Here is a 537917-nt window from a genome sequence, read left to right on the forward strand (position 1 = left end):
TTCTAAAGTTTAAGCTTCTTAAATACTTCATAATTCTTATAAGTATACCTTAATTATAATCCTTAAATATATTAGCTTTAGCCTTACTCTCTAACTTAATACTTATAAGGATATTAGCACCTCTTCTATAAGTATTTATAAGAATCTAGTTAGTTCTAAAGATAAAGATAAATTATTAGAGAGTAAGAATAGCAATAATAAGAATAATATAAATATTAATCCTAATAATAATAGTACTAATAAGGATTTAAGTAACTTAGAGGATAATTCTTAGTAGTTTTTAATAGATCTTTAGTAAGTATATAATAGCTTTTCTTTAGAGTTCTAAGTTAGATACCTCTAGGTTTATATATTACTTTTAAAAAGTAGTTTTTTTTTAGAGTTTTCCTATAGTTAATTAACTTTTCCTATTTCTCTATACTACTTATTATCCTACTTATAGTATAACTTATACTATTACTTCTTAAATCCTATAAGGATTTATAAAATATTTACTAAATGCTCTTTAAGCTCCTAAGTATTATATTTTATTAGCTAGCCTTTCTACTTAACTAAATATAAGGAGCTTATTAATACTTCCCTTTATAATATAATATCTTTAACTTCCTATTCTTTAAGGTCCTCTTCTAAGTCTAAAAACTATCTTTTAGTAAGCCTTTAGCTATATTATAGCTCTAATAAAGTAACTAAAAAGACGTTATATACTTTATTATATTTTTCTAAAAGCTATACTTTATAAGTATTAAGGTTTATAACCTCTATAATTAGTATAAGAATAAATTATAAAGTAAGTTTTTACTAACCTTTTATAAAATAGAAGTTCTTTATTAAAAGCTTTATAATATCTCTAACTTTATATAATTATACCTTCCTTTTAGCGTTTATATTTTTAACTTATACTTCTATTATATATTACTAATTTTTAGCTATTCTTTAGTAAACCTCTATTAGTTTCTTAAGCTTTTTATTAACCTCTTAAGTTTTAATTTCTATACCTAATAGGTAGTAATTAATTATTTAAAAGTAGTAACCTATTAAAGCTTTAAATAGTAATATACTAATAGTAGTATATTTACTATTATTATATAAGAATTTAGCTTTAACTAGCTATATTACTTACTAGTTATATAAGCTTTCACTAAACTTTAAGAAGTATACTATTAGAGTTTAATATATTCTTTTAGTCTACTTATCTATCTATAAATACTATATAGTAGAGATATACCTTTCTATATCTTAAGCTTTAGTTTAATCTTATTAGAACTAACTAGTAATTAACTTATCTTAATTACTAATAATAGCTTTAAGTATACTATATTAGTATTTAATCTCTTAGTATAAAATCCTTACTAAGCTTATAATATCTAATTACTTAGTTATTACTAGAAACTAAGCTATTTTAGTTATTTAATATATAACTATTAGGATTATATTATATATAATCCTATTATCTTAGTAACTCTCTAATAAGCTAGTTAAAAAGTCTAAAGAAATCTATTAAAATAGGTATACTAGTAATTCTAATATTTATAGTAGTTTATATAGCTTATACTATAGTATATATACTCCCTAGTAGTATAAGTACTTAGTAATATATTACTATATATCTTTTATTAGGTATAGCTAATAAAATTTTTATAGAATTAGCTTTACTATTTTATTTACCCCTATATACCCTAATTTAGGTATATTATAGTGGTTTTTTAAGATTTTATAGTAGAAAGATCTCTCTTTTAAGATAATAAGTCTTCTTTTAAACTAAAAGATATAGTTCTTATTAAGTTAATACCTTTAATATTCTCTAGTATCTTAGTAAATTTTAAATATAAGTTCTCTATAGAAATAGTCTTTAGTTTATAGTCCTCTAATTATCTATTTAAGATTTACGCTTAGTTACAATATATATATTATTTTATCCTAAATAAGCTCCCTTATTATAATATATAAGATATACTACTTTAGTATAATAACTCTAGCTCCCCTTAAGTCCTCTAGCATATTACTATCCTCTTATAGAGTAGTTAGTATAATATCTATATATAATTTTAAGTAAGTAATAATATTAATATATATATTTTAATATAATAGATTATTAATACTTTTTATAAAGTAGTATTAACCTAAAGGTAAAGATCCCTTAACCTTAAAGCTAGCTTTCTAATAAGGTTTTTATATACTTTACTAAATAGCTTAAATATAAGTTCTTATAGTAGCTATAGTTCCTTTAAGTTTAGTAATATATTAATAAGTAGTTACTAATAGCTAGCTAATAAGTCTTAGTTTCTTCTTAAAGGTAGGGATTATATTATCTACTTTAAAGTCTTCTACTATATAGTTAGAGTATTATAATAATCTATCTACTAGATTAATAACTCCTAATTTATATTAAATTTTAAAATTAAATACTAATAAGTAGTAAACCTATTATATAAGCTTTCTATAAATATTATATATAAGTATAATAAGTACCCCCTTTAGTGCTATATAGTCTATAAATACTAAGAATTTCTTAAAGAGCTTTTAGAGGTATTATACTTAGTAATCTAAGCTTTCTATAATAATAAAAAGCTTTTATTACTTTATAGCTTAATATCTTTTTATATCTAAAAGCTTCTTTAACTAAAAGGCTATTAAATACTAAATAATACTATACTTCTATAAAAATATACTAAATACTACTTAAGTAGATATATTAGTCTTAACCTTAGTTTCTAACACTAAGTTATAATATTTTAATATTAAAGCTTTAGTAAATACTCTCTAAAGTATCTTAAATATAGTTTATATCTCCCCTATTTAGATAAAAGCTCTTAACTTTATACTATTTTAATTTCCTTTTAGTATACTATTTATAAAAGCTATAATATAGGAGTATTTAGTAATAAATTTATAGTAAAAGTTATAGAAACTAAAGAAAACTTAAATATCCCTAAAAGATTTTAATATTAGCTATTTAGTAACTACTTAGATTTTATTTAGGTTTATTTTAATACTATCTTAAGTAATATAAAATTTAAGGAAATCTATTTCTATTTAATAGAAGTTATACTTCTTTAGTTTTATAAATAGCTTAGTAGCTTTTAAGCGATATAAGATTATATAAAGATCTTTTATATATTACTCCTTAATATCTAAATAGATTAAGATATTATCTAGGTATATAATATAATAAGTATCTAGAAAGTTAATAAGTATTTAGTAAATATATACTTAGAAAGTTACTAAAGTATTAATAAGCTTAAATAATATTACTATATACTTAAAGTGCTTATATTAAATCTTAAATATAATTTTCTATCTATCTACTTTATTAATTATAATTTTATAATATATTTTATTTAAATTAATCTTAGAAATAAACTTTATACTAATAAGCTTATTTAGAAGCTTACTAATTAATAGTAGAAAGTAATAATTTTTTACTATAATTTTATTTAACCCTCTATAATCTATATATAACTATAAGCTATTATCCTTTTTAAGTATAAATAAAATTAATACCTTAATAAAGCTAATTAAGTAGTAAATATATTTAGCTACTTCTATTTCCTAAATATATTTAGTAAAGGTTTATAGCTACTCTATTAATATAAAGTATATAGGCCTATATAGAGGCTTTTTACTAAGTTTTAACTTAATATAATATATTACTCTTTTTAGTTTAGAGACCTTCTTTATGTTTTCTTTATTAAAAATATTAGTAAAAAGTTTAAGTTCTTTAAGGATCTTCTTCTTAAACTTCTTATCTAATAAGCCTTTACTTAAAATATTAATATCTTTTTTATTTAAAACTAAAGCTCCTATTAAGTATATTATATAAGCTTTTTAGCTATTTTCTATAATCTTTTATACTATTACCTCTAGCTTAATAAGTAAAATATAATTATATAACTAAATATAAGTATAAGTATTTATATAAATACCTTCTTTACTTATTAAGTTATTAGATAAAAAGATATCTCTTATTCCTTTAAGATATAAGCTAGCTATAAACGCTTAGTAAATCTTCTATAGATAGCTTTAGCTATTAATTAAGAAGAAGGTAAGCTAATAAACTTTACTAGTAGGTATTAGCTTTCTTTAAAAGTCTATTAGCTTTAAAGCTATAACGCTAATAACCTCCTTTAGTAAGAATTTCTCTATAAGGTTTTCTTATATAAAGTCTACTATAGTATAAATATTTATATTAACTAATAGTTTAACTTTATTATATATTTAAAATATAATTACTTAACTTTTAATAGTTTATTTTATAAGAATTAAAGTGATTTTTAGTATAATACCCTTTAAAGTTATTTTTATATTTATTTATTTCTTAAGTTTTTAGTATTAATTATATAAAAGATTATAATAATATTAATCTTACTCTATCTTAAGTTTAAGTTCTAATTACTACTTATAAGCTATATATATAGTTTAGTATAATTAGGGGAGATATACCTATACTTTTTATAATTATAATATTAAGTTCCCTAAAGATTAAAAGCTTTACTATTAAAATTAAGCCTTATATAGAGGTTTACTAAGTAGTTATTTTAGGATAGAGTCTCTAAATAGTGCTCTTTTAGGTCTATTAACTAAGGGGGTTATAAGCTACTCTTATAAAGGTAGTTTAGAGATCTTAAGTATAATTACTTATATAACTTAGAATAGCTAGTAGGCTTTCTTATATATCTCCTTTCTAAAATCTCTTATAATCTCTATATATATAGAGCTATAATATATATATTAATATAATTAATATCTTATTTAAAAAGTTTATCTTTTAAAGTTTTAGTAAGGTTTTAAAAAAATATATAAGCTTTTATATTACCTATATTTAGCTTATTAAAGGCTTAGTTAATAGACTTCTAATAAGCTTAATATATAATAAGTTTCTTATTATCCTTTTAGTAGTACTACTTTAAAGTATTATAGTAGTTTTATTCTTAGAGTTTAAGCGTTATATATTACTTTCTTATAAAAACTTTAAAGTCTTCCTATATAAAGTTAACTTACTTCCTTAATATATCTATAAATATTTACTAATAAGTTTACTATTCTATTTATAAGGTATATTTTATTATACTTAAAGCTTATTAGATATATTAGCTATTAGAATAGCTAAAGTAATATTTATAAGCTTCTTTTATTATAATAAGCTAATCTTCTTTTTCTATACTAATAGATTTATTAATAAAGTAAACTATATTATAGTTTAGAGGTTTCTTATAAACTTTTAATAATTATTTAGTAAATACTTAGTTATTTAATATAATAATAATTAGTTTATATTAATTAGCTATTATAGTTATAATCTACTATATTAATACTTAACTAGTAGCTTTATTTAGCCTTTTAGCTTAAGCTAGCTTATTAGTAGTAACTATAGATATTTAGCCTTATAGCTTATCTAATCTATAAAGAGGGGTTTTATATTTTTTATTCTCCTATATATACTTATTATCTATTTAATAAATATTTAGTATAAATAGCTTATCCTCTTTAAAGCCTCTAACCTCACTTAAAATATAGCTTCTTATTTCTCTTTATTAACTTATATTATCCTCTAATTATTCACTAAAGTTATCTTCCCTATATAAGCTTATATAAGCTATTTTACTTAACACTTAGTAAATATTAAGTATAAGTTCTTTAGCTTAATTAATAAGTATTACTTAAATATATAATACTATTATTATTATTAACTTTCTTAAAGTAAAATAAAAAGTAAAAGAATTATAAAAGTATTAGGAGCTATAAGTTATAATTAAGTTAAATAAATAGAAGAAGTACCCTAAAAGTAAGTATAATATTACTATATTACTTTTACTTACTTCTTCTAAGATCTTCTTTTCTAACTTTTTAGTAAGTATTTATTAAGTCTTCGCTATAGAGGGTTTTATACCCTATCTCTATAGGGTTCTCTATCCTTTCGGCTTAGTCTAGCTGAACTATCCCCAAGCCCTTCCGGTCTGGGCGGCCAGACCCTTATATGATGTTAATTGGATCAGACGCTTAGCTGACTCGGCTTGTATCAGACATCCTAATGCAGTAATCCTGCTAGAGGAAGATCTTTGGCTCTAAGACCCCCGCATTATCTCAACAACATGCGCTGGGCAAAGACGTCATTGGTGCAACGAATTTAAATTCGAGATGATGATGGTAACGCTGAGTAACAATCGTTCATGAGCCACAATTTCGGCCAAGATATAATGCTGCCGTCTGCCCGCTGACTGCAGTCGGTCTAGATAACACACGCCCTCATCTTCAAGCAGTATTCCTCATGTCAGCCTGAGACATCGTCAAATCCAACATGTCATCCAAGCTTTTGCCAGTAATCGAGAGGCTCCCCAATGTCTCGGGCACCCCGGAATTCGAGGCTGCCCGCGCGGCCATTCTAGAAGAGTTCGCTGCAAAAGTCCCTGAAAACTTGCACATCTCACCGGCCGTCATCGCCAGCCCACCGAAGAACGTCGTCGCCCTGCCCAGAGAGTGCGGCATTCTATCGTCCGCAGAGATTGACATCACCGAAAACTACGATGCCGTCGCGTTGGCCGAAGCCATCGCAGCCAAGAAGTTCACGGCCGTCGCCGTTGCCTCGGCTTACTCGAAGAGGGCAATCATCGCGCACCAGCTTACCTGCTGCTTGTCAGAATGGTTCATGGATGAGGCTCTGGAGCAGGCCAAGGCCCTCGACGATTACTTGGAGAGGACGGGCAAGACGGTTGGACCACTCCACGGTGTGCCGATTGCCGTCAAGGAGATGATCCCACTGGCAGGTCACTACACATCTCTTGGCTTCGTCGTTACGCGGCATAAGGCCGAGAAGGATTGCCAGATGATCTCCATACTGCGGAAGGCAGGAGCCGTGTTCCACTGCAAGACGCTCCAGCCCCAGGGTATCATGCATCTGGAGACTGTGTCTCCTCTCGGTCGCACTCTCAACCCACACAACATCGACCTGTCAGCTGGCGGGTCGACCGGTGGTGGAGCCGCATTGGAGGCTCTGCGAGGAAGCCCGCTGGCTATCGGTACAGACATTGGAGGCAGCATCAGAACCCCAGCCGCTTTCTGCGGTATCTACGGCTTCAAGGCTACTTCCTACTATCTCCCTATGAGGGACTTCACTGGGGACTACGGTTATGCCGGTGAACTCAACGTGCTTGGTTCGACTGGTCCCTTGGCCACATCTCTCAGAGACATGGACCTGTTCGTGTCGGTGTTGAAAGATGCCAACCCTCACTTAGAAGATCCCAGGCTGGTTCCAATTCCATGGACTGGGCTGGCAACAACACCGAAGACAGGACCCTTGAAAGTCGGTTTCATGATGAACGACGGCGTCGTGGTGCCGCAGCCTCCGGTCATCCGCGCCTTAAACTGGGCCCGCGAGCAGCTAGCCAAGTCTTCCAAGTTCGAAATCAAAGAATTCGTCCCGTTCAGAGCCGCTGATGCTATGGACAGCGTCCAGCGCATCTTCGTTCCGGATGATGGTAGAATGATCAAGGGAGCAATGGCAGCTACAGGCGAGCCACCAATGCTGCTGACCAAGGGGACCCTTGAAGCCGCAGAAGCCACGAACCAGGACCTTGATGCCGCCGGCATTCTCCAGCAACGGGTTGCTCGGGACAAGTTCAGGTGCGAGTTCGCCGAACACTGGATGGCGCAGGACATCGACATCTTGATCGGCCCGGCCTATGTGGGACCCGCATGCCCGCATGACGGCGCCTTGTTTTGGAATTATGAGTCGTTCTGGAACTATGTCGACTATCCTGGCGTTGTAGTGCCTACACCGATCAAGGCGTTGAAGAAAGGAGAGGAAAGGTATGCACCAGCTGACGCAACTCCCCTGAGTGGGGATTGTAAGCGGGCGAGACAATTTTGGGAGGAAACGGACTATGAGGGGGCCCCGATTGACATCCAAATCATTGCTCGCAAATACTGCGATAATGAGTTGTTTGCTGCTTTCAGCGTGCTTCAGGGTCCTCTCGCGATCTGAAGCTACACGTACATCAACCAACGCGATCTCGTATGAATGGACATAGAAATAGTGTCAAAGAAAACCCCAACTTTCTCCTCTCAACCTTGTGTATCAGAATCTTGCTAGGATCACTCTCATGTTAGTCGGAAAAGGTCTGAACGAAGAATCACAGGCACACGATGTGAGAGCGGATGGTCTTGAGGAGAGTTTATTATGTCAGTGGCCCAATGCTACATGGTTCATGCATGATGCCTGTCTAATTTGAGTCTAACGAGGTGGGAGAGCCGCACCGAAACCACATCATCACGCTTCTTCAACGTCTGATCAACTGTAAAAACACATAGGCCTTCGGCCTGGGTATCAAGCTTCCCTCCGCTGCTGCATTACATCCTCCGCCTTACTGCACCAAGTTTCAGAAGCCTCTCACTTCTCGTTTCTGACCTGTTCCTCATCGGATCGGAGCGTCAGCTCGGTGCTTGCTGAACGCGGAGGGATCGGAAGGTCTTGTGCCTGCTCCTGCTCCTGTGCCGGGGCCTTGACGGCGGCCGCACCGGCCATCTTGCCTGCATCTGCACAGCGCTTGCGGATAGAGAAGACGGCCAAGACGTGGCCGGCAATCCACCAGGCAAAGAGAACCGGCAGAGCAACGCGTGTCTGGTCGGCGCATCCAGACCAGGCCAAGACCATCATCGAGTAGGCCTCGTGCGCTGGCAGTGCGTAGCCGATACGGTAGAAGCCGGGCATAAGCTCGAATGGGGCGACGGTGCTTGCGATGTTGGTGATGATCCAGGTCAGGACGAAGAAAGGCATGAACTGCATGGGCACGAAGGATCCGACGAACGACTCAAGAACCTGCCACTGGACATCCATGTACAGCCAGAAGACGAGCAGGGTCTTGCCGAACTGGAAGCTGCCGACGTCCCATGACTCGCGGAAGGCCCAGAGGTAGCCGGAGACGGTGAGGGCGGTGAGGAAGCCGTAGATCTTGCCAATGCCGAAGCGCATCAGCCAGACATCGCGAACACGGGCCTTGGCCAGGATGCCAGTGCTCAGGCCGATGCCGTTCAGTGCCAGGATGTAGAAGAACTGAGCCAAGGTTGGGATGATGATGTTGACAGTGTTGAAGAAGACGCGAGGGCCCTGAGTCGTGGGCTGGATGAGGTCGGCAGTCGACTGGATAGGGTTGAGGTAGGCGGCAATGGCGGCCGGGTTGCTGGCGTTGAGAGATCGGAGAGCGGCGGTGCCATTGGGAGTCTGGTAGTAGAAGCTCCGCGCCATGCCAACCACCTTTGCGATGTTGGAGGCAATGAGCGAGTCCGCCTGTGCCGGGTACCGAGCCTGGTTGTACGTGTATGTAATCGAGTCGGCGGGGTTGTAGCTTGTGGATGTGCCGTTGATGGCGCTAGCGAGCTTCGCGGATGCGCCCGAAGAGACGTAGATCGCGCCCCAGTAGTCTCCCTTGCAGACAGCGTTCCTTACTGACGCGGGAGTCGAGTACTCGGATACGGAGCCGAACTCGATAGTGGGGAAGTTGGCGGCCTGGAGGCTTTGCGATGCCTTTGAGACGGCGGTGCCGATGGCGCCCTCATCGTAGTCGATGGCGAGAATCTTGATGGCATGTGTGCGCTTTGCTTGATCGAAGCTGGTGCCGAAGAGGTATGACATATTCGCAAGAACGAGAAGGAGGAGCATGATGGAGGACATGACCATAGGGATCATGGCCCCTTTTCGTTGCGCTGCAGGCCATTGGAAAAATGGCGTCCTCGCCGGTAACGGCTGTGTTGACATGGTGAGATGTGTTGCTGCAGTTTAGTCACGAAGCGCTCAACAGTAGGTGGTGTGATGTTGTTCCTTGATGCAGAGGCTTAATAGACTCTGTCACTTTTGGATGCGGAGTGAGTTGATGAAGTCGGTGAAGTACCAGATGACAGAGCAGATCTGATCGATGGGGTGATTCGTGCTCTTAAGAGATCTTGCGAAAATAAAGGTCCCACGTCTGTCCCCATCCCGGTGCGGTGGTCCCTAGATAAAATGTACCCAATTATTAGTTTGATAACGAAAAACGCGGAGGCCGGCCGAGCTGGCGGTCGGTCCACGGGGACGATAGCTCTTCCATCGGACACGGGAACATTTTAGGGCACATTCGTCATCAACCCGGGCTGCTGCCTGTCACCGTCCAAGGAATGTGATTGAGCATTATCGAATATTCTTCGCTGCTCGCACATCTCGGACTTTACGTCCGAGGACGTTGGCCGAAGCCCTCGTGGCCCCCTTTTGCGACCTTGGGCAAGGAAGAATCCGCAACGAGAAGTGGGCAGGTGTGGTCGAAAAGTCTTCCGATGCGTCGACGGGTCGACTAGGGGGCCCCTAGTCCTTGTTCGTTGGTGAAGGGCACGGCGCCACACGGCGGATCGGTGCTTGTGTTCGCCGATTGTCCGGACATATTTCATTAGCTACTCGCCGTGCCCCCCCGATTCTTCTCCCCTTTTCTGACTGCTCAGCTGTCCCTTTCTTAACACCGGCCTCCCTCACGAATTAATCAGCCGCTAGCATCACTGTCACAGTTGACAGTTGATTGGACCCGCAATCGCTCGGAGAGCGGATGCTTTCTCCAGATCATGAAGCTGCAAGTGTCATCTGAATTTAGATTAACCTTAAGTCCGTTGGCTTCTCCCCGTCATTATTTGCTTCATCTCGAGCCCAATGCTTGTTGCTGTTCAGGCTCTGCCGTTGGCCTTCGTGATGCTTCCTCAAACAGAGCTGGAACAGAGAGACAAATGAACCAAGACGTACTCACCCGCTCTCGACACGCATCGGAGTAGACAACATCAAATGCGCCCGAGACAGAGCCTGGATTACAAACAGACACACGGAATGCTCCCCCTTGCCTTTACTACGCCTTCCTCCTGGCCCGGATTTATTAGACTCGGTTTCGCGATGATGCCATCGTCTTCATCCAATTCGGGCGCCTGATGATAAGTCGGTCCCGAAAGATGGGTTGGCTTCAGCGGTGTGGCCCGCCGAAGAACGTTTTCGGGCCTGCAAAAAATGCCGACCGAACGCATGAACAAGGTTGAGCCACTATCCCGCCCGGCGTTAAGCACCACAGCCACCCGGCCTGAATTTCAGATCCTCCCCCGTGAAAAGACGGGACACGGCCAACGGAGCAAGAGAGAGGGTTAAAGGATTTGCTAATCCGCGACGCGAGGTTCATGGAGCTGGCGAATTTCCACTTTCCTAATCTTGGCTCATCCCATCAGCTCCTGGAGGGGGCAGCCATAGGCAAAAACCAGGATCTATGAGTCGACTTGACACATTGGTCAGGTTTGGCGATTCTCGCCGTGGAAGCTCCACGGCAACGAGGCAAACTCCGGCCGAGAAGTATGCCCGGCCAGAAGCTCAATACCGGCCACCCGTGATCGCCGCAGATCATCCGATCAGCCCTACGGAATCAAATCATTCGAAGTATGCGCTCATTCGCAGTCTTGCATAGATTCATCACTTTCGACGCCTTTCAAGAATTAACCAGTAAATCAGGTTTTCTTATTAGGTGCGCACTGAGGCTATTAGCAGCAACCTCAAAATTTTAGTTATCACAACGCTGTAAGCCTACATGGACGACAAGCACACGCGATCGACTTCCTCCCCATTGACAAGACCATGTTACACCAAGATACCTCCAAAAACGCTAATCAGTTCGCAGTCAAAGTACCTCCTAAACGACTCAAATGCACTTGCTCTACTCACTCGCCAATAAGACTCATCTAGCCAAACAGAAGTAAAACCAAAATCCATCATCGCCACGTATCCCAGCCACTTCGTGTTACCAGAAAAAACGGACAAACACCTTGCTTCGTCGCTGCTCTGACCTTTTCAGACAGGTACAGAAACATACCTAACCGTCCAAATCACTGTGGCATCAACCAGAAAAGCTCCTCGGCATCTCGAATAGCGTCGCCAACGTTATTCCCAATAGCCAAGTGTGGCTGCACGTGGGTTTGTCGAAAGTCACATTCAGAGTTGTGCCCCGACACATCGTACGTCATTCGTCCATCCACGAGTCGGCGAATCTTCTTCCAGTCAGCCAGGCAAACCCAGCAAAACTCCATTTTGCAAGATTTGCACGTCATGTGAAAGCATCCACCGTTCTTCTCCACGGGAACTTTGCAGCCCGGGCACGGTTTGGCATGTTCCAGCAGCCAGCGGTCTGTTTCTGGATCTCTTCCTCCCACAAGGTCGTGGGCTATGTCGTACTCTTCGCAGGTTTGACCGAAGTGCCAAACTCGGCCGTGAAGGAAACACATTGGTAAATGGCAGGCGTTGCATTCGATGAAGAATTTATACTCTGGTGAGCAGCCTTCAAGGTCGTTATCCTGACCGGCACTGCAGTGCTCGTTGACACACCATCGAAAGCACGGCATGGTGTCCAAGCCTTTCTGGAGCTGCATTTTATCATAACGCGCACGTGTGTCTGGCCGTGCAACTGCTTCGACTTGTGAAGGAGTCAATATGTTTTTGCAGCCCTCTTCAGGACAAGTTACCTCCTGGTTATCATCTAGTTTTGCCGCAATATTGAAGTCATGGCATCGGAAGCAGCAATTGAGTTTGTGTTGAGAGTGGCAGTCAAGAAAGACGCTGCGAGGCGGGAACCCCGACTTTCCAGTGCGCGGAGTTCGTTGGGTGTCCCCGAACATATAGAAGACGACAGTCAAGACCTCGCCGCTGGAGGTTTCCATGAATTGTCCATCGCAGACCACGCATGGCTTCCACTTTACCTTGTCTTTGAACAAACCTAGAAACACAGGTATCGGCTCCCCACCACGAAACGAAAACCGGGCTACGTGCATCATGGTGCCACGCGGCCACGTCCCATCACATGGCCACATGTGTCCTGCTAAAGCGAGTTGTTTGTGGAAGTCGTTGCCAGCTTTGCCCTGCCATTCATTCATATCGGGGATCCTGTTGTGAATAGACCGTTGAGCTTGAAATGCATAACGAAAGCGTGTAATTGAGCCGATAAGGGTTCTTTTTTTGATGTCACACCCAAGTAGGAACTCAATCAAGCTCTCGAGGTCTAGACACAGCCGCTGAGCTTCGCAAGAACGGGCCGGACAGCTAATCGGGATGCCATATCCCGACTCTTGGGGCCGCCAAATTTCATCCCACAATCCATCGCTAATGGTGGAGAGGATGCAGTCAGTGCAGAATATGTTCTGGCAGCAAGATGTTTAGAGAACAGGAACGCGCGCGGTAGTGGTACGCGATTTTGTTACTTCCTTGTCGCTCGCAAAGTAGCCCCATCTTCCGCATCTGACACAGACCTTGCGATACGAGGTGGGCTGAGAGAGACCAAAGATTCTCATGGAGTCGCTTTCGCTCTTGGGAGACGCTTGTTCTGGCGAAGACATAGTTGAATGGGCTTGTGTCTGACATGGAGGGGTGTAGAATAATGCGGTTCGTAGATGGGACTTGACCATGACGTGCGAAGAGCCGCGAGATTTATATGCGAATACATTTTGTTGGATTACGTTCTGGAATACATGCTATGATCTTAAGTTTAATCGAAAGAAAAGGTCGATTCGAGTCAATACCTAGGTCACAGCAGAGTCAACGGGCCACGGTCGCGGGTCAGTCAGAGCATCTGTGAAACTCCTCACATGTTTATCAAAGACTCCAATTATTTTTTTCATTGCAACGGGCCTTTGAGTTCTTTCGTATTCTTCAACAAGAGTCACGATGAGTCGATCTGTCTTTGTTCAAATGAAGTTTCATTTCCCATACAAACCGCTCGAGGTTCATGGATGCTGGAGACCCAAGCACAATTGACTCGAAGGGAACAAGTTACCATCTGTCAACTGCGCATCGCAAACGTGATTTGGCCAAAGACCCCAGTCAACTCCATGTTGTCGCAGATAGAACAGCATGAAGTTAAAGTCGTTGACCATGAACCCTCGAGATGACTGACCACTTTACCGAATCCTGGAAACAATAGGGCACCAGAACACTTCGCTGCATAAATTTCCTGAAGTGAAAAAGTCTTTTATTGGCTACTCACAAGAGACTCACTGTATCGCATTGCGCAGCAGAAGCACTTGATCTGAAATCGTATCCATCATGATTGCAGCAACTTAAGGGGCATGAGCGGAGTCATCCCCGGGGAACAAGTGGGTTCAATCGGCATCGACATCCGATCGACAAACGTGTGGTTCAAAAAGCTTAGCCATCACTTTTTACTCCTCACCACCCATGCTGGGCCACTACAGCAGGCTAATCCCGTTCTTGGCATCTGGGCCGCCAAGCTAACTGACAACTTGAATGCTCCGTGGCCCGGGCCTTTGGGCCAGAGAACCCGCTGAATGTACTTGAAACTAAGCCTCATTTTGTGTTGTTTCACCACGGACCTGGGCCGACAGGGGCAGCCCAAGAAGAAACGAACAATTCTAACGAGCGCCTCGCATTTTCGAGAAACAGCTGTACGCGCAAGTCACATTTGAGTTTTTGGAGGATTCGTCATGTCATGATCGCGAGATCTGAACTGCACACGCGTCCAACGTTTTCCTACTGAGTTGGGGCAATCATGGTGGCGAAGTGAATTGGACAGAATAATTGAAATCCACAAATGAGATGCAAGTTATATTCGATGGAATAATATGTACGAAGAATATTGTAAGGTGCCGGAGTATGTTCAATGGGGCTCTGCCTCTCCAAATGCCAGCCCGATAACCCAATCCTGATTGAGAGCCCTTATGGTTTTTGTTGTTTTTACATGTAAGAAGCATCGTAGTAACCAGCACTGGCGTAGCTGGAGCCGAGGATGCTGGAGATGGCGACAGCGGAGCTGAGCTTCTTGGAGAAGGTGGCGCGGGATCCCTGGGAGCCGATGCCAGTGTCGCTGTACTCGCCGAACAAGACGTTGCCAGTGCGGGCGTCGCTGGTGCTCCAGACAGACCAGCCCTTGGAGTTGATGATGCCAGTCATGGTGGTCTTCTGGTAGACGACCTGAGCGTACGCACCCCAAGGACGGCCGAGGTAGAAAGCACCATCGGGAACAGTGGCACCGGAGGCAGCGGCAACGGTGCAGCTGTTGAAGACATATTCGGACTTGGCAGAGGAGCTGGCGGCGCCGTTGGCTGCGAAATGTTAGCAAATTTTTATCAGTATCATGGGTTGGTAGCCAAGTCTTACCAGTGAAGTAGCCAAGTTTGGCAGAGACGGCACGGAGATCACACTTCTCGAACCAAGCCATGGACTTCTGGCCGAAAATGACATCAGTAGCACCCTGGATGAGGCACTTGGAGTACAGCTGGTTGCCCTGCTGGGTGAGGATAGTGTCCTGGAATCCGGTGAACTGGCATCCGTAGAAACCGCTGTCGGCGTAGGAGCTCAAGGCAATGGCCTGGCTACCCTGGCCGTAGGCGTTGACGACGTTGACGTTGTACAACTTGAAGTTCTTGGCCTTGACGCGCAGGGTGCCGGTCTCGTCATCGGTAAGGCCATCAGCCTGGCTCTTCTTGGCGGTGATGGTGACCTTGTTGCCCGAATAGCTTGACGTGTCGGCGGTGTAGCCGTAGATGGTAAGCTGAGCCGTGCGGGCAGGTACCAGGACCTGCTCGCTGTAGGTACCCTGGTCGATAAAGATGCACTGCTTGCTGGAAGAGGTCGTTGAGAGGGAGTCGACGGCCTTCTGGATGGTGCTGAACTGGCCGCTGCTGGGGGACTTCTTGACAACAACGCAGCCCGAGGGGGCGGAGGTGCGGCTGGCGGCCAGCGCCGCCGTGACGAAGGTGAGGACGGTGAAAAAGGACTTCATATTGGGCAAAAAACAAAAGAATGTAAGTGTTCGTTGGTTCGTCTCAAATCTGATCCGAACTTGGAGAATGACCTACCGGTTACATCGACAGAGGCTTGGCGTCCTTTATGTATTTCTCCTTTAAGGGTCCACAAGGCTCTTGTGTGGATGGACGCGAAAGCGGTAGCGACGGCATCGTTCCAACTTCTAGCGTTCGTCCTTCATGTTGGAATCATTGATGAGGAGGCCGCGGAACGCTTGCTGGGAGTGCCCAGGCTTCATTGGCGGGGGCGGTCGACGGCACGCACGAGACAAGCTCGTAGATTAAACCCGATAGAACAACCAATCCCGAGCTCTGGAAGTTTAACTTAGAGAGCACGCCAACTGGGGGAGACCCCGGCACGGCAACTCACGGCATCAAGGGTTCATATTTCTGCAACCGAGCCGTTCTCGAGAAGTCGATTTCTCGTTGGCGGATTAAATTGCCCATGTGGTACCATTGCGCTGGTGTCGCCCGACAATTTGTTCGAGGTGGATCGGCACGGAGATTGCGGGGTGGCTAGACTGGCAGTCGATCACAAAGACGCTTAGCTGCCACAAGGGGAATTCGGGCCTGGGCCATTCCTGGGAGAGCTCGCCTGCAAAGAACCACAATGCAGGGGTTCGGATAAGGCGGCGAGTCAGACCCAACGAGCCTCGTAGCATTCTCATATCGAGCGCAAGGAAAAGGAGTGCGGGTGGATCGTCTGATGCGCACTTCCACGAAACATCTTGCTGAGGGCAAGCTAGGGTATGCTTGACAGGTCTTCATCCGAGTTTCTCTTGCCTCGCAAGTGAGCGTTTGTTTCGTCAGCGCGATGTTGCACATTTGGGTGCGCCAGTGCCGAATTGAGGCTGTGTCGGAGGCTTCCCCCGCGTCTTGAGACTTAGATGAGGAAAACAGTAGTTGGGACGAATACCTTAATTCAATAGCGCCAAATACGATGCAACCCTTCCTGTTCTGTTCCCGTTCGAATCTATGTCCGCGATTCCACGAATCATAACAAGAGGAGCTTATACGAGAATCAGACATTGGAGTCTGGACATAATGTTGTTGCGAGGGTAAATGTTTTACATTAAGGAGCAAACGCTCATCCACTCACTCTGGACCAGAGATTGGACTTGAACTTTTGAATATTCTGATACGCTGCGAGCTGTCGACTCATACATGAGGTCTTCAAAAATAGATTGAAGAATGGCGTGAGCACAATATTTGGGCTTGTTGACTGGGTCTTCCAGACTCAAGCTCTTCATCTTCGATCAAAGCCCCTTGTCCATACGTACCCCATGAATCTTTCACTCGCAAGACCAAGCTGAGGCTTTTCAGCCCTCTCTGACCTAGGCACAAATTGCAGCGGCCTTAGACTTCAGGTCGCCTTACGAAAGAACAGGGGAGTATCGTATCAAACTCCTTTTGCGAAAAGGAGACGCCTGTTCGAGTGAAAATCTACCCAATACCAAGAAACGTTTGGAAATTTTGAAATTGCGAAACTCGACAATTCAACGAAAGTTTCGCCTTTGGTTGAAAGAACCTTCAGTGCCTTAGCTAACTCAAACAAGGGTGTTGCGGGCCGAAGGAAGTTGGCGATCTCTTGGCATCGGACTTCCCTGTTCTGCAGTTCTTGGCACTTTGTCGAGATGGACCAAGCTCGATGCCCGCACAGCGAGGCAACAATCACAGCATTAAACAACTTCTCAGCAGCACATATCCTGACTAAATTTCGTACTTCCGTAAAAGGAGCAAAATTTGTCGTGGCGAAGGGAGTAACTGATAGATGCGAAGTTACACAGGCTCAGCATGTCATTACCCAGGTAAAATGTGTTATTTGTAGTTCGATGCATGCTGACATCACTCGTGTTCTATATCTAGTCGTGATCCCCTCGTCTCCCTCATAGATGCAAAATGAACGCTCGGTATGTACCAATGTAAAATTCAGACCCGATGGTTATTGTAAGTTTCTCAAAGCCATCAAAAGATAGAAATCTCTTCCCACCCTTGTATGCTCTGTGGGCTGCTTGAAAAGGACTCATGTTGTCCTTCAAAAGGCGACAAGTCCGGAACGTATTCACACCCAAGGACCTCTTCGTGAACATATAAGGCGTCCTCGGGTGTTCTCATGAAGAATCTCACTTTGAAGTTGCCGCCCATGTCACCCCCAGTGATAGAGCTGTCCCAAAGCGTGCTCTTCTCCGGAACAAAATGTCTGATTCTCACTTCGTCGCGTGGGAGCCCAAGACACGATTCCGACCCCGTGTATTGGAGAACGCCAAATGAGTCCAGGCCCACGTTATGCTCAAGCTCAATGAGCCGTCGGGCGATACAAAATAACTCGCCCTTGTCCCACACCGCTTCTCGGGGTGATCCAAGTGTCGACAGTAGTCGAAGAGCCTCAAGGCGTACATCCAGCGCGCGGCATTTCGTTGCGATGAAGAATAATGAGGGCGTATATCCTGCTTCAAACAGAAAATGTGTCGGTTGGCAGTTGACTTGTGACTCAGCAAACTTGGTGGTTTGTTCGGTGATCTGACGGAATCGTTCCAGGTGCTGGTCAAAACCCACCTCGTTTGCTGAAAAGGCCATGTCGGTCCAGATGTGGGATAACTCGTACTTTAGCAGTGCGTGAACTCTTGGCCCGCCTCTTATTCGGGTGCTTGGGGATTTTGACCTCACGTCCAAATCCTCCCATAACCCGCGCCATTGGTTTAGTGATGATTGAAGGCCCCTTTGCCGCTCTAGTAATTCTCTCAGCGGTGTCTGATGTCGCAACGCGCCTACTCGATACTCATCTCCGAGCCGTATAAGCTGTATCGTTTGGTTATAAAGGTCGTCTATAGTGGCTTGTGCGTGCGCGAAGCTGTCGAAAGAAGCCGGTATCGGACACCCGCAAATCATTGTACCGGCATTGTTGAAATAGCTCGTTCCCGGGAAAGACGGAAGCATGTTCAGCCGTCGAAATATCGGTAGTAAGTGATCCCGTACAACCGGTTTTGAGCACGAGCTTTCCAACATCGCAAGTCCGTGATTGCAGTGTCTAACGGCAGCTTCCGTATTGGACTGTAGCAACTCGATACAGACGAAAAGTAGACAGACCACCAAGACTAGCCCGTTGTTGTCATTTTGTAGCGATTTTAGTTCGAAAATTGCGGCGTTATAGTGGCTCAGTGCCACGCCGTCTAGGTGGGTATGAGTGCCGCCATCCATGTTGCCGTATAATAAGCCGATGGCGATGACCGAGTGCTTAACAGCAGGCTCGCGGTTCACAAATTGCACGACCAAATGGGTCCAGAAATAAGGGTCTGTCGGACCGGCGATGAAGGGTGCGACATGCTCGCAGTAGTACTGTAAAGCTCTGGCTTCTTCACCGTTGGTTGACGAGTCGATCTGGAGTGTTTGAGGTCGTTGCCATCGAAGCACCGATGCCGGTTCAACCGCATATCCGTCGCACTTTCGACCTGTGCTGGTACAGCGGTTGCAGAAAGGCTTGCCCTCGTCACACTTGATCTTGCGTATCCTGCATTTTTGTAATTAGCACAGGCCACACCGGTGGTCACAGACCAGTTGCTCATCATACAACTCACTTGCAGGTCAAGCACCCAGTCCGCACCTTGCGACTTCCCTTCCTAGCCATTGGTTCAAGCCGTTTGTGGATGTGCGCTAACGATCGTTGAGTCCGAACGAGCCTTTAGGGTCTGATGTGTGAGCGATTGGTGTCCTCGCAACCTCCTTTTGCCTTTCTGGGCGCGAAGAACAAGTGGAATCTGCACGATTACGATTCTCCAAGTTCCTCGATGTCTAGATATAAAAATGACAGCCGGAGATTGCGGTATCGCCAGAACGTCTGGACCTCTCCGGAGCGGTGTCTACGCTGGTTCGCCCATCTCAACCAATCCGAATCGTAGCTCACCATTCGCCTAGGAAAACATCAGCGCAGCCCTGTCGTTCATGTGGAGGGTATTTTGCAGAACACCACCCTCCGCCCGCATAAGCCCTCCGAAGGGGCAGAGACATTCCGTAGGGGGCGGTGGGGTTGACAGGGGATATATCCGACAGAGCCAATCAGTTTTGCTTTCACTGGCGGGGCCGTCGCATTTCTGGAGGCAGGTTTCCTCGAAGTGCATACACTAGCTCGCCGCGATCAACTCTTGGGTGGTACTCGATCTTAGATACCTGACTTAGAGTTAGCGGCGCCACAGAAATGAGGGCGGTCAGTGGCTGAATAGACGATGTTTACCGTTGCACATCACGTATTGGACCGCAGACGACCAACTGGATGAAACGACCGTACGCACATGTCCGTAGGCCAAGGACTTGAGGAACCTGGCAGAAGACCGATTTCGCTTGATAACCCATAATTACATGCGTATGCTTGCCTGGCCAGGTCCACTCGGTCCATATCACCAAAGCTGTTTTTTTCACTCGTTACGACGCCAAGATTTTACGCTACTTACCTTGCAGTGAGATAACACCATCTCTGTGGTCCATCCCACCCGGCTTGCACCCTGTCGTGGGAGGAACCCATGCGCCTGCCAACGACCATAAGCCACATGGTTTGGAGAGCCCAGATGGCGCGCCCAGTGTAGCAAAAGTGCACGTAGTTTGGCGTAAAATTCCATCATCCGACATGACGGGTCCATCAACGGTGCAATCCCTACCGGGCTGGACTCGCACCTCATGCGCGTGTTCCACTGTCAGCCGTTAAACCATGCAACCTCGGCACCTCCATCGGTATCTCAGCCACTCGCATTCGACTGATCAGCCCCTTCCTTCTCGCTGATTCGTAGAAATAAACGCAGCATGCACAGCACCTCGATAAAACCGGGCTCAATGCGGACTCCGCAGGTTACGGAATGGGTTTTAGGCAGCTTCGACATGCCATGGAAGTCTGGTAGAATCCAGAATCCCATCCCGTGATTGCTAGGGCTGGCCAGTAGGGTGGCGGTTCCAGATCAGTCATACAATCTAAATAAATCTTGCATATGACTAAGGTAGTTAACCATGCTTCGCTGTTCAAAAACGCATGATGTCGTTTCGCTCTCGCTTCGCTTTTGGGAGGCGCGACCGACGAAAGGACCCGGCATCATAAGCGAGATCCTCTGGAGTTAAGTGTGCAACTGCATTTGTAGGTAGAGCATCGAAAATTGGACAGCAACTGCAAAATGGATTCCATTGAGAAAAAGTTTCGCGCATGGTCGAGACTTCTAGAATTTCTGGGGTCCATCACTGCTCAAGAAACAACTAGTAAAACCACTTCAACAGTTGTCCAATCATTTGGTGATCCGACCCTCATCGGTTCAGTTGCTCTAGAGTGTCAGGCAGTGCACACCAACTCCAGCCGCAGACCGCTTAAAGACGGGAACGCCATTGCTACATGCGTATGCCATTGATGCCGAAGCCGAAGCGGGCAGCCTTTAAGTCCCCCTAGGGCTGAAACGACTTCAGTATCCTTGGCCGGCCGTTCAGTCACAACTCGGCCGAGATGTCCACGGGCAGCCTATATGGTGTGGCTAAAAAGGCCCAGAAAACGTTTGGGGTGACTTGCAGTCTCATCCCGTTGGAGGTTCACAGGTCCGTAGGAGGAATCTGCCCTGGAGAACGCTAACCGCAGCAACCATGCGCCCCCAACTTGAAGTCAACCTTGCCGCATATAACCTTGTCTCGCTTGCGGGTTTAATGGCATTTCGTGTGGTGAGAGCTTTATTCTCCTTCCGAGAAAGAAGGCCAATGGCATTACCGACCGAGTCCTATGGGCCTGCGGCTTCCACAGCCGGAGGAATACGAGTACCGCCGAGTTCCTGTAGCGCTATGCGTAGGGCTGTCCCGCATCCTCCGCGTCCTTGACTACATGTAGGGTGCCTGCTAGGCTAAGTTAGTAAAGTATATTCAAGGGTACAAGTGATACTACTGCAGGACAGCAACTGACAAGGGATCAGCCAGGCCTGATTGGTCGTCTTTACGGATTCCGTTCCTTCGAATGTGCCCGTAGGCGCCATTGGGTGGCTTTGCGGCCCCCATCTCACACTTCGATCCTTTCTCAAGCCTAAACCGTCAAAAGGAGGAGCTGGACTCAACGGCGCCACTTTTGCTCTTGAACTATTGGTCTTTCGCTAACAAGCCATCAGCCCTATGACAGTAAACCTCCCGTGTTGGGGCTTTGTCATCTCATGTAAATTTGCGGTTACCTGTGACATTGCTGTCAAAATGCTTAACACGATTAACGTTATTTGGGTAGCGCATGATGACGAACTATGACGGCTAGTATGAGCAGACTTCCATTAGAAACCACTCTCGGGAGATGATGCTGACGTGAGGCGGAGAATCTGCTCCTGCAAGGTGGGCTGGGCATACGTCTGTCCCTGCCGCTCTTGAACACGAGACAGGTTGACAACATCCGGATATTTCCACCAAATGATTCTAACACCCTCGTGGCACTATCAAATCAACGAATTGTGGCTAATCACCAAGTAGGTATTGCCCCAAATACCGGCTGCACCGGCCTCGGCCCTTGGTCCCACTTTTCGGTCCCGGTCCGGATTCACCGGATGACTAAAGGCGCCGGTGTACAGGTGCAATGACATAAGCCCCGGCCAGTTAGAGAGCCGGATCCCCGCATCCATATTCCTTCATCCTGATCACAACCTTCTATACCAACGCACTTATCGGCCACCATTTCAGCTTCACTGCAAGCCGCCCAATGTCTCCTAGCAATCTTAGACTCGAGCCAGCAACCGTGGAAGATGTCCCGGCATTGACTGAGGTCTGGTTCGCCGCTTTCACAGACCCCGAGCTGAGACGCCTGTGGCCGGACACACCGGGAGTACGTAAGTGGTGGGACGACGCAAACCATCACGACATCCTCAACAAGCCTTTCCAGCGCTACATCAAAGTGATTGACCCAGAAAACTTGGACGCCAACGGGCGACCGCGAATAGCTGCCTACGCGAAATGGGACCTGTCAATGCCAGAGGATCGTGGTCGGCGATATCCACCCTGGGCTGACGATATGCCCAGTGAGGTCTGCGACGTTTTTTTCCAGAGAGAAGAAAATGAAAGGCGTCGTGTCATGGGAGATGAAAAACATTACTGTATGTGATCTTTGCCAGGAAAACTGTGGCGCATTCATCCATCTGATGCTTCGCCTAGATTTAGACACAGTCGCAACGCACCCGGACTACCAGAGACGTGGCTGCGGATCCATGCTGGTCCAGTGGGGCTGTAAGCTTGCCGACGAAAACAGTGTTGGGGCGTATGTGGATGCAAGTAAAGATGGCGCGCCATTGTACGAGAAATGTGGCTTTGTGGACGAGAGCGAGCCTAGCTCAGGCGACATCGCGTCCATGGCACGGCGGAAGCGTAGTGCCACCGGTGCCTAGATCCCGCATCCCTTTTCGGTCAACGGCCCCGTGCCGGTGAATGGTGAACAGGATGAAGAGTCTCGGGGACAATGTGATACAGAGATGTCTAAGTAGCTCGGTCTTTGACATGAAATTAAAAGGGATACGAAGCAATCGACTTTTAGTATTCTCCTTGGAAACGTTGGGTGGGAGAGTGATCTAATCGCCCATATCAATACGATTGGATCACAGATCTTTCAGTACGACGTGTGGGCCGGGCTGCAATAAATGTTCTACAGGTGAAGGTTTGAGATGATCAGTTGATTGCACCTGGGAACTATTGAAGGAATTCCCAAACCTCTATCAGTTACCGTCTCGCGTTTTGTTCAGCTCAGCTAGAAATGCGGCCAGTAAACCATGGGTAGCCTGGCAATCTCAAACCCCTTTCCAATTCAAGTAAAAAAACAGCATTGTTACAACACCGAAGGGGGCTGCAGCAAGTCCCCGCAGATTCGAGTTTTTCTCGAGCCTGAAGATTACAACGGCGAAACAACTCCAAGCTACAAGAGACCAGAGTAACGTGGAAAAGAGCATCAGTCGAGTCCTAGATATCCGCCTATCGTCAATGTAAAGGCCGACAAGCACTCCAACGAAACAATTAATAGGCTCAACACAAAACATGGTGAACAGAAAGCTCGACAGGACTTTCGTCGGTCGGTCAGCGTCTGGGATGATCAGATACATGAATAATACCACTGCCAATGCAAAAAACTGGAAGCAAATCTGCCACATGGCCAGCATCATCCAGCGGGACTTGGTGAAGTAGACTGCGAGAGATAGTCTTATGTCCATGTGTTCTGCTTTCAAGATGACTTCCTGGTTAATACGGTCGAAAATATCCTCTTCAGCACTGTTATGCAAGCTTAACGATTGTCGGTGAGATGGCAGGCCGTTTCGCTCGTTATTATGCAACCTGGAGGCGGAAATTGGAAGTTCATCCAAGGGAACAGCATTGAAGCTACTTCCTTGGTGCCTTTGGATCTCTGTGTATGTCTCTTGATAAGTGTCCGACTCTATCTCTCCCAGAATCGTGGCCACTCTGCTGAGCGCATCCGCTTCAGTGGGAATCATCTGTCCTCTTCCCATCACATCTTACCCGTTGTCAGCACCTTCCATGCCTGATTCAATGGAAAACGCCTCCTACCGCTGTGATAAGATGATAACATCTCAAAGACCTGCCTCACCGATTGCTTATCTTCCTCGCGTCTTCGAAACTTTGCCTGGGTCTGCGCGGTTCCCAGCAAAGAAATAACGACGGCAATGAACGGACCCAGAAGAAGAAATACTGGTAGTATCTGGCCAAAGCCCCATTCATCTTCGGAGTCATCGGCCTTGCTTGGCCTTCGAGCATCGAAAAGACGAACTGTGCCCCATATTGAAGTCATCAAAACCCAAAATAGCTACATGATTCTGTTAGTAGATGCTTGGGATGAGAACAAAAGGACAGGATTAACTTGCATCTGCTAGTTCTGAAAAGACAACCTCAAGATATAGCTTTACCGCCAAGTAAGCAGCGATCATGAGATCTAAAGGTCGGACAACAGCCAGTATCTTTTTACGTATCCGAGTAGCCCCGTACCGATGGTAAGCTCGGATGGTAGCAAGGATTCCGGAGACTGCTAGGCGGGCAGTCGTCTCACGGACGTTATCTTTGGCAATCTCAGAAACCGTACGAAACATCTTGATGAAACGGCCGATAAAACTGAAGCTTAGTAGTAGAATGGAAATTACGGATGACTCGAAGGCTTTCGTGGAGGTCATAGATATACCTGACGGGTTGCAGTAGTTGCCGTCTGTAGCCCGAAGTATCGTGGCATTCGCACAAGTGCGGTGGTTCCAAACATCTTGAGCCACACGTTGACTGAAGAAACATCGGACATTGGAAGCCGGCACGCCAGCTGTTGGCAAAGACTGGCTGTTATCCCAGTTGAAGTATCCAGTCGGCACTAGAGCCGTAATCAGGCCAACGAACAAGATGCTCATGAAGAGCATTCTGAAGTTGCGTTCGATTTGGTTCCGATAGAAGTACCCACGCAGAGCAGAAAGACAGGCCGTGTGGGTGAGGCTTGAGAACCAGGCTAGATAGGTGTTTATCTGCCAGTGATAGGATGACATATAGCATCGGAGACTCAGAAAGCTACTAAAGAGAATCCCAAGGCCAGTCAGAAGCTGTATGTCCGTCAAATTCAAGAGAATCTATAAGGGGTACTTGTAAGTTTGTGAGGTAACTTGGCGACACCAGGACCCAGACCTTGTTCATGGCTAGATCCCACCCAATGTGGTAGCCAAGTCGTCGACGGAGGCGTGAGAACATGTGAATGACTTTGACATCAACAGCATTCGGCTTCCATCTGTATGCCCGATCACGTCCCTCATCTCGTCTTGGGTTATAAAGCGAGTCTACTCTGGGGTTGAAGGCAAGAAAGTAGCGAAACGCGACCAGAATGACGACGAGCCATGCAGTACCAAGGAATGCGACGAGAACCTTATTTGAAAATAGGTTGTTAGCTACTGCAGTTCTTTGGTTTACTTCACTTACCCCAATCCCACTGATGTCGGGATTCGGCTCCAGCTCTCCCGGATCATCGAAGCAGCTTTTGAGGCAGCGTGAGGCCATTGCTCTGGTACGCAGCTCCTGGAGGGGCGGCAAAGCCAGGCAAAGCCGAAAACAGAGGAGCGAAACTGGAGTCAGATGGAACGAATATTGCTGAAGCTTATGAATAAAACCGATGAGCGACTTATCCGTGGACTTGTTGAAGCTCCGGGTTCATTGTTGGAGGAGCTAATTTTCCTCGCTATCAATTGACGACGGGATGTTCTGGTCAGGGAAGGGGGATGGCTAACTAATTACAGCGATTTAATTATTGGACCGAAGGGGACTGAAGGGTGAGCGCCGATGAGAATTTCGCCTCGAGATGTGCGGTCGCTTTATTACTAGTAATCTTTTTGGATTTCAGGGTACAGCCTCATTTGATCTGACACAGAGACAAAGACAAAACTGGGAGATTGATCAGCAGCGAGGTTGGCGTGGTGATCGCCTCTTGTGAATCAAAAATGCCCACTGCAAAGGTCTCGTCAAGCCTCATGTAGCACCAATCTCGATATAGGGAGATAAAATTTCCTTTTGATTGGTGATTCTCCGCATGCAGTACGTTCTGTGACGTCACGAGGAATACTATTGAGAGACAAACTTCTTGGCTTCGTGGGACCACTCGGCGCGTTGCCGCATTTGTATACCTTATGCGTGGTACTTGAAGCACCAACCGTTGATCGACGTCCAAAAAGCATGAGTATTCAGCGGAGTCATCAACAACCGCCGTCTAAAAGTGCTATCAGGGTTGGAATGAATACTCTTGGTTGAAGCACAGAACCTCGCTCAACCTGGGGGAGTACGAAACCAACTATCTCTTCGCCATCGGGCTTTCACTGCGACAAGCCCACAGTTGAAATGCAATATTGTAATAACCAAGGAAGAGACGTGTCATTTGGGAGGACTTCTTCCGTGAGCTTCATTTATCTTTGATAGTCTAGGTCTTAGTGTTCTATACCTACAACAAAGACGTCCGTAAAAGCTATATCTCGATGTACTTGGTCAACACGGCTTGAAACATTGAAGTCACAATTTTCGCGGTAGGCGTTTTTATGCAGCTGAGGCAGACGATAGCAAAATCTCTCTAGGCGGTACAAATGGCCGATTCGTAGCAACATAAGCGAATTTGGCCATCAAATGACGTTCCTCGTGGTCTATTTGATGGGGTACTCACTCGTGAATGATCTTTGTACATTGAGACCCATTTACTGGCTATCGGACGGCCGCGGCCAGTAAATCCCCAGCCTTCCACCGGTGCCAAGAAATTTAGGCATTATGGACCGGAGTCATGGGCGGTACTGGCCCCCATTGGTGCCCGCTATCATCCAACTGCCTATGACTGTGAGGCATAGATAGATAGACCTGAGGACCCCGCAGTCGGAGAGATCACGGCTAGAATGCTGCCATTCTTTCCAACAAACACACATAATTGCGAATGCTCAGACTTCATTAAGAGCCGATGTAATCCTCGCTGTTTCACTCATCATGGGTCTTCCTAAGCAGCTTTCGAATCCTACGGAATATACCGTAGGCATCATCACTGTGCTTGCCAACGAACTTACAGCTGTAGAGGCGATGCTCGACGAAGAACACGGGAGCCCATTGAACTTCACCCAGCATGAAAGAGACGACAACTGCTACTCGTGGGGCCGTATGGGTGCTCACAACGTTGTCATCGCCTCATTGCCCGAGGGAAGATATGGTCTCATTTCTGCAGCGACTGCATTAGACGGCTTCACCAAGATGAGATACCCGTTTGCACAGTACGCTGCAGACTATTGGATGAGACACGCTTTTCACAACAATACCTCACAAGTCGAAACCCAGGTTAAGAGGTTCATCGACTGTGAGATTTTCCATAAACTCTACGAACCTTCCGCAAAGAATTCTTCAGCGCTATGCCGCATGGCACAAGAAGGACTTACTTGGGCGATTGAGCTACTGCTGGAGAAAGATGCCACCCTCTTGAATGCCCGAGAAGATGAAAGTCTCCTTGCGGCAGCTATACAGCATCACCACGATAATACTCTCCCGTCCTCCTAGAGAGGGGTGCAAAGGTAGACAGAGCCGCCGTTGTGTGTGCATCGTCCCGAGAGGATGAAGAGCTTGTCAGACCTCTGATTGGAAAGGTCACTGCAGCCAACGCTTGTAAGTGGTGCAGCAAGGCAGCCAAGGCTGCTTGTGCAGAAGGCCATGTCAAAATCCTGCAAATGATTCTTCGTAAGTGTGGGGAGGCTAACACGTGCTGCATCGAAGGCGAATGGATATGCGACGCATTCAAAGGCGGCCATAACGCTGTAATAATGGCACTTCTTAATAGTCCCCCGCATGCAACCTTTTACGCCCAGAGTTGGAGGTCTGCATGTGAGAACGGCCTCTGTGGGTTGGTGGAGATCTTGCTTGCGAAGGATGCTGATGTCGACGCTGCACTCAGCGGCTGCAGGCCGTAGGGCGGAGGCCTTGTCTGTTGCGATTGAGAAAGGGCATACTGAAAAATTGTCAAACTACTTCTTAAAAATGGCGTCGGGATTGGAAAGCCTGTTTTTTTCGCGGCCATAGGGAACCGCGAAGAAATTCTGGAGTTACTTCTCGAAAACGGTGGAAGCCCCAGCACGACTCATAGGAGTGAGACTGCTCTTCAAGCTGCATGCCATAGAGAACATAAGAATATTGTTCAAATACTCCTTGAGTTTGGAACAATTGACAAGGAGGTTCTTTGCGGTATCATATGGCTAGCCCGGTGGTCACAATGACGAGTCTTCTTGCCGGCGGTTTCTTCCTTCGCGAGCATGCCATCATTTTCTCCGCTGCTTGAACGATGGGCAGGTTCGTGAACAGGAGGACTATCTATGCAACACCAAACGGCAACCTTTCCATAAGATGACAGTTCCTTCGTCTGAACGCGGAGTATCGTGGGGTTTAGTCTATAATATCAAAGACTAAGGAGTTTCGTGCCAATGTCTTCCTCGCGTCTCGCGTCTCGCGAGAAGTCATCGCCTTACCTGCACCGAGGTTAGCCGCCTGTCTCCACCGCAATGACCGGGGCTTCCGGGAATGCCTCGGACATTGAAGCTTTGAACACAACCAGAACTAGAGTTCTCCCGCTCAAAGTTGAGCTTCCTATCCCTTGAGACAAACTACGACTGTGTATTGTCATCTTCAATCCCCTTCCCAACTGTCGTAGACAAATTCGCAAGATGAGAATTTGTGGGCGTCACGAATACGTCATATATGGAACCCTGACCAGGTAGGTTGTCACAGAGACTATCGCGGTAGCAACACTACACACCAAAGTTCCAAGAAGAGGGGTCGCGGCGTGGACAGAAATCCACCCGCGGTGGGAATTCTGGAAATGTTAGTAATCGATGGGGTTTCCATGGGCCATACCCACTGGAAGAAACCTGTCACAAGCAGTGAGATTGAAGCCAAGGTATTGCCGTCGCCGTTTACGAGTTGCTCGAAGTAAACGCCGACACCGGTGCAAAAGTCCATATATTCTCAGCATTATCTTCAGTCCCTGTTGGAACCCCTTCCACCACTCATCGCATTTCGCAATAGCGAGCCCCACATCAGTCAATCGCCATGTCAGATCTCACAGCACTGCCCAAGGGCTCGCTCATCCTCGTCACCGGAGCGAACGGATACATCGGAGCGCATGTCATCGATAACCTCCTGAAGCTAGGCTACCATGTTCGCGGTACCGTTCGCGCCGAAAAGCCGTGGCTGAAGGAGCTGTTCGATAAGTATGGTGAGGGTGTCTTTGAACAGGTCGTCGTGCCGCATCTGGAGGATGAGGAAGCCCTCGGTCATGCCATGGCTGGCACTGCTGGTGTCGTGCTTGTGGTAAGAATTTCACCGAAAACTATGACGGATACCTTCACCTACTTACATAAAACTCAGGCTTCAGATCTTTCTTTGAGCAACGACCCTCAGAAGGTTATTCCCTTCGTTGTGAAGGCCACAGAGACTGCACTTTCAGCTGCGGCGAAGCATGATAGCATCAAGCGGGTCGTTCTCACCTCGTCTGCCTTTGCAGCCTCTACTCCCGAGGCGAATGAGACTGGTGTTGTTGTTGATGAGAATACTTACAATGAGCGTGCCATCAAGGCAGCCTGGGATCCGAACACCCCCGCCCATCGTATGCCATTCATGGTCTATGCAGCTTCCAAGGCAGAGGGTGAGAAGGCTGCTTGGAAGTGGGTTGAGGAGCACAAGCCAGGCTACGTCTTCAACACCATTCTTCCGAACTTCACCGTCAGTCCTCTACCCTATTCAAAACTCCTGGAAGGTCTGGTAGCTGACATGAATAGACCGGAGAAATCTTGCATCCCCAAATTTCTGGCTCAACCATGAAGATGGCCGCCGACGTGCTAACAGGGAACCACGCCCCCCTGAAGGCCTTCATGCCTCGTAAGTGATGGCTTGCCGTGGCGTTTCGAACCTGCACGCTGACAAACCTCAGAACCCTACGTTGACGCCGGTGATGTTGCGCGTCTTCACATCGTCGGTTTGCTCGCCGAGCCTGTCAAGTCCAAGAGGATCTTCGCCGCCGCTCGCCCGGTCAACGTGTCTGATTTCATTGATGTCCTGCGTGGGCTCAGACCAGACAACAAGCTGATTCCTGAAAAGGACGCGAACGATGGGCATGACCTGACTCAGGTGCTACCGCTGGCTGAGGCCGAGAAGCTGTTGCAGACGTACTTCGGACAGAAAGGCTGGACGTCATTGAAGGAGAGTGTCGAGGCGGGAATTCGCAATTTCTGAAGGCTTTTGAGCTATCTGTCTGCACATGATTTTGCACATGAACCAATTGACCGCAGTCCGTTGAAAGTGTATGATCTACAAGTTGAGCCTAGATAAGTTCTAGTTATTCTCTATGAACAGCCTGCGTTAGAGCTTAGCCCGCAGAGACTCCATCCAAGTGTGAGCCAAAGCTTTCTTCTCATTAACACTCAACCCGTCAATACCTCCCCCTTTTTCTCGTTCCAACTGTAGCCATTTATTGGACTCAACAGCCATCCAATTAGCCATCACTTCAGCGCAAGTCTTGGGGTCTTCCATAGCGAGGAAATGACCCAATTCAGGTAAAACCTTGACGTCAACCCGTCTCCTCTCTCCGGGCTGTTTTGCGTACTGCAGAGCGCAGGTTCGAGTCTGCCAGTAATCCCTAATATCATCATCGCTTGGAGTATCTCTGCCGCCGCAAAGAAAGAAGGTGCTGCAGGTAATGTGACCTAGCATGTGGAACATGTCAACAAGGCCGGTTTGATAGACAAGTTCTGGCTCTTTTGTGTTATCGCCATGAATGAAGGTAGGCTTGAGGTAGTTTACGAGCTCGTGGTACTGTTCCGTAACCAATGAGACTGACTGTGTACTGCTTGGTCCCTTGGACGCGGTGTTATCGTCGTTCTTGATGGCGAATTCCATGAATAGGTCGATGACTTTGGAGTCCCAGGTGCTGAACATTTTTCTGACAGACTTCTCAGCCGCCTCCCGATTCCGCCAATGGGTTCTTCGCCTAAGGGTCATATAGTCAAAGCCGAGCCCATCGAGACCCACCTCCGGTGGGCTGATCGCAGGATCCAGCAGTATCATTGACGAGAATATACGCCGGCTGATGACAGACATTGTAGCTCTGTCAACCCGTTAGCCTCCAATCAATCGTGTAGGAGTCTGCGTATCGATAACTTACATATGACAGCCTCCCATACTATGCCCTACCCCTATGATGGGCTGCTGCATCTGGTTACGGAAGTGCGCCATCAGCTGGAGTAGGTCTTCAGAATGATCTTGCCACGAGACTTGATGCAACCGTGTTAATTGATGGCGCCTTTGATGGCAACGGGGAGAAACCCACGATCCGAAAATTGCCAGGCCTCATTTAATGAGAGACTCTTGCCCTGGAAGGCGGAATCTGCCATCCAAATTGAGTGGATACCAATTCCTCGAGCGCTTAGTTGATGTTCCAGATGACACCACATGGGCTCATAGAGTTCCTGGTGCTTTTAGCATCGAGCTTCTGAGTCGAGCGGTCGTACGTATGATGTGTTCACCTTTGGAAATCCATTTGCATGTGCAGCAACAATCGTGACAGCTACCCGATGCGCTGATGAGACCGTTCGCGGCGAGTACTGCTTGACTGCTAATCGGACGAACGCAGGTCCAACCTCGTTGGCTTTTGGGAGTCTCGGGCATGAGATGGCATGCTCACGAACATGAAAAACTGGCGAGGCCATATTTAACGACCTTTTGAGGAAATCCCACTGTCGCCTGTGTCTTCCTTCAAGTTTGAGATGTTTCTTCTGGTCAGATTATGAGAGCCCAGGTATTGAAGGTCATCATGCTTTGGCCGAAACCTTGAAACGACGCGCGGGGTTGACTCGCGGGCCATTTAGGCTCGTCGGGCATTTTCTTTCCCAGAGACGCGGCAACTCAATCTATTTTGGTCATCACAATCGTTATTGTTCTCACTCAATTATCGCTGTTGATTACATTTAGTATCTATCTCTCTATATTTAATCATCTCTAAACTCCACTCTCACGTCTCCCGCACAATGTCATGGTCATACTCCGGGTTCACCCAGTCCGGCTCGCCGCATCGCTGCCTAATAGACCCGCCAAACCAGTGCAACGCCGCCAGCGCGGGGATGCAGAAGAATATCGTAATAATGCCGTGTCCCGCAAACGTCCAAGAGTATCCCACGCCGTCAACCCACGGCGCGATGAAGAAGGGGTCGACGAAGGCGCTGAAGTTCAGCAGGACGGCGTAGAAGGTGATGACCGCCATGCTCTGGAGCGGGTACGCGTCGACGACGTATGAGCAGATAGCGGTGTTGCCCATCTGGATTCCGGCGCCGACTGTGGGAACAGACAATGTTAGCAGCATGCACATGTAGCTGTTTTGGGGAGGGTGGTGTCTTACACAAGGCAAAGGCGACCTGGCCCACCATCCAGTGATACCCCTTGTCGATGCTGACGCCCCAGATGATGAGGCCTATAGCCGTGAGGAGGGCGGCGGGGTACGCGAGCCAGAGACGCATCTCGGCCGTCTTGATGCCATCATTGCGCTTGGCGAGCTTGATGACGAGCCAGTCGCTGAGCTTGCCGGAGAAGAAAATCTCGGAGATGAGGGTTCCGACAATGAGACCGATGAAAAAGAGGCTAGACGACAATGTGTTAGATATGTATAATTGAGTGACAAGGACCTGCAACAGAACATAACTTACCCCTGAGTCTGCGGAGAGTAGTCTACGTACGCCACAGGAATCATCGTGATGACGGACAACACCCACCAATACCACCCGAAGCAGTACACGCCCGTCGAGATGGGCACGACGGGGAACTTGAACAGCTTGCCAAAGCGGATGATGGAGTCCCACGGCTTGGGGTGCTTCATCGCCGGCACGGGCTTGACGTTGATGAACGCCAGCTTCTTCGTCCTCTGGATCTCGACCGCATCGGCGCCCATGGTGCCGGTCTCCAAAGCTTTCTCATCCACCAAACCCGTCGCCGGCACGAGCCCCTTTGTCTTGGAGAGCATGTAGTCGCGCGGGTAGAGCGTTTCGGGCAGGAACGCCAGCTCCGCAGCCAGGATGACGGCGAAGAAGATGGCCGTCAGCCACTGGATCCAATAGTGGTCGACAAGATCAATAAAACCGCCGATGAGCGGTCCGGCGAGTAGGCCGAGGTCAATGGCCAGCACCCACAGGCCGACCTTTTGCCCGCGCTCGTGCTCGAAGAACATGTCGTTGATGATGGCGAGGCCGACGGTCGCGGCGGGGCTGACGCCGAGGCCCTGGAAGAGGCGCGCGGCCATGTACCCGCCGTAGGTGCTGGCCTTCGCGGCGCCGATGGTGGATGCAAAGGCGACGAGGGTGCCCAGGATGAAGATGGGGCGACGGCCGATGATGTCGGCGGGCGAGGACCAGATCAGGGGCCCAATGGCGAGGCCGAGGGCGGGGATGGCGACGGTCCAGTTGACCATCTCGAGGGTGAGGGAGTATTGCTCCTGGAGCTCAGGAAAGGAGGGTACTGTTGTCGTTGTGATGTAGGTGAACATGAAGTAGCTGTAAGATTGGGGTCGGATTAGCTCTGTCGCGAATAGGCCAATGTCTCAGGCGTGAGGGACTTACAGAGCCATCACGATAGCGAGGATGCTGTTCTTCTGAAAGGCGGACCAGTTCAATGGGTCGAGAGGATCATCTTGGACGGGCTGGGGATGGACGCTGAAGCCGTCCTTTGTGATTGTGACCTCCTGCGTCGCTTTGCCGATTCCGTGCTCCCCGGATGGCGGAGGGATCGTCTTCTCCTTTTCGGTGATGGAGTCCGCCATCTCGACTCGCCTTTGCCTTGAAGATTGGATTCAAACAATACGAAGATGCGATTGAGCGACCGAAAGAAACCAAATAGCCAAGTCGCCGGAAAAGGGGGTATCTCGAAATCACACAAAGTCACCGCAAACAGCCCGCGAACCATAAAACCCAAGTAACCGGGACAGCGCCAGACATATATCAATTCACATACAACTTTCTTATCTGGATGATCCTCACTGCATGGTAAGCCAGCAAGGACAACCTCCGACACTCTCACCCCAGCTCATCCCATCCTCCCACGCGAAAGGGAGACATGCGCAAAAACAGACAAGCTTTTTCTGCATTGCGAGCCGCCCAATGACTGCCCCAGATGCCTGTTAGTAAATCCGTTTGAATAAGCCCGTCCTAACATCCCACTGGACAAAAATGGCTCTGGGTGATGGCAATTGTGCCTCTTGAGTGGCCGCAGAGCTGCCGTAGATAAGGCAACCCGGGAGGGGAAGGGATGTTGTTGTTCCCGGGGGAGACAAGGGGGGACCCGCCAAGAGATAAGGACCGTCGCATCTGCAGCACAGCAGCCCATCATAGTCTTATCTGCTGCCTTCAAACGCTGGGACTACCGTTGGAAAGAAGAGTGATGACGACCAAGACGTGCAGAGCCTGATAAGATGCCGCTGCACCCCCGGGAAGTATGTTGCAGATGCATTTGGATGCCTCGAAGCAGAAAGGCTGCTACACGTCCTGCAGATTTGCGGGGCCCGGATTGAGATTCTGGAAATGCCCTCAGCTTTTGCTTGCAGGAGGCCAACACTTAGGACTGATAGTTACAGCAAAAATAGACACAGGATGAGATGATCTAGCACATGTGTTTAATCGTCAAATTTACACATTTAGGAAGAAGGCGTTTGACGGCTTATCGTGGCGTGTTGTTTGGTGAGGGTTCAATCTCCACGCATGGCTTGGGCGAAGGTTTCGGATGGGATGATCACCCTCGTGGCACGGTCGCGCGCCGTTTGGGAGGCTTGAACAACGTCTACCACCGTTTCCCGGCTTAGATTCGAAAGAATCATGTTTCACAGACTTCATCGACGTCTACAGATTCTGCATATCCCCAGATCCACGAGAGCGGTACGGTTCGATGACGACCTCAAAGGCGGACACAGATGATCATGTCTTCTATCCAGGCACCAAATGCCGTGCCACACCTCGCTTGCATTAATCCCAGCATTCCAGAGAACTAATCCAAGATCTGCCGTACCCCCGCGATTGGTCTCCCGCGGTCGAAGACTTGATCAATACCAATGTCTAAAAGACATGCAACCTCTTTCATGCCGGGCGATAAGCGAGGATCGCGTGGGAGAGCCAATGATGAGTGCAGGAGGTTTTGGTTCAGATACCACTGAGCACCAGCCACAGAAGCATCCTATCCATGTGTGGCTTTACGGCGGGCTTGATAAGTGGCTGTGGCTGGTGAGGCTGGCAATGAACGCCATGTGTGGCTTGCGTCGGTGCGGAGAGGGTTCCCGTCAAACATCATGGTATATATCCATGCCAACTCAATTGAATAAGTCAAGCTTCCTCCTGAGCTGTGTTGAATTATATAGCGGGGGAAGCCATTAAGTGCATGGGGCAATTCATGACTCCCGGCGGTCGGCAAAGCCGGACGGAGAAACGACCCGAGTCATGGGGTTCGGACGACGGAATGCTGCCGGTGCTTGTAACGGCTTTCTTGTTTGCTACGGAATCCTTTCAATTCGTTCCCCTCGTGCACGGATCGAAACAGGATGGGAAATAAGGGCGTTACGGCTTGATTGCTGCCAAGCGAAGGATAATCCGAAGATGCTGGCGAATATTCAATCTACCCAAGTATTGTTCTCTCTCCTGTTGTTGTGTCTTACTAAGGGGAGTTTACGCTCATGTTTCGGTAGCGATGATACCAACTATTGTTGTGGAGCAACTTGAAGATTAGCAACTGCGGGATGATCACGCAAACTCTCCAAACCATGTCACATTTGCTGCATCACATCATCGCAAAGATCAGAGAAAGTTGAAGTAATGTCAGGACGACCAATCTATTCAGCCCGCCCCTTCCCATTCATCTAGATACGTCTCACCCGGCACCGCCGCAGCAAGAGAGAAGGACGGCTTGAAGCCGTGTTTTTTCCACAGTTCCACATTGTTGTCCAAAAAAGCTTCCCAACAAGTGTTGTCTATATGTACAATTGAAAAACGCCAACAAAGCAGTGTTTGTCTCATATCGTCGTGCCTAAGTCCGTCTCAAAGCAGAGAGCAGATTTAGTTGCGGACGACGTTGTGCTGGCGAGCCATGCGGCGCGCAAGGCGGCGGCGGCGCTTCTCCTCGCAAGAAGGCTTGCCGGTGGGCTGGGCAGCGGCGGCAGAGGTGGCAGCCGGGGCAGAGGAGACGGCCTCAGCGGCAGCGGAGGTGGTGGCAGCCGCGGGAGCGGAGGTAACAGCAGCCGGGGCGGAGGAAGCGGCGGCGGCAGCGGAGGTGGTGGCGGCAGGGGCAGCAGAGGAAGCAGCGCCGGTAGAGCCACCGGAGGAAGAGCCGTCGGTGCTGCCGAACTTGGAGTCGAGCTCAGGGCCGGGGATGACGTAGGACTTGAGGGAGTTGTAGATGGAGATCAGGATGCCGGCGTCGGAGGCCTTGTAGAGGGCAGTGCCGAGGGTGCCGGCGGGGGCCTCAGAGCCGGAGCCGGTGATCTCGATGTTGAAGCACTGGGGGTAGTTCTGAGCGCCGTTCTCCTGGCCGGCGGAGTGCAGGGCGATGATCTCGTGGCGCCAGACGTACTTGCCGGGCTTGACGTCCTCGGGGATCTTGACAGTCCAGGTGTTGTTGTTGGCGATGAGCTCGTCGGTGGCCCACTCGCCGTTGTTGGCGGCGGAGGGGTCCTCGAGGCCCTTCTGGGCAACCTTGAAGAACTCGAGGGTGGCCTTGTCGACGGTCGCGCAGTCGTCACCGCAGGGGGCGAGGTAGTCGATGACGGGGCCCTTGTGAGACTCGGGCCAGGTGTTCCAGAAGAACTTGACGGTGGCGCCGGCGGCGGCGGTGGCGGTCAGGGCAGCGTTCTTGGCGCCCTTGTGGCAGATGATGTCGCCGGAGGCGTAGGAGGAGGGGTCGACGAAGCCGTTGTCGGTGTTGGTCGCGGACCATCCGTAGACCTCGGGGGGGCTGGCCATGTAGGGGTAGGATGTGACGTCGTAGCCCTGGAACTCCTTACCGTCGACGGTGAAGTAGTTGACGTGGCCGTGGCCGAGAACGGAGGCGGCGCCGGCGAGGGCGGAGACAACGGCGGAGGTCTTGAAGGAAGGCATTTTGATGGTTGTGTTTGGTTGGCTGGGGTTTCCAAAAGTTGGGATGGTTGATGTGGAGTGAGTGAGTGGAAAGACTTCAAGTCGAACAATGAACTTCAGTCAATGAAGTGAGTGAATGATTTTCAAAAATGAAAGAAAGGTGCTGTAAAAGCAGGGAAAGAGTGTGGGAATGGAAAGCAGCGGATGAGCCTGATGGGTGAGGAGGAGAGAGAGAGAAATGAAGGTTGAGGGCGACGAGACGGGAGACTTATATCTCGAGATGAGGAAGAGGGAACCACAGAAACCATAATCCACCGGCGCCAATACCTAGCGTCTGCCTGCCTACCCTCCCGGTTCGTAGGTCGTCGTCGTCGTCGTCGTCCGTGGGACCGGCCGCCTGCGTAAGCGTGGCTGCAGGACAATTTCGAGCGGGACCATCAGGAGACGGCGCCATCGCTCATCCCATGTCGACATACATGCTGGCAGGGCACCACCGCGGCCCCATCTTCGTCCATCAATGATCACGGAGGTTGGCTCCCCCCCCCCCAGGGGAGTGCCATGGCTTCCAAGGAGCCCCTGCGCAAATCCAGGTGGCCCAGCGGCGCAAGGCGGTGGGCAGAATGACAGGCACAGTTTTCTTCTCTCCGCAGTGTGCAGTGAGGAGCCATGGTGGTGATGCAGTGGGTTGGTGGAAAGAATGTCTCGAAGCGGGGTTCGTCGTTGAAAGCCAGGAGACGGGAACCCCTGCATTTCCAGAACGACAAGGAGGGAGAGGTGGTGGGGTTGGGATGAATGGAGCTGGGATCTGGGATCGTAGCTGCGGCCGAGACGAGGCCATCGCGGCTGGAAAGATGCCCATAGGCCACAGGGCGGGAAAACAAGCGGGGATACTGGCCATGCTGGGCAGCTATCGCGAGATCAAGCCGTTTCAGCGTAAATGAAAGGTGGTGACGACCTGGGTAGCATCCCGACGTGCAGGGTTTAGGTCGCAGTCCAGCCCGGTAGTGTAGGCACGCCGAGGAGATACCTACATACTAGCCGGGCCCAGCTTTAAGGCGGCCCAGAATGGTGAGATGCTACGCGGCAGGCGGACTTGTCGTTCGCTTCGACGGCGCACGGCAATGGCGCGGTGGTGGCTTGGAGTTGCAGCGTAAAAGGGGGGAGGTAAGGCGGAGGGAAAATCATAGTTGCAACGGTTATGGTGATCAGGCCCTCGATAATCTAGGCGACGACGGCCGGACTCAGAGACCGATGCACGGCAGGTTGAAGCGGACTGCACACTAAGAAAGACAGAGAGAGGCGGACTCAGGGCATGGCTTCCTGGATCAACAATAACAAACAACGGCCAAGCAAGCGGATGCCACTGTGAGCAGAAGAAATGAAGTGATGTTGGCGGCAAAGGGCTGGGCTGGGATGAGGAAGATGGATGCGATCAAGGATGACTGCAGTTTGGGCGGTTCATCTCAGCGCTTCAGCGGCCTCTCAGTCCATGTTTGCTTCTGTTTGAAGCTGCTGCTGCATGTCAGCATACGCCGCACTGCCATGGAAAACTCGTACAGGGCGGTGCCCGGTTTGGCAGCGGGATGACTGAGGATGAGACAATGACAGCGCGCGCGCCTGGATGCCTGCAGAGCGCAGCCTGACTGATGGATGACTGGAGGATTCACTGAGCCCTGCCAAGTTGGCCACCCGCCTGTGTGTGTGCCTGGTCTAGATGGTTCCAGTGAAGCCGATATCCGATTTGACTGGAGAACATTTACAGGATGCTGAGCGCGACTGGGTGACGAGTCCGAAAAGGCGGGCGGGTACATTGCCAATAAAAGGAAGCAAACCAGAAGAAGCAAACGCCGGGTGGAGAGACGCCACGTCTGCGGTTCGTGAGATGAACTGAGGGGACTGCTCCTCTGTCCGGATGAGGATGTGCTGACAGTGCTTTATTTTTTCATTTCCTTAGGGCTTTTCTGGGCCTTGTTTGCCCAGGCTGGAAGGATCATGGCAGCGCTTGGCGTTCATTCAATTCCCCCAAATCCAAGAGTGTCTGTTCTCGAAGCAGCGGATCTGGCCAAGAGGCTCGATGCGGAAGCCGTTGGTGCTGTGATGGAGAGCCAGAGCCAGAGCCCTGGCTGAGCAATACCGGTTGCCGTCTTGGCCTGATGGGTTCGACCATGGTTGAGGAGATTCAATGGAGACGCTGGTCACTTAGTAGGCTTCGACGAAGATGGAGTCGAAGGGGGGCGAACTCGTGGCATCGATGCCTCACTTGCTGTGCCGCAATGAAGATGCAGGTGTCCGTAGCACCTAGTACGTACGAGCTGCCAGGTTCGGGATGCTGATGCGGACGGTGGCCTCGCGCTATTGCTTAGCCTCGGAAGGGGAGCTGTAGGTTAATCTATCCGCAACTCTGTGTGGCAGCGGTCTCGATCGTTGCTGCACGGGGTTCAAGGGTTAAGCAGAGATTTGTGCGTGATTTGTGCCGCTCTCTGCAGAGAAAGTGGTGCTGGTGACGGTTCTCCTTCATCATGTCCAAAGTGTGGTTCAGGGGTAAAGCTGACGGGACCCATCCTTGGGGGCAGAAATTTTGGGGATCGCCCAGCAGCCGCAACTCTGTGTCTGCCCGGACCAACACCTTCTTTCCGCGTTGCCCTCTGCCCTGAATTCAGCTATGGAAGATTCATCGGGGGAACATCATCCCTGAACCCATGGATAATGGCCCCTGGCCTTCCCTGATGATGCCTGCCCTGTGGCCGTTCCTTTGGGTCGTCATGTCCGCTGTGGAGAGAGGCAGGGGAAGAACTGTTCAGGGGTATCCGTAAGGAAGAGTCCAAATGCAGGGGGACACCTCACCGACATGCCCACACATTGTCTCTCTCACCCCGATTCCAATGCGCTGAATGCTCTGAGAGAGGCAGAGAGCGCAGGTAAGCAGCCCCTGACCCAGATTTTGCACGCCCTGAAACCGACTCCTCCACCCTCGGGGACCCTCAACTCATCAACTCTTGGCAGCGAACACCTCCTGGGCCAATCTATCTCGCAATCTATTCCGCCTGCACGGCATCGCCATCTTTTTCCTTGCCTCTCTCAGGACGGCAATTGAAAGGCACAGCAGGCTGATGGAGGCTGGAGCAAATTTGCAATCCCTCCAGGTATGGTGCGGGAACCAGGGCTCCCAGCCGTGACCTCCCACATTGTCCCGAATTTTTTACCCTTTTAGGCCTTTTCTGGTGTTTTCCATGAGTCCACCACAGAGAATCCTTGAGAGAAGCTTACAAGGGGCGACGAGCACACAACATGATCTGTAGAGTGCCGTGAAATATACACAGGTACAGTACTGAGTACACAGGGGGAAAGCCTTGTTTACCGATGACGTTGCGGTCAGTCGAATCGGCTCCCACGTCGGGAGCCACTTACCGCATTCGAGACCCCTCGACGCGACTGGTGCTCTGTCGCATTTTCGTACCGCTTTCCGGCCTGTTCGTAACGTGAAGATGGGGATCCCTTTCTCGTGAACACACACACACAGACATCGTTGCCTTTCCAGAACCAGCTCACCAACTCGTTGCCGTACCACCGGAGCCGAACCACCGGACTCTTCCCGTCTTACGTCCCCAATTGAACCCGTCCCATAATTAATCTCATCCGTCATGCCGCCCAAGAAAGCTGCTGCCGCAACGCCGCTGGCCGAGGCCGACGCGAATCGCGTAACGGCGCCCAACAGTGTTGCTGATGCCGCAAAGGTACGCAACCGCGAATATCTCTTTGCATCTTATCTGCATCAATCAAATCGCCATCAGATCATTGTGAAATTTGCCATGTAGCCCAGCGGTTATGCAAGTCTGCAAGCCTCAGCGGCTAAGCAAGCCGTCTTACTCTTCCACCCAAAAATAAGACGCGTCTAGAACCCGCGACGCGCCCAGTGACATCATCGCACACCACAACTAGCATCGTGAACCACTCCCACAGCCAGCTCCCAAGTCCCGCAAGCGCAAGTCCGACGCAGTCGAGGCCTCCGATGATGCGCCTGCCCCTAAGAAGGCCACCACCACCAAGAAGAAGGACGACGATCCCCTCCCCGACCTCTCCGGCATCGCCCTCCCCGGCGACGACGACATCTCCGTCCCCATCTACGACAGCTGCCAGACGGTGCGCACCAAGATCAACGCGCACCTGCGCAAGCCGGGCGTCACCAAGGCGGCTTTCCTGCGCGCCTGCGTCAAGGCCGCCTACGGCGCCGACTCGGAGCACAAGATCGCGGGCAACCTGCTGACCAACTTCCTGGCCAAGAAGGGCCCCACGGCCGGCAACACGAGCAGCGTCTTCTACGCGGCGTACGTGTTCTTCGAGAAGCTGCGCATCCGTGACGGCAAGCCGAAGAACGAGACCCGTGAGGAGATGGAGGCGCGCTGGGGCCCGGAGGGGTTTGATAGGGAGCACGATTCTAGTCGCGGGTACTTCTGCGCGGCGGGCACGGCGCCGGTGGTGGATAAGTATGGGAGGGTGAGCATTGTGCCGACTGGCGACGGGCGCGGGCGGGCGAGGGGTGGGTGAATGTGAGAGGACTTATTTGTTTGTGTATGAATATGCTTTGCCGTTCAAGCTTGCTGTTTAGCTGTGTATTTTTATCTGGTTTAGACTTTTAGGTATGTATGAAAAGGTCACTCTACAGCAGTTTACTACTACCCAGTACCTGCTTTTCAGTTGACTAGTGATAGTGAGATGCTATACATGAAGGCTCTTTCCTCTCATATTACCGCCAACTTGTTTAGAGAATTGGGCTAGTAGAACATTGCTTCACTGTGTGTGCCCGTTCATATCCAAAAGGGTTTACAAGTTCTGTTGCAACATGTTTCTACGGGTCACGGCTTAGGCGCCGCAATTCTGAATTTGGACACAATCTATCTCAGGTGCAGCCATCGACAGACCAGAATCATGCCATCATCGCGCCAATTCGCATCTACAATTCTTTTTCGAATATCAAGACCTCTCATCCGAACTGTGGACACCCATCTTCCATGGATTCCTGCACGCATGCGGCCCAGCAACCCGGCCCCACGGCCCCCCTCCCCTCCCCACCAACACGATATGACTCGATCCCGGGATCCATTGCGATCTGGTTTTTCTTTCCCGGGATGGAGGAACACTCGGCTTCTGACCGCTATATCTGTGACGGAGGCCGGGGTGGACAAGCGAGGCCTATCGGCCATCGGCACGGGTTGTTGGTGCAGTGTGGTCGGCTTCCCCCGATCACTTCTGCGGTGTTCCTGTTCCTGTTCGCGTGCATGCGCTGCCCCTTGTTTACGTCGTCTGCCCGCTACATGACACAAAAGCTTGGCCTCCGCACCTGCCCCTTGACCCCACCGCCGATTTCTTGGTGATCGCGGGTGAAAATTACTTAGGACGTGCAGCGATTGCGTGTTCGGGATAGTTTGCACGAAAACAGCTAGATGCTTCTCGAGGTGCATGTCCGCGGAGAACGGCAGCGGGAAGCCGATTATATTGATTGAGAGGCGCCTGTCGGATTCAGGTGGTTGCGGTGATGTTTCAATGTAAGTGACTGGAGGAAACGGGAAACTCTCCCGCGTCCCCTGCGGTAAGCGCCCGGTCCTGCGGCGATAGATTGATTGCCTCCGGGGTGTTCTGTCTTTCGACGAATCGAGCGGGGAAACAATGTTTTTGGTCCGGTCTCATAACCTGTTCAACATTTCGAAGGCGTTGGCGTGTTGGTGACTTCATGTCGGAATACCGAGTGTGGATAAGCGGCATGATTTGATCAGTCGTGGTGCGTGTCTTAATCAATTCACGACAACCGCCGAATGGGCCAATTGGGCTCGGAAAATGCGGTGGCAGGGCCTTTTGGTTTTCGTAGCCAGCGCCGCTGGTTCCTCAAGAACGAGCCTGCGGACGTGAAGGTTTTTGGCTGCAGCCACAATGACAGACACGAGAAGAGCACAACGGCAACACGCATTGCATACCCGATGCACTCCGGAATCGCAGACCACAACGTTGAGCTAAGCTTTGCCCACGATATGCAATAACCTTCAATAAAGTGAGAAGCTTTCAGACTACTGGTTATGCATGATCAGAACGGTCCACGAAGGTTATTTCTTGGCGGGCCTTCTGCAAGTCAATATTCCACCATACTACTGCCTTCTAGTGATTGCGCAATGTCGGTCGAATAGGGGGATTGGGGGGCAAAGAAGGCCATAAGCTTATCGCGGCCGGCAAAGTCGGCATTACGGCCTCACGGAGCACTACCTGGCGGTAATTTCGGCAGCCGGAAGCCGGCAACAACGGTCCCGCCGAGGTGGCGGTCCAGAGTGGGCTGGGAGACGTAGTAATGCGAGTGAGCGCTTTGGACAAATGACAAAGATGGTTTGTGTGAGAACTTGATTAAGAGTAAGAGTCCGAGAAGCTCGGTATATTGCGAACGTAAGGACCCAAAGCGCATCTACTGCTGCTCCGACTTCTGCAAGTTGACCAGGTTCTGCGTGGCCGTCTGTGTCTTGTGGAACCGCCACGGCTTGATTTTCCGCTCGAATAACTCGTCTAACTCAGCGGCAGAACGTCTATACACACCAGCATCAGTATGTTGATTTTGCAACTTCAGCAGTCGCTTGTAAGGTCAAACTTACCCAGCGGTGTCCGGGATGAGCAGCCACATGCCGATGGTGAAGGGCAGCCCAACCCCGGCGTAGAACCAGCCCGTCTTGTATCCCCAGTTCCACTTGTTAGCGTTGACCATGTACGGGACCAACACGTTCATCACGATGCCGATGACGCAGCTGCAGGCGGCGCCGAAGCCGGCCGTGTACGGGCGGAGTCGCTGGGACGAGATCTCGCCGATGAAGCCCCACCCGGCCGCGCCGCTGGCCGTCATGCCGATGTCTGCCGGGTGGGGTCCAGTGTTAGTATCGGAAGATCTCGCATCAGATATTAACAATGAACACGGTGATCACTTACTCCAGAAGCAAGCGAACAGCACAAAAACATACGTCGTCGCGTTAGTCTCCCTGACGACACCCATGATGCCAATGACCACGCACGACATCCAGCAAACCGTAATGCCCCCACAGCCGATCCACCGCCTCCCCAGACGATCAGCCGAGAAGATTGTGACGATAATAGTGACAATGTTGATTGACGACGTGATTGCTTTGATTAGGAATGGATCCTGTAGCCCGGCCTGCTGGAAAAAGTACGTGCCAAATGTCGCAAAGAGGGTCAGTCCGATGAACTGCTGTGACATGTTAGTCCATAACGAGACCAGCGTTCTGATGCCGTCAGTGCCCCGGAAGATCGCATGCCACTTCTCCCTCCTTTGAGCAGCCGCCACGGCGCGTTCGTGCTCGAGTGTCATGAGGAGGGCTTGATACTGCTGTTCGAGATTGAAGTTTTGAACGCCGCGGTTCAACCAGACGAGGCACTTCTTTGCGCGCTCCTCGTGGCCGCTCGTAACGCACCATGCAGGCGACTCAGGAAGAAACACGAAAATGAGCAGCATGAGCCCAATCTGCGCCCACTGCGTGTAAATCGGCTTCAGATAGTTATACGCGTCCGCCTTATTCAAACTCTGCAGCGCTACATGCGCGCAGAACGTGCCGACGGTCCACCAGAAGGAGTAACACATCAATAACCCGCCCCTAATCCGGACGGGCGCGACCTCGGCGATGTAGATGGGCAGCGTCGACTGCAGACACCCGACACCTATGCCCGCGAGCAGCTTGCCGACGAGCCAGACGGGCCAGCTGCGCGCGAGGCTCTCGGCGAGGACGCTGCTTGCGAGGACGAGCCAGAGGGTGTACATGGCGGCTTTGCGGCCGAGGCGGGAAGATACGAAGGGGATCGTGGTCATGCCGATGACCTGGCCGACGGACATGATGGAGCTCCAGCCAGAGAGGATCGGGGCGTCGAGGTAGGGTTTGCCGGTGGGGTCGGTTAGGGTGGCGAATTGGCGGACGAAGCCTTTGTTGGCGACTATGCCAGCGTTCATGCTGATTGTAGGATGGATGTCAGCGGGTTGAAGATGTTGGTGTGTGGTGGTTGGAAGGGGAGGGGACTTGCCCGATTTGATAGCCGTCCGTGGCTGCGCTGAAGGCCGCGGCGAAGCATGAGATGGTTGCGACTTTGAAGAGTTTCGCAGTCTCCCAGATGGATAGCAACTCGTAGCCGGAGACGGTTTGGCCTCGGAGGGCGGCGTCGACGGCAGCATCTCCCTTCTTGAAGCCGTTATCCGTTGGGTCTTCGATGTAGTCCACCGCATCTGTCGGTTTCTCCGTGTTCGGGTGGGAGGACGTCATGTTGAACGACAAAATTTCAAGAAGTACCTGGAGCTGCGCTATGGAATCGTCCGAATTCTGTGGTAGCTGACTTGGTGGTATTTATGTCTATCTTGTACGATGCTCGTCGGCCTGCCTTAGTGCGAAACCGCCGAAATGCGCCGAGGAGGCGTTTGTCTGGGCCACCGTAGAATTTCATTCTGATCAGCCGTTCCGGCTTGTTGGTACCAAATCGTCCGACATTTGGCTGTTTACGAGAGAGCCTCGCTGTCGGTCCCGTGGCCACTATCCCCGGATTCTTTCCAACCCCGAGGCTATATCATGGACGATCTGGGGGTGGGGACCCCGCAAGCGACCAGAGTATGGGGAACACATGGGCTGTTGGCTAGACTCTATCAAGAGGAATGTGCCAGCCAAAAGGATTTCGTTATTGCGGGGTCTGTCAACAATCATGCTCGGCTTCTACTTGTTGGCAAGGGGGCAGTCCCTACATCGGTTAACAAAGCACCACACACAGATACTCCACTTGCCGGAAGGAACGTACGCCTCTCGCGTACGCCGTATCCCGTACACAGACGCTTCTCATTGGCCCTCGGCCTCGACTCAGACCCCGAACGTTCGTGATACAACTAACAAGCTACTTATATGTGATGACGGTGGAACTTTCCTTACAGAATTAGTTTGGGAAAGTAAATGATAGCTTCTTATGGTGGGCATGGAAGTCTGGTGTGCCGGAAAGCTCCTTTCGGCAGAAATTTGACCGAAGCCTCGTAAGCGATGCGAGGAAGCGGCGAAAAGAAAAAGATAAAAACCAAAAACAATAGAGACGCTAAAGAACGACTTGTACCGTAGGTTGCCCTGGAGGCAGGCTAGGTATGGTTTGATGGTAGATCACAATACTCTCCTGTGAGACCGTTCTAAACTGTCACGCCAGAAGATGCATAGTGAGCAACACAAAGTGACGAAGGGGCAGGCCAGGAAGTGAAAAATATCAGTATCGTGATTCTGGAACAGGGTAAATCAATAGGAGAGTCACATATGACTGGTATAATGAAGTGTATTGATGAATGCGCATGTATTTACAAGATTCCACCTATGATATGAGATTGGAAGAGTCATCCCCGATCGAAGAATCGCTCAAACCGATTTCATGTTCCATTTGCAGGCTGATTGTATTCCTCACCATCAATGGTCGTAGTCAAAGTGCCGTTAGCGTTGAAGACATTGAGCTCCGCATCAATGATCAAATGAAAGCCGCCCGGCCCCGTCTTCTTGGTCGCATTCACAACACCTGTCTGGACAATATCAGATACCCAGTCCACTTGGTTAGTCCAAAAGTTCGGCAGCAAAATCTTGACCGTCACATCCTCGTGTCCGTTCAAGATGTGATCACCGTCGTCTGAGTAGTTCGTGTAGTTGACCGACACGCTGCCCAAGCCACTCACGCTATTCGCATCGGGGGTGATGCTCACATCAGCAACGCCGGAGACTTTGCCTTTGAGGGTGTAGTTGCCAGGGGGCACTGTGAACTGTGCTGGAACAGTTGAGCCTGGTGGGAAAGGGGTGGCCCAAGGAATCTCGTCGGGAACCTTGTACACCGGCGCAGGCGTGGTGGCTTCGCGACCGGTGCGGTGGGCAAGCATGATGCGGTACTCTCGTCCGCCCTGGGCAGTGGACTCGGGGCAGGGCAGGGGGTTCTCCCCGCCACATGAGGGGGAAACGACGAGGGCCTGCCAGTAGACGATCTTGGTGCCATCCAGGGAGAAAGCTGGGTCAGCTCTGCCGTTCCAGTTGGGATCGTTGATGGCGCCATTGCTGCCGTCACCTGCAGCATTGACCTGCTGACCGTAATAATCCCCGCGATCGCCGTAGCGGTCGATCAGAATGGGCTGGAAGAAGCGGCGTGGGCCGTTGTTGCGCGTGGACGATGCAACCGTCACGGCGACGAGGTCGATGAGGGGAGGAACGCCGCGCATGCCCGACATCCACATCTGGCGATCGGAGCCGCGGGTGTCCATGGCGATGAACCAGTCGTTGTCGGCTGAGAAGGCCATGGGATCGGCGTACTCGGGGTGGCTGGTCAATCTTCGGACAGCGCCCGTCTCGAGGTGCACCGCAAAAAGGTCGATGTTTGTCGACTCGCGCGGGTTAGCGATGTAAGTGATCTCCTCGCCGTTGCCGCTGAATCCACGGAGCTCGCCGACGTTGATGGAGTCATCATGGATAGTCAGCTCGGTTCCGTTTACAGTGTAAGGTTCGAAGCGAGTTGGGTCGACGAGGAGGTTCACGTCTACCAGGTCGTAGCGTGGAGCCAGAGGTTCGCCGACAGTTGGTGCGGCGTTGAATTCGAGGCGGCCAAAGTAGGCGAACTGTCCGCCGTCATTGGTGAAGGAGCTCCAGCCCATGTGGACATCGTCCGGATGCAGACGGAGTTCGCGTGGGCTCCCACCCTTGCCTGACCCATCGGCCGCGGTGTTCCAGTGAATCGGGTAAATATGGGTGTTGTTAGGGGTGCAAGTGTTGCTTTGAAGGAGCTCACCCCGGCAGTCGAGAATGTTGTGACCCCAGAGAGCCTTGGTACCGCTACGAAAGACATGAGGATAGTCTCGTTGGGCGTCCAGAGAGATGGTGTTGGCTGCAGGTACACCGCAACTGATGCACTTCCAGGGGTCGCCGTTGGTGAAATTTGTGCCGTCGGCCTTGATGAGGATGAGCTGCTCGCCGGTATAAATGCTTCCAGCTGCAGCCCCGACAAACTCCACGTTGGCGATGATATGATCGCCATCAGGAGTGAAATCGCCAGCTTGGAATTCGCCTACTGCCTTGGCAATGCAGCCGGTGCCATGAGGATTGATGTTGGTTGTGCAGGCACCTTCATCCGCGCTAGGTGCAACTGGTGGCAGAGGAAGTTCCAAGATCTGGAATGCTTCGGGTGCAGGAGGCGATGGAATGGACTGCGCACCGACAAGACAGGCGCTCAATCCCACGACCAGATGTGTCGACAACATGATGGAGTGAGATAACTGCGACCGCGAGCTTTGTGGTGGACTGGACTGAGCGTGTCGGAGCCAGATATCTAGATTCTGCCAACGAACTGTTCTCCTCATACTTATAGGAAGCTAATACTAGTCCTGTTGAAGGTTTTCCTCCATCCGTATTGAAGATCAACATCGGGCCCGTCGGAGGCCCCGTATGTGCCGAGGAAAACTGGGGTTACGGTATACGTACGATATACGGGAATACGGTAGATTGAGATCAAGATCTGGCGAAATGAAATGCGGGGAAGTGTAACCTCCTAAGAGATTGCTTTGACTTTTGGTGCTATGAATGAGGTCAAACTGAATCCGAAAGAAACAAAATGTCTCTTTTTGGCGCAAGACGAGGTATGTTGGTGTAGGAACAAACAGTGGCCTTTCTCGGCTTGGGTCGGTAGGTATGCAGCTAGCAACAACCGAGTGCAGCCTTCACGAATACCCCACCAGTAAAAGAGGATAATGACAATAATGCTGCATAGCTGGGTCCAAGGACAAGAGGGAGGACATATTGCTTAGGCAAACGTCCGGGTCTACTACCATGCTGGTGGATCGGCTGTGTCTGGGCTCCATGCCCGGACCTGAACACCAAAATGTCGGGAGTGTGGAAGGAAAGTATACAATACTTCTGGTTAAAGACGGATGAGAACATGCTGTAGAATGGTCTAAAATACATGTAGGCAAAGATAAGGAGCGGCTGTTCAAGGGTACAACTCCCCATTATCTTCAGGCATCTGATTCCTCATCGGAACTACCTTCGCCCGTGTTCTGGGCACTGCTTTCCTCCTCCCCCTCATCAGTAACAACTGCCGTAGTCTTGCTAGCTGCCTTCTCCAGTCTCATAGCGTGCACCCATTCCTCGGCGCAAGAAACAGCGACTTCCGGCTGCCTCTTGTGCTTGATCAAATACCCCTGGACCTCAGCCGGACTGAACTCGCCCGAAGGTATCTTGGCAGCAAACTGCTCTGAGAGCTCCTGAATCCTAGCCGAAGCTTCCCGAGGTTTTCGTTCGCCATGAATCAACCGTTCCTCCTTGGCTGTCTTGTCCAATGATGCGAAAACAGTTCTGAAGATTGCTGCCGTAATCTGGGTATCTGCGGAGGTGAAGTGAACAGTCATGTCTACGCGGCCGGGTCTGATAAGCGCTTTATCTAAATTCTCGACGTGATTGGTGGACATGATCAGGATACGACCTTCCTGACTGGCAACACCGTCCAGTAAGTTCAGCAGTCCGGACAAGGACAGTTTTCCTTTCCCAGAAGACTTGCGCCCGCTCTTCTCGGCAGCAGGGTCTCTAGTTGAAGTGAGACCGGCGGCGTCGATGTCCTCAAAGAGAACGATGCAGACCTGAGGGAGCTGCGTAAACAGCGACGCCAAGTTCTCTTCAGATGCGTTTGACGAGCTTAGGCTGACTGTGTATATACGCAACTTGAAATGGCCCGCAAGAGCAAATGATAATGACGACTTGCCGGTGCCTGGGGGACCAGCAAATAGGTATCCTCGCCTCCATGGGATGCCACAGTCTGTGTACCACATCCGAGTCTCGGGCGACAAATAGTCCGTGATGTCGTCGATGATGGACTCCTTTAGACCGGGTCGAGTGACAATTGTCGAAAAATGTCTTGGCTCTCTTGCCATGCATCGCTGCCACGTGGGTTCCGACCGTGGCTGCAGGTTTGCGCGGTAGATCATGGTCTTGTTATCGTCCATCCTAAGATACTCCTTGTGGGCTTCGTCAAGCAGATCTTTCAGGATGGCCGGACTGTATCCAAAACACCAGAGACTAATCTCCTCGCGTTTCATATTCGAGAGGGAATTCGGTTGCTGGTTGTCCTTGTCTCTTCTGAAGAAAATGGGCCGGCCTTTGTACCAGAACAGATGCGCGCCAAAGCTTGGCGTGTATGCCAGTGGCTTTGGCTGGAATTTGTCGTTCCGTGCCGATAAACCACTATCCTCAAGGTCGTCTCTCCACGCCCATGGAGACCATACTGTTGAGTTGAGGTCCATATTGACAATGAAATGCCTCGAGTTGGACCCGAACGGCTGGCCAGCGACCCACGACATGATGACATTCTTTCGTCATAGTCAGCGACTTGTACATTGTGAACAAAGAATGAGTAGGGATGTACTGACATAAATCTCGTCATCTGGCCGAATTTCTGCAGTAGACATGAAGCAAGTTTTCATGATACTGCGGACGTGTTCACCGACGTACGCCCAAGCAAACCCGGTCATTCCCAGAATAAGAATGAAAGGAACATACGAGGACAAGTCTAAACCCAAGTGCCGCCTGAAAAGCTTCACGGTGATGCTATAACCGGGGAAAAGGGAGTCCATGCCCGATGGTTGGCTTTCCATGTCTCTGAACGTCCTAGGATCAGGAAAGCAGCTGCCTTCCGTGTCAAAGGACCAAGGTACCTCTTCCATGATGTAGCGTTTCAGTCAGCTTGAAGTGGTTATCAGGCAGCAAAGATGCCAAAAAGCCTTGAGCTGACGGCTGTGAGAGTTTGAAGTGAGGGTTTTATCAAAGGTTTTATCAAAGCTGAAATAGACGGCTTATGAAGTGTCTTGAAGTGCGGCTGACTGCTTAGGTAACCTGGGAAATGTCCCACAATCATCATCACGCCTGGCCATTTGGACCAGTGATAGCTGCAGGCCGATGTAACTTGTCAGCGGCATTAATGCTCGGTCTCTTATTGGTGAAATGCTAGTAATTCTGGGAGGACATGAAGTTCGACGAATCAGCATGAAAAATGAAAGTACATCGAGAAATTCCGTGCGTTACAGCACGCTAATTCACCGAAATCGCCTTGGTCAGAACCAGGCAGCAGTATCCACTCGTCTCGCATTTAGAGGAGCTCACGAGGCCCAGAACTTGACTTCCAAACTCTGTAGAGGCTGAGTCCTATTCTGCCTAGTTGTTGACTCACAACATGATGATTTGCACCCTAGTGCAGCCGCACGGATACATTCGGGGTGGTGTATATGGTGCCTATCAGAATGACCCGTTTCAACGCGGGCTGGAAATAGCGGCCGCGACCCACCGTTGGGTCCGTATCCGGATCGGGACTAAGAAGCGGAGAAGCGGCGCGCTCGGACACCGATACCGCGGAGAGTCGCAATTCATTGATAGACCTTTTCGGCCATTCTGGTAGCAAGATATCTGTTGAAGTGAATGTAACTATCGAGCTAATGTAACATTCATGAATCATGAGATGTTCTCTCTGCGTCTTCGGAAAGTATCTCTCAAGTATAACGCCGACTTTTTCGGTGTTCGCTGAAGTGTGTTGAAATCCGTGTGTACGATGCCAAAGCGTGGACCGAATCCAGCAGACCATTCTGAAAGTAATATCAGCCAAAATTCACTACCCCCAAGGACTATTGGAACGTCACAAGGAGGGAAACTTACCAAAATTGTCCATCAAAGTCCACGCATAATACCCCTCCACGCGCACTCCGTCTTCGTAGATCGCGCGTGAGATGGCGTCGAGATAAAGTCCGAAATAACGTTGGCGAAAGTTATCCTCAACCGCAACAGCAACGTCATCCTCCCCCGGACAAGGGCATCCGTTCTCAGTGATAATAACAGGGAGCCGGTAACGATCCCAGACCCAGTTGAGCAGCTTACGGAAGCCTTCGGGTGCGAGACGCAACCACTGTACACCAGAAACCGGTCCTATTTCTACGCCCTGAGCATTCACTGAAGACTCTTCGATGTTTCCGGTCCAGTCATCATCGGCTGGAGGAGTGGATAGGGCGCGAGCGTACTTGGTTGAGTAGTGGTTCATGCCGTAGAACGCGTTGATAGAAGCTGTCTCCCGGAGGAGATCTTGTTCTTCGGGCGTGAATTGGGGCAGTCGATCGCCAAGATACTGCCTCATGGAGTCTGGATAATCCTGGCCGAGGAACACTGGATCTCCAAACCAGCCAATGTAGAATTCCATCCGATGTTGCGCCGCGTCTCTATGAACCTGACTCTCGGCGTCGAATGGCTCATAAAAATGCCCGTTCAGCACGATGGATATGATTCCCTTTTGGTCAGACTGGAACTCTTTGGCATAAATCTGAACGACTGAGGCATGGGATATGATAATGGTATGCCCGACTCTCCACGGCTCAGTCTTAGTATCAGCGCCAGTCGCTGCACACCGACCAGGTGCAAGAACACCGTTGTGGTGGGCGAAGATCGAGATGATGTACGGCTCGTTAAACGTAACCCATTTCTTCACCCTGTCGCCAAAGCGAGCGAAGCAGAGGCGCGCATAATTCTCAAAATCAGCCTTGAATTCGGCCGTGTCGAGGAAGCCTCCATAACAATCATAGAGCTCCTGGGGTAGATCCCAGTGATATAGAGTAACCACTGGCTCAATGTTATGGGCCAGAAGTTTGTCGATGAGGTTGTTGTAGAAAGCAATGCCCTTCTCGTTGACGGCGTCATTCCGACCTCCGGATGGTATTATGCGGGTCCAGGCCAGGGAAAAGCGGTAAACGTCCACACCAAGAGCTGCCATAAGAGCCACATCCTCATCTACACGGTTGTAATGATCGCAGGCAACGTCGGCGTTCTGGCCATTGGTTCGCGATGGCTCCAGATGAGTGTAGGTATCCCAGATGGATTTACCCTTGCCGTCCTGTTTAACAGCGCCCTCGACTTGGAAGGCTGCGGTGGCAGTCCCCCAGGTGAATTCGGCAGGCAAGCGAAGCTCTTCGACGGGCAGGTCGTGACCAGTGGTTTGACTATAGGCAACCAGATCGCCGGCCTGGAACATGGCGGCTTCGTTCGCCATCTTGGCCAATTCGATCAACCAACTTGTGAAAATAAATTACACTTTGATGTCCGCAGCGAACTGAAACTTGTCATATGAAAGATATTTTGCTACAAGCCATGCAGTGAATTTCAACCTGGATCACCAAGTGAAGCGGCGTTCAACGTCACTCGCGTCTATTCGGCCCCGACGCTGACCCGAATTATTCTAAGAAACAACCATGACCAGTTTCTTCTTTCCCTTTTACTTCCAAAACAGCATGAATCGGCGCGCGTTAGTCGTTGGGGCGACTTGGCAATTTTGATCACCCCGTTCTGTGTTCCTCAAGGAGTGGCCCCGCATCAATACGATGTACGTACGAATACGGGTGGATACACCTCCTCGGTATTAGTGTGGCCACCAACCCCTCGTTGTCACCTCTCCGTGTCGGATGGCCAGCCCTTCGTATTGACACAAGTTCCTGGACGCAGGTCGCTCCAAGCTATCCCGAAGGGCTTGAGCGGTATTGCGAAGGGGATATTCACACGGGGATCAATGGTGAGGTCAAGAAGGCGACCTTTGTTAGTAGATACCGACATTTACATACTATACTCCAAGGCATATTGTGCGCATCGGCATAATCTGAACATCCTTCAAGCATCATCGTTATATCTTATCTCGTCCTGCCTCTCATTATGGCTATGGTAACCGATGCTCAGTTTGAACACTATCACGCACCGAATAACATTGGGGTTCAAGAGACAACTCCCCGTATCTCTTGGAAGATTCAGAATGCAGCGTCTGATTTCACCCAGCGATCATACGAAGTCGAGCTGTCAGAACATGTAGCGACTATCCAGACACCTCGAGTGACGACAGTCAAAATCGTCTCGGCTCAGCGCTTCCTTGTCCCTTGGCCCTTTTCGAAGCCGTTGCAGTCTCGACAAAAGGTCTCTGTCCGCGTCAGAATCTGGGACCAGGAAGGGAATTGTACCGACTGGAGTGAAGCATGTCATCTTGAAGTTGGTCTCCTCGACCGCGCAGACTGGCACTGCGAGCGTATTGCTGCACCTTGGGGCCCTGGGACGTCCGCGCCGGATCCCGAACAACTGTTCCGCAAAGAGTTCGCTATTGAAGGGCGCGTAGCTCAAGCTCGCCTGTACATCACTGCTCAAGGAGTTTACGAAGCAGAGATCAATGGCCGGAGAGTCGGTGATTATTTCATGGCTCCTGGTTGGACCTCATACGACGGAAGACTGCAATATCAGACCTACGATGTCACTAATCTACTGAACGTCAGTAGTTCAGAAAACTGCATGGGGGTCAGAGTTGCAGAAGGGTGGTTTTCTGGCAGGATTGGCTTCGAGGGTGGGCATCGCAACATCTGGGGCCCTCATACAGCACTCGTTTCGCAGCTCGAGATCACATTTTCTGATGGTCGCGTTGAGTACATCGGCACCGATGGCTCCTGGCGTGTCACTAGGGGCCCCATTAGGCTTGCTGAGATATACGATGGGGAGAAATATGATGCGGCTTTGGAGATCGAGAAATGGTCCGACCCGATAACTACTACAGACTTCGATATGTCCCGCTGGGAGCCTGTTCTTGTGTTGCCATTCTTACCCGGGTCGACCAAATTGGTCGCTGGATTTGGCGAGCCCGTCAGAAGAGTTGAGGTTATCAAGCCTGTGGATCAAATCACCACACCTACGGGGAAAACCATTGTCGATTTTGGCCAGAATCTAGTTGGCTATCTTAAGTTGACGAACATCAGCGGCTCGCGAGGCCATATCATCAAGCTCTCGCATTCTGAAGTTCTGGAGCACGGAGAACTTGGAACTCGTCCATTGAGGATCTGCAAAGCTGTCGACGAGTATATCCTCAAGGGCAGCGCTGAGGTGGAACAGTATGAGCCGCGGTTCACCTTTCACGGTTTCAGATATGCCCAAATCGATGATTGGACCGGCGATCACGATGTCATGACCTCTGTCGAGGCAGTTGTGTGCCATACCGATATGAAATCTGTTGGGTTGTTCTCGTGTTCCGATGACATGCTCAACAAGCTATATGAGAACATTACCTGGGGCATGCGCGGAAACTTCCTTTCAGTACCAACTGATTGTCCACAGCGCGATGAGCGGCTCGGCTGGTCTGGCGATCTGGCCTTGTTTGCGCCCACTGCCTCTCTCATTTACGACTGTTTTGGCATGTTGAAGAATTGGCTCATCGACGTCGAGTATGACCAAGGTGTCCTTGGCGGTGTTCCTCCAATGGTGAGCCCTAATGCAACATTGCCGGATCCGATTTGGTGCAGGAGAGTTCCGTGTGCGATATGGCACGACGTGACTATCCTCGGTCCATGGGCACTGTACCAGGAGACTGGCGATGAGACCATCTTGGCACAGCAGTACAACAGTATGTTGACCTGGATGAGGGTGTTGCCCAGAAACAAGTCCGGAGCGACTCACCTGTGGGATACTTCCGTGTTCCAACTTGGGGTATGTTCCCTTCAACGCCAGACTTATGACAGCTTGAATCGAAGACTGACCACTTCGCTTAGGATTGGCTTGATCCAGCGGCACCTCCCGATGCACCTTGGAAATCGCCCACTGATGCCAAGATGGTTGCCAACATGTTCTTGATCCAAAGCCTGAATCTCATGGCCCGAATTTCCGCAATCTTGGGACGCAAAGACAAACAAGCCGATTTTGAGAAAGAAGCCGACGCCGCGAAGACAGAGTTCCATCTAGAGTACGTTACCCAGAATGGCCGCATCGTATCAGATACGCAAGCAGCATACGCTCTGGCAATTTGCCTTGACATTCTCAACCCCCACCAACGAACCACGGCCGGAGCGAGACTTGTTGAACTTGTAAGGAAGAACAACTTCAAGATTGCAACTGGCTTCGCGGGGACCCCATATCTCTGTGAAGCCCTATTTTCTACAGGCCATACCCAGGTCGCATACAGCATGCTGTTGGAGAAGGGATGCCCTTCTTGGCTTTATCCTATCACCATGGGTGCAACAACCGTTTGGGAGAGATGGGATTCCATGTTGCCCGACGGGAGCATTAACCCCGGCGAGATGACATCCTTCAATCACTACGCCTTTGGGGCCATCGCGAAGTTCCTCTATGAGAGGGTGGCGGGACTCCAAAGGCTTGAACCGGGCTGGACTCGCTGTCGGGTGGCGCCGGTGCTCGGGGCCGAATTCACCCATGCATCTGCTGCCCATCTAAGTCGTCACGGTACCGTTTCTTGCTCATGGCGTACTTTGAAAGGAAACGATGAGACAGAGACGCTACAGCTAGAGGTTTCAGTTCCATACGGTGTCACGGTTGAAGTGGTCCTTCCGGGAATAGAAGAGGATAAAACTGAGGTCGTCGGAGCCGGTGAGTGGAACTTTCGGGTTACGGTCAAAAGAGATTACGAATGGCCCGTTCTGCCTCTGAAGCCCAAGTCATAGCGGATATCATCGTTAAGAGAAACGCATAATACCGTAGTTGTGTCCTGGACGTTGAGATAAAGGGTAGCAGCATAATTCAGCACCAGCTCTCGGGCTATCCAAAATCTGGCCTTTCGATTAAACCATGATAGCTTCCGTTAAGGGGTATCATCTCGTCACCTGCCCGCCCCGTTTTGGAGCACCTACAGGACTCCTTCGCATGAATATTGCATTTTAACCTGCTGGAAACTGCCGAGGTCTGAAGCTTCCTTGGCGTCCAAGCAGTTTGGCGAACAGGCTTCAAGGGCATAAATGCTGAAAGTTCTGTTGGCCCCTTATAGTAGGTAACTCGTGATTTCGCCTGAGCGCATGCACGTCTCCCCAACGTCTCATTTATGCAAGCTTGATATCAGAGACCAAGTCATTGACAGAGAAGAATCTGGGAATGCTTTGGTCAACGATAGGCTCGTTTGATGTCGGAGGGAAAACCAAACGTCAGAAAACGTGGCACTTTGGACAAACGTAAGACTTTGAAAGAGCTCTTAGGTTGGCGTTTTGATGATTACGGTTCGGATTGAATTGACTTTTTCATGCGGATGCGCACCCTCACTTTGTCACTGACAGGTCTGGTGTTCACTAGGACCAAAGCCAAAACTTTCCTGAGAGATAATCCTCTGAATGATATGCGCTCTTACCAAGATAGTCTTGCCACAACCTCAGATGACATTTAGACATGATCTCTGTGGAGGAGCAAGTATGGAGCTCAAAGTCTCTGATGGCGAAGCACTCGGCATCGCTGATATTCATTTAGGGTCGCCTGATAGCATAGACGATTGTATTTGAAATGTTCGCATTGAAATGTGCTGAGAGAGCGCTGCTCTCGGGATATCAACTACAGAGTCCTCGGAAAACAAAGACAACGTAGACCATCCAAAATCTGTTGTTGCTGGTATCGTGTGTATGTGTGGAAGAGCAAGACCCCGGCTCGCTCTCGTCGCGTAAGTTTTGATACCCCTTTCCCAAAATCCCAGTAAATCATAGTGCGCCCCGTGAAAGAAAAGAAAAACATAAGAAACCGGAATCAAGAGACCTGTCCGTGCGGATCCCTTTGGTCCACTTCTTCGTCTTGATCTGGGCTTTCTGTCCTGTTTGCACCAGGTTTAACCTTTCGATATTTCCATTTGCTAATTGCCCGCCTCGGACTCATCGCCTTCTTGAACTTCGTCCAAGTTCCCTCTCGCTTCGGTCCTGGAGGTAGCTCGTACTCCCCGTCTTCAAATGGGTTCTCATCCCGGAAGGGATCTCCTTCGGGGGACTCGTTCAGTTGTCTGAAATCCTCGCTGAAGGGATTGCTGTCGGAATACGAGTAGTCGTCATCGTCAAAAGGGCTCGCCGTGCGTCGGCGGAAGGTGGGGCTGCGAAGGGACGGCGTTGCCGACCGCGGAAGCCAGGAAAACCTGCGTTGGGCATCGGGGACGGGAGGTGTGGGTTCTGGTATGATTGTCGTAGTCATCGCGGTGTTGATGGTGTGTCTCCTGGTGTTGGGCGGCTAAGACGGCGAAAGAGTCAGCCTGAGCGCGCAGGAAATGGGTCAGACATTGCTCACAGTCGCGCACATCTGTGCCTCTGAAAAGGCAGTGCTTTTCTCGTCGATATCCATGGCTGATCCCCTCGTCTTTTCGTCCGGGTCGCAGAGGTAACCGTCCAGCATTTCAGCCTTTCGCAGAGAGGGAGCTTCGTTGTTGCGCTCGGCGACGCGTCTTCACAATCAGAGTGACCGTTTCCGTTCTTTTCTCAGTGCGCCTGGCACGTTTGGATCGTTTTTTCGCCTCTTATGTCACAGTCGCTCGGCCTTGGTGGAACGAAAGCTGGGGGCGGGGGATCAGGGGCGCGAGCGGGTACGACCAGCCACATATATGTATGCCCGACAAGACGGTTGTTTCACGGATTGACGAGTCATTGATCTCATGTAGGCCTGGCTTCCTGGTTTGTGTGGCATTTTCATTCGATGTCAGGTGCTTTAAACAGCATATTTGATGGGTCTGCATCGCCTTTCTTTCCAAGGGATAGAGAGAGGGGTAAAGCCTGGCCCAACCGCTCGTTTCCCCTCACATCAGACATGAGACGCAAAAAAGGGTGGTTGATGCACATTGGAACGGGACTGGGCCTTCTCGATCGTGGACCCGTTGTCTCTCGTTCCATGCATTGCATGTGTGGTTGGTGGGAGATGGTTCTCGAAGGGTTCAACATCGTAGGAAAATCCATGTTGAAGGCGGTGTTGGCAACGGACGGTGGGCGCGGAAGAGATCCATTTCAGCCGTTGCATCCGGGATGGCCCCCATCGGGACCGGAGGCGATCAGTCAGTCCAAGCGGGGCCGCCCACCCCGACACACATGGGGAACCTGTCCAGAAAGCTTCTGGTGGCGGGCATCTGTCGATCCGTATGCGCTGGCAGATGTGGCTCCCGCGTTCGCCTACGTCTTTGCAACTGGGGGAACTGGGACCATCGTGGCATTTGATTCTGGTTCTTCCAGTCTGTCTTTCAAATCCTGTCCCAGGCCCCGTGTTCGCATGAACAACTCTAAACCGGCCCTGCATGTTATCGAAGATGCACAGCCACGTTTTGACCGAAACTCAAGCTCGGATTCCGTCCCTCCATTACGAAACTGACGTCTCTGGAGGATTCGAGTATCCAGAAGAGGAAACATGCCTCGACATAAGCATCATGCAAGGCGGGTATGTTTGCGATAAGGTCGATCGATCATGCATAGAACGGTAAAGACAGGCGTGTCCACCTGCATCTGCCCTATGACTCTAGATGGCAAATCAACTGTCGAATTATGTAGCAACCCCGGCTCTTCCGATCTTGCAGCGCTGTCTGTGCGCTGACTTATCCCACTTCAATAAGCGGTGGCGAGTGATCACGGGCCTGTTTTTGTACGTGCGGATTCACCACTCAACAACAAACTAGTGGATTTTAGCATGTCGCTTGACTGATCGCTTGCTTTTTGGCATCCATTATGCCCATCTCACAGTCCACTGACCGAGCAACAGCAGGGACATGCAAAAAATTCGACGACGCTCCCCGGTCGTTCCGGAAATTAGCGGCGATCATGGGTCAGCCTCATCCAGGACCCCTTTTTTGTTAAAAGAAAAAAGGCTGCCGAACCCTGGAACCCACCATCATCGAAGCCCTCCTTTCTGCCTTTAGTGATATTCTTCCACACCAACTATCCGATTTCAGAAAGCATGGTTTGCTGAACGACGCGTCCTGGTTCGACGATATCGCAACATCTTCTTTTTCTTGACTTTTCGAACAAGATCTGGGCCGGGACCTGAAACTTCGGACCAACAGACAACATGCGATTTTGGAAACAGACAGTGGAGGAGAGTTCGGAGCAGAAGGCATCGCAGGGGAATGCTGTCGAGGAAGGTGGAGGACGCGTGGGCGATGTCGAGACCGCCATTGAGGGTCGGCCAAACAGCCACCACGAGAAACAACCCACCCTGCGATTCACGGCTCATCAGGCGTTCTACATTTTTGGGCTTGACGGCGTCGGCGCCGCTATTCTGTCTGGAGGCATAAACTTTGGCATCGCCTATGGTGAGTTCAACTCAACACTTCCAAACCGTTGGAATTTCTATCAACGGGAGTGCAGGCACTACAGAGGAAACTTGAATAGCAAGCTAACAATGGATTTGCAGGCATGTACTCATTCCAAAACTTGGCAACACACCCTATCCGCCTGTTCCAGCTGCCCAACACCCTCGCTGGAGATGCAGTGGTCACCATCCTCATCCAAACTATGATTACGTGGTTCATTGAGCTTATTCTTGTCGAGCACGATCTGAAGAACGGGGCCATCCGTCCTATTGGCTTTTACAGAGAGCCTGTTCGTCCTCTCTGGCGATGGCTCATGCTTTTGGCTCCGATCGAAGATGGTGGGCAAGTTGTTCCGGCACGCTCCAAGAAGTGGCCCGCGTTCCTCGTCGATCAGTTCATTCGCATCGGCCTGATCTTTGTCGTGTCGTTTTTCCTACTATGGGCGCCTTCGGTTGGCATCTTGGTCGCGATTGGCAAGCGAGGAACAGGCAGTGATTGGGACTGGTATTTCCAAAAGCAATGGGCTCCGCAAATCTTCAAGGGCGTCCTCGGTGGTCTGCTCGCTCTTTTGACGACGCCCGTCATGGCGTCTTTCTGGCTGGTCAGAGAAGGATGGCGACTTAGGAGAGGAGAGCCCATTATGGAGTGATTCACAGGGTATCCTGGGCGGGCCCAACAGCAACGGGAATAGTCTTTTGGCTTCAACAGGCATGAGCTGTCACCACATCCGTACCCCGCAACACCACACCGCCGGCTCTTGATGATTTACCCGGCATGGATACCGATGAAGATATCCATACATGCCAGGGGTTGCTGTTGTCATGGGTGGAAGATGCGGGACACGATGCGTCGGGTTCGGTCTTTACACCGCAGGTGCGGCGGATGCGGGGCTCCAGAGGCCTCCTTTCTTTTGGTGGAATCTACTCAGGTTATGGGGGATTCAACGACATGGTTTCGCCGGCACGGTCCGGTCAATGAGTGGACGACACGATGGAATATGCGCAATTCGAACGGAGAACGATATACCCGCGATGCTTATACGTCATTCGGCTACATGAAAACAGACTCAAAAAGGCTGCGCTTTTGTTATTACATCTGTTGCATTATGTTAGAAAGCCGACTTTTTAATATCTAATATGATAATATTGCCATTTTTTATACTTGCAAATTGAAGCACAATTGTACAAAACACATGGAAGTATTTGAATTTGATTGTTGAGAGTCGGAAGCTTTAGTCACCATCTGTTATGGTCGGGTTTAGGGACAGCGATTATGAGACCAGCATAGGGCAGAGGATCATTTCTGTGTATTGATGTGTACTACTCTGGCTGCGAAGGAGCTTCCTTACAGCAGTTTCGTACGCGATAATTTCTGAAGTTATGAGCAGCACGTATGGATGACTCTTCAGCAATAAGTGCCTGTAGATAGCGCGATGCTTCACTGGTTCTTAGGTAACTTGAGGATCTGAATGGCTTCCCGTTCCTGAATCCATATCGACCTCTGTTACTAAAGTAATACTATTGGCACATCAAAGTGTCGCCTCGCAGCATTTGGGATGCAGCGTGAGGTGTTACATGCGCATTGAATCACACTTAGAGACTGTTCTTCCCTGCATTCGTGATCGCATGGCACATCCTCTTTCCATCTCTGGGACAAGAACTCAGCGCTTCTGCTTACAATGTCGGACCTCCACGAAGTCTCGTGCATCCTCCTCAGTCTCCCTCCAATGTCTCGACGGTGGACCGCCATCACCGAGCAAAGGCCAATGACAACCAGTGGCCAGCATAAGATGTTGTTCGCCGGAGAGTCGGATGGGAGACGGCTGAGCTCGACAACAAACCGCCTTACAAGAAGCTGAATTTCCAGAGAGCGATGGCTGAGTGTTGGCGTAAGAAGTAGCTTGATATACGCAAGACAGGCGAGCCGGTATAGCTCTGAAGTTGTGTCTTCGTGTGTTTTTGCGGCACCGAGTTCCGCGTCGGTTGATAGGCTCAGAAGTTGGCTTTCAAATTTTCGAAGCTCGATGGCAACAGGGTAAGGAACTGCCGAAACTAAGGAAGCGTCTTTGATGAGAACAGATATTTTAAGAATGGTTGAAAAGATCTCGCGGCATCGATGTACTAGCAAAGTTCCGTGAAACCCGTTGCCCCAAATAGTAGGAGAGTTGAAAATATGAGATGCCAAGTCGAGTTTAAGCTCTCGACCGTGGGAGAATGATATCAAAGCAGCAAAGTAGCAGAATATCTCAATAGTGATTGCTCGCAAAGGAGAATCTGTCCTCGCGTCTTGACAACTGCCAGAACACAGAGCTGCCACTGCATTGACATGGGGTATGAGCCTATCACTATGAGTGTAGTTGACAGCCTACGCTGGTTAGTAATTCTAGTGCGAGTTTACTATCCGCAAGCTGAGTCTCACCTCATGAACACAGAGGAGGATGATTGCAAGTACTACGTCGTCTCCCGGGGAGGCTTCATGGCCATCGCTGAGATGCGATGAACCTGCAGCATTTCCAGACCGATCATTCTGCTTATTCAGAGCTGCGTTGATTCCAGCCACGGCCTGGCCATAGAAGCCATGCGTCAGGCCGAGCAAGTTGGAGCTCGCCGGCTCATACTTGCACATGTCGCCCGCAGCCAACGCCAGGACGCAATTGAGAACGATAGGATTCCGAATTGCAACGGGGATTACGAGTCCCAAATAATCTTCGCTTCTCTCGCCGCCGCTTGCCGAAAGCCAACGGGGACTCTTTGCGCGGAAATGCGACATCAATCGGTCCTGTACAGATGCCGGTGGGAGGGCGAACACGGTGATCAGAGAGCGCATCTCTGACTGGACCGCAAAGTCTTTGTTGAATGCATGGCGGCGGCGAGCGATCTGCTGACTACAGCGTTTGGGAGGCTGCCAGTTGCAGGAGAGCCCTCGTTTGATGCATGAGGTACAGCGCGGGTGGGTTTCGTCACATTTTCTCTTGCGTTGGCGACATTGCTGGCAACCGGTCTTTGACCGTTGACTTGGCGTAGCAGGTACTTGTGACGGGCTTTCTGAACTTGGAATCGACGTCTGGTGGTTGCTCATGCTAACGAATTGGTTGGGTTGGACTTGTGACCCAGAGAAGTTGTGTCGTACTGATGAGACTGGAAACTCGGTGGACCCTCGGTGACAGCCTGTGGGAGCCGGGGTCCACAGAACGTAGGGGCTGGTCTATTGATAGACGCCAGAATAGGAAGTCAGAGATTTGGACTTGAGTGATTGATGCGGCCAGTAATTGTGGACGTAGCCGAGATCGGCTGGCTCGAAGCAGTAAGTAAGGTAGGAATACAAATTTGCGTTGTTTACGGAAAACACTCCTCACAGAGGCTTCGGATAAAGCGAAAGGAAAGTTGTCCCGTTGGCCCGGTACGTACCGGCGCATAGTTAAAGCTGAAAAGGGATTAGCTCGAGGGCCACAGTCTCTCCCCTGCTGCAGTTGTAAGTGTTCTGAGAGGTCTTCACATGAAGCTTAAGAGCTAAGTCTCTTCCCCAATCTTTTCAAATAGGTGTTCCTCTCAATTTTCAGTTTTTTGAGGCCTTCTTGCGGGTTTTCTTTTAAACGGACAATTCAATTTTGCCATGGTCCCCAACGTTGACGAGGCGGATAACCTCGCCCGCATGGAGCGGGGCGAGCTGTACTATGCATTCACCCCCAATCTTGTGGCAGCCAGACGACGCTGTGGCGAAGCAGTCGGCCGGTTCAACAGGGCAGGCGACTTGACCAGGCGAGAAATAGCACAGCATTGGAAAGAGTGAGCGGCGAGCTTCTCCTTTTTTTCTTTTACCCTTCCTTCCTTCGAGTGCCTTATTCAATAACGACTGGGTAGGATAACGAATGACGACACTCCTCTCCCTGCCCCTGGCGCCTCGACTGAGGAAGACGACCAAGTGTTGCAGAGTTATCCCTGGATTGAGAGGCCCATCAACATCGATTATGGAACAAACATAAAAGTTGGCGTGAATGTTTTCATCAACTTCAACTGCACCATAATCGATACGTGCCTTGTATCCATTGGGTCCCGAACCATGTTTGGCCCAAATGTCTCTCTCTACAGCGGGACTCACCCCCTGGACCCGGACCTGCGGGATGGCACGAATGGCCCGGAATATGGAAAGCCTGTCACGATCGGAGATGACTGCTGGCTGGCAGGAAACGTCATCATCCTTCCTGGTGTGACGATAGGCAATGGCTGCGTAGTTGGAGCAGGGAGCGTGGTGACCAAGGTAGGCTTCATGTGAAGAAGAGATTACTGATGTTGACTCGGACTGACATTATTCAGGACGTCCCACCTTACCATGTAGTTGCTGGAAATCCTGCTAGAGTTCTGAGAAAGATTGAGAGAAAGCAGAAATAAACTAGATTTGAACCGCAGTTATTTCGCTCCTAAACTTGTGCTTTCTAAAGTTTTGAATGATAGATGACCAGTAGCAAACCAGAATTTTTTTCAAATTGAGTGAATTCTTGTTTGGCTGCAGAGAAATGTGGTATATCAACCGAATTGCTGCCAAAGATGAGCGATCAACGGGATCTCCTGTAGCCAGACACGGTACCATGAAAATGACGACGATGGCTGGCTTTTGCCAAGTTGGCGGAAATGCAACTTCGGGGATAATGCCGCATGGAAGTCTGAACGAGCGGGGTACAAATTTACATAAGAAGACGGCTTGCTGTTGCTTCGATGTCGCAGTCCATCCACTCTTCTTCCTCACAACCACATACCCACATTGGCGTCCTCTGACACGATGCCTTCGGAAACACAGGGTGTTGAGCTTCAAGGCGTGGCCCAAGATCCAGCGATTACCAACGATGATACTTTCGCCCAATCCTTGCCCCCCGCAGATAAAGGCCCGCTTGCCTGGAAGTTTCTATTTGGCTCCTTCGTAGTCGAGGCTGTCTTATGGGGTATGCGGCCCTTGGTCATTAGAATGGGCCGTTTTGCTAACGCATTTGTACAGGATTCCCGCTGTCTTACGGCGTGTTCCAGGATTACTACACCAAGCACCCAAGCTTTCAGCAAGACTCCAATATCGCCGTGATCGGAACCGTAGCGACAAGTGTCTACTTCCTCGGCGGCCCGATAGCGACACCTCTGGTGGCGCGATTTCAGGCGTGGCAGCGACACATGATTGTCGTCGGCTGGCTGGGCTGCTGCGTCTCACTCGCTGTCGCATCGTTCATGTCATCAGTGCCCGGCTTGATTGCCACGCAGGGTGTCCTCTACGGCTTCGCGTTTACCCTGTTGTACTACCCCGTCCTCCGTATGCTGAATGAGTGGTTTGTCCAGCGACGCGGGTTTGCCTTCGGTATCATGTCGACTGGCGCTGGCTGCAGCGGCGTTGGTTTGCCCTTTCTTCTTGAGTGGCTGCTGGCGAAGTACGGGTACCAGACCACGCTCAGGGCAATAGCAATCGCCCAGTTCGTCACTATTTTGCCGGTGATACCGCTCCTCAAGGGGCGCTTGCCGGTTTCCAGACAAGGTACTCTTCGCAAAGACGACTTTACGTTCTTCAAGAAGCCGCTGTTTTACTGCTTCGCATTCGTGAACCTCCTCGAGGCCCTAGGGTACTACATTCCGTCACTTTACTTGCCAACGTACGCAACTTCCTTAGGCCTCTCTGGGACAACGGGCGCATTAATCCTCGCCGCGAACAATCTCGCCATGATATTCGGCCAGCTCGCCCTCGGCTACGTCTCGGACCGGGTCAAGAACGTGCTCACCCTGGTATTCGTGTCCTCCTTCTCGGCTGCCGTGGCCAGCTTCACGATCTGGGGCTATGGCTCGTCGCTGGCATCGCTTATGGTCTTTTCGATTATTTTCGGGCTGGCCACGGGTGGTTTCCCGTGCTTGTGGCAGCGGTTCGGATCCGTCTTGTCTGATGATCCCGGGCCGGTCTACGCGTTGATGGCTTTTGGGAAAGGGCTCGGGAACATCCTCATCGGTCCCATCTCTGCGGCGCTCATGGCAGGGAGGATGATGAATAAGAGCGAATATGGGCTTGGTCACTTCCAACCGTTGATCATCTTTCTTGGGTCGACGATGTTGTGTTCGTCGCTGGGAGCTTTGGTCTGGCCGCTGTGTTGCAGAGGCGATGGACGTTAGGCTTGGAGATGGCCTCACGATAGGGAGATTGGTTATAGCAAGAAAATTCCATTGTCTATCTAGCCTATTAGTAGATGTACCACTATGCAATAGACAAGCCCAACCTCATTCTGCATCCTTGTTGTTTGAAGGCTGTCGGTTGTTAGAATCCGGGTGCCCGCCCAACGCCTACTAAAACGAAAAGCGAGGAACTGCAAAAAAGACGGCAAAAGAAACGGTCCTATGAGGGAATTTAACCCTCTGAGTTGCCTCATGCCTGAATCGAACAGGCGATCTCCTCATTACTAGTGAGGCGCTATACCACTTAGCCAATGAGGCTGCTGGGGCGTTGGACGCTCGTTGTTGCAAGATGGCGCCACCAATGCCAATATGATTCCATTGGATTAGCGAAGTGCGCGAGATGAGGGCTTGCTGTCCCACTTGGTTTCGGTTCGAAGATGGGGCTAGCGTTCTGGTGTTGTGGTCGGGGACGAGTCTCAAGATGATCCACCGCCATTCCATTGCGGATATCAGCATGTCCTTTCAGAAGTGGGGGAAATCTCATAATATTAGTCACATTAGATTTGGATAGTTCTAAGAAGGTTGGGAATCAGACCTTGTGGTAGACTGTAAAGTTCCATTGGGTGCACGCATGGGCTTCTCATGCATACAACTTCAAACCAGAAACCAAGAGGTTCATTGACCGGCGCGAAAACAACTGCCGGGCCACATTGTATCGTACCAGCTATTAAGCAAAATTCACATTGTATACTTAACAACAGGAAACAGCGTTCCTCAAACCCTTTGTTTGTAAGAATCTGGCACCCCTGCATGGGAGATGAACCAACGGCACCGATTGAGTGGAAGACGCCGTGCCATTCCCGCAGATCTCCCCGCATTCTCAGCGGTCGGATTCCCGCCACTAGCGGTTTTGCTTCGACGGGACTGGCGGAAATCATCACCTGCCCGTCTCCACGCTGGCGGAAATCGGGATTGGAATCAGAGTACATAATAGCAGTGTTTTGGCCGTGGGCTGCGAATCGAGGATGATTTCCAAAGTTTTCGACATTCATAGCGAGTTTTGCGTGGGTGCATGCTTCTGAACGTTTTCATCGTGTCTTTTGAATGGACCTGTCCGATTTATGCCGATGTCTTTTGAGGAAACCCGCCTGGCAATACATCATCTCCGACGCAAGCGACCTTAAGCCGAAGGGAACCACCGAGATCTTTCCATGTCATCATATTCAATACCGCTCCATGGACTGCACCGGTTTTGATTATCCTCTCGGCTGTATTCTACGAGGACTGGGCAGATTAGGTGTTTGCCTTGACGAGGACGTGGATTTGTCTGTAACTCGGCTCTGGCCTTAGCCTTCGGCAGCAATCGGCGTCGTCAGGCGGCTGCACAGGAAGGAACTCGGCTTTTTCTGGTACCGATTTCTTCGGCAGCCTACGAAGGACTACCTCAGTATGTCAAATACAAGTTCCCGCCTGTTCAAGATGATATGCGCTGTCATGGGGGAGACCTGTCTTCTACACGTCATAAAAATCCAGTTCTTTCCAAATGTCTTTATAAGTAGCTAACTTACAGTTCACCCAGAGGCCAGGTTTTCGTCCGAGACAATTGTCATTCAACCGTTCATCACCCAGCCTCTCGACGGGCTGATGCCCTCGGCTTTCGGTCGATCCTCAAGATAGGCGTAAGCTAATGCGATGCGTTCATACTAGAGTTGCAACCTCGAGCGAGAAAGAGGGCAGCAGACTGATGTATCAAGGGCTTGGGTAGGACAACACATGATCACATGCCTCGATAACCTCTTGCTTCGGCCGAAAGTTTGCATCCAGGTTCGTCGTTTTTGGTCACAAAGGTCGCAACGAAGGCCAATTATAGAAGCCCGAAGACACCACCGTGGCCAAGAATAGCAGGCAGAACGATGGAGTGGCGTCATATCTGGAGAGAAGAAGCTGAAACTTGCAGCTGCATTGCTCTAGACATGCGGCCAGGTCGCATCGATCCGGAGCGCGACACGGGGTGGTTCACTAGTTTTCCGCGTGGCAAGACGAGAGATTGTAAGGTTGCGGGAGCACCCGTCTGGGGTCAGGAACACGGCCCTTCGGAGACGACGGAGATGATGCGAAATCAGCGGTTTGAGACATGCAGAGGCTTTCGTCAGCTGCTGCATGAGGTCAGTCGAACTTGAGCGAGTTTCCTCATCGATGCATCCTGGAGCAGGACTGGGATGACAGGAACAAGAACGATCGGCGGGCATTTCGGACGAACCAGGATAGTCTACTGGCGCGGCGCAACCCTCCACCAGCGAGAATTAGGCTTCAGGACCCCTCATTTCGACAGTCTCCTGGAGGACTCGGGGGTGGGCACAGAGCTTGATTGGGCGGAGGTGTGTCCAAGACTGGCAGAGTCGCATTTACTCATACCGAGTTTATCAAACTGAACCAACGATGGACGGGCCATGAATCCGGAGAGTTATGCGGGCGCGGTATTGCAGGTACGGGGAGCGTGACATTGAACCACTGGATGTGCAGTTCAGGATCAGGAGCTTTTGGGGAGGGGACACTCGTGGAGGGCATCGGCCAGAAGAAAGCCTTCGGCTCGTCGCTCCGCAAATCCATCGGGGATCCACTCATGAGCTAACCGGATCCGGCTAGACGGAACCTCCGTACGGCCCAGGCATGCGGAGAAGACCCACATATGAGGGGCGTCCACCGTTAGCCGAGCCACTGGGGACGCTCCAATGGGGGTTGAAAAGCGGGGGAAAGAAGCCGTACCGGGCCAGTGCCAATTTGCCCGCTGCAGGAGTGGCCTGGCCTGCACCTGCCTGGGAGGAGGAGGGAAATAGGGAAGGAAGGAGCTAGGAAACGAGCGTGTGACTTGCTGTTTTTTGATCGCCTTATTCCGAACGTCGACTCGAACGGCCGTTGCTGCTCAAAGAAAGCGAACTTCACTTCAGGCCAGAGACATATCAAGGACGTGGTGGACGCGACTCGACTGGACTATCGATTCGCCATCAGGATCTGGCTCTCTCTCTGATCACGGCTCTCCTCCGTCTATCCCTTGCGACCACAGCCCAGCCCCCGACGATGAGATACTCAACAGCGTGCTCGGCGTGTCGGTAAGTCGTCAGCCGAACCCTCCCCGGGAATCCTTTTCTCTCTCTCTTCCCCCCCATTCCCGGCCTCGTCCGGCTTTGGAGATGATCGCATCGCTCACCGACGGCATGGCAGCGCTCGACGGCGCAAATGCGAGGTGCCTATCGGCGGCGGCCAGTGCACATACTGCGCAACCCAGAACATCGCCTGTTCACGCGCCGGCTCCATCATCCAGCCCAAAGCCGTGCCCGTCAGCCCGCTGTCTATCGCGACGCCGACGACGCCCTCTGTCACCGAGATCATCGTCGCCAGCCCCCCTGGCATCACTCCGATCGCTGCTGTTTCCGACAAGGCTCTATGCTTCGAGCTGGTGGAGTTGTACTTCAAGTACATCCACGACTGTCTCCACTCCCTCTTCCACCGGCCCAGCTTCATGCTGGATCTGCATGAGGGGACTGCTCCTCTGGCGCTTGTCTATGGCATGATGGCGTTGTCAGCAAGGTATGTCATGATCGAGACCGTTTACCCCAGCGAATCCTTGCTAACTTGCCTAAGGTTCTCCTCAAATCCTATCTTCAATGGCATTGCTCCGATATCGAGGGGAGAGCTCTTTGCCAACGAGTGCAACATGCTACTCAACCTTCGAGATGTGTCTCTCACGAGCATACAGGCATGTGTCTTGCTTGGTGCCTATTCCATTGTAGAGGGAGAGGCAGGCGCGGAAAGCGTCTTCTACTCAGCTGCATGTAGGATAGCCAACTATCTCGACCTCCCAAACCTACCCACGCCGGACCCGTTACAGAGGGAGATTCATATTAGAGGTACGTACCGTAACTCATCCGTACGTTGAGGCTGTTTCGCCCGCTCACACCCGTAGTTTACTGGTCGCTCTGCATGATTGATGTCTGGTCATCAACTGGTGTCAACCTCCCGCGTCTTATGGAACGGCGAATGGACGTCCCGTTACCGATGAACGAGTCAACCTTCCTCAATATGACCCGTGCGAACAACAACCACTTTGACTTTATCCTGTCACCAAACCGGGAAGACTCGCTCATAGCCCAGATGATCAAGCTTAACAGCATCCTGCTAAAGGTCAACGACGCCATTAAGTCTCTCACATCAGACTCCACAGTAACAAACATCGACGAGACTGTCTCGACCCTCGCGCAGGAACTTGAGGCCTGGGAGCTCGAGCTTCCCCCAAGTCTCCGCGATACCCCAAGCAACCTGCATTCTTTCGCCGCCCAAGGCCTGGGCCGTATCTTCATCGCTGTGCACACGGGTCACTACCACTACAGTCAGTTGCTCTTCTATCAGTATCTAGATGAGGTCCAGCGCTTTCCCGCCTCCCCGACCGCCCAGATCTTTGCCCGGAAATGCAAAGAGAACGCCGTCTCCATGTCGCGTATCATCGACCTCGCCAACACCACGCCTGGCTGTGACGCCAAGTTCAACATGCTGGGCCACATCATCGTCATCACGTCGTCCATCTTCATCCACACGCTGCTTTTCGAGACCGACGAGGCCGAAATTGCCAACGCGCGGGCAACCCTGGAGCGCCACTTCAACACCCTCGTGGCCTTGCGGGTGTACTGGCCAGGGCTCGAGGTGTGCTTCGTCCGCCTCAAGACTTTCCACGAGCTATGTCGCAAGAGCATGAACACGAGCTACCGCATGGACCGCTGGATGCTACGGTTCCTGACCGAGTTTGCGAGGCCCATTGATGAGAAGGAGCGTGATGAGGACGGGAACATGGACTTGGACCGATGGAGTGTGGGCAACATTGGTATCAGCCCTGAGAATTGGGCATGAGCATGCAGTACGGACACGGACAAAGAATATCCGGCGCTGGTTCCGAGCCTCAGGTTAGCCCAGGACAGTGGGATCTACGTCACAATGGCGATTGCGATGGCTCTAGGACCGCCGCTGCTGGTGATTGAACCATTGAGGACATCCCGAAAGGCCATGTAGGTGACCTGTCGACAGGCCTTCAGAACACACATGTCGGAACTCGGATGCAGTCTCCTCACCGCATCGCCTACTAAGGACCGCAGAAACCGGGGCATCTTTGGGGGAAGATGGGGTCAACCACCTCGTAACCCCCGCGTATCCACTTTGGAGGCGGGGTTGTGTAACTTCCCCAGGTTCCCAGATGCGACATGAAGCGCCGCGCCCGCTCTCTCTGATGCTGCAGTCTATCGCCTATGACGAGGTGCTGAGCTGAGCATTCGTGAACCTGCGGATCCAGTCAAGTACGATGCTGGACGAAGAGGACGTGGGCAACCTTTTCAGCTGCCATTTATGAAGCCCTTTTGGGGCCTTTACATAGCGCGGGCCAAAACAAGCGAATGGTGTCGAAGCGATAAATATGTTGATACACGCATCTGGCTGCATATTTTTCTACCTTAGCAAAAGCCATGTTCAATACCACGAGCCCTCATCAGGCTGTTTCTGATGCTAGTACACTACGTCTCAAACCACCGAGCCCGACTTCGCAGTGACAGTCTGCTGCTCAACTCCATCCTCCTCCTCCACTCCCTTCGCCGCAGCCACCTCCACCTCAAACTTCGGATGCTCCGCAAACCGCCGTACGGGCACGCCCTCGTGGAACATGCGATCAATCTCCTCCAGACTGCGCCCCTTGCACTCGGGCACGCACAGAAACACAAACAGCGCGGAGCACACGGCGATGCTGCCGAAGATGAAGCCGACCTTGCTCTGCAGGCCCGCGTACGGCTTGTTGAGCAGGTACGGCAGCGTGAAGTTGACGAGGAAGTTCATGAAGATGTTGACGAGCGAGGAGGCGCGCTGGGAGCGGTCGCGCAGGCGCAGGGCGGGGATCTCGGTGACGACGACGTAGGTTAAGGGTCCCCAGCCGAGGCCGAAGCCTGAGCCGAAGAGGAGGAGCATGCCGACCATACCGGATTTGTAGGAGGTCGGGATAGGGGTGTGCACGCCCAGGCCGGCCATGGTGAAGAGCGCGGCGGCCTGGATGAAGGAGCCGAGGAGCAGGATTTTCCTATGTGAGAAAGTCAGCTATGCAGTTTTGGAGTATTCATCTGCGAAGAGCCATACCGTCGTCCGACCCGGTCCGTCAGGAACAGGCACAGGATAATCATGCCGCTCGTCAGCGCAGAAGAGCCGAGCGTGACGTCGAACGGGTTCAGCGTGCCGAGCGACTTGACCCACACCGCGCCGTACTGGCTCGCGAACGCCTGGCCGGTGGCCTGCTGGAAGAAGGACATGCCGACGGCGATGGCGGTGCGCTTGCGGTTGACGCCCTGGAAGAGCTCGCGGGTGCGGCCCTGCTCGGGCTCGTCGGCGAGGGACTGCTGGATCTTGGCGAACTCGAGGGCGATGGTGGCGTCGGGCATCGTGCCGGCGCGGAGGGCGTGATGGGCTGTTTTGGCTTCTTCGGTGCGGTCGCATAGGAGGAGCCATCGGGGAGACTGGGTAGCGTTAGTTACGTGAAGTTTATTGGTGAAAGGGAGGGAAGGGTGGCGGACCTCGGGAATGAACCAGATCAGGCAGATTACGATGGTAGGGATGACGTAGAAGAGGCCGAAGGGGATTCTGTAGGCGCGGCTGTCTTGGAATTGGGAGGTGCCGCGACAGATCGAGTTGATGACGAGACCGCCGAGCTGTGCTTGTTTGTTAGAAACATATTTAGGTCGAAGATATCTAGGGAGGCTCTGACTTACACCAATGGCTAATTGGTACGTCCCGACCACCATCCCTCGTACAGGCGCAGGCACGATCTCAGACTGGTACACCGGGACGACAGACAGTTCGAATCCAACGTAGACATCTTTCCTTTCGTTAGCTACCCATCAACTTTCTACTTGTTGTAGAAATGGCGGTACACTCACAGTTCAATATCCGCCCCACCAAAATCTGCTCCTTCCGCGTTGAAGTGACCACAACCGTTGCGCTGATGAGCGCGTAGACGCTCATCACAAACATAGTCGTGCGCCGCCCGAAGCGCGCGCTGGTCAGGCTGCCGACGACCAGCCCGATGGCGAAGCCGATGTAGTTGAGGCTGTTGAGCAGCGAGAGGAAGTACGTCGGAATCGCGTACGCCTTCGTGGCGGGGTCGTACTCGCCAAACTGCCGCTCGAAGGCGTCCATGGCCTGGGTGGAGGTGAAGGCCTGGTTGTCGAAGCCATAGTTGAACTGGGAGAGGGCGATGAGCAGCACGGAGGCGGCGAGGCGGGCGTTGAAGTGCTGTGTTATTGAGGAGAGGCCCATTGTGACGAGGTGGGAGTTGTGAATTCGGGAAGGGGTCTCAATGCCGACTTGGTAGGGAAGTGAGGGTATGGAGGTTGGGGAGGTTATATGTCGTTGACTCGGTGCGCCCTCTGAAGAGACGCCTCCGGCATGTTCATGCGGGAAACGTATCCCAGACCCCTGGGGTAGGTCGGCATGCTCATCGAAACATGTCGTGACGATGAATCCGAGGAATACAGGCCAAGGATTTGCTTGCTAATGCCTGAGCAGTTACGCGGTGGAGATGGCAACATCGCGCATCTGGGGTATAGCGTGCCGGAACTCGGCGGGTAAGGTTGAGACGATGGTTCATTGCTGCGAGCGAGATCCGGCGAGATGCGGTGGGGATCCACTTTTGGGGGGTGAACACCATCTTGGCCCCGTCTTGCGTGCTCACTTGCAGACGACTCGACTTTTTGTATCTGGATATCTCCTGACAGTGGAAGGTGGTTGCTGCTTATTTGAAAGAGTCCGTGGCGGCACCTTAAAAGAAGAGGATTGCTTGATGGGAGCTGCATCGTGGGAGTTTACCCGGCCGTCGAGACTCCTCCGTGTCCGGCCCCCGGGCTCGGATCCGGGTCGAGGTAGCTTGACAAGAACCAGCTAAGCTCGCCGCTCATGTCAAACTGCGACGGCGCAACGTAGTAATCCTGCGCCAGCTGGTTCTCCGCGAAGCCCGACCACGTCATGGGCCCGTCGAGGCTGGAGTCGATCTGACCGAGGCCTATCGGGTGCGCCGTCGAGGCCTGGTAGATGTCGCTGGGCGCGTGCATTTGATAGTGATCTCTATCCGCCATGGGCACGTCTCCGTGCAGTGACCGCGTGGAGAGTTGCGGCGAGTCAGAGTGCTGGATCGCGACCTCGTCGACCGTCTTCGCGTTGGCGTCGAAGCTCTGCGAGAGGGGGTGGTACCTGCTCAGTAGCGTGTTGCGTTGGACTTCGCTGCTGATCGGGGCTGCTTCTTCCGGGCTTTCGGGTGCGGTATGGCGGTTTGTGGTCTCGGTCTCGATCATTCTTTTGACGTCTTGCTGGAGGACGGCGATGATGGGCGCGATGTTGGACATGTCGTCGAGTAAGGCGAGGTTGCTCTTGCATAATGCCTCGACCGTCTCATCGTCCAGTGTGACTGGTGTGTCTGTCATAGGGTCCACTAGGTTATCGTATAAACTGTATCTCCTTGCCGTGAGAAGCGTCTTGGTGCATTGATGAACCATGTTGCCATACCCCAAACCAATGGGGAGACGCGTCTGCTTCGAGTGCAGCGCGCCTTTAGACCGCAACGCCTGAAGATGCTCCCACAGACGAGCCATGCGGAGGGCGTGCGAGACCGCGAGGGCGCGCCATGTAGAGACGAATTCAGGGGGCGCTTTGGATGTGAAGGCCGGCGCTGCGGACTCGCGGGCGTGACCGGGGAGACAGGTGCGGTAGAGGTCGCAGCAGGTCTGGAGGTACCACGAGTTCAGGGTGATGTAGGCGGAGAACTCGGGGGTCGTCGAGTGAGAGAACATGTTGAGCTCGCTAGGCTGGATATGCGAAGGCATGTGGGCGAGGAAGTTTGCGAGCTGGGACTGGAGGGATTTGAGGGTTGTCAGGGCCTTGGCGACTGCGGCGGGGGACGAGTCGGAGCGGCTTTCGAGGACGATTGCTTTTGTTGATCTGTGATTTGTTAAACTCTTTCAACTATGTGGGATGATGAGGGGACATGCTTGCCTCAGAACTTCGCACCGGAGACTAAACAAAATCATGACATAGGCTCTGGCTCCAGCATCATGAGCAGCCAGGGCTTCAACGCCATCACTGAGCTTGCTCGTTTGCTTCAGCAACCCGTGACGGAATGTATGTTCAGCATTCGGCAGTGGCGTCCTCATCCAGCGGTTCGGCAGACAGGTGAACTCGTCGAAACCCGCAGAGAGCCCCTTATCCATCCACCAAACGTGCCACACCAGCCTCCTCTCACACTCTCGCCGGATGACTGTCGATGTGTCGGCGTCTGGCGGCAGCGGCCTTTCGTCATTCAGCTGGAACGACACACATAACCTCGCCGCGGTGCTGATCAGTAGCCACACCTTTCCAAACTGTCTGTACGCAAAGTTCTGGAACTTTGACAGAGCCATGAGCTGGATGTTGAGAACCTTGAAAACGTTCAGGTTGGCAAAGATGTACCCGTCAACTTCCTTTGCCCATTGGATAGAGAGTACTCGCGACTCTCGGGATCGTGACACAAAGATTGCCGCCGCGGCACAGACAGAAGTACAAAGTATCGGGGGAAGCTTGCCAGCATAGAACTCTTCCATCATCGACGGCCGGTGGAAGAAGTCGTATCCTAAGGGGTAGACATGGTCGAAGAAAACTTCGAGATGTTGTCGGATGACATCTGTGCTCAACAGCGTCTGCTCAAGAGAGGTGTTGAGCGAAGGCGTCTTCATGTACTGCTGCAGCGTCGACTCAGCTTCATATGAAGCTCCCTGGCTCAGCGTGCATGTACTGGATGACTCGGGGGACGCAGACTGCTGTGGTTGACCATTCGTATGCCGACTCTTTCGTCGTGACGGCGCGGATGGGTAGACGCAGGTGAGGTTCCGCCGGTTACAGTGGAAGCACTGAGGACGGTGACCGGAGCATTTTGCCTTCTGGGCGCGACACTCGGCGCATGCGTTGGCAATGCGCCGGCGTCTGGTCCCGGCCTCGGTGAGGGTCTCCGTGGGCGCCAGTAAGTTGTGGGGATCCCCGGGCTCTGAGGAGACGGCCGACTCCGGGTAGTTGAAGGTGCAGCCGAGTCTCAGACGGCGGCAGTTTTCGCACGGCTCAGGACCGCCAGTACATTTTACCTGGTGAACGGTTCAGTTGATGTTCAAGTTGGCAAGGGATTCAATTCAAGGCTTACCTTCCGGCGTTTGCATGTAAGACAACGCGGCCTGGGCGGCCAAGTCGCATCGGCGCCCGGCTCCGGGCTCGGCATCTCGTCTCTTCTGCTCGGCGGTCCGATGATGTGGATTGAAGAAGAGTCAAACAGGCAGTTCTTCAGGCACTGAGCGGGGAGGCAGGACCGCATCTCATCACCAGTCCAGGCCGCACGGGACGCGGAGCCCGGAACAGACCGAGGGTAATATGGTCCGGCATCCCCAGTTTCTCCACCGAGAGGGAACTGACGTGCTCGGGATGCGGGGTCATTCTAAACCAGTTTGGAGCAAGGGTCACCCACAGTTCGGGCGGGTTTGGCAAATTAGAGGGCCTGAAGAGGCCTGAAATGGCAGAGCACACCATCGCAAAGAGAGATGGCGGAAGGAGAGTTTTGCGCCATTGGGTGGATTGGTGTAGGAAATCGGTGGAGGACAGTTGCGAAGGAAAAGATACATAAGACAAATGTTTGAACTGCTGCATCCCTGTCGCATTTGAGCTACTTACTTAGTCATCTTTCTGAAGGCACTACTGGATACCAATTACCTACCAGTGTTTGGACTCATGTAAATGACTTTGCAGACGTATCCTATTCAATTGTCTAACCGGACGCTGATCCAAGTAATTGCCGTTCATGCTCGCGAACGAGAAACGTCGAGAAAGATTTCAATTGGAGAAACCCGGAGAACTTTGTAGCAGCGTAGACGACGATGGCATGTCGTCTCACTGCCTTTCCATCGCGGATTGTCTATCTAGTAGGCGTGGAAGATATTCCATCTAGGTGTTGGAGGCATCTAGGTAAAAGCTGAATATATCTGTTATCGACCTCATCTAAACGCTCGCCAAATTCCGACAAGTACTTGTATGTGGGGCTATCGGGTGTTGTAGTTCAATCTACGGCATTGGTAGACTTAGCCAGAAGCCTCTGTATTCCTATTTGAGGAAATACGGCTCGATAAGTATGCGGGACATGGGAACTCGGCCGGAATAATCATGCCCGCAAGAATAAGTTTTTAGACCATCGACTTACGCATCTTACTGTAGGATGAGTTTTGGTGAGGGCAATCTGAGGTCCTCACGTAGTCTACGAGCAGGGCATAGGTACAAAGGAAAATAGGCTGTCGATTGAGCGTAGCAAAAGGATAAACCATGACAAAATTAGAGTGATCGTTCACACCATGACAGTCGCAATAGCTTCAACATTTTAAGGCCGCTCACTGCAATGCCTGATTAGGAAGGTGAATTGACGCACTGATCCTCCAGGGGACTTCAGCTGCCGACACCGCACCGGGCGGGTGCCCGATACCCGGGCTTATCGGCGGCCTATGCACGTCGATTCCCCTCACCGATCAACTCACTCTCAAACATCAACTTGACAACGCGTGACATTTAGTGTCCCTTTGACGACCGCGAATGAGGCCGAACAACCCAATTGATTCAATGACACTCCGCAAAGCCCCCATCATGATTGGGCCCGCGCCCGGCGTTTCCACCCGGCGACCGGAAGCCGAAACCGCGATTCCGGAGAAGCTTATCAAACCGTGGAAGCTTCCCCGGCAACAAACCTACCTCTTCTTAAATGCCAACGTTGTCGACACCGGGCATGGGACTATCATCGAGAATGCGACCGTCAAGATATCAGATGGACTTGTCGAGAGTGTCAGTGTTGGAGATGCGGATTACGCTAAATGGCACGGCGCTATTGTGGTCGATCTGAAGGGAAAGTATCTCTCTCCTGGGCTGATTGACTGCCATGTTCACGTCAGCTCTGTCCCTGGAGAGGCTGGTCTCAACGGGGGCTTCAACATGGATGACACGGTGTCTCATCTACGGCAATCCTTCGTCGTCGGCCGCATCCTCAGTAAGGGCTTCACAACAGTCCGTGATACAGGTGGCGCGACTCTTGCGTTGAAGGAAGCTATTCAGGACGGCGTGTTTCCCGGCCCGCGGCTCTTCATCGCAAATCAAGCTCTCTCGCAGACGGGAGGTCATGGCGATCGCCGAGGGGCCCACGATCATTCGCAGCTATGCTGCGGAAGCACCGCCGGTCTGTCTAGCGTGGTTGACGGAGTACCAGAATGCATCAGAGCGACTAGAGAGCAACTTCGGACCGGTGCAGACTTCATCAAAATCATGGTTGGTGGGGGCGTGGCATCTCCTACAGATAGGATCGAGAACACGCAATTCACTGCGGACGAGATCAAGGCTATCAGCGAAGTAGCCAGGAGCTACGGAACTTGGGTGACGGCCCATGCTTATACACCCCGTGCGATTCGCCATGCAGTTGAGAACGGCGTTACCGGTATCGAACACGGTAACTTTATCGACAAGGAGACGGCAGAGTTCATGGCCGAGAACAAGGTCTGGCTGACCCCCACCCTGGTCACATATGACGCTATGGCATCCGACAAGTATGCCGGCTTCCTACCTCCCGAGAACCAGCGCAAGAACCAGGAAGTACTCGAGAAAGGCTTGCAGTCTCTGCGCATTGCTGCCGAAGCTGGGGTCACCATCTGCCACGGATCGGATCTTCTCGGCCCCTTGCAGGCTGAGCAGAGCAGGGAGTTTGGTATTCGACAACAAGCACTTAGCGACAAGCAAGTGCTACAGTCTGCAACTGTCAATTCAGCCAGAATGCTTCGGCAGGAGAACTTCCTGGGTCAGGTCAAGGAAGGGTTTGCTGCGGACCTTCTGATCCTGAACGAGAACCCCTTAGATGATGTTTCCATTCTGGATGAGCCCGAGAAAAATGTCTTGGCTGTTATCAAAGATGGAAGAGTCTACACTAGCAGGTGGAGCAAGTTGCCGGAGGACGTCACTGAGCCAGTTGTTTTGATCGAATAGTTATCATTACATTTCATCATGTTGTTTTTATCATCAATCGTACATCAGTGGAGGCTGTGAACTCCCTGAAACTCATCTAGATCAATAACGATCTTGGATGCTGCTGCCCATGCTTGTGTGCGCCTTGCTGGGCATTGAGGGCATGGAGTCCCGTTCCCCATACTGTTGTAGTTGATATGATGAGGAGTTCTCAGCATCAGCCACGAGTGCGAAACCATCCCTGCCTGAGACACGTCTTGAAGTGCGGTCCGAACCGCCTGCCGTGGTGTAGTATTGTGCGGTCCCCTTTGGTGAATACTGCGACCGGCCGAGCAACGGCCTCAGAAACGGTATGCAAGCCAGAGTGATACCGACGCCAGGCTCAAGAGCACTGAAGATGAGTGCATTGGGAATGCCGAAAGTGACGTCGGTGTACTTTAGGTGTGCAAGGTAATACAAGCGAAGAGCTGATACAATGCACGTGCTGTGAAGGCGGGATTTGGTCAGCCCATGAGCACAAGAGGGTTCCATCAAAGACAAGACTCACAATACTCCTAGCGAGAAAGTCGCAATGAGAGCAACCTTTCGGTACGTCTCCAGTTTGAGTCGCCACAAGTAAGACACAGGCATGATCAGGACAATGATATCCGTCATCAAGTTCACTACCCCCAGTGTTCCATCTGCCGCAGGTTGGTTGCCGCAGTTTCGGTTCTTGAGGTCGAGAAGCCAATTATCGGACAGGGGTCGGCAGATGAAGAAGGCCACCAATACAGCCACGGCGGTCCAGATGACGGTGAATCCTGCCATGATCCTCGCGGCTAAGATCATGCGTCGTGTGGAGAAGAGTTTGGTGTAGAGAAGAAGGATGGCAATCTTGCACAGACTGAGGCTGACAGCCCATAGGATTTGCTGAACAACAAGGAGCTGAAGAAGAAAAGCAAAGACGTTAGTGAAGAGGTCTTTTCACTGACGCGCTCTGAGCCTGTGCGACGTACTTGGAGAAACTTGATGATGGGACCCCGTCCATATTTGGGGATGATCTCTCGGAAGAGGTACCCAACTCCGCCCTGGGTGACACTGAATATCGAGACGAGTTGCAGCGCGTGAGAGAAGACCTATCATAACAAACCCCAAGTCAGCCCCAGGAAAGCTCCATCAAGCACCCAGAAACACGTACACATGCCACGATGATGCAGTAATCGCTCGCATCCAAAGCCCTGTGTGCCATGCGCCTCGCCATCAGCCGCAAGATCAGGGCCATCGTGGGCACGATGATGAACACAATGGACACCGCGACGACACTGATCTGGCTCTGCCTCTCCAGCGGAATCGTCGCGGTCCCGTCCCCAATCGTCGCGTTGGTCGAGACCGATGCCAACGGCACCGCTGTGGTTGTTGTTGCCGCCGCCATATTGTCGAGTCCGCGGCGTCGATGGATGAGGATCACGGTTCACGACCCTGATGTGGATGTCGCGGGAGGACGGTGGAACGGCTCTTTCCAGAAGCCCATGGGAAAATCAGGCAACGCGGTTCCATTTTCAATCTCGCAGAGATGCCAACAACGCCATGGGTCGACCATGTTTGCTTATTCGCGGTTTCCCAGGGCAAATGCTCGCCTAAAGAGGTCTCTGACCGGTGCAGCTCGTGGGCACTGCGTCCTGTATGTTTGTTGCTTTTTCCATTGCGAGCTTGCACTGCTTATCGACTCAGCGTGCAGGCGACGTGCATGCTCGACAGGGGGACTGCGGACTACGCGATTGTTCCAGAAAGGGAATAGGGAAGATTGTTTGCGCCGCAGCAGCCGACCGGCGCCCAGCCTGGACTCGGAGGCTAAGGTGTGACGGCTGGACTACGTCGTGCTTTAGTCGGATGGGAAGTGTGAGCGGATGCAAGGAACGCAGTGTGATATGTCAATTAGTTAGAAATCAGATCCGCATCGTCATTTGGGGGTTGCAATGATGAAGTTCGGTTCGCGGAACTCGCATCACGATGCCATCGGGAATGTTCTGATCGGATGAACATGGGATTTGCCGCAAGGATTCCCATCTTGGCCTACCTGAGGATACTACCATGTCTCCTTCAGTTGACCCTGTCCTGTCTGTTTTCAAGGTTCCCCAGAATCAGAGGCATTCACAGCCATTGACCATGTTATCGAGAGGAGTCGACTTGCATGAGAAATGGGTCTCCGGGCAAAATGGTGGCGAAATGCCATGGGTAAGCTGCAGGGGAGCCAAACATGCACAAGGATGGCCATCAGAGGGGAAACCCTTTCTTATTCTTCCCTTACCATTCGTAAATTCCTTTTTCCACACATGTTTCCCGTTCGATGTTCGTGCCTGGTGTTCCAGACCAATCACCACAGCTGATTATCTCACCTCGCTTGCATTTAGCATGTCTAGGGCCATGTTGTCATCAACATCTGGACGACTGGCGACTTGTCTAACCCCTCACTTAGAAGCTCAGCTGGCCCCCTCCTTCGAGCCACCGGGAGCTAAAAGCCGGGATGCCCTCCCGGCTGCACAACATCACCGGTCGAGTCCTTGTTCCCGCTGGGAGTTGTGTGGTACACCATCCAAAAGAGGATCGAGGTCCGGCCGCCAGCCAACTCAATTCCGACGTCTCAGGCAGGTTGGAGGCTGAGAGGCTTAGTGTTGGAAGAGTTTTAACGCCACTGACCATCAGTCGCAATCCGAGTCGCCGGTCACCTCGCGACGACGCGATATCATGCGCGTGCATGGTGATGCCCAGATGATAAGCTGGCATTAGTTCTGCGGCGTGCCACTCCACGTCATGAACAATTCTTGGACACTCAAAGACCTCGTGGGATTGATGAGAGATTTTTCGGGCTGGGACTACTCGGATGTGAGCCTGTTTCCGCGAAGCCACCGTCGAAGTCACATCGGACGGCAGCCTGCATAGCCGCGTCGCGGCTAGGAACGCCACGAGGTGGTTGAATGCAAGACGTGTAAAATTTTCAAGACAAAAACGTCGGCGCCCGCTGCGGACAGTTGGAGAACATGTGTCAAATTCTAGCCATCTCAGACAGGACTTGTTTCCCTTGGCTCTGCCATGGCCGAAATCTACGTTGGGGATCTAGCCAGCTCTACTGCCTTCTGCGCTGCCTTGCCGAAATCTGCCTCTGTGTGCAGTCCCATTTTCGCTTCTTCCAGCTGCAGGAATTTATTAGAAACGCAGCGATCGCTTTGGAATTTCTTCTGGCTTACCATCTTCAGGCCCAGCTCTGAGTTTGTACCCTGAAGCCGCACTACCATGGGCACCTTCAATGGACCCAACTCGGTTGCGGCGCCGATGATCGACTCCGCAATCATGTCACCTCGGGTGATTCCTTGGGGAGTCTTGATTAGTCACATGAACGCTCGACGAGAATTTACTTCAGCTTACCGCCGTATATGTTGACCAGGATCGTCTTGACTCTGGTATCCCGCAGGATAATCTCAAATGCCTTCACCATCGTCTCCTTAGTTGCCTGGCCACCGGCGTCCAGAAAGTTCGCGCTGGCACCGCCATGAAGAGCGATGGCGTCATTGGTGGCCATCGCGAGCCCAGCACCGTTTACCACGTTGCCGATGTTACCGTCCATCTTGACGTACACCAAACCGTATTTCTCGGCCTCTGCCTCTTCAGCAATGTCATGCGCCCGATCTCTCAGAGCGAAGATGTCCTCCTGTCTCTTAATAGCTGCATCGTCTATGGTAATCTTCGTGTCGACACAGGTAATCGTCTCATCGATCGCGTTGATGATAGGGTAGACTTCGAGCGAAGTGACGTCTTTGCTCTTGAAAACCTGGCACAACCCCTGAAGGACGCTTCTCAGGTTCTCCTTTTCTGCGGGGCTTGCTTGGAGGACTTTGGAGACTTTGTCGACAACTTCTGAAGTGATCCCTTCAGTCAATCCGAACTTGGTTGTACGCAGTCTCTCGGGTTGTTCCTGATCTAGGGCTTCCCCGCCAGTTCGCGATGCGATGATGACTGGACAGTACCTTTCTCGGTCAAATGTGATTGTTAGGTGCCATTTACAACGGCTTTTAATCATCTCGGTGACGTAAACCTTTTCAACAAGAACACCGTCGCCCGTCTCTGTTGTCCTGAAACGGCGCCCGAGCATGCTTTTGGACATGTCCACTGCCTCCTCAGAACTCCGGGCTCTCTTGAATCTCCCTGTAAGGCCATCTTCAAACACACCCTGAGCCTGATAGCTTTGGGGGAGTTGGGCCTTGATGATGCATGGTACACCTGAAATAGTTAAGTCAGCTCAGCCACCGAAATAATGCTTGTTAATGTTACCTAGCTCCGAGTATATTGATTCCACTTCGGCTGGAGTTCTTGCTAGTCTGCCTCTTGGTACTGGTACGTTGAACTAGAATGAATGTGAGCAGTGAGCTTCAACTGGTGTGCACTTTGGTTTACCACGAACCTCCGCCAGAATGCTCCGAGCTTGGGGTTCATGCAAAGTCAGACATCTCAATTGCTGTCGTGAGAGCACCTAAGAGAAAGAAGGAACGTCAGCTTCTGGTTCTCACAGAGCCCAACAAATGGTTCATGCTTCAAAAGTACCATATACTCACCTGGACTTGGCTTCTCCAGAGCTTCGATGTCAAGCTCCGGGAAAACATGGCCACAAAAAGCGCCAATCTGTTGCGCTGTAAAACACTCAAGCACGGCTGCGATTGACAAAGTAGCCTTGGGTTGCCGATTGGGGGGTTACTGGGCGAGTGCTATTGATGACCGAAGTAGTGCAGGTAAGATAACCGACAGCAATGGAGGTGGCATGATCTCGTGCGTCATCGAGGAGGGGCCGCTAATAGGCCAGGGGGAAGATAACCGAACGGTCGCTAGGCCCGTCCGGCTCCAGCCGGGCTCGGTTAACTATGACGGCTACATGCACGCATCACGAATGAATTTCTGACCCTTTCGATTATAATTACAGACATATCGCAGCATTTATAAAAAAAGCTCAAAGACGAAATAAAACAAACATCCACCTACAACGATCTCATCTTCTCCATACATGACCAATGAGATCTTGCTGGGAGATCCAAAAGAAAAAAAAAAAAAAAAAAAAAAAAAAAAAAAAAAAAAAAAAAAGGGTGTTCGCAGGTTTGCGGTACTCCTTGGTTCAGGGTCAACCTAGTGACAACCAAGATCAATGGTTTGCAGAACAATCAAAGAAGAATAGTAGACAAGACACACCGAATAAAACAGAAGACAGGTTGCCAAAATCAGACGTTAGAAGACTATATGTTTCGTTCCAGGGAACTTTGCAGCGTCTCTTAGTGCCTTGTCCTTGGTGAATGCATAAAGGTGGGGACAAATCAAGTCGAATGCAGGACGTTTGTTGCCTTCTCATGTCTTCTACTGCGCGCTACCCTAAGCTCTTCGTATGAATGATTGACACGATATATCTAAACACCATTGCTCCTGCTTCTAAATCTACCACAAGATGGGTGAGCCCATGTCCTCATGTTCCCATCATATCCATCGCGACAGGTTCCAATTCAGTTGGTGGCACACCAACCGATACTCGATACCGTGACAAGGAAAATCTAATTTGTGGGCAAAGGCCACTCATTCGCGACTGCGGAGCCTTGTGCAGCAGGAGTGGGCGTGGCATCACCTTGGCCCGCAGGAGTTGCCTCTGCTTCCGTCCTCTGAGGCGTTGTCCTCGAAGCCAGCTCAAAATGAGCCCTCCTCAGAAGACGTTCGTACTCTTTCCAATTCTCCCATTCGTCAAATGCACCCTCATCTTCATCTTCATCCAAAGGCTCATCATCCTGCTCAAAGTCGGTCCCATTGTCTCGGCGACTCTCCTCGAACAACATCCTTCGCTTCTTGGGTTTGGGGTTTCCGGGAAGCACTCCACGGTATTCTTTCGGAATCTCGCCCTCCTTATCGCCCATCTTGATCCTTTTCTTCGTGTCCCACACGTTGAGGTCGACCTTGCTGAACGGGTGTGGGGGACTTCCACCATGTTTTGCCAAGGCATTCTTCAACACCTGAAGGTCGGGCAAACCCCTGTAACTTTTGGTGTGTTTTGCCAAGTCGGGGTGCTGACCTTGGCTGTAAAACTCATCCGCTGTGTTAAGGACCCAGCCTGGGTCATCTGGAACCAGATCCTTTGGCCAACATGGGTTCTCCTTTAAACCGTACCAGTCAGTGTCTTTTCTCAACCCATCCCAATCATCTATGGAAAAGATTGCTCTGGGAGTTTGGACCGACACAGTCGTAATGCGAGCTACCAAAAAGAATGAATTAGAGAAGCCATGAAAATAATGTTTGATAGTGGAAGAACCTACTCATCGTCTTGTCCTTTCCAGTGATAACTTGCACCTTTTCCTTCACAGTACTGATGAGGTAGTCTCTCACATAATACGTTTTCTTGCCCTTTTTGTTGCCTTTTGTAGACACCGCATCATGCTTGGGACAAAAGTTACCCCACAGATTGCCGGCTCCTCTGTTGTGTTGAAACGGGTTGAACCGAACTCTTTGCGTCATGCCTTTGGGATGGGCTACATCGTCACCGGGCCAAAAGTTGCGAGGAGGCCACTCGTCTCTGTCGCACCCATCGGCCATCTCGTGTCCATACCTGTCCAGCTTGGGTTTACCTTTGGTGTCGACTCGAAGGACCCGCAGAACCCATCCGTTTGCCCAAGGCCAAACCCAGTGTTCTTCCTTCTTCGCAAGAGTCTTGACCGCCGCCACGCCCCAAGTTTCAGTAGCTCCACCATCGAGGCCAGTGTTGGCTGTTGCTCCGCAAGTCCATTCAGTCATGGATTTGGTCGCTTTGTGGATATCCATCATTGATCTGTTGTCCAAAATCAGCTGAACTCTCTGGCAATAAGTCTCTACAACCAGGAGCCCCACGAGTAGTGATAGCACGCTTGCTCCCATTCCTTTTTGCATTTGATACCAGTTATCTTCGTTTCATAATAACCAATATCCTTCTCCGTTGTCGTTATCAAAACCTGCTTTCGCTGCCCGCAATCTTCTGTTGTCGTTCGAGGATCGCCGAGCTTACCCTCCCAGACCCCCAGATTTGTGTTCGGCTGTCTCGCCCTGAGCTGACATGCTTCGTTCAAGGTACTCGTTGGGGCGTGTGTCGTCTTTTCTGCCGGCGTAGCCGACACCTTCTCTGTGGGTTTAGCTGGTTTGGGTGGGTCTGGCTTGTGCTGCGGTTTCTTGCAATCTGCCTTCACTTTCTTGTGGCAGCCGGTGCTCGTCCCCATAGAGTCAGGCATGTTCAGTAAAGCACCGAACACATCAAAGTTCCAATCTTGCTTGCCGCAGGCAGGCCCAACCCAGTTGCCGAAGAATGAGCCTACTTCTAGCCCGTTCTCGGAGAAGGTTTTTGCGCCCTGCACGGCTGCCTTTGCTGCTTTGAGAAAATCGCCAGTCGGAGTGAAGCTGATACCGACGTCCAGAATCGATTTGAGAACCGAGAGCATGACGAGACATATGGGCTGTTCCAGCTTTGCCAGACCCTCCATTACCACTTCCAGAAGGGCTTTTGCAATTTCAAGATCACAGAAACACTTTCCCGGGGCCCAGGGGTTTCCATCGTCGTCTCGATATTGCGGCTGTATCTTGTCCGGGGCCAAGCCTTGGAAAGCGGTTCCATTACACTATAGTCTCTGTGTCAGTACCCGCCGAAAGTAGTTCATCTCTCGGAAATTCAATAATGACGATACAAAAGATTGGGAAGAAAACGCGGAGAAAGAGAGAAAATTGTTGAAGGAACTATGGTGATAAATTATGCGTCGAGAACAGGAAACTGCTTACTCCATAATTGCCCTCCGTACCTCCATGGGTTTTGCAATATACCTTACAAGGAGCTTTGGATTTATCCAGATTCTGTTTCTCAGTGAAGTAATGGAAACATTGGCCATTCGTTTCGTATGCTGCTAAATACGTTTTGTCGTTCTCGTCCCGGCGAACGGGGTCAAGTCTGGGAATCGCCCCAGTAGCAATATTGAGACAACTGACAAAAACAAACAAAACAGGGAGAAATGTCTTCATCTTCAACTAAGTGGATTTGCAAAGCTCGTTTTGACAGATTCCGACAGTAGATTTTAGAATATCGACAAGAGAGAGTAGAATGTAGAAGAGATTGTTCCTTGGATGATTCAAGAGATACCAACATCATAGCAGGGTCATCAATTGAACATTTATGTGATTGCATCCGTCCACTTCAGATATCATGTTCATGCAGTAGCAAAGTATTCAGGGTAGGGTGAAGTGCCAACAACGTTCTGAAATGAATCTTCGGGCCCCCAGAAGCCATTCCTCGTCAGCATTGGGGGCTTATCACATCAGCTTTCTTGATTGCAGTCTTGGCCTTACCCAACATCATGAAAAGTAGATGTACGTTGGCTTGACGCCGGAGTGCAAACCTTACCGGTTGGGTGATCGCGAATGGTGAGGCGGATGTTTCCAGGATTCGCTGACGCCCAAAACGACAACGGAAATCAGTCTTCCCCGAAGACAAAGCGAAACCTAGCGAGCAGGATTTAACGACGTGCGCCAATGACTGTGGTCAAGTTTCCGAGATTCAGGCTTGACATATTTTAGATAGTGCAGAGTTTATACCATACTACCTGCTCTTAATTGATCCAGGGATGGGAGAGGGATCTTTCTCAAAGCGCAAAGAGAACTGCGCAGAGGCACTTCTGTGCCATGTACCATTAGTCATTAGACGTCAACGGGTCGGAGATTCCCACCGATCGGTCGTGATCATCTTTTAGTTGGACATGCCATGTCTGCAATGGGTGAATTCATAGGCAAGTCACGGACCTCACCCAACAGGTACTTGGCAAACATTCTCCCGAATGATAAGTGATTAAAGTTGCCATGAGAATTCTGTCGCTTATTACAATTACGACTGACCTGAATAAAGATCAGTCCATCCTGCGTCTGGGCTTTCTTAAAATAGTGTTCATTTCAACACGTCGCATTTCTGGCCTTGCGATGAAAGCTGAACCGATGATGCAACTCTGTGTTGGCCAAGAGAACTTTTCGCTATTCATAGCCTAACCGCCGGCGTTTCTTTCTTTTATTGCTCAAACTGCTGCGCCGTGCAAGGATTGAAGCGCCAACGTTGGGTCAACCCGTCCCCCCACTGGGAACCACCATCTCGCTTCGGACTGTCTATTGCGTCAACTCTAACCCCCACGTCGTTGGTTGGGTGACTACAATGGAGAAAAGGGGATAGTTGGTGTGGTAATTGGGGCCGACGGATATCCATTTCACCGACATATGCAGGTCAACGACGCTCTGCCCCCTCCCTAGAGGCCCGCATCTACCCCTAGGCGCGCAGAAATCTCAGCCCGTATCCTGCTCTCCCGTGCCAACAGTGTGTCCAAAATATGAGCAAAATATTGGACTCGCGCTTAAAGCCCCAAGACGTTCAGAAGTTAACAGAGCACCTCATAGTCCCATTAGATCTGCGTTGCATGAAATTTCCTCTATCTCTCTCGATTTCATTGTAAGAAACCTCCACCAGAGCAAAGGTTTATCAATGCTTCCCCTCAGACCCGCATCCCAGGCAGAGCCTGCAGCCCCTCCGCCTCCGAGTGAGGCCTACTCTTACTCACACGACGCGGCTGTTGCTGCCATTACATCCTATTATGAATTGATCGCTAGACTACAAAGGGATGAAACACAGTTGGAGTATCCGCCGCCGGGCGGGTGGCCTCAAATTACTCGGGAATCGTTCGCTAGTCTTGGCAAAACCGATGCCGTCATCGACCTCCTGCGTCATATTCCATACTTCACCGACGACACCATTGAAATCTTGAACATCACCAATCCACGGTGCTTCATCAACTCGTTTCTGTACGAAATGATCCATGCAGACAGCGAAGAGCAGCGTCACGAGTCGCAAGATTTGAAAGAAGTCGAACAGAACAAGATCTCAAACACTGCCGTTGATGAGGACGGATTCCCTCGTGGTATGATACTCCTCGCCATAGGCGAAGAATATGGGTTCAAGGTGTATCTTGACACCACCCACGGGCTCATCATTCTGACTATGAATGGTGGAGACTTTCCACGCTGTGAGCCCGACTTTGAGGGTGATGTGTCAAATCCTTATGTCGACTGGGATGCGGAGGAGGGTCACGAACAAGGGACATTAGGAGATCATGAGAACAGTGACGACGAGGAAGAGGCAGAGGACATTTTCGGCGACAACGATTGGAGAAGTGGCGCCAAGTCTGAAGCCTTCAGAATCCAAACCTTCTTCGATCTGTGCAAAGAGCAATGGAGACGAATGAACCTGATGCCCAGGCTGGAACACCTAGGCCGGATCGATATGCTCCAGCATCCCGAGCCTTCTCCAGATCAAGCTGTGCGTCAACAAATTCTAAGAAATGCTGGATGGCCAGGCACTGGGCCGGAAGTTGGAATGGGTTGGGACAAGAAGAAGGCAAAGAAGGATATGATTGAATATTTTGGTGCCTGGGATTTCGAAGAGAGCGACTGAGATCCAACCTGGTGTTATCGTGGATGTTCGCAGATACCATCAACTAACGCCATTCCGACGCGCATCTGTGCATCGTTCATTTGCCAATAACTTGCCAATTGGTGCCAGCTGCAAAGCACGGAAGACGCGGGAGCGTGAGGGGGCTGTTTTGATCACGCGCTCTTCGATTGGACACCTTCACACGAATAGTCCCACGTCGTCGCATACCTCTTCTATCAACGTAAAGCACATGTTAAAATCAATTGGGCTTCTTGTATCTCATCTACTTTACACAGAGACATGCCGCCGGCTGCTCGCGCCACTCAAAGAGCCCCGAGGTCGTGCATAGCTTGCGCCAAACGAAAAGTCAGGTGTGATAAGAGACTTCCTTGCCAGCAATGCGTGGACAGGGGGCAAGCAGCCGATTGCAAACGCGAGATTGTTCGAGTAAAGGGTGCTTTAGTCGAGAACACAGGGTCTGACCGCCCGGGAAATCGGAGTTATGCTGACCTCCAGCGAGAGAACGCGGTGCTCCGCGCTTTACTCGGCAGCGAAGGTCCACAGACAAAAGTCAACTACTTTCAAGGCGGAAACGCCCATTCATCAATGAGATTCGAGCTGAACGGAAGAAATCGTATCGAGGAAGTAGAGCGGCGCTTGTTCGACGAGATTGGGATGTCTTCACAGCCACGAACTGTGTTCGACTTGAAAGAAATCATTCTACCTTCTGAAAGTTTCAGTCGGAGCATGGTAGAAAATGCGTTTCAGTGGACATTTTGGCTTCATTTTGCACTCTTCATCCCCAAGTTCCGGCGCGAACATGAAGAGTTTTTGGATCGGTTGCGAGCCAACCAGTCTCTTTCAGACATGGATCCTGCGTGGATGGCAATCTACTTTAGCGTCCTGGCCTCCACGCTCATGTTTACGGATGAAAACGAAACCATCAACCAGCGACCGGCTGGTGTAACTTTCACTGGCCTTCTCCGAAACTGGTATGATTCGGCGTTGCTGTTCCTCGATAGGGCCGACTACACGAAAAGACAAGACGTGCGCACTCCTCAGGCGATTGCCATTCTCCACATTGTATTCAATAACGTGGGAGACGTGCACCGTCATCAAAATATGTGGGCAGTTGCGATACGTCAAGCCCAACAGCTGGGACTGGGCTCAGACGATAGCAATCCAGACGAATCCTTTTGCGAGCAGCAGATACGGCGGAGGCTTTGGTGGACCTTGGCGATATGTGAATGGTTACCAATCCCCCATCGAGTTCCCTGTTTGCACGAGATGGACTTTACATGTAAGCTACCAGACGAGGTTGATGATGAAGAGCTTGAAACCGCATCTGGAGGGTCGAGACTTTCGAGATCCAAGCCCCGACCTGTGAGATACCATATCGCCATGGCACAAGTCTCCAAAATCTATTACCAACTTCGCTATATGCTCAGACTACGCGAGTGGGGGACAGAAGATGTGGCACGGTTCGTCTTCGATGCGGATGAGCAGCTGGCAAACCTCATCACCGACCTACCCTCCTATCTCCAATTCGATGAGAAACCGACGACTTTGACCGAAGAACGAGATCGCCAATATCCCTTCATCCCGTGGCAGAAGAAGAGCTTGGCAAAGGTTCTTCTTTACTATCGAATGGCAATCAGCAGTCAGCTTCAAGAACATTGGCTAGACGGTTCGACTGACGGGGCTCGGACGCGAGCTATCTGCATGTCCTCGGCTCGAGGGCTAATTCACTCGACACTTAGGGAGACTGTGGATGCATCTAAACTGCGACCCTGGTCAGTTTCAGGAAAGCCCAACTTCAAAAAAAGTACTGACATCTTCAAGGGCAATCACCATGAATATCTTCGCTGCATCAGCGGTCCTAGCACTCGAATCTCTGCATACGGAGGAGGACTTCTCTACTGAAATACAACAAGGTCTGGATTTCCTGGAGAGAGTCCAGGCCCAGAACCTCGTCGCCGAGAAAGCAGTAAAGTTCTTAAAAGAGATGACTTAGCATCATTAAATTATTGTTTGTTGAACTTCATGGTACTATCCTTAGTAGCCTGCAATGTTGGTCCTGTCATAACATTCACCTCAAATCCATGATTGGTGTGCCGCCCAACCTCGCTGTTATGGCCGAGTCCGGGACAAGACAACCAGTGCCATGCGCAAGCTCTTAGACACATCCTCGGGTACATGAACATGGATGCCGAAGTTTCCAGCTTTCAGAAATTCAGGCAAAGGCATCTTCTATAACAGCATCTCGACTCACGATGAAAAGCCATTAAAAGGATCAATTGATCTCCAATATCAAACCTCGCTACAACTCTATGATTTTCCATTTCATCAGGAGGCATAAGGCAGAACTCCTGCAAGCTTCAATAATTTCTCAGTTTCCACAGGCTCCTGAGAAGGTCTGTCTCTTTTGTAAGTTTCTTGCTCCCCAAGTCTGATAACCTTTCTCTCGTCCCGGAAGATGTTTGCGTGAGGCCAATGAGTCTGGAAAGACTTCTGTTAGACAAAGTTTCTCGAAATTGGGTTGCTCGACGTGACTCACGGTGCCCTTGCGATCTTTGAACAATTTCGCCTTCATCTCCAAGTCTTCGGCGCTCGCATACGAAGCGGGAGAGTAGCACATGTCTATCAGAGCAGATGTCAGTGAGTTAAATACCGAGCTGGCTAAACCTTTGGGTCTTACACAAAACAGAGCGGACCGCATCACTCTCTGGCAGGCAATTGTAGTGAATGGTTCTGGAGTCCCACAGGATCAGATCGCCGGGCTCGGCGCACACTTTGACCGCCTCGCAACCTCTCTCCTTGAACCAGTCAACCTCTTCCGGGGTAAAGCCGAACCAGTCGGCCGGGCCCCAAGTCTCTCGCTCCGTGTCGTGGGTCTTGAAGAAGGCCTCGTTGAGTGCACTGGACCCCTTCAGGACGATTAGACCTCCGTCCTTGGGACCATTCGGGGCAAGATTGAGTATCCCTTGGACGCACTGTAGTCCCTTACGGAGAGGACTTTGATCGACGTGTGGCCAAGCACCAATGGGTTCTCGATCTTTCGCAGGAAGAGTCAAGTTTGCACCGTCGAAGGAGACGAGAAGGTCTTTGGTCTGCCAGAGCTTGGCGTAGGCATCGAGAATGGTAGGCTCCCTACAGTGACGAGTCAGTCATTTGCAATTTCCCCCAGCGATGATTCACTTTAGCTTACATGCGAGCTTCCCAGAAGAACTTCTCGTGGGCCACTGAATACGCATGATACATTCCACCCCTGTATTTGAATCAGCACTAGCCTCCAGTCAATGGCTTATGTTGGGAACAAACTTGATATGTGCCGGAAGATTTTGCGGACCCCAGGTTGAGGAGTCGTCTTTCCGGAAGCCGTAAGGAAACGTTTCGAGCCAGTCGAAGAGACCATCAAGATAGTATCCTGCCCTTTCTGGTGAGATAACGCCCTTCAATACGACATAGCCGTCGTTGATCAGCTGGTCTCTCCAGTCCCCAAAATTCGGAGAGGTATCGAGTTGAGGCTCGGTTTCGTAACTGATGCTGCCCATTTTGACGATGTTAGGGTGGACCCGGAATTGGAGAGGTAGGTAAGGTAGCTGATGGTAGAAACAGACTTGCGGGGTTGGAGCAGAATGCCATTGCCGGCCGCTTTATGTATCCCCAACAGATTGAAGATACGCATCGCATCCATTCAACCAATCTTGTGTGTCATATGAAAGATCGGGTAGCATTTTCCATAGCCTGAATTGGGCATAGATTGTCTCCAGGCCGGACGACTCACGGGCGAAACCCCATGTTCTTTGGGGTTCCCTCCACACAACGTTATCGCAATGGCCGGGCGAGTCACGGGCGAGTTTTCGATAGACTGACCAATGGGAGCTCTGCAGATGATAATGCATCTCCATCAACAATTACCTGAACTTCGCAACGATCTATAAAGATGGTCCTCGTGCGGCACCTACCAACCAAATTAATGATATTGTCACGCCATCTCAAGTTTTCCCCCATTTCTTCTCCGCATTCATGGCAAACCTTCCGACGGCCACAGCCGAGCCTGGCTTGCTAGATCTCACGAACACCCACACATTGCCCTGGTGGAAGGACCAAGGCCTCAGAAAGCTCATCTTCTGGCAGACATGTATTCTAGCCGCGCAGATCACTGTCGGCTACGATGAGGTTATTGTCGGCTCTTTCCAGGCGCTGCAGCCCTGGCAAGATGGTAAGCTGCCGCTTCTCTGCCTGTCGTCTCTCCTGTTGCTAAACACACAAACACAGCCATGGGAAACCCATCTGCGGAGAATTTGGGCCTCATCACTTGCATGGTATTTATAGGCGGCTTCATCGGTGCTCTTCTTGCAGCAGCACCGGCAGATCGCTACGGGCGACGTTTTGCCCTTCAAATTGGGTCGTTCCTAGGGGTTGTCGGATCAGTCATGCAAGCTGCTTCGCCCAACCGAAATGTGTTCGTCGGGGGTCGCGCTGTGCTTGGTGTCGGTCTGTCTTTCACCACCACAGCTGGACCCAATCTGTTGACCGAGCTGGCCCACCCGCGGTTGCGCGGAAAGATGGCATCAATGGTAAGAGAATCCTGTCACACACGGCTTCTGATCGTTCTGACTAGATTAGTTCAACGTGCTTTGGTATCTGGGTTCCATCATCGCGTCGTGGTTAACATTTGGAACCGGTCATCTCTCTAGCAACTGGTCATGGCGGATCCCGTCCATTGTCCAAACCGCTTTCCCGTTTCTCCTCATGATTGCCACCATCTTCATTCCAGAGTCGCCTCGTTGGCTTTGCTCTCGAGGTCGGCAAATTGAGGCGAAGGACTTTCTGATCAAATACCATGCCAACGGCAACGAAAGCGACCCTGTGATCGATCTGGAGATGCACGAGATTGCCACAGCTCTGAACCTAGAGGAGCAGAGCAAGATGTACACCTGGTCCAACCTTCTCAAGTCCAAGGCCAACAGAAGACGCCTCGGAATCTGCCTCTCAGTGTCGGTTCTCACACTTTGGAACGGTCAAGGTGTCATTTCGTACTACTTCTCGCCCATACTGGACTCTGTCGGCATCACAAATACAACCCAGCAGACCGGCATTAACGGTGGCATGGCCATATGGAATCTTATCTGCTCTGTTACGGGAGCGTTTCTGGCGGACAAAATCGGCCGTCGGAAACTGTGGCTTATCTCATTCATTGGAATGATCTTTGCCAACGTGCCCCTGACCATTACAAGCGCCATGTATGCGAACCACGGCTCTCAGGCGGCAGCCTACGGGACGGTCGTGTTTCTCTTCTTATACAATGCCGCTTTCAACATTGCATGCAACCCGTTGCTGTACTGCTACACTCCAGAGATTCTTCCGTACAGTATCCGCAGCAAGGGCCTGGCGCTGCAAGTGCTGTCAAGCCAGGTCATGCTAACGGTCAATCAGTACGTCAACCCTATTGCGTTGGAAAGAATCGGGTACTACTACTTCATTTTCTACCTTGGCATGTTATTCCTTGGCTTGGCTCTCATTTATTTCACTTTCCCCGAGACCAAAGGATACTCTCTGGAAGAGTTAGGTATGCTCTTCGATGATGGCTTCGACGTGCGACCATCGATACTCCATGGAAAAGATGTTGAAAATAATAGCCATGTGGCCCAAGACGATGCGAGGAAAGATAATGTCAAGGTCATCGAGAGTTGACGAAGGCGTAAATTAGGATGCCATAATGTTTGTTTACTCGGAGGTATTGCAATGTCTGTCTTGTATGCACGTACGACTGCCTCCCTCTGCTCTGGTGCGTCTCAGCTCGATTCTTGCTCTCGGTTACACCTCACTGCAATTCCACTCCTCATCAACTTCGAGTCCATTGATGCCTACTGCCAAGCTTTCAAGCCGAGGTTCTACAAGCACACTGAGACATCCAAACCCCCTTTCCCGTGTTCTAGCTGCACGATGCAGCTTCCGGGACCCAACTGTGCACTAACACGTCGATCTGCAGCAAAATAGTAAGTTTTCGCAAGTCAAATCCCCAATAAAACGCCAAACTCCAAGTCGCCGAGGCGCATGTAGCCGAACTGTAACGCGGAATTCGTTGCCCGGGCTGCAAGTCCCCCGCACTCCCCCGCCTCGGTATGATGCAATGACACACAGCGTGTGGCAGTCAAAGCACTAGGCATGACCGGCAAAAGACCCTTAAATACTGATGAACAAACGCGTCGTGATGGACAAAGTGCAGGTGCTAACTTTCTTCGGATGATCAATCGATAACCCTGAATATCCAAACTTCACATCAGCTACGTGATCGGGAACATAGTGCGGCATCGACAGCATTTCATCGTCACAGACATTTGGCATAGATATCATGTCGTCTTCGCAAGGGCCAAGACTGGCTGGCAAGGTTGCGGTCATCACTGGTACGCCGTTCGCTTCGGGCTCAAGGGTTTGACTGACAACTTTCCATAGGAGGTGGGCATGGATTCGGTGAAGCAATTGCTCGCAGATTCGCATTGGAGGGCGCCAAGGTTCTCATTTCGGATATCAACGAGGCCGACGGACAGAGGGTGGCAAGCGACGCGCCTGACGCGATATCCTTCTGCAAGGCAAACGTCACGGATGCCGGGGAGTGGGAGAAGTTGTTGGACACCGCGCAGGAACGATACGGACGTATCGACATCTTGGTCAACAACGCAGGCACTACTTACAAAAACAAAGTCGGTCACCAATCCCTTTTCATTTTCCACCCTCGGAGAATGTTTGGGCAAAAGGGGATATGCTAAAGTTGTTGTGTAGCCAACGGCGGAGGTGACAGAGGCCGAGTTCGACAGGGTCTTCAACGTCAACGTCAAGGGCATCTTCCTGGGTACGAATGCGCTGATGCCCCGGCTTATCAAGCAGGGCAGTGGCGGCGTCATGCTCAACATTTCTTCAATTGGGTCGGTCAGACCTCGACCTGGATTGGTGTGGTATAATGCTTCCAAGGGCGCGGTGTCAAACGTACGTTGGTTTTGGTCTTTATTGAGATCCACAGGGGTTGCTAATTTACACGGTGCTCATCAGGCCACGAAAGGACTTGCGGCCGAGTACGGCCCTCATCAAATCCGCGTCAATTCCATTTGTCCTCTTCTGAGTGGCACTGGATTGTGAGTATTTTTTTTTCCTCTTCGGTTTTTTCTTCCCTTATTCGATTTCAATTGACGTCGTGCTGACACGAACAGGTTCGAGCACTTCGCAGGGATGCCGGATACACCGGAGAATAGGAAGAACTTTATTGGCAACGTCCCACTAGGGCGTCTATGCGAATCTGAAGACGTCGCGAACACCTGCTTATTCTTGGCTTCTGACGAAGGCAAGTTCATCACTGGCATTAACATGGAGGTTGATGGAGGCAGGGCGGTTTAATTCTATGGGCATGGATGTACTCATGAGTTCATAACAGTCGTAGCTCGTGATGTCTGTAGCAGCCCTAAGTTATCAAAGAATCATCCACAATAATGCGCCTCTGATCTTCGCACTAGCACTGATCCCTGTCTTGCACCTTGGACGGCGCATATATACTGAGAATGAATAGATCTCTGAAATTGGTTGCATTATGCTAGGCCTCCATCCGATTCCTTCGAACTCGATTTATTCCCTTTAATATGTAGGAACAGTGACTATCACCCGAGGCTCTGACACAGTTTCTTCAAGCTCTTGTCCAGGCTGACTGATATACTCTAAGAAGAGCAGCATTGCCACTAAGTAGCTATGTAAGCCGACGACGTGAACTATGGACGACACCTGTACTCACCTTCTGGTATCCTTTGCATTCGAATTGGTTATTGCCTAGCCCTGTGGCGCTCAACATCGTATTTTTCTCTACGACGAGATTCTTGAGATCGGTTCTCATATCACAAGCTATCGCAGGGCCTCCATCAATAGAGCACGTCCCGGTCATGGTAGCTGTCCAAGTGTTCTCGTTCAGCGAACATACAGTCTGCCGGGCTTCAAGTTGCTCAGTGGGCAACCCTAGGGCAGGCTGGGTCATGGCTGCTAAGGCAGCGGCTAAGCAAATAAGAGTGTGAGAAAGCATTGTGCAGGATGTCTTGTGGTCGACTGGAGGCGATATGTCAAGTGCGATGTGTGAATGAAGTTCCTCTGTAGAGATGACGAGACATACTCACTCCTTTAAATAGTCTTTGCATCTTGCGGCTGTGTGGTGTTGGCAGCAGAGCCGCCTGGATTGAATTTCTAGTTGGCGTTAACTGCGAGTCATAATAAACCTTATATAGATTCAGATTTATTAGAGGCCGAGTACGCGGTATGACTGAAGGTTTCAACCGAATTAAAGTAAAATAAGGTAGTTCTTGGAACCGGGAACATACTGACTCAGGGGTCGATCTTCCACCGAGGACTCCGGGACCACAACCACCTAAACACCGACGGATGTATTTTTCTTAATCCTTGGTGATTTCAGTGCAGCGACTCTAACTATTATCACGGCCACCATAGTTCACGAGAGCCGCAGCTTAGAATATCAATAGCAGCCCTGAATCATCAAAGAATTATCCTAAACAATGAGTATCGGATCTTCATATCGGTAGCGAGCCTCACCCTTGAAACTTGGAAAGCGCATGTCAAGATGACGCCCATAGGATGAATTCAATTGCATGTTGCTTATGGGATGTTGAGAAGTATTACGATGTTCAGTAAGAAGTGACGTTACAACGCTTTGAGCCACGGGTTTAAAAATGATTTCTTGGGCTCACAAAGGACTAACTACTAATCTTGACATACATTCTTTCTCTAACTGATTGCTAAGACCTGTGACAGCCTGAGCCTTGAAGTGCATAAGCCTACCGCAGGGGTTGACTGAAGTGGAAAATGCGTAACCTGTTGTAGGCACGGGACTCTTCAGATCGGCGAGCCAACAAAGATAACATAGAACCATATTCCTGTCGTGAGACGTTTCGTGTCGAACTGCAGTCGTTGTCGACAGAAAATGTTCACCAAAACATGATAGATTCGTAAATTGTCGGTACTCGACCTTCTGTGAAGAGTTCCTACAGAGATCGCCTTCTGCGATTTATCAACGTCATTGGTCACAAACAAACCCATAAGAGGGTAGCACAAGGGTTCGTATGTTGACCTCAGCTCAGAATCGAGAGGATGCTGTGTCCACTCCGAAGATATAAACCGCCCTCCGTAGTCATCCCGGACGGAGAAGCTCGCGCCCTTTGTTCATGTACTATTAAATGCACAAAATAAGGCACGTACAGAAATAATTGACATCGTCATTCCGCGCTTGTTAAATAGGCAACGATCTTTTTTCATGGTTCAAATCAACTATCATGATCTTCGAACTGTTCTTCGCCCTTGCCCAGATTTTGGTGCTAGCGGAGGCTTCTCGTAATACAACAGGGAGTCCCGATTTTGGTCGCTTCCAAACTTCATCGACCCTGTTTTCTCAAGCGACTTTAACAAACAGTTCCCATTTCCAGACTCCATCGAGGCTCCTCTCTCAGACGACTTGGACGAACAGTTCTCGTACGCAGCGGACATTCCCTTTGATAACAGCTCCGTCGTCGTCCATCAGTAACGTTACTACCGGCTTCCAAAGCTCATCATATCCACCAGTGTCGGTCAGTACCTCTAGCTATCTTCGGATGGTCCCATTGGCGACACCCTTGCCATCATCTACGAAGGACACTATTAGTCTTCCCCAGAATTCATCAAATCCTTCATCTCCACATACGTCAACAGATAGTTCTGAGTATATATGGACTGTACCGTGGGTCACAACTCGGCCATCTTCCACGGAGGATCCCGGGATCACAATCACGCAAACACCGACAGGTGCCTCTTTCGTGACCCTTAGCGACTTCAGTATAACCACTCCAACTATCATCACGACCACCAAAGCCGGAAGCAACGACCAAGAGATCGTGCCAGGTACGATGCTGCACCTTGATGGAAGCCTTCCTTGCTGATATGTCGCAGTCATTCTTGTGAAGCCGAAGAAGAAGAACCCCACAGACCCGGATCCAATTCCAGTGCCGGTGGTCTGCTTTGGGTGCTTTCCGGGTATCCAATTCCCACCAAAGATCAAAGTGACACTTAAGTTACCTGAGATTTGCACTCAGATTCTATGGTTCAAGATTGGAAACTGTCCCTCGGGCGAAGACAAAAAGGGCGGAGGTGGTGGTGGAGGCGACGGCAACGACGATGAGAAACCCGACGACGAACCCGACGACCCGGAGAGCACACAAAAGTCAACAGAAAAGACATCGTCAACGTCTTCGTCTTCGTCATCTTCTTCATGCACCGTTACTGCGTCTGCTACTCACCAGACGGTGTATTGTCAGCAATGTCCCTCAAATTCCCATGGATTGATCTGATTCTAATATTATTGTTACTTTCCAGGCGTCCGTGGAGACAGTACCTCCCTCCTGACGACGGCTCAAACTACATGTCTCAGCAGCACCTACACAACGATCACCGGCTGCAGCGTCACAAACACAGCGACAATAGTGACCACGACCGTTGCCAGCACTCAGATACCATTTTATCCGCCTTGTTATCGCATATTTGCGGTGGCGGTGTCTGCCAATCCACTCCAAATCGGGCGTTGTCTCGCGACAAGGAAAAGCGCGGAAACCCAGCTCAGGGCGAGTGGGTTGATCCCGATGACTATCCCAACGGATATGCCGAGTTTATGCCTGCTCAGCTCCGAGAGGCAAGAAGTCGGCCGGGAGGTGAAGGCTTCGCACCGAAGCTCCTCAAGCAAGGCCCGGGTCCTGCTCGAGGGCCCTATCCCATCTTCAACGATACCGACGAGTGAAGAAGCAGCGCGGGAGTATTATTACTCGGAGCTGCCTGTATCGACCGAATTTTTTATTTTTGAGGACGAGGTACAATCGCTGGCCATTGACCGGATGGTCGGCTGCGATGCGATCATACTGGTCTCACGCCTGGGCGCCTTCGTTTGCCATTTCTATCAAGGATCCTGGGACAGCGATAGACACATGGACGACCTTATGAGATTCTGTTACTACGGGCGCCCGGAAAACGACCCAATGCGTGAATGGGCTCAGTACGGCATTGACAATGTCAGAGACCATCCTGAGGAAGGCAAGCGAGGCATCATACTCGGGGACCAGGACTCCGACGCAGAGGAAGACGATTTCGAGGATATTGTAGCCTTCATCATAACGCCCAGAGTGCGGCCGAACATTTGGATAATCGACCGTGACGGGCCCAGAGTCATACCAGATGAAGAGATTCTGGCCCCTGACGTTATGGCAGGCCGACTTAGATATGCGCCAGACAGAGTCAACAGAGTCAAACTGATCTTGACGGGAATCTTCCGCGACATTCCTATCAAGACGATCGACTATCCTCCTGCAATGCTACCGTATGCTGAATGGAGTAGGCTCGAGGCTCTTGATGATACGTTTGCTTTTGCCGAGGGGCTTCAGGACAGCATTGTCGATACGCCCCGCGGTAAGATTCTTCTCCAATATAAGCCAGCGCCATCCTGTGATCAAGAGGCTCAGGTACGGCTGTTTGTTGATGTTCTTGGATATCAGGGGGGGAAGAAATGGCGTCCGGAGAGTGACCAGGTGTTTCAAGGCTCACCTGCCACTGGTGCCCGATTACGCAGACAAGCATGCCGTCGACCGAACCGAAATGATACAACTTCGGTCGGGGGCAGCGCATCAGCGACGTCCTATCCAGCTACATCGATGCCGCCGGCACTTCCTACCACATCTCGGAGAAATGAGTCGGTGCCGCTCTCAACGACATCATTGTCTCTGAATGTCACGACTCTGGCGCCCTTTACGGCGAATGCTACGACAGCGGCAACCAGCGAAACAACATCGATGCAGTTTCAGCCATCTTCAGCGTCTTCGAACATTTCCTCACCCTCTTCAAAATCTTTCTCGGTGATGTCGAAATCGTCCAAGACCACCTCGAAGCCAATCTCGTCGACAGGGACTCCCCGCCAGTCCGTGACATCCTCCGTTCCGCCAACATCAACGAACCCGCCAGCAACCAGCAGCGGAACCCACGACGTCTGACGGTTCAGGCATCACACCCATCACTAAACCAGGAGTCCCCGCCCCTTCCAAATTCAGAACATCACTGCACAGGACTGCGGTCACCACCGCGCGAACCCTGGACCGGTTACCAGCCACGCTGCCATTGGAGAGCGTGCAAATCTACCTCAAAGAATGGACTAGCGACGAGGGAGGAGCCCTGGGCTGGATACCCTTTTGGGAGATGTTCGCGGTGCCGATATACTCCGATTTTAACGTCTGCAAGGCGACGAAGGTGGGCGACGAGGTACAGAGCTGGTTCCGTGGATCCGAGCAGGGGGAGGACGGGCGGCCGCCCAGCTTTAAGGCCGATAAAGACATCTTTGGAAAGAAAAACTGCAAGTACAAGGACGACGGCAGCGAAGAAGTGGTGGGTTGGCTTTCGAGCGATGGGGTTCCAGAGTTCAAATGCCGCCGGAGCGACCAGCTAAAAATCGAATGCGACGATATGGACATCAAGGTTTTCAGGACCAGAGTTAAGTGTGTGTTTCCTGTGGAGTAGCACAAGCAAGTAAGCCTACCTGTTGTTTTTCTGTGGGATGCTATGTTCAAATGGTGCTGCGGGTAGATGCTATGTTCTTTTGGTGATGTCAGAAAGATCATTACTGGGCCGCCGGGATAAGTGCCTAGAGTCTCTACCAGCAATATATGTGTGTGATCCGATTCTGGGCCTCTTAGCCTTTGGACGATAAGCCTAAGGGATTTCACCTTTAACAACAAGATAGCAAAAAGATTTAGGGCCAGCTCAGGCTTACGAGAGCTCACTCAGATTCAAATCTCGAGGGATCTCGACTTACGTCAACTTTTCGGTTAAAATTTTACAGACAACTAATCCAGCAATTGGACCAAAAGGAATTAGCGATTCCAGCGTAGATAAGTGAAAAGAAACATGACACAAATGAGAACCAGAAGTACTGCAATGGGGATCAGGAGTTGGGTCTGCGGGGTAGACTTTGAAGTGCTAATGTGGGGTGGTGTTTGATTGTGTGGGGTGCGGTCTTGATGTGGGGGAAGAGGTTGGCCATCCACGAACGACAGAATGTACTGCGTAATTGGGCTCGAAACAATGTGGGAGTGCGGAACAGTAATCGGACGACATCAGTAGTAACCGATGAGCAATGGAGTACAAGCACCACCAAATTCCCTCTCTAGCTTGCCATCTCTCGCGGGTTCCTCCTTGTGGGGGCTCGTACGTGTCAGGCTGTCCCGACTCACTCAGATGCATGTTGATCGCAGCTGATTATAGACAGCATGTAGTTCGTATTGTTCCAGATTTCCTTTTGGACCTAATTCCAGACAACTTGTTACTCTTCTACACCTAGAGTCATCCTTAGGTACTTTATCCATTACAGAACGAAGCACACGAGACGATCCCGGAAATTCGCCAGCATGGCATCGAACGACCCATATGTCATCGTGGTTGGCGCAGGGCCGTCAGGTCTTCTTCTGAGCTTGCTCCTTGCTCGCAACAACGTATCGGTCACACTGGTTGAGAAGACAAAGACGCTGGACAAGCAGCCGAGAGCCACCCATTATGCCGGACCTGCGGTTGAGGTCCTGCATCGCGCAGGCGTCATGGAAGATGTGGCCCATCAAGGCTTCTACCCGAACAAACTCACGTACAGGACCTTCGGAAACAAGGTGCTCGGTGCTCTGGACCACACCGTATTGCCAGAGGATCCCAACAGACTCGTCTGCCTACCACTAGATCAGCTTGGTCGTATCTTGCTTTCGCATCTGGAGAAACAACCCAATGCTAAGATACTGTGGGACTATGAAGTTGTTGACATCCGCGACGACAATGGCCTAGGTGTCATCACCGCGAAGACTTCGAGCGGTACCAAAGACCTCCGAGCCAAATACGTGGTCGGGTGCGACGGCGCCAATAGCATAATTAGAAGGAAACTGTTCGGCGACTGGGAATTCCCGGGTAAGACTTGGGATACACAGGTTGTGGCAACAAATGTGAGTCTTTGGGGGGAGATTTCCATGTGAAGTGAAAGTGAGCTAATTATGGCTTATAAGGTGTACTACGACTTCCACAAATTTGGGTACGAAGACGCGAACTTTATCGTAGACCCAGAGCACTGGTACATGGCATCGAGAATCTCCAAGGACGGAATCTGGCGCGTTAGCTATGGTGTACCCGCTGCGCTAAGCAAAGATGAGCTGCTTGCCGCGCAAGAGGAAAAATGGAGAAAGATGCTGCCTGGCAACCCCTCCCCGCAGGATTATCGCATCGTCAATTTCAGCCCCTACAAAGTTCATCAACGTCTTGCAGAATCAATGCGAGTCGGACCTTTCGTGCTCGCTGCAGACGCTGCTCATCGTAAGTGCTTCTTGTCCAATGATACTTCGGGTCGCAATGCTAACATGTCACACAGTATGCAATCCTTTCGGCGGCCTAGGTCTTACAGGTGGCATCGTAGACGTGGGCGGCCTGGTAGACTGCTTGGTCGGCGTTCATGAGGGCAAAGCCAATGACAGCATCCTGGACATCTACTCCCAGGTTCGGCGCGAGAAGTACCTGCAGTTCATTGACCCTGTGTCGAGCTCGAACTTGGTACGCATGTACGACAGTGATCCAGCTTCGCTGGTGGGGAGGGATGAGTTTCTCAAAGCTATGAACGCGGCTGGCAACGACCCTGTCAAGATTAAGGCGCTCGTTAGTGGCATCAACACGATCACTCACGACTTTTCTAAGCATTTCAATGTCAACGGCGCGGTAGAGCCTTAGGCTGGAGCGGACCTGTATTATTCATGGTTCAATGCTATATGAAGAACCTAGCATGCAACTTTTATCATTTAAAAGAAAATATATGCCCGTCACGATGGCTTTAGGAATTCCAGTGACCATGATGCTTTTCATAGGGATATCTCACGACTGGTTGCATTTTCTTCCCCTCTAAGTTGTCATCGATGCTGTCGCACATCAGGCATTCGACCCATTGCATCGCAGTGGCCATGATGACTGAAGGTAGTGCCCATTGCCACAGCTTGAGCTCACATCACGGCGAGTACCTATCGAAAGTGAAGCGGCTCACAGATTTAGGTCAAGAGAAAGGTTTTCCAATGGCTGGGATAGAAAGAAGGATCAAGCTCATGCGTTCGTGATGGTGCTGACAACTGGGGTAATATATTTACTTCGAATCAATAGACTACACTCACCGATTCCGAGCACTCCATCCTGATGAGATCGGCGTGCGCCTGACTTCTCGCGCTGACTTTGACACTGAATGGTGCCTTGTTCTTCGTAATTTGTGGAATAGCCATGGTGTCGATACTCTGCCCTGGAATCTGCTCAAAGTCGAAGCAGTACAGCAACCGCGCGGCCGCAATCCACACGTTCATCTCGCCAACCTTCCAACCAGCACAAACTCTGCGACCTAAGTGAACGTTACTTAGCATATGCTACAGTCATTAAATAGCAGAACTTCACTAACCTGGCCCGAAGCTCCAATGTCCCTTTAGGACGTTCTCGACGTCATCGTCCAAGAATCTTTCGGGGTAAAAGCGCTCCGGGTCCTTGTATTCTTTCTCGTTCAGTGCAATCGCCCATGCATTCCACGTGAAGACTGTCCCAGCTGGGAATTTGTAGCCTTCGTATTCATCATCTCTGGTCAGCATATGAGGGGCGCCTATCTCTGCGATGTTCGGCCTCCATCGGAATCCTTCCTTGACCACGGCAGATATGTACTTTAGATCTTGCTTATCGTTCCACTCTGGAAGACGCTCTGCATTGGCCCCACAAACTTTGTCGAGGTGCTCGCGCGCTTTAACGACCCAGTCGGGATATGTGGCCGCCGCAGCTATGATTTGACCAATGCTAACACGTGTAGTGTCGCTGCCAGCTTCCATGAGGGAGCCAAAGGTGAAGAGCTGCTGTGTTTGTGACATGTTACCGTATTCCTCGCTCTTGATAAACTCGGTGGCGAAGCATTGGCGTTGCGTTCCATCTTGAAGTTTCGCTTTCGTCTTTGCAAGTTGTCTCTCATAAACCCTGGCGACACAAACTAGTCAGTTACCTGACCATAGTTATTCAACAAGCATAGAGACATACTTATACGTCTTACGAAAGATTGCATCACCACGTGGACGCCACCACTGTAGGAATTGGGGGAGCTTCTTAAAAATGGGAAAACCGTCGACGAGATTTACACCAGGCTGCTGGTTCTCCAGGAATAGCTCAATCGTCTCAAAGAGCTCTTCGACCTCGGGATCATCCAGTACAGTTCGCCGACCAAACACGACACTCATGATAACGGAGTTTGCGTATCGACCATTAGCCGACCACCACCTATCCGGTTTCTCGAGGTAGTCCCACAAGAGATGCTTCGATTCCAAGTCTTGGAAAGGCTTAAAGACGTCTTCCTGACGTGCCATCAGGACATTGTGCATGATCTTCCTGAGGGTCCGCCATTGGTCATTGTACGGCATCAGGACTATGCGGGATCCTCGAGATATAATGTCTTGGGTCATGGGAAAGTCCGGCCTAGAGCTGTAGATTGCCGCGCGGCGCTCTAGCAGATCATGAACAGTGCGTGAAGAATTCAGGAAAACCCAAGTTGAGCCTCCAAACTTGCAAGTAAACCTGTCCCGAAGTGTCAGTCATCCGTCTTGGCGCTTCCTATGAATCAACCATTTTGGAAATCACAGTAACAGACTCACATCTCGCCGTATTGCTCTGCTTTTTCCTTCGCCCATGGTCCTTGCTGTATGGCGGGGATTTGGAAAGAATTTCCAAATATAGGAATGCCAGGTATGCGGCCAGGAAACTTGTACTTTTGGTCCAACCGTATCCGCTCGTATATTTGCGTTGCTATCACAAGCGCGACCGCAGTGACAGCAACCGCCACGATTACCGTACCTGGATTGACTGACACAGACACGGAGGACATGTTGAAAATTGGTGGGTGAAAGGACTGTGCGGTCTGATCAAACGGGGAATGAACAGGTTTCGTTTCTTAAAGTGAATGCTTCTATGTTCATCTTTACCCGGAGATGCTAGCACTGGAGTTATTATTATCATCATCACTGTAGGCAAACCAATCCCGGACGACTGAAGTTCATCAAGCCGCACGTGGAGTATGTGGGGTAGACGGGGACGTAGTACTACTTCCCCAGACGATCCGCATGACGATCGATCTGACAGGTTGCCGCAATTATCCGTTAGCCCCCTCACTTAATTCTTTCGTATTCTGTACCTTACGCACAATGGCACGCCTTCAACTTCCGGAGATTTGCACTCGAGCTGTCATGTAGACGCCTTAAGCCTCGAGTCAATAGAGTCCAGAGTCTTTCTTCCAAGTAAGCACGGGCGAGACAAGCATCCGAGACAGAGCACAGAGTGTCTTGTTTGTAATGACATTTAGCCCTCAAATCAATCAATATCAACGATTTGCGACCCATTTTCGAGTTGCTGTTTTAAATGAAGTCTACGTCTTCAGGTAACCGGATTGCTTCCAAGTTTCCAACCATTTTCGAACCATGTTGGTCGTTATCCCTTTGCCTCGTGCTACCTTAGATGATTCAAACTGTATCCCTTCACCGTTTCCACCACCTTCGGCCATAGCTTGGAAGAACCCGAGGAGCTTCAACGCCGGTATATCGTGCCCATTGGAGGTTGAGGAATCGGCCACTGCTTCCAACCTGGAGACCCATTCCTTCATTTCGATTTGCTCGAGACTCCGCCCAGAAACTTCATCCAAACAGGAGAGCAACCCTTCCCAAGAGATAGTGCTCGGATTTGTCAAGTTGGTGACAATATATGATCCTTCAGCCGTCGACAAGAGAACAACTTCCTTGATAGCTTCCGCACATACATCCACCGGAAGCCAGTCCACCGTCGTCTGCAAGACCGGCATCGCTGACAGCAGATCGAGCGCAGTCATCATCATGATTGGCCACATCTCAGTATGGTTCCAGGTTCCCAGCTGGGAATGCCCGCTCAGCTGACCTACCCGAAGAATTTGAACGGGTACGTTGAATGTAGACGCATAGTTCTGGGTAATCCGCTCGATGATGAATTTGGATTGTGCGTAGCCTGTCTGGAGGGCGCTCTCGGGATCCGGCCCCAATGGTAGTTCTGGGATCACTCCAGTGGTCTTACTGCCCATGGCCGCGGCGACGCTACTCATGAATGCAAATGTTTTCTTCGGCCCTTTAAGGCAGAAAGCCATCAGATGCATGGTACCTGGTGAATTATCAGCATAATTCGCATTCCGACATAGACTGTGCCGTACCTCTTAGGCAGTCATCGTCAAATTGCTGCACCGGCTGGTTAAAGTCGAGTTTCCAGGCGTTGTGCATCACCACCGTCACCTCAGCTTCAACTTGATTGTATGTCTCTGGATCCAAACCCAGCCTTGCGTCCTTCATATCGTAGTTGACAGCGTGAATCTTTGTGCTCTCCCACACGTCTTCGGCATAACCTCTCGTTTTCAGCGACTGGACAACCTTTTCTTGTGGATCGCGACCTCGCACTGCACAGTACACCTTCTTGATGAAGGGATGTTGCACCAGTACTTCCAACAGCGCGCTACCCAAAGATCCACTAGCCCCTGTGAGGTAGATAACGTCCTGGCCCCTGGGTGCTGCTCCACGGTCTTCGGCATTTTGTATCGTCCACCCATTCATCTCCTGATTCATCCGGTTAATAGCAGATTGAATCCACTCATGACGCTGAGTCGTAACCATCGCTTTAGTGTCCAAAACGTCGCCCTTAGGACGCAGAAGAAAGCCTAAAAGGCTCTTTGCCGTCGGGTATTCGAAGATGAACATGAGTGGGAAGCTTCCGAAGGACTTGACCAGCCTAGTACGTAACGACACTGCCTGGATGGAATCGAGCCCGAGTTCGTACCAGTTCCGGTTCTCTTCGATTTCCTCCAGTGGAAGCCCAAACACCTCAGATGCTGCCTTCTGGATTGTCTCTATCGTTGGAGAACCAGCAACACCGTTGAAGTCGATTGTCGAGCCGGAGTCGTCGCTAAAGAGTTTGCTGTACAGATTTTCGACCCGATCCCCATACAAATCCCAAGCGTTTTTTCGTCGGACGTTCCCTTTTGGTGTGACCGGCAAAGTCTCTCCTTTGTCGAGAACGAGAACCAGCTCCCGAGGAATTTTGGAGAAGGCTGCGGACTTTTCGTTACACCCTGCGACCACTTTCCATACCTCGTTCTCTATGTCGACGCTAGACCCTCTGCTGTCGACAGCTTGCCAGTCTACCTCGACAACAACAGACGGGCAGGACTTTCCAGTCCCGTAAACCGCCGTCTTTGCGATGATGCTTGTCTTGTCTTCTTCTAAAGACATAGCCAGAGCAGAGGCATGAGTCTTCTCGCCGTTGGAGTGGACGAGGATATCATCTCGCCGTCCCTGGAGGACAAAGTACCCACTTGCCGGCGGATCTTCGAGGAACATGTCGCCCGTGCGGTACGGATTCGGTGCCGCATCATCTAACCAGAGCTCTGCCGCGAGCGGAAAGCCTTTGTAAACAACACACTCGAAAAGTCCGTCGCCGAGAGGTTCCATGCGCACCAGAGGAGAGCCTGGGTAGAGATTGCGGAAGCGATATACGTCTGGATTTTCTCTTGTATGCGGGATGGTGCGCATTGGTGGTCCGATTTCTGTTGTTCCGTAGGTGGTCTTCACATTGACTCCTAGCGCTTGTAATTTCGCAACCATGCTGGGCGACAGCGGAGCGCCACCCGGTTGCAAGACCTTGAGCTTTACAAGTGGTGTAAAGTCTTTGGTGGTGAGGTTGATGTACTCGTACAGATCATCGATGACCGAGGGTGCGCAATGGGTGCAGTCCACGGGATAGCCCAGGGATTCGAGAGTTCTCCACGCTGTTAGGATAGAACTTGGAGCCGGTGGCCATTTTTCAGGCGGCATGGTCGTTGGAAGTCCGTAAGGAATACCTGACAGAACGGTCGACAAACCAGCGACATGAAATCTAAGGACTGTGTTAGAAGTTCCGTGGCAAATCGGGCAAAATGAAGGACTCGCAGTGGAAAGCAGAGATACCAGTTCTCGATGAAGTATTCCGGGAGGCGGCGGTATATTCTCGCGATCTGGCATAGACTTCTGTTTGTGTGGATAATTGGCTTTGGCACGCCAGTAGAACCCGACGAATGGATGATCATCGATTGCAAGTTCCACTCGTCGCTCGTCTCAAACACCACAAAGTCTTCTGAGATCGCTCCAGCGCCTTGCTGCAACTCAGCAAGGGTGATCAATTCAACGACTGGCGTTGTGCAACTTAAGTCGCCGAAGAGCGACGCCTCATTCGCCTTGTCGGTGATGACTGCCACCGCATCGCAGACTCGCAGCAAATAGTCTCTGGTATCCGGCGCATTCTTGTTGCTGAGAAGCAAAGATCGTACGTGCAGATAATTCAATGCGATTTGTGTGATCAGATACTCAATTGAATTTCCGGTTCCTAGAAGCGCTATCGTGGGCTGCTGGTGCGTCTCGTTGGAGGCTTCCAGCTCTTTACGGAAGCGTCGTGAATAATACGCCGCTGCTTGGCGACAGAGCTGGTGGGCCTGAGACCAGTCAAGTACACTGAAAGTGTCTTTGACAGGGTAGATGAAGGCTGGCTGAGAGGGCTGGGTGGCGGCGTTGTGCTCGACCAACTTGGCGATACTCGTCAGATTTGGATTTGAGAACCTGGTCCAGTCATGTCAGCCTTCATTGCGTGAAGTCGAGATGATTCGATTGATACATACTTGGTGCTGTGCGGATCTCCATGCATGTACCAAAGTTGCCGCAGTCTCTCATCTGAATCAGGGGCGGGAAACACGGTCGGGTCAGCCAGGATCGGCATCGATGTCTTCAGGTCGGACGTTGCGATTGGCGCCATGTTGGATTGGTGTGAATTGATGCTAAACCTGTCGTCCTCACGCAGACGAGAGGAGCTTCCTTAGGAACATCGAGGTCATGATGAAGCTTCACATTTGACTTTCTGCTGAGTAAAGCACATGTTTCGTGATCCCCCGCGGAATCCCCGCATGCAGCACCACCGCGGAAACCACCAGATCGATAAGATGACGCCCGGGCTATCAACGTTTGCTGGGCTGCAGCAAGGAACACCAAGATAGGCCAATGGCTGAGGCGATAACTTTCAGGCATGCTGATAGCGCCCCGGCACTTATCACGCCTATCTCCATGTCATGGTATGACATGACCGGGGAACACGAAGCTGCCACGGGCGATAGCCGAGACCAGTTTCGATAAGCAGCTCTGTAGAAATGAACAAAGAACTCCGGAATGTAACGAGCAGAAAAAAAAAAAAGAATCGAATAACTGCCCCGAGTCTCCGCACGCTTAGACACGTCGCTTCTGCTCCTGCCCCAATTTGACTTTCTCTTAGCAATTTCAATTGAGCAGGATCAACGTCACATCATGGGGATACGGCAGCGTTTGGAGCTCCGCTCCGAGAGCGCCGAACTCGGCACGGAGGGCGGCCGGCTGTCCAACAAGGACATGGACCCGATCCCGATGGGTTCGCCGGAGCGCACTTGGGGCTGGCCTAGCTTGTTGGGTTTCTGGATTGCTGAAGCCTTCTCGATTTCCATGTACCAAGGTACGTCAAACGCCATTCTACGCCGGCTCTTCCTCTGGTCTGTCACTAACAGCGCCCGTCGGAAACAGTGTCATCGACATCGGTCACGAAGGGCCTCAACCCAGGCCTCGCTATTCTCGCGGTGTTCATCGGCCATGTCTTGGTATGCATCCCCGCCATGCTGGACGGATATGTTGGCTGTGTCTTTGGAATCAACTTCCCGGTCTTCACTCGAGCATCATTCGGTCTGCGAGGTGCGCACGCCGCTGTATTCGTCCGCGGTGTCGTCGCTTGTATCTGGTTCGGAACGCAATCTTTCCAGGGCGGTCAGTGCCTTCAAGTCATGATCGCTGCAATCTGGCCCTCCTTCAACAACTTCCCCAACCACCTGCCGGCGAGCGCCCACGTAACCAGCGCCGAGCTGTTGTGCTTCTTCCTTTTCATCATCGTCCAGCTCCCGCTGCTTTGGCTTCATGTAAGCAGCTTGAGGTACATGTTCATGGCAAAGACGATCATTATGCCGATCTTCGGATTGACCCTGTTCATTTGGGCTCTCGTTGCTGGTAAGTTCCTATGAGCCTCGCTCCTGTGTACTCCATCTTGCTAAAACACCACAGCAAAGGGCTTCGGCCCGACGTTCTCAAAGCCGACCGTGATCAAAGACGGTACGCCCGCCATCGTGGTCTTCTTCCAATGTGTCACAAGCGCGATCGGCCCCAAGGCGACCCTTGCATTGAACATGCCCGATTTTACACGATACGCCAAGGAACCCCGCCAGGTCTTCTGGACCCAGGCAGTCGGACTCATCGTGCTTGTCACCATGTGTGGTGTCTTGGGAGCTACCGTTAGCAGTGCTTCTGAAGTCATCTACGGCGAGGTCACTTGGAACCCCTTGGAGGTTGCCCGTCTCTGGAACAACCGCGCTGCGCAGTTCTTCGCAGGACTTTGCTGGGCATTTGCCGTGATCGGCACAAATATCAGCGCCAACAGTGTGTCATTCAGCAACGACTTGTCGCTTTGGTTCCCGAAATACGTGAACAACCGACGTGGAGCGTATGTATGCGCTATCCTTGGAGTGTGTGCTGTACCGTGGAATATCCAGTACAGGTAAGCAGTAACATCCCCCAGTAGCAGGACCGTTCTAACTTTGAGTTCAGCGCAAAATCTTTCTCTTCGTTCCTTGGTGGCTACTCCCTCTTCTTGGGGGCCATTGCGGGAGTTATCGTCACCGACTTCTGGATCTGCCGCGGTCGCCAGATGAGAGTCTCATCTCTGTACGATCCACGGGGAACACACTTCTTCACCTTCGGAGTTAACCCGCGTGCTATCATTGCCTTCATCTTTGCCATTGTGCCCAACATGCCAGGTCTGGCGGCTGCTTGTGGTGCCAAGGGGGTTCCGAAAGGAGCGACGTACTTGTATAGCCTGAGTTGGCTGGTGAGCACACTTATCGCTGGTTTCACGTATTGGGCGTGCTGGAAGATTCGGCCTTTCAGGGTTGATGAGATGGTGGACGAGTTATCGATCGAGGGACAGTCTCCAAAGGAGGAACCTGTGGAGCCGGGGAAGAGCATAGAAGCCAAGCAGTATAGTGTCTGAGACGGCATCATGCTGAGTTCAAGCGACAGTTTTCTAATGAATATCGGATTTACAGGCTATTTGAAGATGACATTGTATTACCAAAATTGGGCGGAGAGATGGTGTCCGCACACGCATTATCGCCTTCCTCAAAGCTTCCGGTTCAGGACTGCCTCAGCAGCCGCAGGAGTCAGTTCAATGAGCTTCCCCAGCCCTGCGACAAACGTTGCGTCTAATCGCAACAAACTCAGATTCAAAAGATCGCAGCTTCTCGATTTGATGCGCAACAAACTCCGCCATTGAGTCAAAAGCGTGAGAGCGTCCTCAGCATCTGCCAACGTCGGCGATAGGGCGAAGAGAAGAACGATGAAGTTGCTGGCAATGGCGAAGTTGACACGCGAGTCTACCCGGGTCAGTAAGAATCATTGACTGTCAACGAAGAAGTCAGCTGCTTACACGAATGCCAGAATGCTTCCAGATGATGAGGCCCCAGCTTGGCAAGGAAATCGTACATCTCCCTGGCAACGGCCATCGCTCCCGTCCGCAATGCAGCGCGGGCTTCTGCAGGGGCCTCGTTACTCTTTGGTCGCAATAATGCCTTGAAAACGGCAACCTTTGCAGTGATATATGCAAGCCGGAGACTGCCATTGCCATCGAGCCCATGATGAGGTAAAGCTGGCGAGGGCTGTTCACCTACATCAGGATGGTCCTGGGACCACTGAGCGAGCTCAATTCGCAGCGGCCTGGCAACTTCGAAACTTGCTTCCAGTGACTTCGATAAGGCCCTGGTGGCTTTGACGGAGCTTATAAAGTCAGCACTCACTATATGCGGGTTGTGGGGGATGAAACAGACGTACAACATGTTCAGCTGAATCTTTGATACAATCTCGGTCAACGACGCCAGGTGTAGAAAGTGCTTGGATATCGCAGGTTCATCTTCAATCCCCGAGAGGCTTCCAAAGTCCTCAGGCCCCAGAGAGGAAACATCCCAGTCGCAGTCTTGGATGTGTGAACTGCGACCAAAGTTCAGACTTAACCACCGGTCTTGCACGTACACCGCCCATGCCAGCCGTCGACGGAGGCGCTTCTCCCACGGCGGTATTGACCACTCACTTGGGTCCAGGTTGAGACCAAGGCATTGCGCAAGAGCTACTGTGTCAGCGAGCATAACCCATTTGAACGGCGTATCAGCCACGTGTCTGTTTGTTGGGCGTCGTTGTATAAGGAGAAGCATGGTCTGCACGGTGGCAAGCGATGGTGTGTGGAACTGAGAGAGCGCAGCCATCCATGCAAGCTTGAACAGACGGTCGGCCGAAGGGGGCGTGTATACGTCGACGCAGAGTTTGTCGTCGAAAACACAAAAGGGAAGTGCATGTCCGTAGATGGCTGCTGCCAGGGATGTAGGCAACGTTGATGGGTCCCCGTTGTTATCATGCATGATGTATTCCACCGAGAGGATGGGGAAATATGGCTGCACATAGCGCCAGAACCTGCAGTTTTTGGTTAATGAAGGAGAACAATGAAGAAAAAGTCTTCAGAGAAACTTACAAGTTTAGAAGTCTCCTACCAACGTCCTCAGAAACCATGTTGAGGACCTCATTTCTGATATCTGATTCGCTGGCTCCAAAATCTCCTGGCTGTGCTCTGCTCGCTAACGAATTATTCTGCAGCATGAACTGGACAGGGACCCCATCATCCATACCCATGTTCCGGATGCGCAATTGTTGAAATTCGCACTCATCCTTCTCGTCAAACTGATAGAGCTGAAGTAAGTACGGGTCCGATTCGCCGCTGAGGCCGATGACTTGCGCATTGTGGTTGAGTTTAGCGTCGAGCGAAGCCGGCAATGACACATCTGGACACTCCCGTTGGGACCCGGTCGGAGACACCAGACTCGCTGATTCTGCCCCGTCGGCGATGAAGTGCATCTCATTCAACGGCGAACTCATCTCCCCAGACTGAGACCTCATCTCCGTATCCGACGGGGCCCGGGTGTGGTACGTCGGACTCTCCAGGCCATCGTCGGAAGGACTGTGAATCCGCTCCGCAACGCGCCGCCTCTTGTTCGGCCCTTCGACAAACGTGCACTCTTTGCCCTGCCGCCGGCAGAGCTCGCAGGGTGGGGGACCGGGCAGCAGACAGGCCGCGCGCTTGTATCGGCAGAAGTCGCAGGGGTGGCGGTTGCGGTTACCGAACGACCTTGTACGGGTGTGAGCGGCGGTCTCCATGATGTGCTTGTTGAAGAAAGTTACGGCACGTCTAGGTGAACCGGTTCATGCGCGTAGCTATCGTGTCGCTTGAGTTCCCCGCGCGGCCGGGGAAGCTGGATCCAAGAGCTCCGTTGGCTGATAACGGGCCGTTTGCCGATTGGCCGCCGGCGAACCGACCCCCGTAGTAAGTTGAATGACTACCTGAGAAATGATCGCTTTTCGGTTGTCCAGATCTTGATTATTATTCAATTGCACTCGAAAAGAAGGGTTAGTCAAGTTATTGTGCTATTTTACGTGTGACGATTTGATCAATACATTGGATGTTTCTCGCAACCCGGCTGACTAGGCGCTCAGAGACCTCAATTGTGACGAAGAGGGCGGGATGCTGGGACTTGGCAGATGATTGCTGGGTATCCTAACCAAGCCAGGAATCTCTAATGTTGCCTCGGTACAGCTCTACACAGTCTGATGCGCTTTGTTGCGGTCTGTAGTCTGAGTGTTGCCGATGTCTTCCACCACTGGATCAGCCCCGGTTGTTTTGCTGGGTTCGCCTTGGCCGACATGCCGGTAATAGAGAGCCAGGCCTATCAGCCCAATCCAAATAGCCAACTCAGATCCATAAATAACGAGGCCATAAATTTTTAGTGTCTTCTGGAAGATCACCGACAAAAGCGACGCCACATCTCCACTCAAATCGAGAGTCGCAAACTTCAGAGACACTCCAGCGTCCGATCGAGTCCTCAACATCTGGACATAATGTCTGAGCACACCACCAGCCAACAAAATCGCTGCTACAATAGCCATGAGCATTGATGGCCAAATGTGCCCGCGCTCGCGGGCCAGGCGGAGTGCGTATACGAGTCCATACTCAGCGCCGGCCAGAGCGATGGCGAGGCCGGTGACAAATGGGACAATTTTCTTGATGCCCCAGTTGTCGCCATAGTATTTGCATTGAGACCAAGTCCAGAGACTGAGAAAGATCAAAATGTTGGGCTGTATCTGGAGGGCAATATTGAAGTCGTCGGCGATGTTGTACACGCCAAGAGGCACTCCGGCGATAGCCCATGAAAGGAAAAACGTCGACGATAAGGACTGGCTGTCGTGCCGCCTCCAGTTTTTCCAGATTTGAGGCAAGAGCTTGAATAATCGTCAGGAGAGATGTCCCCAAATGAAAAAATGAGAAGCCACGGGAAGAAAGTTGATTCTTACCTGAAGCGACCAGAGCACTGCCCCAAGAGTGCCGAACGCATTTGCAGCAGCAGGATTGTCCATGGTCTTGTCAAATGTTGACCGGTGTGGAAAAGTTGGAATAATTAGTGGATTTGGCAGATGAAAGTTTTTTTCACGATGTTTACAGCAGAGTCAAGTATGACCATCTTGAAAAGAAAGAGGCACGCATTTTGTACCTGAGGTGACTTACACCCTTCAAAAAGTGAAGGAGCTGTGATCTCAAACTGACCAATCATGTCATCCGCTCGAAAGAGTAACCTCGAACTGTCCAATCAAGTGCCCCGGTTTGAAGCCGAGACCGGATTCAGACACGTGACCCACCGAGATGCCAAACCTTCCTCACCCTTTTCCCTCGTGACTTGCAACCATCGTCATCAACCGCCCCTGTCGATGGCCTCCCAAGCCAACGAGATCAGCGACTCTGCTCGGTGGCTTCTAGTCTCTCGCCGCGACCTCTCCGCTAACTCATCCTTCTTCTACGGCGTCAAGTCGACCCAGATCTTTTGCCGGCCGACCTGCCCTGGTCGCGTCGCTCGACGGGGCAACGTCATCTTCTTCAACGACCTGCAGCATGCCTCGCAATCCGGGTACCGGCCATGCAAGCGGTGCGAGCCGTGCAATGATAGCTGGAGCAGGGACAATAGCGGCCGCAGGATTGCACACCGCGCACATGCCATGATTGTGGCCGCGGAAGCCGACAATGTCCAGTGGACCGTGGAGAGCATGGCCCGGAAACTGGGTATCACCAGCGCGCACCTTCACCGGCAGTTCAAAAAGTGTTTTCTAATGACCCCGAAGGCCTTTGCTGCATCTCTTGGCGCTCCGGAAGGAGGCTCAGCGGGGCATATGAGGCTCGATGGTGAAGCTTTGTGCTCGGACTACATGCTACCAGAGACAACTACTGATCTGGAAGACCTCTATGCTGTGGATAACTTCGCACACAACTTCACGAGTTGGTTTGCGGATGACATGGACTCGCTCACGTCCATGGATCTTGCTGCAGACCTAGGATCATGAGTACGTATAAAGTCTCAGGAATACGTACCTGGGAATCGATCATTGACGCAACCACACAGGACGAGCTGTTATATGTGTACCGAGTTTGCGGTCACATCCCGAATTTGAGAAGCGGGTTTTTGGGGCATTGGGGCATTGGTGATCACTATCCCAATGCTGTTGCCATTTGGGCATCTTTATTGTCATTTCCAACCACAGACGCTTAAATCCAATCCTGACCACGGGCTTTGCGACCCGCGGCCGAGCTCTTGTACACACCTCTCTTCGCCGTCGCGCCGCCCATTCTCACCATACCCACCAGGTGATGCACACCAGCCAACACGCCATCAACGACTTGCACTTCATCGCCAACAGCCTCCTCCACCGCGCCCTTGAGAGGCGTCATACCAGCGCACCCCAGCAACAACACGTCGGCCCCGTTCTCCTCCACCAGCCTCTTGCCGACGTTCGCCATGATGCCCATCACCTCGTCCTGGCTCTTCTCGTGCAGGTCCAGCACCCCAAGCTTGCAGGATAGGACGCCCGCGCACGAGGTTGAGAAGCCGTATTGGTGGATGCTGTCCTCGTGCAACACCTTGGACCGCTCACTCACGGCGACGAGCCCGAAGCGGCCGCCGAGCGTGCGCGCGGCGAAGAGCGACGCCTCCATGATCCCGATGACGGGCTGCCGCGGGAGCTCCTCGCGCAGCATGCGGATGAGGGCGTGGTCGGAGTAGCACGCGACCAGCACGGCGTCGTGCGTCGCTGCGAGGGGCAGCACTGCGCGGGCGGCGGCCGCGGCGGACATTACATTGTCGAACATGCCCTCGATCGCCGAGGGCGACGGCCGCGGCGCGGTGAAGCCGGTGACGGCCACGTCGGGGGGAAGCTGGCTCTCGACCATGGCGACGCAGGCGTCCGTCATCGCCCTTGTGCTGTTCGGGTTGACGAGCAGGATGCGGATCTTCTTGTCCTTGACCGTAGCCCCGTTGGTGACCCCGTTCACCGCCTGGGCACCAAGCTTCGGTGGCTCCACGACGCCAGTCTGCTCCGTGATCCGGCTGTAATGCTCCACCCGCCGGTGCCTTGCGAAATCGAACGTGCGCTCCTTGCCCGGGCGGCACTCGTCAAGGTTGATCTCCGCATACACCACCTCGTCCTCCGTCGTGGACGCCTCCGCGATGATCTCGCCCTCGGGCCCGGTGATGCAGCTGCCGCCGATGAGGTCGTACTTCCCATCATCCATGCCGCACCGCGCGGCGCTCACGCTGAAGCACGCGTTTGTGTAGCTGTGCGCCTGCATCACCAGCTTGTGGTGGAACACGGCCTTCTCGCGCGCCACCTCCGGGTCCATGTCGGCGCTCGACCCCCACAGGTGCGGCGCGAAGCCGGCCGTGTTGTACCCGCACAGCACGACCTCGACGCCCTGCAGGCCCAGCGTGCGCCAGCTCTCGGCCCAGCGCCGGTCGTTGCAGATCATCATGCCGAAGATGGGGTCCCCGCGCTCCGGCGGCGAGGCGACGAGGTCCGGGACGCGGAAGGCGTTGAAGCCCAGGTCACCCGGCTTGAAGTAGCGCTTCTCGAGCTGGTTCGTCGCCTCCGGGTCCGCAAACGGCTCGAAGTCGCCGGGGAGGTGAATCTTCCTGTACTTTGAGAGGATGGAGCCGCTCTTGGCGTGGTAGTAAATGCACGAGTTGAACGTCTGCCCGTCGTCGGCCTTCTCGGCGAAGCCGACAGAGATGTCGACGCCGAGCTGGTGCGCCTTGTTGAAGAGCGGTTTTGTCTGCGGCTGCGTTGAGACGTCGCCCTTTTCGAAGAAGGCGTCCAGCTCGACGGGGTCGTTGATGAGGTGCCGCGGGAAGAACGTAGTGAAGGCGGCTTCGGGGAATAGCACGACCTGCGCGCCCTTGGCGGCGGCGGCTTCGAGGAGCTTGATCATGCGGTCGAGCGTCTTGCTGCGCTCGTCGCCGTAGTGCGTGGCGCCCATCTGGGCTGCAGCCACGCGCAGTGTCCTTGGTGATGCCATTGCGAATGTATGTGTTGCTGTCTGTGAGTGGCTGCTGCAACTCTCGTGTAAAGGGCGCTGGTCCTGCTCAGCAAACGGCTCAATCGCCACTCTTATTATCCTGTTGAATACCACGATACAGAGGCTTGTCTTTGCAGACGGCTATTGCTAATTGCAACCACATTTACCCCTCACGTGCATTTACACGGCGATGCGTCGTCCGATTTGTCTCCGTGGAGAGCTCCCTCGCACCCCTGTCCGCCCGATAAGGTTGATAGGCCGGCCGTCCGCCAACCGCGTATCGGTCTGTCGAGCCTATCTTTATCTTAGGTTCGCCTATCGTCGCAGCGCGGCCGAGGTGCTTGTTATCTTGCTGCTCGCCGGACACCATGAATCATTGATTACTGTGAGACTTTTTGTCATTGAGAGTGAAGCCATTCCCAGTCAATTTTGACAAGCAAGGTCACATTGGTTTCTGGGCGAAGAAAGCTCGGAGTCTCACAGAATCCTCACCTCAAGACCCTTGCAGTGAGTGCCTAAGAGCCAAACATAACAACATTTTATCATGGAGGTTGATCTCATCATTGAGAATGCCACGGTTGTAAGTGTCCACATCACAATCACTCAACACCAAGACAAAGACTCACAAGACACCAGGTCACGGCTTCCGATGTACACGCCCGTCAAGACATCGTCGTCCGCGACGGCAAGATCCTCGCAGTGGGTCAGGACTTGAAGTCCATCTTCTCGGCCAAGACCACCATTGATGCCCAGCATGCGTTCGTCATGCCCGGCGGCGTGGACTCCCACGTCCATCTCGACCAGGTAAGTCTCAAAAACACCCGCAACTTTCATGCCTCTCGCTCATCATCATAAACCTAGGACAACTCACCCACAGGAGACAACTTCGAAACCGGCACACGCTCCGCCATCGCAGGCGGCACCACCACCGTCATCGCCTTCGCTACGCAGTCCCGCACCCAAGAGTCCATCCACCCCGTCGTGGAGGACTACCACGGCCGCGCCACGGGCAAGTCCTACTGCGACTACGGATTCCACCTGATCCTCACCAACCCAACCCCAACCATCCTGCGCGATGAGCTGCCCCACTACGTGCGCGAGGGCATCTCCTCCGTCAAGCTCTATATGACGTACGAGCCCCTCAAACTGCGCGACGGCGAGATCCTCGACGTGATGATGGCCACGCGCGCACTTGGCATGACGACCATGGTGCACGCCGAGAACAGCGACATGATCTCCTGGATCACGGCGCGGCTGGCTGAGCAGGCGCTCACGGCGCCGTACTACCACGCCATCAGCCGGCCCAACATCGCCGAGGACGAGGCCGTGTACCGCGTTATCTCGCTCGCGGAGCTGTCCGACGTGCCGATACTGATCGTGCACATGTCGTCCAAGACGGCGGCGGGCCACGTGCGCGCCGCGCAGACGCGGCTGCTGCCCATCCACGCGGAGACGTGCCCGCACTACCTGTACCTCACGGCGGACGCGCTGCGGCCGAACCACCCGGCGCACGACGCCTTCTCGGGGGCGAAGCACATCTGCAGCCCGCCGCTGCGCGAGGACGCGATGGACCTGGAGGCGATGTGGACGGGCATCGTCAACGGGACGTTCACGACCTTCAGCTCGGACCACGCGCCGAGCAAGTACGACCACCCGAGCGGGAAGAAGGCGGGGCTGGCGGCGGATGGGGGGATGAGGTATGATAAGGTGCCGAACGGGCTGCCGGGGCTGGAGACGCGGCTGCCGGTGCTGTTTCAGGGGGGCGTGCTGGCGGGGAGGGTGACGCCGCAGAAGTTCGTGGAGGTGACGGCGACGAACCCGGCGAAGCTTTATGGGTTGGGGGATAGGAAGGGGGCGATTGCGGCGGGGTATGATGCGGACTTTGTGATTTGGTACCCGACGGCTGAGCAGGTGGCTGCCACGGCTGGGGGAGGGGAGGTGGCGAAGATGGAGGCGTTCGACCTGGAGAACGAGATGCTGCACCACGATATTGATTACTCGCCGTTTGAGGGGATGAAGTTCGAGAACTGGCCGCGGTATACCATCTTGAGGGGCAAGGTGGTTTGGGACAGGGACAATGGGGGACTGCTGGGGAAGATGGGTGATGGAAATTTCCTGCGCCGTGGGAAGAGTACGTTGAGCAAGCCGAGGAACAAGTGGGTGAATGAGTTCCAGCCGATGCCGGAGGCGAACACGGCGACTGTGAAGTATTGATGAAGGTGTCGTGGGGTAGAGTTGAGAGCAATTCAGAGACTAATTCTCAGCCAACCATTATGAATATGACTTCCTTCGACAGACAAGTCGCTTTATTGGCTTAGAAGATGAGAACTCGGCTGTGACTGCCCTACCAAGCCACCTTCAGCCACACTTCCAACACCAACACCGGAGAGTCAGCTCAAGCCAATAGACGAACGGCGAAATGCGATAGACACGGCGCAATAGGCTGGCTGCACCTCGTGCCATGGATGCCAGCGCGCGACCAACATGACGTACGATTCCAATCCTCCCAACCGTGTCGTCGAACCAGTGGTGTGGTGTGCACCAAGCCGTTGGGTCTTGCCGGAAGCATGTAACTCCCCCCCCTCGCCTCCGCTCCCCCAACTTTTTGGATATCAATCTTCCCCATGGATCCACGGGTGGCACGATGGACGGGGGCTTGAAGAATGAAAACATCCGATGTGCAAGTGCCAGGAATCCGTCCCGAAACTCTGCTGGGTGTTCTCGAGAGTGATAATGTTGGTGATGAGTAAGCGAGACCCACGTCCTTGGGTGAGGTAACACGCGAAGACGCGAGCAGCAGCAGCAGACCGCAGCAGACAGCAGACAGCAAGCAGCCTCAAGCCGTGATCCGTTACCGACCCCCGAGCACGGAGGCAGCCCCTTCCCCACGGGCGGCGCCCAATGGCGCATCTCCAAAATATAATACCTGCACCACGCGCCGCCGCACAGGCCATCCCTTCAACAATCCAACCACTCAGCGCCGCGCATCTGCTGCTTTCCAGTGAGTTACAGTGGACCACCCTCCCCCGCATCTACACTACAAAGTACGTACCTGACGGATACCCCGCACTTGGACTGTGCCACGCTGGGAACATTACTTTTCCACGGCAGCGCACTCCGGTAATATGTTTTGCCCAAAAGTTGTCTTTCTTTCACTCACACACAGCTGCGCAAAGAAAGGCGGCGGCGGAGGCGAAAAGCCATTCCACGAGCTAAAGTTTTACCCCAGGTCCCCCAGGTCCGGTCTTGGGTACCTGCCTGCCCCTACGGATGGGTGCCCAGCCCCAAGGTCCCCTCCCCAATCGTGATTGCGCCTTTGGTCAATTTGCCGATTTCTCTTGCCGCCCATCATACGACGACTCGTGCCCTCGGGTCCTGGTCCATTCTTTCATCCCTACTGCTCCCACGTCCCTGAGATTCATACTTAACTTCAGGGTCCCCCTTTGTGACATTGTCCATCGTGCCTCTTCTCTCTTCCCTAGACATCATCATCCTCTACAACCAAAGCCCCGCGCTACCTGTCCTTCGCCCTTTACCGTAATCGCGAAGCAATCTGTAAAACTCTCATTCTTGATATCCCCCTCCTCACAACCCTCTCTCCCCCCCATCTCTCATACACACACACACACAATAACCGTCACAATGGCAACAAACGGCGTCAACGGAGCCCACACCAACGGCCACACCAACGGAGCCAACGGCACCAACGGCGTCAAGACCAGCAACCAGAACGACAACAACAGCAAGTTCGACCCCAACTTCACACAACATGTCATCGACCTCATGGCCCCCGAGACCCTGCCCCGCCACAGGGAAATCCTCACCTCCCTCATCAGGCACATGCACGACTTCTGCAGGGAGGTCGAGCTGAAGCAGGACGAGTGGGTGCTCGGCGTCAACTACATCAACTCCATCGGCCAGGCCTACAAGAAGAACCGCAACGAGGCCTGGAGAGTCATGGACATTCTGGGTATTGAGTCGTAAGTCTTTTCGTCACTCCTCCATTAATGAAAATCAAGTCTAATGACTCCTGAACAGCCTCGTCGACGAGATCAACAACCACGTCGTCACAGAGTCCGGCGCGCAGCCCACCTCCTCCACCATCCTCGGCCCCTTCTGGTCCCCCGAGACCCCCTTCCGCGACCTCGGCGCCTCCGTCGTGCAGAACATGCCCAACGACAACAAGGCCCAGCTCACAAAGTTCCACGGCCGCATCTACGACGCCGAGACGGGCAAGGGCATCCCCAACGCCGTCTTCGACATGTGGCAGGCCTCCACCAACGGCAAGTACGACGTCTTCGACCCGGAGAACCAGACCCGCCACAACCTGCGCGGCAAGTTCCGCACCGACGCCGACGGCCGCTTCTGGTTCTACTGCCTCAAGCCCACCGAGTACGCCATCGACACCACCGGCCCCTCGGCCGACCTGCTCAAGATCATGGGCCGCCACCCCTACCGCCCCGCCCACATCCACATGATGGTCACCCACGACGATTATATTGGTGTCACGGCCCAGCTGTACCCGCGCGACGACCCCTACCTCGAGACCGACACCGTCAGCGCCGTCAAGCCCGACCTGCTGCTCGACTTCGTCCCCGTCAAGGACGAGCCCAACGGTGCGGTGCTGGATGTCGAGTACGACGTCCGCCTGGTGTCCAAGAAGTACAAGCCCGACGCGACCATGTTCAAGCAGAACGCGAACCAGAACAAGTTTTAAGTAATGGACATATCCCACCAAGAAAAGGGATATGGGGCGATGCGATGCATTCATCTACGGCCGGTGCTTAGAATGATATTTTTCCACGTTTTTACTTTTTTTCTTTTTTGGCATATTTTGGGCATCTTGCTCCGAGCATCGGAGGAGGCATTGTTTGATTGAAGACACAGTTGTTGTTGTATATTCCCCCCCTCATGCGCGACGACCAAATGGCGTCGGCGCAGCCCACACAAAAATAGATCCCAAAATTCTGTTCAACGGAGCGTTTGAAAGTGTGATTGATTGCAATGTGACAGTGACACCTGTGCGTGTGCAGCTAGGCGGGATTTCCGGACTGACGACACCAACATCCTCGGCTCGCGGGCGCGGGTATTCCCTGGAGAAGGGATGGTGGGGGGGCCTTTGGATGGTGTTACCTGTGTCGCGACGGAGACTGTCGGAGAGCACCAGCCCGAATGGCGAGTCTCTACGGTGTATGCAATGATTTACGAAGACTGAGTCAAACGATGCGCAATCTTTGGGATTCCAATTGCACATTTCATCAGACGACAGAACCCAAAAAAAGCAAACGCAAAACCTACCTTGAAACCACAGGTCGGTAACTGAACTGTTGCCCCGCCGGCTTCCCTCGGAAATGTACGGGCACACCGTGCGGTCGCGAAAGAAAAGCTCCCCCTCGCATCCTTCGCCCCTCCTCCAGCGCCCCTTCCCTCCTTTTTGTTTTCCCGGGGCCAAATGCCGTGATGGCCAGCGGGGCGTGCGCTAACCGGGGGTGGGGGTGGGGGGGACGACCCAGCCGTGGGTTCCGACTCGGAGCCGTTCGAGACTTTGTGTTGCAGATTGTCGGTTGTCGAGGCCGGGAGTTTTTGGAGGTGGACGTGGCCGGGTGTTCCGACGTCCTGCCTTATTCTCGGGCGGCGATGCATTTTGGCGGACTCGCTTCTTGTTGTTTAACGCGACGGAGCGAAATGCATTTTGACCGACACGAAGATAGAGGAGGGATGACGACATTACGGTCGTTGTTGCGCTGGATCACGGCCCCCTGTAGCTGGGTCCCCACCGGACTCGTTTCGCGGCCTTCACATGTCGGTTGATGCGGACGGCAGTCTGAGAAGCTCATCGTCACCGCCATCGAGCTTCAAATACCTGCGGTTATCAAAGAGGAAAGTATAATAATCCTGGTAAGTTTTCTGCCATCTTTAATTGACTTGTGGGGAAAAACTGTTTCCTATGTGTGAAGCCCAGCCCATTCTAGCCCTTGTATGTGATTAAGAGTCAATGGGATGTGCTAGTAAAAGGAAGTCTGCCGTAGGAAACTAGCATAAAAAGCCAAGCAAAGAAGACGAAAGCTGGAAAGAGATAAGATAGTCCGCTTCCTATGCCAAGCTAATTTCTTGATTATGCTCTCTCACGACCTCCATGTATTATTCTCCTTCCATCAATCCCTCTATGTAGCATTCACCTATCAGCGCCCAAACAGGCTCGCCTTTCTCGCTTGACAAGACCCGAATTACAACTGGAACAGAGCCCCTGACCCCTATTTGTGTATTTCTCCGGTCAGGTTTTCGTGCGTGCTATGCTTCTTTGTACTTATCTGAGCTGGAATCGCTGACTACAGAGATTAAACCAACGTCGAGTTAAACATTACGCGTTGCTTGACATGAGAAATCGCTCTCACCTCATACGTGTACGTGTACTACTGTACAGGAAGTACGCATTCCACCATACCAAAGACCACTCGATATTTGTGACAGACTCTGCCACCAAAGATTCTCCTATTTCCTGTGAGAGCTCTGAACAACCTGTCTTCAAATCGGCCGTTGTCACCTAGTCTCATTTTCTTCAATCCTGGGAGCCCTCTCTTCCCAGCCTGAGAAACACAAAGTCACGTTCCAGTTGGGATGCAAGTAACAAGTAACACAACATGATATTTGACCGGAAATACATTAAAGTTCGGCATTCCAGTCCTCGTCGCCCCAACACATGGCACTACCCTTAGCCAATAGTCCGAGTCCACAATTCCTTCAGCTCTTCCAGCATCGCATCTGCTACAATGAAGTCGCGTCGAATCACTTGCAACAGGCTAATAACAGCCTCTCGCTGCTGACGCTGCTTCGCACGTGCCCCGGCAACCCTCAGCGGAAACAAGAACAGCAATGGCGACAGACTAGACCCTTTCAAAGCCTTTTTGACTGTCGCAACGATGGCGTCAAAGTGCTCTTCAATCCGACTTGCACTCAATATCGGCACCGCAACGCCCAGGTCCTGCCAGTGTGCCAGGTCATAATCGTAATTCCCTGACAGATAGATGCTGGTGGCTGAGTGATATGCGGTTGACAGCAGCCTCTCCTCTGTTGATTCCGGAAGAAACAACGTGGTAAATATCCAAGAATCAAGTGTTTCTCGCAGGCTGAAACCCTCAGTCGCCAACTCCAGGCCCTCGCTCAGATGGACGTTCAACGTTGCCTGAGCTGGGAAGGCCTTGCCTGTAAATTCGGCCGTCCTTCACATTCATGTATCAGTCTCTTACCTGTTATGCTAAAGTCTGGTGAAACTTACCGAACACGCAAATTAGAACTTAGTACTACCAACTTGAGAATCTCATCCAAATTGGTCGAGAGGCAATCTGTCAGGTCAATCCATTCCGGATCTGCTAGGAAACTGGGCTGATTGAAAATGATTGACCTGCATGCTTCGAACGTGCACGCCTGGATGAAGAACGTCCTCATCGTGCCCGACTTACATGCCGCAGGACCGCTGGCAACAAGGGCTTGTGCCGTGCCAAAGACCATGTGTTGAAGCCACTTTTGTCCCGAGGCGTCTTGCAGCAGCTATAGATACGGTCAGCACTCGGCCCGGACCAAGGTTGACAATACCCCAATCTCACTCACCTCGAATAGGCCAAGAAAGAAGGTAGACCAGGCTATGGAGTCTCTCCGCGTCGGAGAAAAGTTGGAGACGGCACTGCGCAGTTCAAAAAGAGACTGCTGATACGACCGCAAGGCGAATCCTAGGTTGTTGTTATGTGCCATAGCGCCCAGAGAGTGGGCTTGCATGGCGCCGAGAGCGAGCATGGCATCGAACAGCGAGCGACTCGCGTGTGGGACCACATCGGCAGAGGATTTTGTCAACCGTTGGATGTCAGAAATGAAAGATGGCTCTCGTCCGGTGAAACTATTTGCTCGTACAAACATGTCGAAGTAGAACAGATAACCGGCCGTGACATCGGACAAAGGCTTTTGAGGGCGCATTACTATTGGAGGTCGAAAGTCCTTAGGCGTGTGGATCTTCCCTCTCTCTAGCTTGATAACTGCACCCTTGGCTTCAGGCGGCGACGCTGGAAAAAAGCATTCCAGTCCGCGTTTCTGACATCTTGCACAAGGAATCAAGCCAGAACACTGGGGCAAGTCAGCAAATGATGAATAGCTGCGCAGGTAGCGTGTTGGCGATGCATAGGCCGCCTACCTTGGAGTGACTTGTGGCGCACGCAACGCAGCGAGACCTCCTGGTCCGCCGATCGAATGGACCTAGAGACATCAACCGCGAGACCAGCACCTTTTTAGGCAAATCTCTGTCAAGTGAAATTTTCGTATCAATGCTCTCCTGCTCTGGAGATGGCAACAAGCCGTTCGTCTGGGAAGTAAGCCACGTTGAAGAGTGCCTGGCATGAAGTAGTCATTGGGAGCGACAGAGACATGCGTCTAGAAGTGGAGGGCTGTGTCGATACACCAAGCCCAAAATGGAAGCAATCGGGCGGCGCTAACGACAAACAGGGCGGAAATGGGCATTATTCACCAATCACATAACAGAGGTACCCTCAGCTGAAATAGAGATTGAAGAGATGAACGGTGAACCGCTTGTCAGTCGCTAGCTGGGGTCTCTCAGCCCATCAAACTCCATCCCGCTTGCCCAATATGGGAAGCAATCGTGCGAAATGACAACCGTAAGGCATCGCGAGTTGGCAAGTATCGTGTATAAGATGATTCGAATTCGTGATTCAAATTCGAAAGTTCATCAACAACTCGAACTCGTCTCAAACATCGCCAAAAGCCCAGCAAAAATCATTTTTTGAATCTCAAGCTTCACAGCCATGTTCAACAATTACATCCTTTGGCTCCTGGCCTCATCTGCACAGGCCGTCCTCGTGGCGCCGCCTACCGGGCCCTATGCCGTCTCCATGTCTGTCCAGGGCCTCACCGACCACTCCCGGATGGACCCATACGCGCCCAGCAACAACTCACACGCCCGCCAAGTCATGATCTCGACCTTCCTTCCCGTCGACGAGGCCAAGACCCCGTGTTATGGCCGGGAAAGGGTGCCATACATGACGCAGCTGGTCGCCCAGGCTTACGATCAGCTTGGGACTGCTGTGGATCTTCCCAACGGCACGTTTTCCTCCTTTGAGATGGAGTTTTGCAAGACAAAGAGTCGGGCTTGTCGACGAACCCGCTCCAAGTTCCCTCTGGTGCTGTTCTCGCCTGGCTGGGGCAATCCGCGGTTGCTGTACGGCGCCATGGCACGGGAAGTTGCAAGTCGCGGCTTCGCGGTTGTTACCATCGATCATCCTTACGACCCGTCATATGTCGAGTTCCCCGACGGCACCGTCTACACGGCAGTCAACCTGGACACCGATAATACAACACAGCTGGAATTTCTCACCAAGGTAATACATCCAAAATCGCGAATTCAGTAGAATGACTACTTACAATGAAACAGGTCCGGGCTCAAGACACATCCTTCGTTCTCTCCCATCTGTCCAAGAATCACGAGGCAGGCATCGACCTCGACCGCACCATCATGTTCGGTCACTCCCTCGGCGGTGCCACCGCAGCCGCAGCGATGTTGAAGAACCCTCGCATTCTGGGAGGTGTTGACCTCGACGGCAAGTTACTGAGCCCCGCCCTCGAAGAAGGACTCGATCGGCCATTCGCGCTTGTGGGAAGACCGGGGCACGCCGCCGAAGACCCCACCTGGGACCAGTTCTACAGCGCTCTACGCGGCAAGAAGGCCGACTTGAGCGTCTCCGGGACCGTTCACGCAAGCTTCACCGACTTCCCGACTCTCATTGCTTCTCTGAACATCACTCTGCCGGAGACAGCCAAGGCGCTGTTGCAGGCCGAGTTGGGAACTTTAGAGTTTGGGAGAGCGGCGGAGGTGGTTGCTGGGATTGTTGAGGCTTTCGCCGACTTGACGTACAATAACCACACCGGGTCGATGTTCACCGAAGGCGGCGATGCGTCTTACAGGGAGGTCACTGTCTTAAGAGCTAGTATGTAACAGTTAGACTTGGTCTTGACTCTATAACAGGTAAGCCGTTTGGATTGCTTGTCACTTCGCCAACCACAACAGTATCCAGACACTTCAGATGGCGAGTTTGTTTTCTTGTGTATCAATATAGATCATCTTTATTTGTATTTGTAAGGTAAACGTACTATCTAGGTAGGTGTGCTGGCGATAAAACCCAATGCAGGAATCTCTAAACAAGTCTCGTTCGGTTGCTACCAAAAGTTCCCACCTAAAAACTGCTGACTGAAACCAAAAGACCAATGAAACAACAATAAGTAGTAAAACACGATTTTCTGCTTCGCTTCTCGAGTGACATGTGCCGTAGACTGTGGAACGTATTTTCCGCAATTAGGTCGAGGTTTGCCTGTCGCGAACCACCGGTGTCCCATCTACATGACGTTGGCAATGTTATAGTCCGTGAGCTTGCTGAAGTCGTTGAATAGCTTAGCAGCGCTGAAATCGCACGCATCCCCAGCCGCAAGGTGCTCTTTGACGTAAGCCTCCCAGTCCGACGATCCCTTTCCAGCCTTGATGAGTGCTTTCGCCACCTTGGCCAAGGTCTGCGTGCCAGTTCCAAGCGCGCCGCGGGCAACACCCGTAAGAAGATCAAAAGTCTCCGTCACTGCAATTTTGAAAACAGAGCAGGTGACCAACCCGAGGGCGGGGAGGCCTTCCACGACGATCTTTTCGGTTATCCGGTTAATGACCGGGTCATTGCATTTGCACTGTCCAAGATTGTAACGGTAGCCCTCCGGGTCAGGGAAGTCGCCCTTCGCAGGTCCGGAGCCGAAGCAAGTGACGCTGAACACCTTCTGATCCTTGGCCAGTTGCTTCGCCGGTGCACACACATCGGTACACATGTTGGCACCCCAGACCGCCTTGGCGGGTTTGTCCCTGCCGACATAGGCGCGGCAAAGGCCGCGAGACTTAAGCTGAGCTGTGTTCTGGGCGTAGACATCCCAGTTGTTTCCTGGAGCCGGGGCTGGAGCCGCACGAATGACCAGCGCAGAGACAATGGTGGGAATAATAGCGACTGCGGCGAAGAACTTCATTTTTGTGGAGGTACCGTGGGTTGCAATAGGGTTTGTGGGCTAGCGTAGAGCGACGAGATAGGTAGAGAATAAGGAAAGTATAGGAGAGAAAGCCGAGTGTATATTAAGACTGATGCCGATTCAAAAGTCTGTTCAGGTTATGCGGGTAAGTAGACGCTTTTATATAAACGCGTCGTGGTGATGTCTCGTGAAAAATAATCAGTAATGGGTTGGGTCAGGCGGATTGGTGGACTAAGTGAGGCTGTTCAAATGTCCTCAGACATCACATCAGCTTACCTGCAGGATCACACTGCCTTCTTCCCACGATCCAGACGAGTTTCATGGTCTGAACGGAGGTACGATAAAGCGGTGGCTGATAGATAGTCTCCGGTGCTAAGCGGAGACCTAGCGCACTCTGCTCGCTCCTGGCTCTCTCGGCTAGCCCGTTCAAGCCTCAGATTTTAAGGGTGTCCCATTCCAGCTTCTTCAAAAGTTGCAGCAGGCTGCCAAGATTTTTCAACTTTCCTTGAGCTTGTCAAAGTATGTCCTAAGTATTGCAGAAGCCTTGGAGGGTTGAGAAAACCATTAAAAATGGTTACATGGGATTGGCCGAAAAGACAACGAAATCTAGGGTAATCTGCGACTTGTACACCCTAGAGAAAGTGTGTTCTTCCGTTGTATTCCAAATAGACTTGGAGAATTATACTAAGACCTGCGGTGCTGAGCCAAAAGTCTGTTCGTTACCTTTCTTCGTTGTTGCAAGTCATTCTTCGTTTTCCTCGGTACTAACCCCGGACGCCGGGTCCGCTCGGCTACGGAATCCCACCCGAATCTGGGCCCGTGCCCCCGTCACTCCTCTCCGCTCCGGTGGTGGCGGGGCCATGGCACTTGTTGGAATGTTGATGCACCCGGAACACGGATTCTGTTGACTTATCGCAGTCATCCTGCCGTTCGCTGTCCTGTCTTCGTTGCGGATCAAATGAGCACATTTGAGGACGCCGAAAACGCGACTCCGAAACGACAGTCCAGCGCTTTGTCTGCGTCGCAAGCCAATCATGATGAAAAAAAAGTACGGCCAGCGCAATCCAAGCAGTAACTGCAACTACAGGCCATCATTATACAGATAAAATGCTGCACATCAGAAGCTGTGCGGCGTGTAAAGCCGTGGGAATTAACCATTGGTGTAGAATGGGTAATAAAGACGGTTACAAACAACCGTCAAAGAGGTGCTCTACTCTGAAAGACACAAAAGCAAAAGAAAATCTCCTCGACGGGGAATTGAACCCCGGTCCCCGGCGAATCGTGTTAATGACAAGCCGATATCCTCACCACTAGACTATCGAGGATAGTGGATAACTCGAATGAGTTGTGGATTGCTTGCCCAGCATGCGACTTGTACGACCCGCATCGTGGCCAACCGAGACCGAGGCCAGACACCACAAAAGACCAAGGAGGTGTGTATTGCGGCTCACTTAGCATGTGGCTTATCCACCCAGACTTCATGGGCGGGTTTGCCGGGGTACCCATTAATGTTACATGATGCAAATTTCCAGGTCCTGCATCGTCACATCACTTGTGCAGTAGCCGAGGCTTGGGACACCATGACGTGCCGTTTAACAAAAGAGGCGCAGTCACATTCTTGAAAATATCAAATTGCGACATGACATCTACCGTTGAAGAGACGAAGCCGGATCGACAGTGTGATGAATCTAGATGTAGGGTCTTCTTGGACCCTGATTTCTTCCTTTATGTTACGCTCTTGGCACACATATGAATTGACGCAATCTAGGTCTTCTTGCGGCCGGATGACGAAGCTTGGACTAGGCTGGTCTCTGGATCGACGGTGTTGAGTGCTCATCTTGTATGGCCCCCGGTGAAAGCGAAAATTTGTAGCTCGCTTGGTCGGACTGGAAATGCCGTGAGCCGCAAGCATGCTGAGCCACCCATGCCCAGTCGTCTACCCTGAAAATCACCAGCCTGGCCAAGCTCCCGGCTGCTGGATGAAAGGAGCTTTCCTGGCCGTTTGTGGTGAAAGCGTCGTTGGAATGCCGCTTTGGGGCTAAGCACACCCCGAAAACGGCCGGGCAGACAAAATCTCCGGACCTGTCTCGATTTCGTCTGGCGTATTGTGAATGTCTTAGCCGTGAAGCTATAGCCATCGGCCACTGCCGCGGGACCCTAAGAGCGTCTGGCCCGCACGGGAGCGCGCCACGCCGTGGACCAAGAAAATTGTCTAAGACGATCATCGGCCGCTTCCAAGAACATGTCCTGAGGGCGTCAAACGGTATATATGACGGGGTCGACGTTGGGTATTGATGGAAGAGGTACACTCTCCATCCACACAAGGCTCCAACCACATCATGCATCCATCATTATCGATTTTTGTCGCCTTGCTTGTCTCAGGCCTGGCCACCGCGCAACGGTCCGCGCGAGGCGTCTACACGAAAGGAATGTGGATGGTCGACGGCAAATACGGTTTCCAGAAGAACTCATACTATGATTTCAGCAAGGCCACCTCTCTTCCTGCGGGACTGAAAATGAGCAATTACCCAGTTGACACATACTTCTTTTCACCCGCGAACGTGATTGTTGGCGGGGGATACCTTCAACTTTGGGTAAAGAACAAGTCATTTCGATCGGCCGAGGTTACGACCACGTCAAAAATCAAGTACGCGTCTGTTCGGACAGTTGCTATTCTCTCTGAGCCGGCTGGAGTCTGCAACGGTAAGATTGAATCCTCCCAGTATACCAAGCCGCATGCTAATAATGGCCCAGGAATGTTCTTCTACCAGTCTGATACTCAAGAGACGGACATTGAGTTCCTATCAAATGGCCAATCGAACAGCAACACCGATGCAGCGAGAACTACCAACTCCAAATCCGGCACGCGTTATCTATGGCTTTCAAACCAAGCAGTGGATGGTAGTGGCCTGAAGACGACAAATCCTGTCGCATTGCCAGCCAATCCGACGACTACTGAGCACGAGTACCGCTTGGATTGGGTGCCTGGTAAGACCATGTTCTACATTGATGGCAAATTGGTCTGGACTTCGACGAAGAACGTTCCATCCGTGGCTGGCACTTGGGTGTTCAACAACTGGGCCGACGGCGACAAGTACTGGAGTGCGGGGCCGCCGTCCCAAGACGCGGTCTTCAGGATCAAGGAGATTGACATGTACTGGAATGCTGGCTGAGTATATGGGTTCACTCAGGATGGGTTCGGATATCTTGCTTGGGCGGGTTTAATGATTAATGAGACATGACGATAGATAAAAGCTGAGCGTCGTCAAATAATAATGCGAATAATTGTACCAAGTCCTATGAGAGATCAAGTTTACACGGAACTTAGCAATGCTGGAATCCCACCACTGATACCTGCAAATTTTCTTGGGTACAATATTCATTCATACATGAGCTCGACTGTGAGGCAAATGAGTGAGCTGTAGGAGTGCATATCCATAGACACCTCATGTCTGCATTATATGATGAAGATACTTCAATACATCATGCTTCGGGTCCCCAAGGCACAAATTGAATCTTGCAGCACAGATCTCGTGGACGAGATGTTAGGACCTGGTCATCCATCTCCATGCTTGAACGCATATCCGGGGCGGGTATGGTACGATACTTGGAATACACCGCGTTCAAGCAAGCTCTCATCTCGGCCACAGCAAGACTACAAAATGTACATCATGTTAGCAATCTGTATAATTCTCGCTCATCTTCACCTGAGACCTGAAGCATCTGAAATAGTCAAACTTACTGTCGGCCTATGCAGGTCCGTGGACCAAGCCCGAAGGCGAAGAATAGCCGTTGTCGATCAGTGTGGCTTTCGGCATCCAGCCATCTCTCGGGAATGAACTCGTTTGTGTTCGGGAATGTGCTCTCATCCAAACGGTGCATGCTGTAAGAGTTACACTCCACGATAGTATTCTTGGGGATAAAGTATCCATCCACGAAAGCGCCTTCTTTTGGCGCATAGCGTGGAAGAGGTAGCGTCCCCGGGGCGAACAGACGCAGACCTTCCTGAATGACAGCATTGAGGTATGGCAGACATTCAAGAGATCTTCCAATGCCTGTTTCAGCAAGCTCGTTATGAAGCCTTTCCACTTTAGTTTGATGTTTGGGTTGAGACAATTCCCACATGAGCCAGCACAGAGTATCGCCTGTGGTTTCGATTCCGGCGCCAATGTGGTCGAGACACTCAGCTTCAGCCAGAGGCCTGCTGATGTGGCTTGACTCTAGAAGCTTTCTTGCGACGGTGAAATCAGAATGATCCCCGGTTTCCAATGAGCTTTGCACAAATTTCCGCACCATGCTACTTCCCCGTTCCAGTTCGGGAAACTTGGGAAACAGAGCTGCCCAAAGTGCCGCTAGTAGCGGGAGGTAATGCGTTAAAAGTGTAACTACAGAAAAAGTCAGTGATTAGAACATATTGAAAATTGTGCTTTAGCTCGAATAAGCGTTCGTAAGATATACCTTCACGGGTATTGGAGTAAGAAAGCATTTGTACCATCTGCTTGTCACTAGGATCGACTAGTGAGTCTGTTCTGTGAGGATGAAACAACATCCCAGTCACACAGTCAAGAGCGTATGCATGCAAATAAAACTGCAGATAGTCAGCAGGCAGATCATGCAGACAACCTCAGGAAACCAACATAGATGTCTGCTGTATCTGATGCCGCACACACCGCCACAAAGGCTTTGGCTCGCTCATCTATCATCTCGGTAATCTGGGGCCGAAGAACCGATGAGTTTGAGTACCGATCAGCGAGATGGCGCCGTATGGTGCTGTGCTACAATCGGTCAAGTTAGCCATAGAGCGCGTCGTCTCCGGACCGAAAGTGGTCTTCATACGCTGTCATGATCAAGGGCAGTGAACAGGTTGCTTTAGAAGTCAGATTATGAATGGACAAGAGGAACCCCCGCGGCTGGCACTCACATGTGACCGTCTTGCTCGAACAGAGAGTACAACTCCGTCTTTCGGAAATCTTTATTCCCAGCGCTGTAAATTTGCTTTGCTGCCGTGTAGCTTGCGAAAGAGACTTCGTTGGATGCAATTTGAACAACGGGACCGTACCGAAGATGAAGGTTGTGAATCCACTTTCTCTTAGAACCGAATAGTTCATGATATTTGACGAATATGCCAGTCAATTTCAAGTGCCAGGGGCCTGGAATCTTACATGTCGCTTGGAGACGGGCTTTCCAAACCCATAGCACGACGACCAAAGTACATGCAATGAGCATGATCTGGTCCCGAGGGACCGGAATAAGTTGCAGGGTAATCGGTTCCTGCAGCATAGCTGAAGCGGTTTGCTGTGATGACGGAACAAATTTGATGATCGAGACCTCTGATACAGAGTAGAGGTTTGAATAGACCCAAAAAGAGGCCTTTTAGGTGATCAGAGTCGTTTTTATTGCTCTTATTAGCTGACCAAATCCCCATCGCTGTCAATGCACTGCTACTGCGTACTTGGGAGAACGTGATAGCGGACGCCGCGGGATGTAAGATGGAATCCGAGAGCGCCGACCGCCGCACCTTCAACCAGAAAGAAAACACATCCGATTTCCTTATCTTAGTTCTAAAAGAAGGTACATACATGGGAGATAAACAGAGAAATGCCGATTGATTGACCGTTAGCCATGAGTCGCAACTTAGTTCAATTTGCTGTGATGGGGGACACCGGCGGAGAAAGATGGAGCGCGACCAGTCTGTTTTGGGCAACTTTTCCGCCGCAGTATTGATGCATCCTCGTGCTGTGACCGCGTGACAGTGGCTGCGATTTGAAAAGAGGCAACTTTTCCGCAAATGAGGCGATTATGGTATTAGCTCTTTTTGAGATTCCCAGCTTGTGCCAATAAAGTCATGCGGTGTTGAGGGCAGGACTGTGATGCAGAAAACTGCTCTGAAAATACGGTGGCTGCTGTGGACTTCCGGGCGCTCGCAAGCCCCCTTTCCGAGATAACGGCATTCTCAAGGCGGCAAACGTCCGCGCTTCTCCGAAGCAATCTGCAATCGTGAATCAAGTCCATCAGACTCTTGGCCGTCGACTGAGATAATATCATGTTACACCATTTGCGTGCAATATTTCGCAGTAAGGGGCCTCTGGGCTACGGTTAACGTGATGCTGGTGGTAAACTTTCCCGATTAGGATATTGCGATGTTCGCACCTGAGGCCCTCTTGATGGAATGAGGCCAGTTTGAAAAGGGACATTATTGCGTGCAGATAACTTGAGCTCGTTTTCAACACAACATTTATCCATCACCTCAGTTTGTTTCTTTCCGGCGAATTCAGTAGATAATTAAGTGTGTCAATCATGTCGAACAGCGTGGCAACAACGAAACTCTCTCTCTCACTGCCGGCATCTGGCCGTGCACTAGACGAGGTTAACAAGCGCTACAGCGTTGGAGGGATCAACTCCTTGCCAGTGTACCTAGTCTCTGGACAAGGTTCTCGACTTCGTGTAAGATTTTCCCCAGACCCAATGGCCCTTGCCCTTGACACTGACTTCAGCTCAAGGATTCTGATGGGCGGGAGCTAATTGACTTCATCTGTGGATTTAGTGCCAGCAACCTTGGGCAATGCCACCCAAGGCTTTTGGAAGCGCAAGTAAACTCAGCTAAGAAAAGTGAACACCATACTTTAGCTACGTTTCTGATAATCTTGTGCTGACTTGCACTTAGTCACACTCGCCAACATTGCCGGCCAAGCGGAGGGATGGCCCCATCTAGCCAAACGCTTGTGTGATAAGTTTGGCTATCAAAAGGTGTTGGCCATGACATCTGGCTCCGAAGCTACAGATACCGCTTGCAAGTTGGCGCGCGGATGGGGAGTCGACATCAAGCAGATCGACCCGGAAAAGGTCCTTGTACTCGGAACTTCAGACAACTACCACGGTACACTTTCCGGTGTGTGGCCTCTCATGGAGCCGGAGGCTGGTTGGGGAGGTAGGCCATTACATCATATCAGCGCTTCACCGTATAATTATAATAATGTGCAGATCAGAATTCGCGACATTTAGCAAGAACATGACGAATATCAATCCCCAAACAGGCAAGGTTCTTCGCTACCTTCATGTTGAAGACTATGCAGAGATATTTGAGCAGATGCATGAACGCATCGCTGCAGTCATCATGGAGCCACTTCATGGACTTGCCAGGTGAGTCATCTTCCACACCTATACTTAACACACGTTCGACCAGTTTGACTCACAGTACCAAGGTCTATGGAGGAAGAGATTGAATTTTGCATTGGCGTTCGAAAGCTGTGTAAGCAGTACAACATCCTCTTCATCGCAGACGAAGTTCGTATGGGTTCCTGCAAGACCGGCAAGTTCTTAAGTTGTGACTGGATGGGACCCGAGCACAAACCGGACATGGTGACCATGGGAAAGTCCATCTCTGGAGGCGTGTGGCCAACCTCATTTGTATTCGGCCCAGATGAAGTCATGGACAAAATGAAGCCATACCAATCGGTCAGCACATTTTCAATGTCTTCAATGGCTGTAACAGCTGTGACCACCGCACTGCAGATTTACGAAGAGGAAAATCTAGAACAGCGGGCCCGAGATATTCACGCCAAATGGGTCTCGGAGACATCAACATGGAAATTCCCCTGGCTGCGGTATTGTCCGGCTTTCGGTGCCGACTTAAATATCTTACTTGACACCGAGTACGAAACTCGACCTGAGAAAATCACTCCTCGGCGGTTTTCATTGCTGTGCGCCAGCAAAGGTCTCCTCGTCTTCCCCGGTCCCAATGGTCGCATTCGTCTGGGTGTTGCTTTGACCATCCCTGACGCTGATCTCTTCCAAGGGTTCCAGGTTTTGAGAGAGGCTTTGGAGGAGTTACCGCATTATGAGTATATCGAAGGTTCCGAAGAGACTAAGGGTGCTTTTTAAATTTCGATGGGTTATTTTGAGACAGAAATTAATTATATCCTTTTATGGCTCGAATAATGTGTGGACACCAAATTCTAAATTTGGCCCCCCCGACGTCTTTTGACCATAACTTGCAAAGTTTATCAAAGTTCGACACATGTAGTACGGAATCCATCATTTGATTTCTAGAAATAGTAAAGTTGCGAGAGTCCCAGATCCTGGACCTAAGGAGATGCGGCATTCGGACCGGTGCGTGTTACCTAAGCTTATCTAGGGACCTTGGCTCCGCACGGCCTCCGTGGCCTTCCGGGCCGAGATAAACTTCTTTCTCCTGATTGTAGCCCCAACATGTGCCAACCGAGCCGCAATCTTTTCTTCAACAATCTTTCCACGGACCACGCCTGAAAGTGCAAAGATTCGTCATCAGTCACATTCTGTTTGTCAAGTATGCCTACCAGGCATAGCAAACGGACCAGAGGGGCATGTGCGGAGTGCGTTCGGAAGAAGCGAAGGGTACGTCTCTCTCGACGGAATGCTCCGTGGACCGACGGATCATTGGTTCATGACACTATCACCATGTACACCAAAACAAGGAGCTAATGTTACGGGTGTGTAGTGCGATAAAAAGCGCCCCAAATGTTCACAGTGCTTGAAATCTCACCTGGCTTGTGACCTGGAAGTCTTCAAGATATGGACCCCCGGAGAGTCCGAGGATCAAGGGCCAAGCAAACGAACACATACTGCTAGCGACAGAAGATTTGAGAGCCCAAGGCCAAATCCTGGCTCAACGGCCCGCCCTTCATCTAGGGCCCTTCCAGTGGCTGGTCACGATGAAACTTCAACTGGTGATCTAGCCAGTGATCTCTGGCCCCCCAACCCCCACACAAGCGACTTTGGGATTCTGAGACACAGTTTTCCCGCCAGTCAAGACGTCAATGCGGGCGATCCTCACTTTGAGACATTTTTCACAGGCGAGAATGCTGTTTCGAGTGCGGAATCAAATACAGAGCTGGCTTCGAACGACGCATTAGTTTCCGTCTTCGACGATATACAACTGGAGACACAGCTCTTGGACTCCCCAACCTTCGACCAAGCCCTCGACTCCATCCTAAATGATCTTGAAACAAATTCAAGCTTGGTTTCTTATAACACAATAGCTGGGAACTACCAGGAATCCTCCCAAATGTCATTATCAATGACTCACTGTCCGATGCCTTGGCCCCCGGATATGCTCTCATCGCCTGAGAGGCGTTTCCTCTGGCAGTATTTCCTGCACATCACGAAAGATGGATTTCTGTGCCTCGACGAACAAAACCTATGTAGGTTCCAAGGATCTCAAGACCCGTTCATAGCCACTATCCCACAAATGGCGATTTCGAACGAAAGTTTACGGTCCGCGATCTTCTGTTTTGCTGCGTTTCAGTACAACACCAGTAGGAGCGGCAACGAATTCCACCAACTCGTTAGGGATTGCTCAAAAAGAGCTTCTGTTGCCCTGAAATCCGAAACGCCATCACTTGGTGCACAAAGCTGGTCTCTGTTCTCAATCGTTGCATGCGGTATATTCCTACACCATTTTAGCCAGGATGACTCCGAAGAATATTTGCATTACGCAGGCACACTTGCTATCGGCTTTTCTACACGTCCACAATCCTCCTCAGACCTCCTCGCACCGTTCATCCAGCTGATACTCTCCATGTTGCGATGGAGTATTATATCCACCGTATGCTCATTTCAGAGTTCTCGAGAACCGGTGAGCGATAAGATCTACCGTGGCTTGGAGATGAGAAGAGAAGAGGTTGAGCACAACTATCTACCTTCCTTCCGCGACTGGACAAATCACCCGATCTACGCATTTTCTTCTCGTCTCGTCAACCCCCTTCTTCGCCTGGCTAGGCTTCTCGACATTCAGAAGTCTCGCTCGACCGTTAATCATTACATATCGGATGCATCAATGGGAATGGAAATGATAAAGCTAGAAGAAGAACTTCTTACCGCTAGAGAAGCTGATCTGGATCTTTCCAAAACAGGCACTACGGACCCCAAGGAACTGCGGTCTCTGAACGAGGCCATGCACGCAGCAGCATTCCTACTCTTCTATGCGCGCCTTAAGGGCATGCCATTTACAGCTCCTCTGGTACGCAAGAAGGTGCAGGTTATCGTGTCCGAAATTGGCAAGATTCCTGTCACATCTCGTGTTTCTCATGCCGTTTTGTTTCCACTTTTCATTGCTGGCTGCGAAGCAGTCGAAGGTGAAGGGAGGAGAAGAATTCTTGAACGGCTACGTACACCAAGGGGTCTTGCGTACAATCGAAAGGATGTATGCCTCTCGTTGGAGCATGTGTGGCAAGTACGAGACCTTGACCCAGGAAGCAGGTGGCCCGACTGGTTCTACAAATGTGAGTGAACCGAGCCGTGGTTGAGTCTAGATACTAACGACAATGCAACAGTGGAACCGGACTTTTGCATCGATTCCTTATTCTAGGATAAATGGACAGAGAGAGGAAGCCTATAAAATCATTATACTTTTATGTCACTTTCAAATGCTTCGCACTGGGCAATTCAACAGAAAAGGAGGTTGCTCTCCACTTCTTAAACGTGTCACTGTGGAAGTGAAGCTTATGAGGTCGTTGAACAAGCTGTCAGTAATGGTCCATTCCGACCAATTTTCACATAAATAGAGTACACCATTCACAAGTAACACGTTACATCTATCGGAACATATTGTTAATCTTACGGGCATCTGCATCTTGCTCCTGGTTCGAACACTCTTATTCTAGCGTTGCACAGTCCAGACAGAATGACAATAGTGTAATCAAACAGCAAGAGTTGATCTCCGAATAGCTTTTGAAGAGATCTTTACTCATCAGCCATTGTCATCGGACCTTTCCTCACAAAGATGCTCATGATCTCATAGACCAAATCTGCGGCCGCAAGCGATGTGACCTCAGCATTTGTGTCATACACTGGAGACACTTCAACGACATCCGCACCAATGATGTTGATGTCAGAGAGCCCTCGAATGATTGCGCGAAGCTCCCGAGTCGACCAACCTCCAGTCTCGGGAGTGCCCGTCGCTGGAGCAAAGGCAGGGTCGAGTGTGTCAATATCAATGGACAAATAAACCGGCCTGTTCGTACCGACACGCTCGGTGATCTTCTTGATGATACCGCGTGTGCCGATATCGTCAATCTCGCGAGCCTCAATACGCGCAAAACCACACAGCTCGTCCTCATCATAGTCTCCAAGTCCTGACAGAGTCGTACGAAGGCCAGCATGCATATTGCTCGAATTGGAAATCAGCCCCTCCTGGTTTGCCCAGTAGAAAAAACTGCCATGTGTGATCTGTGCAGCATCTGAAGGCGCCCCTGCCGTTGGGTTCCACGAGTCCAGATGGGAATCGAAGTGAATGACGCTGACGGGTCCGTAAACTTTGTGAATGCTTCGCAGAATAGGCAGAAGAATTGTATGATCACCGCCCAGTGTAAGAAGTCGAGGGATCGTTTTAAGAGGTTTCGGTCCAGCAGCTGTCGATCTCGTGTAGGCCGGGCGTTGGAGGAGGCTCGTGTACCCCTTTTCAATATCTTCCATTGCAATTTCTTTGTCATGGCTGGTTTGATGTCAGACTCAATACAAAAATCATTTTGGTGTGTTATTACTCCTTACGGTGAAGCTTGAATATCGCCGCAATCGAGGGCCCGTCCCCAGAATTTGAGAGGATTCACGCGCTGAGCTCTGTTTACGGAGTCAGGGAGATGAATAGGCAGATATTGGCGGAACCTACACATTGTAGCCTCCTCTAGTGACCTGTTAGCTCGATCAATTGACTATCTCTAGGAACGCGAGTTACTAACGCCAAAGTCAGGTGCCGAGAGGCTTGTCTAATTGCCGAAGGGCCAAATCGAGCTCCTGGTCGATAGGTAACACCGCTATCGAAAGGGATTCCTAACACGGAAGTCAACCATACATCCAATTATAAAATGGAAGGGGTCATTTATTGAAATACGTACCGACAGTGGCAATGTCGAAAGCAACAGACTCATCCTTAAGGCAAGGGAAGTGAGGCAACAGCCCATAGGTTGTGATACCCGCAAAGGCAGAGTTGTCCTTCAGTAAGTCAGCAATGTTACTGAGTTCCGCTCTTGTTAGAAAACCGTACGTATTCGTAGTTTTGGGGTATCACGGCGTCGTCATTGCCCTGTAGCGGTCTTTGCACCGCATGGACGAGTGATGCAGCCACCAAGGAGCAATAGTAAAACGTTCTAAACATTGCTTTTCTGAGTAGATGAAAATACCTTGAAGAGGATGGAAATTTCTTTCGCTGGCTTCGAAATTCATGGAAGTTGTGTCTTATGGCTGATGTTTTCATCGTAGGAATAGGTGGGAACTAACCACGACAGGAAAGTTATCCGCAAGCCCCACCAGAAGAACCCGGGTATCGGAGAGCTACCGACCATGATTTCGACTGGGTAATGCATGTGCCCAAATAACATGAGAAGCCGAGGGTGCTGTAGCCTGTCACAAACGCCTGTGGGCTCGTGGTCTGGTGTTCATCATTTCGAGGGCACACCAGGGCAATCAACACAATGAGTGTCATAGGACAGAGGCCCATATCTGCCGAAAGCTGCAGAACAGAGTTGTCTCTAGCGTCTCAAAGACCATACATAACGCCGTCATATAGCAAAAGAGGTAATTCGACCCAAACAGGATCTTAGTTACATACATTCAGTCAGTATTCAACCCGAGCAATAGTTCCTGACAAAGTTACGTGCAATTTTCGTGATGGAATATGACTAACTAGGCACCTATCCTCTGGAATGCTTTCTTGATCTCATCATCCCAGTTGCTAGAATGAATCGCAGCAAGCTCCAAGCCTGCGACTAGAATCATGCCTATAGTCTGTCCTATCCAGAGTCCCGAAAGTTCCCATCCTGAAAAGGCCATCCAAGTACCAAGCGGCAGCGCGACAACGTAGTATGCGAGAGCGTTGATACTGGCGCCAACGTTCTGTTTTCCCATCCCACGAAGTGACCCTCCACAGCTCCCGTTGAGCCCATCGAATATTTGAAACAAAGCCACCCATGGCAGTACCCTTGCTGTGTATGATATCACTGTCTCATCAGGTGTGAAGATAGCAGCAAATCGAGATCTGCTGACAATCAACAAAATCATGACGGAAGTAGCCACCGATAGAGTCAAGAATATCGCGACTTTGACGGATCTGATGGCAGCGGTTTTGTCTCTGAGGCCAAGCAGCCCACCAACTCTCATACTTGTCGCCACGCCAATGCCAAACGGTATGGTAACGAGTACTTGATCTGCGGTCATGAGAACGCTTTGGGAAGCCAGCGGCAGCGGGCCAAGGCGCCCGGCAACGAGAGCAACAATCTCGAATGCCCAGAACTCCGTGCCCAAATGGACAAATCCGAGGAAAGCAAGGAGGGCAAAGGCTGGCAGATTCTCAAGACAACGCCTATCCCAACCGTTCCAGCACTCGAATCCCTCGACGAAGCATGCGTAAGCGAGAAGGCCAAAGAAAGACAGCCAATACCCAACGCCAGTTGCCAAAGGAGCTCCCATCACACCAAAGCCTGAAAACTTGATAAACCAGTAGTTCAGACCAGCGCTAATGGGAGCGGTAACCAGGAGGACGTAGGTTGTTGGCTGCACGATTCCTTGGGCTTGCAAGTACTTCTTGAGTATTTCGAAGTAGATGTATCCAAGACCACCAGGAATCAGATGCGTCAGGAACCTAGCCGAATCTTGCGAAAGTGATTTATCTTGACCAAGAGCGACAAATAGAGGCTCGACATACACCCAGATAAGTGCTACCGGAATGAAGAACAATGTGAGAACAATCGTGGCTCTTTGTAAGAGGATGCCTGTATAGTGCTTGTCGCGGCCAGTGAAAGCGGTCGAAGCAAGGGTATCGAGAGCAGTCGAACCACCCATTCCGACGAGCCATCCAGTGCATGTACTGAACATGTATGAGAAGGCGGCGACTGATAGACTCTCGGGATAGAGTCGCCCAACGAGCATCATTGAAACGGTTTGGAACGAGTTTTGCAAGAGGTATGCTGCAATTACCGGTAACGACAACTTAAGCAAAAGAACGGCCTCTTTGAACCCAATCTTGCTTTCTTGTAGTAGGCCATGTTCACACCTGCCGGTTGGGTTCGACGAAGATGTTGATGATCTTGGTCGTAGGAGTGTTGTTCGCTCAGTAGGGTCGTTTGCGTGTTGATCTGGGGGCATCGCTCCTGGCTCTGTAAAACCCATATGTCAAGTCAGCAGGAGTTTCATGGATTCTGAAAACACGCTGACCTTGGTATTGTTTGTTCCTCATAGTTGAACGTTTATTGTAAAATATTTTCGTTGCACTGTCTTGATCTGAACTGGGAGCTTGAACTACTCAAATTTGAATCAGCTGCTGGCACACGAAAGACACTAGGCTCAAAGACTCGAAAATCATCCGCCGCTGCTTGTTCGAATAGTTCTCTGAGCACATGGCGCTGTGTTCATCTCGCCCCTTGTCATGGACCGGGGAGGGGCGGAAAACTTGCCTATTTAGGAAGAATCCAATTCAGTCGTGATGCACCAGCCCGTCGTCTATCCGGTCATGTACGCATCCATTAACATGGGATGCGCATGCTGCTTTCCACTAATGTTGTGCACCTAGTCCATGGATAAAATCCTCAAAAAAGCCAATTTTCCGCTCATGCGGATCAGCATAAGCCGCTGGCCACCGGCCACAACTTGTTGTCACAAACGTCCGACATCAAGCGTGTGGGACGAAACAGGCGAACCATTTGCGAGCGTCCTTCAGAGATAGCATATCTCTTTATCGCGAGGAGAGATATGCGGATGTCATTTGCCGGCACTGTTTACGTAGAATGTTGACAGCTTATCGAGGGCATGCATCATTTATGATGGCAACATACGCGGGATGGCTAGAGACTAGAGGGTGGGAGAAGGTCAGGATGGCTTTCGCAAGTCTCCTGACATGATTCAAATATCACCCATGAATTCTTTCTCAATGACATCGGTCTCCATACTATCTGAGCATACTCTACGATGTCGAAACTTCAAGACCCCAAGACAACACGCGACGGCCCCAGCAAGGCTATGAAGGACGATAGTCAGGTGAGTGAAGCCCTTCAGAGGGAGAGTGTGGATGGTCATGTTCCCACGCCGGCCGTCCCGGCATCTGGACGAGCAGTCTTGCTTGACCCACGCGGCCTACCTCCGGTCCCGCAACCGAATTCGGACCCGTTAGATCCCCTGAACTGGTCAAAATCCGAAAAGGCACTTATCTTATTCATTGTTTGTTACGCCGGCTTCTTGTCCATTTACCTGACAACCGCACCGGTGGCATCACTTCCACTGCTCCAAGAGCATTTCAACATCAGTTATACCAAGGTTAATTGGTCCTTAGGCGTCCCTGCTCTGGGTCTTGCCATCGGGATCTTGCTCTTTGCAGGGTTATCGGATATCTGGGGTCGTCGCACTGCTCTGCTGGGCACTACTCTAATCGCTCTGGTAGCCACCGGCTGCACAACGACTGCCAATTTGCCCTATGGGGCATATCTGGTGCTCCGCCTTCTTCAAGGAATTGGCGCTGGACCAGCGCTTAACGTAGGATTTGCTATTGTTCAAGACATCACGTACGAACACGAGAGAGGGTTTAAGACTGGTCTTTGGATCTTGTCGATCGATATAGGAGGGATGATTGGTGCCTTTCGTGAGTTTTGAATGGAGTCTGACGGAAGAGTAGATCTGACCCTGGAAATAGTGGGAGGGTTTGTTGCTGGTGCTGGGATTTTGTGGGTGCAGTACCACGTCGCAATTGCATACGGCGTTCTCCTACTGCTGGAGGCTTTCCTCTTGCCAGAAACATTCTATCCACGGGACTTGATATCTGCTGGTGTCACACCGGACAGAGAATTGGAAGGTAGCAAAAGAACAAAAAGTTTGAGATTCTGGGTAAGCTTATTCGCAACTCGGCCTCTTGATTATACTTATGATTTTGCAGAAAGTACAGCAGCCTCAAGTCGGATCTAAGAGGCGGGCTTGCATGACAGCCATTCGATTCATGAACCTTTTGACACAACCTCGACTCATGTGTGCCATCATCCCCTACATATTCTTCCAGTATTGGTGGTAAGTAATACTGCAACACACGGACTTCTACAGAGTTTGTCCCCATCTTGGTGACCTTCTACTGACAGAGCTCTTTCAGGGTCGTGTCTATTCTCACAATGGGGCCCGTGGCATATGCGCAATACAGCACTCAAACTCAAGGCCTGCTTTGGCTTGGCCTCATCTCTGGCACTATCACCATAGAAATCGTATGCTCTGGTCGAATGCTCGACAATCTCGCTTCACGGCTTTCAAAAAGCAACAACGACATCATAACACCTGCTATGTACCTATGGCTTGCTTACCCTGCAGCTCTACTCGGCACGGGAGGATGTATCTTCTGGGGACTATCAATTGATCGTCATTGGCATTTTATGGTGGGCGAGCTCGCCTTATTTATCTGTAAGAATGGCAATGCCCATCTTCCCGCTGTGGAAATCCCCACTGACTTACTGCGCAGTTGCTGCAGGATTGCAGATGGGAAACGTAACAGTGGTTACGTACGCAATCACGGCGTATCCAGACCGTGTTCTGGAAGTAATATCCTTGTACGGAGTTCTCTATAATGTAAGCACGCTACATTCTTTGACATGCATCTGGGAGGTTGCTGTTGTGATGGCAGTAGTATTGTTTCATCGCCGGCACGTCCTTGGATTAAACAGATATGTACCTTACACGTCTTGCAGGTTTCGGCATTCCTCGTCCCTTGGTTCATCAATGATTGGGTAGAAGCTCTAGGTAAGGTAACCCATGGGCTCCTTGGTTCATCGTTTACAGGTACTGATGGATGTTTCAGGCTTTACATGGAGTTTTGCGACACAAGGTCTTATTACTCTTTTGATAATTCCGAGCGTCATGATACTTCAGATGCGATGACAAATACCGGGCTACGACGATGCAGTGCAGGATTGCAGGTTTGCGTCATACAGAATTCTGAAGGACTCCAACTCACTTTACTACCCGAACGGCACCTCGGTCCGTTGTTCGTGCTATTATTCTCCTCATTTGCTTGTAACAATCATATTAAGTTAGTCTATTAGCTCGGGTCCATAAGTACAGCTGATCCGCCTGACATGACTGTAAATCTCCACCGAGGTAGTGAGGCTTACCTACGATGGCTGAGGACCAATAGTCCTGCTGATGATAACGATTCGTTACATCGTCCGCGGTATGTGCATTGGCCAAGTCCTCCTAGCTATCCGGTAGACCCGGACCCCAGTCTCGGCAGTACGGGTGGAAGATGCGGCTATGCGGTCACCTGCAGGACATTCGCTCTCGCTAGTTCTTTATGACAATAGTCAAAGAGATAGAAGACGGTTTGATTTGGTCAGATATACAGTGTTTTAAAAGTTTCCGCCCCATTTCCGACCTCTGCGGCGCTGCATTCCGATTCCAAACTTCCGAGCCCCTGTTCCGTCGAGTTGTCCCCCTTCGCAACAACCTGAAAGTCGTCCCAACCCACATAAAGACCGGACGGTTAATGCTTTCCCACAGTCGGTGGCACGGATCTCGTCCAATTGTTTTCTTCTGCACCTTATGCTTCCAAACTCTCATGCCGTGATCTTAGCCGTTGACTATCCTTCCCCGCATCCCCCGCAAAACCGGAAACTCTCGTGCTGGGTCTACCCGGCCTCTCGAGCTGCAAACCGGGACCCCAGGTATCCACTGGCATGGGGTTGCCGAGACCGAAAACCGCGTCAGAGGGGTTGGAGAGAGTTCCGACGTTTGGACCAGTATCAGGTCTATGGGCCAAGACAGACGTGGCGATAAGGCGGCCGCCTGACGGTCGGCGTTACTATTCCGCTGCTGCAGTTTTGTTCCGTACTTCATATCGTTTAAATAGGACCAAATATCAACATCTGCTTCGTCGGCTCATCTGAACCATCCTACCTCACTTCTCAGTACCTGACTTGACAAAATGGCAACCATTCCCGCGACGCAAGTTGGAGTACCACGTGGTGGCTTGAAGGCCGACGCCAACTCCGAGCATGTCGAGCATGTTGAACATATCGAGCGTGCTGCCGGGCAGACGGCCAACAATGCTTCCAACGGTAGCGACCAAAAGAACATTGAGACAGTCGGGTATGTCGTGGAGGAGGTCAACGCAGACTTCAAGCTGGTTCCAGTCATACTCGACGAGATCCGACCCAACGAGGTTTTGGTAGAGATGAAGTACAGTGGCGTCTGTAAGTTTAGATTCTCTCTCATATCGCAAGGTAGCAGTCAGTGGTCTCATAGTCTATGCTCTAGGCCACACAGACGTCGTGACCCAGAAGGGAGGCTTGCCCATGATTGAGTTCCCAGCCATCTTCGGTCACGAGGGCGCTGGTATCGTTCGCGGAATCGGCCAAGACGTCAAAATCAAGAATCTGGCTTTGGGCGATAATGTCCTCCTGTCCTTCACAAGCTGCAACGCATGTGACACCTGCGCGAGTGGCCACACGGCTCTTTGCCCAGAATCTTCGAAACTCAACATTGGATCCGTCCGTAGCGATAAGAGTACCCCCGGAAGGCTCGCCGACGGTCGTTCAGTGAGAAGTCAGTTCTTCGGGCACTCGTCTTTCTGCAAAATGTCTGTCGTCAACGGCCAATCAGTCGTCCGCTGCCCGGAATCGGCAGCGGCAAGCATGGAGGTTTACGCCCCGCTCGGATGCGGGCTCCAGACCGGCGCCGGAACTGTCTTGAATATGATCAAGCCAAAGAAGACGGACTCCATTGTCGTCTTCGGCCTGGGAAGCGTCGGTCTCGCTGCTCTGATGGCGGCGAAGTACTTGGAGGTGGGCCAGATCATTGCCATCGACATCGTACCCGGCCGTCTCGAGCTAGCCAAGGAGCTTGGAGCTACTCACACCTTCAATTCGAAAGAGAGCTCAGATATCGTTCGTGACATCCAGAAGGCTACCGACGGAGGTCCCATGTATGCGATCGACTGCACCGGCGTTCTGAAGGTCATTGAGGACATGATTGCATGCGTCAGGCCTCTTGGTACTGCAGTACTGGTCGGCGTGCCACCGCCAGCAGCTGACATCAAGATTGACGCACAGGCGTTCTTGTTGGCAAACAAGCGACTCATTGGTGTCATTGAAGGCGACTCATACCCCCCAGACTTCATTCCAAAGTTGATTTCAATGCACCAAGAGGGGAAGTTCCCCATTGACAGGTTATGCAAGACGTACCCGGCCTCTGAGCTCAACCAAGCAATTCATGATATGCACACCGGCCAAGTAAGTACAATCAGATTCCATACATGATTCAGCCAGCTGATCACTTTGAAGGTTATCAAGCCCGTCATTCATTGGACGTGAGAGTTTTCGGGGGCGGGACGGATGGTGGCGTTCTGTTTGCGGATTACAGTGGCAAGCGGGAGGGAAACCTGTGGCTTCGAGCCAAACTATTTACCGCAATTCCTGCGGCCAGAAAAGACATTTTGCTGCATCCTTCAATCGGAAATGCCAAGAACATCATGATGCTTCCCATGTAGCCACAATGCGCCTCGCGTGTTGTTGTTTCAGCAAGCCGTGTCTTATGTCGGCAGCGTGGGAAGCTAATTCCGCACACGAAGTTGATCTCGTGCTATGTCTCACTCATAAACTCAAGAGCCGAGACAGGCGGGCGGGAAGAAATGAATGAATACCCCAGGCCCTTTCCCTTTTCGGATGTGACTTGATGATGGTTTCACGAAGGGGTCGCCTGGATTGGCAGCCTGTACCACAGATTTCCCACTTTCATTCATGCTCAGGATCCCCAAGTGTGACTACGAATATCATGAGACCGAGGTTGGTGTCCGCGCAGCTCCCGGTATAGCGTGCGAAAGTTCCCCATCAAGTTTACTTGTAAAGTTGTGATTCAAATTTCGAGCCGTAGCTATGTAGTCTTGTGCTAGAGTCCTTGGATGATTTGCCATCGTACCTAGATCGCCTTCCGAAGCGCCTGCTGGGCCTGAGAAGGAGATATGCCCAACTGGAATCGCCGCTCATTCTTCTTGAAGCCTGCCCAGTTGAGTTTTGCTATCGCCATAATCGTATCCTTCTCCATGAAGTCGCCATGAACCCAAAGTCCGCATATCTTTTTTCTCTGTTCTTCGATGTGCTGCCTCAACCTTGCTTGGAGACCAGCGGCTGTCTTGCGTGGCTCAATCCATCCGGTCTCCGTATTTGGATCATGCTGAAGTGAGGCTGCAAGAACGACGGCCTGTTGCTTACCCGGGGATGTGTGAAGCTCGTTTTGTATTTTCTCCCACCTCTCGCCAATGAGTTCTTCCAGTCCGTATGGCGTAGGGAATCGAGCCAACTGCCATTTCGGTGGCTGATAATGCACTCCCCAGTGGTCCCCATGGTCGTGGTCACCGGTCTTCCATCCACAGGCAATCACCACCTTGCCACGAGCGGTGCTAAGCTTCGGCCAGGTGTTTCCAGTGTAGTAAACTTCGTCTTTGGTGATTGCCTTAATGTACTCGCGGAAGCCGGGTGGGATTGTATCGTCATGAGTCGAGGACCCCCCTCCCCGCCAAGGTTTGGCAGAGTCCAGAACTTTGACGCAGGAGGATGACCAATTGAGCGATACGACGACTGTCTCCGTATAGTTCTTCTTTACAAATCTTTTGACAGCATCCAAGGCATCCTCCACGTACGTATTTGCGATGGTCAAAGGCCCGTGTGAAACGAAATTGTCAACTCCGCAGCAGATATCAAGTAGTCGTATCCCCTTGTTTAGCTGCTGGGAAATCGAATCGTCGTGGTGTTTATGCATCTCTTTGATTTTCCCAATGAGTTTGTCGTCTTCGGGTTCGAGATGCACATCTGCATCTTCGATATTTGAGGCAGAAGCACAGCTGTAGCGAGTTCCTGGGAGTGTCACCTTGTCGAGTGGTAACTCATCGCTAAGATACTTCATCCACGAAGTTGAATTCAGTTGAGGCCTATTGCGATAGGATGGTCAACAAGTTACAAGGAGTTGCAGAAACAAGAAATGGTGGCTCTTACTGTGCTGCGAAGTAGACACCCTTCTCTTCATTAAACTTGCACGCATCTGGTTGTGTTGAATTTGATAAAACCCAAAGGTTGTGACTGTGGGCAAATTGTTACCAAACTGTCGAAGTTCTCAAGACTCTCCTGAATAACTTACTTGTCTTTGTTAACCGAGGAGTTGATGTAACGGAAAGTACCATGTAGGATGACACACAGTCCATAGTTGTGACTGCCCTTACCCCACATGTTATGGGGCTTCATTCCTCCCTGGTCGAAGTGAGCGTGTAGAGTGTCGCAGGAGAATTCGATTTCTCCCTTGTCACATTTCCACACGACCACTTGGTGGCCCCGCCATTTCTCTGCCTCTCTTTGGAGAAAGGATGCTAGGGGTGACTTGGAACCAACAGCCATGATCGAAGCAAATTCGTTGCGAAATTTGTGGTCGGATTGTCTGCATGCGCGTAGTGAAACGAGTTCGGCATTCCACTTTTCCATGTCACATTATATATTTTATTGCAAACTCTAGATTTGGCGATGTTTCAAGCCACGTGGAACATGGTGTCTTTCTAAGACAGAAGAGTCCTGCATCCGTGAGACTAACTGCTCCTGTGGCGTGCTGTCGAAGCCTAGGCCCAACACCCACGCAACGGCGGAAGATACAAAAGCGGATGAGACCATGTGTCTCATTCCGAAAGCGCTCTTCAGCTCAGCCATCCCACCACCACGTAAACGAAAACATTGACAGTGTCTTCTCGTAGGCTGGGTTTTCCTTGGTTATGCTTATTTACTACATCAACTGTAAGAGTTATCGTATGCCCCCTCGAAGAACATCGAGTCTGCCTTTTTCACTAACTCGCCCCAGCCTGTTGCTAATGGGCATTTTGCAGAGTTGCCAATTGGTTCAAAATGCAAAAGAACGATGTAGGTGAATATCGATCCTCAACTTTGCGGGCATGATGTTGACTTCATCCTAGAATCCCGGGGCCATGTTTGGTTCACCCTCTAGCTCGTATCTTGACTTAAAATCCAGGCCAAGCTCCATTACTCAAGATATGCTCAAGATGGAAATGACAGAGAAGATCATGTAAGGTTTCTTCGTCCTCATTTTGCGCTCGAAAATGAATGTCGGTCAAGATTAGTCTGAACTGAATCTAAGTCAACACTAGTTCCCCATCGACTCTCGAAGTAAAGGATTGGAACATAATAATGAAGAATTGCAACGTCATGCATGGCTGGTACACCGATCCTCAGACTCATCAGATCAAGATGGCCCCAAAACCGGCTTTTATCTTGAGGAAGGGACTCAACAATTCCCAGGTATGTTTCCATCCATCATATTTAGCTTGTTCATGCAATATGCATCGATATTTATAGAGTTCGTCTTTTTTTCTTGCAATGATGCCAATCTCTACTCGTTATTATGGTGGCTCTCGAGATGCTGATGCCAAATAGACACCTGACGGCGGTGCCATCCCAAATTATTGCGTCAACGACGGTAGCAAAATCGATGTTATCGACGTTGAAGAGGGTGTAAGAGAGTCCATGGTGCAAAATAGCTTCGCCAAATCGTCAGTTGATGCGAAATTGAACGGCGGCTATTCCAAAGTGAGCATTGGCATGAGTGCAAACACTCTCCTGCAGATGCAGAAAGGACAAGAGAAGGGGAAGACGAAGTCAAACAAGACTTTAGTTGGACAGTACAAGGTACGTGACTCTGCGCTTTTGCCGAAAGCGTGGATGCAGTGACAGCCAACATACTGATTTATCGATATAGCTTCCCCGAGCCACACTATTTCTGACCCCTGACGACCTTGAGCCGACTCCTCAACTGATGAAGGAGCTCAAAAAGGTCGAGAAAGACAACACTCTCGTGAACATCCGTAAATTCCAGATGACATTTGGTTTGTGCCCTGAGTCCTTCGCTTACGACCTGTTTCTGAGACCACGGCTGACTCAATGTGCAGGTGAATTCTTCGCACATGAGGTAACCATCGGCGGAATGTTGACTTCAACACAAACTCGAGAAGCGAACGAGCAGACCTTGCAAGAAAAGTCTAAGCAGGATTTCAAGCGAACTATTGGCCTCGCAATTTCCTCGGCAAGTTAACCTCTTTGCAACGACACTCATTGCCGAATCTAACATCCTTTTAATTGTAGCCCATAGATGCTGGGGGCGGCTACACTCGTCAGGAATCACAGGATACAGATCAAAGCAACAGCTATGGTAGCAGGAACGATAGTGAGCAGGTGGTGTTCGAAGCCATTGGCGGCAACACCATTCTAGCATCCAGGTGCATCAATCTGGACATCCCGCTATTCTGTAACGTTGCTAATGCACGCACAGCCCTCAGCGCTGGTGTCAATCGGTGACTAACCACGAGAATTGGAGGGTTATCGAAGTGTGTCACCCCTTACCGCGGAAATAACTGCTGGTTCCTGGAGGTCAGTCGGCTAATTCTTTGCAGCGAGCCGACTTGAAAAGCATCGTGGAGTCCATGGCCGGATGTGAAGTGTCAGAGCTGGGAGATGTCGTTAAGCTCTTCTCCAGCGCCAAATCGGTAGAGCATATGTCTGATCACATTGACGTCACCTCGAGTGGTGAACTATTTGCTCAACTTCGATTGAGAACCAAAGCAGATGACCAAGATCAGTACCTCGTTCACGATGATTCGGTAGCAGTCCAACTTGACAGTGTTGGTGAACAGGCCATTGTGCCCAACAGGTAAGTGAAAATCTTCAGCATAGTATGTAAAATCTTACCGGATTACTGAGATCTCCAAACAGATTCTCGGGGCCTCAGGTGATGTCTTACGATCATGCCCGTTGGGGAAAGAATCCCGACTTTGGAATCTGGACTATCAAGAATCGTGACGCGGGTCATGTGAGTACATCCTCTGTGAACGCCCTGCGATATTGCGCCGAATTCTGACACTTTTGTTTCCCCGTCACAGCTGCGTGATGGGTCTGCTGTCACCATCCGTACTAGAAGAAACCGATACCAACCTCATTTTCAACCTCATTTCCTCTCCGTTCTTCGCACTTCGGCTGGCTTCTTTACGCCGTGCATATCAACCTCAGGGCACGAGCCAGTCTGGAGAATTCGAATTGCGCCGGGGACCAAGAAAACCCTACCCCCCCTACTTCCTGACACTAAAGGCGATTTGCTTAAGGACGGCAAATTGTTTTGCTTGACCTTCGAATTCAAGGACAATCCGCACGGCTATCGCGACTTTGTGCGCGATGCTCGTGGCTTCAGGAACCGTACGTTTCCAACAGTGCCCCACAAACGCCTGGTACTCGTCCAACCAGCGGGTACTTCTGAAGCGTGGAAGAAGCGATCATGCTTGCTTCTGGATGACGAGGTGTTGTCTGAAGGGAAGATTTCCCGCTCTTTGAAAGTGAACGGGTGTGAATTCGGTGTAAGCATTGCATCGTTTTGGATTGACCAGCTTGGTAAGTCACACCTGGTAAAATCGTTCTCTCTCAAATCTGCTGACAGACACTTCCAGCATCGGATGGTACCGATGAGGATGATGACCGTTTGTTGGAACCATTTCCCAAGGTGGAAGAGCCTTAAGGAAACGAAGAAAATGCCGTCTGGTGCTTCTGGGGGAAATCATTCTCGCCACTCGTTTATTTGCTAAGCTTTGATTTGGTAGTTAAACTTCAAAACTTGATCAAAATCGGTTCTGCACACTTGAGGGATTCAATAGACCAATGAAGGCAAACCAGTGTCATGTGACAGTCGTCCAATTCCTCCAGAGCGGGCCAATCTTGGGCCGCAAGATGTTGGGCGAGCGGATGGACGCCACATCTCCAGTCACTCCGCCTAGTTAGCAGGCAGCAGCAGGCAGCAAAGGCACCCAACCCCGCCTTTGTGTCACAACGTCAGACTATTTCAGTCCGCATCGAAACTTCGCTCTTTATGTCTTTAACGCGAATGCGCATCTATTTGCAACTGCGTCATCGTTCGAATCATGGACAGCGCAGCAACGACCGACGTACAAGCGACAGCATGCAATCCCCAGCTGCAGTGCCCACTCTTCAGCACTCTGCCGGGTGAGATTCGCAATGAGATCTTCGCGCTCGCGCTCGTTCAATACGAAGACAGTGAGAACGCCTATCCAGAAGACTCTTACTGGTATCGTCCGGGATTTTCGGGTCCGCGAAAGAGCAGTAGCGCCCTCCTGCAAACATGCAAAGCCGCCTACTTTGAAGGTCAAAAGGCCTTCTTGAGAGAGCTTGAATGGGCCTTCTGGTTTGGTAAGTCTCGATAGATCGGTCTCATTTCATGTACGTTTCCATGCCACTAACAAGATATCTACGTCTAGACCGCGGTCCAGAGGGCCGGACAGGCATGAATTCATGCCTATCCTTCTTCCGCAAGCTCACGCCACAACAATCTCAGGACCTAAAGAAAGTCCGCTTCTTCATGCAAATGTTCAGATTTGAAAATGGGACTGAGCTGCATCGCCTCTTCCACCAGCCAAACTTTAACCCAGAGAAGCTCACAATCACAATTCGCTACTCGGACTGGTGGTACTGGGAGAGCGATACTCCTCTGCGGATGAAGGAAGATTGGCTGCGGCGGTTCAGCGGGCCTCCTGGGCTTAGAGAGCTCAAGGTGGAGTACGAGACCATCACTCGGAAAAGGGATGCGATGATGAAGATCGTGGAGAGGAACAAGAAGTGGAAGCTGAGTGTTGGGGACTCGGAGGAGGGCGGCCATTTGAGCGCTGAGGGTACGAAGCTGGATGAGTGGAGATGGCATGGAAAGAGTGCTCTTGGAGGTACGAAGTGGTATCATCACGGAGATGGGGATACGATGGAATATGTTGTCGTGACAGACACCTGGCTATATGTTCCGGGCCCGATGAGTGAGGAGGATCTCAAAAGGCGAGAGATTTTGCCCCCTGAACATTACCCTGCTCAGGACTCTGGTGACTCTGATGGGTCTGATGAAGAGGAGGAAGATGACGATGCTGATTACTCGGAGTACGAGATCGAGGATGAGGACCTTTGACATCGGTGTTCAAGACAGCCTGCCCAGGTGGCGTACAGATTGCATACTATATTTCTTTTACAGTTTGATGTACACATCACTAACAATGAATCATGCACACAAGCCCGTCATGTCCTTGAGTAACTTGCTATAATGTTCTTCTCTTATGTCACCTTCCAATTACTAATTTGATTTATGTCACCTTCGCATAATTCTCACTCATGTTATTGAGAACTACTCACATTACGCTCCCTCAGAGTTGATTCGACAGTCTCATACAGACTTACGATTATGGCATCATTTTTACTCCAAAGGATTTCAGAACCCGCATTATGTTGTGAACACAATCATACGAGCGATCATTGAGTGCTCATGGGCCAACTAGTCGGGCGAATTGAGGAACTTTGTTGCAAATCCTTCGCCTAACACTACAGCATGCCGAGAAATAATACGAAGCAACTCGCATGTATTGATCTTACTCGCATAGTCTTCACTGGCTAACCGACCACGCTACTGCACGCATCTCCGCCACCATGGCCTGCGATTTACAAATGCAGGAAAGACAGTTCCAGCTGAACAATTCCTTTAATGACCAGATCAAGTATTTAAGTGACTACACTCAAACTCCTCACTTCGTTTCTTAGTTGCTGAGTACGCAGTACACAATCAATGTCTAAAATGGTCGCAATGAATCGCATCGCCCTAATGACCAGCCTGGCTCTAGCCAGTGCCAACGCCTCCACCACCGCACCCCCAGCCACGACGTCTCCCCCGTGCCTCTCCCCTGGCGCAATGTGCGGCGTCCAAGTCCAATGGAGCGGCGGCGCCTTCGGCAACAAATACGGCCTCGCAAGCCCGGAACAGTGCCTCGAGTTCTGCAACGCGAAGCGCACCTGGGGCGAGTGCAAAGCCTTCTCCTTCTTCGCCAACGGCAGGTGCTTGATCCACAACGAGCCCGCCTCCCAGGTCGCCCGGCCCAAGGCAGACAGCGGCTACTGGATCTGGGACAAGGAGTGCTGGGAGTGCGGCGAGCTCGGCCCCATCGACGAGGTCCCCACGCGGACGACGTCCGCGACGACAGCCGTTGAGACCTGTCTGTCGCCCACCGCCAAGTGCGAGGTTGAGGCCAAGTTCACGGGCGAGGGAGATTTCAAGAGCTGGGGGAGGTTCGAGAGCGGAGATGGACCCGAGGACGGCCCGGCTGGGTGTCATGAGCTATGCACCGATGCGCGCAAACCGCCGCGGTGCCGGTCGTTCTCGTGGGATCCTAGCACGGGGACTTGTTTGTTTTACAACTTTACTTTTGACCAAGCTTTTACTTCAGCACCTGGAAGTGGCCTTTGGGCTTGGGATATTGATTGTTGGACGTGTGGTGTTAGTGGGTATTCGTGAGGTGCTGGTTTACCTATTACATCTGTTTGGAAGGCACCATGTGGATGATGGACATCGAGCAACAGTATTGTCTTACCAACCTAAAGTGATGAAACATCCTTTTACTCCTGAAAAATGAGATCGTGATAGTCCATTGAGCTGATGAAATATGCCTTTTTGTCTGGTGATGATGGCGAGATCATCAAGTTGCGTTTGACTACGTTGGCTGGGATTAATACCAAGCCTAGGATATATGCTTGCGAAACAAGCGAACCATTACGCTACGTCAAGAGCATATTTCCTCACCTAACACTATATCTATGCCAGACCGGGCAGTCGAAGAAACGTAATGATGCTGCTAGGTTTACAGTTATAAATTGCAGCTTAGTTATAACTACATGTACTCATTATACATCGTCTCACATAGACACATAGCAGAACGAATTACTAAGGTCAATGAATGAACACGGCGCATGCGTAACCAGCAATACGTATAGACTCAAATCTAGAGGATGTGAACGCTGTTAAATAATCCCTCTTGTCTTTTGAGCATTGCAGCGCCTCAAACTTGATTGATTGCCTTAGGGTGTGCGCTGGAGCATTGGCATAGTAGGGCGATTTCATGTGTGGCCGGCCACCTAGACAAGTGCTACTAGATAACTAAGTCAGTTTATCATGATACGTATTCTGATTCCCACGATCGCATTCATACGTGACTTGAATGAGACGGCAATAGCCAACATGTGATATTAGGTCGGATCCACGAAGGTAATAGTCATACCAGATCTGACAGGCAACTCCCGAGGCGGACCATGGCTCCAGGCAGCCACCGCCTGGCCGCAGCAAAAGCTTAGCGGAACCTTTAGCGTCTTCGGAGCCTGAGAGCCTGTCGGAACACGGGAAACTCCCTTCGGCACCGTTCTCACCCGCAACTACCTTAGGCTGCAATTATTCTTCTTCATCTCATCAAGGTTGTTGAATCTTCCCGTCATTTGACCCGTTGCAAAATCAAAGACTTAACCTACAGAAATTCCAACATGACGCTCAAATACAAGGCTCAAGATTCCTCTCTAGCTCGGCGACATTTCCACACAAGGACAACCTAGCATGCCGTTCAACCCGCTCCGGCTGAGGCCAATCCGACACCGCCACGGCCAGGCTCCCGCTACGCCCAGACACCAACTCCAGGCAGTGAGATTCCTCACCGCGTGTAAATACCCACCGCCGCGGCGCCCAGATTGCCGCTCTTTCAACCCAACACCGATCTCAATACTACCTACATTGACACCTATCTCATTCCCCAGACACAAAAACACCCCAAAGCAAACCGTGTGCCCTCTGAGCACACAACCCGCCACCATGTCTCTCAGCTCCCTCCTCCCAGGCAGCCGCAAAAAGCGGTCCCCGCCCCCGAAACGCGGCCCCCAGCCCGTCCGGACCTTCTACACCTCCAACCCCGTGCCGGTCCCCGCAGACTTCCTCGCCGCCCCGCCGCCGGACGCCCCGCCCGTGACGCTCACCCGCATCGACTGGTCCAAGACGCCGCTCCCCGAGAACGAGGGCCGCTACGCCGTCGTGCTCGACAACGTGCTGACGCGCGCCGAGTGCGCGCAGCTGCTCGCGCTCGCCGAGGCCAGCGCCGTCACGGCGGACAAGCCGTGGCAGCCCGCGCTGGTCAGCATGGCGCAGGGCTGGGAGATCCTGGAGCCCGAGTACCGCAACAGCGACCGCATCATCTGGGACGAGCAGGAGGTCGTCGACCGGCTGTGGGCGCGGTGCGCGCTGGCGGAGGGGCTCAGGGAGGAGCTGGCGGCGTTTGAGGGGGTTGCGCGGCCGGATAGGGGGTTCGAGACGGATTGGGTGTTTGACCGGTTCAATAAGCGGATGAGGTTTTTGAAGTATGGCAAGGGCCAGTTTTTCAGACGTAAGTTTTGATTGCTCTTCCACGATGACGGGTCTGATTGTGACTAACACGGAGCCAGCTCACTGCGACGGTCCTTACAGCGAGGAGATGGAAGACGGGACGGTGTATAGGACACATTACACCGTCCATTTGTATCTCAACGACTCTGTCGCCGAGGTGGGAAAGGAGAAGGCGGACCTAGTGGGCGGCGCCACGTCGTTTCTGTCAAATGATGAGAGGAGAAAGGTGGACGTAGACCCCAAGGCGGGGAGAGTTCTTATTTTCCAGCACAACCGGCTGTATCACTCTGGCGACGACGTTATTCAAGGGACGAAGTACACCTTGAGGACCGACATCTTGTATAAGCTCGTGAAGACGGAGATAAAGAGGGAACATGAGGCTGCTTGAGGTGTGGGTGTGGGCACTTAAGACACATAGGCGTTAGGGAAGGAGTTCCATCGGGAGACATATCTACTTTGAGGTAGTTTAATACGTGGAAAAGACACCACTCAGTCATACCGAATTGATGAGACTAGACTTATCGTGGCGTAGGTAGTCTGCTCTTGCCTCTACTTTTTGACTGCCTGGTGGTCTTCAACATAGTACCGCAGCACTTATAAGCGCAGAGATGACTTGCATGCAATGCAGGAAACGTCACCGTATCAATGCACCAGAACGCAGAGAATCTCATAGCCAGCGATCACTTGAAACGAATTAGCCACGTCTATTGATGAAGCTAGAGATCTACAACCTCGCCCGCGTTGCCGCGTCCCCCGCAATCTTCTTGACAAAACCAATGACCCGGCTGTAATACTCCGCCGTCGACTGATGCCCCTCAAACATGTAGAAACAATGCGGCATGCCCTGGTACGTGTGCAGCTCCGTCGGTATCCCCTCCTCCTGCAGGCGCTCCGCAAACGCGATGGCCTCGTCGCGCAGCGGATCAGCTCCCGCGACCTGCATCACTGGCGGTGTCACATCAGCGTCAGCCCCCATTTCCAGCGTACCTCAACCTTCACACGGCAAGAAAGGAAACTTACAAACAGGAGGAAGCCCCTTCAACCCGCCCTCATCCGCCAGCAACGGCGAGTGCCACGCCCGCGGCTCAACATCTCCCGGCGGGCCGGGCAGGTACGCGTCCCAGAAGAATTCCATCTTGCGCGCGTCGACGATGGCCGCGTCGTGGCACTGCGCGTAGCTCGCGAGCTCGTACTTGTCGCTGGGCATGAGCGCCGGGTGGCAGGTCACGGGGAAGGCGAGGACCTGGCCGAGCAGCCCCGAGACGCCCTCTGCGCGCATGCGCAGGGCCGTGACGATGGCGATGTTGGCGCCGCCGCTGGAGCCGAGGAGGAGGATCTTTTCGGGGTCGATGCCGAGAGTTGAGGCGTTTGATTTGCACTGGGGAGGGTTAGCTTGCTGGCTTGGTGAGTGGGATGGAGGACTGGAGGGGTTTACCCATTTCGTGACGTCGAGGCAGTCGTTAAGGGGGATGGGGAATTTGTGCTCGGGAGCTCTGCGAACTTGTTAGTAAGTGGCCGATCCTGACGGTTTGGAGAGGGTTTCAATCAAAAGCTCACGTCCGATAGTCCACGCTCACGACAACGACATTCCCCAACCCCGCCAACATCAGATTCTCAGGCTCCTCCGTCATGTGGCCCCCGACAACCCAACCACCGCCGTGAAATCTCATCCCAAGCACCGCCTTCCCAACAGCGTTCTTGCTCCTCCAGATTTTGATTTCGATCTCGGCGCCACCGCGCACGGGAATCTTCCGCGTCTCCGCCAGCACGTCGACGCCCTCTTGCGGAGTCCCCTTGGGCGCGGGAGGCGGGCTGAGCCAGGCCTGCCGGAACTCGTGGAGCGAGAGCTCGGGCTGCCAGAAGGGCGCCACGGCGGCGTCTGCGGCTTTGAGGACGTGGGCGAACTCGGGCTCGAGGGTGGCGAGGTGGCCGTTCTTCGGGAGGGGCCGGAAGGATGGGGTGAGGGGGGTGTAGTCTGGTTTGGATTTGAGATGGACCATTTTGAGAAGATGGGAGATATTGTAAGGGGATGAGTGAGTGAGATGTGAGTTTTGGTATGAGTTGGAGGCAATTGAGTGAGCGATCCTAAGGGCCGACTGAGGGCAGCTCTCTGATTGCCACAATATACGCAGGATGCTATGATTCAAGATGCAAGATATGATAGCTTCACACAGCAACAGTCTTGGAGCATTACCAACACAGCTACTACCGGCTCTTCCAGTGCTTGTATTAAGTTCACATGGGCCAGAAAGCTTTATCAATGGGACCGGACATGGCCAACCGGAAAACACTTACCACGATGGCATACCCCTGGTCTTTACACAGAGACTCGGGATGCATACTGCTGCTGCCAAGTACAGAGCAACAACATGTAGCCTATCGGGTGTGTAGGAAAATCGGTTCGCTTTTGTGCTGTGCGACCAGGTGGAAAAATACGGCGCTTCGGTGAAGGCGCGTTCGCATCCGGCTATCATTCTCCGGACCGTCCGCTCGGCGTGCGGGGAACGGATGCCGGCGGCCGTCTGAGAGGGACGCGGTGTGTTGCGGTTGACACGAGAGCGTCTGGAGGGCATCAAGAAGGATCTGATAGGTATCAAAAGTATCAAAAGGAAACTAATGAATGGCGAGGAAAAAACCAAAAAGATGATCCGATGAGGGAATTTAACCCTCTTGAGTTGCCTCATGCCTGAATCGAACAGGCGATCTCCTCATTACTAGTGAGGCGCTATACCACTTAGCCAATGAGGCTATTTGGTTGATTGGATGATGGGGAGGCTCGCTTGGCTACCCAAGTAGCAAGAGTGGAGCGCACAATCTTCCGCTTCGCTTGGAGTCAGTCCCGCCAGAGCCAGGACCACCCGCGAGGAAACTCCACGGTGCTGTTTCTTAAATTTTGTTTGCCTCGTTTTCTTTGCTGAGTAGTCACCATTTTCCGGCAGCTACCCGGGGTTGACTGCGTACGCTGCCCTGACCTTTCACTGCAAAACTTGTGATGAACGTGGACGAGAACCAGCAGAAAGGCCGCTCCGTCCCCGTGCGGAGCTCTTTCAGGGGGTGCTTCTCCGGGGGATTGGATGGTGGAGATCAGGACCTCGGGGGCAGTGCAGAGAACCGAGAACCACTCGTCTACGGAAGCCGGAGAGAGAGGGAGCTGTTATTGCCAAGGGGCACCGTGCTGATCCAGGGCGAATACAAGCATCTCGAGTGCGACAGCGACGACGGGAGCGCACGCATGGCGAACTCTTGGCTGCTTGGCAGTGTCATTTGACATTGAGATTCGAGAAGAACTTGTCGCCATGTTCAGCCTTACCGGGAGGCCGCGTACGCACAAGTCCCCTTTTGCCAAGATGCAGTGGATGAAGCCCGCAAAACAAACTTAAGGTGTTCCCCCTTTTTTTTTTGTGTATCCGTACCAAGATCAGAACTTGTTGCTTGGTTCAGGAACGAGCCGAAGGAGGACCCCTTTTTTTGCTCCTTTGGGCGGTTGGCTGCTTTGGAGGGGGGCTTAGACGCGTGGATGCAAACGTTTAAAATTTGGGGGAGAGGAGGCATTCGGACGCTGGGACAAATGACGATCTGGTGTGCCTGGCTGCTGACGATATTACTCCGTCATCCCGTCTGAGGGCATGCGGACAGAAATGCGATGAAGACTCGCATGCGCGGACGGTTTCTAGAAGGCGGCTGAGGGGGGAGCGTGCGAAGTGAGGCGATATGATGGCCCGCTCAGCTGAGGCCGCGCTGGGTGCAGTCAAAATCGGAGATGGGGTCGGTGTCTTGAGTTCCTAGGTGGACGGTGATGGTCCCGGCGGCTGCGGACAGCGAGAGCGCCAAGGGAATGCCCAGGCGCGTAGATCGCGGGAGGGAAGCACACAAGCAGTGGGCGCGACATGGGCAGCACGAGGGACGGGGCAAGGGAGCTAGCAGAGCCAGGCAAAACCAAGGACCCAAGGATGAGCACAGAAAAGCTTGACTTATTTTTTTTCTTCGGGGCTCTTCTGTCTTGTGTTTCGTGCAGAATGGTGTAACCGCCACTGGTTGGATGACGAAGCACGAAGCTTGGTTTACGGGCTTGGTGAGCGCAAAACTGTCGATCGCAGGGCGCTGAAGAGTTGGACCGTGATGTGACGGCGGTAACACGGCCTGGCAGCGCGACGAATGCGAGTGCATAAACGGAGGGCCAGTCACTTTATTTCCAGCAGACACCATCTGACCCACATTTAATCAGAAAAGGAGGGGCGACTGGGTGATGTCGAGGTATCTGATTGGTCTGAGGAGCTACACGTGATAAGACCCGTGACTTTCGTCAGGGGTTGTCCTGCCACGGATGGGAGGCCGTTGGTGGCACGCCGTCGCTCCCTCGCCCGGCCATCGGCTTCTCCTTTGCCAGGCGTTCGCTCCGTCTCACGCTCAGGGGGCACAGCACCTGTGAGGTATTACGCGCAGTCTGCTCGGCTGGAATACGAGACAGGATGGATTGGGTGCTCGCTCTGGTCCCTCCATTTCTAATTGAGTTTGCGTCCCAGCCTGCAGAAACAATGAAAGACTGAAGGATATTCGCAGAACACTCCCGCAGAAGATCAGCCAAGACAAAATTGTTCGGCATGCACAAGCCGTGCACCGCCCATCTCCTCAGCACCACCCACCCACTCACCCCTTGTTGCTGACCCTGTCCTTGGATCGCCAAGACCGCGGGACAAGAACGCTGGAAAACTTGGAATTTGCTTGTTTTCCTCGCTGGCGACTTGGCGCGTCTGGGCACTGCGTGGCATGTACAGTAGTGTGGAAAGATGGCTGGGCTGTTGGCTGCGCGAGGTGAGCACAGGCACATCCAGCACAGGGAGACGTTGATCTGACTGGAGCTCGAGTTTTTCGCATACTCAAATACATACTGCGGACAGAGAAATTAGCAGGCAAAAGTCTCGGGTTAGGTATTGTTTTGCGCCCACTTGAGTCCGTTGACCCGTCGGCAGAGGACGCTATCGAGGACACCGTCGCAAGCCACTGCGCCCATTGTTCATCGCTGAGACGGACCACACGCATTCCTGCTGCCGTGCCTGCTCTCTGCTCTCTGCTGCTGCTGCTGCTGCTGCTGGCCTGACATTGCGTGTATGTTGGGTACGAACAGAAAAGTCTCCCTCTGCTGTGCCCCCTCCCCTCTGCCCCCGTGGTGTGGTAATTGAAGTAAGTGCCCCGGTGGTGACATGACAGGACCACCTTGCTCATTATCCATTCGTAAAAGAGACTTCCAGACCCCGGCCTTACCACCCATCTGCCAGTCATTGCCCCCGTACCGGTACCTTCCCTGCAGCTTGCACTTGCCCGATCTCCAAGTCCCGTCTCTACCTTTACACTAAGGTGCCTTGCACTAGCACCACCCCTTCGCTGTCACTCTGCCATTCATTCATTCTCTTTCCCTTCCAACCTTCTGTTCCCGACCCTCTCTTCGCCTTCCTTTCCCTTCAACTTCCCGGTTCATCTCCTGCTATTCCCCAACCTGACCCTCGTTTTGCGTCTTCTCAACTCCACCTCCACATTCGCCGTCCATACTCGACGTCGAAACGAACGCTTCCTCAAGTGCCTCAACCCGCCCTCGACCGAATCGTTCCATTTATTCGCATGATACGAATCTAGTACCGACCGCGCCGAACTCCTAGGGAAACCGAACCTCCCAACCCGGCATCTTTCCTTTCCCTTTCTCCCAGTCGCTCGCTTCAACCACACACGTCATTCGACGAACATCCTCGCCATGAAGCCTTCCAGCTCCTTCATCGCCAGCGCGGCCGGCGCCCTTTTCCTCTCCACCGGCATTGGTATCGCCAACGCCGCCTACTCCATCGCTTCCAACGGTACGCACTCCCTGCCGTCCCCACGACCGACCCAGCCACGACGATCTTCCCCACGGCCTTACTAACACTGTATGCAGACGACATCAAGAACACGGCCAGAGACATCGCCTACGACTTGATGAAATTTTACGACGGAAACGAGACCGGCCACACGCCCGGTATCTTGCCAGGTCCGCCGCCCGCGGGTGATTACTACTGGTGGGAGGGTGGTGCGCTTTGGGGAACCATGATTGACTACTGGCATCTGACGGGCGATTCCTCCTACAACGACGTCGTCATGCAGGCCATGCTGCACCAGGTCGGGCCCAACCGCGACTACATGCCTCCCAACTACACGGCATCTCTGGGTAACGACGATCAAGGGTTCTGGGGCATGTCCGCCATGACCGCCGCCGAGAATAACTTTCCCAACCCGCCGACCGACCAGCCCCAGTGGCTCGCCCTCGCCCAAGCCGTCTTTAACACTATGGCCAGCCCTGACAGACACGACAACACGTGCGGCGGTGGTTTGCGCTGGCAGATTCCCCTCTCTAACAACGGATATAACTACAAGAACAGTGAGACGACCCTGCTGCTCTTGAGTAAGCACGAAACTGACCCAATCTAGGCATTGCAAACGGCTGCTTCTTCAACATCGGTGCCAGATTGGCCCGCTACACCAAAAATACGACTTACTCGGACTGGGCCGAGAAGACCTGGGACTGGGTAGAATCTGTCGGATTCATCGACGCTGACTACAACATTTACGACGGTGGCCACGTCGAGCACAATTGCACGGATATCAACAAGGCCCAGTTCTCCTACAACAACGGCGTTTACATGCTCGGAGCCGCCCACATGTACAACTTTGTAAGTATCGACTGCGCCCTAAAACTCCGAATGCATATACTTACAGACTCAGACGGATGGAGACGCCAAGTGGAAGACCCGCCTCGACGGTCTCATCCAGGGTACCATGAATGTGTTTTTCCCCAACAACATCGCTTTCGAGATTGCCTGCGAGGAGCACAACACCTGCACCACCGACATGTTGAGTTTCAAGGGCTATGTCGCCCGCTGGATGGCCATCGTTACCCAGATTGCACCCTACACCGCCGACAAAATCCTCCCTGTCCTCCAAACTTCAGCAGATGCTGCAGTGAAGCAGTGCACGGGACAAGCCAACCAGCGCACTTGTGGCTTCAAATGGAGCACGGGTACTTACGATGGCACGATCGGTGCCGGTCAGCAGATGAACGTCCTGGGCGCTGTGTCATCGCTTCTCATTGGACAGGCCAAGCCGCCCGTATCGAACAGCACTGGAGGTACTTCCCAAGGTGACCCGAATGCTGGCAGCAACTCGAACAACGATCTGGGCGTCCACAACACCCCCATCACGACGGCAGATAAGGCCGGCGCCGGCATCCTGACCTTTTTGGTCCTGGCGTCTGCCGCGGGTACATTCGGATGGATGAGCTTTGGGGCATAATGGATTTGCAGCATATAACGACTTGATATTTGTTATTTCGCATGCAGCATTGCCACGGCTCTGCTGGCGGGTCGCCGGGATCAATTCGGCGCCTGTTCTCTAGGGATGTACCGGCGCAGGCCAGGGAAGGCCAGGGTTGTTGATTGGATATTTGGCGTTGCTCCTTTTTTGTATATGCGCTGTGGATGGACACGGGCGCAACCGTCGTCAAGTCACCCAGCGCTTCCCGACGATGGGCATTGGGTAGCCCGTGATCGCGGAAGTCCTAGTAGTCTATAATGTAGCTATGCTACACAACACATAGTTTCCTAGAATAGACACATCGTCACTGAGACGATTGTTAACAGCACACAAACGTTCAGTGGTCTAGTCGGAGACAGCCTTCAAGCATGCCTTTTCCAAATTTTCTTGAAACCGAGTGCATTGAATTGTTGCCAGCGCCATGACGCCATCTTCATCCGATGTCCGACAGGCGGAAGGCCCAGACGCTGAGCCTGACATCTGCACACGCGAACCCTCTGCCGTCGAACAATCCCGGGGCCCTTCTAGGCCATGTTTCCCCGGGGTTACAGCGTACGTCATCTCGTCATCTGTCGTCTTATCCTGTGGCGGCAGCCGTTTCAGTGAGGCTCTTGAAGCCGCCAAGCGCGTTCTTACGAGAGCATTTCTCTCTTCCAGCCGAGCTTTTGCCGGCGTGTTTCTTGGCCTCAATTCCCCTCTCCTAAATGTGGTGGGTGTCCTTCTCTAAACATCCCACACTCCACTCTACTGGACGTGCGGCCAACCACATTCAGCGAGTCTCATCGAGGATGGCCCCGTCTGTTTCATCAATCTCTCACTCTCACTCTCACTCACACCATTCAGATATTGCATCTTTCTCAGCTAGACTGACGCCTGGAAAGCTTGTCTAATTTTATGAGCAGTTGCATCTGAGCGACGGTTAAACAATTGTTTCAATAGCTCTGCAGGCTTTATCATCTATTGCGGTCCTTCCGTCGGCCGGTTCATTCCAAAACCCCCCAAATCCTAGCCAGCCGACCTCCACCTCCATCCCGGGCAGGAAACACCGCCCACAATGCCGATCCCGGACCTGACAAACACGACGACCTTCCCGGCCTTCGACGGCCTCCCGATCGAGGAAGACGGCGCCGCGCCCGGCATGGACGCGCGCGAGGAGTGGTTCCTCGTCGCGCAGGTGAAGCAGAACATGACCATCACGAAGCCGACGGTGGTGGTCGCGGACCGCGCGGGGGACGAGTTCGCCATCACGTTCGAGGACCGCGGGATCGACCTGCGGCCGGTGAAGACGGGCTGGACGATCGTCGTGCCGCGCGCGTGCCGGACGGCGCCGAAGGAGGGGAAGAAGGGGTTCGTGAGGGTCGCAGAGGGGAGGGGCACCGGGGTGAAGTATGTGCCGGCGGCGCTGGAGAGGGTTTTTGAGCTGGGGAGGGCGGTGAGGGAGGGCGGCGAGGGGGAGGAAGGCGGGAGGGGGGCGGCGGCGGGGGAGATGTGTGCTGGGTGTGGGAAGGCGGGCGGGGAGGTGAAGAGTTGTACGGGGTGCGGTGTTGTACGGTACTGTGGGAAGGTGAGTTTGATGATGGCGAGGGGAGTGGGGGGAGAAGGGATGGTTTTGCTAACGTTATGGGTGTAGGAGTGCCAAACGAAGGATTGGAAGACGCATAAGCTTGATTGCAAGGCTTTGAAGGGCATGGTCAACGCGTGGGGGGTATGAACGGGGCTACTTCGATCAAGCATGCGGGAAGTATGGAGATCTCGAGGGACCAGGCTCCTGCTGGATGCTTCTCATAAAAACCGTAAGTGTATGTTCTGGCACGAATCATCAAACACAGATTCTAACAGCAACTAGATGTCGAGGGGCTCGAGGTTAATGGGAATACCCAATTATTTCGTATTGAGTCCTCTGAAGAACTTGGAAGGAATGAAAGCTTTCTAAGGATGCATGGTTCTCCCTCCCTGCTGATGCTTAAGGACCGTGATTCAACTCGCATCGCTCAACCCAAAAACGCCTGGCCCGCCCCTACCCAAAACCTATATATCAGAAACTACCATGAATGAGTGATGAAGAATCGAACAGACTTCCATAAACACCGGCCCCCTTCAACGCTCTTCTCCCCCACCACGCTCTCACACATCCAACTAGTTGTACAGAATCCGGGCAGCGGTAGGCGGGAACGACACATAATCGTTATCATTCACCCCAACCAGCTCCAGCCCCTCCACCGTGCCCGCCGGCTTGCAGTCCGACGGCGTCGACAGATACGCCCCATACGTCGCGTCCCAGGTCGCATACCCGCCGTCCACAATCGACACCCGCCCGATGTTGGCGTTGCGCTGGTTGCCCGGCCCGCCCGCGCCCCAACCTCCCGCGCCGCCTGCTGGGGCGGGCTGCAGCGAGGTGAAGACATCGAGCTGGCGGCTGCCGCCGGCGTAGGTGTTGCTGTCGGCGAAGAAGGCGAACTGGCACTTCTTGCCGGCGGCCGCGGCCGGGTAGGTAAAGGTCAGCAGGGTGGTGAAGTCGTTGCCGGCGTTCTGGGGGTATTTGGAGACGTAGCCCCAGGAGGCCGGGTAGATTGCGCCGTCGCGGACGTTGTATTGGAAGGCGGCGGAGGGGGTGAAGTAGGAGCTGCCGGTTTGGCGCTCCGAGAGGGGAGCCGGGGCCGCGAGGGCGGAGGTGGCGGCGAGGAGGGTGACGAGGAGCTTGGAGAACATTGTGGGCTGTTTTGGGGGGTTGAGAAGTGTGTGTGGAGGATATGAGATTGGAGCTTTCGAGGGTGAAGGGCTTGGGAGTTGGTGATGGGACTGGTGATGAGATGGGTGGAGGTGAGGAGGTGTCGTGCGGTACCTTTATATCAACTTCCCAACACCGCCATGGTCCTCGTCGTCAAGTCAAGGATCGTGATCACGCCTTCACCGAAGAAAGGACGTCAAGTCTCCGGGCATACGCATCGTGGCTTTCCCAGCTGGGGCATATTCTAGAGGCAAAGTCATCACGCGGGAACCAAAACGACACCCCGCAAAGACGACCTTCTCAAAATAGCATCATGGAAGCACATTGCACCGCTCTCACCGACATGAACCCGCCAAAACTGAACACACGAACACACACACACACACTCATCTTAGCTCAAGGAGGTTTTTTCGCCCATACGAGCCTCGGCCCTATCCCACGCCGCCGGGTATCTTTCCGGATCAGCCCTGCAGCCCCTCCTCCCCTCTTCCCCGCGCAAACTCGAGCCTAGCCTAGCTCCAAGTGCCGTGCCGCGCGGTGTGATGGGGGCCGGAGACTTGTCTGGTATATTTGGTCCGGTGTAACCACGACGCCCGGGAGCTGGGCAGGATAGGATGTCAGCCCTACGACCGACAAATGAGGGGGAGCAAGCTTAAGCGGGAAAAGCCTACGTGCAGATGACGGGCTCATGTGGAGGAGGCTCAGCTCTGGAGCTGAAAGTGAGCTTTGTGGCCAATGGGAGGGGGGCGGTGAGAGGGAGCTTATGCGGCCTGTCGGGGGGCTGCCGCTTGCCTGCGTCGCTTGATGGGGTTTGGGGAAATGGATTATTCTGGCGGTGGCTGCGTGGACTTTTGAGGCCTTGCGTTGACACGAACGAATGAGTTCCGTGAGATGCACGCCGCCAGCAAGTCGTTGAGGACATTTGTGCCCGTGGATCGAGTAGTGAGGGTGAGACAGCAAACGCGGGAGGTTGATGGAGGCCTGGAAGTTGGAGCTTCCGGTGAGCAGGAGGGGTAGGTCTCGGTTAGGGGGCTATTTGGAGGGGTAAGATTCGGGGTGATTCTTTTGCGGTCGGGACAGAAAGATGAGGTTGCTTCTGGCGGCGGGGAGATGTGGTGGTGTGGTGTTTGTGGGGAGGGCTGTGTAAGCCGAGCTGAAATGTCGGGAAGGATTTCTGGCATCGTGATCGGGGCGCCTGAGACACGGGCCAGGTTGACGGTTGACATTTCCTTGAGCTGTTCGCTTCGAACATGACCGGGCCGACTCTTACTGGCTGGGGAAACCGATGGCGAGGTTCATCGAGTTCTTTCCGCACCACCTTTTTGAGGTGATCTCCTCTTGCCATGCCGGTGGTCTGAGACATACGAGATCTTGGGGAGAGGAGGGGTTTGGAGAGCTTACCTTCGATAGAAGACTCAAGTTGCGGTACGTCTCAAATGCTGGGAACAGTTTGACAGGTTATGGAAACAGGAAATTTTCAAATGGTCTAGTCATTTCAGTGACGATATTGCCCTCATGAGGACATCTAAAAGAAACGCTGACGCCTTTGGTGAAGCGGTCAATGACCCAGCCGCGAGCAATGCTTAAGCATTACCTGTGGAACTGCAGTAATAGCACGCCGCAGTTGAAATGTCTCATGAGACATCCATCCATATGCGCGTGCAAGTGTGTAGGGTAGATTGAAGTAACGTTGACTCCGGCAGGATTCAATCAGGCAGACTTGACACTTGTGTGTAACCTCTTTTTTGAGACACATGCACGTCTATCAAGCCACCAAACTTCATGGAAGCCGTTCTTCCATCTCAGTGGCAGTTATTGTGCCACCTGCGGTTGATTATTTGGAAGCCACCTGCGTCCTCTGTGGTGGTGCGCAAAAGTTTGTTGAGGTCCCATCCGCTCAAGCTGGATTCAAGCTGACGATGCCATGAGGAATATTTATTGATCTCAACTCCGGTGTCAGGATGAAGCGCTTGTCCCGTATGCCTCGACAGACCTATATCCACGTCTCATCAAAGACGGACGCAATCTTTGCACCATAATTATCGGTTGTCCGGTATTTCTGAATCGGGGTTAAATGTCTTGAAAGCGCCTGTTTCTGCGTCTTCAAAGAGGAACTGGATGGGTAGCGCCATGGGAAGTGAAAGCGTGCGGTTTCGAAATGTCCTTATGTTGGTCTTTAGGCCGATACTGCAGGTGGAATTCAGGTTAGAAGTCGACTGGAAAGGTTGAACAGAAGGGAAAGAAGTTCTGATCTAGGCCAGCAATGTATTGATTTGAGTCGAACGCAACAGAGAGATTTCTTTCTACATGTCATTTCAGAATCTTTTATTTTTCTTTTTGCGTTTTGCTTTCAAGCAATGGCAGGGGATCCGTGATGGAGTCAGGCCCGATTGTACAAGTAGATAATGCTGTAATCAGTTCGGATGGGATACTGAGCTCTTAAGTTGGTGATAGAGCCCTTCACTAATCCATATACAAGCTACATTTATCATCATTCAAGAGGTTGAACCCACTGCGAGATGTTAACTAACTCAGATATATCGATGTAATTTCATCATAAAAGCACGCAATAAACATACACCTAGTTGCTTAAGAATGTGCGAGTATATCTAAAAAAAGCATGCAAAATTGCTGAAGAAAACATGTTGCATTTTCCGTGCTTATTTCCACAGATCAGGCAACTCTTCCGCTCGACCCTTGTAGCCTCCAGGCAACGATGCCCGGGGAGGGGTTCTTGTGTGGAGTGCTTCTGCATGTTGGAGCAGGCCTCCAACAACGACTCCTACACAGCCACAGCCCAGTGGTTCGATCAGTCTGCAGCTTATCTACAGAAATCAATCAGGCACCCAATAGAGACTATGGGTGTCTTACTACCCACTGTCAGCACTCAATTGGATTACAGGCTCCAAGAAGCGTTCACTGGGAGCATGTTTTGTTCCATGTCTAGCAAAGCCTCACGAGGGCCCACTGCCAAGGTCCAAACCCAGAGCCTTGTCGGCGATGTCGGCCAAAGAGGAAAATGTTCAGAACCTGTACGCTGCTGGTGTGTCCAGATCACCGAACGCTCACGGCATACATATCACACACAAGGAGACTATTCGTGACAAGAGGGTACACCCTGTCATTAAACAGGTCGAGAAAGACTATCCCTCCATGGGGCTAGTCCTGCTGGACATATTCTATCCAGGCTCGTTGCGGGTCAGTACTGACGAAGACAAGGACTTCTGGAGAGAAGCAATTGAGAAGAGGATGAAACCTAACAAATTCGGGGTTCGAGTGGACACTCTTGGCGCAAAGGCATAACCATAATAAACGCAGATCTTGTGCGAGAGTTATCATCCCAATTGTTGTCAAAACCGTCTGTAATTTAGGCACAACTTGCAACTATGATATGAGCTCCATCCATCTAGTCAGCCTCTTGCAACTTATGTGGCCTCAGAGGGCGTTTTTGTCTACAATGAAGCCAGCTACATCCCGACCGCTGCAAAACCTCGCCTTAGTCGCATCAGCTATTGCCTCGAGCTCAGCCAGTTGCATAAGAGGCAAGGACTGTCTCCCATCGGAGCCATCTTGCTGCTTATCCAGGTAGGTTTGCTGCGTATCTGGCCCATAAAACAGCAAAGGCAGTATCGATGATTTCCAAATCGGATGTCTTCCCCTGTCCCGACAGCTCTGTGCGTATGTCGTCGCAAGGAGAACCGATGTCAGAACTAGCAGGACACCCGGATACACCAGCCATGGCCAGTCAACGCGCATGCAGATGGACATTTCTACAGCAGTCCCATTCGTGAAGCTCCGCGCTTCTGTGAGGAACTCACGCCCTTTCGCGCGCATGCGGTTCGTCAGCGCCGTCGCCATATTGTCGAAGGCGGTGGAGATATCGTCGAATGTGGCGTTCCCGCTGTTGAAGAATGCGTCGACCCAGAAGCCCCCTTCACAATTGATCCTGCCGTTTTCAAGGCTCGAAGTCGGTCTGTTGGAACCGGAAGTTGTCTTGGCGCATGATCCTTTGAGCGTCTGCAGAAAGAATCGCCTGATACCAAGGAACTCGGTGGGATCCATGAGTACCAGACACTCGGATGGCGCTTCATGGAGAGTATCTCCTGTGCCCCATGACGTCCAGTCCACGCCGTCTCGCGGTGCTTGGCTGATGTTGGACGAGTCGTACCATGCGTCTTTGATAATGCAAGGCTCGCTCAAAGCGACGTAGGAGAAGTTACGAAATACATAGGTATTTCTGACATCGTCCGCTATGTTTGCTTGGACGTATGAGATATTGGCTGCACCGACCGGCGCGGTAGAGACAAGCTTCTCGTCCAGTACACCATTCACCACGTTGGCATTGTAGCGGCGAAGGCAGGGGTGTAAGCTGCAGTTCGCTGCCACGATGTCGAACTCTGGAAAAAGACCCGGCATGTTGTCGTAGCTGTGTTTGCATTCCCTCGTCAGGGATCCGTCCTCTGGATCCTTTGTACGGGCACAGCCTTTTGCAGTAAACGACAGGATAGACGTCTCGGTATTTTCGTAGTCTTCCGTGGTGCTGTAAGGGCTCGTCCGTTCAGTCGTCATGTTGAAAATACCAGACTTGAAAAAGGTGCTGATCCCAAATTCGGAGCGGTTGTCGAATCGGTAATCGCGGTCTGTCTCAAACACGTGGGAGAAGTTCGAGATGTGTCGAGATTCCAGCAATTTGGATCTCACATCGGTGCAAGTGCTACAAAGACCGAGTGAAGTATGAGTAGCTCCTTGCCCTCTGAGAGGAAACGTACAGTTCCCAGAGTCGCATTGAAAGAGGTTCACGGAGCCAGTCGGAGTGTCGGCCAGCAGACCATTCAGGGCAGTCATCTGCAGTTCCGGAGCGACCCTGAGGTTTTTGATGACGGCACGATCTCCAGCGCCGCCTACTTGGGCCCCGACATAGGCGTCTGATCGTATGACGCGTTCGGCAATTGATATCTTCGCAATTCCCTTCCCGTTTATAGGACAAGGATACGTCTTAACTGCTTGCTGGACGAACGGGCCGACAGCATATGAAGTGATCACAATGAGCGAGGCCAAGACAGTAAGCTTCCTTCAACCCTCCAGTGTCAGTTACAAAACTTTGTAGTTGATAGGAGGTGTCATAACTTACGGCTTGAGCGTCAGAAACAGAAGTCTTATTGATCCCCAGATACCTCTTCCAGCATTGTCAAAATGCTCGATGTGTCGCAAAGGGCGTGGCTGATCCATCCAAAGCCACTTGCGTTGTCCGATAACTATCATCTATTAGTGAACGTCACGGGAGGTTCGAACATTTGGATTCACCTTCAGCAACAACGAAAACCATCGCAGCTCTCAAGAGAGTAGTAAAAATAGCGATAGTCGTGGTGAGGTTGATGGAATACGCAAATTTTGGCTGCGGTTTTCCGTCGGACACTTTCAAAAGGATTATCATGGCGATGAAGGCCAGAACTGATACAATTATGGCCAAGAACTCGTACTTCCACAGACTGAGGACGTTGAAATTACCCAATGGTCGGTTTGAGAGTTCGACCTTTTTTGGCTCCCTGCCATATTCTCCCGCTGCGTCATCACGGATGTTTGAAGAATGTCCTTGTGGTTCCTCAGTTGGAACGCTTATGTAAGTTCTTGCTGACGGGAAGGTTTTCGGCTGGCGATGGCCAATGTCTTCCATTTCCGGTACATCACGGCCAGATTCTGCATCGTTGAGGGTGACCCCAGACGTTTCAGAGTGTACAGAGCTTCTTGAGGTTGCAGTCGGTCGTCTGCCATCGTCAACAGACAAATGGCCCCCACTGGTTGCCATTTTCTATTAGTCCACCGACAGGACTTCGATAAATAACAAGCGTAATTGTGTGACAAGGCGGAAAGGCGAGCCTGCTGAGTTTACATACTTTACGCAGGACACTAGTAGAATCAGAATACGCCTAGCGAATGCAGCCCGGGGTCAGCTTTGGAGCTAAGCGTGTGGGCTAGGGATCTTATTTTGCTGCCTGCAGTTAAGTAGGCTCCTCGTTGGTCAGTGGATACAGGGATTGAAGTATGGTCGCAGATCGGTTACTCGAGGTGGGACTGAGTCTTGGAAACAGAAGGGGAATAGCATCTGATGATTGGCGTACGGTTTTCGTGGGCCGCCGAATCCTGAATCCCTTGATCATCCCAGAGTGCATGAACAGAACATACCCATGCTGGCCTCTCTTAGCACCAATGGAATTTGAACTTACTTGAACATAAATATGGCACTCACATTAACACTCCTGTCGAGATGCCTTACTTCCCCTGCACTCGTTCTTCTGGATCGCGAGCGGTGGTTGATCTGGCCGAATCTGAGTGACTAGGTGGCGAACCATGATAAAATGTACATTCCATACGGAGATGATCATTCATAATTGTTTTTGCAGCCACGAACCGTTTGCAAAAATGGAGGCCTGAAATGATTGTGAATAAGTGTCATCAGTTCATACCGATCGAACGGCACATGTCCAAACGCCTAATACTAGCACAAGGATTCAGTACAGTACTTCAATAAGTCGTTCATTATCGCCTTCCATTTCTGTCTCTGCAGTATTATGCGGAGTAGTTCACCGAGGCACTGCGTCTCTTCTGAGCAGAGCTCGTCTGCGGGGATAGACATCCAACATCCAAAAGCGTTTCCGCGATGCTTAAATGCACCTTCTGACTTTTCAAATGCCTTGAGGAGACTATGATCATTGCCCCCCTAGTTATATGGCAAAAGCCTCTCTTTATACTAATATCAAGAAACGCACGCAGAAGACGCCATGGCGTCTCTCCAGCCAGGAAAGTGGTAGAGAGATGCCTACAGGGAAAGGCATTCGTGTATATTGGAGTCTCAGACAATGTCCAGCATCACTTCGTTCATGAAAATGGACCCGTTACATCTATGCTTATTCCTAGCTTAGAAGTCAAGTCTCCAATCAGCCAGAAGCCTGCTCATTAACAGCAGCCGTAAGCAACCTGAGCGTCACACCGAGGGCTTTCGGTTCTCTATACTTCTTCAAGAGTTGGAGTGTATTAGAAGTATTCGAAGACAATACCTTGCCCCGCTTTCGAGTTGATATTCATTCACATGAAGCGGGTTTTGTTACTAGACGCTGAGATGTCCAGTATGTCGACATCTCTTGAGCAAAGAATGCAGCTCAGATCTCGTACTTTCCGCATAACCAACCGAGGATACTGCCCATCAGGTGTACATCGATACTTCTACTGCCTTAAGGATTGAAAACGCCAGCCATCTCAGTCTCATCTTAGACGTAACAACGCATCATTTACTCTCGCTCGGTTCAAGTTCCCACTGAGTCGTTGAATATTGCCTCGTCGACATGGCAGTGGCTAGAGTTACAAGTAAGCCTCGCTTGGACAGAATCACGACTCCCTAGGCAATGACATCGCCAGATCGACCTGCGAACACTACAACAAACCAAGTCGATACTTCGTGCGAAGAAACATCCCCTGCCCCTTATATATGACTGTGCCTCGCACATCTCCTTAGCCTCAGTACTCACCACCATCCTCGTGGTATTCAGGCAACAATACACCGACTTTGATTGGCTCTGCAACATCCGCAGAACTTATTTCTTGATAGTGAGGACTGGGCCAGTCTCTGAAATGATGCTTATCACGGCCATAAGAACCAAGATGTTTTCGAATAGGTGCATCGAAAACTTTGAACAAGGACGTAAACAGAGTTACTTACAGCGGCACTTTGAAGATTCAAGGTCAATATGCAATTAAGACCAGATAGGAGTTGGCCAGCATCTCGCCAGACGCTTCAACACGTCAGCCACCCAAAGCTCAAGAGTCCATTGCTCATCTAGAGTCGTCCGAAATCTGGAGAAATTGCTGGGAGTAACGGGCACATCCACGGTCATGGAAAGGATATAGATAACAGTCCAGGTCCAGGCATCCAAATGTATTATTGATTTATGTCACTTCAGCCCAATCAGCTTACTTTGAATCTCTAACATTAACATCTTCATTGACACAGTGAGCAATTATCGTGATCCGTATATACATGAGAAGCAGCAACAGCATCGTCTTCGAAGAAACATGACCGTCGCCGTGATTAAAACGCTTTTATGCCGAAATGGCAGTGTGTTCCGCCGGCAGTTTTCCTGTCCTGAACGACCTGCTCCGATTACCCCATTATTAACAAAGGTAGATGCACCAGTAGGTGACGAAGCATATATATACAGAAATGGCCAAGCGGCCGAAGTCTCGATTTATCATCGTGTGAGGATGGATGGATATCTGGTAGCTTAAATGACCCACTGAGAAGAGTTAGTTATTTGCATCTGAGAGCAGGATGTAATTACTTACGGGGATGAACAGGTAAGGCACCTGGCGCTCGTACTCGGTCCAGGCATCGCCGTACTTTTGGCGGCAGCGGTGGATGTCACGGGCGGCGCGGTGGGCAATCATGCCACAAAAGAAGACCGGGTAGAACCAGGGGAAGGGGCTCCTAGAATATTGTTAGCACCGTCAAGGCGTTCTTGCATACGCTTCTGCTTACTTGAAACCGGTAATCAATCCCCAGCAGATAGCAAAGAAGGCATCACAAGTGTAGTGGATCTTGCGAGCGTATCCGTACATGCCATCAGCGAGAATGACATCGCCCTTGGCCGAGGTAATGGTCTTAGGGTTCTTGACGACCCTCCAGGGAAGCTGGGGGAAAGTCCTGCGGTTGATGAGCTGTCCACGCTCCTGCGCACGGAAGCTGTTCTTCTGGCTGTTGGTTGTGTCCCAGACCCAGTAGACGAACAGGTACGCGATGAACAGGACGGTGAGCGCAATGGGGTTCCACTTGTACTCGTCGGGGTGGTGGTTGGCGAGGAAGATGGTGCAGTGGCAGTAGGAGAGAGGGACACCGGCAAGGTTCCAGAAGATGAGCATGAAGCCCCACTTCTCGTAGTACATGTCCCTTGGATATTGTTAGACATGGTCGCGTTAGATGTATCAGAAAACTTACCAGGTGGGCACGATCAACTGCTCACCCTTGGCGCAAGCGTTGGCGTAGAGGTAGTGCGCCAAGACGAGGAAAAGAACCTCGCCAGAAATGTATCCGTATCTCTCGTACTGTCGGGCAGCAGCACCGCAGCTGAGTCCGAAGAGGATGAACCAAGGGATGCGGACCTCGAAGAACATCTTGAAGTCGAGGATGCCAAACATGCGGGGGTTCAGCTCGGCACCAAGGAAGAAGTCGTAGATGGGGTAGCCGGTCATGCGGTGCTGAGCCCCCCTCCACAGAGCAGAGAAGTAAGCGACGAAAGACACAAGGTATCCGCTCAGAATAGCCACCGTCATCAGAGGTCCAAACTCATCGATGAAGGTGTAGATGGGAAAAAGACCACTAAAGTGCAGCACTGCCATGACAGCAATAGTGAAGTACCAACTGACGTAGGCGTTGCAGAAGTACTTCAGCTGCTTGCCACCCTCGTGAGCGAGAGGCTTGCCCCAAGCCCAGACGCCGGGCAGGAGGCAGTAGCATGCGCCCTCGAAGATGAAGAAGGTCCAGTAGATGCGCCAGGCACGGAGAGAGGGGAACGCTCCAGTGTAGACGAGGTTGGCAAGATGGCGGAAGAACTCTCCCAGTGACTCTCCATCCCGAGGGCGCGGCACACCGCCATCATAGTAGGTGGCTCCGATCCACATGTACCACATCAGAAGAGGGAAACCAATCATCAGGGACAAGGTGCCGAGGCTGCCACCAAACTCGAACTCGCCCGAAGTGTCAATCTTGGGGTCGGTGCCAACCTTCCAGCCGTCAATGATCTCCCCCTCCTGGTAGACACGCTGGGCGTTCTCCTTCGTGGGAGGAGCGGCATCGCCGTTCGTGAAAAGCTCGGGCTTCTTCTCCTCGACATGCCCGTTGGTAGCGTGACCGTTGACGGACTCTTCCTTCACGTGTCCATTGGCGTGTCCGTTCGCGTGTCCGTTGGAATAACCGTTGGCCAAAGGCTCCTCTACCTCAGCCTTGCCGTTCAAGACGGACTTGTCGGTGACCATCTCGTCATCAAGCTCCTCGCGAAACTTGCCGGTAGCGCGTCGGCGGGGAGTACGGGCAGTCATCTTGGATTCGGTGGTGTCTGCCATGGGTTCGTTCTCGGGTGACTTGCGGCGGGAGGAGACACGTCGAGGAGTCTCAACCATACCCTCAAAGAGCTCCTTCTTCCTGAATAACCAGTTAGTGAACTGGAGCTTGACGGGTTCAGTGTGCAGAGTATTGACTTCGAGTGGAAGGCGGTACGCAACTGCTACTTCGGGTCGTGTGGTACAGTTGCGATGGGCCCAATTGCTTCGGCCGGCCGACAACTTCAAATGCAGAGACGAGATGGAAAGTAAATAGACTAACCTGGGAGTCTGGCGCAGGGAGTAGCGGCCCGACATGTTGAAAGCTTTCTTATATCTGTGCGGGAAAGCTGGACGTGGGGTTATGCACCTTTCGTGTAGCTGCCGTACCAGTCCGTGTGACGGTCGAGGATCTTGAAGCGTGGGCAGCCAGGGTTCGGGGATCAAATTGGTGTGTTATCGACAAATCGTCCGAGGCATTGGAAGGAAGGGAGGGAAGCGTCTGGTGGAGGCGGTCAGGATGGGAATCCGAGTACGACCGGGCGAGGATGAGCGCACGAAAAGTGTCAACGTGGCGTGGCGTGCAAGACGGGACGTCAAGCTGGAGACGGGACGGCGCAAGTGACAGGAAAAATCGCAAGCGTGTCCTCGCACTCGATTGGGCGCCGGTTGGTGCTCTCTCAAAATTTTGTTGACATTTGTGTTTGCCCCTTTCTGCCGGTAGTCAAGGGTCACGAACAAAGTTGAAATTGAGGTACCTGGCCTGTTGGTGTAGCTGTACGCAAGATGCGAAGTACCTACTCTAGCCAACCTCGGGAGGTTCCTCGGTGCAAGGGCCCGCATCTGCAGGCCTCGTCTAGGTTGCAGGCCAATGGGAAGCTTGATTTTGCTTGAATTGGGATCCTGGTTGGCGACCCCGCTGCCGGAACTGCTAGACGAAGCTTGCAGGTGCACCGTGCAGTAGCCGCCCAGCGCCATTGCAGTGTCCGAGGTTGGCCGTCGAGATTACCTCCATCATTAGCTAAGCTGTTAAATGTTCATTTCGATCAACCATGCCGGGGACGGTAATGAGATTTCCCCAGCCTTTGCTAGACGACGCCTGCATGGCATGCACCTCACGGGCCCGTGGACATGTGGGATTCTCGGACATTGAAGCTGGGGGGCGGTTTATGGGAATGTCCGCGTCTCCGTCATGTAGATGGATGGGATGCTCCTTGGAAGATCAGAAGCAGTTCCTTCTCCAGCCGGCGAAACGCAATGCTTGCCCGGAAAGGAAGAAACAAGTCTCGTCCTCGGATGGTGCCTTAGTCACCAGTACTTCCTCACTTCTTCACCGCGCCAATCAAATGGTACGGCACGGCGAGCCATGGAAGGTGCAAGTGAGATTATGATGTCCCCGTTGGACCAACATCAAGAAAAGCAAGCATGCCTGCGGGCTTGCGCATTACCTATGCAGCCATGCAAGCCGTCGAGGTCGATCACGGTATTTTCAAAAGTCGGTCTGCTGACGGATCCCAGCTTAATTTTGCCGTAAATATTGCTAGATCTGTTATATCCCATAGAGGATGTGCTCCAGAGACGCTCACACTTGGGAGGGCTTCGGCAGATCCAGGCTTCTAACAAGATACTGTAATGCTTTTGTGCTGTTCCCTTTTCTTGTTTAAACTATGGCAAGATTCCGACCGTGCGAATGGTACGAATGCACCCTTGTATCAGGAGCAACCATCCGGAGAGGTGATAAATCTACAGATGCCTTGAGGAGTGACGCCTCGTCACCACTCAAGGTCAAAGTACCTAACTGGGTAGAGCCTCACAGGTTCGACACTGCCTTCCTCTCTTGCTTTCCATCTCAGACGTGAGGCCAATCTGGAGTTCGGAAACCAGAGAAGGCAGTTGCCTAGAGCTGCACCTGGCCTGATGGCACGTGATAGAAGCTTCTGGCCGGTCGGCATACCCAGCCAGGCAAGCAAACAGAAGGAGCACCTTCTCGTTCTCAACCTCGTGATGATTTACCGTCCAATCAGCAGAAGGTGCTCGCCGGGTGGGCTACGTACCTGTACTCTCCTTCCCGCAAAAAATTGGCCTCACTCCTGCCTGGAGTACGTACCCTGGCTGATCGGGGCCCCTGCACAGGCCACCCAGAAAAGGCATAAAACACCTCCCACCGTCCGCCCATTTTCAACTTTCTCTTCTCTTCTTCTCCTTAGCTCTCTATTGCCTTTTGGCTTAGATCAAGTGTAGTATCTGTTCTTTTCAGTTTAATCTCTGAAAGACCTCCACGGAGGTCAATCGTGATTATTCTTATTTTTGATCTCTCGGGAGAGTGGCCTCTGCGGCTTGCCGTATGCCCTCATGCCCACCGTGTCCCTGGTATTTCACTGCCTCCAGGAGACGCGAACCCCTCTCGACTTTCATTGCTGTGTCTGGTTCCGCCCAGGCCTGTGAAGAAGGTTTCCTCTGCTCCCTTTCGAACTTTGGTGATTTTTACGTTGTTGAATTGCTGAGATGTTGTGTAATTTGCTGCAAATAAAATATCCCAAGAATTGAGTCGCACCCCGTCTGCTCTATGCTGATCCTTGTCCTCCCGCCGACCCTCCACTCGCCTGCAGTGACCGCCTGCCCATCCTTGCACGACGTCTGAATTGTAAGAATCTCATCCCAGGATTCGCATCACATATTTCCAGGTGACGGCCCAAGAATTGTCGATTGATTTCTGCTCTGCTGGAAAATCCGACTGGTCAAACGAAAATATTCATTATCGAGGTGAGTTGAAAACTCTGATTTTTTTTGGCCTCGTTATGGCAAGTGCAAAATCGCGGGGCAGACACAATCCACCAACGACAACAATCTCACCACCATCTCTCGTATCTACCGTCTCTCTTCGTGACGTTGCTGCCTCTCAATCTAATCCTTTCATCGTTGCTCCCAATGGTGGCTATTCTGTAGAAGCCCATCCCAGCGTACTGACACCACGCCAGCCATGGACAACGACACCAACATGGGCGAGGTCCCCGCCTCCCGTCTGCTCGACCCCCAGATCTTCGAGCACCTCAAGAATAAGATCGACGAGGACCAGCTGGTTAGGGATCAGATGAGCCAGACGGTCCAGAAGCTTGACAGGGCCATCTCCTACGTCCAGGGCCTGCTGTCCCGCGTTCACGCCACCCCGCGCGAGCAATGTGAGTCCTCAGTGCATGGCACCAACCTTTATGGCCACACAGACTGACGGACGCTCCCAGATGGTCCCTTGCTCACGGACGTCCAAACGGGCATCCAGAAAGAGGTCGAGGTCATCGGCGAGCTGCAGGAGATTGCCTCCAAGTACCCTTACTACAAGTAAGCCGCTTCCCATCCACTCCCTTGGCACGTCACTGACATTTCAACAGGTACAACCAGAAGTGGAACCGTCAAGTCCAGAACGCAATCTTCACCGTCCTCCTCTGCGGCTGGCTCGGCGGCCTCACCGCTGACGGCAAGCCCGGCCCCGTCGCCCGCCTTCTCAGCCTCGAGGAGGTCGGCGAGATCTTCAAGGGTGCGTACCAAGAACCCTCACTTCGCCTCCTACCCATCCCACATCGCCTGCGTATACCTACAAAAGCTAACCATCCCCAACAGTCCCCGTCAACCTCAAGGACCGCGACGCCTTCCACCTCACCATCGAGGAGTACCTACTCGCTCTCACCGACGTGACCCAGGAGCTCTCCCGCCTCGCCACCAACGCCGTCACCATGGGCGACTTCGCCATGCCCGTCGAGATCAGCGCCTTCGTCAAGGACCTCTTCGCCGGCTTCCAGCTCCTCAACCTCAAGAACGACATCCTGAGGAAGCGCGTCGACGCGGTCAAGTACGACGTCAAGCGTGTCGAGGACGTCGTCTACGACCTGTCCCTGCGCGGCCTGCTCCCCAAGAAGGAGGCTCCCGCTGCTGCGGCTGCGGCTGCCACGGCAGAGCCCACGACGGAGGCAAAGAACTAGCGAGGTCAGGTGTTTGGGAGGCCAGATGGACGCGACGTGTGCAGGTGGGTTCGTTCATAGCGAGCAGGTAACGAAAAATGGAGTGTTTCATCGCCGTCATCATCGTGATATCCATCGCTCTCAGTCATTTTGACCTCGAAATCCCCCCATCAAAAGAGAAGCTTGAGCACAGCGAAAATCCCACTCAAGAATCACAAGAGTCTATACAACTTTAATCAGGACTTCACTATTTTTGATTCAATCCAGCGGGAGCATACTATTATTGTAACCACCACTTGCTGCTCCCGGACTTTGCTGTTTTCTGCCTGTGACCGACAAATCTCTCAAAGCCTTCCTTCTACAAGAAGAGGAGAATATGCGGATTCAGAGAGACCTTGCCTCGTCACATGTTGCAGCAACTGCAATGCCATGGCAAAAATACTACATATGACGAACGAGGACAAACGCCAGTTTACTCAAGCCAAGGACGTTGAGAAGTTCCCTCAAGATTCTTGTGGTCCCAATTGCCAAGTCATATTGCTAGAAGGAAAACCTCAATCAGTTGACCTAGCACGATTGCTTATTGTTTTCCTCCCGACCTGGCACAACTGTTTGGTTTGGTGTGCTGCTTTCGGGGTCGAGGTTCGCCGCAATTTCCAAGACGTCATACACCCCAAATAGTCGTCTGGTTGAGCTTACGACAACATCACTGCGGGGAACACTGACACAGACATCACTAGCAGAGGACCAATAATCAGAGTAGACGCAACAAAGCATTATCGCAACCTAGACTACAATTCCATCCCCACCACCGTCTATGCTGAGCAACCGCCCCCAGAAATGGATAGCATACCTGTGATGGCACAATAGTACATATAAGTTTGACATCCGACGGGGAAAGCGTTTCCCCGACCGTCCAAACAAAACATTGGCATCTCGTGACCTTTGACCGTTTTCCACGCCTATGCCATAAAACCTGATTCGATTCGAGTATTTCGACGCGCCTGCTGATGATAATCTTGTCGTTGCCCATGATGTGGCAATTTCATGCCCGTGCTAGTTGTGGCTTAAGTACATCTTGTCAACCATTCAACCGAGCATTTTCGTCGTTGGGTTTGTCGTCGTTTAGCAGGTGACGTCCTGGCTGGCCTTGGAGTTCATGAGAAGGGCAACAATCAAGCCGTAGAGACCTGGGGCACGTTCGTTAGTAAAAAGGTTTCAGTTCAGAAAGCAAGGGGCGTCGCATACCCAAGACTTCGGCGAAAATGAGAATCAGAATCATGCCGACGAAGAGACGAGGCTGTTGAGCAGTTCCACGGACACCGGCGTCACCAACAATACCGATGGCGAAACCGGCAGCAAGACCGGCCAGACCGACAGCGAGACCAGCGCCGAACTGGATGAAACCAGTGTACAGAGACATCTCCTGTTGGAGACCATCGGAGATAAGGACGGACACGACGAGACCGTAAATGGCAATGATACCAGCCATAATGACGGGGACAATGTCTGTCGCGAAATGTCAGTAACAGTCTACATTCGTTGGGCGCGTCGCGGACGACGACTCGATGGATGCGGATTCGCGTACTCTTGACGATCAGGTCAGGGCGCAGGACACCCATAGCCGAAATACCGACACCGGACTTCGCGGTACCGTAAGAGGCACCCAGGCAGGTGAAGACGATGGCGACGGTGCAGCCCATGGCACCGAAGAAGGGCTAATGACATGTTAGCGATGATTGTCGGACGCGATGTATCGGCGATGCCCAAATGGCTCATTCGAATGGAGGCAGGGGGGAGGCGACGTCATGGATCGTTGACTCGAGTGGGCACAGGGATGACGAACCGCATAGACGGGGCTGTGACATGATCGCGTTAGCATATGAGCTTTGGACAGATATGATGAAGCTAGATGGGAAGGTTGGGGCGCGAAATGGATGGAGTTGGGAGCTCTGAGTGATGGATAGGGAGCTGTCGTCGGGACGGGGGCAACACGGGCTGTGTTGTTGACGTACCAAAGCTCGGAAGGCATCTTGGCGGTTTAATTGACGTCGAAGACGGAGTAGTCGAAAGAAAAAGTTGAAGAGAGGGTCGGGAACTGAAGGAGATGCGGCGAAGAGTGGGTTGCGGACGATTGCGGTGATGGCTGGTTGGGACGGGCGAGGTTCGACTGCTGCTTCGGCGACGGCTCGAGATGAGGTGTGCTGTGTTAAGATCTGGTTTCCAGGTTGGCCTTCTGGTTGGTTGCAAGGTTTTGCGGCGCGTTGACAGCTCCGTGCACTTACGTAAGTCAGGAGAGGCACCTGATGGAATGAGGCGGTGCACGGCAGAACCTGCGTTCCGAAGAGCTCCACTCCAGTCGCATCAAGATCCACTCTCCAACGGCAATTGCCGTTAAGCTTGGGGAAGTGGGATTTTTTTTTTCTTACGCTTTTCGGAGGAAAAAAGTTTTGGATATCTCTTCATCGCGTTCATCACGAATTTCGACCTCACGACCAGGGCGAGCCACCGCAAGGAACCCTGCACCTTATATCTTTGGTACGCAGCACTCTAATGCTCCTGCTTGGGATTGTATCAACAGACTCTGACTTTTTCTCCCAGACATCTCTCGACGCTCACCGCAACAATGTCTGAGTCCGCTGCCTGGCCCTTGGCCGACGATGCTCTCCAGCAGGAGATTCTGGACATGGTTCAGCAGTGCACCCACTACCGCCAGCTGAAGAAGGGCGGTAAGTTTTGTCCCCGAGCCGTCTCACTCCCTTGACTCCTCCTGTCTCTCTGAAGCCACCAGCTGCGTCCCTTCCTTGGCCTCCACCGAACAGCTGCTGACTTTCTTCTTACAGCCAACGAGGCCACCAAGACCCTCAACCGTGGTGTTTCCGAGCTTATCGTCCTCGCCGCGGATACCAACCCCCTCAGCATTGTTCTTCACCTGCCTCTCCTGGCTGAGGACAAGAACGTCCCCTACGTTTACGTCAAGTCCAAGACCGCCCTTGGCCGCGCCTGCGGTGTCTCCCGCGCCGTCATTGCCGCTTCCATCACCTCCAACGAGGGCAGCGAGCTTGCCGGCCCCATCCGCGCTCTGAAGGACAAGGTCGAGAGACTCGCCATCTAAGATACCCATGACAAAGAATATTGGGTGGCGTTGATGTTTGACTGGACACGCGCTGGAAACAGTTTGGATGTTAGTGGTTAAGGCGGACAGAAATCTTTGGTCCAATGTCAAGCTGCAGCAGCCTGAATACTTGAAAAATAGTCTCAATTGTTGATAGGCGTCGACTAGTTATTCTTGGGGTCTAGTGCATGGTTAGTCCATGCACAAACCGCGGACAAGCGTCAATCGAGATCGTCAAAAACTTGAAATGCAATGTGCCCTGAATATGCAGCTACAAGTGAAATGAGTCGGGATGAGCTAGTGGGAAAGCTTGAGTTGGGAGGGACGGAGGCAGCCTGCCTGCGTCCAATGCCTCAGCTGAAGAAATGGGGACATTTGGACGGAAAGCTTGAGCTCCAGTGCAGATGTGCTGAGTTGCCCACGAGCGAATGACGGCTCAGAACGCAGCAACGACCCTACCAGCACTAGCAGACGATGGTCCATTGGAAGACACAGCGCTGGACCAGATGCACCTGGCCTGACCTGACAAACCACCTCATTGAGCCACTCATCGGGCCGGTGTCTCGGGCGTGACCTGGACTCGCGCTGGGCAACTGCAGACTGACGTTACCCCGCGGCCCACCACCCATGTCATAGCTACATGTTCCATTTGGGCGACATCATCAGCAGTTCGCAGCACCCAAAACGTCTCATTCCGCCCCTGCATGCGATATGCTCGCCAATCCACCTACAGACCAACATTGTTAATGTTTGAATATCCGTCCAATCCGACAAATAATTAGCACTACTCCCCGTCCATGGCTCTTTTGCATGCAGTCTTACCGGCCTCGACTTTTCCCTAGAATAATTTCCGTCGTCTTCTGGCGCGCACACCCTGTGTGGTCCCGCATCGCACAATGCCCGGTATCGCACGCAAGATCATCATCTGCGCTGCGGTTGACGGCCTGATAATCCAGCCATTCGTGACCAAAGGACAACGCCCCGCGCAACCGGTCAGGATCAAATATGGCGACTCTGCAATAACCCCTGCAAATCGCGAGCAGATCCCCGATCTTTCTCAGCCAAACTCCTCGTTTGAGGCCTTCGGCGTTATAGGTTTGTGCCCCGAGCTCCCCAGCCACAGCTCCAGCTGCGCAAATCCGAAGCTGACCATGGCCGACGACCAGGACTGATCACGGTCTCGAGACTCAGCTACCTGATTACGATTACCCGACGACAGCAGGTTGCGCAGATTTGTGGTTGCCCGATTTACGTCGTCACCGAAGTTGCCGTCACCCCTTGCGCCTCCCAGAAGGACGCTAGCGATGCAATCGCACAGACGGCACTTCACCTCGAGGAGAGGAAGACAGATAAGGACGCCGACGATAGCGACAGCGACGACTTCGTCGAGCTCCCTGCCAGCGGTGACGAAGTCGAGGATCATGCGCCGACCAAGAATGGAGCCGACCCTGTTAAAAGCACTGTCGCAAAGGATGTAATTGGCAGAAGAGGTAGCTACGGAAGGTTCGCGCAGAGATGGTTCAGTAAGAGTGGATGGACTCAAGATCAGAAAAGGAATGCAGGATGGAGCGGCACTGCGGACCAGGTTCGTCGCTCCGTCGATCAAGCTGCCGCTGCCAATGCGGCCTCTAGTTCAGCCATAGACGACTCCGACGAACCCGTGCCGACGTCGACTTTGCTTCCAAAGCTCCTCAGAATGACCCAGATCTTCTTTGGGTCATCGCGTAGCTTCTACTTCTCGTACGATGTCGACATCACTCGGCGATGGGCAAATGACTCGAGGTTGCAGTCTGACGAAGTGCCTTTGCACACCCGCGTCGATCCCATGTTCTTTTGGAACAAGAATACTCTGAGGCCTTTCATGAAAGCCGGAGAAGAGTCACTTCTGCTACCCCTAATGCAGGGCTTCGTTGGCCAGCGGCACTTTGTAGTGGACAGCAGTCCTCCGCAGACAGACGATAGTCTTGGAGACTCTGTAGAGATGTCAACAATCCGACAGCCCAGCTCCGAACCAACTTCTCCGCCGACGGAAACCGTCCGGGACTCTATCGATCTTCGCCCTACTGAGAAGAAGTTCCTCCTGACCGTGATCTCACGCCGGTCTACGCAAAGAGCTGGTTTGCGATATCTCAGACGCGGCATCGACGAGCAGGGATATGTCGCGAACGCCGTCGAGACAGAGCAGATTCTGTCCAGCACAACCTGGGACAAGTCTTCAAAGATTTACTCGTTCCTTCAGATTCGCGGTAGTATTCCACTATTCTTCACTCAGTCGCCATATTCCCTGAAGCCTGCGCCCCTCATCCAGCACTCACCCGAAGCAAACTATGCCGCAGCCAAGAAGCATTTCGAGCGTTTGACGACGGAGTACGGCGGCCTGCAGATCGTCAACTTGGTGGAAAAGCACGGTGTGGAGTCGACGGTTGGAGGCCAGTACGAGAAGACGGTGGAAAGGCTGAACGAGGAAGTCTTCACGGGTGAGAATGCCGCGGTTCCCTTTGAATGGTTCGATTTTCATGCTGCATGCCGTGGAATGAAATTTGAGAACGTCAGTCTGCTTCTCGACGATCTCCGCGACAAGTTGGACAATTTCGGCAGCACTGTTGAAGAAGCCGGCAAGATTTCGACAAAACAGCAGGGCGTTCTTCGCACCAATTGCATGGACTGCCTGGATAGAACAAATGTCTGCCAGAGCTCGTTCGGCAAGTACATGTTGGAGAGTCAGCTCAAGGCGGAAGGATATGATCTTGCTGCCCAGGTTGACCAGCAGACCCCTTGGTTCAACACGCTGTGGGCAGACAACGGAGACGCCATTTCGAAACAGTACGCATCAACAGCCGCTATGAAGGGCGATTACACGAGGACGAAGAAGAGGAACCTCGGCGGAGCTCTGAATGATCTTGGTCTTTCAATGACACGCTTTTACAACGGGTAAGCTCTATTCGTTCTTTTATCTTTCGCTCGCTAACAAAGCCCAGCATGGTCAATGACTACTTTAGCCAAGCTGCCATCGATTTCCTGCTCGGCAACGTCAATTCCATGGTCTTCCAGGAATTCGAAGCCGAGATGATGACCAAGGACCCCGCCGTTTCCATGCTAAAGATGCGAGAACAAGCCATCGAGCTCTCCCAAAGACGTGTCATCTCAGATGAGAGCGAAGAGTTCATGGGCGGCTGGGTTCTCTTCAGCCCTCACACATCCGACAATCTGCGATCTCTTCCCTTCGAAGAGGTTGTCCTTCTCCTGACCGACGCCGCTCTGTACCTCTGCCGCTTCGATTGGAACCTCGACAAGGTCTCCTCCTTTGAGCGTATCGACCTCGCGCACGTCGTAGGCATCAAATTTGGCACGTACATCATCTCGACCGTCTCCCCGGGCCAGACGGACGAGACGAAGAACGTCGGCTTCGTGGTGTCGTACCAACCCGGCAAGAACGACGTCACCAGGACCAACACCAGAACGTTTTCCAACTTGGGCGTCAAGCGCAGCAAGACTTCGAGCACCGAGGAGCACCAGCATCCTCACGCAGCACAACCTGCACAGTCTGCCTTGAGCAGCCTCCTCGGCGGCGGTCGCCCCAAGGCCCCGCCGATCCGAAAGGTCGCCTTCAAGGCGCCGTACTCCCAGTCCTCCGCGGCAGTCACCGGGGACGGGCCGAAGATGAGCGAGATCCAGCAGGTCGTCAGCATCTGCGCCGAAGTCGAGCGCTTGGCATTCCTCAGCCAGCCGGGCAAAGAGAGGCCCGGCACCGAGAGCATCATTGAGAAGGGCGATATCATTTCCTTGGAGGAAGCGAGACAGAGCACCGGGCTTTTAGACCACCTGAGCTACTCCATCAAGAGACTTGTATGGGCATAGAAGCATTTTTTTCCTTTTCATTCATAGATATCCGACCTTTCATGTTTATCCCTTTTGTTTCGCCGGCGTTCAGGGTCTTGTGGCGCGGTAGAGGTGCATTTGATAGCGCATGTTTTCCAGAGAGATGGGGTAGCGCAGACCCTCGGCCAGCCGGAACCACACGGAGTCGTGCGACTCGACCTTCTCCCACAGACACCCCTCCACGGGCTTCTCGTCCTTGCGGAGGGTGTGGTCCAGCAGCCACTGCATGGGGTACTTCTTGGACTCCTTCCCCACGGCGGCTTCCGAGTAGCTCCCGGGGCTGTCGACGACCAGCAGCAGACTCCCCGAGGGGATCGTGGCGCTCAAGTTCAGCAGGAAGGCCGTCGTCTTGCCGATGCCCGCCGAGGTGTAGAGCTCGTTGAGGGTGAATAGTAATGTGACCAATAATACGTCGTTGCCGAGCGCGGAGCCCAGTTCGTCGCGTGACATGGACAGCACGTCGCGCTGCGTGAAGGTCGCTGTGAGGTGCGACGCGGGGAGCAGCGCTGCGTTGGAGGCTCTCGCGGCCGCGTTGGCGTACTTCGAGAGCGGCGGCGGCGTGGCGAGCGCGTCTTGGAGCTTGCTCACCACGGGGCCCCACGGGGCCGAGTCGAGGAGGTGGATGTGTCCCGCGAGAGACGGGGCGTGCGTGGAGAGGTAGGCGCCGAAGGCAGCTATCTCGGCTGCGCCGCCGCCGATGGAGAGCATCTTGATCGTCTTTTGGGCCTGGGTTTGGGTTTCCGGCTTGCCGTCGGCGGGTTCCTCCTCGGCCTCCGGCTCGGCGGCGGCCCCATCATCGGAGCCGGCGCCGTCCCGGGCGAGATGCGCTTCTTCCAAGTACTCCCCAACGGCGAGCAGCACGCCGGCGTAGCCCAGCGCGCGCGTGGGGCTCCAGCGGGCGGCGTAGGCGTCGAGGGAGTCCGGGGCGGCGTTGGCGAAGGCGGCGTCGAAGTCGCGGGCGTAGAGCGCGGCCTTGACCTCCTGGAGAAGGGCGGGGAAGGATGGGGAGGCGAGGACGGGGGAGAAGGCTGCGTTGAAGGTGTCGAGGAGGCGTTGCTGGAGAGGGACGGGCAGCGAGGGGACGGCGGCGGCGGCAGTAGAGGATGAGGATGAGGATTGTGTGGGCTGCTGTTTGGGTGGCTGCTTTGGTTTTTGCTTTTGTGGTTTGGAGGGCTTTTTGGCCTGCTTTTTGGGCATGGACATGTTGTCCCTGGACATGTTCTTTTCTCTCGGCATTTTGATATGCTTGTGATGTTGAGATTGGGAGGGGTGGAGGGGTTTGTGGCGGGGTAATGGGTGGTTGTGTTGTGAGACGAGACGAACTCGAGGCTTGAGGTTGTGAGAGGCGTAGTTCACGGGCGAGGCTGAAATAAACTCCGTGGTGCTGATATGTGAGATTGAATTCTGGCTATGGTGGAAGCTATCTTGAAGTTTGGAGGCTGATGGTGGTTGTGGTCTGGGTAAGGCGAAAACTCAATCGGGCAGGATCCACACCGCCCGCTTTCACCTGTGGTTGAGTGACAGACACTAACTAGTGTGAGGTGAGAATACACATGAGAGCTCACTCTCACCAACTGAGACCGAGTGAAGCCTCGTGATGCACCGACATACTACGAAAAATCGACAATCATGAGGCGACTTGACAAATGGACCTGGCATTAGTATCAGCGCTGATATGATTCGTGCAGAGCATGCAGTCGATCTTTGACGACGTCAACTCATGCCTCGGAATGCTTCCGTACGCAGACGCCGGCAGTTGAGGAGTAGGGCCGAATCTCGAAAAGTGAGGCCGAGTTCGATAACTAAAGGCCCCTGAGATGATGCAAACGCGGCTCTCGATATTCTATCCCGAACTGAAGAACTTTTCGCAGCTTCCTCCGCTGAATCTCAACCCGGCGACGGATACATTGTCGGCTGGAGTGGCGGATATGCGGGTGGAGAGGCTTGATGTCATCCGCAGGGAAGCGGGAGCTTGGGCCTGGGGCCGCCTTGATTTGTGCGGATAAATACGAAACTGGCTGTATCCCAGCCGGGTGGCCCGTGCTCACCGGCGCCGGAGCACAGCTGTTGAGAATTGGAGGACAGCCAGCCTTTCTCAGTCAAGAGAAAAAAAAAAGTCTTGGGGCAGGTGAGCAGCCAGGCAGAAAACGGTTGAAAATGGCCTCGTGGCATCGCGCATTTTTAACGGTCACGGCGTGCATTCTGCCGTCCCCGAGTTCCGCGTCCTGATACACGCCAGGGTTTGGATTCTTTTTTTCCCTCTCTCCTCCTATCTCTGCAGTTGATGCACCGGCGGCTGTTGCCTGCATGCACTTGTATGTTTGGCGCGGATGTCCAGCGAAGAAGAGGATTCTTCAGCATTTGGCCACCGTTTGCCATCACTCAGGAACAGAGTTTCTGTCGAGACTCGGAATCCTGTCCTCATTCTTGGCCATGCCACGGATGTCGCGCATCTTGGGACGCGAGGCGCGGCCTGTATGGAGGGGTCGTTGGAGGGGCAATCCCTCAGTAGGAAAGGCTGCGACCTCAGACGAGGGAAAAAATCAGAGGGGCCAGGACTCAACCATAGGGACACGAAGGTGTCATTATGCAGTCAGGGTCCACTAACATGACTGGATCTCAGCACGAGATTCGACCAGGGGATGCCAGGCGGGCGTGGTGATGGGGAGGGGCCAGAGCTTATCCGCGTCGCCGGCTTGAAACAGCGCGAGCGAGAGGCAGTCGCAGTAAGGGGCCCGGGAAGCGCTGGGAGGTCCTGGCAAAGGTCTCGCAGAAGGGTATTTTCGGCGCTTGGCTCTCCCTGAGCGACGGTGTACCTCAGACGAGGCTTAAAGTCCGGTGGTCTCTGGGCCTATGGCCGACGCGGCAGCATCGTGAGTGAATAAATAGACAGAGCCTACTGGCGGGAGGCGGAGGGGCATCGGCCTTGCAGACTCCAGCGTGCTTGCTCCAGCTCACTCCGGTGTGGGCCGGAGATACCCAAACAGAATTGATATCGACGATCCAGGCACGTTCGAACGTCTCCAGTGCTCCATGGATTAGTCAAGGCGAAGCCGAAGTTGCCAGAGGAGAGATACCGAAGGGGGACCCAGGCGACGCGTTGTGGGCATTATGACGACAGTTTTTCTGGATGACGATCCATCGGAGCCGTTGGTCGTTCGCACGAGTCAACAGTGGCATCGAGTGAAGCTCATCGACATGAACTGACTCTTGCGAATGTCGAAAAAGACGTCACTGTAAAAAATGTGATACGTCTAGTGGTTGCTGACTGAGAAAGATGCCCTACAACGGGCGATGGCGGTATGATTCGTCGAGGGGGATTGCCTTTCCAGGTGTCAGACCGACGTCGGTAGGGTCAGTCGGTACAAGCACCGAGAGCGCAGACGGGAGGTTGAATTTGGGCCGGGCATTTTTGCCTCGCAGGGGTTGCCGGGTGAATTGGAATTCGAAATTCGCTGTCGTCGGCGGGTGAAGTACACCACTTTTGGATGGTGACTTGGGCGAAAGCCACCAATGGCGGTGGGCTGGGCCAGCCACGGGAGACCTGGGAGAGGGGCAAGAACTGCCAGCATTTCATACAGACGCATCCAGGCAAGGTCAGTCCACAGCGTTCAAGATGGTTGAGACGAGCTGAAGCCTGCACCGCCGTCCTGCCGGCCAAGGACAAGACCGGAAAATTGGGGAACAGCGTTAAAAAAACACGACAGGCCAAGTGTACCCCCACTTCATGTGAAGATTGTATCACGATGGGGGTGCTTCTGGAAGAACGGGATATGCGTGACTTTTTCCCCCTGGTGGTGATGCCAGTTTCTGCCCTGGGAATATTGGATTGAGCCGGGAGATTGGGAGCGGAAAGAGTAAGGTGCATCAATGGACGTCGAGGGCGAGTTCCATGGGATGGGGGAAAGCGGCACCGGGGGGCGGTATGCCGCCGGGCATCCCGCCGCCGTGCAACGCACCTACCTACCTTACCTCAAGGTACCTACCTACCTACAGGCTAGGAAGCTAGCTGGTGACAGTCGACAGAGCTCGAGGTACCCCGTCGTGGTATGACGTTAGCTGTTAACGAGATGTACCTCTGGCTGCTGTCCCAGGTCTCCTTCCACTGCGAACGAAGCTCTTTCCGATGCTGTGGCTCGAGCTTACCTTTGACGATGGCTTGCCAAGTAGGGCACTTACGTGAGGTGCCTCCCGGGGAAAAGTAGGTAATGGAAGATGCTGTATGGCGCACTGCCTTGCCTGAGATGGAAGAAGTCAACACACCAAAACATGGAGAGAATGCTTCGGAACACATTCCATGGTGGCCTGCACGTCCAGCCCACGTCTGGTGTGAGGGAGGCAGCGGCAGTGGGTGGTCTGTTTCTGTCTCTGTCTCTGTCTGCCCGTCTGAGGTGTTGCCCCTCCATCCCCCTCCATCAAGCACAGGTGCAGTCAATGTACCTCACCCCTCCATGTTCCACTGTCCACTCCCACGTCAAGGTCCCCACCAGGTGCTCAATAATTGCCTTGCGGCCAAAGACTGAGGTGCATGCAGTAGACACATACCACCGCCCCTTCTCCGTCTCCTCTCTCAGACGTCCCGTTTGTATTTCTACCGCTGCCTCCCAACTTTTTTCTACCTTTTCCCATCCATCTCCTCTTCCTCCTTGACCGAGTTTCTCTCTTGGAAGAACGCAGAAATCAGACACCATGGGTTACACCGAGCAAGACTGGAAGGCGATCAACACGATCCGCCTGTTGGCCGTGAGTTTCATCCTCCCCGCCAGATTTTACCCCGCCACTGTTGTTGTTGAGATTTGTCTCTCGACCCCGCCATTGCCAGCCCATTGGCGGTGGCATGATGAGGACTGCTCGCAACCACGCAATCGCCATCGCGAGAAGCAGCTTCACCGGAGCTACGGCTGACAATGTTCACTCCAGGTCGATGCCACCTTCAACAGCAACTCCGGCCACCCCGGTGCGCCCATGTATGTACTCCCCCACGATGCGCGCTTTTGATGAGAACCCCGAACAGAAAACTGACAAGCCGTCTCCAGGGGTATGGCGCCGGTCGCCCACGTTCTGTTCAACAAGTTCATGAAGTTTAACCCCAAGAACCCCAAGTGGGCGAACCGTGATCGTTTTGTCCTCTCGTAAGTCCCTCACTCGATCTCCGAGCTCACATCTCCGCTGGACCCATGGGCTGACCAATCCCTCAGCAACGGACACGGCTGCATGCTCCAGTATGCCCTCCTCCACCTCTTCGGCTACGGCGTCTCCATCGACGACCTGAAGAAGTTCCGCGTAAGTGTCTAGTGACGTTCAATGCCCAAGCAATTGCTTACCCCTCCGAAGACGGTCGACAGCATCACCCCCGGTCACCCCGAGGCTCACGACACCCCCGGTGTTGAGGTCACCACTGGCCCTCTCGGTCAGGGTATCTGCAACGCTGTTGGTCTGGCCATCGCCCAGGCTCACACCGCCGCCGTCTACAACAAGGACAACTTCACCGTTTCCGACAACTACACATACTGCTTCCTCGGTGATGGTTGCTTGATGGAGGGTGTCTCCGGTGAGGCCTCCTCCCTGGCTGGTCACCTCCAGCTCGGCAACCTGATTGCCATCTGGGACGACAACCACATCTCCATTGACGGTGACACCAACGTCGCCTTCACTGAGGACGTTGTCAAGCGCTACGAGGCCTTCGGCTGGGAGGTCCTCACCGTCGAGGACGGCAACAGCGACCTCGACAGCATCGAGAAGGCCATTGCTCAGGCCCAGAAGTCCAAGGACAAGCCCACCCTCATCCAGCTCAAGACCATCATTGGTTTCGGCTCCCTCCAGCAGGGCACCCACGGTGTCCACGGCTCTCCCCTCAAGGCTGACGACATCAAGCAGCTCAAGGAGAAGTTCGGCTTCAACCCCGAGCAGTCTTTCGTCGTTCCCCAGGAGGTCTACGACCAGTACAACGCGCACGCCGCCGAGGGTGCCGCTGCTGAGCAGGAGTGGAACAAGCTCCTCAACTCGTACGCCGAGAAGTACCCCAACGAGGCCAAGGACCTCCACCGCCGTCTCACCGGCGAGCTCCCCGAGGGCTGGGAGAAGGCTCTGCCCGTCTACACCCCCGCCGACCCTGCCATCGCTTCCCGCAAGCTTTCCGAGACTGTCCTGGCCAAGATCGAGAGCGTCATTCCCGAGCTTGTCGGTGGTTCTGCCGACTTGACTGGCTCCAACCTGACCCGCTGGAAGGCCGCCGTCGACTTCCAGGCCCCCTCCACCGGCCTTGGTGACTACTCTGGTCGCTACATCCGCTACGGTGTCCGTGAGCACGCCATGGGTGCCATCATGAACGGTCTCGCTGCCTACGGCACCATCCTCCCCTACGGCGGTACCTTCCTCAACTTCGTCTCCTACGCCGCCGGTGCCGTCCGTCTTACCGCCCTCTCCCAGGTCCGCGCCATCTGGGTTGCCACCCACGACTCCATCGGTCTTGGTGAGGACGGCCCTACTCACCAGCCTATCGAGACCCTCGCCCACTTCCGTGCCCTCCCCAACAACATGGTCTGGCGTCCTGCCGACGGTAACGAGACCTCTGCCGCCTACTACGTTGCCCTGACCTCCAAGCACACTCCCTCCATCATCGCCCTCTCTCGCCAGAACCTGCCCCAGCTTGAGGGCTCCGTCATCGAGAAGGCCATCAAGGGTGGTTACGTCCTGCACGAGGCCGAGAACGCCGACGTCACCCTCGTCTCCACCGGTTCCGAGGTCTGCATCTGCGTTGATGCCGTTAAGTACCTTAAGGAGAAGCACAACCTCACTGCCCGTGTCGTCTCCATGCCCTGCACTGAGGTCTTCGAGGCCCAGTCCAAGGAGTACAAGCTCTCCGTCCTTCCCGACGGCCACCCCATCATGTCCGTTGAGGTCATGAGCACTCTCGGCTGGGAGCGCTTCTCCCACGAGCAGTTCGGTATCAACCGCTTCGGTGCTTCCGGACCTTACAAGGACGTCTACAAGGCAAGTTCAACTCATCATGGCCATTTCTTGCAATATTTGCTAACAATCTCTGCAGAAGTTCGAGTTCACCCCCGAGGGCATCTCCAAGCGTGCGGTTGCCACCGTCGACTTCTGGAAGAGCGTTCCCAACGTCCGCTCTCCTATCAACCGTGCTTTCCAGCAGATCATTTAAAGCGGTTATATAAATGGGTAGAAATTGGTTAATTGGCGAGATGGTTCAAATTTTTTTTTAACGCGGCGATGGACGTTACGGGTAAAATGAAGCTCGGTATATAGAGACCGTCAAAATCAAAGATTATGATTAACGCGCAAAAATGACTGCTTGCCCGTGCCCGAACGCCTATCCTGTGACCCTGATGGTTCGTTCCGTGCGGGACCCTTCATGTGACGCATGGTCTCGTTTCCCTCATATACTCGTCAAAACCAAATGCCATCCATCATCCTGCCCGCCCGGCCATCGTGCGCGCCAGATTGCGCTGTCAACTTTGGGAGCCGTTTTCTTTCGCTCCTCTCCACCACAGATTTAGAAATCTCGCAAGGCCTGCATGGGCTTTCACTGACTCTCCTCCGCAGCAGCAGTCCCTTCTTCAGCGGCCCATTCCCTCTGGAACTCACGTCCCACCCTCTCCAACCGTCCCGCGGCACGACGGGCCTCCATAGCCTCCTCGCCTGTCGCAGCAACCACGACGCCGACGAGCATCGGGGCGGCGTTCTCCGCGTCGTTCGTCTTGGTATCAGCAGCACCCTGGGCAGCGCCGCCCGGCGTCGCGGCCGTCGCGGAAGAAGGCCCCGAGGTGACGGGTCTCGACGCGGTAGGGGTGTTGTTGCTGGCCGCGGCGGCGGCGGCAGCGGCTGAGGCAGCAGCGGAGGTCTCGCCGCCGTTGGGGAGGGCGTCGGCGCCGTTGAGGAAGGAGGAGAGGACGACGGGGCTGCCGGGGCCGTGCTCGACGATGATGCGCTGGGCGGGGCCAAGGGAGAAGCGGTTCGCGGCGGCGTGCGCGGTGAGGGAGGTCGTTGTCAGCGATGTGAGGGCCTCGAGCTGGGATTGGGAGTGCGCCGAGGTGAGGATCGGGTTGAGGGCGCGGTCTGTTAGGTGTAGCGCTAGAGACGGATGTTGAGCAGGTAGAGAGGCCATTGTGTCGGTCGCTAAACGGAGGACGTGTGAAATCGAAGACCGCAGACTATCGTAGTAGTAGGTACGCGTGAGAGAATGGAACTCCAGTAGGATATCGCAGGTTAAGGCGGGAGAGATGATGGGTGAAGCTGGCGAGAATGTGCGGTTTTGCGCGGGATTGAGGATTGAGGATGGTACAGTTCGGCCGTGAGGTGGTTTGTAGCGCCCTGTTCGCGCCGTACCCCGCCATTACCCCGCCAAATGCCGTGCCCGACGCCAAAAGGTGGAACCGATTCTACCGCCCGTTGAGAGATAATTACCACTGTATCTTTGACGCGGGCATTATCTTACGTCTTTGGGCCGCAGCCCCCACTGAAGGTGCAGAAAATTGATAGGGATTCGGTCATCGTATGATAGTGAGTTTTGGTTGAGACAGCTGGGTTATGTTATGCCGTGACGCAACGGCTGGCTGGGCTGGGGGTTGTAGCTCCCTTGCGCTAATGGGGGGCCTGGGTTTCGTTTTGCTCAGCGATTGGACCTTGTTCTCGGGGATCGCTTCACGTCGGCTGTTTTGGGGGTACTGGGGTGGTAGCGCTTCTCGCGGCCATGAGACGATGCGATCACCGAGTTGCTTGAAGCCCTAGGCGGTGCGTGCCTGTTATCGACACGACGGCGGCGTCTTGAGGATCGAAGTTGAGGAGGCGACTGGTTCCTGGGCTCTGCTGCCCAGACGTCGGCGCTCACAGCTGGGCGTTTCTCAGGGGAGGAGGGCCGCGGAGGTGAGTCCGCAAAGTGGACCGTCTTTTGGCTGCGGCGAGGGGTTGCAGGCGGCGTGTCGTCCCTCTGCTCCTCTGCAGGCTTTGGGGTGGTGGCTCGTTGCGGGCCATCGCTGTCGTCACCCTCCTCTCCCACGGTCGGGAGCACTGTTGATGATCGGTGGCCAGTAGCCGGGGGGACTTCGTCGTCTGAGGATTCTTCTGAGCTGTCGGGAGTCTCTGGGATTGGGATTGGGGCAGGATCAGACTTCGATCTCTGTCGCGAGCGACGCTTGCGAGCGCGTGGTTGATGGGCGACGACCTGCGCCCCAGACGCCGGTTCGGGCAGTACGGAATCGCCGTAGAAATAAGCGCGCAGGACTTCTTCGCCTTGGTGCTCGAGACAAAAGTTATTGGTAAACCATGTATCCATCAATTTGGCCTGGTCATTTGAACACCTAGACGCACGACACGTATCTGCCTCCAGAGGTCAGCGATGTAAACCTTGAGAAGTGGGCTGGTGGGAGTGGAAACAACTCACGCAGGTGTTCTTGACAGTATGGACCCTTTCGATATCGTAGCTTCGAACATCCCTGCCTCCTGCACAGTTGGGCATGTTGTGTGCAGTATCGCGACCTCGAGGACGGATCGCAGGTCCTCAGACAGCCAGACGCCAGACAGCGGGGTTCAGGTTTGCTGGAGCTCGCAGGACTTGTGTTGTTTTTGCCATCGCCGTCGCCCCCGCCACCGGTTCTCGATACGCACTGGCCCATGACGAACTCCTGCCGTCAACGACCTGGTGTTGTGATGGACCCTCCTCCAGCGCGCGCTGGGGGGTTGAAGGAGAGTAAGATGAGCATTTGGTTTGGGTGGTATGTCAGCTTCTTAGTATACCACGGTCTCTGGACCGTCTGAGCTGCATAGAGTTCAAAAGGGTGTTGCTGCGGCAGCTCCGACGATCCTGAATGAGCTAAGTCGCCTTGTCCCGGGGTGTTCTGACTTATGACGAACGAGAGAGATCCTTGTCTGTTACTGTTGCGTTCCCTTGTTGGTAGGCTACCCAGGCACGCCAGGCAGTGAGCGCCCTTGGTTCGAGAGGCCCATTCTGCGGATGCGTCTATTCGTAGCAGTCCATATCAGGCTGCTGGCAAGTGCCAGCTGGATTCTAGTGCAGCCGAAACGACGGGGACTTTGCCAATCAAGTCGCGGCTAAAGGAGGAAATGGACCGCCTTGAGATGTGACAGGAGGATGTAAGGCGCCAATGCATTGAGGACGTCGTGGGGCGGGAACTGCGCAGCGGAGGCAGTTCGCTGCAGTACTGCGTATGCATTTGTTGCGATCCGCTTGGCCCGCTGGCACGTCTTATCTCTTGAGGTTGGCCATTGGTTCCAATATTGGAGACTCGTCAATATTTTGCATCGACTGGTGGTCAACGGTGAAGGTCGCTGGTGGCAACGAAAGCATTGCGCGTTGACATTGGTGTTTATGTGGATATCTGCAGTCTGGGCTCTCATTGCTATTCATGAGCCGTTGTGTGCCGCTATTTCGGCCCCATTGAGCGTGAAAGGGCCCAAAATGCCGGCAATTCCTTGCTTGCATCGATATTGTTGACTTCTCGGAAGCAGGGAAAGTCGACGTGTTGTTGATGTTTGCGAGTTACGGGAAGTGTTCCTCAAACACAAGAAGGTTGTCCCCTGTAACTTTAGCGTACATTCTCGACGTCTGGCAGCTGTAGCCTTTGTCCGCCTCCGTCATTGGGGAAGGCCCCTGCCGGGCACCACTGCACCACAAGCCATGGAATGTGGCTTGTTCCTGACACGAGTGGACAGCTAAGCAAGCTCCTGCAGCAGGCCAAACCGTCCAAACCGTCCAATTTGCGACCATCGCATTCCTCATCCGACATTCGACGACGTGCTTTGACAGCTCCCTCGCAGCACGAGAACCGGCAACCTTTCCTCACACACTACCGACAAGCCTTCACACTTCAAAAGTCATCATGGCCGACGACGACAAGGCGGCGAAGCTGGCCGCAGCCAAGAAGAGGGTATGCGTCGACCAACGTCCCATTGCACCCCCACCTTGCTGACCCTCTTGCAGGTAGAAGAGTTGAAGAAGAAGAAGACCAAGAAGGCCGGCACCACAAAGAAGGAGAAGGGAGAAGCGACCGCGGCAGAGCCCAGTGCTTCTAAGGCAGACGAAGCCGAAGCCGAACCCACCACGCCCGCCGAGACCGCCAACGAGGACGAGAAGGCAGAGGAAAAGGAGGCGTCTGAAGCCGTCGCCGAGCAGCCTACATCCCCAACCGCCTCCCAGCCATCACTAGCTCAACAATCGAAGCTCAGGTCAGCTTCCTTCAGACAAGGCTCTATTTCCACAGGCCCCCTTTCACCGGGAGCACAGGGCCCCGAGGGCGAAACCGCAACCGACATCTACCGGAAGCAAGTCGCTCGCATAGAGGAGCTCGAGAAGGAGAACAAGCGTCTTACAAAGGAATCAACAGACTCGGAGAAGAGATGGAAGAAGGCCGAGGAGGAGTTGGCGGACTTGCGCGAGACCGAGGGGGGGAGCAATGGGGCGGAAAGCCAGGTTGAGAAGCTGGTAAGTTGTGTTACAACCTCCCGAGATCTTTATACCAGTCGTCTGACAATCACAATAAGAAATCCGAGATCGAGGCTCTTCAACGCCAAAACTCTCAACTACAGCAACAGGCCTCCCGCTCCGGCGGCCGTCACGGCTCATCACCTTCCGTTTCCATGTCTTCGCCCCCCGCCGAACTCGAAGCCCAGCTGGCGTCCAAGACCTCGACGATCGAGTCCATGGAAATCGAGATCTCTAAGCTGCGCGCCCAAGTCGACCGCCAAGCAAGCGGTACCTCCTCCGAGCGCGAACAAATCGCCGCCCTCGAAGATAAGCTTGCCCGCTCCGAAAAGGCCGCCGCTCAAGCCCAGAACGAGCTGGCAGACCTGCGCAAGAACCTCGACCGCACCGCCGAGAAGGCTGTTCGGGAAGGCAGCGAGCGCACATCCGCCGAGACGAAACTCCGCACGCTCGAGCACGAGCTCGCTGACGCTATCGATGCGCGCCTCGAGGCCGAGAAGAAGGCGGATGGCTTCGAGAAGAAGGTGACGACTCTGACGACCCTTCACAAGGAACAGGACTCGCGTACCCAGACTCTGCGCAAGGAGAAGGAGCGCGCGGAGAAGGAAGTCAGCGAGCTCAAGGCCCGCGTCGAGAGCCTTGAGAGTGAGAACACGCGCCTGCGCAGCCGTAAGTCGACCGAGGGCGGCGGCGGTCTCGACGATGACGGCGTCGACGAGCTCGAGAACGAGGAGCGTCTGCGTCTAGAGAAGAAGGTACGGGATCTCGAGAAGGAGGTTTACGACCTTCGCCACGGACACTGGCAGGAGAAGCGCCGTGAGATGCAGCCGGGTCCTCAGAGCCCCGGGTTCGAGAACGTCAGCCTGAGCAACAGCCGTGGCACCTCGCCCTCTGCGCACCGCAAGCAGCCCACCCACGGCGGCATCGGCGACTTCTTCCAGAGTGGCATCAACGCGCTCACCGGCACTGGAGACGATGAGTTCCTCGAGGACGATGACATGGACTTTGACGAGGATGCGTTCCGCCGCGCGCAAGAGGACGATGCGAAGGCGCGACTTGAGCGCATCAAGGAGATTAAGCGCACGCTAACGAACTGGGAGGGTTGGAGGCTGGACCTCGTCGAGAACCGGCGGGGCGGCTCCGAGGGTCTCGGCGAGGTTTTTGAGGTCTAGACGTTGTCCTACAAATCGCGCTTTGTCACATCTGTAGACTTGACTAAATTCCCCCGTTTTGAGACCACCGTCATGTACAACATTCAGGCTAGACCACGATATCCAAACCAAAAAATAACGGCCCCCTGCTCTTTTTCGCTACAATCCCAGGAGAAAAGAAGGAGGGGAAAAAAGAATGTAGAGCCGCGGATGTGGCAGACTTGGCTTCTTACTCATCCCGTCCTCTCCTCCAATGACTCAGCCCGTCCTGGCGAAGATCGCTGACATCCCCCTTGCATCCCGTTCTGCAGCCCGTCCGCCCGGGGGAGAGAACAAGAAAATGTCTCTCTCTCAGGAAAAAGAGTTAAGGAGAAACAGGGCGCGAGAGCGACCCTCTTCGCATCCCCGCGCAGATCCAACCTGCGATGTTGGCCTGCTGCCTGGTGTAAAGCCCGGGGTCTTGGACTTTTCTAGAAAACAGGTGCATGTGACGACGCGTCTTTTTAGCCTCCTACCCCCCATGTTCATGGTTCACGCTCACGACGTGCGCGGCTCCGGTACGCGTAAAGCACCCTGTCCCGGGGGGGTACGTCATCTCTCCCTCTGATCTCCCTAAAAGAGAAGGTACGGATACGATATACAAATTAGAAAGACTTACGGCTTGGAAGGATTGCATATGCATGTCCAGGGCGCAATTACTAGCTTCAATATCACATTACAAATCACATTTCAGTCATCTTCAGAAGAAGGTATGTTGTACGGAGAAGAGGAGGATGTTCATGTAAATTTGTGGTTTGGGATATCATCAAGTTTTGGTTTTTCCCAGTCTAAGAGCTTTCAACTACAGCAACAGATATAAACCAATAGAATTACAAAAAAGGGGGTTGTAGGAGTGGAAGAGAAGAGAGGGGGGGAACATGAGTTTTTAAGTAATAGTGAGGGTGAGGAAGGGACCCAAAAATGTACATTCTACCATTTGCCGCCGTCATGAAAAGAGGTATTTTGTTTTTCTTCTTTTACGCTCTGCGAAGAGAAGGGTATGCGGAAGAAGAAAAGAGAGAAAGTTGGGAAGGGGGATATCTCAGAAAGCAGTAATAGTAGTAGTAGTCGTCATCGTTCTTGTGCTTCGCCACCAGAGAAAAAAAAAGACCGAGTTTCCCGTAAAACGCCTGATTTGCCTCTTTCGTCTTTGGTGAACAATTATCCCTTTCGTCGGAAGAAAAAGAAAAAGCCTGCGCGGAAGTATACACGGCGTATGACTCCGCCCTAATAGAAAAGAAGACCAGGTATGAGTGTGAATCAAAAAGGGCAACTCGACCCCTCCCAGAACGCCTCATCGATGCTTGTTTCGTCAGGTGTAGAGATGTGTGTGTGCGTGTGTGGTGCGTGATGTATGTGGTGTAACAAGGGTGACAAAAAGGTGGCAGCCTAGAAAATATCGGAGCTGCCGGGGTAAGGGGAGATTTGGTCGTAAGGCCGTGTCGGGAAGTTCGGGGAGAATTGCGAAGAAGTGGCCGCGTTTCCGGGCGCGGGCGGAGGCGTGGGTTGAGGCGAAGTCGTCGCTGCTCCCAGGGCCAGATGAGGGCCCTACAACATCGTGGCAGTGGGAGCAGTGAGCCCAGCGGCGTCGAGATTCGTGCGCAGCGCCTCTTGCAGTTCCGCAATTTGCGACATCATGGCGAAGCTGTGCTGGTTGTGTCTCTCGAGCTGCTGGCGCAGATCCTCGTTCTCCATGCGCACGCGCTTGATCTCCTCGCGCAGCTCCTCAAAGCCAGCATCCGAGCTCTTGCGCGAGCGCTTGCGCTTGTTACTGCCACCCATGTTGACGAGGCTACCCATGAGACCCTTCTCGCTGTCGCCGTCGCTGCCAGTCTGCACGTCGTCCTGAACGGTGCTGGAACCATCACTGGTATGTACCCGGCGCAAATGTTCATTCAAGTTCTCTTGTCTTGAGAAGCCTTTGCCAGTATGACGTTTGCAATTCGGGTGGGGGCAGTTGACAGTATTCTTGGGTCCGCCATGCTTGCCGTGTACTTCGCGCTCGTGACGCAGGAGGCCTCCGGAGTAAGTGAATCCAGGCAGCTTTTCGCAGCCTTCGGCGGCGCATCGGTAGGGTCGCTCGTGCTTGTCCATGTGCTTGCTGCAGTTCAAAGTATGTTAGCGGAGCTCTCAAGGTATGGGGGCCGGGGCCGATTCAGACTTACCTCCATTCGCACTTCCGGGTGAAGACCTGGGTCTCCTCCGTACATCCCGGGAACGTGCAATAGAACTTGCCATCTGCCTGCTTGGTGACCTCGCGCTCGGGCTTTGGTATGCACTTGACCCTCGATGATGGGGTTGACGCCTCGGCCTCGTCCTTGTGGGGTGTGACGACGGTGTTGTTAGAGGGCAGCGGGTCAGGCATAGCGGGAGGCAAGTTCGAAGGGAGCGAGGCGAGACTCGGCGGCGCGGAGAGATCGAGTCGCGTGGCATCTGGAACATCGATGGTAGTGTCGCCAAGGCCATCAGGCATTAGAGAGCGGTCGTCTCCCAGCATCGACGTTGTGGGGTTGTAGGAGGCAAGCTCCGGGACGTCGGACGCCTGGTACTGCGCTGTCGGGTCATTGTGGTCGTGGTCGGGGTCTCCGATGGGAGGGTATGACCCGTCGTGCATGAAGTTTCTAGGCTCGTAGACGACGGACATATTGAGCGGGAAGCGCGCTGCGATGTCCAGCTTGACTGATGTCTGGGGGTTGTTGTCTAGAAGAATGCGGTTCGATGGTCGGGGGAAAAAAGGTAGGTCGTGACCGGGGGGCGGTTTGGTGACGAAGAGAAGGTCGCGACTTCCCGGGAGTCCTCGGCAGGAAATCTGCAATAAAGACGCAAAGGGTAGAAGATGATGGAAGAAAGGAACAGGAAGGCGCGATATGGCAGCGCTCAGGATATTAGGGTCGTACTTTGCGTACTTTGCGATGACACGCGCGTCGGCTTTCGTAGCTTGGATTGATGGGTGAGAGAGAGCTCCGATGCTAAGGAAGGCAGAAAAGTTAGTTTGGCCTGAAAATTCTGGCGGCAGAGCGAAAGAGCTGACAGCTGCGGCGCGCATCAGCCACAGCCTGCCTGCATTAATAAGCCAGCAGACGCCACGTGACCCTTGTCCAAGATTGCCACCCAGCCACAGAGAGGCACGGAGAGGACGGACCACGACCCACTTTGGGCAGGATGACTCCTCCGGATTGCGGGTTGCGAGGCAGAAGCGCAGCGATGCTCCGTTGTCAAGCATGTGAGGGAACCCACTCACTTACATGGTAGTACAGGGCGCGATCGAGTGCGGATATGTATGTTGCACTGCAAATATTGCTTTGGGCTCTTAGCTCAGGATGCCATGCTGCTCGGGGTTCTTCAAACCTTTTTAGTCTTTTATGTTGTTCGACAGCAAAATCAGGCGGCAACGCAAGGTGACTCGTCCGTTCCCTCTCCGAAACCCTTACCCATCTTGGGCACGTTGGCAGACAAGAGAATGCGAGTCTGACTCACAGGGCAACGTATTGTTGGCCGTAGCCTGTAGGCCTCAAGGCTGCCAGCCAGCCTTCAGACATAATCCCTGTCTACTCCTGTTCAAAATGGAAAGTCTCGTGACTGCCTCGGGTGAGTTGCTGGTACAGTTGTGAATTCCCGACCTACTGTTGTGTCGGAATCCAGTTAGTCTTTGCCCAGAGCTGATCGAGGCCGAATCACTCACCTGGTCTGCTTACTCTGAAATCCTGTGAGATCCCATGGCCAAACGCCAAAGTTCCATTGGTAATGCTCAAGACTGAGCCGCACTAAAGCGGGACCGACACTCAAGTCTACATTCACAGCCGCGTTGAGGCCGTCGTAAGAGCCAGCTTTTGGGGGCCAACGATGTTGGCTGAGTTGCCTGGATGAGGCCTGCAAAGCGACAAGGGGCTTCTCACCGGAAACTGGGGACCGGTCGAGCTCCTCGTCAGTACCGGCCTGTGAGTGTCCATTTCGAGATCTCGTCGAACATAGGCAGCTTCGTTGTTCTTGGCAGAATGATGTGCAGAAGTGAACTCGTATCACCCTCACAGAGGACAGGTGATATGTCACAGCAGGCACGTGGGCCTTGACTGCTGTCACCAGCCTATTGGACCTGTTGTGAACCCGCTTACACGTAGGTTTGTTTACATTCTCTCTGGCGCTCCAGCTCGCACTTGCGTTATAGGCTCCTGGGCTCGACTTGAGCTCGTAGCTCGCCAAAATCAGGCATCACTGCCTTATGCCCCTCCTGGACTTCTCCATGGTGTGGACGTTGTGCGGAGACCCTTGCCGTCTAGACCGGCCGCGAACCAAAGACTTGGGCCGCCCGTATCCTACGTCCCCTATCGGTGACTGACCGAATAGGATGCCTCTTGCTTGCCTTGACCGATGACTAGGTTGAGGGATAGGGATAATGCGATGGATCAAGGAGGGTGACTACCCCGCCAAATTCCTAATCTAGTTCCAACGTGATAGGCTGTTCCTCGAGGCTTCGGTGTGGCCACCGAGTAGTTGATCCTTTTTAACGAGTATAAAGTCCTGCGGAGTAAGATAGACTGCTGACGTTGGCGGATGGCAAGACGGCTTCCAAAGCATCGCGAAGCCTGCAAGTCCTAGGATATCATCCACTTGACTCAGACTGTGAAATGGTACCGAAAATTGAGATATTTCCACGTAGGCTCGACTGCATGATGATGTTGATTGACTGGATGTGAGGAGCTGGTAGTCACCATTATCAGCCAAGGGTAAACAAGGAGAGAATGTGAGAGCGGCGGTGATATGAGACCGAAAGTGGGGTTCGGGAGTGAGGAGAAGGACAAGGAAATGACTGCTGTCTTCAGCTCCTGAGGCATACTTGTGGATGCCTTATGGTCCCCATGAACAAGCATCTAATAGTTGGTATCGGAAATCAAAAAGAAGACTCAACGACAAGAATTATAATCGGTTGAATAGCTTATCTGTGATTGAGGGGTGTTTCCTACACCGCGACTCCAGCCTGCGACGTCAGATAGGCGCAAGCCGTGCCCTATGATATTTACCCCACCAATTTACGCTCAATTGTAATTGGAGCTGATCTTCAAGACCGGTATGTCATCACTACCCGGCTGCGCTCTCTTCTGGTTACACAGGTGCAAAATCTCATCTTTGCAATTAAGACCTGCTTCCTTTCGAGATCTCTCGATTTTGTGAACTATTTCCGCAATGGGCCCTTCACTCTCGAATCCTCGTGGCCGAAGAAAGCCGAAACCAGAGCGCCCCTCCTCCTACCATCGCTAGTCACACGATGATAGTTATGGCGGCTAATGCAATTCAACTTTAGTAGGACACACTGAAGGCTCTATGAACGGGCTCTCTCAATCTTGCACCTTCTCTAGCCCGGTCGGACGGCGTCACACCTGGGCTCACCCTAGTGACCGAGTCCGGAGCTTGCTGAGGCTCGGAAATGTGGGCAGCGCCGAAGCATCCACCGACGATCCCACCGCGCAAGAAAAAAAGTCTCAGGTACATCCAATCCTACCGCAGTGGAGCGGCACATTCTGTTGGGCGAGAACGGCCGGTGTACCGACCAACGGTCCCAAACAGCCCCTCTAGCTTGAGAAATCGTTCCCTTTTTCGATCTTGCCAGTCCCAGATCTGCTAGTGCATCTCTCCCAGGGCCACCTGAAGAAAAAAGAGCTCTGGTAGCTGTCTTGGAGGTGTCCACTATCAGCGCCGGTGAGTCTCCAAGGGTCTCGGCGCAAAAAAGATCTTAAATGCCTGTGATATCCGCCCACCCAACCTCAACTCCTCCTCTACACTCCAGTCGCCGAACGTCCTGCCCCTCGTGCAACCCCTGCGTTTCCCAGAAGCACGCCTCAGAAACCGCTGCGATCGAGCTCATTGGTATCATTTCGACATCAAGCATCAAAAAAGTGGCCAGAAAAGACTCGTTGCACGCACTTCCATTGCTCCGTAGTCGAGTATGGCTCACGAGTACGATGACGAGGCGCGCGACGCCTACGACAACAAGACTCCCAATGAGTTCAGCGCTGCGGCGTCCACCACGGGACCGTTGGCCGGCCCTTCGAACCAGGAGGAGCACGAGGAGTACGACGCCGAGACGGTCGAGAAGGTCTACAGGTTGGTGTTCACCAGGTCAAGTTGCCTCGCCGTCGACAACAATGCTGACCAATGTCCAGGAAGCTTGACCTTCGCATCATCCCAGGTAAAAGTCTCTGCGCAATCTTGGCAACACACTTTCGTTAACACGCGCAGCCTTCTGGTCGCTCTACTTTCTATGCTCAGCCATCAGGTCCAATATCGGCATTGCGCAGACGATGAACTCAGCTCAAGGGCATGATTTGATGTCGGTTCTGGGACTCACCGCCAAGGATACCTCCACCGCTCTGGCTCTGTTCTACGTGGCATATGTCATCTTTGACTGCCCCTCGAACCTGGTCATGGCCAGACTGAACCCTAGAGTATGGATGGCCCGTATCGTCATCGCGACTGGCATCGTCGGAACCTGCTTCGCCGCCGTTCAGAGCGCGTGGAGTGTCAAGTATGTATTGTGATAACCCTCAAACTCCAGAGACTAACGGAATCAGGCTCCTCCGGTTCCTGCTCGGCGTCGTCATTGCTGGCATGTGGCCCGGTATGTCCTATTATCTGACCTTATTCTACCCGCCGTCTCGCACTGGCAAGAGAATCGGCATGTACTTCACCGCTGCCCAGCTTTCGGCTGCTGTGGTCGGTCTCGTTTCTGCAGGCTTTCAGCTCATGGACGGCATGGGTGGTCTCGTCGGTTTCCGCTGGATGTTCCTCATCTACGGCCTCGTTGCCATTGTTCTTGGCTTCTCCCTGCTTTGGTGGCTCCCTGACCGCCCTCTGCCTCCAGGCCAGAAGCGGGAGCGCTCAAAGTGGTTGAAGTGGATCCCACCCACGCCAGAGGCTCTGTCCGGCCACGATGCCATCGTCCACTACTCTGAGCTTCGCCGGGTGTACCACCCGAGGCCGTGGACTGTCGGAGATCTCTTCAGAGTTCTGATCGACTGGCGTCTCTGGCCGTTGACCATGATGTACTTTGGAGTCGTCGGCGTCGGTATCGGCACTCAGCTCTATGGATCCGTCATCATCCGCTCGATCGTGCCCACAGCATCCAGCATCGAAGTCAGCTTGCTCTTTGCTCCCATCTGGATCGTATGTATTACCTTTCGCAGTCCATTATACATAAGCTAACATGAAGAAGATGGACTTGATCGCGATTCTCCTCATCATGCCAATCTCCGACCGCTTCCACCGCCACAGGCCCTTCATCTTCTCAGCCGCCGTGTGCATTCAGATCGCCGGACTTCTGATGGTCACCTTCGCTCTCGACAACGGCTGGGCCCGCTACGGCGGCCTCCTGATGGTCGGCTTCGGTCTCGGCCCGACCGTCCCAAACTGCATGACCTGGACAAACGAGATCTTCCAGCGCCGCCACGGCGAAGTCGGCGTCGCCGCGGCCTCCGCCCTGGTGTCGGGCCTCGGAAACCTGGGAAGCATCGTCACGACGTACGCATTGTACACGGGCTGGCCAGAGGACGCCGCCAAGGGGCGCTACCAGTACCGCCGCAGCAACTACGCCATGATCGGCATCCTATGCGCCAGCATCGTCAGCAGCTTCGCCATGTTGGTCCTGTTGAAGATCTTTGGCAACCCGCCCGCGAACAAGATCTCTTCCGACTCCTCCAGCGAGATCCAGGACGGCGCCGCGAGACGTGAGGCTCGGGAGCGCGGTCTCGGCAAGCTCTTTGGCCAGCGTCAGGAAGCGTAGATGCTTCCAGCGGTATGCGCCAGGTTCGCATGAGGTCCGCGCTACCTGACGACCTCTAGATTCAACACACTGCCGTGAACCACACTCGACAAGCAACCAAGGCGCCCATATATTCTCGGCAGTTCAACCTTGCCCAACATACTTAATATTTCGACCCATCTTATTGCTCGTTCTGCTCAATACACTTACACTATATATCACCCATCTAATGTTTGGATCCGCTTTTCATCCGAGGATCGGGCGCGAGTTCACCCCTTCGCAACGGCGATACAAACAAAGCGACGGGAAACGAGGCTGGATTATCCTCGACGGCGACAGTGCTTCTACGCCATCGCTGGGAAATGGCGTATTGGACTGGAGACGAAGAAACTTCTTGACCGGCGACAATGCTGCTGCGCTATCGCTCTTTTCGGTCCGTCTCATGGGAAACAAAAAAAAAAGAAGGGGAGGGGAGGGGAGGAAAGCATACGAAGGGGAAGACGAGGAGATGTCCTCCATGTTTGGTTTTCTGGTTTTGGTTTTTGCATTTTCGATGATACCCCATACGTGTTTAGATACGCCGTCTTTCGAGATCTTCGCCAACTCGGCCGCGAAAGTGCCGCTGCGCCATCGCTGGGACTGCGTGTTGAACCGAGGCAAATGCTGGCGACAATGCTACTGCGCTATCGCCCAGGCTTGCCTCGTGGGCGCGCTTTGCGAATTATTTCGATTTTATTTATTACGAATATACAACGTTGTTTGTCTTATTCAGCTCATTCATGGATAGACAATGGTGAAGGAGAACCCATATGTCTTGGTATTATCCTGCCTACGTGAGGTTCAAAAACTCATGGCTACTCTTCCTACATCATGGTCAGCCTCTATTGTGCTAACGCTCAGCGCGGCACGGCGTGTGCTCAGCAGAGGAGAAACAAAGTGTGAAACGTTTTGATTCATTCCTCTTCGCCCCGTCGTTATTAAAGCCGGTAGGACAGGAACACCACGAGGACCGCACGCGCCTAGGCCCGAGGAAGAAATGTGGCGTGTAACCCAGTGCCACGAGCACCACATGGCGCACGTCAACGACTAGATCGTCGCAGCAGGCGAAACTCGAGGGCACGAATACGAGGAGGTTCCATGTAGATGAATTCATGGACGCCTTCAAGCCCCCTTCTCTCTCCCACACTCCAAGACTAAACATTCCAGAAGGACGGGGAGAAATCTGAATGCAGACATAATAGACGAAAGAGCATTGTGCGCCACAACAGCCTCTTCTTGGTGGTTCGCCCACTGCGCCGGGTAAATGCCATGTCACCACACAAACCTCGAAACGATGACGGCGTCTGTCTGCGGTCCCACGACATCGCATCGCCTCCGTTACGCATGGCGCGGCCTTTTCAGCCCTCCGTCGCGTCCTGCGGCGAAGGGAACTCGAGGCCATTCGTTACTGGACATTCATTTGAGGCCCTGAAGTCGGCAATCCGCATGATCGTGCCTATCAGAAACGCAGAGCTCAGCCTTCTCCAAAGCTGGGAATGACCACACTTAGGTTGTGCTCCGTTTCCTCTCCCACCTCGTCCATCTCATTGCTTTCTCAAGATATGACTGGCGTCTCTTCTATCGCCGTTCCTTGCAGCTTGCTTACTCACTTGCGCTGTGCTCCTGTGACGCGATCGGAGTGGGCGTCATATCACCCCCTCCTCCCCTTCCTCGTCCAACGTTGCGCCAGGGTGTGAGACCGTATGATGGAACTTTTCCAGAGAGGCGTAGCTCAGTCTTTTCTTCTCTCCCTCCCTTCCTTCCGCTTACTTAGCTGCCAAGCGATTTGCTCATGCCGTTGGCTCGGAGCTGACGTTGGATCTCTTTTTTAAACGGCGTTGGAACAGGGGTCCTATCAGCCCACGAAAACGGCGTGCGCCAATCTCGGGCCCGATTGGCAGGAACATCTTTCCAATTCTGTCTCTGGGTTCCATTCAATACGAAAGTCCCTTTGTCACTAATGAGCATTGTCCCCCATACCGGTGTGCACATTCGTCAACCTGCTTGCTTGCATCACCCACTCACTCCCTGTTGGCTGGTTTTCGGCAGCACAATCCGAATCTCTACATCCCGGTCGTCGTCGTCCACTTAGACATCCCGTCCAGGATTGGGAAACCCATGTCGTCGATAACAAGGATGGTCGACTAATTGGCCCGCCCCCAAAGCAGACGCAACGGAGAGGCGTGGGGACTGGGGGGCAGCAGGGCAGGGAAGAGAGGGCCGTCCCGGGGTCGTGTTGCGCTCGTACACCGACCAACCACAACCCCCGGATCCCGTGAGCCTCCCCTCTCCCCCCAAATCTGCGGTGCATGCGGCACAGCTCGGCCAAGAAGGGGGGCGGAAAATGTGGCTCCTCCTCCCGCATATGCGCCGTGAACCGTACACACGACACGCGGTGCAGCCACATCTGCCACATGCCAGAGGCCGAGAGAGATGACCTCCAACAACACACCCCCTGCGACTGATTACTATCACTACGAATTGGCAGCATCGTTCTGGCGGGGTCGTACCGAAGAGAGAGAAACGTCCGCGAGTCTGAGGGTGCTGGGGTTAAGATGATCTCTTCATCGGAGACGGTCCCGAGAAGAGGCGATGTCGACTTAGACGGTTGGATGTACCTTTAGGCTGTATTGTGGATTTCGAACTGTGCCTTACTTCTGCGCCGCAGCTCGTTGATACCCACCCCTTGCAAAAAACACCCATGGTTAACGGCGGCCGCTGTGTGATGTGTTGCCTTCCTATTCTTGGTAATTCTTCCAAAGGGAGGGCGGGGAGGGGAGAGGTACGGCCAAGGTAGTAAGTATATCAGTCCTGTCCCGCGTGGTTGCTCAGAGAAGGGACAGCATGCCGTGCTCCCAACTCGACAAGGTCTCTCGTTGCTCACCATGGCAGGCGAAGTCGACAACCCCCCCTCAGACGATAGACCGCTCCCTCGAAGCCGAGATGGGGGAGAGCAGGAAGGAAGTATTGGGCAGCGGAAAAGGAGGAGCAGCACCGACGACCACGGCGAAGAAGGCAGCATCACCACCGCGGACGAAGCCACCGTAACCAAGCCGGCGCCGGCGCGCAGCAAGGCCCAGACAACGATTCTCATGCTAGCGCTCTGCATGGCCGTGTTCCTCGCCGCCCTCGACGCCGTCATCATCACGACCGCCCTGCCGACGATATCCAGCGCCGTCAGCGCCTCTGACTCGGGCTTCGCGTGGATCGGCGCCGCGTACCTCCTCGCCAACGCCGCCTCCGTCCCCTTCTGGGGCAAGGTCAGCGACATCTTCGGGCGCAAGCCGATCCTCATCATCGCCAACGTCGTCTTCATGGTCGGGAGCCTGGTGGGCGCGCTCGCGGGCACGCTGACGATGCTCGTCGCCGGGCGCGCGGTGCAGGGGCTCGGCGGCGGCGGGCTGATGGCGCTGGTGAACATCACCATCGGCGACCTCTTCAGCCCGCGGGAGCGCGGGGCGTACTTCGGCATGATCGGCGCAGTGTGGGGTCTAGCGAGCGGGATTGGGCCGCTGATCGGGGGTGGGCTGACGGAGAACATCTCGTGGACGTGGTGTTTCTGGATAAACCTCCCCATCTCGGGGGTCTCGCTGCTCATCCTCGTCTTCTTCCTCAAGATCCATACGCCCAAGACGCCGCTCGTGAAGGGGCTGATGGCCATTGACTGGCTCGGGTCCATTACATTCACGGGAGCGACGTTGATGCTCCTGCTGGGGCTGCAGTTCGGCGGGCTGAGGAACCCCTGGGGCAGCCCGACGGTCATCTGCCTCATCGTCTTCGGCTGCCTTGGCTTCGGCGTCTTTGCGCTGGTGGAGAAGTTCCTGGCAAAGTACCCCCTAATGCCGCGGTCGCTCTTCAGCGAAGTCTCAGTCGTGTTCTGCTATGTCGCCTGCTTCTGCCACGGCGTCGGCTTCGCAGCGATAGCGTTCTTCCTCCCGCTATACTTCCAGACCGTCCTCGGGGCCAGCCCGATACAGTCCGGCGTATGGCTTCTCGCCACGGCACTCCCGCTCGCATTCTGCACCATCGCCGTGGGCGTCACGATCAAGAAGACGGGCCGGTACAACGAGATCATCCGCGTGGCTATGGCGCTCACGACGCTCTCCTTCGGGCTCTTCATCACCTTGCCCTCGCGGCGCGACTGGCCGAAGCTCGTGCTCTTCCAGATCGTCGCCGCGCTCGGCATCGCGCCGAACCTGCAGGCGCTGCTGATCGCCCTGCAAGCGCTCGTGCGGCAGCAGGACCTCGCCGTCGGGACCGCGACGTTCGCGTTCGTGCGGCACATCGCGCTCGGCATCGGCGTCGTCGTCGGCCAGGTCATCTTCCAGGGCGTCATGGGCCGGCACGCGGCGTCGCTCGTCGGCGCGGGCATCCCGGAGGACGTGGCGGCCAAGATCGGCAGCGGGTCGACGATTGCTGCGCACGGGTTGTTTGAGACGCTCTCGGGCGCGCAGCAGGATGTCGTGAGGACGGCCGTGACGGACAGCATCAGCAAGATGTGGATCTTCTTCTGCGTCGCGTCGGGCGTTGGCTTCATTTCGACATTTTTTATCAGGCAGATTGAGCTGCGGCAGACTCACACGGAGACCAAGACCGGGCTGGAGGTGGAGGAGGCCAAGGTCATTGAAGGTGCGCGAGAGAAGCCGAGGGATGAGGAAGAAGCTTGAACAAAAACCGGCCTTATTTTGCGACTAGACTGCGAATTGTTGATATTTCCCGAGATTGTACATGATGATGGACGAACATAGATGACCAACAAGGCGCAAACCGAAGCCCCATAATTGCGAATAGAGTGTTTGAACATCTAAAAACGCTGACTTAGAACGAATCTTCACTACTGAGGAGCAAGAAATTGATCAACCCTCCAGAATTAAATTAAATAAAGAAGAATTGCGACGGCAATTCGAGAAGACATGGCGAAGGTTGGCGGTTGTGTTTGCGCTAGGGGTCATGAGTGTGTTTTGCGCGTGGTTGGATATCAGCAAATCCTCGATAGTCTAGTGGTGAGGATATCGGCTTGTCACTTACACGATTCGCCGGGGACCGGGGTTCAATTCCCCGTCGAGGAGTTTCTTTTTGCATTTTTGCCAATCTGCCCACTAAATCTTAGTTGATTTGATTCTCTCTCTCCTGTTAGATTCTGACATTTATATCTTCTTCGCCTGTTCTATTCGCCTCGCTGTAAATCGCTGTATAGAGACGTCGGGTCCATACTTACTATTAACCCCACGTGTAAGTCGCCGCCGCTTTAGGAATACACGCTCACAACACAGACGGCTTTCTGTGCACTCTCTCGTGATCGATATTAATGGAATTGATTACTTGACACGTGCACATCCATCCATTTAGTGTTACTATGACCGAACCTCTCTTCTCTGTTGGCTGTTTCTCTAGTCCCGTGGGGATTTTGATACAAATGCAATTGTTGCATCGTTGCATCGTTGCATCATCCCACCCTCTCCTAATGCTATGGCTCAGTAAACATATCGCCAACCTCTCTCAACCCCAGAATGCTCAGAATACCCCTCGGCCTCGTCCAGCTTCTTGTTCAGCTTGATCGCGCGCCACTTTGCCAGCCCGGCCGAGGTGACGACTAAGAGACAGCCGACCAGCACTAAGCCACCCCCGAGGCGGTAAAAAGGCTCCTGCGAGCGCGGCCAAAAGTACGGGCTGAACCAGTGGCTCGTTTGGCTGATGCAGTTTGCAATGGCAATCAGCGCGGCCTTCTTGCTTCTCGGAGCGGGTACGACGGACGTCTCCCAAGAAAGTTGCAGGTTGAGACCGTTGTAGGTACCCGAGATGAGTAAGAACAGGCCAAAGTAGCGGGCGCCAATGTTCATTGTCGATATGAGGACAGAGATGCCGACAGCGCTGCCGATGATTGGCAGGACGACGTGCCAGAAAGACTCTTGGTTGCGACCCGAAGACCAGGCGCAAACGCAGGCGAATATGAAGGAGAACGCGTAGGGAGGTGCTTGGATGAGGTATGTTGTCAACTCGCCAAAGTCGAAGGTCTTTACTATCTGCGTCCTTCTAGTCAGTGTTTCTTCATCCTTAAGGTGATGATGCAAGACTTACAGATGGGAAGAAGTCCTTGAAAGACTGTGCTGTGACGAGAGCAAAGTGCATGAGGCAGAAGATCCAAGTAAACGGATCTCTGACCGCATCCTTCAGACCATCCCAGGTTCCACCTACGGTCTCTTCTTGGCCGCCGTTGGAGCACAAAATCCTATATTGTGCCATCTCTCGCTCAGCGGGCGTGAGGAAGCGGGTGGTTTGCGGCCAGTCGGGCAGAAGAAAGAAAGCTGACAAGCCTATTACAAATGTCGCAATGCCCTCAATGAGAAAGAACCATTGCCATGAATGGAGATTTCTAACTCCGTCCATTGTGGTGAGGATTCCTGCTGCGAGAAAGCCTGAGATGATGTTGGAGATGGTGTTTCCCGCATGCCAGACGGCCATGCGCATGGGGCTTTCGTGCTTGTTGTACCAAGACGACGTCACTAACACTGTTAACTTCCTTCAGATTCCTCAACCCTGAGGGGAAACACTTACGAAGTGTAATGCCCGGGAAAAACGGGGCTTCGCACAACCCTGTGAGGAAGCGAAGGGCAGCGAAACTTGCGCCGCTGTTCAGAGAGTCAGCAAATGTTCAACTGCAATGATGCTGATCTCCAGGGATTGGCTCACTTCTTCAGAGCTGGTGTGCAGATCGTTGCTGATCCCCACAAGAGCATGATTGAGGGGAGAAACCATCTGGGATTGGACTTGGCCAGCCACAAGTTGCCTGGCAATTGGCCAATGAGATAGCCGATGTAGAAGGTGGAAATCCCCAAATTCCACATGGTATCTGACATATGCAGATCTTCCTGCATTCCGGCCAATCTCGCATTAGAGACGTTGATCCTGTCGAGGTAACTAGAGTCTGTGTTAGTCGGTCTTCAAAGCACAGTTGCTCCCTCTCGAATGTCGATATCGGATCATTATACTTGCCTCATGAGAAACACTACAGAGGTTCCATTAGTAAACGGATTCAGATATGAGGCTGATCAAAACGCCTTACTCAATGTGATGGTCGGCATCATGCGCCAGTCAACTTTCTTCACCACGCTCTTGTTCAACTGCTCCATCTCGGCGTTGCTCAAGTCGCGAAGGAGGTCGAATCGACCCTGGATCTCTTCTGGAGAGAACTGCCGATTCGGCTCCGACTTGTCAGCAGACGAGCGTTCAATCTCATCACATCTGACGACATCTTTGCCGATGCCACTGTCGTTGAGCCCTCCATTGGAAGCCATGACCATGAGAAATCTGGGAGTAATGGAAAAAAGTTGTCAGTGACACTAAAGAGCTGTGTCTTCCCAACACCTCACAATTCCCCCTCCATGATAAGGGTCTCACTCTTATATCTGTGCAACTTGCGCCAGAGCAAAGCAATCTGAACTCCGCATAGCCTTGCTCGTTCAGTGTTAACCAAGATGTCCTGGATCTTGGCATCTGGGGACTCCAGACCAACCCCGCGTTTGGATTACCTAGCATTGCCAACGAAACTGGCAAACCTGGGATACTGCTGGGATGTGCTGGTGAGTGAGACGGGATCTCCACAGCGGGTTTGTTGCGTTCCCGCGGGAGGGAGATACCGGGGTTATCCGCGACCCCTCATTCCTTCGCGCTACCGGAAACGTTTAGTACGATGGTTGACAAGAGACAGACGGAGACAGTCCGTTGATCCAGGAGCGCTACTCTGACATTCAGGTGCGTCTAGGAGACCTGCCGCCCTAAGGTGGCATTAGATACGCAAGCAGAGTGAGTAAGGTGAGTTAAGGATAACTTAGTGTAATGGATAAGGACGTCCTGGTCGACGTAATTTTAAAAGGGCAAGGAAAGTACTAATTACAAAGAGCGGAGGTAAGAAAGATAGCGTGGGGAGGAAGGGCAGCGCAGGCAGTAATAAAGGACGGCAGCGGCGGCTTAGCAAGTTGTCGGTCTGGTAGTTAACAGTTTCGCTGGAGATGCTTAAGCATCCAAAGTGTCTAGTTCAGTCAGGTCTAGAAGCAACATGAAAATAACACCAGAGGATCTTCGCATAATCTTTGGTTCCTCAGATATTCGCGTCGCTTAACAAGTCAAAATTATATTTCTATTTTAGATAATTGCTATGTCTGGAAGGGATCCCTTACTTCTCGCTATAGCTCAAACCATCTTTACGTGATATAATGTTGGACAGTGGCAAATGCATCTCAGACCTACGTACGAATTATGATCCATTGATGACAAAATACAATCGTGAACCTGAACTCGGCGATTTCGTGCTTTTTACGATTGTACTGGCGGCGTTTGGCTGCAGAGACTAGGGGTAAAAGGGACATGCTCACAGGAGCGTACCACGGGTCTGTCCTCTTGTCGACGTCGGCAGTCTATTCCACAACTTGGTTTTTGGGGCAGCAATGAGGCTGGCGAATTTACTGCTGGCCACACTCAAGGAGTTGAGGTGGCGACCACGGTGACAGTGGCGACGAAGCGCATGGTGATGTGAGAAGAGTGTGGTTGGAAGAAAAGTCGCTTGCTGTGCTGTTGTCGAGACAGAATCGCACACACAAAATGCCGAGGAAATATCGACGTTTTTATGCTCATGCAACGAAGCCCTTCAGCGTGGGTCCCTCGAGCGCTTTCGAGGCCCTTTGATCGACAATGTTGACGATATTCTCGATCCTTCGCCGATATCGCTGGCATGATCAAACGCCGCAACAGCAGGAATGACGCTCCAAAGAGGCACGTATCGTTGGCATGGAAATGCAGACGGCCAAAGAGACATCGAACTTTCTACGACTTCGCCGCGCTCTTGTCATTGGCGCGGGAACAACACGAGGCCTCAACATCGGGTTTACTCGGACTTCTGGAGCTCCGAGGCAGAGAAAAGACCCAACCGGCTCGGAAAGTCGGCCCACGACAAGGTCTATTGTACTGTTCCAACACCGGCAGGTAGACCGCGTCGGCCGCCAAGGATGACTTACATGATCTTTAGTCACTAATCGGCAAGAAGGCCTTCGCCAAGCAGCCAAATCAATCTGATAAGATGGCATGGCGCAGGGTCATTGTGGAGGTATACTGAACTAACTTCCAACAACCAACACCTCTACAAAGTATTTGAGCACTTCGTCCGGCGGTCATCAGTTGTTTTAGGCCTTCCTCTTCAACATTTCCGGCTTCAATATTTACAGCAACACGAACTGTTGGTGAGTTACATACCATAACCTACGGCAACTACACCGCATTTATATTCTCTGTAGCGAGACACGCTTAGCAGCATGCATTTACATCCTTCCAAGCCCTCATCTCGGCTCTCCGCCTTGGCCGACAACATCGCCGAGACTGACACTCTTCTGGGCTCCACCGACTCGTTGGAAGCGGATGCAGACGCGGAAGGCGCCTGGGGCTTGGAACAAGCGCAGACCCGCGGGGATGACTACGACACCAAAGTCCTTGTGGCAACTTGTATCATCATCGTCGTACCGGCGCTAACGGGCGCCTTTTGGTGGTTCTTTAACTAACGGCATAACCAGGTGAGACATCTTATGCTGTTGCAATGCCACACTGTGCTGACTATCCGCAAGAGTGCGGCGTTCAATAGATACACCAGGTGAACTGCGGTTGCTGGAGGTGATCAGGACCGCATGGCGGAAGACGTTGATCGGCTCCATAAATGCCGCGTATGCCGCCTTGAAGGCTCTCTATCAGCCAGGAATTGATTAATCCCTCGGGGGTCTCTTCTGGGCGCCGTAATTGAGTGTGGTGAATACCTTTTGAGACGCTGGAGGAATGCACCATTGGTGGGCCATGAATCTTCAGCCGATTTGCACATGTCCGCCAATCCCTGGTTCAAAAGCGAAGAATCAATGTAATGTGAAACCAAGAAAAGATGAAAATTGTGAGAGAAGGGACTAGATGAAATACTAGGAATTCATCGTTTGCGGCCAAGTATGCAGCTAGCTTGGTGGATATGGCTGCAAAAGACTAGCAACCTTTTCATACACGGTGAACACGATTCCTCCACTCAAAACCAGACGTCCAAGTCTCATTGTGCTTCCGCTCCAAAATCCTCGAACACCTCTTTCCGCCAGCACCAACCTGAATGCCTCGGTTGTACTAGCCCCCTTGGCAGACTGCGACATGGTCTTGATTGTGTCAAACGGTTGGGTTGCATACACCGTGATTGTCCCTGCAATAGCGCCAGAACCGAAAGTCACCAGACTATTGTTCGGCAAATTGCTCTGTTTGGTAAACTCTCTCAAGATATTGTAAGATCCCATTCGCACTGCCGAAGTCGCTGATTGTTTCATTGTCGTTGACAACAAACCGCGGTAAACTTCACTGATGCCATGCTGGCGCAGCATAGAGAATAGAGCGTGCGTTCCGCCGGAATACTTTCTTGTGAACGATTTAGCATCGTCAATTCTTCAAAAATTTGCGGTTAGCAGTCGCGTTTCGGCATTTTCGTCATGGCGTTGAAATTCAGATATCACTCACAGCGCAGTTTTGACACGCTCTGTGGGAGTCACTGCAACGACACTTTCAACGCATCCTGCGATCATGCCAGCCAAGATGCCCCTCGCCGGCGTCAACTTTCCCTTCTCGTCCATCAACGCATTGCGGATGGAGTCAAAAGATAGGAACCGAACCCCAGCTTTGAAGGTTGTGCCCTATGAGGTGATTAGCGAAGGTGGTCGACGAAAGTCATCGAGATATTTGGAAGAGTCATTCGTACAATAATCAAGGTCGAGCATCCAGTATAGATAGCTCTCAAACCGTCTTGCTTGGCGACTTGAGTAATGACCGCGAATGGGTTTTTAGATGTTGTCGTGTAAAGTTGAGCTCTTGTTTTTGCGAACTCAAACGGATACTTCCCTTGTCATCAGAATCGTTTCCCGAGAGGCTCAGAAATGGAGCTACTCACGGTTGTGGCCGCTTCAACACCTCCAGCAATACCGCCAGAAATAAGAGAAACACCTGGTGAAATCTGGTGCTTCTTGCCAGCACTGGGAGTATTGAGGACCGGTTGCTTAACAGAAGTATTGTTCGATGTTGACATCCCCATGCCCGGCGATTGAGGCGTTGTGAGTGCCGTCATGATTGGTCATACACCTTCTGGCTTCGTATCTTGAATTTCTTAGTTGTAAGAAACGGGCAAGGTATTCTGCGTACCGCTACCGTAAAAAGATATAGGGGAATCACGCCTAGCCGACGACGATGAGTTGAAGGGGCTGGTTTGTGAACTTTGAAAGGATGACATTCCAAATGGAACCTACGATTCACATCACTCCCAATGTTTGGGAACTTGGCTTGCGGTTACCTGGGCATGCACGGTCTGTCTTCATCCTAGATTCCCGCGGTTGAACGTACAGGGTTAGGGGCTCGAGTGGGTAGTCTGACCAATCACGAACCTTGCCGCTTCCGCGGGATGGACGGGAACAACGCTCCCGTCTAGTGCTACCCGTGAGGGAGGCAATCTGCCCGTTTTCCACAATGCCGAGGTCAATTACCATCCGCCAATCTATCTTTCGCCCACGGGAGCTGTCATTTACATCCCATTCCTTCCTCCAATTTCAGTCCTTTCTTAATGGCGCCCCTCGGGGACAACATCACAGTCTCGGGCCGTCCTCGTAGGCGGGCCGTAGAGGCCTGCACATTCTGTCGACGTCGCAAGGTTCGTCATCCGCGGAGTCTCATACAGCACTTCTCCGCCATGATTGTCGTTCCCACGGCTAACATGTTCCGTTCAGATCAAGTGCAATAACGAGCAGCCTACATGCGCCAATTGTAAGACTTACGGCAAGGATTGTGTCTACGAACCCTTGTCTGCCCCTCCTAACAATCCGCCTCCTGCCTCGACTTTGGCTCGTCGTCAGACCGAGCGTCGGCGGCGGACTACACCGAGGGATTCCCGGCAATGGTCCCATCCTCCATCGGGGCCAGAACGCCAAGATGACAGCGGCGGCGAGACCCGTCAAGATACGCCATCACATGTACCTGGCAATGTGGAAGCTCCAGCAAGCCTGCCGGGTCGAGGTCAGCAAACCCAGCGGGAGGAAACACGGGTAAATCAGACTCCCTCTCATCGCGCCGGCGTGTCTCGTATTGTGGTCTCTGCGAATGGGGTATCGAGTTACCATGGCCGCACCAGTGCCCTTTTTGAGGAAAGCCTGCAGGAGAGGACGTCTGTCGCGGACTTGCGCCCGCGGATGCCGGACGAATGGATAGAGAAAGGACTAGTCGCCGAAGCAGCTAGACAACGTGGGTTGATGATACTCTTGAGGGTGATCTCTTGGTGTTGACTTGATGTTAGGTCAACTCGAGGACTTCAACTACCGCGCTGGTACGCTAGACTTTGACGGCGTAGATCCCGAACTGGGGATGCATCTGCTCTCACTGCATTGGAACCGTCAGCATCATTCGTTCCTGCTGACGTACCGTCCGGCTTTCATGAGAGACATGGCGTGTGGCGGGCCTTACTTCTCGAAGATACTGCTGAATGCCATCTACTTTGGTGCGTCTAAGTTCAGCCCTCGTAGAGAGGTCCGAAGGAACCCCAGCGATGTGCGGACGGCCGGCTGGGCATTCCGTGAGCGCGTCCGCAAATTACTCGGCGATGCGCTGGATAGCAGTGATATCACCACGATTCAGGCTCTGCTGGTGATGACGAACTCGCTGTTTGCACTCGGTGATGAGAGAAGCGCTGCTTGGTTGTACGCAGGGCTGGCGTTTCGCATGATCATCGACTTGGGTATGCATGTCGATGCGCCGGGCCTTGGTATCACACGGAAGTTCTCTGATGAGGATCTCGAAATACGGCGAAGGGTATTCTGGGGGGCATTTGGTACGACACTTTCGCTAACTGTACGCATTGTTTTGGCTATTAACTCGTTCTCCAGTTGTCGACAAGATTCAAAGCCTCTACCAGGGTCGTCCTGCTTCGTTGAAAGAGTCTGACACTTTAGTTCCCATCAAGTTTCTCGACACCTTCGAAGAGTTCGAGAATTGGGCGCCCTTCGCCTACTCAGCTCAGAACAACAGCTACCCTGGGTCGCCTGCCTACAGTGTATCAACTTTCACCCATCTGTGTAGGCTGTCAGTTGTCATGAGCGACATTCTAAGTTGCATCTATACGGAGCGAGCTTTTGACAAAAGCCCCCAAGAACTATCTACGATGCTTGAGAACCTCAGCTCAAAGCTCGCGGCGTGGAAAGACGCCTTGCCAACCCATCTAATATTCGACCCCAAGAGCAATACCAAAGTTCCTCCACCGCATGTGCTCAGCCTACAGTAAGTCGATCCTGTCCACGTACACCAAACTCAAATGAGCCACAGTCTAATGATGCGCCAGTGCAATGTACCATGTCCTCACAATCCTCTTACACCGTCCTTTTGTTGCTGACGGCCATCTCTACAATACATCTCGCTCCATGTCAATAAACTCCTTCATTACATGTGCCTCAGCAGCCGATAGCATAGTAAGCGTGCTCCGAGTGTACGACAAGGTATTTTCGGTACGGCATGCACCTTATCTGATATCGTATGCAACGTACGTGGCAGCAACCATTCATGTTCGCATTGCGGCAAAACGTAGCACTGAGTCGGGAGCTCGCGAGTGCTTGGAGACGTGCATGGCCGTCTTCAGAGAGAACCAAGAAACAAACTGGGCTGTCAGAAGGGCAAAAGCAATAGTTGAAGGTCTAATGACAAGATTGGGCGTTGGCTTTTCTCACGATAATGGCAATAGCCAAGTCTCCAATACGGCGGACACCAGCTCAGAGAGTGCGCGGAGTCGTCCTGGAAGAAGACCAACGAGCGGTCTTGGGGAACGTGGCCGCGGGGAGCAACAAAGACCACATCCACCGGTGTTGGAGGACGGATCTCCATCAATGGGCTGGTCTGACATTGATGGTATCATACAGAGCTTCGTCCGTGGACAAGATTTCACCTCAGTGCCGATGGAAACGGGACAGCCGGAGACACAACTCCAGGTAACGCCTCAGACTATGAGTAACCAGCAGCCCGGCGGCGACTTGGCAAGTGGCGTCGGCAACCAGTCATGGATTCAGGGGCTACCAGAGGCGGATGCCGGCGCTGCCTCATTCGATGACTTGCTCTTTGGATTCAATGGATCCGCTCTTGATAGCTTTTTCTGATGAATGATATGCCATATCGTCACATTAATCATTCAGCCGTGTTACTATCCGTTCCATGCGGTGTCGGGCCCCTGTCCGTGACGGGCCTGAGAGTCCGGGCGGAAGTGGCAAGATCAATCCCGCGGGTGAACATGACTCCCGCGGGTTCGACGCCCACATACACCTGGTGATATTCGCAATCTGGAATAGAATACGCATACGAATGTCGTCACGTATCATCCCGTGATGGCGATGTCATCAACCATTTATGAACTCTGTCTGTCTCGTCGAGCCCTAGAGGCCCCTAGTGCTTTCTCTCCAACGCCCTTAAGATCATCAACCTAGGTCTCAGGCCTTCGAAGATTGTTTCCAAATGCTTTCACAACCAAAAGTCTTACAAAAACATACCGCAATACAAAGATATATTCACCAGTTATCGCATCATAGTCCGACACCATTATCCATTGCAATCATGGCAGTAACGCCAGCAATGTCGAAACGCCGAGTCAGGCACTCGCTCCCGGCGGTCCTGATGCGAGCCGGGACGTCAAAGGGGCTTTTCATCCACCGCTCACATCTGCCGCCCTCATTAGATGACTGGGCCACGCCCCTGCTTGCAGCCATGGGTTCCAAGAACAACGACGCTCGCCAGATCGACGGTGTAGGCGGCGGGACCAGCGTCACCTCCAAAGTTGCAGTCGTCGCCCCATCGGACAGACCAGGCGTCGACGTCGAGTACACCTTCGTCCAAGTTGCCGTGGGCAGCGAGACTGTCGACCTCAGCGGCAATTGCGGAAACATCTGCTCCGGAGTCGGGCCGTTTGCAGTTCAAGAGAGATTGGTCGCACCGTTGCCAGGCGCTAGGTCAGTCGATGTGAGAATCTTCAACACCAACACCTCCAAGGTCATTGTGGAAACGGTCTACGTTGATGAGGACGGCAACGTAGAAGAGGATGGCGACTGTCTCATTCCGGGAGTCAAGGGTCCTGGAAGCGAGATCAAGGTTGCTTTTATCGAGCCGGTGGGAAGCATGACTGGCAAGCTCTTTCCCAGTGAACGTCGTTCTGAGAGAATCCTTGTCCAGGAGGTTCCTACACTTGGGCCGTTTGTAGTTGAAGCGACATTGATAGACTCCGCGAACCCGTTTGTGTTGGTCGACTCTCAGACTCTCCCAGCCCAACTCAACATCGAGCCGCCAGACTCACCCCTGTCTTTGGAGGCTGCGGAGGCAATCAGAAGGCAGGGTGCCGTTCTCATGGGTCTTGCTGATAATCTAGAGCGAGCCAGTCAAATCAGGGGAACGCCGAAACTCGCCTACCTCTCACCGCCGACCTCGGGCAGCTTATTCAATCAGACGGCAGATATACGAGTCCAGGCGTACAGCATGGGAAAACCACACCCGAGTCTACAGCTTACAGGAGGTGTCACTTTGGCAAGTGCCATGATTATGGAAGGAACCATTGCGCATCGCATCGCAGACCACAAGACCACGGTGATCACAGAAGGAATTCCCACGCCCAGGAGGACACCGAGTCCATCAGACATGATTGCCGGAGTCGTCACAAAGGGGCTTACGGACGACATTCTATCTCAGATTAACGGCACAGGTCGAACTTTGCGCATCGAGCACGGCAGTGGTATAATGGAGGTAGATGCTCACACACGCCAGGATGCCGAGGGCATCACTGTTGATAGATGCGTTGTGACGAGAACGGCACGGAGGCTATTTGAAGGCAACGTGCTGTATTACTCTTGATTAATTCGATATAGAACGCAACATCGGCGTTAACACGATCAGCTCAATAGAAACTCTCGCTCGGGGCAACTCTCGTCCTTGGCCTCAATCATTTCCCCATACATGATGCCGTGAACGTAGGTCTCGCCAATCAAACTGTACATCTCACCATCGCCATTTCTTCTCAGAACCAGGGGTATCAAAGACCCATAGAACACCGAAATCGTATCCCCCACCATGGTGTTGAGAGGCGCAAGACCTATGAAGCCTCGTGCTGTGATCATGAGAGACCGGTTGTAGCAGCAGATCCTCGAGCTCCTATAAAAGCAGTCCTCTCTCCCCACCATATCATTCAACCCAGTCTCGGAACATTTCCGGGCTCCAAATGATAAGCCTCTTTTGCACTTTGGCGCCTGCCAGCAGCTGACTCCCTTCAACCACAGTTGATAGTGGGCCAACCACTCCTCGTCCGTCAGCCCCTCTGTCCAGTCCCCTAATAGCGTTCTACAGAGATCCCAAGGCAAGTCATTGCCACTGCCGTATGGGTCATTCTTGAGGCCTGCCCAGCGTTTGTGCCAACACCGAATGGCAGATTGAAGGCTCTCTTCAATAGACGCCATGCTCGAGGTGTGAATGGTCTTTGCGGTGATACCGCTCGGTATCACTACAGCGACTTCGTCAAAGTAGATACCTTGAAACCCCAGGACCGAGTTATCTATGGGCCCTGCACCCTTGGACCTCTCGTTTCTTTCTCCTCTCCCAACTGCCGCAGGGTTCGCCAAAACCCGAGCAACTCGTTTCGTCCCGGCTCCGACCTTGAACGATTTCCTGCCCCGACGGGCTGCGAAATGCAATATCGAACCTACCTCCGCTTGATACCTCGGTGCCCAAATACCACACCATGAAGGAAGAGGCTTGTTAAACTCTAATGATCTAAATCGGACCGGGTTTATGCCGTAAGTCTTCGTTAGATACGCAAAAATGGACGTGAACACAGTTTCGTCTGAATGATAGTAGTCAGGCTTGACCCTCAACTGGTCTTCAGGTGATGCCAAGGACAACAGACCAAAGACCATGTCTCTGGAAAGACTCTGTTTGAAGCCCTTTGCTAGTGTCATCCATCTTGGAAGAGGAGCCCTATGGACGTCAGGGTCTGTTCGATATGATTTCCACTCCCTGAGGAGCGGATAGAAAGGGCACGAGTCGAAAAGCGTTTGAATAAACTCGGGCACGTTATGGGCTGATGAGGCAAACTTCTGGTGCCAGACGGCTATTTGCGCGATCTTGTCCAACGGTAATATGTCTGAGGCCGAACCGCAAATGAAAACCGGGTTTCTGGAGAAGAAGGCTTCTTGTATCACCCATCTTCGTCCCCACCAAGGGTGACTGAGAAGCAACTTAATAGCCCTCCAGTTTCTCGATGTTTGAGAGCTGTCGCGCCAAATAGCGACATGAATGTTGTCTTGCTTCAATTCGGGCTGAGGTCCGTCTGCATTCTTGTCGCCAGCAGTTCTCTTGAAGTGGTTCATATCTGCTCGGAACTTTCGGGCATCAAGTTGTAATGCAGCTCGGATGCCTTGAAGATTATCGTTCGTGAATATATATGTCGTGGAGGCGAGCCTGTAGATGCTGGCCATCAACAATATCTGCCAAGACTTTTCCCGGTGATCTTGCTGGTTGATGCAGACAGCATCGACCCAAATGCGTCGTGGGGGTGTCTTTGGGTAGCTTCGGATGGATCGAAGAGCTTGGAACAGTGTTTGAGTTACGTCGAGCATGTGGCCATCGAGGTAAAGCTTCCCGCGCTCTCCCCGGGGCGGTGATGAAGAACCCCAAACATAAGACAACGCATCGTATTCGGGTTGATCATCCAAGGATACGATTTCCATAGACACATGAACTGTGTTGACAGCAAAGTCCATGGAATCGACGACTAGAAGTCTAATCTCCCGCTTCTCCTGCCTTAGGGGCCAGCATCTCAGAGCGCCACGAGAGGGTCTGGCGCCCAAGGTTGGGGATGCCGAAGAGGCACCAGGTCTTCGTATTGAATTTTGTGTCTTTTCATGGTTGGAAACTTTCTGTACGTTTCCTGCATTTGCGACGTTCATAGACATGGGAAAGCCACGTAGTGTTTGCGGCGTCATGGCCGAACAGTGTATGATGTTAGAGATGATCGAATGAAGAGGTCAGGCAGGCTAAGAGTTGAACTTGCCGATGGAATTGGGACGTTTATGAGGGGAAGGGTGACTGAAATGAGGAGAGTTCCTCCAGCATGCTGACCACTCAAGAAGCTGTACTATGGTTATTATCTGCAAGCCACCCAGGCGGCGTAACGTAACCATGCAGCTAACATGCACAGCCCCCACTACGGTGAACAGCTGGTGATGTTTGCATGCCGTTTCGAAATCATCAAAATGGCAATCAGGGCAATAAATACCAGCATAATCTTCTGCCAACGGTCACCCAATTATATCGGAATAGTAATCAACTCCCTGCTTGCGTGTTTAGACTTGATTGTTAAGTCATTTCGAAGACTTTCGACATTCACAATACACATGGGTCTATCGGCGTACCCGGAGTCTTCTCTCAACGTAGACACTCGAAGGCAGCGCCGCATACCATTCACTCCATCATCACCGCCATCCAAACCAACATCCCAAACTCATCTAACCCATCACACCAGTCGGACACACGAGATGTCATCTCCCCCTCCTCCACCTCGGTTCCAGTCCCGGTTCCCGTAGTACGTCTCACCCGTCGCAGATCTTGGATACTCAAGGGCTTCTTCCGAATCTCTGCTTCCATCTTTTTGTAGCGCGCAGACCACTCGACATTTGACACAGGCTCCCACAGATACCTTCCTGTCGGAACTGCCACCTTGTCATAACCACAGGTAGCTGCTTTCCCTCCGCTGAAGTCTGTGTCGACGAGCAGCTCGAACCCAAAGTTCAGACAGACGTTTCTGTGGCAACCTACAGTTAGCAATATGCATCTACGAGGACAGATCTACGACGAACCTCCGAACACACTCTCTCAGAGCCCATTCACGCCGATCAAGGCTAGCGCCATTGATGAAGTTGGAGGTGTAATCCATCTGAAAATAAAGCTTTCTTGCCAAGAGCTGCTCTCATACATCAGCATGCATAGTTTAACTCCAGGAAACGCGGGCCTCTCACAACAGGGGTTGATATCAGGAAGTCAATATCGTTGTGTGGGATGGAATCTTGGTCCTTCACTTGCAACAGCACGTATATCGTCATAGCCTGCCCAGCTGATACGAGTTCTTCACGACTGAAGGAATCGTACTATTACCCAAAAGTTCTCAGTCAAGTGTACTTCTAAAATCATGAGCTTTGGTCTTACCTCTTCTCTAATCCTGCCAACCTCCTTGTAGATGCTCTTCCATACGAAGGCCGTGCTTCCAGGGGTCCTCGCCTCGTAGGCTTGTATCAGACTACAGCAGATGGCCAGCACTTCAGGCAAACACTGATGATACCCCTGAGCACTGCATTCAACAGGTGATACGACTCCATCAATCGCACACTGAGGGAAGATGAACGGCGGCAGGCGGCCGCCTCTAGCCATCATCGAGGGATATGAGAGAAGCTGGCCGAGAAGTACTTTTGCGGTAAAGGCTGCTGATGCAGGCTTTCTGATCCTGGGTCTAAGCGGTGCCTCGTCATAGTATCGTGGTAGAGTTGTAGGTGGCGTTTGGGTCGGGACAAGCCGTCTGCTTCTGGGCGAGGCAGGGCCTTGAATGGGGACCAGAGCCCTCTGGGGTTCCATCTCACTCAAATGCCGGTCTTCCAAGAATGAGAGCGGATTCGTGCTGTATGACATTGTCGTGTTTGGAAGAGCTGTATGGATTCTGAAAGGCATATTGGATGTACTCTCAATGGCGTGGTTCAGGAAATTGAGCTCACAGCCCAAGGATGTTGGCAAATTTGATGGTGGCTGCAAACTCCCCCAGTCCATCCAAGAGTATACACTTTGGTCAGGTCCCAGACTCTCAAGGGCCGAGGAAGCCGAGTTGACCTCGTCTATTGCTGCTCCAGTCCATGACCCGGGTGTCTCTCTACTTGGCCCACCGTCTGTTCTAGGCGCTACCGGCCGGGCAAACAAAGCTGATTGGTCCACATCTCCGGGGCCGTCACTTACAAGAGATGTCGTAGCTGGCCGTAGAGATCTAGCTGTCGTTCGTCTCGGCAGTCGGTCGTACTTGCAGGTCAACCCTCGTTCGTCACATCGTCGACAAGGTGCATCCAGCGAGCATCTCGCCTTGCTACACTCCGTTGCGTTGACAGCGTCCGCCCCCCCTTTTTGCCGAAATTACGCACGCATAATCCCTGTATATACATGAAAATTTGCCCAACGCCACGTAGATATTCGTAGTACGGCAATTGACCTATTCTGATGGCTTCAATTGATCTATTTCTATTGAATCTCATTATCTGAGGGCATCGTGATGCCTCCTAAACGCCGCCGCGCGGCTCGGCAGGCGGATGATGACCCTTCTGGGCATCGTCCGTCACCCATCGCCAACGGTACGCGGAAACAACGACGTATACAACAACTGGCACAGGACGCCGCCAGAGATCCTCCTCAACGCTCTGCCTCGCCGTCGATCAGGATCGTTACGCCCGCCGAGAGGGCTCGCCGGGCTGCCGCCGCCGAAGAGGCCGCCGAGGAGGCCGCCGAGGAGGTTATCGTCGCCGAGGCTGGACCCGAGACTAATGATTTGGTGGCGGCTGAGTCTACATCGCGAAGAAAGCGTGTACTTATAGCCCCTCCGTCATCACGAAGAGCTCCAAAAGCGTCCTCTCGCCAAAAAGCAACGACAACGCAGAGGAAGCGAAAGAAGGATCCGCCGCATACGATCCGGCTCCGAAGTACTCTGCCTTCGTCGATGCCACCGTTTCGACCAGACTCGACCCCAGTTAACCCAACCCCTCGTCAAACCACTCGATTTGCGGACGATACGCCTACGGCCCCTCGCCATAGCGCTGATGATACGTTTATGTCGTTCCACGATGTATTTGAAGAGGAGGACGATATGGGTAACGAGGAACCAACTCTGCTACAAATCCAGGTTACCCGTGGCCCAGCGCTCAAGGGTAACGGTTTACCTGTTCTCGATCTAACCATCGAGAGCATCGCGTATAACAGATTCAGTATTGCTCCTGTATTAGATGCGAATAGTAGAGACTGGGAGGCAGACAGCGGCGCCCAACTTGAGGCAGAAGTGGCTCACTCGTATATTGTGAAGAAGGCCAATATCGCTGTTGTCGTTGCTTGGAGGAAGCCCACCAACGCATCTAAACCAACACCAATCTTCACTCGGGTCTATCCGTCTACTGGAGGGGTCACTTGGCCAAGTATTCCATGGGTTGATATTGTCCCCTCTCTTGAACAAGCTGAAGAGAGGGGTGAAGTCCACCTCACCGTCAAGTGGCAATACAGCGCCGTACCAATCTCTGGTGGTATAGTGACTGGCGTACGAACGCCTCGAAAAGGTGGCCGAGCAGGCGTTTCAGCCGGCATGCAAGAGGCGATCGATCGTGAGGCTAACGATCCTGCAAACGTCGAGCGTCGGAAGGAGGGTATGCACAGACAACTTCTCCGTACGCACATCTGCCCAGAGTACCAGAGATGTAAGAATAGTTCGGGCGACGAGAAGTTCAACTGGTGCTATATACTAGGCCAGAAGCACTACAAGATCAAATCTCACCATATAGAGAAGTGGGCGAAGGCTATTATGACTGGACAGGCTGGCGTTGACAATATGGAACCACCTAAAGAACTGCTTGGTGAGATTCTTCACGACCAGTTTATAGAGGATCAGAAACGCCAGGGCAAGAGAAGTAAGAATATCGTGGAGGTTGATGATAACCAGGAGACGACAGTGATGACGGAAGAGAAGGCTGAAAATGCCGCACTTCCATCATCAGGGTCAAGATCTGGCCTAACCAACGCCAACAGCAACGCCATCGTCAATATATACGGCAACGCGGGGGCGCCAGATCGTCATCTTCAATATCCTAACCCATACGTACAGCTGCCGCCGCCGGCGCCGCCGCCGCCGGCATATTGGCCATATGCGAACATCTCACAGTATTCGTTGCCAACTCTTCCGCCATTGAACCTTCCAAGCACTCGTCAACCAAGTATCGCACTCCCGATTCGTTCGTCCTCGCCAGTGGTACCGGATTCGCCTCGAAAAGCTCTAGATCAAGTGGCCAGCTTCATCAAGTGGTTTATATCCGTCCGCGGCAAGCGATATAACGTCGACGAAGGGTTCAGAAAGAAGCTACAGAAACTGCGATCAGTAGACAGTAGCTTGCGGGCAATTCGCAAGTTACCAGATATTTGGTTTACTGAACAGGGTTTTACTCAAGATCTTACCGAAGATGTCAGGAACTCGATCAAATCCTTCATAGACAACAGCGCCTACTACGGAGGGCAGTCTGACGCCCTCTCCGACGTGGTATCTCACTCTGAACTTCATTCAAACCATCGAGAGTCAGAAGGAGATGTTTATACAAGAATATACGCTGGATTGCCAGGAGGGACGGCGGCGGCGCCAGTTGAAAACTCTGCGGCGCTAGTTTCAGGCGAGTTGGGGTCATCCCGACATATCGACGCCCTAGTGCCACGTCAATCCATCGAGCAAGAGATCCGTGGTACGCCAGTTGAAGTTGGTCGACGTGGTGAGTGTATATAGAGCTGTTTACTGTCGAATATGGCTAACTTTGTAGGCGTTTCGGAACTCTTTGGTTTCGTTTCGTCACCACTGCTGTCAGCGTCGCAGATGCTGCCCACGCAGTTACAGATCGAACAAGACGAAATCGAGCAAGGCGATGAGGACAATCAGATTGAAATCTCGAGTGATACGTCGTCAACAGAGACGTATTACTCGGAGGAGGATAACGAAGAAGAGTGATACAGCAAGAGTGGTGTGAAGTTTGACTGTATGCGCGATTTTTTTGCATGACGTGTTCAACCACGGAAAAGTCTACCCATAGCCGTAGATTCAACACTGCCGCTCTATACGTATAAAAGCAATAGAATTACTGTTATTTTGGATCTGCAAACAATACACTTCGGTCCATCCCGATACTGGTTAGGGGCAGTTGAAGTCTCTGACTATGGTTGAAGTCTCTGATCGTGATGACGTGTCATCATCACAAATCATCGTCACAAGCATCAACAACGCGTTTCAGCCGTTATACAGGCAAAATTGATATGTATACGTAGCTACCGACGAAAACAATGGACGACGGTATATTTTTTGTGTTCTGGTGCGCTTGTGGCTAACCTTTTGGCAATCTTGTTGGCTACAATCATGGATTTGATGATTGACCATCATATGACGACACGATTAAGATCTATTGCGCGCGAACGCACGATGAAAATTTGGATTGCTTGCTGATGTTCAATATTGGCAGCAAATCCTCCCTTTTATAGTTCGATATCGTCAAATATATGCTCTGTCCCATCAAAGTTGACGAACGAATGGCGGAAATGGCCCTCGATCTGGGGTAGACGATACCCAATCTCCATAGCGCAGTCACGTAGATATTCCATGAAATCCCGAGTGTCATTCTCATCGTTGTTCCACTTCGAATACGTCTTCCTGATGTATCGCTTTAGATCGCCGAAGTACTCTTCGATGGGGTTGAAGTCTGGTGAATACGGAGGCAGAAACTCGAGATGGACACCTGATACCCGGCATAAACCCTCGATTTCAGGTATACGATGGCAGGAGAGGTTATCCATAACGATGACAGAGTTTGGCTCTGGAAAACGCCCACATTTCGGGATAAGGCACTCCTGTAGCCAACGAAAGAACCCATCGCCGTCAGTCGTACCATAATACGTAGTCAAGTGTAGGATACCGCTCAACGTGAGGGCTGGCAGGATCTGTACGCGAGAGTTCTGAAACCGATCAATCTCTGCAGTTCGAAACGCAGCAAGCCCTTTCGGCGCCCATCCAGTCCTCCGTATCCCAGTATCCTTATTGACGCCGGATTCGTCGACGAATACCAGCTGGTCGGGGCGATATCGTCGTATACGGTACAAGTACTCGTATCGTAGTTCGTCACTTCGCTGAGCAGCAATAATCTTGGACTTCTTGTTCGTCCAGCCAGCTGAGTTTAACTGTCGACTGATTGCAGAACGACTGATCTGGATCTCGAAGGCTTCAAATAGGAAATCTTGCATCTCTTCAAGAGATAGATCGCTGCGGTACTGCAGTAGTTCAAGAAGCTCTGTACGATGCCATATTTCCATCTTTTGTCGACTCTGGCGGCACCTCTTATATCTCTGCACTTCGCCAGTGATATTACGTCGTGATCTATGTCGTCGAATCGTTCGTTCGGTACAGCCAACGATACTTGCCAGCTCGTGGGTCTTTTGGTCTTCGAATGGCAGTATCATCGCGATCGTCGATAGCTGTAGATTCGATATTCTGGGCGCCATTGTATCGTCGTCGTCGCCCGGCGTCTTTCTCGATGTATCTGATATAATAAACCACGGACATGTACTGACCAGCGGCAAACTGTAAGTAACAGGGCACAATCTATACAGCAGTAGACTCTTGCTCAATATCGTGAACAAGCTGAGCTATCAGGAGAGTCATTAATCCTGTTGACTGCCAAAGCATTTGCTCTGAAGAACCGTATCAAGCCCCTTGGTATGCTTATATATTACTCAGAGCCATACAAACCGTATGCTGAGTAGATATATAAAGTCATACAGCAGGTCTCTTCTTCTGTTCCTCAGCAAATGTCATCTTGATCTCTCATGACGAAAATAGACCTTTTGTTGGTCGAATGGTATGGGGATGAGGTGACTAGCTGGGTTGGCAATGCCTCGATGGGTAGATTGACTGCTACGGAAGCATGAAATACACACCTTATGTCTCTATCGTGTAGTTATACGTTTGAATACTACTGGGACTATAGTGATTGACGGCAATTGAGGTGTTGGTGATGACTTTGACGCGTTTTGCGTGCGATGCAGAGAAATGCGCGTCACAGCGTAAAATTGGCTTTTTTTCATGTTTTTGCATAAGCGGGGAAAAAAAAGGGGGGCGGACGCTGTCAACGCAACGGAGTGTAGTCCGACAAGGAACGCAGGACTTCTTGCGACTAGACATTCTTGCCGAGTTGCAGACTATCTTGGTGAGATAAATCTTGCCGAGTAATTGGCATCGCGTTTTGGCATGGACAATACTGCTGCCTAGGAGGTGCAAGTCAAAGAAAGGGGGCTAACAATGGAGCAGTGGTGTCAGCACGCCGCGGAGTTCCGACCAATCAGCGGCCACCCTTTTCACGGTGCCGGCGCCGGCAGGGGAGGACCCGCTGAACTCCGGACCCGAGGCCTGCACTTCTTCCAAACCTTGAGAGAGATGACCTGGATCTCCCGAGGTCTTTGTCAATAATTGATGAAATTGTCACATCTCATGCATTTCGGATCTGCGTTTCAAAAGGGCGCTGAGAGACAGATGTAGCTGTTAGCTGCTTTCGGCGGAGTTGCAGCCAATCAGAGGCCGTCATCTCGCCCAACTCCGGAGCTTGCAAGAGAGACGCCACAAGCGTCATGCCATGGGGGCATTGTCTTCTACAGACTGTTGACGAGTGTGCTGTAAGTAGGTATCTTGATTATCTGTTGTGCAGAAGTTCCATCGGTTTGGCTAGGATTCAGCTTTGCGGAGTTGACACGGATGTTCGGCACTTCCAGGCACTTGCACTCTTTGACTGTATCTTGACACCCTCCCGTCAAATGATATAAAACGGCCTACCAAGTCTCGCTCTCAGGTTTTCGCACAGCTTTGAGGTCATTCTTGACATTACTCAAAGGAAGTCATCACTCACATCATCAACCATGTCTCCAATCCGCGTCGGCATAATCGGCCTCTCAGCCAAAGCCCCTTCATACGCCCCCGGCACCTGGGCCTCAGCATCCTTCCTCCCTTCCATTCAGAACTCTCCCGAGTACACCATCGTGGCCCTCTGCAACACCTCAACCGAGTCCGCCCAGCGCTCCATCCAGTTCCACAATCTTCCAGAAACCACCAAAGCCTACGGTGACCCTCAGGACCTGGCCCACGATCCCGATGTCGACCTCGTCATCGTCAGCGTCGTCGTAACCCACCACCTCAAACTTGCCCTCCCCGCTTTGCAGAAGACGAAGCAGGTCTTTGTCGAGTGGCCCCTGGGCCATTCCGCTGCGGAAGCAGAGCAGATGGTAGAGCTGGCCAAGACGAATGGACTGAGAACTATTGTTGGCCTGCAGGCTCGCGCTGATCCTTCTATGATCAAGTTGAGGGAGATCATCAACAGTGGAGAGATTGGAGATGTCAAGAACACCACCGTCATCGGCACTCTTCCCGCTCTGCCTCCGCAGTTCTGGATCGAGGGGACGGAGCAGTTTCTCGACATCAAGGGCGGAGCAGGCGCTTTCCACATAGTCTTTGGACATTGTAAGTAATATCCTACCAATCTTACTTACACAGACACGGGGTTTCCTAACAGCTTTCCGTAGTCATAGACTCTTTCACCCACATCCTCGGCCCTTTCAACACCTCCAGCATCAGCTCGATCCTCAAGACAGACAACGACCACGTGCCAATCTACACCGCAGACCGAACCGCAATCGCCATCCCCTCGCACCCCAAGACCGCCCCGGACCACATCCTCGTCCAGGGCAGCCTGCAAAGCGGCGCCCTGGCCACCGTCCACTTCCGCACGACGCAGGCCTCCATCGACGACGTCGGCATCCGCTGGATCATCTCCGGCTCCAAGGGCGAGGTCGAAATCACCTCGCCCTCGAGCAGCTGGCAGGGCTATTTCCCCAACCGGAAGATCAAGGTCAAGATCTTTGGCGGGGAGACGCGAGACGTGGACCTCGCTGCGGATCTTGGGGTTGCGGCCGATGTTGGGCAGCGGGCTGTGAACACGGCTTTGGTCCTGGATGCGTTTGCCAAGGGGAAGAAGGAACTGTACGCTGACTTTGAGGCGGGGATGCGGAATCATCAGCTGCTGGATGTGATCTTGAAGAAGTCAGGCTTGGAGGTTTGAGGGAGGTATGGATCGATGATCATGGCTCTTGTCATGTCTGAATCATGCCGTTGGCAATGGATTACAAGTAGAGAGGACAGGTTCACGAAGTCGCCGTGAGCCGGACTAGAAAGAAGAAAACTAGAGGTACGACTATATACATGCGAGTACAGAATGAAGATCATACTGCATCTTGCGATCAAAGAAACCACCAAACCACGCTGAAAACATGGAATGATTGGTTAAACACAGTTCTTATGAAGAATTCTCTCTCGAATCTTAGGTGATCAAATCGCAAGCCCGCTGCTCAAGGCCCGGTCCATGCCGGTGGATCCACCCTCGGCGCCAGTGCCGATGCCGGCGTTGCATGCCGAAGCCCGGAGATCGTGACAAATTCCCTCCGAAATCTGATTCGGCACGCCACCCGAGACGGACTCCCTCCAACCGCACTCGACAAACTCTCAAATTTTGTAAGGGTGTTACACTGTCTTTCATTTTGGTTAATCCTCATTGGACGAAACAAGATCACTGAGTGAACACATCAAGCAAGCCGGCTTTCTCAAGCGCCTTTCTCCATCTCAAGGCTTTTTATTCTCGTCTCAATCAGAGGCTCTCTAAGTGAGCCGCAACTTACACCAAATCTAACGCCTCCTCATAAATCACCACCAAACAAACTCATCACGCCCTCACAATGCCCGAACCAACGCCCACACCCCCGGTAATCGCAATCCTAGACACAGACACCACAGTCCCCTCCATCCAACACTCCCACGGCAAATACTACAGCGCCGCCTACATCCACCACCTCACAGCCGCCGCGACCGCCGCCTCCCTCCCCGTCCCGACCTTCACGACCCACAACGTCCTCGAGGACGCCTACCCAGACCCGGCCGCCGTCTCCGCCATCCTCATCACCGGCTCCATCGCCGCCGCCTACGACACCCACCCCTGGGTCCTCCGCCTCGCCGCCTTCATCGCCGACGTCTACGCCAACCACCCGCGCGTCCGCATCTTTGGCACCTGCTTCGGCCACCAGCTCATCGGCCAGGTCCTCCTCGGCCCGCACGGCGCCGTCGTCGAGAAAGACCCCGCCGGCTACGAGTTCGGCGTCCAGACCATCGCCCTCCACCCGCGCCTGGTCGCCGAGTACCCCTGCCTGCGCGGCCTCGCCCAGGTCAACGACGGGCAGCAAAAGGACGTCCACGGGCTGAGGCTGCAGATGTGCCACGGCGACCACGTCGCCCTCCCCGCGACGCTGCCGGGCTCGTGGCTCAACATCGGCGGCAGCGCGCAGTGCGCCGTCCAGGGCCTGTACGAGCCCTCGCGCGTGCTCACCATCCAGCCGCACTTTGAGGGCGACCAGGTCATGATGGAGGAGACGATCAAGCACTTCTACACGCCGGAGAAGGGCTTCTCGCCAGAGTTTCTGGAGAAGGCGTTCGAGGGCACGAGGAGGCAGGACGACGCGGGCGTTGCCGCGGAGTGGGTTTTGAGGTTCTTGTTGGGCATTTCATAGATTAGACGAGATAGATTCGGTCTGGAGGTGTTGGTCACGGCACGGGTGTCGTCATATTCCGTAGCGGACGTAGAATACCCAAGTGTATCTAATGCGTTTTATACACGGGCCGGTTTATTTTCTAGATTGCAGTTGCTTCTTATCTCTCAATTTCGCAAACTTGAAGTCGAAATCGGGTGCCCCGTTGCATTTGATCAATGGTCTCGCTCAATGCCCCAGTTCTTGCTGCTTGTTGAATGGCGGCTCCTGGAAGGTAGATTGGCCGATATGCACGGGGCCGCCCTGAAGCCTGGAGGTGAAGTCTCCTTGCGTAGAGTAGGACCATGGTGGCTGCAATGCTGCCATCCCGGTTAAGGATACTTCGGCGGCGAAGGAAGCTGTGTAGTGTCAGTCTCCTGGGCCGGGTTTTGGTACCCGGCATCCTTAGAGTCCTCGGTCTCCTGAGAATCTTCTATCTGCTCAGGATCCTCAACCTCCTTAGAGTCCTCAACCTCCTTAGAGTCCTCGACGTCCTTAGAATCCTCGACGTCCTTAGAATCCTCGACGTCCTTAGAATCCTCGACGTCCTTAGGATCTTCTATCTTCTCAAGATCCTCAACCTCCTTGAGATCCTTGGCCAGCTTAGAAACCTTAATCTGTTTAGGATTCTTAACCGGCTGAGGATTCACGTTCGACTTTTGGTTCTTTTTCTCGGTGGAAACGATTTGTTCAAACCACAATTTTAGCTCTGACTCTCTCTGAATCTGCTTCTTGATATAGCCTTCGTCCACCCAATGGGGCGGTGGAGGCATCTCGCTTGTTCCCGATTTCGTCAGCCGCACCGATGCGCGTTCATACGACATAATCGCGCGAACGAGCGAGCAGGTGGCCTGGAGTGCATGCGATCCGGGCCAGCCGCTCAAAGGATCCAACTCTGCCGCCCTGATCGTCAACAGTATCCTACGAACAGCATCCTTCTTAGCATCCTTCTTTGATGGTCGCTTCGGTTCGTCTTTACTCTCGACATCGACCTCCATATCTGACGAAAGACCCTGCTTCCGTCTCTGCTCGAACCAGGCTTTCAGTTGCGGCGTTTTCCGAAGGGCTAGCTGCGTGTTGATCCCCCGCGCCATCTGCAAATTCGTGAGCTTTGAGTGCACCATCTCATGACAGGGCCTGCAGACGGGGATCGTTTCATCCTTCCTCCGCCCACGCTTGATTATTGCATTTTCCTTTTCCGATTTGGGAACGAGGTGGTGCTTGGTCATCTGATACGACTCGCGATCGCAGAGAGAGCATACTCCCGGCTCACCCCTGACTTGTTCTTCTTCATCACGTTCGTTGGCCTCACTCGCCTCGTCTCTCGTGCCCAGATTTTCCACCGGTGGTCGTACTTTTTCTTCCGACGAGACTGAAGGCGAGACAGATGCCTCCGGTGCTGATGGCGCAACAGATCCATCTTGGCTAGCCACGTGAGCATCCTCTTCATGTGAAGAGGCCCGCCATCTCGGGCGTTCAGGTCCATTTTCTGGCGGTGTGTCCGCCCTTGAAGTTGTGTATGAGTAGGGGGTCACTGTCGCATGCACAGATACACTGTGCCCCGGTTGAGCGTTGATGGTGATCACCACGGGCTGGTTTTCGTTTCGCTTCTTCCCACGACGCACTTCCTCATGACGCTCCCTTTCCACCTGCTCCTTTTCTTCTCGTGTCCTCCTGCTGCGCTCGATAAACGGCTGAACAAAATCGGGAGCTCCCCTGCTTCCCAGCCCTCTCCTCGAGTTCAGACGCCCATCCAGACGCGTCTTGTGAGCAACTCTCGAGGGACCCCTCTCCATGCGATTCAGCTCCGCGTGAACCGCTCGCACTGCCTGCGAGCGGCGGCGAAGGCTGATCTTATTCCGGCGATAGGGCTCCCAGCGGTCATCGATCTCGTTCGACGGCTGAAAGTCTTCCTCACGGGCCTCATCCCCGTCACGCTCATTCTCTGCCGCCGCGGCCTCGGAAAACTCCTCCTTGGAAGACTCAGACGTATCAACAGCGTAACAACGGTGAAAATTCGAAATGATTGCCAGTGGTCCGACACAGACGCGTTTGCTGCTCCATGGAAGCGCCCGCAGGACTCCCGTCGACGGGAACGACCGCGCATATCCCACGGTCCCAATGAGACGGGCAGCTCTGGTCGGTACTCTCATCATCGTTTTATAACGGTTGACATCTCAATATGAATTGTTGAGGATCGAGGAGGAAGAAATGAACCCAATGGTGGCGAATTGGAAGTGTGTTGATGGGAGATGAGAGAGTCGATTTTCGTTGGTTCTTGGAAAAAAAGAAAGCATGGACCCACGCGACCGTTCGCGAGCGACAGTTCTCCGTTGCTTCTTAAGATCCACGGGTTTTCAATCCAACAAGAGCCTCAGGGAGAAGGAGAAACACCAGCTGTCATTCACAAGTTCAGTATTGTACGAATGTTATCATCAGTTTGTGGTCTCATTTAACGACATAAGACAGTAAAACCAACACCGGCAAGGCCTCTCTCTGGATGAAGCCAAGGTATTATACATCTGAATTTCTTTTGTAATGCCCATGCCTACTTTAAAAACTCCGTCCCGTTCCATCTTCCTCCACCGTACTGCCGCGCTTGCGCTTGACACCCGCGACACGTCCAATGCGGTCCTAGTACAATGGCGTGTTATCAGCGTCTGCCAGCCACAACGTTGCCAGGTCTCGCGACAAGCCCAGCCTCAGGACTCGAAGCACATCCTCCGCCGATGCGTTTGCCGTCAATCCTGTTCTCCAGTCCCAGCCACGCTTGGTGTTAGCGCGTGAGAGACCGGCACTGCCGCTGATGGAGCGGTTCAGCTGGCTGGCGAGCATGGAGCTGCCGCTCAGCATGTAGCTTCCGCTGAGGGAGCCGGTGCTCTTGCGCATGAGGTCCGCTGGCGTAGAGCCCTTCAGACCTTGAGCCGAAGCTAAAACGAGCTTGAAGAACTCGTCTGCGGCATTGAATATTGTTGAATTGACCGTCTGGATGTCCTCAATCGCCTTGAGAAGGATGTCCATTTGGTCTAACGTGATGACTGCAGGGCTCTGGTTGACGAATGGAAGAGCCTCGCCGAGCAGCGCAAGAATGAAGTCCTCGCTGACAACGGCATCACGCGTCTCATCATATAGGCCGCCGCGGATGTTGTCATCGGAGCTGGCGACGACAGCAATTAGAGCGGACGCGGCCTGCTTGCGAAGAGAAGTAGATTTGTGTGCCGACATGCTTGCTAGTCCGTCGGTATCCCGGATCTCGTAGTACTTTCTAAGCGTAGCGTAACCACTGAGCATGCGGCCGAGAAGTTGTGCCGCTTCGAGGTCTTGTTTGGCATATTGCTCGAGAGTTTGCGATCGCTCGTTCAGAAGCTTGTGAAGGTGGTCGTCCAGGTCGTTCGCAGGAGGATAAACCGTAGAGTGGAGGAGAGAGTAAGACATTAGCAGGTTGAGCACTTCGCGCACCTTGCCTGGTCTGTGGGCAAGGGCGTAGTACCACAATGCCTCTCCATATCTGTGAGATTCTTCTCCCAAGATGTCTGCATACGTCTGCGATTTGTTAGCTGACTTGTCACTCTCCTCAAAGGAAGTTATCATACCTCTGCGGTCTGCTCGGCGTAGTTGATCATGCCGAGATCGTTCAAGATCCTCCAGATCTTGTCCACAGTCACGCCCGAATCACCGTCGATGGTTTGCAGAATATCACCAAGCAGCTCGCCCACCATCTCCTCAGACTTGGCGGCTGAGTCCATGCGACCCAGCACTTGGATCGCCATCTCCCAGCCACTGCGAGTCTCAGATAATTGGTCGATTCCGGCCAATTCTCGTGCGTAATGCGTGAGCGTCGTGTCCTTGATGCCCTCCACCTCATCAGCCCCCTGAGGGCTAACTCCAAGGATGTCGAGATCCTCCATGTCCAAGCTGTCCATAGTAATCAAGTTGGGCGGCTCGGGCTTGGGAAGCCACTGTCCGAGAGATGCAAGCTCCGCCACGGAAGAAGCAATGGGCAAAGACCATGCTCGCAAGATGCCAATTACCGCGGCAAAGTTCGACTCGAAAGCGGAGGCAATGGCCACCTCGACAGGGTTCATTGCGTTGATATGGAAATCCGACTCGATCGCAGTGTGGAAAGAAAGCGACAGGCGCTCGAAATAGCTCTCTGGACCAGACGAAACAGCGGGCAGACGCAGTCCCTGCGATCGAGACATGCGCAGGCTCTTCTGTTGTCCGCGTCCCTCTTCCCACCATCCGAAAAGACCAATCGTTGCCTCGCACCAATCTTGCGCCGTCTCGAGAATGGCATCAGGAGTACCCATGATGATCTGGTAAATGGTCTGGAGGTGTTCGTAGATATCCCAAGGAACCTGTCCCTCGGCTTTCCGGGCTAGGCGGGCCAGGGATGTGCGGCCAGGGCCGTATGAGCTGTCGTCGCTGTCGCCGCCATACAAACCCTTATCCTTGCCCTCTGCGAATCGCTGCAGTTTGTCCAGTGAGCCCTTAGCTTGGATGCGGTACAGCGTCCAGTCACTGCTGAAGAGGTCCCAGTTGCCCTTGTTCCCTGGGCACATGTCGAGTGCCTCGCATGTTATGCCGACAGCACGCTGCAGGTTGTCCAAGGCCTTGCCGCTGTACGCCAGTTCTGCGCGAGTTCCCTTCCTGACAGACTCCCATCCGGCATTCCTCAGCAGCTGGGAAGCAAGGTTAACGTTGCCGCGGATGAGTGCGCTTCGTAGTGTAGGCCAGAAGAGGCTGTGGCTGGCGGGGCTTGGCCTGTGACGCATCACGATGTTGAACTGATCAGGGTAGAGGTTGTGATTGTCCTCGATCCAGTTGAAGAGGACTTGGGGCAGAGGTGGCGCCTTGACCTCACCGGGGCCCTCAGCAAAGCGGGTGTGATGCATCTGGAGGACCAACCTGGCGACATAGGCGGCCTTGTGGAAGGGCTCAGCGTCAGGCCCAGGTCCAATCTCAGCGACGTGCTCTCCTTCGGGCATGGGCAGCGTCTCGGAGAAGTCGTCCCAGAGCTCAACCAAGGGGTACACAATCGTCGCCAAAGAACCATCCAGCTTGTCCGGGTCTTCTTGCGCACCAATTCCCTCGTCGTAAAGTTGGTTCACCAAGTCCTCCGTCTTCAAAACAACCTCGGGCGACTCCGTGATCACCGTCATACCCATCTGGTTGTATAGATCCTTTGCAATAGACGCGTACTTGAAGTCCTTCCGTCTGGAGGCTGAAGAGCGACGCATAGATGAGGCACGGAAGATATCTTCAGCTTCCTTGCGCATGCGCTCCGTCGCCGCTGGTGTTGCCAGAAGCAAGAGGTCCGACTCCTCCCCGTTACCGCCATCCACACCATCGTCGGAGTAGACAGGCTCGTCGTCGTGGTGCGTGCTGTGGCGCATATTCAGAAACATGTCATCGTCGTCCTCGGCATATTCTTCGTCCTCTGCTTCGCCATCAGCATCCTCCTCATCGATATCGGCTTCGAGGTATCGCTCCATCTCAGCATCGGCTTCCTCACGCTCGTCGTACTCCTCTTCATCCTCCTCTTCCTCCTCCGAGTCGTCGGGAATCATGTACCGGCCGGTGCGGTTGTCGTATGTTACGTCGCGCTCTGCGGCGCCATACTCCTTGCTCAGTCCCGAGGGCTGCCTGACGTGCTTGGAGCTCTGGTGGATTGACTGGCCCAACGGCTTCTGCGAGAAGGGGTTCTGGGACGTGGCATTGCTGAGTCCAAAGAGGTTTTTCGTAGGGCCCGAGGTGCTCGCGCCGCCAAAGTTGAACGATTTCTGATTAGTGCTAGCTCCCAACAAGGAGCTTCCGAGGTAGGATGCAGACGGTGCGCCGGCAGGTGTGAATGACGCCTGAGACGACGGCGGAGGGCCTGCGGGTGTTGTCGACGGATTATCGCCAAAGGGATAAGCCGATCCCTTGCCTGTGTTCTGGCCAGGGGTGGATGGCGGCGAGCTGCTCCAGTCGTCGTTGAAGCTGAACTTGTTGGGCATGGCGACTGAACGCGGGCGACCTCAGGTCACCCGGCTGCGTCTCGTTTCGCGGGCGGTGTACAAATGCAAGGAGATTTTCGTTCGTGTCAGCAAGCGAGGCAATTGATCGTGTCGCGTTCGTCGGGATTGACGAGCTTGTCGGGGTTGGGATGGGCGCGCGTATCGTGGTGGATGAGCAAGGCTGGGCAGCAAGCTCTGCGATGTTTGGCTGGACGCGCTTGCTGGATAAATTTTGGAGGTTCGCGATGCTCGCCTGGTCAACGCGGAGGAAGCCGCACCAGGTGCCCCACTTTGGCCGGCCGCCTGCCAGTTTTCTTGCAGGGAGCTCTCAGCTGGGGAGCTGGCCGCTAAAAGTACGTAACAGACGCTAAAAACCGAGAGCTTCCCCATCCCGCCTCACCTCACACACACGCTTCCGACTCCCGACAAGAGGTGTGGCACATTGCTGAGGCGATGCATCCAAACTCCATGCACTCCCCAATTTCAGCTTTCCACTACAGAAAGTCGGGGTCGTATTTTTGGAAGTTTCGGCACAGCAGAGTTCAGACGTTCCCTCCACACTATGAAGATATGATGACATGGTGATGGCTGCTTGGCTGCATCAACACAACACTGCGTTTGCGGGGTAATGTGGTATGATTTCTTTCTCCCGGATACTTGTGCTGTATTTGTGATGTATTCTGACTTTTGGTGTATTCTGGATTTTGATGTAGCAGGTAGTCAAAGGTTCTTTCTTATTATCTCACAGCATCAATCATCTGCAACGGAGGTCGGTATCCGGACAACGATCCCGTCTTATCGTTGCTCTGCGGGCTTCTTACCTAACGCCGGCTCCAGCATTTCACGGCCGGCTTCGGCGTCGGGTTACCGTCCGACCTTGAGATAAGATAGGATAGAGCTACCCAAGCAGGCAGGATACGGCTGGCAATTTCAGCATAGGGAAGCACAACTCCGTAGCCTGTAGGTAACAGACTCCCCTCGGCGGTCCAGGCCCGGACATATGTCGGATTGTCTTGGTCAGCGGCTGTGCTCCGTGACTCCTCCAGCTCTTACTCGACACACACTCTCCGGGCCTCGTGCTTGTCCTTTCCTCCTTGGCGAAACGGAAGGGCATCGCGAGCGGCAGCGGCTTGGCTTCTCGTAACAATCGCCGACGGACTATGCCTGAACGGGGACGCAAATGGCACCTCAAAGGCCTAACCCCGACGGCTTAAACTTTTGGCGGCCCCTCCTGCAGACAAGTATCAAATGTGCAGCAAGCCATGAACAACGAAGAGACGCCGGACGGGTGGAGGAGGGGTTGCCCGGCTGGCTGGCCGGTTGGTCTGCCGTACGCTTGCCTAGAACACAGATGACATTGAACAGCGAATAGCATTGAATTCCGGGGTTTATTCGCTTCCGCTAACTGAGGGCGAGGAAGGAAGAGCAGGAGGCCAGCCCGGCCAATGACGTACTGGTTTGGGGTAATTTCTGCACTCGCAGCGTTCCAATGACGGTACTGAGCAATGGCTGTACCGAGAGTCGCGGCTGGCATCAACTCTGTTTTACCAGCACTCGATGACGGGCTGTTTTAAGCCCCGCTTTTCAGAGTAGTCGCCATCTGAGTTGCGTATCCCCCTCCCCGAACCCCCGAGCACCCCGTCCACGGCGCGTCCAGTGCTTTCTCTTGTGAAGGAGGGGAAAAAAGCATAGAGCGGGGTGGGGTTTGGAGATCCATTCGCACGCCCAGCCAGAGCCAAGCGGCAGTTCGTCTGGGTCTTGGGTGTGCGGGTGTGTGTGTGTGGTATCTGCATCTCGAGATCCATTTCCCCCCCTCCTTCTTGAAATAAATACCTGACCCTGCCCAGTAAAGCAAGGCTTAGTGCGTGATTCCTCTTCCATCAAGGTTCTCATCGACCCTCCCTTCATCAAATAAAACACCCATCATGTCTGCCACTGCAGGAAAGGTATGTCCAATCTTTACCGTCATGTTCCCTGCCAGTCGACAGTGCTGCTGCTGCTTCACATTGCGGGGTAGCTTAGCTACGACTCGTCGTCTTTTCCCGCCAACCCGCCCGCCATTGAACGTCTCCCGAGCTCTCCGCTGACCCAATGAACTCCCAAACAGACCATCACTTGCAAGGCTGCCGTCGCCTGGGAGGCCGGTAAGCCCTTGAGCATCGAGGACATCGAAGTCGCCCCTCCCAAGGCCCACGAGGTCCGTATCGAGATCTACTACACCGGTGTCTGCCACACAGGTCAGTCAGTCCCGATATAAACCCCTCACATCGTCATGCAGAAGCTTCGGATTAGCTTCCGAGACCGCATTTCCAGCTCCCGGCATAGCTCCCGGAAACCCCCTCGATCGAACGCCACCAGCAAGACCTCAGAGACCTAACATACACACACACAGATGCCTACACCCTCTCCGGCAAGGACCCCGAGGGCGCCTTCCCCATCGTCCTCGGCCACGAGGGCGCCGGCATCGTCGAGTCCGTCGGCGAGGGCGTCACCAACGTGAAGCCCGGCGACCACGTCGTCGCCCTCTACACCCCCGAGTGCAAGGAGTGCAAGTTCTGCAAGTCCGGCAAGACCAACCTCTGCGGCAAGATCCGCGCAACCCAGGGCAAGGGCGTCATGCCCGACGGCACCTCGCGCTTCAAGTGCAAGGGCAAGGACCTCCTGCACTTCATGGGCACCTCCACCTTCTCCCAGTACACCGTCGTTGCCGACATCTCCGTTGTCGCCGTCCAGCAGGACGCCCCCATGGACCGCACCTGCCTGCTCGGCTGCGGCATCACCACCGGCTACGGCGCCGCCCGCATCACCGCCAACGTCCAGGAGGGCGACAACATCGCCGTCTTCGGCGCCGGCTGTGTCGGTCTGTCCGTCGTCCAGGGTGCCGTCGTCAACAAGGCCGCCAAGATCATCGTCGTCGACGTCAACCCCAGCAAGGAGGAGTGGTCCCGTAAGTTCGGTGCCACTGACTTCGTCAACCCCACCGAGCTGCCCAAGGGCACCTCCATCGTCGACAAGCTCGTCGAGATGACCGACGGCGGCTGCGACTACACCTTTGACTGCACTGGTAACGTCGGCGTCATGCGTGCTGCCCTCGAGGCCTGCCACAAGGGATGGGGACAGAGCATCGTCATCGGTGTTGCTGCCGCCGGCCAGGAGATCTCCACCAGACGTAAGTTTACTGCCTCTCTTCCCATCGTGGATCATGATACTAACACCCATCCACAGCATTCCAGCTCGTCACCGGCCGCGTCTGGAGGGGTTGCGCCTTCGGCGGCGTCAAGGGCCGCACCCAGCTGCCCGGCCTCGTCCAGGACTACATCAAGGGCGACCTCAAGGTCGACGAGTTCATCACCCACCGCAAGACCCTCGGCGAGATGAACGAGGCCTTCGACACGATGAAGCAGGGCGACTGCATCAGAGCCGTGGTCGACATGCGCAAGTAAGCATCCACGAACACACGGCTCTGGTTGCACGACGTTATTTTTCTCGTGTCAATTCAGTGTTCATTACAAGAAAAAAAAGTTACTGATAGTTTAATAACAAAAAAAAAGTGAAAACGATATCAAATCTTTCGTCGCGAAATCCCGGGATGCAAAATTGTGAAGCCAGGCGGATGGGCGAGATGGTGGTGGCGGTGACGGTGACGACGGTCTACGACTCGATGACGACGAAGAACGACTGCGACGAAGCCCACGACTACGACGACGACAACGACAACGAGGAGGCTCTGCCGCTCAGCCTGTCCCTACGCAATGGCGTACCACAGCAATGTTCGATAGCAATACAGCGACGTGTCGTAAGAAGAAAACAAGGGACCTGAGACAAGACGATCAGCATGCGTGCGTGAGGTGTGTATGTGTGAACCTTCACAGTCGGCTCCTCCGTCATCCACCGGAGCCGTGACGTTCCAGAACCGCCGCCGGCCGGATTCGGCAAACCCGAAGATCACTATCACTTCCGGCGCCGATACACCACGCCGCTCATCCCGGCGCCATACCCCTAAAGTCACTCACGCCCCAGCGTGTCGGGCGCGCTACCCCTTCCAGACCTCCTTCCCGTTCGGTGGTGGTGGTGTATGTTCGACACGCAGTGTGACCAACTCCTTACAGCGGAGGCGAGACGCACAGCTTTCAGCTTGCTGCAGACTCCCGCTCCGTGTCCATGGGATCGCAGACTCGGAGACAGACCAGCCGAAAAAATGCCCTGCCCTTTCCTCCCCTCCCGGTGCATGTCGTGAACGCCAGGAACTATCGAAACGTTGCTGACGCCCCGCCCCGTGACTTTTCAGCTGATGTTAGTCGAACAAACCTCCTCTTCCTCTTCCCTCCTGTTCCCAATCTCAAGCATGAACTTCTTCCCACAGGAACACGTGAGAAACACGCCCATCCGCAATTCAAGCACCACAATCCAAAGAACCCGTCTATTGAGCCTCAGATATAGACTTTGTCGCGGAGTTTTGGAAGTGGCATTGTTGATCCCAAAAAACACAGTTCAGCATGCTCGAGCGCAAATCCCCATGAACCAGCCGTCAAACATCGGATCAACCACACACTCTCACCCCTCCGGACCTAGCAAACAAGCAAGAAACTACGCCCCGGCCTCCCGGTCGTCGGCGGATACCCGAGCATCCGTCGACTACTGTGCTACTCGTAGCCCGACGGGAGAGAGAGAGAGAGGGTTGTGTCGGGATGCAAGCTGAGAATCCTCTGTTTCCCCTTTCTTTCTTGGTCATCATTGTAGCGGACGCTGGACCGCATTCTGCCAAGTGCGCCTAATCTTCCGGTTTGCTTGAATAGAATTTTGGTGGCCGCAGCCTGCCCGGGTTTCTGTGTTGCTCTCTTCTTTGTCTCCTTCCGCAGGCTGGCTGAGACATTGTTTAAGACGGGGGAAAACAAGAAGAAAAGCAAACGTCCCATGGCGCTGTTTCCCGCAGACTGCATACGGATACGTGACCGTCATCAAGAAAAAAAAAAAAAAAAAAAAAAAAAAAAAAAAAAAAAAAAAAAAAGAGGGAAACGCCGCTACCCATTGTTCATTGTTTAAAAAGTGACAGAAAGTGGTGTGCTAACATGGCAACCTACATTGTCTCGGAGAGGTCAGCGGTCTAGAGGTGTCCATTGGCATCAATCACAGTTGCAATCGCGGCTGATGTGTTCCTACCTGAAGGACGAGAGACCCCCTGTATATTGACAGCCAAAGGCGCTAATAATACTTCACATCAATGGAGGGGGTTGCAGCGTTTGCTGTGCAATCCCTTTCTTTTTGCTTCTCCGTTGGCTCGCTGGCAGGGGGCCTTGACAGGAAAAGCTGGGGGAATCGGACGATGTGGTTCAGGGGTGTTGTCGTTGTGGCTTGTTGGGGCTGGCGAAAATGGAATGAACCGTGGGGAAATAAATCACACATTCGCTTCCGCGTCTCGGCTCGGTCAACCTTCACCGTCCGACGTCCAATCGTCCGCATGGCAGCAAACGGATACGGCGCCTCGGGTTAATTTTGGGTGGGAAGAAGAGAGATAGCCGGGTTGATGTTGCGACTGGGGAGGCGGTGCGAAGGTGTAGGGATTCCCCCACCGTCGGAAATCAGGATTGAGAGACGACCACGCATTGAATAGCTAATTTTGATGGGCAATCAACGCTAGACTCGTAATCTCCAAAGCGTTGTATCGATCATTTGTTGGGGCGGAGGGGAATTGGATCAGATACATAAGCTGGTACCCCACGTTGGACATTGAACATGGCATGTGCTGTAAATAAACATGTCAACAACTCCATATTTAGAGACTGAGGATTGCTTGATTGTGTCGAGAGATGGGATATGGAGCGGAAGGATCTGTCGGGAAGAAGACTAGAATGGCCTTCGGTGTTTCAGTCGCCATTATTGAAAGGGATCCAGGAAGACAGAAAGGCCAGAAAGGTCAAGCCACATGCCAACACATGTGCCTTCTGTCGACCCCGGACATTTCTGTTCATCGGCGGTTCGAGATGCCGATCAGCGGGTAGATTAAGAAGGATTGGACGGCTTCTGCTGGGCGTATTCGAATAGGCGGAAAGGGAGAATGCAAAGCGGCCTTGGGCTTCCGACCGCCGGGCGAGTCGGCGAATATTACTCGGCGTCGCAAGCTTGCCAGTTGTTGGTCTCGTGAACGTCTTCAAAATACCCATGTACGTCTACCCCTCAAGGATGATAAGATAAGACGAGCGGGCCCTGCCACGTTCGACGACAGCACTAGTAGCGGTAGTGTCGGTAGCGATACCAGGATCGCGAGTTCGGAACAGCTATTCGTATTCAGTTGTTCATCCCGTTGCTTGCCCAGGACATACGAGATGTGGCCACAGACACCCTGTACGTGAACAAGATACGACGCTGAAGGAGTGAAAGAAGACAGACAATGCCGGGCGGCATGTTCAGTCGCAGGTCTACCACGGCCGTGTAAGTGTCCTTGACTTGCGGGCTGTATCCGCCGTATCTTGTCCGGCCGGGGATATCGTCGAGGCTCTCACAACACCCCTAGTCGACGGCCAGTGATACTGCTCCCAAGAAACTGGATGCAGTGGCTGCAGCAGGTCAGATCCAATATGGTAGGAGGTCGGGTCGCACGGCGCTAGTCTAGGCGGCACCGCTTCTCGCGAAGTTGCAGCTGGTTTGGTTTGATGCCGCACCTGCCAGTTTTCGTTTTCCCCATCTGTCAGAACTCAACTTTTAGTTTGGGAAGATCAGGCCAGTGGGTGCACCGGTTCGGTAGAAGGAGGCGCAAGTCTAGAAAGCCGTTTACCATCCGGAGCCGAGCCTGGGATTTGTGTAGGACACGACCAGCAGGCCTGAGTGGCACACTGGTCATGCCAAAGCCCTGCGGCTGCACAGCTCGGTCCAGCGGTGGCCCTCTCTCTCTCTCATCAGCGAGGCCAGCTTCTCGGTGACGGTCGTCGCAGACTCACACCGCGAGTACGGGACGGTCGTCGCGGATTGACCCAATGGGATTGTCAACGCTGGAATCTTTTTTGGATCGGGAATAAAGGTGCCCGGGTCATGGCAAATGCGGAGGCCCCGAGGGGATTTGGACTGCGCAGGAGTTGGGTGGTGAGGACGAGGTTATTCCTTGCAGACATCGCCCAAGCAATGACTTCGGGCCGGTAAGGGGTCGCAGGAGGCTTAATCCCTCCATTAAAAGCAACTTTGCCTTATGCTTGACTTGATGCTAGCCTTTGTTTGCACGTCACTGCAGCCCGTCAAGAAGTGTAAAAGAGCAGACGAGACAAGTGAGGCGTACCCGGGAAGTGGTGGCTGCTGAGGGAGGGACGGTTCATCGCAGCGTTTGGAGCGCGATGCACTCCATAGCTTGCGGAGGCTGCGATGATGGCGAATACTAGGCTGCTGGCGGACTAGCATGTGGGGGAGGACGTTGGGCGTGGATGCGCAAGATGAAAGGAGAGGGCGGTAGCGACGAGGTGCTACTGGCGACTGGCGATTCCAACGAGACCCCAAGCGCTGACACGCAAGTCAGTCGTCCATCCATCGCCAACCATTTCCGTAGCGGGTTACGAACGAAGAGCAGGTCGGGGCACGGCGGGCTGGGATGATTGCTGCAGGCCGCGGTCGTGCAGGAGCCATGATCCATGGGGCCATGCGACAGTCTTGCCAGTGCAGCGCCATGCGGTGCCTTGCCTTGTCATTGTATGTGGTCTGTAGAGGGCAGGGCGATGCGGACTCTTTAGCTGATACGGCGGAGTGGTTTGTCGATGGTGTTCATTGGTACCAGGCACCCAGGTAGACACCAAGTAAGGTATTGGTGGTGATGGTGGTAATGACGGGTAATGCGTCCTTGCCCGGCTGGTGTAAGTCTATTTTGGCTGCGCTGGGTGGCGCATGTCTTCCGCATCGTCCACAGATAGTCCAAGGCAGCTAGTCAAACGCGAGTTGGTTGGTGAATGGTGCATCGTAGAATAGCCGGCGTCCGGGAGTTGTAACGGGACGCTACGGGATGCATCTTGATGAACGAAGCCGGGCTGTCTTTTCGTCGATGCAGGCGTTGGCAATAGAGGCAAAGACGAGCAGGCAGGATAAGTACGAAGATGATCCGAGGCAAGGCAGTTACAGGTTGGATCTGTCTGGGGATCTGCCTTCCTCCTCGTTCCTTCCTTTGGAGGCAGACGTCTCCTTCCGTGTTGCCAGTCCTGCTCCTACCTTACCTTGCCTGACTGGAAGGAAGGCACTTCCACGTGTCTTGCCTCCTGCCGTCCTGTGTTCGGCAACTGCCCATCCGCATCGTGGTTCCTTCTTGCAAGCAACCAGAGTGAGCCCGCTTACACAATTGGAAGTGAAGTCGCAGTGGGCAGTCGATGATCTGCATCCAGCACTCTACGTCTGCATCATCCAACTCTCCGCCGTCACTCTCGCTGTTGCTTATTGCTTATTCCTGACTCGCACCGGGATTTCAATCCCCCAAGCACGCTGCACACGCCCCGGCCAGCAATGGAACAGTCGCTCGCTGCTGCTGAGTCTACATACGGCTACGGATACCACTGGCACTTAAAAGTCACCTCATCTCGCCAAATTCCAAACCACCGCTGACGTATCACCTCGCATGTCGGATACCTTACTTCGCCTGGCCTTGCAACTTGCCATGGATGCTTGGATGATGGACCACCATCATCGCAACCCACAAGTCAAGACCAGCTCCCTTCGGAAGGCACGGTGTGTGGATGTTCAGTCTCACCACACCCCGCCCCTTCTTTGGCTAATGTTCATCAGCATCATCAGCCAGCCAGCCAGCCAGCAGTGAGCCATTACAGCTTTGACGATTGGCCTGCCAGCGATCACACGCAAAGACACGCTGCTCTGTTGCAGATCCGGCGGCAGCGACCCATCGATCCGGGTCGGAAACAGACCAAGAAACACGGAGATAGCCCTTTGGTTCAGAACGGCACGACGGGACCCTTTGCCTTGGACGCGGTCCCTTTGACTCTGGTCTACCCGTGTGATGAAGCGGCGCAGGGCCAGTCCAGTCCAGCTCAGTCCATCCCGACGACATTTGACCGTTTTCGGAGCCTCGCAACACGGTGTCATCGGCATTGCCTAGGCGCCCATTTGGCGCAGGCACAGGCCAGCGCCCATACTTCACTTGCCAGCAGCAGTTTGTACGCAGTACAAGGTACGGAGACACTACGCAGAACCGGTGGCTTTGAACCTCGGGATTGCAGAGCGCCCAGTGTCTCGTCTCGCCCTGGACCCCGACCCCCGACGACCCCGTCCTCACACGCCGCCAGGGCTCCATCAGCGTTGCCTCGCCCCATCCGATCACCCAGTGACTTGCTTCAGCGGTACACCTCAGTCAATACGTAAGGCACCGCGGTTGGCACGGCTGACTTACGCAGTCGTGTTGCTGCCTTTTTCCCATCATGACAGGGAAACAAGCCCACTGTTCCGGCTGCACAAAGGGCCGCCTCTTCTGACACCTCACCTCATACGGGCCCTGTTTATTACCCAAAGCCTTGATTATCGTTCGCCATTTGTTGACCTCAACCAGTACATACGGTACGGTACATTGGTACCAACCTGCATGTCCGTTTCCATTCCCGTACTTGACACTGAACGAGGTCTGGCCTCTCTGTCGTCTCTGCCCAAATCTCTCCGTTGCCTCATCGCTCATTTGTTCCATGGGGTTCTGCAAGCGGCGGAAAAGGAAACGGCCTCCTTAGCACAGCGTGGCAGGTAGGAATGGATGACACTACTGCGTAGACACCGTGGACACGGCGGTCCGTAGGTAGTGTAGAGAATGGCTAATGGTCTGGCCGTGCATTGCAGATTGCAGATTGCTGCGCAGCACACGCAGTCGGGTACAGCTTGCATCGGAGCCTTCACCTTTACCGCCCTCATTGGAGAGGAGAGGCTCTTAGCAAGCACCGCACCGCACCGCACCGCACTGGGCAGGTTCACTTGAATGAAGGTGGGCTCTGTGGTCACGCCTCCCGTCCGAGTTGTGTGTTTAATCAATCCTGCATTGGCGCCGCCGATGGGCCTGAAGTGCCCTGCATGAGTGTTGGCCATACCCGTTTGAAGAGGGTCGTCGGATGCTGAGTGTACCAACTGTGTGAGAAGCTGCCAATGGATGTGGCTCCTCTGCAGTAGTAGGTAACATGGAACCCAACACACCCGCAAATCCATCATCTGGTGCATCCCGCCCACCACCACCACCACCACCACCACATCCACCGTCCGCTACAGACGGGAACCTACTAGTGCACGCAGCACACTATGTACGGATAGTGCTGTTCTGCGTAAATACTCAATGGAAGTCAGGGGCGTGCGACTTCCAAACAGAAGGCACCACACGCCCCCCTCCTTCCCTCCTACCCCCCGTCTCAAGCTCCACCAGCCACCTTGTCCCCTGCTCCACGCCGCTGTTCCTTGTCTTGTTGTCTTGTCATTGTGAGCGCTTCTCCCGCCTTCGACCTGGGCCTGGCTTGCCTGGACCTGGACCCGGCTTTGCTTATTAGATCATCACTGACCGACTGACACAATTCGCCTCCAGCCAACTTCTGCCTCTGCCTTTATTACTCACCACCATTTCCACTTCGTTCTCACTTCCTACCTTCCTCTCTCCTCACCTCACATTACATCCTTCGACACTCCCATCTGTCCCGTCTCGGAGTCCACTCGTCCTCGTCTTCCAGCGAGCTCGGCCGTCGACAACCTCAAAACAGCCTTCCCTTCGACGCACACAAGACTCTTCTTGCCTCCTCCAGACAGCGTCGCATTGCTCGTCTGACCACAGACCGCCTGACAATACAACCCACGTCACCAACACCACAACCACCCAACATGCCTCAGAAGAAGATCCGCTGCACCTTCAAGGAGTGCAAGGACGCTGCCCAGCGCATCGTCGGAGACTGCGGCTTCTGCAACGGTCACTTCTGCGGAAAGCACCGTCTCCTCGAGGACCACAAGTGCGATGGTTTGGAAGACGTAAGTTACACCTATGATCCCGAGTGTTCCTGGCTCCTCGGCCTCGGCACCGTCCTACGAGATCAAGATCTGTTGTGCTAACTTGCCTTGAAACGCAGTGCAAGAAGCAGTCTCACGAGCGCAACGCTGCACAGCTCGAGGCCGAGCGCACCCAGGTCATCCGCGGTGTATGAGGAAACTCTACCACGCCACATCCTGTCTTCCCATCTCCACGCCGAAACGGCCGTCCGCGCGACCACACATCCCGTCGAGATGCGGCTTACCGGTTCACCACCCAACCGCCGGGAACATACAGCTCGGATTCTACCGCAAGCTGAAGAGCCCGGCGTGCGAGGCGGACTACACCACCAACACCTTCCAAATGCACGTCCCCCTTCACACTTTGGGACCTCTGCGCGACATGATGGATTCTTTTTGATACAGTTCCGGCGAATCTCGATATGATGTTTGCCATCATAATGCAGAAAGCAGTAGTAGCGACGGCGGCGTTGTTTGTCGGCACTCGCGCATCTCGATCCGAGGCGTCTTTTGTTCGCCTCGACTCTTTTTTACACGACAAAGTGTACCATTATCTAGCTTAGGATAGTTCGGCTTCCACTTTTTCCCGCACGGCGTATCGGCGCATGTTCATTTTGTACGGCCGCCATGGAGAGGATTGGCCGTCAACTTTTGGATCTATTCAAATTACATTTCACTTGAAACTTCACTTGCGATTTTCCCTTTCTACGTTGATGAAATTATGATGACTCTGATTCAGTTTTGCCCAAACAGGTGCCTTGGAGGCTGCGTTAAGTTGAGGTTCCGGCAGTGGAGATGCCGTGGCTGAGCTGGGATTCATGGAGTATGGTTCAGCGTTGCGCATCGGAGAGTTACCGCCATTTCAGCCGAATGAGACACGGACGAACATTCCACGTCAAACGGACCATGCCCCTCGAAACCTTCAGCACAAGTCAGTTCGATGCTGCTGCGGCAGCAAAACGTCTTCATTTGGACTGGCTCTGTCGTCTCCTTTTTCCAACCACCAGTTTTTTTCCCCTTTGCTGTTGTCATGTCGTCTCATTGCTGGGAGGATCAGCCGTGGCACGCCATGCTTCACCTGCCCGTTTTCGTCGTCCTCTGACCATGCGAGTCAGTACCCGCCCAAACCGCCCTCGTCTTCGCCTCCGCCTCTGCCCGCCTACGCCGCGTCCACGTCACACTGTGAAGATGGCCCCCGGAAGCCTGACGATGACGGCACACTCCACGGGCGGACACGGGACACGGGGCGCTGCTGGCGGGCGAATGCCGGCGTATCTCCGATATCGTATCTGCTGCTTCGCTATTCATTTCGCCCCCTCTTCCACCGCCTTCTCCGTCCGCTGCACAGTGCACCTAGGCTACCTTTTTTCAATGACACCGCCCCCAGGCATGCATTGCACTTCCGCTACACCCTCGAAATCGGAATTCCTCCGAACTTTTCGGGCCCGCTCTCCACCGATGCCCGAAGCGAGGCAGGCAAGCCCCGGGCACCTCGGTCGGATATGACTGCCGTCGTCCCAAGAGTCATTCATTGGACCTGCTGCATCCCCTGGGCTGACGCGCGCAAGTGTAGCAAGATGATGATTACGGAAACACCGCTGAGCTCGCTGACTTGATTCACAGGCGATCCCTCGTTATCGGATCACGTTCACACGCCGTCAAACTACTTTTCCGCGCCTCCTTTTCGGCGCTCCCGCTCCGACCAGCTCAGTCGCTTCCGGCGCTACCTCCGGCACCGGCACGCCTGTCGGTTCTACGATCTCCTTCTTCACGACTTCCTCGACAATCTCCTCCGTCTTGATGACTGTATCGTCTCCGACTTCGATCTTGACCTCCCTCGCTTTGCGACCCTCGGTTACCTTCTTCCTTTCCGCCGCCTTACACAAGCCCTTCAATCCGAGCTGGCAATCTCCGCACTTTCTCCCGACAGGCAAGCAAACAGTCTGTCCGAGGCCGACAAGCAGCCAGTTGATTTCACGCCATTTGTCCTTCGGGAGCCAACTCTGTAACGCCATTCTCGTCCCTTCAGGCTGCGTTGTCTTGTGCCAGCCCCAGAGGTTGGTAATGCGGTGCACGTGGACGTCCACGCCAATACCCTCGGTCTTGTCCCATGCAGCCGAGAGACACAGATATCCCATCTTCGGACCTACGCCTGGTAGAGAGGTCAACCCTTCTATCGTGTCGGGAACGTCGCCGTCGAACTTATCGCGAAGGATCTCGGCCGCGGCTTTGATATACCTAATCCAGTTAACATTGCTTTGCGGGACATCACCCATGAAGACTGACTTGGTCTTGTTATTGTGAAAGCCAACCGCCCAGATCAGCTCGTTCAACTTATCCGGCTCCACAGCCAAGATATTCTCTAAACACAAGCCGCCCTCCGCGCCCTCTTTATGCGGAGGCAGCTCCGTCATCAACCTCTTCATCGCCACGGCATTCACCGTGTCCTTGGTCTGGCTCGAAAGCATCAGCGCAATGAGGATATGAAACCGCCTATCCCGCTCGGAAGCGTCGGGATGGAACAGTCTCTCGCAGCCCATCGTGTCCACAGCCGCGTCCTTCGCCGCGCCGTGGAGACGCATCTCCTTGACCTGGTTGTACATCTCCTCCCAGTCAGACGGGGGCTCCACGCGGATGTCCTCGCCCTTGATCACACGCGCCGGCTTCCTCTCCCTCTTGGGCTTTGTAGGTTTCGTAGATATGACCTCGGCTTCTTCAGCCTCGATCTTGACGGTGGCGCTCGGTGCGTCGTCCGCCGCCGCCACCCTCCTCCGTTTCCTGCGAGGCGGGCTCGTAACGGCATCCTCGATGTCGTTGCCGAGAACGATGTCCTGGAGCGAGGAGGTGTCAGGCGCTGCAGAGTCGGTCGTGTAGGCGAACCGGGCGAGAGAGGAGCGCGTCGTCCGGCGCGGAGGTGGTGGCGAGGTGCTGGCTTTGAAGATGGCCGAGGTCTCCTTGGAGAGGCGCGACGTCCTCATCTTTGCTGAATGTTCCCCAATCTGCTCCGCTGACTTGAAGATTCCTGTGATGTCGATTAAAGAAACGAGAAACGGTGCTGTGACACTCTATCGAGACGTCGCCACAAGGCAAACGCGGAAGACGAACTAACTACGCAATTGACTTTTTTTTTTTCTTGTCCTGCCCTCCAAAGAAGCTGAAAGCAAAGACTACCGAATTACATTACCAGCCGTGCACGCGCCCTGCCTCTTCTGCACTACGTAATCGCAAAAGGGGACTCCAGGGTTGGCTGATAAAGGTGGGGCACAGCGGCTGGGAGGACCCTTGGATGGGAACACTGATGCTCGCGGGTGGGAAGGGGGGAGCTGCGTTGGGGATAGCGCGGGCCGGGGGATTGGGTTTGGTTTTTTGGGTGGTGGTCTGTGCTTCTTGCGATGCCGGTAAGCGAGGCGGTTGATTGGGGTGGGGTGCGGTTTGCGATGGGGGCGTGGGAGGTAGGTAGGTTCCGTGGTTGAGTTCAGTGTCGAGTTGGGGCGCAGTGGGTGTGTGGTGATGGGTCTTTTGGATGATGGTTATGGTTGCTATGATGTAATTTTATCGTTGCGTCTAGAGTTCAAGACTGATAGAAGAGGTATCTATTGTAAGTTATAAGTGAAGAGGATGGGTGTAGGTTTGTCGGTGTAAGTCGTCGCCTTTAAAGAATGCACTCAACGTATATCCCACCGACATGTTACGTTTATTTCCCAGTGACCAAATCGTAAACTTGGGCCGGAGCTGAAGTATGTAATGCCGGTGTGCGGCTAAAAATCCAGTTACACTTGATGAGAGCCTCACAGTATCAAAGCTGTTCGGGCCATGGGTATTTAAACCCCGTGGATCGGATGTTTAGAAGACACAGAGCAATCACATCATTCAGCGTGGTTTTGTTTGTTGAATTTTGAGCTCAGAGAAATCGATGAGTTGCTCGTCCGAGTGGGAAGGGGAGGCGCTGTCCCCCGTTTGAGAGCTGTATATTGACCCTCCTGTGCGCAAGCTGGGCTTATACATCGTGGATACACTGGTAAGAGAGATACAGAGAAACAAGGAAGAAAGTGTCCCTACGAAAGCAGTGGTTTCATGTCATATCTTAAGTCGCTTCGTCCAGTGACCTTTAGATCTACGTCTTGCGCTCGAGAGGTAGACAGACAGTTCGGGCTCCTGGGAGCGGCATTGCACTTCAATGTCGGCAAGCTGTATAGAAGCGAGAGATTCTACCCCGTTTTTGGTTTCAGAGGGTAAGAACGTGTGGGTTGGTGTAAAATTACTTGGACAGAAGGACCTAAGCCTCCATACGTGCACCTTTTGTGCCTGACCTTGCCGGTGACAGCGAGCGATTGCCTGTCTCTCTTCCGCTAAGGTCCAAAGAGGTTGGATGAGGACGACGTGGTGGCATTTCGTAAGCATGCCTGTGAGATAAACAGGTTATCTAATGAGGGTTTGGATGGTGCGGACGGCTGGAAAACTCAGTATTATTGCCTGGCGTCCCTCTCTAGTTTCTGACTATTATAAATGAAGTAATATAGGATGAGAAAAGTAGATTGTGTGTTGCGGGAGGTTGCGAGCAGCAGAATGTTCCCAGTATGTGATAAGTCGAATAACGACTGCAATCGCGATGCCTAACCACTGCGCACCGACATAATGTTGAGTATGATTGCCGTAAGTCGTTAATAACACTAATCCCCCTGATTAAATACAATTCGAGAGCAACGTCTATCCATAGGTAGCGGTTTGATATCAGTTTTCAAGCCCGATACTGGCCAGTAACCTTGGACTGCCTGTTTTGCGGTGCAGAGCATGCACTAGACTGGCGGGCTGTTGCTGGGGATGCATAGGACTTGGATGCCAGTGCGCTGTATAAAAGCAAACAAACGCGTTTAGTTACCAAGTTAAAGGGCAAAATTGTGTCCTTGGTATCCTTCTTCAACTTCTGTGTCGGTGCGGGAATATGAACAGCAGCACGGTGAATGCGATGGCTGTCTGAAGGATGCCATGGACAGAGCAGATCGTTTAAGTAGATTTTGCAATCATCCCTGGCATCTGTCCCCAGTTTCTTACTATTCTAGATGAATCGACTCAGGACGAGAGAATGCACTGCGTCGAAATATTAGGTCGCGGGTCTTGAACTGTTTTCGGGGCTTGGCTGTAGTGAAACTCCATTGTCCCAGCGCCAAAGACGGTGGCCATTTCTACCAGTGGCTATTATTGCCCTTGCGTTGTTAAGAGAAGGAAGTCCACTTCACGCTTATATACCCTTCCTGAGCGGACAGTGTTTTCGTAAATGTAAATATATTACACGAAGTATTCTTATACAAAAAAGGTCTTCGCCTCCCTGGGGAGTAGATATGTACCATAAATCAACGCTCCCAACTCCAAGTAGAACAGAATACTACCGAACCCGTCGTCAGATCGTAAACTCCTCATTTAACCAGTGCTTCAACACCACCCGCCCCTCGTCAAACGTCTTCTTCTCCCACCTCACAATGATGGCCGCGTGACTGTGCCTGTCGTTGTGGATCCACACGGGGTACTTGTTCCAGCCGACGGCGTCCAGGTTCTGGACCATCTGGAACTGGTACGGCGCGAGCGCGAGCGTCGGCTGCGAGGGCACCGACATGCGCCTCTCGCGCGCGAGCAGCTGCGTCGTGCTGCGGTCCATCTCGCGCGCGCCCGCGTCGTCCTCGTCGTCCTCGTCCGTCTCGCTGCCGAGGTACTCCTGGTCCTGCGAGCTGTTGAGCGTCTCGTACACGTGCTCGACCTCCTCGCGGATCTCCTTCATCCACAGCGGGCCGCGGTACTCCTCGATGGCGACGCCGGCGAGCCCCTTTTCGTGCAGCTGGATGCGCTTCGAGGAGCGCACCGTCTGGATTGCCGAGTTGAAGAGGAAGGCGACGATGCCGATGGGCACGAAGACGGAGATGGCCAGCACGAAGGGGATGCGCTGGGCCCACGAGGCGACGGAGGACAGCGTCGGCCGGGAGCCGCCGGAGAGCTTGGGGCGCGGGGCGATGGGGTGCTTCGGGTCGAGGATGACGTCCTCGTAGCCCGGGACGTAGTTGACCTTGATGCCGTCGAGGTTGGTGTAGGGGTCCGTCTTGGTGATGCCGGTGGTGTAGTGGACGGCGCTCCTGTCGTTGACGATGTTGGTGTAGAGGGTGCGGCGCTTGAAGCGCTTGAGGCCGGCGAGGAAGATGGAGTCCGGGTCCGCGAGGACGGCGAGCAGGGGCCGGCCCGTGTCGCGGAAGTTGTCGATGGTGAAGAGCTGGCGGCCCGACATGGAGAGGGTGCGGGCGCCGAGGACGTTCCAGAGGTGGTTGTGCCAGCCGCGCAGGGGGGTGCGGACGCCGAGATGCGGTGTGGCGAAGGTGACGAAGTTCTGGGGCGGGAGTCAGTGATTTTGCGGTGAGAGCGTGGGTGTGGGTGAGTGGTGTTGTTGTGGGTGAGGGGGTGAGTGTGACATGAGAAACTCACCATGCACTCGACGGTGTCGAGGATGCCCTTTGAGTGAAGCAGCCCGACGGCGTAGCGCGAGACCAGGCCGCCGAGCGAGTAGCCCACGATGCTCAGCTTGGTGATCTTGCCGCCCCTTTCCTGGATGGCGCGCAGCTCCTCCTCGATCTCGGCGCAGACGCGCTCGCCGCCGCGCTCGATGCCATCGTAGGTGAAGGAGCCGCTGTTGCGCTTCGCGAGGAGCAGGTAGAGCTTGTCGGCAGAGTGTTTTGCGCGCAGGCTTTTGGCGATCTGGGCCATGTGGTTGGGGTTACCCCAAAGCTACATACAGGTCGCACGTTAGCATCAAGGTGCACTACACGCTGCAGCAGATCATGACGTCGCCACCACCAGCCAACGGGTTTGCAGGAGCCAGGAGCCAGGAGCCGCCCGGTGTCAGCACTTAAAACGCTGGGAATGATGTGCTGGCGAGAGGAAAACAGGAAAAGGATGGAGGAACGAACCCCGTGGACCAGTACGCAGAGATGATCGGCCTCCACGGTGCCGCCGGTGTAATCCATTATGTAGCTTGATGAGATCAGGGACCGGTCAATAGAGCGAAGGGAGAATGGCAACAACGCTTCTTGTAAGTGGGATGTTGGGGGTCGAAGGGACGCTCTTTTGGTGGGACGCGGGCCGAGTTAATATTCTCGGGGCGAGCCACAAAAGAGTCCCTCCAACGGAAAGTCCGCACAGTCCGACCGGGGGAGCTGAATCCCGCCGCCTCGGATGGTGGACTGTTGGACTTTTTCAGATGGTGTTTTTTTTTTCCTTGGTCCAGTGTCTGTTTCTCGCCTCACCTCGCCCTGCAGCGCAGCGACTCCCGGGGATGGGGGAGATTCGATGACACTAACACCGGGCGCTGCAGGCTGCTAACGTGCCTAGGTAGGTGGACTTAAGGGGAGATAAGGCGATGGATGGGCCGTTGGGTGGTGTGCTCCAGCGCGCTATTGGTGTGGGTGGTGCCGTGCGCCGCGTGGCTCTAGGGGTCGAAGTTGGTCCGCGTCCGCTATTTCCCGCCGGATGGTGCAATTGGGTGCACTGCTGGTGCTGGATGGTGGATGGTCGAAAGGCAATTGGAATGCGCGCACGCGACAATTGGTCGTTCGTTTGTAGGTGTCCGTACCTATGGATACCTAGGCTCCAGCGCGGGACCGCGGCTGCGGATGACTGTGGATGCTCAGCTCCGGTCTGTAAGGCAACACTGAAATGTGACGGAACGGCATGGGATCGATCTCCTTGGGTTGGGTGAATTTCTCTTTGCAGGTCGCCTGCAAGATCAGGTCGGGTTCCTGAGGCGAACCTCAGTCCAGGGAGTCGGTCTGATGGACTCGAAGAGCTGGTAATACTGAGTGGTGATGGTGTTAGTCGATAGCGCTGGAGGAGCTACAGCTGCTCGACGATGGACTCGTGCTGCTGGGATCCCCTGTGTTCAATCGCAGACAAGCAGCAGAAGGTTGATGTCTGTCTTGACGTCGGAAAAGTCAAGTTTGTGCCAAAATCACCGAAATATCGAGGTTTCTATTCCCTCCCAAATACTCTCCAATCTGTTCAATGGCGGGGTGCGAGTGCTTCATTTATAGCCCCCATTCGAGATGGAAACTCGCAGAAGCCCAGATGCCCCTCTGCGCGGACGTAGGTCCGATCTACATCGTAGATAACGATTTCTCGATAGATGATGGAAGCTGTTCGCCCCTCACTCTCAGTAAACCCCCGTTCACCGCCATGGGTTTCTACCCAACCGTTGCGCCGCGATAGGAAAGTCCATCCTCGAGACCAGGGCTGCCCAGCTTGTGCTCGACGGCTTGGTGCCACTAGCACCCGCCGGGGCTGAGATACCGGACAGCCGTTATCAACGACGAGTAGATGGATGGGCTTCGCACTTGCTTCGTTCGAATCAGTGTTGCGGCACTCAGCTCAATGAGAATATGAATGGCCCGCAAGAAGGGAGAAGAAGCAATGGAGCACAGGCCAGGGGGCTTCGGTCACATGCCAACCTGCGCGTCGCACAAGAACAAGATTGTCATTGTGCTTCCTTGGGCGCCGTCAAGATAAGAAGAGTGCGGTGGCACAGGTGTCTTGGATGTCGAGCGGCCGGAGCAGGAAGCCAAGATTGACCACGCCGGAGTCGAGAAGGGGAAGAGATTGGTAATGGCGCTAGATACGTCCGATGGCGTCCATGTCGGCCCTTATCTGCCATGTCTGTGTGCTTCCCTTCCAGACTGGACATGAGACGGTAGACGAAATAGAGTTCGCGTGCCTGGATCTCCCGCGATAAGACTTTCAAGGGGATATCGACCTACCACCCCTTGAATCACATCAATGTTGGCGAGAATGAGGGGAGACCGAAGTTCGTGTGCACCACATCGATTAGCACGCATTTGACGCGCGTTGGTTGCTCCGGGTTGCATGACGCAGCAAGAGATGATGTGGAAGTGCGAAGCTGCTCTCCATTTTTGACGATGGCCGTTGACGGAAAATGGAAGAAGCAAGAAAACAGAGAGACCAAGAGACGACCGGCAGATCATGACTCAGCCCGGCGGTCCATCTCCACGGTAATGAGCTAAAGAAGAAGTAAAATGACGAAGAAAGACGACTGGCCTCCTGACTCTGCAGTCTTTCCAAAAGAACACAATGTCTCCCCTCTCGGAAGCACGCAGTTGACGCTATTGGGACTCATTCCGCCGGACGTTGGAATGTTGGAAGCTGCACGATGCTGGCTTCTGGACCGCCGCCAGCCACATCCCTGTACGGCTCGCCCCGCTGATCAGTGGTCAGTAGTGACTTAGGTCCAAAGTTAGAGTCTTACATAAGCTTTCTGGACGCTCGGAGCCTCTCTTCATCCCAACTCCGACCGCATTTGAGACACATCAACCATCTGTGACACTGTCCCAAACCCTCCCACCTTTATGCCATGAACGTTTCCGATGTCCTGGTGTGGCCGCCCCCCTTTTGAAAAAACGCTGAACGGTTGATGGTCACCCAATCTTGCCAATCTCGCATCATTCCTGTGTCAGCCTCGCCCTGGCCATCTCTGGACACTAGCCCGTGGCTCCCCGAATTCTCCGACTGCGACGCTGCCAACTGCAGAGACAGGTCCGGCTGCGGTTTTGGCTTTGAGATCGTCGGTCCGCTCCCCCGGATCTTCGAGGCCTTAATCGGCTCACGCACATACGGATACAATCTCACTCATTTTGGCTCCATCTCCCTTACAACCGCCTCTGCATTGCATTGCTTAGGAACTTGGTACCTCTCGCCAGTCTAGGCCTAAAGCTCACGCCGTTTCCGTTCCTCTCACCGCACCACACCTCACCGCATCTCACTTGGAGCTCCTGCCTCAAGTAGATGTCGACACTAGGGAGGCAAGGTCCTTCCACACACACGAGTCCACGATACCTTCTGTTTGTGTATTCGTCGTCCTCAGCACGTCAGCTGCAACAGCAAGAGCCGCCAAGCTGCTCCTGCTCTTGACCGCCACGTCACGGTCTCTTCGCGCTAGCCTCTTGTACTTCTATTCCCGTTGAAAGATTAGATTCCTGTCACAATGTCCTTTGTCGACCTCAAACACATCCCCTGTCCCGCCGGAGACAAGTGTACTGCATTCCAGTGCCTCTTCCAGCATAAAGAAGACAGGGATAAGATGGCTGCCACATCAGCACCGGCACTCAAAAAGTCAGGAACGTCGGCCCAGACGTCGACTGATGCCTCGACGAATGCAACCCAGGATGGCCCTCGAAAACGTCCGAAAGTTGCCCAAGACGTCAGCGGCCCCGCCGTCTCTGCAAGAACTCCTACTCCTGTCAAAACCGCCTCAAAACAAGACACAACGGCACCGAGACCAGATGACACTCTGTCAGCTGTCGCTCGCCCCATCTCTCCTCCACCTTTAAATCGCCAGACCGCCTCTTCCCAAAGGCCTGTCTCGGCTGTGAAGAAGAGCACTCATCTTCACCCTGCTGTCCCTTCTCTCGCTTCAACTCCTTCGTCTCATTCCAACAACTCATTGAATCACTCAAAGTCCTCTCCTTTATCTTCGAGTAATCACCCACCTAAGCGGAAGCTTGATTCACTTACTGGCAACACCCCAACTACTACTACTGGCACGTCTGCCTCCACCCCAAAGTCAAAAGCAACTTCAGTCTCACACGACACCACTACTACTTCTACCTCACCTCACACTCCTTCAACCCCATCCAAGGAGCCGCCACCCAAGCTCAGAAAACCTGAAGCTCTCAACCCTCGCTTGCTCAAAGGCATCAAAGCTCCAGCGGAGTTCAAGACTCGCTTCAAGCTAGCGCAGTTGCTACACCAAGAGTATACTCGCCTCAACAACGAACTTAAGAAAACCGCAAAAGACGACGACGAGAAGCAGCTCGTCCTCACGGACCAAGACCTAATCTGGAGAACCCTCGACGAAGAGGAGAACACCGCCATCGAGAAGAACGCCATCTACGGCAACGTTCTCAAAAACAAAATCATGCAGTACAAGAAGATGACGCTGCTGCAGTGGAAGGAGGAGAGAGTCGTCCAGCGTCGCCAGCAAAGCCCAAAGGGCCCCCACAAGAAGCTTCTCGCCTCGCCCAAGAAGGTGGTCACGGGCCTGACGCCGGCCCAGGAAGTCCAGCTCGTCCGTCATCTCATCACCCCCATTGACGGCCTCGCCAACCACGGTTACGTCTCCTCCATCCCCAGTGAAGCCGACGTCGAGAAGGCCCGCCAGGGTCTCGAAGCCGCCAAGGGCTGGGAGAAATGCGATCGCTGTGAGAAGCGTTTCCAGATGTTCCCCGGCAGACGCGAGGAAGACGGCGCGCTCGCCTCGGGCGGCAAGTGCACCTACCACTGGGGCAAGACGTACTTCCCGGAGCGCCAACTCGGCGACAGATCCAAGACTCCGAAGCGTTACCGCTGCTGCGGCCAGGCCGTAGGAGACTCGGCCGGCTGCTACACCGTCCCTCACCACGTCTTCAAGGCCTCCGACCCCAAGCGCCTTGCCACCGTCCTCAACTTCGCCGAGACGCCCGCCAACCCCAATGTTCCCTCTGACAGAGCTGTCGCCTTCGATTGCGAGATGTGCTACACTGTCTACGGTCTGGAGCTGGTGCGTCTCACCGCCACTGCCTGGCCTACCGGTGAAGAGCTTTTGGATGTGCTCGTGCAACCTGTCGGTGAGATCCTGGATCTCAACTCGCGCTATTCCGGGGTTTGGCCTGAGGACATGGCTAATGCAGCACCCTGGTCCGCCAAGGAAGAGGACCCCACTCCCGCTCAGGCCAAGAAAATGGTCAACAACAACAACAAGAAGCCCAAGAAGACGATGAAGATTGTCTCCTCCCCCTTGGTCGCCCGCGACCTCCTCTTCTCCCTCATCAGCCCCAACACACCTCTCATTGGCCACGGCCTGGAGAACGATCTGAATGCCGTCAGAATCGTTCACCCCACTCTCATCGACACCGTCCTTCTCTTCCCCCACAAGTACGGGCTCCCCTACCGCCAGGGTCTCAAGATGCTCATGGAGAACCTCCTCAACCGCAAGATCCAAGTAGAGACAGCCGGCAAGGTCCAGGGCCACGACAGTGCGGAAGATGCCCGCGCTGCCGGCGACCTCGTCCGCCTCAAGCTGTCAGAAGAGTGGAAGAGCATGAAGATCAAGGGCTGGAAGCTCGTGAATAACGAGTTCGTCGCGCCCGGCGGAAAGGCCAGTAGGGACGACTACCGCGGCCAGCTTACGGCGGAATTCTTGGAGGCCGCTCTCTAGGAACGGGCGGGCAACCTGTATTATGACGACTAAACTGGGCTTTGGCTTTTTATTTGGAGTTTCGGAAGGGAAGGGAATCCCGTATGCATTGGGAGGGCGTGGATTTGCTTAGTGATACCTACCCGTCAAGAGGGCATTCTAATAATAATTCGCACTTTATGAGTTCAACTACTGTTCCAATAGTGATTGTCGAGTGATTGCCTCGAAATAAGACTTGCGTCGGCCCGCTTCTGGATGAATGATGGATGTCTCTCTCATCTTGCTGTAGGTATATATTCTCACTTCGCTCGGCATGGTGGAAGACTTCCTGAACAAGGACAATTTGGACCTTGCCACTGTTCATCCATTTGGTGTAAATTTCAAAGCCTCCCGCTCTCATTCGCTCATTACCCTCAAGTTCTGGAGCTGTTGTTCGGCGACGCACTACGTCTACATAGATTCTGCCCCTCATCGTTTCCGTGCAGTTATTCCAACGATACTCCAGCACCAACACAGGGCAGAACTCACGGCTTGCACTTTATTTGCATTGGTCGGCCCACCAGCTATGTCTAGCAGTGTTCTTGAAATTGCTCGGACGTGCGACCCAGCAGTGCAGAAGGCTCTTTTGCCTGAGCGTGACGGAGAACGCAAGAAAATTGCCTGGAGAAGACCTCCCCGTCTGAGAACTTTGGATTGTGTATTTATATTGCGCTTCTCATATGAGAAACGTCACTTCCGAGGCCAAGACTCATCAATACGAAGAAGCAGGAGCAGCAACCCCTCCTCCTTCCTGCCCTGGTTTGTCCCTCATGCTTGCCAAGTCTCTGCGCTTTGTTATAAATTGTGCTGTTTCTGCGCTGAAAATGGCCGGTTGCGCGCACACATTCAAGCACTAATGTCGAGACGTGCTATTGGTTCATCGCCTAGACGAGTACCATGACCCGCGGTGGTGAAGAGTCTGGGGGGGGTCATCTACCAAGTTTCTTTTGTCCCTGCCATCTCCTTCCCTCTCGTCATCGGCACTTTTCTGCTATTCTGCCTGAGTATGTAGCTAAGCCATCGAATGCAATAGAGGAGATGAGGGAAGACGCCTACGGCTTGGCGTAGACTGTCTGAAATCAGGTTTCTACAACTTCTCTCGGTTGCAATAATTCAGAGAGAAGAGATTGATTTTACTCTTGTCACAAGCCTTGAAGCAACTTTGTTGTGGCTATTTTATTGGGTGTGGGGAGGACGCAATCTCACATATCTAAGTCTGTTATATACTCACTCAACTCCTAGTAATGAAGAAACAGTCGATACCTATTCCCCTGGCATTCGTCTCCATCGATTTCATACTGAGTACGACGTAGAAACAGTTCTGAACAGTATATAAATACATCCTGGGTACAGCATGTTAAATGCTCCTCACAGAATCAGCCACGCCCACAAAGCTTGTTCTTTGGTCTGCTGGTGCTCTCTCACTTCTCAGCCACACCCCCATCTCATCAGATCTTCATCTAATAACTCCATCTCACCCAGAAAGATTCCAATTCATCGCTGTTCTCCATTCTCGTCAGAGTATTCCTGAAGACTATATACTGCGATGCATGGAAGGATGCGCGTGTTTCCTGTCCTTATCGCGCAACTCAAACAGGCCATTAAATGTTTAGATTAGATGGCCCAGGAAACGCTACAACGAAGCTGGAGTCACATTGCTCATTTCATTAGTTTCAACCGCCAAAAGACAATTTATGTCCCTCATCTACCCGGCGCCTTCGTCATGATCTTCGAACGGCTTCCACCGAAGACATGCCGTTGCAGCAGGCGGCCATGCCAATGCTTCAGTGAAGCGATGCAAGCTTCCCAACACACCCCCAGTATAAATACAGTTAATAGTCTCAGCTTCTTTGACAACAGGCAAAACACAATTTGTTCGCTCCATCTGTGCAGAGTACGCTTGCAAGCAGCCGCAAGTCGAGGTCCACCACTACTCAGCGATAATGTCTATTCTTCCATGGATCAAGTCGAGCATTCTGTAGGTCACAATAATGTCGTCCTTGACTAGGAGCATGTGATTCGCTATGGAAGAGTGGTTATTCTTATCCAGTCATCCCCAGCAAGACGGTTTTCTATTTACACTGCCGGAGGCTCAAAAGCCTTGATGGTCTTTAGGACAGAGGCTTTGCTCATGATCTCTCAAACATTCTAGGGCAGTTTTCATATTGTGGTTGTGGCAAGAGACTTTCACCGTTGAAAGTATTTTTATAGAGGATATCCTCAGACAATGCGGTCCGATCCGGTGACAAGGTCAGCGCCGTGGCTCGGTAGACACCCAATTTAGCTTTCGTAACCATCTACCCGCCTGAAAACTGTGAACAGATTTGTTTTGGGCATGAGCTTTTAATGTTCTGCTCGTTGGACGAGGGTGTGGTTGTGGATCTTGCTGGCAACGCGGTGTATATAGAGGTGGTCAAGACCAGCGAAAGGGCTTGAATTTTCAGCAGAATCGAAGCTGTCGTGAAAACGGGTTCTGGTGAGGTTGACCGACTGATACTTGAGATGTGCGGAATGGGAAATGCGATGGCTGGGTTTCTATCCAGCTGACGACGCAACGATCAGTATACTGCGCGCAGAATACACGTACACGGACGAGGTGAGACAGAGGCGGATACTGAGCGCCCGAAAGTGCGGTTGAAGCCATGTCCTCTTCGGACATGGTCCTGGATGTGAATACTCCCGCCCTATATTGAATCCTTTGGCTTTGAAGAACCAGTTCTCTTTTCCTGTCTTATTGCGTCGTTGGCTCCTCCAGCTGTATCTCTGGGGGGCAGAGAGACTCTTATATATTTTCTAGCCATACACCAAGCCACATCACTCCTGGTTCAGTTATCTTTGTGTATCTCCCCGGGAAGGTGAAGGGGACTCAGCAGGTACAGCGGGGGTTGCGTGGACTTACTCATGACGAATATCACTGTTAAGGATGAACTCGGTCACAGCACTTAAAAACTCTACCAAACGTAAATGAAGGAAGCTTTCAAGACCAATGTTCGTGGCTCCAGTCGCGTGTTGACCTACCGGGAAGTACCATGGTCGATCCGTCGATCCATCAATTCATTCTGCTCTCTTGCCAGCTGCATGGTTGAGCGATGAACAAACCACTGAATACGCAAGAGGTTATGTTGACCATCAGGAGTCAAGGACGCCAAGGAACAAAGAGATCAATGTATTGAAGGCAGCATTCGTGATTGTGGTTCTCGCCTTAGGCCAGGAAGTTATATCGAGTCTCGTGAGAGATGCATTTTTCGGAACATTTATGGCGCCAGTCCGATCTTGCTGAGATGTGAGTAGAAGGCCGATGGCAGTTCTTAAATACCAAGAGCGGCAAAAATCCCATTTGCTAGTTTCCTTATGTGTAACCGCAGGGTTTAAATAACAAACACAGAAGCACGAATGGTAAATCAAGCGAATCCACCCGGTACTTTCGCTGGTTTTTTGCGTAAGGTCAGTTAAGTCATCTGCTGGCATTAACTGGTAGCTGAGCGCCTCAATACTCTCAATGTGGTACCTGTCTGGTGTATTTACGCATCTAGAATAACAACTAGATAGAGGCGATGGGCAGATCTTTGTCATCCCAAACATGGGAAGGAATGCTACAATTGGACGACATCTTCTGCGCCCAAGGGATAAGAAACGCTGAAGCTTTCTTCGCAGCTCGCAGTGGACCTCGCACAACCGGCAATTCGAGTCTAATTGTGCTCGCCTACTCTCTGCTTAGGTTTCTGTGTGAAGCCCCAGCTATATAGGCCGACCGATTTCGTCATGCTCTCAGCTAACCCAAGGTGCCATAGCCGACGTTGGCTCACCAAAGTTGATGAACACACACGGTGCCCATTAGCCCGTGAATTTGTATATGTTGCTGAGAGTAATCAAGGCTGGATGCTAATTCAGCAAAACCTACGTTATGGCCAAATCATGGCTTCGCGCTGAAGAGAGCACATGCGATGGACCTGCAGGAGCCTGTCACCCTGTGTAGGCACGACCCGGAGCGGTTTTCGAGCTCGTCTTGTGTGGTGTCCGGCAGTTGTGGTGCTAGCCAGAGAAATAAGCCAACGTAGATAACGAGCGTAACCTTATGGCCACTTGGAAAACTCCTTTCGGCCATTGATCACTCTTGTCACATAAGGCTTCATTGCTTGTCCTCCTCACACGCAAGCTGGTATCCTTGGTTGAGTTGCATAGTTGAACAGGAGGCAAGTTTCATGCCCTATGATTACACTTATTGAAGCGGTGACTTGCCTTCAAAGTCTATAGTACAGCATCGCCATTTTCCCCTCTTCATCCTCATCTCATAACCCTTTACGGACGTCCCACGTTCAACAGCATCTGGCTACCCTTTCCGCTGCTGGGCAAGTACGCAACGTTGGGGTTACCGGACAAAGTAGAGGCAATCTCCCTGCTAGCCTCAATCTTTCTGATCTGGATGAGACCGTCGCCTGACTTGGAGATGGCCTTGGAGATGGTGTCGGCACTCTCCGCCTCACCCTCGGCGCGGATGACATTGGCCTGGCGCTCCTGCTCGGCCTTCTCGACGATGAAGCGCGCACGCTCGGCGTCCTGCTGGGCAATCTGCTTCTGCTCGACGGCCTTGGTGAACTCCTTGCCGAAGGTCATGTGGGTGATGGAGACGTCCTCGAGGGCGATATTGAACTCAGCGGCGCGCTTGGTCAGGTCGGAGCGGATGCGGTTGGAGACGGCCTCACGCTGGGTGATGAGCTCTGCGGCGTCGAACTGGGCGACGATGGACTTGAGGACTTCGTTGCCGATGGAGGGGAGAACCCTCTCGTCGTAGTCTTGGCCGAGGTTCTGCGCGAGTGGTCAGATGTTGGTTCATTCTAGACGCTGCAGAAAACAAGAACCTACCTGGTAGATCTTGGGGAGGTTCTGAACCTCAGGACGGTGCAGAACACGCAGGGTCAAGCTGACCATCTGGAGATCCTTGCTGCCCGTTGTCGTGGCGATGTTCCTGGGCTTCGTCCTCACGTCGAAGATGATGCTCCTCTGCAGCCACGGCACAAGAAAATGCGTGCCCTCGCTGATGACCCCATCCTTGACACCCGCTAATCTGTCGAATATAACGGCTCTGCTTCCACCCCTGACGTCGTAGATTGAAGATTGCAGCACAGCGACGCCGATCGCCGCGGGGACCGCCATGCGGTACGCAAAACCCAGAGCCTGAGCCATGGTGAATTTCTCTGGTGGTTCGGATGCTGGAGAGACGGGGTATCGAGGGTCGCGAGATTGCTCTTGCGAAATTCGCGGGCTATCCGGTTGGCGTTGAGGGGTGGTTGTTGATGGGCTGCGGTGCAAGAGCAGGTGGGATTGAAGCTGTCGAAAGCTCCTCAGGCCGCCGCGGTAAGGTCCGTCATTGAATTTTGGGCGGGCGGCTGTTAAAGCCGACCGGGGTCATCGGGGTGGGTAGGTGCACTGGCTCGACCAACTGGTGACGGAAAGAAAGTCGCAAAAAAGCGCTAAGCCTCTTTAGGGTGTGCGCCTCAGCGTTCGGGTTCGGCAGGAAGGGGACAAGATTTGAACCTCGTCTGATTTGACCCTGCGATTTCCAGCTTGACTGAACGACCCTCAACATCCGGTTGCACATCACCGTCCACCACAACCATCCGCCAAGATGAGACCTACCCAAGCTCTTGCCTCGGGACCTAGCATCCCCCACGGAAAGTACAGCCAGTAAGTCAACGCCCAAATTTCAAGTCAATTGAGTCGACAGCGCCTTGCGGGCTTTTCCGAGGTGGAAGCGAGATGCTTCCCTCTGTCCGCCCCGACGCGCAACGTCCTCAATTACGTTGTTGATGCAGCTCGCTAACTTAGCTCTTAGCCACCTCGGCTGGTGGGGTCACATTGGTACGTTTGTTCCCGAATTCTGCGATGGCGAAGGACGACAGCGACATGGTCGAGCGATGCACGAATGACGGGACATGGGAGTTGAAGTGGATGATGATGAAGAAGAGGAACACGACGAATGCTGCCGACCAGACGATGCGCGATGGATCAGATAATCTGGGAGGAACACAGAACTGACAATGTGCAGGTGGCGAGAAGCAGAGAGGCATCATCACCTACGGTCTTGCCCCTAACCGCCAGAACCCCTTCGCCGGTGCCGCCCACGACGCCGTCTTCAACACCTGGCGCCGCTTCAGCGCCCAGGTCCTCTACTTCCTGCCTCCCCTCGTTGCCGGCTGGTACATCATGGACTGGGCCACCCACCGGTAGGTCACCCTGCAGCCTCCCCGATGAGGGTCCGCAGATATTGAAGGAGCGGCTTCCGACTAACACTCGTCACAGCAACCACTACCTGAACTCCAAGCAGGGCCGCGCCGAGTTCGGTGACTCTGAGGAGTAAACCAGTTTACTCGATGACGGCGGACGACGAAAGCTAGAGGTGGACCAACGATTCCCTGTGTCAAACACGTGTATATCAACTACGTAGAGGGGGAGATATGGAATAGAACCCCAATTTTTGACGATTTACATTCATTTCATCTCTTGCTGACACTAACTATGGCGTTTATTGTTGGTTTGATCTTCATATGCGCATGTGGCAAGGAATGCATGTGTCAATGAATGTTTTGGACAAGGTCCGATGAGTACAATCCCCAAAGGAACACCGATGAATCTGCAAAAATCGTTGTAGCTGCGATCATTCATAACACTGAAAATTGGTATACAAATCTCCACGCGCAATCATACCCGATGATACCAAAGAAATACCTTCAACTGTTCTTCAGTCACTTTCGCGCTGACATTTGCGGAATGCACAGCCGCTGATTGGCCACTGCAGGTCACGTGCCTTGAACATTTCACCGAAGCCTGCCGTCCATGCGGTGAGACCTCGGCACGGAGCCACTATCTGCCGCCGATTCTGGGTGCCCCACTGAAAAAAAGTTCAGCAACCCATTGAGTTGCAAAGAAAAAAAAGTCGAGTCTCGTCGGTCCCAGCGAAGCTTCACCCAACACGTCGCCAACCCACAACCTCCCCCCGTCCCCTTCCAACCCTTCAATCCTCCACCACAAACCGTCATAATGGCCGCCGAGAAGCCCGAGAAGAAGGAGAAGAAGGACAAGAAGCGATCCGTGTCCGACGGAGGCGTCAAGAAGGACAAGAAGGATAAGAAGGACAAGAAGGACAAGAAGGAGAAGCTCGAGCGCGCCCTCGACGAGCACCTCCAGGCCGACGTTGCCGCCACCGCCGTCGCCTCCGGCGATGTCTCCTCCAAGACTGCCGACGGCCTTCCCGTCGTCGGCGCCCTCGTGCCCTTCGCCGTGCCATTGGCCGACGAGAAGAACATGAAGAAGGTCATGAAGTCCATCCGCAAGGGTACGTTTCCCCCCCCCCACCGCGTCGCACTTCGAGGTCGATTGGGGCCACACAAACGTTCCGGCATACTAACCATCTCCCCCTCCAGCCGCCAAGAACAACACCCTCAAGCGCGGCGTGAAGGAGGTCGTCAAGACCCTCCGCAAGTCCCCCGCCTCCGGGCCCAGCAACACCGCCTTCCCCGGCGTGGTCATCATCGCCGGCGACATCTCCCCCATGGACGTCATCTCCCACATCCCCGTGCTCTGCGAGGACCACAACGTGCCCTACATCTTCGTCACCTCGCGCGCCGAGCTCGGCGCCGCCGCCAAGACGAAGCGCCCGACCTCCGTCGTCATGGTCACCGAGAAGCGCTCCGCCGCCGACGCCAAGAAGGCCGAGAAGAAGTCCGCCGGCGACGATGCCGAGGAGGACGACGGCGAGGACTACTCCGAGGTCTACTCTGCCCTGGTCAAGCTCGTGCAGAAGGAGACGGCCAAGCAGTCTTTCTGGTCCTAAGCTACTGATACCAGGGCTTGTGGTCGGATTTTGAAGGGACATGCAGTCTGTGTGTGTTTGCGTTATGCGCATGATACCCTGCATGGGCGAGTGAGGTTGTGTTATAAAAATTAGGTACGAGAGACGTCCCTTCGAGAGTGTGTGTTCGGGGTTCACGATTGCAAAACGGCTTTATGCGGGTTGTACCACCATCACCTGAACCTTGCGGCGCGGACATATGGGAACTTGAATTTTCTCCTGGATGGCACAAAAGCAAGAAATGCTCGGCGTTCTAACGGATTATCTGCATGAGTATAGTTGAGTACTCACCAATAAACGATTTTCAAATCATCAAAGCCTTCGTTGGAACCGTCAGGGTGCGAAGGTGTGGAGGAAACCCTTGCAGTGCTTCTCAGAGTGAGAGCGCTGTTCTCCGTGATGCCGTGAAGGCGTCGTTCGTCGCGAACTGTGCTCGGCCCGAGGTGACAAATGTCCGAAGAGCAAAGCTCAAGCTCAATCTCGTCATCCGGAGAAAGTAATGTGACACGCACTGATGCTATGTATCCATCAAGGTCATCAGTGTGACTGAGAATGATGCTTCATACTCGAAGTCTCCTGTTCGGTTGTTTTGACGATACCTTTTGCACATCCACATCACTTCAATGTAGCCAACGGCAAGTGTTTTGAACCTTTTTTGAATAGGGGAATCATGGCTTGAGCAGAAAGTGTAGGTACATGGCACAATGGTTCCCAGTCGATGCTATCGACTTCTCTTCAAACGCCATGACCGCAACCCATCCGACCCAATAGGCTAATAGCACACGAGAGTCTGCTCCAGACCCTCCTTTTCATTTCATTACATTAAAAGAGACGAAACCCTTTAGTCGAAGGGGTTGGTGCGGGTTCCCCACCAAGTGAGGAAGACGGAGAGACCAACGGTCTCAATGACCTTGGCGAGAGCGCTAACACCGACGGTGTCAAGAGGGCGCTTCTCGGCGAAGACCTGGGAGATGTACTGTTCGCAAGCGTGTCAGTCATCGACACAACAAAGGCAAGATGCGAGGAAGAGGAACTTACGCCGGGAGCAGAGGTAGCGAAGAAGATGAGACTGCCGAGGTAGGCGGCGCCCTTGTAGGAGAGCGTGCCGGTAGCGTTGATGAGAGCGCCGACTCCGTAGGACTGGAGGGCGGAGCCGACGAGGGAGGTGCCCCAGGCGACGGCGGCGGAGCTGGCCTCCTTGGAGCGGAGGAACTCCTCCTTGCTGTTGGCGGCCTTGGCGCGCTGGTAGGTCTGGCCGAAGAGGGGGGTCAAGACTGTTGCGAGCGAGCTCTGGTCAGCTGATGTGATCGAATGGTGTCATTTGGAGGCCAGGGGAAAGGTATCACGTACCAGCGAGCTCAGTGGTGTGGTTGAAGATGGTGCCGAGGGCGATGGCCGAAGGCTTGACGGGGGGAAGGTCTGTTGAGCAGTCGATATTAGCAACCTGTTGAATCTATTCGTTTCTGTCATGCTGCCTTGATCCACGATGACGACATATCGGCGTGCTGTCGACATTGAGGCACAAGCTCCTTTTCTTCGAAGCCAAGGAGGCATAACTTACAGTGCAAAGACATGATGGCGGTGTTTTGGGTATCTTTTGATGAAACTGGAAAACTCAAGTTCGATTGGACTGAGGAAGTGATGTAAATAGAGACCTGTGACCAGAGAGGCGGGACAGGACTGGCTTTTATGTGTCAAAGAGGTGGTGGGTGGAAGGCAGGTGGTGCAAGGCACCGCAACGTGTGTGTGAGCTAGCTGTGACCTCAGCTCCTGCACGCAAGTGGAAAAGTACCAGAGACCTCAAAGCCAAGGCCAAGCTCAACCACAATCCTGCCCCCCCGGAGGGCGAAACAGAGCTAGCTATTGAGGTACTGGGTAACCAAGGTACAAGAACCGCCTAGGCGACGCGGGCCCCGTCGAGGAGATCGAAGTCTCGTTCCCTCATCGACGAAGTGTAAGAATACCTCAGCCAAGGGCTAACAGGAGCTATGCGCACTAAAAGCATAGCTGGGCGAAAGGTACAAGCAGGGGGGGTGGGGGGCGCTTCTCGTCCAAATGGAATAAGACGTCTCCTACCGCCTGCCTGCCTGCCTGCCTGCTTGTTTATTCGTACCCTGCCTTGCTGCTGCATGATGTGTCCCCGACTACCAGTCCAGACCAGGCCAAATCTCTTTTCCCACTCTGCCATTTCCCCCCTTCCACAGCAGCTTTCCGCCCCCAGCCAGCCGCAATTGGGAACTGTTGGCCCAGCGAAGCACCTGAGGCCGTGGTGTCGTCACCTGTGCCATGATGTCACCACCCTGGCTCCCCCGCCAAACCCACACCCGACCCACTCCGTGCTCCCTCCATTGGCCGAGACCTGCCAATGGGCCTTTCCTCCCTCCGCTGAACCCGCATACCCCCGGCTAACTACCCGCATCTAACCTCCATGTCACCTGGGAGCTTTTGTTTTGTTCCCTTTCAATGGCAATCCTCTCTTTCGGAGCTTGTCCTCCTTTGCCCTCCGCTATTTGCCTTCCCTGGCCCTGCAATTCAGCGCCTGTCAAACAGGCCACCGTCGGAGGAGACTGCGGGGAAGGTGCAGCTGGAGTACGGATATCCCGTAATCTGATCGAGATTGGGGGTTCAGTGGCTTGAAAACGCCCCTTGTCCTGAACCAAGGCGGTGCAAGTCCAAGTCGCAAATCGAGCCATGATGCTGTTTCCGATGAACGGGACCCACGAGCTTTGCGGACCCCTGCAGTGAAGCTCTAGGCTATTCTACGTAGAAAGTCCTGCGATTCCTTCCGTAAAACTACGTATCTATTGTATCATTCATACCGTTGCCTGTCTATTCAAGACCCGAGGTAACTGACGGCAGTACCCGGCCGACTCTAGGCCAGGAACGGGACAAGGAATATGCGCCCTTGAGCGCGTTGATAGCCCCTGCATCGAGAAGTTGGAATTGTCAAAAGCCACGAAAATGCCACTTTCTTCTTCTCCTCTACCGCGTTGCTTTCATCTTCGGTGAATCTTCAGTGGTCTGACATACCTGCAGCAATTCGAAAGCGTCACAGCGCATCGCCTAAACTCAAGACTCCGTCTGTTCATCGAATTTCTTTATTAAAACAGCGTTACACCGCGTAGTTGAATCCGCCGGTGGCCGCTTCGCTATTCCCATGCCTGTACACCTATAATCCTCTACAATTCCCAAACCTTACGCCATGTGCTGACCGTCTTCCCCTCCTCTTAAGGCAAGCAACGCCCGCACGTCCGACACGTACTGCAACCCTTCTAGTAGTGGCACCAGGTGGAGCAAATCGTTGTCTGTCGGATCGTTGATCCATCCTTGAATTGGGATCGCATTGTCTGTTGTACGGGTTAGATGGGATCGCGGAAGGGTCCCCGTTTTCTGGTCGCGTACCTTGATGAAACATATAACTCAACGGGCTGTTGTCCAGAATCATGACCTTGCTGAGATCAGGCTCGACTGAGCTGAGATCTTTGATAAACGCGCCCTGTCTAAAGGTGCAGTGTTGTCTGTAGTAACGCGCCGAGAAGAACTTTCGCTCTGCCTCTAACCAGTCGATAACGGGGTCTGCGTATTCTTGGACACTAGCCGTGAACACCACGAGATTGTACCATTTGCAGACCTAGACAGCTGTCAACGCTTACTTCCTGACCTCAACAGCTTCAATCGACTTACCCTTCTGAGGAAATCATCGCAGTGCGGACGCTTGTTAACCCAGTACAGGATTGGATGCTGCGGTCCAATGGACGTCTGACCTCCGGCGCCCACATACGTCTGATTGAGTCTGACCTCAACCATGTGTCCAGTACTCATGCGGCCTCCCTTAGACATGCTGTGGATCAAAGTTTCGTCGAGGTCCAAGATAAGGGTTTTTTGGTATTTGGGATCGGTCGGTTCGATGTTCAGATATGACGGCTGACGGCGGGGAATCAAGGGTCGGGGAGGAGCCGGCGTCTTGGGATATCTCGTCAGTGCGCCGGCGGGAGATGTTGGAGACTTGAGCTGGGCGGAAATGTCGGAGCCGCCGGATTCCTTAGGACGTGCGGCAGCAGACTGCGTCTTCCTATGCTTGCGCGTCGGCAGTGCATCGTCGCTGTGCAACTTAATGCGAATGGACCTTCTTGCTGGCGCGATTTCCTCTGCTGAAGACTTGGACCGAGAGTGTCGACTGGTGGATCCACGCCGTCTGCGATCTGCGTCTGACTCGGATTCTGATGATAGACCTGAAGATGATGACCCTGACGACCCGACTGGCCTGGAATACGCAACGCCTCCGTACCCGGCGCTCCCTTGCCTTCCCGATTTCTCGTTCATGGCGCTCGACTCGGTGAAATCATTCCCAAGCTTCTTGCTGCTACCGCCGAAACCGAACAGCTTCTTCAGCTGATAAAAGGGCGAGAATGCGCCCGTGTCGTCGTAGAGACAGGCGATGAGATATACTCCAGGGGCGGCAAGAGTTGACAAGACCCAGCGGATGGAATTGATGAAGCTGACAGCCATGCGCCGAGGCAAGGAGTGCCATGAAGTCGACCTTAGGCTAGAATCTTTCGATTCCCCTATTAGCGGCGTGGCTTCGCTGGCCAGATCCATGCCATGACCATCGTTGTTCTTCTCAAATGCGGTCTTCTCTAGCGGAAAGGTTTCCCCTTCGTGACTGTCACCCTGGTTCTCTGCGCTCTCGCCATCATGCTGGTTGTCGTCGGATTGAACGGTCAGACCCAGCGAACCCAGGGAGTTGGATCGCGAAGCGACCGGGCTCGGCGGCGGGGACACGCGCGAGGTGATTATGTTCAGAGAGTTCATCTTTGAGAAGATATGCAATCCATGAGGCATGGGGTCGACGGCGGGTGCGATGGGAGATCGGAAAGGGCGAGCGGGTTCGAGGATCAGGAGATAGGGGTACTGGTTGTCAGGAATGTTCCAGACGTTCCGCGCGACGGGAGATGCGATGGGCGAGCTGTCGCGTCAGACTAGGTGGCGGATTTGCAGCAGGGCGAAGTGTGCGGCGATCGAGGTAACGAGTGAACGAGTGCGTGTTTGTCTAATTATATGCGTCGAAGTGGTTTTGTTCGAAGTGATGCTGCGGGTCTCGAGGATCGAGTGTATCGTCGGTCGTGTTGAAGAGTTCCAAGCCTCGGGCTGGCCAGGTGGTGTTCCCCCCAAAATCCAAGGAGTAACAGCAAATCAGCTCGCCATGGAAAGTCGACGCGGGAGAAAAAGAAGCGCGAAAGTGGTGGCGCCGGCGAAAAAAGGTTCGTCCGTCTGGTGCTAACAAACGCTAAAGCGCGATGTGGCCGTCAGCGCAAAGCTGTCGACTTGGTTGCTGATGTGTTGTGCCGGTTGGACTTGGACTGCCTTTGGACCAAATGGCCGTAGGAGGGGGAGGATACTGGAGAAGTTGGAGAAGCAGATAGGTAGAGTAAGTGAAAAGGGAGTGTAGGTACGGTATAGAAGGTGTCGGGCTGTCGGGAGTTCGCAGAGTCCAGTCGAGACGGGCAGGGGGGTGGTTAATGGTTGAGATGGCCGGGAACTTTTTTCTGATTGGAGGCGTCAACGACAACCGATCTGTTACGACAGAGGTTCTGTGGACTGTTCACTGTGGATTGTGGACTGTGGACTGGAAGCCGCGGGAGGGAAGCGGATTCCAGGTGCAAGTGACAAGGAGTGTGAGGTGCGCGAGGGTGCGAGGGGAGTGGAGGGATGAGCGATGGAGCTGCTCTCAACAGACTGCGAGTCTGCTGGGTCGGGCTGGGCCGCCTGTGGTGGACAGTGGTACCGTCACGCAGACATTTGCTGGGACAGTACTTTGTGCTCTTTCTCTATCTCGCTCACTCTCTTGCAGGTGCAGCAGCAGCAGCAGCAGGCCAGCAGCAGCATCAGTGGGTGCTATCCGGACTGCTGGGGGTTACACTGCTTGGTTACCCTGGCTCTTTCCCTTGTGGGGGATGGAATGAAGACAGCCTACTGGATGTTCACGTGTCGATTCCAGTGTCTGCAAAGAATTCAGTGTCCTTTTTGGACCTCTGCCATTTGCTGTCCTGGTGCTTCAGTGGAACATGGCCGCAACTTTTGGGGGAGTGAGCAGCAGCAGGGGTGGCCAGCTGCCGCCAAGCGGCTACGTAATCCATGCACATAGTGTTCGTCCCCGTGGACCTCAGCCCACAATCTAAGCTGTCGTTACCCAACAGCATTGAGCATTGAGCAGCGGCGTCCGGAGCTCTGGACTTCTCCCCTTCTCCCTCGCCCTTTTTTGCGGTGCGGTCTTCGGAAAGGGATTCTACTTCCAGCTTAACCCTCGACGAACGTTCATGGGTTTTCGGCCATAACTTCTGATCTGATTGCAAGCATCCATCAGCCGATTCCCGACAAGCTCTGCCAGACATGTGCTCTTTCATGTGAAGAACTCAACTCCACTTTTGATATTGTCGTTGAGGAATCTGATTGAGCAGAGGCAGGGCATGAATCGGGAATTGAAGAATCGAGCCCATCACAAGAGCAGCGTCACAGTTCTCCGATCCACGCCTCGTATCCGTGTTCCATTGCCGTCCAACCATTCGTCGACAGCCCCAGCTACCTGTTCTCAACCCGCAACTCTTGCATTCGTTAGTGAGGCAGAAAGGCCATGCGCAGATCCTTGAATGAGCGTTTTTCTTATGCGGGTGATTGAGCATTGCCTCTCCCAATTGCTGTCGGTATCGCTTTCTGTGAGCCTTATTACTGGGGCTAGGAGGCATTAATCGTTACAACACCAACGCCGCTTGTCGCTTCAACATGGGAACTTTAAATTCCATACAGTCAACTCCGTGTTCAAGAGGCCGGGTGATATTTTGCTAGTGACAAATTCGCATCAGAACAAAAACGGTTATAAATGATGACATAGAGTTCGGATGAGCAAATACTTTGCTCCATCGCATACGACCCTCATGTAACTCCATCGGTGTCGTTTGAAATATCGGGGCAAGACATATTTCTCTCTGCCCTAGGAAACAACCTTTGGCCTTTTTCTCGTCTTGACGAATACCTATGTAAGTCAAGTGCCTCTAGAATCATGGACTAGTAGAACAGCTAGTAGCCTTAACTTGGCCCAAAGCTGTCAATGATGCCAAATAAAAGACCTGACGCCCAATCCAAGTTTGCCCACCCACTGCGGAATTTCAAGTTGCCTCCCTGTCTTGCCCTCGTGTGCACCTAGTTATGCCCCAGGGAAAGAAAAAAGCTGTCGACAAGCTCACTGGACAGCGCAACGCCCTAGCGCATCACTGGCAGAATCACCAGCAGAATGCTTCAAACCCCAACGTCATTTTGCAGTGATGGAGGGGCAATCCCTAGTGGAGCGTTTTTTTCCAGAGTGATTGGGGACCTTTTCAGGGCCCTGTACGGGTTGCTTCGGGCCGAGCTTTGCGCGACCACTCAGAGCCACCCGCTGACACTTGCCCCAGAAGCTGGAGCAGGTCACCCAATGCCCCTCGAATTTTTTGGTGTGACAGGGATGGTCTCCATTGTGCTTTCCCCGAAGCTTCAACGTTGAGTCACAGCTCTCTGCGCACAATTTCCAATTCACCACCAACGCCCAGCCAAGTCCGACAGACAACCATTGAATTGTGTATTACGCGTGCTGATAGATCTGAAGACGTTTACTGCCCTTCAGATTAACCTTCTGCCCCTTCGGCAACCCCGCGACACACCCTAGCCGTCTCGCGATAACCCCGCGACTCCTCCCGTTCTCGGCCCTTCCCACCAACGACCTGCACACTCCCAAAATGGCTACAGTGAAACCCAGCGTGGGGGACCTGGAGCGGTACCTCAAATCCCTCAAGGGAAAGCCGTTGGAAGCTTCAATTGACGGTCTTATTTCGTACGTACCTCTTCCTGTCGCGTCAAACCGTCCTGCTCTGCTAACCCTTGCGTCGCAGGCTGCTGAAGCGAAGACAGATCCAGGGCTCCGAGCTCTGCGCCGTCGCGACCGCCCACATCCTCCTCCAAGTCGTCGCCAAGTCCAAATGGTCCGACGTCGATCAACTCTTGGAAAAGATCCAACAGATCGGTCTGCGCCTCATCGCCGCCCAGCCCAAGGAGCTTGTCGTGGGCAACATTGTCAGGCGCGTGCTCAGTCTGATTCGAGACGAGGCTGCCGAGGACCGTAACGAAGATGCCAGCGAGACGGCTACAGAGGTCGGGACCACTCCTACAACAGCAGTGCCCGACCCTTCCAAGCTGGAGCACCAGTGGCCCCCTTCGACATACACCAAGCAGGATGCTGGCGCAGACTACATCTCAAGCGGCCCGAGACCGGTCCGTCCCGGCGCTCTTACCTCAACGAGCTCCTTCCACGTCTCCAAGTCACTCTTCTCTCTTCTCGAGGCCTCTCCCCCAGCAGATGTCAGCGCAATTATGGCTGGATCGCCCTTCGGCAAGGACTCGGGTGCTTCGACCCCTCTCCGCGGGCAGTCGACTAAGGTTCACGCTCTCAGGTCAGAGGTCATCGAGGGTATTGAGGAGCTCAAGGACGAGATCAGCCAAGTAGATGACCAGATTGCCGCGGCTGCTGATGTCCAGATTCACCCAGGCGACTACGTGCTCGTCCACCAGCCTTCAGCCACTGTCCAAAAGTTCATTTTGCGCGCCGCCACGCGGAGAAGATTTACCGTATTCATTGCGTCGGAGCCAGCTCGCGGATCCAACGAGGGCCCCTACGCATCATTTAGAAAGAAGCTGAGCGCTGCCGGCATTGACTCGATCAGCATCCAGAACGGCGGCATGATGGCCTACATGCCACGGATCAACAAGGTCATCCTCGGCGCGAGAGCTGTTCTGGCTAACGGAGGTATCCTCACGGACGCAGGAGCCGGCGTCATTGCCCGTGCAGCCAAGGAGCAGGGAAACCCTGTTATTATCCTCAGTGGTGTGTACAAGCTTTGCCCAGAGAGCTACTTTGACGAGGAGAGCTTGGTAGAATGGGGCAGCTCCATGAACCATGTGAGCTTCGCAGACGGGGCCATGGTCAATGGTGTCGACATTCGGAGCGCCGTCAGCGAGTTTGTGCCTCCGGAGCTGCTCGACACCTACATCACAAACCTGTAAGTGATTGCCGCGTACCACTTGATTAACCCAATAACTAACAGCGTGTACAGCGGCGCCCATTCTCGCAACCATCTGTCAACCATTATCGCCGATCATTACAAGCCAGAGGACGTGGACTTCCACCTTTGGAGCACCGAGGCTGACCGGTGATCTGGGACATGCCCAGTGTCGCAAGGAACAACTTGCATTCAACCCTGCCAGGACGCGAAAGCGGCGTCCGCGGCCCTGGCAGTGATTCGTGGCCCTGAAGACGAGACTGAAGAAAGTTCTTGGGGCCTGACCAGTCATCGGCATCATCAGGCGCGGCATGCATAGCCTGGTTCTGTACAGTACGCTAATTGTCGATTTGGTCGTATCACTATACGTATGTAGCCCTCTGGCCGTTCTAGGGCTAGGGCCGGTTGGTTCGGCAGCACGGCGTTGGAGTCGGAGGGGTTTACCGCCGACGGGTACACTTTCAAGGGTCGGCGTTCCAACGGCGTGGGAGACCCACTGGAGAATGAGGGGCTTTGGCTGGGGCTTTGGGGGCTTGGTTCGTTGTGTGAGTGTGTGTGTGTGGAAGGCAGCGATGCGCTTGGCGGTTCAGAGTCATACCTAGCTCTTGGGTGATGGGTCTCGTCATGATTGGTCTTGGAAAGATGTGCGCTGCTGCCTCTCCCGTCCGCAGGGGGGGCCGCGTCAGCAACGTGCAGCGAGGCTTCTCGAACTTGAGGCTTCTCGGAAGTAAAAGAAACACAGTTGGGCGGTGACATCTTTTCGGGCTGTTTTGCGCAACGCGTACTGGAAGTAAGGTACTGCTGCGCCTTTTCAGGGCAGGGGTCTCCCTCAAACTACCTAAGCTTGATGCTTATCTTCACATGGCGTGTGCTCGGCCGCGCCGCCTGGGCTCCCGGGAGGCGGGGTCCCCCTCTATTGAGTGACGAACTGTGGTTCGACAACTAACGCAGTCCGAGAGTACGAAGGGTCGTAACGTTCGGGTGAGCCTGGATAGGCAGCTGTTGAGGTTTAAGTTGGCCAAGGCTTAGCGGGAAGGGGCATGGGGGTCTTGAGATGGATGACATTGGAGGATTGAGTCAACGGAGTTTAGCACCTTTAGGCCCAGCCCAGCTCGTCAAAAACGCCAGATGATCCCACCGCTCGCGGTTGTGCCGGCTTGCCGATGATTTCTTGTCATTTTCTTGTCCTTGACCTCTTCCTCCTCCAATCTTTTTTCTCATTGTTAGGTGAGAATTATCTATGCACTGACAATTAACGTCGTCAACGTCGACCCAAATCTTCGTCTCATCCCACCCCTGCGAAGAAGTCATAGCTTCACCGAGCTCCATCACCGTCAATTACACCGACCAACAAAACCACCGCGAATGGCCATGCGACAGCCAGACCCCGAAATCGACGACGTCCCGCCCCCGCCGTACTCAGAGACGGACATCTACTCTACCGCCGGGCGCAGCTCAAATACCAACAACACCAACGCCTCGGCTTCACCGCGCATCCCGTCCGACGATGCCGCCTCACGCGTCTCGTCCCACGCCTCCTCCCACAGCGAAGTCATCTACACCCCGCCGCTGACCCCGCGCACAAACACCACCCAACCACACTCGCGCCACGACTCCTCCCTCTCCAGCGCCAACGCCAGCATCGCAAACCACCCCGCATCGTCAACGACGGCGTACTCGGACTTTTCGGCAGCATATTTCGACTCCCGCCCGCCGCCGCCGCCGTCCCGCTCCCCACGCGAGCAGCTCGTCCACACAATCGCCGTCACCCCCACAACGACCCCGGACGACGTCCCGTACGCGCCCACCTGGGCCGCCCGGGATGTCACGCAGCAGGACTGGGCCACGTTCATCAACGTCCTGATCCCCCACCACGCCGCCGCCCGGAATGAGGCCGTCATCAACCGCAAGCTGCAGGCTGAGGAGGAGGCCCTCGCCGCCGCAGCTGCTGCGGCAAATTCTAGTGGGGACAGTGTGAGCGGGCAAAGTACCGGCAACAACAGCAGCAACAGCAGCCACCATGCCTCCGCGCAGTTGGAGCAGATCCGCTCCGACCCGGAGACGGACCCCGGCGCCGCGGCCGTGGGGGTGGGGCTGAGGAGGGAAGACGCGGAGGGCGTTGTCGCGCAATGGAACGAGGGTTTCTTCGGTCCGAGGGGCATGCTGGTTAGATTGAGTCCGGAGGTGGAGGAGTTGCGGATGCCCGGGGCGTGGGATCAGTCTTTCGATCGCAACGTCGACAGTCCCGCGTCGGCTGGACCCGGGGGCCCCATGCCCTTCTCAGCACATGCTCACCAGGGACCGGTCCCGCAGCAGCCTGCACCATCTGGGTCCCGGAGCTGGAACTTTGCCGGTATCAGGCTGAGCGAAGACGGCATCTCCATTGGAGACAGGTTCATAGCTGATAGCAACGGCATCAGGCTGGGGAGTTTCATTGCGGATGAGAGAGGAATCAGGTTCGGGAACAACCCCAACGCCGCTACTCCCCGCGGGCAGCCATACGTCGGACAGCAATGGCATCCCGCCGCGGCACAACCACCAATCTTCCCTCCCGGCCCGTTCCCCCAAGGCCCTCACGCTCCTCCCCCAGGCCCGCCTCCCGACCACCCCCTCTTCCAAGCGCACCGAGGCGGAGCCCACACCCGCGGCCGCGGCCGTCCTCCCGGACGATACCCCGCCAACCAGCACCGCTCCCCCTCCTCCGACTCCTCGTCCTCCGCCTCGTCAACCTCCTCCTCCGACTCGGCCTCCTCCGTCGGCTCTCTGCCCGACTACGACGACCTCTACCCCGCGCAGCTGCCCATCTACAAGCAGCGCGTGGCCGACTGGCTCGCGCACCCTGATCAGCCCGTGACGCGGGCCGACGTCGCGCAGCTGCGCTCCGAGATCCGCTCCGCCAGGTCCTCAGCGCGGGAACAGGCATCGTCTGCTACAGAGACACCCGCTGTTGTCGATGAGAGGGCGCTGAAGGCGGAGATCAAGGCCCTGACGCAGGAATGGCGCAAGCTCAAGCGCCAGCAGCGCGGCGTCCGCAGGGAGAAGCGCCGTGAGCGGCGGGCGAAGAGACGGGAGGAGAAGAGGGAGCGCAGGGAGCAGAGGCGGGAGGAACGACGGAGCCGGAGGGAGGGCAGACGCAGCGGCGGTGGCGGTAGGGGACAACACCACCAACAACACCACCACCACCACGCACATCAACACCAACACCAGTCCCCGACCTGGGGCGCGCCGCCGCCGTTTCCGCCTCCGGGAGTCCATGTCCACGTGCCGCCAGTCCACGTACCGCCGCCGGTAATACACGCGCCGCCGATCCCGCCAGTGCCACCCGTGCCGCCCATCAACCCCCAACCGCCGATGACGCACACGCCGCCGGCCCCGAACATGTGGGGCGTCCCGAACGGGCCCCATCAGTACGGCGCAGGATTCCATCCCTGGGCGGGCGGCTTCGGGCGAGGGTGGGACGGCCGTGGCCGCGGACGCGGAGAGGCTTTCAACGGTGGGTTCCCTGGGGCGTGGCCCACGGCGGCAGAGCGAGGGGGCGGCGTCGAGCCGGCGTCGCCGAGCACGCCGCAGCCACCATCATCGCAGTCCCTCTTCGACGCCGTGAAGGACATGGAGAAGGACCTGGCGCAGAAGGTGGAGGAGCTGGACAAGGTCCATCTGGACCAGAGAACCGAGGAGCTGGAGAATGCTCCCCTGGGGAGGGGCAGAGGACGCTGCGGCGGGGGACGGGGCCGCGGGCATGGTCGTTGGGGACAGAGAGGAGGAAGCTCAACTGGAGAGCAGACGGCGCAGCGGTTGATTGAAGAGATTGATGAGATATCCAGGAACGTTGAGAAGCTCCGCGTCGAGGCGGATGCCGAGTATGCGCGGGAGCTAGTCGCGGAGGAGGAGAGAAAAGCCGCCGGGTGGTGAAAACGTGACACGCAAGTTGGTTGAGTATCTAATATATACACAACATATGGGAGGGAACTCTTGTTTCTTTGCTTCCATTGGTAATTTACCATGCCTCGTCTATTTTTGGGTCACCGTGCTATGATGCGCCGTATCCTGTCGTAATCGTTTTAAACTTGCATTCGTTAGAATGCTTGTCCCTGTATACACGCCTCTTTTTTTGAGCCACCTCTCTTGAATAGCTTTGGACGCCATCAGGCAAATGAACATCCCAAACTCTCCCGCGGATGGTGCCCAATACGGGGATTCACAAGTCCGCATGCAGACCGCGCCTCCCGTCCTCACGGTTCATCATTCACCAGTCAGATCGCTACTGGCTTCGACCCATTCATCAAAAACTCCTTGGAGGCCTCAATAGGGGACAGACAATAGGGGACGAACTTAGAGTCACGGCCAGACTCCTAGTTCTTGGCGGACTCGTTCTTCTCCACCAGCTCTCCGACACCGAGGCCGCGGCCGACCTTGACCTTGCGCTTCTTGTCGGCGTTGGGGTCGCGGCCGACGTCGCCAACGGCATCGCCCTCGTCAGCGGCCTCGGCGGCACCGCCTTCCTCCGCCTCGCGGTCGCGCTCGTCCTGGATCTGCTCGCGGATGTAGCCGAGGTCAAGCTTCATGCAGTAGGCGTCCTCGCCGTCGGCGTAGTACGACTTCTCCGTCTTTTCGGTCTTGAAGCCGAGGGTGTCGCGGTACAGGTGGATGGCGGCCTTGTTGGAGACACGGACGTGGAGGGAGACGTACTGGGCGCCAAAGGTCTCGACCATAGCCAGTTCTGTGGGGGCCAATGTCAGCTCAGGACGTCCATAATGGCAACGGCAGGACCTTGACGACAGGGGCACACGTACGACTTTGACGCATCAGCTTCTCAGCGATACCCAGACGGCGGTGGGTGCGCATGACGCTGAGACTGGTGATGTGGCCATGGGGCACGCCGTCGGTGGGCTCCTCCTCCATCTTGGCGAGCACGTAGCCGACGATCTTGGGGTAGTCGTAGGGTGTGCGCTTGGGGCGGGAGACGTCGACGGCGACATAGCTGAGCTGGGGCCACGAGAGGGCATGGTAGAGGTAGTACTTGAGGAAGTAGTTCTCGGGCAGGTTCTCGAGGTTGGCGTGTTGTATGAGGGGGAGGTCGGAGGACTTGAGGAGGCGGATATCCATGGTGGGCGAGTTTCTCCTTTTTCTGTCTCGGGACGGGAAGTTCGGTACAGTGACGCAGAGGGAGGACGCGAGGCTGCTGTTCGAGCTGGACTGGTCGTGGTCCGGGGTGGGAGGCAGCTGTCGCGCGAGGCTGAGGTGGGAGGGGTGCGTGGTGGTGTGGGTTGATGAATGGTGGTGAAGGAGAGACTTTTAGGTGGTGACCCATGTCGTTGGTGGTCGCTGCTGCCGACCCCACCACACTCAGCGCCGCACGAGGCTCCGAGGGTCGCTCGAAACTGCCCCGCCAATTGCGATTGGGGAGCTTACAGCTGTGCTTTTTACCGTTCCAATGCAGAGGATGAGCTTGTCCAAGCTGCACATTCAATTGACCACTAGACTCGAAGTCAGCCACCAACGGCGCTTCCGTTCGTGCTTCTATTTTTCAATGCGGCTTGTTACGTTTCCAGCTACTCAATTCCAGCATATACCGTTATCCTCCCGCATGTTATGCTCGGTGTAAACTATTCCGGAAAGTCTTAGCGCTGCTTCTCCAGCTTTAGCGGTAACACTTCCCACCGACACCGAGACATCACGACGCAAAGACGACGCAACTTGACTCGTGGATTAGCTCAATGGCCCATTTCCCAAGTTTATTCTCAAGAACGAGGTCCAAGATTAAAGTATATAGAGTCTCTGGTCTTACGGTGTCTGGAGTAACAGTATACGATGCTCTCTTAGGATATCCCCAATGTGCGGGATCTTCGTGGTCGTCTCTATTTTGCGCCCTTGTTAATTGCTCGTCATTCGTCCCCTCCAGCCATGTAATTCACCGTTGTAGCAATTCGTACCCAACAAAATGCCACAGCAATGTCTCAACTTGGGAGTCACCTGCACCAGGGCCCTTTCCGAACCCTAATGCGACCTTCACGATGGTCTAGAAAGACCCTTCCAGCGCCTCGAACCCTGGCACAGGATTGGCGCGGGAGAATGACGTGGGGGTCGCCCATCTCAGCGCCGTCCGTCCCACCACCGCGGGGCACCAGCACTTTACCCCCCGGACAGCTCTGCGACAGCGGGGTAGCTTGCATATCCCGCCGAGAGCTTCGTCTCGAGGGACACGCCGCACCAGGATCTTTCCTGCCACGAGGACGCGTTCCATTGGGTCGTTAACCCAGTCACCTCCAAGCTGCGCGCCTCTGTCCGGTCACGAGAACTGCTAGCATTGCCGATTTAGGAGATTGTACTTTTTTGCTCTACAAAGGGTCCCAGTTCTTACGTTGGGTACCCTAAGCTGCCGTGTTATAAGAGCGACCTTGTGGTCCCCGTCCTCCCCGGTCTTGCTGTAACCTGCTAATCTACCTCTCTCTATTCTCCTCTTCTCTCACTTTGCAACCATTCCGTGACCCAGTAGCCTCTGTTTCCTATTGTCACATTTCAGTATAATCCGAATACCAAAGACAGCATCAGCAATGTCTCGTTCCCTCGAAGGAAAGCTCGGAATCGTCACCGGCGGCTCTCGAGGTGCGATGCCGTCCTCTGCGTACCTTATCACTTCAGACAGCAACTAACAAAACACCAGGCATTGGCGTCGCCATCGCGGAAAACCTCGCCTCCAAAGGCTGCAACTTGATCCTAGGCTACACCTCCGCCTCCTCCAAAGCCCCCGCCGACCAGCTCGCCGCCGACCTCCAGACAAAACACAACATCACCGTCCTCCCCGTCCAGGCCGACATGGGAACCCCCACCGGCCCCCGCTCCCTCGTCGAGACGGCCAAAGCCCACTTCCTCCAAAAGAACGGCGGCAAGTTCCAGGTCGACATCCTCATCAACAACGCCGGCGTCGCCCACAACAACCTCCTCCCGGACATCACCGTCGAGCAGTTCGACCTCTCCTACCGCGTCAACGTCCTCGGGCCCCTCCTTCTCGTCCAGGCTCTACAGCCCTACCTGCCGCGCGACCGCAGCGGCCGCATCGTCAACATGTCCTCCGTCTCCTCGTCCACCGGCTTCCCCGAGCAGAGCGTCTACGGCGGCACCAAGGCCGCCCTCGAGGCCATGACCCGCACCTGGGCCCGCGAGCTCTCCGAGAACGCCACCGTCAACGCCGTCAACCCGGGCCCCGTCCTCACCGAGATGTACGCCGGCAACACCCCCGAGTTCAAGCGCTTCATCAAGGGCTTCATCGAGCACACGCCCCTCATGCGCGCACGCAAGGGCATCGACTCGGACGAGCTCGTCGCCGAGGCCGAGGAGGCCGGCGGCCGCCCCGCGTACGTGGGCGAGATTGCCGGCGTTGTTGGTATGCTTGTGTCTGCGGAGTCTGCTTGGTGTACTGGTCAGGTTGTCTGCGCCAACGGAGGCATGCTGCTTGGTATGCAGTAGAGGGTTCTTATGAGTGATGATACATGTGAATGGCGCTCCGTTTTGTTTTGTTAAATAGATTTAGAATTTTTAGAATTGATTCCCAAAGCACTTTGACCTACTGTTTTCTTCACCTCTCCAAAATGTAAATGTGAAAATTCTGTGAAATTAGCCTATTTGTTTTCATCAGTTTGAGCGTTGAATGCTTGATGTGAGAGTCGGAGACGCGGGCCAAAAAGTCGCTGAGTCAAAACTAATTTTGCCCCGCCATTAGAAATCGCCCCTCCATCAACTTCAACCTCAGTGTTTGGCCTCAACGCAACAACCGTCCAGCATAAAAATATAATATTCGCCCGTCTTGAGTCGCAAATACACTAAAAATCATTCCCCCAAGTATAAAATAACATGGACGACCCTTTTGACGACGTCCTCAACCTCGAGGAGCAGTTCTTCGCCGAGGGCTTCCGCCAGGGCACCGCGGACGGCATCCTCGCCGGCAAGATCGAGGGCCGCTCCGTTGGCCTCGCAAAGGGCTACGAGAAGTTCCTCGAGAGCGGCAGGATACACGGACGCTCCGTCGTCTGGGCCAACAGGCTGTCGCTGCCGCAAAAGACAGCTGCTGTTCCCAGAGCGTCCTCCTCGGAGCAACAGCAGAAGCAGCCCACGGAAGCAAAGACGTGCTCTCTGCCGCCGCTGGCGCCAAACGCCCGGCTCGAGAAGAACGTCACCGCGGCATTCGCTCTCGTCGAGCCCGAGACCTTGTCCAAGGAGAACAACGACGATGCCGTCAACGACTTTGACGACCGGTTCAAGCGTGCCCAGGGGAAGGTTAAGATCATTGAGCGGATGACGGGGGAGGGGGCTACGGCCAAGGAGGCTGCTGAGGCTCCCAAGGTTGCGGAGGCGAAGGAGGCTTGAGTTTCTGTATTGTCCGGTTTCATTTTGGCTTGGGCGGTTTGTCGAATTAGACAGAGCATGAGTGGCGGGAGTCGAGATACCCCAAGATGGAGGACAACGGCATTCGGGCAGGCGTGGCACAACTTTGGGACATTCTTTTAGAAAACTTGAGAAAAACGTTTAATGGAATCTAGTGTCCGTCATATTTACAGCTTTGCCACTCCCCTCATACAGAAACCCTCAAATCCACTCGCCTATGTGAACGTCCTGCAGGGGTAACTAAACAGCAACCCACGTTAGCAAACCCACGATCAGTACCAGCCAGGTCAGAAAAGGGACTCACGCTTCGCCGTAGGACTGGTCCTCGTTGACCTTGTACTTGTGCACGTCCCACTTTCCGCTCTTGAGGTCGTGGCCGCTGGGCGTGGGCGGCAGGCCGTTGGTGAAGAGCTGCTCCTTGCCCGCCTCGACGGCGGTGCCGTTCTTCTCGAGGTACGCCGCGATGCCGGTGGTCTGGGCCTCCTGCTGGGCGGCGACGAGCGCCTTCTCGCCGGCCTCGCCGATGAGCTCGACGCGCGGGTTGGCCGCGGAGCCGACCGAGAGCAGGCCGACGACGTCGGCCTGGTTGACGACGCTGAGGGCCGGGTAGTTGCGGCGGGAGTCGCGCTTCCAGTACGGGTTGTCGGCGATGTCGCCCGCGGGCACGGTGACGGGGTCGTCGTACTGGAGGGGGTCCAGGGAGCCGGGCGCCGGGTTGCGGAAGGTCGGGTTCAAGGGCACGCCGGAGGAGCGGTTCGGGTCGATGGCGAGGGAGCGGCGGATGCGTTCCCAGACGCCGGTGGACTGAAGGGTGTGTTTCTGTGGTTCGGGGGCTATGTGTTAGCTATCGGGTCGGTATCTTTGAGGCATGGGTAGTTGGGTGGTTTGTCGGGGAGGGCTTGGTGATGATGAAGGTGGTGGTGGTGGTTTCGTCGGGGAGAGGCCAATTGAGGCCGGCCGGGCGGTCGTACCTTGGAGATCTCCACAATGCCGCCAGCCGCAGCTTTCGCAACTGCCTTGGAGGCCATCTTGGCGACGTCGTGGGTTGAGCGGAGAGGGGTATTCGGTCGGTCGGTGATGGGCGAGCTTGGTTGTTGGTGGTGATCCGGCACCCGAGTCGAGAGCGTGCTCCAGTTTCTGGCGGGAGCGGGTAGCCGGGGTTTAGCCGGTCGAAGCAATAGCCGTGCTTCAATTTGCAACCCGACTTTAACAGAAAGTACCCACTTCACCTCTCTCGCGCAAATCTGCCCTGCAACGCTGGAATTTCCGGGGTTTGTTCACGGGAAATTGGCCTTTGGCGTGCATCACCATCAAGGTTTGGCGATGCTCTGCCGCCCAGGCAGAGGGGATGATGTACAATTGAAGCAAGACCAACGCCATTAAATCAATTCCCAACTACCTTGCGGATACATGAAAACCGTCCCATATCCCTCCTCAAGAGCATTTTCCTACAAGAACGCACTCTCACCACTAGATTATACTTACATCGCAGCACCATAATTACTCGTCTTTCTTCTCATCCTTCTTCTCGGCCTCGTCGGCGCCATCCTCCTTCTCGTCCTTGGCGTCACCATTGGCCGGCTCCTCCTTGGCATCGGCAGCAGTCTCGGCAGCAGGCTCGGCGTCGCCGCTCTCCTCGACGAGCGCCTTGACAACCTCGACGGTGGCAGCAGGACCGCCGGGCTCGGCGGCAAGGACCTTACCGGACTTGTCGACAACGAAAACACCACGCTGGGTGCCCTTGGGGTGCTTCTTGAACCCAATGGCACCGATAAGGGTGGCCTTGGGATCGCAGAGCAGCGGGTAAGGCAGCTTCTGCTTCGTCTTGAAGGTGGTGTTGGCCTTGGGCGAGTCCGCGGACAAGCCGTAGATGGCCAAGCCCGTCTTGGTAAGCGGCTCGTAGGAGTCTCGGAAGAGACAGACTTGCGTAGTGCCTGGGTATCAAGACGATTATCAGCACGCTGTGCATCCAGACGTGATATCGCCGAGAGGATGTCGCGGTATATTGAGGAGTACTCACAGCCAGGAGTCGAGGCCTTAGGATAGGTGAAGAGGACGACGCCGGCCTTGCTCTTGTCAACAAGCTCCTTCAGAGTGGTCTTGTCGCCGTCGTTAGTCTCGACCTCGCCGCCGAAGCCGTCGAGGTTGATGGTCTCGCCCTTGGCGGCTTTGACCTTCTTGTCGGAGCCATTGGCAGCGACGGGCTTCTCCTTCTCGACGGGCTCCTCAACGGGCTTCTCGGGAGCGGCCTTAGCCGGCTTTCCCTTGACGGCGCTCTTGACCTTCTCTGTGGCCTTTGCGACCTTGGAGGAGGCCTTCTTGGGAGCAGGAGCCGGGGCGGGCTCGGGGGCTTTGCGCTTGCGGAGCTCGACGGGCATTGCGTCTGGAGGATGGGTTGGGGGAGCTGGTGGTAGTGATTAAGATGTAGATGCCGGCGATTTTACAAAGGGGGTCGCTTATGATGTGCGACTTGGACTTGTGTGATGCGCTGTTGATGCGATCTGGATGCGATGGACAGGTCTGGAGAAATTGCAGCAAGACGGGAGGGGGTTACGGGAGTCGAGGGAAGTTGAGAGGTAAACAGGAGGTTCAAGAGGTCGGCCTCGGGAGGAGCCAATCACAGACGGCGATGGGTAGAGCTTCAGCCGGGACCAGGGGGCTGATGCGATGCAGATGCTGCGTGCTGCATTTTGCGCGCGGAGCGGAGCGGTGCGGTGCGGGCACCCAGATGCTACCTACCTGACGGTAAGGCAAGGTACGATGAAGATGTACCCTGCCTTCATTACACTACACCCATGCTCGGACTGTGGTGTCAATTATTAAGCTCGGGGCAGTCTGGAAAATACGCTGCGCGCAGCTCGGGGGAGGAGGAGAAGGAGGAGGAGGGAGGAGCTGCGGTTGCCGGAGGAGTGGTGTAGCAAGAGCACAAGAGGACTCAGGTCGGAATCTGCGTGTCTGGGTCCCCGAACCCAGGTGCCCTGCAACTGCAGCTGCGACTTCGTTGGGGCAGGAACGGCAGTGGCAGACGGGGAACACGCCTCTCTCTCCTGCTCTGAAGGAGATTTCGTGCCTTCGGCTGTTTCCCTGCCGTCCACCTCTCAACGCTCTCTGCGTTCCTGGTTCGGTGCTTCTTTCCCACCACCCCGGCCTAAGCTTTCGTCCAGTGGCCGTGCGTTCCTCGACCCCCGTCCCCGTCTTGGTCTTAGCCTCTGTGCGAACGCACGTTCTGGCGCTGCCGGGCTCGTGTGGGGGAACACCAGATGGCTGGGCCTAGGGCCACATGCGCTGCAGTTTCACCCGCGTCGTGTCCGTCATTGACAGGCGTTGGGTTGGGCCCTTTCGCCCTTTCTCGTGTCTCGACGCCCTACTTCTACTTCTGTCCCTGCCATCGAGATCCCGTCCGCGTCTGTCTCATCGCTGGAGCGATGAGAATGTGGCTTGCCAGCAGCCACGATGTCTAGGTATTGGGAAGAGGAAGCCACCTGCTTTGCGCGCATCCAATGCCACTGCAGTCCTCCAGTTCTCTACTATACTTCCAAGTAGTCGTGTTGTCTGCAGATGAGCTTCTCTCATCAACACCATTGGTCAGCCTCTGTTCCTGCGATTCTCCATCTCGTAGTCGAGAAAATGCCGTCCTCTTCTCCACACCACACCTTTCGTCGCTCGAAAGCCTGCAGCGTCATATCTGGCCCCGCAGAACATACAACGCGACGTCCTTCTTTACCCAGTTCAGCCCGCGGTTCGTTGCTTGCTTGGTAGCCTGCTTCCTGCTTAACTCCTACCATGTGGCTCATCAACGTCGACAATCTTCAATTGGAAGAGCACCTGAATCCGACCGTCCCTTACGCTATTCTCTCACACACCTGGGGCACGGAGGAAGTTTCCTTCCAGGACGTCAGGAACCTCACTGACGCCGTGAGGGGGAAAGCTGGATTTCCAAAGATTGCCGCAACATGCCGCCTCGCCAAGTCGCGAGGCCTTCCTTATGCCTGGGTTGACACTTGCTGCATCGACAAGTCGTCGAGTGCTGAACTCTCCGAGGCCATCAACTCCATGTTTCGGTGGTATCAGTCGTCAAAAGTATGCTTTGCATATCTAGCTGATGTACACGACGATGCAAACTCGAGTGCGTTTACCGAGAGCTTCGCGGCTTCCCGATGGTTCACGCGAGGATGGACTTTGCAGGAGCTAGTGGCGCCAAAGAACATCATTTTCTACAACGCCGTCTGGGAGCAACTTGGGTATAAAGAAACACTGGCTATGATGCTCACCTCTATCACGGGCATCGACAGCACTATCCTGTTCAATAAGGTGTCACCGAAGAAAATACCAGTTGCCACTCGCATGTCGTGGGCTTCTAAACGCCAAACTACTCGACTCGAGGATGCAGCATACTGCCTGCTCGGGCTGTTTGATATCAACATGCCACTGCTCTACGGGGAAGGGAAAAAGGCCTTCGCACGCCTTCAGTCGGAAATTCTGCAAGAGACGAACGACCTGTCTCTACTGGCCTGGACGTCAGAGACAACGGATCCTGGGCGGCAGCGGCCATACGATGGCGTATTCGCCGAATCCCCGGCCCAATTCGCAGCCTGCTTGGGTCGGACGATAGTGAACACGCCGTCGCTTATAGACGATGTCAACGTCGTCGTGACGAGGACCAACTTGATGATCACCACTACTCTGCACAGGCTATCCTTGGTTGAGGACGGGGCCGAAGCCCCAAACGGGAGGGAGAAGGTGTCGCTACTCCGACTTCAATGCAGCGACGTACAAGGAACACCGGCCGTTCGAAGATCAATTGGCATCTACGTATCCAAAACCCCGTCAGGATTTGTCCGCCACAAGCCCTGGATGCTCTCCAAACATCCCTTCGACGAGACCGTACTTTTGAACATCAATCCTCAACTGCTCAAATTTCTGAGATACATCAGTCCTGAGAATCACCTTGAGCGTCAAGACGAGAGGTTCCGCTCTGCTGTATTCGTTCAATTCACTCGGAACCGGGCCACAGCCAGATGGCTAAATTGGCCCGAGTTTTCCAGGGCCTCCCCAGAGGCGCTTTGGGACGGTCTTGACAGCGTATTCCTTCACCATGAGAGATTCAACCAAATTTCCCTAACCCCTCAATTGCTGGAAATCTCGTTGCGGGGGCTCACTGGGCTACTGGTCGGCAAGCTGTTTCTCGTGTCTGTCATGTCCAAACGCGTGCCCTCAGAACGGTGGGCGATCATGTTGAGCAACTATCAGGATTCCATCGGTGTTCCGTTATTGAAGAGCCTCGGCGACTGGGATATTGCCTTATTGTTGGCGGGGAGTACTGACACATTCGTTCGACCTACGATGGAGCGTCGGCAATTCTGGCCGGATCAGTACTCATCACACCCTGCCGCTCGATTGGCAATCCAGCGTGAACCGGCGGAGGGTGTCGCGTCACCGAACCGTCCAGCCTCTCGAATACTTCAGCTGTCTGAACATCTGCGCGTCCTCACAACCGTGAGCGTTGTCCCCAGCAATGCGGGAAGGGATGCCTGGACTATCCAGTTTTCTGTAGAGAATAGCGACTCGTCGTTGTATGCTGGATTTGATGTCGGATCAGCTGAGGTAAACGGTACGTCGGACGCCTCGATGGTGTTGTAACGTCTGCGTCGCCCATACCAGCTGAACCCTACATGGTATCCACTCACGACAGCGTCTTCAACAACAACATACGGCAAGATGGCCGAGCGGTCTAAGGCGCTAGCTTCAGGTGCTAGTCAAGTAATTGGCGTGGGTTCGAATCCCACTCTTGTCACAATTCTTTTGCTCTCATGAGCCTCTCACGATCTTATTTTTGGTGTTTTGGTGACTTATTTGACGTTGTGGTGTTGAGCGAGCTTTGAGTGAAGTTTTGTTGATGTACGGCCGTGTTCGGACGATTCGCGGGGCAGGCGCAACGTTCCTGCTTGGAAAGGTGGGTCCGAGCTTTGGCGCCTGCCATTTCTATGCGTCGAACGCATGAGCTTGACATGTTGCTTGACGGACATTCCAGCCTTGCAATCGGAAGAAAAGGAACGCTCTGCAATGTTTTTAATTGTGCAGTCGTACATGAGTGACGACTGAATCTCTGCAGCAATGGTGAAGGAAGTGGGTGTCGCCTTTCGATATTGGAGCCTCAACACTGAGTGACATGGCCGAAGTAACTCATGATACTTTTTGAGAGCAAAATGGTAGATTACATGATGGGGAAAATATACATCGAATTTCCTGTGGTATCTAAACAAGAAAGGGAAAAGACTCTTCACACAAGCACCTGTCGCTTCTGCAGCCATTTGCCTGTGTAAGTGCTCAACGCCAAGACGCTCAGCCGAGAGATTTACCATCACCGGCATAGCCCCCTTTTGAGAAACCCAAGATTCAGTGTCAAATACCCCAAACAGTACTCAAGAATAGCCGAAGCTCGTCTTCTCTAAATAAGGCCACTCACCTTCTCCCGTCCGTCTATCTGTATCTACCTCCATCCAGGATATGCACCTACCAAAAACCTCCCCTCCCCTCCCGCCCCACTACCCGCATAACCCCACCGCAACCACACACGTCCCAAACACCCAATCAGCTCACCACCCTCACCAAATGAGACCACATTCAAACCCTCAAAACTCACTTACACCGGTCGAAACCTCCAACAACCACTCCCAAAACACCAGTAGTGGGAGAATGAATTGAGATGCCTTCATCCAAGATGCGCAAAGGAAACCTGACGCCAAAGGTAAAGAAATCAAAACCACACCACATCACATCACACATCCCTTTCCCTCATCTCCAACTCCACTCTCCGTGAACCATCTCCATCTCCTAACGGCCTCATAAACAGACGATAACCGCCCCCTTGGCGGCCTTCACCATGGCCTGCCTCCTATTCGCGTAAGTTACACTCTCTCTCATCTCTGGCACTCCTACCTCGCCTCGCCTCGCCAAGCTGGAACCATCCTAGACCTCAGAAGGAAAAGAGTCCCCGCTGACCTAAACCAGGTACACCCGCTCCTCGATCCGCTCAGCGCGAGACCAAGCCGTTTGTCGCCCCAACATCTCTCCAATCTCATGCGATTGTTTCTTATCTGCAGCCTCACTAACACCCCCTTCCAGAGATACGGCCAAGGTCACGGCCAGAACCAGGGCCACATCGCCAGCGGCAGCAGCAGACCTGCCATGCCGTCTGAGCCCAAGTCCTGATGCGGGGACAGAGAAGCATCCATTATCGCAGACGCCTCAGTATCGCGGGTGTTTGCCTCTGTTCGTCACTACCATCCTCAGCGGCGGACGAGAGCAGGAGAACCGGGCAAGCAGAGCCGCGCTGAGATACGCCGGTTTTCTATTGTATCGCTCAACTTTCATGTACCATATACCCCCCATGCGCCATTGACATTACGTCTACAAGCGCAGCACGAGATACCAAGTGAGAAACTAAAAAAGGCTTTCGCATTATATTTGCGCTACCGGTCATTGTCCCCCGTAGATACTCCGCGCCCAAGACTCATGTTTATGCTACAAAAGATTTGTGCCGCCCCAAATAACATCCGATCCTTTTTTGTCATGCTCCATGGGTAAGCAAACGCTCTGTGGTGAGAGAACGGGTTCAGGATGCTAGAAAAAAATGAAAGGAGAGAGAGAGAGGTGGGAGGGACAGATACTGCTGCCTCTCCTGTGGAGTGTGTTTGAGGGTGCGCTATTTCGCGTGACCTGAATCGAGTTTGTCTATAACCTGACGACCAAAGTTAAGGGTATCTGGAAAAGTCCCATTCCCGTTTTCCTAATCTCAACAGCTTCTTCCCTTCTCTCCTGCATTGATGTACCGCAAATGGTTGATCTTGATACGTAGCCTCTTGCCATCCTCCTTCTTTGACTGAGCAAATTCAACGCCGCTCTCGACTGTGCGTGTGTGTGTGTGTATTTGAAAAATCGGCCGAAATGGCGGCTGAGCTCATGGTTCGAGTTCCCTTCCCTTCTTTCTCTTGCCCTCGTCCCTTGCTTGGTTCAGCTGCTTCATGACAAACTCGTACGTCAACATCGTCACCGTCGCGGCCGGCACCGCTCGCATCATGTTAGTGCCCATGCCAGCGTAAAATGCCCTCCATCCCTCCTCTTTGAGGATCGTCCGGAAGGTGCTAGCCACGCCGCGATACTTTGGTGATATCGGCTGTTGCTTCTTGGCTTCGTCGCCCAGCATCGACTCTGGCACCTTGATGCCAAGACCCAGGAGGTATTCCGCTCCGGCTACTGGCCTCCTTTGCGTCTGCAACCTCGTCCGGATGACTTCGTGCGGGTACGTCGCGCTGCTCGCCATGATCTTCGATAAGATCGAAGCACAGAGAATGCCCATCCACTGCGACTCCTGCGCATCGCCGTGCGCAGGCTCTCCCATTCCCTGACCGGTGAACTTGGTCTTCAGGTACTCGTACGCGGGGAACTGGACAGCTACGTGAGTAAGTCCCAGCAGGGCCGGCGTCAGACCGGAGTAGAAGGAGAGGATGCCTTCCGACGTGTACATCTTGCGCGCGGCGTCCACCGTCGACGAATAATGCCAGTTGCTGTGCAACGTCGGTCTCGAAGTTGGTGTATTAGACGACTTCGGAAACTGCGAGTAGTGCTTGCCAGGGTCGTGTGCGACGCTTTGCGACATCAGGCGGGTCTTGATAACCCATATCGGATTCGTAACAATGGTACTGCTGGCACCGGCTATGATGGATGACCAAAAGTTGATAAACACCGCGTTGTCTGTGGCTGTTGTCAGCGGAGCGCTCTCCTTGAAACCACCCCCACTCCCGTTTCCTTACCATGGCGCTGCTTCATCCAATCCTTGCTCTTGTTGTAGACGGTAAACCAAACAGCCCAGGTGGGCAGATAGCCCAACACTATCGGGCCGAGCCCCCTGTACATGCCGCGGATGCCCTCTTCCCTCCAAATGACGCCGGCGGTGCCAAGCAGGCCATTGTACAGCTTTGGGTGTCCGACGTGTCTGCCTTTTGCGATAGGGTTGAAGCCGCCCTGGGCCTGCAGCTTAGTCTTGATGACATCAAGCGGGCAGGTGACGACGCCCGAGGTGAAGCCTCCGACGGCGCCGGCGAGTGCGTTGAATTGAGAGTCGGAGGCGCCGGCAGCCCATCTTTCGAAGAGGGTGATGGTGGTGTCGGGCATGGCAGCGGCGGCTTGCTCCACGGTGGCTACGGCCGCGGCGCGGACCGGGGCTGGGTAGGCTCGCGAGCTGCTGTAGTTGGGATATGTCGATGTGGGATACGGCCCATATTCTTCTTCTGGCGGGTGCGGTGCGCCTCGTTGAGGATCGTGGTGTTCGTCGTGAGACATCCCCTCTCACTGTTGAGCTCGGTCGGCGGTCAGGATTGCGGGGTGTAGGCGAAGTTCTGTGCTGGGTAGAGATCAAAAGAAATCGGCGCGGTGCTCCGGGATTTGGTTCGCTCTCGAAAAAGCTGTGTACAAGGCAGATGGGATCAAATATCTGGATACCGCACAAGCAGGTGCGGGCGTTGTTGTTCAAGATGCCGCAGTAAGTCGTTCGTGATCAGTCACTCTTTCGGTGGTAATTGTGGTGTATATCGTTTGTACCTGTCGGTCAGGTATGGATCGTTGCTGGACCTTCCCAGGTGTCCCGGTATGCGGGGAACGCTCCCACGCCGCCGTGACACTGAGCGACTAGCGGTTATCGCAGCCCATTGGCCTTGCGGGGGATTCGAGACCTAGTGCGAGTAGTGGAAAACGGATCGGGTAGGGCGAGCGCTCCCATATACACGGGATTGGGAAGTGAGGGGTGAGGGCGGAGGCGCGGGGAGGAGAGAGAGGGAGACGGAGAGAGGAGTTGGTGAGAACGGTGGTGGTAGTAATGGTGGTTGCAGGAGTAGTGTAGTTTAGTCTTGGTCTGGTTGGTAAGGCAAGGTAGCGTCGGCACGGGAGGAGGAGCGCAGTCGGGGCAGTTGGAGACTGAGATATTGCGAAAAAGCGCCGAGGTGGAGCGGGACGGAGCACGAGAGCAAAATGATGCGAGCTGTCGGCTGTCTCTTTTGGCAGGAGGCGCCAGGATCGGGTTGCAGTGGTGCGGTGCAGGTGCGGTGCAGCGCATTCGCAGCAGTGAGTGAGGTGGGTGGTGGTCCGTCAGTGAGTGGCCCAGGATGTTGAGCTGCCCGCTGCTGTTCGGGTGGAGTTGGAGGGCGCAAGCCGTACCGTTTGACGCTGGAGACTGGACGACAGACGCCGATGCACTCTACAGGTTCCGGCACCTGCTGAAGGGTCCTGTGCAATGACGCTGCGGGGGTTGGTGCTTCATTCCCGACTTGTTGCTGACGGGAGGTTCTGAGACTTTGAGTCGCCGAACGGTGTGGTGCTCCTTTCCCGAGTGTTGGCTTCAGACCCGGGAGCTGCCGACAGCTTCCAGCTTGTTTGCAGCAATCTTAATGATCAACGCATATTATGACGCAGGATTACAGGGCGCAACTGTTTCGTCGCAATGAATTGTTCGCACGTGAGCCAGTTGAACATCGGCTCGGCACTATCTTGCAGATACTCGGAAATGACAGAGCTGTTCAGCGTCTGTCTGGGACCGTTGCAAGTCGGAAGCCGAACCCGAGCCCTTTCTCGACTCAGTCCCTACAAGACTCTGAATCGCAAAGTCGCGAAAGCCCAGCGAAAAAAGTTTCAAGCTTCCAGACCACAAAATGAGCTCCACCTCCGCCGGTTCTTTGCGGCTTTTGGGTGCACCACAAAAATCTCGTCCAGCAGCAGGGTCTGCGGTGCTATCACGGCCAGGGCTTCCCGTTGGTAGCGCCCATTACCTCATAGGCGCCCCAGGCCCAATCACCACCGCTGCTTTCTCTCTACCCGTTTGCTGGAATATGGTCCGTGCGGCAAGATCTCTGGGCATCTTCTCCAGCCACATCTCGCACCGCCACAGAACCTCTGGTCTGGTCAGCTGTGGCTGATGAGTCGTTGACTGGCCGGAATCTCAAGGGTGGTCACATGACCCGGCCGTCCCGAATCTTTGCGCCTCTCCGGGATGCTCCACGATTTTCCCAGTGCAGTGTGTGTACCAACCTCAGGCGATCCGCAAAACCGCTCTCCGAGGCAATTCATATCGACAACCCCCCGATCTCCTCTCCACCACCCAACCCAGCCCGCCACAATGACTTCGCTCATTTCCAAGCAGCTGGCCGAGGGCATCCTCGCCCGCCCCTTCCTCAAGTCCCTCGCCGTCCCCTTCTCCAACTGGTACGCCAACGCCGCCGGCCACCGCAAGCTCGGCTTGAGGTAAGCGCATCCAACCCCCGCGACCCAATTGCGACCCTGCGACACCGCACCCCGGACCGACGGCTGATCAGACGACTTGCAGGTTCGACGACCTCATCGAGGAGGAGACCGATATCGTCCAGAAGGCCCTCAAGCGCCTCTCCCCCAAGGAGTCCTACGACCGCGTCTTCCGTCTCCGCCGCGCCGTCCAGCTCTCCTACCAGCACAAGCTCCTGCCCAAGAACGAGTGGACCAAGCCCACCGAGGTAAACCGACGCCTAGTCGACCCGAATTGAACGATTACGGACCTTGGAAGGACTAACACATGGATCACTACAGGACGTTCCCTACCTGACCCCCCTCATCCACCAGATCCAGGCCGAGGAGGCTGAGAAGCTGGCCTTCGAGACCATGGAGGTCCAGAAGAAGCACCACTAAACCGGCTGCCGGAGAGAGGAAACGGAAATGGAGAGCGCGCACGCCTGATGTGTAGTATTAGGGAGGGAACCGCCCGGCCGGGTGCGCGATGGGCCGAAAAAAAAATATGCGGCGATTTTTAGACCCGAGGAGGATATAGAGACAGGCCGGGCGGTTCGTGTACCTTATGTATAGACCTCGGGGGTTTATTTTTCGTCTGTCAATTGGAACACCCTGCTACAGTTCAAGGTTTTGCCGCGCCCATAGTACCAATTGATGACTGCTTGGACATTGGGATATCTCAAGGACCCTCGCCCCCCGGCTCGGGCTCGCGGGCTAGCTGACAAAATGCGCACTCTGATTGGTCAGTGCTGTCCGACCCACACAACAACACCAAGACTATGGACATGAATGACAACGACCATTGCAAGTTTTCACGATACATCGATATGACGACTTCCACACACTGGGCCATGACCGTTCAACGAAGAACTCTGCAATTGTGTAAGACGCGGCGTTTGATGCCTCTTTCACGAAAGCGTAGTCATTAATCCATCATTTAAAGGGCCCCATGCTTTCAAAGTACTAAGTACCACTTATCATGAAGCAGTATGTGATGCCTGCAATGTAATCAATCGACCGTGTTTATGGCACCAGGCTTCTATTTCCATTACACACTCAGCCGTATCCTGTGAAATAAAACACGAATCTTTTTCTCCCCACTGCCTCAATCTCTTCGAGTTGCGACGAAGTCCATCCATTCGATTCTCACCACTGATACCCCTCTATGAAACTCTTCTTAGCTTGGTGTATTGCGACATTTTTAATATCGAAGAACGTCTGTTAGCAGATACCGCATATCTCTTCTAAGTTGTCACCGACTGCGTGGCTGTCGACAGACGAGCTGCCTAGAGGATATGGAAACAACGTATTATGCAGGAGTTATACTAATAACTCCGGGGACGAAGGCGACAAGGGACGAAGGCGTTGGTATCACAGCGTAAGACAGCTTTCCAGGACCGTAACAGTCGGCGTCCCGTTGCGGCTGGGATATCAATTATACACGAGACGAGTACGATTTTGGTTGGCAGCCTACCTAACCCGTGCTCCCTTCCGCTCCATTCTATGGAATCACGGAAGGCAACTTTAGGCTATACTCTTAGGTTTAAATAGGGAGTGATGACCGTCAAACACGATTTTCAGCAGCCGCGATAGGGGTAGGCTATCGTTCGTAGGTGGTTGGGCTTAATAGCAGCCGTCATTTTGAGACTCGAGCCCAGGCTGGTGCATGGGCTGGTTTAAGGGGTCATTTCGAATACCGTCGTTCATCTTCATCGTCTTCTAGGGAGCAACCGCAGAGAATAATCGACGATGGGTTTCACTTTTCTACTCACGATTCACGGTCACCTTCAGAACAGAGCAGAGGCTCAGATCTATGAAGATACTAGAAATATCCTTCGGGAAACTGGTTGAACGTTCCTCCACGCCGAGGTCATCATCTGGTTTGGCTTACAGAATCAGTGCCAGGTTCTGAGCGAGGCAATCTTTACGTAGTCTTGTCGTGGACTTGACTTTGGAGTTGTGTCAGCGCATAGAGAGATGTCCTCAAGGGGGGCGGTAAGCTCTCACACTTTGTCAAGATGTCTGTAAGCACCTCAGCTATCCATCATCGTCTTCCGCAACTACAAAAGCCGCACTTAAAGCAAAGATTCCAGCTTCAAACCCACAGATTTCGATGCGCTTGGATTTCAGGGAATAATTCGGTTCCCGGGACTAGGAAGACATATCAAATGGAGTATAAGTCCCCACAGTTCATGGCCTGCAATTAACTCGTAGAGCCGCTGTCGTCTTGTCATTCAAGCAGAATAGCTTAGAGATAAGAGGGATGATGAAATCCGTTCACGAAGCATCATTCCCTTTGGTGGTTTTCAAACAAAGAAAGAAGAGATGCTAGAGCGATGTAAGCTGCTCGCTACTAGAATAACGGACACGTTTCATAACTATTCTGCTGTGAAAAGAGCTCTGAGCCCAAAGATTTCGCTGAAGCTTTTATGTTCAGGTTGCTAAGGGATAAACCCGAATAGCCAAGCTACGATGCCCGGCACGACTCTGCGGGCTTCACTCTGCCACCACGTGGTGAGTCAACGTTCCCCATGTTGGCCCTTGACATTCTCAATGGCATCTAAAGTGATATGATGACGGCAAAAGAGCAACGATACTGAGGCTGTGTGAGAGATAGAGGACAGCTCATGGGAAGGTACAGTCCCACAAGCATTATGTCGGAGGATTGTAGTACGGACAAGAACGCGCGAATTTGGAGCTGCTCTATGCCTCGCTCAGTCCCCATCACATTTTGATGGCGTCTGTCATCTCTGTCATCTGCAGCGTATCCCGACTTATCCTGTCCATGAGGAGCAAGAATGCTGCGATGAAAGGAGGGGTGACTTATATCGTAGCATCACTAACCTCAGCTTGGGCTAACCTTGCAATGCTGCACTACTCTGAGGACAAAAAGAAGAAATTGGTGGCCAGATATTGTGGGAGTGGGATATATTTTCACCAGACCAACCCCTATTTAAACCCAATAGTACGTCCTAAAGTTCGCAGCATACCGGCCAAATAGCAGCAGCAGGAATCAGCTCGGCTGAGATCCGCATTCCCCGACAGTGTACAGCCACGGACTGACAGCAGTTTAACCTGCATGAGCGAATCGATACCCAGCCTGTGAAATTTTAAAAGGGATATAAATGTGGCGACCACCGGTCTCTAGAGAAAGGAGCAGCAACAATGATCCCTTCGTCGGTTTTCTTATTCTCATCCTCCGGGACCGAATCTGAAGCGCATATAGCAGGTGATACACACGACACCATAAATAGACGAACATGCTCCATTCACCTCCACGACATCGGCACACAAAACCCCAGTGCATTCCTTCCGAATACCTTCCCAGTTACAAACAACAACACCAGCACCAATCCAAGAAACATGTAGAGGCGCAGAACCAGAGCAACTTCGAAAAGCCGCCCAAACATGCAATTGCTTGCTATATAACTTGCGTCTACGCGCCCCTCCTGAAAAAAAAGCATGACAAGACCAGTGCTGACTGTTATTGCACCCCTCTCCCAGGCAAGCTTCTTGATATGCCCCCTGCAAGCAACTACATAATCATGGCAAACAATGGGTTCTCGTCACGTCAAAAAAAGCGTTCAACATGGAAAGACAATATTCCTGTCTTCATCCTCAGGAATTTACCCACAAGCCCGTCGTTTCGTTTGCCCAACCCCTACTTTCCTTCCCCCACCAACAAAAAATCAATGATGATATAAGAGGGGAATGAATGCTCTATGCCAATGGAGTTTTGCTCTCGAAACACTGTTTCCCAACCTTGCGAGGGGGTTACGCTTCTGGACCCTCGCAAATGCAGAACAAAAAATACAAAGAGAAAAATCGCGAGCCTAGTAGGCTTTTGTGTGTGTGTTTATGTGTACATGGGTGGTGGTGGTCTATGGCCACTTGACGTCGGAACTTGGAGCCCTACTCCGCCTCTTCCCGCTCGCGCTCGCTGATGGAGCAGGCGACGCAGCCGGCGCGGACACCGCTGACGGATTTCTACTAAAGTTCTCCTTGTTCGACATCGAGCTCTCTGACCGTATCAGCGGGGGCTGCCCCGACGAGCTTGAGCTGGTCGGCCGTGCGAATGAGTGGCGCGGTAACCTGCTCTTCCCCCCTGATGATCCGTTGGGTATGGGCATGCCCGCCGAGACATCGCCGCTGACCCGCCTAGGGATGCCCGTGATGCCGTCTCTGCTCCGCGGTCGGTAGAGAATAGCTTCCCGCTCCTGGACCGCGGTTCGTCGTGGGCTAGCGGCCACTTCAATGAAAGGTCCCCCAGAAGGCATTTGCGATAAACGCGGGTGGCGTGAGTGAGATTGTGTAGGCGTCGCGGGCATCGACATGGCTGAGTGCAGCCCGGGGGGTGTATACGAAGACTTCCTCCTGGGCCCGGACCCGGAGCGCCGAGAAGCCACAGAGCCTGATGAGCCCTTTCTTTCGGATGGCATATCGTACAGTTCGCTGTCGTTGTGCGACTTGACCAACTCTGACGCAAGGTTGCGCACCAGCACAGCAGAATCCTTCTCTGCCAGAGTCTGGATGGCATCGAACAGAGATCGTACCTGCTTGATGTTCAGAGAGCTGCTGCCGTTGCCCATGCCGAGCATTTCTGAGTCGCATGCGTCCATTACATTGCGGACGAGACGGAGCAGGTTGAGTCGGACAACCGCCTTCTTGTGCCCTAATCTCTGACCGATACCAGCAAACATTTCTGGCTTTGCGAGAGAGCCGGCAATTGACGGGCTCAACCGCAGAAGCTTCAAAAGGGGTTCCAATAGGTTGGCGTCAAACGAGTTGAGCTTATTCGTGTGGAAGCAGGCGACGATTGCGTCTGTGAACTTGCCGTCGAGAAGGTGGTTTTCAACCTTGGCAGTCTCCTCCTGGAGCCAGATGAAGATGGCGTCCAACGCTGTTACCTGCCAGTATTGGTCTGCCAAGAGAGACACGTAAAAGTCCAAGCCCTTGTTTTGCCACAAGTACCTGCGACCCTTGATTCCCGAATGAGCCATATCGCAGAGAATAGGAAGGGCAAACTCCTTTGGCGGACGGTCGGTCTGCATGATCTTCATCAGCAGGGGAATGATACCGCCAACGGCAGCATCTTCTTGCCGTTCCTTGCTAAGGCGACAAAGGTTAAAGAGAGTATTCAAGACCTGATTGCAGATCTCTCGGAAGTGGCTATGCCCCTTCTTCATGCTGTAGCTGAGAACGTCAATCAGGAAGTCGATGGCATCCGCTGTGTGTAGCGTTTCTATCGTCGTGGAAAGCATCGACAGGTTCTTGATGAACTTGAGCATCGTAATTTGGTGGTTTGGTGTCATTCGTCGCAAGTCTTTCAGTACGCTCTTCAGCACCTGGCGATCGGCTACGACCTCCTTGACGTAGTTCTCGGCCTGGGAGAAAAGGTAGAAAATATTGACGATGCGGCCCTCGATGAGTTCAGAGAGCTCATCTTCTCCCTCCTCATCGAGGACCCTGTGGAGCACCAGGGCAAGGGGATAAAGAATCTTGCTTCTGGAAAAAATTCTGCAAAAGTCGTTCTTTGGTGTTGGCCCCTGGAGCTCGAAAACGTTCCAGATACCATTGACACCGATCAGCACCAGATCCCGTGCATCATCAAAGTCTTCGTCCAGGAACTCAACGAGAACGTTGAGACCTCCAGCACTGACGAACATTTGTAGAGTAAGGGTTGATGTCTGGTACATTTGGCGAACGAACGCAGCTGCCTCCAGTCTGATCTCGTTGGAGTATTGTCTCGCCGAGAATTTGGTGATGATGGGGATGCCACCAACGAAGCATAGATTCTCCTGAATCTCAACGTCGTCCAAAATGATCTGAACTCATGTTAGAAACCTTCAGACACCACGTCTTTTCAATGCCGACTCACAGTGTTGACGACTTTCAAGAGCGCCAGAATCATCTGCTGTCTGCTCTTGACCGTGCAAGGCTCGAGAATCTCGAGGATTGGCAACAAGCCATGCGCACTAAGAATCAGGTCCTTGACGTCCCCGTTCTCCCATAATAATGCGAACTGCAGCCAGGGTTAGCCTTAGCCTCCAGTGAACGATAATGAGCCAGCCATACCAGGTCTTCAGAAAGGTCGCTCAGCCGCTCCTCGCCCTCAGACGTCTTGAGTGATCGTACAAGCTCCTCCACCTTCTCGGCAAGTCTCGCGTGCCGGTCCCTCGCAATGTTCGCTTCAAGGTCCATTTCATCCCAACCGGGGTCCATGGAGGCAAATGGGTCGTCTTCGTCTTCCTCATCTCCCAACCAGGAGTTGTTCGACAGCTTCGACAACAACATGAGGCCACCGTCTTCTGAACCTCTATCGCTTTCTTCCCGCTCGGTGACCGCATCCTCGGGACCGAAAATGTCAGAAAAGTCTTCGTCGCCCTCGTCCTCGGCGAACTTTTGAATCTCAATTGAAGAACGGGTTCTTCGCATGGGCCGATCTGGTAGCACGGACGGACGCAGCTTCTGGCCAGTTGGCCGTCTTGAGCTCCCTGGCAGTGGCGATTGTGTCGAGCGAGGCAGACTTGTGAGGTCTGACGGGTGAAACAATTGAGGCGAATCAACTTGCTGTTGCGCGTTAACTCGGCTCGTATCAACAGTTCCAAATAAAACATACCTTTTTAACAAAGGGGTTCAACTTGTTGTCGTTGAAAACCGTATCATTATCAAAGAAAAGATCAGAGTAGTCATCCACATTTTGCTCCCGATACGCCAGGTCAGGCGGCGCAGGGATCTCAAACTTGCTGGGGCCGAGCTGCTGTTTGCTGGGAGACTTGGGCCGAGATGAATTTCTTGAATGCTTCCGGGGGCTAGACTTGGGGGGAGACTGCAGCTTCATCGGGTCTGCATATTTGTCGCTCTTTTTGCGGGGCGTAGGGCGAATCGTCTGCTCCTGGTAGTCAATGTCGTTGAACCTCGGCCCCTTGATGGTTAGAAGCTCGCCCTCAAAGTCGTCATCGTAACTCTCGGAGTCGTTCCGTGGATCCGTGATGGAAGCAAACGCCTTGAGCTTATCAGCAGACAGCAGCCCGCCAAAGTTATCCTGCGGCTTCAGGTGGGGCAAGTGTAGCGCGCTCGGCGAGATGGCTGTCGCGAAGTCGTTGTCCCAGTTGTCATCGTCTAGTCGCAGGTCAACATGCTTCCCCTCATTGGCAGCCCCCAACAGCCGGTGATGCTCACCTGCAAGCTCAGGAGACCTGAATGCCTCGGGGGTTCGTCTCGGTTTCGCAAGGGCCAACGGTCCTTTGGGCTGTGTGATCAGGTTCGGCCGGAGCGGTTCGTTGGCGCTGAATCTTGACCCGGGATGTCCTTGCAGTCCGGGAACCCCGCTGTCGGAACCGGTGGAAGCCCTAAGTGAGGTCTCGGACGACTTGAGAGCCTTGTTCCACTGCTTGACTTCCTCCACGGCTTGGCTGAAATTAGCTGGCGCCTTGGAGACGGGCGCGTCGCTCCTTCGGCACCCGATGATCCATGCGTGTCGCAGAAGCTTTTTGGCCGTCACTCTGAGGTTTGGGTCTTTCTGGAAGCATTGCATCAAAAAGTCTCGTGAGGCCTGCCAAATGTCAGCTACAACGGCAAACCCTTGTGTTCGGAAAGGGGGTACCAACCGGAGAGATGCCCTCAGGTAATGGCGGGTGGTCATCGTTGACGATTGCAAAAAGTGCTGGCATGGCAGCCAGGTTGTGGTACGGTGGTCTGCCTTGCAGCAGTTCAATTACGGTGCATCCCACACTCCAGATATCAGATGCAGGACTGGCGCCAGAGAGCTGAATGATTTCAGGCGCCATCCAGTACGGCGTTCCCACGACTTGTGCCTCCTTGTCTTGCCCACCAGCAAGCGTGCTAGTCGACACTCCAAAGTCTGCAAGCTTGACCTTTCCATCCTTGGTGGTGAGAATGTTGGCGCCTTTGATATCGCGATGGATGACTCCCTGATCGTGCAGGTACTGTAGTCCTTGCAAGACTTGTGTCGTGTAGACGCCGACCAGATTCTCGGGGAACTTGCCGTAAGACTTGCAGATCGAATGGAGTGAGCCGTTTTCGCAGTACCTGCATCCTATATCAGCCATGTTCGGGGCAGGATGAGGGTCAAACTCACTCAAGGATAATGTTGAGGCAGTCCGCCGACTTGACGAAGCCGATGTACTTGACAATGTTGTCATGCTGAGTCGAAAGTCAGTCTAAACGCCCCACAGCGAAGCTGTTAGAAACACCTACGTGCAAGTTCTTCAAAAGATCGATTTCGGACTGGCAAGGTCAGTTTCCATAGTTCACTTTTAGACACAGAGTCTATGACTGTCCATACCTCAATCATGCGCAGCTCGCTCTTTGGCAGGTCAGCAAGCTTGATCTGCTTGACCGCGACGGCCTCGCCCGTCCCCCAATTGAAGGCCTTGTAGACGGACCCGAAAGCTCCCTTTCCAAGGCACTCTCCCAAACGCTGCAGTCAATTCTCGTTAGCCGCATTACCCCACGGTGTAAGCTCCTCTCCAAGCTCACTTGGAGCCTCATCAGGCTGGTGTACGCACATAGTCCTTCAATCCTGGGTCCTGCAACGCCGAGCTCTCTTTCGGTCCAGATCTTTCCTTCCGCGGGGTTCCTGGGCCCCTCTCGCGCGATGCCACCACGGCTGCCCTGCCGTTCACATGGTACTGCCGTTCAATAGAGGAGGAGCCCGACGAGGGTGGCGAAGGGTTCGGCATGGCTGACGTCGAGGCGACCTGGCCTACCAGGGCGATGTCGCGGGGTCGAGATCAAAGGCTCGGTATGATGCCCGGGGTGGGCGGAGGAAGTTCCGCGGAAAGTTGTGGGACTTTCGGCTCGAAAATCGGCGGGGGAAGGCTGTGTCGTGATCTCTCAGCTGTAGCGGTTACGGCGTGGGTGTGAGGGCGCGCGACACATTGCCCAGCAGCAGGACGGCATCCCAATCAGTGTATCCCCAAGACAATTCGGCTCCCTCTGTATTGTTTCTCGTTCGGTCGGTCTCGTCACAGCAGCTTCGTACAGTCCATGAAGGATTTCAACAGGCGTTCGGCGGGGAGGGCGAAAAAGAAGCCGGGTCGGGTCGGGTCGAATATCGAGGCGAAAGCAGTGCGCAGCAGGCGTAGAATCTCCAAATATCAACACAACAGGCGCACGCAGGCAGAAATCCCCAAGTCGTAGTTAGCCAGCCAACCTCAAGGCTTCCCTCGGTTCTGCAGGCAAGGGTGCGAGGAGAAGCTCGGCAATCTCTCTGGTCGTTTCTTCTCGTTTCACGTTGTGTGGTCGTCGACGGTCATTCGGTTCGGTGGGCGGTGCGGCGGTGGAGGGGTTCTCTCGATCGGTCAACAACACACCCCAGCGTCCAACGGTAAACGAGCGGAATGGGTGGGGGGTTGTCTGTCAGACGAAAGGGAAAAAAAAAGTTGCGATGAAGGGAAAAGGAAAATAAAATCTAGAAGACGTTCCGTGCCGGGGCCAGGACGAGAACAGAGAACAGACGAAATCTTTCCACTCGACTGACTGAGACGAGGGAAGGGGACACAAAAAAATCAAAGACACTTTGCTGGCTGAGGACGGGACGCCTGAGAGACAGAGCGAGCGAGAGAGATTTGACTGGGCTGAACCGGCATTGGGGTGCTCCAAAAAGATCAAAGGACCAAGGCCCTTCGCTGTCAGGTCGCAAGGGCAGCAGCAATGACAATGATGCGTAGGTGCCCTGCGCTGCTGAGAGGGAACCACTCTTCGCGGCGCTTGTGCCACCACTCGCACCCGCCGCCGTCGCTATCACACCCACTACCCACTGTGCCTACAGGGGCCCCCGGCCTACCAACACACCAACACGCCAAGTGGACAGCCTTGGGGCTTCCTTCTTGGGGGCCTTGGGAACGGGCTCAGCTGCCCTGCGCTGCCCGCCGTGAGGGGCGAGCGGGGTGACTTCCATTTCCATTCCATCTCTCCAAATCCTTCCAGGGCCACCCGGTCGAGAGACCAGCCCAGCACCATGTGGTGGCCAGGCATTCGAGGTGTGCCTACTTTTAGTGAACGAACGCTGGGCAGACGCGCTAAGCACCAGGGCCACCACGCGCTAGAAGCTCTAGACGCACCCGCTAGAGCCATCCGACCTGAACTGGAAACAAAAGAACAGACTCCTTCCGGTCCATCGTCACTTTTGTCATTGCGGGACTTCTCACCTCACCTTTGGCCGTGAGCACTTCGTAAAGTGAATACATCTGTCAATGTACCCTGCCTTAGATGCGCACGCATTCCAGACTGCCTGAGGCTTCCCCAGACTTTCTTCCATTCTCCAAAGAAGACCATCCCCAGCTCGGACACACCAAAAACGTCACACTCGGCCGAGCGCCCGTCCTGCACATTCCATCGACTTGCTCATCCATTGACACATGAGAAGTCTGGCTCAGAAACTCGGAGTGGGCTCATCACATCGCATCACACATCACATCAAAAAAGTCAACAGTCAACAGGGCCCTGCGCGGTTATATCGGCCGCCCGTTGCTCAGGTTGCGTGGTGACAATGTGTCTCGTCTAAAAAGGTCAACAAACCCTCCCCTGCCTGCCAACGGCCGAATACAGCGGTTGACCTACCCCTACCTCTCCTCTCAAGCTTTCCCACCCCTCCCCGAGTCCCTGTCCTCCATCCAATCCCCATGTCCAAAGCCGGGCCACCGATTGACCCTCTCATTACGTCTCTTCGGGTCGCCCTTGTGCTTCCCCAAGGTCACCGAGTGATTTGAACAAGGGGGGAGTAGACACTAGGGGCGCCGCCCAAGAGAAGTGATCAGCATCTAGCACGGCAGGAAAAAAAAAAAACACACGGAGGCTAACCCCCAGATTGTGACATGTGAGTGGCCAGCCCGGCGGCCTGCATCAGCCTAAACCAACGACGTGAACGTCTCGTGAAAGCTCAGGAACTAAGGCACTACTCGCAGTACAGGCTAAACAGCAGCCAGCACGGATTGCATATGCCTGATGTGATATTGTACCAGCTGCCTCGATCGATGGGATGGGTAGCTTATTGAAAGATACTCAGAAATGCAAAAGAAAATGGTTCAAAATACATTCCTCTGCACTGCCCTGATTAAATGGGACGTGGCCCACATCATCGTATGGATCGACCGTCAGACGAAGTATCGTTGCTGACCAGGACCTCGACAAATGTCACCGCAGACTAATTTCTGACCGTTCTCCTAAACTCAGCTAATTCGTTCGCCATTAATCAGCTTGATCTCAACATGCCTATCACGAAAATCACAACATTGAGTGGTCAATTTTGAATTAGAGAACAGCCTCCGGCTGCCTCACCACTTCATTCTCTCATCATAACCTAGGCTCTCTTGAACCCGTACGCCATCGTGAGAACTCCCACAGGACAAAGACGCCTCTTCGCGCCGAACAAATACACATAGTATACAGCCCGCCCATGCCGTTGCATCGCGCCGGGGACCCCATCATTTCCGCATTCGCGCCCATATCCCTTTAGACTCCAACCAATTCTGAAAATAAAAAAGAGCCCGTCGCAAGAGCCGCTGGACCCGCCTGTCGCTTTTGTTTTTTTGACGTGAAAACTGATTATGAAGATCAAATATAGCCCCCCTTTTCTAAGATTCTTCGGGCAAAGTCCTGCTGAGACCAGCGCCCGCCCACCACTCATCAGGAATGTCTTCCCTTCTGGCTAGGTTCCGCATGATCATTTGCATTCCATGAAGAGCGTTATCGTTCGGCGTGTGACTGTGACTCGTTGGAGCCGAATCGCCATCGGCGTCCGCGGCAGCTCCTCGAGACTCCTCGCTCGAATCCCTCGCAATGCGATCCAGAGCGCCCGTCGGTGGGGTCAGATCACGTGTCGCATTGCGATAGTGTCGAGCAAGTTCAAGGCGTCGACGATGCCGCATCTCGATTGCGTCCCGGTCAGTGAACGGCCGGTCCGCCCGAACGAATGAAATCCTGCTCGGGTCATTGGCATCCAAATCGGCCACAAACCGCCGATGCCTCGACGGGTAGTTCATCGTCCAGTGGTCAGGCCAGCCCCTTCCCATGTGAAGATCTTCCTGTCCCTCGCTATCAGAGCCGTCAACTCCGGACTCGCAGGGTTGCTCCAGAGACTCTTCGGCCATTTCAGGTCCGGTGAGAGAAGTGCGAGATGATGCGCCGGCGCTCTGTGACTGAGACGCCGATGCCGATGCCGATGCCGATGCCGAAGCAAATGACGATCCGGCACTGGGAGGCTGAGGATCTGGGGTTAAGGTGGTGAGAAGCGTGTCCCACACACCGTCTTCGTCTGGGCTGAGGCTCCTGTTTCGGTCCCCGAGACCGTCTGCGGTGGGGTTTTCGCCCAAATGACCGAAGCGACGACGGACATAGCGGAAGGGTTGCGATTCACTGCGCGACTCTTCACGCAAAGAACGGCCAGATGCTCTGGCTGAGGTTGGGTGTTCCGGACTTCTATCAAATCGAGCAGCGACAGGAGGGGCAGGCTGCAGCATGTCAGCACAACGATTCAGTCATGTGTTCGACAAGCAGACCGACCATAGACATGCGAGCGACAACCTGAGCGCGGTGTCTCCGCCTCTCGACGGGATCTGTGATGATATCCATCGATGGCCTCTCATGCTCGCCAAATGCGCTGTTATACTGGCGAGAAATCTCCTCCCATATGGAACGACCTTCTTCGGCAGAAGGAGGGCTGGGAATTCTCCGAGGCGGCTGAGGCACGTTTTCCAGAGCCCAGCGCTCGCCAAAGAGCGACATCAGCTGGGCCTCTCTGGATTCGCCGCGACTGCGCACCTCGCGCAAAGCCTCGCGTAACTCGGTACTTTCCGCGGACGGCGCCGAACGATCCGCATCGCTGGGCGGGGTGGTCCGCGGGGGTGGTGCGGCGTAGGCCTCGGGGGGAGGGGGATGACCCGACTCAATCCATGGGTACCGGTGCCGTGGAACCGGCTCGGGGCCAGGAGTGGGGAAGTTGTCGCGAAGTAAGGCGGCGCGGCGACGGAAGGGGCGAGCATCGACGTTGCGTCGGCTTCGGCGAATGACAGAGCGAGGCTGGCGCGCAGAGGCCGACTTATCACCAAGCTTGGATGGCAGGTCGGACTCGACAGGGGCAATGAAGAGTCTGCAGATGGGGAAGTTGCAAGGTTAGCGGGGGATGCGAAGGCAGAGTGGGATGAGACCCCCGGGTACAGCGATGGGAATTGCAGAGTGTCTCGGCATCGACGAAATCGAGTCGTCCATCATGCGGCCGGGAATTCGAGATCAAATAAACGCGGACGGTATTGGTGATTTGATGGACAAGAGATGAGACGGGGTTGAACGAAGGCATTGGATTGGATTGATGCGGTGGGCGCGACTGATGGGCGGGCTGAAATTGAGCCAACGTCCGACCAGGCGCGGCGGAACGGCAACGCAGCGCAACCGGGCAGCGCAGGGGTGGGAAGACTTACGGGAGTCCCATCTTGAGCAAAGGTGCGCAACAATATCAACGACCAAGGGCGGCAGAAATGGATGGTAGGTGGCGAGTCGCAGGATTGGATGGAGCGACTGTCGTCGTTGATGGAAATGGAGCCGTGGTCGCGATGGTTTCGCGATGCGCGAAGCGGTGCTAAAAGGCTTCGTTTTCGTGGGGCGGGCGGGCGGAATGGGGGATGGAGACAGGGACGGGGACGGGTTTGGGTGAGAGGACACTGGACTGGAGAGGCGAAAGGGAAGGGGAAGGGGGAAAAAAGACGAAAGGCCAGCGTCTTTGGGGAATAGCCGCTTTACTTTCTTTTCTGTGAGTGGCTGGCCACCGTTCTGCAGCAGCCCCTGTGGCGCCCACTCTTGAAAGCAGGTCATCTTTGCCCAATCACGGCCACCCCTCGGCGAATAGTGGAGAGCGGAAAGCTTGGATCAGGTGTGGCTGGGGATTTTGTCGCCCCGTTGACTGGCTACAGCTGCCGCGTGCGCCTCGCAACCGATCGCCCTTTCCGTGGCTGCTATGGCAATTTGCTGCAAGATAAGGTAAGCGGCACCAACAGACACCTGCCAGCCCGGCACCTGGCCCAGCGCTCATGCGCGTGTTGCTGCGCTGGGCTGGGCGGCCTGTTCCCGTCGTGCTTTCCACGCGTGGGCTTCCCGCACCGCATTCACGTGTAGGTTCGACCCAATGGCGGAAAGTTCGGGTCGGTCTGACTGGACGGTATCGTCCACAGCATCCATCCAGGTAAGGTACGTGGTCGCCGGATGCGACTCCAGGACCCTGAAAATCCAAGACCCGTCCATCACCAGTGAGCTCCAGTGACTCACTCCCAGGCAGAGGAGCCACTCTGAGGAATTTGGATCCGTTGCCGGGCTACTTACCGCCCCTGTCTGCTGGCTTCCGTCCGTTCGGCTCCAGAGCCGAGATACTATCGGCGATTTATTCGTACCCTCATGGCCCGCGCCTGAAGCTTCGGTTTGAAAGTACCGAAATCCCCGCCAAGCTCACCAAACCCCAGACCTGACCTAGCAGCGAACTGCAACATGGCCATGAAGGGCATCAGCCTCGGCCTCCACCGCATCTCGAGGGCTCTCGAGGGCGTACCCCAGAAGTGGGATGCCATCCACGTTGCCGGTACCAATGGAAAGGGCTCAACCTGTACCTATCTGTCGGCTCTGTGCAAATCCTTCGGTATTTCAAACGGCCTCTTTACGTCGCCCTACCTCGTTGAGCCCCGCGACGCCATCAAGATCAACGGTACGCCCGTCCAGCAGGATGTCTACAACGATGTGAGACACAAGATTCTGGACGATGAACAGACACGGCTGGCCCAGGACTCTTCGCAAGAGCAACTTTCCATTTTTGAAGTGACGACTCTCATCGCCTTTGGTGTTTTCACGCACGCCGATGTGCAAATGGGCATCGTCGAGGTCGGCCTCGGCGGACGACTCGACTCGACCAACGTCCTCAAGCGCAAAAAGGTCACCGTCATCACAAAGATCGGTCTCGATCACCAGGCCTTTCTCGGCAACACGTTGCCAGAGATCGCAAAGGAGAAAGCCGGCATCATGATGTCTGGCGTGCCCTGCGTCGTCGACGGCAGCAATCCGCCAGAAGTCCTCGAGGTCTTCCGGAAGCATGCCGAAAGCGTGTCTGCGCCGTTGCACCTCACCACAAACCAGACCGGTCTGCTGGAAACGCTCTACCGGTCCGAGCTAATGCCGCACCAAGCCCAGAACATGGCTTGCGCCATTACGGCTTTCCAGCTTGCGTACCCCGACTTGAAACTCTCGGCCGAGCAAGCCCTGCCCATCTTGAAGGACGTCAGTCATCTGGGCCGATTATCGTGGCTGGACGTGAGCAAGAAGCATCCCGCACGCAAGGACAAGCCCGTTCTTATTGATGGTGCACACAACCCGCAGTCTGCGGAAACGCTCTCCACATATGTCGAGCGGCGTCTGCGAGTTGCGGATAAGCCCGTGACCTGGATAGTGTCGGTATCTAAGCAGGACGGGAAGGACGCTGGTGGTATGCTCCGAACCCTGCTGAGGCCCGGTGACAGTGTTGCTTGTGTGCCATTTTCCCATCGGGAGACGATGCCCTGGGTTGAGTCTCTGCCTCCAGCTACCCTACGTGATATGGCATCCGAGGCTGGTGCAAAGAAGTTGTACCAGGGTGACGAGAGCCTCGACGCTGCGATGAAGTGGGCCGTCGACAATGCGGACAATGGTCCTATTGTAGTCACTGGCAGTTTGTATCTCGTTGGAGATGCGTACGGAGCTTATGATGAGATAGCTTGAGGCATCAACACAATCTAAAACAAATCTCTGAAATATCCAATTCCACTTGTATCCTGCTTTGAGATATATGAGCTGGGCGTATTTGACGAGAGCATCACCCCAGGTCTACCACGCCTCCCATGACACTGTCGGCGAAACATGCCTCTCACCGCCACACGATCACATGATCCACCAGCGCGCCCACAGTACGATCAATGCAAGCCAACTCATTCTCATCAAACAAACCCGCCTTGCTCATCCCCGAAATCAACCATGAACCCCCCAACTCATCTCATCGTCGTCTGCTGCCACGGCATCTGGACCGGCGGCCCCACCAACGGCCGAGACGAATCGGAGTGGCTCATTGCCGATTTCCAAGCCGGCGAGACGCCGACCTTCATCGAGCACATCAAGGCCGGTCTCACCGCGCTCCGGGATGACCCGGCGGCGGCGCTCATATTCTCCGGGTAAGCTACCCCGGCTCCCACTCCGTCTTGGCGAAGGAAACCGCACCAAAGTCGTTTATTTAGCAAAGCGTCTCATTGGTCTCGTGCACATTCTCTTGTCCCCGGTCGCCGCATACCACTCAAGAAATCGTTGAACATGGGAGACTAACACCCAAACCAGAGGCCCAACGCGCAAAGAGACGGCCCTCGCAGAATCCCAAAGCTACGCCAACCTCGCCTCCGCAAACGCCTACTTTGACATCTTCCCCGCAGACAACGACGACTTCACATCCCGCATCCACAACGACACCCAGGCCCTCGACTCCTACCACAACATCCTTCACTCCCTCCTCCTCTTCCATCGCACCTATCCCGCCGCCCCCTGGCCCGCGAAGCTCACCGTCGTCAGCCACGCCTTCAAGAAGCCCCGCATCGTCGACGGCCACTGCGCCGCCATCGGCTTCCCCCTCGACCGCGTGGCGTATCTGGGCATCGACCCGCCAGGCATGCAAGCCGCGCTCGCCACAGCCTCCTCCCCGGGTGACGGCGATGGTATCGAAAAGCAAGGGGCCGTCGCAGGCGTACAGCACGCCGTGGACGAGTGGACAAAGGACCCGCACGGCGTCGGGCCCAGCCTGTCGCGCAAACGCCGCGCCCGCAACCCGTGGAATCTACGTGACAGGCTCTTCGCGAGCGAGGAGGAGAGGAGCAGAAGCGGTGTCGTAACTAGGATAATAGACGACCATGAGGCCCTCACGGAGGACGCCAAGAGGCCGTGGGCATAATTACATACATACCCATTTCGAAGCCCAATTAATACCACCTTTTCAAATCTTTGACCTGCTCTCTGCTCCCTTCTCGACCGCCCCGTTGACAACATCCAGCAAAAACCGACACGAGTCCTCAATCATGCCCTCACTGAACGCGTGCCCCACGCCCTCGTACACAATATTCTCAAACACTACGCCCCCGTCCGCGTACCACGTCCTCGTCGCCTCCTGGAAGAAGTCCACAAACGGCTTCGCCTTGGAGTACGGCACCAGCTTATCGTCCCCGCCCGAGCAGACGAGGAACTTCTTCCCCCTCACACGGGCGTCCAGCAGGCCCCGCAGCCGCTGCTGCTCAGCGGCTTCAGAGACAGCGGAGGTCGGCACGGGCCCTGTCCCGAAGAGGATGCCCTTCGGGTCGTGCCGCAGACACGCCGCGACCAGGTCCGGCGGGAAGTCCTTGCTGCCCAGGAACGAAGCCCCGGCGTCCTCCGCCGAGAAGGTCGCCAGCTTGGACCTCTGCGCGCGGTCCGACATCAACGCTTTTCAAACCCACCATCGTCAGCACTCATGTACCTCAGACTAAGGAAAAGGAAGACGACTCACCCATGTAATCAGGACACCCGATAATCACAACCCCGCCCACCATCCTCTCCTCCCCAAACAGCGCCTGCCACGTGCTGTGCCCGCCCAGACTCACCCCAAGCGCGACGTGCTGGTCGACCCTCCACTCCCCGGCCCCGGCCCCGCCGCCGAGCTCGCTCTTGAGGTACCCCTCGACGACGTCCATCAGCCCGCTCGTGTCGCTGACCATGCCCGCGACCATGGCGTACATGTCGACAGCGTGCCTCTCGTTGCCGCCGCGCCAGGACTCGTTGGCCTTGTCCGAGACGAGGCGCGAGCCGTGGTTGCGCTGGTCGAACGCCACGGCGATGAGGCCGCGCTTCGTTGCCGGAGAAGAGGTGGCGGCGGCGTTGTGTTGCGAGACGATGCGCGAGGCGAAGGCGCCCATGTCCTCCTTGGCGCGGCCGCGGCCGTGGTAGAGCCAGAGGACGGAGACGGCGGTCGGGCGGAGCGGTGAGAGCTCCGCGAGGCCGTAGACGTCGACGAGAAGGCCTGACATGAGGACTGTGGATTTCGAGACCGTGGGGGACCCCGCGGTGGGTTGCATGGGGTTTTGCTCCGGCATTTTCTCTTCTGATTCTTTGTTTGAAGGGTCTTACGTTGATGTGATACTACGAATGGGGGTCATCTGTTTGTGAGGTGAAGATGCAGTGAGGAGATAATGATATGGATTTGTAATGATTGAGAGCAGGTTGAGATTGTGAGGTGTAAGTGAAGTTGTAGGTGGGGTGGACGAGCAGTTGCCGAGGTCGGGGTTGAGACGGACGGCGGAGCTGGGACCCATTATTCCCGTGCGGGCGCCGCTGCTTCCATGAACTGTCCGTCCCCATATAGGACTCCGGCAGCATCACGCTTCTGAGGATACAAACAATTCAAATCATCTTCTCTTAAATTTTGGCTTCTGTTATGTGTTCAATATTGGTTTGAACCTCCGAGATGATGTTTTGACCACCACTTGAGACCCAGTGTGACGAATTATCATTGGAATCGCCTTCGTACATTTGAGATAGCATACAAACGAAGACAACGGTGTCAAAAACGTGGGGACTTCGTTCCGGTATAGCTACGACTTATGTAACTACTTATAGGCCTGCTGTTAGGAATATATAGAACAGTCAATACTAAAATAATTGTATACTTAAACTATACTTTATATAATACGCAGGCAATATCAGAGACATTTCTTCTTCTTTTTTTTTCTAGTGAGTGTCATCCTGCGAAGGCCCTTTAAACAGAACAATAAGACATAGAAAAATAGACAGGTTAGAACAAAACAACAAAAAAAAAAACGATTCACCGTTTTAATTCGAGGCCCTCGCGTGTTTCGAACGAGCGCCCCCCTCAGACTCAGATTGCATCTCTAGAGAGGAACTTGTTAAGCTTCGCTTTTACCGACTGGGCCACTTGGGTGGTTTCCCTGTCGAACTGTTGAAAGCAGACCAGACGAAAGTTGGCCAAGTATCCTGGGCTTGGGCTTGGGCTTGGGTGCCTTGTAGGTGAGGCGAGAGCAGAGGGGGGTTCTTTGTGGTTACGAGGGAAGGTGCTGCTGGTGATGGTTGGGAAGGAGCGACCGGGTCTCTCATCAATGGGCATCTATAGCTCCAGGCGATACCATTCCCCCCTGGCACATGGTCCAGATCATTCTGCCAGAGAAAGACAGGGCGAGAAGGTGACTAGATAGATCGTCGACTATTCAGGCTGTCCCATGGCCTTGCGCTCTTCGCGACAGATTAGCCACGACCGACTATCGAAGTTGGAAATCAAATCACTGGCTTAGGCATACCCGTATTATCAACGTGAACGGATACATAACGGCAAATCAGAGTTGTGCTCTCAGCTAATGGGCTTAACGAAACCAGAACCTCTGTCATTGCATCCACACCTCAGCCCACGCCCAACGTCGCTCACGATGCCAGAACGTAACAATATTTCCAATGCGGTGAATTTAGTAAATGAGTTTCCTACTGCAAGATAGAAAAGCTCGAGGCAGTAATAGTAATATGCCCCCGGGCTGCCAAAGTCAAAAGTTCCGTCAAAGCCCTCCCCGCAGAATCCTTGGTCAACAAAAAAAAGTCGCCATTGGAGCATGCAGATTTCCTCCCGTAACGCCGTATTGTGCCTGTTCCTGTACCCTTTCCGTGCCCAAAGCCCCTGTGTCATAACGACCCTATGTACGTTGATCAATCGGTTTTTTTGGTGTCCTGCCCCCACATACTCAAGCAGGTTGCGCTCATTAGACCCCGAGAGCTCAGGGTGTTTCGCCCATGTCCCAGACGAGATTCAGAAAGACGGTAGAGCGCGTTGCGTCGCTCAGTCCAGCTTCCAGTGGTTCGTCAGACCGCCGTCGTGGTCTCCATCGCCGAGGTAAAGCTCAATGGCGTACAGACTCATGGTTGCGATCACGTTTGTCCAGCGCCACACGTTGCCGCCGGGGTCCCCGCCTCTGAGCGTCCACCCGTCTGGCCCGTCGTTGGTCGAGAAATGTTGCAGCAGCAAACTCGTGTACATGGCGATGAGGATTGACGGGGAGAAGTAAGTGATGATACCGATGAGCCAGTTGGCCGCGTCCGTATCTTCGAGAGAAGGCTCCTCCATGAGCGCCCTGGCACCGGATTCGCGGACTGCAGGGATGATGCGGGTGGCGCAGTAGAAGACGAGGAGACGGAAAGCGAGAGAGATGATAACGGAGGGGGTGATGGTTTGGAAAGCGGCATAAAGAAGACTTAGCGACGAGTGAACGGCGTGGGGAAGTGAGCCGAGCATGTGCAAGAGAGTTGAATAAGACGCCATGATGATTGGTGGGAGCGGCGGGAATTCGGGTTGCGAGGACTGGTTGTGCTCAGCCTCTGTGTTTTCTGAGGGAAGGTAGTCGGTAAAGATCTGGTAGACGCAGAGGACGACGTATGCGAAGAGGAGCGAAGACTCGATGGGGTTTCCACGCCCGCTGCCGATTCCATAGGCACACAGGAAGAAGGCCGTGGTCATGGTGACGCCGATGCTGATCGCATCAAAGTTGTCAATATAAGAGAAGTGGGCGACGCGCCACAGGAAGTAGACGGCACTGGCGAGAACACTGCCGGAGATAGCGAGCAGAATAATCTGGCATGACGTTAGCAAGCGTACAAGAGAACGGGGTTCTGAGCGTCGATATCATGTCCCCGCAGGGACAATCTAGACATCTTGACTCGACCATCGGAGCTTCCACTTACAACCCAAGTATCGCTTCTTCCTCTGTTGACCAACCACTTTGTAATTTGGCCTGCGGCCTGGATGACGAGCAAAGTGCAGAAGCCCTCCAACAGCTGGAAGACGGGGCTCGAGTATCTCAGAGTCTTATCCCAGCCGCCCAGGGTAATGGTCTCGATCACGCCGCCCTCGCCAAACACCCACTCGCCCCACGACGTTGTCTTGGAGCTCGTGATACCCTGCAGCGTCCTCTCCACCCAGTTGGTCGCACCAGCGTCTACAGCGAAGCGGCCGAGAGCCCAGATCAGGAGGCCGGGGATGACAATCCATTGCGACAAACGGAGTATGACATTGATGGCCCAGCGGACGCGCGACTCGGCGGGGGTGACGACGGCGATGGCGGAGTAGACGAAGTAGAAGCCGCATAGGGCAAGGCTGTAGGCCAAGCCGCTGTCTCTGCCTCCTACATCGAAGGCGACGGGTATTGACAGGACTATGCTTAGCAAGAAGATGGCGCTAGCGATGATGCGGAAAAACCACCACATCGGCGCGACGAGCTGGCTTGCTGGAGCCGCGCCGAGAGAGGAGGTTGTTTCTGGCGATGGCCGGCCACTTTGGCTGGCGAACCGATATGGAAGGGGGCTCGTTCGGAGGGAGAGCGAGGGAGGAAGCGTCTGGTGGTGCTTTTCGGGGTCGTTCGAGGTAATCCGGTGGTGCGGTGCAGAGACCGAGACGTTGAGAGGACCGAGGCCGAAATGGGAGTCGGAGCAGGGAAGGGGTCGTCTCTCTCTCGATTCGTCAGCCAAGGGAGCAGCGATGCAGAGTCGGAGTTGTGGTGGTTCAACAGCAACTGAAAGCTGTAGGTGAGGCCGTGATTGTGGAACGTGGGCTTTCGCGTTCGCTCGGAGGAGAAGGAGCGCAAAGGTGGGCCGCTGTCTGGAAGCCTGGGTGATTAAATTCAACCGGGACGGGAGATTTTTGGGCGAGGTGGCAGGAAGCGCAAGCGGATGCAAACCTGCCTCTGCCTGGGCTCTTGGGACCCAGAGTTTGGAGCTTGGGCTTATCGTTAAGGCTAAGGCCGGTCCTACTGGTGGTCCCGTTCGCCTAAGTAGGTACTTCTGGCACTTGTGAAGGTGAGGTAGGGACAGGGTGCGGTGCGTGCAAGCTCAGGAAGGCCTCCAGGTTAGCTTATCTTCACGTGGCGTTAATGACCAGCCTGCAGAGTGCAGACAGGCTGGTGGAAGAGACACTGGGACAGACACAGAACCACAAGAACCAGCCTCTTGTTGGCTTGGGAAGTACCTGTCGCACAACAAGACTGGTGGTTGGCTGGTGCTGGCGGTGAAGCTGCAACTTCTCAGGTGTCTTTGATTTACTGTTTCTTTCTCTGGTGTCCCACTCTCAAAGAAAAGAGGCATAATAGCAACGGTTTCATTGTCTCTTCTGCCTTGACAAACAGCAACAATCCCATTCTACGTAGGCTCAAGCCAGAGGGCGCCAAGCTGGCTTATGACAGCACAAAATACTCTGTATTGTACCTTTTGCTTGGAGAGGCGCATATTTAAGTTGGTGCGCAAAAAAGGACATCATCCAGGTCGCGTGCCCCTATCGCCCGCCCTCTGCGATTACCAGACGCAGGTCCGGTCTGGATCCTCCAAAACCCAGCCGGTCCAGAATCAATGGCCCCTTGCCCTGTTGGAAATTAGGAAGATATTGCAGCGGTTATTGCAGCGTTGCAGAGCGTCCTGCAGCTAAAGGTTCCTGGCAATGGAGAGTGCCTCCACTCTGCTTGTGCCATTCCACTCCCTTCTGATATCATCCCTGCCCTTGGCCAACGACTGTTGGCTGCTCGTCGTGAACTCTGCATGTGACAGCCAATCATAGGGCCCCTCCTTCGTCTGTCTCTTTCTCAACATCACCTAACCCTTCTTAGGCTTCGAGTCGCTGCATCCTGCAAGTCACCTGGACAGTTTGACGTCTCCATCTACCGATCAAGCTGAAGTTAGAATGAGCATTTGACGGGAATCTCGGAATCTAGAAACGCTGTCTCGCAGCCGTTCTTTGTGTCTTCGGTCTGCCTTGCAGGTTCTGCTGCCTCAAGCGCGAACCTCAATCACATTTCTACACCAACTTGTTGCTCTTAATGCTGGCACTGGACGCCGTGTTGATCACTCTAGTATATGGCCCACGTTTCGAGTTACTGTCGCTTCACGCGGATACCGCCCGTTATTATGACGGTTTGTCTTCCATGTTCTTTCGTTTCTTCTAACATTATTCCCGGCGCAGAATTTCCGCGACAGGGAAGTATCACTCCAATTGCTCAATAATCAAGGGTCTCGCGTGCCACTGCTTTTTTCCGGGACCGCAACTTGGCTCTCAACAGCACACGTGAGACTTACCTTGATGAGCGTTTTCCTATTCTCGACATAGATGCGAACAGAGCACAGCATGCGCATCATGTTGATGCACGGAAGTCGCCGCCAAGTCTCCGATATACAACCTGAGCCCACCTGTCTGCTGCCTCTGCTTCTCCTGCGCCTCCTACATCCAGTCTATTGAGTATTTGCAGTCATATGTATCTCTGAGGATGGTAACCTTGCGTTGTGCGACGAAACAGCTTCATCCTCGTCTGCTGCATCAAGCACCTACTCCAACAACAACTTACTCAGCCACCTGAACTCCCACCCATATCACCTGACAAGTAACTCAAAATTGAGTCGCACAACCTCTAAACCCAAGGCTCTCATCGGGATTTAATAAACTCGCGCCGGCCGATCGCCGAGGGCCGCCTGCTCTGACAGCCAACGGTTTCCCTGTTCATCTATGCAAAGCATCACAAAAACCATGTTTTCTTGAGTCGCACAAAGACAAGCAGGCACGCAGGCGCGCATACACACACAGAATGTTTCTTCAGCAGCCCCGGGCTGCCTCTTGACAGGGCGATCATCTGGCTGCTACCTAAATGTAACGTCCACACAGCTCATCCTCCACCTAACTAACCAACCCACCACCAGCCAACCCCAGGCCAAAGTTGCATCTGCCTAACACAAGCACGGAAGATGGATCGTCTGATAATTGCTGCAGGTCTTGCCGCTCGGCGTGTCACTCCCAGTCTGCAGGTACACCTGCCAATACCCCTGCTCAAGCTCGCAAACCAAGAAATTCAGCTCTGTTTCTCTCGCGTGGTCAGCACAATGACTTCCTGAATGATGCAGCAAACGATAACAATGGCACGGTTCACTCACGGCGGCCCCAGGTGCTCCCCTGGGTCGTAATGATGGTGTCGCCCTCGAGCCCCCACGCCGTCGTCTCCGAGGCGTTGCTAAACTTGAGGCTCTTGTACGACGTGGTATCGCTTCCGATGTTCAGGTACGAGCTCGAGTTGGCGCTCTGGATGGAGCCCGCGATATTGAAAGACTCGGCTGAGGCCTCGGGCCCCAGGACGGGCACCGTCTTGTCCTTCGGGTATGCTTGGAGGTACAAGTGGTAGACGGGGTCGCTGACGCCCCTGATCTTCTCGGGTTTTGCGACAGCCACGCCGGTGACGGACGCCAGGAGCGTCGAGAGTAGGACGAGGCGCATGGTGAAGTTTCGCGTTGTCGTGATGTGTAAACTCGAATGCCAGCGGAGGGAAGCATTCGTCGCAACGTCCTGTCAAACCTTGGCCCAACTTTATGTCTCGACTTTCTTGACCTCCTCCCCCTCTCCGCGGCCCAGCTCCCTCCGAGAGCAATCTGTGTTTAATTTCACTCTGCAAAAGCAACTCTGGATAACCATGGCGGATAAACAACGCGGCAGGGACGGCATGCTCAACAGCCCAATCACTCGCGTCAATGTAACCGCTCCGATATGACATCCCAATATGTCTCTGACCGGCCCGCGGCTCACAGTGCCGAACCTAGGACGGCGCGGGAGGAGAGCAAAAACACGGGGGATCGGCGTCCTTCCCTCCATCCACTCACGGGCTTCCCTCCCCAGGCCCGAATCTGAACACACCACGCGGTGTTGATCGTCCTTGCGTTGCCTCTCCCCGCGCACAGCACGAGCAATGCGTAACGTATCTTTGGGGGAATCACTTGATATACGACGTAATCTTCATCCGGTACCTGATCAGACAGCAGCCACAACAGGCCGCATACATGAAGCTAAAAAAGAGAAGAACGAACTCTACAGTTCTAATAGCGGCAGGGATCATCCTCCACTCAAGCTTCCAATGCAACAGGACGGCGTACAGACCCCGTCAGATGATGACCTGCACCGAAATGCCCATTGGCTCTGCACAAGCGACGAAAACAGATCCCAGCTTCGCTCGTGAGACTCTAACGAAAGCCATTGAGGGAGAGACGGAGGCGGATGAAGGTGTGGTGCTCCATCTCGCACATGCACGATAACATTGCTGCGCCTATCCTTCTCCCCCAGATGCGTTGCACAGAGACCTGCAGGGGAAGCGAGGTAACTGGAGAAGGGGTGCAGTGGGGGTTCTAGAATTTCCCCAATTCCCCTCCCTCAACCGTTTCTTTGGGGTGGGTGTGGTGGTGGTGGTGTTGGTGGTTCAGGGGAAACAACAAGGGGGGCAAGGCCAAGATCGTCCTTCTCCAGCCTTCAACAGCACCAGAAACAAAATAACGATGTCTTTTTTCTCTCTGCTACGCCACAGCATCCCCTGTCTCTCCCCCCCAAAAGAGCTCCTCACGAAAATTCGTTGGTGCGACCACCACTTCGAAGCAGAGCAGTCAGGCAAAACACATGTCCCGAACGATTGGCCACAGCGGGGCAGGGATGTCCCCTTCCCCCACTGATACCCGCTGCGCCACAGCACACTGGTCCAGAAGGCAAAGTCCCCAAGTCCCCCCCCAGCGGCGCATTGTACACCGCTCCGGATCCCCTACAGCCCGCATCAGGAGATTTGCCATTGTCGAGGCATGATTCTTCTCCCACCACCGCTCGATATTTGCGCCAGAGGGGGGACGTCAAAAATTAACTACGCGTGGTTCATCAAGGGACTCTCTCTCTTTTCGTCTTGTCTTTCTCCCGCTTGAGAAGCACTGTTCCCTTCTTTACGTATATATATCAATGACCGTCTGAGGACCACCCACCCGACCACACCACGGTGATCGGATTCTCGTTTCCCTCTTCCCACTTTCCCCCTTCGCCCCTCGTCCTCCACTTTCTCTGTCCCGTCGTCCCCTATTCCCCGGTTTAGGACAGATTTTCCACCACCAATAATTTACTGCCGTCCACCACCGACAACAACCCAGATATCGGGGGGCCAACTTTCCTGGAAAGAGACGCCTTTTTGCCTTGTCACGCCACAAGCAAAGCAAGCAAAGCAACCCTTTCCTGCAAAAGAACCACCGCAACAATGGCCTCGTCCGCCGCTGAGACAGTGACGAAGCCGTCCAAGCGCAAGACCGCTGCCGCCGCCAACGGCGCCGCGGCCGGCAAGCTCACCACCGAGGCGCAACCCGCCCCGGCCTCCAAGGAGCGCGACTTCTTCTGGACCTACACCGAGGAGCCTCACCGCACCCGCCGTCTGGCCATCATCAAGGCTCACCCAGAGGTAAGCTTTCTCCCGGGAACCCCAATGGCTCCCGTATCATTCTGCAATATGCAAGACTGACAAGTTCGGTTTTTTCTTCGATTCAGGTCACCAAGCTCTGCGGTCCCGAGCCCCTGACAAAGTATGTCGTCGCCGGCGTCGTCGCGATGCAGGTCTTCTGGGCCTGGTATCTCAGCGAGACCTCCTTCTGGTCCTGGAAGTTCTGGGCCGTAGGCTACGTCTTCGGCGCCACCGCGAACCAGAACCTCTTCCTCGCCATCCACGAAATCTCCCACAACCTCGCCTTCCGCTCCCCGCAGGCCAACCGCCTCTTCGCCATCTTCGCGAACCTGCCCATTGGCGTGCCGTATAGCGCCTCCTTCAGGGTGAGCCAGTCCTCTCTCTTCCCCCCCGGATATCGAGACATAACATACTGACATACCATCTTTACCAGCCCTACCACCTCACCCACCACAAGTCCCTCGGCGTCGACGGCCTCGACACCGACCTCCCCACCGCCCTCGAGGCCGTCTTCTTCGACTCCATCCTCGGCAAGGCCTTCTTCTGCACCTTCCAGATCTTCTTCTACGCCGTCCGCCCGACCCTCGTCTACTCCGTGCCCCTGACGCCCCTGCACTACCTCAACATCGCCGTCCAGCTCGCCTTCGACTACGCCCTCTACTCCCTCTGGGGCCCCAACGCCGTCCTCTACTTCCTCGTCTCCTCCTTCCTCGCCGGCTCCCTCCACCCCCTCGCCGGCCACTTCATCGCAGAGCACTACGTCTACGAGACCGTCTCCCCCCAGCAGAAGGACCCCGCCAACGGCGTCCCCGTCCCCGAGACCTTCTCCTACTACGGCCCCCTCAACTTCCTCACCTACAACGTCGGCCTCCACAACGAGCACCACGACTTCCCCGCCGTCCCCTGGACCAGGCTCCCCGCCCTGCGCGAGATCGCCAGCGAGTTCTACGAGGACCTGCCCTACCACCGTAGCTGGACCTACGCCATCTGGCGCTTCATCTGGGACGAGAACGTCGGCATCACCTGCCGCGTCAAGAGGAAGCAGGGCGGCCGCATGGTTGGCGGTAATGCCAAGTGGACCAAGGAGGAGATTGAGGCTTGAGAGAAAGAGAGAGCCTATGTTTGGGGGCGTTGAGAGAGTACATAGAGTAAAAAGTTGCTGCTCGAGTAGTAGTGTAATATTGGTTTTTTTTGCAGTAAATCATGGTTGAAGATATATCCCTGTCGATATGAAAAAGACATTGAAAAGGGGCTTTTTTGGTAATAATAACTGGGGACGCGAGATATAGAGAATCCTTTCCGTTCAGTCGGGAAGATCGTCATAAACCCTAGACTTCAGTCACAGCGGTGCCAGAGCTGGACCCTCTACACATATAATTGAACGTGCATCAATGGGTCCGATTGACATATGAAAAGCTTCAGAATTGAAAACTTCGCGTCCGGGACGCCGGGCCGTTACGACAAAAAGAACTGCCATATAGTTACAAGTGTGATTTGCGACTCCGTTCCGTGTCAGAGGCCATCAATGGATCCTCTTCCGTATTCACCATCGTCACCTACAGACCCTCCTCCACACGCTGTGCCGTTCTCCCATGGCTCTTGAGTATGCTGGCAACAGTCGACCGCAAGTCTCTGCCGTTTGGGGTGTGTTCGTAAATCCTCCAACAAAAATGACCGTAGAAAAAGGGGAATATCAGAAGATGCCGAAGCATTAGAAGAAGAAGTATGCGAGGAGGAAGCTGACGAGGCAGAGGATGGCGACCATCTGAACGGGGACACCCTCCGCTCCCTGCCTTACTGCTGCAGCAGCCTGTTGCGGGCTGGGCAGCTTTTCGCTCTCGGTCTTCACACGTTGGCGCAGGCCACTAGTATCTTGCAGACCGGCAATCTTCGCCTCGGCCTGCTGGAGCTTCTGCTTGAGCTCGTCATACGTGACCTGGGCAGTGCTGGCGACAACATTGCTCGCGGCGCTCACTGTCGAGACCGCCTTCTCGGAAACGGTGTCATCCTTCACATCGGGGCTCGCGGGCGCGGCGGGCTGGGGACTAGCACTATCCATCCCTTGGCTGGGAGACGAGTAGACGCGGGAGACATCGGGAGTATGGTCCTGGCATTTGTCAGCTATCGCAACCTAGAAAACGTTGGACCTAAGGGGGAACTCACGCCATTGACGACGGAGTGACGGCTGGGAGTGGAAGCGACGGCAGACGCGCTGGGTCCGTTCGATGAGTCCTCAGCGGCGAGCCAGATGACGCGAATCTTCTTCTCCTGAAGGGTAGCCTTGTCTGTCTGGTCGAGCTGGTGAACGAGAATAATTAGCATGTGCGCCGCAACTTCGGACCGGCGTTGGGGTCTGTTCTCACAATGTTGGCGATGCTAGCGAATTCCTTGTCGGCGGTAATGGGGACGGATTGGACCAAGAACTTGTCGCGGCACTTGGCATCCATGGGGGGTTCCGCCTTCATGGCCTGGAGGAGGACTGGTTCTGGTCAGTTGCATGTGACCACCTGGCAATTGTCCGGGGAAGCGTACCGGTGACCTCCACATCCTGGCCAGGCTCAATACGACCCGAGTTGGGGCGAACGCAGTACCTAAGGGGTATCGTCAGTCGGCAATCGAGGGATGCACGAGGCGCAAGGAGCCGTACTGCTTAGGAGCGGTGGTTTTGACCTGTCGGCGTGTCTTGTGAGCAATGGGGTAACGTGACGGCAGGGGAATGCACAGTGACATACCTTGAAGGCGACGGGAGACTGGTTCGGGTTCTTGATGCGCAGGATCTGAGAGACCTCAACGGTGAAGGGCCCTGGGACTTGTGAGTATAAGGCCGATCGAAGGTCGCTAAGTGGGCGTACGCTTGAAGCTCAGCTCGGTAGGCTCGATATCGACAGACATGGTGGTGGCTGTTGCGGTGGTGCAAAGTTGAAGATTAGGATCGGAAAAGGAGACGCGGTGGGTTTCGGCGCATTCAATACGGGCCTCGGCAAGAAGAGAAATTTGCGAGAGGTGAGGTACGGCGTGATGTAGGTATAGAGAGGTGAAAGAATGTTGCGCGCGGGGCGATATTAAAAAAGCGCTGGCAGTAAGTAAGGCAAGGGCAAGGTTTCTGGTGTTGAATGGCAGGAACTGGAAGGAAGGGTCAGGTAAGGTAGGCAGGTAGGCAGGCGAAGGTAAGGTATGGATACAGGTTCAGGTAAGAACGGCAAGTGCAAAAAGCAGGTGTTTCGCACTGCAGGAGCCCACGACGTAATACACACCAGCGTAACCAACAACGGGCTGGGCTGGACTCGATTGGGATTGGGACAGGTGCTGCAGTCGGTCCCGTCCTCAGTCCTCCAGGCCAGGTTTCATTAAGGTAGCCCCTAGACTGAGGTAGCGGGCGGTCAAATCGGAGTTGCTCGCTGGGGCCTCCACTGGGAGCTACGAGCTGCCCGGGCCCATCGCCAGGGGGGATAATCCGGGAGTTCGTCCACTCAAAATGAAGGGACGTGATTGCACCACTGCACCAATGTCGGTAAGGTGCAGCAGGGTACGGGTACTCCGTAGCCAGGTGCCTCAGCTTACCTAACCTCAGGCAAAGGCGAAAGTGGAAGGTGGCGCCTACCCTTGTCGAGCTGCCTCCAGCGTCTCCTCAGCCACTCTACCTACCCAAGGTGCCTTAGCCCCTCTATCCTCTATCCCCAGCTCCGAAGGCACCTGCAGATGACGTCCGTTTCGCGGAAGCAACGACTCAGGTCATATTTCTAAGGAACGCCAGTGCTTTCACATACAGCTGCATGCCATCTGTCGCGAAACCGAAACCAATTCGTTTGCAGTGCCGAATTCATTGTTTCCTTCTTCAGAATCCAGGCTGAATCACTCACTTTGCTACCTTCTGTGAATCAGTACCTTAGCTACCTAGCAAAGGTACTTTTGGATTGCAACCTGTCCAGCTACACTTAACCTCACTTTTTCAACCTCAACAACCTACCCCGCCATTCCACCACCAGCAGTCAACATGACCCAATCCGACCTCGACCAGCTGCTCGACATGGGCTTTGAGAAGGCCCGCGCTGAGCTTGCAGTGAAGAAGACTGGAAACCGTGAGCACTTCACAAAGACCTGATTTTGTTTGGATTCACGCTCATCATTTACAGTGAACGGCGCTCTTGAGTGGCTCGAGAAGAACCAGGACAAGCCCCTCGATGAGCTTACTGCTGCTGCCGACGCTGCCAAGGCCGATGAAGATGATGAGAATGAGGTTCAGGCCAACATTGAGGCCCTTGAGACTGGAGTTGCCAAGTCGCTGGTCTGCAACGAGTGTGGCAAGCGCTTCAAGTCCCAGGACACCGCCTCATACCATGCCACCAAGACGTAAGCTTCTCCTTCGGCAAGATTCTTACCCTCGCTTCACTCTTGACACACTCTCAGTGACCACACCGACTTCTCCGAGTCTACGGAGGAGATTGCACCTTTGACCGACGATCAGAAGGCTGCTAAGCTGGCGGAGCTTCGCGAGCAGCTTAAGGAGAAGAAGGCGAAGCAGGCCCTCGTGGACAAGGAGGATGCCAAGCGGAACGAGCAGATCCGTATGAAGGCGACCAAGGAGAGTCAGGAGATGAAGGAGGAGCTCCAGCGCAAGGAGCAGATCAAGGAGGCCGCGAAGAAGCGCCAGGAGAAGCTCGACGACGCTGAGGCGAAGCGTCGCATCAAGGCAAAGATCGAGGCCGACAAGGAGGAGCGTCGTCGCAAGGCGGAGGAGGCCAAGGCGGCGAGAGAGGGAAGAGCTCCCCAGCCCGGTCCTGTCGCTGCGCCCTCCGTCCCCAAGACTACCGCTAACCACAACGAAGCTCGTCTGAGACTGCAGACTTCCGGCGGCAACGTCATGAAGACTCTTCCCGCTGAAACGACCCTCTTCGAGGTTGCTCAGATGCTACAGACGGAGAACAGCCTCGAGGTCACCAGCTTCTCGACCACATTTCCCAAGAAGACATTTCAGGGCGCCACAGATTTCAGCAAGACGTTGAAGGAGGCCGGCCTGACGCCAAGCGCCGTTCTTATTGTCAAATAGATTCGGTTTCTAGACTTTCAACTCGGGGAGGGGGGTTATGCATGGACCGGCGTTGGGGAGGTAGAAAACAGAAGCAAGGTTGATGACTTTTCACAAGCGTCACACGCAATGGAACCAAGATCAGGATCATAAGCCATTCCCACTCAAGCTAAGCTGGTGTATCATGTCGGCGTCCAAGACTCCATTGAGGCACTGTGGCCGGGTGTGTTCAAAGCACGCCAAATTCCACTTTCATTTTTGTAGGATGTCCAGTGAACTCCGCGTAGAGAGCTTCACATTATTGTATGAGAGCTACTCTGTCCAGGCAGCAGGATATCGTGCCTCCACCCAATCCTTTACGATCGCGCGATTCGTAGAACCCCCGGAACCATGCATTTGAAGTACAAAAGGGAAATCGTCGTAGGAAACCGCTTAGTCGAAGAGACCGAAGCCCATGTCGTCGTCGGACTCCTCCTTCTCTGTGGCAGGCATTAGCAGATGCGACAAGTGACACGCGATCGGATGTTCGAAACGTACCCTCCTCCTTGGGGGCCTCCTCGGCGGCAGCCTCGGTGGCAGCACCGCCAGCAGCGGCGCCGGCAGCGGCAGGGGCAGCACCACCGCCAGAGCCGACGTTGGAGAGCAGGTCCTTGACGTCCTTGCCCTCAAGAGCCTGTGATCCTCAAATCAGTCTTTGCCATTCTTTCGTCGGGTCGCTTTTTTGGAGTGTCATCGGTCGGCGCGTCGTACCTTGGCGAACAGAGAGGTCCAGATGGGCTCAACCTCCTCGATCTTGGCAGCCTTGATCAGGGTCTGGAGCTTGTCGGCCTATTGAAGCAATTGTTGTTAGTTACATTTGGTTCCATCTCGAATTTTCGAATTTCGCATTTTTTTCGCGGCGGGGTTACTGGGTGGTGGGCGGCGACGCACAGTGATCTCGACACCATCATCGGCGAGGATGAGGGCCGCGTAGGAAGAAGCGAGCTCGGCGGTCGACATTGTGACTGGTTTGGGGGGTTTGCGACTGAAGGTGACTTCGCGGATGTTGATAGAAAATTTGGAGTTGGCTCGATATACGAAGTCGGGAAAAGTGAAGTGTGGGCAAGCCCTGAGGTCGCTTTGGTCAAGCCCTGCCGGTACGTACCGCCTATGCTGTTAACCAGCGCGCCGAGGCGGGCAGTACGGGCTACTGCAATATTTGATGGATCTCTCTCGCTTGGGCGAATCTGAGGTCTCGGATTGGGTGCAGCGAGCAAGACACGCTAGAGCGTTTTGGGAGTTCTTCAGTGGCTGTGATTGGCCATGGTAGCGAGCCAATGGCAGTGCCGATCGACGGCCTGGGCATGCCTGCCTCCGCTGCGTCGGTGTCACTTGGGTCTGGCCCCACCTCGGTGCCTCGATTTGACTTTCCCAGCCGTGGCCGTACCAATGCCCCCCCACCTCTATCACAAGCGTTGACGTGCTTCCATTGGATTCCGGGCCAGCTGGGTGAACCTGTGACGAGCATCATCCGCATTTACTTACATACCTCTGCGCGGATGCCACGGCAGAGCTCTTTGTCACAGATATCTTACCAATACAACTCGCGTCTTCCCCAGTTTACTGAATACTTCACGCCATCCCCATCCACAAACGATATCGGCATTCGGACTTTAGCTGCCGTCAACCTTACCTAGAGAGCCCCGCTACTGTGCTTCCTTGAATGTCTGGTCATTGGCAGACCTGCAAGGGTATCGACATCCAACGCGCGAGCTGCATGCTTTGGCCGTCCATGATCGCGAACAGCCGTCCTTCTCCCATATTTCAGATCTACAACCCTCCCAGCAACCAGCGCCCGTCGTAAACTACGTCACACGCGATGGACACCCCTACCTGCCCTCCCCCGCGGGACGCTCGCGAAAAGGAGATCCTCGAGAAGCTCGTCTCGATCCGCGACCGGCTACAGCTGCTGAAGCAAGACCGCACCAACTACATTCGCAGCCAAGATGTCATCCCGCTTTACGACGAGACTATCGAGCAGGTTCGCGAGCTCAACGAGTTCCGGTCTGCTGACCGAAGGGAGGAGAACAGAGGTAATGCGCTATCGCACCCATGTGCGGGGTCAACGGCTAACCTCGCGCTACAGTGGACAGAGTGTTGGAGAGCTGCTTCCAACTGCTGTCGCTCTTCTTCATGACCATCGGCCGAAACAACGAAGCTCCTGCCGCCTATGCCCTGACGTCTACCATCAGGAGACTCCTCGATCACCTTACCGAAGTCGACCTATTCTCGTCCAAGGACCTCGAGAGCATCTCTCACACCGTGAAGAAGCTTGCACACAATGTCAAATCCACCGAGAGCGACTACTCGCCATACCTGATTACTCTGCTGTCTAAGAGACTAGAGCTTTGCGAGAAGTCATTGGAGCATCTTCAGAAGCGACTGGACCGCCTTGAGGATCCCCTCCCCAAGACGTACGAGAAATTGATTTCGATCCTGAGATCGATGTCATTGGCGAACACTCGAACAAAGGTATGTGTGTGGCCTAGCGATAACGAACAATATTCCTGACATGCTCGTAGTTTTCCCTGTCCGAGGTCCAGAAGCTCCAAGTCCAACTGCGCGAAATCGGCGAGAAGAGAAAGGATGGCAAGTTTGTGAGCGACGACGGCAAGGTGCCAGCCGGAAGTGACGAGGTTGCCGATCTTTTGGATAAGTGCCTCAAGTGGTCGGAGATCGTCCTCGAGAGGCAAGGCGTGATACCCGAGCCGTTCAAGGCAACCTACGACGTCCTTGTGCGAATCCGAAACGAGCTGGAGAAACTTTCAATTACACAAGCATGGTCTCTTCGCGAAGCCGATTTGTTCGATTTCCAAAGACAGCTGGACAAGATTGACGAGAGTCGAGTCGACGGCAACTGGCTTGATGATCAAGGCAAGCCGGCAGAACTTTATGTTCAGCGTGTAAGTGCTTATTATAGGCTTGGCTGCATCGGAACTGACGCTCTTGGCAGACCCTTCTGTACCTGATTCGAAGAAGTTACGCATACGTCTACTCCCTGATGATCTCGTCAGAGCCCGTATCTGAGGCTCTGCTGCCCATCTACAACCAGTTGCAAACGCTCAAGAGATGTCTGATTGAGGTGAAGAACAACGGTGGCGTTCAGTCGGTCCGGGAGCTATACCCCTACAGCATGAAGGTATGTGTTTCGTCGACATAGTGAAATTCCAACTGACCAAATGCAGCTTCATTCTATCGACAACATGCGCCAAGACGGCAAGTTCATGATCAACAACGACATTCCGGAAGGCCAGGGTAGTGTCACCGAGCTTCTTGCGGAGTGCTTTGAGCTCAACTACGAGCTTAGGGTTGCGGCTGAGGAACAGGCCGAGGCCTAGAGATAAGATGTTACGTTGCGAATTTTGGCGTACGGAGAAGGATTTGAATCGTTTGGGTTGGTCCTTGTATTCATTTACTGGCCGCGTCGGACTGCCAGGAATCAGGATGACAGTCTGAGGTAATGGGAAGATAAACGGGACGAGGCAAACTCAAGTGTACTCAGTTATGAACCAATGACATGCGTTTGGGAGAGTTCGACCACGAGCGGGAGCTCGAGCTTCTGCAGAGTTCAGATGGCATCTCAGCCGCCCGTGACAGTGCGCGTCGTGATGACAGAGCCCAGCAGTGATTTATCTGTGAGGGGTTCAAACCGCCCCTGTGACATCATATTGGAGAGAGCCATCCAGGTCTTGGAGAGGTTGCGGTTCATTCATGAACGCCTCAGAGTAACTCCTAACAGTGACACATAGGGAACGTGGCAGTTAGCTCAAGACCACGACCCAACAATTCAAGGACTTCGTGCGGGACCGGGCCGATTCTGCGACCTGCGTGGATCCGGGTGAGCTTCCGCACCGTTTGGCGGCTACCATTCCGATCCAGATCTAGTCAATGCCAACATTCGGAAAAGAAACAGAAAGACAGCAGAGAAGAAGTTGGGCAAACGGGCGGGGGGCATGTCTCCCCGACAGTGATAGCAAGGAAGGTCAAAGCGAGGCCGAGGTGTGTGATGAGCAGCGAGCAAAGCTCAAGCTCAGTCCATCGTCCCGCCCTCCTCTGATGACTCTTACCTTGGCAACTGCTTCATGTGAGCAAAGTCAAGTCCCCGAATGATACCATCGGACATAGGAAACTCCCACAGAAGGCAGGACCAGAGCTCCATCGCCCATACATCCCTGCCCCCGGCACACACAGACATTCCAGCCCCAACACTGGGGAACCAGCGGGGCCCGCAGTGCAGCGAGCTGGCTACAGTCGGCTGCCGTCGCACCTCGCGCACTCGCGCTCTGGCATCTCAACCCCGAAGCTCCAATTCCAGCCGCAGTGACGCCCCCAGCAATTTTTTTTTTTTTTTTTTTTTTTTTGGTATTCCGGGGGTCCAGTCAGCACTCAATTGCAGCGCCGCAGCTCAGCGCATTGCAGCATCACTCCGCCCGCCGCCGGTCATCGGACCGCCCGAAAGCCTGCCTGTCCTTGTGACGTCCACAGACAGGTGGGAATCGATCCATGTCAGGCCAGGAAAATACCCACCGCCGCCGCCGCGCCGGGTTTCCTTAGAAGTGACCTCTCCGAGGTACTCCATCCGTCCGTGATAATCAGTCATATAATCACTCATAACCGGATTCTGGGCGGTTCTCGTATATTTGTATATAGATATAAAAGGCAGACCGAGGAAGAGAGGCTCCCTTGCATTCACCAAAACTCGCGAATTTAACAATCCAATCCATCGGTTGAGACATACACATACCTATCTCTATCTCACTTGAACCTTTTTCTACCAGATCACCTTACTCATCTTCAATCTACACCTCCATCTACATTTACATATCTCTCTTACCTATACATCTTGAATCACTCAAGTAAAGGAAACAAACAAACCACCAAACAAGAAATACCCACGCAGGGACTCAAATGACAATCAAGATGCCAGACCAAGACACAACAGCGCACAAGCGCACCGCCTCCTCAACATCCGCAATCACAGCCGGCGCCTCGCCCCCCTCAAAACGGCCCGCCGCCGCACCAGCCCCGGCGCCCCTGCGCCGCGACTTCCCCCACGCCGTCAACCTCGTCCTCTACAGAGACGGCGACGAGACGGGCTCCGCGACCACCGTCCTGGGCGTCTTCGCCGCGCTCGCCGACGCCAACGACGAGGTGCGCCGGCTCGCGGAGGAGCAGGGCGCCAAGCTCGACGAGAACGAGACCAACAGCGCGATTGCTGAGCCGGCGCGGTGGGAGGGCCCCGACGGCGCGAGCATCTGGGTCGAGGTGCACGGCGTGACGCCAAAGAAGATTGTGCCGAGGAAGGTGGAGCCCGCCGGGGAGCCGGTGAAGAAGCTCTATGATGCGGAGGAGGGCGAGGATCCTGACTTGGACGATGATGATGCTGATGAGGGGGGCCACTATGACTGAGTGCTGGGCTTTTGCTGGTGTTTTTGGGTTTTTATGGCGTCCGGGGCTCTGAATCGGGGCAGGTTAGGCAATTGGATGGCGAGAGCCCTCTTGGGACATGATGATGGTCATGAACTGGGCTCCTGGCGTGATATTGGAAGCGGCCTCTGCTTCGTGGGACAGAGAGCACACGAGGCAGCCACATTGTAATATTAATACGGATGGGCGATTATGGATGTGGAAAACCCCCATTCTATCCATCTAGGTATCTAAAATGAGAAATCTCTCTTCTAACACATCTTGCTCTAACGAATACCCCTCTCTGCTGAGTCTGTGGTCTACACCCTTTTCTTACACGGTCTTCTAGGATTCTATGATTCGAGCACAGAAAAAGCTCTTACAGTCTGCTGCGGCCAGGGTATGTCTACAACTTGGCCTTGGGCTGCTCCTGCAACAACATCTTCTCGGCAACGATGCGGCGCTGGATCTTGCCGGTGGCCGTCTTGGGCATCGTCTCGGTGAAGTAAATCTGCGGTATCTCGTTAGTCGATTGCTTATATATAAACACGCGATCGCGCCTTTCTGCTGCAGACTCACCTTCTTGGGAACCTTGAACTTGGCAAGCTTCTCCGCAACCCAGCCCCTCAGCTCGTCCTGCTTCAGCTGCTGTCCCTGCTTCAGGACGATGGCGACGCCAATGTCCTGGCCGTACATCTCGTCCGGGATCGCGAAGCTGACGGCCTCGGACACGGCCGGGTGGCGCGTGAGGACGTTGTCGAGCTCGATGGGGCTGATCTTCTCGCCGCCCTTGTTGATGAGCTCCTTGATGCGGCCGGTGATGACGACGTAGCCGTCCTCGTCCTTCTTGCCCTGGTCGCCGGTGCGGAAGAAGCCGCCCTTGGTGTAAGACGAGGCGTTGGCGGCCGGGTTGTTGAGGTACCCCTTGGTGACGTTCTCGCCGCGGATGCAGATCTCGCCCTCCTTGCCCTGCTCGAGCTCGTTGCCCTCGTCGTCGAGGATGCGCACGTCGACGCCCTGGCCGAGGCCGACGGTGCCGGGCTTGCGCTTGGCGGGCGGGAGCGGGTTCGAGGTCATCTGGTGCGCGGCCTCGGTCATGGCGTAGGCCTCGAGGACGGGGGCCTTGTACGTCTCCTCGAGCTGGGCGAAGACGGTGGGGGAGAGCGGGGAGGAGCAGGAGCGGATGAAGCGGATCTGCGGGAGCGGGTTGGGCGTCGGGTTCTTGAGGAGGATCTGGTGGATGGTGGGCACGGCGGTGTACCAGTTGGCCTTGTGGGCGATGAAGTCCTGCCAGAATTCGGTGGCGGAGAACTTGGAGGGGACGACCATGGAACCGCCGGTGGCCAGAGGGGCGAGGAGGCCGCAGAGGAGGCCGTGGACGTGGAAGAGGGGCATGACGAGCATCGTGCGGTCCGCGGAGGTGAGCTGATATGTGTTTTCGATGTTTTCTGTTGATGTTAGCGGGTGACAAGGTGAAGACGATATGAGACTGAGAACTCACTCATCGTTCTGGTCAGGTTGCGGTGGGTGAGAGGGACCTGCTCACTATCAGTATCGGACTATTCATCGAAAGCTCACAAAAACTCACAACTTTGGGACGGGAGGTGGTTCCGCTGGTGTGAAGCACCAACGCGACATCGTCTGGCTGCGCCTTCAGCACCTGCGTAGGTCCCTTGCCCTTGAGCTGTCCCAACTCCTTCACGTCAAGCGCAACTTCCTTCTTCGCCGCATCCCAGTATGTCTCTGCGACGGCGGCATTGAAATTCTGGGCAGCCTTCACGGCAGGTGCACCAGCGGCGTACGCGCCCTTGGGCACGAGGACGATGGCAGACTTGACATCCTCGATGTAGAACTCGAACTCGTCCTGCTTGTAGGCCGGGTTCAGGGGGGCGGCGATGCCGCGCTGCCATGAGGCGGCCAGGAACGAGACGATAAACTCATACGAGTTGACGGTGGCGATGGAGACGGGGGAGGCGGTGGTGATGCCGATGGCGGCGAGCTTGCCTTGAAAGTTTGCGGTCTCGCGGACAAGGTCGCCGTAGGTTGCCGTCAGGGCGGGCTTGGACGGGATGATGACGGCGGGCGAGTTGGCCGGGCCGTTGATTGCGGTTTGGAGAGTCAATGCCATGTTGAGCTAAGCCGTGCAACCTCTTTGGTCACTTGTACACAACAGTCCTGAGGTGCCTTATTGGAGGAGGATTTCAGGGTGTGATGAATATGCGATGCGATGCGCGCCGGCAGTTCGGATTGCAACCACCACCACAAGCGAATTCGGAGAAGGTTCGGGGGGCTTGACAGAGACGGGACGAACGAGGTCTGCCTTTGTAGATGCAGAGTGCGCGAATAGGAATTAGATGTAGCGACTACCAGCTGAGGGTCCAGACCGGGAAAATGAGTGCCGTTCAACGGTGAGGATGCAGATTGAGTTAAGTACAAGTCAATGTTTGAACATGTTCCGAGAAAAAAACCACCACCACGCGCAAAGAACGATAAATCCTCGTCTGATAGGGAAGAGGAAACCTGGCTAGGACGATGATGTGCTCAGGACGCCAGCCCAGCCTGGGACAAGCCGGATTGCCCCGGTCCCATTTTGCCGTGTTCCATATGGACCACCCACTGAAAGATACCCGCCTCCAGGTTTGTCCAGCAAAAGAGTGCCTTGAATGCCCCAGGGGAGACCGTGAATTGCGCGGCAAAGCTGGGCGCCGTGCCGCATCCCGCAGGGGGTGGGTTTCCAGTGGCCCAGTGGCCCCAGCGGTCCAGCGAGAGGCCTAAGGCGCTGAAACCACCCAGGCGGACGGGCCCGCAGCCATGACAGAACCTTGGAGTGCCTGCTGCACCTGCGCTCCGGGACCTTGATTCGGGTGGGTCTTTCCAGCAGCTCCCGTCAGCTTCAACTCCGCCTCGCGAACCAGGCTAAGGGCGGCTTTGCATCTTCTTTGCGACGATTGAGATAGCTACGGTTCACCAACACAAACGACGGCCGTACGCGCCACGCCACTTTCCAAGCACATACATCTAGCTCATCAAACTCTCCTACAGCTTCGGAACCTTCTAAAACGCGCTCAATGGCAGCGCCGCCTCCTCCGCCTCCTCCCGCGCGAGGCGGACTGTCCCTCTACGCAAACCTCCTCGACCCGGCCGCCGATTCCTCCTCCGCGACGATATCCAGCGCGCCAGTCCGCTACAACCAAGATGCCTCCTCAGGCGACGCCAAGGATGAAGCAGCGGCGAAGAAGCTTATAGATCCATGTAATTATCACCATCCACCATCCCCCTTCTGCCTCTCAACTAACAAACCTGCCCAGCCCTGCGCTTCCAACCCATCCGTCGCCCGCAGGTCAAATCCTCAAAGCCAGCGAAACCGACATTCCCAAAACACATTCCAGGCGCGGCACCGTCCTCAACAACAGCGCCATCAACAGCAGCAACAGCAACAGCAGCTCCCGCTCCGCCGCCGAAGACGACCCTCGCAGACTGGACCGCGACGACGGAAGACGACGACTTCCGCTACGGCGGGCCCCCGGACCGCTCCCACCAGCGCGGCGGTCGCCGCAAGAAGAAGAAGAAGAACCACGACCAGCATGTCGAGACCAATTGGGACGACATCTACGACCCCTCCAAACCCACAAACGTCGAGGAGTACCTCCGCAGCGACGAGCGCATCCGCGAGGTCCAGGAGTGGAAGCGGCTTCTGTACCGCCACCGCCGCGGGAGGAGCGTCAGCGACGACAGCGACGAGGAGGATGCCAGGCCGGCGACGAGTGAGTCCTTCACAGCTTCAAAGAGAAGCGTATGCGTGCGGAAAAGGCTAACATCTGTGAAACGTTCAAGACCAATTCGCCCCGCCCGCAGAATACTCCTTCGTCCCCCCTCCCCCAGCCTCACCACCACCACCACCAGCAGCCTCAGCAGCACCTCCGCCCCCCAACGACGCAACAGGCGACGACGCCTACGCCCGCCGCCTCGCAATGTCCTCCTCGAACCCCCCTCCGCTCCCGCCGCCGGCAGACGAAGCAACAATCTCCCGCGCACCCGTCCGCTACACCCGCCAGGAACCCTCCAGATCCGCCTCCGCCTCCCCGCCGCCGACTCTCGGCCTCGGCGCCTCCTCCACAGCAGCAGCCCCAGACGAAGACGCCGACGCCCCGCGCTCCAACCGCCCAGGCCAAGCCGGCTTCGCCCAGCGCCTCATGTCCAAGTACGGCTGGACAAAGGGCTCCGGCCTCGGCGCCGACGAGGGCGGCATCGTCAACCCGCTGCGCGTGCAGGTCGAGAAGCGCAAGAAGAAGTCCGACGCCGAGGGCGGCGGCTGGGCCGAGCCCGCCAACCGCGCCAAGATCCTCGGCGGCAAGCGCAAGGACGCAGAGGGCGAGGGCGGCGGCAAGTTCGGCGGGCCCATGAGCGAGGTCATCGTCCTCCAGCACATGCTGGACAACATGGAGGACCTGCAGGGCGAGATTGCCAACGGGCTAGGACAGGAGATTGGCGAGGAGTGCGGCGAGAAGGTGAGAGAAGAGCGAGCACCCAACCCCCCACCCTTTGCATGTTTGCTGGCAAGTTTGTGTTGACTTACTAACACCAATCTGCAGTACGGTCGTGTAGAGCGATTATACATCGATGTCGAGAACCGGCAGGTCTTCATTCGATTCACGGATCAGGTATCTGCGCTTCGTGTAAGTCAAAGGCCCTACCTGGCCTGGGCTTGTGGGAGTAGATAAGGCGCTGACACACTCACCGCAGGCTGTAAACGAACTTGACGGGCGCATTTTCAACGGCAATACCGTGATACCCAAGTTCTACGACACGGCCAAGTTTGAGCAGGGCATATATCGATAGTTTGCGATGTAGCTCTGGCCATGACACTTTACTGTATATAATTCGGCGCATGAACTATTGAAGTTAGTCAAGGGCCTCGAATAATCTCACACACGTGGTGGGCGCCACCATATGATTTTCACTCGCAGCTTACGCTTAATTCATGACGAATGTCACCGGAAAAATGTGTCACGAGAATGGAACAAGTAGACAAAGTAAAGGTATACACATCATGGATCCTCAATACACTACAACCCTCTCTATCTTCGTTGCCTAACCACCTCCGTATCGCATCAATCTCACGCCTCCGTCCACCACGAATCTTCCATTCCGCCTCCCGTATCCGGCCACTGTCATCCAAGCACTCGGCCTGCCACCCGACCAAGCCGTACTATTCCCAAGAAAGTCCGGACGGGATGATGAGCGCACCATGGTCGAGGCCGAGCGCTATGGTGGAGAGGACGTAACGGAATGCCCTGTGCTTTTGGTTCGTCACGCAAAGGGAGTGAAAAGTCGACGAGGGTATTCCGTACCCGCCGTCCGGTATTAAGTCTAGAGGTTTTCCTATACGTAGGAGGTTCCCAGTCTAGGGAATGCGTGGGGTGTCGCAAGCTGTTAAAACAGAATTGGACTTAAAGAAATTGCACAAACAGTGAAAGATGTATGGAGAACGCCACCATTATCCGAAACCTGACCCAGTGACAGTCGTTTACAACAGGAGCTGAGCCAGACCGCCAACAATGGCCAGGGAAAGGACAGCGGTGTTGACAGAGACGATGCCAGCAGCACCCTCAGAGCCACCGGACTTGGTGCCACCGGCGCTGCCGCCAGTGCCGGAGTCAGAGTTGGCGTTGGTGTTGTTGCTGTGGCAGGTGTACTCGCCCTGGATCTGCTTGCCCTCCATCTTGTTGAAGACGTCGCAAGAGGTGTCGATATCACCAGTGGACTGGAGGTCGAAAGCACCCTTGACGTCGTCGAGAGCGGGGATAGAGACCCTGACATACTGTTAGCAATGGTTTCGGTTCAACTGCATAGACAAGACTTACTCAGAGAAGTTACCGCGGAGGAGGACAGCACCACCAATCTGCTCGAGCTTGGGGAGGCCATCGATCTTCTGGAGGAGGGTGTTGTTCTGGATGGTGAGACCACCGCCGGTCTTGGTGAGGAGGGGCAGGGAAAGGTTGGCGAGCTCGACGTTGTTGATGAAGGAAACATCACCGTCGCTGCACTGGGTCAAGTTGGGGGCGATGAACTCGGTGAAGGTGTTCTTGTCGAACTTGATGGAGGAGTTGACAACCTCGAGAGAGGGCATCTCAACCTTGGCGGCATCGGCAATAATAATCTCGTTGGCCCAGATAAGGTTGGGGAGAGTAATACCCAAGTCGGCACCGTTGGAGTTGATCTCGATGGTCTTGGTGGCGTTAGCCAGCTGGTTGCTGTAGGAAACCAGGTTCTTGTTGTTGTTGATGTGGAGCTCATCGACGGAGGCAACGTTCAGGCCGTCCAGAGACTTGAGGAAGGTGTCGCTGATGACGATGTTGTTAACCTTGGTGACACCAGCGGTTCCGAAGACGAGGGAGCCGAGAGCGGGCAGGGTGATCCAGCTGATGGAGCCGACGGTAGCAAGCTGGGTGAAGCGGAGGTCGGACAGGAGGGTCAGGCCCTGCATGGTGAAGCTGCCCTCGATGGTGGCGAGCGAGGAGGAGGAAAGGCCGACAAGGTTGGTAGCGTTCGTAACGATCAGGTCGCCCTTGATGGTCTTGGGACCGTTGATATCAATGTTACCAGAGATATCCTCGGAGATCTTGACGGAGCCCTGGATCGTGGTGCAGGGGATGTTGGTGGCCATGGCAGCATCGGTGACGGTGACTGTCGCCGAGGAGCAGATGTTGCTGCTCTGGGCTGTGATCGCGGGTTAGTCCATGGTGTTCGCGGCGAAAGCGCACTTGTGATCAACTTACCGGAGGCGAGGCCAGCACCCAGGGCCGCGAGGGCGGGGATGAGCTTGGATTGCATTGTGATTGATTTCTGGTCGCTGAAGGAGTCGGGGTCAGCAGATTATTCGAGAGCAGCGGCTCGCGGTGATAGTTGAAGCGGAATGATAATGAAAGCGTTGATTTGTTTGGGGGGCGGTCGACGCGGTCTGCTCCAGGTCGATAACTCTGAAGCTGCGGTCCAAAAAGCGCGACGATTGTTGAAGAGAAATTGAGAAGGGAGGAAGAGAGTGAATCAGGCGTGCCAATCCAGGTTGGAAGTGGACTGGATGGAGCTGGGGCTTGGGGTATGTTTCTGTTGTGTTTCCGAGGGAAGAGCCACTGCCTCCTTTTTCTGCAGGCGTCGACGATGGCTTGTGTTTTGGTGGTGGCAAGTGTAGTGTGGGCTAAGGGAGAGGCGACAACAGAGCAGTGGACAGGAGAAGAGGTGATTCCCGTTGGAAGTTTTTCTGCCGAGCATTGGCAGAGAGCAGGTGCGTCCGGTCCTTCCTTCCTGCGTCTCCTTCCTTGATCGGCTTCGGGTTCCCTCTCCTCCTCCTGCTGTTTCTGCGTCGTTGCACGGAGTCACGTCGGCAGCGGTTACGTACCTTTATCCACGTGTGTGTTTGTTCTTCTTTTTCTGAGGTTAAAGAAAAGGAAGATTAGGCAGGAAACGACAGCCTTTTAGGGTAGTAAGGTGAACGAGAGACGGGAATTGAAAGGTCAAAACGAACAGAATGAAGCTGTCACGGAAAAGGGAAGAGGGAGAAAAGGTCTGGGGGAAGGAAGGGATACGAATGGTCTTTGTGTGGTGCTTTCGAAGGAGAAGAGAGAGGTCAAGGTCAGTCCAAGGTCTTAGTCTTGGTCTTGGTCTTAGGTCCTCAGGCTTGGGGGTCGGGGGAAGAAGGGAGGGCGTGGCTTGAAGGGGAAACACTGCAGGTGAAGGGGGGGACTGAAGTGTGGGCTTGCAGAGAGGGAGACAGGGGATGGCCCGAAAGGAGGGGGGTCAGGGCAATTATCACGCTGCTATTCGTGGTGCAGACTGCGGATACAAAGTAACCATGGCAGGGATTAGGCCCAGGAGACGCCGGCGTGGGTGTGTGTGGTTAAGCAAGACTCAAGACCGTCAAGTCAGGACGGCGTCGAGAAATGGGAGATGGCCAGGAGCCAAGACGGATTGGCTTGGACTGACACGACTGTCGGACTGCGAGAGGGCTGCCGTTGGGTGTTGTCTTCCATGTGCTGTGCTGTGCTGGCTGCTTGCTCATTGCTCAACCGTCAGGTAGACGATGATGGATACACACTATCAGAGACCGCGTATTCGATTAATACGTACACTTGGCACAATAGTCAGGTGTAGATTCTGTGCTTCTACCACGGACTCGCCGCCGCCAGCCATGGCAGCAGACAGAGACTGGCAGACGGTGGCAGCAAGCAAAAGTCTGTCAATCAATGACGATGACGGTCGTGACGGCCAGCAATACGAATTGGCGGCCGTCAGTGGGTTGAATTGACTTCGGTCCATCTGCATCTGATCCCCGTCTGAGAGCCTGCCTCCCTGCTCGCCTTGCTTCGCTACCCCTTTCTCGACTCCAGGCATTGTTTTTTTATCTGCCGACTCTGGACCGTTCTGTCGCTTCCTGATAGAGAAAGCAAACCCTGCGGCCAACATGATAGAAAATCTCGAGCAATGATGGAATCGCGATGGGATGGTGGATGGCAGTGGTGACGGCCGGAGAGAAACCAGGACCCATTGGGCAATGCCAATAATTGTCCTGCTTCCCACCGTTCTGGCGAGATTTGAACGTCTTGGTTTCTGGCCTAGCTCCGTCTATCGGGAGCCACTTTGGTGCATCCAGGGGCAAGGGGTTGAGATGAAGAGTGGAGGGTGGGGTGCCGCGCTAGCAGAAAAGAGGGTGTGGCTGTCGCAAAGATGAACAGGAACAGGCACAGGCACAAGCACAACAGAAGTCCAGACAGACACAAACCTGCTGAACAAAGGTCGCTGTGGTGTCAATGCTAGGCCTCAAAGTCTATGGGCAGGGCAACAGTCAGCCAAAACTCTTTTTTTTCGCTGCAGTTGACTCACTTGACAACCGTAAAGGTATCCTACATAGGACGAACTGCAGTGACGAGGTGAAAAGAGGAGTCGAGACTTTTCCATGCAGGAATTTCAACACGCGGGCCATCGTCATAAAACTACATTGCTCCTGTACGACGCAGCAACTTACGACGAAAAAGCTAGTCAATGCACAATCGACCGACGGGCCCGGAACCAAACCTTGAACTTATTGATTTCTTGTGCAGGATATTCGCCCATCTTCGACCACAACACACCGACAGCGACCAGAAAAACAAATAACAGCAATCAAGACGCTGGTCGCCTCCACCGATCGCTGTCTGTACCTTACATGAATTGCAACATCGTTCCCTGTACCAGTAGGGACCGGCATCCATATCAGAAGAATGGAGGAAAGCTAAGGACCGACGGACTCTTCGCCGCTCCAGTTATCCGCAGTTTTCTTGGACAGCGACTGGCGGCTCTCAAACACAAACCTTGCCAAGGTCAGACACGATGGACAAGCTGGACTGGCCGGGTGCCCACTGCTGGCCACTCTGAGACTCTGGCACTGCTGCCAGAGGGGGTCGGCTGCGCCTGAGGCCCCATCAGACGCACATTGCCTGCGCCGGGACTTCCTCTCCAGCTTCAAAAGTGTCACAAACAGCTTGAACCAAGGACTCCCCCAATCCACCCTTCTTCCCATTCCAGTACCAATCAAGACCGAGGCTGCCGAGCCAGGCCTCTTCTGGCAATCAATCTGCGGTTCGACCTTTCCTCCAGTCTACACCCCTGCCCGCCTACCGCCGTTCTGCGCGCCGCCGCTCCAAGGGCCAATCGACCACAACAGCAAGCAGCCCCGAAACCTGTCGCTCAAATCATCGAACAAAAGCCCAGCGAACCGTCTATCCCCATGATCCATCGTTGATCCCGTCGGCCTCCATCCTGGTAAGAGGCCGTCGAATTTCGAAAAATGGTGTCAAACCTGCACCAAGTACAGTGCAACTGCCAGCAACTACCGGCCGCCGCGGACAGGACCAGGCAAGCTGAATAAAAAACCGCCCGTTCGCTAACACAACAACCTTCAACAATTCATCCACAAAATGTTTCATCTTGTCGCCAGTCTGCCGTTTTGATTGATTAGACCATCATTTCAGGGCTGCCAGCACCACATTCACCCGCGGCACTCGATGACGCAGTTGCTCGGCCATCCGAATGGCGATGGGCAGAAGCCGTGGCCTGGAACTGCAGCTGGAAGACGAGGGTTCGCAAAGAAGCAAGTTTTGTAACGGAATTCAAATATCGGCTCAATCTACATACGGTCGGCTCCAAACCAGCACAAGCAACCGTTCGCACATTATCAAATCATGGATTGCAACCTCCCCGGCCCTGCTCATAAAACCGGCCCCCGGGACACCACCAACAACAGCAGAAAAAAAAAAAAAAAAAAAAAGTTGGTTCGAAGGCTGTGCTGATAGCGCGACGCGTCCGACAGGAACTTGGAGACCCGGAACACTTTGCGCTGCAGGTTGTCATTCGTTCAGATGCAGCGCTGCCACTGCGGGAAGTCAGTGTGGGCGGGCCGGGGTCCGTCCGCTGCAGCTGGCATTCTGCACTTGAACGCCCTCCCTGGTACCAATGCCACCATGTATCCCCATCGTCTGCGCTGCTGCAGTGTTGTCAGTCTATCCCATCTGCGGTGCAGCGACTGTGCATCGACTGTGCAGCAGTGAGGCGCTGGATGAGACGGCGTACATACCCGGCACCAACCACAGAAGCGATACGAGACCCCAAAACCACCACTGCCAGCACCACACATCGCATTTTGTCACTGATTTTTGCGTCACTAGCCACTTCAATACGCTTCTTTCGGCGACGCTAAAACTGTCCAAGAACGCGCCAGCGCGCATCTCGATTCTCAGCAGCGAGCCCGGCATATCTCTTGCGAAGAGGCGGCTGAGCGCTGACGACAATATCGCCTCCCACTTGCCCGTCCATGTCTAGCTGATGAGGGTCGGCCCACGTACCATGGAAGTTTGCCCTGACTTTTCAGCAGCTCACGACAGCGCTCCTGTCTCTGAATGGCTGGACCAACGGCTACCTCCCGGCCGTGTTCCTCCACAACGCCGTGCCGAGACCGTGGTTCAGAACTCCATTGACTCGTCCATGGCATTCTTTTCGTTCTGCTGCCATTCCGCCCCGGCGCCAAGTGCCCGCCAGTCACCCGTCTGTCTAGTATGTCTTGCTGGTCGAAATTCGCCTCTTGGCCTCTGCGCCTTTGCGAGCCAGCATCCGATATTGCCATCCGAATACAGGAGGTCGGATTGGCAGAAGCAGCAGATCCAGCGGAAAATAAACATGGACGAGATTGCGCCGCTGCAACCCATCATAATACCACATGCCAGTCTTCCTTTTCGATATCTTCTTGCCTTGGCCTCGCAGCATCTTCAAAGATTGCTGATGCCGTGGCTGTCACTAGCGCCACGCCCTCTCTTTCCCCCCCAGGCCCCGGCTTATCCGCGTTCATCCTGGCTCCCCCAATCTTGCAGGCGCTGCAGGGGTGTCTGCCACAGTTTCCAGGCTTTTTGGTGGCTCTGCCGTGGCTGCCGTTCCTGGCAACCGTCAACGGCACGAACGGCTCTGGCCAAACAGATGCCCTGGAGATTTCCGTACAACAGACCTGCACAGTTGATCTTCCTTCGCGGCTGATCTATATCGCGACTGGCTATTCCTACCGGCGAAATCTGGTACTGAGTCTCGTTCTCAGACGACGGTGCGGCAGATCGTCTCGGGGCCCTCATCTCTGTGTTCTGACAGTCATAAGTCGCTCTCTCTATTGGTAGCCTCGTCCAGGCCTGGAAACACCAAACAATGGACAGGCCTTACCCTGCGGCCTCTGACGCAATTGTCGGATATTTTGGTAGACATGTTCGAACCGCAGCAGCTATTATGCCCAAGCCAACGAACGACGAGTTCATCCTGCGACAAGACTTCAAACATAGACATCCTTGGCTGACGCTCACCGGGCTCAGCTCTCTTGTACGCAGTAAATGATGTTATTCGCGGCTAGCCAGCGTGGGGATGCACTTCTCCAATTCCTGCCACGAGCCGCCTTTTTCGTGCCTTTATCCGGGCCGCGGCAGCTATATGCCGTCGCCCTTCCGCACGTGCGATGCTATTTGTTTGCGGCGCTCGTGCAGTGCGCCGTTCAAGCCGCAACCCGCCTCGCAAACTTCACACACAACTGCGCCGATTGCAGTCTGGGGTTGAGAGGTGCGGCCTGCTGACTCGGGGAAAAAGACCCTGGGCTGCAAGGCTAATTCTGACTGTCACGCGAGGAGGCTAGGTGATGTCCAAAAGCTTGTTTACATCGGGAACCCAACTTCGCCAAAGATGAACATGGGTTGACACCTATACGAACAGAGTTGTCCGTCAGTCCGCTCACTCAATCCCAAAAGGCTAAGATGACTCGGGTCCCTCAGCCTTGGGAGATCATTCCGACGATTTCCGCCTCCCGTTTTGGGGCCTGGGACAGGAAGATCAGAGCCAGAAATTCTCGTATTAACGGGACTTCGTATTGCTGAACAACTCCACACAAGTCAAATTATGGCATCCGCAACTGGAGATGAACACAGCGAGACGACCCGAGCTTCGGGTTAATATTGATGGGGAAAGGGAAAGCTTGACGGGCAGAGCTAGCTACCTTACTCCAGCGTGCTTATATCGGTCTCCTCCACCCGCCACATGTACCACATAAAGACGCTCCGGTACGGCGCGAACGGGCTCGCCATCTCGGCCATCTCCTTCTCGCTCATGTACTTCCACTTGCCGCCCTTGGCCTTCAGCTTAGCCACGTCGCGGCCGACGAACGCCGCCATGCCCCTCTGCACGCCAAGGTCGCCGAGCGAGAAGACGTCCATCCTCTTGAGCCCGAAGCAGGCGAACATCTCGACGGACCACAGCCCCAAACCGCGAACCGCAATGAGCTTGTCCCGGACCTCCTCGTAGGGCGCTTCCGCCAGCATCGTGGCCGTCAGCTCGCCGCTCGCGAACTTCTCGGCCAGCCCCTTGACGTATTCTGCCTTGCGCTGCGACAGGCCGGCGGTGCGCAGACGCTCAATGGAGGTAGGGGCTACTTCAGAAGGCTGGGGGAACTTCTTCTTGGGCTGCTCCTCCTCCCCGTTGGCTTCGTCGGTGAAGAGGGCAACGAACTTGTTCTTGATGGATCTAGCAGCGGCGCCGGAGACTTGCTGCGAGATGATGCCGCTGCAGAGGCTTTCGAAGGGGTCAATCTTCTCAGCCAGTCCTTCCGGCGAGAAGACGCGGCAGTAGTTCTTCTCAATCAGCGGCTTCATGCGGGGATCGACCTCGATGAGATGACGGCACGCCTCCTCCAGGATGTTGGCCGTCGTCGTCCGCTTCCCAGCGGCGGGAGCGTTAGCTGCCTTGGTTGGTGACGGTGCTTCGATGGGATCAGAGGCGAGCACCCGCGAGGTCTCGGGCGAGATAACCGGCGCGTTGGTCGTCTTCGGGTCTGCCAACCTGTTGACCGCCCTCGACCTGGGCTTCGCGGTGCCGTTGATCCTCTCCGCAATGATACCCACCGCGCTCGGCGTGGGCGTCATCGGGGGCGGCAGCACGGGGGTGACCGGAGCCGCGGCGGCCTTCGAGGCCCGCTTTCGCGGAGGGGTGACCGGGTCCGAGGACGGAGCTGCTGCATCCGTAGGTGCTGCTGCGGGTGTCTTCCTCTTGCGGCTCTGATTGGGCGGGGGCTTGACTGCAGGCGGCGGGAGCTTTATATCTGGCTGAGCGCTGAGCCGCGCCGAGCGTCGAGTCGCCATGGTTCGTGATGTCTTTGACCACAAGTATAACCCAGAGTGATTTTGTAAGGAGTTGGGATTTCTCGCGGTAAGTTGTAGACGGCCAGAGGTAAGGACCGAGTTGCGAGGTGAAGATATCAAAAGACCGGTTGCCCGTGCAAGTTGGCCAGAGTTCGGTAAGCAACGGGGCAGGCACAGCTTCATTCGAGGGCCATTGGCTTCAGCTCAAGAGATTGCGAGAGCGTGAGCACAGTATTCTTTCCACACTTCAACATCAGACGGCGACGCAGAACAGGCGATGTTGCGAAAAAAAACAGTTTGGTCTGCGGTAATGTCGTTGTCATTCACAGCAATGGAGATGGCGAACAGATTCAGCCGCTACGCCCTTGCTTTGTCATCCGAGGTATTGGGGTAAGAGCCAAGTGAGGTAGGTTACCGATGACAGCACTTGCCTTTGGAAGGTAAATCTGCCTGCCTCATTCGCTGACAGGCAGACGCTTGGCTTACTTAATCCCGTCCGATGGATGTCACGCGAGAATAGGTACAGAGCAGAAGTTTGTTCACAGTCGTTTTCTCAGCACGGATCTTGACGTGCCTTTTGTTCAGAGCCTCCGATATGGGTGGTGATATGATCTGGAAACACGCATATCGGCTCGCACTTTATCCGTATCGGGCGTTCCGATTTCCATCGTCCATCTACCAAGTAGAAGAAATTGCCGTTTCCGGGGAGGAACCTACATGATGAATTTTGGTACCAATAGAGGAGACCTTTTCCACATTTTCCACCATCGCGGACCTGTCGATGTATGTGGCATGTTGCTATATTTATTAAGGACGATGGATCGACGTCAATCGGCCGCGCCGGCTGTTGGGGACTACTTGCGGGGAGCGGTATCCGTATCCGCAGCCGGGTCCGCCGCTGACTGCAGGTCCTCTGGGTGTCGATACCAAGGAATTACGAACTTGCGTGGGGGAAAGGGTAGCCACTCCGCTCGTGTTCAAGTCCTGCAATGCATTGCAATGCGACCACACTGTCTGATATGATCCGGCTGGGTGATCAAATGATATCGAGTTTTGCCTCTCGTCTGGTTTCTTTCCCCTCACGGCTGTCGTTGTAACCTGGTGTGCAGCAGCAGCATGATTGACGACGGACGGAAATGTGGGGGAGGAGGAAGCCCCCGTTCGTCGTCATGCTCTCTGATGAAGGCGGATGACGACGACTTTTTGCATTCGCTTCAGCGTACGGATATCTGCTCCATCTTTCAACGGGGGCTCTGGAGGCCCGGGAACTACTGGAGAGCGATGGAGAAGCATTGTTCCTCCCGCTGTCTGTGTCCCAGAGTCCAGCCGCTAGCAATTGTTTGGTAGAGGGGGGGAGTCGTCAGGCCACGGCAGGAGATGACAGAGGTTTCTCCAGTTTTCTTCTTTTTTGGTGGTGACGCGAGTGATATGGGTGGCATTGTGGCGATCGCGTGCGTGTCGCGCGTGGGAAAGAGTGTGGGATTGGAGATTTTAATCATGATCCTTGACTGGCTGGTCAGTGTGATCTTCCTCCCCCTCTCGCTTCGTGTGGCTTTCGACTGCTTGCTTGGCTGGCTGCGCCCATTGCCAATGTGTTCCCCTTTTTTGATCGTCATGTTTTCTCTCTCTGAGACTGCCTAGAAATGAAATCTGGGCTGCAGCTTTGAGGGGTTCTCATTAGGTCATTAGCACACGCAGAAAGAGATAAATGTCTTGACCTCCCTTTACTCGCACCTTAGGTACAGTAGTGCGGCATGCACGAAGAGCTTGAACGGTGAAATGTGCCGTGCCACAAGCGACAAGCGAGTGGCCAAGGTAATGTTAAAAAGAACAGCAAGGCCAGGCATCGGGGAAGCGCTTCCTGCGATGGTATGTGGTGCCGTGACATCGGATATTGGAAGAAGCAAGGGTGGAGCTGATGCTCTGCGCCCAGGCCCAGGTATCGAATGCCACGGCGCCATTTGGGGAAGCTATGCCAGGGAAGACGGAGGAGAATTCTGTGCCGCTGTATTTATTCTTCATGCCGATTTTTTATATTGCGTAGCAACTTGAGTTGACCTGAGTGTCCCCTTGGACCCTGAAGATGGAGGGCGGACGGGCTGGTAGATGGCATGCGCTTTTCGAGCTTCGTCCTTCTTTCGATGCTGCGACGATCCAGATCCTTTGAGCTGGTCTGACCATGATGGACGATTCCATGGGCGTCTGTGATCTGTGGTGCTGAGGGGAGGGGGCGCGGACTCCCCTCGGCCGGGCCATTCTTTCTGTCTCCTTCTCCCGCGGCCCCCCCTGGAGAACACTGGGGTAGGCCTGCAAGTCTTTATCCTCTCCCGTCAGATAACCATTCCTTGGCGGGCGCTGAGGTGTCTTCAGCTGATTCTCGACCATTCGCCATTGGCGGCGAGGACGACGACGGGATCACACAACGATCCTGACGATTCCTTCAGGCTGACTGACTGATGGAACTGCTGTCGATGTCGCTTGTGGCTTTGAGCAACGCTGAGCGCTGGGTGGTTGATGCTGGAAAAGGGGATGAGGATGGGATGGGATGAGATATGGGCATGGAGCAAGGAAGCTTGGAACGGGGGGAGATCCAACAGGCGCAGCAGGCCAGCCCCAAGTTCCGATGTCGTTGATCCTGGCTTTTCGCGCTGTTGGCAGGACGGGATCAAATATGTCCTGCAAATTATCCCCAATGGCGAGCTGCACGCCTGGAAGCAGCAGAGCACCTCCCGAGGTCCCCCTCTGTCGCTGGGCGCGCGGAAGGAGGTACCGTGAGGTTCCGGCGCAGTCTCTCCTCTCTCCTGAGTCCAGAAGCGCTTGGCAACTGAGGCAATCTCGCCAACCGCTACCTCAAGCTCTGAATCGATACTTTGCGATACTTGTCAAGCCTGAATAAACTTTTCGGAGCATCACCATTGGCTGCGTCTTCGTATTCTCCCGCTCTACGAACCGCGGGCTGCAGCTTCTGTGCATCCGTTCAGAGGTAACTGAGGTACCTACCCTGGGCTGGGCTCGCTGCCAGCTTACCTTAGCAGCTTCCTTACTAAGGCTCCCGTACTTGGCAGAAGAGGTCCTTCAGTGACGGAGGGCATCTGTCCTATGCCTGTGACACCTGTAATCTGTGCTCTGTGCCTGCCTAGCTTCTGCGCATCCGTGCTTGCATGTACCTCCTCCCCCTCTGACTGGCCTGTCTCCTGCGCTTCACCCTCACCATCCCAAGCCTGCCTCGACCTTGCCTCTCGCCTTAGCCTATCCCATCCAAGCCTGCCACACCAAGGTCTGTCCTCCCGGTCGACCCTTTTTTTTTTCGGGGGGGCTCCTTTGGCGTGGCTCCTTTCCCAATTCCCTCCCCTTCCCGCTGGGCTTACCCGAACGTCCCTCGTTCTTGTTCTCGACAAAAACTCTGGCCGAAACCATAGCGCTTCTTCAAAGAACGCAAGGCGAAGACAAGAGGATCCCCGGTTGAAAGAGCAGACTCCCCAAACTCTCTTCTCACCAACAACGCGCGACGACAACCACACGTCCAAACACCGACAAACCGCGGAATACCCATCTCTTATCAATTCCAATCGAGATTCGACTTTCGCCCAGCACCACCACCAGCCTTGGCCCACCCCCTTCTGTGAGCCTGCTGTGCTGCCACGACTGCTATCTATCGGACGACACGAAACCGCCCAATCAACCACCTCCCTTGCCCGACTCGAACTTGATCGACTCGGACCTCGTTTTTTGGGGAGGCTCGTGTCACCCTTTTGCTCCGCGCGAACCTACATCACCGTCCGCCGAAGCCGCCGCTACCATCCGCGGTATACTTCGCCAATACCAAGGCCGTCTGCGACCACAACGACGACTTCGACGACACCAGTAACTCTTCGCACCTCGTCAAACCTCGACGAAGCTGCCATTTGGGACGCCTGCCGTGCCAAACAGATACACGACCTTTTTTTCTTTGTAAACATAGGTTTTTAGGGTGGTGTCCCAGGGCCACCCCCCATTTCTATAGGAGCCATGCTTCTCCCCAAAGGCGGTATCAACTGGAAGTCAGCCCAGGCCAGACTACCTCCCACGAGAGCGATATGGGCCATCGTCACCAAGACGCGCTTCCTTCTCCTGCTCGCCCTCACGGGCATGATTCTACTACTATGGCGCGGCATTCGCACGTCAGCTTCTGAGATGCAGAGGTATGTCTTTCGCGCCTTGGCAGTAAGCGCTTCGTCGGGTTGTGCGAAAAAAAAAAAATCGCCTGCTTCCGCGATGCGCTGCGCCGGAATTGTACCAGACGAAAGCCTGCTAACATATGATGCCCGCAAATAGCTTCTACTGCTGGGGCCCCGCGAAACCCCCCATGGAGATGTCGCTCAATGAGCAAGCTTCGTGGGCTGGCCACCTCCAGACCCCCGTCATCTTCAACCACCACGAGCCCCTGGAGATCAACCACACCTCCATTCAACACGTCGACCTCAACCCCATCAAGTCTACTCGCAAGGCCGTCAACAACGAGGAGCGCGTCCTGATCCTTACCCCTCTCAAGGACGCCGCCCCTTACCTGTCCAAATACTTCGAGCTGATTGCCGAGCTTACCTACCCCCACCACCTGATCGACCTCGCTTTCCTGGTCGGCGATTCCAAGGATGATACTCTCGCAGTCCTGGCCTCTGAACTGGATCGCATCCAGCGCCGCCCTGACAAGATCCCCTTCAACAGCGCTATGGTTGTCGAGAAGGACTTCGGCTTCGAGCTTAGCCAGAGCGTCGAGGAGCGCCACTCGTTCAAGGCTCAGGGTCCCCGAAGGAAGGCCATGGGTCGCGCCCGCAACTACCTCCTGTCCGCTGCCATGAAGCCAGAGCACTCCTGGATCTACTGGCGCGACGTCGACATCGTGGACAGCCCCAAGAAGATTCTTGAGGACTTCATTGCCCACGACACCGACATCCTTGTTCCCAGTCAGTATGCCCTAATGTTGCTGAGGAATGCATGCAGCTAACTCTGCGATAGACATTTGGTTCCACCGATACCGCGATGGCCGTGACATTGAGGGGCGCTTTGACTACAACTCTTGGGTTGAGTCTGACAAGGGTCGCAGACTATCGGCTTCCCTTGACAAGGATGTCGTCCTCGCTGAGGGTAAGAATCTTGAATCTATAAAGTTAGCACCAAGCTTACAATTACATAGGTTACAAGGAGTATGATACTGGCCGCAGATATATGGCCAAGGAGGGCGACTGGCGCAACAATAAGGATGAAGAGCTTGACCTCGATGGCATTGGCGGCGTGAACATTCTCGTGAAGGGAGATGTCCACAGATCAGGTTGGTCTTTACGCGTCTTTGACAACGACATTTGCTAATCAGCCCAGGAATCAACTTCCCATGCTACGCCTTCGAGAACCAGGCCGAGACGGAAGGATTTGCCAAGATGGCCAAGCGTGCCGGTTACCGAGTTGTCGGTCTGCCGAATTATGTCGTCTGGCATATCGATACTGAGGAGAAGCCTGGAAACGCATGATTCTAGCGTGATCTGCATTTTCAACGTTCTTCTCTTCGCATGTACGACTTATTTCTCTGACTAATCCGCGGAATGCGGGTGACGGAACACGGCGCTGTATGATCACGTAACGATACACACACACACGGTACTCAGGAGCTTTCCACGGAAAGTAGCATTTTTCGACGCCAGCCCAGAAGCTTGTTCAGGCTTTGGACGGCTGGTGGGAGGCACAGGTCTTGGTCAGATGCTCTGAATCCTCACATGTTCGACTTTCCGCTGCCCATATATCCAACTACCAAAAACACCCCATTCTCTCTCTCTCTCTCTCTTTGGCTCGACATGGATTCCTTGACACGGCCAGGAAATACGAAAAGAAATTCGAAGGAATCGATGAAGCGGCTTGGTGCACTTTTGGTCGGAGAAAAACAGGCGATACATACCGCATCGAAAGGGAGGTTGTTTCGCTGTAATAATAGACTTGGTTATATCACCTGCTAGCATAGGGCAGGGAGGGGAAGATCATGGTTATGCGTTCCCATTATAGGAAGGGAAAGAGTCCATTATACGGCCTCTGAATATTGGACCCGGGTGATGAAAGTGGCGTCGCAAATGGGAGGGAGGGGGGCCCGCTTGGTGAAAGTTTTCTCTATGAATGAAGTGTGATATCTAGGGTATGAGGAAACTCGGGAGTTCAAAGAGGCGTAATTTATACATTTTGTTTTGTCTCCAACTCGTTTCTTGATCAACTTGGCGGGAAGTGGCAGTGAAGCATGCGTAGTTATCGCTTATTGACTGAGTCTCTATCTGGTTATGTCCGTCTTTGCGTGTGACCGATGGAGCGGTGAAAGCCCACTCTGAACTACACACGATCTTGCTCGTGGAGGCGTACCTAGATAACATTACGGAGAGGTTTGGTCCTCTGATCAGAGAGCCACAACTTCCCTTCTCGCAAATTTGGAAATGTGCAGGTGTGTATATATAGACGTAACATTTCGGTGTTTGATTTTCCTTCTGTCAAATCAACTCTGCCCTCTTCGATATGCGTTCAGACTTGCCATCTATTTACTGGAAGTGTTCACCTCCAGATTTCGTTGCGTTGGGCTGGCATGTGACTTTATCTCTTTTGTGACAGAAGGCTCATACGACTGCGTATTCGGGCTTCTAAACAGGTGGGTAGACATGGCGACGGAGGACGAGGGAGCCTTCGGTTTGTTTGGACTCTTGACGTAGGCACACCTCGTTTTTGGCGGATGGTATGAGGCGTAGAGGCAAACATGCTGCCCAGCAGTCGACAAATATGGTCGCGATCATATTGAAGAAAATAAAATTCGTGGTGCAGAGCCGAAGTCTTTTAACGCCGTAGAAGCTTGACTGAGGAGCATCAAACAGCAATGACAGGACAGGTTGACGAACGATCTGCAAAGGCCAGAGTCCTCCTGGCCGTTGGCCGTGAAGCTGATTGCAAGCTGCGGGTGGGTTGTCTTGATGCTCGTGGATTTGTTGTATCTGTATAAATACACCAGAGAAGCAGAGATACTGAAAAGAAAAACATACAATACCTTGCGCTTTTTACCCGTGATTGGCATCTAAGCGATGATCTCAAAGCAGTGCCGGCAGTGTTATCTGTCGAGAGCGTGAAGAGATTCCATGACGAAGACTACAAACCCTGGACATGCATCCTCTTGTATTATGGTCTATATACACATCAGAAAATGAGGAACAGGGGGGAAGGCTGGAGGTTACGTCTGTCGATTGACATGAAATTATAGAATTTGAGGAGGACCTGGCACTTCCTTGGTTGAGGCAGTCGAAGAAGCGGGAAAATAACGAAACCAGCATTGCTAGCTTCGGTTCACATGAAAACACAAGTTCTAAAAAGGTGAGTATGGCGGTGGTACGTATATGAATCCTAACTGGCACGTATAGTGCCAGGCACATCTATTCAAGAGCCTTTTCTTTTAAAAGGCACATACGGGAAGCAATGATCCGGGCTGGAGACCAACAGGGAATGACGAACCCACTCGCTATCGAGTGATCTATCTAGCGATATGTCTCCCTCTTGATGATAGGACAACACAAAGATTACTACAGAGACCTCTCGAGCCTACAGACAAGTCATTCACGATAATTAATCATCGTGGTTGAATACTTCAGGGACGAGGACCATGGGAGATGATGAGAAAGAGACGTTCTGAGTGAGATCGGGGCGAGAGAGGATGATGTGCGGAGAAGAGCGCGGCCCAAAGTTAGCTTAGTTTCTGAACCGGAGTCGCAGTCGAGTACCACCGCAGTATTTGGATCGCTACTCTTCACTTGCAACGATTGCTGATGAAGAATGTTGTATGATTTCTGCTATTTATGCGGAAAGCAGTGAGAAGGACGTTGTCCTAGCCCCCGCTAACTATAAATGACCTCGTGAAAAGGTCTCGTGGTGGGACGATGATTGTCATCGTGAATCATTTAACACGCTATATTGATCAAAATTTTCGGAATCACGAGACGTTGCCCGCCATCAGAGTGTCTGTGATGGATCACCCAGTCGACCAGTAACTATGGAAATTGAGGGAGATATTCGTCGTAGCTCCCTTCCAGAAGGTGTTCAACCTTGTCTCTTCTTGCGGAATATGCAGGAGTTGCGAGACGACGACGAAGAGTAAGTTTCAACATATGAAAGAACTTATGAGGGACTTAAGATACTACTCTCTATGCTAAGTCATAGATAAGGGTCAGTAACAATTGCTGATTTTAGAGGACAAAGTTGCCAAGAAAGACATGGTTTGACTGAAAGTAGCATCTAACGGGCTTTCCAGTATACATGAATATCTTGTAGGAGAGATGATATAAGTTCTTGAAACCTACTTTAGAGACTTAGAGGGGCGTAGATTCAGACTGTCCAGCTTGTAAAGAGGCCTGTAAAGGCGTATTCCTCAAGGATTTTACGCCTAGATGTTTGTGTTGATACTTCGTACGGCAATACGACAGGCCACCGAACTCTCAACCGGCTGAATGGCCATTTTTACTTTGGAGAGCTGTATGAATCAGGAAAAGCGATTTTATGACAACCTTTGGCCGCACACATGAAGAGGCAATACGATGTGATACGCTGATGACGATGGACGGTGATGGACGCGGACTTGAATGTGCGCTGCCCAGTAGCACAGCGGCGGTCAGGACCTATCATGATAAGATCCTCAAAGCAGGGAGTCCTTTTGAGTCACGCAATGCTACCCAAGAAGCTACCCTAAAGGATTCCGGCACATTTTAGTTTTGGAAACTTTTCATCATCTTGGAAGCTTGTCGTTATACATGTCATATATTCCATGGTATATGTAATGTGGGCGATGATGTTACCTGAAGTAAGTGTACTAGATATTGCGATACATAGAGTAACTTATTCGGGTTCATTGATGGTATGTCCAAAAAGCTCTGTTAAGGATACCCTTGTTGTGCATGGTATCCTTCAGGAGCTGAACCCGCAGCCGCCTAACTTCGTACCTGAATCTATTGACAACGAATTTTTAGCAAAGAGCCTCATTTCGTACCTTCAAACTTGGTTTCATGCTACTTTCTCTTTCGGTGTCTGGAAACCGCAAATGACCCTTCGTTCGAGCTCACTCTACTCCAGTTGATGGACCTCAGGCTCAATACATATATATATATATATATCACTCAAGGGTCTATGATATGAGACTCAAACCCACCCAAAAATGTGTGTGTGTGTGTGTGTGTGATCAAATAACACCCAGTCTTCTGCGCGGAAACGAACGTTTCGATGATTTTGTTCGCTGTCCACAGTGCATCCCGTCTGCTCGTAGGTTCAGGGTCGTGGATGGTGTTCATATACATCTCCTGCTTATCCCATCATATTCAGTGAACCGAACGACGACCGTGGACGAGAAAGACTAAACCAGATAAGAGATGTGTCAAGTGAACGCCTGCGCCGATGAGATTCTCAGTTCACGCTCGTTTGTGATGCTAACTTGCACACAACCATAAAAATAATGGATACGTATATAAGAATGGTTTCCTCACCCTACTGAGGACGTACGCCGGCGTAATGTGTTTCGTGTCGATTTCGATGGTATTCCTATAACAAACTCTGGAAATTTCGACCCGAGAATTTTAGGTATAGGGAATGATCATGAGTTGGAAACTGATTGCTAGCTGTTTCGTCCATGGACATCTTCGCCATGGGCCTTTCTTTCACTATTCTGTTGGGATAATTTGAAGACGGTGCCACATGAGCAGAGTTGACATCAGCAGAATAGACACCATCGATACTCAAGCAACAGCAATCTGCAGACAAGTCCTGCATGTTAATACTGGAAGACTTTCGTGTTCACCATGAATATTGGCACTTTCTGGATCATGAAGACCACAGACACACAGTTGGGCCTTCCCTCTATATCTCCCACAATCTCCCCCAAAAGACTCTACGCAAGCCACGCATCCCCCTTCAAAACCTCGCTCCAAACCTGCCCCTCCGCCCTCGTGAACCCCCGCGCCTCCTCCACATCCGCCGCGCCAAAGTTGCGCCCGTAAAGGTGCGGGAAGCACCCGCCGCCCGACGGCAGATCGTCCCACTGGATTCCCTTCTCCAGGGACGCGTAGGGCAGCTTTAGCAGGTAAAGCGTCGTGACCGACGAGAAGAAGCGGTCGGCTGTTCCGAGAACCTTTTTTGTGTCAGTGTTTGATTGTTTTCTTATCATCGCTCTCTTCTTCTTGTGTGTAAGATGCCAGAATGTGAGTTGAAATCAAGGGCAAGGGGGAAAGATAGTACCTGTTCGGCGGTGCTCAGATGGATGAAGCCGTCGTTGCGGTCGAGGTCGGAGAGGGGGTACTCCTCCGGGAGCGGGGACGGCGGCGCCTCGGGGACGATTTTGTAGAGGTACTTTGGAAGAGTGGACGGGGCGGGCATCTTCGCGTTGGTTTACGGTGTGCCAGAAGGGAAAAGGACAGATGTGACTTTTGAAGAGAGGAAGCGGTAGGAAATGGCGTCGAGTGGTGAATGCCGGTGGGAGTTGAGATGCGTGATTGTGAGAGGTTTGCGTGCCCGCCTCTCACCTCATCCGCAACCCCACTTTCTCAGACATGAGTTGCATATGGCGCCTTCCGTGCGAGCATCCGCAGTTGACTGGTGAGATCACACATGTCACGGTACAGGCGAGGAAGCATTTCATCAACGCTTTTTTGGATTCTTACAGGGACGTTTTTTGGTCCATGTCCTATCATTGATTCCTCCCCATCACTCCCCGTTTCAACCCCGCGCCAATGGCCACCATGAAGGCCCCTTGAGACTACTGAACCTTCCGCCATAACCGCCGATAGTTCATAAAAAACCTCCCCACAAGCAGACAGATAACTCTTCGACTTTTTTTACTTCTTCTCCTAAGTCTCCGAGGGATGGTGAGCTCTGTCAACTAGACCGCAGGATGTAGTCAAATTAGATCGAGAATATTGCGGTACCGTTGTTGAGGCGGCCTCCCCCATTATCTCTCTTTCGCTGTGTCCATAAGACTTGCAATCTCTTGCGCCTGTGTTGTCTGTTGTGTTGAAGCGCCGCCTCGTTTTTCAAACCCATCCCTAAGCGCCACCCTTCTACCTCAATGCCGTGATAGCTTCTGCTTAGATTTCAGGTCCGCGCTTTTCTGTAGCTTTTTCAAACGCGTTGGTAGAACAAGAGGTAGGCAACCTTGTTGTCCTTGATGTTGTCCTTGGCCGGCTTCCCCTTGGGCACGGTCGAGCCGTTGCCATTCGCGACAGCGCTCCACTTCTTGTCGCCCTTATCTCCGCCCTTCGCTGAGGCGGTAACCTCCTTCCAACCATCGCCCTCATCTTCGTCTGCCATGGCACCGAATCGGTTCGTGGATGCATCCCGTGAAGACGCTCCTGGACGAGAGCTATCCTTAGCCTCTTCCTCCGCACCAGCTTCAGCTACGTCTTCGCTACGGACGCGACGGATGACAGTATCGTCTAGTCGGATCCATTCATTTTCGTCTTGCCGTCTGACATCGACCGTGTAGTGACCACCGTTGGCCTGCTTGCCATGGTGGTAGACAACACCAGTAAGTCTGTACTTCGGCATGCCCGCTCCCTCGGCGACGAGCGCATTGCGGCGTCTCTTCGACAGAACTTCTGCGGGAAGCTGCAAGTCGAGCGGGTAGCCGACCTTCTTGCCGATCTTGGTGGTTCCCTCCGTGTCGAACTTGAAGCGCTTGAGGTGGAGAATGAGAATTGGTGGTAGGGTCTCGATCAAGGTTTGCTTTGTCATGGGCGCGGCGTCGCCCTGGAGCCTTTCAGGGAGTGTCAAGCCCTTGATAGCATCCACGACGTTGTTGATATACGGCGCGCCAATGTCCAGCTGCAAAGACTGGAACGGCTCCGTGGTTACCGAATCCTTGACACCAGGACGACGGAGCTCTGATCGATACTGTCCGCTGAACAGCCGAGTGATAGGTGTGGTCTGGCTGCCTCCGGAAGAGCGCGTCTCAACGGCCCGCTGTCTAGAACCGACCTCAAACCAACCGTCCACGCCATCTTGAGACTCAGCGACGCTCGCTGCTGAAGATGTAGGACGTACTTCAGGGGCACCGTTCGCTGTTCCGCTCGACATCACCTGCGCACACTCCTCGTCGATCGCGTTCAAAATCAGACCGAGGAATTCCTGGGCATCCTGCTGATGTCCTCGCTGCTCAAGAATTAGACGTGAAGATGCAACAGGCTATAGGGCGACCACATACTCTCATGCTGGCAAAGGCTGGAAGGGGCTGAATGGCCTTGTAAACGAACTCCGGAATGAACGAGTCGCCGTATTGCTCCAATTGCTCATTTTTGAGCTTCTTGCGAAGCTTTTCGACAGAATCTGTCGAATCGATGACGCGGAACTCCCTCATAAACATGATCCTGGCAGCATGTCAGCTAAGAAAGTTTGGCAAGCGATTGAGGCCAAGACTCACATGGCGTCGATTACGGGCGTGTCACTCTTGAATTTGTGAACAGCCCTTTTGCTGACTTGATCGAGGAAATCATAGAATGGTATGCAGAAAAGAAGAACTTGCAAAACCTACGACTGTCAGCAAAGAGGCCATGTCGACGGTGTCAGTACCCACTGAATTCATGTAACACATATTTCCAGTGTTAATCAGGCCTCTCGGCTCGATGAACTGGACCTTGGAAAGACTGCCCACGCGGAAGTCCTGGATAGCAGCAGCCAGCGAGTTTGCATTTCCAGCAGAAAAGGTGGACGCCGCACCGTTGACGGTTTCACCTCCGTTGGTGCTCGCTCCATTAGCCGGTGCTGAGGTGGACGGACCGTTGGCATTGGGCTGTGCTTTAGGGGCAGCTGCTGCGGCAGCAGAGAAAAGACCGCTCCAAGTCTTAGGGGCCGCCTTGGCTGGTGCCGCGGGTTGGGCTTCAGCCTTCTGCTCGGAGTCAGCGGCCGCTGCCGCTGCCGACTCCTCCGCAGGCTTCTCCTGGGCAGCAGACTTAGCCTCCTCCGGCTTGGCAGTGCTCGCGGGCTTCGCCTCCTTTGGGCTATTCTTCGGAATGACTGGCACGACAGGAACGACTGGGACAGCAGGCCGAGAAGTGTTGGAGCTGCTGGTCGTGGGCCTCGCGTTCTCCTTTGAGATGGCCTTGGGGCTGCCATCGATTAAGACTGCGGTCGTGGACCTGTCGCTCTCCTTAGGAGCTTCAGATGCCGCTGACTCTGCCCTTAGGGTAACACTTTCGGTCTCGGCGTCCGTGGAGTTATCAAGGGGCGCCTTCTTAGGTGTCGAACCCGTGACATCAACATCGGTGGCCGCGTCCGCAGCATCTTCCTTCGTAGCTTGATTCAGTTCCGCTTGATCCACGCTGCTCTGTGCCATGAGCTGAAGCGTGACGTTTTTCGCGCTTGAGCTCATCAACCTTCTTCGTCGTCTTGATTTCGGGGCTCTCTTGGGGAAGGGCCCTTGAGAGGAAGGCGTCCAGGGCAACTATGGCTCGTCAGCAAAGAAGTACAAGGCGATTGCTCCGAGAATACTTACAGGTGCACGGAAATGTTCGGCCGGTTTGGGAAGCTCCGGGCTCTGGGGGGTCTGAGGAGTCAGAGGAGTCTGGGGAGCAGGCGCCGCGGGTTGAAAGGACTCAGCCACTGGCTTGAAGGGCTCGGCCACGGGCTTGAAAGGCTCAGCAATAGGCTTGAAGGGTTCGGCCGCGGGTTGGAAAGGCTCAGCAACTGGTGTCAACACTGGAGGCTCTGGAGTCTGGTGAATAGAGTGAGGCTGAGGGGGCGGAGGCGATTGAACAGGCATGGCGGCAGAAATGGGAGGCGGCTGGTAGGGATTCGAAAGAGCAGGTGACGGCTGAGACGGTTGAGAGTACGGCTGGGGAACGCTGACGCCGGCCATGGGGACATACTGCTGCGGCATTGCCCGTGGTGACTGGACATATTGCTGCGGTTGTTGGTAATGCATGTAGCCAGACGGCATGCCGCCATTCTGGTACTGGTACGGCAGCTGGTGGTAGTATGGTGCGGCGGCGTAAGGGTTCATGTAGTTGGTATGATGCATCGGCATGTGCTGATACTGCTGGTATTGCGCATACGATGGCTGTTGTTGCATCCTCCGTCCTCTGCCCCCTCCAGGCCCGCCGCCCATGTCGATACCGCCGCCAGCTCCCGGCCCACCACCCCCCGGCATGGCTTGCCCAGCCGGCAGATGACGATTGTTCATCCTGCCGGCTTGGGAGTTGTGTGTTTGCAGTGATCGTCCACGGCTGGAACTATCACTGCCCGTTGGATCTGCGGCTTTCTTGGAAGCGGTTGTCGGCGCGGTCGCAGTGGAGGCGTCGACAGCTTCGGCGGAGTTCGACGTTCGTTGTGCTTCGATGAAAGGCGCGGTTCCTTCGCGTCGGGTGCGCGATGACAGTGGCAGAGAACCGGCAAACTCTGGAGTGTCGTGTGTCGCCTCCTCTTTTCGGTTTGACGTTCTCGAAGCCGGAAAAGTACACAGGTGCCCTGACTCAAAAGTGGATCAGGACCGAGATGTCGCTTGAGCAAGCACAATATGCGCTGCGGAGGAGGAAGCCGCGAAGGAAGGCGGTCGCAGTAAATCAGCAACGACCGGAGCAGCGCAGCTTCAATGCAGCTACGCAGTCGCTTCCAGTTTGGTGATGACAAAAAATTACGCCGCGCGCAGGAGAGGAAGGTTGACCTGGAGCTAGCGGCCTGCGGGCTCCGGGCTTTGTTGGCGCAATGCGATTATTGCCTGAGCCGAAAGCCTCGTGCACTGATCACAGAATGATCCCCGCACATTGACCTCACGCCTCATCTTCCGTAATTTGCCCGAAATCGGCCCCACTTTGGAGAGTTCAGCCGGTGAGCTGGGAGCTAGGGTAGGGTCCGGAGGGGGAGCTTAGAGACGAGCTTGGTCAAGCTAGTCTGTACCTATGTGAAGGTGGCCTGGTGACACTGCTGACTGATTTACGAGTCCTTGTTAATTCGTCTTGACGTTACTGTCTATCCTATACTTGCTGTATCGCGGGAGGTCTATCAATAATCCAAACACCGGAGGCGACAATGATAAAACAGCGCTGGGGTCTCATTCATCCCTGAAAACCCACCGTCCACCTCCTCTCATCGCTTCCCGGTATCTTTCTTGAATCATTTGCTTTTCTCGCTTTTCAAACTCTGCCTTCTCGGCCTGTACCTCCTGAGTGTTGGGAAAGTCCACGTTCCAAAATCCTTCAGGAGACGCTCGCCGAGCATACCGATGACGATGCTTGCCCAACTCATTGGCTAGCTGCCATGTCTTGGCTTCCACCCAGAGATTTTCCTTCTCCGGCTTCGACATTCCCCAGACGGTACTGATCCTGTCTCCCAGAAAGTCTTCAAACAGTTTATTGTCTGATGCTGCGGTGCGATCGGCGCTGTTCTTCTGGGCGAGAGCCATTGCCCGAAAGTGCGGCCCGCAGCAATTCATGTCGGTGCAGCCTGGCAAGCAAGACCTGTCATTGCCCCTGACCACCTCCGAGTATGCGTAATCAGCGCCGCCGTTGAATTTTGGATTGATTTTAAAGTCGCCCATGCGCAGATCGGCTACGGGTTTGGACCGAAGACCTGTCTTCGACGACGTCAGCGGAGTCTCAACTGTGGCTCGGTTCTTAGACGAACCACGCGTTGGACTTGGTTCTGCGGCGTCTTCGGTGCTCTTCCGACTGAAAGCGCTCCCTTTTGGCTTGTCTCGTCGCTCTTTGTTGAAAGGCAACTGCCTCCGGTCAGGAAAACGAAGGCCATCGTCATCCTCTGGATCATTGCCACGAAGTCGAGGCGCCGACCGCGTTATGGTTGGCGTCTCTTCTGATGGCGCTGTATTTAGGAGGGTACTCAAACGACCGGCGGGCTGTGGCGTGCGAAAATTCCCACCTGCTGGCTCTTCGCGACCAGTCTTTTTGTAAGTAAGGCCGTCCTCGGCAAGGCTTCTTAGGCCTTGAGCGAGTCCTTTCCTGGTGGGGTTCTCAACAGCCTTCTTCTCTTGCGGATGCACGGGCATCACATTAGGGTTGACTGGCGTTAAGACCGCAAAGTTCTGAAGAGGTTTTGCAGCCGGCGTGCTGATGTTATCCGGCCTGACGGTGACCGAGTTGAAGCTCTTATCTCGCTCGAGATCCGCATGTCTCTTTCTCCTCGGCGTTGTGACCCTCGGTCCAAGTTCGTCCAAATCCATACTTTCCTGGATCTGGGTGGAAGGCAAGCTGTTAGAAAGCCCGGAACTTTCGATTTTGATTCTGGTCCGTGTGGTTTGATCAGTGACCTGGTCGTCCGCACGCTTTCTCTTCCCAACTGAGCGCTCCGAGACAAAAATAGGGCCATCGGAAGAGGGCTCGGACTTGACGAAAACCTCTGTCGTGACATTGACGTTTTGCCTCAAGGGAGGAAGAGTCTGCTCATCGGCGTCTTTACCGCTCTCTGTCGTGTCTCTATCACTCGTGTGTCCTGAGGGTAGATTTCCTTCGTCTCGAGGTGGATCTGCTGGAAGATCAGGCTGTGCAGCTAGCTGAGGTTCCGCGATTCCATTTGCTTGATCAGGTTCCACACCAGGATCTGCGGTGAAGCTTGGGGTTGCAGCCGCACGAGGCCTGCTAGGCTCCGATGCGGATTCAAATGCAGGCGTAGGGTCGATTGACTGTCCATGCCTGTCCTCGATTCTTTTGATCTTCGCCTCCAAGGATGTTGAGTATTCGCCCCATTGCTTAATCAGGTCCTTCTGCTTCTGGTACTCTGCCTTCAACAGCTTGAAGTTCTTGTTTAAGGCGTTGTACCTCCTGAGGACTTTGTGGCTCTCGTGTATAACCCGCTCCACGTCATTTTCCTTATCGAATGATTCATTGGGTGGAGGATCTGTGTTTGTAGCTTTGTCCTGTACAGAAATGCTGAGGCGAGGTGTATCTCTTGGCGATTCGGTGTCGCGGTTCTGATGGTGGAATCGCAGCAATTTGTTTCTGAGCGACGAGTTTTCCTGCTCCACCCGATCGATGTATTCAGCGCGAGACCTCAAAATTTCCAGCTCTTCCCGCAACGACTCGTTCCGCTCCAAGTCTTTCTGTTTCCTCTTTTCAAGCTCTGCCGTGCGTGGTCAGCGGTCGTTGCCGGCCATTACGTCAGGGTTGTTGACATACCAGTGTCAAGCGCCTTGCCAATCGACCCGCGCAATGCATTGAATGCCTCTTGCACCGCAGCTCGACTCTCCGGTGAGAAGCTATCCATGATTTCCAGATGACCTCCGTCGTTTAAGCATACAGGATGTTATTGACGGCTGGGCGGGGGCTGATGATGCTCAACGGGGCTTCGCGTCTCGTTCACGCGATGTGCAGGGAAGGCGCGTCAAGGTGGCGCCCAGTCACGTGCTTAGTCATGATCCAGGGATGCTAGACAGGAAAGAGCACCTAGGCTTTCAGAAAACTGTAGCAGCCTCGATACCAAGTATTCTGCCACTGAGAAATATCGTCATTCTCAACAAGCCAGCTCTCGATTACAACGGTGGCTCTTCACAAGATCCGTTTCCAAGAATCTGTACACGACGTCCCCGTCGCCTCTCATATGCCTCTGACAGCATCGGAGCCACTTCCGCAGTGAGGAGAGCTGGGCGGGGCGTGTTTATTGATTGAGCAGGCCTGCGACATCAATTGGTACGGTTGGCCTTGCTCGTCACCTCCAGTGGGCCTACAGAACGCGGCCACTCCGAAAGATAACGCGAAGGTCGGCGCCAGGGCCGACATCGAGGACAAGCTCCTTGGTGGGCCAAGCCCCCCGACGGGAACACCTTTCCCCACGGGCCACGGTCTTCCGGCCCGGCAGCTGGTCAACATTGAATCCCCCCGGTGAATGATCGTCATGGTACGACATCGCTAGTAGGGCCAGGCACGCCTTACCAGTACCGCATGCTATCAAGAAAATGCGCTCTCTCGGTAGCTGGCACAGTCGGCCCCTGGCGCACCAAGAGGGACGAAACTGTGATGGCCTCGATTCTGGAACTGCTTCGTTCAGCAATCAGCTCGTTAATGACTAGATCATTGCTGCGTCAGGTGCGGCAGTTCGGACAATCAAACACGGCGACGGCCCCGAACATCCTCACGAGATGTGGACAGATCCCATTTGGGAGGAATGCCCGCCAGAGGCTAGACAAGGGTCTGTTTCTGCCTCCCGGTTCGTTTTAGCCGGGCAATTCGTGCCGCCTTCGCGGAGGACCCTCTTCGATTCCTTCCTCGAAGGATCCTACACTCAATCATCATTCGTCGCCAAGCCAAGCTTCCAGAAGAATTCTACACACGTGGCGGGCAAGTTTTCCCGACCAAGCCGATTGGCATCCAAGAGCTTCACCTCTGCGATGACATCGTTGTGGGATTTGGACTTGTTTTTCCCATCAAGACCAGATGGTCGACGCGATGCGTGTCTGCAACATGTTCGCCTGGAGGAAGTCAGGGTTGCATTCCTAGCGAACCAATACCAATGCGCGCAGTCGCTCTTACTTGTTGTTTCTTGCATTTCTCAAAAGCCCGCGGCCTGCGGCCTCTCATGCACAATGATTGCGGCGGTATGTGGTTACATGCCGTTCTAGTGCGCCTTGGGCTGCTGCACCTGCGGCCAGAAAGTGGCCACTTGCCCGGCATGTTCTCCATCCATCAGAGAATCCAGACCACACATCTTGTTCGTCTGCGAGTGCGATATCATCGGATATCTCCAGCCTCGCTCTCGCAAACCATTCAGGGCAGGTCAGCAACTTTAATTTTGTCGGGGACGACTCGTGCACGCATGAAATGAATCCACGGGAAGATTGAACAGAAGCAAATCAGTGGTTGACGATGTCTTCGCCCGTTTACTTTGCAGATATGAGGCGCAATGCACCTTGCCCCTGCATGGTCGTTGCGTAATTCCTGGCAAGCGAGACCAAGGAACATTCGATCGAAGATGGCTGTCGACCAACGGTTGCCGCAATTTACTGGCTACGAAACAATTGAAAGGAAACAGGCCAACCTCCCCTGGGCCAGGACTTGTTTCCAGATGCTTATGCATGCGCAGCGCAGCGTACATACTGTACTGTACGGAGAGATGGCCGTTTGAGGGTATGGCCGGGTTCATCCGGTGTGGTCGACTGCTAAGCTTACCACCAACCTGAAATGGAAGAGTGGCCGAGATTGAGCACGGCAGATCTGGCTGGGTCGGAAAGTGCATCTCGATGGAACGAACCAATCCTTGGGCAGGGCTCGCCTGAGGCCGTGGCTTCGCTGAGGGATGCGAAACCCAAGTTCAATGGAATGAAACTCTTGGGATTTGTGCGTTAATTCCTCCAGTGAGATATCGCAGATTGAGTTCCAGGCAGGAAGGAGGTTGAAAAATACGGAGCCGACGTCAAAAGTGTGTACATGGGGGTTGGGTTTTGGTGAGGGGAGGGTGTCGATCTGGAGGGGCCGTCCAAGCCTCGGCCCAAACCTTTATCAAGAAACGAGTCCGTGAGGTGATCCGGGGTTTGTCGCCTGCCTGCGTGCCTGCCAGCCCAGCACTTGAATAATGCAGACGCTCTGTACGAGGAATTCTGACGCGGGAAACTTTTTGCATCCCTGAGCACCCGATCATTTCGTCCTTGATCTGGCTCGGAATGCTGAGCTTCTCCAACGCTGCATCTCCCCAGTATGGTCGAGGCAGGACCACAGAGAGGCATGTGCCATCCCACCGATGCAGCAGCAGCACCACCACCAGCAACCGGACCGGGACCGCGGACAGAGGGCATACCTACAGCCGAGACCACTTCGACTTGGAATACGCGGCAAGGCGGTATATTGGATGGGAAACCTGAGGTTGTGAGTGAGACATGGAGACAGACAAACCCGACACGCACAGTGTGAGCCAAAAAAGTGATGGACAAGAAAAATGAGAATCCTGCATGATGGAGGGGCAAACCGCAGATGAGATCAGCTCTCTGTTTTGCGGCTTTTGCGGCCCTCTTTTCTTCACTTACACCAAGCGGTGTCTCATGACCCTGTTACGACATGTTGAGAGACCGCTTGTGGTGAGTGCTCCGAGAAGTGTTTTCGTTCAACACCGCTCAATCAATGCACATGGACAATATGGACAGAATCCAAGATACATATGGCCCAGCATTCTGTCAACCAGGCCACCAGCCCACCAGGGCAAGTGAGGGGCTGATGAAGGCTTGTGAGACAAGACTTATCAGAGCTTGCAGACTCTCAGCCTGTGATGAGGGGCTTTCAGACAGGGAGGGATGCAAGGGACGGGCCCCTCGCAGGCCCCTCACTGGCCCCTCGTAGGGATGGAAAAGGGTTTAGCGAGGCTGGGGCATCGCAATTCACAGTGTTTGGCCTGCCACGGAGCCACCTGCCTGCCTCTCGGCGATTTAAATTAGTATCTGGCGCAGGGGGACCCCAGCCCGTCCGACATGCTGAATCCTCTCTCCCGCCAATTTTTTTCATGGAAGAAAAAAAATTGAATAAAAATTCGGGACGGGAGGGGGGGAAAACCTGAGGGGCCACAAGAAAAAAAAAATAAAAAAAAAAAAATTGAGAGAGAGTGTGCAACCAGCGAAAAGACCGAGTACAGTGCCGCGTCATGTACTCGTTTTTCATTATCATGCTTGCCTACCCAAGCGGTACTTCAAGAGCAAGCCTGGCTGCGTAATAGCGGTAGGAGGCATATCCGTGGACCCGCGATGGAAAAGCAGAGAGCAGAGGCATCTGCACATTTTGCTTTCAAAAGTCAGCTGCCTTTGAGTTCTCGTCCCTGGAGTTTACTGCTTCCCCGTCGCACAAACCAGCTCAGCATTCATTTCCCGAGGGGTGGTCTTGTCCACGTCAAAACCGCCTTATCGGAAGGTTCGAGTCTGGGAGGTCGGGCACAAGCTTCGTCCCAGGTCATCTCAACTCTGGAGAACCTTCTTCTGACTTGGGTACCGATGCAGTCGCCAGTCAATTGCCCCCCTTCCGTCGTCTGTCTACTTTAAGGCCTAAGTTCTTATGAACGCGACCCCTAGCTAAGATCCAAGGTTGCTTCCGGCGCAGCGCAAGCTATTGGGCCGAAGCAACGAAGGCGAGGGCTGTTCTTGCCTTTTTGGTACACTTCAGTCCGTGTGAGATAGGTCTGGAGACCTGGAGCCGAACATCCCATCCATCCCCCTGAGGTGAGATGGTCGCGGCGCGTACCTACAGAGGCAAGGTAGTGTAGTCTCATCATCGGCTCCGGCTTTTGACTTGGAGGCATATCTCGGGTAACGGGGGCCGCCCTCAGCTCCAAGCCGTACATTAGTAGCAGTCACATCAGTCCAGTCCAGCCCGGCCCAGCCAACTGTGTGCAGTGAACCGGCCAACCTAGCATCGGGTCGGACCAAGCCAAGGTAGGACAAGCAAGGCAGGCCATCTCAAGCTGGGGAAGCTGGTGGTGGGCGGGAGTGTCTGATGTGATGATGGCCGGTGTCAAAAGCTGCAAGTACTTGTACCGCAAGGTAGGCACGGCAAGTCATGCTGCAGCGGATGTGAATCATGGTGACCTTCTTGCTTCTTCTGTCTTTTCCAACGCAAGCATGAGGCAAGACAAGGCAAGGAGAGGAGACGCAGGCGATATGATAATATGGCAGAGCAGAGAACGGAAAGGGCTAGACGTTCACTCGCCGCCGCCTGCCTTAGTTCTTGTAGAGTTAGGCAGTAGACAGGAAGGTACCTTGCCTTACTTGCCAGCTCCAGGTCTCGCGCTTTAATTCACCGTGACCTCTCATCTCCTAAAGGTGAGTGGTAGGAAGGTAACCACCCACGTCAAACCCTCCATCTGCCTAATAACCTACGGCAGCTACAAAGTGCCACTGCTGCTCCTGCTCCTGCTGCTACCAGGCTAAGTGAGGTCGGGTGTGTAAGGTACCTCCTCACCTTCCATACCTACCTTCCCGCGACAGGCTCTTCCTCAGAAAGCCTCTTGCCCCTTTGATTGGACGCTACGAATACAGGCCATTTTCGCACCGGCTCCACACCGCAGCAAAGCGGTGGACTTTGGAAAAAAACACTGAAAAGACCAATCCCACCACCATTTCCTCCCCCCTTCTTCCCACAACCTCCTCCATCGCAAACACAAACCTTGCAACACTTTTCCGCAACCCCTCGCTCAACAGAGATTTCCGACTCTGTTTGCTCTTCAGACGCTGTGAGTACAGTTTTCTCTCCTGTTCCTGGTCGCATTCGCGTCGTCAAAGGCCATCGCTGGCGTCACCCTGGATTCGACATCATCGCCGCTGGCCCTGCTGCCATGCCTGGGCGACAAAAGGGAAAAAAAAAAGCCGAGCCCAGAAAAAAGCAGATTTACACATATCCATCTCCAACTTTTCCCCACATCGCGCGCACACACATGCCACTTGCCACTCCCCCCCACCTCAACCACATCCCATCGCAACAAACCTTTCGCCTGCAAGATCTCAATCTCTCACCAAAGCTTGGCTCATGAATTCCTTCTACGACATCTTGCTTCGCAGTCAACGGGCAACTTGCATTCTAACGCATCGCTGCCACAGATCAATCAGTACATCTACTCGACATCTTCACCCGCCACCAAAGCCCAAAATGGACTTCCAGGGATCCGCCGCTCCTCCTGCCCGCACCTGCTTCACCTGTGAGTTACCCTGACTTCACTTTTTTCGTGGTCTCCTTTCCAGCTCTTCCCGCCAAACGCCACACGCGGCAATTTCTATTTTTTCCCGCATTTGCCTTTCTGTGCGGGTGGCTTTTTGGCAATTCGGGATCGTCTGGTATCCTGATCTCGAGGTCTCGTTGCCATTGGCTCACCGAATTCTCACCGCTTGAAACGCCTCTCTTTTCAGCCTGCTATTGGTGGCAGTCTATGCAGCTTTCCTTTGAGGCATGTATTTGCTGCGCGCGCGACTGCTTCAAAGGACTGTCTGCTTGGCTCCGTCATAGTCTCGCTTGCGGTAGTCATGCCGCAGAAGCATGGGAGTCTGGCTTGCCTCATGGCCCTGATACTGCCGTCGTGCAAAATCAGTCTGGCAGTTTGAATCGAGGATGCCTCTGGCAAAATCGCATTCCAGATATCCCAAGTCTACATGGACAGATTCGTCAAGAGGCCCGCCTGGAGACTATTGCGACGTCCTACTGACTTCGAGCTGGTGTGCCAGTGACACCTGTGCCATTCCTTACTTTACATCCCACTTGTTGAAATGAAGCGAAGAGTCTGACCAGAGATATTTAGGCGGTGCTGCCGGCCACCAGGTATGCCTCGAGAAGGGGGTGATGATATCCATCGTTCGAGCTGCTGACCAAACGTAGGCCCGCGAGTGCCCCAACCGTGGCGCCGCCAAGTGGTATGTTCTCCTGCTATGATGCTCAAAACGGTTGATACTGACTTTTTCGTGTAGCTACAACTGCGGCAGTAAGTGATTGTTTTCGCCTTATGCCTATGAGATAACTGACAATCCCTGCTCCAGACGAGGGCCACATGAGTTAGTCCAAATGCCAATCTCTTGACCCTGTGTACTGTTCGCTAACTTTTCCCCAGGCCGTGACTGCCCCGAGGGCCCCAAGGACACCAAGTCCTGCTACCGCTGCGGCCAGGCTGGCCACATCAGCCGCGACTGCCCCCAGGGAGGCAACGTCGGCGGCGGTGGTGCCTCTAGCTCCGAGTGCTACAAGGTTTGACGCCCGTCGTTCGATTTCCCATCGCAGCGGAGAAGCTAATGCGAAGCCCAGTGCGGTGAGGTCGGCCACATTGCCCGCAACTGCCCCAAGTCTGGTGGCGGCTACGGTGGCGGCTTCGGTGGCGGCTACAACTCCGGCGGCTACGGCGGTGCCAGCCAGAAGACCTGCTACTCTTGCGGTGGCTACGGCCACATGTCTCGTGAGTACTCCTCTGACCCAAAGCAACTGGACTTTGGCTGACGTTTCCAAGGCGACTGCACCAACGGCTCCAAGTGCTACAACTGCGGCGAGAACGGTCACTTCTCTCGCGACTGCCCCAAGGAGTCCTCCGGCGGCGAGAAGATCTGCTACAAGTGCCAGCAGCCTGGTCACGTTCAGTCCCAGTGCCCCAACTAAGCGCGAGCTGGCTATTGCAACGGACGATTGGTGACGACGCATTGGCTTGCCTCGCAGCCAGAACCGCGGTTTTATTACGACGATTCAGACGGCCTCGGGGCGAAATACGGCTCACTCTTACGAACCTGGCATTGCGGCTTGCTATGTACATTGGAATTGGCTCTCATTTTTTTCTCGTTTTCTCTTTTTTCTTCCTTGCTCACGGCAAACACTGGGACACTCGGCCTGCGGAAAAGTTTTACACGGAACGGCATATGAAATCACGGCTTTTTCTCTTACGCACCATGATACACCTTTTCGCATATGAACGTCGAAAGCTTCGGCATCGTGCGGGCTTGGTCACATCGGTTGGATGACGATTGCAGTCTAAAGACAAAGCTTGCCTCTCCTCTCCACGGGAATGATGATGAGGGAGGAGAGCAGAGTAGGGTGGAGACGGTTCGTGGGTGGAAAATAGTTTTCCGACCTCTTGATGATAGATTTTGTGGTCGGCTCTTGGGGTTGCTCAAAAAGCTGCGGCCCTATGGCAGCATCGGCCGTCTCAGGGCAGGAAAATGGAAATGTTACGCGTATGCTTGGTGTCGATACGTGCGTGCTGTGAATCCCTTGATGTTTAGCTTCGCGATTGTATGTTGCCGTGTTGCCGTGTAAGCACATGTCAACGGGAGCTGCCGTATCCAACAACGGAAAAGAGCTCGCTGATGCTAACAACACAACATCACGGTCCTTGCAGAAACCTAATCCTGGCTCAAAGCCCTGAAACCCGGACACATCCGCGTCATCCCAAGGCAGGACATCTCCCCGCCTGCTTTGCTGATGATGCAAACTTTTTCCTTGTATTTTTGGGTTTTCAAAAGAGCGTTGAACACGGGTTCGGCTGCCATTTCGTCACCCGAAGGAAGAACGAGACCCAGCCGCGCCCAAAAGAGGGAGCTTGAAACAAGCACGCCAAAACCTACGATGCCCCGTTTAGGTAGCGAACCCTGCCCCTGCCACTGCCCCTGCCCGCTCCCCGCTGAGCAAATGCTGTTGTAGTTGTATTCGTGCTAAAGTATGTATATCCGAACTTTGGCATACGGGGGGTCGTAGTGCGTAAGGTGTGGTCGCGCCCGGGGTTTGCTTGGCGGAGGAGGGGGGACGAACGGGGTTTACTCCGAAAAGGAAACGGCCCTGAGTCGTGGAGATATTTTCGGGATTTTTCCTGAACGGGAGGGTTGATGGTTAGAGGGTGTACACAAGGGCGATGTTCTTGTTTTCATATGTTTTTATGTGTTTGGTTCTAGCGCTCTCGTCTTTTCTAGCATAGCAGAGTTTATTACAAGCTTCTTACACACGTCCAACCTGTCTGTCTTCTTATAACCTTGACTTGGGCATGAACTTCATGGCCTGCCTGACGCCCAGGTCGCCGAGGACCTCCTCTGCGCCGCCGAGGATGGCGTCGAACTTGTAGGTGCGGTTGAACATCTCGACGACGCGGCCCATGCCGGTGCGGGTGAGGCCGCGGCCGCCCCAGATCTGGACGGACTCGTCGGCGATTTCGTGGGCGGCGCGGGTGGCGGACATCTTGAGCAGGCCGATGGGTCCGCCGAGGTGCTTGGCCTGTTCCTTGTAGGGCATGTTGCACATCTGGTAGGTGATTGTCTCGAGCCAGGACTGGTTTGCCTCGGTGAGGGCGATCATCTTTGCGAGTCTGTGTGTACCGGGTTTTGTTAGTTGTCTGAGAATTAGGAAACGTGAGGAAAGAGAGAGAGGGGGGAACGGACTTTTGGCGGATGACGGGTTGGTCGATGAGGCGCTTGCCGAAGACGAGGCGTTGGTGGGACCATTTGAGGGACTCTTCGACGACGGTTCTGCATTGGCGGATCGTGGCGCCTAGGGGATGAACGTATTAATTACAGTGTTTTGGTTTCTGTCAGGGGTAGAGACGACGCTTACAAGCCATTGTCCAGCGCTCGTGGTTGAAGTTGCTCAGGATGACGTGGATGCCCTTGTTCTCCTGGCCCAGCAGGTTCTCGACGGGCACCTTGACGTTGTCGAAGGTGATGTACGTCGTGCCGGCCGCGGGAGAGTAGGAGGTCTTGATGGGCTTGGTGTTGACGCCCTCGCCGCGCTCGATGAGGAGGACGCTGAGGCCCTTGTCGGTCTTGACGCCGGTAACGAAGTAATCGCAGAACACGCCGTTGGTGATCCACTGGGATAAGAAGGTTAGTATTCATATAGCTCCATCTGTCGTGTATCACTTGCCTTTTTGGTTCCATTGACAATCTGTTCGAAGCAGCTGTTAGTATACGCGTGCAATGACAACTAGACGCTGTGATAACGGTATGTGTACTCACGTAGTGCTTTCCGTCAGGCGTCTTCTCCGCCGTCGTCCTCAGCCCTGCGACGTCGCTGCCGGCAAAGGCCTCCGTGATGGCCAAGCAGAGCTTCTTCTTGCCGCTGAACACCTCCTCCGACACCTTCTTCTTGAGGGCCTCGGAGTTGGCAAAGTTGAGCACGACGGTCAGGCCGATGGTCATGCCGGCCATGTTGCCGTCCTGGAACCCGCGGCAGTTTGTCCGCGCGAGCTCCTGACTGACAATCATGTCGTGGAAGTAGTCAAACTCCTCGCCCTTGACGACGCCGCCGAGCAGCTCGACGCCGTGGAGGTGCTTCCCGGGGCCGAGGCGCATGTGCAGCACGCCGGCCTTGGACATGCGCTCGATGAGCTCCTGGGAGATGTAGTCGCCGCTCTCCTCGGCCTGCAGCGCCTCCGGGGTGACGTAGGTGTCGGTGAACTCGCGGATGGCGCGCTGGAGGGCGCGGTGGGAGGGGGAGAAGTAGGGGGACTTAAACTGCGGCGTGAGCCAGAGGGGCTCGCCGTAGGGGACGACGGAGAGCTCGCCGGGCTTCTGGACGACGACGGAGGGCTCCTCGCCGGCGACGGTGCCGATGACGAGGGTCTTGTCGTACTTTGTGAGGACCTCCTGGCGGTGGAGGTTGTAGAACTCGGTGGTGGCGTCGCGGCCGGCGACCTGGCGGAGGACGGACTCGCCGCCCGGGTGGGCGTCGAGGAAGTCTGTCAGGTCGTAGACCTTGGCGTCGATGATGCACCAGAGGGACTCATCGTGGTTGTTCTTTGCGACCTCGTCGCGGGAGTACGTCTTTGCGGCCATCGTGATGCGTGTGGGATTGGAGCTTTCTTTGTTCTTCGATACCACCAGGGAGTTTGGGAGATTCGACTGATGGGAGACTGAAGCTTCAATGGCTTGGGTAGGTGCCCGTCGTCGTCGTCGTCGTCGTCGTCGTCGTCGTCGTCGTCAAAGGGAGGATAGATATCGTCGGCGTGTAGGAGGGAGGCCAAGTCGTGCGTTGTATCGTTGGAGACGTAGAACAAGGTGTCAGGAGTTCCAGCGACCTGAGTCGGACCAGATGACATGTGCCTTTAGGGGGCGGTACATCGGTTGACGTCGGTCGGGAGACGGGCGGCCGCAGACAGCCATGTCTGGAAGGTTGGCCGTGAGCCTCGGCTTGTGTGGAGTGTGGAGGGCGCCTGGCGGACGGTGCTGATTTCGGGAGAGTTGTGATTGGCTCGAGGGAGGCTGGGGGAATGAGATGGCGTCCGGGGATGCGTCTGAAGACCAAGCCGGGGGGTTGCCGAAGCTTTGACGCGACTGGGGTCTTTGATGATTACTCATGCTCCGAGTATTATCTGATGAGAAATCGACTAAGATGGAGAAATGCTGGGTTGTTGACGACGAGATGTGAGCAAAGTTAAGGGCAAAGCTGAGTTCCACGGAAAGCTGATGTTTGGTACACTTTGCGATGCGCTGAGCATTAGACACAAGACGGGGCCCCCTGTTGATGCTTCCCCCACAGAGGAAGATTTACCCCGCAGAGGGGCGCATCATCCCACTATGAGCTCTACCTTATCTATTCCAAGGCTGGAGATCCTCTTTCAGTCTAGCATCTTTCCTGTCTTGGTGCAGAGCCTCTTCAATAGACGTTGAGGCCGTCAGGGATGGTGGGATATTGATCAGATGGTCTCATATCGGCCGAAGCACGACATCGGATAGTGAGTATTCATGGTTCAATTGAATTTCCCGGGCTCTGCGCAGTAAGATGGCTTCGCCTACTCCATGACCATCCAGGTTGTCAAATGCAACCCCGCCAAAGCCTGCCTCACTGCCTTCAGCCCAAGACGTCCGTCCACGATGGTTTGAAGGTAAGACTAGGATCGTGAGCCAAGCTGTACATTGCCAGCGCGGTTGCCAGGTGGGCACCTGCCCACAATGTCAAGGTGACCCTGACCGGTTTGGGTATTCCGTGGCGATCAACATTTGCGAGAAAGTGACGTGCCAATAGGCCAAGCCCGAATGTTGAGAACACGCCCGTGACTTTCCATGTCCAGTCCTTGGGGCGAGCATTCGCGTGGAAAGCGACGACCCCGTTTTCCAAAACCTCCACCATGGGTGTGCAATTCCATATGATATTGGTGAGGAAACCAGATAGCCAGACAGGCACAGCAAAACCAAGGGCACCATCCTTGAGAATTCGTAAGACTCCACTGCTCTTCCTGTAAGAAAGAACGCCGAAGGTAATAGCGGATGCTGGTCCGCCCAAGAGGACATTCACGACTTTGATCCACGCTGCCATATTGGGGTGTTTGACGCAAATTCCAGTCGCAGCAGTGCCTGCAAACCACAGTAGGAACAAGAAAGAAAGGATAATAGCCAAGCCCTGTGGCATCGTGGCTTCATTTTGCTCTTGGACGTCATCGTCAAATGTTGCGGTTTTTGGCGACGTAGGAGGCACCGCAGGGCTGAGTATCGCTTCGACGAGTCCCGTGACGCCCTCCCGGCTGGCAGTCGACCCAGTCAGCCACAAGAGACACAACATGACCTCGTCGCAAAAGAAACTTCCAAGATATATGGCCGCCAAGACTTGTGTCCAGAAGATGCCTCGGCAGGCATAGAGCTTCGTCGCTTGCAGCACAGGGCCGAGGATGAAAGCGACGACACGAATCAGCGTGTTGCGCTGTAAGTTAACCACGTCACTGTGCGCGGATTTCTCATCGACATCGTACTTGTGCGGCGAGACAACGAGGGTCCATTCGAAGGCACGGCGAACACGGATGCAGTTGAGGGCCTCGATAGCGTTGACGATGCAAAACACAGGCGAACACTTCAGCGCGGGACTCCATGACGATGGAAACCCGACGATGCGGCCCGAGGGCTGGGTTACAGTGTTCAGAGCGACAGCCACGAGGGCCCAAAAAGCGGATTGCCACGAGAGCTGGGCGTCAGACGTGTCGGCGGGTGGCGTAGGCTGGACAGCCTGACCCTGATCATCGTCATGGTCCTGTTGGGAAGTCCCGGACACGGCGAATAGCAAGAGGATGAGGGTAACAGCTAGTGGAGAAGGCGCTTTGGTGAGCATCGTGACCCCGCGGATGAGGCTCTGGTAGGTTTCTGGTGTCCGGAAATGCAAAAAGACAAGACGGCCGGGTCGGCGGGGAAGCAATATCAGAGGGTCGGACTACATGTTGGCGCAGGATGGAATCCCTGGCCAAGTCGGCAGGGTCCAATGGGGTTTATCGGGTCCATTGGTGATCGACATGGACGAGCGTCGCTCAATTGAGAATGGCTGCAGCGATTGCGGTGGGCGAGCAGACGAGGGTTGTCGCTTTTGGCGAGTGAGGTGAGAGCAAAGGGAAAGAGCGAGGTCTGAGGGTATCGTCGGCTCCTCCTCATGTGTGCATTTTGTTGTTCGTCATTGCTGGGCGGCCATCGAGTCATTGGACGTCGGTGACAGGGTGTCTGGGGCTACACATGACGGCGATGGTGTCAGGTCTTTTTCTGTTCCCGTCCGTCGAGGGGCAAGGTAGATGCTCGGCGAAACTTGACGCATCAGAGAGGAGAGAGAGGAGTAGACAGACAGAGAAAATGTGAGAGAGAGAAGGAACGGGACGGGGAGGCAAGGGAAGCAGGAAGGGAAGACCAAGCCAGGAGACTCAGGGAAAGCGCATGAAGGAGAAAGAGCGGACAGGCGGGAATGGAGATTTTAGTGGAGGGATGACGCTGCGGTGGAGCAATAGCAGTGAAGTGTCACCAGAGCCCCTCCACCGTTGCAGCGAAGCAGCGATTCGGGGACCCCTCCACCCGCTATTGCCTTCCTGAGGTGAGGTCTGTTGTAGGAGCGGGCAGGCGTTGCTTTGCTGTGTGCGTGTGCGTGTGTGGTGTCGTTGCCCTCCACTGCACCTTCCTTCATCCATTGGATTGCCCCTCCACCGTCCTGTTGGGTTTGTGGTTTCTTGTCGTCAGGTCAGGTCCACCGCACAGCACCGCACCGCACCGCAAGACCGCAGCACAACTTTCATTGCCTCCTCTGGCCGCGACGGACGGTCGTTCCTCATCTGCTGCTGCTGCTGCCGCCGCCGCCGTCACCTCACTGTTCCGTCCATCGTTTGACTCGCGGGCTCGTTTCCCGAATTCCCAGCAAACAACACACACCGGCCGTCTGCTCCTCCGTCGTCCTCGTCCTCCTTCACCCGGGCTTTTTGTCCCTCTTTCTCCCCTTTCCTGGCCATCGGCATCCTGTCCTTCGTTCGTCGAGGCCTTCCTGACGGTATCCCGGATGATATCGAGGCTTAGCGCGCTCACCAGTTCCCCCGCCCGATCGCTCCTAATAAGATAGTAAGTCCGTCTTTCTGTTTCTCCGCCCGTCGCTGCCGTTGTTTTCTCCTTGATCGCTTCCCTGGTCAAATTCCAACCCCATTCCACCAATGCTCCCTTTCCAATGCCCATCCATTACGTCCACCGGCGCCCGCAAAGCCCGAAAAAGGCGATGCCGCACTCAATGATAACTCGGCTGCCGTCTCTTGAACGAGCCAAGGGCCAGGTGTACTCGCATTTAGGAGGAGCACACTCCGTTCTCTTGCGAATCATTGGCCGGCTGGCTGGATCAACCGCCTTTATGCGACAACTCGACAGGCGGAGAGACTGAGGGAGGGGTTGGTTGGTTGGTTGGTTGGTTGTCGCTGCAGTGACAGAGTAAGAGACTCTATCACGCTACTCAGCCCGGACCGACTTCACCCCCTCTGCCTTCTACCTACTGGACAGTCCTGTTCCACTGATCTCTCCGTCTCTCGCCTCTTATCAACATTTCGGTTAGGTAAGACACTTTGAACGGCATTTCGACGGCGCATAAATGGGCTTGTCTGGATGTGCTCGCCTCTGCTCATGGTTGCCGGCATAGCTTCCATGGTTTAGGTGGCTTGTGAGCTATCATAAGCTACTACGCCTGCTTTTTACCACGGCTTCGCTTGCCGCCCTCGACCTTTACCTTATCTGGACTTCTTGCGCTTATCCCTCATGGCGGCGCATGTCCGCGACCCAAACAGCCGGGCTCATTGTACATATCAGTCAAAGACCCATGATCCCCTCTCCCCCTCTGCCAAATGCTAGCCGCTGGGAGCAAGACATTCCACCACGTTGCTCGTCATCCCCACATCCAGCCTGACCTCTCCCCAACCCCAAACTCCCCTTGCACTCATTCTCTTGTCTCATCTGTTCTTGCTTTCGCCTGGATCTAACCGATCTCTTGTGACTTTATTTGGCCCTCTCACGGACTAGTGCCCCGGTGGCAGCATCTGGCTTAGTTTGGCGTCCCTCCAACTCTCCAGATCCTCCGGACTTGCTTCATCATATACCTTCTTTACTCACCAATCGCTTCTCTCGCATCTGCAACAATGGACGCTTACTCAGTTTCGTATCACAGCCCTTCAAACCGCAGCACATCCCGCATTTACCAGGACCTTGAATCCTGTCGACTCCAAAGCCTCCTTGGAATCGGCCAAGAAAAACTTCTGCTCAGATCATTAACCATGGATTCATTTGCGCGGGTAAGTCTGCTTCTCGTCAACCACGTGCCTAACGTCGCTAGTGGGACGCTTCGGGCCGGGACCGCCCAATGTCTTCCTTGATGGGCAAAGCCGTCTTGACTTCCCTGTCCGTACCTGTCACACATCGGCTTACAATACGATGGCCGCTTGCTTGCTTGTTTCTTGCCAACGCACCCTGCTCATGCCAAATTACAGCGCAAACAATCCGAGTCAGGCCCCAGACCACACATTGCGATTGTCGGCGCCGGCCTCGCTGGTTTGCGCTGTGCCGATATTCTCATCCAATATGGCCTGCTTGTAACCATCATCGAAGGCCGGACGCGCCTCGGCGGACGCGTGGTCCAGGATAAACTTCCCAATGGATATACCGTTGACCTGGGCCCGAACTGGATACACGGCACCGACGACAACCCCATACTTGACCTGGCCAAAGAGACAGAGACCGCCGTCGGCAGCTGGGATCACCGGACTTACATGGTCGACGAGGATGGAATCTTGCTTGACCCTGCGGATAGCGAACACTACTCCAGCATCATGTGGGGCATTATCCAGGACGCTTTTCAACACTCAAACAAGAACACTGCCAGCATTCATCCCGACGAGAGCCTCTGGGACTTTTTCCAGGAAAGGCTGGCTGAGAAGATACCCGAAACGGAAGAGGACTACGCCAAGAAACGCTCCATTGTTCTTCAAGTTGCTGAATCTTGGGGCGCGTTCATTGGAACTCCGGTTCAGACCCAAAGCCTGAAGTTCTTTTGGTTGGAAGAGTGCATAGACGGCGGTAAGTGACTCTCCCTGGCAGAAGTCCCGCAAGGGTGGATAGTATCCTCAGAGCCAGGGTTGACTTTATTCGAGAAAACCTCTTTTGCGCCGGCACCTACGAGAAGATCCTCGAACGGGTCGCGGAGCCGGTAAGACATAACGCGGACATCATGTACGATGCCCGCGTCATCAAAGTAGAGCTTAAGACGCCGGACCGCCTGAAACCAAGGGTTCACACCGATACCGGCCACGTACTCGAGTTTGACGAAGTTGTCATGACTGCCCCTCTTGGGTGGCTGAAGAAGAACCTGCAGGCATTCGATCCGCCCCTACCTGAGCGGGTTGAGCGCGGTATCAAGGCCATCGGGTACGGATGTCTCGAAAAGGTTTACATTACTTTCCCCAAGGCGTTCTGGCTCGCTTCCGACGACGCCGACGGCCCAAGGGTGCAGGGCTTTTGCCAGTGGCTGGCCCCTACCTACTCTGCCAAATTGAACCCGAAGCGGTGGAACCAGGAGATTGTCGAGCTCGCGTCGCTGGGCCCGGACTCACACCCGACATTGCTATTCTACATTTTTGGAGACGAGTCCAAGTACATTACGGAGGAAGTGGCGAAGCTGAAGACGATACCCGAGAGAAACTATTTCCTTTACGATTTCTTCAGGCCGTACTACTCCCGGATGCCGGGCTACGACGAGAGGTCGCCCGACTGCAGGCCCACGGGATGCTTGGCGACGGACTGGCTGCGCGACGATCTCGCAGGCAACGGCAGCTACAGTAACTTCCAGGTGGGACTGGAGGAGGGCGATAAGGACGTCGAGGCGATGCGCGAGGGCGTGCCGGAGGGCGGGCTGTGGCTGGCCGGCGAGCACACGGCGCCGTTCGTCGCATTGGGCACGGCGACGGGTGCGTATTGGAGCGGTGAGAGTGTCGGTCGGAGGGTGGCTGAAGCCTACGGGAGGGCTAGTAGCAGCGCGGATCAAGAGTAGGAGACGCTAGAAGGACTCGGAAGAGAGAGAGAGTGAGAGACCCTTGATAGAAAGAGATGGGAGCCGTCCTCGGAGGTTGAACGTCTTCATGTGACCTTTTACTTCTACGTTCCCTTTTTACGGTTATTAGACTTGAATTTCTTCATGGGACGGTGGGTATGGACTGTTGGCCGCGTTTACTGAAAGATATACTTCATTCCGTAATGCTCTGCCATGTATGTAAGCACGGAAACTGAAACATAAAGCCCCCATTCCATGCGGCGTCAAACGGGCTTGAAGAAGTCTTGTTTTATGGTGGCTGACTGTTGGCAGAGAGGCGCAGAGGTTCATGTCAGTTGTGCGTTGGACAAAGAGGTTATCTGATCCATAGACGACGATTGGATGTCTCTGCATGCGTCATTCCGAGTACCTCATTGGCTGAGGTCGGGGAACTGACATAGTGCAACAAAGCAGTATATACTGACAAGCAGAGCAACCAACCTGGCGTGTGTCTGGTGCTTGTGAGATTGAGCCAAACATCAACAACGCATGTGTATCATGCTCAGGTTTCGTCAAATCAAAAACCCAGTCAGGGGGAGGCAGATAGATTGTTGCCAGGTTTACGGCCAGCAACAGGGCTACCTGGCATGCAATGCTTCCGACACTTTACGCCGGAATGACGACTTGAGACAGCTGGCAGCCAGAGAGGGCGAAAGACACAGCATGAGTGGATGTGTCGGAGGAGTCTGGACGGAGAGGAGGGAGGGTACGTACCGCGGAAAGGCATGGCGTGGAGTGGAGGGCTCTATCGTGCTGCATCGCTCAGGTGGAACGGGTGCACGGTGCAGTGTACCAGCCAGGATAGCGCCTGGATCGCCATTCCACAGTGACCTCTCGCCGCCCCAGGAGGTACGGTCACAAGCCTGGCTGCCTCCAAATCAAAAGCCAAGCAAATATTGCCAGCAGGTAATGAGTGCTTATCGATAAGCAACTCAAGCGGCAAGCCCCCCGGAAAGACAGGCACACCCCAGACAGAGAGTCAACTGACGAAGACCCCTGCACACCCTGTCGGTGACGTGAAGGCGGCCAGAGAGTCACGCGCTGTTAGAGCCTGAGGTGTGGGGGGAAGAGACAATCTTTAGTGCACCTGCTTGGCTTGCTCCATGCTTGTGCCTCCCATTCCGTCCATGACCGCCTTTGCCCCCCTTCCCCCAAAACCCCAAGTCCTGTAAGGCAGTCGGTCCCCATTCTGCCACCCGTCTGTCACTCATCACCAAACACTGCACATCCTACTGTCCAAGCCACTCCATCTGCCTTAGGCTGGCTTTTTTTCTGGCTTATGCCTATCGTCCCGACCTTTGCCGTGCACTTCCTGTAAGGTACCCTGTTTTGCCTTTCTTTGCCGCCGTTGCGGCCTTCCAGCTTGTTGTAGAAACTACACATCCTGAGGTGCATCATACAGTCTGACCTGTGCCTGGTTCTGTGTTACTTACCTACTATCAAGCCCATCTTATCCGGCATCGCCCTCTCTCGCCCTCTGACGACGCCCAACGATTTCTCGATACTTCTCTCTCAAGGCCCCCCGTAGCGAAACCCTATCTTTGAATGACGAACGCACCATGAACTGTGTCCCCGCCTTGGGCCGGGTGTCTTCTGATAACACGGCGACTGCAGCCTCCAGCCCCTCAACCCGGTGAACCGCCCCACGATACCCGACTGCCCTGGTTGCTGTAGCCCCCAGCTGCAGCATCGCACCTGCCTTCCGAGGCCACTCTCGCCTTTCAAACCGCCAGTAGGCTGTCTACTGTACGGCAACAGCCGCCGTACACCCCTTGAAATACTCATCGTCCTCCAAAACCTCCCCGGACTGTACGCTCATCTCGAACCCGAACCCAAATCTCCCATCGAGAGCGTCCGGCCCGCGGTCGCGGAACGACCACGACCAGCCCAACATGGCTACCATATTCCAGAGCTTCCGGAGCTCGACTCTGTCGAAGCGCTTGCTCATATACGCCCTGCGGCGTCTCGAGCTGCTCGACGAGGAGACCCTGGACATGGAAAACCTACAGTTCGCGCTGGGCAGGACAACGACAGCAGAGTTCAAAGATGTCGGAGTGCGCCTCAAGGTACGTTGATACGCCACCCGTGCGGGTTAGGAGCGATACCAGTAGGCTAACATGAAGTGCTCAACCGCCAGAAACTCGAGCACCTGTTGCAACTACCCGCCTCGTTCCAGATCCAAAAAGCAAAAGTCCTGAAGCTCAGCGTCACGATTCCGGTCGACTTTTATACGAGCCCTATCATTATCGAGATCGACGGCGTCGACGTCCGGTTGAAGGTTTCTACCAGTGGCGACGATACTAAGGCAAAGGCCGCCACGCCCTCGACCGACGACTCCAGACTGCCGAACACCGTGAACCTCGCCGAGTCCTTCCTCAACGAGGATGTGGCCCTGAAAGATGCCTCGCTGGCCGACGAGAAGCGGAGGCTAGAGGATGCCCTCGCCGCCGAGACGCAGGACCTCGGCGGCTCCATGGCCATGAGCGAAAGTTCCATGAGCGACGACGGGAGTCAGTTTGGAACGGGCCAGCCGCTGTCCTTGCCGGGCTTTCTGGCCGGCTTCCTCCAGGGAATTGTTGATCGCATCCAGGTACGTATTAGAGGCGTCACGTTTCAAATGGACGTCGAGGTCCCGATCGAGCCGAACGCGACTGCGCCGGAGCTGGTTACTTTCGAGCTGGCCCTGGACCGCATCGATGTGGAGGGTGTCACCGCCGAGACACAGAACGAGGAGGGTGCCCCGGTTATTGCGCCCAAGGAAGGAAAACGTCAAGTCGCCTTGTCTAGGGTTCGGGCGTACTTGATATCAGAAGCGAATGTCTTTTCACAATTTGCCCGCTCGCCATCGATTTCGTCGCCTGCTGTTTCTCAGTCGCCATCATTCAGCGAGCGGGGTGCCGCGTCGAGGCATAGTACCTTCCGACCCAGCATGCAAGACAGCTTTCTCTCTTCCACCTCGGACGAGCTCTCTGAGGTGGACGACGCTCTGTTGCAAGATAGCGAGGAGGCCTTTAACATCCCCTACGACTTCTCGAGTCAACCCGAAGAGCCGGCGGAGGAGGAAGAGACGAACACGCCGCGCGCGTCGATATATCAAGACTTCTCACCGCGCGGGCACGTGCCTGTTTCCCAATCTACAATCCTGGGCGATGATGATCGGGCTGCCCCGTGGGCCAGTTTCCAGCGAGAGGCGAGGTCAGAACCGTCGCAATCGACTGAGGGTATGCCTCCCATCGCGTTTGCCGAGCCAGGAAACTTGAAGTCGTCGCAGCATTCGAGCACCACCAGTCGCAGCTCTGGTCCCGCCGAGGAAGAGGATCTTGCGCAGTCGCATGTTTTCACCCACGAAGAGGCCGAAAGCATGTACATGAGCGCGTTCTCTCAGACCGAGGCCCAAAGTGCTGGGTCCCGTATGCCGGGAGGATGGGACGATCCCAGCCCTGAGACTTCCCCTGTGTTCAAGAAGGCAAGCCCAGTCTTGCGCCAGCCATCGCCGCCACCAGTCAGAGATGAAGGTGTAAAGGAGCCACCCAGCCCTGAATTCACAGACGCACCCGCACCGCCCCATCCCACGGCTTACCCCGCGGTCGGCGATGTTGAATCGGGATTCACTAGACATGAAGCCCAACGCTCATCGAGAAGGAATTCTGAGGACGAAGGTGTTGCAGACGCCCATGCCCCGGCCGATGATGTGGCAACGCCGAGAGGCCCAACGAGACTTGTGAAGGAAATCCTGTCTCTGAACACCATATCATTATACGTCCCATCGTTACACCAGCACGTGCATGTCCCTGCGGACGCACAAGCATCTGTCTTGAGCCAAGCTCCAGGATCACCAGGCTTGGCGAGATCTGTGGCACCTCAGGTTCCAGGGGCTTTTTCCGTGTACTCCACGTCGCCGGGCATGAGATCGAGTGTCGCGCCCCGGTCGCCCGGTCTAGTCTTCACGGAGCCACAAAGCGATGGCGACGTTGAGGTTCACTTGTCGCCATTGGAAGTCCGCTTTGACGCTTCTTTGGCATACTTACTCGCAGTCGTCGTTGGAAAGCTGATGGATGCCCTGAAGGGCACCACCGCTACTCCTGCCCCGAAGACAACCACTACTACGGCGAAGTCATCGCAGGAGTCATCGATGCCTGACATCAAAGTGGTGTTTGAAAAGATTTCACTGCATTTCCTCCACCAACTTGGTGGTGTTGCTGACACCGCCGAAAGAATCTTTGGCTCTGGTGGATTGCAGATGCAGCCAGAGATCCTTCTCCGTACAGAGCTTGAAAACCTCAGCCTATGTCTCAGTGCTGTCAAGAGCTCCCTCGAAACAACAATTGACCTGGAAAAGTTTCGTTTTGGCTATGCAAAGGACGACATCGTCTGCTTTGATCAAAGTTTGCAGATGCGAGCGTCTGTAATGGACAAGTTTCCCTCAGCCGGCTCCGATATATCGATGAAGGTGATTAAATCGCCCAACTCGACTCGGACGGAAATTACAACATTGCCACTCTTGGTACAGCTCGATCTGCAGAGGTTAGACGAGACGTTCAGCTGGTTTGGCGGATTGAGCAGTTTTCTTAACATGAGTTCCTCAATGACGTCGAGCGCGTCCCCCTCCGTCAAAACGCCGGTCCAACCAGCGCCTAAACCCCGTGGTGTTCGATTTGATGCTCCCATTAACCCGGACGACAAGTCGGCCGCTTCCGAGAACAAGATCGATATGAGAATCGGCGGTTTCAACCTGGAGTTGAAGGGCAAGGAGTGCAGCGTCGGCCTGGAAACAAGTGCTGTCAAGATGGTGAGTCGAGAGCTTGGTATCGGATTCGCTATCAGCAAGGTGCGCCTGGCGGGCCCGTACATCCGAAGGTCCAGAGGAGAGCCACCCATCTCGGCCGAGATCAGTGGTGTTAGGTTCGAATACCTCGCAACGCCAAAGGACAAAGACCTCGAGCGCCTTCTAGAGCTTATTATTCCTTCCAAGGTCAAGTTCGACCAGGGCGACGATGAGATTATGGTGGACACTCTTCTCAGGCAAAGGCGTAAGGGCGCTGTCCTCCGCGTGACGTTCGACCAGTTCAACGTCAGAGTCGAGCGCATGCATCAGCTCAACTGCCTCCCCGCCCTGGGTGAAGAAGTCGCGCGACTGGCGACAGTGGCAAAGTACCTCCCAGAAGACGACCGCCCTGGTGTGCTTCTCTTAGCGGAAATCAAGGAATTTGGTGCGACTGTCGACATCGGTGGCAAGATCGGCATCATTAACGCCAACCTCAAGGGATTTGAGGTCGCGCAGATTACGGTACCCTCGCTGGTGGCATTCGGCGTACACGCCATTTCCGTGAATCGCAACCATCGAGAGGACCTCGTGAGTTCATCAACAACGCTTCCTCCAGGCACACTCACTCAAGGCCCGGTTCTCATGGTTCGCATGATTGGGGACGAGATGGAGCCAGTGATCAAAATCAAGATGCGCGATGTTACAGTGGACTACCGGGTGCCAACCATCATGGATGTTCTCGGACTCGGCGAGGATGCCACTCCTCAAGATTTTGAAGCCAGCCTCGCGGCCTCAGTGGCCAACCTCGGTGAACAAGCTCATACAGCCCTGGCCGGCAAGAAGCCTCAACCTACTCGACCTGCAGACCCTGCTCGACCCAATAGTAAGCCTATGACGGTCGACTTGGTTTTCCGCGATTGTTTGATTGGTCTTAACCCCTTGGGACTCCCCTCCAAGCTCCTCATTGCGTTCACAGATGCTCGACTTCAAGTGGTTCTGCCCAAGGACGTGGATACGACGGCGACGTTGGATCTCAACAAGGCTTCAATTCTCCTCATTGACGATGTGGCTAACATAGGCGCGACCGCTTCCACTGTGAATCGTCGCCAATCGGCGGATATGTCGTCGCAACAAGTCTCGCGACTGGCTGCTCAAGGCTTTGTCAGCATTTGCTACATTTCTTCGGCAAAGGTCACTGTTAAGGTTACAGAAAGTGAGGAGGATGGTGAAAAGCATGTCGATGTCGACCTACGTGACGACCTCCTCGTTCTGGAGACGTGTGCCGATTCCACTCAGACTCTCATCACTCTTGCAAACGCACTGAAGCCACCGACGCCACCTAGCAAGGAGAACAAGTACAGGACCAAGGTCGTTCCAGTGCAGGACCTCTTGGCTTCAATATCTGCAGAGGCGTTCGGAAAAGCCGAGGGCGATTATGATTTTGACAAGGACTTTGGGCTCGCCCAGGAGCTCGGTGGCGACGAGGAATTTGACGTCGCGAGTGATGAAAGCCCATTGCATATCGATTCGCAATATTACGGGGACGCCGGTCCTTCGGATACCCTCTTTGACGCAGATGGCTCGGTCACATCAATCGGAACCACAACTCAAGATACCCACGACGGAGTGCTACTTACCAGCTTCAATGCCAGCGCATCCACGCACGTGTCAGACGACGGTAGTGATCTCGTTATCGAGGACAACTTCTTCGACAAGGGACCGGATATCGACGGTAGAGCCCAAATCTGGAACTCGTCAAAGAACACCTACGACCGAGCCCCGAAGGAATTTATCAGGAAGGCTCCTCTGCGAGTGTCGGTTCGTGATGTCCACGTTATTTGGAACCTCTTTGACGGATACGATTGGGAACGCACTCGCAGTGTTATTAGCAAGGCCGTGCAAGATGTCGAAGAGAAGGCTATTGAACGTCGCCGACGCTCGGAACGCATTGCGTTCGAGGAAGACGCGGAAGAAGACGAGACAGTAATCGGCGACTTCCTTTTCAATTCGATTTACATCGGTATCTCGACGAAGCAAGACCCCCGGGAGCTGGCGCAGATGGTCAACCAGGAGTTGAACGACAATGCGACCGAAACAGAGTCTCTTGCTACGACGGCCTTCACAACAGCAACAGGTCGGGCTGGCGGTGCACACAGACCCAAGAAGCGCTTGAGACTCAACAGGAGCAAGCACCACAAGATCACATTCGAGCTTCAGGGCGTCAACGTCGACCTGATTGCTTTCTCTCCCGATTCGGGGGAGACCCAGAGCTCCATTGATGTGCGCGTGCAAAACCTGGACGTCTTTGACCACGTCCCGACCTCGACGTGGAAGAAGTTCATGACATACGATCAGGATGCTGGCGAACGGGAGATGGGTACCAGCATGGCTCACTTGGAGCTCCTGACCGTCAAGCCCCAGCCGGATCTCGCGGCGTCTGAGATGGTATTGCGAGTGACGCTTCTGCCCCTGAGGCTTCACGTCGATCAAGACGCCCTGGACTTCATCACCAGATTCTTCGAATTCAAGGACGATAACGCTCCCGTTCACAGCTCACCCAGCGACATTCCATTCCTCCAACGTGTCGAGGTGCGCGACATTCCGGTCAAGTTAGATTTCAAGCCCAAGCGCGTCGACTACGCCGGACTCAAGTCGGGTCGAACCACCGAGTTTATGAACTTTATCATTCTGGACGAAGCTCGCTTGACTTTGCGTCACACCATCATCTACGGCGTCTCTGGTTTCGACAGGATGGGCAAGATTCTCAACGATATCTGGATGCCGGACGTCAAGGGTACTCAACTCGCTGGTGTTCTCGCTGGTCTGGCACCGGTCAGGGGCATCGTTAACATCGGCAGCGGGTTCAAGGAGCTGATTGAGGTCCCGATCAAGGAGTACAAGAAGGACGGACGCATTGTCCGTAGCATCGGCAAGGGCGCCGCGGCCTTTGCGCGCACGACGGGAACTGAAGTGATCAAGTTCGGTGCCAAGCTGGCCATCGGAACGCAGTACGCACTCCAGGGTGCCGAGGGCTTGCTCAACAAGCCGCAGACCGACAATACGTGGGAGGACGCGGATCTCGATCCAGAGGAGAAGAAGCAGATCTCCCTGTACGCAGACCAGCCTACTGGCGTGATTCAAGGTCTCCGCGGCGGATACTCGAGTCTTACGAGGGACTTGAATATGGCACGCGATGCCATCATTGCGGTGCCAGGCGAGGTTATGGACAGCTCCAGCGCGCAGGGTCTCGCAAAGGCAGTCTTGAAGCGAGCTCCAACCATTATTTTCCGGCCTGCCATTGGGGCCACGAAGGCTATTGGCCAGACTCTGATGGGCGCGACGAACAGCTTGGATCCGCAGAACAGACGGAGGGCGGAGGAGGTGAGTACTCCGGGAGCCTATCCCAAAATCATTGCTAACATTTTTCCAGAAATACAAGCGGCACTAAATTCCACAGCTTACAAGCACACGCACACGATACACCAGATACCAATGCGGTGGTTTTACTTTGTTCAAGGGGATCAGGTTTCACCCACCCAATACGACTGCATGAGACTGCATCATAGACTGGCGAAGGAGGTTTCTCGATTTATTTTCTCGACTTTTACAATGGGCTATGGATGTCACAGAATGCAACGCAACGCAGGTCACAGAAAAGAAGCGTAATCATGAGTTATACAAAACAACACTTCTCTTCGAATGGACATGTTTACAAACCGAAACGTTGGCCTCAACGGAGGTGGGGGATGGTGGACGGATGAATGGATACCAGCAGGAAAGGCACTAGTTTCCTTCTTTTCCTCTTATTTTTTCAATGTTGCTTGCAGATAGTACAAGGGCGGAGTCGTCGGACTTTGTTTGCCTCGAAAAAGGCAGTTTAGGCGTTTCAAACCACAGTTCATTTCAAACAGAGTCGATCGTAGGAAACACAATATGTGGCGTCCAGTTTACGAACAAAAACGGCTTATCAAGCAAAGGTGGTTGGTAAGGACGGAGTGATGATGCTTTGATTGGCAAAGCGGACTCGGGTGTTTCTAGGCGCCGGGATCTCGGAAACCGATGAATGGGTGCCCCACATCCACTCTTGGCCCTTCGCTGTCGCTTCTTCGCCCTGGTCTACTTGGACTGCGACCCTACCGTTGTTTCTTCCATGAAGAACTCTCGTGTCCGTTGCTGGTAAGAATAATATCGCTAACCTCTTGGTCGTTATTATATGTTGTCCGTACTTAAGTTCCCTTTCTCGGCTGTGCGTTGCTGCATGTATTTACCTCGGGGCTTCATGCTTCACACGCAACGCGCGCGCGCGATTTCCCAAGGATGCCGGGTTGTTGATCACGTCAATGACAAGCTGCACGTTGTGCAGCTCTGCTGCTGGCTGTGATTGGTTCGAGCTGCTGTGCAGTGTGCAGCCTGCAGCTGTCTTAGCTGGCAGGGCCCCCGTCGTCCGATCTAAGATGTTGCAGGGGAGCACCCCGCCGGATGATTTCGCAAAACAAAAGAGGCTTTTTTTTTTTTTTTGTGCTATCCCGTTTTTTATACCAATGACTAAGGTTCAGCGCGAAAGACGCGAGAAGGCAAGGCGAAGTGTCTAGGGCTGCAGCTGAAATGTCTGGGGTCACTGGAATAATCTTACGTGTTGCGGCTTTCCCATGACATCCGGATGGTTAGGTACTTGATGGGCGGGCGGGAAGAAGGGTTCGTTCGTTTCCTGAGTCGTGAGAGTTATCCAGGGGACCTAGAGCCGGCGACAACCGTTGCCATTCTCGGCGTATTAGAGGAACTCTGATATAGTCGTCCGCCTCGTCTCCGCCTATCACGACCGTCGCGACCGTCACGGTGTCAGCTCGGGGTTGCGTTCCTATGACTCTTTGCCCTGGTGGTGGTTCCATCTTGGTGAACGCTCTCTATGCCGTGTACAGAAGGAGGTTAACGGGGCGTAGGCGGGCGGGCTTTGACAAATGGCAACTCTGGTAATCTCTCATTCCACAAAGTGTCTTGAGTCCTTATCCGTAGAGATATCCCGTCGGCGGGGAGACAGATACACTGACTTATTTACTTGTACGGATGGACACCCAAACCCCAGCCCCCCCTACCCATCGTCCCCGTTCCTGTCCGCTGTCCCTCCCCGCCGGCCCGCTGTCGCAAATGCGCCTTTGCTGCTTTCGCATTTTCTCCATTTGCAGCGCCGCCGGCTGGCCACAGCTCCTGGTGCTCCCCTCCCAAAAAGTCCGATGTAGCAAATATGATGGCGTCATCGGCGTTCCGGCCGATCGGAATCTCTCGCTGGTTATCAGCCTTTTTTTTTGGTTTCTCTTACCTGAAGACGGGACAGCCCCAAAGCTACGCGCAACCCGCGCGGACCCTTACCTAGTAGCTGGAGGGAGCAAAAATTCCCGTAACCGTACCGCGCGCCCTTTGAGGGTCTCTTTACAGAGTGGTAGGGAGGGAGGGAGGGGAGAGGACCTAAGTTACTTTTGGGATCGGATGGGGTTTAGTTGACGCTACGACTCGTGTCGCATTTCTCATCTTTCTCGTGTGCTACTTACTGTGTAATTCCCCATTTTCGTCGAATGCTGATTTCCCCATTCCCCGGCCTTAAAGTTTTCCGGATCTGGTCGTTTCTTACCTTACCTTGCCTTACCTACCTTTCATCGTCCCTCCCCCCTTGACCTTGACTTCCTTCTTGCATCTTTACACATTCTTGTTCATCAGGCCGCATCTCGTGAGAAGGAATTTGGTCGTGTGTGTGTGTGTTACTATCTCCCGGCGTGCGCAGACGGTCCCGTTGTTATCGATCTCGTCATCACCTGCTCTTTTGGTAACCCCGCCTCCACCATCGGAACCTGCCCCGCCGTGTCGCGCGCGCATCGCAGAGTCGCAAGCTGTCGCAAACCGAGCTCTGAAGCTGAAGCTGAAGCTCCGAGGCCAAGATCGCATCTTCAAGACGTGCTCCTCCTTACCATCACCACGACCGCAAACATGTCGGACGGAAAGCGCGCCGTTGACTCGGACAAGGGTTCGTCTCTCACTCTCACTCTCATCCCTCACACAACTAAATTCATAACGAACAACCCCCAACCTCAAAAGAAGCTATCCGCAACAACACAGAGCATACTTCTCTCATCATCGATCCCCTCAAAAGCTAACAAGCATACCTAGTCTGGACGACCCTCATCACCAACCTAGACTACCTCTCCGGCCTCCTCACCCTCCACCACTCCCTCCTCAAGTCCGGCTCCGCGTACCCCCTCGTCGCGCTCTACACAGACACCTTTCCGGCCGAGGGCCTCGCCGCCCTCGAGCGCCGCGGCATCCCCGCCCAGCGCATCGAGTACCTCCTCCCGACCGCCGGGCGCGACTACTCCAACGACCCGCGCTTCTACGACTGCTGGAGCAAGCTCACCCCCTTCAGCCTCGACCAGTACGCCCGCGTCGTCCAGCTCGACAGCGACATGCTCGTGCTGCGCAACATGGACGAGCTCATGGAGCTCGAGCTCGACGACGGCGACTTTGCCGCCGAACACACCCCGGCCGAGCTCATCGGCGCCTCGAAGCGCGTCGACGCCGAGAGCGGCTACGGCTCCGGCGAGGACGGCAACGGCAGCGAGCTTGCTGCCGCCGCCGGCACCGGCAAGCGCAACCCCAGCGTGCGCGTCTTCGCCGCCGGCCACGCGTGCGTCTGCAACCCGCTCAAGAAGCCGCACTACCCCAAGGACTGGACGCCGGAGAACTGCGCCTTCACGACGCAGCACTCCTCGCCCGACGAGGCGCAGCGCGTCGGCCCGGACCCCGTGACGGCGAGCCCGCTGGGCTTCATGAACGGCGGGCTGCAGGTGGTCAACCCGTCGAAGCGGCTCTTCCGGCAGATCGTGCAGCACATGGAGCAGGGGGCGATGGACATGGACTTTGCGGACCAGAGCCTGCTGTCGGAGCTGTACCGCGGGCGGTGGGTGCCGCTGCCGTACGTGTACAACGCGCTCAAGACGCTGCGGTGGGAGGGCGTGCACGACGAGATCTGGCGGGATGCGGAGGTGAAGAATGTGCATTACATCCTGGCGCCGAAGCCGTGGGACGAGGTGGATGCGGAGGGCAACTGGACCGGGAAGGAGGAGAGTCATCGGTGGTGGGTCGATTTTAACAATGATCGCAAGGCGTCGGAGAGGGCTATTGGGGTTAATGACGGGTTTTAAGAGTTTGATATGTTTGGGTAATGATTTTGGTTGATGAGATGGAAGAGAAAGTAATGGGGAAAGGAACACATTTGGGAAGACGATTTAGACGGGATAAGGGATGCTGAGACGGTGTCCTCGTGGACTATTTGAGATAATACCCAGGTATTAATCATGCTGCAAGAAAAAAAGATGTTTTTGTGTTATTGGACTGAAAGTTGTGGTATAATTTCTCCGTATCTCCGAGAAGCAGCAATCTGATGGGCAGACGCTGGCGCATTCAGATCCATGGATGACGTATGGGAGTAGAAATACTGCCAACGTGGCGTACATGCTTCATTCTGATTTTGATTTCTGAGCTTGTTGTTTCTTTCCGCCGGTTTTATATCCTGCGTATTCAAGAATACTCATATGTTGTCTGATCACCTTCTGGTCATGGTTGTGAAGACATAGATGGGCGCATGTGCCGGTGTCGAGCAGAACCCTCTATAGTGTGGAAGAATAATCAACCACGACGTGTCCGTGACTACATTTGTTTGAAGAATGGAAACAAGGGTCCTTGCAAACATTATATACGTCGTCAAATTCTATGAGGCAGCTACAGCAATGGCAAGTACTCAAGGACTAGCTAGCTGGGATTTCCACTCTCTTCATGTCTATAAATCATGAGTCGAATAGTTGTTCTCAATGAAATAAACAATTAGTTCACAGTGCATGATTCGATTGCCAATGTAGGCGGGCCTCAGGCGTTGCGAAAGTGAGCTAATGTGTTGCGAACAACCTTTAGGCAGTTGACAGGGTACTTTGGTGAGTAGATATGAAGACTGTAACATCCAGTCGCTAACCTATCGACGTCCTTCACCTTTGGGGACCGATTATTAGAGAGTATACTTAGGGCCGCGTCAATTTGGCATGGTTTGATACGCCTGTCCACTTGTTCTTTGCGATGCTGTTAGCTTCGAGTACGGCGCATATCGTCGCCGTCGTAGAGATGACGAGGCCACAGATGCCCCCTCCCCATTTGCTGTTGGGAGAGTCCTTTGACTCGGTGGTTCAGCTATTTATGCTTCACGACTCATTTCCAACTGGACAGTCTGGAGCGATGCGTGTCAGCCCAAGTGCCAACCACCCAGAAGTTAAGCCCCTTGCCCAATGGTAAACGTTGTGCAAATTCTCTTCCAGTTAGTCTGGCCACGTTCGAACTTACGCAAAGACATAGGTGCCATTGCCAGATAACCCAAAGTACAATGGTAACATTCAAGGTAAATAAGGGTTCGGACTCTTATTTCTGCTAGGTCCACAATGAAAGGTTTTGGCATCCATTTCATGAACGAACTCTGCGTGGTTACCGGGTTTTCATTGATCATTGTCAAGCACTGAAAGCACCGTATCTCTCGATATTCGCAGTACAAGTCTCAGCATAGGGCTCGGTTGAACTCTATCTATCCGTCACTACCGGCTGGCGAGTATTCCTCGGGTTCAGGACGGCCTTGCTACAGATGAGCAACAGATTGCTAGACCTGACATCTGTTCTCAGTATCAACGGGTTGCGTTATTGCTCGTGGTCCATCTCACAATTCCCGCTTCGATCTGTGTGAGAATGGACTGAGAACTCTCGTGACGGTCTACGAGATATTCGGAGGTAAGCAACAGAGACTCAACTCTGTCGAACACTTGGACCCAGCGTTCTGACTTGCAATAGCTACTGTCTTTATGGCCGCCATAGTTGATTTGAACACACTGCCATCCTTTGCAACTCTGAGGACGAACGAGACGCGCGTCCTTTGACAAATAAGAACAATTATTCGCGGGCTCCTGCAGCTCTCAGTCGCTCCACAACCTCGATGTGACCAGACCTGGAAGCTGCTTGCAGAGCACTCTGCGCAAACATGCTGTAAGTTTTGACGCTGGCCCCCGCAGAAAGTAACCGCTCCACAATATCAATATAACCACGCCCTGAAGCTAAGTGTAAAGCAGTCTCTCCACGTTTAGAAGCGTCCGCGTTAACGTCAGCCCCCGCAGAAAGTAACCGCTCTACAACTTCGATGTGACCGCCCTCTGAAGCTGCTTGTAAAGCAGTCCGTTCACTAGAAAAATAGCGGGCGTTAACATTAGCCCCCGCAGAAAGCAATAACTCCACGACATTTGCGTGACCACCTTTTGATGCTGCTTCTAAGGGATTCAGTTCAAATATAGCAAGGTCAGCGTTGACGTTGGCTCTCGCAGCAGAAAGCCATAGCTTCACGACTTCGATGTCGCCACCACCTGAAACTGCCTGTAGATCTGACGAGGCGATCCTAACTGCATGACTACTCTCAAGTAGAGCGCTCGCCAAGTCAAAGTCAACATCACCATCAGCCACACAGCTTTTTAAGGCCCCCCGTATCTCTGAAACACCGATCTTGCCTCCAAGGTATCGGACAAGAGCAAAATGGCGGTTTGTGAGACTCCAAGGCAAGATATTGGTGTCTAAAGCTCCCGACTCATCTTGGTTCAACCAAGGTATCTTTGCCAGACCATGTTTTTGAGTGAAAATCTCTTGCCACATTTCCCATGTCGAGGACGTACGATGCCTGAATCGAGTGGTATGGGAAATCCAGTGTACTGACGCGTACTTGATAAAAGGATGATGGACTTGTAGCGTGTTTATAGCTTCTGCATCGTCCGACCTGTTGTATGTAGCCCGTATTCTAGCCGGGTCAGTCTCAGCTTGGACACCCTTGCGCATTGTAATAACGGCGCTACTGATCGACTTGGGCAGGTTCCATGAGTTCTTCAATGCTGAATGGGCCATACTAGTTGGGTCGATTTTGACTGGTTGCGACCGTCGCGTAATAGTTGTCACAAAGTCGCTAAAGCTCAGGTAGGTGACGCAGATTTCACCAGCATGATGATCCGCATCCTCCAGCTTGAAATGAAACTCTGCGTAGTCAGGTCCTGATGATCCTTCGACGATGAACTTGTGAACTGCCTTATGGGCAAACTCTGCAGTTCTCGATTCTTCGTCAACTCGGACGAGATTTTCGCACCACATAGGTAGACGGTCCATACCATTGACTAGTTGTCCGGGATTGAAGGATGGTTGGCCGACTTTTGTAGAGATGGCTTCACGGAGCTCATCTAGTGTCAAAGGGCGTTTCGCTATAGCAATCCATTGGAAGGCTTTTTTGGCGACTGCAGATTTGCCCTGCTTAATGATGCGCTGAAGGGCTCTGCTCAGCGTTTCAGTCAAGGTCTTTGGAAGACGTTCCACGGCGTCTCTTATATCGTCGTCACAGGTTTGGGCACAGATTTCATCTAATAGGAAAGTAACCCAGAGAAACCTCATCCGTCAGTAAGTAGCGTATAGTACAGTCATTATCAACTTACATTCCGTCCGCACGATTAATAAGAGCCTGCCTGATATCATCAACAATAGATTGGTCTTGAACAATAAGATCTCCGTTTTGTTGTCTTCTTTGGAGTGTCTCTTGAACAAAAGTAGCAATGTCGATCTTGGCCTCCGGAGATGCCATCAAAACTGTCTCAATGGTTGGTATCCGGTATCTAAGTTCGCCTGACAAGCTTTCACGGCTCGAAACGAAGACTCTTAGGCGCGATTCGGAGGCAACTGAGATCAGAGAGTCAAGGAGCGTTCGTCGTTCTGCCGGCTCAAACTCATCTAGTGCGTCGATAAAGATATAGAATGTATTAGACTGGTCGATTGCTTGTCGAAGAAGTGATGTTAATCCGCCCAGCTCTGAGGAGGGTTTCCGATCCAGCTCTATTAGGCGTGCTTCCCAATCGCTAGACAGTCTCACTGGGTCGAGTGACTGTCGGATAATCGACCGAAGTGTAGTCTCTGCAGATAGCGGTGTCTGATCTGCAAAATGAGGGAAGAAGAATGTGACATTTTCTCTGGCCCTACGCTCGTGCGCATAAATATGTTCGACGGCACTTGCACTTGAAGTAGAGTCAATAGCTGCCATAGTTAGAGGGCTTTCCAATTAAGAGTTTACTTACGTGAGGACTGTCTTGCCAGATCCAACTATTTTGAATTAGTACGGTTGAAGTAACTCTTCATATGACGTACTTTTGCCTGAACACCACAGCCATGGTGAAGAAAGTCCTTCCTCCCATTGAGTAAAAGAAGTTGATCGGAAAAGCCATTCTGCAGTTTTAGGGTGCCTCAGTTTGCAGGCTTTCTTGAAGTGTGAGAGGTAGTCGTAAGACGAGAGTGAGTCGAGAAGCTGACGACGGCTTTGCTCTACAAGTCTGTCAGCCTATTTTTCAGCATTATTTGCAGCTATGAAGAGCGACTTACCCGCCCGACGGATGTCTTGCTGAATCTGGTCATTCTTAATTGTGTCGAGGTCGCTTCCTACTCGCGAGAACAACTGCCTGACCTTATGCCTCTCTTTGGATGCTGCTTTCCTCTCCATTTCCTGGAGTCTTTGGTCCTGGTGGTCGGCCCTCGCTTTTGCAAGTTTGATTTCTTGCTTTGCCTCAAGACCACGCTTTCGAATCATTTCCAGGTCAGGGTTAAGCTCCTGCTGAAACGACTGCAAGAACGCGTTTCGCAGATGTGTTTGCCCTGTATCGCATGAGTGGTATTTAGTTAACGTACTAGAGACTAGGGGTTTTTACTTACAAGGTCGTTGTAACGCTTCGACCACATGCTTGCAGCAATAGATGATTGATGCGTTGAAATCGCAGACAGCCTTCTGCAACCCAGGCGAGTTCGGAAACAAGGCTTGGTACTCGGCAAATCGGGGGCAGTCTTTAGAAAATTGCATAAAGAGGTCTGAGACTCGTTCATAGTACGAAGCGAAGTTTAGCACCACCTAACCGAAGTTAAATTGTCTCTTGTATGTAGTAGTAAAGATCTTGCTGTACCTGCATCGTCAGCTTCACGCTCCCCCAGACTAGCGCAGCAATCTCCGGGTGCGAGGAGACAAAAGTGTCTATGATAACGGAAGAGTCGCGGACATATTGCAGGACTGATATAAGTCGGGTGCCCTTGCTGGGAGAGTTGCGCTGAGTGGTGGACCAGTCTAACTGGGCTGTTAAGACGAGCGCGGCGTCAGCATCAGGGATACCTTTGAGGTTGTCGAGGTCTGAACGTTGGTCATTGTTCAAGATCTTCCTGAACTCGCTGACTGCATCTTGTAGACCTTTCGTAGGTGTGACCTGCGCTGTAGTGGAAGAAGACTTTGGAGCTATTTCCATGGTAGTTGCTGGCCTTCGATATGCGCAAGTTCACGTTGGAGGTTGGAGGGTCGTGGAGGCTTACGATGCTTGTCAGAGCGGGGTAATTGGCCAGATGCATGCTCGCCTAGCCTAGACATGATAGCAAAGGGCACAGCCTGATCTCGATCACCCTGGGGTTTCTATTGGCCTTTTTTAACCAATAGTGAGTCTTGTTGCCGGCTAGATTTGGAAGATAAACCGGAGGTTTTCCCCGATCTCTTGCGCTGCAGCTCACTCACAGAGCAACGGATACGAGGACATATTTCGAATCAAATGAGAGAGTCCGAATATCGTCGAGTTTGAGAGTCACGGGAACTGAGCTTTATTGGTCTTCATGACGCCATGCCGTAAATGGATGGAATAAAGTAGAGCCCGGCCATGAGAACCAGTGCTATAATCAATACCATACGCCAGCCTAGCCTTCTCTTTTCAGGGCGTCCATCATCACCGTCATAGTCATATAATTGTTTTCGTCAACGTGTGCTCCTCCTCGCGATGATTCCAGGGGATTTCAATAGTACGGATCACTCCCTTCAAACCTGGTATTCACAACGATGAGTCTCGGATCCAACATCCTGTAATAAGTATTTGAAATGATCTTGCCTAGTTTGTATGAGTTTGGCTTACGTCTACAAATGTGACAAGTAGTCACAATAGTGTTATCCCAGAATTGAATCAGCCAGCTGGTTCCTGCCGAGCAAAAGCTCATGTCGATCTGGCGATATCGCTCGAGGCTATTTCGCATCTCCCAGAGGTACACGCCCTTACTTGGTCTGCAATCCAATGCGACAATCCCATCCGAAACGGCGCATGTGCGTTCTATCAGGCTGTTGCGACTTTGCCCTGAAGATAACAGCGGAATATGTCGCTTCCGGTCTCAACGCCGGAGACGGGAACGGTAGAACATCAACTTCGGCGCCGAAACCCGGTGAGAAGTGGATTCATCGGCCCCTACGACCCGGCGCCGAGCCCCGTCAACCTCCGTCTTCCGGAGTCCCCTAGCCCCAGATCGATCGATGACTGCCCAACAACGGCAACCGCGGCTGCCCACGGTAATTCCAAAAACCCAACATAATCTGCCCGCCTCGCCACCCCCTAACCCCCATATCAGTGCATTAACGCTGAAGGCATCGTCGACAATAGTTTCTCAGCCCGCGCGCGCAATCTCGCAAGCCAAGCCAAATCGCGACGTCTAGAGCGTTTTCCGCTTTTGCTTACCTGCAGTCCGCGAGACGGATTATCCAACACTTCAGCCTCCACTTAGACACATAAACTTCTTCCCGTCTCTGGATGGATGCAACCACGGCACACTTCCGAACCACCACCACGACGCGCACCTCACACACACACACTCTCTCTCTCTTTACAACCCCTGACGAGTAGAGCAGATCCAAAGGAGAATGACGACAGGTGCTCGGAGTCTAGAACCATATGGCAGATCTATTGCCTCACTCTCCAACACGCCCTAAACCTGTACGGTGCCTGGCGTGTCATTGCCAAGGGAAGTGGGCGTGGCGCCGTCCGAAGGAAAATGATGTTCGGCGCCGTCGACGATCATCCACCTTTGGCGTGGGAACATCGCGCGTTCAGCCTTCTCGTGCCCCCGTGATGAAGAGCTCATGCGCCCGCCCCTCGTCTGCTTTGGGCTACCCCTGCATCATCGTCCGTCGCCCGGACGAACCGGTTAGCCGCGGTTCCGTGGTGGCGCGCGAGAGGCGGCGGACGGCACGATGTTGCCACGCGTGTGGGAGGTGGGAGAGGCTTGCAGCGCAGGGCTGGCGATATTGCGGGGGCATGAGGTGTGTGTGGGCTGAAGATGTCCATCATTACTTTTAGCCCCCCCGGCATGTCTTAGGTCCGTGCCGCTGAGGAATCAGGACGGAAAACGTGTGAGTCGCATGTAAGTCCGGCCAGGAACGTCGCGGCACCAACGCTGGCGGGATGGTTTTATTCGACGAGCTCTTCGACTGCTAGTCTCACTTACATGTTCGTTGAGGACGCCGGAACGAAAACGAAGGGGGCAGACTATGTGCTAAGCTTTGCGACCGGTCGAAAAGATGGGGGAACGCGCAGCGCGCGTCAGCCCTGGTTTTCCATCCCATTTTCGACGACCGCTGTGAAGACGTCTGAGCGTTCATGGCAGGATATCCACGCTACGCTGCCGCTAATGTAGTCTCGCGGATTCAGACAGTTCGCGGTGCGAACTAGCTAGTGTCTATTGTCATCTCGACGTCGTTTGGCAATCCATTTGCCCCCCAGCCGTGCGTTGGAGAGACACCCGGGCTTCTTTCGTTGGGCGATTTCATCGGGTTTCCTCTTTTGTGACGTCTGATCTTGGTCGATGGCAACCCCGTATTTTCCAACCCCAGGTCCGATCCGAGCGAGGTGGTGTGCTCTGGATCTACCGCCGGTTCCGCGTCCGACACCCCCTGCTTTATGGCTAATTTGCCCATCTCGATGCACACAGTGGCGCGTCAGTCGATGGAAGAGGAGGGAGCGTGGTTACAGGGCTGATTTGGGGTGAGGCGTGCGTGCGTCGCACCCTCCTTCGCGAAGAGGCGCGCCTCTGTCAGTAACAAGGACCATGATGCTGGGACGGCGCGGGAGCTAATGCAGGAGGTCAGAAAAGGTCGGCGGGGAAGCGGTTCCGGTGCGCCCGGTGGGTGGGGGTGGAGGACGGCAACAGGGGCGGGGACGCGGACACAAACCCTGCCAGCCCCGGGACTTACAGCAGCCGGGCGGACGTCGAGCAGCACATTGGGCCGAGCAGAGATGGGATGCAGAGACCCCGTTCTAGCCCTGCCCTCGAGGGGATTCGGCAGAGGGCCGATGTAACGGCGCCGACATGGAGAAGCACAGGTGGGTTATCAATGTTCGATGTGCGAGTGTCTGAGCGGTGATGATCGGGGCGGGATTGATGGGTTCTTGTTGCTAATGGGGCCGACGGGCGCCGTGAGGGGTGGTATTTCTGGTGAGTTCGGCATGTTGAAGTTCGGCGATTACTGGTCTTGGGAGTGGTGTTCTTGGACGTGGCCGCGACGGGTTTTGCCTCAGGGACAGGCCCAGTGGTTTTGATATGCCAGAGCTGAGCTGCGATGCTAGATTCAGAATGCTACCTTTGGGATGTGCGCGCTATGCTTTTCCGCGGGGGATGTCTTTTGCTCGGATGTCCATGTTGGAGATCTCTGTAAGTCATGGCTTTCAATGCTACTGTGTCGATGATGCGGAGGAAATGTTGACATGCAGGGGCAAGCTTGTGAGTTTCGTGAGGCATCCGATCTTTGCAACGTTACGTAGCTGAACTTGGCATGAATGTCGAGAAGTGTAGTCACATCACAGGCACGGATTGGCACCAAGTCAATATAGCTAATTATGGATATGACACGCCAAACGCCCTGAGATATTTCCAGTATCAATGAATTCTGTATGAGATCTGGGTGGGCAAATTAACGCGTCATCTGAACGTGATTTGCTTCCCCATCAAGCTCCTAAAAGCATCGTCGAGAGCCTTTCGTTTACGGCCTTTCTCCTCTTCATCCTTGTCGATAGGATCCAAGGTATCGTCGTCTCTGTCTGGCCCTGGCAGTCGCGGCATCCATGCTCGAATCTGGCCGTCTAGGTGGGCGGTGTACACTGCACCGCATGAGCTTCCTCCGCCCATGATTGGCCCCTTTTGAAGTCTGTATCCTGCGTTTCCGCGCCATACAATATCCATGGTGCGGTTTTGGACGTTGATACCTCCAATGCCCTGAGCGCCTGCTGCTGTGGATGGCCCTGGAACGCGTAGGCGAGATACCAAAGTGCCCTCATGCAGATCCATGACCAGGATCTCGTTCTCGTTCGGCCAGAAGAGAAGATCTCGACGAATTGGTGTGAGCCTGGCCGGAGTGACAAACATGCTGACCGTCTTTGGTTGTCGATTCTGAATCATAGAGCCGAATGCCGCCAGCGTGTTCGCCCCCGTGGCAGCATCCCAGACGCGTATGCGACGGTCAAGGCCAGCAGAGATGATGTACTTGCCGTCGTCAGACCATGTAAGTGCGTTGACACCTTCGTTGTGGGCCTGGGCCGCGCTGCGAAAGTGCGGCATCTGGTTCCAATCCATGCCGCAGGCCTTGGCGTGGTTGAAACGGTGGACGACACCCAGGTGATCCTCCTGGTCGAGCTGGCCAATGAGGCCGGAAGCGCGCCTGATGTCCCACAGGCGGACCTTTCCATCGAAATGGCCGGTGGCAACGACATGTTCATGGCGAGGACTCCAGGCTACAGATAGCACAGCGCCGCCCTGGGAGACGAGGGACTGGACCGAGGACCCGGACTTGAGGTCGACAAGGCGAACGGATGAATGCTGCGTGGCACAGGCGACGAGGAGATGATCGGCAATAGGACTGGTCGCATGAGTGTAGATGTCGGCGTTCAGATCGAAGTTGGCAGAAACTACCATCCTTTCGGTAGACCATAGCTTCAGCGTGCGGTCAAAAGAGCTTGAAAGGAAGGCGTCCGAGTCGAAGGGGAAGAAGTCGAGGTGGGTAACGCCATTCTTGTGAGCAAATCCATTGTCGCCGACGGAGCGAGAAGCATTGGCAATGGGCTCAAAGGTGTAGGAAGAGTTTGGATTAGGAGCATGTTCCAGATCCCAAAGCTTCACGGAGCCATCAGCGCCTCCAGAGATCAGTCTATGGCGTGTGTTAGTGCTCGAGGACTAAGGTAAGGTGTCTTTCATGTGTCTCACAGCCGACCATCGAACTTGTCAAGGGCCAGAGCGTTGACACCTATCCGATGTGCCCACAAGGCAGATTGTCTGCCTTCGACTTCGGGCTCAGCACCTCCGCCATCGAATCGGTGTTGGGGAGCAGCTGCAAAGGTTCGGACGAGGCCTGCAGTGGTCGCCTGGGCGAAGGCCTCAGGGCTGAGCTCGCCAGTGGAGCGAGCAAACAGACGGGCCTGCATTCATCAGGGGTCAGTGAAGAGCAGGGAGATGTGGTTGAGCGGTCGGGCGAAATGGGTGTTCGACGACGGTGTTGATGAGAAGCGACGATATGCCGCCGCGTCGTCCGAGGTTAGGCGGATGCCTTGAGGTTGGAGAGCCAGGTGGGGATGATGTCAGCTGCGACTGCGCACACCTTCCACTGGTTCTCAGCGCACTAGCTCCCTGTAAAGGTGCTATCGCACAGCTTGGAGCTGCCGATAGCAGACGTGTCCGTGGATATCATTGGCTCAGACTCATATGGCCCCACCTGCCAAAGTCTTTCCAGCTGCACCGCCAGTCCGTTCTTTCCAGAGACATGGCAGGAAGGAACGGGCATCGACCGCACTTTCACCCTGGATTCTTCTTGGAGACCACCTTAGGCATATCAGACCGGGCCAGTCCAGCAACCTCGACTTCAACTCTAACAACAGCGGACGCCTTTGAGCCGACTCGCCATCTGCCAGACGCCGTCATTCGTCATAACGTGGTAGCCCAAGTATCCGGACGCCTTCAAGCTGCTGCCAAGCATCGTTGCAACCTCCACACATCCTCTTGCGACCGCCTCCGAGCGGCGTCTGATCTACCAAGACCATTCCTACCTTGCCCTGTCCCATCCCCAGAATCGAGATGGAGCGGCTCAATAACGACCATGCCATTCCGGTCAGGCACAGTTCAAGCAAACCAGAACCAACGAATCCTCAAGCAAACGAGACCAAGCGTCACGCTAACGTCTACGATGCAGTTGCAGGTGAGCATTCGGCACCGTCTTTGGCATTTCCCCCCCAAAGGGTATTAACGACTTTCCAGGAAGAATCAGCTATGAGACAAACTTGAGCTCCGCTGTCAGCATTGAGAAGACATCAACAATGGCACCCAGGCCGGCCAGGCCCAGCAGATCCAACAGACATTCCGTCCGCTCCACCACCCTAGCCCCGGAAGAGGTCCTGTTCCGCCGCAAATCTGCACCCGAGCGATTTGCTGAGTTTGACGTCTACATGGCGCATGAGAGAAATCTTCCCGATGGTGGCCGCGAGTCCTTGCCGGATAGTGATCTTGTCAAAGCCGTGCACTCCTATGCCAGCCATTTCTATTTCGACCAGAAGCGCAGCGCAGACTTCCAAGTTGGGACACGGAACATTGATGAGCGAAGCATGGATGAAACTGCCTTGCTCGCTTTTGGCATACTCCTTGAGGAGGCCGGCAGAGAGATTTTGGGAACTAAGGGAGACATGGTGTTCACTGAAGGCCTTGACATTTCCTCAGACGCCGAGCCAGCACCAGAAGCACACCCTATGGCTGTCAATGGCCTGGTTCATTCTGTGAGCGACAGTTCCGTTCGTCCACCCGTGTCAGTTGGATTCACCGACCTTGGGTCCTGGAAAAGGCCCCAGAAGAGGCGCAAAATGACCGATCTCGAAGACGCCTGAGGTTCCGCCGCATCTCGGCTTAACCGAATTGTTGGCTCCAACACATCACGCCACTCACCCATGCATTCGTTCATTATAGCAGGTCTTGAACACCTGCTAAACAAATGCCAATAACCCGGAAAAAGAATGGGCTAAGCAATGGAGGGACAAAGAGCAAGGCTCGGTTATAGATGTCCCGTCATCACGTACTCATTTGTACTGCAACACCATGCCCACAAACCAGGGTCGTGTTTGCTGTTGGCTAATGCGAAAAGCAAACAACCCATATCAGCCAATGGAGCTCGACATACAAGGTTCTCATGAATGCCTGACCAGTCTCATTCAAACACGAGCAGCAAGGCCCCTCGCTGGCGTGGGCAATGGTTTCCCGTCTGGAAATGGAAGATCGATCCTGCGTTCTTTTGTCAAACTTGTGAAGTTGCTTATCAGCACCTCACCGCCGCATTTGAGAAAGATAACGGCATGATGAACAGATGGAACCAGGCCCCCTCAGATCCCCTGCAGACCATCTTGAGGGGTTCCTGTCGCACGAATGACATGAGACTCGAGTCGGATCGGGGGTCTTGTTTGCAGCCGACTCCAACCAACAATCTCATCCCCACCTCGTCTACCTGTTAGCCAAAGAGAGATTGATCTGTCGCTAGCCGCTCCCAAATAATTCCATCCAGTCATCAGAGTAAGTAGGCGAAAAAGGACGGATAGAGACAACTCTCTTGCGTTGAACACATCACTCAGATAAAGATGACATCATGTCGTCGAAAAGTAATGTGTCGAGACAGTTGACATCGGATATACGCGCTGGCACAAAAATAAACATCAATTACACAGCCTTCCTGATCAGCTTTTTGGAGCGCTCCTTAGTGCACACTTATGAACTTCGGGAGACTTCGAGAACCTCTTCTTTCCCGAGTCCGGCAGGTTTCAATGGTGACCGACTTGCTGACATCTATATTAGGCAATCCAACCGAACCACGACGGATCAGATATTCACGACCTAGCTGTGGCACCTTGTTTCCGACGAGCAAGTTTTCAGTACCAAGACCATTGGACAGGCAAATTCGTTTGCATATCGCACGTTCGCTTCCGTTTCTGAAGATGTCATTTCGGCGACGAAGTCCGCCTCCGACATAAGCGGAGACGCTGATTTCTCGTCAATCCATTCGTGAAGCCTCTTGCCAGTACGGTCCATGGAGGCGTGACCGTCTTTGAGTCGAAAGTGGTATAGTTGGAGCCTCCATGCAAGTCACAGCCCCTCGAACCCGCTGTTTGTCGCATTCGTCGACTCCTAGCTTTGCACAGTTTCCAAAACATGGCCCGCCGATAGTCGCACCAAAGTTGACCAACTGTTGATATCCCGTGAGGGCAAACGTTAGAGACCTGGCAGTGCTATGCCTGAGCGTTTCTTTCTTCGTCCGGTAGTTGTTTGGTTACAGCTATCCGGCCCGGGAGGTGGATATAGGAGTCCGGCGGCCGTGGTGGGGGTTTCATTCGGCACACGGCCCGTTCGTTTCTATCACTGCCGGTATAACCAGCCAGTCGCCTTGTCACAGTGTTCTTTCTGAAGGACAACCTCTGATCCTGTGAGTACTTCACAATCATTCGCAGCCGGCATAAAAAAAATTCAGACGTTCTCGCCTGCAAGCGCCATTCAATGACGGATTTGACCGCGAAAATGTGTGATGATGGCAATGTTGATTCCAACTCGGATCAAAGATTCTACGGCATGCCGACCCAGCGTAGGACTCAAGATCTGGCTCTATCGGAAAAGCCCCTGGCTCAATCTTCAGAAGGGCTGGGCGATGCATCAGACCCCAAGTTCTGCGCCAGGGGGGGAGAACAAGAGCAACTCACTCTTGCAACATTTGACGCCGTGCACTACACTTCTCAACAGAGCTTGCGCCATAGTGTACGGCCAGACGGTGCAACGAAGCCCCTTTTGCTCGATACGGCGCCCGGTGGTGTGTGCCAAAAGACAAAAATTTGTGTTTGGCGGCGACACTAACAATGGCGGAGAAAATCTAGGGGTTCACTATCAGAACAAGGCATTGTGCCGTCGCCCGACACAGAAGTCGGGGACGCCGTCGTAGTTGGGCATCGAGATCAACATTCGACGACCTTGCGACGAAAGTTTGTCTAACCATGTGCAACTCGCATTGACCGCTCGACAGTCCTCGCGCACACAAAACCCCTTGGCCGTTGAGGGCATTGTCCACCCTCGTTCGCGATATGTCAGGCATCAGGCCTGCTCTCAGGTTTGATTCATCCTTGGGGGCCACGCGATTTGCATGGGCCGGTTACACAGTTTCGGTGTCGTTTTCATCACGTGACTAACAATGCAACGGTACATTCACTGTTGCCCACGATATCGGTGCCTTGCGCCTCGCGGAGTCATGGCTAGATTTGGAAGCACGGCAATTGATGAGAAAGGGGGCTTTCTTCCCTGGAGAGGGGGCCGGTAGCTTCCCAGAGTCATGGCTCGTCGGCGAACTAGCGAGCTGATTATCGGCGAGTCGCCGAATCTTCAAGGCATCTCGCGTTACGAGTCCAGCCATTTCTTCTGCTCAACGGGAAATTCTGCGATATGCCAAGACAACTCCAGGTGCCTTTCGCCTAGGGCGACGAGCGGGTTTCAGTCGCGTGCAATTACCGTCAGGAAAGCATCACGAATCGTGACAGCCAAGTGCTCTGGAATTGCATGGCTCTGGTCGCAAATATGAGCCATCACATTCATCATAACCATCAAGTACCATGAAATCGCCAGCAGAGGGATGAGATCGCGGCGCACTGTCAGTCTCGCTGCGATGCTGAGGGTGGAATGGTAGCAGCCAAACGCTTATGGATGCAGCACGACAGGCGATTCTCCAGCGCAGGAATTTATTATTATTCAGCTCCAGGTACACCGACTGGATGGTAGTTCGCCAATCCTTGTGGGCAGCCACTTCCCACCACGGAGACTAAAAGTGGCTGGCTTCTAGAAGCCATCTCATTATGACGACCGCCAGTTTCATCTTCTTACTTAGCGACGACTTGGCCCTAGTCCTCTGGGGATCGAACGGCGTTCCAACCTTCTACAGCATTCGGCGCCGAATCCGAGCATCCTTTCTCCGCGTCTACCTACTGCGTAGGCTCAACGAATCATTCCATTGGACGCTCCGATGCCCGCATGAGCGGAAGCTGAAATGTGATGGAAACATGGAATTCCTTGCGGAGGTGTCCGGATGCCGGCTTTCTAGCCTCGGAGCAAAAACTTTTCGAAGGGATGTGCAAGCTCCACGTGGCTGCGCGGCTTGGTACGGACCGTACGGTTCCTGACTGAAGGCTTTTTTTTCATTTGATTGCGGACACCGTCAAGGACCAGCCAAATATCGAGGTGCTATTCTGAGGTACGAGACGCTCCGCTCCCGCTGCGGCGGTGACCTTTCCGCGAGTGGCGGTCTCTCTCCGAGATTTAGACGCCATGCAAACCCCAAATGCACCTCGGGATGATCGACGCAAGGCCAGCTGCCAAAATACCAACGTTGCAAAGCCAGTTCCAACGACGAAGCCTCAGTACCGCACAAGTACATTGGCAATCCCGACCACATCCTGGATGCGTACGCCAGACGCTACTGACAATCTAGGAAATCATTTGCCGTCTTGACCGGTCATGACGACCTAGGTGAATCTTTAGGGCTCGGTGTGACGGTAATGGCCTGATCAAAATGCGGAGACCCAGCAGAGGAATCAAGCTTGGATGATGACCGAGCTCACACACCGCCAACCGAGCCCCCGATTCTTCCAAGGCAAGCCGGGACAGCCCTGAACATTCTTGACTGACCAGAGGATCCAGAGTTTGTGGAGTTCTTCAAAGGCCGCTGTCTCAAGGTTCCAGAACAAAACCTCTGCACTCAACTCATAGATTCTGAGAACTGACAGCGGCGTGGTATGATATGCGGGCCTGCACTTTACTCTGGACGGTCTGGCACCGTGGCATCGGAACCAGCCTTTACCTGTCATTGGACGCGACTCTGATCATCCCCAGAAGGGCCATGTAGCCTGTCAGAAACACATCTTGGGTACTCTGGTGCCGGATCTTCAAGTGATGCGCAGAACCCAGCACAAGTAACACAAGTTCTTGCGGCTCAGATTGGGCGAGAAGAAGCTTACGAGGTCCTGCGATAGACCGACGGCCATGCTGCGGGCCTCAAAATGAAGTTACAGGAACTGACGAAACTTACTGGGACTTTTATGATAGCATTGCGACTTAACGGCACTTAGCACGCCTCTGCTAGTCACTCCGGCCATTGCAACCTAAGCCGTAATCGGCACGGTTGTCAATCCATCGCCATTGTTCAGATGTCATTTCGATTTGCCAGGGCGTAACGGTCGCATCCCATGGAACAATAATCCGTCTTCTCTCACAAAACCGCGGTTGACGACAAACACCACCTAGTGATCGGCTAGGATTGGGCTTATCTGCGGCGCCAGGCCAGCGTTGAACTCTGTACTTGACAGTATCGCTGCCCAGTCCTCCCAGAGACCCCGGCGGCCCTGGTAAACCTTCGTCCCCAGTCAGTGCTGCGCCAATTTCCGGATCTCCATCTCCTCCTCGGGTTGCTTCTTCTGGAGCAAAAATGATCAATCACAAGCAGGGGAGCTGAGCCAGGCGCCCTCAGTCTTCAGAGGTCGCATCTTTGGGTCCTGATCGGAATCTTCAGCACTGTCCACCAGTGACCAAGGCCTAAGGGTAGATTTCCGGCATCTCTCACCTCACTGCAACAATCCCGCGGGCTCATTTGCCTGCGTGAGGTGGTAGAGATGGTTGCACACGAGGCAGGCTTGTTTCGGGACAACAGGCACGCCGCCAGTCACTGCGATGGACAAACTTCGGTCGTCAATGCAACTATTGAAGCCGAACCCTGTCGATCTCAGGACTAGATTTGTTCCCCGCACTCCGCGTTCGACGGAAGGCACTTAATTTCGTAGCGGATATGGACTCTAGTCCCGCCCGGAAGCTGGCGTGACACTTGGGAATGCAGTTTCCCTGCGCTCGACACGAGACGAACAAGAGGAGCGAATTCTAACCTTCCCGAGCACGCCGACGTGCTGCCCCGACAAGGGCACCGTCGCGGAAGTCTATGCCACCGTCGACGGGTGCCAGAGGTTGCACTTGTCACGGCGCTGGCCCGAGCATGCCATGTCCACTAAGGGTGGAGGGCATCGATTTTCGGTCCCGTGACGTTGCTGTCGTTGAGCGTTTGGATGCCCATGCCTTCGACCCTATGGGCCTTTGGCACAAATCTCATACCTGATCAGCGGCTTATCAAGTTGATGCTTCGCTAGGCTACACGTCGCCCTGCAGCTGAAGACACGGGCTGGGAATATTTGACGGGCTCCTGTTGCAGGGAATAGCCCAGTACATGCAGCCTTCAAGTCAAAGTCACGCCACTGCGGCACTGACAGACTTCTTCATCACTTGGGAATATCACAGCAGGGCGTTCTACAGCGCCTGCCTGGGGCGGTTAAGGCTGAAGGATACGAGGGCCATCGTGATTGAGACGGATATTCCAAAGCTGAGTTCAGGATTGCCGATAGGTCTGTTGGCCGACGGAGAGTTGGCTACGCTGCGCCCCAGAACTCTAGCCGGCGATCAACACCGGGAGGGTTTTCTCGAGGGTGAGTTCCCTCTGGTTTGTGTCACCTCGGAGGCCGCGGTTCACTTGAAAGGCGGACACGAGTCTAGTACTGTTGACAAGGCGGGGAAGCATGTCCAGCGGATGTCGTTTGACGATTAACATCAAGGTTGAGACACTGGTCGTTGAAGTCCGGCCTGCAACAGAGCAACCTCACTGATGAACCCTCTTCCCGCGGAATTCGACGAAATTGACTTCACCGTAACGAACAGCAAAAGGCGGTGACTATTGAGTCAAGGCCAATAGCAAAGCGAAGTGCGCCGACTAGCACACGTCGTGATGGACGATTGAGAGAAGCGGGGGTGGGACGCCATTCGGCCCCTCATGACGCAAAAACTTGCAAGAGTCGTGAATTCTGAAGTCGGTGTACGACTCCCGATACTGGCTCGCAAACATACACCACATAGGCCAAACCGTCCCGTTTGTGGGCGCGCGGAATGCGCACAGATGTCACGCGAAGTCCTTCCTGAGTGGAAAACTAAGGGAATTCTGGGATTCTGCCCAGTTACTGTTGCGATGCTTGGCCTGAGCCGAGTTTCGGACAGCTCCATGGACCCTCAGACATTCTGGGCCTCGCAGGCGGAACGAGCTCCGGCGTTTTACCCGCTCAACCGCGGGGTCTCTTTTCAGATGCGACGCACAACATCACTGACGAGCATTCAAATGCCGCCGCTGAACTGCACACGAAGCATCACCAGTTGATCCTGCAAGAGATTAACAAGCCTGCGGAAATCATTCCCACTGCGGACACAGGAATGACCTGAAGTCTATTTCGGGCAACAAAGTGCTATTACCGGCTACAGGGTGACCGTTGCCACGCGAAGGCCAAAAGGCCTCCAATCGCAGGCTTCCTCGCACACTTCTTCGCAGTTTACTCACCGAGTATCCAACTACCGCCCATTGTTCTTATGACCGCCAATCCCGGAAAAGAGTCGCAATTGCTTAGAAGCCGCGCTCAGACATTCACCATGATTGCTTGATTGCCACGCTTGTCTAAATGACCTCCGACATGCCCCTGGAGATGCGAATTGTTTCTTCAGGGAAGCAGCTTGTGAAGGACGTTGTGGCCCGAATCTGAGGCGTATGACTGGCATGGAAATGACGATAAATGGTGCTTTGACCAACGAAAAGGTTGACGCCGATGAACATCAAGGCGTGTCATTGTATCGCCAAAATGACGTTCAGCATGTTGTCCGAGTTTGTCGGATAGACGCTCTGCTTGCATGCCATTCCATCCCGTGATGCAATCGGTCAGCACAAACCTCAACCTACAGCCTTGTCAGCAAGCCATCACAGCTGCAGGTGCGTGCTCGGAGGCGGTATTGCGCGGTCACGTTGACCTCTGCAAACTCCAACGACTGGGCAAGAGCAAGGATCTCCGTCGGCACAACCCCTCCTAGTTGCGCTCGGGCGGACTCGGCAGCCTTTGACCCGTTTTCGTAGTTCAGGGCAGCGCCGAAGGGTTTGAGACCTTGGGTTTCTCCTCACCTCCCCTGCTCAAGTGACGAGCTTCTGACTAACAGGTGATACGTGTCGGTACATTGAGAACTGGCCGGGTTGCACACGAGCCAGCGTCAATTGGATGACCATTGCGGGCCGTCTGCCGTATCACCCATCGGCACTCGCATCTGTCGCGCACAGGTATCTCGCGTTATCCTTCTCTTGCAGAAAAGGGTCCGATGAGCTATCAATTCTCTCAACCTCTGGGCACTGGTATGATTTGCGTACAGCTGGGACGACTTGCGCTGGTAGTATGTTTGTCACGGCGGGTTTGAGCTTGGGGCAGGATATGTCGAAGTGACGCACTATTCGAGCACTGACGCGGGTTCAATTCGCTGTCGCACGCGTTACGCAGTCACCGGAGATGAGGCGTGGTACCTGAGATGGGCGACATGGCAGCACCACAACGCTCAGCCAACGTCGCCCCACGAAACCTTGTTTTCAATGACACCAAATCAGACGCGATTTTCAGAGACGAACAGACTTTCAGTAGCACGACTATTCGTTCATATGTGCAGTACAGGCGGTGCTACAGCAAGGTACTGCTGCAGCAAACGGCCGTATCAATTCCAATTCCACGTGCCGTGAGGACGCCGGCGCTCCCAACTCCGAATCGGGGACGGGTATGGCTGGCTTCTAGGTATGCAGTTGGATCTGTTATCCGGGCTGAGGGCTGAATGACGACTGCGCATTGCGGCGCACCAATTCCCTGGATCTTGCATCTTTGGGATCGACGGTGAAGGACGCGATGCCACGGGGAGCACAGCAGTGGCATGCTTTGGTCTGGGACAGTATTGACTTGCGGCCACCGCTTGAGACTCCGAGACAACCCTCCTACTTTCTGAAAGCTGATGGCGACCAATCGCAAAGGTGTGAGGAGGGTGACGGGGAAAAGAAAGGAAATTTTCAAACCGTCCTGGGCAAAATCCACTCGCGAGGGCCCACCGTGATGAAATCCTTTGCGCCGAGTGACTGACGGCGGCCATCCCAAGATTTCCTGGCCTGGGTCGGTTGGAGAGAGGCAGGAAGACGTCCGGTGCCAGACTCGAGAGAGCATGTTTTCCGGCCAGAAGAGATGTTCAGTCGGCGGTCAAGGTATCATGTACGACACAGAAGCTTGCCAAAGGCGTACGAGTCGCGCCGCGCTAACGTCTGTCGGCAAGTACTGGATACGCGGGATCAACGTCGACTATCTTTGCGCACATCAAAATGAGAGGGGCTGGCGTTGGCGGTACTCGCCGAGTACCTCGCGTATTTCTCCCGCCTCATCTGCTGCGCTGCCGCCGGCCACGCTACATTGAGTACTTCTGACGCGCACCCACACGTCCAGTCAGATTGAGGGACGGCAGCAGTCCAGGTGACTGACCGACCGACCAACAGAGGCGGTCTCTCCGCTGCGACCCGGAATGGCAGAGCTCCAAAAGCTCCCCCGCCTCACAAGTCGTTACTAGAAGAGGCTTGGAGCTGCCGACGAGACCATAACGAGCAAGACTCAGACTCAGACTCAAACAGCCGGGTCAGCAGACCAAGGGCAAACACGCCGCCCTAGAAGGAGATCACCCATGTTGGAGTGACAGAGAAGCTTGGGAAAGTAAAAGCCTCATTTTGATACACCAAAGACCAGAATACGCCGCCCGCTTGGACATTTCTACCCCAACCTTGACGTCTCTTGGGTTGGGCCAGCCTCCGTTTGGCACTCACTTCCCGTTAATAACTCGACAATTGAGACTCGAGATACGGGTGGGCACTTTGCTGTCACCACCACCTGCCTCTTGCCCCAACTTTGCTCTCTATCTTCCGTCTCGGATGCGGTGCCCCTCACCACCACTTCGGCAACTAACCACGATTAACGGACAGCAAAACCTCCTTGCTCCCTTGCTTCTTGCACGCGGCGTTAGCAGGCAGCCCTCGTTCGCTCACCTCCATCAACTTCAGCAAACCCGTGGCTACCCTCCAACACAAGCCACCACCCAGCACCATCTCTTCAAACGAGGCTGCTGTCATCTTTCTGGTCGCACGCCCCTTTTGCCCCTCGTACAGCTTGCACCCCTCCCCTACCCCTCCCATCCCATCTCATCCCACATCGCCGTCTCCCAGACCGCAGTCAATCCCTCAGACCGTCTGAGGGACCCCAGTCATTCAGCGAAGTCCTCGGAGCGCCGAGTCCTTCCAGCAATACTTCCCAGGTACCGGTCCATTGGAGCGGCGCGCATCTGCTTCCTTCAGTTTGCCCATCACCTGCTGAATCGCTGCTGCTCAAGTATGGATACGGAAGGCCAACAACAGCATTCCAGCCCTTTACCGAGTTTCCGTTTTCCATGCAGAGCTTGTCTTGGCTTTGCCTCTGCCTTGCCGAGTCGCAGACCTCCATCCGACAGCACAGTGACCGAGTCTGCGCCCGCCTGAGTCGATAGCCATAATGCACGCAACCCCAAAGAAACGGAGTACAGCTCCGGTCCATGACACTTATCCCGGCGCGTTCCGTCACGCAATCATTCCGAACGGGCCTTTTCGTCCAAGCATTCTAGGTGTTTTCCACGTTTATCAGGGCTGTCGAGCTTTAATCATCAAACTAGCTCAACCCTAGCATTTGTCACTGTGCAGTTTCCTGCTCCTCGCGCCATTGGGCTCATGAGGATGGAGTCCTCTACGCGGCGTGTATAGCCAACCACGACCGAAAGGTTGAGAAGAGATAACGCCTGGGCTTGTCTCTCGTGCCGTCCGCTCCTCACGGCGCGGTTGCAGGCCAGGCACCACCGAAGCGCCGCAACCCGTATGTTAAGTGTCCGGCGGACGGAGATTCTCTGGCCGCAGCGGCGGTCAGCCGGGCACTGAGTCGAGGACGCAAACCGTACAAGGGTGCATACTTGTTTAAGTATGCTCCGCTCGTTTGCTTTCCGCCCACTGCATCGCATCGCATCGCACCGCGCGGGTGTCCAAACGAGAGAAACCTACTTCAGACTATTTCCCAACCTAGCCGGGTCCCTACGTATCGCGGTCCTCACCGCAACGGGCAAGCAATGTTCTTTCCCACTGGGCTTGGCGGTACGAGTACCGTACAGCACTCGTGCTAAGGAAGAGCAAAGGCCACAGACACGACGTAATTACTGAAGGCAAGACAAGAGAGGGGAAAAGAGCCCCAGAAAAGCGGAACCTCGTCCATTCCTTTGCTCGGGCTTGCTTGAAAGCAAATTTCCTTCTCGAATCCCGTGACCGCCATCCCCAGTTGTCTGGCACGGAGCATGACCCAGAATCCCGCCCATCAGGTTCGCCCATCCATGGTTCTCCCCCTCTTCCGATTGCTGCTCCGGGCGGCGCGTCCCGTCCTGCTGGCAGCAGAAGCAGCAGCAGGCACTGCCTCGAGAAGCCGACGAGAGCTGGTGCTGGCACCGGCAGTGGTGGCAGAAGCGCATTAATCAGAGATCAGCCATCAGCCGCGAGAGCGGTGTTGCGAGAGGGGGGGATGCCTGAGTCGGTATGTTTGTCCGTCACCGCCCATCCTTGACTTGCGTCAATCTGTTGGATACGTCGGCGCTGCTTGGTGTTGCCTGCGGCGGTCGTGAGTTGAGTGGGCATCCGTCGCTCAACACATGGATGCTGGAGATGCTCATCTCTCATCATCTTCTATCTGGAATACGGCACTCGATATCAGAGAAGCCGAGCCGTACCGTACTGGCGGTCTCGTCCCTTGTACGTACATAGACTCTCAAGGTACCGTGCCTTGCTCTCTACATGCGCTTGTACATGGGGGGGGAGTCTCTGCTTGCCAGGCCACGGTACGGCAAGCAGACAGAGAGGCGGCGGCGGCAGCAACACACGCAAGACAAGACAGACACACGGTCCAACCTCGCAAGCCACTTCACTTGCTGCTGGTCCCTTTTGTGCGTGTCCAGCCAGGACGGCGCGTGGTGAGAGAAACGGCGAGGCGGCGCTACGTACTGCTTGTTTTAGCAACACGCCCCCCCCCTTTTTTTTCAGCGCAAAACTCGACGACCACTCCCTCCCCCCCCTCGTTCGGCCACGAAGATCCTCGTCCTAGTCACAATCCCAATTATCGCCTCTGCAATTTTTTTTTTTTTTTTTTTTTTTTTCCTTTCTTCCTCGTTTATTCCCACCACCATTACCACCACGCCGCGCCGCGCAGAGCAGAGCAGCCGTATCCTTGTCTGTTTCCATGAGACCCCTGGCCCTGCTAGCTTTCTGAGACTTTTTGACTTGGCAGGGTCGATTGGATTCCTAGGGTAGAAACACCTCTGTCTCTTCTTCCTGTCGAGTCTCTGGGGCGCGCTTCTGCTCTGTCAGTGTGTCTGCGTCTGATTCTGCGGCGCCGCCTCTCTCCCGTTCGCCTGGGTCGTCGATTCCTCAGAGTCTCCCCAGCAGCTCTGTCTCTTGAACCCGGCCATCTGCTGTCTCGCCCGTGGATAGACATACTGCGTAGGTCCCAGGTACCGTTCAGAGTACTCTACTTTGGGATCCCTGGTAGACATTCGAGGCTCCTTCGAGAGAGGTTCAAACCAAGAGTCAGACCGCCTTCAAGTGCCCGTTCTGCCACCTCCATCTGCACGTACTCTGCGGCGTACTGCGTAGTACTGTACATGCTGCGTACCATATCCATACCCTGACCACCACACCCATGCGCTTCCCACATCATACCCAGTTCTCCCAGACCTGTACCCATACCTATCCCACCTTGCCTTAGTTCTTGCCTTAGTACCTTATCCCGACACCTCCATCAGGGACGTTGTACCGCTCGCTCTTGCTCTGTGCGGCAAGGTATATGGCGACCTGGACATCACCACCCTCTGCCGCTTGGTCTTGACGTTTCTCGACCTTTTCCTCCAATTCCAAGGCCTCCCCACCTTGCTCCCACCTCACCCCCGTCACGTCAAAAAAAGTCAAGGTCAACACCAAAAGACCAAGAGAGACACCAGAGAGCAAAAGTAGGGAAGCTCCATCTCTGCCCAACGCGCTGATCCTACCCCCTTCCGCCGTGCCAAACCCTTTGGGCATCCGGGCGCATTCGCAGAGTGGAAAATCCCATCTCGCAAGTTTCAAGAACCACACAGCCGGGAACACCTCTCAAACCAGCAGCACCAGCCTCGAAAGCAAGCTCGCCCATCGCGCGCGCCGCCGTCGCCGTCTGTCGCCTCGACTCCGCCTGGCCGTTCCGTCTTCGCCTCCTTCGAGTCCAGTCCCCTCTACGCCAATATACCTACGCATAGCATACTGCGGTACGCACACGCACACGCACACGCGCACATACGCATACTTGTCTGTACGGATACCGGATACTGGATACAGACACGGATACCTCCTCTACCTCTCTACCTCTGCCCAACCCAACGACACACATCCCGACACACCGTCCTGTCCGACATTCACACCGACTTGCCCTTCTTCGACGTATCCCGTACCTACCTACAGATACATACGTTGCAGCCACGCCATAGGGACCACCGCCCCATGCTTTCATCCAAACACTGAAGGTCCAATTGCTGTTCCCAGACCTCCGCTCCCCGTTCTCCGGCTTCTCACAGGCTGCCTGCTTGATTGATTGCTTGCTTGCTTGGTCTCTCTTCGCTTGCTTGTCCCTTCACTCCTCCTCCTTCTCCTCTCCATCCCCGGCCGCTGCTCCCGTCGCGTTGCGTAGCGCCATCACCCACAACCAAGCATAGCATAGCATTCGAACTGTGGACTGTTGACTGTACGGATTCCATAGTCCTTACCAGTCGTGTCCGGCCTCGCACCTTACCCTTCGTTGCCCAAAGCTTTTCCATGGCCGCCACCTTCTCCTCCTTGGACCTGGCTTGACCCTTTTTTCGCTTCGTCTCTTGTTTTTTCATAAAGCATTGTACGTATGTACATATATATCAAGCATGGATCCGGGGCAGCCTGACAACAAGCGCCCCCGTCTCTCGACCGCCAACCACCCGTGGTCACCGACTGGCGCACCGCACAATCATCTACCTCCTCTGCATCCGCCTTCGCTACCTCCGACGCCTCACCAGGCTCACCCGCCTCATCACTCGGCGCCGCCGCCTCCTGTCCCGCCATACCATCAACAGCAGCAGCCGCCGCCATATCCTCCTCGCTCAGCCGAGCCTCATCACCCTCCTCACCCGGCCCAGCAACATCCCGACGAGCGACGACACCATGAGCAAGAGCCTCCGTACACGCCGATGCAGGAACACTATCGACACCCGGCCTCGCCCTCACCTGCGCATCCGTCCTACAACCCTTTTCCTCCGCGAGACCCAGGTAGCGTGAAGAGAGAACCCCACGACGAGAACCTCTCCCACCCTCGACGGCCACATTCGACAGGAGGCGCGCCGTCCGAAGGCCTGCCGCCGCCGGGCCCTCATCCGCCGCCTCACTCTGCCCCGCCCCCGGTTCCTCCATACAACGACGATCCACGACGACCACCGCACATGAGCTACGATAACGCGCCGCCGCAGATGCAGCCCCCCACGCCGGGGGGCTACAGGAGCAGCTACCCTCCTCCGATTCCTCCGCAGCCTCCTCAGCATTACGAGCAGCCTCAGTATCCTCCTCAACAGCCCGCTCCCGAGAGCCTCTATATTTCATCATATGCCTCCACACAGAAGCGGAAGGCCACACGCGCATCTCAGGTACGACGATGTCACAGGCCTCTTTTCTGTCAGGCCAGTTTGCGCTAACAAACAACCCAGGCTTGCGACAGCTGTAGGCAGTTGAAGGCGAAATGCGACGAAACCAAGCCCTGCAAGAGTTGCAGAGAAAAGGGAGTTGAGTGCAAATATCGTGATCCCGTGCCAAAAGCGTTAGTATCTGGTGTGCGCGTGTTACTGTTCGTTACTAATCGTCACCGCAGGATCGACAAGTCGCAGACCGACATTCTGGAGGCAATCGTAGACATGAAGGGCTCTCTCGAGAAAAAGATCGAAACGCTGTTTGATTCGTTCGAGCAAAGAATTGCACGCCTGGAACATGCGCCCCCGTACAAGCAGGTCAAGCTTGAAGCCGATGCCTCGGCGACAACACCGTCTCCCCCGAGAAAACACCTATCGCCTCGAAGCCACCAGCAATCGGGACAGGAGCTTAACCATGACGAAGCTATGCCCATGGCTGTGGGAGATACGGACATTGCGTACCACGAGCAAGAAGACCGCATGGAAGCCGACGAGCCTGAGGACGAGTTGCCTCCGGGCCCGGCTGTGGCACCTGAAGCACCGTCGATTCCCATGAACCATACCACAACGAAAGGACATTTGCTACAGTGGCCCATGATTAAGGAAATGACCCGCAAGGCTCTGAAAGAAAATGGCGTCAAGTTCATTGAGGAATATCCTTGGGTTCGGGAAGAGAAGCGCGGTTTACTCCGCCTTTTCGGGCGCGGCGAGGGCAACGGTAACATTTTTGGATCGAGCAGCGCAAACCCCAGATCCGAGCACGATGCGTACACCGACACCGCCGACGACTACTTGGGAGAAGCAGTTGCCGCACCTTCTCCGGGCGAAGCTTGGGGCCAAGTCGGCAGTCTCAGCCCGCCAAACTTGACATACACGAGCAGCACGCTCACACCAGAGGGTCACCCTGACTACACCGAGGCCAAGGTTTGGGGTTATGTAAAATCCTTTGAGGAGAAGATCCTATCCATGCACCCGGTCATCATGCCAAGCGACCTTAGGCCCATCGTCAGACGATTCTTGGAGAATGTGGCCCAGGGCGAAAAGAGAGGGAAGCCACCACACCCGGGAACCGCAAAGTTCGCGGTGACACATGAACCGACCAACAAGCGAAAACGCTCCCCCAGTGGCGAAGAGCCTGAACCAGTTCAGCAACCTCGGAAGCTGGGCAGGCCTCACAGGACTATCGACGCTGCTATGGTCTTGGTCGTCCTGGCACTCGGAAAGGTCGCTCAGTGGACTGACAAGATCCCGGATCCCATCCCAGATCCGGCTAGTAATTCACACAACTCCCCGATGAACAGGAATGGCCATCCGTCTTCCCCTGGACCTGGCGGCCATGGCTCGCCTCCGGCGCATTCTATTCACTCTCAGTCTTCAGGCTTGCCGTCGCCAAAGGAGCAAAACAACGGGCTCCCGAGCCGGCGGCCGTCCGTGCAAGGCAATGGCGCAAAGCCTATGAACCAGTCTTTCAAGCGAAACTACGATGTTATTCCGGGTCTCGAGTATTTTGCTGTTGCAAGCGATATTCTGGGTCAGCACCGCTCCGGCTACACACTGAAGCACTGCCAGACTTTCCTATTGGCTGGTCTCTACTACGGACAACTCGGAAGGACATTGGAGAGTTACCGATTCTATATTGATGCCGACGTTGCCTTGCACACGATCATGCGCCGGTAAGTAGTGGACAGACTGTAAACGAGGATTCCTCAACTAACGAATGGTTTAGTGATCAGGAGCGCTTGAGGCTGGCCGCGGAAAACCCCCTTGGACACCCGCCATTGACCAGGCGTGAAAACATGATTGTCATTAACTTTTGGACTTGTCTCCAGCTGCAAAGGTATGTCAAGAAAAGACGTCGCAGTCTTCCAGTTTGCATCTCATGGGACTGACTGTGTTTGCCAGTGATATCATTGCCGAAATGCCGGTCTACCCGTCAAATCTAACTCGCTTCGAATACGCTGTGCCCTGGCCCTTGATGCATCAGTTCAGTGACATCGAGTTCCCGGAAGCGGTTTTGTCGAACTACATGGCACAATTGTACCTACGAAAGCGACTCAACGCGCTGCACAAACTACTCTTTGAGGGAATCGACACGGCCATGGACAAGATGCACTCTGCATTGGAAATATTGAGCGAGCTGCGGGCCATGGGATGGATCCAGGAGGGCCTTAGGTTTACCGAAGACCAACCCCCGGCAGGTACACTGATGGAGGCCAGACTACACGCCAAGTACTGGGGAGCTCAGGTCGTCATCTTCCAGCCATTCATCAAGCTGGTGCTTGATCTGTCATGGAAGATGCAGCAGCGAACTGACGGAGCAACACCAAACTCTGATACTACCAGCGGCTTGGGCGTTTTCACTCAGGGCGACGCTGCTGCGTACATCGGACAAGGCGGCATCGACAACTACAAAGACGTCAATGACGATGTTATTAACTTTGCCGAGCAAGGCATCAATGCTCTCATCAAGAGTACCGAAGCTTTCCACAATGTGGATCATGACCGGCTTCACGTAACCAATATCTTTGGCACCGCCCATGCGTAAGTTAAGGTACTAGCTGCTGGTTGAACGGAACTAACCAATCCTACAGGCAATGGGGAAACCTCTTGGTCTTGGCTGCAGCCTACCGGGATCCTATCCTTGGCAAATACATCAACCGCGGGCACCTGCAAGCCTTGTTCAAGCGAACGACGAAGATGTTGGGTATGCATGCTCACGTGAACAGCACGTTGTTGACGGACAAGAATATCCTTGAGAGCATCGAGAGGGACCTCTTCCGCCACGACGTGGAGGACCCGAGAATGACCACCAGCTTCTCGAGCGCGGCGAGCATGACGGGCCCTTCCGTCCCGCCACCAACAAGTCACCCGGAGACGAACCATCAGGGCCCGATGTCCATGGCATATGCAATGGGACCCAGCCGCAGCGTGCATAACTCCCCCAACCAGGCATACCGCGTCCTGGACAGTCGCGCACCGAACCACGGCTACCAGCCACAACCGGCGCCAATGTAATCCGGTAGACACGAAGACGACATGAGCGGGGCCCATCTGGATCTCGTTCCCCAGCGCGTGGCCTTTCGAGACTGTGGAAAATCAATAGGGGACTTGGACTGGGAGGTGCCAGATAAAAACTGATGAAACGGGCTGAAGTCGCTTCCGATCAACCCACTACTTATACCCATCATCATCATCATCCATGGAACCGGCGTTTTGCGAATTCGATTCATTTCTCGTACCTACTTTACCGCCCGGGATCGTTACGAGACGACGGAGCAGAGCCCTGCTGGAGCCTCCTGCCTCGAAGGCGGCGAACTCGAGGGTCCGACCTTCGCCCGTACACGGTCATGCGAAAATCGTCGCCCAGCCCACCAAGGGATACATACAACAGTGACCACATCCCAGGACATGACACCAGTAACAAAAAAACAAGGGAGGTCAACGGACAAAGAGGGGCACTGGATAGCATTAGGATAGCATTGGGGAGGGGAACTGGGGGGTTTTGAGGGACGGCAAAAGCTCCGCATCGTCGTTACTAGACGGCACCACGCTCTTGGAGATCTGCGGGCTCCCGGTTTGGAAAAGGAAAAGGGGGACGGACGGGACCGGAGGACGAAGGATGCATAAAGACGGCTCACGAGTCGGGTTCGCGCCCCTCCTTTTTCTGTTCTGGATTTTTCTTTCATTTTCGCAAACTGTTTTGCCGTTTTTTGCCGTTCCCCCGTTTGTCGTCAAAGGCCAGCAAACCCTCGAGTCTCCTCTTTTCGACACAAGAAACAACGGGCAACCATCTGTTTCGAAAATCTTGCACTTTTTTCTGGTAACTAGCCACATCATGCACTGCATCTCGGGAGAAACTGGGCTACGCGCGTGTTTATCTGTCTTCATGTTTCTCTGTTTCTCTCGCGCTCTCTCAAATCACATATCCGATCCGCGTTGGATCGACTTTGATGACACCTGTTGCTAGGTTTATTGTTTGGCTTCATCCGGGCGGGGGAAACTCATCATCATCATATCATTTATCATCATCATACCATCAAACTCATATCTCATATTCTGGGGTGTAGCGGAGGAGATACCAATGAGGCGGCAGAGCCTCCTTTTTTCCTCTTTTATTTTCGTCATCTTTCTTTTTATTAATCGTTGCCAGTTGCTGTTTGTTGCTGTTGTTTATCTTGCAGTTGAAAGGGGCCGGTGGTGGATGTAAATGCGGCGGGGCCAAGACGAGAGTGTGTATGGGGGGCAGAGAAGGCAGAGGGAATGAGCTGTGTGTTGAGGTCTGAGACCAGACAGACGACGGCGGTTTAACGTGGGTTCGGGTGGAATATGTCGTCAGCGTTGCGCGCGGGCGGAAATAGTTGGATTTAGTTTGCGGCTCTGGGCTGCTGCCTGTTGTATGTGAGATGTTTTGAGTGCGGTATATACACATATATACACATATAAAAGAAGTTCTTTGAAAAGTCTTGTGTTGTGTAGGATGCTTTACGTCTACTGTGATTCGTTCCTTCCGTGTCTAGAATGAAGTTTGTGCCTATGCCTATGAATACACGCGATCAAGCTGATGAATAACCCCTTCCTGTCCCCCTTCCCTACGCCATGCAAACGGAAAAGTCAAAATACCTAAACGCCGGATGATGATGGAAACCCTGCTCTCTCTCTCTCTTTCCCTTTCCCTTACCACAACACGACCGTGACACAGAGCCAACCGTCCGGGTACGCCGCCTCCCTCATAAGGTCCTCGAGCGGCGCGGAGAAGGGCACGGGGCTGCCGTGCAGCACGACGTTAGCGAGCACGGGGTCGCGGCTCGAGGGGAACAGCGTCGGGAGGTGGGCGCGGAGGGCCTGGCCGAGCGTCTGGCGGGTGTTGCCCCGGACGCCGCCGGGGACGGTGGGGGAGACGAGGGTCTGGAGGACCTTGAAGACGCCTGCTGCTGCTGGTTCTGCTTGCTGCGGTGCTGGTGGTTGTGGATGAGGTGAGGCGCCGCCGGAGGAGGAGGAGGAGGAGGTTGGCCCGCCGGGCGGGGAGGAGGGGATGTAGACGCGCAGGGGGATGTGGCGGAGGGGCGTTGGGGCGTTGAGGAGGATTGCGTTGATCTTTTGGAAGGAGGCGTAGTCGTTGTCTTGGACTGCGTTCCAGAGGGTTGAGGTGTCTGCTTTTGAGAGGGACATTATGCGTTTTGCGTTGCCGTAGCGGACGAAGTCGGCCTTGGGGGGTTGTGTGTGTTAGTTGGTTGGGCCGAGGCTTGGTGGTCTGGTCTGGGCTCGGGGGCGGGCGGGGGTTGAGACACGTTGGTTTGAGACATGAGTTTCTGGATTTGGGTGCTTGGGAAGGGAGGAGAGAGAGAGACAAGAGGTGGCGAGGAGAGTAAGCGAGGTTGGGGAAGAGAGACAGACGCTGGAAGAGGTGGATGGGGCGCACGTGTGATGTGATGTGCCGGGGTGGCTAACTCACTTCTTTGACGCAGTTCAGGAAGGTGTCGCCAATGTCCCAGCTATCGCCGTCGCTGACGGTGAGGCGCCATGGGAGGGATGGCTGGTAGAGGTCGACGAGCAGGCCGAGGGGCAGGTTGCGCAGGAGGAGCTCTTCGTGGTGGAAGGCGGAGACCTGGGCGCGGAAGAAGGCGGAGCAGCGGGGGACGAGGAGGGCGAGGTAGGAGAAGCGCGGGAGGGAGGTTATTAGCGGGGTGTTTGGGTGCGAGGGGTGGGTTATGTGGAGGGGGACTTTGGCGTTCCAGAGGGTCTGGGGGATCGAGTCCATGGTGGGTTGCGTGAGGTTGATCGTTCGGATGTGTTGGTTTGATGATGTGGATGAGGTGAGGTTGAGATGAGAGATGGACTTGACGTGAGAGAGCAAGCAAGTGGTCATGAAGTCATCGTGGTCGTCGTCGAAGGTTGACGAGAGGCGAGACAGGGCTGTCGCACCGCGGACCGGTCTGGAAGTCGGCGGAGACGGCGAGCAAGACCGGAGGAGATGTGAGGCTCTACGACGTCGACGTCGGACGTGTGGTTGCGGAGTACGGTTGCGCCGGGGTAAGGCTGAGGTCTCGGTGCGGACGCGGAGGTGGGGCGGTCTCTTTTGCGGCCGAAACAAGCCCCGCCATCCGAACAGGTCACAGTGCACAGCTCACACTGCAGCGATGGCACCTAAGCAGGCTTAACTTATGTAAGCCTTAGCTGGCCGTCTTTCCTTTTACAGTTACCCGGGCTATCCCTCCCCCTTCCCTATATTGCCGCCTAAGGGGTGCGTCCAGGCAGTAGGTAGGTACCGTGGGCATGGCACACCATCTCACCCCCAAGCTTGGAGCTCCAGCTGCCTAGAGCTCCCTGGAGCTTCCATGCCGGAGCTTCAGCTTCAGCTTTCGCTTCCCGTCGGCCCTCAGCTCTCACTCCAACCCCAAGCGGCCGGCGCTCTTGTCTTTCTGGCAGCGGCTCGCACACGCTAAGAGAACCTGATAAAAGGGCCTGAGCGCTCTTTGGTGATTTGAGGAGCGGCAGGATTCCTCCATCACACTTCTGGCCTTGGAATCATATCTGATCCTTGGGTTTAGTGAACAGAGCTGAAGTCTAGCTTTGCGACGTTGGCTTTCACTTCGCCTGCTAACTGCCCTGCTTGGCTGGACTGGTCAGACACGGAATGAGACACCTTCATCCATGATTCTGTGTCTCGCCATCTCGTTACCTAGGTCGTCGGTATCTCAACTTCCACGGTCACATCTAAGCATCATCATCATCAACATAATCATCACGGCGTAATCACGGCGCCATGTTCGAGGCCACGCCCCCCGCCCCGGTCAGCTGCATCACAGACGTCTCTGCCTTGCCAGCCGCCCGAGATTTATTAGATACACTCTCCGAAACGGTATCTCCGTCCCTCTCATCGTACACACCCGCGCATTGCATCCCGCATCGCATCGAATATGGGTAAGAAAGGAAAACGAAGGTAGATAATGGTTCCATCTTCAACAATGCCGCCGGCGGCCCCTTCAACGGCCACCACCCCCTCCCCTAATCGGCGGCCCGCGGATCGGCCCCCTCTCGGGGAGAAAGGAGATCAGGCAGGATGTAGATGAGGCGGGCGAGGACCGCAAATCGCTTCTCGCGGTGTGCCATCATTTTTTCCCCCTTCCTTGTTCCCCGTATCGAGGTGTGTTGGGAAAACACGCATTTACCGCTTCCCGCATCACGCATGCCAAAGTGCGAGCGAAGATAGATGTCGTGGCCATGGAGACGCACATGACCCGGCCGATCACTTACTCCCCCCCTCGCTTCGCCTGCCAACCACCACACATAAAAAAAGACCGTTCGAATCATCCAACCAGGCTGACATGCGGCCCCCGTTCGTCGTCACGGTGGCAGAGAGACTTCTGGCACATCTTATTTGTCCGTAATCATTGCTCTGCGGGAGTGAGCACCGGTGGCCATCGTGCTTGCCCACAAATATCCCGGGCAAACATCACACACTAACACACGCTGACTTGCACACACACCACGCCGCACGCACGCACACCCGCCTCTCACGTCGCACAGCGCATACAGCACACGCACACACACTCAATAATCCCCTCTGCCGATGCAACGCGAGAGAGGAGGGCCAAGAGGGTACACCGCAGCTTTTTTGCGCGAGAGACATGGAAGCAAAAGCAGGAGGGATATGGAGAAGGAAAAAGCAAGAATACACACCGCGTGCGCACCCACGCCGTGGGCTCCTCCGAGACAGCCCTCCGTAGTTGGTTACACGAGAAACGCCAGATACACACCCTCTCCGACTCAGCCAACCAACACCTCTCAAGCACGAACAATCTCCGCCATTGCTTTGGTGAGATTGTGAGGTAGGTAGGCAGAAAAGCTCCGCTTCGTCTTCTTGTCGGAGGTTGCTGAGACACGAACAGCTGTTCTATATTTGCTTTTTCCTTTGCGCGCATGCGCTTTTTACTTGCTTTCTTTTTCCCAATTCCGCCTTTTTGCTTTCCCCAGTCTTGGATTCGGAGGTTCTCAAGGTCGTCCCCATCCCGCCCTCGTCCCCCATATGCGCCGTTCCCGTCGATACATGATTGCCCATCAGTACGGGGGCGGGATGGACGCCTTAGACGAGCTGTCTGCTTCTCCGTCTCTCCACTCTCTGCCGAACCGATCCAACCACGCAAAGAGCTCACGCACGAGGCCGCCTTTGAGGGGTGTGCCGTGTGGGTGTTGATGTACTTTACAGATTCGACCACGGATGCAGCCCGCTGTGCAGGCGCAAGAGAGACAGGCGGCGGCCGGACGGCCAGGAAGAGCAAAAAGAGACTCGACTGCAGTATCTCACATCCCATCTTACCGTCTCGGCGGTCAAGCGACGTCTGGCCATGCCGCGCCGGGCCTCGCCTGGCTGTGGTCTGAGGAGTGGGCATCAAATTCCCTTTTTCTTCGCAGTCGCCTGAACCTGCAACAAGCCCACGCAGCAACCGAGAGGGGAATGGGGGACGGGGGGAGGCTCAAAAATGCGATCAAAAAATAACAGAAAAAACAGACATCTCTCATCTCACATTTGCGTCCCGCGAAGAGAATGCCATATCGATGCCTCTCGACCGTCTTAGCGCGGTTGAGTAATCGGCAATCGGGGGACGCGCTATCAGATTTTCCTCAGATTGAACCCCTGCCGCCCGCCCTCACGGAGTAACCTACCTAGTGTACCATGTAACGCACGACGGGCACGACGCTTCGCTCGAGGGTCGAAAGAATGGGGACTCGTCGCGACGTGTAAGAACTTCTTTGCTTTTTCCTGTACAGCGAATGGTATCCTCTGGGCGCTGCTGCTGCTGATGGTGGATATATCTGGCATGTCAGGTCCTCCGCCTCCTCATCATCAGTCATCATCATCATCACGCCTCCCCCAGTCTCTGCAGCGCCTGCGTGCCGTCTGTCTGTCCTGTCCTGTCCTCGCGCACCTTCATCCCACACCCCCTCCTCTCATCACTTCTCACACTCGACAGAATCACTCAAACGAGATGGCCTGCGCAAGCACCTACAGCAGCACCGCAGCACGCGCTGCAACGCTCTCACTCAACTCACCCTTTCTTTGGTGCTGTGCTTCCCTGCCCTGTCTGCGTTCCGTCCTCTCCTTGCTTTCCCGTGCCCTCCCCCAAAGTACCTCTCAAGTCGAGTGACTTGTCCGCAACTTTGTGCGACTTTGCTGCGCAACGAGCCCCCAACTCTTGTTCTGGTTCGCAACCCCCCGTCCCCGTCCGTCTGGGGGCGGCCATTGCATGCATGTATGCATGGTACCCAGGGCCGATTCACTGGATGAGAAAAACAAATAATAAAATGCTGCTGTTAATTTTTTTTTTTCTCGGTCTCTTAAGAAGCAGAAGGGCCCCTGTCAGCGAAGCTCCCGTCCTGCACACACGCCCTCGTGATGGTGATGGGCGAAGAAACCCCCCCTTGCCATTTCACACGCTTTTGATCACTTTCCCATCACAATCCGTCACTCTCAGTATGCCGTCCCACGATGGCCGTAAGACGCAGGAAACCTGAAAATCGCGAAAACCTGTCAAATTCCCCCATCTGGGCCCTGAATCCAAACCATTGACCGCCAGGCACACACGCACACCTTCGTCTCCAGGGGCTGCTCCCCCCAAACGGCATCCCCCTACACGTCAAAGTCCCTTCGGTCCTCAATCTGGTCTAGGCTTTCCAGCACAGCACACCAACAGCCATGACACCGTCCTTCCCGCGCCCTGCGTCCCCGAAGCTTCTCCCCCAGCACTTCAACCCCCATCCCGTCCCTGTCCCCGTCACCGATCCCGGTCAGAATCACACTTTACAGAAGAAGGGTCCCCTATATCATTAAGACGCCTGGGCCTCCTCCCGGGGTTTCTAGGTGTGCGTCTGTGTGTGTGTGTGCCAACCTGCCTGCCTGCCTGCCTATCTACCTAGCCGTAAGCAGGTCACCAGGCCTGGCAGACAGGCAAGCCACCCACTAAAACCCTTCCCGGCGCAAACGCCATCGCTATCCGCTACCGCCTACCCGTCCACACAAATCCCGGCCGTAGGGGCGCGGGAGAGGGACCTACCTAAGGGAGAGCGAGACGGGCTCAAGACGATCCCATGGCACCGGGTCGCCGCCAGCTCTTGCACGCCCAGGGCCCGGAACAAAAAGGATCGTCCTCTTCCGTCCTGGCTGGTGGTTTTTTTCAAGAACGCCACAACGCCCTACTGCTTTAACAATCTTGTTTTTTGTCCAGACGAAGGGTGCTTTCCCAGCTGGAAGAAACACACGCATCAAGCACGCGGGACCTAAAAGGGCCGACGCATAGGGGGCCACACACCCGTAGACTAGCGCCGCATGCTGGGCTAGCTTAGCTATCTGTGCCTTGCTTACCGCACAGTAGGAAGCTGCCGCTGAGCGCTTCTAGTAACGTAGCTCTGCCTGCCTTGCCCGCACGTGTCTGGATGCTTTCCTTGCCTGCCGCTGCGTTGCTTGCGAGCAGAGGCAGACCAAGGTTAGTTAAGTTAGTTAGTTAGTTCGGCATGTCTCAGCCAATCCAGCCCAGAATATTCCTATCCCATCAACTCTGCTGCCTGGCACAACCACCAACGTCGGGCCTCTATCATAGAGAGCTAGGCAGGTAGATAGCTGCTTACTCGCTGAAATAATGACAACGCCCGCGACAGCGGCATGTTCACTTAACAAACAGCCAAGCGCTACCCACCCCCTGGCCGTCACCCACGGCATACCACGCGGCTCACAAACGGCATATACAGGGCCGCGGACAAGCCCAGGGACAGCGAGCCTTTTGCCGTGTGGGTGTGGAGGGCGCAGGCGGCCGGAACGGCGTTTGCTACAACTAACTCCTCGGCCTGAAGGGAGATCTGTTGAGCGCTGGCCGAACACACAAGTCAGTCAGTCGTCCAGGGCAAGGCTTCCCGCAGGCGAGAAGGCGGTAAAGCAGGAGGGATGGCAAGCTTGCCGTGCCACCCCGGCCCGCCGAGCGGGATTGCGGGATCGCGGACGGCGCGATTCCCATCCCGCCAAGTCCTCTCCCACCATCGATCACAAAATTTCTGGGGTGGGTGCCGTGCGGACTCGGCAACGTCAAAAATAAAAAAAAAACGGCCTGACACCACCGCACCCCCCTGTTCCTGTTACCTTTCCCCTGAACTGAACCTGTTTGTGCCTTTTTTGACGTTTTTGACATGCGCGCAAACTGGGAACATCGTTCGACTCATGGCCCTGGTTTTTGTCAAACTTGACGAGGCGGGTATTTTGTCGTTTGTAGGTGTGGTGGTGGTAGTGTACCGTCCGTGTTGCAGGTGAGTTGAGAGCCCTGTAAACCGTTGATTCCTGTCTTCCGGCCACCGCCGCCCCTGGTGACTTGCATTGGAACGGGCTGCGAGTGTGGTGTGTGGTTTACATGAAAGTCAGTTTCTTGCCACTCGATTTATGAGTGGGATCTGACTAGGGATTAAGTTGTATATCGAGGCCCGGGGGCACAATCTATGAGGGAGTTGTGTTCGTTGTGGTATGCCCGCTGTGTTCCACTTCGTGAGATGTTGCTGGTCGTGTTAAACGGAGGATACCCCCCATAACTGGACGGTGTGCACACACAATTGTGAAAAAGCCATGGGCAACTCAAGTCAACTCGACTAACAGACAAGATGGCACTTTCAATGACCATTCGCGCATGTTAGTGATACCACACCTACACCCTTCAATTAAGATATTGTTGTCTTTCCACTGTATGCGTGGGGGGGCATTATCCATTAGTGTTGACATTTAGTTCTGTCTGTCTTCGCATGGCACATTCATGTAAGTCATAATGAAAGATCAAAGTGTGGTAATGCTAATAGTCATTAGGTCATTTAGGCTAGAGTACAAGTCTTGCTGGTATCAAATCCATCATCCATGCGCATTAAGAAAAAATCCGAATTCACAGGCCACGGTGCAGGTCCTGAGCGGACACCTTGCTGTTGCGTCTTGCGCGGTTGTGGCCGTGATCGTCGTGTGCGATCTCAGGCTCGCCAATGTGCTTCGCCAAAACAGAGGGGGGGACCTGAGCGGCATCCGTAGGGTCCTTTGCAGCACCAGTAGTGTTTCTGGTGTCGCAAGTTAGTCTTCTGTTTCGGTGGTCGCGCATGCTGGCGTTTGATCGCTTTCGGACGGGTATCGCTTACGACTGGGCGTAGGTCTTGTTGCCGCCGACGGTCTTGCTGCCGTCGAGGTCAGAGTCGACGCGGGGGTCGGCCTTGTTCAAGGCATCAGACTTGTGGGGTCCGGCGGTGTTGGGTGCGGGGCCGGTGCCGTGAACTCCACCAACAGCGGCGCCGGTGTGGCCGACAGCGGAGTGGGTGGTGGAGGTGCCGTGGGTGTTGTGGCTGCCGGTGAGACCGGAAGAGCCGTGAGTGCCGGTGGTGCCACTAGTACCGTGGGTACCGGTCAAGCCGGAGCCGGGAGCACCACGGTGGTCGCGGTCAGAGTCAACGCGGGGGTCGACTTGGTTGCCAACGCGGCTGCCGTGGGGGCCGTGAGTACCCGAAGGGTCGTCGTAGCCGGTGGTGGTGTTGTGAGTGCCAGTGAGGCCAGAGGTACCGGTGGTGCCGTGAGTACCGGTCAGACCCGAGGTGCCGTGGGTACCAGTGGTGCCGTGAGTACCGGTCAGACCCGAGGTGCCGTGGGTACCAGTGGTGCCGTGGGTGCCAGTCAGGCCGGAGCCAGGGGCGCCGCGGTGGTCACGGTCGGAGTCAACACGAGGGTCGACCTGGTTGCCAACACGGCTGCCATGAGGGCCGTGGGTGCCGGAAGGGTCATCGTAGCCGGTAGTGGTGTTGTGAGTGCCGGTCAAACCGGAGGTGCCGGTGTGGGTGCCGGTGGTGTTGTGGGAGCCAGTCAGACCAGATGTACCGGTGTGGGTGCCGGTGGTGTTGTGGGTGCCAGTCAGGCCAGAGGTGCCGGTGGTGCCGGTGTGAGTGCCAGTGGTGCCGTGGGTGCCAGTCAGGCCACCGGTGGTACCGGCAGTGTGGGCGTTGTTGACGCCGCCGGTGTAGCCGGCAGGGTTGGCGCGGTGGTCACGGTCGGAGTCGACTCTGGGGTCGGCGGCGTTGGCAGCCTTGGAGCTGTGGGGTCCGGAGGTGCCCTCAGGCTGCTCGTGGGACTTGTCGGAGTGGAGAGCCTCCTTGACCTTGTTGACGATGGAAGACATGGTGGATGGTTTCGCGATTGGGTATCAAGAAAAGACTTCTAAGTTGGTTGAATAGGAAAAGGGTTCTTGTGGTTGTTTGTTGTGAAGGTGGTTGTGTTTTGGGTATCTTGGTTTGTGATGATGAGAGAGGGAAGAGAAAACTGGATGAGGGCGGGAGGTTGAGGAGGTTATATAGAACTGGAGGGCCATGTTGAGGAAGGCGCCATCCGCCTCTGTCTCCTGCCTCCCCCCCGTGGAAGATCAGGACAGGAAGGGTCGATCGCGATCCAGGCTTGCCGTATGAGGTGGCTGCGGCAGTCAACAGAGGGCAGGAGGGAGTCCCGTCGTCGCTGCCCACCTGCCACCTTACCTCAGGGCACGCTGTGACTTGCAACAACCAAGGAAGGTGCATCACCGTGCCTGCGTGCTTGCTGTACCAAACGCCAACGCCATTGCCAGCACCAGCGCCAACCAATACCGGTCGAATGCTTGTTGGAGACAGAAGACACGCTTGCACTCTTACTTCATACATCGTCATAGGTCTTGGGCGCAGCTGTCTCATCGGGATACAAGCTTCATCTGTCAACCACTCGGGACAGGGAGCTGATACGCCGGTGCGTCTCCTCCGGCAGAGACCGGGGCCCCTGGCCAATTGGGGGCCGCAATGGCCCAGGCCCAGCCTGCCACGGCTGGATAACGACCGGGGGAAAGCACCTTTGGGGTTTGGCTGGCTTGCGTGACACTGGCGCTTGTTTCCGTCAAGCCTCGTCGATTTGATGGGGCCATTGCCTTGTCGGGGCTTGCAAGGGCTTGGGGGCGAACAGGCGTGGCATTCAGAGTTCTCGATCTGGTCCAGAGACCCTACAAACACGTAAGAAACCAAGGGATTTTCGTCATAAGTGGGAGCAACGGCGGGGTCACGGTGGTTGAAGAGGAGCGAAGATCTGTGGCTAGTGACGTTTAGGGCTGTGGAAGGAGTGAAAAGTGAATACGGATGGCAAAGTCCATACTCCATATCCATGCAGCGTTGCTAGACCTGGACACCTTGCCTCCGATCAGGTACGCTACCCACACGTGGAGGGGGAGGGGAAGGAGCTAGGTACTTCAGCTTCGGTACGTTTCCTCGTTCAAGTGCTTCAGTTGGTTGACAGACTACCCGCTGGTGGCATGTTCGAACGGTACAAAGTCTCGGAAACCAAGCTCCAGAGCTGCCCTTCAGAAAACCGAACAAACAGCGTCGCCGCGCGTCGTGTCTCACCGGTCTAGCACGGGCTAAAGGGTACCATCTGCAAGACATCGGGGTCGCTGGGTAAATGCGGATCCAACGCAATTCACGGGGCGCGGTTGTACGAGCAGGCACAGAAAAGACGTGCTTTGGTAGGTACGGATACTGGGGCTGAGGTTTGACGTTCCCGAGAAGGTGAGAACCAAGGCAGCGGAGAGACAGAGCTCCCAAGGTCATCCCCGCCAATGACGCAGTGCGGACGCACTGCTGATCCGCCCCTCCTGTGGCGTAAGCTCCCCCCTTGTCACGCTAGTCTGAGTGAGCGGGGGCTCGAGTGGCTGGTGACGCCTTAGCGCCAATGACGGGAGATTGTGATGTGGCTAGTGCATGTCTCTTGGCCCCCAATCCTTCAACCTCTCGGGGCTCGACTGTGGCGTCACCTACCCCACACGATGCGGTCATCGACCTCTCAGCTGTGCATATCGTGGCGCCAGCTCCCCTCAGCAACGCGGTATTGCGGGGCATTACGCCATGCGGCTCTCATCAGACAACACAGTCCATCCCATCCTGTTTCCCGCCGCCAAGGTATCCTCCCACCCATCTCGTCAGCCAAGATACCTCCCTCTCTGTCACTCTGTTCATCTTTGTTTGTGGCTCCGGACTGAACTCCAGTTTGACTGAACATCCCGGAACGCTGAAGGCGAACCCTTACGTTCATCCCTCCTCTGATTCCCGGAAATAGCCACACACGATCGCCCAGAATTGGGTCATTGTGAACGGAATTTTGCGCAATTCCCATCCCTAGCTCGCTGTTTCTTTGCTTTACACAGCCCGCCGTGCCTTACATCAACTCATGTCTCAGTACCCCTCTCGTTTCCCTCCTGCAAATTCCTTCCCCGCCTTCTTTCTCCCTCCCAAAAAAAAAGGCGTTGCTGCGTGACCTGTTTTCTAGAGCCGGGCCCCCTTTGCCGCCAAGCTAAAATAATGCAAGCCAGCCGCCGTTTTCCGCATGTCGTCGCACGTTTTCACAGGAAGCGGTCTCACCACAAAACCTGGCTTTTCTTGCTCCTGGCACGTAGTCCGAGCTCAGGGAAGAGCTAAGGAAGGACGGTAAGCTCGAAGCGGTCTGGTACCTTGGGGCCCTCTAGCAGCCGCAGGACCGGCGCTTCTACAGACCCATGGACCGCGGATCGTAGAATTCTGTACAGATCTCAACTCTACAGAGAGACCATGTACACAAGGGGAGGCTTCTCGGTTTCCGAGGCCTGCTTGTGGTTTTTCGCGGGATGGGATACGTAATTTCGATTGCAAATGGCACAACGCTGAGAACGGCTAAGGCGAGTGAGCGCAGCCCCCCGCTTGACCGCTTAACCTCCTCGAAGCGGGCTAGTCGTCTTGGAGAGGGGCACAGGCAAGAATATGGGGAAACCTGTTTGACAGCGAGACAAGCGTCCGAGGCATTTCTGGGGGGGGGCTACGTTCTGGAGCGGTCGAAATCTTGCAGCCGTGGGCGAAAAGCCAGTCACGAGAGCGATGCTGATCGGAGATCTGAGTTTGGAGTGTTTTTTTATTTTCGTCTCGGTCGCGGAGACGGGGGCTGTTTTCGGAACGGCGTGGCGGCTGCCGATACGAGGCGGTCAGCGAGGGAAATCATGCAACCGAGGCATTGTTGTTGCTCCCTCTCCGCTTGAGGCGATTGCTCGTGCAGGTACAGGCCTTGGCCGACAGTGTATTTTTGTAGATGGTCGAGCTGGCTAATTTGCGCGGTTGTACGGGAGATCGATCCTCTTCATCTCGCTTGCTGCCGCTCCGAGCAGATGTCGGGATTACTGCTTTGCCTTCCAATCTCTTCCCCCGTCAAAGCTTCGTTTTGAATGTTGACGCATACGTCATTTTTATCCTGGCGAATAGTGGCGGTTGCTGAGGTACGGTCTTGCGAATTCAATGTTTTACTGTCGCGGCGACAGACTGAGCACATCGGGTGCCGAATTACCCATTGGCGTGAAGACGGTCTCGATCCGAACTGCTCAAGATCTAGACAACGCAAGATCGACACTTCCGAATGACCTGATGTTTTGCGTCAGTTTCTTCACGATGGTTCTAAAATGTAGCACCATTATATGCCGGTGAATGAGGTGATGCCAGATAATGCATTGGTTCAGTCGCCCCAAAAAGGCGCCGAGACATACACATTGGTTTGAATTGGAGGATCACTGAGACCGGCCGAAGGAGTCTCCAGTCTTGTTAAGAGATAACTACTACCTTTGGCTCTTCTTTTGATCTCATCACCAACGGGAGATGATGGGAGACGATGGGCAGCTAGTTGACCCAACCTCTCAGATGGATAGATTTTGCAGTAGTGGCGATCCGATCAAGACGCGGCCGACTCTGCCAAGTCACCGGATGCCTCTGATGTACAAGATAACATATCATAGTCCGCTGAAGTGAACACGTATAGGTAATGATCGTGGATGTCTCGATGAAGCGGCCCCAGAGAGCGCCGTTATGGCGGGGCCGTTGAGGCCAAGCCCCCGGAAGTGGAACCGTTTCCCCGGATCGCCAAGACGTCAGCCGCCGCAACGCCCTACCCGTTCCCGCGGGTGGGTCGCCCGTTTGCCGGCATCGGCTCACCCGCACTAAGCCGATGCGTCTGGCAGTGGCATTCCCCGGCTTATCTTATCGTGTAAATGCATCCAAATCCTCACTAGAATTTAAAAGATGTACTTCAGGTTGGTGAGATAAATCGTGGAAAAATGGACACATTCCATATAGTAGTGATAGACTTCGAAATACATTATACTTCAATATCCAAGGGGGAATACATGTCACTGAGTAAACATCGATTCAAGTGCACTGTGATGTTGTAGTGTAGTATTACAGTAAAGTAGGTAAAATTGTACAAGGTCGTGGGGGTATTATAGGGGGTATCAAGTGTTCCAAATCGAAGCCTTCAATCTTCCTTCTCATACACTTCATTAACATGGGAAAATGACATCCAAACATATCTCTCCATCAAGGGCCGTGCGTATTATACGAGAACGATAAGACGATGTCCAATGCCTTGAGGGATTGCAACCTCGCGGCACACACATACAAGTTTGCCTAGCTGCTGCTTAGACGCGGGAGTTGTACCAGCGGCGGCGGTGAACGGCAGGGCGGTTGTCGGCGACAGCAGTGCGGCGGCGAACCCAGAAGAGGCCGATGAGGGCGGACGCAAGCCAGACGATGGCAGAGAGGAAGGTGAAGGCGATGTTGGCCTTGTGGCGGCCGCAGTCATCGCCGCGGGGGCTGACGTTGCTCCAGTCGAAGACGGGGCCGCAGCCATCACCAATGAGCTGGGGAATTAATGTCAGTATTTTGTTGTGGTAGGTCGTGTATTGGGGACGACTTACGTTGACGAGCAGACCAAAGGAGACAAACCAGAGGATGCTGATGAAGATGTCCATAGGCCAGTGGACGAAGCTGCCCGAGAAGGGCAGCAACCAGACGAGTGCGAAGACCATCGAGATGCTGGACACCACGATGGTGTAGATGAAGCGGCCGTTGTCCCACGAGGAGGCGTTGTCGTGGGCGTGGAGGTACGCGCCGGTGATACCGGTCACGATGGCGGCGAAGGCCAGCTCCGCGGCGCGGAAGATCATTTGCACAATGCGGTCGATCGCCATTTTGGTGATTCGTTTCTTTCTTACTTAAGAAAAGAGGTAAAGTTGGTTGGTCGGGAGGTTGTGGCCGTTGCACAGGGAAGTGTTTGTTGATCTGCTGGTGGGTTGTCTGGTCTGAGGAACAGGAAGGGATGGGAGGGAACTGAGATGGATAGTCTATTTATGAACGTCCGGGATGAGCCAAGACAAGACAAGACTCACGAGGTGTGAGAAAGGTCTGGATCGGACCAACAGGAGTCACATCAGGATGACGCCCACGGCCAGAAGCAGGTTTGGAGGAGGAAGGGAAAAATTGGCGGCCACCTCCCTTGACAAACTTACACCGTCATCTCGTCACCGCGCCGAGATGAGCCAACAGGGCCTTTTCTTCACGGCTCGGCTTGCTAGCTTGTATGTGTGTGCCACTACATGGATAGAACGCGGCGCCAGAGCAAACGAGTGTGTAAGAATAGTGTAACGACAAAGTCCCGAGACCTTCTTTCCTCCTGCAGGACGGGGGTTGAAAGAATGCTAGACCCTGCCAAGATCGCTCGCGTATTGCCGGCATCTTAGACGAAGGGAGGGAGGGAACAAGGGGATGTGGGCTAACGTCACTGGGACTGGCATCGCGCAGCGGGCTTCGTGGCACGCTCTCGAGAGTCTGTGAGCGCTGCTAGGCCAGGCCCAGAACCAGCGAGAAATGGACGGCGGCGCTTGGTACCCTGCATATGTGCCATTCAAATGAGGTCATCTGGCTAGGGGAGGAAATGGGCAGACGGGAGGGACGGGTGGGCTAGGGCTGGGAGTGGGCTCTGATAGGGCGGCGCGTGGAGGCAGCCCGGGTCGTGAGGTTTGAAACAAGCCTTTGCGGGGGCCGCGATGGGATGTTGCGACCCTGCAGGCTGACGGCCTATTCTTTTTTTCTGGCTCTGTTTGTAGATTGCTAGCCTGCTTGGATTGAAGTCATTATAAAATTTGGTGTTCGCATGTTGTCAGCCAATGCGCGCGGTCGTCTGGGCGGCAGCAGTAAGTTCAGCGCCAAAGAGCCGAGACACTGAAGCCAAGGAGAAAGAAAGCATCTAGGCCATCATGACTTTGGAGTTTGGGCAAGACCGGCTTGCTGTCGTATGACCTCATCACGATATTTGTCGCCTGAGACGTACAGCGTCGTAATCCTGCCTCTACGAGCCTGAAAAACAGACCCTGGACTGAGTAATACAAACACGGAAGCTCGGCAGGAACATTTCACGTCGCGACTCATCACCAAGAACGAGGCCCCGACGTTGCGAAACCTGTGGCGATCGCTGTGGCTTTCGACGAGCCCAGAATGCTCCCGATCGGCAAACTGGGCAGCGATGGGCGCATCACAGGACCTGGATGGGGTGATCTGTGTGGCTAGTGCCCTGCCTGGTGACTCAGGAAAAGTTCCTTTTCGGGCATGTCGTCGCCCAAGACGCGCAGAAATCAGGGCTGCGCGCGCGTCGCAGGCGGGAAGACAAAGGTGAAAGTGACGTCATTTCTTCATTTCCCTTTGGGGGTGTGGTGTCGTTGCGGCAGGGCCATCGGTCCAACCAGCTTCAGCCACACGATTCTCAAGCCCCCGGGGGGCTTGTTGTGGCAGCAAATGAGACCAATTTCTCATGCACGTTTGATGACCGAAGAATGAAGTGGCTGGACCTCCCGGGCTCATCAAATGGCATCCGCTTTGGTTGCATCGTGTTGTCGTAGCGCCTTTCCTACAACGCTGCAGCGCAGTGCATCGCGAGACTAGAGAGCCCCCCTTCATGTCGGTACTTGAGCGCTGGTGCGCCGCCGGGCTGATGCCCTCGAATTGTTACGTAGGGCCAAGCGCCGTGTCCGCTTCATTTCGTTTTCGCGCCGGACTGGTCTCCTAGGCTCGGGGCGGTCGATTTCGAGATGGGGATTTCGATCCGGTCGGTGAGTGGACCACGGCCACGCGTTCGATTTGTGAGGATGATGTCGTCCAAGACTTCGAATGGAAGCCGCCGTGCCGTCTTTCCCTTTCCCGTCGTAGGTCTGGTCCGCAGAGGGAAATACTGTTCATCCGACAATGAAGGACTTGGCGTCGATTCAAGGTTAGGGAAGGATGCGATGAGATGTGCTGCGCGGAACAAGCCCGCATTTGTGGAGACCTTGCGGAATATTTGACCTCGGTCTGGAAGGTTACCGGCACTTTGTGGGTCTATTCTTCGGCTTTTACCCCAGACTTCTCGGTGGAGCCCCACAAATTGCCGACCCCGCGTGTCTCACATCGTCCCGGGAGTCTGGATTCATCCTTCCAGCATGAATCTGACAGATATAAGATAGTTTTCGAGGGCTTTAGAGCTTGAATTTTGGTTTGAGACATTGGATTGAAGTGTCACATGCAGTATTTCGAATAATCCGAGACCATCCGACATGAAGCCTTCCAGCTCCAACACGGGCTTCTTCCAAGAACTCCCGGTCCTGCCGAACCAATTTTTTGATGATGCCAGCTTTCAGAGAGCATTGAGACGTGAGACATAGTGTCCTGATGATGTGTTCGACTGCTGATTGTAGATAGTATTCGTCCCAAAAGATGTCGTCAGCCGTGTTGAGGTCGAAATCGCCCAACTCGGCGAAGACGTCCTGTCCGACCAGGTCTTCGAATGGGTCACAGAATCTGAACACAACAAGCCGTATCTGAAGGGCAACGGCCGGGATTCTTTCGGGCGGCCAAGAACCGAACTTGTCGTCGGTGAAGGATGGCGCGGCTTGCAGAACTTTGGGATCGCAAAGGGCATCGTCGCCACCGGATACGACACTTCTCTCGGGTCGTCTGCTCGCGTGATCCAGTTTCTGAGAATACATCTATGGAGCCCCTCCGCATCGAACGTGACCTGTCCGTCGGCCATGCAAGACGGCGCGGCGAGACTGCTGCAGCTGCACCTGGCTAACGGTGACCTGGATCCCACTCAACGCAAAGTTCTCGATAACGCCTTGCAGCACCTCCTGTCCAGAGACCCCGCAAAGGCGTGGACCAGTGGACAGTGGATGACTGAAAGGATCGGCGGGAGCGATGTGTCGCTTACGGAGACGGTCGCGACGTACGACCCGTCAGCGCAAGCAGGCCTGGCGAACGCCGAGGAGAACGTCCCCCTCGGCCCGTGGTCTATATCCGGCTTCAAGTGGTTCTCGAGTGCTACGGACTCGGCGATGAGCGTTCTTCTGGCAAGAACCCAGAACGGAATCAGCGCGTTCTACGCGCCAATGAGGCGGCATGATCCTTCAGCAAAGACCATGATTGGAAAGTCCAAAGGAACTGGCGGAATGGAGTTGAACGGGGTTCGGATCCAACGACTCAAGAACAAATTTGGCACCCAGTCTCTGCCCACCGCTGAACTAGAGCTGGAAGGCATGAGAGGCTGGTTGCTTGGAAAGGAGGGCCGCGGCATCAACGAGATCAGCACGATTCTCACGCTCACACGGATACACTCCGCCGTGGGTGCTGTGAGTTACGTTGGCCGCGGGTTAGCCATCGCGAGAGCGTATGCCAAAGTTAGGCAAGTTGGCGCAGGACGAGGCAAGAGGATGCTGCTCGCCGAAAGCCCCTTGCACATGCAAACACTGGCAGATATGACCGCAGAGTATCACGGTCTCATGTTGCTCACATTCTTCACATCCTATCTCTTGGGCTTAGACGAGCACCCTCAGGCGAACAAGTCAGGGCTGCCCCCGGCGCTTGCCTCTATAACCCCAGACCAAAAGCACATCGCACCTCTGCTGCGAGTTCTGACGCCTCTCTGCAAGGCGTACGTCTGCAAGAAGTCGATCCCGCTGCTGTACAGCTGTATGGAAGCTTTGGGTGGCGTCGGCTACTTAGTGAACGAGGAAACAGAGTACCTCAATATCTCACGCATCTATCGCGACTGCTGCGTCCTCTCAATCTGGGAAGGAACGACCGATGTTCTGGCAACAGATTTCTTGCGGGCGCTGAAACATCCAAAGGGCGGCCAGGAATCCATCGATGCCCTGGACGCCCTCCTCGGCAGCTCGAACAACTGGTCTCAGGTTGCCGAGGCGAGTTCCTCCGCATGGACGCCGTCCGACTCATGGCATTCAGTCAAGACGGAGATAACACGGGGCTCACAGGAGGACCTCGTCGGAGATGCGCGGTCTATCCTGTGGGCGGTAGCTGAGGCTCTCACGGGGGTGCTGCTGCACGCGGACGCGAGCAGGGATGGCAGCGAGCCAGCATTCGATATACTCTCGCGCTACAGGATCCGCACCAGAGGTGAGACCTCTGTCGGCAGAGCGGCTAAGGCTTCGGACGAGCCGCAGGGCAGCAAGGAGAGGCTCGCGAGGAACCATGCCATTGTGTACGGACGGGCTGGAGGGCCAGATGCGTCGCCGGCGCTGTCAAAGTTGTGATTGATGATGGTGACAGGTTCCCGAGCGCGTGTGTAATTTCAGGGTGTGTGTGCTGCGAGGCGAGAATGATGTTTCTCTCATGGAAATTCCAGTTTCTCTGATCTCCCACGTGGCCTCCCGATGCTCCCGTGAAGTCTGACAACTCGCGTATGCATAACAGAGCTCCCTCCACGATCGACACGGGACCAATTAACAAAGGGCGCCCTCTAAAGATCGGTGGTTTTGCAATTCCAGACGACGGGCCCAAGGCACAGAAAGCCCTGCCGATTAGGACAGCACAGCTATGTACGTGCGCGGGTGCAGTGGCCAGTCTGGGATTCCTGTCGCGATGATCCCCCACCACCCGTACCTCTGGTCGATTTCGAGTCCCCGATTCGCGAGTGCAAGGAGGTCCGAGGGCGGCCCTAGCTCCAATTGCAAAAGGATGTTCTGTTTGATCAGTAGCAATTGGGTTACTATGGGACTAAATAAAGTTTCAGTCCGGGCGGCGTGTTAGACGTGTCGCATGCTCCTTTGACCGGGATGATGCTCGCCGAGGTGCGTCTCTTTGTTCGCTGCTGGGGGTTTCTCCCCGCGCGCCCGTTGTGTCCCCTCTCGACTGCAAAAAAAAGCAGAAGAATGCAGAAGACCTCAGGACGCGATTCAAGGAAGCTCCCACCGGGTGTTTCTTGTCCCGTCGCCGTCCAGTATCTTTTGTGAAAATACAAGCTTCTCCCGTCGGCACGATTTTGCTCGTCCCATGGGTATGGATCGTCAATCTGCCCCCACCCCCCACCGAATGACATCTCGCCGACTTCAGCTTACTTCGCTGATGATATCTGTGCCATCGACGATGCGCGGATGCCCGACCTCGTCGAGAAGGAATCATGCGGGGGCCAAGTTCGAATGTGCACTTGGAACAGGACGACACTTATCTGCCTGAGGTCTGGGTGAGTTCGCGCGTCTCTGCCTCTCCGCTGCGACTGACGGGGCTCATATTGACAATTGACTTAGACGTGGTATGCCATCGGAGTGTTCGTGATACTGTTGCGATACGCGGTGCGATTTCGAACTGTCGGGTTTCGCGGGTTTCGGGGCGATGACTGGCTTGCTCTGCCGGTGTGTTATCCAACGGCTCTCGCTCTGAAAAGATTCATGTCTAACAGGCCCTAGTACCTCGCCTTATACTCGTTGAACGTATACATCGTCCAGATTACGTATCACACGGGCGGGAACATCGACGTTACCGCGGACGCAGTCAAGTCTCTTTCGGAAGACGACGTTCGTATTCTTGAGCTTGGGTCGAAGTTGGAGTTCGTCTCTTGGTATTCATACCCAGGCTGTATCTGTAAGTTTGGCGCATTCCATAGGCGCGGGGTGCGCTCTGATAACATCGAATAGGGGTGTTGAAGTTTACCGTACTGTTCTTCTATAAGCGCCTGACGCTGGGAATTCTGCGACGAAAGACACTCATCACGTTGTTTTGGTTGTGCGGTCTGTCATATATTGCTTTGTGCCTGACCGTAACGCTAAGTTGTCAACCGTACGTTTTGCAAAAGACATCAAATGAGAGTGATGTTGACATAAGGTGCTAGATACTCCGATAACTGGCGAATCCGACCACTGCCAGGTCCCGAGTGCACATTTCGACCGCAGAATTTCTGGATGCTCCTGTGGCTAAACATTCTAACCGATGCCGCCCTCCTCTCGATCCCAATACCGATCCTATGGCACCTACGGGTTACCCTGCGCCGCAAGGTTGGAGTCGCCATCCTCCTATCATCAGGCGTCTTCGTCATATCGACAGCCATCATCCGGGCGGTGTCCACACTCACAGGAGCGCCGTCCGTGATCAACATCAACCGATGGGGCTTCCGCGAACTCGGCGTCGGGCTCGTCACCGTGACGCTGCCCGTGCTGAGCCCCATCTTCACGCGGCCCTTCTGGCGGCGCGGGCCGTACATCCGCGACTACTACGACCGACTGCGAAACCCGAGATCTCCCATCAACAACGCGAGGTTCGGCAACTGGCTGGGCACGATGGTACTGCGGTACATTGACGAGGAGGAAGGGGCAGTCTTCCGGGAGCCCGATTCGGCCAAGGCGTTGGAAGATGCCGGGTACCAAGAATACGCACAGAGGGCAGGGTCGGTCAGGAAAAGCAGCAACGAGACTTACGAATTGGAGACGACGAGCGGCGGGACGAGCGCGAAAAGCATCACGGGCATCGAACCGGCATGATATACTGACTGATACACAAAATATGGTGAGGGGTACTATGAGCATTTTGGCAGCGGAACAACTGGACAGCATACCCTCACGTCTTTGATACACGGTAATGTAATTTATGATATCCTACGCATAAACGGCCTTGAGAAGAAGAAGAATGCAAGAATTTCGAAAGAGCCGCTGGCATATCTCTCGTGAACCCCTCCGAATCACCAACCTTTCCCGCCATCCCAATGGGTGAGGCGGGCTGCTGTGGAATATTTGCTACACGGAGTTATGACCCGTGAATATGAAAATGATCGGCGTAACTCTTACTGCCACATGTCTGGACAGTCGACGGACTTTCCACAAGACCGGCATTGGTCCGGCGCCCCGTGCAGTCGGCAAGCACGCAAACCGAGAGCACGTATGGGATGTTGTTGGGATGAGTCTATTCGCTTTCGAATTTCATCCAAACTAAAGCGAGAAGGGTGCTGTACATGACTCAACCAAGAAGGAACAAGCTGAGCGATTGGCTTGTTGCTGATCAGAGCGCCAAATACACTACATGGATTCGCCTACAGCGTTTGTTCATCCTGTCGGCACCCGAGCCTGCGGTACACCTCTTCTTGCTGCTGTACTGTGATGATGTTTCGTTTGAGGTTAGTCACCGCCCACGAGGAAAAAGGAAGTTTCAGAGGGGCACTCTGTCTCAACGAAGCTCGTGATTGGCCAATTCGACCTGGATTGGACCCCGCGACCCCACGAGCGATAACCCCGCCGACCCAAGCTCATGGCTAGCTTCAATGAGAAGCTCTTCAACTTCACTCTCACTCTCACCTGCTTGCTCACGAGTTGACTCCCAAGTGAGAGGAACACAACAGTCACCGTCACCATGGAGGATCTCGTGCGTTCATTCAACGCTCTTCATCGGCCGCGAACCACTCCCACCGGCCTTCCCAACCACTGGGTCTTCACCGTGAACCACGTGCCGCTTCAACCACCTGGCGATGTCGTCTTCGCCGTTCATCCACAAAGTAGATTTGTTCTGCAATCTGGACCGGGTCAAATAAAATCTCTGTCCACCGTCGCCGAAAAGGCCGAAGCCGCCATCCCACTCCTTCTCAGCACGTTCGTCAAGGGCAGCGAATCTCCCGGCGGCAGACAACCAGACGACCCCATGCCCTTCGCCCCCTGGACCTGGTCAATCGATGAACCCCAACTGTCCGCTGCCATCGAGGCCGGCCTCAAGAAGCACGGAGTCACGCAGGAGCTTTGCAAGCTTGGAACCAGCACCGCCGAAGAACAGGAGATTTTGAAGGACTCGTGGCTTCGTGTCGTGGATAGAATGATGCAGTTCCTGGGCGGAAACATGCCTGCGCCGTCTGCGATCAGCCCGGGCGACCGCTCAAAGTGCCACGGCTGCGGAGCGGACAGCGCCAGCTTCTCGCAGCCGCTGAAGAAGTGCTCGGCATGCGGCCAGGCTTGGTACCATTCGCAAGACTGCCAGAAGACGCACTGGAAACAGCACAAGCCTACCTGTCTTGCCAACCGTCCGAGCAAGGCCCCAAGAAACGGCACGACCAGCTCGCCTATGGAGGCCATGGGCGGGTCGTTCGCGAGCCCATTCATGAACATGAGTGATGATGATGCCGGCGAGGAGGCATACAAGTATTACAACAAGACTGCGCGCGCCAAGCCTGAAGCACAAGCGCTGATGAGAGAGCTCGGCCTCGCTGTTCCAGGCTCCGGGGCTCCTCCCGAGGGCATAGCGTAAGCTCCCGTCATACACGCAACAGGAAATTCATGAGGAAAACCAGTAGCTAACGCCATGCAGCAAACCAGTGCGCCGCCTCATCCTCGCAGGAAAGGACACGCCTGAGAACATGGAGCTGTTCTACGGACCACACTGGCGGGCGGGAATGGGCAAGGAGCACCAGGACAGCAGAATGGAAATCCTCCTGAACCCGCCTCGCGGCTCTCCGAGCTATGCGATGAACAAGTGGCTGGATGAAGGCGCGCCTGCGAAATCTCCCCGTCCGGCGACGGAAGACGAGAAGACGAAGATCCAGCAAATCAAGGAGATCCAGGAGAAGGTTCGACAGAGGGTCGGTGCCGGCAAGCAGCCCAGCGGATCTGACATGCAGGCGATTCTCAAGTCGTTCGGAGCGGAATGGGGCACCATGATGCCCCTCTACACGCTCGCCGTCAACACGATGGACCAAGGCGTTCAGGCACCTAGCTGAATGCCCTGGTCGATAAGCTAGGAGGGTTAGAGAAAAGTCTGGAGTTAATCGGGATGTAAGGTAGCTTCTTGGGTGAAATGGCGCAGAAAAAATCCATCACGGGGATGATAATGAAGAAGCTGAGACGGGTGTCTCTTGTCGCTGTACTGTCTTTCGTCGCCTGCGCCTTCTCCTGCTGCACGCAGGCCTCATCGCATTCGAGTAAAATAAGGCAGAATTACGGCAGCATCGAAGATGCAGGCAGTTAAAGTGTTTAAAGGTGAATGGCCTGGAATGTGACAACCAAGTTGGGCCGTTACCTTGGAAGGTTCAGAACTGCCCCGCATTAGGCACCCGCCTCGGCAGCCCGCCAGGGTTCTTCAGCGCATTTTAGTGCTCCCACTACGCTAAAGTCGCGTCGTCGCGTCTTCCCACCCCGCCATCATCCACTTCCCTGCGTCATCTACCTTACCCATACCAAACGGCGAACCATGCGACTTCCTCCACGATGGCCGCCCAGAAGGAAAATGCGATAGTCATATCCGATGAAGAAACCGCAAGCGACATCAGCGAGCCGAAGCGACCGAGCGAGAAAGCCCTTGGCAAGCGCAAAAGTGATCTCGTGGACTTCGAGGTGAAGGAAGTGTGGGATGACGACTCCGACGAGGAGCTGCCCAAACTGAAGAAGCGCAAGGCGCAGCTCGTATCAGGCCGGAAGGGGAAGGTCAAGGCGAAACCCAAGGTGAAGGGAGGGAAGAAGGCCGCCGCGAGTAGCAAGCAGCCCGACGATAGCGATGAAGACGAACTCGACATCGCACAGGTACCCGTGTACATCAAAGAACGGAGGAAGAAGTTCGACGACAAGCGCGAGAAGTTACGAGACGCCGGACTTCTTCTGCCGCCAGAATATCACGACTTCAAATTCTCCGAGGACGAACGAGGACTGCCTTTGGAGCGGCGACCGAAGTTTGATGAGAGCTCCAAGATCAAGCCATGCCGACCATACAAAGACATCGAGCTGGAGTATTCGGCGGGCGTCATCCCAGCATCCATCGCGCAATACCTCCGCGACTACCAGATTGTCGGCGTCAAGTTCCTGCATCGCCTGTTTGTGTACCAAAGAGGTGGCATCCTAGGAGATGACATGGGTCTCGGCAAGACGGTGCAGGTTGCCAGTTTCCTCACGGCAGCATTCGGCAAGACGGCCGACGAGCGTGATTGGAAACGACTGCGCAAGATGCGTGATGAAATGGGGCGGTGGTATCCCAGAGTGCTGATCATCTGCCCGGGCTCCATCATCGAGAACTGGAAGATCGAGCTGAACCGTTGGGGCTGGTGGAAGGTTGGCGTCTTTCATGGCCCCGGAAAGGACGATGTCTTGGCTTCGGCCCGGTCTGGTCGGATCGAGATCATGATCACCACGTACACAACCTACAAGAACCACGAGAGCTACGTCAACACGGTCAAGTGGGATGCCGTGGTAGCTGACGAGTGCCATCAAATCAAAGAGAGGAGCTCGGAGATCACCAAGGCTATGAACGACGTCAACGCCCTTTGCCGTATTGGCTTGACGGGTACAGCAATTCAAAACAAGTACGAGGAATTGTGGACACTTCTGAACTGGACGAATCCCGGTCACTTTGGTACCCTATCAGAGTGGAACAACACCATAACCAAACCTTTGAAGACAGGCCAGTCGCACGACGCGACGCTCATCCAGTTGAAGAATGCCCGCCTTACCGCGCGCAAGCTGGTCAATAATCTGTTGCCGGGCTTCTTCCTCCGAAGGATGAAGACACTCATCGCCCACCAACTTCCCAAGAAGACGGACCGAGTTGTCTTTTGCCCGCTCACTGAATCCCAGCAGGAAGCGTACAAGAACTTCCTCAGTAGGCCTGATGTTGAGCTTCTTCGTACGCTTTCAAACCCGTGCGCGTGCGGATCAGGCAAGGGCCAGGGTTGGTGTTGCAAAAAGACGACCGAGGATGGGACGCCGTGGCAGTCTATCATCTTTCCGTGTGTTGTCACCTCTCAGAAGCTGGTGAACCATCTCACTCTGCTGGTACCTCAAGGCACAGAGACCGACGATAAGCACAAGCGTGAGATGCGCACTCTACGACACTGCTGCCCAGACACTTGGAAATCTCTTTACGAAAACCGAGACGCGATCATGTACCTAGCGAACCCTGAGTTCTGTGGCAAGTGGAAGGTCCTCAAGAAACTTCTCAGGTTCTGGCATGAGGCCGGCGACAAAGTCCTCGTGTTCTCTCACAGCGTACGCCTGCTGAGAATCCTCCAACATCTCTTCCACAACACCAGCTACAGCGTCACTTACCTCGATGGCGGCATAAGCTATGAAGACCGACAGAAGGCCGTGGACAATTTCAACTCCGATCCGACTCAGTTCGTCTTCCTCATCTCGACCAAAGCTGGCGGCGTTGGCCTTAACATCACCTCGGCAAACAAGGTTGTCATCGTCGACCCCCACTGGAACCCATCCTACGACCTCCAGGCCCAAGACAGAGCCTACCGTATTGGCCAAGTCCGTGATGTTGACGTCTTCCGTCTTGTCTCCTCCGGCACCATTGAGGAGATCGTCTATGCCAGACAAATCTACAAACAGCAGCAGGCAAACATTGGCTACACGGCCTCCTCCGAGCGCCGTTACTTCAAGGGCGTGCAGCAAGATACCGACCGTAAGGGCGAAATCTTTGGCCTCGAAAACCTCTTCACCTACCGCGAAAACCAGCTCGTCATCCGCGACATCGTCAACAAGACCAACATCGCAGAAGCCAGAGTCGGAAACGACATCGCAATGACCACCGTCGACATGGAGAATCTCGTCAAGGAGGAAGACCTCGGCGGCGCCGTCAAACAGGAACCCGCAGACGCAGAAGACGCCGGCATGTCCCAGCTCGCCGCCGTGCTCGCCGCCAAAAACCAGAAAGACTACCTCGGCACCGTCAAATCCCAACAGCCCAAGTCCGACGCCGTGCAAGCCATCCTGTCCGCCGCCGGCGTCGAGTACACCCACGAGAACTCGGAGGTCATCGGCACCTCCAAGGTCGAGGAGCAGCTCTCGCGCAAAGCCGAGATGGCCGCGAGCTCCGACGTGGACCCGGAGGGCGACGGTGCTCTCTTCGCCGACAGTCAGGTGTTTGACGCGCACGCGCAGAAGCTCAAGGGCTTCTCGTACGTGTACAACCCGCCCGAGGACGTGATGCGGCGGCAGTTCTGCTCGATGGCCAGGGAGTTCGGGTTCGGCAGCGCGACGGAGTTTGCGCTTGTCGTGGGCAACTGGACGCAGACGCAGAGGCGCAACTGCCTGGAGGCGTTTTACCGCATCCGCGAGGGGAAGCTATTGGCTGAGGAGACGGTCAAGGCGGAGGAGGAGGTCAAGGTCGAGGTTAAGGCTGAGACAGACAGATATGACGCCGATTTGGATGCCGAGACCGATTATGAAAGTGACCACGCGGAGGAGGCGGTGAAGAAAGAAGAGGCCAAGACCCAGCCCGTCAAGGGGGACGTCGGCATTGTTCCTTCGAAAAACCCTATTTGGATATACGACTCGGATGATGATGAACTTTAGGCGTTTCGGGATGGATCAGATACCCAAGTGTTTAAATGAATAGACGGTACAACGTTGAAATTTTGATTGCTGTTCCTTCTCTTCGGGCCTTGATTGTATGAGAATGGTAATTTGAGCCCGAACCTCGGCCGACTTCGCTAGTTTTCTGCTCTCTGGAAGCCGGCACGGACAACCTCGGCCAACACTGGGCTGCCCGAAGTCCGGGGCGTCGACGGGCGCGGGCCCGCAAGGCAGAGTCTCCGACGGAGGCACCCATATCAATCAATCTAGCGAGAGACAAAGGATAGATGGCTCCGCGTCTCTACAGTACCTCATGCGTACCCTAGAGAAGCAAACATAGGACATCCCGAGTAAGGGATATCATAATACGAACTCACGCGGGGAACTCTGAGTTGCTCAGCCTAAATCCGAGGAGCAAGATACCTGATGCGGAGAAGTAATACGAGTCCGTACCGTCAGCCCTACACTTTCCCCGGTCCCTGTGTATCATGCAATGGAGATTCACCGCCGGTTCGCCTGCGCCGGCGGAGATTTGCGCGCGCAGGTAACTATCTCCCCTGGTTCAACTTGACCGAGGTTTGACCAAAGCCCATGCCATCTGAGGTTCTGTATATCCCAACCATACGGTTCTCGCTTATATAGTTTGGAGCATTCGTACAGCTGTTCATGACTTGTGTGTTGAAGCCCGTCGCCTAATGAGATCGCGATGGGATGAACTGAGTTAACAGGGGTAGCTAGCGACCGATTGCAACATCGAACAGTCGGTTACAACATGACCAACTTACACTTTGCAAGAAGGTCTGGCGCGTTCAACAGGCACAGTTAGAGTTGTCAGTTGTCCGACGTCTTTGAGTCCGAGCGAGTATCATGAGACGGACCGGCAAGACATACCGTTGCCTACATATCTGCGCGAGTCAATCTCGAATCTGGGTATGATACCCTTGAGATAGGGGACGAGGAGAGACCTTTACACAGGTCCCCAGATCTACCAGGGCGCGCGGACGAGCAAACCCCCGGAGAAAACGGGGAAGAAATCATGCGGTCTGGCAGTGCGGGCCAAGTCCGAAGAGGGCCAGGGCCCGCCCCAAGGGGGCTGGGTGCCGGATGGCCCGGCCTTTCGCTTTCGGGTTCGGGAGGAGCGGTGGCGGAGTCGGCGACGGAAGGCGCTCCGGATACTGGCTCACTCCACGACGGTCAAAAATAACGAGCAGAGGAGTAGATTTCAAGTTGAAATTGAACCAAGGGAAATGGACTCTCAAAGGAACTTGAAAGAAGCCCAGCATTTGCTGCGGCAACCAGGCCCGCGGCGTCATGTGTCTTGGCTGACGACCATCAACCATTAAGCATGTCAGGCCAAATGCAACTAGCACAGCTGTATCTGTACTGCCACAATAGGTCAACAAGTCTCCGTATGATAGGGTTATCGTGTAGAAGACCCCTATGGAGTTCGAATACTAATCAGCATAGCTTAGGGGGATTTAATATATTTTGAGTTCTCCCCCTGACTCGGTTGTGATTCTAGCGGAGCACAATCGGACTTTGAGCATCTCTCCGGGACTTGACCTTCACAGGCTACAGACTTGTGAGGAATGATTTACTTATTTAAAGACTGTGGGATTCGTCGTAGCTAGTGCCTACTTTGCTTGAATCACTCACAACTCACCTCAACTCACCGTTTCTCAAAGCCCGTCAAGACTCAAACGTCTATCCACACATAAGTCACCATGCGTTTCGCCAACCTCTTCGTCGCGGCTGCTGCCATGCTCCTCCCCGCCGTTGTCATCGTAGGCCGACCTCTATACTATTTGCTCAAAATGATACTGACATTACCGCTCAGGCCGGCTACTGTGACGGTACGGACTGCGTCGACAGCATCAGCAGATGGTCGTGCCCGAAGCAGTGCCCTAGCGACGGCACTTGCGCCATCAACGTCCCTTGCTAAGCTCGCCAAGCATGACTGCGGTGATCGGCGCTGGGAAAGGGAATTGACGGGGAACCTTGGTCTTAGTTGTGTGGGACGGGGGAGGAAAAGAATACAAGCTGAGGATGATAGTATTCAAGAATGTGTTTTGAGATTTGGTCGGTCTGCTCTATGTGCTCACTTATAGCCCAATCTTAACACCACTTACCTCGTATATGGCGGTCCATACCCGTGTAACCATGGGTCCCAGTCTCGAGCATCTGCGTACATGTTGTCAACCCCCTCGAGACCTGCAAGGTCGTTATAAAGGGGGTCTTGCTGCAGTAATCCCGGGCCATCAAACCCAAGATCCTGAAACTGTAAGGTGCTCGCCGGAACGGATAGAACTGGATCAACCATGTATGCAGTCTGTCCATATCCTTGGGGACGTTCATCTGCAAGACTTTCACGGTGCAAGACTTCATGCATCGTCGCTTTCTGGTAAAGAGACATGACTTCCACCGTCCGAGTCTGTAGGATTGGAAGGATCCGTCCTTGGCGGAGTCGGCAGACTCGGAATGGCTCGCAGCCCCCTTGCCGCAGCCCAGTCGTCATATATCCTTTCCAACGCCGAAGAAAGCACAACATGTTCGTTTTCGATGCGTCTGTCGGATGGACTGCCGTGAAGAAAGTCCGATATGATGTTGGCCCCTTGGCTCGTGAAATACTCCCGGAAGCTGCGAAGGTCTTCGGAGAGATCGTTGTCGATGTATGCTGATGTCGGATGAGGGTGGCCAGGGAAGCAAATATCCCATATGGCAAACCACTTTTCCTCCTCGGTTTTTCTTGGATCCGCACGACGGTGAATCTCCTGAATTTGAGCGCGGGTGAGCCCCTGCCTTTGTACACCTCCCGGAATAATCTGGCACTGCCGCGCGCGGACATGCTGGTCATGGGCGTCTTCGGTCTCGAATACGGCACCGCAGCAGGCTGACGTTATGGGCGCCTCATGGAATTGATAGAGATGTTGCTTGACATATTTGATTTTGCTGAGAACCTTCTTGTGGCATTGGCGATGATTCTCGGGATCTTTCTTCCAAAAAGGGCAGGCAAGCTGTCTCCCTGAAGCAGAGGATGAAGTTGGGAACTTGGCACGTTTATAGCCTGGTCCAGCATCATCATTCTCGTCCAAACTTGGTTGATCTTGCTTGCCAGTGTGGGGACGTTTTCTTGCGTGATGAGAAGAGTCTGGGGTCGAAACACTTGCTCGCTTGGTGCCCTTCTCGCCGGCTGAGCTACCCCTTTGCTGAACTTGCCACAGACGGTAATGCCGAGTGACGGCAGTGATCGCGTCATTCAGATGGTGCTGAAAGGGGTCGTCCGGGTGGATGTGATGCTCCTCGATGGGCGACTCCGGAATAGAGAAGACGCTGGACTCGATAGAGGAGTTTCCGTCGCTATCACCAGTCGATTCCGAGCATTCTGCGATGCAAAGGAACATTTCGGAGCGTGGGCGCGATGAAGCTACTGAACAAGGGATAGATAGAGGTGTAACTTCGGATCTTGGTCGAGGCTTCATCCTTGACATCGACAGGAGGGTATTTTGGATGCATGTGGTGTCTGTCTCAAGCTTGGGCTGATCACCCGGTTCTGATGAACTGGCATCGTCCAGTGTTTCGAGAGAAGGGCGGTCAGGAATCTGATTGTTGAATCTTTGAGTTGGTGACGAATTGGTTGGTGACTTGGTTGGGTTCTCTGGCCTCAGGGCTGTGCTCCCCCTGACTCTTCGAAGGCCCTTTGCTTGACGTGATTGTTCGTATGGCTTTGGGCATCTCTGAGTAGCTTGCCCGTAAGCATCAGCACTCTTTCCGCCGACAGGGTTGGCAGACAAGGCATTTCTGCGGAACGAGGCAGTGGAAAGGCGAGACTCAGGAAACGATTCCTCGATATCGGAATCATCGAACTCAACACGGGTAGGGATACGATGTTGTCGACCTTGCTGTGACTGTGGATTGACCATGGTCCCCGTAGAGCCAACCCCGGCCGTTGCCTCTCGTCTCTGGATGCTTCCATCGGCACCACGGAGGTACTCAGACTGAATACGCCTTCGACGGTAATCTGAGCCGTAGCCAGAGTCGCCCGAGATGCGTTCGCGAGCAGTCTCCTTGGCCGATTCGGAACGGCTTTCGAGGCTGTCGATGGAGGGAATACTCCGGCAGTGTTTCCTTGATTTTAGACTGGAGTCTGATTCCTTGCCGCGGAATGGTAGGGTTGGATGGACCTCAAGCTTGGTCGAACATGTACGCCTCCCTTCATCGATCGTAATGGCCGAAAGCTCGTCTGGGGACGCATCCATGAAAGACTCGTCTGGCTGGTATTGCAAAGCGATTGCACGGCGGGTTGCGCGGTCCATCCGGAGGAACTTGGCTGCCAGGTCGAAGGAGGCCTCTTCGTCTGTACGTGCAAAAGCGTCGTGTGATGGCTTTCGATCTCCTTTGGCGTCATCATCAACCACACCGACTGCCGTGGCAGTCCGCGCTTCAAGGTCTTGCAAGCCCATGATGGAAGAAAGCCTAGGTGATTGAGAATCTCGCACTTGCGCAGCGCGAGAAATGGCAGAAATAAGATGCGATGAAAAGAAGGCGCGCCTTGCTTCTATTATGCTCAAGGGCGCAGCTGCGCTCTTCTCTTCCTGCAGGCTGCGCCGCTTGCGCAGGGGGGCTGCTCTTGCTAAGGTCATCTGCCTGACAGGGCGGAATGACGATCTAGCCAATGATGGCAGCAGCACCCTCCATCAGCATCTCCTTCCGCGACATGGGAAACGCCTTCCGCAGATTTATGCGACATCGCGCAAAAGGTTGCGTCGCCAGCCCTGACGCTTCGAAGAGGCTGCGAGAGAGGATGACGATGGCTTCCAAGGGCGCGCGCGTGCCCTTTGACTTCTCAATTGAGCAAACCTCAACAGAAGAAGGCAGACAACGCGAGGAGTCAAGTATGGTGCATATCATCTGGTTCGCACATATATCAACAGCTGAGTCCTCAGGACAAACATGTACAGGAGTGCTGAAAAGCATCGTCAACTTCGTCATTCCGGGTTTATCCAGTGAAAACCAGTGAAAAAGCTTGCCCTGGAAGCAGTCAGCCATTGGGATCATTAAAGCCCTAACCCACCATCTTGAACATGTCTCAAAGATCCGCTCCCTCTCCGAGCACCACATCAAGTGGCCAGTGAGTAATAGTGCTTCGCGGGTATGGCTGGTATGCACGCGTGCTGACGGAGATCCACAGAGCCTGGAGCAGGCCCTCAGCGCCGATGCTGGGGTCTTATCTCACAGCTCCCCCGCAGCTATCAGACGAGCTGTTCCATATCGCGGCCACCGCGCCTTCAAACCACCACATCTCGACCTCCAGGCACAGCCAAACTCGGCAAAGCCTCGCTGCCTGGAACGCACAGTGGAGCCAAGCAGGCCGGTCGACTTGAAGTGGTCGGCCAGCGCGAGGGGCGCCTGGCGCCTGATCGCGTGTAGGATCAAATGCGACCCTGCCATGGCGAACCAGTTGGTGGTGTGTGGTGGGGTTTTCCATCAGACACGAAAGCGTGTGCGATTTGTTAGTTGTTGGTCATGCAAAACGACCCGGGGCGTTGATGAATTGGCGGATGTGATAGGCGAATGGGAAAAGGACTGTGAATTATCACCAGCAATGACGGCATGCAGGAGGGAGAAAACGGGCATCCATGGATGTGGAAGGAAGCCCGTGTTGTACGATTGGCAGTTGGTTTGGTGGGGAATAGATTAGAGGCCGGGGAGTGGGGCCTACCGCGATAGCTTGTGTACGATAATGGCATTAGGGCTGCTGAGACACCCGGTACAGGCATAGATGCCCCGCGAAATGCTTCCCTTCTCACTGCGGAAGGTCATCCGTCTTTTCCGACTTATAAACGACCGCCCCCTGGTGCCGCGTCTTCTTCCTCTTATATTTACGCCTGAACTCGCTTTGGGACTTTGGGAGAATACTCGCGGCGACCAGAAAATCCCCCGATTCTCTTCGCTTCGACCACACGATTGCCATCATTGCCCACCCATTCTCACCACTCATTAGCCCCCTGAGCGCCCGCCATGCCTTCTCTCATTGACCTTGCCCAGCTCGCCAGGGGCCTCATAGGTCCCTGGATTTTCCTTTCGTATTCCTTCTACTACCTCCCTGGCACCATCATCCGTCTGATTCGCGCCGGTGATTTTGGCCGACTCCTCTCGTTGTCTCGTCTTCGGGATGCCTGGTTTTATGCCTTCTGGGGCTGGGCCGGGCCAAACATCCGTGCCGGCAATAGTGACCGCATGGTTGCTCTCCTCGAAGGCCGTGTGACCGGCGCCGATGTAGTCAAAGACCCCGTTCACCCTCCTGTGAATGGCGTCGTCTTGGAAATCGGCCCTGGCTCCGGACTGTGGGTAAGCCTCTTCGCCAAGGACAAGCCTGCCACCATGGCTGCCGGTGGTGTGAGACGCAGAGTCGCCGATGGCGTGACGAAGGTGTACGGGGTTGAGCCCAACACCGAGCTGCATCCAGCCCTGAGGAGAAGTGTGAAGGAGGCAGGTCTAGAGGGTACATACGAGATTGTCCCCGCGGGTATTGAGTCGTTGAACGACCCGACCGTGTGGGGAGGCAAGATCGAGAAGGGCAGCGTCGATTGCATCGTGTCTATCCTCTGCTTGTGTGGTATCCCCGAGCCGGAGAAGAACATTTCCGAGCTGTACTCGTACCTCAAGAAGGGCGGGAGGTGGTACTTGTATGAGCACGTCGAGGTGTCGGTCAACGAGCCGCTTCGGCTTTACCAACGTAAGTCGGACCCAAACATACGCATGAAAACGGGACGCTGATCGTGTGTTTGCATGCAGGGTTCATCAACCTCGTATGGCCTCGCGCCTTGAACGGCTGCGAGCTGTGCCGAAACACCCGCAAGACGCTGGAGTCTGTAGGACCCTGGGAGAAGATTGATGTCGCGCGGCCACCGATTGAGCCATGGTACCAGCTAGTACCACACATCTTTGGAACTTTTACCAAGTAAAAGACGTTCCTCAGCGACAATTTTGAAAGCGGAAGACGGGATGGTTCCTTCTCCAACTGAGGGCTGCCCGACAAGTCATTGACTTGAGGGGCGGCGAGCCTCCAGGTTCACTGCCACCGAGTGGTCGAGGACGGGAGGAATCTGCAAGCACAGTGTCATCCATGTACAAAGTATGATAGAAACAGAGTCTCTGTTGTCCGAGTGTTTGCTCTTACCGTTGCCACAATCCAGTGTCCCCTACAGCACCCAGCCTGACAAGAATCATACAGTACGGCCCGAAGACGGCCCTCTTTCCTCGTGGCCGTTCCCTTGAGGGCAAGCAAGCTCGTGCTTGGATCGTCACGTTCCTCACGAGAAGGAAACTGCTCCCTGGACCTTCCGCACCGAAGTCAGACCGAGCCTTCCATTTGCAAACTACCGTCGCACAACTAAAGAAGGAACTCTCTGAGGGTAGCTGCATGTTGATTGTTGACAGATGCACTATATAATCTTTGCTTCTCAATGTCTGCTCTTTGCCAATTTTCTCCCCCCAAACAACATCTTTTCCCAGATCTCCCCATTCTCCGCTACCACTGACGGTGCATCATTGCTTGCTCAGCATACTCAGCCTTGTTGGTATCGCTCAGACTTATTGTTGTTCAGCTTAGCGTCGCGTTTCCACCTTCTATTTCTCATCCACAACACCATGCTCTTCACGGGTGCCACCTTGCTGGTCGTCGGCTTCGCGGCCACACTCGCCAGTGCAGCTCCACCCAATGCAGCCCATGCGGCTACAGATATCTCCAACAGCTGCGATGCCGCGATTTCGGACAAAAGATGCTGCTTCGCTCTCACGGTCAAGCAAGATTTGGGCAACGGAAAAGTACAGGATTGGGGCTACGTCAAGGAATCCAAAACCGGCCAAATCTTTGTCGGATTCGATATCAACTCATATCCACAGGGACACTTTTGTTTTCATGGCGACCCAACCTTTGAGGGAACCGATGGGATACAGGACGGCATAAACAAGTTCTGCGACTTCAGCCCTAGACACGAGGGGATTTTCAGCTGCTTTGGCATGGGATCACCGAGATTCGGCACCACCAAGACAAAGCTGTCTGATGGGAGCGAAATCGTCATCCTCACACTTGATGGAGTTGATTCTTTCAGTATCTGCCCAATTGATGCGAAGAAGTCACTCTTAAGCCTCGTCAACATTAACATGTTCCCCACTGATGGCTGTCATGGAATTCGCCTCGCACTGAAACCGAAAACGCCCGATACTTGCCCCAAGTAATTCTAACATGATTCCGAAATCCTGGTATACAAAAAAAAACCATGAAGGGAATGCAAGACGCGAGGGGGTTAGGGAGACGGTGGTGCTCGTGGGGGCGGATGAAGACATGATCAGAGAGTATCCATACACGCATGAATACAAAACATTCTTTATTGAACCTGATTCCCTACTTGACGTCCGAGGACTGTAACTTTGCGTTCAATTTCAAGAATTAAGTTCATTATTAAGTCACACGTTGCTACCTACCAATCTCCATCATGACTGTGCCATCGTCATGGGGGTCAAGGGTTGAGCACCAACTCTCTTCGCTTCCTCGTTAAGAGCATCCACCTCAGCCTGTACCAACGGGATGCCAGTCTTCTCTCTCTCCTGCTGATTGAGTTGCTCAATCTCACCTGGGAAGTAGATGCGTTCCACACCAGCTGCCTTGTCTGAGCCAACGACACGCTGGTACAGGTAATCCATCCTCTCCCTAAAGTCATCCAAGCTCATGAACAGGTCCGGCTTGATGGCGACCAAGAAGTGGCCCACGTCTGCCGGCTTCGAGGGGTCATACGGATTTGTTACATGTCCCGCGAAAGCAGATCCTGACAGCACCCCCGAAAACACGTCCATCATGATGGACAGCGCCGAGCCCTTCGGCCCGCCCATGGGAAGCATGACACCCCCCAGCGCAGCCTCCGGATCATCCGTCGGGCGCCCCTCCGCATCCAACGCCCAGTCCAAAGGAATCTTCTCGCCCCGCCTCTTGGCCTTGTAAATCTTGCCCCTCGCCGCCACCGACGGCGCCATGTCGAGAATGAACGGCTTGTCCTTCCCCGGCGCGCCGCACGCGATCGGCGAGACGCCCATCAGCTTGCTCTTGCCGCCCCAAACCGGCAGCGCGGGGCTGGAGTTCGTGAAGACGAGGCTCATCATGTCGGCGTCGATAGCCTGCTGCACGACCCAGGCGCTCATGCCGAAGTGGTTCGAGTGCTTGACGCTCGCCATGCCGATGCCGAAGACCTTTGCGGACTCGATGGCGGCGGCCATGCCCATGCTCGCGGCGACGAAGCCGAAGCCGTTGCGCCCGTCGACCTGGGCGACGGCGGGGGTGATCTGGGTGAGCTCCGGCTCAGCGGCGGCGTTGAGGACGCCCTGGCGCACGCGCTCCATGTAGGAGGGGATGCGGTTCATGCCGTGGGTGTCGACGCCGCGAAGGTCGGCGGCGACGAGGCAGCGGGCGACGGTGGCGGCGTTGGGGGCCGGCACGCCGTTGCCTTTGAGGATATCCTCGACGAGGCGGCGTGCTTCGGGTGCTGAGATGTGGATTTTGGGTTCTGTTGCGTCTGCCATTTTGGTGGTGTTTTCTTCGTTTTGGTGATACTGTGCAGTGAGGTCGTACTGTGCAGTGAGGTCGAGCAGATGCTGGCCTTTGAAACACCAGGGACTGTAAAGGAGAATGCTGGTAAATGGTTATTGTTACGATGAAATTTAATGAGATGTAATGGGTATTATGAGAACCCCAGATGGTGTTTTACCTCACAAGACTTGACATGAGTCTCGTGATCAACATGTTTGGACGTACAGTTGCGTTGAGTGGCCGCCAACTGTGCGGGATTAGCCCGACCCAACAAAGTCTTGCTGCGGGGTTTCCCCGCGCCAGTCTCACCTCCGTCTTTTTTCAACCTCACCTCTACGTGCCCACATCGGACATTTCCCGAACATCTTCAACCTCTTGCTTGACAATCCATCTCGACCGTTCCCGAAACCCGCATTTTCGGACTGTGAACATCATCACCTGCAGTCTCCGGAACATGCCCGATTCGAACACCTCCCGGCCGCCGCCAAGCCGCCAACCGCGGAGGACGGCCCGGCTGCGTCTGGCGTGCGCCCGTTGCCAGAGGCGGAAGATCCGTGTAAGTGAGGGTGGATCGCGGTTCTCGGCCGGGTGTTGCGGAGTGGAGTTTGCTGATTGGGTGCAGTGCGACGGCCAGCTTCCGGCTTGCAACAATTGCAAGAAGGCTTCGGTTGCCTGTATCGACGGAGAGAGTGTGCGTCTGAAGGACCTGCCGAGGGCGTGAGTGCGTTTGCTACACTCTTGGGAATCTGAGTCTGACGAAAGCAAAGGCAAATATCCAATCTCAAAGACCGTATCAGATGGCTTGAAAGCATAGTCCGAGACCGATGTCCTGATGTGGACTTGGCTCAAGGCCCATCCAGTGATCTGGACATGGATGCTGATGGCGATGACACCTTCGTCGCTGAGACAACAGTTGACGATGGTAGTGTGCAACCGGAAGACCACATGAGCGCACCCGATTCCAATGGATCTGGACTTCATCAATCAGTGGCTCCCGAAAATGCGCCCATCCCGCAAACTCGTCCAGACGCCCGCGTGATTGATCCCTCAGCAAGCAATGCCCTATCACACGAGATTGGCATGGTATCTCTGGGCAGCAACCAGGACCCCAAGTACATCGGACCTTCCAGTGGGTACTTCCTGGCCCGTCTGATGCTGAATTCCACGCGCCAAGAAGACCAGGCAGCGTGGCCCTCTAGGACGCCGGCGCAAAACAGCCCGTTCCCGACGGCACTCGTCGAGGCGATGCAAGGCCCGCTTCCACTGCCAGGCAAGGAACAAGCCCGCCAGCTCGCCGAGATGTACTTCGACGTCATCAACGTGCAGTACCCCATCCTTCACCAGCCGACGTTCATGATGCTGCTGGACCAGGTGTATGAGAATGGCCTGGAGGCGGAGCATGGCCCGACGGGTGCCTTCCAAGTCTTCATGGTGCTGGCGCTCGGAGCCACGGTTCTGTCCCGCCGGACGAGGGCTAGGCTTTCTGGGGAATCATACTGCTTGTCAGCCCTGCAGTATTTCGATCGCATCAACGTTGAGAACTCCATTCGCGGGCTGCAATGTCTGCTGCTACTGACGATATTCACCATGCACAGCGCGTGTATGCGTCTGGATGTGTGGTATCTCAACTACCAGTGTATAGCTGCCGTTCTTGACTTGGGTCTTCAGCGAGATATCAACACCAATGCGGGAATTTCTCTGCTAGAGCAAGAGATGAGGACGAGGATATTCTGGGTCGTTCTCACCCTTGACAGGATGATTGCTACGATGATGGGACGACCTATTGGGCTGCGAGACGAAGCCTGCGACCTTCGAGTGAGTACCTAGTTCATTTGATCTAAGACAAAGACGTTGCTAACTTTCCGATAGCTGCCCCAAAACATCGACGACTTCGCACTGCACAATTTTGGCCAACCGGCTGGATCTGCACCAGTGGGCCGCATGGCTTTTTCCATCCACCTGTTTAGACTAGCCAAGCTCAACTCAGAGTTCAAATACGTCGCCAACAGCATTGTCCGCGACACCCCTCGATATGCCTACCCCGCAGTCATCGACATCAACGAATGGCAAAATGGCATGCTTCAGCAGTTGGATGAATGGCACAGCACCATCCCTCAACACCCTGGGATGGAGTATGTTCAAATCGTCTGCCAGATTAGGTATCACGGGCTCCGGATGCTACTCCTACGTCCCAGTCCTGCGATACCCAACCCTTCATCGGACTCCTTACGCAAGTGCTTCGATGCCGCGTGCCAGGGCGTCCGTCTCCTGGACCAGCTATACAAGCAAAACATGCTGATGCACGCTTGGAACACGCCTCATTCAATCGTTTTGAGTATCATCACCATGCTGTATTGCATCAAAATGGTGCCCGAGATTGCTCGTCAAACAGCGTTGGACTCACTCATGTCCGACTTCAGTGCCGGACTGGGGGTCCTGGCTGCCACCGGAGAGCATTGGTCTGGAGCGAAGCGGTGCCGAGACATTCTCGACGACATGATTCGCGCCACTGTTCGTTGGATCAAGGACATTTTGAGCCAACCTGCCACGTTGGACGTGCCGCAACATCGCAGGTCCTCGCGTCTGGAATCTACACAGGCACCACCGCTCAACCCGTACGATCCCAATCTCAATGGTGCTTCAGCAGGCAGAATCGGCTTCTCTGAGAGCCTGTCTCACCCGATTACTATGGCATCAATGACCTCAAACGGCCCAGAGGCATTTCTACCCCAAGACCCGTTCGAGTCGTTCTTGTCTAACACAGCTTTCGGAGACCAACTGCAGATGGGGGAGGGATCGAACTTGGATAGCATCATGCGTGGTCTTTTTGACGACTTCATACCGACATACCCTAGCTTCTCTTGAGCTGATTGCGGCAATTTACAATAATCTTGTACAGGATAGTGTTTTTCATATGGCACATTATAAATATCTAACGATTCCCAAGTCATAGCCCTCGTGATGGACCGCGAGCCGTTAGGAAGTCAAAGTCTCCGCCACCCTCAGCCTGATTAACCTCGCGCAAGTACAAGCCGCGGTAACCCCTGATCCGCTTCTTCGCGATCCAAGGCGCGTTACTCCCACCATTTGCCTCCTCCTGCTCTAGTACCTGGAGCTTCTCGGCTATCCTCTTCTTGATCTCCTCATCTGAGATTTCGACCCGGATCACGCGCTGCTCCGCGTCAAACGTGATGATGTCGCCGTCCCTGACAATCCCCAACACTGACTCGGGATCAGCTGCCTCCGGAGAGATGTGAAGCACGATGGTCCCGCCAGCGGTACCGCTCATCCTGCCGTCCGACAAACGCAACATATCCTGCACGCCCTGCGCGGCGAGTTTCCTAGGAATCGGGATCAGGCCTGCTTCCGGCATGCCCGGGTTTCCAACCGGACCGATATTTTGCAAAACAAGCACACTATCCGGAGTAACGTCCAAGTCTGGATCGTCAATCCGAAGCGCCATGTCCGCGGACCCTGCGAACACGACCGCGGGGCCGGAGTGCTTCAACAGATGCCGGTACTTTGACGCGCTCTGCTTGATCACCGCGCCGCCGGGCGCGATATTCCCGCGGAGCACAGCGAGCGCAGACGCCGGGTACAGCGGCTCGTTGAACGGCTGCAGACAGTTAACCAAGCTGTCCCGCGGCACGGGGATGAAAGGCGTGTTCGCGAGCTCCTCGCCGAGCGTCCTGCCCGTGACCGTCATCGCATCCAGGTACAACAGGTCCTTGATCTCGTGCAGGAGCGCGAGCATGCCGCCGCTGTTGTGGAAGTCGGTCATGTAGTTGTCGCCGCTGGGCTTGAGGTCGACGATCAGGGGCGTCTTGCGGCCGATCTCGTCGAAGGTGTCGAGCGTGATGGTGCCGGCGACGGCCGGGTGGCGGCCGATGATGGCCATGAGGTGGACGACGGCGTTGGTGGAGCCGCCGATGGCCTGAAGGACGGTGATGGCGTTGAGGAAGGACTCGCGCGTGAGGAGGTCCTGGGGCTTGAGGCGCTTGGTGTGCAGGGCGACGGCGAGGCCGCCTGTTTGCTCGGCGATGCGGAGGCGGGCGGAGGAGACGGCGGGCGCGGTGGCGCCGGCGAAGGGCATCATGCCGAGGCCGACGAGGATGCAGGCCATGGTTGAGGCGGTGCCCATGACGCCGCATGTTCCTCCCTGTAATATTGGATGACTAAAGTGATGCCATGGAGGTGTTGTGGTTTGTACTCACTGTTGGTGCAAGCTCGTCATTGATGGCGGAGATGTCTTCGATATCAATCTTCCCAGCTCTGTATGCTGCCCAGTTGTTGCGGCAATCTGTGCATGCGCCGATTCTTACACCCTTGTGGCTGCCCGGCATCATTGGCCCTGTCACCAGATGCAAAATGGGTTTATTTGCAGAGATACCACCCATCAACTGAGCCGGTGTCGTCTTATCACATCCTATCCACCCGTCAGCCCCAGCACCATCCGTCTCAGACCACACATCTTACCTCCAATCAACACAACAGCATCACACGGCTGCGCCTTGATCATCTCCTCGGTGTCCATGCTCATCAGGTTCCTCAGGTACATGCTCGTCGGCGACGCGAAGCTCTCCGCGATGCTGATCGTGGGGAAGTCGATCGCCAGGCCGCCGTTGAGCTGCACCCCGCGCTTCACGGCCTCGATCAGCTGCGGCACGTTGGCGTGGCACGGGTTGAAGCTCGAGTACGTGTTGACGATGCCGATGATGGGGCGCGAGAGCGCATCCTCGCTGTAGCCGAGGGCCTTGATGAAGACCTTGCGCAGGAAGAGGGAGAAGTGCGCGTCGCCGTAGGAGGTGAGGCCCTGGCGGAGGCCGGTCGAGTTGGGGTCGATTGGGGTTGAGAGGTCGTAGTCACCTGTTACAGGCTTCTTTTGTTCTGCCATTTTTGCTTACCCTTCTCGTTTTCTCAATTTGGATTTCGATGTTGGATTTTTTGGTGTTAGTTGGTCTGCGATTATAAGGGACGGTCACGTCATGAGGAGTATTAGTATTCCTGGTTTTATGGTTGGCTAGATGACCTTATCCGCGGGCCCGGTTGAGGTGCGGGGACTCCGCATGTCGTGATCCCGACGGTAATAGGACGGCCGAGGGACTCGGAGTCTTGTCCGTGGCGGGCGGACTTTCTCCGCTTGCATGCGACTTACAGCAAACTCTCGTCGAGAAGCTTGCTTGATGGCCGTGGCATTCGCGGAGCATTACTATGCGTATTATGTGTGCGGTTCGTTGTGAGTATAAGTTAAGCTGTTGAATCGAGTGAAGCAATTATGATCGTCTTGACCCAGCTTCAACATCCCATTCATCGTCACTGAAGCCCCGTCTTTTCCGACCCTTTTCCGTCACCACTTACACCACACTCATGCTCGACCTCAGAGGAAAAGTCGCCCTCGTCATAGGCCTTGGCCAAACCGGCTCAGAAGGCTGGGGTATCGGGGCCGCCTGCGCCGTCACTTTTGCAAAGCAGGGCGCCGTCATCTTTGGCGGGAACCGCACTATCGAGTCAACAGTCAAGACAAAGCAGGCCATTGAAGAAGTCGAAGGCGTCTGCGATGTTGTGGCTACCGATGCCACTTCTTCCGAGTCTGTGAAAGCGCTCGTGGACGCGTGTCTGGCAAAGCACGGCCGCATCGACATTCTCCTGGCAAACGTCGGGCAATCCCAGCCCGGCTGCCCTGCAACCATGTCCGAGAAGACGTGGGACTCCCAAATCGAGATCAATCTCAAGACTGTATACTTAGCATGTCACCATGTTCTACCTGTGATGGAGAAGCAGGAGACGGGCGGGAGCGTTGTGTGCATATCGAGCATTGCGGGATTGCGGTACATCGGGAAGCCGCAGGTCGCCTACAACACGACCAAGGCGGCGATCATGCAGTTCGTCAAGGCGACAGCCGTCATCTATGCCCCCAAAAAGGTGCGGCTAAATGCCGTTGTTCCGGGGTTGATGGAGACGCCGTATACCAAGAGTTTGGCATCGAGGTTTCCGATGGAGGGCGGGTATGAGGCGTTCAAGAAGATGAGGGATGAACAGGTGCCGATGGGGAGGATGGGGGATGCGTGGGATGTTGCGAATACGGCGGCGTTTTTGGTCTCTGATGAGGCGAGGTATATCACAGGGCAGAAGATTGTGGTTGATGGAGGGATTACTTCTTCTACAGGACGGACATGAATTGAAGATTGTTACCAGGTGGCGGTGCTTTTTGTCCTGCTCGAACCCTGCACATGTCACCTCTTGCCAGATTTCAGATGCGTATTTCATAAGAGACGAGTGGGACTACAAACATTATGCTTAACGCACCGGGGAATGTTTCTGTCGCTAACCGTATCAGATAAGCCCTGGTTCCAAACGCGATGTATATGTAGCTGAAAGGGACAGTAAGGGTGTCGGCGCGAAGTTTATACACCTCTGATAAAAGCCCTGCCACTCATGTCTTCACTACAGTTTCTCTATGTGCCTAAATAATAATTATGTCCTCCACGTGTTGCTGGTAGGCTGCAAGGAGTTCTAGTTCAGAGAACCTTTTGCGATGTCTGTCCGAAAACCATCCTATTCTCTTGTAAATGCGGTCCAGCTCACTTACAGGAGCTAAGATAATGCAAATGAGGTCGGTTTCCTTGGTATACGTTGAATCCCCACTCCCCGAGCAATTGCGCTCTTGGGCGTTGAGAACTAGGAAATTGATTGTACCACGCCCCTTAAATTGGATTTCTGTAGTGTCTGGAAAGGGCAACACAGAGATCGGATGGGCGTTTTTGTCTTTCAACTGAATCAATATCTGTCCCGCAATCGACTCTTGGCTATAATGTCCAGCGATCAAGGGACCCCTCAACTTAATGTACCCTCCGGTAACGTCGACAACATCTTGTTTCCCGCTTCTTGTCGTAACATCCACATCTAGGACTGAAACCTGAAAGTGGAAGTCAGCCGCGGTCATATTCATCTTGAAAGGCCCATCAACCGATGCCCAAGACCAGGAAGGCGCCCGATATTGAGATGACAGCCTTGGCTTTGGAGTGAAGACGGTCCAATTCAGCAAATCCAAGACCCGTGACCGCCATAGACCCGCGAGATATCTGTCACCGGTCACCTCCTGGAAGAGCTTGGCGATGCCCGAAAAGGCGTAGAGCTTGTCCTCTGGCCTCGTGAAGCGGCATTGGGAATAGGCCGTGACAAGATCGCGCCATAGTTCCAGCGCGTCGTAAGCCATGTTGTGGTCGTCAAGCCCTCGTTCCTGTGTTTTATCCAATTGTTTCCTCTCCTCAAATGGCTGAAGTAGTCTTTCAGTATCCTTGAAAGATATATGGAGGGGAATACCTCGAGGAAAGCCCTCACACTTGTGTTCCTCAAGACACTCCCACAGAACCTGATGTTGTGTAAAGTAGAGCTGGCGCGGCCCCAGGAAACGTTCTTGGAAGACCCAGCCCCTGCGATGAAGTGAACCCCCGAGAAGGTGGCGATCCCAATAGCTTTTATCAAAGATATAGAATGTTTCAGGGTGACCTGACGCCAGAGTCGAGGTGACCAAACCAGGCCGAATATCTCGCCCATCTCGAGACCGGAAAAGTCCTCCATCGGCGTCATCTGACGCAGAAGCGGCGATGTTACAAGCCGCGTTTGCGTATATATGCCGCATCTCAGGAGCTTCAGCCTCCCAATCGTCTCGGGAGTCTTGAATGATGCATAGGCAGTCAATCCATATGTATCGAATGCCCAATCGCCGTGCCACAATAACTGTATCTTGGAATGTTTTGGGCAGACTAGAGATCTCTACTCCTTGTCGGAATTGGCTCATTGTAGACGATGTCAAGAGCTCGTGCTGGACATCGTTTCCCCAGCGGTAGCTCAGAGTCAGATACAGAAGAGATTCAGACAATATCGCATCTGTGCTTGTGATCAAAAGCTTCCATTGCGTATCCCCATGAGATCCAATGTCTATAAGACGTGACGGAAGCCAGCCCTCTGTCTGTCCAGGATGAGCCTTGCACTTCCTTGTATGGCGAGATGTGCACTCGCGAAACCAGGAATAAGCCAAGTCAAGGGTTTGTGAAGATCCGGTGCTTTCTTCGATGTCCGAGAACACGAATGAGTTCTCGTATTCACTTCCTATGGTTATTGTCAGTAACTGCATAATCATGAGCTCGTTGAAAGCGAGCTGTGTGGGCACGCAGTCGTAATTTGCGTACCTATTGATGGTATCAACCTAAACCGAACATCGGTGGCCTGCTCTATTTGTTCTCGTGTTGGATCATTGTAGAGGATCCAGACTCTGATTTGATGCAGCGTATCCTCAGGATACTCTTCTTTGTCGATGATGTAGCAGAATTGACTCCAACTTTCCGGGGGCAGACAATCCCACGCTCGCCGATGCTGCTCGGAGAGATTCCATACTTTAGCACATATAAAACAGTCATCAGCGGCAGCCTTCCGAAAACGTTCCAAACTCTGGCCTGGCGGCGTGCATGTGGCGTCACGGCCGATCCGACCACTGCTGGTCTGGATGACCTGCGTGCAGATAGAACATAGCCAGCTGTTTGGTCGAGACATTGCGATATGGATCTAAAGGCTGCTTTTTTGGTACGACATCGTTCAGCTTGATAGATTTGTCGGAACACTTGAGCTATCAGTGTATTTGCAAAGTAAACCAACAATCATGATCGCGGTAAGAGGCTCGGTTCTGCAGTTCTTGACCCCGCTCTCGCACGAATGATTAGCCCCGCAACTCTTGTAATCACACACTGCCGCAGCGTCGTCCAATCCCAGGTAATCGAGTTGCCACTGGGAATTCCTTTGTGAAAACACCTCAATAGCACAAACACATTGGCTGCACCATTAACAATGACCTGTCTCCTGATGCTGGCTGTACATATTCTTCTCCATACTGACCCACTTGGCTAGACTCTCCAGGATTATGCCGCCGACGACCCCTACCCGAACTGCGAAACCACCTATTGTTGCTCTGGCTGATATGTCTGCCATCGTGCCCATCTTGGTCTCGAGCCACCACGCCTTGTATTTGATGGATGAGATATATGTTCTACGCCTTCTTGATATGCCTGAAGTAACTTATGTAATGACGCTGTTGAAGCTGGCTATGCTTCTCCAATTGAAACAGCATTTAGTGTAAACGGCGGTGCGGCGGTAAGTTGGCATGACGGGCGATAGTGGAAACTGTTAGTCGACGGTACGTACTCACTACGTCAGATGTCCCTGGTGATCTGTTTGCTGAGGTGACGGGTGCCGCCACGGGTGGCGTCCAAAAACATTCGTCATAGGCTTGGCTACAAATGGCTCCATTTCGGCCGTTGCACGCGCAGACCGTGGATGTCGCTGACAATTTGAGAGTGAAGACAAATCTTATCTTATCAATCAACGCTCGTCCGTCACATCTCTATCTGACTGGGCTAATGCCCACTACTGGTTCTCATATCAGGATGCCTCAGCAATCGCTACTAGCTGAAACACTGCATATCAACCCACCCTGCGGTATCCGATGCCATCATCACGGCTCATTGCTGCAGCCTGCGTCCTTACCAGTCGCCATGGCAGCCGTCTCTGCTGCTCGAACTCTTTAGCCCGTCCCCTGTCGCGTACCGCATCTCCTTCCTCTACTAGCCCAAGACGATCTCCTCACAACACTCCGAGACGAAACCGAGGTGCCTCCTGGGAACAAACTCGCAATCCTCCGACTTGAGATGAGCCAAGTCTCTATCCACGGCTACGTACAAGGTCATCAATCCTATCGTTCCCAACGAGGCAAAAGTGATCGACGCGCCCTGCCTGATGAGGATGAGTTGCTTGCTTAGAGCGCTATGAAAAGTACGGCTTCTGATCTGCGGTGACGCCTCAAGGACAACCTGTCGCCCCACACCCGAAAGGCGCTTTGTGAGAGGCTGCAGAGCTTCATGATGACGCCTGGCGGCCAGGTGCGATTGGACTCCCAAGGGAAGATATCATGCCCCAACATCCTAAACAAGGAAGTGGTGGGCTGAAACTACGAAATGGTTGCCACTTTGGACAACATCCATCGCTGCGTCGTCGCCGCGTAGTTAGCGGTCAAGAATGACGATGGAAACCCATCAACCAGCCGAACGGGCAGGCTCAAGCTTTCCCGTCCAACTTTGTCGGTGGCGCAACCAAGATGCCGAGGCAAAACACCCCCCAACCCCCAAGCTATGTGATTCTCATCGTCATCTACGTTCGTTGAAAGGCGTCGCCTTTTGCTAACCGCCAAAGCCTAGCTCCCACCCCGATCCACCTGCCCCTGTGCAAGACCGAGACTTGCATCAGAGAAGCTGGGAAGCGTCTCTGAAGTCAAGTTATCGTCTCTATTGCCCCTGGATACTGCCAGACCGCATGGTTTCATTACGAATGGTTTCTTTCACAAAGTGCAGAACCTGAATGCGGTTGTAGCACCTGGATGCGGTTGTGGGCGCATGTAATTACACCGGTAATGACGCCTGATTGTTGGCACAATCTAGAATTGAGAGCATCATTGATAGTCTATCTGCTCTCCTAGCAGTGGTCACATACTAGTCTTGTCACTGCCATTTACACGAACCCAGAACCCGAGGATAGAGGCATGAATGAGCAAAGTTTTACCTTTACGTAAATGGGAAGGCAAGCTTGCCACTCAAATTAGAATAGCAAATATCACTAGACCTCAGCAAGCCACACAAAGCTATGCGTGAAAACAGTGACAGTCGCTTGCAGCTTCTCAGCGGGGTTCATGCCTCACATCATGCGACACACTCAGATCATAAACCAACCTCCAAAAAACTGACACATCATTTTATGTACCACATCAGCTAGCCACAATTTTCAGCTCCGTTGGATAGAATCGGCATATCCATCCCAATGCAAACTTTCGCCATGAAAAGGGCATTCGCTGCTCAACTGCCCAAAAAGGTGAGCCCCATTCGGTCAGTTGCAGCCGAATAGAATTGGTAACTAAGAAACAGGTCGTCCGTCTTATGCCGCAGAGTCGCACCAGCTAGCCACATTAATCCCCGCCTTTCCTGAGATGGACGTGTGGAACTCCTGCTATGCTATAGCTCTTTCCCCAGTTGATCAGTATTTCTGTTGATCTGTTCTAATGAATTCATCCTGTAAGGTAAGACTGAATGTCATTCCGAACTTGGTGAATTCTGGCGGGCTTCAGATATGTCACAGAATATGGCTGAAATTAAAGTTTTGCACGCTTTCAGACACAGTAGCCAAAATGATTATGGCGGCACTTGCTCATAATAACCATAAACTCGATCCATGTCTTAGCAGCCTCCAGACTTGCGGATAGCTGAGATCTAACTTCTTGTGTAAGCCTTTGAAACCACCATCAAAGCTGATGAGGCATGTGGTGGCAGCTTGTGTGGCTGGCTGAGGTCTAGACATGCATCCCGAATGTGACTCCTTGCAAGCGCGCAGTCTGGAATGATATGTACTGTCTTTGAGACCCTATTCGCTCTAGATTTCTCAAGTATCTTCTCCGCGGCCCTTTCCAGAGATTCCATTTGCAAATCTGTCACTAATCCCATGCTTTCAAGCATTCTGTGTATGCGTCAGACGTCAATCAGATATCTAAGAGCGCATCGAGACCACGTTGATGGTCAATAGTGTGTATTCTGTCTAGTAAATGTGGCTTTTGCTCAGCTGAATCAGCGAGCGATGACACAAAGATGCATGCTTCAATCCCAGAGCTTAACCTCATCCAGATTCTTCTGTTCATTTGCTTTATGCTAGTGTGCATACTGTGCACTAGTTGCCTGATTCTGGTCATCATGGTGATCAGACTCGTCACCATCTACTCCCAGCAAGTCCCACATACCAAGGGAGAGGAGAACAAGAAGGAGGTTAAGGAGCAGGTCAAAAAAACTATAAAGAAGTTGGGCGAACCCGTCCAAGGACTCCTACATTCAGCTCAAGATCATCTCAAGCAACAAAAACATCATCTCACACAACAATCAATCTCTCCATTCTGCCATCCTTCATCCACAATGTCTTCTCCTTCTCACATTCAGGTATTTTTCAGCCCTGACCCCACAAACTCTGCAAATATGCTAACAACCTAAACTAGCATCTTGTAGCTGTTGCTACCCCCCAGGCCAACACCATTCTCTTCCAAGTCGACAAGGACTACAACTTGTGCTTCTACGAGAGCTCGACTCCTGATGAGACTGAGGGCGAGAAGTATGATTTCAAGACTCTCAAAGTCGACGGTGGCGTGGTCAAGGTCAACGAAAAGCTCCCCGTCATTGCCGCCGTTGCATTCTCGCTCCAAGGCTACTGCAACGGCGAAGAGCAGGTAAAAGCCATAAACTCGCTTATCTAACTCATCCTTACTAAGCTTGTGGCCCATAGGTGCGACTCTACTACGTCTCGAGGGACAACAAATTTCTCCGCGAGCTGCAGCGTGCAGGCGGAGTCAAGGGGAAGTGGAAGGTTGGAGAGAAGTTCAACAACAAGAACTACCGTATTGCTGAGGGAAGCGGCTTGACGGCCAACGTGTTCCAGCTCGGCCAGGCTAGATTTGCCGTCAAGGTTTACTACCAGGAGAGCAACGACGACATGTTTGCGGATGTTGTCTACAACATTGTGGGCAGCAACGAATGGAGCACCCGACCTAACGTCACCGAAGCCTGAAGTACCGTCCACGATGAGTCTGACTCGGATTCATTGCAAACATGTCAGGCAGTACTTCTCATATGTGGATATGCCATGCGCAAGGATTGCATATCCATAGTATACAGTTGCACTATGTACGCCTGAATGTTCTGATGTCGCATTTCAGGAGCGACACACCGACTTTCTTTCTATCATCATCATTATCGTTGCCTACCATCATTGACATCAACATGAGTTGAACAATATACAAACTCATTCAATTATCCCCCATATTGGCTGTCCGATACGCACTTTCGTGACAGTTTGTTGCAAATCACGACATAACTACAGAGGCTTGGGGTGTCCTCATAGCACGTTCAAAATTGGTTGATTCGAGTCGCACTGGCAATACACAAGTCCTTGTAGGCTTCTTTGAAGCCGGTCAGGTCCTGGCCGTGAAAAGGCTTGACGAGAAGGACCAAGATCTCCAGCAGGCCTCCAAATTATGTCAACACCCATAATGCGACCGGAATGCTTTGCTTGTTTGCCTATGTCTAACACGCCGCGCATCTTCTTCCCCGTCTCCCTTCATGTCCCCCGGCTTCCTTCGTTATCGTGTGTCATCCTTATGAGAGAAGCATGTTTTGTTCAAAGCAGCGGTCAGCTCTATTCAGATTATGTTCTTTGCGTAACCCGATGAAGCGTCTTTCTCCAATGCCAAGTCTGGGTATCTTAGTTTCGACACAGTGACACTACACAGCACCATTCACGATTCCCTTCGCCACAAAGTCCCACATGTGTTCATCTGCCTGTTCAACTTCGAAATCAAATCTTGTAACATCTTCTTTGAAGGGCCAGAGGTAGGTGCTGGTCACCCTGAGGAGCTGGTCAGTATTTATCCAGAAAACAGCCGGGGACAATTACCTGTGGTGTTCAGCGCTAGCCTGGTACTCTTCAAGTGCCTTGCGGTTCTCATGAAAGCTCAGAAGTGCGAAGTGATAGCCCTTGCTTCGTTCTATTGGGTCCGTAATAGAGGGACCACCTACGACAAGACGTTGTGCTTTAACACAGGGAAGTGTCTTGAGGGTCTTGAGTTCTTTCACAAATGTTGCTTTATGTTCTTCCGACACATCGGTGCGAAACTTGAATAACACTGATGAATGTATGCATTAGCATGTTTATTAGGCTGGGGAACATCTGAATCAAAACCTCACCAATGTGAACGACAGTCATGTTGAAAGGTCTGAGTATGAAAAAAAGCAAACCTGGTCCTCCAGAAGAATAGCGAATGTAGTGATAAGTGCGAATTGTCTTCTATGGAAAAAGATTGAAATTTCAGGAAAAAGCGGCCTTTGGCAGATCTCGTTGATGAAAATTGCTCCCTGGCCTCTGGGAGGACGGACAAACCCCGCGGCCAACTGACACGATCCGCACCGCTGGCGGGAATTGTCCGTCTCCGCCATCTACCCCAGAAGCCCCACCTAGTCGCCCTCGGCGACATGAAGCATTTTCCCGACTCAATGTCGGCAAGTTAGGGAGATGACCGAGAGGATCTGTAGATTCAACAACTAAATAAGCGTCAAACGGAAGCGAGAAGATTTGCAGACCGGTAGATGTTGGTTTTCCATCCAAACTTGGCCTTCGGGTTAGCAAGTGCGTTTGCCCACTTGCAACTCCCATTTCGAGTTCATTCATGATATGGATCGCTAAGAATATATGACCGAGTGCGGCATAACAATAGAGTAAAGATTTAAATTTAAAACATTCCCCTCAGTTTTCCAACATCAGTCAAGTTCCCGATGTTAGTAAATGCTTCGTACGCCCTAGCCGCCCTGTCCTCGCCAATAGCGATGGTGACTTGGTCCATGAACTTCTTCTTCAAGTCCTCAACGGTGAGTGGGTTCTCCTGGCTACCGATTGCATTCACAATGTGTTTGTCCAACTTTGTCCCATCGCTGAAGTTCACCGTGATGAATCCTTGCGCGTTATCCACGCTTGCGTCCGTCGTCACGTTGACCTTCTTCCGCAGTTCGGCCACCGTCTGGTTCTTCACCACAACATCGGTGAACTCCTTGGGTGTCGCCTCCCCATAGAGCAAACCCACAGCTGTTGCGTGATAGATGCTGAACTTTCCCTCCAGGCCGGTCTGAGGGTCGGTCTTGCCTGTTAGGATCAAGACTTGTGGGTTGACGCGGAGCTGAACAGACTCAATGTCTGCAACGGCTTTGCCTTCTTGCAAGGTCTGGTTGTGGAGCTGGATTGCGCCGTCGATGGATGGGTGCATGACGATGCCACAAGGGAAAGGCTTGAATGTGTTCTTTTCAACCTCCCATATCTTGCCAAGTTGATCGAAGTATTCCGTTGCGTTCTCACGCGTGCTGACGACGTGAAGCCAGCCAAACTTGGCTTCAAGACCTTGCAATGAACTTGTGTAGTTGTTCTTGGCAAGTAGGGCGGCAAGCATACCGCTTTGCGCGGCCCGGCCGACGTGGAATGACTTCGTGTCTGAGCCGAAATACTCTTGCATGCCAACAACTTGGGTTGCTGCTATGCCGATGGCGTTCTGCAAAGTAGTGGTGTCAGATCCAAGAAGTCTGCTGACTGCCACTGCGGCGCCTATGGATCCAGTTGTACTCGTGATGTGCCATCCCACGTTGTAATGCTCGGGGTAGACTGACAACCCCAGCTTACACTCCGCCTCAACACCAGCTACGAAGGCGGTGATAAAATCCTGGCCGGAGACTGGGGCTTTCCACTCGGCAACAGCAAAGAGCGCGCTGGCGACGGGTCCAGCTGGATGGATGATTGTCTCCAAATGGGTATCGTCATAATCGTCAACATGTGAGGCGATGCCATTGATCAAGGCCGCTGTCTGCGCATCCGCGTACCCTGCGCTGATGGAGTCATTGGCGCCAAGGATGCTCGATGTGGGAGGACCGCTGAAGGCAGCGAGGGTGGTGTTCTGCGCAATCTGGGGTGCGTCTTGGATGTAACCCCCGATCGCGCATCCGGCCCAGTTATAAAGACTCTTAACAGCGGCATCAACCACGCCGGTTGTGAGGTTGGCGTAGGTCAGGTTCGTCGCCCACGTTGCCAGCTGGAGAGTGGCCATTTTGGATTGCTCCTGAGACGATGCGCCATCTTTGTCCTCGACGTGAGATCGCTTGTTTTTATCATCACTCGATCCTTCCATCTTCACTGACGTTTAACCGACGTCGGCGCCGAGTGGTAGCGGGGGTAATGCGAGGTTCAGCGGTTGGTCGGATTTGACGGCATTTAGACCATGTCAGCGGCAGATAGCTCTCGGATTCTGCCCGACCCTAGCAATATAGTGATTGGTAATTGGTGGCGAAGGACGAACCCCTCCGGCAATGCTGGAGATGGCGGGGTAGATTTAACTATCGGGGAAGTGATCGTCGCCCGTTCCAAGTGAGACTTGATGTTATGCTTAAAATGAAGGTACGGATTGCTTGCCAAATCAGAGTATTTCTCTATTGGCCAGCACGAAGTCGATTGTCAAGCAGGAATAACAGCTGTGCCGGCAACTCTCTTCCTATGTTTTGAATTTGTGGCAGAGGTGGTGCTGCGATTGCATCAAGTCAACGGTGCTCGCACGTGCATGAACAAAATTGAGAGCCCAGGTTCTGCTACCTCGTCAAGGATTGTGTGAAAGAAAGTTTTGGGGTTCCACTGCTAACTGTGATGTGGCGCAAGCATAGGACTTCCTACAGTTATCTTCGACAACAGGCTTGAGACAGTGCCTTCGACTTGATCTCAGTTTGCCCAGCGCCTCGCCCGCTGCCATTCAACGTTGAGTTCACCCCTCGTTCTGAGAAGATCGAGGAGATAATCAGGCAAGAAGCATCAAGGGCGGAGCTGGAGTTGAGGAAATATGATATCGCCAGCAAGGTCACTCTCGATAACAGCTCAGCAGCGAATTAATGTCGGCAAAGCGCCTCAGACGAGCTTAGCATTCGTGTGACTGTAGGCATCACGTCCTGCTCATATCCCATGGGTATCACCAGTTAGGCGCGATGTAATCGTTTAGGTGGCAAAGGAAAATAGACACTCTTCGTCATTATCTAGATGACAAACCCCATGTACTCTTCAAGTGTTTGAAAACGTATCAAAAGATCTACCTTAACTGAGATAGAAGACCGGATCGAACGCATGCATGTTGGCGAACAGACAGAACTCCGGTGGCCCAAGCTCAATCTCTTTTGCCATCTTTTCGAAGTGGCGCTTGAGAATGGATTCCATATCCTGTTTCTGCTCGTCGTTTGGATGTCGAAGGAAATACACCATGCTAATGTGGAAAGCGTATTCGTCGTGTATTGGATGCCGAATCTTAAGCTCGTCTGCAAGCCGATCCCTTAGGGCCCTCAAGCGTTCCACTTCTGCTGGCGTAATGCCGTCGAGTCGCACCGCAACCCCAACATCAAGTATATCGATTCCTTTCAACACCATTCTATATGGCGCTGCAGCCTCGGGCCCTAGGCTGAACTTTCGAAGTTTCTTCTCAAAGTGCTCATTGCATGTTTCCTGAGTGGCATCAAGGGCGAGGTCGGAAGGCCAATAACCCGGTCTACGGACCTGATCACTGACGCCTTCGAATATTGTCATATGCAAGCTGGTAGCCGGAAGGGGCGCAATGATGGACGACGTTTTGCATGACGACAAGTCTTCGATGACGGACTCTATCGAGTGATATACAGGACTTGATGGCGGGATGTGACAAATGATTGTGTTTCCCGCCCAATGTTGAAGGGTCCCATCGGAGCTGAATTTGCCGGGCACGCCTGCCGGGTAGCGGGGACGGTCATTGGCTTCCATTTGGGCCATGTAGGGCAATAATTCGCGCAGATATTCGTGCACCAGTTCAAAAGCAATTCAAAGCTGGAAGAGTTCTCTTGTTGATGAGAACCGCGTCGAACGGAAATCACGTTCGATTATGAGAGTAGGGGGGAGGCAAACATTTCTTTTATATTGCCATGTAATCAACGACCACGCATGTGAACGAAACGTTGCTCGGTGTGACACTCAAACCTGCTGTCCCTCCATTTCGAGCCGTCTAGTCTATGGAAGTTTCCGAAACTTCGCACAAAAAACCTTTAGGACAAGCAGTTGATCCCAAATGTGCCAGCCTTGCATGTGCCCGTAACTTTACGCTCGCCTCCAGGCTATATTCGAGATCATGGTCAGCAAATGAACGTCTCGTTATTATCTATGAGTACCGATGGCACATACGTTGTCTTGGCAGGTCATGGTGCAAGCAGCGCCAATGTTATTTTGGCCGCATTCAGGCACGGTCTTACATGAGGTGGAAATCGTCTCCTGCGGAGTGGCCTGCGCTGATGCTTGGCCAATGGAAATGGCAGAAAGAGCGATGACGAAGAAGAAACGCATTTTTAGCTGATTTGTGGCTGATTATCGTTCAATGTAAATCTGATCTTAGATGTGGCGGGATTTGGCACATTGGATGAAGTGAAGGAAGAGGATTTTGTTGATTTTGTAACGAAACAAACTTAGCACAGCCTCATCATCAAGTCTACTGCATGAATCAGGAGAGTGGGTTGCCGATGGGGGCAATCTATCAATAGACTGAGTTTGCCGGCGGGAGCAATCAATTTCTTGCAGTTAGATGTTGCGACGCCTAATATCGGCTAGAATTAAAGTTCAGATGACACTCGAAAGGCAAAGCATGCAGTTTTTCGCTTAGCCCTACGACAATCACAACAGCATAAACCCAATGCTGGAACAGGGCGATGTTAGCGTCTGACTTGTAGATGAAACGAAGGCCCAGCCGGGGAAATCAAGATCGACTCGGCCGATTTACATGTCCTTGTGCGCGGATTCATTTTGACGAGTGACCATGTTCGAGCAAACCAATTAGACCATATGAGTTGCCAAGATGATGGACTACGCGTAGAACTGTTCACAATGAAGTGGGGCGTCGAGGCGTCTGAGTTCATCAGCGTGACTCGGTCGTGTCGTGCCGGCCGTGCCATTCACTTGTCGCAGGTGCCAATATTGGAAATAAACCCCAAGAAATAATGACCCAAATGAAAGATGCCGACAACCTGGCCTGAAGAACTCCAAGATCAACAATAGCCGTAAGCCAACGGTTATTTGGCTATCGGGTATAGCTTGTAACTAGAGAGGTCAAGACCGAGGAGGATGGAGCCAATAAACCATAAAAAAGATCAACCGAAGGATCAGGTGTGTTATGGGTCATTCCATTCCAACCTTGAATCAGGAGTGTCACCTTTATGAGACGGCTAGGCTTCCTTATCCTGAACCTTGCACAGTTGTGTGCGAGCGTGGTCAAGGTTTCCTTGACCAGAGTTGCGGCCGCAGACGTGCAAATTGAAGCGCTGCGATCGAGGTGCTGATTCTATGGCTGGGCATCATCTCGGTGTACGCTATGCCCTGATTGTTGAATACGCTTACTTTGTTCTCTCTACCTTAGTTAAGGGTGGGTTATTTGGTAATAAATGAGCTACAGTTTGTAGTTGATAGCCATGGATGGATAACTGAGACGTGTAAAGCCTTTCGAAATGCCTGACAATTTGCCTCTTTGTTTAGCACTGTCAGAAGACTGAAGAAAGGCGTGGTGAATCGGAGGACTCCAATTAAGCTACACCAGTCCTGGAACAACGGCGAAGGTCTGATTTTCCGTGCCAGTGCCTATGATTCTTGGAGCAGCTTTTACTTACATCAAGCTTTCCGGTACTCCTGTTGCCGCCCCAAGTGCTGCCATCGTCAATGTTTTCTTATGCGTCTTCCTTCATGTTGAGGCTTGCGACACTGAATTTTTGCACGAGTACTTAAGAGACGCAAAGTGCACTTCTGTGAGTCCAAGAAAGGGTTTTATTGATTTTGATTGTATATTAGACCAACAATCCAGGGTTAATCATTCCTATCAGTCCTTCAATTTATGTCGTGTTGCCAGCCCGTTGTCTGTGACGTTTATTGAGATTGCTTTTCTATCACCATTCCCGAAGCGATTTATACAATTTCAAATACTTGCAGATACTTTCTGGCTCAGTCAAAACGCGTGGATCAATAGTCTTACGAACATATTGAATCTTGCGACGTGTATACCAGCGCCAGGCAAGTTGCCATGCTTCCAAGACTTCCTCGATCTCAGAGATTCGAAACGTGGCCGCGACTGTAATCTTAATTGCGTACTTCGCAACTTCGCATCTGAAAAAGAAGCCTTGGCCTCTACCTGGGCTCCAAACCTCCAAAATCTGCAGCATACTCATGTAAGAAGCTGCGTGAGCCGCGACTTTGAGCATATTATATATCTGCGGTAAATTGACATTTCCATACTGTATGCGATAAGTCAGAGCTACATGTTGAAGAAGAGGTTTCGACTGAGTCTGCGAAGCCTTTTCCACAAATCCTTTGAAAAAGTCTGTGGCGTCTATTGCGTGAGAGATTGCCAAATGCCGCAGCGTGAAGCTGGCTCGCGCTGCCTGCTTGGCGAGCTTGTCGTTTGTTGGGGGCCACAGCCACATCATCTTGGAATAACATATGACTCCATGTAGCTCCCAGGATTGAGCTTCCCATAAGGTCACCCTGCGTACTTTGGCACCAAGATTCCGGAATAGGCTTGTATTTGCCTCCTCTCGCTCGCTCTGGAACCTTAAAGGAATGGCAAGCCACGGCTCATAGTTGATATGGCTGAGACGCGGCAGCCCCTTCAGAATATCTGATAAAGCCTTTTCGGAGAGGCTTCGATAGAGCCTCTGGGTGACGAAAAGCTCGGCGATCACGTTGACTTTGGGCAGTTCGAAATATGGATCATCGCAGAAAGATAACCAGTCGGTGTTCAGGAGGTTACCAAGGAGCCGTATTTTAGCGCCATAAGGCGAGTATCCATGCGGTTGCAGATTGCGAAGACGCCCATGATATCTCGGAGGTGAGTGGTATAGTTCATCGCGAGGTGAGCTGGCACTCAGTTCAAGCGTGATTGCAGGCCTTGGAGGCTCGACGACCCATGTAGAAAGATGATGAAAGAGCGCATGGAGAGCTGCGGAAAATTTTGAATTGTTTTCGAACTTGGTATATCCGCTTTCCGCCACACTGCGGTCACCATGGGGGTATATGTTCAAGTCCACATGAAGCAAGATCTTGTGCACCAGCTTTCTTCGGTGACCGCTGACGTTCTCACTGAACCCATCAAAATTTGACCTGGAAACAAATGGCCGTATACTCAAAGTATGCCAGAGAATGGGTTCGAAGAATTTGTGCCAATGTTTTGACACAGCAGCCCAGTTGCCTACTAAACGCTTTCTAGTAGGCGAAACTTGCTTCTCCAGCTCTTCCATGATCATGAGTAGGATATCCGGTGGAAGCCTTGGAGACATAGGATCTGACCGAGAGGCTTCCCGCCTCCAGCTCCTAGTTTCGGATCGCAATTTCATTGTGTTTGCCGTATAAGTTGACTTGTGCAAGAAAACGAAAGATTGTTGGACTAATTATGTGTGCAACTGGGTTTGGGCAGTCTCGAGCGGATTTTCTATATATTTATTATGAAAAGACTCTATCGGAGATGGTTCCTCTGCGCCTCACACCTTTACCATAATCCTATACGGCTGGTCTGGTGTTGTCAAGGTTCTCGTGAAGTTATGAGCTGGTCACACCGCTAAAGGTTGCCCTTCATGGTCACCTCATCGCGACCTTCGATTTAACAAAGGTTCCCCAAAGGTTGCCAATGCACAAATTGACACAGCTTTTAAGTATCGTGTTGGTTTATGCGCGTACAGCAAGCGGCAGGCCAACGAAGCACTGATCGGAAGGTCTGATTTCCGCCATGGCCCACCTAGACTATGCTACCAAACCCCGCCCTACTTCTTCTGTATATTACAGTGTGGGTATCTTCCATAGGTAGTCTCATCAAGATTATTGCTGGTGTTTACTTTTCGATTTTCGGTGCATGAGTGGTTGACCGACCACGCAGGTACTGGTGGATGGACACCGCGCTGGGCAGGTTTATGAGCCAGTGCTGGCGATATAATCTTTACCATTGCAATAGCCATCATAATCTTGAGCAAAATCGAAACCCAAATGAAGGCCAACTCTTATTTATTCACGCTGACTACGGCAAGAAGGAATCAAGTAGCTGGTACGAACATGTAACAGGCCAGCAGCTCGCATTTCTACCATGTGTGGTCGAAAGAGGTCCTTTGCAGTATCAACGACAAAGATCATAGGTATGCAGCTGAACGACTAGTGAGGAGACCTCCGTGTCAAACTTGACTTGTCAACTGGAGCGAATTTGAACTTCATTTATGCACCGTGGTAACCCACTGCTTTGATAGACAATACTGATACTCAAGAGTTTGCTATCTGGACGGATACTTAGGCTGACTCCTACTTATTTAAGTTATAGTTTCCTCCGTTATTCATCTGATACTATTCATAGTACTATTAGTATGACCTTCATTGTGGTTATTCTTAGGTCATTGAGTTACAAACTAAGAACCTGGTACATACCTAGTACATATGCTGCGTAGAGTACAAGAAGACGATTCAAACTTCAAAATAATAGTAATTGAGTCAGAATTCCATTTCCAGTGACGCTTATGTGTTGCTAAGTATCAAATCCCTACTGAAAGTCCATCTTTGTGATGCCAATTAGCACGCGGAGACAACAGCATCATCCCGCTAGACCTTCGTTTCCTTCTCGCTGGACACCTCAACATGCATCATATCATCCCCCTTGACATCTTGAACACTGCTCGTCTCGGTCGTCGTCTTGTACTTGCCCAACTTGATATCACGGCGCCAGAGGTATTGGCCAAGCATGAACAGCGCCCACCACGTTGCCACGAACGTCGTATTGACGATGAATCCCTTGCGCCACTTTGGAGCTGTGAGAAGTGTCAGCAACAGAGCCTTCGTGAGCTTTCCGGTGCCGTGCTTAGGGTTAGCTTACCTTCGACGACAGGGAATACGGTGATGGGGTAAAAGCTGAAAAAGATCCAGCCGCAGGTCATCTACGCCCAATAGTCAGAATGGTCATTGTGTTTTGATTCAAGAATTACTCACCATAGCACCTGTGGTAAATGCTCTGGCCTCGTTATCGTCCTTCATAACCATGCTGACCCATGGGAACAGAATTGGCGTAACACAGCTCGTGAGTCCGAGCATATAGTATACGGCAACTTAGAGACAGTTCAGATTTAGATACGGAACATCCTGACATTGTAGATTACAGGGTGAAACTTACAGTGCAATCCGAGAGGAATGTCCCAGATCAACAAGCAAAGATTTGCGAAAAAGAGTACTGCAGCCACGACGCACATGACGCACCAAATTGGGTAGATCATGCACAGCGAAGTTGCAAGGACTCCCGCAACGATTGCAATGGCCTGTACACCAGTGGGAATTGTGTTGATCTGAGCGACAGTCCAGGTCCCGTTCAAGTCCGCTTCGTGCTTCAGCCAAAGAGCCATCTGACCGGAGACATAGGAGGTGCATTGGAAGCTATGGCATATTAGCAAAGTCAGTTCCAACAACGCGAGGCATTGGAGACTCACAAGATGTAGGTGAGGACAGCAACATAAAAGTGCCAGTGGGTGAAAACCCGCTTGAGCATCCGCTTCCCAATTTTCTTGCTCTCCTTCACACCATCATCTCTCATCCGCGCTTGCGCAAGCTTCTGCTCGGCCTCGGTAAGCCACCAAACCTTGGGGCTAGTAGGAAGACCGGGGAAGAGGAAGTATCCCGCGATCGAGATTGGCAGACTGATGACACCGTCGATGATGAACAACCATCTCCAGCCAGACATGCCGTGGACGCCGCTCAGGTTGTTGTACGCGGCGGCCTGAAGGTATCCTCCGAACATAGCGCCGACATTCGAGCTCACGTACCAGACTCCGGCACGCTTGAAAAGCTCGTCGCCTCGATACCAGGAGGTGAGGAGGTATATTGCGCCAGTGGCGGCGGGTGTCTCGAGGACGCCGAGGAGGAATCGGATGCCGTAGATGTCGTATTCGTTGCGCAGGCGACACTGGACGAAAGTGACGATTGACCACAGGCACTCCATGGTTGGGAGATAGTAGCGTGTGATGTGCGGGCGGGAGATGATCATCATTGAGGGGATCTCGAAAACTAGATAGCCGATGTTATAGAAGGTGCCGAAGAGGGAATATCTGGGGCACATGTCAGTTTACTTCTTAGAGATGCCATTTCAGACTTACTGGTTTCCCTTCAAGCCAAGTTCTTCCTTCATGCCGGAAACATATGCATGATTGATGTTGGCGGAGTCGAGCCACTTCAAGAAGACTTCGCTGCGTCAGTCCGACTTTATAAATATTATGAGCGCATGGATACTCACACATCAAGCAACAGAGACTGAGCAGTACACTGTCCAACTGTTAAACCGTTAGAGACATCGAAGCTGCCAGAGACTTCAACACTCTACCTTGCGGAGCAACCGCTTCTCTTCTTTGGAGTAGTGGCTGGGATACCAGTCGAAGATATACAGCCAGGCCACCCAGAGAGATCTTGTCTGTGGTTTGGCTGTGGAAGAGCTCACTACGGGCTCATTGTCATCTAGCGGTTTCGTGATGGGGACCGGATTGGCAGTCCCCGCGGTTCTGTCTAGACTGACTCTATCCCCCATGTTGGGATCTGTCAGATGGCCGTTGTTGTGTTTCGGTCAAGCTATCTTCAGCTTCAAGACCCAGGGAGGTCGGGGTTAGGAGGAGTCTTGTGAATCTTGTTGAATTGATATTGAGTGAAAATCTGACGATGCAACGCCGTCCTTTATATCAATTGAAGCAATCCCAGCCATCACACCAGCCTGGCATCGACAGGGTCGCAATGGAGTAGTCCGTGGGCTTGTTCAGGCTAGTCAACCAACAGACAAGTCACCTCGTGCTGCATGCAAATGTTGTCTGTCCCCCTAATTCCCCCGCAAATCCTCCCTCGAAGAGAGATAGGCCTAGATGCGGGGTGTGGAGAACCGGGGAAGCAAGTCGCGAGCCACTACCAGGGTCTGCAATGCATCCTTCGGAGGAATGCCCTCGGGGGTATGGGACATGTTTACCCCGACCACTGCATGTAAGTCAAACGATCGACAAAGCATACATCGCGAACTGATTGAACCGAGAGATCGGCCGTGATCCGACGAGAGGAATGCGAATCTTCGCTTCGACGGGCCGTACATCGTATTCGTCTCAAGCTGCGATTGATTACCAATGGCGCAATGTTGAAGGGCTGAGTACTAAAGTACAACGATGGCTCTACCATTGAACACCTCAACTTCACGTACACATGACCTGAGAGACGAATATTCACCATCTTTGCGTCATCGTCGCATCTTTCCAACATGTTCGAACCTACGGAAATCATGGGCGCATGTGTCCACGAGAAAGCACCAACGACCTCAAGGGACTTAGACCCGCGTCGACACGACGGCCTGTCTTCTGAGCCACCAACATCACCCACACAAGAGGACCTCTCCATGGACCAAACCAGCGAGACTTCATGGTCCGAAGCTGCCGAGCCTGAGGAGCTGGGCTCTTCACAACCACACCCCACGCTTGCAAGTCGCCTTCACGAGCTCTTCGAAGAAAGCATTACAGCCAAGATTTGCCGCACCGCAACTAAATCTCTCGAAGACAAGCTCATATACACCTCGAACGAAGTGCGCAAGACTCCGATAGCCTTCCCCGAGATTGTTCCACAAGAGGGTCCGCACACCGGCCAGTACGAGTTTCGCGACCCGGACTTCTGGACATGCGGCTTCTTCCCGGGGACACTGTACGCCCTATTGGAGCGCACCATCAAGTACCCGCAGACCATGCATCTTCAGAACGCAGGGTCGCAGCTCGACGTTGCAAGCCTGCGCGCGCATCTGCAGAACTTATGCAGCATCTGGGCTGATCCCCTGCATGGCATGGCTAGCAGGACGGATACCCACGACATTGGGTTCATTATCATGCCCGCTCTTCAAAGAGACTGGGAGCTTACCGCTAATCAGAGGAGTCTTGAGTCTATCGTTCGGGCTGCTCACAGTCTGGCAACTCGATATATCCCCTCCGCGGGCGCGATTCGCAGTTGGGATTGTCTTCTTAAGAAGGATATCACAGTCACCGACATGAACACCAATCTCCTCGCCATCATTGATAGTCTCTGCAACCTAGATCTTCTCTACTACGCATCTGCGCATACAGGAGACACGTCTCTGGCAGATATCGCAACCACGCACGCACGCACGCTTCTCCGCACCCACTTCCGGCCAGAATCTGCCAGGACGTTGGCCAAGGACGGGTACAAAGGCCAGCTTTACTCAACATGCCATGTATCCAACATCGATCCAGCTACCGGAGATCTAAAATGGAGATGGACGGCACAGGGGTACTCTAACGATTCGACCTGGAGTCGCGGGCAGGCATGGGCAATCCTAGGGTATGCTCAAACATACCTATGGACAAAGGACAGGGTATTCCTGGAGGCAGCATGTGGGGTGGCAGAGTACTTCTTGTACAGACTCGACACCGCACCAGCTTGCGTGGATATTCCAGTCTTCAGTCACGATGACATCCTTGTCGATGGTACAGAGAGACGGACCAAGGGTCGCAGGGTCCCCCTCTGGGACTTCGACGCCCCTGTTCAAGACCTATCGAACCCCCTTCGAGACTCTTCGGCCGGGGTAATCGCCGCAAATGGCATGCTGCTACTTTCCCAGGCCCTGAGAAGCGTTCAACAGCACTCCCTAAGCCGCAGATTCTTCGACGCGGCCATTGAAATCGTCACGGATACCATCGACCACTCACTCGCCACTGAGAAGGCCCAGTTCACCAGAGACGACATCCATAGAGGCATCACAATAGAGGACTCGACAGCCGGAAAGTACTTTGATGGTATCCTCAAACACGGCACCGCAAACAACAACGAGAACGCGAGGCGCAGGTACGCCAACCACGGTCTTGTGTACGGGGACTACTACTTCGTGGAGTTCGGAAACAGGCTTTTGAACATGAGCATGGTATAGACACGGCTATTGATGTACAAGTAGGCAGAAATAGAGATGATTACAAGTTTACCACCCGCCGCCTTCGTATTCGGTGCCGAAAATTCCGTCGTCGAAGCTGATGATCCGGTCCATGTCGACGAATTGCTGGTCGAGGAGCATTTGAGATATGCTGCTGAGTTCGCCGCTTCCTACGCTGCTTCTGTGAAAGATATTGGACTGGGTCATTGTCTCCACGCCGTTCTCCTCCATCGCTGGGTGAACGATGATTCCGCCCGAGTTTGGGTTGGGATTTACGACTGGAGGGGCGAATTGCTGAGCGACCACTATGCTGTCGGTATTGGGGGCCATGCCCTGTCGTGGCTCTGTCGCCGGTAACAACTTAGGATCAACTCTTGCGTTGTTCAATCTTTGATTGGATGCGGTTTGGTTTGCGGCACCGTTCCGAGCTGGTTGCGGGAATACTGGCGGATCCTTGGAGCTGGTGTGGTCGATCTCGGTGGTGTACCCTAACACATTGATGTTGTACGATGCATCCTCGCGACATCGGGAATGCATCTCGGTGAGTTTCCGAGAATACTTGCCGGCCAAGTTGTCCCTTGCCGGCTCGAGACTATGAGGACCAGCCCACCGGCCGGCCATCTCGTCGAGGATCTGGACCAGAGACCAGAACTCGGGCACCAGCTCCCCGCCCAGATCATACTTCCATCGAAGGAGTAACACCCTGGCAGCCACGTAAATACAGAACGCAAATTGGCTGGACACAGGCATCGTCGGCGGGGCATGCTTCAGGTAATTCTCCGCAATGATGGCGATCTCGACAGCTGCAGCTTGGCACGTGTCGATGCTCAAAATACTCGGCAACCGAGCCCGGAAAGCCCACTCCCGCGGCGGGAACGCGATGAGCTGGTGGAGTAGGATCATGGACGTGTTGTGCGTGACGTGCGCCAGCGTTAGGTTCGGGTCCATGCGCGTCGACTGGCGGGCCATGTTCGCCTTCCACTTCTGCGGGAGCAGCATCTTCCAATGCACTAGGCGCAGGTCGAGCTCCTTGAAGCGGGTGAGCCAGCTGCTGATGTCCCGCTGGTCTCGCATGTTGACCTTTTGCTGGAGGAAGTAGCTCGTGACGCGGCTGAGAGACTCGGTTGCTTCGATGCAGTAGGCGAAAGCGCCGACGGTGGACATGTCGACGCTGGGGATCTGGGCCCCGGGGGAGGTACCGGCCTCGGATGGGGTCTGGGTCTCTTCTTCGGTGGTGATTTGGGATGTTTGGGCGTAGTGTGAGGGTATGAAGGCGATCGGATTTCCGATGCGCCCGGCGGCTTTGTCCCATATGCCGAAGTACGGGGTGACGACTCGGTCTTCTTTTCTCCAGAGGACGCCGTCGCATGGGAGGCGGCAGTGGACGTCGTCGGAGGTGAGGCTGGTGTTCCAACCCATGGTGACGGAGATGAGTCGGTCGAGTTTGAATACGTTCCAAAAGACCCGCCTCCGCTCCTCGGCTTCGGTCCAGTTATCTGGTGGCGGCAACGAAACGAAAGGTTGAGATAGGGAAAGTCTCTCCGCGTCGTCATGCTCGATTGTGAGTTGAAGGTACTCGACGGTCCGTGTAAGTGAGCCTACGAGAGACCAGGCTTGAGCCGCCTCGCCGCTTCCGATCTGCAAGGGCTAGTCAGCTATAGTCGCGAGCAGTGAGCAGAGAAACCTTACGTCATTGAAGGCGACAATGATTAGAGCCTGTAGACTTTCGACGGTGAGATGTTTCATTGCTTGGGACACGACCCAGTCTCTTGCCATCACTCGCTGTTGCGGGTTTCCAAAGGCAGTCGTGGCGGTATCCTCATCAGCAATATACCGGGAACCGGCTAAGACCATCGCGTGTAACACCACCCTCAATGCTTCGAAATCATGAGGCTCAGCAAGTCGTCGACGGAATGTAGCTTCATGTAAGATTGGGATCCACGGATGAACGTGTGAGAAGTAGGCTTGGAATACGACTTGAAGGATCTCTTCCTCCGGCAGAACTAGCATATTGCTACCACGTGAAGGATATGCTTCATCATGATTTTCGAGACGACGACGCTTCGTCCGTGGTAGCTGGTCATCCCCCCCTTGGAGATGTGCTCCGCTGATTGGCCTAGAGGACTTTGCGTTGAACTTCTGTAGCTCTTTGGCGAAGAATGACATGATGTTGTAAGCATTCTTCTCAAGATCGGTAGTACTACCAGGGGTGTCTCGATTGGGAGACGTATCCGACCCAGACTGTCTTCGGTCCGGGGGATTCGCCCTCTGCTGGTGAACAGTTCTCTCCAAGGCATCTGAAATAACTCGTCAACCATTGAACCACGCAACTGTGACCAAGAGACTGACCCAGTCTGCGATGGAGATTCTCAATAGCCCCGGCCTTCATCCCAGGCTTGGATCTCTTGGACTCATACACGCATTCACTTCCTACAACGAATCAGTTACCAAAACAGGAAGCCCAACATCCTATCAGACCCACCAGTTTTGCGGCACTGCTGACAATTCGGCACCTCCCGGGAGCATCGCAGCTTGCGGCGCCGGCAGCAGTTGCAAGCCAGGGCCGCCGCGGCCTCCGAGGCGCCGCCGGAGTCGTCATGGGCCGCGTCGGTGGCTTCGCCTTGGTGGCCAAGCTCTGCTCCGTTATCCATGACCAGACATTGGACGAGACTGCTGACTGGAACCACAGATTGCGGGTTTGTGGTAGTTGGGCCCGCGTGATGTAGGGCGGAGGCTGGTGTAGTTATGGTTCCATGTCAGATTGCCCGTCTCCCGCTCGAGATGGCCCGAAAGGCCGAGGCGCCCCGCAACGCTCCCCGCATTTCCAGCGGCATGGGTCTCCGGGTCTGTGGGGTGACAGTCCGGGGAAGCGGAGAGATGGGATAAAAATGTCTAGAAATTGGTGCTTAAGATGTTTTGGAAGAGATATATCGTACGTACAAGATTGAGGCGGGTGCCACATGGTTTATATGTTCAAGTTAGTCTTACACTGAGTCGTAGAACCTCCATTTAGCCGTGTAATCTGGGGTCAGCGGCTTGTTCAGCACAAGCGCTCGCAGCAGCTCGATCGGCATCGTATTCGCTCTCAAGATCTTGTCGTGGAGCTCCTTCTCGCCCATCAACCCCTTCATCAATGCCTCCTCCCTTAGGCCGTACATCTGGAACGCGCCCAGCATGTATCCTGCCTGGTAAAGCGGCGAGTATTCGCCTCCAAATGATCTCGTGACCTCGCCTTCAGCGTTGGAACGCTCGTGTCCGACCCAGTCGACGAGCAAATCGACACACTCTTGAGGTGTCATTTCGCCCAAGTGGTACTTGAGTGAGAAGATGATTCGAGCGCATCGATGCATGCGCCAGAAGAGGGTACCGATCTTGTCTTCGGGGGAGACGAAGAAGTCGCCTCTGTTCCAGAAGACGAACTCCCAATACATGGCCCAACCCTCCACAAAGAACGGCGTCTCGAAGAGCTTCCTGTACGGGTGGTGGCGCTTCGCCATAAACAGCTGAAGTCGGTGCCCCGGGATGAGCTCGTGGAACGCCGTCGCTCGAGAGAAGTGGGGGTTGTTCCCGCGCATCACCATCATCTTCAAGTCGTGATCCATCTCTGCGGTGGGATAAGAGACAAGAATCGAAGGTCCACCAAGGAAGAATGGCGACTCCTTCTGGCGCTCCGCTGAGATCATGAACATGCGCCACGTCTCAGCGGCAACGCTGGGGACCGTGACAAGGTCATGTTTGGTAACGAAATCCTCGCCCTCGCGAGCCAGCTGTCGAACAAGCTCTGGTTGTTGACCAGGTTCGACATAACTGTTCTTGACATACTCGAGCGCAGCCTTCCAGTTGTCGCCAAACCCCGGTGAGCCGTCGTCAGCTTGATCGCTGTGAAAGAGATATTAGTTCCTTTTCTGGAAATCGTATCGGTGGTACCTACGCCGATACGGTGGCATCCGGCCCAATGGAGCCCACTTGGTCGCGTTTGATGCTCCTTGAAGCCTTCTTCATTTCCCTCTCGCACCAATCGTACTGTTCTTTAGCCAGTTTGAGGAGCTCTTCAGGCGTGTAGGGGATCATTTCCGCTTCGAGCTCATTGAGCAGGCCATCACGCCCAATCGGTTCGACTGCAGCACGGATAGACCCGGGCCCAGTTTTCTCGTTCAACTTGGCCTCCAATGCGGCCTTTATTCCCGCGAGGGCTTCATCAAAGCTCTTCTTTGGTGCCTCATTCCACCATGGGAAGAGTGGGTCGTATGGAGAGTAAAAGCCATAAAGCTCGTCGACATGGCCGCGAAGCTGGTCAACTGTGCTCATGGCCCTAGCAAAGGTTGATTCGTTCGCCTTGATATCGTTTGATAGAATGGCCTTGGTTGTTTCCTGGACTTTTTTGGTGGTATTATTGAGGATCATGGCGGTCTGCTTGCTGTCTACGGGGACCAGACGCTGACGGTCCTCGACCATGTCGATGATGGTCTGGGTGAAGGGCAAGACCGGGCGAACCTGCTCATCTCGCTGGCGGTCTAATTCCAGTACACGTAGGTTGCGCCTGAGATAGTTTCGAAGGAGCAAAAAGTCCACCTTGTCTTCTTGATTATAAGTATCAAAGGGCGCCTTAAACAGATCGTCGAGTTCCTCAGAGTAGTACTTCTTCAATCGATGGTACCGGGTTGGTGAGAATTTGATGCTGTAAAATTTAAACAGGTTCTTCTCATCAAAGCTGACCCGCTGGATGCGCTCCGTCATTGACTCTGACTCGGCCGTGGCGGCCACAGTCGGGGCATGTTGTCCATCATTAAGGTCAACCCAGTCGCCGTCAGAATGGCTGGACGGGTTCAAACGCACGGGCAAAGCATGAGTCGCCATGGTCGATGGAGATTGCGTGACAGATCGAAAGCCAAGAGATGAGGTTGAGTACCAAGACGTTGGATCCAGCAATGACGATGACAGATGCGGGGGAGCAGAGGTTAAAGACAAGACACGGAGGCGGGACAAGAAACTGTGGGCGTCGCGGGGTGGCTTATCGGTGCCGGGAGGGATGCCGGTGTCTGGGACAGGGGCGGGAGAGGAAATAGGTGGGGCCGATAGCGACCGTAGTGGAAAGGTGCGCTGAAGCGAAGCATTTTTGGCAGCAGCGGGCCCCCTGTAATTCTCCTCGTGGTGCTTATCACGGACCATCTGGGGAAACCTTCATCGTGAACCTCCGAACTCACCGCCGATCTTCGGTCGGCTGATCCGGCCGAGATAGCCCACCTGCGTCGCAACGACTTCATCCATCTCACATGACTTCGCGACCATCTCGAGTCAGAAGAGGCTCACCAGCTCAATTTTCCCGCGTTCATGAAGGTTCCCACAGACATCTTTGACCCTCATGCTGTTCCAGCCCCTTACTGAGTGGTGGCGCGTTGAAGTTGATGATGGCGCCCTGAGCAACGGTACACACAGGACGTGAAGCTTTCATCTTGTTTCCATACGAATGAGCGCGGAATATTCTGTCTACATCCATCGCGTTCTGGTGTCTTTGGCTTTGACAAAAACATGAGATTCGAGCTGATTGGGCTACATGGCAGGTCGCCTTCTCGAATCTCGGGACCGAGAAGAGCGAGCGCTTCATTCAGGGGCAAAGCCAGGCAGCACAGCCCGAATGCCTGGTTTCCTCCTTGCTTTTTCAATGGGATTTTTGATCCATTGGCCTTACCAACACAAACAAAAACCAGCGCAATTCCAAAGTGCTCAAGCTAGCAAATACCATCATGCAAGGATCGAGATCCCAGTTCGGGTACATGTCCCCCGCCTCATTCGCCCGTTCTGGACCAGTCTCGCGGCGGAATCCCGTCAGGGGGAGGCACAGTCCTCTTTTGGTCCTTCACGAAATCCGCGTTATTATTCAAGCATACCTTCAAAATACGGGACTACAAACTAGCCCCGTTTGCTGGGGCCGTCACACAAGAATTGCTTTATCCATCAAACGGATGAATCGGCGCCAAAACTACATGAATACGGGATCCGTCGGCAAACTTCTGAGACAGATCATCACAGCCACATCGTCACGAAAACCGTTGAAGTGCCCGTGAAAGGATGCTCTAAATCACCGCTAGGACGATTTCCGAGATGAGGTGGCGCGCGAATCCCGTCGCGCGACCCGCTTAGTATCGTCTAGGGGCGCCGCTGGGCCTGGAGCTAAGCCATAAGGCAGGTGTTGATCTTGGGTTGAAATTCTTGATAAATGGATCTCTGGAACGACGAGCACAACATATTTCCCCTTCTCTCTATCCGTCCTCGACAGCCTGGCATCTAATACCTGAAGACTCCATCACCGGATCACTACACTCTTTTACATCCAAATCAAGCATAATCACTTTCGTTAATACCGTTAATACAGTACACCCAAGCCAACCAACCTTCAAGATGTCTTTCAGATACCTCGCCACCATGGCCATCCTGGCCTCCACCGCTCTGGCCAAGACCGACCTCACCGGCTGCACATCCTCCGACTCGGTCGTCACGCCTTCCGGCGGCGGCACTCCCTACGCAACCCGCGTCTACTACGTCCCCGACACCGGCGAGATCTGCGCCGCTCTCGACTGCGGTGGCGGCCGCGCCCCTCCCAAGACGACCGTCCCGGGATGCCCTTCCTACGAGGGTACCGAGACCTACTCCCCGTCCTTCCTGCCCCTCAAGACCACCTCCGCCGTTGTCGCCCAGTCTACCCAGGCCACCGTCACGACCATGACCCCCAAGGGTGACTCGACTGCTTCGGCCTCGGGCTCCGCCTCCGTCACCGCGGCGGCCGACAGCAGCTCCATGAGCGGCAGCAAGTCGGACGACGTCCAGGTCCAGACCGACACCCTCCTGACCGTCACCAGCTCCATGGCGGCCACTACCGCGGCACCCGGCAACGGCACCATTGCTACGACTGGCAGGTCTGGCAGCAGGACGACTGGCACCGGCGCTGGCGCCTCCGGCTCGCCTACCAGCGTTCCCAACGGCGCTGCCGCTGGCGTGTCCAACATGTTCGGCCTCATGGCTGGTGTTGCCCTCGGTGCGGCTGCGTTGCTGTAGATGGCTAGCTTGTCAAAATGTGGTTGTATTATGAGCCCTCCGCGATTTCTCGCGATGTACAGGTCTCGGTCCTTGTTCATAGACATTGTAATCGGATAATACAAAAAGACCCAGTTACCATTCTATCCCACCTGCCCACCTGCGTAGAAGTTTGGAACTCGTTGCAGCAGTGATTCGTACTCCTGGTCGGCGTTCGTGAACTCCCAGCCACCGTCGAGCCCGTTGCTCCGCCCCTGTTCCAAGCGAAATCCGTACACGTTGGTCCATGACCACTTGTCGATCTTTCGCGTCTTGGGGTAAATCTCGAATGAGACGAAGCAGATTGCGCTCTCTGCGGAGACGACCTCGACTCTTCCGCCGCGAGGTCTGATGTCGGTGCCGATGCCGCTTTGGTTTAGCAGTCGGAGTTGTTTGAAGACGCCTGGTACTGGGTCATCAGGCAAGACTGTGACCTCTCCGAGTGTAAAGCTGGTAAAGTTCGTGAGGTAGAAAGCTGCTAACGAGGCAGCGACCTCTTGTAGGGGAACGGAGGTGTTTCCGCCCTTTTCCGTGGCAAGGCCGTAGGCTGTGATGGCGGCGCGGGCTGCTTCTCTGATGTTTACCATTGCGAATAGTTCTAAACGAGTCTTGGAAGTGTCGTCTTTGATGACCAAAGTACACGGTGGGCATGAACACGTCTTGAGAAGAACGCGATGAATTACACAGGAATAACACGCGTGCGTACCTCTTAGGCCCTCAGCCGGCTTCAGCAAGCGAGGTCGCACCACTCCTGCATGCAGTCGTAAAAGTAAGAATCGATGTCTTACAATTATCACAGAAAAGGAGTGATTAACCAAACCCACCCCGCATATCATGACATCGAATACGAAAATGCGAAGCGGTCGCTATATACCGTTCGGCAGTCCTCGCGCGCCGACCGTCCGCACGAAAAGTCCGGCCACGAGTCTCTAACGGACGTCAAACGGTCTTCAGCAGTCTGTTCAGGGTTGCTTATTACGAGCTTAGTGGGCAAGCTTTTGCCAAGGAGCGCCCTGCGCGGCCAAGCTTTTTTCTCTCCGCGGGGTGGGTGGTTCGAGAACGACCAGACTGCTGGCGCTGTGTGTTCATCGACGTTGGCTCGCGGGGAATGCATGTGAGATGAACTCAACCGTTCCAAGAGGGAGAGTTTCCCTCGGTTTGCTAGAGTTTTGCGCCTGTCGTGGGCTATCCTGTTCAGCTTGACCATGACTAAAGCATGAGGTGAGCAGAGAGGTAACTTGTGTTGAGGTTACCCCTAACCCCGCGCTGCTTTCCGACCCAGGATGAAAGACCGGATGTGAGACATCGATTGGCGCTACCAGCTTGTGAAGCCGCGGAAGACAAGTGGTTCATGGATGCCGGCCCCAAGTCGGCGCGGTTATATCCGATCGGTCTCTTACCCGGTTGGCACCGGAAGACCCGCACAATCGGGGCCGTAATGACGGCGGTGCTGACGGGGATTTGACCCACAACCCCGAAGGATTCCGATATGACAGTCATCCTGGCCTGAATTGAGAATCCTCTTACGATCTAGATGAATTTTGTCATAGCCCTTTCTTACTTCAGGACTTTTCATGTCAAACACTTCGGCACAACAATCGAGAGATATTCTTTTCAGACGCAAATGGAATTCTGTCTTTGAGTAGCTGGAATGGCCAAGACGCCGCGCAGCCATTGGCAAATTATGTCAAAAGCATCCGCATTATCAAATATTTCTGGGAGACCACGATAATCCACGGCACAAATCCCAAATCGAAAACTACGAGTTCAATATCTGTCATACAAGGGTTCAACAAGCCACTTGACGGCAATATTTCCATTCACATGAATACTTCGTTCCCATGGTACGAGTTTGAGAACTCTATGGGGCATTTGAATACATGTGATGAAGACCATGAACTGGGATCCATTTCTGTGCGCTCGCGCGAGCATTCGCGGCTTGTTTGACATGGCCCTCCCACTGACTTTTGGCTACCAAGACGTCTTGGTACCGATTGTTGAACGACTCACGTCGATCTGCATGGCTACCACATAGGTATTAGATAAAATCTTCAGGAGAAAGCTCGAAATCGCTTACAATGCTGTGTCTGTAGCTGCAGCACCTGCCAAAGGTTCCAGAATCTGATGACTGTTCCTGGTATAGAACTTGTTCATGACGGGACCAAAGGCCGGATCAATCGGGTCGTAAGGCGTTGTCTTTTTCTCCAATGGTTTGGCTGTCGCTTTATAAGTCGTTGTTGATGTTGCGGCCTTGCCTGCAGCCTTCTTGTATGCTTCGTATTTGTTGCCGATGGTATGGCCTTGGCGATAGGAGAGGTCGTCTTCAAGGCCAGTGTACTTTTTCTGCAGCTCAGCTACTTGTTTGGGATCGGGCTTGAAGTCCTTGTTGGGATTGGCCTTGCGACTTTTGAACATGGCTGAGTAATAATTTGAACAAGTGACCAGCACTGTGTGTGATGAAAACGAGATATAGAAGCTTCCGAAAGACGGATGCTCAACGTCGCAGCGTGAGTATGGACAAATGAAAAGAGTGCGCGGATAAGGATACAAAGTGATAGTTCAGTGACTGAATGAGGAGTTCATTGAGAGGTGCCTTTCACAATGTGATGCACCATTATATACTACTGGAGTTTTCAAGAACCTATATTACTATATTCCTGTCTTTGGGCCTCAAAGCTGGCTTCGGCCGTTTAGCGCTGCGACTGCTTCGACTGAGACGTTGAGGGCAGCATAGCAGTGTCAAAAATATTGAGCGCTTCGAGAAACATGTAACCAAGGAACATTGCCAGGGGAGAGCGGTTATGTTGGTGAGGTTTTTCATGCTGGTCTCTTCATGAACGAGGTTGTTTGGTGTTGTCAGCTGTTGGAAAGTTTAGTCTTTGTTGTTGGTCGTAAACGCTGTTCTTCGGCGGCACATTTTGTGAAGAATTCTTTTGTGAATTTTTGTATGACCAGGGATACATGAGAGGTCCCCCTTACTCCAACCACCCCCTACATGTCTAACCACCCTCATCAACTACTGCTCCATCGAGCTACAGTGCTGCCTTGAGTTCCGCCAACAGGCTGTCTTGCTTTGGATGGTTCAACCGGTTTACTTCGCGATACTGGTCGTCGGTCATCTCGTTGTTTTCGAATGCTTTGGCGATGTCTTCGAACTCGTTGAATATTTTGAGAAGAGATGGATCATTACGGCCGTATCGGCGGAGGATGACATATGCCAGTAGGCGACAGAAGAACAATGCTTCTTCGAATTTGTTGCGGTTCTGAGGGAAAGGGCGTTTGCTTCGAAACTTGCAGACATCATGCTCTTTTTCTCTGATGAGCTGGGTGAGGCTGTCACCGCTCTTGAGGCGGTCACAGAGGTAGTGAATGTAGTATTGCTTCGGCATTTTGGTGTAATGGGTTGTGGCAGCGTGAAGAGGGAGATGCCTGCCCCCTGTAATCGAGGCGATTCGCGCTCTCTTCATATACCCCCATAGGTGGCCATAGAGGTTTCTCTGTGAAGCCCAGGCCATCCTGGCCCTCGAATATTTCCCCGTGAGAGTCATACGGCAGTCAACAAGGTGCGCCTCCAGGCGGCAAACTGCGAAGAAAAAAGTTAGAAGGGAAGAAAGGTTCTTCGGCGGCAACGTTGGCCAAGATGGTCGCAGCAATCTTCAAGTTTTGTTGGTTCGATGTTCCCTTTCTCGTGGTATAGATCGATTTCTAACCAATCAGAATAGCATGTATTGCCAAGACTGCATCACCAACAGCATAGAATATGAGCATGCTATTTCTGTAAGCGCCGTGACAGTCATCTAGGGGATGGGCGCAGCGGCAAAAGTGGAGACAGAATTATGCGGGGTCCTTTCTGGTTCGCCGCAGGTCATCGACGCAATTGTTTCTCCCTTATCTACTCCATTTCTTCTTGTAACTCTCTTCCCACAAGCCATAGACTTCTGCATTCTCACAATGACTCTCATTACCGACATTCCATGCGAATTGATCGCTTCCATACTGCGGAACCTGGACGACTTGCGGTCGCTCACACCAGTTCTGCTCAGCTGTCGCCATATATACTCCTCATACAAGCAGAGCCCGAATATAGCAGCGGCAATCCTACGTCAGAAAGTTACGCCAGCTCTCCTCTCATACGCAGTAGCTGCTTCGGAAGCCTACAATCTGCCTCGGCCACGCGATGGCGACACAATCCAGGGCTTGCTCTACGCCCTATATCAAGAACCAATGAGCCTAGCTAATCGGGTGACATCGTTACCAATGACTACGTTGATGGAAATGAGCCGTACGCATGACATGATCCTCGCTTTGACGACGGACTTTGCGAATGATGCATGGAATCGTCTTCGGCAGGCCGACGACAGCTTGCCTCTGACCGTCTCATTATCAACTACAGAGCAATTTCGCTTCTGCAGGTCTTTCTATCGCATCCAAATATTCTACGGGCTGTTCACCGGCAGATCGTCCAACCCAAACACGATATTTGAAGAAAACGTTAATAGTTGGTTCTTTTCGAAACATTCATTATGGGAAAATGAGCAACTTGGCTGCATCCACGATTTCCTCGAAGCAAGACTTGCGAAAGGTGAGAGTCAGGGAGATGGGTAGAGTTCTCCAATTTGTACCGATAATGGCTAACAACCAAACACAGCATCGATTGATGTACTTGCCCACGATGTCGACTTCGGCGAGTTCTCAGTTGACTACCTAACTGGAGGCGAAGAGAATATTTATCGGCAGATGTGGGTCAGTACACATCTTACACGCGACCGGCTTCGCCATTGGAGTACTTTGCTGACAACCAACTCTACATGAAGCTCTCTCAAGGAATTGGATTCATCCATCAACTGATAAATGAAGAATCCTACGATGGGAAGAGGGATATGCTCACAGAGCATCCGGACATCGGCGTGGCAAACTTTCCTGGAGCTTTAGCCAACGTGCTGGGGGCATATCAAGACGCCAGCGCCTTCGTAGGCCCCGATGAAGAGCTACTATACGAAAATGTGAGCCGAGTGACCGATGAGGACCCTGACCAGGGGCCTTTCAATTCATGGTACGCTGCTCATGAAGGTGCACCATTATATGCTGGCCTGATGCTCCACGAGCATGAGTTACTTCGAGATTGTGCATATGTACTTTGGGACTGTGATCGGGTGGAGAAATATCACCTGCTCAAGTCTTTTGCGAAGCTTTCAGATGCGAGACCGTCTCCCGATGAGAGAGAATACGAAGAAATGAACGAGTCTTTCCACGAGAGATCACAGATTTGGCAAATGGGGGGCTCTGGGTATTGGAGCAAAGGTGACACCAGCGGCATATCGTGGTCAGAGAAGTCTACAGCGAGGCAATCCTAGTAGCCAATGGTCATATGACTAGACTTAATAGGTATAAAAGAGTCCGGTAAAGTCAGTTGCAAAGACTTCGTCACTTAGTGACACTTGAGCCGATCGAAAATGGTGCTCTTATGTGTTCAGGAAGCATTTGTTTGAATCCACTTCAGGCAGGTAAAATTCATTCTTGAACACTTCCGAGAAAGGACACAAGCCGCCTATTACCCTCCCAATGGCCTTTTGACTAAATTGTTGGCTAGACTTTGATGAACTCCCACAGAGTTGTCCCGTGATTCCTCCTCACCACCGTCTTCCTATCCTCGTCCACGCAAAGCACCATCAAAGCTTGAGACCAGTATGGCGACAGGAGCTGATAGCCTCCCTCTGGGTGCTTTCTGGGCGTGAAGAGCTCCCACTTGTTGAGTTCTGTAGCCTTGGCACGCAGATCTTTGTTGCCGTCATGTCCCATATACCTCCCCGATGGCGGATGTTGGAAACCAAAGTAGCCGTTCTTCTCGACGCAAAGCCACTGGGTTACGGTAACTTTTGCCATGTCTTCCATATCTTTTATGACAATAAGGTCGTTGACGAGACTGATCGCTCGGTTCGTGTGCTTTTCGATGATTCTATAAGTGTTTCCTGGCCAGGGAATCGCACCTCGGTCGCTCCAGAGACTGGCCGTAGTGTTGCACTTGGTAGGAGGGGTGAGGACCGTGGATGTTGTAGAGAAGTCATCAGAGGAACGCATTTTCTGGTTCATGATGTCCACGACGAGACCTTATACGTGATACGAAAACCACAACAAGAGCTTCAGATACTAAAGTTGATATGTTAAGTCGGGGGGTTTGAGATGAACCTGGAGAGATAATGCGAGAGATTCAGTGGTCGGTGGGCTTGATATGGACGTCACGACGTGTGGCGAGCAAGGTTTGATCGATGTTGTGGCAGGCAGGCTACGTGTGGAATGGGTAGCCGAGGAATGCCAATTGTCGGCCTCCTGCAGGTAGTTCAGCCAATGACGGCGAATTTCGATCTCGGGCGCCAGGTTTTCAGCTTGGAAGTTCCTGACACCTATTGTTGGCCGATCTAACTGTTGTCATCAACCTGAGCTTGTGGCAGAAGCGCGTACGTAAATCTTTCTAGCACCGTATCTTTCGGGATCGTCGGCCTCCTGCGTATCACATCGAGAACCAACTCCTTCTCAGTCTATCAGAAAAGCAAAATCCCTGAAGTACCTTCGCTGCACATCTATGAGCCTGAGGCTTGTTCCATCGCCTCGCTTTCTGGCCATACGATACGGCTAGTATCGCCTTTGCTCCAATAGCCCCTACCTCCCTCATCCCAAATCTTTGAGCGCTCGACAAACGATTCCTTCATCTCCTTGATGTTTGCACCACATTTTGTGTAAGGCATCCTCACCGGGGCGTGTTGCCACAAACCGGACAGTTGATAGCTCCTGACCCGGTCCCAGTCCCAAAATAGGTAGGCACATTCTCGAAGCCAGTCATTGCCATCCATCAACAGACTTACGCATTTCCGCATACCCAAATTAGCAGCAATCCAAGACTCACGAGGACCCAGGTCATGATCCTTATCTTCCTCGCGAAGAACCCGCGAAAGCACCCCCTCCTTCGTAGTGATAATAGTAGCACCGTCCGCGAAGGTCATTCTCCAACTGCGCCTCCAATAATCTATGGAGAACATCTGTGGCTCAATGCCGCACAGAACTTCAGGGAAGTGTGCGTAATGAACTCCATCCGTCGTCTCGAGCATACGCTTCTTAGACTCGTAGTCATGCTGCATTGTCACGTCGTCAATGTACTCGATTCCTTGAGAGAGCTGGAATATAGAGTTAGGGCACGGCGGGATGTAGATTGTAGACTGTAAAAACTGACCCACAGCTGCCTAGACTTATTCTTCGTCCAAAGCCTTAAGTAGTCGACCTTACGTTTACCAAAACCTACGTCATGTGCGAATACTTCATGAGTATCTGAGACAGGTGTGAGCATCTTTGTCCGAATTTGATGGTGGAAGATAAGGATGTGGCATACTTCTTGTAAACCTCATCTCAAGAAAATGGTATATGCAGGCCATCTGCTCGTTCTCCCATGGCGAGTGCCTTAAAAAGAACCAGTCGTACACCGTATTCCCGTTCCTTTCCATGATATTGTAAAGAACATAGAAGATTTCAAGCCGATAAATGGCCCGGCAAAAACGGTCGTGCTCAGCAGATGACAAAGTCACCTCCTGAGGAACACCACCATCAACTTCACTCAAACGTTCCCAAGCAAACCCAGCGAAGTCGGTGGCTATTTTACTGAACTTGTCGTATCTGCGCTCCACAACATGGAGATCAAAGATCGGGACTGGTGGTAATATGATATCGACGAGGGCGGATGGCTGGTCATAGAGCAATTTGAGAAGTTTGCGGGCTGCGAGGAAGCAGTCGAACTTGAAGGCGCGGCGGCCAGGGAAGGAATCAGAACTCTCTGTGTCGAAGTCGTCAAATTCGTCAAGAGACCCCTCGATGTCGTCGAGTGGCTCCTCGAAATCTTCAAGGTCTACTTCGGATTCGGAATGGGATTCGTCGGACTCGCCAGAAGGCGCATCTAGGTCGTCATGGCGGGGTTCGATAAGTTTCAGAATCACATCGGGGAAGTCGTCGCAGAGGTAGGAGGCTTCTAAGGCCGCAACATAGGGCAAGATAGCTGGACTGATTTTCCTTCTGAGAATTCCTGTCGCAATCTTTTCGCTCTGCTGGACGAATGCATAGAAACGGCGACAGCTGCGCAAAGCTGCAATCAGTGAGCGAACACTGTCAAGACTCCAAAGGATGGATTCTATGATCTCAGGTGGTAAGTCCGTAATGCGCGCCATCCTGGATCGGAAACGTGAGGTTGATGAAGAAAATCGGAGAATTGAAATTTTGCGCCTACGGAATAGATGGCAAATGTGTGCATGGTCGATTCAACAGGGTGGCCGAAACTTTTGTAGATGGTCACGGAGCCTTCTGCATGTGAAACCCCCGCTGTGCCCATAACCTTCGTCTCGAAGAGTGGCATTGTGGGATTTATGGACGACTCATTGGAAGCGGGAGCGTGGGTGCGCAGCACAAGGTTAAGAACGGATAGACGGGAGGGGGGCATTGCCAGGATACCCAGCAGTTGAAAAACCCAAAACCTCAAGCGCCTCACTTACAGCTTTCAAAGGTTGTCACTGAAGCAGTCCAGTGAGGTTGCCTTTTTCGTCCGATGACGAGATGGCCCAAAAGTAGGTGGACCCCTAGAAAAGGCGGGTCCATTTCCGCGATAAGATAAGGAAAGAGATTGAACCGCGGATTTGCCGCGCGCCCAAAAAATTGTCACTCCGAGCTTGGTCCGTGTTCGTCATTCCATCGCATTCGGCACCGCGTCAAGCTCTTTGCATCGCCAAATTCTCCACGACCACCGAACGAACTGCTTCCCTCGCCTCGACCGACGATTCGACAGCTTCGAACGAACCCTTCCCGACCGACGACGTAACGTTAAAACCTATTCGCCATGGATCACACGCGCGACCCCTGCCCTTGGGTTATCCTGAACGGTTCGCCCCTCCTCAACACCATGACCTAAATGTCGTGATGCTAACGACCAACGCAGATTTTGGTGGTGCTTTTGCCATGGGAGGTTAGTCTTCCGCCTCTTCTCGCCCGAGCCTTTCCCTCCGAAGCTTTGCGACAGCTGCGACAGCTTCCACGAGCCGGGTTCGAAAGCTGCCCACCCAGCTCTCTCGCTTGCATACTTCTATCAGGGCTCGGGTCGATTTGATAAAACATACTGACATATTTGAAAGCGATTGGTGGAACACTATGGCATGGTAGGTCTGCTGGCTTGTTTCCACCTCTGCAGCGTTTCTAATCCCGTCTCTCTAGGTATCAAGGGTTTCCGTAACTCACCGTACGGAGAACGTCGCATTGGTGCCATCTCCGCGATTAAGATGCGCGCTCCTGTTCTGGGCGGAAATTTTGGCGTTTGGGGAGGCCTTTTCTCGTCCGTACAAAATCTCTCCAATTCTTCGAAACTTTTCGAAACTTTTAAATTTCGAAAGATTTCGAGAAATTTCGAAAAGTTTCGAAATTTTGATGCTGATTTTGATGCTGATTTTGAGGCCCAGGACTTTCGACTGCGCAGTTAAGGGAATTAGGAGGAAAGAAGATCCCTATGTACGTGCTGAGACTGCTTAAGCCACACCCACCCTCCCGCACCCACCCTCCCGCACCTACCAAGCTTCATCTCGTAGGCTGGTGAACAGTCTGCTAGCTGCATGCTTTACGGCTCTCTGGTACGCTCTCCGGTACGCTTTCCGGCACGCTCTCTAGTACTCTAGGTAGTCTCCTGAGTCTACCGAAGGTATGCCCCTTGGATGCCCTCTGTTTGACCTGGTCCCTCTAGAGGACTTAAGGTAGGTAGAGGGCATAGTTCAGGTAAAGGATATCCTTTACTTCACCTAGAGGGCCCAGGCCAGCCAGAGAGCCTAGGTCCAGCAGAGGACATAGGTCTGCTCGAGTGCTAGAGCAGGGTGCCAGAGAGTGTGATAGAGATTGTGCCAGAGAGACGTGAAGCAAGCACCCAGCAGTGGTTGAAGTCATCCCTCAATATGCCAAAGAACATTGCCGGAATGAATGCTAATAGGACAGAACGCCATAATCGCTGGATTCTTTACAGGAGGAAGTTTGGCCATCAGAGGCGGATACAAGGTCAGTCTTTTCCCCTCCGCGATGAACCGCCCACCCTCCGCGCCCCAGGGTCACATTGCAAAGGCCTACCAGTTGTTGGCATTCTCTGCCACACTGGCCGGTACATTTTCTACCGCGCTCTCTAGTACTGTCCCTGGCGGGCTGATGGTCTTCCCTGCGTATGTCTCAGCCCTTGGGCCTTGGGAGATGTGCAGCCAGCTACTGGCAGATCTGATGTCGCTCGGGGATGCGGGCGATGGGTGTTGTTTAAGACAACCTTCCGCACGAATTGACATATCTAACACAACGAAAACAGGCTGCCAGGAATGGTGCCATCGGTTAGTACAAGCACAAACGCTGTCAAAATATTTCTTGCTGACAAAATGGTGCACAGGATGCGCAGTTCTCTTGGCTGTCATCGAGGGTGTCGGTATCGGATTCCAGAAGATGTTTGCGGGCTCGACCAAGTTAGAGGTGAGTTTCTGCGCAAGCCAAGCAGCATCGGAACGCCCAGAATGTACTGACCTCAGGCCTCAAAGATGCCCCAGCCTCCTCCGTCAGACGGCGCCATGGTCTAAGGCTGCCCATGATGCTTCTGAATCTGTCAACGAACCGAAGCGGTGCTTCCACGCCGCCAACGAAACGACGACGCAACCGACCACTCTCTACTCTTGTAGTTCAACCTTCTTTTCCGTGGGGGATGTTGAAATCTGTCTTTACCACGACCGACGACTTCTGTTTTTTAATCGACCAAAATCACGCTATGCGGCAGGGGGAGGCGTTCCATGTAGTATAGACAAATGGCTCCAGTCAACCGGGACTGGAGACTCTGGGGAGAATCTCTTCGTGGATTTCCTGAACCGGACGAAAATTGGGGGATGGCAATCTTGGGACAGATCGACACGGGCTATCTGACGTTTGGAAACGGCCTGGGTCATGATCCGAGATAGAAGGGATACGGCGGACTTCTCCCCTTTTGACACGAGTATGGAATCTGTGTGAATAGGAATTGTACTGATATTCAACTCGCCATCTGTCTACTTTTGCGTTCTACGTCTCGCACTGCTCATCTTAGGTCTGTCTTTCTACACCGCATCATCACCACTTCTCCGCGTACAGCCGAGCATCCACGCCCTCCTCGACTTCGTCATGGTAAATCTTCGCGTGCGCCAGACCCTCGTCGTCGATCCACGCCCGATACATCCCATTGCAGTTGAAATCCTGCAGAATCTCCGACCTGACACCGACAACACCGCCTTCCTCGTCCCTCGTAACCGCAACCTCGATGCCAATAATCCCGCCCTCGCCCTCGCCAGTAACCCGCCACCGGTCTCCAGCACTCCTCTGCAACTCCCCTCCGGCTCCAGCAACGAACGACACGGCCTCCTTGCCCGACAAGGGCTTAAACCTCGCCACAGCCCCAACCGTCCTGCCCGCGGCAACCCTCCAAAACGAGTCCCCATTCCCCGTCCCCGACGCCGCGATCGCTCTCGTAGTCTTCACCGCCTTCCCAAACGCCGGCGTGTAAACACTCAATGAAGGCAGACAATCCGCCATCAACCCCCTCAAGCTCTCCGACAACATCACCCCCCCAGAGCCGAAGCCTCCCTTCCCAAACACACCCGTCGGATCCCCCTCTTCCACCCACTCCTCCGCCCAAAACCCAGCGCCCACACTCGGCGTGTCCCCAATCCTGCCCGTCAACTTATTCGTCAGCCCGCCCGTCGAGGTCGCCGCGCACACCACCCCCTCCTCGTCCAGCGCCACCGCCCCCACCGTCCCCTGCGGCAGGAACTCGCTCCTGCTCCACGTCGCGTTCCCCTCCTCGCCAGTGCGCTCCCGCTCCAGCGCGCGGATGTGCTCGTCCCACCGCCGCTGCGTGAAGAAGTACCCCGGCTCCACGAGCTCCAGCCCATACTTCTCCGCAAGCACCTCTGCCGTCGGGCCGTGCAACAGCGTGTGTCCCTGCGCAGACGGCGCGTCGATCTCAGAGGAGGAAGGGTGCGAGTCGCTGCCGCCGCCGAGGTCCGCCTCGCCGTGCTCGAGCATCGCCTTGGCGAGCAGGATCGGGTTCCTGACGTGCCGCAGGCCTGTGACGCCGACGCCGCGCTTGGCGAAGCCGCGGGTGACCATCACGCTGGCCTCGAGCTCGTTGATCCCGTCGCGCGTGAAGACGGCGCCGTGGCCCGAGTTGAAGAGCGGGTTGTTCTCGAGGAGGGTGACGGCGTGGACGGCTGTTTCCAGGGCGCTGGGCAGGGCTGCGGTTGCGGTTGTGGTGGTGGGGGTTGTCATGTAGGCGTTTGTCTTGCTGATCTGTAATTCCTCTGTTAGTTCTGACTTCGAGGGTGAGGAGGAGGAATGTGTGTACGATTGTCAAGAGGGCGGCGCGATACTCGGTGTACTGCGGCGGCGCGAGGTTGGCGGGTTTGATGTTGCCCGCGCCGCCGTGGATGATGAGGCGCGGCTTGACCTTGACGGCCGTCGGGGATTGGCGCTTGTACTCCATTTTCAGGTCTGTGAGATGCGGTGAGATCCAGAAAACATTCAATACATCAGGATGAGCGCTTTATGAGACTGGGGAATGTTGTGTGAGAGATGCCAGCTTGAGACGACGTCGGGGGAGTTGACCGGGTGTAGTTGATAAGATAAGATAAGCCGGAAAGCCCAATCCGGGAAGCTCTCCGGTGGGAATCGGCACCGGGAGGCCGAAGTTCGGATCACGTCAATGGGGAGGTTGGAGGCGACATTTGGAGCAACGGTGCGAGTCAAGCATTTCGCAATACAGATAACGCGGTGCGTGTGCTTCTAGGAATGCTTTTTGATTTTTGGGTATCCTTTCTATGTTTTACAATCCAGAATCCTTTATTTAATCACCCCTCGAACGCCCTCTTTTTGATAGATATGTGCTACAACCGCGCAAAGACAGAACCAATGATTTCCCTGCTCTTCAGAAGGTTGATCACTCTTAGTCGCTCATTGTCCAAGTGACCGCCATCGCTGGACTGGCCGCAGGGCAGATGGGCAGCCGGGGCGCCGAACTCCTTCTCGAGGAAGCGGATGGCGGGGATGGAGCCACCCTCGCGGATGTACAGCGGCTTCTTTGGCCTCTGTGCCTTCTTCTTCTCTTGCGATGTTTCTTCTCCGTTGTTGGCATCTCCGGTGTCGAAAACATCACCCCAAGCCTTTACGATGGCTTCTTCGAGTGCCTGGAAGATCTCGTTGCTGGGGTCGCCAAGCCAGGGTTCGGCCTTGTTATCGATCTTGATGGACAGCGAGTTCTTGGACTCGAGTAGCCCGAATTCGGACTCCAAATAAGTGTTCAGGGAGGCAATGACATCGTTGACTTCTTGACCAGGCACCAGACGCAAGCTGATGTTTGCGCTTGCGTGGCTACTGACTAGACTGCCGTCCGGGCCAGATACCTTGTATCGGTGGATAGTCAGGTTAGGTTCTCTCCAGCGGGCCATCAGCGCCGTCTTGAGCTTGTCCTCAGGACCCTTTTCAGGGTTCTGGCGCATTAGAGTCGACGCGATCTCATCGTAGCGGGTTTCTTCTTCGGCAGTTACTGGCAAGATGCTTTCATAGAAGCCGGGGATGAGGACCTTGTTTCCAGGACCCTTTAGTTTGGACAGTGTGGACGTAAGGTCGGAGAGGGGTTCGTTGTTCATGTATGAACCGTCAACACCGGAGTGGAGATCAGGTAAGTGAGAGTCGACGCAAACTGTGGCGTGAAGAACGCCACGTAGGCCGTATGTGAGGCAGGGAACCTCGTCGTCGAGCCAATAGCTGTTGGCTAGTAGAATATAGTCCACGTCGCCGATGAGGTCCTTGTTCTTGCGGACGATCTCCCTGAAACCGCGAGAGGCGGACTCTTCTTCGCCCTCAATGAGGAAAATTATGTCGTTGGCGAGCTTCTTTGCTTGGAGAAGGTCTGTGACGGCATACAGGGCGGCCATGATAGGTCCCTTGTTGTCACTGACGCCTCTGCCATGAAGATAGCCGTTGATGCCCTTCATTTGGAACGGGTCGGTTTCCCATTTGCCCTTCTTATTGTCTGCCGGCACGACATCGTAATGACCGTAGAATAAGATCCTCTTCCGCTTCTCAGCTGGCTCGAGCTTGCCGTTGAATTTGGCGAGGACGACTGGGTTGTGGGGACTGCTTTCCGTGCTCAGCATCTCGACCTGACCACCCAGGCGCTTGAACAGGGAGCCAAGGAAAGTCGCTCCTTTTCGGCAGTCTTCTGCGAATTCCGGTCGCGAGGAGACGGTGCGATACGAGACGAATTCTCCCAATGATTTGACCATGACATCGTCTGCCTCATCCACGTCTTGCTGTTGCTCGTATGATGAACAGTCGATGTTCCAGATGGCTACGTCGTTGTCATTGGCGCCTGTGATGTAGTATTGCCTGTTGTTGTATGTCGTTACTGCGGATGCGAGGACCTTGCCCTCGTGGGCTTTCCAGCGAGCTATGCACTGGTACTTCTGGCTGATGTTCGCGGTCTGGGTGTCTTTGTATTTGCCGTAGTGAACAGTGGAGTGTTTCTGCAGAAGTTAGTTGCGAACCATGGGAAGAAACGTGCGAACGTACACTTGCGGATCCTGATCTTGAAGCACTGAAGAGATATCCCCAGTTCATCTGTAGGGTCATGATGTCGCCCTTGTGGCTCTTGATCACCCTCAGCTTGGACTTGGTATCGAGGTCCCACAGCTCAATGATGCCCTGCAGTTTTCCTGCATAGAGAAACGAGCCGTCAATGGCCAAAGACATGACCGACTCGGCATCATCAGACCCAAGTGACATCAGCTCCTGGAGACCCGGCTCCCGGTCGCTCTCCTCAGCTTGCTTATCTCCCTCGGCGCCGAGCTTCCACAGCTTAATCGTTCCGTCGCCACCTCCGGAGATCAAAACCTCTTCGTCAGGCTCCACCAGGACCGTCGGGCCTTTCGCCATCAGCATCGAGTATACGTAGCCGTAGTGCGCAAACATCTGCAGCGCTCCCGGGTGAATCTCGACGACCTTCTCCGACCTAGGAATCTGGGTCCACCGCTCGTCGGTACGACGCGGCGTCGTTGATCCTCCTGCAGCCCTCGAGTCAAAAAACCTGTGATTCCTTCGGTCGGGGTGCTGTGACGAGTCGTGAGGCACCCTGTTGTTCGGGTCGGACAAGCTGACCCATTGTATGGAGGTGTTCTGCGCGCCGACGTAGACCGTCTCGTGCTGCGCGCTGTAGGCGACGGAGAAAATGTCGCCGACGTCGTAGGTACTGTAGATCTCGTACAGGCGCTTCATTGTCTTCGGGCACCACACGTTGATCAGCGGGTCGCCGGCGCTAGAGAACAGCATCGAGCCGTCGGGTGTCAGGTACAGGCTCAGGACGCTGCGCTTGTGCGCCTGCACGATGCGCTCCTGGTGGAAGGTGGCCAGCGACCACACGACAATCTCGCCATCCTGCGTGCCGGCGTATATCCGCTCCTGCTCGGCGCTGACAGCGAGACAGAGGACAGAGCTGTCGTGCTTGAGGTTGTGGAAAAGTTCGGGGGCGACCGTGCCGCAGTCATCCGTGTCGCTCAGGTTCGTCGAGAGGTCGGAGGCCGCGATGGCGGAGGGCATCGTGTCTTCTGGGGCGCGGGAGGAAAGCGTGCGTCAGCAATGTGCGTGTCTCTTGAAGGCAAGTACCCAAGGGCAGACTTTGGACAAGAATGGAACGAGACGAATGTGCGTTTTTCGTCTTTTCTTTGCCAATGTGGCAGCCCGTTGAGGAAATTGAGACAAGTAGATGAAATTGGGCTGGCGTCGGCTGATGGTGTGACGCATATCTTTTGGGAGGGTCCCCTAAAATGCCACCGCTGCGGTATCGCAACGAAAATGGCGAATGACGAAATGCGCTAGAGGGGGGACCTGGGACGCGCTGCGCTCTCGAGGTCTCGCCTTTCCAGGTGCACCCCTAGCGTGGATCCCCCGGAGCGAAAGACTCCAGACTTCTGGGTTGGGTGGATCGGTGCTGCAGTTCTCGGGCTCTAGCTCCCGCTGCTGCGGGGTCCACTGCTGTATTTTCAGGGGATTCCCAGGAACCAGCGTGACACTGGTCGCCGAGATGCGAAAGGCGTCTCGTGACAGTCTACTTCTCTCTCCTCAAGACACTCGTCTTCTGTCGCAAACGGGGCTTCGTCGGTGGTAGTCATGGAGATTGGAGCATACGCGAACAGAACTCACCATCTTCATATTCCGAAGACTCTTCTGACTCGGGAGACAGCTCAACCAGCTCGTCCTGGATCTTGCGGCACCCCTCGCAGTCGTCCCCTGGAGTGTGTCCCCCTCCTGACTCAAAAACCACAGCCATCTGCTTGCCTGTGTGACGGCTCCTTTCTGTTCTCTGCTTAATCGATAATGGGCCAACTAGATCGATGTGTGGCTCCTCTGGCTATTGTCGTCCAACTCGGTGGGGAGCTCTCTATTTGTACGGCAGCTCTGGACGCTTTGTCTCTCTCACCGCTTCATGACGCAACATTGGAGGGGATGGTATCATACGCTCGGGGAGTCAGGTCAATCAAACGATAAGACTCGAATAGAAACAAAAGGCCAGCTTTCAGGTATGATTCTGTCTAGAAACGAGATTAGGAAGACGACGGCCGGGGAGCACTTAAGGGACATCCGGAGGGCCGAGATCGGTTGCGTGATTTCACAGCCCGTATTAAATATCTGGACGCCCGCATTGGATCGTTGGGCGCCAAGGGGCCGACCTGAAGCTGTCCCTCCTCTGTTCCTCCTCCATGGCCCAGTTTAGCCAGTGGAAATCCTAGCCTCTGGCTCTGGGCCAAGTGACACACGCCGGCTGAGACAGATCCGGGACGCTCGCCGACAAGAGAAGAAGGAATACCGGCTGGAGGGCCAAGGGCCTCAGAGACCCGCGTGTCTGGGCCGGCTCACCGCAAGATAAACAGTGGTCGGTCAGGCTGCGGTGCGCCCCAATCCAGGGTGCGTATGGTGATCTTCCGAGCGATCCCCCCGGCGTCTGCCCTATTGGAGGAAAACACGCGTGCTCCCGGGGATGCAAACAGAATACTGGACAGGCTGTTCAACTAGGGGATCCGAGCCGCGCAGGGGGTTGCCGTAGCTGAAGCGGCCTTCCGTTTTCTTGCCGATAGGATTGCTCCCTGTTAGTGTTGGTGTTGCCGGCAAGATGTTGCCAGATATTGCTGGCAATATTGGCTCAGCTGACTTCGAGATGCAGCAAGCGATAGATGCCGGTCTCTAAAAATCAAGCCATGGTGGATCATCTGTTGGTTGCACGAGTGCGTTACCTTCGGCCACTTACGATGGCTCCCGCACCCACAGGAAACCATGGCCAATGGAAGAGCTCGCTGATGACTGCCAGCTAAATTAAGGCTGACTGGCGTCAAACGGGCTTCCTTCCGGATTTGAGATGCTTTCAGGATTCAACTGACATCTACAGCATCAGGACTTCGTCTGCAAGGTTGTTTATATCGTTTCACATATCGCTCAAGACTTTCCACCTACAATGGCAACGGGCCAGAGAGACATCATGCAAGACGTCTCGTCAAGCCAGAGCAGGGTCATCTTGCCTTTAAGCAAGCCCTCCGCACCAGAACCCGCGGATAAATCTGTATTCCTCGCCGGAACGACCAGCAAAAGGGATTGGCGCAAAGATCTGATTGAATCTATCGCCCACCTCCCTATCACCATTTTCAATCCCTTCCGGCCCGACTGGGACAGCACATGGAGGGAAGACATATCGGACACGAGGTTCAAGGAGCAGGTCGAGTGGGAACTGGAGATGCAGGAGCGCGCAAGCATCGTCATTGTCTACTTTGAGCCTGGGACTGAAGCCCACATCAGCTTACTCGAGTTGGGGTTGTGCGCGCGGTCTGGGAAGGCCATCGTCGCTTGTCCTGAGGGCTATAAGAAGAGGGGCAATGTCCAGGTGGTGTGTGCTAGGTTCGGTGTTCCGTTATTGGAGAGCTATGAGGACCTGCGTGATGAGTTGGTTCGGAGGCTAGAGAACTAAGACGAAACAAGCAAGAAGCTCCTAGCAAATGCAGCACCGGTGAGCTTGCTCCAGCAGACCCAAGATACCTACCTACCTTGACAAATGAGTCTGAACATCGAGGTGTGAGATACTGTGCCGGGACACGGTCCTCCAAAACAGCGCCGGCCCGACATGATCCCGGCTGCCACTGCCAACCTATCCGTGCCGCACATGGGACCCCCCACTTACCCAATCCGACATGGTTCGCAATCCTCCAATCCAACCCAAGAGCTTCGAGTCAACATCGCCAATCTTGTGTTTGCTCCAATTCTTAATTTTCTTCCCCCTACTTTCTTTCGTTCGAAACAAGACAAAAGCATCGATACCCATACCAATTCTTTCACCATGGACGATCAGTTTGGCGGCCGCACCGACGATGACCTCTTCTTCGACGACTTCGAGCCCGTGGCAGACTCGCAACCTGTAGAGACAGTCGCCGCTGCTCCTCCTCCTCCCGCCGCCGTCGCGACACCGCCCGTCGAGCCACCCAAACCCGAACCTGCTCCCCCGAAACCCGCCGCAGCTGAGAAGCCTCCTCCGCCTCCCGCCAAAGCGCCAACCGCGCCCCGCGGCCTGGCAAACTCGCGATTCAACACAAACAAGCCCGCACCTGCCCCGCGTCCCCCCCGCCAACAGGCCCCCGCGCCCGCTCCTGCCCCAGCTCCCGCCGCAGCAGCACCCACCACCACGACAACCACCACCCCGGCCGCCGCCGCGCCTCCTCCCCAGGCACCGACTGGCCCAGCTGCCCAGACCCAGCAACAACAACAGCAACCAGCTCCTCCCACCGCGCCCGCGAACAAATCCGCCTCGCCCGCGCCGCCCCGCGACAAGCCGCAACACGCGCCCGCCGGCCCGGGCGGCAACACCGCCCTCAACGCCGAGGCGCGCCTGCAGTCGGGCGCGAACCCGCGCACGAAGCTCACGGAGACGGAGCTGGCGGCCAAGATGGAGCAGATGCGCATCCTCAACGCGGAGAAGACGCGCAAGTTCGAGCAGGCGGAGCAGGACGAGCGCAACCACGCGGAGGCCTACGCGCGCGGCATGGAGGAGGCGCGCAAGCGCAAGAAGATCGAGGAGGAGAAGCGCAAGCGCGGCGAGGAGGAGCGCAAGCGCATGGACGACGAGAGGGCCAAGAACCGCGAGCGGAAGCTCAAGGCGATGAGCATGAAGGAGGGCGGCTGGGACGAGGGCAAGGAGGCGCTTAATGCGGAGGAGGAGAGGAGGGGCTTCCGCGGGGCGAACGGGGGGATCAGGGGGGCTAGGTCTGCGGGTCTCTCTGGCAGCAGGTTTGCTAATGATGGCGATGAGGGTGAGAGGCAGGACAGGTACGGCGACCGCGACGACCGCAGGGGTGGTCGTGGCCGTGGCGGCGGCAGGGGTCGTGGACGTGGTGGACGAGGTGGACGCGGTGGCTATGGCGATGACTTCGCCCCCAGAGACCACAGGGAACCTGTGTCAAACGGGACCCGTGACGCGAAGCCTTCTGCGCCGGAGGCGAAGGCGCCCGCTATCAACACGGAGGAGTTCCCCGCTCTTCCTGGAAAGGGCAAGACTGGAGAGACCTCGCCACCTGTGTTGTCACCTCTCGGCCGATGGGACGATGAGATGGAGGCTTTGGATGCGAAGATGAAGAGCGACGCTCAAGCCTAGGAGGCATTCCGACGCACCGAAGCCGACAAATCTGAGACGAACCCTCTTAGCGCCGAGGAATTCCACACCCTTGCCGAAGCGTACGGGTTCAATATCAAGAGGAAGGACGATACAGCTCACGAAGCCCGAGACGCTTGAGATACCCACTGAGGATTCGTCTTGGATCATCTCCAGAGGCGACATGTATGAGCACATCAAGTTTTGTGCCTTGGAATACGCACTGAGCGGATCATGAAAACAATGACGGCATACTAAACATTGTCACGCAGCAGGAGTAGCAGCGGGTGGGTAAAATTATGAGGGCGCTTTGTAGCATTTGCCCCCGTTGCAGGTGGGCGACTATGGGCATTTGAAAATGTAGAAGCCCGTTATTAGCGTAAATACATAATTGCCCATGAATGCCGCCGGCCCCGAAGTCTCAAATGTGCCTGGGTGGTAGACCTCGTGTGTTTTTTTAAAAAGCTGTTCTGACTTGCGCCGTGCTCCAATGCCGTGGTCGAGGCCTAAAAGACTTAGTATGGACAACAATGAACTCCAGTGGTTCGTCACCCACGTTACTGTGCATTCTGATAAAAGCAATGTCGAAAACCGTGTTGCGGTCCTTTTTGGTTGAGCTTCCTAGTCATCGGTTGACGATACCCGTAGGAAAGGCCCGCCGATGTCCATTTTTGACTTGGAGCCTTGCCGGTAAGCCAACGGGTAGTGCCATCGGTCGTCAGGTGATTGGGGTTGGCCGTTGCAAGAGGAGATCAGCTTTGCGGAGATGGTAACTGTTCCTCTCAGTCCCTCTCGCCATGATATAGAGTCCCCCGCCTGGCTTTCATTCTCTGCATTGTCCTCCGCGTTGCCATCTGTTTCGTCGTCTGTTTGTCCTCTGTGTTGGGTCTTCGTGATAGGTGAGGATGGTACTGAAGGATCTGACGGTGGTTGCGAGGAATCTGAGTATGGTAATGAGGCATCCAAGGATGGTACCGAGTGATCTGGGTCCTACCACCCTCCGCGGTATCCCCTGCCACCGCGCCCACGGTAGCCGCCACCGCTTCGAGGACCCCTCGGGCCACCATGGCCCATGCCGTCATCTTCTACGGGCGCCCTTCGGTGGCGCATTTCCTTGGGGAAGGCCTCGTATGTCTTGCGCATCTGAGCGTAGCCAAGATGCATTTTTCCGTAAAAGTGGTCGGCCAAGCGGCGGTCGTTGTCGAGCCTACTCAGGTAGGCGCCACACACGTCGCATACCTGTAGCTTCTGGTGGCCAGACGGACCTGAGGTGTCGGACAATGCCTTCAACTCCTTCTCGCGGTCCAGCTTCGTCTGTTGTGCCTGTCGCACGCGATAGAATTCGTCGATTGAACGGGAAACTTCACCCATCTCGCCGAGGATTTCGACTTCAAGGGTGCCGTTTTGGATCGTGGATGACAGGTCGGCAATGCTTCTCAACTGCAGACATAATTAGCATGCGCCTCCGCGCAAAAAGAAAATCCCAGATGGGAACATACCAAAGCATTGGTCTGTCTAATTTCGTCCGGTGTCTTCTCGAGCCTGCGCTGGGCGGCGTCTATTCTCCTATTGCAGTCGTCGATATACTTTTGCAGATCGCGCATGTAGTCGTACTCGAAACCATATTTTTGCTTGTCCTTGTCAGGCAGGCCCTCGTACTCAGCCTTCAGCGCCTCCGAGTGCTGCTTTGGGCAGGGACCCAAATCCTGCTTGGTATTTGTGAAGAGATCGTGAGGACATGTGCCGACGAGGAAAGATCTGCAGACTTTGGGGTCGGTCATGGACAGCGAGGCCGATCGCGTGGTGGCCGAGCCGCCCATGAGCTGCTCGAGCAGCTTTCTTTGTTCCGCGGCCATGATGTTGTGTCAATTGGCGTCGTCGAGCTTTTGTCAGGGTAGCTGGGTCTAAGAATAAGAGCGATTGTCGCGAGATTATGGGGAAGAAATGCTTAAGAGCGTGACGCGCCGAATGGGAGTTTGGGGCGGAATGTGGAGAGCTAGGTGCATGGAAATTCAAGCGTAAATGGAAGCTAAGGTTACGTAAATAATTCTGCCAATACCCACCGCCTACCCGCATCCCTCCAGGTAGCCACCTACACCACCAGCACCCTTCGCGACTCTAAGGGACCTCCTGGGCCATCCATGCGCTGGCCGAGCAGGGGAGAGCGAAAGCCAGCAGACGTCACTCTCTTGCGCGAAACTCTTTCAAAATGCGCCAGTTACTGGCGGCCCTTCTCTTCTTGTGCTTCGCTGCTTTCGGCACGGCTGCGGATTACCATGAGCAGCTGAACCTCCGGCCACTGCCCCTTTCTGCCCTGCTGGCGAGCTTCAACTTCCGGTCCAACACGTCGCTGGCTGACTTCGAGTCGCAAAACTTCCGCTACTTTCCCCGTTCGCTCGGACAGATTCTGCAATATGCTGGCACTCGCGAACTGCACTTGAGGTTTAGCTTGGGACGATGGGACGCTGAAAGCTGGGGAGGCCGGCCTTGGGATGGTCAGCGAGAGGGCGGAACAGGCGTGGAGCTGTGGGCTTGGCTGGAGGCAGAGACGGATGAGGAGTATGTTGCTTGGTGGCTTTCTCGTCCGATTGAAACTAACCTTGCTCAGAGCCGATCAGAAGTGGTTGACCCTCACCAATGCCCTCTCGGGTCTCTTCTGCGCATCTCTGAACTTCGTCGACGGAACACGAACCACGCGACCGGTCATGTCATTCCAGCCCGAGGGTGATCACCCCGAAGCCTCCATACCGAACATGCAGCTTCTGCACGGCGTCCTCCCGAAGGAGGTCGTCTGCACGGAGAACCTGACGCCTTTCCTGAAGCTGCTTCCGTGCAAGGGCAAGGCGGGCATCTCGAGCTTACTCGACGGCCACAAGTTGTTCGACTCCTCCTTCCAGAGCATGGCCATCGACATCAAGCCTGTGTGCCCCGAGGGGCAGGAGTGCGTTCTACAGATCGAGCAAACAATCGACATGGTCCTGGATATCGACCGCTCCAAGCGACCCAGAGACAATCCGATTCCCCGCCCTCCTCCCGGTCACGAGCTCAAGTGCGACACATCGAAGCCTTACCACTCAGACGATACTTGCTATCCTATCAGTCACAGCCTTGGCCAAGACTGGACTTTGTCCCAGTTGTTCGGGAAGACGGTCAAGGGGGTCTGCCCTTTGACTGACGAGGACGTGCCCCCGGTGTGTATCGAAGTCCCCCATTCGAGGGGAGTTTTCACGTCGGGAGGTGCTACAGAGATCCTCAATCCCAACGGAGTATCGCGGTGCTTTAAGTTCGGTCATGAATCGGAGTTGGAGATCGTTTTGCCTCTTGAGAATAAGGAAGGCCACGATGCTGCGGACGAGCTTGTGGAGCCGGCCACCCCTCTGATTTACGCCGAGCGAAGTTTCACCGGCCATGGGCAGGAGCACGGTGGCATGCAGGCTATCCTGACAAACCCCAGCAAGGACACCGAGGTGGAGTTCATTTACATGGAATCTCTGCCTTGGTTCATGAGGGTCTATCTGCATACCCTTAACGCTAGGATCGAGGGCTCAGCTGGCTCCCAGCCGTCCATCATCGAGGACATTTACTACCGTCCAGCCGTGGATCGCGCCAGGGGCACACAGCTCGAGCTGCGCATGCGCATTCCTCCCGCCTCCACAGTCTTCCTTACCTACGACTTTGAGAAGTCCATTCTCCGATACACCGAGTACCCTCCTGACGCCAACCGCGGCTTCGACATTGCCGCTGCCGTCATTACCACTCTCAGCCCGCGCACACAAAGCACGCGGACAACGACCCTGCTGCTGAACCTCCCGACACCGGATTTCAGCATGCCCTACAATGTCATCATTTTCACGTCAACAGCGATCGCCCTCGCTTTCGGCGGCATGTATAATATCTTAGTCCGGAGACTTGTCGGCGCCGATGAAGGCCCGAGCCCGGTGCTCAAAGCCAAGTTAGGTCGGCTTTTGGGCAAGCTCAAGGGAAGAGTGTCGGGAAAGAAATGAAGAAAAACAAGATTTTGCGTTCATCAGTACCCTCGTTTCCCAAGAAGCCGTATATCCTGGCCAAACAGCCTGCTCGTTACCGTTCCAAGTGACAAACTGAACTAATCATGATCATTAGCCTTTCAAGGATGTCGGGAATTTAATTTGAATTGAGGGGATCAGCACGGAAACGGTCCGTTGCGTCTTAGGCACCACGTTATGTCTCGGGTATCGTCTTTTCTACAAACAGCTCACAAGAGGTCCAACCTGCATCCGTTTCCGGCCTCTTCTTTGCGGAGACGCGGACGGAGACGCGGATAGAGACCCCACGTCGACGGGAGCCATGTTGCACGGCGTGCCTCAAGTGCATGTGTGCAACACACGTCGACGTCCCTCGTTCGACTTGTTGACAACGAAATGCGGAGCGAGATCTGTGCTACCATCGGGCCTAGTCGTCGACCTGCATCCAGCAATCGCCTCGTCCTACCGCCGTGGTCCTTCTTCATCACATCAACGCATCTTTACCCGTTTCTGTGAATCGTTATTTGCTTTTTTGCCTAGTTTGTCGGGCAAGTGTTGCCGGAGTCGATGGCATGTTAACCTGCGGATGTGCTACGCATGCTACGAGAATCGGGTACAGATTCGGGAGACTACCTCATCCCTTTTCAATGCATAGCTCGGACGACGAGCGGGGTTGAGATCAGGTACGAAGCTTCAGGTGGTTTCCCAGTCGGCTTGAAGTCTTGCGACGATGGAGATGTCATTCCAGCCTCTTTTCGAAATGTGAGAGCTAACGGGATGCTCTCAAAAGCTGGGGCAATATCGGATGGGTATGTCTCAAGCTGCCTTGCGACTCCATTGGCACTTCTAAAAAGTAATAAACGACCCAATGGCCCCAGTCTGTCTGTTCGTAGTAACCCTGTAGATTGCTGTTTGTTTCTCTGCATGGGTCTGTTTGAACGAAACGAAAATGCAGGTTCCCTCCACCCCGGAATCGCACACGAGCACCTGAGGCCGTACACCCACCTGGGCCAGAAGTCGGGAATCCCTCTTCACATATCTAGACGCGAAAGCCGGACTTTATTCTTCCTCTTGCCAGTTCAAGTCACAGATCAAGGTCATTGAGGGCTTACTTCAGCGGACATGCATCTGACAACTGTTCTGGCGGTTCTGTCCCTCGCGGGCGTTGGCTCTGCCGTTTTCGGAGTCACGGGAGAATCTCAAAAGAAGGTTCCCCTCGTCGGAGGCACGAAACGATTCATTCTCGAGTTGTCAAAGGTGAGTGATCCTCATAGAAGACCCATGTCTCGGATGACATCACGAGATGCTAACATGTGACCGCTCAGGACTCGGACTTGGAGAGATTGACCTCGGAGCTCTCAACTCGGGAAGGCACGAAGCTCTACAAGACCTTTGAGAGCGAAATCTTTACTGGCGTCAGTATTGAGACTACCATTGAGAATGAAGATACTCTTCGCATCTTGCAGAACGTCGGCAATGTGTGGCAATCAAGACGGATCGAGATGGCCACTGTTGAGAACGGCAGGGAGTTCAGCAGTGCCGTGTCTGCCGCAAACTACTCCATCCACAACATGACTGGTGTCAACAAGCTCCATGAGGCTGGCATCCTGGGAAAGGGCGTCAAGGTCGCTGTTGTGGATGCTGGTGTTGACTATAACCATCCTGCGGTGAGGCCTTTGACTTCGTATTAGTTACTCCTCAGGCACTGACTTGGGACACGTAGCTTGGCGGAGGCTTTGGTCCCGGATTCAAGGTCATCGGCGGTTACGATCTGATTGGTTCTTCTTGTAAGAGCATCTCCATTCACAACTTACCCGGCATCGCTGACATCTGTGAAAGACTGGCCTGACCAAGGCTTTGACAAGAATCCGGATGATGACCCCATGGAAGGAGGCAGTAATGGCCATGGAACCCATGTTTCTGGCATTGTTGCTGGAAATTTTGACAGGTATGGACTGATGTAGCGATGTCCACCGCTTCAACCCTTGACTGACCCCGCTTAGTTGGCAGGGTGTTGCCCCCGAAGCCAATATTCTATCCTACAAGGTCTTTGGCGACAACGATGTAAGTTCACTGACGCATGCAAACCGATGCACCCGTTGATATTTGATGAACAGAGTGGCCAGACGGATGAAGAAACACTTATCGACGCGTTCCTGCGAGCACTCGCTGATGGAGTAAGTCAGGGTCCCATACTCCGGCGCACCTTACTAACTTTCCCACAGGCGGACATCATCACCTCGTCAATTGGCGGCCGTGGAGGCTTCGCCAACAATGCGTGGGCAGAGGTTGCCTCTCGTATGGTTGACCAAGGCGTGATAGTGACCATCTCGGCTGGCAACGATGGAGAGAGTGGACTCTTCTTCCCTGACAATGGTATGTCTGGCAAGAACGTCCTCGCTATCGCTTCGACTGAGCCAGACAACGTTCCTGGTTTGCCATTCGAAGTTACGTTCAACGATGGGGAGCACAAGAGCACAGCTACATGGGCCTTCTTCTCTGGCACTCTCACGCACAACTTCCCGCTTAACGGAACACTGCAGGTCATCGCTTTGACAACGGATCCGAAGAACGTTACCGTAGGATGTAACAAGTTCCCCGAGGACGTCGACTTGTCCCATGCTCTGGTGGTGGTCCCTCGCGGAGGCTGCAGCGCAGCTACGAAGCGCTACGTTCTCTTCGCTGCCGGCGCTGAGCATGTGCTCTTCTTCAACGATGAGAAGATATTTCCCCTGCCTGACAATTGGGACACTCGAGGTGCTGACGGCATCATTGGTCAAGAAGAAGGAATCGCTCTCACCAAGGCCTTGGCCGACGGCGTCACCGTCCACGCCAGGTTCTTCGAAGAGGACAAGTTGCCCCTTCTCAACATGAAGAACCCCACAGTTGTCGCCTCATACTTCACTTCTCTGGGTGGTCTCTACGACTTGAGCATCAAGCCTGATATCGCAGCGCCTGGTAGCAACATATTTTCGACCTTGCCGCATGGTCGATTCGGGCTCAAGTCGGGAACTTCGATGGCGACGCCATACGTCGCGGGCATTGCAGCGCTCTACATTGGCAAGTATGGCGGGAGATGGGTCCACGGCCCGGACTTCGCCAAGAAGCTCGCAGCTCGGATCATGTCCAGTGGTGACTCCCTTGGCTGGTCGGACGGCACCAATGTGACGGATTACGGTACATATGCCCCCATCTTCCAGCTTGGCACTGGCTTGGTGAATGCCACCAAGGTTTTGGAGTACCAGACAGAGCTATCCTGGGCCAAGTTCGCACTCAATGACACGGCTCACTTTGAGTCGTGCCAGCGAGTCAACATTACTAACAACTGCACCGAGCCGATTACCTACAAGTTCTCTCATCAGGCCGCCGGAGCTTTTGAGGCGTTGACTGGCAGACTTGACTTCGCCTCAGGTCCCGGTTTGGGGATAGACTTTGCTCCCATCGAAGTGCCCATCAACGTCACCTTTCCTGAGGGCGAGTTCACCGTTGAGCCCGGCCAGACTAAGGAAGCAACGTAGGTCTAATCCTCCACTCCTTGGAGATGCTTGATTGACTGACCCAGTGATCCAGATTCCACTTCAACCCTCCTAAGGGTCTCAATGCGTCGGCATTGCCGGTGTACAGCGGCAAGATTCTCATTAACGGCTCCAACGACGAACAGCTGTCCGTTCCATACATGGGCGTTGCAGCCGATGTCCAAAAGACCTTCAGACAGATGTTTAGCGACAATTTCCCGTACATCCTGTCGACACAGAACATGACCCGCATTGAAGATGATTCCACGTGAGTTTGCGATCATGGCCAACCTTCAGCTGCGATGCGCTAACGGCTACTTAGATTTTCGTTTGACCTGAGCATTGGACAGCAAGACTTCCCCCGGCTGTTCATCACCATGCGCTGGGGTGCTCCACTCGTCCGGTGGGATATCTTCGAGAGGGGATGGACGGAGAAGAACTGGACTTATCCACCTGTGCCCGGCGTGAATGGTTTTATCGGGATGGCTGCTCCCTGGGTAAGACACTCCCATACATGTTTACGTTCGTGTCGTGCTAACATTGGCGGAGAACAACGAAAACTATGTGTCTGTCTTCGACCCCGAGACTGACAACGAGCTCGACATTGTCAGAGGCCCGCTGACCGAGCTATCTCGTGACGCCTACGGCTACTCGGTGTATCGGTTCTGGTGGCTTGGCCGATTCACAAACGGGTACAAGATCAGGCCTGGTAACTACACGTGAGTACTTCTTTACTTCCCAAGTCTAAGCTCTGCCCTATATTGACAGTAAATCGATAGGATGCGCGTCGCTGCCCTGATTCCTTTCGGCGACCCTGACCGTTCTGAGCACTGGGACATCTGGAGCCATGATTTCAAGGTCGTGCTTGGCAATTGGACGACGCCTTTCTCGGCGAAGAATGCTTTGCCTCCTGTGCCGCTTCGTAGTTGAGCAAAGTAAAGCTCATCGATCTAGGACTTGGAACCTGGCGTATGCGTTCTGCGTTCGACGCCCCAGTGGCGTCGTAGTAGTACTTCAAGCAAAAGTTGTAGTCTCGCGGGCCTTGTAACATGGGATGGGACTTGCCATGTTGTATCATTCTTGTTTCTAAATTCTTGGCCAGCCATTTCTCTTCAAAAGATCCAGCTTGTCAATTATTTGCAGTTTAGAATTCATACTTCAATCCTCGAGTCATGGCCACCGAAGTGACTATCGCGTTACAACTGCGTACTTTCACATGAACGAATCACAGATGGTATTCTCTTGAGCTCCGCAGCACCAGCCCGGTGAGCATACTCGCCTCAACTATTTCCCTTACTCGGCTACCAGCTCCTAGTCGAGAACACAGCGGTTTGACGGCTGTGCCTTTCCGTCAAAATGGTTCTTGTGCGTCGTGACACCCGCAAGGATACCGCGTCAGCCTCTGAAGTAGGGCTCATTCAGGGTGTAGCGAGTGGTACTGCTGGCAAGGTCCGTCTGGTGTCGAAGATAGAGGGGCTAGCAAATCGATGACCAACATGATGGAAAGAAGCAAACGGCCACTACTCTTTAATTACATAGGTCAAAGTCTATTAGGGTATTATTAAGGTGCATTAAGATATCATCATCATGTTCGCGCATGCGTCCCAAGAAGTTGACAGTCGATGGGTAGGATCTCAATTATGACACCAATTTGGAGCAGTCAGCAAGCTTGCCCAAATCGTTTCCTAAGATGCTCATTTTCGCCATCCTACACAAAAGGTTAGTCGACTTCTCGAAGCAAAGCCATTAGCAAACCACTCACGCAAGCTTGAAAGCAGTGTTCCAACGCGCCTGGCTCGTGCCGAAGCCTTTCCAGATGTTCTTCGTCTCGGTGGCGTTGCTGACGGCAACGTCACTACCAAGGGAGGTGGGCGATGTTTCTTTGACAGTCTCCGGGTAGAAGGTCGTGCTGTCCAGCTTGTCGGGGGTCGAGTCGAACGCCAGCTCCTGGAGACTAGTTCCTGCGCTGTGCGCGCCAAGGAGAGCCACAAGATCGGTTGCCGTAAAGCCCTTCTTCTTGAAGGCGTTGATTTGGGCGGCGGCATCAGAGTCCTGTGTAGGCAATACGCCCTCAGGGTTGGGCACGCTGGAGTCTTTGCGACCAACCCAGAGGTACGTCTTGGGGCCACCGCAGGCTGCAACGGCAAGTGCTGTGGTACTTGTTAGTGATTTCGTGAAACCAATGCCTGATATATCCTTGACTCTTACATGCTGCCGCTTGAATCATGTCAGCGGTGCCAACGCTGTACTCGACTGCCTTCTGGCCAAGGGTGTCGCAGATAGGTTGGATCTGGATGTTCTCCTCCCTGTCCAAGTACTCATTGGCCAGGATCAGTGAGCCATCACATGCGCCAGGGAAGCAATCGTGGAACGAAGCTCTGATAGCTTGTCTAGCTTCGGGCGAGCACCCAGCGAATGTAGCTTTCAGATCTGCGGCAACCTTTGTTCATACTGGCGGGCATACGTGAGCATGGGAGGTTGCGATGACCGACAGAATGATCGGAAGGAGTGATGTGAAGTTGCGAAATGAACGCATTATGATGAGTATTAGGAATTAAGGTGAAAGTTCTGCAAAGTTGCATCGATGACGAAGGCTGGAGAAGGCAGGACTGGAACGAATGACAGGCAATGCATTACAACTCAGACTAATAGACGTACCAGACAGCTCTCTTAAACTGTCTTCCATTGTTCCTCCGCCGAACTTTCTTCCGGCTCCAGTCAACTCCATCAAACTTCAGGCGCGTCGACGTGCGCGTGCTCAGGCACGCCAACCACGTTGACCTTTCTAGAACGGTGAGCCAAAGCGCTGGTAAAAGGGGACTAAGTAAGCCGTCCGTCAACTTGAAGTTCTCATTTGACAAGACGAAGATGGCTTACCTGAATACGGGAAGCTTACAACCTTACTCTATCTTGACGGGGCTTGCCGTGCTGTGCGCTTCCTTCTTAGCGCCGGTGGCTCTGGAAGCTTTACCTACAAAGGACGATCGTTCAGGCACAGCAACTTTTTGCAGTCTAGTCGCCAGCTATTCTGGTCGTCGTTGGCCTCAATCGGTCAATTAGCTTAACCTTAACTCTAACTAGGCGGGAAAGGCGCGCAGCGCCACCAACCGTTCGCTCACTGAAAGACAGCATCGCCAAATTGCCCGTCGTCAAAGCACCTGTGATCTAGCTCAGGGGAACATCGAAGTTTGCCGCGACAGACAACTCCCCGCAACCTGGATCTAGCCCCGCCCCGCGCCAAAGACGTGACGGCGGAAACCTTCTCGAATTGTTTGCACTTGACGTCCCGATCATGTTTGTTTCTTTGGACGATCTTGCAAGATTGCCAAGAGAAGCCATGCCGCTACCGCAGTCGCCTGAAACATGGGCGCTTGCACTCGACGATAGAGGCTAGGCGCGTCTGGATCTCAATGACAGATACTCAAGTGACTATCGTGAGAGTATGTTACCATCTTCACCTCACTCGCGACGTTGGAATATAAGTATATCTACTGACTTCAGGCCCACCATCAAACATTCATCTCCACTCGCTCCAGTCACCACTCTCTACATCAACACTCGTTCTTTTCATTATCTCTCTTGTCAGTTCTTTCAAGATGGTCACTCTTTACTCTCCTTTCGGCAGCTTGCCAGTTGCGCTTCTTGCGCTGGCCGCTCTCTGCGAAGCTCAAGGTCTTGGGCAATGGAGTCCTCTTATCAAGTTCCCCGTGGTTCCCGTCTCCGTTGCCCTCCTTCCCGAGTCGGGCAACCTTCTTGTCTGGTCTAGTGGATGGCCGTATGTTATCTCCAACTTAATCAACTCATCGAGGTGATTAGGAACCATGCTAATGCAAAACCTACACAGCAACCGATGGACAACCGCTGGCAATGGCAAGACTTACACGTCACTCTACAATGTCCAGACCGGCAATGTGAGCGACGCTGTCATTCAGGTAAATCATGTCTCGTCTACAATTCCCTCTATTTGCACACTTGACTGACCCTTAACCACAGAACACTCAACACGACATGTTCTGCCCGGGCACTTCCTTGGATGCCGAGGGACGTATCATCGTTACTGGAGGCTCTAGCGCCGCGAAGACCAGTGTCCTTGATTTCAAGAATGGCGAGTCCTCTTCCTGGACGGCACTCTCCAACATGCAGATCTCCAGAGGCTACCAGTCTAGCTGCACTACGTAAGTATAAGTTGCCTTCGCCAAGTTCCAAGCACATGCTTATCGAACTCGCAACTAGTTCTGAGGGCAAGATCTTTGTCATCGGAGGTTCTTTCTCTGGAGCGGGCACCCGCAACGGAGAGATCTACGACACCGCGACCAACAAGTGGACGAAGCTCGCCGGATGCCCAGTCAAGCCTTTGGTCATGCAGCTCGGCATGTTCCCTGACAGCCACGCTTGGTTGTGGTCATGGAAGAATGGATCTGTCCTCCAGGCCGGCCCGGCCAAGCAGATGAACTGGTACGACACCAAGGGCACTGGCGCCAACACACCTGCTGGTCTGCGTGGTGCCGACCAGGACTCTATGTGCGGCGTCTCTGTCATGTACGATGCCGTCGCCGGAAAGATTTTCACGTAAGTCATACACAAAGTCTCATGACCGGTCTAAGACAACGATTCTGATCATTCTCCCAGCTATGGCGGCGGCAAGGGCTACACTGGCTACCAGTCCACCAGCAACGCTCACATCCTCACCCTCGGCGAGCCCGGTCAACAGGTTCAAGTGCAGAAGCTTCAGAATGGTCAGTACAACCGCGGTTTCGCCAACGCCGTTGTCATGCCTGATGGCAAGATCTGGGTTGTCGGCGGCATGAAGCAGATGGCCCTGTTCTCGGATGCCACTCCTCAGCTCACCCCTGAGCTCTTCGACCCCGCGACGGGCAAGTTCACCCCCACGGCCGCTCACACCGTTCCCCGCAACTACCACTCTACCGCGCTCCTGATGGCCGACGGCACGATATGGTCCGGCGGTGGCGGTCTCTGCGGTGCTGGCTGCGCTGCCAACAAGTTTGACGGACAGTTCTGGTCGCCACCGTACCTCTTTGAGGCTGATGGAAAGACTCCTGCCAAACGACCCGTCATCGAGAGTCTGTCTGACGAGACTGTAAAGGCTGGCGCAGCTCTCACCATCAACATGCAGGACGAGGGCAAGTACACCTTCAGCATGATTCGCGTCAGTGCCACCACGCACACTGTCAACACTGACCAGCGCCGCATTCCCCTTGACGGTCAAGATGGCGGTGACGGCAAGTCATTCTCTGTCAACATGCCCAGCGACTACGGAGTTGTCATTCCCGGATACTACATGATGTTTGCCATGAATGAGGCTGGAACGCCTTGTGTGGCTAAGTTCTTCAAGGTTTCTCTTTGAGCTACATCTTGATCGGAAACAAAATTGCAGTGAGCGAGTAGTCAATACGGGAATCTTGATTTGAAGAAGACTGGAAGGGCGTCATTATACAGCAACCGGGTAGACATATAAAGGCGTACACCTTGCTTCATTATCATTAATATTAATATCAATATACCCTTAGAATCAGAGGTTATCGATGTTCACCGCCTGCAACCAGTGCTTCTTGCTCCGCATGTCTGAGCGGTGTGCTAGCAAAAGGCGGAAGAATTGCTCTTGGGCTCTCCAACATTGTGTCGCACTGCTGAGGCCTCCCCGGTGATGCCATCGTGCCCTCGAAACACGAGAATGTCCACGCGTCGGGCGAGTTAAAATCTCACAGCCCTGGTAGGTAAAGGGATGAAGGTGGGTTGTCAGGGGTCTCGGTGGGACCGAGAAACATCGCGAGCCTCCAACGGCCCCCACAAATAAGGCATGGCCCATGGAAGATTCCGTCCAACACAAGGAGAGGGAAATAATCCTTACATCCGCGTGGGAGGTGTCTCTTCCAGTATGAAGCTTATTCCAGAGTGCTGGGCCCATTAATCCTTTGGAATGTGACATCACCCACTCGGGTGCCATCCTGAGAAAACGAGAATCTCGCTCACGATGGATGTGGATGACATCAGAAAAACCCCCAGCTGAGATGATGATACGACATCTCGAAACTGCACTGACATGGAGTTTTGAACAATGAGCATGCCCAAAATGATGATCTATCGGTGGGCTTTCACCGCTCCCGTGACTGCCGCTTTTTAACGCGATGTTTGCTCGTTGGCCCCCATCCAATTCCGTGTTAGTTCGTGGCTTTAATGATGATCTTCTGCGACCCCGGTCAACTATTGCGGACCCGCAGATCAGAATTCTCCGAGCGTCAGAGCACCAACACTTTGTCACGTCTTTTTGCAAACCATTTGATTTAGTGAAATTTCGAGTAAGCTTGGATCGGCGCGCTGATTCAATAGAGTCGGTTTCAGAGCCTCAAAGCTGAATGTAAAGCTTCTCGCAGCTGTGAGCGAAGATTCGAAGATTCCCGAGGTGCCAGTTTGGTATCGGATCTTGGTGGCTTATTCTGACAGCTCGCTAGCGGATAACCTTTGAGACAGAAACCTTGTTCGCGGGAGTTGCGAAGGATTTCCATTTTGACGTGCAAAGCCAGTTCCTAAACGGCAAACCCGGAACAGACCCCCGGTTCGTGGGACCCAACCCAATGCAAGGGGTCTCCAAAGCCAACTACCCTGTCAACCCGAATTGATCATGATGTGCAACCCAAAGAGGAAGTATGGAGTGCGATCCTCGTCTTCGGGAAGTTGTTGAGAGTCATAAACCCAGTCAATTGATAATTGCGTTCGGCATAGGCAAAAGCTGGGGTACGATCCCTTGACTGCCATGCCCCTTAAGCCTCTTGATGGAGGATGATTCTTGGGCCAACATAGAGTCCATCGTGTACTTAAGGAGACAACTTGATCTCTCCAGACACTCCATTCTTCTCCATCATCAGCATCCTCACCCAGTCACTCCTTTCTGGTTTCCAGCGCAAGCTCGTCATTCTTTACCAACAACTTACAATCACATTCGTTCCTTAATTCTTATTCATAATCCAAAACCGCCAAAATGAGATTCTCCAACATCCTCGCCATCGGCTCTATCTTCGCCACCGCCCTGGCGGCTCCCGCCATCAACAACGAGATCGAGACCTCCGTCTCTGACGTCGAGTCCAAGGTCCCCGTTGCCGGAGCCCTCAACAATGTTGAGTCCAAGGTTCCCGTCGGCTCTGCCCTGAGCACCGTCGAGTCCAAGGTCCCCGTCGGCAACATCATCGACGCCCGCGCCGAGCAGGTCATCATCACCAAGATGCAGACCACCATCGTCGAGGTCAAGAAGCACACCACCGCCATCAACTCCACCGTCTCCGGCGTCTGCGGCCCTTGCATCGCCTCCAAGAAGGAGACCATCATCAAGACCGTCAAGAGCGAGGTCACCGTCATCGTCAGCCTCATCAGCACCCTCGTCTCTGAGGTCGTCGAGCTCCTCGAGAACACCGTCGAGATCGTCGAGGAGGAGAAGCAGCAGATCATCAGCCTTGTTCTCGAGCTCGTCTTCGAGATCATCTACACTCTCCAGAACGTCCTCAAGGTCCTCACCATCAGCATCTTCGAGCTCCTCGGTCCCCTTGTCTTCCTCCTTCTCAGCGTCATCGTCCACCTCCTCACCACCCTCAACGTCATCGTCGACGGTCTCCTCCAGACTGTTTTCGGCCTCCTCGGCGGTGTCATCAACCTCCTCCTCGAGGTCCTCAGCGGCCTTCTGCCCACCGTCCTCGGCATTGTCGGCGGTGTCCTCGACAAGCTCAACCTCGGCGGCCTCATCTGCGGCCTCCTCAACTAAGCTTTTGCTTAGTGCGCGAACCTTTGCGGCGGTGTTTGGTAGTGGGAATGGTATCTCGCGGTTTTAGGGATGTCGGAGGATGATGAGTTGCCATTTGTGCTTCACATCAGAGGTCAGGATGCCCTCCGGCAGCAACCTAGCATTACGGCCTATCTGCCTTTCAGCGTTTTTTCAAGAGTAGCTTAGACGTCAATCAATGAACAAGTTACTTTTTACCTTTTGGCTTTTACTTTCTAGTGGCTAGTACCCTACCAAATGAAACGATTACTTGACCATGAGCCCTTATCGATTTTGACCGTATGCCTGACCGTCTTGGTGTAGTTCATTGGCTTCAAAATAGATGAGATTCAATGACCAACTTATCAAAGTTCGCTAGTTTCTGAACTTAGTTCTTCATAACCCTTCTCGAGTAGTCATTCTCATCCCTGCGTCCAAGGCTCTCTTTCGGTAAGCTCTTCAGCACATTGCCATCAGAAACCCCATCAAATGCCAAAACCCGGTCTTTGATCTTCCATTCTCCCTCCCGTTTCTCAAAGGTGTCTATGTACCTCACAAGAAACGTGACCCATTTATCCTTGCCGTCGACAACATTGACCGTCGTCGCAATGCAGTACGTCTCTGCAGCCGCCGTGATTCCGTCGTCTCCGAGCTCAATCAGAGACTGCCCAATGTGGTGATGGGCTGCATCCGGGGATGGTCCTGCGTCCAGGGCATCGTACATGTCCTTTGCTGGTCCGTTGTAGAATCCATGATTATCTGTCGCATCGGGATGGAATACCGATTGAACGAGGTCGCGGATGCCGCGGTCTGAGCCCCGGGCGAAACGATAGATTACTGAACGAATTTCTTCCTTGTCAAAAATTGCCTGAAGGGCTGGAGGTAAAATCTGTTGTGTTGTCGCGCTCATTGTGTTGGTTAAGCGTGTGTTGCAGCTTGGTTGAATATCACACAGTCTGCCTTTTGTTCGTGGCGAAGCTCCCAGCTTATATCCACAATGTTCTAATGCAACAACTTGTCTATCGAAATAAGACCTGCAGTAAGGAAATTTCGACCTGACGTTAGAAGCTGACAAATATGTCTGTTACATTAAAACAATGGCAGGAAAATTGGCGTCTTCCGCCGAGACGGTGGACGAAGGATACGAATACGGGACCGAGCCCACTGCCTGCGGACACCGTCGGCCACCCGGAATCCGGTTGCCAAGACATCACTCATCACTTGATTGCGAGGTCGTGATTTTGTTATGCAAGAACGTCTTATTTCTTATAAACTTGTGGACACGGGGCAAGACGATTGTCATGACCATAGAACGCAGACACCTGAAATTATCGAGAGTGTGATACGAACAAATACACATTTCATTTACGAAGTGCGACAGGCTATTCAGAGAATCTCAATCAGATGCAACCCATCATCGTTGGTCCCCAGGTGGTCATCCGGTCCAATGGGAGTTGCGGCCATGCTTGAATTCCGTTGAACCGCACGT

At 53.7% G+C, this 537917-nt stretch overlaps 176 protein-coding genes across 176 annotated transcripts; 84 read left to right on the plus strand and 92 right to left on the minus strand.

Annotated features, from left to right (window-relative positions):
- Positions 1–6295: 6295 nt before the first annotated feature.
- CGCS363_v013513 (putative amidase) lies at positions 6296–7978 on the plus strand (the record flags this gene model as incomplete). The annotated part of the gene is made up of 1 exon (XM_036645362.1): positions 6296–7978. One exon carries the CDS (start codon positions 6296–6298, stop codon positions 7976–7978), a length of 1683 nt encoding a protein of 560 aa, XP_036489218.1.
- Positions 7979–8383: 405 nt separating this feature from the next.
- CGCS363_v013514 (uncharacterized protein) lies at positions 8384–9748 on the minus strand (the record flags this gene model as incomplete). The annotated part of the gene is made up of 1 exon (XM_036645363.1): positions 8384–9748. The coding sequence occupies one exon, from the start codon at positions 9746–9748 to the stop codon at positions 8384–8386; it is 1365 nt and encodes a 454-aa protein (XP_036489219.1).
- Positions 9749–14722: 4974 nt separating this feature from the next.
- Positions 14723–15770, minus strand: pme1-2 (Pectinesterase; the record flags this gene model as incomplete). Its single annotated transcript, XM_036645364.1, has 2 exons — positions 14723–15090; positions 15146–15770. 2 exons carry the CDS (start codon positions 15768–15770, stop codon positions 14723–14725), a joined length of 993 nt encoding a protein of 330 aa, XP_036489220.1.
- Positions 15771–17757: 1987 nt separating this feature from the next.
- atnN-1 (Aspercryptin biosynthesis cluster-specific transcription regulator atnN) lies at positions 17758–19417 on the minus strand (the record flags this gene model as incomplete). Its single annotated transcript, XM_036645365.1, has 2 exons — positions 17758–19300; positions 19368–19417. 2 exons carry the CDS (start codon positions 19415–19417, stop codon positions 17758–17760), a joined length of 1593 nt encoding a protein of 530 aa, XP_036489221.1.
- A 5212-nt stretch (positions 19418–24629) lies between these two features.
- Positions 24630–25797, minus strand: CGCS363_v013517 (uncharacterized protein; the record flags this gene model as incomplete). The annotated part of the gene is made up of 2 exons (XM_036645366.1): positions 24630–25376; positions 25432–25797. 2 exons carry the CDS (start codon positions 25795–25797, stop codon positions 24630–24632), a joined length of 1113 nt encoding a protein of 370 aa, XP_036489222.1.
- A 3555-nt stretch (positions 25798–29352) lies between these two features.
- Positions 29353–30534, plus strand: ALD2-1 (Aldehyde reductase 2; the record flags this gene model as incomplete). The annotated part of the gene is made up of 4 exons (XM_036645367.1): positions 29353–29613; positions 29671–30024; positions 30081–30180; positions 30233–30534. The coding sequence occupies 4 exons, from the start codon at positions 29353–29355 to the stop codon at positions 30532–30534; spliced, it is 1017 nt and encodes a 338-aa protein (XP_036489250.1).
- A 126-nt stretch (positions 30535–30660) lies between these two features.
- Positions 30661–31691, minus strand: ACTT2-1 (Abhydrolase domain-containing protein ACTT2-1; the record flags this gene model as incomplete). The annotated part of the gene is made up of 3 exons (XM_036645368.1): positions 30661–31405; positions 31463–31571; positions 31628–31691. 3 exons carry the CDS (start codon positions 31689–31691, stop codon positions 30661–30663), a joined length of 918 nt encoding a protein of 305 aa, XP_036489214.1.
- Positions 31692–32308: 617 nt separating this feature from the next.
- CGCS363_v013520 (putative MFS-type transporter) lies at positions 32309–34102 on the minus strand (the record flags this gene model as incomplete). Its single annotated transcript, XM_036645369.1, has 4 exons — positions 32309–32628; positions 32693–32931; positions 32997–33836; positions 33903–34102. 4 exons carry the CDS (start codon positions 34100–34102, stop codon positions 32309–32311), a joined length of 1599 nt encoding a protein of 532 aa, XP_036489799.1.
- A 2275-nt stretch (positions 34103–36377) lies between these two features.
- cel61a-1 (Endoglucanase-4) lies at positions 36378–37415 on the minus strand (the record flags this gene model as incomplete). Its single annotated transcript, XM_036645370.1, has 1 exon — positions 36378–37415. The coding sequence occupies one exon, from the start codon at positions 37413–37415 to the stop codon at positions 36378–36380; it is 1038 nt and encodes a 345-aa protein (XP_036489798.1).
- Positions 37416–41035: 3620 nt separating this feature from the next.
- Positions 41036–41939, plus strand: CGCS363_v013522 (uncharacterized protein; the record flags this gene model as incomplete). Its single annotated transcript, XM_036645371.1, has 2 exons — positions 41036–41128; positions 41355–41939. The coding sequence occupies 2 exons, from the start codon at positions 41036–41038 to the stop codon at positions 41937–41939; spliced, it is 678 nt and encodes a 225-aa protein (XP_036489801.1).
- A 1900-nt stretch (positions 41940–43839) lies between these two features.
- Positions 43840–45688, minus strand: fmqE-0 (MFS transporter fmqE; the record flags this gene model as incomplete). The annotated part of the gene is made up of 4 exons (XM_036645372.1): positions 43840–43957; positions 44024–44276; positions 44352–45382; positions 45552–45688. 4 exons carry the CDS (start codon positions 45686–45688, stop codon positions 43840–43842), a joined length of 1539 nt encoding a protein of 512 aa, XP_036489800.1.
- Positions 45689–46815: 1127 nt separating this feature from the next.
- CGCS363_v013524 (uncharacterized protein) lies at positions 46816–48675 on the minus strand (the record flags this gene model as incomplete). The annotated part of the gene is made up of 1 exon (XM_036645373.1): positions 46816–48675. The coding sequence occupies one exon, from the start codon at positions 48673–48675 to the stop codon at positions 46816–46818; it is 1860 nt and encodes a 619-aa protein (XP_036489795.1).
- A 750-nt stretch (positions 48676–49425) lies between these two features.
- bcsl1b-1 (putative mitochondrial chaperone BCS1-B) lies at positions 49426–50763 on the minus strand (the record flags this gene model as incomplete). The annotated part of the gene is made up of 1 exon (XM_036645374.1): positions 49426–50763. One exon carries the CDS (start codon positions 50761–50763, stop codon positions 49426–49428), a length of 1338 nt encoding a protein of 445 aa, XP_036489794.1.
- A 1144-nt stretch (positions 50764–51907) lies between these two features.
- On the minus strand, positions 51908–53486 carry BGL1B-0 (Beta-glucosidase 1B; the record flags this gene model as incomplete). The annotated part of the gene is made up of 2 exons (XM_036645375.1): positions 51908–52038; positions 52109–53486. 2 exons carry the CDS (start codon positions 53484–53486, stop codon positions 51908–51910), a joined length of 1509 nt encoding a protein of 502 aa, XP_036489797.1.
- A 653-nt stretch (positions 53487–54139) lies between these two features.
- Positions 54140–56910, plus strand: bglO-0 (putative beta-glucosidase O; the record flags this gene model as incomplete). Its single annotated transcript, XM_036645376.1, has 2 exons — positions 54140–55942; positions 56005–56910. 2 exons carry the CDS (start codon positions 54140–54142, stop codon positions 56908–56910), a joined length of 2709 nt encoding a protein of 902 aa, XP_036489796.1.
- Positions 56911–57970: 1060 nt separating this feature from the next.
- Positions 57971–58600, minus strand: CGCS363_v013528 (uncharacterized protein; the record flags this gene model as incomplete). Its single annotated transcript, XM_036645377.1, has 2 exons — positions 57971–58438; positions 58496–58600. The coding sequence occupies 2 exons, from the start codon at positions 58598–58600 to the stop codon at positions 57971–57973; spliced, it is 573 nt and encodes a 190-aa protein (XP_036489803.1).
- A 1650-nt stretch (positions 58601–60250) lies between these two features.
- CGCS363_v013529 (Uncharacterized protein) lies at positions 60251–61143 on the plus strand (the record flags this gene model as incomplete). Its single annotated transcript, XM_036645378.1, has 2 exons — positions 60251–60494; positions 60596–61143. The coding sequence occupies 2 exons, from the start codon at positions 60251–60253 to the stop codon at positions 61141–61143; spliced, it is 792 nt and encodes a 263-aa protein (XP_036489802.1).
- Positions 61144–64106: 2963 nt separating this feature from the next.
- Positions 64107–64882, plus strand: CGCS363_v013530 (putative acetyltransferase; the record flags this gene model as incomplete). Its single annotated transcript, XM_036645379.1, has 3 exons — positions 64107–64279; positions 64355–64751; positions 64808–64882. 3 exons carry the CDS (start codon positions 64107–64109, stop codon positions 64880–64882), a joined length of 645 nt encoding a protein of 214 aa, XP_036489241.1.
- A 388-nt stretch (positions 64883–65270) lies between these two features.
- Positions 65271–66628, plus strand: asaE-1 (MFS transporter asaE; the record flags this gene model as incomplete). Its single annotated transcript, XM_036645380.1, has 2 exons — positions 65271–65430; positions 65484–66628. 2 exons carry the CDS (start codon positions 65271–65273, stop codon positions 66626–66628), a joined length of 1305 nt encoding a protein of 434 aa, XP_036489242.1.
- A 3078-nt stretch (positions 66629–69706) lies between these two features.
- CGCS363_v013532 (putative transcriptional regulatory protein) lies at positions 69707–71530 on the plus strand (the record flags this gene model as incomplete). The annotated part of the gene is made up of 4 exons (XM_036645381.1): positions 69707–69738; positions 69851–70216; positions 70271–70536; positions 70593–71530. The coding sequence occupies 4 exons, from the start codon at positions 69707–69709 to the stop codon at positions 71528–71530; spliced, it is 1602 nt and encodes a 533-aa protein (XP_036489239.1).
- Positions 71531–72190: 660 nt separating this feature from the next.
- ght1-0 (High-affinity glucose transporter ght1) lies at positions 72191–73966 on the minus strand (the record flags this gene model as incomplete). The annotated part of the gene is made up of 5 exons (XM_036645382.1): positions 72191–72737; positions 72794–73167; positions 73225–73359; positions 73420–73526; positions 73588–73966. The coding sequence occupies 5 exons, from the start codon at positions 73964–73966 to the stop codon at positions 72191–72193; spliced, it is 1542 nt and encodes a 513-aa protein (XP_036489240.1).
- A 545-nt stretch (positions 73967–74511) lies between these two features.
- CGCS363_v013534 (putative transcriptional regulatory protein) lies at positions 74512–76943 on the minus strand (the record flags this gene model as incomplete). The annotated part of the gene is made up of 3 exons (XM_036645383.1): positions 74512–75640; positions 75710–76812; positions 76869–76943. The coding sequence occupies 3 exons, from the start codon at positions 76941–76943 to the stop codon at positions 74512–74514; spliced, it is 2307 nt and encodes a 768-aa protein (XP_036489245.1).
- Positions 76944–78346: 1403 nt separating this feature from the next.
- CGCS363_v013535 (Uncharacterized protein) lies at positions 78347–79726 on the plus strand (the record flags this gene model as incomplete). The annotated part of the gene is made up of 1 exon (XM_036645384.1): positions 78347–79726. The coding sequence occupies one exon, from the start codon at positions 78347–78349 to the stop codon at positions 79724–79726; it is 1380 nt and encodes a 459-aa protein (XP_036489246.1).
- An 81-nt stretch (positions 79727–79807) lies between these two features.
- CGCS363_v013536 (uncharacterized protein) lies at positions 79808–81116 on the minus strand (the record flags this gene model as incomplete). Its single annotated transcript, XM_036645385.1, has 4 exons — positions 79808–80189; positions 80253–80629; positions 80701–80820; positions 80883–81116. The coding sequence occupies 4 exons, from the start codon at positions 81114–81116 to the stop codon at positions 79808–79810; spliced, it is 1113 nt and encodes a 370-aa protein (XP_036489243.1).
- Positions 81117–82785: 1669 nt separating this feature from the next.
- On the minus strand, positions 82786–84172 carry CGCS363_v013537 (Succinate--CoA ligase [ADP-forming] subunit beta; the record flags this gene model as incomplete). The annotated part of the gene is made up of 5 exons (XM_036645386.1): positions 82786–82875; positions 82930–83051; positions 83108–83959; positions 84011–84083; positions 84134–84172. The coding sequence occupies 5 exons, from the start codon at positions 84170–84172 to the stop codon at positions 82786–82788; spliced, it is 1176 nt and encodes a 391-aa protein (XP_036489244.1).
- Positions 84173–85269: 1097 nt separating this feature from the next.
- On the minus strand, positions 85270–87168 carry CGCS363_v013538 (uncharacterized protein; the record flags this gene model as incomplete). Its single annotated transcript, XM_036645387.1, has 4 exons — positions 85270–85958; positions 86020–86528; positions 86742–86855; positions 86981–87168. 4 exons carry the CDS (start codon positions 87166–87168, stop codon positions 85270–85272), a joined length of 1500 nt encoding a protein of 499 aa, XP_036489247.1.
- A 2504-nt stretch (positions 87169–89672) lies between these two features.
- CGCS363_v013539 (uncharacterized protein) lies at positions 89673–90203 on the plus strand (the record flags this gene model as incomplete). Its single annotated transcript, XM_036645388.1, has 1 exon — positions 89673–90203. The coding sequence occupies one exon, from the start codon at positions 89673–89675 to the stop codon at positions 90201–90203; it is 531 nt and encodes a 176-aa protein (XP_036489248.1).
- Positions 90204–91583: 1380 nt separating this feature from the next.
- CGCS363_v013540 (uncharacterized protein) lies at positions 91584–92196 on the plus strand (the record flags this gene model as incomplete). Its single annotated transcript, XM_036645389.1, has 2 exons — positions 91584–91975; positions 92025–92196. 2 exons carry the CDS (start codon positions 91584–91586, stop codon positions 92194–92196), a joined length of 564 nt encoding a protein of 187 aa, XP_036489680.1.
- Positions 92197–92528: 332 nt separating this feature from the next.
- CGCS363_v013541 (uncharacterized protein) lies at positions 92529–93736 on the minus strand (the record flags this gene model as incomplete). The annotated part of the gene is made up of 5 exons (XM_036645390.1): positions 92529–92681; positions 92740–92822; positions 92881–93332; positions 93391–93450; positions 93504–93736. 5 exons carry the CDS (start codon positions 93734–93736, stop codon positions 92529–92531), a joined length of 981 nt encoding a protein of 326 aa, XP_036489679.1.
- Positions 93737–94211: 475 nt separating this feature from the next.
- On the plus strand, positions 94212–95882 carry CGCS363_v013542 (Lactose permease; the record flags this gene model as incomplete). Its single annotated transcript, XM_036645391.1, has 3 exons — positions 94212–94407; positions 94464–94765; positions 94815–95882. The coding sequence occupies 3 exons, from the start codon at positions 94212–94214 to the stop codon at positions 95880–95882; spliced, it is 1566 nt and encodes a 521-aa protein (XP_036489427.1).
- Positions 95883–96543: 661 nt separating this feature from the next.
- Positions 96544–97580, plus strand: CGCS363_v013543 (4-formylbenzenesulfonate dehydrogenase TsaC1/TsaC2; the record flags this gene model as incomplete). The annotated part of the gene is made up of 5 exons (XM_036645392.1): positions 96544–96595; positions 96645–96892; positions 96972–97175; positions 97239–97321; positions 97397–97580. 5 exons carry the CDS (start codon positions 96544–96546, stop codon positions 97578–97580), a joined length of 771 nt encoding a protein of 256 aa, XP_036489678.1.
- Positions 97581–97894: 314 nt separating this feature from the next.
- On the minus strand, positions 97895–98205 carry CGCS363_v013544 (uncharacterized protein; the record flags this gene model as incomplete). Its single annotated transcript, XM_036645393.1, has 2 exons — positions 97895–97915; positions 97969–98205. 2 exons carry the CDS (start codon positions 98203–98205, stop codon positions 97895–97897), a joined length of 258 nt encoding a protein of 85 aa, XP_036489677.1.
- A 1618-nt stretch (positions 98206–99823) lies between these two features.
- Positions 99824–100998, plus strand: CGCS363_v013545 (uncharacterized protein; the record flags this gene model as incomplete). The annotated part of the gene is made up of 3 exons (XM_036645394.1): positions 99824–100109; positions 100158–100512; positions 100581–100998. The coding sequence occupies 3 exons, from the start codon at positions 99824–99826 to the stop codon at positions 100996–100998; spliced, it is 1059 nt and encodes a 352-aa protein (XP_036489676.1).
- A 94-nt stretch (positions 100999–101092) lies between these two features.
- Positions 101093–102758, plus strand: CGCS363_v013546 (uncharacterized protein; the record flags this gene model as incomplete). The annotated part of the gene is made up of 3 exons (XM_036645395.1): positions 101093–101660; positions 101942–102181; positions 102247–102758. 3 exons carry the CDS (start codon positions 101093–101095, stop codon positions 102756–102758), a joined length of 1320 nt encoding a protein of 439 aa, XP_036489675.1.
- Positions 102759–103645: 887 nt separating this feature from the next.
- terC-0 (FAD-dependent monooxygenase terC) lies at positions 103646–104993 on the plus strand (the record flags this gene model as incomplete). The annotated part of the gene is made up of 3 exons (XM_036645396.1): positions 103646–104221; positions 104282–104585; positions 104641–104993. The coding sequence occupies 3 exons, from the start codon at positions 103646–103648 to the stop codon at positions 104991–104993; spliced, it is 1233 nt and encodes a 410-aa protein (XP_036489674.1).
- A 421-nt stretch (positions 104994–105414) lies between these two features.
- Positions 105415–107154, minus strand: patI-0 (Cytochrome P450 monooxygenase patI; the record flags this gene model as incomplete). The annotated part of the gene is made up of 5 exons (XM_036645397.1): positions 105415–105419; positions 105469–105642; positions 105700–106256; positions 106317–106847; positions 106925–107154. The coding sequence occupies 5 exons, from the start codon at positions 107152–107154 to the stop codon at positions 105415–105417; spliced, it is 1497 nt and encodes a 498-aa protein (XP_036489682.1).
- Positions 107155–110210: 3056 nt separating this feature from the next.
- nps10 (Adenylate-forming reductase Nps10) lies at positions 110211–111119 on the minus strand (the record flags this gene model as incomplete). The annotated part of the gene is made up of 3 exons (XM_036645398.1): positions 110211–110217; positions 110282–110926; positions 110986–111119. The coding sequence occupies 3 exons, from the start codon at positions 111117–111119 to the stop codon at positions 110211–110213; spliced, it is 786 nt and encodes a 261-aa protein (XP_036489681.1).
- A 542-nt stretch (positions 111120–111661) lies between these two features.
- On the plus strand, positions 111662–113420 carry CGCS363_v013550 (putative permease; the record flags this gene model as incomplete). Its single annotated transcript, XM_036645399.1, has 4 exons — positions 111662–111842; positions 111911–112384; positions 112439–112928; positions 112979–113420. The coding sequence occupies 4 exons, from the start codon at positions 111662–111664 to the stop codon at positions 113418–113420; spliced, it is 1587 nt and encodes a 528-aa protein (XP_036489136.1).
- A 128-nt stretch (positions 113421–113548) lies between these two features.
- On the minus strand, positions 113549–115627 carry CGCS363_v013551 (Transcriptional activator protein DAL81; the record flags this gene model as incomplete). Its single annotated transcript, XM_036645400.1, has 4 exons — positions 113549–113802; positions 113856–114202; positions 114257–114889; positions 114948–115627. 4 exons carry the CDS (start codon positions 115625–115627, stop codon positions 113549–113551), a joined length of 1914 nt encoding a protein of 637 aa, XP_036489137.1.
- Positions 115628–116065: 438 nt separating this feature from the next.
- On the minus strand, positions 116066–116881 carry CGCS363_v013552 (Uncharacterized protein; the record flags this gene model as incomplete). Its single annotated transcript, XM_036645401.1, has 2 exons — positions 116066–116746; positions 116819–116881. The coding sequence occupies 2 exons, from the start codon at positions 116879–116881 to the stop codon at positions 116066–116068; spliced, it is 744 nt and encodes a 247-aa protein (XP_036489138.1).
- A 348-nt stretch (positions 116882–117229) lies between these two features.
- ada (Bifunctional transcriptional activator/DNA repair enzyme Ada) lies at positions 117230–117856 on the plus strand (the record flags this gene model as incomplete). The annotated part of the gene is made up of 1 exon (XM_036645402.1): positions 117230–117856. The coding sequence occupies one exon, from the start codon at positions 117230–117232 to the stop codon at positions 117854–117856; it is 627 nt and encodes a 208-aa protein (XP_036489139.1).
- A 202-nt stretch (positions 117857–118058) lies between these two features.
- Positions 118059–119861, minus strand: DCAS (N-carbamoyl-D-amino acid hydrolase; the record flags this gene model as incomplete). The annotated part of the gene is made up of 1 exon (XM_036645403.1): positions 118059–119861. The coding sequence occupies one exon, from the start codon at positions 119859–119861 to the stop codon at positions 118059–118061; it is 1803 nt and encodes a 600-aa protein (XP_036489132.1).
- A 544-nt stretch (positions 119862–120405) lies between these two features.
- PYD2-0 (Dihydropyrimidinase) lies at positions 120406–122075 on the plus strand (the record flags this gene model as incomplete). The annotated part of the gene is made up of 3 exons (XM_036645404.1): positions 120406–120441; positions 120498–120665; positions 120723–122075. The coding sequence occupies 3 exons, from the start codon at positions 120406–120408 to the stop codon at positions 122073–122075; spliced, it is 1557 nt and encodes a 518-aa protein (XP_036489133.1).
- A 1428-nt stretch (positions 122076–123503) lies between these two features.
- HQD2-0 (Catechol 1,2-dioxygenase) lies at positions 123504–124578 on the plus strand (the record flags this gene model as incomplete). Its single annotated transcript, XM_036645405.1, has 2 exons — positions 123504–123841; positions 123900–124578. The coding sequence occupies 2 exons, from the start codon at positions 123504–123506 to the stop codon at positions 124576–124578; spliced, it is 1017 nt and encodes a 338-aa protein (XP_036489134.1).
- A 1995-nt stretch (positions 124579–126573) lies between these two features.
- Positions 126574–127829, minus strand: CGCS363_v013557 (uncharacterized protein; the record flags this gene model as incomplete). The annotated part of the gene is made up of 3 exons (XM_036645406.1): positions 126574–127081; positions 127138–127409; positions 127470–127829. 3 exons carry the CDS (start codon positions 127827–127829, stop codon positions 126574–126576), a joined length of 1140 nt encoding a protein of 379 aa, XP_036489135.1.
- An 839-nt stretch (positions 127830–128668) lies between these two features.
- CGCS363_v013558 (putative 1-alkyl-2-acetylglycerophosphocholine esterase) lies at positions 128669–129855 on the plus strand (the record flags this gene model as incomplete). The annotated part of the gene is made up of 2 exons (XM_036645407.1): positions 128669–129241; positions 129295–129855. The coding sequence occupies 2 exons, from the start codon at positions 128669–128671 to the stop codon at positions 129853–129855; spliced, it is 1134 nt and encodes a 377-aa protein (XP_036489140.1).
- Positions 129856–130253: 398 nt separating this feature from the next.
- Positions 130254–130916, minus strand: CGCS363_v013559 (uncharacterized protein; the record flags this gene model as incomplete). The annotated part of the gene is made up of 1 exon (XM_036645408.1): positions 130254–130916. The coding sequence occupies one exon, from the start codon at positions 130914–130916 to the stop codon at positions 130254–130256; it is 663 nt and encodes a 220-aa protein (XP_036489141.1).
- A 2339-nt stretch (positions 130917–133255) lies between these two features.
- Positions 133256–134089, plus strand: CGCS363_v013560 (uncharacterized protein; the record flags this gene model as incomplete). Its single annotated transcript, XM_036645409.1, has 2 exons — positions 133256–133619; positions 133671–134089. The coding sequence occupies 2 exons, from the start codon at positions 133256–133258 to the stop codon at positions 134087–134089; spliced, it is 783 nt and encodes a 260-aa protein (XP_036489720.1).
- A 7546-nt stretch (positions 134090–141635) lies between these two features.
- On the minus strand, positions 141636–144728 carry CGCS363_v013561 (putative agmatinase 1; the record flags this gene model as incomplete). The annotated part of the gene is made up of 6 exons (XM_036645410.1): positions 141636–142386; positions 142443–142511; positions 142561–142575; positions 142631–142721; positions 142787–142905; positions 143575–144728. The coding sequence occupies 6 exons, from the start codon at positions 144726–144728 to the stop codon at positions 141636–141638; spliced, it is 2199 nt and encodes a 732-aa protein (XP_036489719.1).
- Positions 144729–145850: 1122 nt separating this feature from the next.
- On the plus strand, positions 145851–146528 carry CGCS363_v013562 (putative MFS-type transporter; the record flags this gene model as incomplete). Its single annotated transcript, XM_036645411.1, has 1 exon — positions 145851–146528. The coding sequence occupies one exon, from the start codon at positions 145851–145853 to the stop codon at positions 146526–146528; it is 678 nt and encodes a 225-aa protein (XP_036489995.1).
- A 2305-nt stretch (positions 146529–148833) lies between these two features.
- On the plus strand, positions 148834–150220 carry xylB-1 (Aryl-alcohol dehydrogenase; the record flags this gene model as incomplete). Its single annotated transcript, XM_036645412.1, has 3 exons — positions 148834–149101; positions 149166–150139; positions 150191–150220. The coding sequence occupies 3 exons, from the start codon at positions 148834–148836 to the stop codon at positions 150218–150220; spliced, it is 1272 nt and encodes a 423-aa protein (XP_036489721.1).
- Positions 150221–150824: 604 nt separating this feature from the next.
- CGCS363_v013564 (uncharacterized protein) lies at positions 150825–152293 on the minus strand (the record flags this gene model as incomplete). Its single annotated transcript, XM_036645413.1, has 3 exons — positions 150825–151833; positions 151898–151981; positions 152040–152293. The coding sequence occupies 3 exons, from the start codon at positions 152291–152293 to the stop codon at positions 150825–150827; spliced, it is 1347 nt and encodes a 448-aa protein (XP_036489723.1).
- An 813-nt stretch (positions 152294–153106) lies between these two features.
- CGCS363_v013565 (uncharacterized protein) lies at positions 153107–155459 on the plus strand (the record flags this gene model as incomplete). The annotated part of the gene is made up of 11 exons (XM_036645414.1): positions 153107–153199; positions 153335–153586; positions 153657–153783; positions 153847–153984; positions 154047–154173; positions 154227–154281; positions 154348–154604; positions 154667–154763; positions 155053–155143; positions 155192–155335; positions 155392–155459. The coding sequence occupies 11 exons, from the start codon at positions 153107–153109 to the stop codon at positions 155457–155459; spliced, it is 1449 nt and encodes a 482-aa protein (XP_036489722.1).
- Positions 155460–155859: 400 nt separating this feature from the next.
- CGCS363_v013566 (uncharacterized protein) lies at positions 155860–156905 on the plus strand (the record flags this gene model as incomplete). The annotated part of the gene is made up of 2 exons (XM_036645415.1): positions 155860–156145; positions 156214–156905. The coding sequence occupies 2 exons, from the start codon at positions 155860–155862 to the stop codon at positions 156903–156905; spliced, it is 978 nt and encodes a 325-aa protein (XP_036489750.1).
- A 657-nt stretch (positions 156906–157562) lies between these two features.
- CGCS363_v013567 (uncharacterized protein) lies at positions 157563–158276 on the plus strand (the record flags this gene model as incomplete). Its single annotated transcript, XM_036645416.1, has 1 exon — positions 157563–158276. One exon carries the CDS (start codon positions 157563–157565, stop codon positions 158274–158276), a length of 714 nt encoding a protein of 237 aa, XP_036489724.1.
- A 1338-nt stretch (positions 158277–159614) lies between these two features.
- On the plus strand, positions 159615–160566 carry CGCS363_v013568 (uncharacterized protein; the record flags this gene model as incomplete). The annotated part of the gene is made up of 2 exons (XM_036645417.1): positions 159615–160179; positions 160238–160566. The coding sequence occupies 2 exons, from the start codon at positions 159615–159617 to the stop codon at positions 160564–160566; spliced, it is 894 nt and encodes a 297-aa protein (XP_036489751.1).
- A 336-nt stretch (positions 160567–160902) lies between these two features.
- On the minus strand, positions 160903–162178 carry CGCS363_v013569 (AB hydrolase superfamily protein; the record flags this gene model as incomplete). The annotated part of the gene is made up of 4 exons (XM_036645418.1): positions 160903–161123; positions 161199–161556; positions 161614–161671; positions 161736–162178. The coding sequence occupies 4 exons, from the start codon at positions 162176–162178 to the stop codon at positions 160903–160905; spliced, it is 1080 nt and encodes a 359-aa protein (XP_036489725.1).
- A 3746-nt stretch (positions 162179–165924) lies between these two features.
- Positions 165925–167492, plus strand: DCW1-1 (Mannan endo-1,6-alpha-mannosidase DCW1; the record flags this gene model as incomplete). The annotated part of the gene is made up of 4 exons (XM_036645419.1): positions 165925–166024; positions 166102–166581; positions 166632–166873; positions 166926–167492. The coding sequence occupies 4 exons, from the start codon at positions 165925–165927 to the stop codon at positions 167490–167492; spliced, it is 1389 nt and encodes a 462-aa protein (XP_036489187.1).
- A 2157-nt stretch (positions 167493–169649) lies between these two features.
- CGCS363_v013571 (uncharacterized protein) lies at positions 169650–170222 on the minus strand (the record flags this gene model as incomplete). Its single annotated transcript, XM_036645420.1, has 1 exon — positions 169650–170222. One exon carries the CDS (start codon positions 170220–170222, stop codon positions 169650–169652), a length of 573 nt encoding a protein of 190 aa, XP_036489188.1.
- A 3454-nt stretch (positions 170223–173676) lies between these two features.
- On the minus strand, positions 173677–175915 carry CGCS363_v013572 (uncharacterized protein; the record flags this gene model as incomplete). Its single annotated transcript, XM_036645421.1, has 3 exons — positions 173677–175312; positions 175373–175496; positions 175546–175915. The coding sequence occupies 3 exons, from the start codon at positions 175913–175915 to the stop codon at positions 173677–173679; spliced, it is 2130 nt and encodes a 709-aa protein (XP_036489185.1).
- Positions 175916–178517: 2602 nt separating this feature from the next.
- Positions 178518–180645, minus strand: sts1-1 (Delta(24(24(1)))-sterol reductase; the record flags this gene model as incomplete). The annotated part of the gene is made up of 5 exons (XM_036645422.1): positions 178518–178529; positions 178579–178720; positions 178772–179179; positions 179228–180430; positions 180611–180645. 5 exons carry the CDS (start codon positions 180643–180645, stop codon positions 178518–178520), a joined length of 1800 nt encoding a protein of 599 aa, XP_036489186.1.
- A 2662-nt stretch (positions 180646–183307) lies between these two features.
- On the plus strand, positions 183308–184301 carry tsn1 (Translin-1; the record flags this gene model as incomplete). The annotated part of the gene is made up of 4 exons (XM_036645423.1): positions 183308–183506; positions 183567–183663; positions 183714–183859; positions 183943–184301. The coding sequence occupies 4 exons, from the start codon at positions 183308–183310 to the stop codon at positions 184299–184301; spliced, it is 801 nt and encodes a 266-aa protein (XP_036489183.1).
- Positions 184302–185405: 1104 nt separating this feature from the next.
- Positions 185406–186312, minus strand: vma-3 (V-type proton ATPase 16 kDa proteolipid subunit; the record flags this gene model as incomplete). The annotated part of the gene is made up of 5 exons (XM_036645424.1): positions 185406–185470; positions 185529–185789; positions 185869–185998; positions 186127–186139; positions 186296–186312. 5 exons carry the CDS (start codon positions 186310–186312, stop codon positions 185406–185408), a joined length of 486 nt encoding a protein of 161 aa, XP_036489184.1.
- Positions 186313–186906: 594 nt separating this feature from the next.
- On the plus strand, positions 186907–187395 carry SNU13 (13 kDa ribonucleoprotein-associated protein; the record flags this gene model as incomplete). The annotated part of the gene is made up of 2 exons (XM_036645425.1): positions 186907–187009; positions 187124–187395. 2 exons carry the CDS (start codon positions 186907–186909, stop codon positions 187393–187395), a joined length of 375 nt encoding a protein of 124 aa, XP_036489182.1.
- Positions 187396–188291: 896 nt separating this feature from the next.
- INPP5F (Phosphatidylinositide phosphatase SAC2) lies at positions 188292–191253 on the plus strand (the record flags this gene model as incomplete). Its single annotated transcript, XM_036645426.1, has 3 exons — positions 188292–188490; positions 188562–190326; positions 190374–191253. 3 exons carry the CDS (start codon positions 188292–188294, stop codon positions 191251–191253), a joined length of 2844 nt encoding a protein of 947 aa, XP_036489277.1.
- Positions 191254–191322: 69 nt separating this feature from the next.
- BMT6 (25S rRNA (uridine(2843)-N(3))-methyltransferase) lies at positions 191323–192510 on the minus strand (the record flags this gene model as incomplete). Its single annotated transcript, XM_036645427.1, has 1 exon — positions 191323–192510. The coding sequence occupies one exon, from the start codon at positions 192508–192510 to the stop codon at positions 191323–191325; it is 1188 nt and encodes a 395-aa protein (XP_036489180.1).
- A 1033-nt stretch (positions 192511–193543) lies between these two features.
- Positions 193544–194384, minus strand: CGCS363_v013579 (uncharacterized protein; the record flags this gene model as incomplete). Its single annotated transcript, XM_036645428.1, has 4 exons — positions 193544–193792; positions 193883–194125; positions 194233–194295; positions 194352–194384. 4 exons carry the CDS (start codon positions 194382–194384, stop codon positions 193544–193546), a joined length of 588 nt encoding a protein of 195 aa, XP_036489181.1.
- A 1579-nt stretch (positions 194385–195963) lies between these two features.
- TKL1 (Transketolase) lies at positions 195964–198439 on the plus strand (the record flags this gene model as incomplete). Its single annotated transcript, XM_036645429.1, has 6 exons — positions 195964–196017; positions 196195–196241; positions 196311–196406; positions 196473–196557; positions 196609–198258; positions 198323–198439. 6 exons carry the CDS (start codon positions 195964–195966, stop codon positions 198437–198439), a joined length of 2049 nt encoding a protein of 682 aa, XP_036489591.1.
- Positions 198440–198820: 381 nt separating this feature from the next.
- Positions 198821–199402, minus strand: CGCS363_v013581 (uncharacterized protein; the record flags this gene model as incomplete). The annotated part of the gene is made up of 1 exon (XM_036645430.1): positions 198821–199402. The coding sequence occupies one exon, from the start codon at positions 199400–199402 to the stop codon at positions 198821–198823; it is 582 nt and encodes a 193-aa protein (XP_036489590.1).
- A 504-nt stretch (positions 199403–199906) lies between these two features.
- Positions 199907–200752, minus strand: CGCS363_v013582 (uncharacterized protein; the record flags this gene model as incomplete). The annotated part of the gene is made up of 2 exons (XM_036645431.1): positions 199907–200617; positions 200678–200752. The coding sequence occupies 2 exons, from the start codon at positions 200750–200752 to the stop codon at positions 199907–199909; spliced, it is 786 nt and encodes a 261-aa protein (XP_036489819.1).
- A 1381-nt stretch (positions 200753–202133) lies between these two features.
- Positions 202134–203907, plus strand: CGCS363_v013583 (uncharacterized protein; the record flags this gene model as incomplete). The annotated part of the gene is made up of 3 exons (XM_036645432.1): positions 202134–202181; positions 202235–202735; positions 202795–203907. The coding sequence occupies 3 exons, from the start codon at positions 202134–202136 to the stop codon at positions 203905–203907; spliced, it is 1662 nt and encodes a 553-aa protein (XP_036489589.1).
- A 1566-nt stretch (positions 203908–205473) lies between these two features.
- ACE2 (Cell wall transcription factor ACE2) lies at positions 205474–206569 on the minus strand (the record flags this gene model as incomplete). The annotated part of the gene is made up of 2 exons (XM_036645433.1): positions 205474–206026; positions 206091–206569. 2 exons carry the CDS (start codon positions 206567–206569, stop codon positions 205474–205476), a joined length of 1032 nt encoding a protein of 343 aa, XP_036489036.1.
- Positions 206570–209866: 3297 nt separating this feature from the next.
- On the plus strand, positions 209867–211699 carry vht1 (Vitamin H transporter 1; the record flags this gene model as incomplete). Its single annotated transcript, XM_036645434.1, has 5 exons — positions 209867–210024; positions 210084–210109; positions 210160–210445; positions 210492–211083; positions 211133–211699. 5 exons carry the CDS (start codon positions 209867–209869, stop codon positions 211697–211699), a joined length of 1629 nt encoding a protein of 542 aa, XP_036489594.1.
- A 2903-nt stretch (positions 211700–214602) lies between these two features.
- dotC-2 (Efflux pump dotC) lies at positions 214603–216384 on the plus strand (the record flags this gene model as incomplete). Its single annotated transcript, XM_036645435.1, has 1 exon — positions 214603–216384. One exon carries the CDS (start codon positions 214603–214605, stop codon positions 216382–216384), a length of 1782 nt encoding a protein of 593 aa, XP_036489593.1.
- An 807-nt stretch (positions 216385–217191) lies between these two features.
- Positions 217192–219012, minus strand: CGCS363_v013587 (putative transporter; the record flags this gene model as incomplete). The annotated part of the gene is made up of 5 exons (XM_036645436.1): positions 217192–217740; positions 217796–218220; positions 218273–218346; positions 218408–218642; positions 218781–219012. 5 exons carry the CDS (start codon positions 219010–219012, stop codon positions 217192–217194), a joined length of 1515 nt encoding a protein of 504 aa, XP_036489592.1.
- A 2010-nt stretch (positions 219013–221022) lies between these two features.
- On the plus strand, positions 221023–221265 carry CGCS363_v013588 (uncharacterized protein; the record flags this gene model as incomplete). Its single annotated transcript, XM_036645437.1, has 1 exon — positions 221023–221265. The coding sequence occupies one exon, from the start codon at positions 221023–221025 to the stop codon at positions 221263–221265; it is 243 nt and encodes an 80-aa protein (XP_036489596.1).
- Positions 221266–222237: 972 nt separating this feature from the next.
- On the minus strand, positions 222238–222842 carry CTP1 (Tricarboxylate transport protein; the record flags this gene model as incomplete). The annotated part of the gene is made up of 3 exons (XM_036645438.1): positions 222238–222414; positions 222480–222614; positions 222669–222842. The coding sequence occupies 3 exons, from the start codon at positions 222840–222842 to the stop codon at positions 222238–222240; spliced, it is 486 nt and encodes a 161-aa protein (XP_036489595.1).
- Positions 222843–223953: 1111 nt separating this feature from the next.
- On the plus strand, positions 223954–225900 carry CGCS363_v013590 (putative transcriptional regulatory protein; the record flags this gene model as incomplete). The annotated part of the gene is made up of 5 exons (XM_036645439.1): positions 223954–224005; positions 224058–224588; positions 224644–225034; positions 225096–225249; positions 225667–225900. The coding sequence occupies 5 exons, from the start codon at positions 223954–223956 to the stop codon at positions 225898–225900; spliced, it is 1362 nt and encodes a 453-aa protein (XP_036489040.1).
- Positions 225901–226351: 451 nt separating this feature from the next.
- Positions 226352–227635, plus strand: yraM (putative isomerase YraM; the record flags this gene model as incomplete). Its single annotated transcript, XM_036645440.1, has 1 exon — positions 226352–227635. One exon carries the CDS (start codon positions 226352–226354, stop codon positions 227633–227635), a length of 1284 nt encoding a protein of 427 aa, XP_036489360.1.
- An 897-nt stretch (positions 227636–228532) lies between these two features.
- Positions 228533–231454, minus strand: het-6-8 (Heterokaryon incompatibility protein 6, OR allele; the record flags this gene model as incomplete). The annotated part of the gene is made up of 6 exons (XM_036645441.1): positions 228533–228539; positions 228590–229572; positions 230369–230576; positions 230632–230735; positions 230791–230919; positions 230978–231454. The coding sequence occupies 6 exons, from the start codon at positions 231452–231454 to the stop codon at positions 228533–228535; spliced, it is 1908 nt and encodes a 635-aa protein (XP_036489041.1).
- A 3618-nt stretch (positions 231455–235072) lies between these two features.
- Positions 235073–235903, minus strand: CGCS363_v013593 (uncharacterized protein; the record flags this gene model as incomplete). The annotated part of the gene is made up of 1 exon (XM_036645442.1): positions 235073–235903. One exon carries the CDS (start codon positions 235901–235903, stop codon positions 235073–235075), a length of 831 nt encoding a protein of 276 aa, XP_036489172.1.
- A 1596-nt stretch (positions 235904–237499) lies between these two features.
- Positions 237500–238695, plus strand: CGCS363_v013594 (Galactose/lactose metabolism regulatory protein GAL80; the record flags this gene model as incomplete). Its single annotated transcript, XM_036645443.1, has 2 exons — positions 237500–238097; positions 238160–238695. The coding sequence occupies 2 exons, from the start codon at positions 237500–237502 to the stop codon at positions 238693–238695; spliced, it is 1134 nt and encodes a 377-aa protein (XP_036489042.1).
- Positions 238696–239365: 670 nt separating this feature from the next.
- Positions 239366–240190, plus strand: CGCS363_v013595 (putative glutamine amidotransferase-like protein; the record flags this gene model as incomplete). Its single annotated transcript, XM_036645444.1, has 1 exon — positions 239366–240190. One exon carries the CDS (start codon positions 239366–239368, stop codon positions 240188–240190), a length of 825 nt encoding a protein of 274 aa, XP_036489043.1.
- Positions 240191–240540: 350 nt separating this feature from the next.
- On the minus strand, positions 240541–242361 carry yisB (Uncharacterized protein; the record flags this gene model as incomplete). Its single annotated transcript, XM_036645445.1, has 1 exon — positions 240541–242361. The coding sequence occupies one exon, from the start codon at positions 242359–242361 to the stop codon at positions 240541–240543; it is 1821 nt and encodes a 606-aa protein (XP_036489044.1).
- Positions 242362–242842: 481 nt separating this feature from the next.
- On the minus strand, positions 242843–246207 carry NUP85 (Nucleoporin NUP85; the record flags this gene model as incomplete). The annotated part of the gene is made up of 2 exons (XM_036645446.1): positions 242843–243751; positions 243802–246207. The coding sequence occupies 2 exons, from the start codon at positions 246205–246207 to the stop codon at positions 242843–242845; spliced, it is 3315 nt and encodes a 1104-aa protein (XP_036489173.1).
- A 1925-nt stretch (positions 246208–248132) lies between these two features.
- On the plus strand, positions 248133–249650 carry FDH1 (S-(hydroxymethyl)glutathione dehydrogenase; the record flags this gene model as incomplete). The annotated part of the gene is made up of 4 exons (XM_036645447.1): positions 248133–248153; positions 248315–248444; positions 248600–249376; positions 249433–249650. 4 exons carry the CDS (start codon positions 248133–248135, stop codon positions 249648–249650), a joined length of 1146 nt encoding a protein of 381 aa, XP_036489436.1.
- A 7375-nt stretch (positions 249651–257025) lies between these two features.
- TMC1 (AN1-type zinc finger protein TMC1) lies at positions 257026–257342 on the plus strand (the record flags this gene model as incomplete). The annotated part of the gene is made up of 2 exons (XM_036645448.1): positions 257026–257169; positions 257268–257342. The coding sequence occupies 2 exons, from the start codon at positions 257026–257028 to the stop codon at positions 257340–257342; spliced, it is 219 nt and encodes a 72-aa protein (XP_036489045.1).
- Positions 257343–258845: 1503 nt separating this feature from the next.
- Positions 258846–260165, minus strand: CGCS363_v013600 (Endonuclease III-like protein; the record flags this gene model as incomplete). Its single annotated transcript, XM_036645449.1, has 1 exon — positions 258846–260165. The coding sequence occupies one exon, from the start codon at positions 260163–260165 to the stop codon at positions 258846–258848; it is 1320 nt and encodes a 439-aa protein (XP_036489062.1).
- Positions 260166–262585: 2420 nt separating this feature from the next.
- On the minus strand, positions 262586–264191 carry CGCS363_v013601 (putative lipase; the record flags this gene model as incomplete). Its single annotated transcript, XM_036645450.1, has 3 exons — positions 262586–263557; positions 263653–263952; positions 264135–264191. The coding sequence occupies 3 exons, from the start codon at positions 264189–264191 to the stop codon at positions 262586–262588; spliced, it is 1329 nt and encodes a 442-aa protein (XP_036489063.1).
- Positions 264192–267214: 3023 nt separating this feature from the next.
- Positions 267215–269425, plus strand: rex3-0 (RNA exonuclease 3; the record flags this gene model as incomplete). Its single annotated transcript, XM_036645451.1, has 1 exon — positions 267215–269425. One exon carries the CDS (start codon positions 267215–267217, stop codon positions 269423–269425), a length of 2211 nt encoding a protein of 736 aa, XP_036489064.1.
- Positions 269426–273742: 4317 nt separating this feature from the next.
- phb1 (Prohibitin-1) lies at positions 273743–274627 on the minus strand (the record flags this gene model as incomplete). Its single annotated transcript, XM_036645452.1, has 2 exons — positions 273743–274249; positions 274307–274627. 2 exons carry the CDS (start codon positions 274625–274627, stop codon positions 273743–273745), a joined length of 828 nt encoding a protein of 275 aa, XP_036489065.1.
- A 442-nt stretch (positions 274628–275069) lies between these two features.
- On the plus strand, positions 275070–275801 carry qcr-8 (Cytochrome b-c1 complex subunit 8; the record flags this gene model as incomplete). The annotated part of the gene is made up of 4 exons (XM_036645453.1): positions 275070–275128; positions 275277–275302; positions 275490–275667; positions 275744–275801. The coding sequence occupies 4 exons, from the start codon at positions 275070–275072 to the stop codon at positions 275799–275801; spliced, it is 321 nt and encodes a 106-aa protein (XP_036489066.1).
- A 680-nt stretch (positions 275802–276481) lies between these two features.
- NHP2 (H/ACA ribonucleoprotein complex subunit NHP2) lies at positions 276482–277274 on the plus strand (the record flags this gene model as incomplete). The annotated part of the gene is made up of 2 exons (XM_036645454.1): positions 276482–276776; positions 276865–277274. The coding sequence occupies 2 exons, from the start codon at positions 276482–276484 to the stop codon at positions 277272–277274; spliced, it is 705 nt and encodes a 234-aa protein (XP_036489067.1).
- An 859-nt stretch (positions 277275–278133) lies between these two features.
- CGCS363_v013606 (UPF0591 membrane protein) lies at positions 278134–278866 on the minus strand (the record flags this gene model as incomplete). Its single annotated transcript, XM_036645455.1, has 4 exons — positions 278134–278268; positions 278331–278566; positions 278643–278711; positions 278854–278866. The coding sequence occupies 4 exons, from the start codon at positions 278864–278866 to the stop codon at positions 278134–278136; spliced, it is 453 nt and encodes a 150-aa protein (XP_036489068.1).
- Positions 278867–280487: 1621 nt separating this feature from the next.
- Positions 280488–282104, minus strand: nem1 (Nuclear envelope morphology protein 1; the record flags this gene model as incomplete). Its single annotated transcript, XM_036645456.1, has 3 exons — positions 280488–280639; positions 280695–280923; positions 280977–282104. 3 exons carry the CDS (start codon positions 282102–282104, stop codon positions 280488–280490), a joined length of 1509 nt encoding a protein of 502 aa, XP_036489069.1.
- A 2957-nt stretch (positions 282105–285061) lies between these two features.
- tif222 (putative translation initiation factor eIF-2B subunit beta) lies at positions 285062–286532 on the plus strand (the record flags this gene model as incomplete). The annotated part of the gene is made up of 3 exons (XM_036645457.1): positions 285062–285156; positions 285215–286378; positions 286433–286532. 3 exons carry the CDS (start codon positions 285062–285064, stop codon positions 286530–286532), a joined length of 1359 nt encoding a protein of 452 aa, XP_036489235.1.
- A 1211-nt stretch (positions 286533–287743) lies between these two features.
- CGCS363_v013609 (uncharacterized protein) lies at positions 287744–290290 on the plus strand (the record flags this gene model as incomplete). Its single annotated transcript, XM_036645458.1, has 1 exon — positions 287744–290290. One exon carries the CDS (start codon positions 287744–287746, stop codon positions 290288–290290), a length of 2547 nt encoding a protein of 848 aa, XP_036489070.1.
- A 440-nt stretch (positions 290291–290730) lies between these two features.
- Positions 290731–291484, minus strand: ard1 (N-terminal acetyltransferase A complex catalytic subunit ard1; the record flags this gene model as incomplete). The annotated part of the gene is made up of 2 exons (XM_036645459.1): positions 290731–291098; positions 291172–291484. 2 exons carry the CDS (start codon positions 291482–291484, stop codon positions 290731–290733), a joined length of 681 nt encoding a protein of 226 aa, XP_036489805.1.
- A 1448-nt stretch (positions 291485–292932) lies between these two features.
- On the plus strand, positions 292933–293845 carry lxrA-0 (L-xylulose reductase; the record flags this gene model as incomplete). The annotated part of the gene is made up of 2 exons (XM_036645460.1): positions 292933–292984; positions 293043–293845. 2 exons carry the CDS (start codon positions 292933–292935, stop codon positions 293843–293845), a joined length of 855 nt encoding a protein of 284 aa, XP_036489607.1.
- A 384-nt stretch (positions 293846–294229) lies between these two features.
- Positions 294230–294742, plus strand: CGCS363_v013612 (putative ORAOV1 family protein; the record flags this gene model as incomplete). The annotated part of the gene is made up of 1 exon (XM_036645461.1): positions 294230–294742. The coding sequence occupies one exon, from the start codon at positions 294230–294232 to the stop codon at positions 294740–294742; it is 513 nt and encodes a 170-aa protein (XP_036489606.1).
- A 233-nt stretch (positions 294743–294975) lies between these two features.
- CGCS363_v013613 (NADH-ubiquinone oxidoreductase 21.3 kDa subunit) lies at positions 294976–295788 on the minus strand (the record flags this gene model as incomplete). Its single annotated transcript, XM_036645462.1, has 3 exons — positions 294976–295000; positions 295065–295579; positions 295732–295788. The coding sequence occupies 3 exons, from the start codon at positions 295786–295788 to the stop codon at positions 294976–294978; spliced, it is 597 nt and encodes a 198-aa protein (XP_036489605.1).
- Positions 295789–296260: 472 nt separating this feature from the next.
- On the minus strand, positions 296261–297138 carry DOT5 (Peroxiredoxin DOT5; the record flags this gene model as incomplete). Its single annotated transcript, XM_036645463.1, has 2 exons — positions 296261–296694; positions 296781–297138. 2 exons carry the CDS (start codon positions 297136–297138, stop codon positions 296261–296263), a joined length of 792 nt encoding a protein of 263 aa, XP_036489611.1.
- Positions 297139–298543: 1405 nt separating this feature from the next.
- On the plus strand, positions 298544–300400 carry CGCS363_v013615 (Vegetative incompatibility protein HET-E-1; the record flags this gene model as incomplete). Its single annotated transcript, XM_036645464.1, has 1 exon — positions 298544–300400. The coding sequence occupies one exon, from the start codon at positions 298544–298546 to the stop codon at positions 300398–300400; it is 1857 nt and encodes a 618-aa protein (XP_036489610.1).
- Positions 300401–302720: 2320 nt separating this feature from the next.
- YIA6 (Mitochondrial nicotinamide adenine dinucleotide transporter 1) lies at positions 302721–304102 on the minus strand (the record flags this gene model as incomplete). Its single annotated transcript, XM_036645465.1, has 2 exons — positions 302721–303514; positions 303574–304102. 2 exons carry the CDS (start codon positions 304100–304102, stop codon positions 302721–302723), a joined length of 1323 nt encoding a protein of 440 aa, XP_036489609.1.
- A 1825-nt stretch (positions 304103–305927) lies between these two features.
- qcr-7 (Cytochrome b-c1 complex subunit 7) lies at positions 305928–306469 on the plus strand (the record flags this gene model as incomplete). The annotated part of the gene is made up of 3 exons (XM_036645466.1): positions 305928–306052; positions 306135–306297; positions 306371–306469. The coding sequence occupies 3 exons, from the start codon at positions 305928–305930 to the stop codon at positions 306467–306469; spliced, it is 387 nt and encodes a 128-aa protein (XP_036489608.1).
- Positions 306470–310321: 3852 nt separating this feature from the next.
- On the minus strand, positions 310322–314775 carry sepH (Cytokinesis protein sepH; the record flags this gene model as incomplete). Its single annotated transcript, XM_036645467.1, has 11 exons — positions 310322–310481; positions 310517–311895; positions 311949–312092; positions 312146–312640; positions 312690–313192; positions 313253–313625; positions 313681–314122; positions 314172–314236; positions 314291–314320; positions 314379–314513; positions 314602–314775. The coding sequence occupies 11 exons, from the start codon at positions 314773–314775 to the stop codon at positions 310322–310324; spliced, it is 3900 nt and encodes a 1299-aa protein (XP_036489613.1).
- Positions 314776–317670: 2895 nt separating this feature from the next.
- Positions 317671–319523, minus strand: CGCS363_v013619 (uncharacterized protein; the record flags this gene model as incomplete). The annotated part of the gene is made up of 3 exons (XM_036645468.1): positions 317671–318546; positions 318599–319184; positions 319513–319523. The coding sequence occupies 3 exons, from the start codon at positions 319521–319523 to the stop codon at positions 317671–317673; spliced, it is 1473 nt and encodes a 490-aa protein (XP_036489612.1).
- A 1046-nt stretch (positions 319524–320569) lies between these two features.
- Positions 320570–321826, plus strand: fol3 (putative dihydrofolate synthetase; the record flags this gene model as incomplete). The annotated part of the gene is made up of 1 exon (XM_036645469.1): positions 320570–321826. The coding sequence occupies one exon, from the start codon at positions 320570–320572 to the stop codon at positions 321824–321826; it is 1257 nt and encodes a 418-aa protein (XP_036489434.1).
- Positions 321827–322078: 252 nt separating this feature from the next.
- CGCS363_v013621 (Uncharacterized protein) lies at positions 322079–323036 on the plus strand (the record flags this gene model as incomplete). Its single annotated transcript, XM_036645470.1, has 2 exons — positions 322079–322272; positions 322433–323036. 2 exons carry the CDS (start codon positions 322079–322081, stop codon positions 323034–323036), a joined length of 798 nt encoding a protein of 265 aa, XP_036489435.1.
- Positions 323037–323078: 42 nt separating this feature from the next.
- Positions 323079–324207, minus strand: CGCS363_v013622 (uncharacterized protein; the record flags this gene model as incomplete). Its single annotated transcript, XM_036645471.1, has 2 exons — positions 323079–323560; positions 323625–324207. The coding sequence occupies 2 exons, from the start codon at positions 324205–324207 to the stop codon at positions 323079–323081; spliced, it is 1065 nt and encodes a 354-aa protein (XP_036489104.1).
- Positions 324208–325952: 1745 nt separating this feature from the next.
- Positions 325953–327373, minus strand: CGCS363_v013623 (Uncharacterized protein; the record flags this gene model as incomplete). Its single annotated transcript, XM_036645472.1, has 2 exons — positions 325953–326741; positions 326852–327373. 2 exons carry the CDS (start codon positions 327371–327373, stop codon positions 325953–325955), a joined length of 1311 nt encoding a protein of 436 aa, XP_036489105.1.
- A 2692-nt stretch (positions 327374–330065) lies between these two features.
- CGCS363_v013624 (uncharacterized protein) lies at positions 330066–330410 on the minus strand (the record flags this gene model as incomplete). The annotated part of the gene is made up of 1 exon (XM_036645473.1): positions 330066–330410. The coding sequence occupies one exon, from the start codon at positions 330408–330410 to the stop codon at positions 330066–330068; it is 345 nt and encodes a 114-aa protein (XP_036489108.1).
- Positions 330411–332190: 1780 nt separating this feature from the next.
- dsd1 (Sphingolipid delta(4)-desaturase) lies at positions 332191–333490 on the plus strand (the record flags this gene model as incomplete). Its single annotated transcript, XM_036645474.1, has 3 exons — positions 332191–332388; positions 332475–332753; positions 332822–333490. The coding sequence occupies 3 exons, from the start codon at positions 332191–332193 to the stop codon at positions 333488–333490; spliced, it is 1146 nt and encodes a 381-aa protein (XP_036489109.1).
- Positions 333491–334099: 609 nt separating this feature from the next.
- Positions 334100–335280, minus strand: CGCS363_v013626 (Uncharacterized protein; the record flags this gene model as incomplete). Its single annotated transcript, XM_036645475.1, has 7 exons — positions 334100–334495; positions 334552–334686; positions 334752–334867; positions 334921–334979; positions 335036–335058; positions 335121–335191; positions 335241–335280. The coding sequence occupies 7 exons, from the start codon at positions 335278–335280 to the stop codon at positions 334100–334102; spliced, it is 840 nt and encodes a 279-aa protein (XP_036489106.1).
- Positions 335281–336382: 1102 nt separating this feature from the next.
- On the plus strand, positions 336383–337435 carry ubxn-1 (UBX domain-containing protein 1; the record flags this gene model as incomplete). Its single annotated transcript, XM_036645476.1, has 3 exons — positions 336383–336467; positions 336522–336738; positions 336796–337435. The coding sequence occupies 3 exons, from the start codon at positions 336383–336385 to the stop codon at positions 337433–337435; spliced, it is 942 nt and encodes a 313-aa protein (XP_036489107.1).
- A 411-nt stretch (positions 337436–337846) lies between these two features.
- ALTA12 (60S acidic ribosomal protein P1) lies at positions 337847–338413 on the minus strand (the record flags this gene model as incomplete). The annotated part of the gene is made up of 4 exons (XM_036645477.1): positions 337847–337893; positions 337952–338087; positions 338165–338242; positions 338345–338413. The coding sequence occupies 4 exons, from the start codon at positions 338411–338413 to the stop codon at positions 337847–337849; spliced, it is 330 nt and encodes a 109-aa protein (XP_036489428.1).
- An 859-nt stretch (positions 338414–339272) lies between these two features.
- CGCS363_v013629 (UPF0662 protein) lies at positions 339273–340791 on the plus strand (the record flags this gene model as incomplete). Its single annotated transcript, XM_036645478.1, has 5 exons — positions 339273–339486; positions 339540–339925; positions 339976–340356; positions 340407–340592; positions 340639–340791. 5 exons carry the CDS (start codon positions 339273–339275, stop codon positions 340789–340791), a joined length of 1320 nt encoding a protein of 439 aa, XP_036489429.1.
- Positions 340792–342373: 1582 nt separating this feature from the next.
- Positions 342374–342862, plus strand: CGCS363_v013630 (uncharacterized protein; the record flags this gene model as incomplete). The annotated part of the gene is made up of 1 exon (XM_036645479.1): positions 342374–342862. The coding sequence occupies one exon, from the start codon at positions 342374–342376 to the stop codon at positions 342860–342862; it is 489 nt and encodes a 162-aa protein (XP_036489656.1).
- Positions 342863–343265: 403 nt separating this feature from the next.
- CGCS363_v013631 (putative peroxisomal-coenzyme A synthetase) lies at positions 343266–344987 on the minus strand (the record flags this gene model as incomplete). Its single annotated transcript, XM_036645480.1, has 4 exons — positions 343266–343370; positions 343439–344307; positions 344361–344397; positions 344448–344987. 4 exons carry the CDS (start codon positions 344985–344987, stop codon positions 343266–343268), a joined length of 1551 nt encoding a protein of 516 aa, XP_036489655.1.
- A 940-nt stretch (positions 344988–345927) lies between these two features.
- CGCS363_v013632 (DNA-damage-repair/toleration protein DRT111) lies at positions 345928–347698 on the plus strand (the record flags this gene model as incomplete). Its single annotated transcript, XM_036645481.1, has 5 exons — positions 345928–346111; positions 346168–346623; positions 346694–347367; positions 347452–347535; positions 347603–347698. 5 exons carry the CDS (start codon positions 345928–345930, stop codon positions 347696–347698), a joined length of 1494 nt encoding a protein of 497 aa, XP_036489651.1.
- Positions 347699–348386: 688 nt separating this feature from the next.
- ecm33 lies at positions 348387–349693 on the minus strand (the record flags this gene model as incomplete). Its single annotated transcript, XM_036645482.1, has 3 exons — positions 348387–348672; positions 348724–349579; positions 349639–349693. The coding sequence occupies 3 exons, from the start codon at positions 349691–349693 to the stop codon at positions 348387–348389; spliced, it is 1197 nt and encodes a 398-aa protein (XP_036489650.1).
- A 3584-nt stretch (positions 349694–353277) lies between these two features.
- On the minus strand, positions 353278–353646 carry CGCS363_v013634 (uncharacterized protein; the record flags this gene model as incomplete). The annotated part of the gene is made up of 2 exons (XM_036645483.1): positions 353278–353378; positions 353469–353646. The coding sequence occupies 2 exons, from the start codon at positions 353644–353646 to the stop codon at positions 353278–353280; spliced, it is 279 nt and encodes a 92-aa protein (XP_036489647.1).
- Positions 353647–355413: 1767 nt separating this feature from the next.
- MAG1 (DNA-3-methyladenine glycosylase) lies at positions 355414–356550 on the minus strand (the record flags this gene model as incomplete). The annotated part of the gene is made up of 1 exon (XM_036645484.1): positions 355414–356550. One exon carries the CDS (start codon positions 356548–356550, stop codon positions 355414–355416), a length of 1137 nt encoding a protein of 378 aa, XP_036489646.1.
- A 4008-nt stretch (positions 356551–360558) lies between these two features.
- Positions 360559–362054, plus strand: ANP1-0 (Mannan polymerase II complex ANP1 subunit; the record flags this gene model as incomplete). Its single annotated transcript, XM_036645485.1, has 5 exons — positions 360559–360731; positions 360865–361493; positions 361546–361674; positions 361724–361858; positions 361906–362054. 5 exons carry the CDS (start codon positions 360559–360561, stop codon positions 362052–362054), a joined length of 1215 nt encoding a protein of 404 aa, XP_036489654.1.
- A 4415-nt stretch (positions 362055–366469) lies between these two features.
- CGCS363_v013637 (uncharacterized protein) lies at positions 366470–366954 on the minus strand (the record flags this gene model as incomplete). Its single annotated transcript, XM_036645486.1, has 2 exons — positions 366470–366709; positions 366817–366954. 2 exons carry the CDS (start codon positions 366952–366954, stop codon positions 366470–366472), a joined length of 378 nt encoding a protein of 125 aa, XP_036489653.1.
- Positions 366955–367695: 741 nt separating this feature from the next.
- Positions 367696–370717, minus strand: ubp3 (putative ubiquitin carboxyl-terminal hydrolase 3; the record flags this gene model as incomplete). Its single annotated transcript, XM_036645487.1, has 5 exons — positions 367696–368724; positions 368777–368939; positions 368993–369099; positions 369146–370012; positions 370064–370717. The coding sequence occupies 5 exons, from the start codon at positions 370715–370717 to the stop codon at positions 367696–367698; spliced, it is 2820 nt and encodes a 939-aa protein (XP_036489645.1).
- Positions 370718–371617: 900 nt separating this feature from the next.
- On the minus strand, positions 371618–373782 carry CGCS363_v013639 (uncharacterized protein; the record flags this gene model as incomplete). The annotated part of the gene is made up of 2 exons (XM_036645488.1): positions 371618–373638; positions 373695–373782. 2 exons carry the CDS (start codon positions 373780–373782, stop codon positions 371618–371620), a joined length of 2109 nt encoding a protein of 702 aa, XP_036489644.1.
- A 5348-nt stretch (positions 373783–379130) lies between these two features.
- HEXBP-1 (DNA-binding protein HEXBP) lies at positions 379131–380615 on the plus strand (the record flags this gene model as incomplete). Its single annotated transcript, XM_036645489.1, has 8 exons — positions 379131–379179; positions 379774–379793; positions 379851–379885; positions 379940–379953; positions 380009–380023; positions 380080–380213; positions 380271–380418; positions 380470–380615. The coding sequence occupies 8 exons, from the start codon at positions 379131–379133 to the stop codon at positions 380613–380615; spliced, it is 561 nt and encodes a 186-aa protein (XP_036490087.1).
- Positions 380616–381968: 1353 nt separating this feature from the next.
- Positions 381969–383770, minus strand: apdG-1 (Acyl-CoA dehydrogenase apdG; the record flags this gene model as incomplete). Its single annotated transcript, XM_036645490.1, has 4 exons — positions 381969–382305; positions 382379–382487; positions 382551–382806; positions 382952–383770. The coding sequence occupies 4 exons, from the start codon at positions 383768–383770 to the stop codon at positions 381969–381971; spliced, it is 1521 nt and encodes a 506-aa protein (XP_036490088.1).
- A 1015-nt stretch (positions 383771–384785) lies between these two features.
- On the minus strand, positions 384786–386033 carry CGCS363_v013642 (uncharacterized protein; the record flags this gene model as incomplete). The annotated part of the gene is made up of 1 exon (XM_036645491.1): positions 384786–386033. The coding sequence occupies one exon, from the start codon at positions 386031–386033 to the stop codon at positions 384786–384788; it is 1248 nt and encodes a 415-aa protein (XP_036490089.1).
- A 2446-nt stretch (positions 386034–388479) lies between these two features.
- Positions 388480–390248, plus strand: FLD (Protein FLOWERING LOCUS D; the record flags this gene model as incomplete). Its single annotated transcript, XM_036645492.1, has 3 exons — positions 388480–388497; positions 388693–389278; positions 389353–390248. 3 exons carry the CDS (start codon positions 388480–388482, stop codon positions 390246–390248), a joined length of 1500 nt encoding a protein of 499 aa, XP_036490090.1.
- A 1931-nt stretch (positions 390249–392179) lies between these two features.
- On the plus strand, positions 392180–398500 carry ATG2 (Autophagy-related protein 2; the record flags this gene model as incomplete). Its single annotated transcript, XM_036645493.1, has 3 exons — positions 392180–392353; positions 392425–398433; positions 398483–398500. The coding sequence occupies 3 exons, from the start codon at positions 392180–392182 to the stop codon at positions 398498–398500; spliced, it is 6201 nt and encodes a 2066-aa protein (XP_036489210.1).
- A 2531-nt stretch (positions 398501–401031) lies between these two features.
- GOLS1 (Galactinol synthase 1) lies at positions 401032–402242 on the plus strand (the record flags this gene model as incomplete). Its single annotated transcript, XM_036645494.1, has 2 exons — positions 401032–401068; positions 401212–402242. The coding sequence occupies 2 exons, from the start codon at positions 401032–401034 to the stop codon at positions 402240–402242; spliced, it is 1068 nt and encodes a 355-aa protein (XP_036489466.1).
- Positions 402243–404022: 1780 nt separating this feature from the next.
- On the minus strand, positions 404023–407429 carry CGCS363_v013646 (Ankyrin repeat domain-containing protein 17; the record flags this gene model as incomplete). The annotated part of the gene is made up of 7 exons (XM_036645495.1): positions 404023–405433; positions 405591–406163; positions 406224–406248; positions 406294–406467; positions 406525–406794; positions 406852–407044; positions 407097–407429. 7 exons carry the CDS (start codon positions 407427–407429, stop codon positions 404023–404025), a joined length of 2979 nt encoding a protein of 992 aa, XP_036490085.1.
- A 3475-nt stretch (positions 407430–410904) lies between these two features.
- ckn1 (DNA excision repair protein ckn1) lies at positions 410905–412948 on the minus strand (the record flags this gene model as incomplete). The annotated part of the gene is made up of 3 exons (XM_036645496.1): positions 410905–412126; positions 412183–412394; positions 412856–412948. 3 exons carry the CDS (start codon positions 412946–412948, stop codon positions 410905–410907), a joined length of 1527 nt encoding a protein of 508 aa, XP_036490086.1.
- Positions 412949–413046: 98 nt separating this feature from the next.
- CGCS363_v013648 (uncharacterized protein) lies at positions 413047–413846 on the plus strand (the record flags this gene model as incomplete). Its single annotated transcript, XM_036645497.1, has 2 exons — positions 413047–413167; positions 413227–413846. 2 exons carry the CDS (start codon positions 413047–413049, stop codon positions 413844–413846), a joined length of 741 nt encoding a protein of 246 aa, XP_036489870.1.
- A 13048-nt stretch (positions 413847–426894) lies between these two features.
- CGCS363_v013649 (putative transcriptional regulatory protein) lies at positions 426895–430701 on the plus strand (the record flags this gene model as incomplete). The annotated part of the gene is made up of 6 exons (XM_036645498.1): positions 426895–427647; positions 427708–427817; positions 427869–429359; positions 429413–429523; positions 429589–430227; positions 430278–430701. The coding sequence occupies 6 exons, from the start codon at positions 426895–426897 to the stop codon at positions 430699–430701; spliced, it is 3528 nt and encodes a 1175-aa protein (XP_036489443.1).
- Positions 430702–432360: 1659 nt separating this feature from the next.
- ATG5 (Autophagy-related protein 5) lies at positions 432361–433444 on the minus strand (the record flags this gene model as incomplete). The annotated part of the gene is made up of 2 exons (XM_036645499.1): positions 432361–432891; positions 433139–433444. 2 exons carry the CDS (start codon positions 433442–433444, stop codon positions 432361–432363), a joined length of 837 nt encoding a protein of 278 aa, XP_036489506.1.
- A 6151-nt stretch (positions 433445–439595) lies between these two features.
- COL24A1 (Collagen alpha-1(XXIV) chain) lies at positions 439596–440864 on the minus strand (the record flags this gene model as incomplete). Its single annotated transcript, XM_036645500.1, has 2 exons — positions 439596–439761; positions 439840–440864. 2 exons carry the CDS (start codon positions 440862–440864, stop codon positions 439596–439598), a joined length of 1191 nt encoding a protein of 396 aa, XP_036489505.1.
- Positions 440865–445181: 4317 nt separating this feature from the next.
- On the minus strand, positions 445182–445733 carry CGCS363_v013652 (uncharacterized protein; the record flags this gene model as incomplete). Its single annotated transcript, XM_036645501.1, has 2 exons — positions 445182–445403; positions 445461–445733. 2 exons carry the CDS (start codon positions 445731–445733, stop codon positions 445182–445184), a joined length of 495 nt encoding a protein of 164 aa, XP_036489504.1.
- Positions 445734–448127: 2394 nt separating this feature from the next.
- acdh-11 (Acyl-CoA dehydrogenase family member 11) lies at positions 448128–450119 on the plus strand (the record flags this gene model as incomplete). The annotated part of the gene is made up of 2 exons (XM_036645502.1): positions 448128–448224; positions 448273–450119. The coding sequence occupies 2 exons, from the start codon at positions 448128–448130 to the stop codon at positions 450117–450119; spliced, it is 1944 nt and encodes a 647-aa protein (XP_036489503.1).
- An 866-nt stretch (positions 450120–450985) lies between these two features.
- Positions 450986–452339, plus strand: CGCS363_v013654 (uncharacterized protein; the record flags this gene model as incomplete). Its single annotated transcript, XM_036645503.1, has 5 exons — positions 450986–451048; positions 451113–451217; positions 451272–451446; positions 451500–451641; positions 451694–452339. 5 exons carry the CDS (start codon positions 450986–450988, stop codon positions 452337–452339), a joined length of 1131 nt encoding a protein of 376 aa, XP_036489782.1.
- An 862-nt stretch (positions 452340–453201) lies between these two features.
- CGCS363_v013655 (uncharacterized protein) lies at positions 453202–454552 on the plus strand (the record flags this gene model as incomplete). The annotated part of the gene is made up of 2 exons (XM_036645504.1): positions 453202–454079; positions 454144–454552. 2 exons carry the CDS (start codon positions 453202–453204, stop codon positions 454550–454552), a joined length of 1287 nt encoding a protein of 428 aa, XP_036489781.1.
- A 487-nt stretch (positions 454553–455039) lies between these two features.
- SWI2 (Switch 2) lies at positions 455040–458120 on the plus strand (the record flags this gene model as incomplete). The annotated part of the gene is made up of 1 exon (XM_036645505.1): positions 455040–458120. One exon carries the CDS (start codon positions 455040–455042, stop codon positions 458118–458120), a length of 3081 nt encoding a protein of 1026 aa, XP_036489780.1.
- Positions 458121–460501: 2381 nt separating this feature from the next.
- On the minus strand, positions 460502–462580 carry CGCS363_v013657 (uncharacterized protein; the record flags this gene model as incomplete). The annotated part of the gene is made up of 1 exon (XM_036645506.1): positions 460502–462580. One exon carries the CDS (start codon positions 462578–462580, stop codon positions 460502–460504), a length of 2079 nt encoding a protein of 692 aa, XP_036489502.1.
- A 1558-nt stretch (positions 462581–464138) lies between these two features.
- Mettl7b (Methyltransferase-like protein 7B) lies at positions 464139–465085 on the plus strand (the record flags this gene model as incomplete). Its single annotated transcript, XM_036645507.1, has 2 exons — positions 464139–464856; positions 464916–465085. 2 exons carry the CDS (start codon positions 464139–464141, stop codon positions 465083–465085), a joined length of 888 nt encoding a protein of 295 aa, XP_036489779.1.
- A 685-nt stretch (positions 465086–465770) lies between these two features.
- On the plus strand, positions 465771–466361 carry CGCS363_v013659 (uncharacterized protein; the record flags this gene model as incomplete). The annotated part of the gene is made up of 1 exon (XM_036645508.1): positions 465771–466361. The coding sequence occupies one exon, from the start codon at positions 465771–465773 to the stop codon at positions 466359–466361; it is 591 nt and encodes a 196-aa protein (XP_036489790.1).
- Positions 466362–466616: 255 nt separating this feature from the next.
- On the minus strand, positions 466617–467696 carry yjmC (putative oxidoreductase YjmC; the record flags this gene model as incomplete). Its single annotated transcript, XM_036645509.1, has 1 exon — positions 466617–467696. One exon carries the CDS (start codon positions 467694–467696, stop codon positions 466617–466619), a length of 1080 nt encoding a protein of 359 aa, XP_036490134.1.
- Positions 467697–468157: 461 nt separating this feature from the next.
- uaY-4 (Positive regulator of purine utilization) lies at positions 468158–470568 on the plus strand (the record flags this gene model as incomplete). Its single annotated transcript, XM_036645510.1, has 4 exons — positions 468158–468259; positions 468326–468420; positions 468471–469518; positions 469573–470568. 4 exons carry the CDS (start codon positions 468158–468160, stop codon positions 470566–470568), a joined length of 2241 nt encoding a protein of 746 aa, XP_036489163.1.
- An 82-nt stretch (positions 470569–470650) lies between these two features.
- On the minus strand, positions 470651–472597 carry ilvD1 (putative dehydratase IlvD1; the record flags this gene model as incomplete). Its single annotated transcript, XM_036645511.1, has 3 exons — positions 470651–471862; positions 471918–472129; positions 472180–472597. The coding sequence occupies 3 exons, from the start codon at positions 472595–472597 to the stop codon at positions 470651–470653; spliced, it is 1842 nt and encodes a 613-aa protein (XP_036490132.1).
- A 473-nt stretch (positions 472598–473070) lies between these two features.
- On the plus strand, positions 473071–473880 carry fabG-6 (3-oxoacyl-[acyl-carrier-protein] reductase FabG; the record flags this gene model as incomplete). The annotated part of the gene is made up of 1 exon (XM_036645512.1): positions 473071–473880. The coding sequence occupies one exon, from the start codon at positions 473071–473073 to the stop codon at positions 473878–473880; it is 810 nt and encodes a 269-aa protein (XP_036490133.1).
- Positions 473881–474606: 726 nt separating this feature from the next.
- Positions 474607–476256, minus strand: CGCS363_v013664 (uncharacterized protein; the record flags this gene model as incomplete). The annotated part of the gene is made up of 3 exons (XM_036645513.1): positions 474607–474612; positions 474800–475815; positions 475896–476256. The coding sequence occupies 3 exons, from the start codon at positions 476254–476256 to the stop codon at positions 474607–474609; spliced, it is 1383 nt and encodes a 460-aa protein (XP_036490130.1).
- Positions 476257–480686: 4430 nt separating this feature from the next.
- Positions 480687–481542, minus strand: CGCS363_v013665 (uncharacterized protein; the record flags this gene model as incomplete). The annotated part of the gene is made up of 4 exons (XM_036645514.1): positions 480687–480805; positions 481073–481185; positions 481234–481462; positions 481524–481542. 4 exons carry the CDS (start codon positions 481540–481542, stop codon positions 480687–480689), a joined length of 480 nt encoding a protein of 159 aa, XP_036490131.1.
- Positions 481543–482065: 523 nt separating this feature from the next.
- On the minus strand, positions 482066–483421 carry yxeQ-0 (Uncharacterized protein; the record flags this gene model as incomplete). The annotated part of the gene is made up of 1 exon (XM_036645515.1): positions 482066–483421. One exon carries the CDS (start codon positions 483419–483421, stop codon positions 482066–482068), a length of 1356 nt encoding a protein of 451 aa, XP_036490128.1.
- Positions 483422–484449: 1028 nt separating this feature from the next.
- Positions 484450–484932, minus strand: CGCS363_v013667 (uncharacterized protein; the record flags this gene model as incomplete). Its single annotated transcript, XM_036645516.1, has 1 exon — positions 484450–484932. The coding sequence occupies one exon, from the start codon at positions 484930–484932 to the stop codon at positions 484450–484452; it is 483 nt and encodes a 160-aa protein (XP_036490129.1).
- A 5052-nt stretch (positions 484933–489984) lies between these two features.
- Positions 489985–491947, minus strand: liz1-6 (Pantothenate transporter liz1; the record flags this gene model as incomplete). The annotated part of the gene is made up of 8 exons (XM_036645517.1): positions 489985–490190; positions 490256–490316; positions 490369–490484; positions 490550–490806; positions 490860–491474; positions 491523–491607; positions 491660–491696; positions 491747–491947. 8 exons carry the CDS (start codon positions 491945–491947, stop codon positions 489985–489987), a joined length of 1578 nt encoding a protein of 525 aa, XP_036490135.1.
- Positions 491948–492655: 708 nt separating this feature from the next.
- ugl-1 (Unsaturated chondroitin disaccharide hydrolase) lies at positions 492656–494323 on the plus strand (the record flags this gene model as incomplete). The annotated part of the gene is made up of 1 exon (XM_036645518.1): positions 492656–494323. One exon carries the CDS (start codon positions 492656–492658, stop codon positions 494321–494323), a length of 1668 nt encoding a protein of 555 aa, XP_036490136.1.
- Positions 494324–494371: 48 nt separating this feature from the next.
- CGCS363_v013670 (putative transcriptional regulatory protein) lies at positions 494372–496974 on the minus strand (the record flags this gene model as incomplete). The annotated part of the gene is made up of 4 exons (XM_036645519.1): positions 494372–495961; positions 496013–496620; positions 496673–496753; positions 496806–496974. The coding sequence occupies 4 exons, from the start codon at positions 496972–496974 to the stop codon at positions 494372–494374; spliced, it is 2448 nt and encodes an 815-aa protein (XP_036489556.1).
- Positions 496975–497307: 333 nt separating this feature from the next.
- On the minus strand, positions 497308–499180 carry CGCS363_v013671 (uncharacterized protein; the record flags this gene model as incomplete). Its single annotated transcript, XM_036645520.1, has 2 exons — positions 497308–498202; positions 498255–499180. 2 exons carry the CDS (start codon positions 499178–499180, stop codon positions 497308–497310), a joined length of 1821 nt encoding a protein of 606 aa, XP_036489555.1.
- A 1542-nt stretch (positions 499181–500722) lies between these two features.
- Positions 500723–501376, plus strand: CGCS363_v013672 (uncharacterized protein; the record flags this gene model as incomplete). The annotated part of the gene is made up of 1 exon (XM_036645521.1): positions 500723–501376. The coding sequence occupies one exon, from the start codon at positions 500723–500725 to the stop codon at positions 501374–501376; it is 654 nt and encodes a 217-aa protein (XP_036489558.1).
- A 122-nt stretch (positions 501377–501498) lies between these two features.
- Positions 501499–501981, minus strand: CGCS363_v013673 (uncharacterized protein; the record flags this gene model as incomplete). The annotated part of the gene is made up of 1 exon (XM_036645522.1): positions 501499–501981. One exon carries the CDS (start codon positions 501979–501981, stop codon positions 501499–501501), a length of 483 nt encoding a protein of 160 aa, XP_036489557.1.
- A 2445-nt stretch (positions 501982–504426) lies between these two features.
- On the minus strand, positions 504427–504783 carry CGCS363_v013674 (uncharacterized protein; the record flags this gene model as incomplete). The annotated part of the gene is made up of 1 exon (XM_036645523.1): positions 504427–504783. One exon carries the CDS (start codon positions 504781–504783, stop codon positions 504427–504429), a length of 357 nt encoding a protein of 118 aa, XP_036489560.1.
- A 562-nt stretch (positions 504784–505345) lies between these two features.
- On the plus strand, positions 505346–506748 carry CGCS363_v013675 (uncharacterized protein; the record flags this gene model as incomplete). Its single annotated transcript, XM_036645524.1, has 3 exons — positions 505346–505976; positions 506043–506137; positions 506209–506748. 3 exons carry the CDS (start codon positions 505346–505348, stop codon positions 506746–506748), a joined length of 1266 nt encoding a protein of 421 aa, XP_036489559.1.
- A 1224-nt stretch (positions 506749–507972) lies between these two features.
- Positions 507973–509601, minus strand: CGCS363_v013676 (uncharacterized protein; the record flags this gene model as incomplete). The annotated part of the gene is made up of 3 exons (XM_036645525.1): positions 507973–508563; positions 508620–508714; positions 508776–509601. The coding sequence occupies 3 exons, from the start codon at positions 509599–509601 to the stop codon at positions 507973–507975; spliced, it is 1512 nt and encodes a 503-aa protein (XP_036489562.1).
- A 662-nt stretch (positions 509602–510263) lies between these two features.
- On the plus strand, positions 510264–512016 carry CGCS363_v013677 (Mitochondrial import inner membrane translocase subunit tim17; the record flags this gene model as incomplete). Its single annotated transcript, XM_036645526.1, has 9 exons — positions 510264–510306; positions 510363–510389; positions 510556–510579; positions 510635–510752; positions 510877–510925; positions 511400–511617; positions 511763–511776; positions 511833–511912; positions 511969–512016. The coding sequence occupies 9 exons, from the start codon at positions 510264–510266 to the stop codon at positions 512014–512016; spliced, it is 621 nt and encodes a 206-aa protein (XP_036489561.1).
- Positions 512017–512536: 520 nt separating this feature from the next.
- iaaA (Isoaspartyl peptidase) lies at positions 512537–513944 on the minus strand (the record flags this gene model as incomplete). The annotated part of the gene is made up of 2 exons (XM_036645527.1): positions 512537–513751; positions 513807–513944. The coding sequence occupies 2 exons, from the start codon at positions 513942–513944 to the stop codon at positions 512537–512539; spliced, it is 1353 nt and encodes a 450-aa protein (XP_036489554.1).
- Positions 513945–514344: 400 nt separating this feature from the next.
- DUG2 (putative di- and tripeptidase DUG2) lies at positions 514345–517054 on the minus strand (the record flags this gene model as incomplete). The annotated part of the gene is made up of 2 exons (XM_036645528.1): positions 514345–515985; positions 516032–517054. The coding sequence occupies 2 exons, from the start codon at positions 517052–517054 to the stop codon at positions 514345–514347; spliced, it is 2664 nt and encodes an 887-aa protein (XP_036489553.1).
- Positions 517055–518987: 1933 nt separating this feature from the next.
- On the plus strand, positions 518988–519470 carry CGCS363_v013680 (uncharacterized protein; the record flags this gene model as incomplete). Its single annotated transcript, XM_036645529.1, has 1 exon — positions 518988–519470. The coding sequence occupies one exon, from the start codon at positions 518988–518990 to the stop codon at positions 519468–519470; it is 483 nt and encodes a 160-aa protein (XP_036489056.1).
- A 366-nt stretch (positions 519471–519836) lies between these two features.
- Positions 519837–521144, plus strand: Pkd1l3 (Polycystic kidney disease protein 1-like 3; the record flags this gene model as incomplete). Its single annotated transcript, XM_036645530.1, has 1 exon — positions 519837–521144. The coding sequence occupies one exon, from the start codon at positions 519837–519839 to the stop codon at positions 521142–521144; it is 1308 nt and encodes a 435-aa protein (XP_036489057.1).
- A 987-nt stretch (positions 521145–522131) lies between these two features.
- usp106 (U1 snRNP-associated protein usp106) lies at positions 522132–522997 on the minus strand (the record flags this gene model as incomplete). The annotated part of the gene is made up of 2 exons (XM_036645531.1): positions 522132–522581; positions 522641–522997. 2 exons carry the CDS (start codon positions 522995–522997, stop codon positions 522132–522134), a joined length of 807 nt encoding a protein of 268 aa, XP_036489059.1.
- A 353-nt stretch (positions 522998–523350) lies between these two features.
- GPI16 (GPI transamidase component GPI16) lies at positions 523351–525145 on the plus strand (the record flags this gene model as incomplete). The annotated part of the gene is made up of 2 exons (XM_036645532.1): positions 523351–523700; positions 523750–525145. 2 exons carry the CDS (start codon positions 523351–523353, stop codon positions 525143–525145), a joined length of 1746 nt encoding a protein of 581 aa, XP_036489588.1.
- Positions 525146–526267: 1122 nt separating this feature from the next.
- vpr-5 (Minor extracellular protease vpr) lies at positions 526268–529590 on the plus strand (the record flags this gene model as incomplete). Its single annotated transcript, XM_036645533.1, has 11 exons — positions 526268–526402; positions 526471–526812; positions 526869–526932; positions 526985–527093; positions 527149–527209; positions 527263–527322; positions 527371–528659; positions 528716–528928; positions 528983–529157; positions 529210–529379; positions 529440–529590. 11 exons carry the CDS (start codon positions 526268–526270, stop codon positions 529588–529590), a joined length of 2769 nt encoding a protein of 922 aa, XP_036489226.1.
- A 708-nt stretch (positions 529591–530298) lies between these two features.
- Positions 530299–531196, minus strand: APX6 (putative L-ascorbate peroxidase 6; the record flags this gene model as incomplete). The annotated part of the gene is made up of 4 exons (XM_036645534.1): positions 530299–530368; positions 530423–530810; positions 530869–530977; positions 531125–531196. The coding sequence occupies 4 exons, from the start codon at positions 531194–531196 to the stop codon at positions 530299–530301; spliced, it is 639 nt and encodes a 212-aa protein (XP_036489227.1).
- Positions 531197–532256: 1060 nt separating this feature from the next.
- GAOA-1 (Galactose oxidase) lies at positions 532257–534025 on the plus strand (the record flags this gene model as incomplete). The annotated part of the gene is made up of 5 exons (XM_036645535.1): positions 532257–532435; positions 532505–532592; positions 532654–532835; positions 532894–533229; positions 533290–534025. 5 exons carry the CDS (start codon positions 532257–532259, stop codon positions 534023–534025), a joined length of 1521 nt encoding a protein of 506 aa, XP_036489228.1.
- Positions 534026–535657: 1632 nt separating this feature from the next.
- CGCS363_v013687 (uncharacterized protein) lies at positions 535658–536431 on the plus strand (the record flags this gene model as incomplete). The annotated part of the gene is made up of 1 exon (XM_036645536.1): positions 535658–536431. One exon carries the CDS (start codon positions 535658–535660, stop codon positions 536429–536431), a length of 774 nt encoding a protein of 257 aa, XP_036489229.1.
- A 385-nt stretch (positions 536432–536816) lies between these two features.
- Positions 536817–537338, minus strand: CGCS363_v013688 (Uncharacterized protein; the record flags this gene model as incomplete). The annotated part of the gene is made up of 1 exon (XM_036645537.1): positions 536817–537338. One exon carries the CDS (start codon positions 537336–537338, stop codon positions 536817–536819), a length of 522 nt encoding a protein of 173 aa, XP_036489992.1.
- Positions 537339–537917: the final 579 nt, after the last annotated feature.

This window comes from Colletotrichum siamense (genome assembly GCF_013390195.1).
Source record: "Colletotrichum siamense strain Cg363 chromosome Unknown KSG_Cg363_contig09, whole genome shotgun sequence".
Classification (NCBI taxonomy): Eukaryota; Fungi; Ascomycota; class Sordariomycetes; order Glomerellales; family Glomerellaceae; genus Colletotrichum; species Colletotrichum siamense.